The 496,062-nt window shown below is 40.8% G+C and overlaps 3 protein-coding genes and 1 long non-coding RNA gene across 13 annotated transcripts; all 4 read left to right on the top strand.

Moving 5' to 3' along the window:
• Nucleotides 1–39,543: 39,543 nt before the first annotated feature.
• On the top strand, nt 39,544–106,954 carry NR1H4 (nuclear receptor subfamily 1 group H member 4). Of its 5 annotated transcripts, none has more exons than XM_036457795.2 (11): nt 39,545–39,730; nt 51,849–51,983; nt 53,303–53,437; nt 69,206–69,571; nt 83,379–83,531; nt 85,566–85,699; nt 87,623–87,721; nt 88,052–88,151; nt 91,931–92,077; nt 103,865–103,978; nt 106,476–106,954. In XM_036457795.2, exons 3-11 carry the CDS (start codon nt 53,371–53,373, stop codon nt 106,712–106,714), a joined length of 1,419 nt encoding a protein of 472 aa, XP_036313688.1. In that variant the 5' UTR covers nt 39,545–39,730; nt 51,849–51,983; nt 53,303–53,370; the 3' UTR covers nt 106,715–106,954. The 5 variants fall into 5 exon arrangements, with proteins under 5 accessions (XP_045443572.1, XP_036313688.1, XP_045443571.1 ...); XM_045587615.1 differs by having other exon boundaries at nt 39,545–39,826; XM_045587616.1 differs by lacking the exon at nt 51,849–51,983 and having other exon boundaries at nt 39,544–39,730.
• Nucleotides 106,955–115,858: 8,904 nt separating this feature from the next.
• GAS2L3 (growth arrest specific 2 like 3) lies at nt 115,859–144,054 on the top strand. 5 transcript variants are annotated; one of them, XM_036458205.2, is made up of 9 exons: nt 115,860–116,014; nt 125,961–126,008; nt 128,950–129,118; nt 130,219–130,334; nt 132,602–132,743; nt 137,176–137,239; nt 139,413–139,551; nt 141,129–141,236; nt 142,756–144,054. In XM_036458205.2, exons 2-9 carry the CDS (start codon nt 125,991–125,993, stop codon nt 144,028–144,030), a joined length of 2,031 nt encoding a protein of 676 aa, XP_036314098.1. In that variant the 5' UTR covers nt 115,860–116,014; nt 125,961–125,990; the 3' UTR covers nt 144,031–144,054. The 5 variants fall into 5 exon arrangements, with proteins under 5 accessions (XP_036314101.1, XP_036314098.1, XP_036314100.1 ...); XM_036458207.2 differs by lacking the exon at nt 115,860–116,014 and adding an exon at nt 116,021–116,242; XM_036458206.2 differs by lacking the exon at nt 115,860–116,014 and adding an exon at nt 118,122–118,211.
• A 769-nt stretch (nt 144,055–144,823) lies between these two features.
• LOC118730456 lies at nt 144,824–164,376 on the top strand. Its single transcript, XR_004991474.1, has 3 exons — nt 144,824–144,994; nt 146,990–146,991; nt 164,365–164,376. It is a non-coding gene; the product is annotated as an uncharacterized LOC118730456 (long non-coding RNA).
• Nucleotides 164,377–195,150: 30,774 nt separating this feature from the next.
• Nucleotides 195,151–487,770, top strand: ANO4 (anoctamin 4). Of its 2 annotated transcripts, XM_036456048.2 has the most exons (30): nt 195,151–195,341; nt 208,462–208,545; nt 213,212–213,463; nt 326,842–327,033; nt 349,855–349,944; nt 360,883–361,019; nt 364,295–364,453; nt 388,295–388,395; nt 390,980–391,024; nt 400,465–400,596; nt 424,431–424,537; nt 428,672–428,727; nt 429,981–430,102; nt 433,548–433,682; nt 434,924–435,020; nt 439,265–439,325; nt 446,854–446,936; nt 450,233–450,373; nt 452,816–452,980; nt 455,548–455,584; nt 457,624–457,735; nt 458,694–458,751; nt 458,844–458,941; nt 461,167–461,309; nt 464,905–465,057; nt 466,048–466,195; nt 476,025–476,144; nt 481,598–481,703; nt 484,541–484,736; nt 487,008–487,770. In XM_036456048.2, exons 1-29 carry the CDS (start codon nt 195,221–195,223, stop codon nt 484,730–484,732), a joined length of 3,447 nt encoding a protein of 1,148 aa, XP_036311941.2. In that variant the 5' UTR covers nt 195,151–195,220; the 3' UTR covers nt 484,733–484,736; nt 487,008–487,770. The 2 variants fall into 2 exon arrangements, with proteins under 2 accessions (XP_036311941.2, XP_036311944.1); XM_036456051.2 differs by lacking the exons at nt 195,151–195,341; nt 208,462–208,545; nt 213,212–213,463 and adding an exon at nt 245,603–246,291.
• Nucleotides 487,771–496,062: the final 8,292 nt, after the last annotated feature.

Genomic DNA, 496,062 nt, shown 5'->3' with positions numbered 1-496,062 from the left:
ATCATCGCTGTTATCTTTTAACCTTTTGGGAACTTTCAGTTGAGAAGAAAGCATGCTATGTTATTTCCATCCATTAGCCACAGAATTTATTGTGAAAGTCGTGCTGTTTTCTAAGTAAAAAAAAGAAAAAGAGAGAACTTAATGGTAGCCAGTGTTTTCTTTTCCTTCTCTTAATAAAGTCAAATAACTATTTAAAAAAAAACACCTCATGATAATCCTTATGGTAATATTATAAATTGTGACCCCAAGTTGTATTTGCTCAATTATTTAAAGTCAGTGTCATATGAAGAAATTTCACATTTTGGTAAATCAAAGCATTTAGGGTACCTGTAACTTGCCTTTAGAATATTAAAATTGATGGAGCCCTGTATCATGGTACTATAACTAAAAGGCACGTTATTTTGTTGTGATGGGTATTGGGAAGGTTGCCTTGAACAGACAGTTATAACTGAACACCAGGCAGATGCAGCTTGCAAGTCATTGTACATTTTGGTGTAACTACCCATTTGTAGATCAAGCCTTGGAGGCAATCTGTGGATTCGAGGAGGGAAGGAGGCCTCTAAGCCTTAGAGTCTAAGGGTGCTGGATTCTTGAGGCAAAAAGGTTTAACTGGTTCTTTTTAAAGATGGAAAGATTTGGAGACTCCTGAACACAAGAAAAAGAACAATTACTCAAGAAATAAGGGCACGTTTGTTATCCCTGCCTAGACGTTAAATTCAACAGGTAAAACTTGAAACCTGCTATTACGATAGTATTTCACACTGACTCCTCCCAACCCCAACAAACCTGTTCTTCCTTTTCTGTTTTTTTAGCTAAGTAATTTGCAGCACCCTTTTGCTGGAGTTAGAATTGTTGGCTTATTTAAAAAAATTAGTCCTTTCTTTCCTGCCAACTCCATTTAATTCAATCTGCGGCTCAGTGTCTTACATCAGTTTCGGAAATGTTTCAGTCATGCTCTCTCCTGATACTGCTTTTGCTATATTCTTTACATTCTTTCCAGGAATCCAGTTAAATGCATGCTAGACTGTGTGTAAGATGCCGGCCATCTCTTTTGTATTTTCCAGTCTTTTGCCTCTTTCTGTGTCATTCTGAACATCTTCTTTTGACTTACTTTTGAGTTCTTTTTCTCTTCAACATCTATTCCAGTAAAAAAAAAAAATTCATCCACCGTGCACTTAATTTTAGTTATTATTTTTTTTAGCTTTAGAACTTTTTATTGGTTCTTTTTCAATTCTGCTATGTCTTTTACAAAACATTTCTAGTTCTATGTTGAAATTTTTAATCCCATTTTTTCTCCCTGAAACATAATAAACTACATATTTCAAAGTCTGATTAGTGCCACTCTTTGGAGACCAGGTGATTCTTGTTCATATTATCTCATTTCAGTCTGTGCCTGTGTTTTGTGTGTGTGTGTGTGTGTGTGTGTGTGTGTGTGTGTATGTGTGTTCTGAATTTGTATTTGAAACATTGTTTGTATAAGTGAATTTAAGCTTAAAATAATGTTGTTGTTTTTTCTCTCCAGAGAGATTCTTCTTTGCTTCTTCCAGGAGCCTGAAGGCACAAGCAACCTGGGATCTTTCATCCAATTGCACAGCCTGAGATCTCCTGGGCCGCCAGATGGTTTGAAGCTGGGCCACAGGCAATGTGAAGGCTCTTTTACTTTCAATTCCCCCTTCTTCCTAGAGTACGGCACTTCATGGTCCCTCCCCCACCACTGTGTTTCCACCGGCATCCAGCTTTTGTATCCATACCAGGCCATCAAACTGCTCAGCTATCCAACACTGGCTTTGTTATCAATAACATACTCCCAGGAGAAAAGGGGCCTCAAATGTCAAGCTCACTACTTTGAATTTTTATCTCCTCCCAGGTGGCCGGAAAAATTTTCACAGCCATGCTGGCTCTTCAGTGCGTTTGAGCAGTCATGTAAAATATAATTTTTCTAGTGTGATGGTTGGCCTGAATTACCTAGTCTGCCATTAGTGGATGCTGAAGTCCCTTTAATTTTATCTTCGCAAGTTCTCTCAAATGGATTTGTGTCCCTAGAGACAGTGTGGTGATAAATGAAAACCCAAATCTCAATGGCTCACTGCAGCCAACACTTAGTTCTCTCCTGGGTTACTATTTGAGTGCAGTTGGATTGGGTGGACTGGAGGCTTGTTCCAGGCAGTCACTCAGGGATCCAGGATTTATTTTTTTCTCCACTTACCATCTTGTAGTTACCCATTGGGAACATATGACCTTTGGCATAACCATGAAATGAGAAGGAAAAGGAGGCCCTCTGACTTTTCACGGCCTCAGTTGGGAACGACACTGTCATTTCTGCCCCTGGTCCCTTGATCTACACTAGCCGTATAGAGGTGGCTGGGGACTAATGGAGAGCATGTGGATTGCTGAGTCAGCACTAATTACATCTGCCACTCAACTCTAGCCTAGGTTCAGGGTCTTCTGAGCTCTTAGTTGACATGTTAACTGACCCCAAGTGCCATACATGACATGATTCTGCTATGTGGCATCCTGGGAAATCTGCACTAGGCTGTAGAGAGCAACTCTTGTATTGGAGGGAGCTTTGAGCCTCTTCCAAGGAAGATCACAAAGATACCAGTTCATTAGAATAGAACAGAATCTGGCCCAGGCCTTATGCTAAGCCCTTTCCATGCCTGAGCTCATTTCATTCTCATGGTAGCCCATGAGGAAAGGGGCGGGGCTGCCAAGGGACTGATTTTCCCCAGGTACCCCATGTATGGCAATGCAAATACTGTCTATATGCTCAGGACGTGTCCTGCACAGAATGGGTGCTCAATGAATACATTCTTCAAACTCCCTTGTGGTGTTTAAGGAAGATTATGCTGGAGATGACATTCAGGTGGGCTGGTTGAGCATAGCAGATGAAATGTAGGTAGCTGTAGCTGCTGTCTAAAATTATAATAGTGGAGTATAAGAACACATACACTTTCCAGGACAAAGAAAAAGGAGAATCACATTTACAAGTTAAATGCGGTACATCAATGCTAACTGACTTCCGTGGAACTGAGTGAGGAAAGAAGAAAGCTGTTTTGTGCTGCTGCATCCAGGGAAGCTCCAGAATTTGAGGCACCAGCACTGAGTACCCCCTGAGGAGAGAGTGAAGGCTGGAGTGAGGTTAGAGGAAGGGGGCTGAAAATGGAAGGATTGGCTGAAAGTTAGAGTTGCTCGATTTAGCCACTCTGCTGAAGTGCATATAAGGAGCAGTTATAACCCCAGGATCTCTCCCCCACCAGTTCAACTAAGAATCTGCCCTTCTCCAAAACAGAAGGTTTATTTTCTGGACAGGATCTCTGGATTCAAGGACACCTGGAATTTGACAGTCTGTTCAATGCTTCTTTGCCTCTATTTTTGTTCAACACTTTATAATATTCTTTATATTCCACAAATGAGTGAGATCATGTGGTATTTATCTTTCATTGACTGGCTAGAGCGGGAAAGCAGGGGAGGGTTGGGAGCCGGTGTGTGTGTGTGTGTGTGTGTGTGTTAAGAGATCAGCTGAAGAACTTGTATGCATGCATATAAGCACAAACAATAAACACAAAACACTGTGGGGGGCGAGGGTAAGGTCAAGTGCGGGGACAGAGAGGAGTACGGGAGGTCAGGAGGAGGTCAATGGTGGGGGGGGGGAAAGGAGACATATGTACTACTATTTGTAATACCTTAAACAACAACAGCAACAAACAAGATACAAATACCCACTAAGAGAAAAAAAAGAATACCTGGAAATGCTGACTATAACCTACAAAAGTAAGAGATTTTAAGCTATTTTGATCATTGACATATGTCAAGTATCTAGAACAGTTACTGGAATTTAATAATCACTTGGTAACTATTAAATGAATGAGTAAGTGAATGAATGAATGAACCTTACTAAACAAGGGAAATAAAAATTTGCATACTGAACACTGATGGGCTAATCTTCCAAAATACTGGCTGTCAGGCTTAGATTCCATAGGCAGGAGCTAGATGGATTCAGGGGGTAAAGGGTGGTAACTCATGAAGAGAAAGGCTTGCAGCCATTGACATTTGGGGGTTTCCCTATCAAAATAAGTAGACCCCTACCTGATCGCTTACTGTGAAGGCCTCCCACCAAGTCCTGCCCATGGGAATAGAAATTCTATCATTCATTCATTCATTCACTCATTCATTTTACAATTGTTTAGCACCTATAATGCAAGCTTCAATTACTGAACACCTATAATGTTCTAGAAACTAGGAATCCTATATAATAAAGAGCTAATATGTTAATTAGACTGAATGGCAGAACGACCTTCCAGATGAAACCAGGGCTTCAAACAGCTGAGCTCCTTGCACAAATTTTGTGCATTGGGCTCTAGTAGAACATAAGTGAACAAAATAAGTCTGTTCTTAAGGAACTCCAGAGGGCAGGCACAATAAATAAGCAGGTTGTTGAGTACATAGTATGTCAGAGGATGATAAGTACTAAGAATAAACATAAAACAGAGTGACAGGGGTAGGGCGTGGGGTGGGGAGAGACAGTGTGTTGTGCTAAAGTTTAGGGATAAAGTGAACTTTGAGCAGAAAAATGAAGGGAACAAGTTAGGAGCTTATTTGGGCAAAGGGTTCCAGGAATAGGACAACCTAACTACAAAAGCCCTGGAGTGGGAACACAGTAACATATTGAAAGAACACTGAGTCCCTCAGAGTGGTAAGGTCCTGAACTTGTTTTGAAGGAAGATGGACCATTTACTGAGAGGCAGAGACTGGAGAGGATCAAGGTGGGGGAAGGAATGAGGAATGTTAAACATGTTTGATTTGGGAATTTTTCTTGCCTATTGATATCTAAGTCAAAATATCAGCCTGGGATTCAGGGCAGCGCTGGAGCTGTACATTTGTGAGTTATCATCACATCACCCAGATGGTAGTTAAAGCCATGAGACCAGAGGAGATCGTCAGGATTTGAACAAGACTGAGCCATGGGGCACTCAGCATAGATCATCAAGATGAGAAGGAATCAGCAGAAGAGATGGAAAAGTGATGGAGGTGTTGGGGTGGGGGGTGGGAAAAGAGGGGAGAACCCAGAAGACATAATAGCCTTTGGCCAAGTGAAGAAAGAAGGCAGGTGGTTGGGAAGAGATTCAAAGAACTTGTATTGCATATATGCATAATCCACTGACCAGACAATAGTGTAGTGAATGCTGGGAGTGGGGTGGGGGGGGGTGCAGGATAGGCTAGAAGAGGTAAATAGGGGGGAAAGGGACATATGTATTACTTTTATCGATAAAGATTTTTAAAAAATGGCTTGGAGGAGGTTTAGGGTTAGGGTTAGGATTAGGGCCTGATCTGTTGGGTCAAAGCTGCCACTTAGGTCAAATAAGATGGGAATTGAGAATGGACCGTTGGATTTAGCAGAGAGGAAGAGAGAGGGATAGAGAGTTAGAAACATCGATCAGCTGCCTCCTGCACACCCGCTACTGGGGATGTGCCCGCAACCAATGTGCATGCCCTTGACCGGAATCGAACCTGGGACTTTTCAAGTTCACAGGCCGACGCTCTATCCACTGAGCCAAACTGGTTTCGGAGAGATGCACATCTTTAAAGTTACATGTGAAGTAGACTGATAGCTAAAATCCATTGCTTGAAAGTATAGTTGGCCTTTAACAATGCATAGATTTGGGTTGCTGACCACCTCCACACAGAAATATAACTTCTGCCTCCCCCCAAATTTAACTACATGCAGTCCTTCGCATCCTCAGATTCAATCAACCACAGACGAAAACACTATTTTTCACCTGAGCTGTGAATCTGTGGTTGGGAATGCGAAAATACTGTTTTCAATCCATGGCATGATGGGTTGAATCTGCAGTGGCGAAACTGGCTAGAAAGACTTTATTTATTGAACAGGAGCCGCGTATAACTGGACCTGCGCGGTTCAAACCTGTGTTGTTCCAAGGCAGTGGTCGGCAAACTGTGGCTTGTGAACCACATTCGGCTCTTTGGCCCCTTGAGTGTGGCTTTTCCACAAAATACCACTGCCTGGGTGAGTCTGTTTTTAAGAAGTGGTGTTAGAAGAAGTTTAAGTTTAAAAAATGTGGCTCTCAAAAGAAATTTCAATCATTGTACTGTTGATATTTGGCTCTGTTGACTAATGAGTTTGCCGACCACTGTTCTAACGTCAGCTCTACTTCAAACACAGGAAAAGCACAAGGTACCAGTATCTTTCTCTCTTATATCTCCCCTTCCCTCTAGCCATATTTCTCTCTTTTGCCAAATGATAAAACTGAAGCCATTGGGTCATGAGGTTGATGTCTTTAAGGGAAACCAATCTGTGGATTGGGGGAGGACAGTGCCTCACTTACAGGGAGCACTCTTCCTGAGAGATTTTGAGCAAGAGCCAGTAGATGGACCATCAGAGGGCCAGGGATTTCCTGGTAAGGCGAGCAGGTCCTGTTTTCCACTTGAAGCTGAGCTGTTGGTTTGTAGGTTGTTTCTGTGGCAGGTGTTTCTAGTGAAGTGCAGGCTGACTTCGCTTTAGGTTTGGGAGGAGAGACAAGCCATCGGGAAAGCCAGCATTTTGTGGGTCCTGATGTACGAGTTAACTCTATCACTCCCCATACACATGTCCACTCATCATGTCTGAATTCTGAAATCAAGGGTGAGGTTAAGTCAGGTAACAGACATATCACCAGCTTGGGAGATGTTGGGCCCTTTCAGCTGCTGGGATGGAAGGAAGCCTTTGTAGAATCGTGGCAACCTGGCTTGAGAGTTGCTGCCAGGTGTGTCCACTCTGCTTTCCTCCTCAGCTTTCTGCAGTGGGGGTGAGAGTGGAGGGGAACCCCCTTTCAGCCAGGGCTTGAGCAGCAGCAGAACTAACTTCCCTCACCTAGCTTGGGTGAGGAGGCCGAGTTTTTTTTTTTTTTGGGTGCAGTGCTAACTTGGTCGCAAGTTTCACGTGGAGAGAGTGTCCTCAGAAGCTGGATAAAGCCATTGCTGTTCTGGGTAGTGTTGGTATGGCAGCAGGTACCCAAGTGCCTTGAGGTGAGACCATGAGACGTCTCAATTTGGCGCCCATGGAGCACCCAGGAAAATAGGAACTGAATGGTAAGTGTATGTGTTGACTTTTACCTGGAGATGGGGGTCTACTCTGTTGTTTTTGCCATATGCTCAAAGTTGTCCATGATCCAGAGAGGCTGAGAGTTGCCAGAATGAGCTACAGATAGTGTGCAAAATGGGAGAAAATGAAATAATTAGGCGGTAGCTTTGTAGTCACTGCCCTGAGTCGCCCTTTGTGGGAGCCTATTCTCTGGCGTAGGCATCTGGCTTTCTCATCTTCCCTCTTCCTTGTTCATCTAATTTCCTTTGTGTTTCTCTTCCATATTTTCACTGTCTCTTTTCTTCATTTGGGTTCTTCTCTTTTCTTTCTTGCCCTTTCCGCACACCTTTCTTCTTTACTGTAATAGACTGACAGGGGACCTTGGCGTGGAGTGGTGGCCTGTTCAGGTAAGTGAGAACTCCAATTTACTCCTCAACTGTCTTTTCTCACTGTTCCTAGTAGTGACTACTAGATATTAGAATTAAGTAGATAAACTCATTTTGAAAGTACTTTCATAGTTTCCTCTTAAAGCATATAACATCTAACAGTCACATGTAATTAAACACGATGATAAATACACAGGGAAGATAATGTTAACATCCTTGAGAAGTTATTGGAAAATACTAGGAGTTAGAGTGAATAAATAGCCATAAAGACTGGTTAGATATTATCACTTAAAGAACCATTAAAAAAATAATGCTATTTATATAACCAAATGAATCCCATTTCTCTGCAGATCAAATAATTATGCACAGCAAGAGCAAACATCTTGGCTTTTGCTAATTACAGAATTCCTCCACCCCCCACAAAATAGCTTTTTATATGTAAGAGTGCTGGTTGTTTTCAAGATTATGCATTCAGAGATCATATTTTCCATTTTTAAGAGTGATGGAATGCCTCCTTGATTATTTCAGCATCACATAGACTCAAAACCCCACAGTTCAGAGTTCACAGTTACTTCCTTTACACTCTTTAGAAACACATTTCAAAATGAGTTCTGGTCTAAAATGCAATCTTGGTTTTTATTGGATTTTTTCTCATTATATTCTTAGCAGAAATGTGGTAAAGAGTCAAATGACTTTCAGCTCTCTTTCTGTCTTGTGTTTGTGGTTTCACACAGCTTTAAAATGCGTATGGATATGATTTCCTTTCGAAGAGAAAAATTTAAGACCTCAGTAGTCCAACCTAGCCCTGGGATCTCCTCTCTCTCCCTAATGAAGACCACCATATTTGTAATTATCTTTAGAAAGATTATAGACCATGGTTTTTATGATTGGATTCATCACTGTGTTTGGAATGAACTTGGTCTTTAAAATATAAAAAAATGTTATTCCACTTTTTAAAACTCCGAAGAGTCCTTGTTATTTGGCTATCACTGCATAACAAACCACCGCTAAATTTTAATGTTTTTTTTTTAAAAAAACACAAAACTATTGGCTCACAGCTCTGTGGGTCAGCAGTTTGGGTTGGGCTCACAGGTGGTTCTTCTGGGGTCTCCCCTGGAGTCACTCTTGTGACTGCAGTCGTCCTTTGCTTGCCTGTTTGGGATGGTCTACTGGTCGATGGCCTCCCTGGTGGTAGATGCTAGCTGCTGACAAAGATGACCTGGTTCTCTTCTCCTTGGCCTCTCACCAGGGCTTGTGTACCTGGTGACTCAGAGCAGCATTCTGAGGAAAGAGTGTGGGAGCTGTGGGGGCTCTTGAGGCTGAGTCTCAGGTGTCCCACGGTGTCACTTCTTCCACTTGCTCTTGGCTCTTCCACATCCCCAGTTCAAGGAGAGGGAAAATGGACTCACCTGCAGATGGGAGATGCTTTAAAGTCACATTGCAAAGGGATGTCATATTAGGGATGTGAGGATAGGAGTGGCCATCTTTGCAAACAGTTTCTCATCACAGACGGAATAAAAACCAAATGTTTACCATGGTCAGCAAGTCCCTAAGTCAATCTTTTGTTGTTCACACTTTCCTTTTTTCATTGCCCGCCTTTGTATCACTCAGACTTCCCCACCTTGTTGCACCCTCTGTCTGAAAGTGCTCTTTCCTTATATGTTGGCTTCTTCTTCTCATTCAGGTCTCAGTTAAATGTCACTGAGAATTTAAAAAACTCACACTACATTATTAAGGTGTGATTGACATGGAAAAGCTTTATATATTTAATATGTACAACTTGATGAACTTAGGGATAAGTATATACTGGTGAAGGTGAAACCATTATCACTATCAAGGCCATGGACATGTCTGTCACCTCCCAAAGGTCCCTCCTGATAGGGGCAGAAATAGAATATTAGTTCTAACCTGGCTGGGAGTTGCACATGGGACCTGGGAGCTCACCTGTAAAAATGGCCCATGGCCCATCCTCCCCATCAGGGAAAGATGTATAACCTTGTTGCAGAAACTAGCTTGGGGCTTCCAGCCCTTTAAACCCCCCAGCCCTTTGCAGACCCTAGCCCTTTGCATTTTGCCAGCCCCAGCCTTTGCATACCTGCAGGCCTTTGCAAATCTCCAGCCTGCATTGCCTGTTAACTGCCCATTTGGCATACCCCTTTGCCTACTTTCCATGTAATCTTTGTCCTTCTATCCAATATAAGCAGTTGGCTTATGGGGAGAGGCAGAGTAGATTTTTGTGGGTGACCTGATGCTCTCCCATACTGCCAGCAGCATTGGGATGATTGCTCATATGATTCAACCCTGCCTCTGCTTAATAGGCTCAAGAAGTGACAGGCATCACAGACCCATTGATTGTTTGGTTACATTCCCACCTCTATTATTAGCATTACTAGTGTGTGATAAGAGTGTTTAACATAAGAGCTACCTTCTTAGTGCATTTCAGTACAGAACACAGTATAGTTAACTATAGGCACTATATTGTATACATCTCCAGAACTTATGTACCTTGCATATCTGAGATTTTGCACCTTTGGCCATCCCCTGCTCCCCCACCAGCCCTTGGTAACTACCATTCTTCTCTTTGCTTCTATGGGTTTGATTATTTTAAAATATTTATTTTTATTGATTTTTTACAGAGAGGAAGAGAGAGGGATAGAGAGAAACATCGATGAGAGAGTCATCGATCAGCTGCCTCATGCACACCCCCTACTGGGGATGTGCCTGCAACCAAGGTACATGCACTTGACCGGAATCAAACCCAGGACCTTTCAGTCCTCAGGCTGATGCTCTATCCACTAAGCCTAACCGGTTTTGGCGGGTTTGATTATTTTAGATTCCACATATAAGTGAGAACCCTCAGAATGTCTAGTGTTTGACATTCCACTTCCTTAGCTGTTCTTCATCACTCTGTATGCTTTTATCTATTTTATCATTCTCTGAAATTACCTTAGTTTTTTTTTAAAATAAGCTTATTGCTTATTTTTCAATTAGAATATCAGTTCTATGAGAGCTGGCCTTGTCTTTGCTGATTCTTATGTGTACAGGGAGGAGAACATGCCTGCTACAATGGTTCTCAACCTCAGCTGTATTTACAACCACCTGGAGGATGTGGAGTGGAGCCCAGTCTATCTTTCCTGAATTTTCCTGACCAACTTTTCCTGAATTTTCCAATCTAGATTTAATTTGAAATATTTTGTTTTCCACATAAACCAACATCTTTTAACATTTGAGTATCCAAACTCCATTTGAAAGGCAGAAGCAACACAAGATCATAGTTCAAGGATGGATATTTTTTTCTCTCTAGAAAAATTTATTCTCTGATATGGGAATTGCCTTAGGGAGGCCTGTTTAGATTCTTTAGTGGGAACAGGAGTGATGACCGTGGTTTCTGCTGATTATTCTGTTAGAACAGGTTGGAGATTACAGATAGGAGAAGGAAAATGTAGGTATTCCATCCAGATTGATGCATTGATCCATGTGAAATAGATAAGGGTCATGGAAACAGGAACATGAAATCAAGATGCGAGAGGCATTGGGAAGAAAGAAGTCACACCCATGACGATGGATCAGTGTGTCACACACAGCAGAGAAGGGTGGCCTGACTCTCCCGATTACACTTTTCTGGGTGAGCATTTACACTGGTGCATGTCACAAAACTAACTTCTCTTTGTGCTATGTGCTACCTGAGGGCAGGAGAGTGACAAGGCAAATAGCAGTGAGAAAAAGCCATTTTCCTTGCACCAGTTTCTGAAGCCTAACTCCTTTATTTATTTATTTATTTTTGCATTGAGATACAATTCACATACCATAAAATATACTCTTTAAACTGGTTTTCAGTACAGGGTGGGATGAAAAGTTGGTTTACAGTTATAATACAAATAAATATAATAATTAATAAATAATAATACAAGAATAAACTCTGTGCTTTATCTACTCACAACTATAAACCTGAAAAAATCACTGTTCAATTGGAACATTTTTATCACCCCAAAAGAGCCCTGTACCCATTAGCAGTCACTCCTCACTCCTTCCTCCCCATCTTGTGGCAATGACTAACCAACTTTCTGTCTCTATGGATTTGCCTATTGTGAACATTTCATACAAATGGAATTGTAAAATATACTAGAGGCCAGTGCACAATATTTGTGCACATGGGAGAGTTGTCCCTCAGCCCAGCCTGCTCCCTCTCCAATCTGGGATCCCTCTTGCAATCTGGAACCACTGGCTCCTAACCACTTACCTGCCTGCCTGATCGCCCTAACTGCTCTCCCCTCCTGGCCTGATTGCCCTAACTGTCGTACTACTCTCCCCTTCTGACCTGATTCCCCCTAACTGTTCTCTCTTTCTGGCCTGATTGCCCTAATTGCCTACCTGTTCTTCCCTCTTGGCCTGACCCCCCTGACTACCGCCGCCTTCTTTCTGCATTGTCCCTCGGCCTCTGCAAAAAGGACCGCAATGCTGGACCGGCTCTCACAGCTGCCAGCCCTCGGCAATTGCAGCCACCTTGGCTTTTGTCTGGAAGGACGTACAGAAGGACATCTGGAAGACGTCCAGTCTAATTAGTATATTACCCTTTTATTAGTATAGATGGCCTTTTGCAACTGGCTTCTTTCACTTAGTATTGTTTTCAAGGTTCATCCATGTTGTAGCATCTATTAGTGTAACTGAACAAAAAATGGGTCCATGCTGCCTGTCACTACTTGAGCCAATGAAACAGAGACAGGGTTGAATTGTATGTGAGTGTTTATTTTAGTACTGCAGGCAGCATGGGAGAGCAGCAGGCTGGCCACAGGAATCTGCTCTGCAGCCCACCATAAGCCAGCTGTTTATATAGCAAAAGCACAAAGGAAAAGTAGGCAAAAGGGCAGTTTACAGATATGCAAAAGGACAAGGGGTCTTCAAAGGGCTTAGTGATTTGCAAGGGCTGAGGTTACATGAGGAAATAGCCAAAAGGAGTGCCAGATGGCCAGTTAACAGGTAAGCAGGCTGGAGGTCTGCAAAGGCCTGCAGGCATACACAAAGGGCTGGGGATCTTCAGAGGGCTGGCGGTTCTGGTTTTTACAGCATCATTGTTATTCTTTCTATGATAATAGGCAACTCCAGATGGGGAGGAAGGGCTGCATCTCCAGGTCAGCTCCAGCCAGGGTAGAATGTGCCTTCTTTAATCAGAATAAAACAGGGTAATATTTCTTAAAATATTATACTAGCTGGATCCTCAAATTCTGTTGCAGCCCCCTTTCATTAGTACGGTACTTCTTCTCTTTTTATGGCTGAATAGATGTCATTGAATGGAAAAGCCATATTTTGTTTATCTGTTCACCAGTTGATGGACATTTTGGCCATTATGAATAATGTTTAAGTCCTTAATTTTTGAGTCGCCCTTTACTCCTTTCATGAGCCCTTTCAATGTTTCTAGGATATCACTGGAATCATCAGATTCGTTCATAGAATTGTTAGAATGATGCCATTAAAATGGAAGATCATGCCATTCCTCTTTTTGTCCAGTGGCTTCCTTCTCACTCATAATAAAAGCCGATCCTGAGAATCAACTCCAAGACTTTCTTCAGTCTGTTCTCTAACTGTGTCTTGTGGTTCAGTTTTCTGTCTCAGCAGCCCAGGCCTGCTTGCTAATCCCTGACCACACAGCATGCTTCTTCCTTAGGGCTTCTTTCCTTTGTTTTCTCCCTCCTTTCTCAGAGATCTCAATGGGTCACTCAATCACCACCTCCAGATCTTTGTTAAAATGTCACATCAGTTCAACATTTTGTGCCCTCACTATCAAAAAGAACATCCCTGTACCTGCACTGTGTTTTGCACATACCATCTTACTTCTGCTTATGTTTCCCTTAGGAACTTATTCAATCTATATATTTTACTTATATATCTTGATTATTGTCTGTCTTCATTAGAATATGAACTCCACGAGGGTAGGATTTTCTGGTATATCTCTAGCACCTAGAATTGTGTCTGGAGGATAATAGGTGTTTGTTAAATATGTGTTGAATGAATAAAGTTCAAATTAGGTTGCTCAAGCCGTCATCTAAAACATCACATTTCTTTGTTTTTGGCTGGAAGGATCACATACAGTGTGAAAGTATGTCAGTTCCTGCTGATTGGAAGTCCTAAAGAGCATAAGTCTTTGACTCTACTCATTAGTTGGATTAATGTAAAAAATAGAGAATTATCACTTGGTGCAGGCAGTTTGTCTGATAGAAAAAAAGTTTGGGAATCTGGGTTTATATGAGAGAAATTAAGGGGGGAACGGGGGAGGGCATAGTGGTAAGAAGTTTGGGAATAACTACTCTAAACAGCTGTCTGAAAGGGCCTTGTTTAGTGCTGTTGGTTAATTACTGAGAAATTCCAGGAAAAGAAAGAGCGGCATTCTAAACAAACGTTTATCAGCACATACCATTTGACTGGTCTTCTGTTCAAAGGTTCCTGTTGCAATGCATTTTGGCAGCACTTGTGTAAAACTGAGGCAGCAGTAAGTGGCAAAGGTTTTATTTATCTCCTGTCATTATCTGTTGACTTTTAAAGGGCTCAGTAAGGGACAGCGCAGTGGCGGATTAGCTAACCCATCGGAGAGGGTGAAGCAATGTATTGTGAGGCACAGGGACACTTCAAGCCATGGAAGGGTCATGGGCTCCTACGAGAGGGACCGTCTCAACAAACACTTCACGGGATAGCTGTGTGTACCGAGCCTCCAAAAGGGAAAGTCATGCATTCAAAGCCATACAGCTAATTAAGAATTTGGCCAAAGTTAAACAAAACTAATTTGAGAGAGTTAATTCTAATTGTCCTAGATTCTACATATCGCATCACTTTATTAGTTCTGCAACTTTGTGAGCTAGGCCTTATTTTTCCCAGCTTTACATCCAAGAGACTTGAATGACAACTCACAGAGGCTGAGTAACTTGCCGCAGGTTTCATATGAATGGCAGAGCAAGGATTCAAAGTCTGGTATCTCTAAGTGAGAAAATATCTTCTTCTAAAGGTCTCATATAATAGTTTCTGCCCCTTGACGTTCACAAATAATGATGATAATGATGATGATAACAATGACAATACATATTTACTAGGTGCCTATAGAATAGGTATTGTTCTAGCTTTTGGGAAAAAAGAAAGAAATTTCCGCCCTTGTAGGGGAAGAAAGAAAACATAATATAGAAACAATTTATATAGTTTTTTTTTTTAAAAGTAAGTGTAATGAGAAAAATACAGTAAGATAAGGAGGATTGGAATTATCTGAGAGTATGCCAAGTTCAAATAGAGTGGGCAGGGCCTTCACTAAAGGGGAAATACTTGAGCAAAGACGTGTAGAAGTTGAAGATGATGGGAGTGTGTCTGTGTGTGGGGAGCAATGGTAAGATATGTACACATATAATAATTTAATAAAAAATATGCATAAAAAAGAAGTTGAAGATGAAGATACCTAGGATGAAATGTTTGAAGCAAAGACAAAACTAGTGCAAAGGCCCTGAGGTAGAAACATGCCCTATGGATTTGAGAGATGGGAGAAGGTCAATGGGACTAGAATGGTGAAAGTGCAGGAGGAGAATGGAGTTGAGGTCAGGTGAAGTGGGAGACAGATTCTGCAGATCCTTCTAGGCCATTGCAAGGACATTGGTTGACTTAGTGACATGGAGGAGACTTTGTAGGGTTTTGGACAGAGGAGTGACAAAATCTGATTTACATATTAAAAGGATCCCTCCAGCTGTTGTGATGAGGAAAGTGAAGGGAAGAACAATGGTGACACCAGATAGGAGTCTAGATCAAGAATCTAGATGAGAGATGATGATGGTTTAGACCACATTGGAGTAGTAGTGAGATAGAAGGAAGTTACTGGGTTCTGGATATGATTTGCTGAGGGATCTGAGAGAAAGAGAGAAATCAACACTTACAAATTTCCTATCAGGGATCTTGTCACCGAATCCTCTGAGCAACTGCCACAAAGTGGACCGAGGGTTCAAGAACCTTCACAATGTGTGTGTGTGACACATGGCACCATACTTTATAGTCTGAGGACAAACCAAAACAGGAAAAACTATTGCATCAAAACAATCAATCTTTATAAGTTATAGCATTTGAAATCCTAAATATCAAGAATCAGAGGCCATCAGTGCCATTATCTCTCTGTTTTGGCATTAATCAGAGCCATTCAACTTTTATGAACCCCGGCTTCTTTTTCTATTAAATGGGGATTGCAGTTCTGCTATCTCAGTTGTGAGGTAATGTGAACTCTCTGGAGCAGTGACTTTGGGTTACTGCTGTATCCAGGCACTTAGAATGGTGCCTGGCACATAGTAGGTGCTCAGTACTTGTCAAATGACTAAATGAAAGAGAATGCATTCAAGGACTTTTGGGAATCATATATAAATCTCTATATTTTTATTTTGAGTTTATTATTTTTATTTCATATTTAGTATTAGTGAACTAAGACAACTGCCGAGACAAGCAGCTTTTCAGGAAGCCTGAATTAACAGGGTAATTACTTTGCCTTCACTCAGCCTGTCATTCCTGGTTGTTTGTATAATTGAATATTGAGGACATCCCCTCAGAGTTGATAGCCTCGGGTGCTCACAGGCATTTTCATAAGCCAACAGCACCTGGACAACTTGTATAAGAATGCCTTTGATGATTATCCTCTTTTTAATTAAGGACATTTGCTTCTTTTATTAGTCTCATTAGAGACTTTCTTTGCACCATAAATCTGATCACTAGTGAAGCTGATAATGAAGATATACAAGATACATAAAGCTAGGGGGAATTAAATTCTAATCTTGTCAATGAATTAACACGTGAAAGTACAGAGAACAGTACCTGGTGGAGCAAATGCGCCAGGAGCACTAGACATTCTTATAGTTATCTGAAAATTCATTCATTCATTCATCACTCACTTATTCATTTTTCCTTTCTAATTGACTGATTCATTATTTTTCTGACTCTTCTGACACCTGCCTTATTCCTCTGCTGTGATATTCACATGAAGCCAATAAGAAAACAATGTGGAAATGACATCTGTCTAACCCATCTTCTTTCCTGACACTATATTGATGTAACAATGCCTGAGTGGATGGCCTTATGTTCCCTAGACTTTTTGAGGTCCCCTTTTTGCTCCACATGGGAATAAAATGGCTCACACCTTCCTCGCATGTACTATGGGAAAGTCAGTACCCTGCCCTAAGCTTCCTGAGGATCCCTGTAGATCACTTCTTACTCCAATTGCCCTTCCTGTTCTTCACTTGGTCATCTTGTCTCCTTTTCCTGTATGAGATCTGAATGTCTTTACCACAGTGTCTCAAAACACCGTGAACTTGAGATGACTACCTATGAAAGATGTTGGTTGTGTTTTGTGTGGATAATGGGAGGTGAGGCGTGTAATTGAAGCACAGAGTAGGAACACAACTTCATATGTAATGTCAGACTTTGGGATTCCTTCAAATGTATCAGCCATTTCCTTCAATTTCCCCACTAGAAATGCTTCTCTTTAGATATTGATTTGTTTCTCTGTAAATGGGACTCTGTTTTACTCCCCATAAGTTTCACCCCCTCCTTCTGGTCCTTCTAGAGACTAGGGTGGGCCTGGGAGGGCAAGTGCAGAAACAGGAAGACCAGAACGAAAGCTGTGGCAGAAATCCAGGCAACCAATGATGATTTGGACCTGTGGTCAGCAAACTCATTAGTCAACAGTCAAATGTCAACAGTACAATGATTGAAATTTCTTTTGAGAGCCACATTTTTTAAACTTAAACTTCTTCTAACACCACTTCTTCAAAACAGACTCACCCAGGCTGTGGTATTTTGTGGAAGAACCACACTCAAGGGGCCAAAGAGCCGCATGTGGCTCGTGAGCCGCAGTTTGCCAACCACAGATTTGGACCATAAAAAGGGGAGGTGGTGAGTGACTAGATTCTGAACTTTTGTGGCAGATTTACTAATGGGTTGAATACAGGGTTTTAGACAGAAAAAGGTCAAGATTATTGTCTTGAGCAACAAGAAAAATAGAATTAGTAAGTTATTCATTGTTTAACACAAAATATTTGGAAAATATTTAAAATATAAGTAAGAAACACATTTTGGAGTGTTTCCATCTAGTCACTTTTTAATCTTCCTTGTTAATTATTTAGTTTTTTCTCTCTGTGCATACATATATACACAAATATACAAATGTATGTATATAGCAATATATGTATATATATATACACATATATTTTGCTTTAGCTGTACAGAGTACAGTTATCTTGCTTTAAAAAAAAACACAAAATGAAAATATCTCTGAGCTATTGTTACCCAACATTTTTCTGTTAGTGGGCAGCCTAATACAGGCATGAATTCAGTCCCTATTACTCCACCAAGCTTTCCTGTAGCATTATTTTCTAATATTCTCAGTATTTCCTGATGTCCTGAACCCGTTTTGGAAAACATTTTTAATATATACCACAGTGTATTAAAAACACAATGCATTTAGCCATTTCTCTCTTATGGACATCTAGGTATTTTCCATTGTTGTGCAATGAAATATGCTGCTGCAATCTTTGTACATAGATATTTGTGTGAGTCTCTGATGATTTCCTCATGAGAAACTGCTAAATGTGAAATCAGCAGGTCAATATTATTAAGGGTAAAAAAAAATACTTCTTGGTGATCCATCATTTCTCAACCTTATACCTAACACATCATGCTAAGCTGAGAGTTAAGGACCCCAACAGCGAGCCAATTTAAGCACTCACTTAATCATTGTCTCACCAGGCTTTTAAAAACCAGTGCCTACTTCTCCAACTTTGATTAAACGGAAAAGGCTAATTAGTCTGTGTTAATAATCATGAAGAGCATTTGAAAGTCATGTAGAAACTGATGATTATGAAATTTTATCATCCAATATTTCATAGGAGAATTTCCTTTACTACCATGCTTGGAAAAGCATGAGAACAAAGTTAGGTGTCCAGCTGTAAGGCAGTTGTAGACTTGAACAGTGATTTCTTTGCTGTATTGGATCAGACTTTGCAGGATTGTGGCAAGTGTGGCTATATTATTTACTTGGAATACAGTTAGATTCATTTGTTACTGTTTGTATGCCATTTTGCTCTCCCCCCCCCTCACCATGCACACATTCATCTTAGTTGATATTGGTTGATTATTTTGTGGAATATGAGACATTACCATGATTCTAAGAGTCAAGGCTATCCAAAAATGTATTTAGAGAAGTGTCACTACCCACCTCATCCCAACTACCCCAATCCTCTTCCCCCATTTCTATCCATTCCCACCCAATACTTGCAAGAAATAATCTCATTAGTTTCTGGTTTATCTTTCTTGCATTTCTTTTGCACAAATGAGCAGAAATGTATATTTTTGTATATATACGGTACCTTTCTTTTGAGAAGGATAGCATATTATATACACACTTGAACTTTGCTTTTTTTTGGTTGGCAGTATGCCCTAGACTACTTCCTATTAGTTCATAAACATTTTCCTTATTTTTATTCTTTTTTTGCAGCAGCGTAATTGTCCATTGTGTGGGTGCATCATAGTTTATCCAACCAGTCTCCAAAGTTTGACTGTTCAAATAGTTTATTATTTTGCAGTTGTAAATAGTGATGCTGTGAATGGTTATATGAATGTATGCATGCATATTTTTATTGTTGAAGGCATGTCTTCAGAATAGATTTCTAGAAGTGGGATTGCTGTTTAAAAGTTAAGTACATACGTAGTTCTGTAATGTATCGCCAAATTTCCTTTCTGAAGAGTTTTACCAGTTTGCATTCCCACCAGTGTGCATGAGGGTACCTGTTTCCCCATAGTCTTAGCAAGGAAAAGTGTGGTTATAATTTTTAATTTTTATCATTCTGTTAGCTGAGCGATGGTAAATGGAAGCTAAACCCTGAAATCTATCTCTTCAACTCAGCATGGTTGCCAAGTTATTCATTTGGCCACACCCTCCCCCCCTGCACTGTGACCTGGAAATTGCCTCCTGGCAGATCAGCTGAGCCATCATAAGGCTCACCTCATTCATTTCATTTTTCTCATGGATGATAGTTCTAAATTCCATTATCCAATAATTAAACACCATTGTTTCATATATTTAGTCCAGTTTTCTAGTTTGTTTTTTTTTAAGGCTAGAGCATAAATTCAGTCCTTATTGCTCCACCATTATAAGTTGTAGAAGTTGATCCAATATTCATCTGATAAGATTTCCAGACACAGAGAGAAATTATCAAGGATCAGCAAAACAAGAGAAAAACAATTCTAGAACTAAATAGACACTTGCTGTTACATTGAAAGGGCCCAGAGCAGAGTGAGTGCAATCTAATCCACCCTTAAAATTTTTTAACTCTAAAAAAAAAAAAAAAATTAGGAAACTTCTACAGAGGAAGAAAAAGGAAAGATTTTCTCTACAAAAGCAAGAGACGTGGAGTAGTTAACTGACTCCCATTGGCAGAATGCTAAAAGACCAAATTTTCAGAGGTCTGAAAGGATTTGATTTTGAATCTAAAATGGTATAGGCAGGCAAATCAGAATATTAGTGATAATGGGATTTTAAGAGACTACAGTAAATAGTTTTAATTGGAGAAAGTTTGAAATTAAAGTGGGGATGGATGATTTTTTTGGAAAATATAGTAGATTATCAAAATTGACTCAAGAAGACATAGAAGAATTGAGTAGACCTATATAGAAAGAGGAAATTGAAAATTAATTTCAATAGATACATATTAAAAGGCATCAGGTCCAGAAGTATCTATGGGAGAGTTTTACAGAACTTCACGGAACAGATGAAAAAATATGGGAAGCTTTCTAACTCAGTCAAAGAGGCTACCAGACCCTCTACAAATCCAGACAAGGTTAATGAAGCAGTGAGGGGCCAGTCAGGAGGTAGAAACCTTGCCAGTTAAGGGAAAATGATACAATAATGGAAAGAATTGGTAACTAGGTGTAAAGTTGTTACCCAGTTATCCCAAAAGAGAGCTCTGAGATGTCACCTCATAGCAGCTGCAGAAGGAAGCTTGCATCCTAGGGCATGAAGAGATAAAGGGAAGAAGTTGAAGTCATTAAATATAGAAGTTTGGAGGAGGGTCCCCATGAACTGAAACAGATCTCTGAGGAGAGGCTGCTGACCCATAGCTGCTGGGGTCTGGGAGGGTCGGGGTGAGGGGGTTGGTATAGAGCTGAGGTTGGTTCAAGTGCTGGGGAACCACAAACTGGATGCAGCTGTTGCTATGGAAAGGTGCTGCTGCGCCTGGGTGAAGAAACGTTGCCAGGATACCGCATCCAGGAACAGGAAGCAGACAGGAAGATCATAGCAAACTGTCAGGAAGGAGCAAACACCTTCTTCCTCTAGCCTTGCAATCTCTTTTCTTTTTAAAAAAAATATTTGTATTGATTTCAGAGAGGAAGAGAGGGAGAAAGAGATAGATAGAAACATCAATGACGAAAGAGAATCATCCATCAGCTGTTTCCTGCACACCTCACACTGAGGGTTGAGCTCTTAACCTGGCCATGTGACCAAGAATCGAACTGAGATCTTCCTGGTTCATAGGTCAATGGTCAACCACTGAGCCATGCCAGCCTGGCTGCAGTCTCCTTTCTTAGAGGCTAAGAAGTCTGCTTGCAAAGCAGAGATGTGATTTGTGGGGTTCTAGGCCCAGCACCACAAACCCAAGCACAGAAGGGAGGGCTTGGAGCTGAGAGACAATAACCTAAGAACTGGCACAGAGAGCACACACACAGAGAAAAATGTATGCCCACCCCATTTCTAGATGGATGGAAGAGGTCTTAAAACATTAGCTTGTTAAATCCTGCCTGCAATGTAGAGAAATGATACGTCACAATATAGGGTTTACTCCAGGAATACAAGGATGTCTCAATATTCAGAGAGTTATTTATGAAAAGATGGAAGTAGATAGATACTGAAAAGGCATTTGGTGAAATTCAGTGGCTGTTCTTGATAAAATCTCTTAGTAAAACTAGAATTAGAAAAAAAATCTTTTTATTTAATGGTGAAACATCAGGAAAATTCCTACTAATGTCAGAACACAAGACAAGGAGGCCTGTGGTGGCTGTCGCTTTCAACATTATTATGGAAGGCAATTAAATGACAATTTAACAAGAAAAAAAGAAAGAAGGAAGTATTTGACAGGAAGAGATAGAATGGTCACTTTTGGTAAAAACCTGATGTTCCATTTTTTTATTTTATTTTATTCAAAAGAACAATAGAGAAACTAGTAAGATTTATATGAAAACTCAGAAGATTTTGTACATAATCACACAAAAAGCAAGAAACCATAGTTTTCCTATATGTCAGTGATAATCAATTAGAAAATACAAAGTAAAACTTGCATTTATTTTATCTCAGCAATAAAACTATTAAATGTAGCCAAAACCGGTTCGGCTCAGTGAATAGAGCGTCAGCCTGCAGACTGAAAGGTCCCAGGTTTGATTCTGGTCAAGGGCATGTACCTTGGTTGTGGTCACATCCCTACTAGGGGGTGTGCAGGAGGCAGCTGATCAATGTTTCTCTCTCATTGATGTCTCTAACTCTCTATCTCTCTCATTTCCTCTCTGTAAAAAAATCAATAAAATATATTAAAAAGTCCTATCCACTTTAAAACAAACAAAAAAACTATTAAATGTATATAAAAATTTAACAATTATATAGAGCAATAAAAACTAGTATAAAATATATGAATGAATAAAGCTATCAAGAAATGTACAGAAAGCTCTTAAAAGGACACAAAAGAAGCTTTTAATAAATAGATCTGGCTGGGAAGACCGAATTTCATAAAAATATAAATTCAGCCAGTGTGCTCAGTTGGTTGGAGCATCATCACCAAGGGATGGCTGGTTTGATTTCCTGTCAGGGCACGAGCCCAGGTTGTGGGTTTGATACCCAGTTGGGGCAAGTGTGGTAGGCAACTGATATTTCTCTCACGCATCGATGTTTCTTTCTCTCTCTTTCCCCCCACCCCTTTCTCTCTAAGATCAATAAAAAAAAGCAAACCTAATAAATTGATTCTAAAGTTCAGATGATTTAAAAAATTAGGCTAGAATAAATTAAAAAAAACTATTTTGAAAAAGAACAATGAGGATCTTGCCTGACTAGATATCAAAAATACTCTGTTGATATTAATACAATAATGTGACACCTATGAGGAAATAAATTGAACAGAGGACAAAGTTTATAAACAAAGGCATACACATATGGTAAAATTGTCATTCAAACAAAATATTGGAAAAGAGAATTTTGGATATTCATTTGTAAAAAATAAATTTTATGAAAAAATAAATTTTTATCATCATCTAACACTAAGTCTCAAATTAATTGCTTATACTTAACTAAGAAAGTATTAAGAAAAATGCAGGACAATATTGAAATCTTAAAAATGCCAAAGACACTCTAAGCAAGACATACATGCAAAATCCATAAAGAGAAAATTAGACGGACTTGATTGACTGCATAAATGAATTTTTTCCCCAAACAAAGACACTTTACACAAAGAAATGTATAAAGGAGAATGTCTTTTTGCAACATAGCAAACAGATATTTAACCTCAATAACCTTTTTAATATTAAAAACAATACCTAAATATACCAATTTAGAACTTTGCTAGCTCTAACTTTCCTAGCAGACACAATTTAGTCTTCAGAACAACCTTCTGAAGTTAGTATTATCTTTATCTAGCAGAGGAAAAACAGATTCAGAAATTACAAGCCACATGCTTAATTCTCACAGTTTCTAAGTGGTGGGGCCCAAATTCACTACCAACTCTGTCTGACCTCAGAGCTATTCCTAATGTCCTTTCTTTTCCCCAGTGCTAAGTAAGTTTACCTTGAACATTTCTAAAATGGCACTATTATCTCACACGAAGGATTCCCTGACCTTGTCTTTTATGCTACGGTCCAGAGGAGTATTATCCTCCTAAATCCCCAATAGCACAAGGAGAGAATAAGTGCATTATATGGATAGTGTACTGTCAGTGAGCCTGCAAATATTTATTCTAAGAGGAGGGGTAACCTTATCACATCCATTCGCAATTAAAAACTTGGCAAAAACAGTAGCTAGAGGAGAAATTTGAAGTTGGCCAGTTCACTAATTTGGTGTGTGATGTTGTCAAAACTATTCACCAGCCTAGCTTCATGCTGATAAGCAGTCATTTCTCAGGGGCAAGGGGATTTCGTGATGCAGGCCCACAGGAAACCCTTACGCACGGAATTGGATGATATTCTCTTTATCAGCAAATGACTCCAAATTAATTCTTGATTGGGATAATGGGGTGAACAAAAAAATGAGGCTCCTAGAATAAATTTAAACAAGCCTTTATTTAGATAAAAACCCGCCTCTTGTTGTCCACCGTATCTTTGGCCAAATGAATATTTGAACAGATCTGCAATGAAAGAGCTACATCAATGGTTTTCAGTTACATTTCTTTTAATCCATTTTCTTACGGTGCTGCTAGATTATGACTACAGCTACATTGGTTATGTGAGGTTATTAACATCTCTTGGGCTAATCCTCCTCATGTCTATTGACAGATTTTTCTCCTCTCTGTCCTTTTAGCATCGCTATTTTTTCAGACTTCCAGGCCTTTCTGCTGGTCTCATCCACTCCTCTGGCTCCAGTGGTCAGGGCTGTGCAGATGATATCTGTATTATTTAGAGAGATTTAAAAATATATATATATATTATTGATTTTTTACAGAGAGGAAGGGAGAGGGATAGAGAGTTAGAAACATAGATGAGAGAGAATCATCGATCAGCTGCCTCCTGCACACCCCCTACTGGGGATGTGCCCGCAACCAATGTACATACCCTTGACCAGAATCGAACCCAGGACCCTTCAGTATGTAGGGCCGACGCTCTATCCACTGAGCCAAACCGGTTTTGGCCTATTTAGGGAGATTTTGGCTGCAGACATCAGTGTTCCCACAAATGGTCTACTAGTGATGATACGTAAGTATCTGACAGAACAAGAAGTCTGGGGGGCTCAGGGGCTCAGAGGTGCCATTAGGTACTAGGACTCCTTCCACCTCTCATCTCTGTCGTTCGCAGAACCATCCCACCAGTTTCTAGATGGGAGTTGAGGCTCCAACCTCAGGTCCTCGCACAGCACATTCAAAGTGGGAAGGAAGTGTGTTTTGATGGCATAGGAGAGCTTTCTTCTTATGCTCTCTCTGTTTTATCAGGGAGTAAAATCATTCCTACAGTTTCCCCAGGAGACTGCACTTGCCTTAAAAAGGGGTCATATACGTTAACTTCAGCCAATCAGTGACAGAGAGGAATGGGGTTGCCATGGTTGAGTGAACTAATTTTTATTCATTTCCCTGAACTGGGTACATCACTGTCTGGATAGAATTGGAATTCTTTTAGCAAGGGAGGTCAGAGGGATGGTGTGGATGATGAATCAGTAGTGTCAATCATAGCACTCAAAAAATCAATGTCTTCAACCCAGATCTATTTCATATAGTATAGACCCACTTATGCAAATGCCTACAGAACATCTCATACTTTTCAGATTCCAGAATTACGTTCCCTGACAGTTCTCTGCCTAAACCCTGGGGTCCTGCCCTGTCCCACACAGAGACCTCTTTCTGCTTTAATGAAAGGAACGGCATTGCCATTCACTCAGCTGTCCCAAACAGAAACCAAGGTTTCTCAATACAGCCTGTCCCTTTACTCTCACGTTTAGTCAACAACAAATTCTGTCCAATGTATCTTCTAAATCTTCCTGAGCCGAAACCGGTTCGGCTCAGTGGATAGAGCGTCGGTCTACAGACTGATGGGTCCCAGGTTCGATTCCAGTCAAGGGCATGTACATTGGTTGCAGGCACATTTCCAGTAGGGGTTGTGCAGGAGGCAGCTGGTCGATGTTTCTCTCTCATCGATGTTTCTAGCTTTCTATTCTTTTCCCTTACTCTCTGTAAAAAAATCAATAAAATATATTAAAAAAAAAAATAAATGTGGCTGAGATCTTCGTACTTCACCTTGTCATCCCTTGAATAGGAGAAAGCCACATCACAAAGGATTGATCTGTCAATGAATCAATTCATTACACAGTATTTGCAAGTTACATATTATAGTTTTAACATTAATATGCCAGTTTTAATTAAAATTTTGATTTTTTAGTTACTGATGGATAATACCTGTTTTTAAATTTCAAGCAGACTCTCTTAGAGTCGGATTCCTTGGAAAAGAGGACATGAAGCATTGGAGAAGAGCATGCAGTCCTGAGGGTGCAAGAGGGAGGGTAAAAAAGGGAACAAAGCAGAGAAGGAGGGAAAATAAGACAAATTGGTGTGTTGACAAGCTTAGGCACACCTTCTCAAGAAAACATTGCTAGCTGACTTGGGCCACCATCTCCTGAGTGCTTCTCAGAACATCCACTGTGGAAGCAAAATAAGGGCATGGCATTTATCTGTAAGCTTATTTCCATCTCTGGCTCATTAGTGGAAGTGAGTCGCCCTCGCTTGCCTCTTGTATTTCCCAATCCTTTTGGGCAACCACTGGCTGGGAAAACCAGAGTTGCCATGGGGTTCTGTCAGGTTGGGCCGGCACACGGGACACAATGCAGCTCCCACATAGCTAGCACAGAGGAGTCCATGCCTGCGTCCAATCCTTGTCCCTAGGAAGGCTGAGAGAGTTGGAGACATCAGGATATGAGGCAATGGTGGCAGCAGCTGGGATGTGTGCCACATCTGGGATTGCTCTGGCCAGGGAAGAGCGGCAGGTGGCCAGTGCTGGAGAGTATGTGGGGATGAGCAGGTCCGGAGTGGTGCATAAACTGAGGATCATATGCTGCGTAGGAAATGGAGGAAAGGATGCTGAAAATACTTGAAAAGGGACAAAACAGGAAGTAGTGCATACGACAGAACTGTTTTAGCTACTGCTGATAGTTTTCTGAATACTCTACTTTCTCAAAATGTAATCACATTTATTTTTCTTTCACCAAATCCTCAAATGTCGTAAAAGCCACAATTTGGTGTTCCCAGAATTGAAACATTTAGGTTTATATTTACTTCTCCATGGGTTAAAGACCTATTTGTAAAAAACAAGGCTGTAAAATTTCCTAGAATAAAATACTGAAGACTATTTCTATGATTTCAGATAGAAAATATTTTTTTATCAGAAGACAAAGGCGCAACTCAAAGGGAAGAATAACTTACATTAAAATGTTTTAATTCTCTGTATGAAAGTAAAAAGACAGCCCATAGATGGGAGAAGATGTTTTCAATGCATATAAACAGAAAAGTTTAGGATCTATAAAGAACATAGACTATAAATATAAAGAATAGCTACAAATCAACAATAATAACAAAAATATAGATAATTAAATAGTAAAATGAATATAAAGAATATAAAGAGGCAAGTCACAGATTAAGAAAACTGAATACCAAATAAACCTAACTAGTAATTAAAGAGTGCAAATTAAAACAAGTTACCATTGCATAGCCTTCATATTGGCAAAAAGTTAAAAATCTGACAACACATATGCTAGTGAAGATATAGAGAAACTGAGAGTATACATTGGTAGAGCAAGTTTGAAGAGCAATTCAGCAAGTTCTATTTAAGTTGAAAGTGTGTACAAACTACTACAAGACACAACAATTTCATTTCTAGACACACATTCTAGGATGCTGTACCCCTGGAGTTAGAATGGATACATTGCAGAAAAATTGTAAAATAGAATGCAAACAAATGAAGTAGAGCCTAAAAAGCAAATTGCTGAATGATATGCATAAAATGTACCAAATATGACAGAATCTTAAGATTCCCTTAATAGGATTGGTTAGTGATTTTTTTGGCTTTTAAAAAAAGATACTCTTAACATATAAATGGAAAAAAAATCTGAAAGAAATAACAACTGTAGCTCGCTGATGTGGCTCAGTGGTTGAGCTTCAGCCTATGAACCAGGAGGTCATGGTTTGATTCCTGGTCAGGGCACATGCTGGGGCTGTGGGCTCCATCTCCAGTAGGGGGCATGCAGGAGGCAGCTGATCAATGATTCTCTCTCATCATTGATGTTTCTATCTCTCCCCCCCTCTCCCTTTCTTTCTGAAATCAATAAAAATATATTTTAAAAAACAGCAATTCTAAGCTTAGTAAAATTTAAGCTTAGAAATTTAAATTTAACTAAACTATAAACTAAAGTTAAATTCAGAAGCATGCAGTATTCATGGAAATGGTTGTGAAAAACCCCCATTGTATAATATATAAAACGCTAAAATTTTTATTTAAAATTCAAAACAATAGAGATCTGCCGACTCAATAAGAGTCTGCAGAATGATTCTGCATAAAAAGGAAAAACAAAAACGCAATAGGAAGGAAATGAGCAGGTCTTCCTCTGGATAATCTGATTAGAATGCCTGTCACAGTATTTATCAATGCTGCTGCTGATTGCCAGTATCTGCATAAAGAGGTATAGTAAGCAGGATACCATCTAAACTGCTGTCACAAAGAACCAACATAAAAGCCACTTAAACAAGGGAAAAGTCTATTTCTCTCTCGCATGATGATCTGATTGTAAGTAGATCAGGACTGAGACAGCAGCTCCACAATGGCTGGGACCCTGACTCCTTCCACTTTGTCGCTCTTTCTCAACACACAACCTCCTCTGATGGTCCAGTGGCTGCTCCAGCTTTCAGCATCTTGTCCCATTTCATCCAATAGGAAGGAGGTACCAAGAAAGTGGAGGGCATGCTCCTGCCTTGACTAGCAACATCGCTTCTGCTCATGCCCCATGGCTGTGCCTGGCAGCAAGGAGGCTTAGAAAGATTGTCTTTATTCAGGATGTCCATGCACACACAGCTACAGCTCAGGAATTCTAATGCTGAAAGGGAGGGTGGGAACTGGGAATATACTTAAAGTGGCGAAAATCATTCCTTCACAGTAGGTATGAGATTCTTCTTAGGGAGGGAAGTGCCTTGTTTAGGAAAATATCTTGATGAGTCATTTTGGTGTGAAAACATAAGCAGCAGAGTAAATACACAGAAAGAGAAGGTAGAATAAAAGGCGTTTGGATATTTCTCTGCATACGTAAATCAAGGTATTTGGATTTTTTTTTCCTACAAAGAGGAATGACCAGAGGGGTTCCAAGTCTGAACTTCTGAACTCCCCCAACTTCTATCAAGTTTGCCACTCAAAGACTCTGTGAGGCTGGGTTGTGTGTGTGTGTGTGTGTGTGTGTGTGTGTGTGTGTGTGTGTATAAACCCAGGAAGGGCTGTTTCTTGGGTGAGGCCTTATTGTGCGTGACAGGGAGACAGAGCACTTGAGAAAGTGCATGGTTAGTGAATGAAAGTACTCGGAATCTCCCCCTCCAGGCCCTTCCCCCCCCCCCCCCCCCCAACCTTCCCCCAGCATTCTACTGGCTTGTTGCCCTTGAGCCCAATTTTAGAAGGGTTATTTCCCAAGAATTTCCCAGGCCTCATCCACATCTTCCAGACGTGAAACACGCCTGGGTTCTAGGAAAACACAAGCCAGGCTCCAGCTGCAGGCCTTCCTAAACTCAGCCCCATCTCTGAGGAGGCCATTCACGCCTTTCTGCCCAGGCGTCCCCTGTTCCCGAGAGAAAGTGGAACTCCCAAGACTCCATGGCCAGAGCACTATGAGGGCTTAGTAAGAGTTGTTAGAATTTTGGTGAAGATAAAGAAATCCAAACTTTTAAATGCAGGGAATGGCTTTGAAAGTACTCTAAAAATTGACTCTGGCATTTCAAAAAGTTGTTCTTTTGTGGCTTAAGCTAAAATAATTATGTTTAAATTGTTATTATTGAAAATGTTCTTTTTTTTTTTTCTCTCAACTGGACTCAACAAAATGATATTCATTCATTCACTCTGATAGGTGCTATGGGAAGGTAACACAGTGCGTCAAATATGGTCCTTGCCCTCATTCACTGATTGGTTCATTCATTGATTCAGCCAATGTTTATTGAGCACCTACTATGTGCCTGCCACTGGATTAGGAACAAAGGATGAATGGGGAATGCAACCCTCAGGAAGTTTGCCATGGGAGAGGCAGACATGGAAAAAAACTACTACAAGATGGTGTGGTACATGCTATTAAAGAGAAAAGCATAAGGCGCTCTACCTGTTGTTAGCAAACACTCAACTTTGAAAGCCAGTGTCATTTGTGGGGTCTTTAAGATGAAAAATAAAGTAAAAAATTGCCAAAACCGGTTTGGCTCAGTGGTAGAGCGTCATTCTGAGGACTGAAAGGTCCCGGGTCCGATTCCGGTCAGGGGCATGTACCTTGGTTGCGGGCATATCCCCAGTAGGGGGTGTGCAAGAGGCAACTGGTCAATGTTTCTCTCTCATCGACGTTTCTAGCTCTCTGTCTCTCTCCCTTCCTCTCTGTAAAAATCAATAAAATATATTTGAAAAAAAAAGAAAAATAAAATAAAAAATAGACTGTGAGAGCCCTCCTAGTTTTCAAAGCATCTGTGGTTTCTCTGGTATTGTTTACAGAACAGAGCCTGAGAAAAATCTTTCCTGCTAACAAGCCAGAATTTAGTTTATATTTAAACAAGAGGGCTCAACAACCAGGGGTGATGGAACGTTGCCGAGAATCTTGGAGAGGATCAAGGGAAATGGTTTAAAATTAATTAAAATGTGAGATTTAAAAAATGTCCATCCCTCTCCCCCTATGGAAACCAAGCTCAACCTACCTTAGAGTCTGGGTATTTCTGGATGGGATTTTTACTGTATGTTTACCTGCTTTGATACAGATAGTAACTATTAAACACTTACAATGTGCCAGGCAATGTAAGATGCTTTATATAGTTTTCTTATTTAATCTTTATAGACATCTTGTGTGGCAATTCTTAGTCCTCTTTTATAGATGAGAAAACTGAGGCTCAGTAAGTGTAATTTGTCTCCGTTTACACTGTGATAGGGGCATAACTGGGATATGGATTCAGTCTGAGATTCTAAGCCCTGTGCTTTTAGCCCCTATTCTACAGTATGTCACAGATCCTACAGTATTTGCAGAAAACTATTTTATTTGTCTATTCATCATTTATATCTTATACTCTCCTGACTACTACTACTACCAAAATGCACATTTACTAAAATACATTATGATAAACATGAAGTAGAAAAGCAGTTACAACAAAGATAAAAAGGAAACTGAAAGGCCTTTGACAATGATTCTCTTTAATCATTAATGTTCCTATCTCTCTCTCCCTTTCCCTTCCTCTCTGAAATAAAAATATATATATATATTTTAAAAGATCTCTGAGGGAGGGATAAGATAATCACACCAAAATAATAATTCTCATAAATGATTATTGAATAAGTAAATGACCGAACTAAACTGAGATCAGAGATTTTAAATTTAGAAGTTCCTAGTAGTTAGAGCAAAAAGAGAAACAGGACAATTTTCATATTAAACATAAAACAGCATATGTAAACTTAGCAAAACAAGTAATTGTTTGGATTTTAATCCAGTGGTAACAAATGGTATCATCTACTGCAATATTTCAGAAGAAACAAAACTAGTCTCTACATAAAAGTTATTTTTCAAATGCCTTGAAGAAAGAGATAATAACTCTTCATGAACCAACCATTTCTTTGAGAAGCAAAGCTAATATGCTCCCGGTTGGTCTTTGTCTATGCTAACATGGTGATTCTGGTTCTTAGTTGGAGGGAAATCCATCTGCCCAGAGAAGAGTCCCTGTATGGGTAGGGGAAAGTATATGGTGTTGAAGGCTAAAGGGTCTTTGTTCAAACCCACTTTTTGGGCTTTCTAGCCCTTGGCTATAGGCAGCCCCTCAGTTTTCTCAGCTGAAAAGATGGGAACAGCATCTACTTTGGAAATTTTGGGTACGTATCAGAGTAACTACATGCAAATGTCAGCACATAACAATGTGATGGCGATTCTTTAATTTTCTTTGATTCCTCTATTTCTAGCCATGGATGTCTTAATTAAGATTTACTTCAATTCTCTTTAGTTGCATTTATAGCTTTTTTTCTTTCCATTTTTTAAAATGTAAAGTAGTTTTAGAGTTTTCTAGAAAATATGCTTCACAAAGATAGAAAATGCCTCAGTCTTGTGCACTGTTGTACACCCAGTAACTGGCCCAGAACAGGAGCTCCATAAATATGTATTGAATACATGATTAAGTGCATGAATGAATGAATGAATGAATGAGAAGTGGGAGGGCTTGTACTGATAACTACACTATTCCTCATCACACTTTGCATCAAGGTTTCTGACTTGGAAATAGTAAAATGATTGCCTTGTACTTGTGATGCCATATAATATTACATTGTAATATATTCTTCTGCTTTCCATTGTGCCTGAGAATGAGGTGATCTAGTTAAAAAGAGGTGAGTGATATGGACCGGCCCCACTCCCTCACTGATCTGATGGACATGCACAGGCTCTGTTCGTCTGCTATTGCTAAAGATCTGTCTGATTTTTCACAGTTCCCTTTCCATCTTACTTCCTTTTACCTCTCAGAAGGAAGAACGTGAACTCCAGGCCTGATTAGAACTCTAGACTTCATACATGGTCTTGATGGACACATTTTGCTTATTTTAGCAAGTAGCAAATAGCTTTGCTAGCTTTGGTTTCTCAATATAGTGCATTCAGCAATTAAGCTCAGGGAAGCCCACATTTACAGAGAGATGGCTTAATATTGAGCTATAAGAGCCATACTTTAATAAAACTACCCAATAATGAAAAAAACCCATGATTGGTTGTATTAATCATTGGCTAACAAAAATATAATACTACCAAAGTGATTCATAGAGTCTGGTGTCCTGAACTCAATTTTTAAAACCAAGTAAGAAAAACATGTTAATAAACTAGGTGTTTAATATTCATAGATAGGGAATAATAAAATCAGAAAGGGTGGGAGATTTTTCCAAGAATTTTCTTCAGAGGAAGAAAATGAAAAGAGGTGTCATGCATAAGATTAAAGCCAGTAATTAAAACCCAATGAGTAACGCTCTGGCTTTCTTTATAAAAGAATGCTGGGCCTGTTTTGATGATAATCTGATTCTCTTTCATAAGTACAGTCACAGGGAGGGACAGTGCTTTGAAAATGAACTTTGTTAAAATAACAAAGCATTCTTTCTGTGTAGCCTCCTCCATGGGCTCTGATCCCTGAATCTGATAGAGACACACTCCTTCCTTTGCCTGGAGCCAGGCTGACAACATCCTCTGTCTGAAATGATTCATCCTTATGCAGGGAGATGTGTCTCCCCAAAGTGTCACCTCGCCTTATCTCCTCCCAATATAAGGCACGATGATGAATTATTGAGGTAGAAGTATTAGCATATTTCTGAAATGTTTAAGCCCCTGAGATTGGCATAGATATCCATCTTTGGCCTATTGCTCCAGCCCTGCCTGTAAGTCACCAACCTGACAGCTTATGTCCAAGGGGCAGAGTCTCATTGGCTGGGTTGGGGAGCAAATTGCCACTCAAAGGCCATAGGCTGCATGGTCCAGAAAGGAAGATTTCAACCACAGCTGCAGAGGTAACACCAAGGTGATGGGTGCAGGAGTGAGCAGGTTTAAATATCAGGCCAGAAACTCAAGTGCATAAAATATAATCTGTCAATAAATTAAATCTTGGTTAATGTTGAGACTGCCCGTGTTGTATCTCTCTCTCTCTACTCATCTGAGGATATTTTCCCTTTGATTTTCAGACAAAGTGGAAGGGAAGGAGGATGGGGGAAACAGAGAGAGAGAAACATCCATGTGAGAGAGATACAGTGATGGATTGTTTCCTGCATGCACCCTGATTTGGGGCCAGGAGTTGAACTCTCAACCCAGGTATATGCCCTTGACTGGGAATCGAACCTGTGTCCCTTCATTCTGCGGGCCAATGCTCTAACTACTGAGCCAAACTGGCCAGGACCCAGTAGGGTAAGAGCCAATCATGGACACCAACAAGTTCACCAGTGGGCTGTCCACTGCCCCAGCTTGCAGGGATCTTCCCTACACATTCAGAGGTCCTGAATCTTTGCAAGGAACCCCTGGGTCTGAAGTCCAAACTTTCTTGAAACTCTTTGAAGCCATTCCCTCAGAAATTCTCCCCATAACCCAAGGTAGAGTGGGGCATGAGTTCTTACTAACTTTCTTCCACTTCCCAGACTTAGCAATCTCTTCCCTCTCAAGCACTACGGGCTAGATGACCCCAAAGGCAGAATAAACACTCAATTAGGACACGAGCAATGCAGGGGCACATGAGCGAGTGAGCATGCACACGCGCGCGTGCATACACACACAAAACCTTAAAGAGTGGATATTACAAAGATATATTTTCATTGATCAAAAGAAAAAAGTTTAAATTGGATTTCTTTTTATTCATGTTTTGATTACTATTGCTTCTAGTTTGAATTATGTTAGGAGGACAGCCATGTTGGCACAATATTCCCCCCAGTCCAGCTCTCTATGCTGCCCAGGAGGCATTTCTCTCCTCTTTCACTCCTAGGTTACCAGTAAAATCTCTTTGAAGAGGTCTATCTTCTGGTAGGTAGCTTTTGCTTTCTTCTTTATTGTGTGTGTGTGTGTGTGTGTGTGTGTGTGTGTGTGTGTGTGTTTGAGGGAGATGTGAAGAAAAATACATAAGGATTATCTACCTGCTTACAGTGCTGGTTTTTTGGGAAGGAGACTGGAGAGCAGAAGGAACGCGTGCGCGCGCACACACACACACACACACACACACACACTCCATTAATATCCTGCTGCATTAATCATGGTCAAAGTGATAGAAGCAAAATCTAAAAACTAAGTTTCATTCTTTCAGGACCAAGGCAGGAATGATAGCTACTAAGTTAAAGGGAGCTTATGGGATGCAAGTGTATGGATAGAATGCCCAACTATTTATTCTGTCAATTTATTTCAAACTGCGGTGATATCTCGCTTTCATCTTAGTTGGAGAAAGAGCTCTTACATAATGATTTTTTCAACATGCAAAATGTATTCCTTTAAGAAACAAAATGTCTAATTATTATTATTATTTTTTGTATTTTTGCCACCTGGAATGAAATATTTATTACAGTAAAATAAGATAGAAAATGTCAGCATAGGTGACAAGTAGAAAACCTCAGTATTTTCTTGTGAATTTTCATTTGTTACACATATTTGAATGGGTGTGTGTCCTATGTTGTGATATGAAATTTACTCCTTACCGTGGGTCACAGTCCAAAAGATTTGAAAGACTCGGCTCTGCACAGCTCTCCTCTAGAGGGGGAGGTTGTTAGACACGGGCTTTTGGGAACATGGCTGACACCAGAATTCTTCACAACCAAAGCAGGAGACAAATAGACTAATATGTATTCCAAAACACAGAATTTCATTAAGAAACTATGACCATAAAACTATTGATGAAGGAATTGGGTATTTGTTTGAATCAAAGAATCCTTTAGGAACCATCCCAAGTCACCATCATTTAAGACCATAATAGTTACTTGATAATGTTTTACACTAAAGCTCATTAACTGCTATTTATTCAGAATTTACTATAGGTTAGGCCCTGTCCTAAATGCTTCCCACGTGAGATTTCTTTAACCCTTATAACAACTTTATGAGGTTGGTATTATTACCCAGTCTAAGATGAAGACACTGAGACACAGAAGAGATGACTGATTCAAGTCCAGCTTCTTCATCGGCAGATCTAATTTAGCGGGAGGGATAGCAACACCCTGCCTTCCCTCAGAGTCTGCCCCTCAGTGATGAACAAGTTTATTGTTTTCTGATGGACGGATTTTCTCAGAATCTAATAGAAACTGCTCGTGCTGCAGTAGAAGCTCTTTCTTTCCCCCTTTGTCTCCTGTGTGGAGCAGAGAACAGCTGGTCAGCATCCTACTGTCAGTGCTGCATAGTCACGTTGTGGATAGTAACTGTGCTCCTTCAGAACCAACAACCTCAGCAACTTGAACCATTTTCCCTTGGCCCTATTTCCCACAATCCTTTAATTGCTTCTTTGCGTCACATTCCTTTGAGAATGACTCCACAGCTTAACTCCTTACCAGCCCCAGATGTGGGACAGGATGAGGTTGAGGCACTTCCGGTTTATGGTCCTCTGAGTTTCCCTAAAATAGGCACCACTGAGCTGACTTCCAATCTGCATACAGCCTCAAGGGCCCTTTACAGCCCCTCCCAGACACACTCACAACCAGGTCTTAGCTTCCTGTGCTTCTACTCACAACTGTAGGGAACACAGGGACCTCCAGTGACCTTTGCCTTATGAGGTGTTAACATTTGTCATGGACTTCTTACCCCCTTCGGTGGGTCTGCAGGCCGACACCCTAACCACTGAGCACATCAGTTAGGGCAAGACTGTTTTAAGTACTTAGTTAACTTCTCCGTATCAGACACACTTCTTAGGAGACCAGCGTCATGGTTTTTATCACTTCTGATTCTGCTCCATGGTCATAACCTACAATTAGCTCTTGAAACACAAAAGGAACTGTGTAGATACATCACCGCAACCACTGGAAAGCTCTAAAAATACACTTTCCTGTTGAGAAGTAGATTTATCTCCATTGAAGACAGATTACCATTGAGCCAGCAGCTAAATTTCCCAAACAGATGGGGACCTTTCCGAATATAAAATGGGCCATGTCCCCAAATGTGGTACTTTGTTTTACCTATTAATAATCTTTTTGGTAACCTCTGAGTTTGAAATCCAGGTTGGTCATAATATAGCACTTGGGCCCAGCACAGACCTTCATCTTTCTATTATATTTTTTGTAGAGATCCTGCTGTGAATGTCTCACATCCAATTAACCCGTGTCCTGGCCCATGGCATTAAATGGGTCATCCTATCTTAAGACTGTTTTGACAAGAGTTGAATGCTGTTTGGACAATCCACTCCAGCTGGGGTGGATTCCGGCTGGGGCCGGAACAATTGAACACAAGCCTTCTGCAGAACAAAAGTTCTAAAGAGCTTCGCTTACGTGTTCTGGTGCACAACAGGCTTTTGAAATGGAGTATATCATAAGCCCTCTAAGCATCTCCTACTTTATCCACCAAGGTTGAGAGTCACTGATTCAGCTCTCTGCAGTGCTGAAGAAAAAAACTCCACCTTCCTATCAGGAAGACTTCCTAAATTGTCTGAATTGACAGACTGCACCAGTAATTTGTGGGGATCGGTGGAAAATGGAAATATGAAGACCTTTGTTAAAAAATTAAGAGTTTCAGAAGAATGAGCGCAGAATGTGAAAACCAACACGAGGCCTTCTAAGTGAAGGACCCTTTGTGACTGAGCAGGTTACATGCTTATGGATTACTGGAAAGTACACAAGATCAGCAGCGCGTAGCTCATTCCTCCATCAGACCACTGAGATGGCAGATGTGGATGGAATCCTGGCTGTCATCTGGTTGAACGTCCTCAGCTTGCAGGTGGGGAAACCAAGGCTTAGAGAGATTAAATGAGTTGGTTAAGTTCCAAAATAGCTAGGGAGAGGCAAAGCCACAGACATAATGTGGAGAAGAAATACATGGAGAAGAAAGGTATGGTTTACTTGTGACACCCAGAAATTTATGATTTCCCATATTATGAAACTATGGCATGTTATACTTTTTTTAATAGCTAGTTTTGTACTTTTGAGAATTCTATTATATTTCTTATCAACATTTTCCCGCTAGAGAGACTTAATGGGATGTGTGTCCTTTTTCTTTCCCCTTGGTTTCCTTCTCCACCAAATCATATCCAGAATCCAAGCCTCGTGGGCCCCAAGTCAATGATCTTTAAAACACTTTCTAAACTGTAACCTTTCTAAACTGTATGATGCTGAAATCTAAGTCTCATCAGCACATGTGTAAGGGAAACAAAAGCTCTGTTAATTGATACTTGACTTTCTTCTTGCAATGCAGATATTTGCTATGCTATTTTTTAATATATGATTTCATTGACAACAAATAAATGATGGTCATGACCCACTAAATTGATTTTATGAACCACTAATGGGTCATATCAACAATTCAAAAAAACCCCACAAAACCCAAAAGACAAAACAACACTGCCTGAATGTCTATGTTGCTTCTCTATTAGAAGGAGTAGGTGAGGACTGGAGGCATTTCACAGGAAGACCCTCAGAGAGCGGTGATTAAACATTTCTCAGCACACCACCTCCCCTACCTAGTCTATTCCTATTTCTTTGTGGCTCCTCCACACTCTTAGTTGAAGATCACTGGCCTTCTCTTTACTTCATGGGATTCTCCAAGCTATTTCCTGCCTCAGAGCCTTTGCTGCTGCCTTTTCCTTGCCCTGAAACACTCCATTTCTTCCTCCTCATGACCTCTCATTCCCAACACGCCTGAGGTCCTTCATATCTAGTCCAATTGGGCAAATATGATAGTCATTGTGAAATGCCAGGTGATCAGTTCCAGAGTTTGTGCCTCAACCATCCCTCCCACTGCTGCTGGAGAGAGTAAAGTAACAACACAGGCTTTCATCATCTAAGAAGAATTGGGCTGGGGGTCAGGCATGAGTCCCCCAGGCAGCCTAGAGCTGCAGAAAGCATGGAGAGAGTCATCAGAAAGATGCTTCAAATGGGTGAGGGAGAGTTCTCCTCTTCCTTGTGATAAAGGGAGTGGGAGGGGGTGTGCCTCAGTGTATCAGAGCCCACAGGAATAGGGAGTGTGAACTGTAGGACCTATGCATGCTACATAATCAGAGAAGTAAAATATAGCATTACTACCAGTTATGGGTGTAGCCTTCCACTAACTTACTTTTCAGTGGAGGACATTGTGCAAATACACACAAACACACTTACACACGCACACGTACACATGCATGAATGTGCACACATGTTACTTTGGAAAATGTTATTTTCTCATCTCATTGATTCAGTTAGCAAATAATTATGCAATATTCTTTCTGTGAGAGGCACTATGTGAGGCCCAGGGATGGATGCAAAGGGAAGTCTGTGACCGTGTTTGCTCCAGATTTTCTGTTTTGTAATAGAGATGAGATAAGTAGGTACCTGTAATCTACAAGGTTGGGGGAATTAAGGGACAGTGAGAGAAATGAAGGATGAGGGGGCTTGGTGGGGAGAATAGTGCAGATGAGACATGGGGTTGGCTTCCGGGAGAACTTAGCCCGGAAGCTGTGTGGCTATGAAGGGAAGGAAATTCAGGTCAAAGGATGAGCTTGGCATCAGCGGGCAAGAGGTTTGGGCCTCTGAAGATGTGAGAAAATGCTAGAAAGATAAAGACTAGATTGTCAAGGTGTGGAGGGGGTCCTAAAGGTCAGGCCATACATGGCATTTTGCTTTTATTTTGTAGGCAGTGGGAACCCTTTGGGGGGTTTTGATTGGCAGAACACCTAACATGGTACCGGGTACATGGTGCACAGACAATCCATATATGTTCAGCAAAAGGAATCATAATGGCTAAACTTTATTGGGTGCTTGCTATATGCCAGGCAGTTTTCTAGACATTTGCACATGTTTGTGGTAGCTAGGCATGCAATTCTCCCAGAGCCCAGGAGATAGTTACTCCACCTCCATCTTCCAGACGAGAAAACTGGGACTTAGAGAAGCTAAGTGTGACAAACGAGTAGGCATCTAGCTTTTATGCTGCTATGCAATTTGAAAAATAAATAAATAAATAAATAAATAAATAAAAGAAAGGGAAGAAGAGAAAAGAGTTATGCTCCAATGTTTTCTTTATGAGAGGAAGCTGTGATGGGCCCAGATTAGCAGAGGAAAAGAGTGGGATGGAAGTAAGAAGCATTCCAAAGATAGCGTCCACAGGCATCTGTTGTTATTTGACATAAGACGCCCGAGAGAGGGAATGGTCGAGAAGGCTCAGTGTGTCTAACTTCAGTCCCTGGGAGGTGGTGAAGCTATTAAATTGGAGAGAGGGAAGGTGACAGCTCGCTTTTAGGTGAGGTACACGGAAATCTGAGTACTCAGAACCCCAAAAAGCAGCCGCAGGAGATGTGTTTTGAAAGACTGGCTTTGGGCTCCTGGGCAGTGTCACCTCCCCTGCTCTGGGGCTCTGGAGTTGGGCCTGGGAATCTCGAGGCTCTCCCTCCCTGTGTTTATATCATTTAGCAGGGAAAGGATTGTTAATGACTAATCTGTGTCCGGAGGCACGGAGCCAAGGAAGAGCTGCTGCTGGCCTGGGAGGCCCATGGTCACCCACAGCTTTTGCTAGAACTCCCTCCTCCTCTTCACTCCACTGTCTCCTGGACTCACACCAACGCAAACTCGGCTCCTGAGCATTGGTAGAAAAATTGCTGCGATTTGGAGAGGAAGACTGGACTCGGGATCCTCCCAGGGCCTTGAAAGTTCAGCTCCAACCTGAGACAATAGAGTGAGTACCTAATTCCATCTCAACGCAACCGAGGGGAGGTTGTCATGAAAAGTTTCTCTTTCACGTCAGGAGATTTGGTCAACAAAGAAATGCTAGGTTAGAATTTGATAGAAAATCCTGAAAATTACAAAGAAACATCAACTCTGAAAAGCAACCAAAAAGAAGCAAGAGTTAACCTGACCTAACTGAAACATAAGCTGTTGACCTTTTTTGAACAGTTATTTAGAAATATCTTCTAACATGTGGTCACCCAGCAGAATCCCTGGGGACAGTACATTTTTGGAAACGTCTCTGTTCTGATTCCATAGATAATGTGACTTGTATCGTGTGCTGCGTTTTGGTCATTTATCAAATCTTGGTGTGAATATCGCTAATGACTTAGAAAGCAGGCACAGGATAGTGTTGAAGGTACGCTCAATTGAAATACAAGTTTGTCCTAGAAGAGAGGGTTTAAAAGGGCTTTCTCTTTTGACCTTCCTTGTCCACATTTCTATTGCTTTTCATTTCTCCTATGAGTAGCAGATGGAAATATTTTAATTAGATGGAAAAGACGCCTGAGAGAGGGAACTTTATTTGTGTTAAAATTGTCCGGGTCTGAATCTACAGATAGGGCCTCTCCTTGTCTGCTGACTGCCATAGGGAATTGGCAATGGTGAGGTGAGCCTGGATCATTTCTCCCAGTGGAGTTTTTATTTAGCCGTGAGGGGGCTGGGGGCATGTACACAACTCACTCTGGGTTCGTTCTCTGAGAAACACACCTAGCTTTCAAGAAATCTGATTTTGCTCTAGGGCCACTTCAGGACTACCTTCAAGAGGGATAGAGGAAGATGTTGGGGAATGATTGCTGGGTTTCTAGCTGTCATAGACACCTTCATCTTCGAGTCGCCCCCCACCCTCCAAATTATGGACCTGTGCCATTGCACCGTGGACTTTTCTGTTTTGCTGAGAATGTTGCAATATGGCTGATGCAACTCCAAGTCAGCTGAGAGAGAGCGGGCTGGGGATGACCCTTTATTGTCCCGAGACCCTTCCTCAGGACTTGCCTCGGCATTTTTCACCAAACACCTCTTTACTTGGAGAGGGAAAGTAATGTTATCCTAGTTCTTCCTCCTATTTCCACATCTCCCAAGTCTGGCCAGTTGTGATGGCACAGCCACTAGCTGTGAGGCCTGGAGATCGTGGGAAGGAAAAGAAATGTGTGCACATGAGTGTGTGGTGCAGATCACCCTGATGCAATGTCTACTGACATGTCACAAGCCTTACCGAAATTGCCTGTTTCCTTCTCCCAATAGCACCACATGGAAGGTTTTCTTTTTTTTTCACTTTTTTTTTTAAATTAAATTATTATCTGTGTACATATTTTAACATTGCCCCCCCCCCCCCCCCCCATGGTTTCCTTACGCTCATTTTACAGATGAGGAAACAGAGGCCCCAAGAGGACAAATAACCTGTCCCTGGTCACACAGTTAGGACAAGCAGGATCTGAAGATGAGGGAAGGTCTTTCTGGCTCCAGTCTTTTCGTTGCTGCTCTAATATGGTTGGGGGCTGGGAAAACTTGGAATCTGGGATGATGGTAGAGCAAGTGGACCTTCCTGCAAACAGTTCAGTGTGAGAGGAGTAAGTAATTAAGCCCCAGTACAACTTTGAATATTAGCAGGGCATTTTCTAATGATTGTACCATGAGCAGGGGAAATGAAAAATTTTCAGCACTACTTGCTTTAACCCAGAGGTTGATCCAGGAGAGGTGATTGGAGACTTCAGTTATCAGCATTTTAATGAAAGACTGCAAGAACTTGCCATGGTATTGTGATTAGGGACGACTGAGATGAGCTCAGAATTGCTGTGGGTCACAGAGCCTGTGGGTTATGAATGCTATGAGAATATAAAAAGCTCATGTTATCATTACATGGGGAGATAAAGGAAAAAAATTAAGATGATGTTTATATCTATATACACTAAAGGCCCAGTGCATAAAATTCATGCACTGGGGGAAGGGTATCCCTCAGCCCAGCCTGCACCCTCTTCAGTCTGGGACCCCTCAGGGATTGGGCCTAAACTGGCAGTTGGACATCCCTCTCACAATCCAGGACTGCTGGCTCCTAACCACTCGCCTGCCTGCCTGCCTGATTGCCCCTAATTGCTTCTGCCTGCCAACCTGATCACCTCCTAACCGCTCTCCTGCTGACCTGATTGACATCTAACTGCTCCCCTGCTGGCCCGATCGCCCCCAACTGCCCTCCCCTGCTGGCCCAATGGCCCCAACTGCCCTCCCCTGCTGGCCATCTTTTGGTGATGTCAGGGTGGCCATCTTGTGATGACACAAGGGTGCGAGAGCCACCTAGTAAATATATATATATTGATTTCAGGAAGGAAGGGAGAGGGAGAAATAGAAACATCAATAATGAGAGAATTATTGATTGACCTCCTGCTGCTCCACACTGGGGATTGAGCCCATAATCCAGGAGTATGCCCTGACTGGGAATCCAACTATGACTTCCTGGTTCATAGGTCAGTGCTCACCCATTGAGCTGCATTGGCTAGGCAAATATGTTCTTTTCTTGGTAGAAAGTGTTTTCCCTTCATTTTGCCCAGTCTCATTTTCCTCTTAAATCCCAGCAGCATAGATCATGAAGGAACAAAAAGAAATAGAAACAATTTTTTTTCTTCTCAGGTATTTTTTATTGCCCTTATATTTTGTGTCAGTGGAGACGTATGAGAGTACGGCAACACTGTATGAGAGTCCTTAGTCACCAAGCTTCATGGAAAGACAAAGTCACCTTATATAAAAATATCCATTCTCCTCCTTCTCTCCCCCCTCCCTCTTATCTTTGTATCTCCTAACCTCTTTGCTCTCCACAGTGAGGTATTTCCTCCTCCATTTGCCCCTTCCCAATTTTGGCAACAAAGGAATGTCTGTTATTCTTTCTCCCCTCTTTGTAAATTTGTGTCAGTACAACGCTAATGTAATGCAATCTGATCATGAAGGAAAATATTTCCCAGGAAATAAACTATTGCCCAAGAAAAAACACATCCCTAGGACAAGAAAGCCTGGTCAGCACAGTCTTAGGTCTAAGAATTAGAATAGACTTCTGGTGACTAAAAATAATATGTGGGAATAAAAAAATAAATTTTTATTAATCTTTTTAAAGATAAAAATTCTAATTTGAGATTTGGGTTCCCATTTTTTAAAAATTTAATTTTATTGTTTAAAGTACTACAAATAGTATATATATATTTCCTTTTCCCCGCCATTGACCTTCCCTAAGCCCCCTTACCCCTTGTCACATGCCTTCATCTCCCCCCCCCCAATGTCTTGTGTCCATTGTTGTGCTTATATGCATGCATACAAGTCCTTTGGTTGATCTCTTTCCCCTGGGTTCCCATTTTTAAATAGACTTAGAAGGCCTTTTCCTGGTCCCGGTGATCCTGAGATAAGTTAGGTATTTATACCTTAATTAATGTCACTAATTCAAAGCAAAGGGGAAATAGCAGAGCTTTGCAGTTTCAGGTCCTGGAGGACTGTGTAACAGGGTTCTCTGGAAGACACTGGTCCATGGAGAAAACGGTCTTGCTGAGGGATATTGCAGAGCAGAGAAAAGCCCTCTGATCTGGGGCTCAGATCTTCCCTGACCAAGAAGGGAACTGTCTGTTTCCACGCCCTAGAGAGCTACGAAAGTTCTTAGTGTGGATGCCAAGTCTGCACCACCCTGTCACTTAAGGAGCAAGCACTGGTTGTGGCCCAGTGTTAAGAGGGAAGGACAGAGTAACGTCATGCCAAAAAGGGGTGGCGTGGAGATCCTTATTCTCATGCAGCCCAGATTCTGAATCTGAGGCCATGACTCGGTTTCAAGGCACCAGGAACCCTTTGATACTGTATTAAAAAATACATGCATTTTACAGAGGATTTTTGAGGGCAGTGAAACTATTCTTTGTGATACTATAATGGAAAACCCATAGAATATACATCACCAAGATTGAATGAACCTTGATTAAAGTATAAACTTTGGGTTTATATGATGTGTCAGCGCAGATTCACCAGGTGTAACAAATGCACAAATCCAATGGGTGTGGATGGTGAAAGAGGTTGTGCATTTTTGGGGACAAGGGTTATAAAAAACAACCTTCTCTCCCAGAGAATTTAAATGTGCCTGCTTCTGACATCCAATGGTATAAATGGCCAAATGGAGAATAGGGAATGATATTCTCAATGAATTATTTTCATAAAAAACACACAATCTTATAACTTAGTCTAAAATCTCTTTACTGTGGAAACCGGTTTGGCTCAGTGGATAGAGCATCTGCCTGCGGACTGAAAGGTCCCAGGTTTAATTCCGATCAAGAGCATGCACCTTGGTTGTGGGCACGTCCCCAGTAGGGGTGTGCAAAAGGCAGCTAATCAATGTTTCTTATCCATGTTTCTTATTCTCTATCCCTCTCTCTTCCTCTCTGTAAAAACTCAATAAAATATATTAAAAAAATAAATAAATAAAATCTCTTTACTTTCCCCAAAACTACTCTCCTCTTTCAATGTTAACACATATAAAATCATCTAAATTTTTTCAACTGCAGCCTAATATTTGGTACTATTGATTGAGCCACTAGCCACTGCACTTTTGATGGTCATTTAGGTGTTTCCCCCTTTTCACCAACAGAGACAATGCTGCAGTGAACATCCTTGTGCACATGTGCAAAGGTTCCCCAAGGAAGATACCTAAGAATTAGAATTGCTTTTCATTTTAATATACAGTGCTAAAAACCCTGCAAAAGATTAAAAACGATGCCCCTATTGGCAATATATGAGAATGTGTATTTCTATACGTTCACTCCAACTTTTAAAATTATCACAATTTGATCATCTGATAGGTGGAAATGGCAGGCAGTTACACAGATTTGCATTTTTCTAATTATTAATCATTTCCAGACGTTTGCATGGTTATTGGCCACTTGTATCTCCCTTTTGGTAGATTTCCTCTTTACAGTCTTTGCCAATTTCTGCCCTGGATTATTTATCCTTTATGTTTTTATTTATATGAGTTATTTATGTATTGTTTGTACTAATTTTTGCTGTTATTTATGTTGTGAACATTTCCTTCCAAGCTTGTTTCATATATTTAGTTTTGTTTATGGAGTCTTGATTTCTGTCCTCTTGATTTTAATGTAGTCAAATTATTCTTTTTAATTTATGTTTTGTTTAGTAATATCAATAGTTCAGAGAAAAGGAGAGACCCCTAAGTTCATAAAGACCATATATGTATTTCCCTATATTTCTTTCAATAATTTCATAATCTTAATGTCTTTTATTCTCTTATTTTCAAGAATAACACAAGATAGAAATCTCTATTCCATCGCACCCGCCAAAGGAATAGCCAATTTTCCGGGCACTATTTCTTGAATAGGCCATCTTTCCCTCCTCTGGCTTGAGCTGAATTCACTATTTCAGCATTGAGAATGATTTATGGTTGCTCAGGACACAGTATGCTATTTTCCCTTCCTATGTCTTCCCCACTACATGACTTTGCCTAGCCTAATGCCTGCTCCTTCAAGATGAAATTCAAGAATCAGCCAGCCTTCCACCCTCAGGAAGACTTTTTTTATTCTCCTAGTCACATCCCTGCTTAAAACCCACCAATCACTTTCATTTAGAATAAATCCAAATTCTTTACCCTGGTCGGCAGGCCATATGAGAGTCACCTACTCTTAGACGTGATCTCTTGCACTCCCCCTTCCTCACTAATTTCCAGCCTCACTGGGCTTTTGCTGTCTCTTCTGTTATCCAAGCCCTGGCCCTTAACACTCGCTGACACTCTGCCTGGAATTATTTTCTTTGATGTGGCTTACTCCTTCTTATCCTCCACATCTCAGTTCAAAAGTCTGCTTTTTACAGATCTCTTCCCAGGTCACCCTCTCCAACCTTTCACCATTCTATCCCTTATAATCTTTGTTTTCTTACTAGAGGCCTGGTGCATGAATTTGTGCACAGGTGGGGTTCTTCAGCCCGGTCAGAGATTGGGCTGATTGGGGCTGTCTTGCCCAGTCCCGATGGGGGCAATTGGAGGTTGGTCAGAGGCAGGAGGGGCCAAGTAAGGTTGGCTGTGAGAGTACATTGAACATCTTCCCTCTGGTGATCAGTGTGTGTCATAGCAACTGGTCCACTGTTTTTTCTGGTCATTCAGTCGTAATTGCTGCTTAGGTTTTTAGATATATATATAGACTAGGGGCCCAGTGCACAAAATTTGTGCACGGGGACCGGTGTTCCTCAGCCTAGCCTGCACTCTCCCCAATCTAGGACCCTGAACTAGGATCCAATCTCAGTAGGATCAGGCCTAAATGGGCAGACATCCTTCTCACAATCCAGGATTGCTGGCTCCCAACTGCTTGCCTGCCTGCCTTCCTGATTACCCCTAACTGCTTCTGCCTGTCAGTCTGATCACCTCCTAACCATTCCCTTGCCAGCCTGATTGATGTCTAACTGCTCCCCTGCCAGCCCAATTGCCCCTAACTGCCCTCCCCTGAAGGCCTGGTTACCCCTAACTGCCCTCCCGTCCAGGCTAGTTGCCCACAACTGCTCTTCCCTATAGGCCTGGGTTCCCCCCAACTTTCCTTCCCTGCAGGCCTGGTCACCCCCAACTTCCTCCTCTACTGACCTGGTCACCCCTAACTGCTCTCCCCTGAAAGCTTGATAACCCCCAACTGCCCTCCCTTGCAGGTCTGGTTCCTCCCAACTGTCCTCCCCTGGTAGCCATCTTGTGGTGGCCATTTTGTGTCCATATGGGGGCAGCCATCTTGTGTGTTGGAGTGATGGTCAATTTGCATATTACTCTTTTATTAAATAGGATAGAGGCCTGGTGTACAGGCAGGGGTCAGCTGGTTTGCCCTGAAGGGTGTCCTGGATCAGAGTGGGGTTCCCTTGGGGCATAGGGCAGCCTAGGCGAGGGGCTGTGGTGGTTTGCAGGCTGGCCATGCCCCCCTGGCAACCCAAGTGGAGGCCCTGGTATCTGGGATTTATTTATCTTCTATAATTGAAACTTTGTAGCCTTGAGTGGAGGCCAGGGCTGGCCAGGGTGTGTGGGAAGCTTGGCTTCCTCCATTGCTGGGGGAATCCAAGCCTCCTGCTTGTTTTGTGGCTGTAGCCATCTTGGTTGGGTCAATTTGCATACTCGCTCCTGATTGGCTGGTGGGCTGGCTTGTGGGTGTAGCAGAGGTACGGTTAACTTGCATATTACTCTTTTATTAGATAGGATTATTACCATTGGAAATCTTATGTGTTTACATGCAAATTGTGCATCTCTCCCACTAGAATGCAAGCCCTGTGAAGGCAGGGTTTTTTTTTCCCCCCCTGCCTCATTCACCACTCTATTTTCAAGACCTCCATCAAAGCTTGATACATAGGATAAAATGATTGAAGGTCCAATGAATGACTGTCCTTACTGGGCTCTTGAAGGGATTTGTGTTACCTCTTTCAAGCCCCACACTACTCTAATTGGGTTTTCATTGCCTGGCTTTTCCACTAAGCTGCTTGAAGAGATCATGAATCTTTCTTTCCCTTTAAGAACATTCTTCTGGCCTGTGGGCTGAATCCAGGGCTTTCCCTGGGCATGAAATGTTGATGGCTAGAAAAAGCTCACTTTGCCCTGCCCTTTAGGAATGGATGACATAGATGTTCAACAGCTGCCATCAACAGCTGGTTTCATCCAAGAAAAATGCCACCAAGGATGTTTTCATTAGGTGTGATGAGTTCGTAGGTAACGGCACATGTAACTAATTTTTATCTTTTTCTTTTGAGAGCTGAGATTCTTCTAAGTCAGAGTCAAAGCTACTTAACTGGAACAGGGTATTTCCGAGGTCTCTATTTGCAAATGGTTTCTGATAAATCAGAGGAGCTCCATACACCATGAACTTCCTGTGACACGCAGTGTCTAAACAAGTCAAAATTGATAACCAGAAAGTGGGAGTCTAAGCTACCAGTCACTCACTCTCTTATCACATTCAAAACAAACAGCACATACCATTTCTGAAATTACTGCTGAGTCCTTAAATGAAGGCTTAGGCTACAGATCATACAAATAAACATAAAGTAAAACAAATATTTTGTCCCTGTTTCCACCAATACTTAAGGCTTAACCTTGGTATCTCCACACTTTTTTCTTTCCTTTCTCTGTTCTGTGCACTGGACTCAAGTCCCTCCCTTCCCATCTCTGCAAATACTGCCATGGTATGCACCAGTCATCTCATGTTAGCAACAGATTTCCTGAAATTTCCTCCTTCCTTTACTGCTTACCTTCCCTGTTCCACGTTTTCATTAGCATGATCTTGTAGAAGATAGATTTCATTATGTCATTAAAAATTTCCAGTAGCTCCTCATTGAACATAGGTAGGGTCCCCAAATATCTTATGGGAAGAAATGACTTTCTCTTCAAAGTCTTAAAAATATGTATGTGTACCTGTAGGTTTAAATATGTATAAGTATGAATGCCTGTATTGACTTACATATCTTTACAGATGAGGAAGCTTTTCACATACAGCTTGGGGCAAAGTAGGTTTACAGTGGTAAGTCAATAAAAAAAGATAAACAATTCATAGAAAAAATGGCAAAGAGTATAAACAGAAAATTGAAAGTAATGGCCACATATAGGCAATAAAGATGAAAAAATTTTCCAATTTCACTAATAATCAAAGAAATGTAATTTACTACAGTGAGATAGGACTTTTCACCTAGAAAATTAGACAAGATTGATAAAAATGAGGGTATTTGTTACATTTATTCATAGTTTACCTATAATGTTACTAGATTTAAAAAATCTGTGATTTGTTTAAGGCAGAGATTAACAAAATTTACTTGTAAAAGGCTACTGAGTAAATTTTTTTGGCCCTGTGGGTCACAGAGTGTTAGTTGCAACTACTCAACCCTGCCATTGTAGGGAGAAAGAAATCTAGATAATCCATAAACAAATAGATGTCGCTGTATACCAATAAAACTTTATTTATGAATACTTAAAAATGAATTTCAAGTATCATGAAATATCATTCTTTTAATTTTTAAACTGTTTGAAAATGCAAAATCATTGTTAGCTCAAAAGTTGTACAAGAATAGCCCCAGCTTTGGCCCGTGGGCAATAGTTTGCCAAACCCCAGTTTAAGGCACAGTGTTTAAGGGCCCTTTATGCCATGAGTGGGCATAGTAACCAGGAGGATGCACAAGAAACTGACTATAGTAGTTGTATTTGGTAAGGAAAATGAGTGACAGAGCTGGAAAAAATACTTATTATTTTCTGTATACTATTTGAGTTGCTTACTATGCGCTTGTATTGCTATTTAAAAAATTCAAGTTTCCTTTTCTTTAAGCCCCTTCTGGAGTCATAAAACCAACAAACCCGATTTGGGCAGACTCTGCCAACTGTCTGGATTCAGGAGGGCACTGTTAGCTCTTCAGGGGCACCTACATAGTGGGTCTCCAGTTGGGAGAATAACTCAAATGATACAGAATTAGTAGAATTGGACTTTCATTTGGGTAAGAGTGATAAATCCTGTCCATTGTGCAATAAGAGAAAAAAATTCTTATCTTGTACCATTTAATCAGGATGAGCATACCAAATGTCAGGGAATTTGGCGGAACTAAGCAAGGAAAACAATTAATACAAGCCATTTAATTGAGCCTACATTTCTTGAGGGCACTTGAATTGAAGGTGCCAGGTTGATATGAATGCATGGAGGAAAATACAAGATTTTGGTGGAAAATGAAAATGATGGTACCTGAGAACTATCAGAGAGCTGTGATGTTCTACAGAAATATGGGGAGCTTGATGAACATGACTGAAGGCTCCAAAGGCAAATAAGAAAAAAAAAAGTTAGCATGGAGGGAAGCCTAATGTAAGATCAGAACTGAAATCTCCTGTGTTTTAAAGACCAGAGCAACTGGGTCTTAAATTACAGAATATAAGTTTGGATTGAATATTAGAAAAAATTCCTGACTCTGTGCTTTGTAGGTTCCTGCAAATTTTTATAGAAAACTGGAATTTCCTAAAAATAAGAGCAACTCAAACTAGAACAATGGTTGTGTGAATTTTGAGGAACTTTTCAATCCATTTATTATTTAATATACAGATATATATATATTCATAATTCATGTATATAATATATACACATTGAATGTGTACATAATAATTTATATACATATTAAAACTGAAATTTCCCAAGTCCTCAAATAGCTTGTGAATGTGAATGAGATACCGTTAATAGCAACAACTCAACCTTTACTGGCTTATTCCTCAGGACCTTTGGCTCCCTAACAGAGTCCTCCTCTCCCCAAGTATTTCAGGGAGGCTTTGGGGTCTCTTCTTGTTTGTTCATAATCAAGTCTGCTCTGACCACTTCTTCTACTTCTTTTTGTGTCCATTGGCGAGACCAGTACCCAACTGTGGTCATACCAACTCTGCTGGGCATTCTCCATGGGGTAAGGTGATACCTCGGCTGCTGCTGCTCTTTCACAATTGCCCCAGAATGACCCTGAGTCCTGTTGGGGTCAAAGTTCCACTGTGATTGTGGCAGAGTTGTTTGAGCGTGAGGGTGGAGTTGAAATGAGTAGTCTCCTACTTATTGTGTTCAGTTAGAAAAGTCTAACTTATAGTTCAAGGTTTCCAAGTTTCATTTTTATTTATGATTTTCTCCCTTTTCCCATTAGGGTGGCAGGATGGCCTCTTGAATCTAGTATAGGTTGGTCAAATACTGTGCTACATTGAGAATTACACATTCACCTAATGACTATGGCTTTGATTTGGGACAAGAGTCCTGGTTCCTGGCTCCCTCTGATTTTAAGAATGGGTTTTCTCTCAATAAATCCTTTGGCTTACTTGAAAGTAGACTTTGGTAGGACCATGCCATTGGTTCACCAGATGAACCCAGATATCTCTGCTTTCTCACAGTAGATACAGTTTGTATCCTTTCACAGGGTGTGTGTGTGTGTGTGTATGTGTGTGTGTGTGTGTATGTATTACTAAATTCTTCAGCCTCTATGGTGTCTTTTCATCAATTCAGATGTGCCCTAGTATTGCCTATTGTAATGGAATGTCTGCAGGTAGAGTAGATCTTACAATTGATTAATTAGGCGGTTTAATGTTGTCATTAAAAAATATGGGTTCTTTACCATGAAAGAACAAACAAAATAGAAACAAATTCATAGATACAGAGAATAGACTGATAATAGCCAGAGAGAAGGGGTGTTGGGGGACTTGGTAAGAAGGGTGAAGGAACTGAGAAGTACAGATTGGTAGTTTACAAAATAATTATGGGGATGTACTAGTAAAATACAGCATAGGGAATATAGATGATAATATTGTAATAACTATGCATGATGCCAGGTGGGTAATAGAAATATCAAGGGAAATAATTTGTAAAATATATGATTGTTTAAGTATATGTCACTTTGCTGTACAGCTGAAACTAATACAAGATAATACTGAATGTAAACTATAATTGAAAAAAATAAAAACTACCTTTGGAATCACATCCTCCTTCAGCTGCTTCCCCATCTTGACTCCCTTTCACACCTATCTCTTTATTAGAGCATCCTAATCTTTGCCTTCATCACCAGCTTTTGAATAAAATATGCAATTATCTGTATATTGGTGTGATTATTTTTTAATCTCTCAATTAAGTTTGATGTCATAGATCATGGATGCTTGTGTTCCCTTCATCATTTTATCTCCAAAGATTCAGCACAGAACTTAGTGCAGAATAAGTCCCCAACAATGTATTTTGAAAGCATGAATAAATGAATAAATGAATAAATACAACAAACGTTGTCTGGTGGACTATCTTACCAGCAGCCACATGCATCTGCTACCTACTTCTGCTTGAATGGGCCCATTCTGCTGAGTGAGAAAGAAAGAAACAGAGACACAAATAATAGGAAAATTCTAATGAAATAGCTATTAGTCTAAAAAATAACCCTAGGTTCTCTTCTGGAGTAGAAAATATAAATAGTTATTATTTGTAAACAAAGTGATTATTTTGTGGAGACAGGATAAAAAGATTTGGAAATCGCCCTCAGAAAACAGCCTTGGAAAAGAGATTCTGATAGCACACCTTCTCATTATTTGACCTTTCACATTACTTCTTCAGGGAGGTGGAAGACATATTGGAAGGAAGAAAGGAAGGAAAGAAGCCCTGGAGATAAAACTAAAAGTGAACACTGCTTCACTTGGGTTCTGGGATGAGTTCTGGACCTCTCCCCAGGATGAAACTTCAGATATTTTGGTGAGATTTACATAACTTTTCTTTTTTCTTTTCTTTTCTTTGGGGAGGGGAGTGAGGGGCGGGGAGGGGAGGGGAGGGTGGGGGGAGGGGAGGGAGGGAGGGGAGGTGGAGGGGAGGGGAGACGGGGATGGGAGGTGGGAGAGGAGGGGAGAGAGGAAGGAAGGGGAGGGGAAGGCAGGGGGAAGGGGAGAGAAGGGAATGGGAAGGGGGAGAGAGGGAAGGGAAGGGGAGAGAGGGGGACGGGAAGGTTGGAGAGACGGGAAGGGAAGGGGAGAGAGGGAACGGGATGGGGAGCAAATGCAGGGAAGGGGAGCGAAGTTAAGGAGGTTGGAGAGACTGGATGATGCGAAGGGGAAGTGGAGCAAGAAGTGAAGGGTGAGAGAAGGGAAGGGAAGGGTACTGTTAAGGCAAGGGCATGTACGGGAAGGTGAAGGGAATGGCAGGGAAGGGAAGCGCAGTACTGGATGGGACGTGACTGGACGCGACCGATCGAAGGAGACTCGATCTCCTCTCCTCTCCTCTCCTCTCTCTCCTCTCCTCTCCTCTCCTCTCCTCTCCTTCCTTCCTTCCTTCCTTCCTTCCTTCCTTCCTTCCTTCCTTCCTTCCTTCCTTCCTTTCTTTCTTTCTTTCTTTCTTTCTTCTTTCTTTCTTTCTTTCTTTCTTTCTTTCTTTCTTTCTTTCTTTCTTTCTTTCTTTCTTTCTTTCTTTCTTTTTATGGCCAAGGTAGATCTATGGCCAAGGTAGATCATGAGAGTGAAAATGCAAATTCCTTAAATTTATCTAAAAGGCAAAGATAAAGATCTTGGGGGGGGGGCATTTCTAAATTTTTGATTTGCTGACATAGTGCCTACTCAACCTAAGAAAATTCCAGTAGAAAGGGGTCTTAAAGTACTTTTGTGTTTGTGCAAAAGACCTGTTCAACTTTAGAGTAAAATTTAATATAATAAATCATAGATACATCCCATTTTAAATCAAGGCTTTTATATTTGAGTGTGTGTGTGTGTGTGTGTGTGTGTGTGTAAAAGAAAAAAAACACACAACCAAAATGTCATCATCTTTTTCCCAAATCTCCCAAGTGTTGAAATTTAAATAAAAATATATGTTATTTTCCCAGATAAATTGAAGAGTATATCTACACTTATAAGTCCAAATTAGGTGTGAAAATGATAAATATTGAGAACAAATAGATTCAGAAAGGCCTTGACAAAATGTCAAAAGGAAGCCAATTACTGTTTTGTATATTGGCATGAACTCTCCCTCTCTCTCTCTTAACCATCTTCTTCCCTCTTCCTCAAACTCTCTATTTATTTGCATTTCAGGGTGATTTTTTGAAGACCACAATAACAAAGGTGCATTCTCAAGTAGAAAAGTTTGGATTAGATAAAAAATGAATCTCATCCAACACTCACACTTACCTGCTGCGGATGAATTTTCTCTTTCTGACAATTTATTTGGTAAGTTGTCAAGTTCATTGAAATCTATATAGAACAAGCTACAATTTGGAAGTGCATGAGAACAAAGCTTCGATGCTGAGTGCCAGAGAGAGTCTAGAAAAGTATTTTTGTTCCTTCTGAGTACTCAGTCAACGTTAGCTACAAATCAAGGTTAGAGGTAGATAGAACCTTGGATTCATTGAAACAAGTGGTCTTCTCTTTTCTAGATGAGGACAGCAAGGCCCAGAGAGCTTTGTGACTTGTCCAAGGCCATGAGGCTAGATGATTAACAGAGCTGGGAGTAGAAACCAATTCCAGCACTAGGGCTGAGTCTGATCTTATTGCAGCATGTACTAAAGTATGAAGTCATGATTGTTGTGGTTTAATATTATACCTATTAAAGGCTGAGCTTACTTAGGTTATAGTTCTGTGATAGGCTTGCTACCCACCATCCTTCCGGCGTTGGGGGATATATGGCATAGTGCCAGGATTAGTCATTTAAACTGGCTTAAGAACAAATTGTACTAAGTTGTTTCCAGTAGATCTGTAACTAGATGGTACCATAAAATGATATATTGCTTTAGTTTATGCATTTAAGAAAAAAGTCTCATTATAAAGAATTTTAATTGGGACTATCAGCAGAGTCAGCAGGGGTAAATTTGGGGTGGGGCAGGGAAGCTTTGTGCCAGTCTTAAAATAATTCCTTTTTGTATAGAAGACCTGCTAAGAGAGCTTGGATGTTCCCATTTATTCACCCTATATTAATAAATGGACCATGGCAGATGGTAGTGAAAATGCAAATGCTTGAAATTCCATGAAAGTCAGTGTTTGAAGGCATGATCCCCTATTTGCAGACATCCCTGGGAGATGTTAATAGCTTATGCTATTACATACCAGTCATTACCAGCTTCTTGTATATAGCTTCTCAGGTCCTTTCCATGAAGAGGTCATTATCTGTCTTACTTATTTACATGCTTACCTGCCCCCATACAGTATAAGAATATTTAAGAGCAGTGACAATGTCTTATTAATCTTAGTATGCATTTGATAAATAAGAATTAAGTCATAAATAAAAGGAGAAACGAGGTTAAGGAAAATAAGAGATGTTTATCGGCAACCCAGAGAGACCAGTAATTATTTATGAAATACCAGTTCTTGGACATACTTGCTGCATCTTATTTCTTTTATTTGTCTTTTTAAAAAAATATATTTTATTGATTTTTTTACAGAGAGGAAGGGAGAGAGATAGAGAGCTAGAAACATCGATTAGAGAGAAACATCGACCAGCTGCCTCTTGCACACCCCCTACTGGGGATGTGCCCACAACCAACGTACATGCCCCTGGCCGGAATCGAACCTGGGACCTTTCAGTGTGCAGACCGACGCTCTACCACAAACTGGTTTCGGCTATTTGTCTTTTCTTCATCCTGTGGATGCATTCAAGGCAAACAGGCACTACCTCCATGTCCAGCTACTTGACCATTTGCTTCTGGCCTATCCTAAAAATCTGTAAAATAATCAGTGTATAGACATCTTTATAATTTTTGCTCTTCCAGTCAGAATGCACAGAATACTTAAGACTATAGCTACATGTCATAGACAAAGGAAAAGTCCACTTAAGGTGTTTTTTTTCCCCACATAAAAATTCCGCTTTTTGCTCTGAATTATAAGTAATTATAATTTGCTCTGAATTACAAGTAAGCACATCAGGTTGAAGGTTGACCTCAGCAGCCATGAGGTGGAAAGATGTGAGGAGACAGAAAAACAGAGGTGAAGGAGCGGTCAAGTAAGAAGCATCTGGAAGTGCTTGCAGAGGAAGCACTGAGACTCTTGCTGTCAGGGCTGTTCTTTCACCTTTGCTGGACCACATTCCCATCCACTTTCCTAACACTTCACTCAAGGTTCCTGAGACTAAATAACACAAGATGCATAAGCTGCAATGCAGAGCTGTTATTCCAGGCTAGATAGAGCAGCTTCTTCAAATCTTCATCTCATCCCTTCCCGAGGTAAACTAATCTGAACCATGTGTGACCAATGGGACTCCTTTTCCTTATTAAGATCTTGAGCCAGGTCTAAGCATTTTTTTTTTTTAACCACATCTCTTTCCCACAGGGCCTCAGTCTCACTCCATCTATATATCTGAGCTAAGGTATGCCAGAGTAAGGGGTGAAGATTTGCATTTTGATTCTTCTTTTCCTCCTGCTTACTTTTGTGTCCTGATGGCACTGACGCATTCTATGTTCCCACCATGAGTTTAGGATACAGAGCAGGGCAGATCGTGGCCCCTGGATGAGTAATCCACAGTGCCTCAGTTGCCATTCTTGGATCTTGAGATAGACCAGTGATTCAGAAGTATTAACTTCATGGGCTCAACTAGCCAGAGCTAAACTCTTTTCCAATGGACTGTGTACTCAAAAACATCAGTCATGTTGTTATAATCGGGCAAGTGGTACAACACATGGATTTCTTTCATCTGAATGTTGAGCACTGACTATATACTGGGCATTGTAATAAAGCAGGAAACAAGACAGGCAAGCTCCTAGTGGAGAGAAGATTCACGGGAAACATGCAAATAAACAAACAAGATTATATTAGGTAATGGTAAGAGCTATGAAAATAACAAACCAGGGTGATGTCATAGTAACTTGAATAATGGGGCTGCTCTCAATGGTGTGGACAGAGAAGGGTTCTGGGAGTTAACAAGCTGAGACCAAAAGACAAACCAAAGAGGACATTCTAGGTGGAGAAAACAGGAGACACAATGGCCCAACGTCTAGAATGGACTTGGAAGGGTGCTGTTTTCTTTTATTTAAAATTATTATATTTTATTGATTTTTACAGAGAGGAAGGAAGAGGAGGAGGAGGAGGAGGAAGAAGAGAGAGAGAGGGCGAGAGAGAGATATCAATGAGAGAGAGACATTGACCAGCTGCCTCCTGCACACCACACACCAGGGATGTGCCCACAACCAATGTACATGCCCTTGACCAGAATCGAACCTGGGACCCTTCAGTCTGCAGACCGACGCTCTATCCACTGAGCCAAATCGATTTTGGCTGGCGATGTCTTATCATTTTCATTTAGGACAGTCGAAAGAGTTTTAGAGAACTGACTCTAGACCCTGCATTTCCATTAACCAGCACTTGTAAGAGGAAATGATTAGACTTGGAATTCTAAGACCCTTGTCTATAAATCGTTAACCTTGAGAAGCACAACCAAAAGCTAGGATTCATGCGCAGGCAGTTGATGTGAGAAGTGTTTCCAGGGAGCAGAAGCAAAAGACTGGGGTTGTAAGACACGGAAGGAGGGGAAACCACCATGAGGTGAGTTATGAAGATCACTGCTGTGGGTAAGGGGAGCTTGATTCCATGGAGTAGCATAGAGAATTGTCCACTGAGGGACTGGGGACTGGGGCCTGGGGCACTTATTCACTGACCCCTGGCTCCAGTTGGTTGAGGGTGACCCCTGGAGGCATTAACTTGCCAGTGTGTCTGGGCTATGCTTTTGCCATGGGAACAAGGCCAGGTAGTCTCTGGAGGTAGTAAATACGTTTGGGATAGAATGCAACAGGATGTGTGGCATGTTCTTGAGATGCCAGGCTGTCAAAAGCAGGTGAATCTATCAACATGATCATCTGCGGCAGCTCCGGGTGAAATGCGAGGTAAGCCAAAGCATGTGACACCAGGTGTGTCTGTCACATAGTATAAGGGGATTCCACCCCTCAGCCCCCAGTCCATTGGAACATTCAAAGGAAGGCTAAGATTGGGGGTGGGGTACAGATTTGCTCTGCAGTTCTGCTTCCTTAGGCTGGTTCTTATGGAAAAGAAGGAAATACTCTTGGATAGAGTGGGATTATGAAACAGGCTGGAATCACCTCGTGAGGTCCTTGAACTTATTCTTCTGCCACACATCCCTGACAAACCTAGCTCATCGGTAACTCGGTCCACGGGAGCCTCAGAATGGAAGGACGTGAGGACCTAAGAGAGCTATGTCTCCTTTCCTTCGGGAGCAGTTGCAAACCAGGAAGTTTGGTCAAAGGTTAATTCAGTGGATTAAGAAAGACTTCTCCGCTGAATGAAGAAGGCAGGGTCTTTATGTAATTAGTGCATAATAAAAGATAATAATGACAAAGTCCGTGGCTTCCTACGGTTTAACATAGTAAGTAGGGCAAGAGGTAGCATGTTAATTAAAATCTATGTATTCTTTTAGAAAATTGTGGTTTAAGAACTTAAAAAGCACAGACCTTCAGACCAAGGAGAAAAGCATTCTAATAATAGCAAGGAATAAGCAAGACAAGGGGCAGTGTCTCCCTCAGTGCTCCCAGTGCAAAGAGTGCGGTTCGCTTAGCTCAGTGAAACTGGGAGACGTTCACAGAAGGTGGGTAGAAATAAGCAAAGAAATGGAAAGGAATAAAATCTCCGAGGCAACTGAGGCTTTCTGAAATTCAGTGTTCTCCCCTATAAAATGAGGATAGTTAATGACATTCACTCCATAGCTTTTGGGGAGAACTGAATGGCTGTGTGGGAAAGTGTTCTGTAAACTTCAGGGCATCATAAAAGAGTATAATTAGTCCAGGGCTTGATATGTAGTTGTTATTATTTAAATTGTTGAAATGATAAACACCACTCTACTCATTAAAGGGAGGAAGTTCTCTTTATCTGAACATTGTGGAGTGCATAGAGTTTCCAAAGAGCCAACAGAAACCAGCAGTATGGAAATAAATTTCTGGGTGCCCTAAGGAGGGAAACACGTGTCCTCATTCTGGCGTTACAGCGTTGCTATTATAGAACAGCTATGAAATGCATGCTTTTATATTACCTTACTAGAGGCCCGATGCATGAAATTTATTTAAAGGGCCCAGCCAACATTAATGAAATTAGCATCCTTTAACTTAGAGAAAGTGAGACCACTATGTCTTGATATCACCTGCTCATAAAAAGCTGACAGTTGACATACTATGGTGGGGTAGATGGACAAGTGTAAGAATGAAAAACCCATGTATTTTGTATTTGATTCTTTTTCCCCCTCAAATTTTAATTTTAAAAGAAAATAAGCATGTGAATTTATTAAAACTAATGTCTGGCTTTCTTGAAAAAAATAAAAATAAAAAATAAAGATGTAAACAGAAAAAAAAAAAAAAAAAAGGGCCCAGCCCCCGGAGCTGTAGGGACTGCCTCTGCCTCTGCTTCGAGCCCCCACTGGAAGGTTCTTGGTCTAATTAGAATATTATGCTTTTATTATTATAGATTATTGTATCTAACAGTCTTCGTAAAGCCCCATTCTATGAGGCTAATGAGACCTAGCAAGTGGCAGGATGCGTACTGCGCATAACCCTGTTCACTTAGAATCCATTTCCCTTAGCTATTTTTCATCACGTTATGTTTCTGTCAGCTCTATATGCCTGTTTTCTCTGGGTAGCTTTATGGTTATTGGAATATGGTGTTTATCTCCCTTTTGCTTAAATTAAAAAGCATCTTTCCGGTGTTACAGAAGCAGCCAGATGTTTTAAAATACAATTAAAGATCTTGAGATACAGTTTTGTGGAATGTTTCTGACATTTGAGCTCAGGCTTTTTTTTTTTTTCCTTTCATCTCAATTTAACTCAAATGATTGCAGTTCTGAGCTGATGAGTGAATCAAAGTTGATAGTGTTCAGAAGATGGAAAGATACCTTGCAAAATGAAGTTTTGTTTGAGCATCATTTAAATATTTTTTATCCACATCTGCCGAAATCGGTTTGGCTCAGTGGATAGAGCATCGGTTTGTGGACTGAGGGGTCCCAGGTTCGATTCCGGTCAGGGCACATCGTTGGGTTGCGGGCACATCCCCGGTAGGGGGTGTGCAAGAGGCAGCTGGTCGATGTTTCTCTCTCATCGACGTTTCTAGCTCTCTATCTCTCTCCCTTCCTCTCTGTAAAAATCAATAAAAATAAATATTTCTTATCCACATCTCTTCCACAGATTTAAGCAGTCTCTACGATTTTTACTAATTCACCACGGCTTTGATTTTTGTTCTCCCAGGAATCTCAGTTCTGGTATTCTTTGTTAGGGAGGTTAAGAAGTGGGTGAAAGAAAAGAAGTATCTAAAGAGCCTTTCCTCATTATAAAATATATTACTGTCTTTTTTAGATAGGGCAGGCATAGCTTGTAAAAGGCATGCAATGAGACAAAGAATGATAGATAGTTGGCCAGCTGGTCGGTGAATCCATTGTTGTCCAGGGCCTGACTCTCAACCTTGCAGACTAAGAAATGTATCTCAGGGGCACTCAGAATAAGCAAGCTGAGAAAGGTTGACTATAAAATCAGATAGAAAATGTATACATTCTACAATGACAAAAAGAATTGTGATAGTGATAATGATTTTAGATTTCTTAGCAGACCTCCAACAGTCAATCACATCTCTGCTGCTTACTAGTATGTGGTTTTAGGCAAATTCCTTAACTATGTGCAAGATATTTACCTACTTTATTAAATTTCTCAAAAGAATGCCTGGCCCATCTTAAGTACTCTATAGAACTATTTGCCATTAATATTAATTCTCACAACACTCATGTAGAGTGGATACCATTACTATTCCCTTTACTAGTGAGAAAATGGAGATTTAAAGGTGCTACACAATCTGTTTAAGGTTCCATAGATAGTAAGTGGACAACCAAAATATAATCAGGACGAGAAATCAGAATTGAGTGATTAAGGATCCAGGCTCAGAGAATACTCCTGATCACGTCAGTGGAGAAAGTCCTTCCAGTATGATTGTATCACTCTAAGCCTGTTGGACAAGTTTATTTTAAGGATAGTTCTTAGAAAAGCATTGCTGGCATTTATTCGGGGAGTCCCCACCCTTTTTTTATAGCTTCGCTAGGGGCCCAATACACCTTGAAAGTAACTGTGGGCTGCAAGGCTGTAGTAGGCACAGGGGTGGGTCTTGGCTCATCCTCTATGACCCTGCTCAGCCCCTCCTGCCTCGGCCCCCGATCCTCTGTCTGCGCTCCCACTGCTGCCACTCACGTGTGCTGACAGTGTGGAGCCATTGGGGCTGGTGCCAGCAGTGGGGTGTGAGTGGCAGTTGCTGCCCTGATTGACCCACAGGAGCAGGGGGAGGTGAAGAAGCCCTCAGGGCGATCAGGGCTGGCAGCTGCTGCTCACATCTGCTGATGACGCTGAGTGATCTGGACTGGCACTGGGCACCAGCAGCAGGTGCGAGTAGAGGCTCAGGCACTGGCTATGGTTGTGAGTGGGGCTGGCGCTGGCAGTGGGTACAAGTGGCAGCTCCAGCACTGGCAGCATGTGTGAACACTGGGAGGGAACACAGTGCATAGGAGCAAAGAATTTTCAGTAACCATCAGAGGCACACCCCAATGACAGTGACCAGTGCCTTGGTCTGGAGTGTCTCCCCCCCCCCCCTTCCTCACACACACCTGCTCCACCATCCTGCCGTGGCCAACACCCACTGTGTGCCACACATGCCACCTGGTGGTCAGTGCATGTCATAGCGACCAATTGTTTAGTTCTACCATTTGGTCTATTGCCTATTAGCCTTTTGTTATATAGGATTGCTGATGCCCTCACTTGCCATGATTGATGTAGCTTCACATTGCTGCCAGGTCCTATCTACCGCAGCGCTGTCTGATAGAAGTTTCTGTGATGATCAAAATGTTCTATTAATAGATTCACTTTTTTTCAATGCAGTGGCCACTATCTTCATGTGGCTATTGGACACTAAAAATATGACTAGTATAACTGAGGAATTGATTCTAATGTCTTTAATTTAAATTAGTTTAGGTAGCCATACACGGCTAGTAGGTACCCTTTCAGAGAGCATAGAACTGCAGAGGAAAATGTATTTTTATAAAAATAACATGAAGCAGTTGGTTATCATTGAGAGAAGGAAAGAGATCCAATCAGTCTTCTTATGAGAATATCTTGTGTGGATTTCATTCAGCAACGAGGGCTTCCTAGATCAGCTAAATTATCCTGCTCTCTCCAAGGCAATTATCAGCTAAATTATCCTGCTCTCTTCAAGGCAAGGATAGTTCTTGGGTTGTGAAGATACAATGAGGTCAGAAGTAAACCGAGGATGGAGCACAGTTTTGCAGATGGTAACCCTTGATTGCACAGTCCAAACTGAAACACACCCAGGACCATCATACCTTTCTTCTTTCTCTGCAGTGAGGGCAAGCGTGCTTTACTTGTTTAGCTATGGGGTCTTGAGTCAGAAGACCTTGATGAATGTTTTAGTTTTATCCTTCAATAACTGGGCGGCTGTAGACAGACCACTGAACTTCACTGAGTTGCTTTTCTGAGTCTGTAAAATAGGGTAGAAGAGAGTAGGTAATACATACAATACCTTCCTCAAAGTAAGGACCAGATAAGGTAATGCCTGTGAAACACCCTAAGCTTCTCCAGGCTGCAGAGACATCTTAGCAGTGATTATTAGGTTTACACAGATCACGTTTGCCTTTTAAAACTGCTTTCGTATTTATTATGTCACTTTTATCTTCACAACAGGTCGATGAGGGAGGTAGGGCAGGAATTATCTATGTTTTACCATCTGTTTATGTATGCAAATGTGGCCTGCAGAAGCTGAGAGATTGGCCTAAGGTTATGTAGGGCATCTACTTGCATTATGCCTGAGCTCCATCCTGGACCTACTGAGTCCTATTCTAAAGCCCTCTCTTTCAAAACAAACTCAGTCACAACCTTGAAACCCACCAGTTCTGCTGCAGAAATTATTCCTACTCAAAATGCAAGCCACCCTAAAACATGAGTCCAAAGCTGAATAATCATGATATCAATGTGATGATTAATAGACACCCATTGTGCTGAGCATTTTATAGATATTATTTTACTTAATTTTCATAATATTTCTATGAGGTATGATTCTCAGGAAATTGAGACAATAAACAATCAGGAATTTGTCTGTGGTCTACAGAGCTAGTGAATGCCAGGGACACCTGAAGGTATTTGTTAAAGCTGCCGCAATGAAGTACCACACACTCGTTGGCTAATACAACAGAAACGTATTGGCAAGAAATCTAAAATCAAGGTGTTGGCAGGATTGGTTCCTTCTGAAGGCTGTGATGAAAGAATATATGTTCCTGACCTTGGAAAGCCCTGGAGAGCATTGGCTTGTATATGATTGTGTTTATTCCAATATCTCTTCATGGTGTCTTCTCTTAATGTGTGTCTGTTCTGTGTCCAAATTTCTATTTAGTTTAAGGACACCGGTCCCATGGGATTAAAAGCCAATCTAGTGACCTCATAGTTGATTAATCTTCTATAAAGATCCTGTCTCTAAATAATGCCACCTGCTAGGATACTGGAGTTAGAACTTCAACATATCAATTTTTTTTGGGGGGGGAAGGGGGACATAACTTCACCATAACAGTGGATCTAAACCCAGATCAACTGGTTACACAGTGTTAAGCTACTATGCCATATCATTCTGTAGCCTTTTGAAAGGAACAACTTTGATGCCCTGGAGCGTGACACTTGACCTCCTGAATCCACTTTTACAGCAACTGAACAGAAATCTACCTCCTAAAATCTCTTAAAGTGGAAAGTGCTCCCCAAAATGTTTATCTAAGAGACTGGTTTCTAGCTTACTAGGCAATCTGGCATCGAGGACTTTTCTCATAAACATTTACAAATATTCTGCTCAGTAATGAAGTTAATCAGTAAGCCACCCAACCTCTGGCCTCTGTCACTTCTTACCTAGTCTCATTTTCAGTTGCTGGGAATAAAGTAAGAATGGTAATGCAGTTTCAGGGGTTAGAAAATCCGGTTCAAATTAGTCCTTGCCAGAGCTGCACATCATCAGGATCTGTCATGGAAATGATGAGCCTGAAGCCTGCAAAAGGTAGGATACTGTTCACAGGTATTCTTGGTGGAGCTTCAGGAACTGGGCTGAGGAAGTGTGGGCACCTTTGAGATGATAGTAGCAGGTGTCTATCAAAGATGGCTCAGTCAGAACCAGAAGTCTGAGGTGAAAAGTTGGAGGTGGGGCGATTTTTATAGGATTCTAAATAGGTGAGTATTTCTTTGGGAGGAAATATAAATATGTATTCCCTAAAATTCTTCATTGGATGGTGGAAAATTAGCACCATTGTTATAAGTGAAACAGTAGTCAGTTCTAACATTGATGCCTGTGGACACTTGAAATAAACACTGTAAAGTATATTACTTAATGCAGCTGGTCATGAAATCTATTTTGTGGCTTTCGATCAGCATTAAAAACTAGAGTAGAATGGAGTGGAGTGGAGTGGACTGGAGTGGAGTAGAATAGAGTGGAGTGGAGTGGAGTAAGGTGGAGTAGAGTAGAATCAGAGTAGCATGGAATAGAAATGTCAGCATGCACCTCAAGAAGTAAAGATAAGTGTTGCTTCATAGAAATGTTTCAGTTACTGATATAGATGTGTTAGTATGGACAGGGGTCAAGATATACGATATATTTCAAACTGTGTGTTGTGGCAAGAAGCACTTATTTTCCAAAGCATATTCCTCTTTGTAGTCTATGGACAGCCAGGTGAGGAAAGAGTTCAGCTTTAGGCCTAAGCTGTTTGTTTTATCTGAAGTGAAACATGGATCATAATTAAAACAGATTACAATGAAGACAGTATATTTTGCCTGTTTAAATATTCTTCTCAAAGCAGCATCTTGCCTTTTAAATTTTCAGCTAAAAGAGAAACTCTAATCTTTTTTTTTTTTTTTTTTTTTTTTTTTTTTTTTTACCACAGTTACAAGTTGTGAACATATTGTGCCCATAGACTTGGCAGCATTCCAGTTCGCTTCAATGCGATGGTTAGAAGTGACTGATACTGTATTTAGAAATGGAAATTACTTGAAAGTCTGGGGATGAAAGTTTTCTATTATTTCTATTTAACATTGATTAAACATTTGTACTGTGTCAGGCTTTATGTAAGGTGCCAGGGATAAAAATAAAAAAGGGGGGGGGGAGAAAATATAATAATATAATATAATTAATATAATATAAAATAATATAATTAATATAATATAATATAATATAATATAATATAATATAATATATTCTCCAAAGAGTTCACAGAGTAACCACAACAGTAACAAAAACACATTGAATGTTAATGCTGTGTCAAAAGTAGCAAATTGTGATTGAGTGGAATTGAGAGTTGGGCATGAAGTAGGACCCTGGCCACCAGTACGTCATTCCACCTCAAATTTAGCATGGAACATAAGCCTGTAAATGAACACAAATGATTGAAAGCTGCCGTAGTAGAAATGTGTATAGAGGGTAGGAGAAGTTAGCCCTACCTAGGGGAGCCTAGGCAGACCTCAAGAAGGAGGTGTTAGCTGACCAGCCAACGAGAGGCACCAACATCACATGCCCTGACATCAGGAAAAGCAAACAACTCTACCAATGAAGCTGGTCTATACAATTAAGTATCCATGAATTGGGAAATAAATGAGGGAGCAAAGGCAACTTTCCCATTCATGAAACTTTCTAATAAACATTCATGATATTTTTATTATGGTTGGCATTGTGCCAGAAATGAAAAACCAGATAAAACCTGGATCTTTATGAGGCTCAGAAGTTGTGCGATCACGGGAAGTGCCATTGTTATTACAGGACCTGATTCTCCCATGTGGGCACACAGTGCTGTGGCCATAGATTCCTTGAAGCTGCATTTATATATCGTTAAATAGCCATGTAGCTATTTCACTAACATTTTAATTATTTAAAATTAAAAGAAAAATTCATTCCTTCATGATCACTAGCCATGTCTCAAATGCTCAGTATTCCATATGGTGCGTAGTTAATGTGCTGATAGGTATAGCACACTTTCAGCATCTTAAAGTTCCCTTAGATGGTGCTCCTCCAGAAAAAATTATTAAATGCTAGAGTTTCTCTACTCAGGAGAATTTTGCTTTCCTGTGCAGGATGTCTCAGACAACCCTGAACCCATCCACATGTTCCCTCAACTCTCATATTTTCATTCACGTAGAATTCTTGTAATAAGGAATTCAATTTCAAACTCCTTGGTAAACTGACTCCAAGAAAATACTCACAAATTCTAAATTATATATACATCCCTTTAAATTAAAGTGTTTCCCTTTAAATTATATTAATGTAGAAATTAAATTTCCTTTTCAGGAAGCACGCTCTAAACTTGACTTACTGCCTCTGCCCCCTCATGTCTTATGCTCTATCAGTTGTTTGTTTACTTGGTTTTATCTCAGTCTTTGACCTTCCCTTCACAACACACACACACACACACACACACACACACACACACCACACATACACACACACACACACACACACCACACACACACACACACACACACACACACACACCACACACACCACACACACACGATTGGCTGTGGCCTTTTCTGTTGTCTGTCTTACTGATTATTCTCAGAGCCTAGCTGAGTGTTTAGCAAATAATAAGTGTTCAAGATATATACATTAGTGAAAAAGCATCCTATAACTTATATAATCAAAACAGACTGATAAGTATGAACAATTACTAATGAACTATCATGAGAGTTGGGATTTTGCTAGGTTCCTTAGGAAACAGACATATCTTTTTATGGCACTCATCTTGTCAAAACTTTTCCCGCTAACTGTGATTTTATACTCAGACTACCTTAGGAGATTGCAAGGCTGGGGGATTAATAGCTCCATTTTACAGAAGAAATTGAGACAAAAATGTTAGGCAATACCTCAAGGTCTCACAGCAGCTCCAGGTCTCTCAGAAGTTGTTTCAGTGCCCCATTTTGAAATAAATTGGCTATGGTGTTTTTTTTTTTAAACTGTAAATTCTCTCTATATTTATTGTCTACTCTGTAGAGATTTGGTGGAGACACTGTGAAACACTAGACGTAGGTGTGCTTTGGGAATAGAGGTATTATTTATTAATAATGTGCACTGACCTCATATTCTTGCCTGTTCTGTTGTTTTCATGTAATAGAATTGATGTCTTTGTGAAAGCTTTCCATTTTAATTGAGATGATTCCAGAGATTGATATGATATTGATATGTTGATGTGATTTGTGTTGGGACTTCATTGTGTCTCTTGATTATTAAAAGATTTGTTTTGCTGGAATAATGCTCAGAGATTTGGAATTGTCATGTGAGGAGAAAAACTTGCATATTTCCTTGGACTTTACAGAATCCAGATTCTGACCTTAATTGATTGTTTGATCTCAAGCAAGTTGCTTAACCTTCCTGGAAATGTAGGTGGAAAGAAACTGGGGTTTGTGGGTGGGGATGTAGAGTTGATTAGGGGTAAGATGGTTTGGAGGATAAAATCTAGATATGAGGAACCTTTTTCTACCAAGGTTTGATAAATATTTCTGAATATTTGTAACGAATTATCAACATAAAAATTAGCCTGCTATATTTGGTTGAACATTTAATTAACTCACCCCTTTTGCCTTGGCAGGGCCAGACTAAATGATTTGTGGGCCTTATCTGGCTTGCAGGCCGAACGTACCCCACCCTTCTCTAAAGCATCACCCATCTGAAATTTTCCTAGAGAGAATAGTTCAGCATATGGGCGTTGAGGTCTGACTCCCAAAGTTCAAAGCTCAGCTACTTAGGTGGGTAGGAGTAAAGCTGCCTAAATTCCCTATACCACAGGCTAATGATTTGCAAGTGGGGTAATAATGTTACGTTCCTCATAGGATTTTGTGAGAAGGAAGTGATAGACAAGTTGCCTGACACTAGGAAGAACTCTCTGATAAAGTTTTCTAACAGCAATAGTAATAAGCACAACAGTAGCAACCATCTTTTGAGCACTATAAAGAGCATTCTTCATGCATAGATGCAGAGTTCCACAATCCCTAATTGATAATTCCAGATTCCAAACACTCTAAAAAATAAGCCTCCGCTCCCCGACCCCCAAGTGTGGCACAAACTTCTTTTGTGGCAAAACCTGACCTGAATGAACTGAGAGTATTTATGACCTTTATTTATTCTCTTAGTGTGAGCATATATACATTGCATTGTGGGAAATATTGCTGTTTGATTCTGGGTTCTGCCCCAGACCATTCTGTGAGAAATAGCACTGCATTGTGTTATAAGATTCAAACAACTCTGAATTTGAAGATACAGGTGACTCCAAGGGTTTCAGATGAGGAATTGTGGATCTGTATTATCTCAATCTTCAGCAACGCTTGATATAGATATTTTCATCAAAAGCCTACTGCTGTAAAAATGGAGGTTATCAATAGTTTAATTTACTCAGAGTCTCATTGTTCACAGAGATGGAGTAGGAATTTTGGTCTAAGGTTGCCTGACTACTTTGAAGAATCAGACCTACTTGTATACTCGCCTATCTTATTTATGTCCATAACATTTAAAAAAAGGTTTTGTATAATTTAAGTACTGCTATATTCTAAAGAGCCATAGTTTATGTTTCTAGAAAATAGAAGCATTTTCACAGCCTGGTAGCTTTCTGTTTCCTAGAGGTTTTATAGAAAGGGGCTCATTTCATAAGGGCAGGAGGAATAATTACGATTACTATTGTGATGGCAGCTATAATTTATCTAGCGCTTTATGTATGCACACATTTGCAACCTGCTTGCCTTTTGCATGCATTACCTTGTTGAATCCTTATGTCAACCGATTGAGGTAGGTGTTTTACTCTGTTTTATAAAGACAAAACCAAGACTTAAAGATGGTAAGTAAACTGTCAGCATACACAGATAGTAATAAAACAAAGCTAGGATTTGAACCCTGGTAAACTAATTTCAAGTACTGCATTCTCTTTTTTAAGCTTCTCCTTTGTTTTATAATTAAAGCAACACACATATATGGAAAAATTACAAATAGTAAAAAGATTGTGCAATCTCCCACCACAGAAAACAACCCAACCATCTCACTTCCCACAGTCGCCATCATCAGTTCCTTATGCACTCTGCAAAAAATAGCCTTACATACACACAGTGTTTTTTAACACTCATATAAATATACACAGCATTCTATAGCTTATTTTTTTCCATGAAGCACCATATTATAGAAACTTTTCCACATCTGCCCAATACAGATCTAAATGATTGTTTCACATCTACAAAGTATTTCAGTGTAGGAACATAATATAATTTGTTTAACCAGACTCCTATTGATGGATATTTAAATCATTTTAAATTTATGATGCTTGCAAACATTGCTGCAAATGAACACTTCACACAAACATTTCATCATTCAGATTAAATCCTGTCTTTGAGATGAATTTTCTAGCAGTGGATTGTTGTGCTAAAAGATTATTTGAGTTTTAGATGCTGAAAGATATGGACAGATTGTCCTCCAAGAATTTTGCTTTCTCAAGAGTGTGTATTATCAAACTTTTTAAATCCTTGAATATTTAAGGATGAACACTGATTGCAGTTTCTATTTAAAAATTTTTTTGGCAAGGAGGAGCACATTTTTATGTCTTTATAACACACTTGTGTTTTTATTTCTAAAAACTAACCATTTATGTCTTCTATCATTTGTCCATGGAAGGTTAAATGTTTTGCATGTTGAATGCTTTTTTTAAAAATCTTTTTTTGTGCCACATTGAGTATTACTGGTTTGTATGCACTCTTTACACATTATTTGTATGCTGTACACATTTTTCTGAGCTGAATTTGTAATTTAGTCCTTTAATTCTCTATGGTTTTATTTTATGTTAAAAAGGTTCATTTTTATGTAAATATTCCAGTTTTTTTTTAGAGCCCACACTCCTAAACATGCTGTATGCTTAACTGCCTCTTTGATTTATAGAGTGATCATGTTAATTCCAGTTTTATTGTCCCTTTTGCTCAGGCGTACTAACAGAGCCAACAACAGGTCCTCTGGGGCAGAATCTAGAAGTGGAACCATACTCACAATACAACAACATCCAGTTTCCTCAAGTTCAACCACAGATTTCCTCATCATCCTATTATTCCAGCCTGAATTTCTACCCCCAGCAGCCTGAAGAGTGGTACTCTCCTGGGATATATGAACTCAAGCCACTGCCCACCGAGACCCTCTACCAGGGAGAGACTGAGGTAGCTGAGATTCCTGTGACAAAGAAGGCTCGAATGGGCATGTCCGCGGGGAGAATCAAAGGAGATGAGCTCTGTGTTGTTTGTGGAGACAGAGCATCCGGATACCATTATAACGCGCTGACCTGTGAGGGGTGCAAAGGTAAGCATCTTTTGGTTGGCCGTATTCTCCTTGTTAAGGTTTTACTAAATATATTGGTTGTATAATCCCCTCAAACCGGATGGCTCCCTTTTACCAGATAACTTTCCATTTTCTCCTACCTCTTCCTATCTCCTCACCTGGGTTGTCATGTCATATACCTCTAGGAGAAGCCTGTTAAAATATGTAGCTTCGATGTGTCACCTGTTATCTCTTCACAACCTCACACATAGTTAAGAAATGCATGACTGTGGATTTTGTTTGTTTTTATTTATTTTTTAAAAATATGTTTTATTGATTTCTTTACAGAAAGGAAGGGAGAGGGATAGAGAGTTAGAAACATCGATGAGAGAGGAACGTTGACCAGCTGCCTCCTGCACACCTCCTACTGGGGATGTGTCCACAACCAGGTACATGCCCTTGACTGGGACGCTTCAGTTCACAGGCCGAAGCTCTATCCACTGAGCCAAAATGGTTTCGGCTTGCTGTTTTCTTTTAAAGATAAATTTGTACGTACCTCTTTAAGAATTAAGAATGAAGGAAGTACTAATAGCTTATTTCAACTGATATTTCCTTTAGCAGGAAATTTCTGTGAGATGCTGTGAGAGGTGGGACCAATGAAATTGCAATCCATTTTCAATGAATAAAATATGACACATGAAACATAAAAAATGATTCAACGTGTCGTCCTATGAGATTACTCTCCCAACAAGGTCACAGGTAGTAAGTTTGTAAAATTTCAGAAGAAAGGATAGAGGTTAACCCATTTACCTTTGCATTTCTTCATTCAACAAATATGGAATGCCTACCATGTGTTAGGCACTCTGCTAGCTTCCACGACATTGGAAGCTGGATAATAACTGCCCTTGAGCAGAATCTATTGAATGGTGTGCCAAAGTCAGATGCCAGTGATTGCCATAAAAACAAACAGCCACATAAAAGTGGCTCAAGGACGTTTCAAACCTTTGAAAGTTCACATGATCAGATTGTGTAAAAAAAAACTACATTAGGCACTTTGCTGTCATTAGGTTTTTAAAACATAAAGTGGTGTTTATGCCCCACATTTAAAAATTAAAACAGATCTAGACAGAAAACTTAAAACATCTCATTTATGGCCTTCAATATATCCTTATTCTTTTTGTGGAGAGTCAAGCTTGTACAGATGAAAAGAGAACTTGTAAACCCTTTGAAGGCATAGATGATGTCTTCAGCTCTATTACTTCCCATAACACCCAACACAGAGCCTGCTACACAGTAAGTGTGGAATGAACATTATTTGAATGACCCATGAAAATCCATGATCACCATTGGTACTTAGCATATATAACTCTACTTTGTAAAAATATTTTCAGGCTCTTTTATACTACTTAATTCTTTCAAACCTCCAAATGATAAGAGTAAATATTGCCCTTCAACCCCCATATTTGGTGACAATTTAAAATATATATATATATTTTATTGATTTTTCACAGAGAGGAAGAGAGAGGGATAGAGAGTTAGAAATGTCAATGAGAGAGAATCATCGACCAGCTGCCTCTTGCACATCCCCTACTGGGGATGTGCCCGCAACCAAGGTACATGCCCTTGACCGGAATCGAACCGGGACCTTTCAGTCCGCAGGCCGACGCTCTATCCACTGAGCCAAACCGGTGCTGGCTGGTGACAATTTTTTTCTTGAGTAGGCAGAGTTTTGGAGATGGAAATCTGATTTTGTGAGAGTTAAAAGAGAGTTGAAAATTGCTAAGAGAGTAGATCTTAAATGTTCTCACCACAGAAAAGAAATGGCATTGATGTGCCTGGATGGAGGTGTTAGCTAAGGCTATGGTGGGCATCATTCTGCAATAAGTAAGTGCATCAGTCAACATGTACAACATACACCTTCATAATGTTATATGTTTATTATATCTCAAAAAACACTGAAATTATAAAGAAAGAGATTATGAGTAAAGTAGGAAGGAGTAGCTAGTTTGGTTAGGAAAAATAAAATAGTTTCAAAATGACCAGCATGAAAGCTGGATTAAAAAAAAAAAAAATTCTAGCCCCGCCAGCAAAGCTCAGTAGTTTAGCGACCACCCATAAACCAGGAGGTCACGGTTTGATTCCTGGTCAGGGCACATGCCTAGGTTGTGGGCTTGATCCTCAATAGGGTGCCTGCAGTGGACAGCTGATCAGTGATTCTCTCTCATCATTGATGTTTCTCTCTCTTGCTTCCTTTTCCTTCCTCTCTCCGAAATCAATAAAAATATATTTAAAAATAATTTTAAAAAGCGTACACATTGGTTTGAGAAATCAATTGACCTACAAAAAAGAAAAAGAGCTTTATAGTAGCTCTAGTAAAAAAGTGGCTAGGTCTGCTTCTATAGAGGGAAAATGAGGATCTAAGGATGAAGCATATAGGATGGCATATTTGGGCATAATTCAAGAAATACTTTTCTTTTTTTATAAAGGAGAGAAACATTCTTTTAAAAAATATCCTCACTTAAGGATATGCTTTTATTTATTTATTTATTTATTTATTTATTTATTTATTTAGAGAGGAACATTAATTGGTTGCCTCCTGTACACTCCCTGACTGGGGATCAAACCCATAAACAAAGTATGTGCCCTGACTGGGAATTGAACTCCCAACTTTTTTGGTGTACAGGACAGTGCTCCAAACCCAGCCACCTAGCTGCATTCTTGAAGTGAGCTGTTTCTCATGTTGATTCAAATTGCTTTTTATTAAATTTCTCATGCATTTTTTTAATACAAAAAGATTTTATGCAACAAAAGAACAAAAAGAAGTTAATAAATTAAATACAAACAAAACTATAAAATAATAGATGGTTTATACTATGTGGTTTTGTTGTTCAAAATGTTACTAAAACAAAAGTTCTGCCTAGCCAGTGTGGCTCAGTGGTTGAGCATTGACCTATGAACCAGGGGTCCCGGGTTCTATTCCCAGTCAGGGCATATGCCTGGGTTGCGGGCTGGATCCCTAGTGTGGGATGTGTAGGAGCAACTGATCAGTGATTCTCTCTCATCACTGATGTTTCTATCCCTCTCTCCCTTTCCCTTTCTATCAATTATATCTATATCTATATCTATATCTATATCTATATCTATATCTACATAATTGATATATAGATATATAATTATATATGTATTTTTTAAATAAAGCACAGGTTCTTTGAGTGTGGTATGCCTATGCCGCAGGTCATGTGAGGCTTCACTTCCCTGCTGCAAGTCTTTGTTCAAAAGACTGATTCTTCCAAATTGTGGTTCATCTAGGGCCCAATCTGGCTACCCCTTAGCTGAGGACATCCCATGCATATTTCCACTTTCTCCAAGATTTTGACAAATAAACCATGCCTCTTGCTGTTAATAAAATCATGGACACAAACAAAAATGAGGGCTTTTAGTTTGAATGGCAATATAAGATGATCATAGGGATGATCCAGAGAATGCTATTATTAATTTTTAAAGACATTCAGAAAATAAAACTATAAAATAAATTTATTATGTGCAAAGGACTTTAAAAAAAAAAGCCTGGTACATAGCCCCCAATCAAATAAATGCCTATTGTTATTATTGTTATGGTCTTAGACACTATTAACATTGATTATACTGGCAGTGTGACTATTTTTGTTTATCTTGATAAAGGTTGATGCCCAGTTGACTTATTTCCAAAAGCCTGTCCACCTTGTCTGTGCGAACCAGAGCTACTCAAAATGTGGTCCCTGGTCCAGAAGTACCAGTTCAGTATCACTTGGGAAGTTGTGGGAAATGCAAATCTGAGGACCTTGCCCCAGACCTACTGACTCAGAATTTCTGGGAATTCTGTGACTAGCAAGCCCTCCTTGCTAAAGTTTGAGAACTGCTGACGTAAATCACACCTAAAAGGCACCCGAATTAACTCATCTGGCCAAGCAGCTTGGTTGTGCATTGCCATTGTGAAATTCTCAAAGGTGGGGATGCTGCTCTCCAGGCATCCAAAGGAAAGTTCAACGGATAACTGAAAACACACAAAGTCTAACCAAGTCGTAGTTTCTGCTTGGAAAAAAATAGAAGAGAACATGCATTCTGAAAATCTGACTCCAAAGAAAAATTCCATTATAAATTGAACCGACAGATTTTAGTGCCAATGACATGCCAGTGCTATAGACACTTTCTCAGGTTCTTACTGCAACTGTGGAAAGTAGAAATAAGCATATCGTTTCAAAAAGAAATTGAGATTTAGAGGCTGGTGCTAATAGCTTATGTTATGTATTTACTGTACTTCAGTAGTAAAAGTGCTAATACCTTATCTCCATTTTATAAATGAAGAAAGTGAGGCACAACTTAAGGCTTCTCAATTAATACAGGGCGGAGCTTCAAATCTACAGCTTATAGCTCTAATTCCAGAGCCTCTATGAGTGACCACTGGGTGATAGTGCATTTTATGGCTTGCCCACTAAGTGATCATTCTACTCTTTACACTATTTATTCAAGGCTAATATTGACTAATTCAGTGGCCAAAGGAAGAAAATCAAGAGCTCACTTAGGTGTTAAGGTATTGGTATTACCCAGGCCAAAGATGAAAGTCTCTTTGTCAGTAACCTGGGTTGGCTCACCTCTTTCCAGGTGAGGGCTGTAGTGAAACCTGGTCCTCCTGAGGAGAACTCAGGGGTGTGGCAGGGTGAATAGTGTGAGACCAGTGTGCTGAGGATAAACCTAAGAAACACTGACTCTAAAGGCAGGCGAGGGAGGAGATGCCCATAAAGGATTTAGAATAGAAATCTACCTTCTATAGATAGAATAGGAAATGAATGGAATGAAATTGAATGGAATGGAATGGAATGGAACAGAACTGAACGGAATGGAATGCAGTGGAATGGAACGGAACGGAATGGAATGGAATGGAATGGGAGGCTACAAGAGAAGTTCAGGGTCATAGAGAGAAGGAAAGGGACTGAAAAGTGGTCAGAAGAGCCCAATGCTTGGGGGAATTCAGGAAGAAAAAGTTGGATCTGTAAATAGATACAGTTTTAAGAGCAGAGAAAGAAGGCAGAGCTTTTTCATTGATTTTGATTTGAGACTTTGCCCCCCTGTTGTCAGTCAAAGGACCAGAGTGCAAATAAGGACATGACGTGGAGCCAGCCAGAGCCCATGGTGTACTCCGGGGGGTGGCCATTTTTTTTCTGTAGGGACAGGTAGTAAATTTTGTAGGCTTTGCACCACAGTGGTCTCTTTTGCAATTATGCAACTCTGCAAACACGGCCATGCAAAAAATGGGGCATGGCTTTGGCTTTACTTAGCTGACAAAAAATAGGCAGAAACAATTTAAAAACACACAGACAAACACAGGGATTTGGCCCATGGACCTAGCAGTGACTTGCTGACCCCTTTTAGACCAATGATCTCGAGGGCCAGTGTCAGAATGAACAGGAGGCTGTGCAGTAAGAGTACAGCACTCAGGACCTGTGCACAAGAAATGTAACCTTCTTTGTATAATTGGCTTTAATGCAGTTTCAAGCCCTGGTGAAAACTTCATTTTGTTTAATTCAGGATTATTCTAAACCCCACCTCTATTCTCCCCCTCCACTCTCCCCCTTCCCCCCCAAAATCACTTTTCTGGGTTTTATCTAAGTTCCAGGATTATGTAGCTGTTTGGAGGGACTGGGCGTTGGGTGGGGAGAGTCTCCCTCTGTGCTGTTAACACATCTGGCCTCTGTTGGGGCTGTGCTAATTGGTCTTCAGTCATCCATGGGAAAGCTCTCTAAGGCTTCATCCAGGGGTCCTGGGCACACCCCTCCTTCCTGTCTGGCCCGCCTGCTTCCCTGGAGTGGGTTCCTGATGCTGCCCCAGGGGTGCAGGAATGCCTGAATGCCCAGAGATCCCATGCAGCCACTCCACCTGCCTCTATGCCATGCTGGGTGCAGGGACCCCTGGGGGTCTCCCGAGGCTCCACAGGAAAGAACACAGATTTCCTCTGCCCTAGGATTCCGGAATGACGTGGAGTTTATATAATCTTTCCCACACCCATCCCACGGCTCAGTCTGGGCACGGATGGCGAGAGGAACAGCGCTCAGGGCCTTCTCAGATGCTCAAACATGTTTCAGTTCTTTTCCTTTTTGGTTGTCTGCCTCTCCCAACTTGGGCACGTTTAGACTCTGGGATCTTGAAGCTTAGGTTTTGGCGACTGAAAGCCAAAGGTTAAGGCTTCTTTGTGCTTTGTATATGTTCTCTTGAGAAAACAAATTAAAAATGTCTTTGCTTAGTGAGAGGGCAGGAGATGCCCAGAACAGGGCAACACAGGAGTGAAAGAACCAATGCCCCCTGCCAGGCAGCTTAACGGCTGAGCCAACCTTGCCTTCCTACCCCACACCTTTGGGATATCTGCACTGTGAGATGCAAAACTAATTTCACTCCAGGATTTCCCACCAAAGGGAGCATGGACCGTGGGGTTTGGCAGGCACGTGTTGAATCTAGGCTCTGTATGTCTAGAGCCAGTAAGTAAGGTACTTCACATGTCAATCAGTGTTCAGTGAAATAAAACAGGAACCCAAGTGTTAAGGAGAAGTTGGAAGGGCAGAGAAGGTTCTGTGCTGGGCCTCAGGACACTCAGAGCCACACGGTGGAAAGGCAGTTGTTCAAGAAGACGGGGAATTAGGAAGCTGGCACAGAACTGATGCCCAGAGGATCAGGATGCTGCCTTCACCACAATTACTGGCTCCAGAGCCATGGCTTGCCTGCCAAATCTGTACATACAATTGGTATCTTGCCTCTCAACACCCTAGAAGCCAGCAACTGGAACCCGGGGTGCTGACACAGCACAGCTCCACCCTCCTGTGTGCCAGCAGAAACAAGAGAAGCAACAGCACAGCTCTTGCTTCACTTCCAATTTCCAAATGTCTTACAAGGGCACCTGTTTGGCAGAAGGTAAAGAATATCTGCGTGTTAGCTGCAAGGGAGTCTGGGAGTAATTGGGTTCCTTGGTGCACTCCAGATGGGTATCCAGCTAGCCAATCCTTAATTTGCAAAATATTTAACTTCTCTGAGTCTCCAACCTGCAAAACAGGGATCATATCTATTTCACAGGGTCATTTTGAGGATTAGGTTAAGCTTTTACATGTGAGATCCTGGCCACTCTCTGCCTTGGGACTTCACTGTAGATGTGTCAAACCTGTGTCACACACACACACACACACACACACACACGAAAAATTTTTAAAACTTGGAAAGGAAACCAAGTTCATGTTTAAACTTCCTGACTTCACTGGTCTCTATATCTGTTTCTATTAGAAATATTTTAATTTTTCCAAGTATTTTATTTCTTGTAGACATTTATGGCATCAATGAGAGAAAAAATTATGATTTTTAAAAAAAAGTAACTGCAGAACACAAGCATATTGCACAATGACAATGACTGCCATTTGCTCAGCAATAGATTAAATCTAGAGCTTTCTTTCGCCTTCAGTTATCAGTGAGATATGCTAATGTCTGAATGAATTGTGCTTCAAACTTCAAACCTCAACTACAAAACTGATCTGCGGCTGACTGGCAGTTTCAAATGGTCGCATTTTCAAATAGGTCGCTGTCAGTCACATTCTTCTCACAGAGAGAAGGGAGAATTCGTAAGAGGCATTGTGTGAATAAACGGGTGACCTGTTGTCCTTCTGAACACTTTTAATAGAAGATAGTGAACCAGCATTAGACTTCGTTCTAAAGGTTTAGAAAAGATTCCAGAATCGTTGAAACCATTGTAGTGGGTAGAAAAGAGTGTTTTCAGTAGCTCTTTTGTTTATGGATCAGGGCTGAGGTGCCTTGCCTCACATTTTATAGGATTCTATAAAATTTAATACTAGCAATGGTCCTCATGATCTCTGTAGATCAAATGATCTAAGAGTGTGATGCCAGGGGTGGTGTTTAAACTGTTTCACTGATATTGGAAGCCTTTTGTCACATGTTATAAAAATCACAAAAAAGTGGGATTCTGAAAGCAGTCAGCCTAGATAGATTCCAACCCAGCTCATTTCTCTCCCAGCTGTTCCAAGTTACTTAACATCACTGGACTTCATATATCTCACCTGCAAAATGAGGATGGTAATAAAGAGGACAAGAATGAGAGTGAGATGATGATGATGGCAGTGGCAGCAGTGGTGGTGATGGAGGAGGAGGAAGTAAAGGAGGAGGGGGAGGAGGAATTAGGGGAAAGAAAGGTAGATAACATGTCAAGTGAATATTATGGGCAGGCTTTATCTGGGGCCTTTAGATGTACTAACTCATTTACTCTTCAGGACAACCCTTTGAGGTTGGTATCTAGGGGTTGTCAGGAGTATCGTTGGTTTCTCAAAGTACAAGGTTAGATTACTGATTTTAGATTTTTCTGTTTGTTTTTTTTTTGTTGTTTTTTTTAAGATAAGTTAAAGTGTGTAAAGCAATTGACCTGGTACTTGCCAATAGTAAACCCTCAATAAATGTCTGCTGTTATTACTATTATTATTGGGTTCTTGTAAAAAAATAGATATGGTTTTTAAAACATCTGTCTTTATATCTGGAACAATTGAGTGCTCAGTGAGCATTGGCTATTGTTATCTTATTGATGAATTATTTCATCATTGTTATTTTTCTGTTTATCCAGCCTCCCTAATTAGGAGCATATACTATCTTCAAAACTATGTCTCTTTCTAGAAACTAAGCCCCCAACTCCCAAGAGTTTGCCTAGCTGGGAATCTAAATGGAATCTTAAAAATCATGCAAAGCCAAGCTCATGCAGAGTATCATTACCTCTCCCCTCATCCCCCCAAGTAGGGGTGAGGGTATCAGTGGATTTTCTTTGAGAAGAACAACTAGGAAGCATGAGGACATGTATGGGGAGGAAGTGTTTTACTTTATATCCTTTCGTATCTGTTGATTTTTGAACCACAGAAAAGAATGAACTCTTCAAAAAAATGGTAAGATAATTTTAATAGAGACAAGCGATGTAAAGAATGCAAAAAAGACAATGAGAAAGATGAGTGGACCTCCTGAAGGATACTGCTATAAAGTGGTCACACGTGAGCTGAAATGAAGGATATGAGAGTTCTGTCATTATTATTATTATTATCATTATTATTTACAATTATGACAATACCTTTTATTCTGAGCCTGAATGGAAGATTATATATTTCTTGGCCATCGAAAATCATTAGGCCAAATAATCAAACCAAGCTTTTAAAAAAATTGTAAAAATTTATTATGTTCATTAGGCCAAATAATCAAACCAAGCTTTTAAAAAAATTGTAAAAATTTATTATGTTCATAAAATGAGGTAGACTGTACTTCTTTCCAAGTTCTGTGGTTGAGCTGATGAATAAGTTGAGCTTTCAAAAAATTCTTATATGAAATATAAAAACAACAACAACATTATCCTGTAGCTAATGTCGGTCAACTTATCAATAGGGTACTTTCCAATGGCTTAGGCTTTGAGCCTGCCCTTTCTATTAATAGGTGAGGGCAAAAGGAGAAACAGACTCAGAGCTGCCTGCAGGGCAAACTCCCACAGAGCAATTCCTAAATGATTGGAGAAAGAAGAGTGATCTCATTCATTGAGAAGCCTCTGAGAGTCCCTGCTTACCTTTCTGAAGATGCTGTTTGGGTTTAGCAGCCTGCTTTTAGTGACCAGGATGGAGGACAGATGTGCTGTTGGGTGGCATGTTCTGGTCTTTGTCTTCTGGGCAAGGGGGACTTCTCATTCCTCCTGGCCGTTGCCCACCTCCTCTGGCTTAGAGTCATTGCTTGAGACTGCGTGCAAATACGACTGCTACCCAAGGTTTAGCACAGGAGTTGGTTGACTTTTACTGTAAGGGGCCTGCATTCTAAGCTTTGTAAATATTAGGTCTGTGTCTCAACTATTTGACTCTACCATTATAGTGCAAAAGCTGACATCAGGTAAATGAATGGGTGTGGCTGTGATCTAATATACTTTATTTGTAGATACTGAAATGTGAGTGTTATATAACTTTTAAATATCACAAAATAGCCTTATTTTTTTTTTTCGACCATGAAAAACAGGGATCATTCCTGTGTTGTGGGCTATACAAAAATAGGTGTGTGTGGGTTTTTTGGGAGGGTGGAGACTTGGAGAATTTGCCCTGCATAAATTAGCCAACCGTTGGCTTAGCACAGTTCTCCCTAAGAATGCCTTAAGGCTGTCCGAATCTCCTTGAATCTGAACTTGCACCTACCCCATTACTCCTACACCTGCATTTTTATGTACCTGTTGTGGGCCACGTTTCTTCAGAAATTTACTATTTTTGATCTTTCAGAGATTCACCAACATTTTTGCTACATTGATGGAGCTTCATTCACACTCTTTTCTAAACTATGCTGTTTTAATGAACTTTTCTCTCATTTTGTGGCAAATATTATGTTTTCGTGGTTCATTTTGGCAGAAGGGATTACAGGAGCTTGATAAATGTCCTTTGAGTATTAAGTTGTGTAAACAGTTATCTGGTTATGCCTGATATCAGGCAACTTATGAAAATAATTCAAAGTCAGTCCTTTTTAAGCCATTTAATTAAAAAATCAATAGAAACTGTAGTTGGCAAAACTAAGTGTTAGAGGGCGCCCTTGCTTTCTGGTAGTGGCGGGGAGCTGATGGCCAGGGCCTGATGGAATGGGGTGAACCACGCTCTCGGGAGGCAGGGGAGCAGAGCTGGAGCCGTGGCCAGTACAATGGTAGCGGTTGGACTGACTATTGCTGCTGCAGGATGCACAGGCCGTTATATTTTGCAAGCCATGAAGCATATGGAGCCTCAAGTAAAAGAAATTTTTCAAAGTCTACCAAAGTCTGCCTTCAGTGGTGGCTATTACAGAGGTGGGTTTGAACCCAAAATGACAGAATGAAAAGCAGCATTAATACTAGATGTAAGCCCTATTGCCAATAAAGGAAAAAGAAGAGGTGCTCATGAGAGGGCAGGGCGGGGCGAGGATGAGCTCCCGACTCCACCCCACAGGGCAGAGTTATCCCTAGCTCTTACCCAACCAATCAGGGTTAGCTGAGGCAGTGACATCACTACCGACCGGAGTAAAACCCCTGGACTGGGTGAAATTCGCTCTCTCTTCCGCCATGCTGCCGGCGTGAGTGGGAGGAGCCCATGCTAGCATGGAGAAGGCTCTTTTGTTTATTGCATCGGACTCGGCTCCCTGGTGGTCCTTGGGGATCATCAAGTCTGGGCATAACACTCACTGATGAATTATGCTTTTAAATCACCCAGACAAGGGAGAGCCTCCTTATATAGCAGTCAAAATCAATGATTTACTAGACCAGTGGTCAGCAAACTCATTAGTCAACGGAGACAAATATCAATAGTGCGATTGAAATTTCTTTTGAGAGCCAAATTTTTTAAACTTAAACTTCTTCTAACACCACTTCTTCAAAATAGAATCGCCCAGGTCATGGTATTTTGTGGAAGAACCACATTCAAGGGGCCAAAGAGCCGCATATGGCTTGAGAGCCGCAGTTTGCTGACCATGACACTAGTGTAATAGACTCTATATCTTAGGATTGTTATGAGTATTATATGCATCAGCATTTGCAAAGTGTTTAGAAAATTAATCCTATGTAAGGTAATGGGGGGATGGAGGGAACTTTTTACCCTCCATTGTGCTGAGACATATCTAATAGCTAACTGGGCCATAAAGCTCACTAGTTGCTCGGCTTTGTGTTTGTTGCTGTTTCCCAAAATGTGGAGACCTTTAAAGTTTTAAACAACCATAGTTTCCAAGTGATGGGTAGCCTACTGTCAGTTACTGAAGTCTGGCTTGTGCATGTGTGTTTGTGTGCCCACGTGTGTGCACATGCTCACGTATGAGTTGACAGTATGGTGTGGTATGTGGGTTCCATGCGTATAAAGGAGAAAAGCAGAATGTGCAATATTCTGCACATTTGAGGGACCCATTTTACCATCTTAAAGCTGGCTTCCTGCCAGCCCCATTGTGCAATACCAGCCCTGTCTACTCCTCTTTTGTTACCAAGGGCCTCTGTTCCTCAGTGAATTTCCTTTCCATTCATTTTCAAATGACTTCTCTGACATGGGCATTGTTGAATATGCACAAGATAGAATCAGAGATATGTGTATGGATAGATTTGCATAAGTATAAAAATAGTATATGCACTTTTATTTAAGTGATGTAGTGATAATATAATATTGCCACCTCAGAGTGAAAGCTAATCAATTCAGCTATTGAGATGATAATGATTTTCTGAGTAATATCGGAGCAAAAAACCTGCAGATTTTTCCTAGCCACTGTTCCCTTGACTCTTGGAGTAAGGAGTCTTATTTCTGTTAACTATTGAGCTATCAGTATCTGACTGTATGAAATGGAATTATTCTTGGCAGGAGCTGAAGATTAATATTGATAGAAAGACTGACTCAGATGGGCTAAGGTTGTCACTGAGCTCAATGATCTGGAATCAGGAAAATAATTTTTTTTTTTTTTTTTTGCCTGTAATCTCTTTTAAAATGCATACGTTGGTGTTTGTACTCCTAGTATCAACTTTGATCTGAAGCACAGACTCACAGACTTTTTATATTTTTATTTTTTATATACGCTCCGTGGTTGAATTTGACAGTTAGGAAAATGGTAACATCTTTTCTACTGCAAGTTTTGCCAACCAACAAATTCACAAGCAAGTCTAGTACTCCTTTAGCCTTGACATCTCTCACTCTTCCTTCAGCCCCTGGTTCACACTGAGTTAGTCACCAAGGTATGATTGTTCTGCTATTGCCTCCTCCCTGTTCTCACTGCCTCCCACGTTAAGTCCAGGCCTGATCACCTCTTGGCTGGTCACAGTCTCCTGTCTCTAGTCTCCCTGTTCACCTTTCTTTCCAACATGCACGTTAGGTCATACCCTCCCCTGCCAAACCCAAAACCCTGTAATGGTTTCTCTTTCTCCGCAATAATGACTCAACTCAAGACTTAGCTCAACACTCGCCTCTGAGTCTGACTTCTTCCCCCAGATCCAACCATTCCCTCTGCCTCCTCTGCCCCAGCACAGCCCAGGAAGGCTTAATTTTACTTATTTGATTATTTGCATGGCTTGGCCCTCAGCCAACCTGAGAACCACAGTTCTCAACCTTCCTAATGCTGTGACCCTTTAATACAGTCCTCGTGCTGTGGTGATCCCCAACCATAAAATTAATTTTGTTGCTACTTCATAACTGTCATTTTGCTACTGTTAATAAATCTTAATGTAAATAACGGTGTTTTCCGATGGTCTTAGGTGACCCACAGGTTGAGAACCACTGCTGTAAAGCCTAAGACCATCGGAAAATACAGATATTTACATTACAATTCATTAACAGTAGCAAAATGACAGTTATGAAGTAGCAACAAAAATAATTTTATGGTTGGGGGTCACCATAGCATGAGGAACTGTATTAAAGGGTCACGACATTAGAAAGATTGGGAACCACTGCTGTAGATGCTAAGAGGGCAGGGATGACTTACCTACCTTTGAACCACTAGCACTTAGAATAAGTACACTGGCCCATAATTGACCCCCCATGAAGATATAATGAACATAATTTATCTTAAAAAGGAACTGAGGGTTGTTTATTTTTCCTTAGAAAGGCTATCAGGGAAACATGTCTTTATTTTTTGAGAGATGAATTAAAAACAGCAGCTTTCTGGGTGAGGCAGTACAATTGAAAGCACTTTGTCAACAGTGCACACAAGGATTACCTGGTGGCTGCTGCTCTCCAGGGGTCCAGGAGAAAATTCTTGGGCATCTCAGTCCAAATGTGTTTTTTCTGAGCAGACGGTGTGAGGAGTCTTTTCACTCCTGTCTGTGTTTCTGCCACAGGTTTCTTCAGGAGAAGCATCACCAAAAATGCCGTGTACAAGTGTAAAAACGGAGGCAACTGTGTGATGGACATGTACATGCGAAGGAAGTGCCAGGAGTGTCGACTAAGGAAATGCAAAGAGATGGGAATGTTGGCTGAATGTATGTATAGAGGTATTCGCATCAAGCAATTAAATTCCACTAAATATCTCTTAAGAAGGCAGAAGCCAGGTAACGCGTCTAATTAGAATGGTTCTTCACACATCAAAGAAGGGACTTACTAAGCCATATAAGTTCTTGGAAAGGATCATTAACCACTAAATCACATGTGTCAAACACAAGGCCCTCGGGCCAAATCCGTCCCGCCAGGCCTTGCAATGTGGCCCGCACCGCGCTGTCATCACTGCACTCCGCTGCGTTTCCATCACAATGACAGTTTATGACTGTTCAGTAAACCATTCGGCCCGCGATTTAGGCTGGATGTTAGATTTTGGCCCCTTCTCTGATTGAGTTCGACACCCCTACACTAAATTGTCCAAACTGTCAGCTAAAGAGCATTTAATTCACCTGGAAAAAAAACAGCTGTGTTTTGTTGTTCATTGTTGCAATGAGACATGGAGCTGAGTGGCAATATTTTTAATAACTTATAAAGAATGACAGTCTAAAAGTTTCCTTCAAATTCAATTTGATATCTTTTTAAATTTTTGTTTCATTAGCATAAGAATTCACAGTTGTGGGGAAAATTAAGAAGAAGGTCTAACTGCCACTGAATTGCCACCGTCGAGTTTTAAATCAAGTTATTTTATTAAGAATCTTTTTTTTTTCTTTTTTTTTTTTGTTGCAGCTCTGAACCAATTTGTATAGATTTACACAGGAAATTAACTCCCCCAAGTTTTAATATCATTTGGCCCTTCCATCTGATAAGAAAAAAAAAAAGACAGTGTATTCACTCCTGGCTTTGTGAGGAACCGTAATCTCCATCAGCATTGGGAATGCATGCCGGGCTATAACATATTCATTTTTCATTCTGCAAATCCTGCAGACCGCGCAGACTCGGAGATAGGCCCTGTTCCCCTCCAAACACAAGGAGACAAACAGATGTCACCACGGGGATGATCACAGTCAGGGAGGGAATGCCACATGAAAGAAAAGCCTTTGGAAGGCGATTCCAGGGCTATTATTCCCAAACCATGCAGGCCACTGGGATGGACCCAGACAAAGAATGCACGCAGGAGGCGGAAAATAGGTCAGTGTAAATGATGCCAGGCCGGGAGGATGAAAGTTTCATGGCGGCCGATCACAATCGCCTCTCCGCGTGTATGAAACAGGAGACTGCAGGAGGGGCGGCCGCTGGAACCCGATCCTGCCATGGAAACATTTGCCTCGATACCAGGCGGTTCATGTGGCTCATCACTTAAACATGACCTTGTCCCCACTGGAGCTCCGGGGACATTTTTCATGACGCCACCTGGAATAGAAGAGGCTATACTATTATTTACGCACATAGACTTGACGAGGAACAGGTGCAAAGCTTTCACAGGATCCTATAAACCGAATTCCCCGGACAAGGAAATTCCTGGGATTTCATTTCCTTCACATTGAGAGAATGAGGAAGTTAAATAGGAATGTGGAAGAGAAGTCTATGTTATTTTTTATAGCCCTGCTTAGTATAAATTAATGATGATAGTATATGATTATTCAAATGAAAATGTCTAGGTCCCCTGGAGTTATTTTCATCTTTAACTATGTTCTCAACCATCTCTACAGTTCTGAAAATGAACAAGATTGGAATTTTTTTTCTAAAGGATCTTGGCATTTGTTTGATTCATGTTTACTTATATGCTTAATGTGAAATTGATTACATGCCTTATGGTGCAGTTATACTATTAATATTCTGTCTTGAAATAATAACTTTCAAAGTTCCCTAGGACAGGAACAGGGAGTGTCATTCTTCATTGTATGGATCAAAAACCTTGCATTTGTACAATGCTTTGCATTACATCCTGTATATAAAGCTCAATTTTTTTTTAACATGACATAACATTGAATATCCACAAAACCATGCGAGGTAGATATTATTCCTATTTTACAAATAAAGAAGCTGAGACTCACAGACGATACATTTCTTGTTCAAGGCCAAGTCTCGTGCCCACACACCCAACAGTACTTTCTTGTGGTTGGTTAAGTCTCTATGTTTATTTTTTTTAGGCTTGTTAACTGAAATTCAGTGTAAATCCAAACGACTGAGAAAAAACGTGAAGCAGCACGCAGATCAGAGTGTTAATGAAGACAGCGAAGGGCGTGACCTGCGACAAGTGACCTCGACCACGAAGTCATGCAGGGTAATAACACGCCACAGTGTCTGCCAAAGCCAGTGCCGCTGGGCTGCTAGGCATGTCGTGGTCTGGCTGGGAGGCTTTCACGTCAGAGCCACAGCCACGAGCAGAATGTCACTTCAGCTGGGCATTGAGTGGGTTTCTTTCTTTTTTCTTCTTTAAAAAAACATCTTTATTGTTGAAAGTATTTCAAAGGTTTTCTCCCCCGTCCCCCCCATTAACCTCATCCAGCCCACTCCCATTCTGACCCCCCTCCAAGGCCCGCACCACCCCCATTGTCTGTGTCCACGGGCGAATGAGTTTCTTTTTAATCATGAGAGTCATACATCCTCCTGTGTAAAAGTCAGATAGGAGGAGTGTGTAAAGTAAAAAAAGGGAAAGTTCTCCCTGGCTCCATTTCATTCCTACTACACAGAGGTTGCCAGTAGAAATGGTTTGGTGTATAAAAGGGATTTTTTTTCAAACTGAGTTTTAATGACCATTTTCCTGCCAGTGAGAAGGGAGGTTCAGACTGGGAAGGGTGTGGACTCGATAGACTTACGAGTTAGTCTTTTTAAATCCTCACCTGAGGATATTTTTTCCATTGAATTTTTTAGAGAGTGGAAGAGAGGAAGAGGAGGGGGAGAGAGAAAGAAACATCAAGGTGAGAGAGACACATCGATTGGTTGCCTCCCACTGGGGCCGAGGATTGAAACTGCAACCAAGGTATGTGCCTTTGGTCAGGAATCAAACCCAAGACCCTTGGGTTTATGGGCCAATGCTATAATCACTGAGCAAACCGGCCAGGACATGAGTCAGTCTTTATCAATGGGTAAAACAGGGTGAATGCACATCTGTGCACCAATAGAGAAAGCTCTTTTGCTGAGGTCACAGATCACTCCAAGAATCCTTCAAGACAACTTGGGACAAATAGAGGAATGGCATCTTGTATGATTAGCTAAACATACTGAGAATGAACAGGGCACTTAAAGGAATTTAAATTTAATTTTTAGCTGAAATACCAATCTATTTTTTTTGTTCAAATTATGCCCTTCTTAATATTTATTACACTACTGATAAAAAAAAACATCCACGTTTAGTTTTTCAGATATATCATTTTGTATTTATCACAGGAAAAGTATTTGATATGAAAGTATTATTTTGCCATAGTGCTTCATCTTTGGTATAAGGAAGCAAAAAGTGACACAATTATTCACCCTCTTCCAAAGATGCTAGTAAGGGAGAAAGAGATGTTTGGGGGCTGGATTGTCCAGATGGAGGACTCTCTACCTTAGGGGTCAGCAGTTTTCTTCTGTAAAGTGCCAAATATTTTAGGCTTTGGCCACATGGTCTCCATCTCAACTACCCAGCGTTGAGTAGCTTTGGTAATACATGAGCAAATGAATACGGTTATCTTCCAGTGGATCTATAAAACTAGGTGGATTTGGTCCGTGGGCCCCAGTGTGCCAGCCCCTGCTCTACATAAATATCCTCAAACGGAGTCTCCATGTTATATGGGGGAACTTTTCTTTAGTTATGGCCAAACCTTGAACTTGCACTGAACTTCTCTATGAATGGACTCAATGAGCTTCATATCCAGATTATTATTTATTCCTAAGAAATATAAGAAAGAAATAGTTTGTTTCCCCCTATTTTACAGAGAGGAAAATGAGTACCTTGGGACAAATTTAGTGAAATGGGGACATGGCTTGCCCAGGAGCTCAGAAAAAGCTATGACACAATACAGTTACTGCTATATTTAGGGCTTTCCCCAACAATTTCTGATATTTATTTTACTCCATATGTGTGTGTGTGTGTGTGTGTGTGTGTGTGTGTGTGTATACACTCTATCTATCTATCTATCTATCTATCTATCTATCTATCTATCAAGAGAAAGAGAATATCTTATAGTCACCTTCCCTAACATATTTTATTTTTTTGCCAGTGTAGGAGAAAACTGAACTCACCCTGGATCAACAGAATCTTCTACATTATATTATGGATTCATATAGCAAACAGAGGATGCCTCAGGAAATCACAAATAAAATTGTATGTACACTATCTGAAAATGCATGGGCTTAAACTTAATATTTTCTGGGTGTTTACTATGTTGGAGTGGAATTAGTATATAAACATGTTACTTTGAAATGATTAGAGCCAAGAATTTGTTATACATTTAAGCTTTTAGCAGCATTAAATAACTAATGAGAAAGAAGTCTCATATTTATCTTGGTAATAATAATTGCTCTCCAAGGACCTGAAAAATATGAACTAGGTTTTAAATGTTATTGTTTAAGTCTGGTTCTTTAGCCTAATGATTTTATACTGTTTTATCCTTTTATCTACTTATTAATCATTTGCTTTTTTCTTAAAATTCAGTTAAAAGAAGAATTCAGTGCAGAAGAAAATTTTCTCATTTTAACTGAAATGGCTACCAGTCATGTACAGATTCTTGTAGAATTCACAAAAAAGCTACCAGGTATCTTTACATGTAGTTACTTCTCTGCTACACTGTGCGATATTCTTGTGACATTAAGAGAGGCAAGTCTGTTTGGTTCAAAAAGAGAATTATCTCACATCTGATTTAACATGTCTACCACAGACATAAAATGTTAGAGCCAGATAGGATATTTAAAATCATTTATGCTAATTCTTCCAAATTGATAAATTAAGAAATAGTGACTTTGCTAAGTTGTGATCCATCCATTTATTCATTTAATAATGTTTGTCGATACCTATTCTATACTAAATACCTAGCTATTACCTACAAGGAAAGTGATTAAAGGGTATAACTAAAAAAAAAGTGTATGCAAAGTGCTGTTTGAACAAAAAGAAAGCAATTGCTGATTATATTTGAGAAAGATAAGAAGGCTTCTGAGAGAATCATATTTGCATTGGATCTAAAACAAAAAAGAGCTTTTCCGTTGACATTAAGGAGAGGGGTCATTTGAAATCAAGAAATCTTCTTGTGAAAATATTACGAGGCATGAGTAAGTAGCGAATTATTAGAGAAGGAAGGGAAAATTCACTGTGGCTGTAGCATAATGTCTGTGTCTTCTTGGTTAGACATAAGGTAAGCTGGTACCACACCAGTTAGGGCCTAACTAAGGGTATTAATTCTCATCCACTGGTTCTTGGTGGCTTTTTTAAAAGATGGAAATGATGAGATTTATGTTATAGTGATATAACTTTATTAGGTTCGTATTAGAAGGATATGAACAGGGAGGAACTATAGGCAAGGTGAATTAGTTACTATGCTACTACATTAGTACAAGCAACAGGGCTTGAAATAAAGCAATAGCAGTGGGAGAGAGAATAGGAAACAAAGAGAGATTTAAAAATTGGCCGAAATCGGTTTGGCTCAATGGAAAGAGCGTCAGCTTGGGGACTGAAAGGTCCCGGGTTCGATTCCGGTCAAGGGCATGTACCTTGGTTGTGGGCACATCCCCAGTGGGGGGTGTGCAAGAGGCAGCTGATCGATGACTCTCTCTCATTGATGTTTCTAACTCTCTATCTCTCTCCCTTCCTCTCCGTACAAAATCAATAAAATATATTTTTTAAAAAAATTGGTTGCACTTGCCGAAACCGGTTTGGCTCAGTGGATAGAGCATCGGCCTTCGGACTGAAAGGTCCCAGGTTCTGTCAAGGGCATGTACCTTGTACCTTGGTTGTGGGCACATTCCCAGTAGGGGTTGTGCAAGAGGCAGCTGATCGGTGATTCTCTCTCATCAATGTTTCTAACTCTCTATCCCTCTCTCTTCCTCTCTGTAAAAAAATCAATAAAATATATTTTTTAAAAATGATAGCACTTGATGAACAAGTGTCCATCATGAGTGAGGTGAGGGAGAGGGATTTATCCAGTCATTCTGATGGTGTCAGTGCAGGAAACTGGAATGCCAGCTACTTATCTCCCAGAGTCCAATTCTTTTAGATACAATTTCAATGCAATCTCAGCCAATAGCTTTAAATTGTTTTGTTGTTTTAAAAAATATATTAGTACATTAAAAATTTCATGGTCTAGATAGAAGAATATAATAAATACCTTGTATAGCTAACATAGTAATATTAAATTACAGAAGGTAACTTCTGACATAGGATTTTAATTAAACATGTTAATTTGCCTTCTTTTGCCAGCATTATGCTATTATTTCATTAAATGAGTCAGAGATAAACATAAGCCTACATAAAACTCATAAAATGTGGGAAGAAAATTCTCGTTATCATGGAAACATTAATATTCTCTCATTTCTTTATTAACAATGAAAAACAGAACTTAATTTGTTTTATGATAATTAAGCTGAAGGCAATCTTGATCAAAAACATGATTATTCAAGAGTCAGAAACTGTGGGAAGAAATATTGGAAAGGAAGAAATATGATGTTTTCTGTTGTTTATGGGGAAAGATTTTTCATTTCAAATGGTCAGTTGATCTTTAACCAAGAAATATTGGGGACAAATAAAAATCTTCCTATAATCAGGTAGCTTATCTGAAAGCAATGGCAGTATCTTACACACTTCTTCAATCCTATGCCTGGACTGGGTCAATAGGGAGAGAGTATAATTAATGTGTGTTTAATGAGCAAAGTAGAAGGGGGGGAAAAACACACACACACACACACACACACACACACACACACACACAGAAAAAAAGAAAAGACAACCCTTGAGAAGGAAAAAAATGTTTTAACAATAATTACAGAAATGACATTACTACAAATAGTAATAATAGTTATGCAATACTAATAATGAAAGAGTATTTTGTGAAGGTCCGAGTTGAGGGATTCCATTCCACAGTTCATTGAGGTCTGTCCAGAGTGTTAGAGACCTACCATGTCTCCTGCCCACAAAGGAGCACTTAGATTCTCTGACACAGTGACATTGCTTCTTTATTCTTAGCGTTACTCTCTCCTCTAAACTCCCATTGCTATTTAATACTCTCCTAGGCCACTTAGACCCTGAAGGCATTATCATTATTTTATCTCTAATTGTGGTATGTGTGTGTGTACACATGTGCACATGAGCTTGTGTTTGTTTCCCATTCATTACTTTAGTCAGTCATTTTCCTCGCCCTGCATGGTGGAGGGCTGAGCTTAGAGAAGATAGCACAACATGATTTTGATTGGGTTGTTTGTTTTCTATTGGAAATACTACACATTCTCCAGGTAGACTAAAGATCCATGAGTTGGCCAAATATTTCTTTAAATCTCTGGATACACATAAAAATGTTTCTGGCTTGTGGAAACTTCCATTCTGCAGAGTTGTCCTCTGATACCAAATGCAACTAAAATAATGGCTCAAAGAGAATCTGCTTGCCTCTGACTTAAATATATATATATATATATATATATATATATATATATATATATATATAGATTTTTTTTTTTTTTACAGAGAGGAATAGAGAGGGATAGAGAGTTAGAAACATTGATGAGAGAGAATCATCAATTAGCTGCCTCCTGCACCACCCCCACTGGGGATGTGCCCGCAGCCAAGGTACATGCCCTTGACCAGAATCGAACCCAGGACCCTTCAGTCTGCAGGCCCACACTCTATACACTGAGCCAAACCAGTCTTGGCTGCCTCTGAGTTTTAAGGGGGCTTCATCTGCATCAGCGTATCTCTGCCATAAATATATATATTTTCAATGTATATTCTCTGAGAGGGCCAGATTATTATGATCTCTGAACTCATAATAATCTCACCATTCAATATATATATATATATATAGAGAGAGAGGCCTAGTGCATGAATTTGTGTATGATATATTAGAGGCCCAGTGCATAAATTTGTGTATGGGTGGGGTCCAGCCATCCTGGCCAGGGGGAGAGGATATGGGTGTTTGGCTGGCCTGTCTCCTGCCTGCTGGTCAAACTCTTGGTTAAGGGAACAATTTGCATATTAGCTTTTTATTATATAGGATAGGATATACACTGAGTGGTCAGATTATTATGCGTTCAGAGATCATAATCCGGCCACTCAGTTTTATATATATATACATATGTATGTATTTGACGTGGATCCTCTTTTACCCAAGTTGTTTATCAAATCCTACACAATGAAGATAAAAGCCAGCTTCTATTTGGGAGAGAACAATAGATACTTATTGAGTCAGCTTGACTATCCAGTCTTAAAACAACTACAAAATAATTTTATGAAAATGTTTTATCAGTGGGAAGGATGGGGATGATGGTGAAGATGAATACTGTCTTATAGCATTTACGACTCCTTGATACCGATTTCATTATCACCTTCATGCAGGATTTCAGACGTTGGACCATGAAGATCAGATTGCTCTGCTGAAAGGGTCTGCAGTTGAAGCTATGTTCCTCCGGTCAGCTGAGATTTTCAATAAGAAACTTCCAGCTGGACATGCTGACCTATTGGAAGAGAGAATCCGGAAGAGTGGTATGTGACTTGCTTAAGGATAGAAAGAGTTTGTTTCTGCAGCTAAGAATTTGTACAACCCAGGAAGGCAGGGTTCCTGCTTGTCTTACGCAGTGTTATATGCCCATTATGAACAACATGGAGAATGACCCGATAAAGGTATGTGTTCATAGAGTCTATTTAGATGGGACTTTTAGAGTTTCGGTTTAAAATATCCTGTTGCAATAGCAAAATATGAACTCTGAGATGAAGGGTTACAAGGGTTTTTTTTTTTTTTAAATTTGGAAAATTAGTCTTATAAAAAAAAATATAGCACAAAGGAGCTGTGGTTATTCAGTCCAGAAAAAGATTCATTTGTTCAAAGCCTCCAGATCCAAATGGCTATGTATCAAACTATTAAACGTCTTCATTCAAAGCAAGGTAAGAAGAAATAAAAATAGCAACACATATATCATTTACTAGGTTTCAGTCACTGTTCTAAATACTTTACATATATGCTTCCACCAAATCTTTGAAAATATCCTATGAAATAAGCATGTTATTATTCCCATTTTATAGACGAGAGAGCCGTGTGTCTTAAACCCTGCACTGTACTGTCTTCAAAAGGCAAATGAAATAATAGTATGAGGAACTCGGTTTAACTTATTATGGAGTAGTATTGTAACCAAAATGTCTCAACAAAACAAAGCAGAAACAAACTCATAGATACAGAGAACAGATGATGGTTGTCAAAGCGAAGGGAGTGAAGGATGTGGGAAATGGAGATGTAATAATAACAACAACAACAACAATAACAATAACAACAATGATATCAGAATGGATTACTAGAAATTCTATGCAATTTATCTCAGAAGATAGTTAAAATAGAATAAGTTTTTATATATACACATGGGTTGGGGGTATGAATGAGATAAGATGAATTTTGAAGATCTTTTTTCCCCCTCAAGTATTATTATTCTATAATTGACTGGAACAAGTTTTTTTTTTTGTTTTTTTTTTTTTTAAATACTCACAAGGCCAGTATTTTAGAATAGATATTGGAAAGAAGGGTTCTGCACCTGTGATATAAGTAAAATAATTGAAAATTAAAAATATTTTTGAAGGGAGCCTTACCATAGTCATAGTTTTTCCTCTTAGTTTAAATTTAAAAGCATAATTAGCATCATTGGTAGATTAAAAAAAAACACTTTTAAAAGATGCATTATTCCTATATTACCCATTGATGTTTTAGTTTAACAACTCCTAGGAGCAAGGAACTGGCCCTGTCAAGGCAACCGCGGGTGGAACTCAAAATTCAATAAATCTAGGAGCTTTTTTCATGGAAACATAAATTTATATTAACTGAATTATATTAAGTGAATGATACTGTAAATATCCAAATGGCCCTTTGCAGAAAAAAGGTTCCCCACTCCTGGAAGACATGAACTAGAGAGAGATGTTAAGAGATAGTTAAAGTGTGGAAGAGAATAACAGAAAAACATGACCTTTAGTTGGAAGGGGTTGGGAAAGGTTTCATTGGCATTTTTGCTGGACCTTGAATGATGTTTGATGTGATACTGAGTAGAGGTGCAGGAGATAAGGACCGGCAGGACCAAAGGATTGAGGCAAAGAAGCTCAGGTTCTGCACGCAAAAAAGCACAAATAATCCATTTTGATCAGATTAAGAGTTATAGTAAAAAGAGATAAAAAGGGGAAAAAATAGAACAAAGTGGTTGAGGACCTTAAATGTTGGAGTCAAGATTTTATTCTTTGTTTCCTATATAATGGCCAGATAGAAATTTTATTTTATTTTTATTTTTTTATTGACAGAGATAATTTGAGTGGGAAGGAAAAACATCAAATTATGCTTTACAAATCTTCCAAAAATATTGGGATAAGCCAGGATGAGAGACACCTGGTAGGAAGCAGGAGGTATCAAGGGTGTGACTCTGCTGTTCGGAGAAATGGAGAGGAAGAGAAGGATCTAGGAAACACATTATTGCAGGCTTTCAGCCTTTGAAGGACATTGCGTTGTCAAGAAATACGAATTCTGGTCCTGGACTCTGTGTGTGTGTGTGTGTGTGTGTGTGTGTGTGTGTCCAGGAGACTGTGGGTAAGGGAGAAGGGTTGAATCAGGTAACCTCCAAGGCACCATCTAGTCCTACAAGTCTTATTGTTTTCCTTAATTCTTCTCAATTGGATCTTCTTTGCCATAATTTTTTTTCTGATTGATGGCTTAACCAGTCATTTGGCCGGCTACTTAAGTGTCCAGATGTTTTATTTTATTTTATGATGGTAAGCACATTTAACATGAAATATACCCTTTTAACAATTATGTAAGTGGTATTGTTAATAGCAGATCTCTGGGACTTACTCATCTTGCTTAACAGAAACTTTATTCCCATTGATTAGATGGAGGAAATAAGTAATTATTAATTAAAGGGCAAATATCTTTATTTTAAAGTTGCAATGAGTAGTTGACAGTTCACCTTGGGAAGGATGAAATGCAGGCTGCTGAATTTTCATAGTTCAGGCTATTGAATGTAAATTGGTGGTTCTCTCGCTGAGGAAAGTTGTTGTGGCTGCGGCCTGTGATGGAAGACGCCTCTCCAGCTTACTTGGCCAGCTATTTGGTCCTGGTTTCCATACACTGTGACAGTGCTCTGTTTAGAAAAACGTATGAGTCAAATCTAGCTTTTTAAAAACTAATAAAGTAAAAACAGATGATGACTCATACAATAAATATTTTTAATTTTATAGATATGTCTCCAATTATCAAAGAATCTTACTCCAGTTGATGTGTTCTTGGTTTATATACATCAAAAAACAGTAGTGATAAAGAATCTGGCTTGAATCTAGATTCAAAGTAATCTTTGTTACTTATTAGCTATATGTCCCTTTTTTGTTAAAAACTATTGAAATAGACCCCATAACTAGTCTGATCTCTTTGAAATCATGGTTAACTTTAATATTTGTTCTATAAACCACCCCGTTTTGATATTAAAAATTCTGTAGGCATGGGCTGCCTCTTTTTGATTTAGTATTTAAGCCAGGTACCTAGTGCATGCCTGGCTTAGAGTGGTTGCTCAACAAATATCTGTGAATAAATAAGTGGATGGATGGATGGATGGATGGATGGAGAGTTATTATCCGAAGCTGTGAGTCTGGTCCACTTATTTTCTTTTCAGGTGGTTCTTCCCCTGAATATAGAACCATTTCACTCACCCCAACAGGTCCAGTCCTACCCCAGACTCAGCAAACTTTGGGGAACCCAAATTGCATCTAATTTTAAGCGCTTGATTCAGCATTGTGACAATCCCGGCCTTCCTATGAGTTTATCTGGCAAGTCAGAAAGGCTTACAAAGTTGACAGTTGAATTTTGAAGGATGACTAAAAACTTGTCAAGCCACAAAAGTCTGAGAAAGGCATTCCAAGATATATAGCATTATAATATAACTAGAGGCCCGGTGCATGAAATTTGTGCACTGAGAGGGGGTGGTCCCTCAGCCCGGCCTATGCCCTCTTACAGTCTGGAGCCCACAGGGAGCGGGCCTAAGCCGGCAGTCAGACATCCTTAATGCCACTGCGAAGGCAGGAGAGGCTCTCACCACCACCGCTGTTTTTGCCAGCCGTGAGCCTGGCTTCTGGCTGAGCAGTGCTTCCCCTGTGGGAGCACACTGATCCCCAGGGGGAAGCTCCTGCGTTGAGTGGGATCAGGCTAAAACTGGCTCTCCAACATCCGCTGAAGGGTCCCGGATTGCAAAAGGGCACAGGCTAGGCCAAGGGACCCAATCAGTGCATGATCATGGCCAGGGAGGGACTGTGGGAGGGCTCCAGGGCATGTCTGGTCCATCTTGCTCAGTTCTGATAAGCTAGATCCCAGCAGCATGCTAATCTACCAGTGGGAACACCTGCCCCCTGGTGGTCAGTGCACATCATAGTGAGCGGTTGAGCAGCCTTAGCCTATTAACTTTGATTGGTTAACCGGACGACCAGACACTTAGCATATTAGGCTTTTATTATATAGGATAACATAGAAAGTGCAAATATGTGAAGGGATGAGAGATTAACCATGTATAGGACTCACAAGTTCTTTAATATTATTAAAAAATAGTATTTGTAAAGCTGAAATTGTAGTAAGTGCTAGATATTAAAAGACACTGAATGACAGGTAACTAGTTTAATTTAGTCATTACATAATGGGGTGCCTTTGTACTATTTTGACCAGATGTGACATGACCATAGAGTTACTGTAGAAAGATCTTTCTGGCAATATTATGAAAGAAGGGTTAGAGAGATTGAGACAATAAGCAGAGATACCTAAGTGAGACCAGTGCAGCAACTAGGTGAGAAATGGTGAGGATTTTACAGGCTAAAAAATATGTAATAAAAAATTCTTGCTTAATAACATAAATTTTAGAACTTGAATTTGCAAGTATTGAAAGGTTAAAAAATGAAGTTTTCCAGCTCTGGCCAGTGTAGCTAAGTGGTTGGAGCATTGGACCATGCACCGAAGGGTTGCAAGCTTAATTCCCAGTTAAGGGCATGTGCCTGGGTTGCAAGTTTGCTCCCCACCCCCTGGTCGGGCATATGTGGGAGGCAATCAATCAATGTGTCTCTCTCACATGGATGTTTCTATGTCTTTCTCTCTCTCCCACTTTCTCTCTCTTCTGCTGTCTCTGAAAAGCATGGAAAAAATATCCTTTGGTGAGGATCAACAGAAAATAAAAAGTTTTCCAGCATGTGGTCTCTATAAATAAAGATGCATTAAAGATACTCTATAAATAAAGTATCTAATTCATAAGATACTTTACCCAAAATTCGACCACATATTGGGAAAGTAAAAAGCATCCAAATTCACATGCTGATTAGTGTTTTGTTATCTATCATGACGGTTCTATTTATTCATATTTATGAATTTGCTTCTCCCAGTGGATTTTCAGAACACTGTCTCCTCCACACACCACATAAAAACCTAATCTTGCCAGGTGACCTTTCAAAATAGCTTTTCATTCTTATGCAAATATAACACATTCACATTTGTACTGTACTTGAAATTCCACAGTAGCAATGTCTGTTACCCTGTTTATGCCTACACAACTCTTTAAAGAATATAATGTGAAATTTCTTTTCTTATTCTCCAAGTTCATATGCCTTTCTTTGCTATTATTACATCCCAATTCTATGAACAAACATATAGTCTCCTCAGATACATTTATTTAATGAGGGTTATAATGTTTATTTATGCTAACTGAGGCTTCAGAACATATATCGGACACAACCTTTGGTTAAGTTGTTTCTACGTAATTCTAGCGCATCAATATTTTTACTCCCAGTGTAGTTGTATGAAAATTAAATTTTTAAAAGATGGAAGTTTTATTAAAAACAGGAACAATCCTATAATACCATTAAATATGGTATTAGGATTGAAATAGGCTTGCTAACACTGAGTTTATATTTTAACAGCAAAGAAATTAGCAATAACATCTCACAAACAAAAAAAATTGCTCTATTAATTACATATATAACTATGGTAACTTCTGAAATTCATAGTATTTTGTGGCCTTTTTGGATCTCCAGAATAGACAGAAATGAAATATTCTATTAAGTGTTTATCAGGGTGATAGTATATCTTGTGATTTTGCAATGGTTTGTTTTTACATATTACATCCTGTTCGTGTTCCTAGTGGCCCCTGAAGGTGGATGCTATGCCACTATTTTATAGATGGGGGAGGGGCTCAGAGAGGCTAGGTGATCTGCCCACGGTCATACAGTTAATCAGCAGAGGGCCATGAGCTGAGCACAGCTGTTCTATCAAAGCCCAGCTGTTCTATCAAAGCCCAGGAACAGGGAGAGACACACAGAGAGAAACATCAATGTGAGAGAGACACATCAATTGGTTGCTTCCTGCACATGCTCCAAGTAGGACCAGGGATCGAGTCTGCAACCCAGGTATGTGCCCTTGACCGGAATTGAACCTGGGACCCTTCAGTCCGTGAGCTGATTCTCTATCCACTGAGCCAAACCAGCTAGAGCTATTGGCAGGTTTTTACTAAGACCAACCATGAGCACAAATGACTCTGAGTACAAGTTAGCTATAGGCTATGGTCCATTCTCTTAGCATCATGAGCATGTTTCCATTGTCTTAATAGCATCCTTTCCCCTGTCACATCTCATATCTATGTCACCTTCATCATAAGAACTAGCAAAATGTAATATTGCATAATGTAATATGCATTTATTAATCTCCTGCCATGTCTCAGCAGCAGGCTGGTTACTAAGGATACAGAGATGAACAAGAAGCATCTGTGGAGTACGCTTTACTGGCCAGGCAATGGGCCAGGCACTGAGAATAGTTGGTTTCTACTCTCATAACATTTATATGGTATTTCACATTCTAATGGGATGGAAAGAAATGAGTTGTGACAAGTGCAATAGAATTGAACATCAAGAAGGGAGCAAGTAATTCTGATATACGGTGACAGAGGAAGCTCCTGAGAGAGAACAAAATTTGCATTTGACCTTGAAACATGGATGGGGAGTCCTAGCCTAGCAAGGATCCCTTGTATAAAATGCACATTTGTGCAACACACACACACACACACACACACACACACACACACACACACGCACACACACACACACTTACCTCTGCTCTATTTTTTTTATCTCCAATGAAAACTAGAAAGTTAATTAGGAAATAAAAGACAATTGCATTTAAAATAACTTACAACAGCATGGCATTGATTCTATCAAATAGTTATTCTTTCAAAGAACATTTCTGATCCTTGGCCAGTTAATATATCAATCACAGACCTATTTAAAAAAATAAAACAAGAAAACAGTTGATAAATAAAGGAAAAGAAGAAACAGGGGAATAAGAATATAAATGGCTTTTCATAACTTTGTACTTTTTCATAGTAGTCTTTGTGTTTAAGTTAGAAAATGGTGCCCCCTTGTGACCAAAAATCAGCAAATTGGGCATAAAGAGCCCAATTGAAGCAAACCTTAAGCATGTCTCCAGTAAGGAGGAAGCAGGAAAATGGGAAAAGACTGCCCCTTCAGGAAGATGCTATTATTACATTTTTTATGTCAAACTGCTGTTCATAGAGATTTAAAACACCTCTTTGTTAATGCTGTTGTGGTTAATTCTGATTTTATTTATTTATTTATTTATTTATTTATTTATTTATTTATTTGAGGGGGAAGAAAAACAATGATTTGTTGTTCCACGTATTAATGCATTCATTGGTTGATTGTTAAATGTGCCCTGACTGGGGAACAAACCCACACAACCTTGGCATATTGGGACGACACTAACCAGCTGAGCTACCCAGCCTGGGCTTAATTCTGATAATTGATTCTAATTCAAAAGCAGATTTATATTTGACCCATCCTGTAGGAAAAAATATATATATATTTAAAACCCTTCTATTATTTGTTTTCTACATCTTCTCTATGTTCACTTTGTCCTTTAAAACATGCACAAGGTGAAAAATCATAACAAACATTTTAACCTACTTTTCTAAAATTATCAACTGCAATTAGATTTGTTACACTGTGACAGAGGTAACATCTTTGGAAAGTAAGTGGGGATTAGGAAAGACAAATAAAATAAAAAATTAGGTAGTCAAAGACAATTTCTAAATATTAAATATTTTAAAATCAGCTGCCTTTGATATTACTCCCAAATCTTCATGGACTATGTAAAATAATGACACAGTTGTGAGTTATTATTTTAGATAACCACAGCTAATAGGTGTGGTCCCCAAGTGCCAAGGACTGACATTGTTTGAAGGTGTAAAAAGACAACCCTTTTACTAAAATTTACTACCTAGAAAAATTTACTACCGAAAATTTACTACCTAGAAAAATGCTGAAGCAAATCACTGATCAGCCAATTTGTATTCATTCCTAGGAAACAGCAGACTGTAAAAAGCAAAACAAAAACATAGTTTTGCCTTAAGGCAGGGGAGGGTGGGTGGATGGAAGGTAATCAACCAAGGATCTTGTATGCATATATGCATGGTACATGGACACAGACAATGATGGGGCAGTGAGGGTCTGGGGTGGGGGCGGGGACGGGCTGGAGGGGCTCAATAGAAGAAAAAAGAGGGACATACGAAATACTTCAACAATAAAGAATTATTAAAAACATGCCCTAGCCGAAACCAGTTTGGCTCAGTGGATAGAGCGTCGGCCTGAGGACTGAAAGGTCCCGGGTTCAATTCCTGTCAAGGGCATGTACCTTGGTTGCGGACACATCCCCAGTAGGGGGTATGCAAGAGGCAGCTGGTTGATGTTTCTCTCTCATCGATGTTTCTAACTCTCTATCCCTCTCAATTCCTCTCTGTGTAAAATCAATAAAATATACCGTATTTTTCGGACCATAAGACGCACCAGTTTTTAGAGAAGGGAAATGAAGAAAAAAAGATTCTGAAACAAATAGTGTCCTAAAATATTTTATGTGCATTAAAACCCAACATCACAGTCATAAACACATGTAATCAACCCTGTAAAGTAAACAGCAGCATTTAGAACCATTTTAGAGCCAGGCAAGCACACAGAGACCACACAGAGCCGGGCAAGTAAAAAAACTTTTTTTTTAAAGTATATGTGTAGGCTATATTTGGACCATAAGATGCAGGGACTTTTTCCCCCCACTTCTGGGGGGAAAAAAGTGCGTCTTATGGTGCAAAAAATACGGTACTTTAAAAAAAACCCAAAAAACAAACAAACAAACAAAATGCCCTAGCTGGTTTTGTTCAGTGGATAGAATGTTGGCCTGTGGACTAGAAGGATCCTGGGTTTGATTCTAGTCAAGGGCACATGCCCGGGTTGCAGGCTCGATCCCCAGTAGGAGGCGTGCAGGAGGCAGCTGATCAATGATTCCCTCTCATCATTGATGTTTTTTTTCTCTCTCCCTCTTCCTTCCTCTCTGAAATCAATAAAAATATATTTTAAAAAAGAATTATTAAAAACAAAAATCAACATAGCTTTGCATACACAAAGGTATCTGAGCTTAACCTAAGATTATGATGAATTGATACTACGATGGAACTAATGCATTCATCCAATTATCCTGAATAACAATAATAATAGCTCTTATAATAATTACTAGAGGCCCAGTGCACGAAAATTCATGCATTGGGGTGGTGGAGGGAGGCAGTCCCCTCAGCTCGGCCTGCGCCCTCTTGCAGTCTGGGATCCCTCTGGGGATGTCCACCTGCTGGTTTAGGCCTGCTCCCCAGGGGATTGGGCCTAAGCTGGCACTCAGACATCCCTCCGGTAGCCCCAGAGCCCTTCAGCCTGGCTTGTGGCTGAGTAGCTCTCCCCACTGTGGAGGTGCACTGACCACTAGGGGCAACCAGTCATTCCCTGTTGTTCTACCATTAGGGTTAATTTGCATATTACCCTTTTATTATATAGGATCGGCTGTAGTATTTATGCAGGTCTTACTCTTAGCCAGGCACTCTACATATATTATCTCATATGCTACTATTGTTATCACTCACATTTCACAGATGAGGAAACTGAGGCTTAAAGAGTTTAAATAATGTGGCCAAGACCAAGTCATAGAACTGGCTATTTATTACCTCTTTACCACTATTTATAGGAAGCCAGGACCGATACTCCCAGGCTTGCCCACACTCCAATCCAACCCTCTGTATTTCAAGTTACATTTAGTTTGGTCCTGCACATTCAGTGCAACCGGAAACAGCTGGCTAGAGGGCAGTCTCCCACAGGATGCAATCCCTAAGGTGCTCTACAGTGACGGTGTTGTTAGGAGAGCCCACTGGAGTCAAGATTCAAAAGTCAAAGGGAAGAAAAGTGTGGTCTTTTGACTAAAGAGAGAAAGGCCAAGGATTTGGTTTGATATGCTTCTTTAGATTCCTCTGGAGGTGAGGATTTAGACATTCTGATTCTGTGAAGTGTAATATCAGATGATACTTACATGTTCTAAAATCTGGAATCCAGTTTTTTCCTGGTTTGGCTCTCCAAACTCTATGGCTTTAGGTCTGGTGTGGATGGAATAGAGCAGTCTAAGTCTGGCCCAATCCTGGGAATTTATGTTCTTTTCAATTCATCCACAGATCACATCTGAGTCTTTTTTCCTGTCTCCACATTCCACAGTCAAAGCTCTTCTGGAGTGGATCCATGCACAGAACAGGCACGGAATTAATATTTGTTGAATCAGTGGAGGAAGTAACACAAAGGAGTCTTAACATATAACGTGGAGCAAGCGAGATAAAGATAGAAGGAGGATATACCAAGTAGAGAGAAGAACATATATAAATCCTGGGCAATGTGCCCTGGCCAGGTGGTCAGTTGGTTCAAGTGTCGTCCCATGAACCAAAAGATTGTAGATTTGATTTCAGGTCAGGGCACATACCTGGGTTGTGAGTTGATCCCCATTCAGGGCAAGTGTGGTAGGCAAACTATTAAGGTTTCTTCAACATTGAAGTTTCTCTCTCACTCTCGTTGCTCTCTTCCCTCCTCTCTAAAAATTCAACAAAATCATATCCTCAGGTGAGGATTAATTTTTTAAAAACTGGGAGATGGGAACTTTAGGAACTGCAATGGCCGGTATAAAGGCTGTGAGATATAATGGAAAGCTTAGTCACAGCTACAAGCCAGGACTCTGGAGCCTGCTAGCTTTGGTTTGAATCCTGGCTCCACCTCTCACCAGCTGTGTCTTTGGGCAAGTTCTAGAACCTCTCTATACCTGTCTCATGGAATGTTAGGAAGATTAAATGAGCTATAGCATAAGAAGTGTTTGGAACAGTGCACTCAATAAATGTGAATTCCTGTGATTCTCACGTGGGTGAGTAGTGGGTAGGTGGGGTAGGCAGGGGACAGGTCCTGGAGTTTCCTCTGTAAAAAGGGAGAACAATTATGCCAATAATTGTTCCGTGGAGAATGTTTGAAGGTTTGTAGGAAGTGGGGAGTCAGGGTGTGATTTGAAGTTTGGAAAGGTAATTCGGGGATGGGGAGGAGGAGATTAAACTGAAGACAGGAAGACCAGTGAGGAGGCCATTGCAGTGTTCCAGATGAAGAGGATAAAGACTTAAACCAAGTTAATTCCAGATGCAGTGGAGAGGACAGGGAGCCACTCAGTGAAGAGTTAGCAGGTCTAACCACAGGAGGCAGCCTCTGACCCCATGAGAGGGAGGCCAAATCTCACTGTCAGGTGGGGCTTAAAGTAGCAGTCACTGAGAGTGGGAACAGCAGGAACGAGGTGCGTTTCCAGGAGGAGGAAGAGTTTCGCTTTGTTCGTGTTGTCTTAATTTTGGACATGTTGAGTTCGAAGAGAACAGCCAAGCCCCAATGCGATGGATGAACAGGTTTAGTAATTCAGAGAGATATCAGAACTCTGATAAGAACTCCAAACATTACTAAGTGAAGCTGTTGACACTTCTGGGCTGAAGAACAATAATTGGGGGGCGGTTACTTAAGATGCTATCTATGCGCTGATTATAGATATTAATATGGAAAAGATGAGCAAACCCCATCTGGAAAATGGGTGACGTTAGAAGATTGTTTTGGCAAGCCAGGAATGTTATCATTTATTGTCAGACAGTAGTGACTAAAACAAAGGCACTACCAAGATTAAAGATTCACCAATCATTGATTTAGTCATATTTGGAGGATTTTGTTAGCTGGCCTTTGGCTGGAACATATAATATATATTGATGTTATTTAAACGTGTGGATATGGATACCAATATTCACGTGTGTGTATATATGCGATGTGTTTATAATTTTACAATTTCAGTTATTCAGCAACTTTACCAGGCTTCTGCAATTTTTCACATTCCCCCATCCACAGGTATTTCTGATGAATATATAACACCGATGTTTAGTTTTTACAAAAGTGTGGCAGAATTGAAAATGACTCAAGAAGAGTATGCACTGCTTACAGCCATTGTTATTCTCTCTCCAGGTAATTTTGATGTTGGATTTTCATTTTTATTCTATTTGTTTATTTGTTCCAGTATAATTATAATCATGTTTATTAAAGAAAATCTGGGAAACACAGAAACAGAAAAAAGTAAAATGGCCTATAATCCCACCGCTTCAAATTGAATCATGTTAACATTTCAATGTGTTTCTTCTCAGCCTTTCTTCTAAACCTCGCTTTCATTCAGTAAATACATTTTTAATACCTACTATGTGCTAAACATGGTTCTAGACATTGGGAAATATAGAAGTAAAGAAATAGGCAGGACATAGCTGCATGGGGCTTACTACACTCTAGTGGGGTAAGAAAAACAACTAATGAAGAAACAAAAATAATTTGTAGTAATTATTGAGGTGGATAGTGCTACAAAAATTTAAAGATGAGACTATGAGGAAAGAAAGTGGAAGTAGAATATATATATTTTTTAAACACAACCATTTTCTTTTTTTAAAATATATTTTATTGATTTTTTACAGAGAGGAAAGGAGAGGGATAGAGAGTTAGAAACATTGATGAGAGAGATTCATCGATCAGCTGCCTCCTCCACACCTCCTACTGGGGATGAACCTGAGATCCAGGTACATGCCCTTGACCAGAATCGAACTTGGGACCTTTCAGTCCGCAGGCTGACACTCTATCCACTGAGCTAAACTGATTTCGGCTAGAATATTATTGTAATTAGTGGTAAAGTAAGATTTTTTCCCCCCAGGGATTATTAAAGAGGAGCCTAAATGAAAGTATGTACATACTTTTTAACATAATAGAAAGAATACTGTCTTAAACTTTATTTTACTCATTTATTTTTGCCCATGTCACACCTTAGATGTTTTTTTTTAAATATATGTTTTAATTGATTTTTAGAGAGAGAGATAAAAACATTGATAAGAGAGAAACATAATTGATTGGCTGCCTCCTGCAAGCTCCCCCCCCACTGGGGATGGAACCTGCAACCTGAGCATGTGCTCTGCTGGGGAATTGAACCAGTTACTTCTTGGTTCATGGATTGGCACTCAGCTACTGAGCCATACTGGCTGGGCTATTTTATTTTTTTAATCCTCATTGGAATATATGTTTTACAGATTTTTAGAGATGGGGGATGTAGGGGAGGAGAGAGAGATAGAGAGAGAGAAAAGAAAGAGAGATAAGAAAAACATCAATATATGAAAGAAACATTGATCAGTTGCCTCCCACACAAACCCCCAATGGGGATTGAACCTGCAACTTCAGTACTAGTATTTGCCCTGAACAGGAATTGAACCCACAACCTTTAAGTGCATGGGATGACACTCCAACCAATTGAGCCACACCAAAATGTCTTGTTTTAAAATATACTGTTCTTCAAATGCCTTTGCCTATGTCATTAAAAAAAAATTATACTGGAAAAGTTTATAGTAATGCATGCATCATAGACCAATCATTTACCTAACTTTTACCATATGTTTGGATATTCAGAATACTTCCAATTATTTGTTGTTCTAAACAATGTTGAAATGAATACCTCTATATATGCATTTTTCTATTTTTTGCTTATTTATTTGGGAGTGATGCCACATTCATAAGCTGTGGCCTTAAGCCATTTTATACATGACATTAAGTCAGAAGCTACTTGTTACCTTGTTTTACCATAAAAAATTATCACTAAAAAAGAAGAAAAACACTTGTAATATATTTTTTATTGATTTCAGAGAGAAAGGGCGAAGGAGAGATAGAAATATCAACAGAGAGAATCATTGATCGGCTGCCTCCTGCACACTCCATACTGAGGAGTGAGCCCACAACTCGGGCCTGTGCCCTGATGGGGAATTGAACCATGACCTCCTGGTTCATAGGTCAATGTCCAACCACTGAGCTACATTGGCTGGGCAAGAAGAAAAAGATTTTGGCGGCTCCTACTAAAGTTATACATATATAAACCCTACATCCCAAGTTCCAGTCCTTAGGTTATACCCTCCAGAAATGATACTTATGTTCACCATACATGCTACTTTGGGGGCATTAATTGAAAGGGGAGTTTAGGGAGGCCTGTAAATGTTCTATATCTTGATCTAGTTACGATTATATGAGTACATGTACGTGAGTGTGAAAATTCATCAAATTGAACACTTCATTTGTACATTTCAACTGTACAACATGTTTGAGTTACACTTCAAGAAGGTTAGCCTTGCCTGGCCAGCGTGGCTCAGAGGTTGAGTGTCAACCTAGGAACCAAGAGGTCATGGTTCAATTCCTGGTCAGGGCACATGCCTGGATTACAGGCTTGATCCCCAGTGAGGGGCATGCAGGAGACAGCTGCTCAATGATTCTCATCATTGATGTTTCTACCTCTCTCTCTCCTTTCATCTTTGACATCAATACACACACACACACACACACACACACACACACACACACACACATATATTCTAAAGGTTAGGCTTACTGTAATATGCCAAACCCTCCACTCTTTAATTTTGTCGTTTTATGATAAACGTCAAAACAGACAGACAATACATAAAGGACAGAGAGGCCGTAGAGAAGCTTCAGGAACCTCTGCTGGACGTGCTGCAGAAGCTGTGCAAGATCCACCAGCCGGAGAACCCCCAGCATTTCGCCTGTCTCCTGGGCCGCCTGACAGAGCTGCGGACGTTCAACCACCACCACGCCGAGATGCTGATGTCCTGGCGGGTCAATGACCACAAGTTCACCCCGCTCCTCTGCGAGATCTGGGATGTGCAGTGAGGGGCACCGGGGGCGGGCCTGCCCTCCGTGTTCCTCTTGTCCTAAAGCCCATGGGAAACTTGGCCTTTATTTCTTGGTTTCACCCAAGAATTTTGACAAATATTTATGCAGTAATTATGTAACTTCCACGACTGTAAATACGGGGCTCGGTAGAATGGCTTTCTCTCCTTGTTATTTTACACGGCTTCAGGGAATCTTCTTTGAATTGGCATGCCCTGTTTGCCTAACTAAATTTGTTGAAATGGGGGGGGGGGGGGCGCGGGAATCTCAGTTTGCGCTTCATCTTCCCTTGTTGCATATATTTTATTAAACAGCGGTGTGCGCTTTGGGCAATAAAGTGAAGGTAATGCCAGCAGGCTTTTATGTGAGAACAGAATTTGAAAAAAATACACAAACTCTTACGTCTTTGAATGAAGAATGACATCGTATTGAGCCCAAGGGGTAACTACAAAAGGATAAACTCTCCCGATATGAATGCTACATTTTTTTTCCTCCACCCCTGGTGAATAGTCATTCATTTGTAGTAGTAGCCCTCTGATCATTTCATTCTCTTTGAACTTCAAAGAGAATAGCATACAGAAAAGTGAATGATTATCACATAAAATATTCCCCAAGCATATTAGTTATGCTTTTAGGGGGACTGCTTCCCGTAGTCGGAGTCTCGAGGCAGCATTTACAGATTCAGAGTATGCAGGTAGCCCCAGTGCTGGGACAGTCCCAGTTCTCATTGGAAGTGCTCACTGTGGGTTTCGGTGCATATAATTAATCATCTTGTTTTGTGTGCTTTTGGAAAACACTCCTTCAGCCTGGTGCACAGCTATTGTATACTCCCCTCTAAAGCAGGAATTAGTTCATTTCCTTCCTTCCTTGTTACACTGTGCCATTCTTCTCCCCATTATCCTTTGGTGAATACAATAAAACACCTTCTCTAAGGAACGGGCTTATAGCTCCCTTTCTCCTGAAGTCAGCCAAAATGGAGCTTGCGTAGCAAGAAAAGGCTTGCTTTCTGTATTAACAATACCAGGGTGACCCTGATGTGCTAAAAATAGCTGGCCAGTGGAACAGGGAGCGAGTTGGGGTTCCATCAGTTGGGTTCTATCTGCTACATTTGTTTCCCAAACTTTTAACATATGTGTACCCCTTCTATAATTTTTTAAAAAAATCAATCTTTATTGTTCATATTATTACAAAGGTTCCTCATTTCTTCCCCCCTCCACTAGGTTCTCACCCCACCCTCCGCCCCCTCCCCATCCCTCATTGTCCTCATCCATAGGTGCACAGTTTATGTTCAGTCTCATCCTCCCTCCCTTTCCCCGATAGTAAATCCCTTTTCAGATAGTAAATCAGTTACTTAGCATTTTCTCATATCAATAATACCACCACATGCCCAATGATACATTTCACACAAAAGACATTTCCAAATAGGTCAACCAGCCTCATCCAGGCCCCACCCAAGGCACTCACAGATCAACACAGATCAACACCCCAGCCCAATACTAACTCAACACATCCAGATCTAAGCCTTCATCACTTGATTCAGCAGACCCTCAAGTTCCCACAAAAGTTTCCAGCCATGTCTGAGAGGCAGCCGTGGGGCAGGGGCAGGCGAGGAGCGAGCTGTTACGGGCCTGGCTGCTCCGGGCCTGGCCTCTGTTGCTCTGGTTCATTCCACAACCAGCTGCTCTGGGTCTGGTCACTGCCGCTCCCGACCTAGTTGCTCTGGACTTGGCTGCTGCTGCTCCGGGTCTGGCCGCACCCGACCCGGCTGCACCCAACCCAGCTGCTTCGGGCCCGGCCGCTCCAGGCCTGGCAGCTGCTGCTTCAGGCCTGGCGGCACCAGACCCGGCTGCTTCAGGCCTGGTCGCTCCCAGCCTGGCAGCTGTTGCTCTGGGCCTGACCACACCAGACCCGGCTGCTCTGGGCCTGGCCGCTCCCAGCCTGGCAACTGCTGCTTTGGGCCTGGCCGCACCAGACCCAGCTGCTCCAGGCCTGGCCGCTCCCAGCCTGGCAGCTGCTGCTCCAGGCCTGGCCGCACCAGACCCGGCTGCTCTGGGCCCGGCCGCTCCTGGCCTGGCTGCTCCCAGCCTGGCAGCTGCTGCTTCGGGCCTGGCTGCACCAGACCCGATGCTCCGGGCCTGGCCGCTCCCAGCCTGGCAGCTGCTGCTCCGGGCCTGGCCGCACCCGATCTGGCTGCTCTGGGCCCAGCTGCCCCGGGCCCGGCTGCTCCGAGTCTGGCCGCTCCCAGCCTGGATGCTCAGGGCTTGGCTACTGCTGTTCTGGGCCTGGCTGCTCCCAACCCAGCTGCTCTGGGCCCGGCTTCTCTGGGCCCGGCCACTCTGGGTCTGGGTGTTCCTGGACTGGCCACCCTGGGCTTGGCCGCCTCCACCTCAGGCCTGGCTGCCACTGCCCCAGGTCTGGTTGCTCCAGTGCTGGCTGTTGATGCTCTGGTTCTGGCTGCTGCTGCTCTGGGGCCTGGCTGTTGCTGCTCCGGGCCCGGCTACCACTACCTTGTGCCTGGCCACTCTAGGCCTGGCTGCCGCTGTTCCAACATTCTGTCTTTTTTTTTTTTTTTTTTTTTTAAACGCATTTATGTTGCAATGTTGGCTGGTGAGTTGAGTTCTGACTTAGTCTTTGATTTTTCAAGATCTTCTTTGTATTCTTTCTTAAGTAATTTTACTATCTTTTGCTCTCACTTGATTTCTTCACATTGAGAACTTCTTTGGTTTCTTCCTCCTTGTCCTGGGAGCTCAGCAGGTTGGCCTGTGGCACCCCTCTGTTCTCTGCGGGCTCCTGCGCTGCTTCAGCCTGTTGCCGGGGTCGGCGCCGCCCAGGAAGCAGCCCCCGGCCTTGGCTCCGTTGCCCGTGCTCAGTGGTCGAAGGCTCAGGGGTACCCCCCCGGGGGGGCCCCGTCCCCTGGCTCCTTGCTGGCGCCTGGCTGGCCGGTGTCCGGCAGGGGCTCCCGCTCCTCGACACGCTCCTCCAGTCTGGAGCCTCCTTTCTCCCTCCCGCTAGGGGAGTCTAGGATCAGAGTCAACAGACTGTCCTCTGCGCGCAGTGCGCGCGACTCCGGGGGCTCCGCTTTTCGCAGCTCCCCCAGGATTCCACCTCACAGCCCCATCTCCCACTGCCTGAGCCTGAGTCCCCAGGGTCTGGCCTCGGACTGGGGTTCAGAGCAGTCAAAACTGGGGCCCAACACAGCCGGGGCTCCTATTTCCTTCCCTCCAGGGCAATCTCGCATCAGAGTCAACATTCCTTCCCTTGCAAGCAATGTGCGCGAGGGGGGGGGGGGGGGGCTCGGCCTTTTGCTGCTCTCCCAGGACTCCACCTCACAGCCCCGTCTCCCTCTGCTTGAGCTTGGGTCCCCAGGGATTGGCCCAGAACTGGGGTTCAGAGCAGTCCGGATTGAGACTCAGTGCCGCCGGAGGCTTTGTTTCTTCTGGCTAGGGTAATCCAGCATCAGAGTCAACATTCAGTCCTCTGCGCGCAATGTGCTCGCGACTCCGGGGGCCCCGCCTTTCGCTGCTCCCCTGGGATTCCGCCTCACAGCCCCGTCTCCCCCTGCCAGAGCCTGGGTCCCCAGGGTCTGGCCCATAACTGGGGCTCAGCGCTGCTGGTTCGGAGGTTCAGCCCAGGCTGGGGGTTTTATTTCCTTCCTTCTAGGGAACGCCAGGCAGCACCCAGCCCTCTCCTCCTCTCCGGCTGCGACCTCTCCACGCGTGTGTGCGGGCGGGCGCGCAGCATGTCTCTGTACCTTGGGCTTTTTTTCAGCTCCTCTGATTTTCCTTCTGGTTTTCTCTTTCCTTCTTGTTGTAGAATTTTCAGTCAGTCGACTACCTGTAGCTCTGGGCGATGTCCACTCTACATTTTAGTTGTATTCCATTGAAATTGTTGTGTGCTGCTGGGGTTAGGTGTCTACCTGAGCAGCTATCTTGGATCCTCACCCCCTTCTATAATTTTTGTAATGCTGAGTACCCCTCGTACTCATGAGAACATAGAATTAGGCGCAGCTAAGCACGGTGCAGTGCACATCCCCACCAAACTCTGTTGCAATGTGTACCCCCACCAAACTCTTCCCATACCCCTGGGGGTACGTGCACCACACTTTGGGAAACACTCTCATCAAAGCCTTGAATCCCCACTAAGTGCAAGATTCTTAGCTGAACTCCGTGGGGAAGTTCAAAGATCATTAAGACACAGTGATTGCTGGAGGGGCTTACAAAGCAGCACAGAGGAGTGTTGTATGGGCTCCACTGGGAAAGTCGCCTGGAAGAGGTGGCACTCTTGCATGGGTCAAAGTAAGAGGGAAGGTCAAAGTAAGAGAGAAGGGGATTTAAAGTGAAAAAGGGGTGGTGGGTGTGGGGGAGAGGGCAAAAGGAGGGAGGCAGGGAATTGTCCAGATGTTAAAAGACCACAAGTAATCTAGGGGAGGGAGAGAGAGGGTGCACAGTCCCTTTTAAGCCTCAGTCTTACTCAGCACTTGCCACCTGAGGAGGTTTAGCTGATGAATGAAGAGTTAGTGGGATGTTGCAAGCCCACCAGGGGAGAAGGACATTTAAAAGAGAGAATTAAACTTCCAGGATGCCCGAAGGAGTAGCTCCCATTTGGGGAACAGGGTGTGGTGTCCAGGTCACAGGGCATCTGTGGGGAAAGGGGTGGGAAGTGGGCTGGAACTGAGGGGCCACAGTGGACATACAGAGTGAGGAGTTAATCCTATTTGTCTGGGTTTTGTCAAGTGGTGAAGGCCTTGTAAGAGCAAATAATAATGCTTCTCCTGGGGAAAATTGTGATACAATAAGAAATATGTTTTTGTTCTTGGTCCCCAGTTTCTGACATGGAGCATCTAAAGCCTATTGGAGTTTCCTGTGGATAGGAGCATCTTTTGTTATTCATAACAAGCTCTTTCCATGTTTTATGCTTATAGGGTAACTGTTTGTGGAACTCTATATGCTTTTGGATGGGAGCTGACTACCAGAGGAACCAACTGTGTTATTAGAGGGCTAGTACTTTCAGCCCCATCCCAGACCTCTTGGGGAGGGACGAGGAGCCCACCAATGATGAATAAAAATATATTAGGGGAAAATATATATATATATATATATATATATATATATATATATATATGCACACACACACACACTGAGTGACCAGATTATTGTGATCTCTGAACACATAATCTGGTTACTCAGTATATATATATATATATATATATATATATATATATATATATATATATATATAGCTACTTCAGAGCTGTAATTTTGCTACTGTTAATGAATCATAATGTAAATATCTGTGTTTTCCAATGGTCTTAGGCTGTACAGCAATGGGCAAGCCAGCCAACCTCTTGCCATCTTCTCCTCCCAACAGGACCAGCCCTGATCAGCCCCGATTGGGGCCGGGCCAGCCAGACCCCCCCAGAGCACAAATTCATGCACTAGGCCTCCAGTATATATTATATTAGTCAATGGAAATTGGTAACATTCTTTGAATATAGAGCTTAGTATTGTTTTTAATGTAGCTGGTTCTCAACAGATTATCTGCTGAATGAGTAGTTTAATTGTGAATTAATCAAGATTTCTATTGCCTCCAAACTTCATCTAGTATATTACCCAACACACAATCCTTAGTTTGACATTCAGTACTGTAGAAGCATTAAAAACAGCAACAGCAACCACAAAAGGCAGAACAAAACAACCAATAAACCAAAATAAAAAATGAAAAATCTCCAGCTATGGTATATTTTAAGCAACGGAACATTCCTGTAGGGCCGTGAAAGAGCCAAATCATATTTCAATATCCAAGGGGTATATGAGGGAGTCTCTTCTGTATTCTGTAGAGAAGTTTAGTCACATGAATTATTATTCCTAATGTAACAACTAAAAATGTAGATTTCCAAACTCAATACTTATTAACATGGGCTACATCTTCACAATTCTGGGAAAGACAGAACTGACAGACTTTGTCATCTGATGGAAGCATACTGCAAAGCTTGTTCTGCATGTTACAACAGCCATGTCAATTTCAAGTAAAGTGAGAATCTCTAAAATATGGCTATTAACCTAACCACCAATTAGAAAATCTACACATGAAAGTCGATTGCAGCTTATTAAGTGGAACCCTCAATTACTAATTGCAGTGTTTAAATCAAGGTAGGTAAAATAGTGAGTGCATTTAGGGAGTGGATTACTAACTGGGAATTAATGTAAAAGTGAGGTTGGGAAAGCAACAAGGGAGAACAGCTTTTCTTTTTTATAAGATATGAAAAGCAACAACAATCAAAGAACTCACTCAATCCCCACATTAAGTCAAAAGAAGATGGGCTTAGAGAGAAGCGATCTACATATGCTTTCCAACATAATCTGTAATAATAAAAGTATAACATGCTCATTAGATCCGATGTCCTTCTGGATGTCCTTCAGACTAAGCCGGGCTGTAAGGGAAACCCAGGTCCCAGGTGCCAGAGGGAAGCTGGTGCCAGCAGCCACAAGAAGGAAGGCCTACTCTTACACAAATTTTGTGCATTGGGCTTCTATCTGTATAAGGAAGAGAAGTTATCAAGAAAAACCAAACAGCCCTAGCTGTTTTGGTTCAGTGGATAGAGCATTGGCCTGAAGATTGAAAAGTCCTGGGTTTGATTCCAGTCAAGGGCACATGCCTGGGTTGCAGGCTTGATCCCCAGCAGGGGCCCTGTAGGAGGCAACCATCAATGATTCTTTCTCATCATTGATGTTTCTATCTCTCTCTCCCTCTCCCTTCTTCTCTGAAATTAATAAAAGTATATATTTAAAAAAAGAAAGACAAACCAAACAATAAAAAGTAAGCAACCACAAAATATCCTGCTGCCAAAGTTTCAGTAAATGGTTTAGAAATATTAAGTGGTGTGTGTGTGTGTGTGTGTGTGTGTGTGTGTGTGTGTGTTACACAGAGAATAGACAGAGACACACAGAGAGAATATTTATGTATATACCTCACATAGCATAGTTTCAAATGTTTAGGCACATTATTTGCATGTAAGAAACAATAAAGGAACTGTGAACTAATGATTCATTCAACAAGATCTATATAACACAACTAGAGGCCCAGTGCATGAAATTCATTCATGGGTAGGGTTCCTAGGCCTAGCCGGTGATCAGGGCCAGTTGGGGCCTTCCTTCATTCTGTGCCATCCTCCCCCCTCCCTGGTGGTCAGCACACATCATAGAGAGCGATTGAACTCTCCGTCTCCTGGTACGTCTCCTCGAGGGGATGTTTTTTGCACATTAGCCTTTAATATATATAGACATACTTACTTACAGAAACACACACATATTTTTATTGATTTCAGAGAGGAAGGGTTTTAATAGAAACATTATAAAACAGGTTGATTTGAACAACAGGTCCTGTAAAAATTGATCTGTCATAGTCATGAACAGCAAAGTGCTCTGGGACAGTTGTTGGGCATCAGTTTCAATTACCCCTTATATGTCAACCTTTGATGACCATCTTCACCCACCCACCCCAAAAGATAAGCTCTGTGAGAGCAGGACTTCTGTGCTTTAGAGTCTGGTGAAGAACAAATGCTCAACAGTATTTGCTGGATTGATTTCTCAAATCTGTATCTCTTGCACAAATCAATTTAAGCAGCTGCAGACCTAAGTCTCCAACTATCTTCTGCATATCTCTACCTACATGTTCCTCTATACGTGAAACTGAACACACCCCAAAGCAAAAATGCATTATTCTTCCCCCAAAGTTGTTTTCTCTGTGTTCCTCAGATGGGTACCATTCTCACCTGGTAACAATTGCTGATATGTCAGCCTCTTGGGTTTCTCCAGATATTTCTTCCTCACCATCCCTTCTGAGATGGTTTAGGTAACTATCATCTTTTAATTTTTAGAATTGCTGTCCATCTTACTCCTTTCTTCAAACATCCTTGAAAATGATTCTTTTCTAAAACACAAACCTGTTCCTACCAGTTGCTCCTAATAATCAATCCCAATTGCCTATAGGAAAGAATCTAAACTCCTTAGCACTTACTGGGACTTTCATCTGGGCCTACTCCTCCAGCCTCATCTAGCTCCCTGACTCCCAAACTTCAGATATCCATAACTACTATTCCCAGAACACCCTGGGCCTCTCATCTCTCATCTCTGGAACCTTGTTGTTCCGCCAGCAAAGCACTCCTTACTCTCAATTATCCTTCCTCTTGGCAGATTCCTATCCACCCTTCAAAATTCAACTTCTTCCAAACCTCTGACGGTCTGTCCCCTCCAGGATGGTTAGGGGATCCTTCTTTCACTGACCTCCCGACTTCCATTGAGCACTTTGAAAGCAGAACTATCTTCTTCATGTTAGTCGCTTCAACAAGCAATAGTACTTCCTCATTGTTTTTGACAAGTAATGTGTGCAAGAGACCATCATTCCAGGTCAATCCCCACACTTTGCACACGGGGAAACGGAGTCCAGAGAGGTGACATGACATGGCTTGACAAAATTGAACTAACAAGCAGAGAAATGCCAGGACTCCAGGTTTTTGTCCATTGCTTTTTTTTTTTCTTTTCTTTTTTTTTCTCCATTTTTTTTTTGGCAATTAACAATCCACATTTTACAGTTATGACAGTCCTATCATTAAGTCCAATCTCTGTTTCAAGTCACCCCTCCGAGCTAGAAAGCATATCCATCCCATTGGGTTGAGTTTAACTTTTCTCCTCTTGTGTTTTCTGGAGGAAGTTGCCAACATCCCCTTTTTGATTTGGGCTGCGGCCTGGAGGGACAGGGTTCCTTCCCTTCATCTGTCTTCCCTTCCCCTGGGGCCTCTCTCTGCAAAGTTTCTACTGGGCCTCCCATTCCTGCTCGGTGACAGCTCCTCTCGGGAAGCCAAGGCGCAGCCAGGTCCGGAGCTGATTTGAGGTTGGGAGGGGCTCTTCACTGATCGGGAGGAAACTCTGGGCGACATTCCAGGATGGGAGGCTGATCCAATGCTCCAGCCTACGAGGGCGGTTAGGAGGGGCTGCAGCTGTCGCCGAGGGGCCAGAAGGGGGGCGCTTGTGCTGCCAACCAAACCGGTCTTCCGGGACGCCGAGGTCTCCAGCCTCCCAGCGGGCGCCCCCCGCGGGCTCAGAGGCGCGCGCCAGTCTCGTGCTCCCGGGGCTCCGGGGGCGGGGCCTCAAGCCACGCCCACGTCCCGCCCTCTGATTGGTCCCTTTGAAACAGGCGGTGGCGGCGGTGGCGGCGGCGGTTGGCGAGGGGCGTGCCGGCGCCGCACAGATTGAGCCGCGATGTCGCCCCGCAGCATGTAGTGACCGTCCTGCGGCCGCACTGGTGAGTGTTTATTTCCAGGTTCGCCTTCTCTTTTCCGCGGGATCTTGGACTCGCCCCCCTCGGGGCTGCCGGGCCTCGGACTACGGGTTCGAGGAATCACCCCCCCCACTGCGCTCAGCCTAGTCCCAGCGGCGGGTGGGATGAGACCCTGAACTGGGAACCCGAGGCGCCCTGCGATTGGCCGGCTGCGGGAGTCGCGTGCTCTGATTGGTTCCTGGCGCCGTCAAGGTGACGTGAGCCCCGCCTTTACCTGCCTTCTTTGGTGCGGCGCGAGGGTCCACAGGTGTGTGGGAGGGAGAGGTATCGAGCAGCTACCACTTATTTTTAAAAAAGTTGTTTTTCTTTTTTTAATTGATTTCAGAGAAGAAGGGAGAGGGAGAAGAGATAGAAACATTAATGATGAGAAAGAACCACCGGTCGGCTGCCTCCTGTGCGCTCCACTCTGGGGATGGAGCCGGCCACCTGGGCTTGTGCCCCCACCGGAATCCAACCTTGACCTTCTGGTTCGTAGGTCGAAGCTCAGCCACGGAGCCACGCCCGGCAGGGAGAGCCACTAACTACCACGTTTGCTTTAGAATCCAAACAGGGATCAGAGCTTGGAGCTACTAGCTTAGGGCTTCCAGGGGGCATCCTCATTCCCCAGCGCTTAGCACCCTTAGCGTCACCTGATTCCTCCACATGACGCCCTGGGAGAACGGATGAAGTCACAGGCTTTGCAAAGAGAACCGTACAGTCATTTCCTCTTCACTCTCTTCCCTATTTGCCCTCTGCAGTCCATACAAGGCCCTCGAGGATCTCTCAGATGGAAGGGAGATACCACTGGAAGCTGCGTGGGAAGCTTACCTACCCACATCCCTCTTTTTGCAAAGCTGCGTGGGTGGCTGGGTGGGTGGGTGGGGATGCCAGTAGATCGCCTTGGAAATGGGAGGAAAGTTTTGCAGGATAAATTTCCTGCTCTGTAAAAAACTGTTAATCTTTTCATACCAAGGGATTGAATGAAACGGATTTAGAGTGCTCCCCTGTTATGTGAGGTGGAGAAGGAGATGGAATCATTACTGAAGGAAGAGATGCTTTTTTGCAGGCCCAGTCTAAGTCAGCTTGGGTTTTGCTTGTTTGTGTGGAGAGTGCTAATAACTACTGTCCAGAGATAAGCAGTTTTTTGAACTGTTATCTGATCATTTCTCTTGGTACTTAGATGATTAGGAATTGGAATTCTTGCCAGCTCCTATTCTCTCTGGGAGGAGGTTGGAATTGATTTGAAAGAAAAAGTAGAAACTCGGGTGGATGATCTTCTGGAGTAGATGTTGATACATGTCTGTCTGACTCATTTGCTTAAAAAACTCATTAAAATCCAATGTGCAGTCCTGGCTGGGAGGCTCAGTTGGTTGGCGCATCAGTCAGGTACACTAAAGGGTTGTACCTGATTCCTGTCGGGGCACATACCTAGGTGTTGGGTCCTATTCCCCAAAACCCATTGGTGTTTCTCTCCCTCCCTCCTTCTCTCCTCCCCCCTCCCCTCCCCCCAGCATATCTTCCACTGGGGATGAATAAACCCCCACAGTGTGCAATGAGTAGTAGATATCTCTGCCCCTGGCTGGTTTTGCTCAGTGGTTAGAGCATGGGCCTCTGGACCATAAGGTCCTGGGTTCGATTCAGATCAAGGGCATGTACCTTGATTGTAGGCTCCTTTCCAGGGCCCCATGTGGGAGGCAACCAATCTGTGTTTCTCTCACATCGATATTTCTCTCTGTCTTCCCTTCTTTCTTATACTCTCCCTAAAAGTTAATGGGAAAATATCCTCGGTTGAGGATTAACATAATAATAATAATAATAATAATAATAATAATAATAATAGTGTCTCTGCTATTTTGAGATTGAAAGTAATACTATTTCTTTTTAGTTTAGCAGAGTTGTATGAGGATTCTGAAATCAGATTTTACTATGTGTCTGAATTTAGGCAAGTTATTTAATCTTTCTAAGCCTAAATTTCCTGCTCTGTAAAAAACTGTTAATAATAGATCCTACCTTATTGATGCAAGGGCTGTTCTGAGGATTACTACATGAAATAACCTATATAACTAGTTCAGTACAAGGCCTGACACACAGGTATCATTATTTCTGTGCTGTTTGATTTGTGTTACATGTTTCAAGTTATCCCCAAAGGGTGGAGAGGAGCAGAGGGGAAGGCAGTGCAGAGGTATGATAGTTATCATTCACTGATTAGCACATGCAAAGACACTTAAATTGTATCTGGAACATACTAAACATTCTTGATTATTAAACACATTATTACCTGGAATGTTCCAAGTACGATTATATTATTGTTAAACCTCATGGTAATCCTGCACTGTAGTTGGTGTTTTCATTTATTATCAGTTAGGAAACTGAAGCTCAGAGAAGGGACATAATATACTAAATAAGGTCCATCAGAATTCAGTCCAGAATGCCTCACTCCAAACATCTGGCTTCTTTTTTGTATCATACTAACTGCCCTTGCATTTATATTCCCAGCATTAGGCAAACTTCTCTGCACACAGTTGTTTGTGGATTCATTTCTGCTGTATGGATTTATTTTGATACTTCATTAATTAAAAAATAAGAAATAACTCGTGATGGTAAATCGAAGTGTGTGGTAAGAGAATAATGTCATTAATATATATGCTATTACTAAAAAACTAAATGAGTCCCTGGATGTTTGAAGAATTTGTCAGTTCAGAAATAATGTTTCTTAATTTATATTTTTGCAAAAAAAAATATATATTAGCTATGGTGAAGGGCTCACTTTACATAGTTTTAAACATAATGACTTTTGTTTCTATTGTTAAATGACTTGTTAATATTTCAGATTCACTCAAAATATTGGCTGGTGAAAAATTGTTTATGTTAAAAAGTTTTTCTTGCCAAAACCGGTTTGACTCAGTGGTAGAGCGTCGGTCTGCGGACTGAAGGGTCTCAGGTTCCATTCCGGTCAAGGGCATGTATGTTGGTTGCGGGCACTTCCCTGGTAGGGGGTGTGTAAGAGGCAGCTGGTCAATGTTTCTCTCTCATCGACATTTCTAGCTCTCTATTTCTCTCCCCTCCTCTCTGTAAAAAAATCAATAAAATATATTTAATAAAATAAAATAAAATAAAAAAATAAAAAGTTTTTCTTTTTACTAGTACAGTGGTCGGCAAACTGCGGCTCGCGAGCCACATGCGGCTCTTTGGCCCCTTGAGTGTGGCTCTTCCACAAAATACCATGGCCTGGGCGAGTCTATTTTGAAGAAGTGGCATTAGAAGAAGTTTAAGTTTAAAAAATTTGGCTCTCAAAAGAAATTTCAATTGTGCTGTTGATATTTGGCTCTGTTGACTAATGAGTTTGCCGACCACTGTACTAGTACACACACACACACACACACACACACACACACACAATTTAGAAAACATTGTGACCTCAATAATATAATTATATATACTTTTGGTTGCATAAGATATAATAAATATCTTTCCAGATTAGTAGATGAAGCTGTATCATATAGTCTTTCAAGTGGCTAATTACTGTATGAATGTCCCATAAAATATTTGAGCAGTTTCCTGCTAATGGACACTTAATATTGTTTTTCCATCTCTTAATATTAGTGTCTGTGTGTGTACATTTTTCATAAAGTCTTTTAGTCTGTCATATACTATATAAAGGCAAACTGATTTTAAGTTCTTTAAAAAATTTTTGCATCCCACAAAATTTTATGACAAATTAATAATTCTGTCTAATATAAAATTAAGTTATTCAGGTTGAATCTTTGCCAAACATTAAAAGGAAAATTTCAAATAAAAAAAACAAAGACTCCTAACAAATGAACAGTTTATATATTTTGCAAGTAATGTGTGATGTTTTATTAAACTGTAAGAATCTTATTCTTTCTGTTCAAAGTCTTTAATTGGCTTTGGAAGCTGTTTTTCTCTTAAATGAATACACCACACATTTATGTCATTGTTTTATATTCCTTTTAGTAATAAATACATTTATTATATTTAGGAATAATTTCAGCACTGATTTCTACATAAAAATAGAAGAAATGGAGACTGTTACTACCTGAAGGACCTTGTTTTAAAAAGTATAGGATACAGTAAAATGGGAGCATATATCACTATATAACCTAAATTGAGGAGCGGATTCAGGGACACTTTTAGAGGAATTGAACTGAAGGATAGGTAGCAGTGAGTCTGGAAGAAGAGGAAGAAGGGAGTGTACCATGTAGATGGATCAGCTTGTGCTGAAGGGTCTAAAAGAAGTTCATATGGTGGGAGTGTAAAGGTGAAGAGATGAATTTGGAAGGGAGTCCTGGAAGGCTTTATTTGCTTTGTTAATGAGTTTGGACTTGATCCTAAAGGCAGGGAAGAGCCATCAGGGGTTTTAAGCAGGAGAGTAAGTAACATGTCCTCAGCTGGGTGTTTGTGAAGGTCACGCTGGCTGTAGTGCATGGAAAACAGATGGAGGCTTGCAAGGCTGAAGAAAGGGTACCTGGTGGGAGTCTGTTTCAGTAAACGTGGGAAAAGATGATGGTGGCTTGAACTAGAAGAGTGGCTATAGGTATTGAAGAGAAAATTTAGAAATAGAAGTAACAAGATATGTCATTGATTGTTTTGGAGGAGGGACCCAGGAGGAGAAAGAAGAGGTGTGAGCTAGGAAGGAATCAAGGATGACCTGGTAACTCTGTGAATATTGATGTCATTTCCTGAGAAACTAAATACAGGAAGCCTTAGTAAATATTTAAGTGAGTGAATGAATGTAAAAATGATGTTAAATATACAAAGGCAGGGGCATTTGGTGGTGGTGATGTGGTGATAATAGCATACATGGCACTCATAATGTGTTTTACCTATAAATTTTGCATCTTCCTCCCCCCCCAAAGCATGCTGTATAAAACTGGTGCCTTTTTCTTACAATTTGAACATGCTGGGCTCACTGATAACTATTGCTTTCTCTAGATTGGGTCAAATTTCTTGACCCTCTGGGCAAATCTTTCTTTCTTCACTTAAGACATAAGTAGTTTGTTAGTTTCTCATTATTGCTAGAACAAATAACCACAAACTTAGCCATTTAAAGCAGTACATATTTATTATCTTACTAGAGGTCTGGTGCACGGATTCATGCACTGGTGGGGGCGTGGCCTGTAGGGATCTGCCTGCTGTGGGAGCACCGCTCATCCTGGTCAGCTGAGCGGCTGCAGCAGGAGCAGCTGCTCATCCAGGCCAGACAAGCGGTGCTCCCACTATGGCAGCTTACTGACCACCAGGGGGCAGCTCTTGCATTGAGTGTCTGCCTCATGATGGTCAGTCCATGTCATAGCGACTGGTTGACTGGTCATTCTGGTCATTCTGCCTTTTGGTCACTGGGCTTTTATAGATACAGACAGTTTGAGAAAACAAAAATCTGAAATGAGCTGAAAAGGAGGTGTCATTCAGGCTGTCTTGTTTCTGGAGGCTCCAGTGGGGAGTCGATTCTTGCCTCTTTTCAGGTACTAGAGAAAGGCAAGAATGCACCTGCATTCCTTGGCTCCTTCCCATGTTTCAAGCCACAGTTTAACCCTCAAATTCACATCTCATTATCCTCCCAATTAGGATGTGGGCATTTAAAACTTTTTTCTTTTATTTGTAACCACTAGAGACCCAGTGCATGAAAAATCCATGCACTGGAGGGGGTGTTCCTCATCCTGGTCTTTCCCTTCTCACAGTCTGGGAGCCCTCAGGGGAGGGAGGTAACCCGGTGATCAGGGGAAGGCAATGCTCCCATCACACCTCTGCTGCTGCCACTGCTGGCAGTGCAAGCCTGAGCTGGCCCTGGTTACCTGAGCTTTTCTGTGCCTCGGGTCGGCCCTGGGCGGCTGGAGGGCTGAGGGCCCTGGGGGACTCTGGAGGCACGTGTCTGGAGTGGCTGGACCCACCTGGGGGTGGGCCTGGACATGCTGCATGCCTGCCACCCTGGCGGGGCTGAGGCCACCATCTTGTGGCTGTGGGCACCGCCATATTTGAGGGTGTGACAGTCAATTAGTATATTCCCTCCTTATTGGCTGTGGGTGCCACCATCTTTGTGAGGGCGTGACGGTCAGTTAGCATATTCCCTCTTTATTAGCTAGGACCATGGTTGGCAAACTGTGCTCGTAAACCACATGTGGCTCTTTGGCTCTTTGTCGGTGGCTCTTCCACAAAATAACACGCTTGGGTGAGTCTATTTTGAAGAAGTGGTGTTAGAAGAAGTTTAAGTTTAAAAAATTTGGCTCTCAAAAGAAATTTCAATCGTTGTACTGTTGATATTTGGCTCTGTTGACTAATGAGATTGCTGACCACTGTGTTAGGATATTTATTTTGATGTTAGTAACAGAAGCTTTTCAAATTACATTTAATGATTTCTGAGCATTATTTGCCTTGTTTTCTTATCTCTTCAGTTTGATACATTATAAAAAATGAACTATAATCATGTCTCATCATAGTATTAATCATAACAGCTAACATTTGTTAAGTGCTAGCTATGTGCTAGGTCCCTTATTTGCATCATTTCATATAATCATTGTAACAGCCACATGAGGAAGGAGGCGGTATCCCATTTTACAAATGGGAACACTGAGGCTCAGAGGAGTTAGCCGTCCAGGGTCCTATAGCTAATATTTGCTAGAGCTGGAATTCGCACCAGATGTTTCTGCTAGTTCCTACTACCACAAGGGGCCTTTATGGTGAGTACGCATAGAAATATATGAAAAATGTTTGGTATGGATATAACATTTCTATTTTCTCTGTTAGGCAATTAGGAAATAATTAAGTGGAATATTTAAAGCCCAGAAAGTTGTTCTCTTTTGTTTCCTGAATTCACCAGGAAGGAGGATATCTTCAGCTATTTTCTCTAAATGAAGTGTTAAGAAATGACAAAACGTTTGTTTGACATTTAGAAAGACATATTATAACACCCATGTCCTCGCCACTTATCCTGACACAGAATGTCACCAGGACTGTTGAGAGGCCTCTGTGCTTTCTCCCCGAGCTCATCTTCCTCCTCTTCTCAGGAGCAGCCTCTACCCCTGGTTGGCACTCCTATCCTTGCAGCGTGTGTGTCTTGGCAGTGACCTGGTGGCTGAGTGCTGAATGTACCACTATGTGTTGCAGTGGTTGCCCATGTTCCTATTTTTCTGAAGAAACCTTACCACGTTTTTTGCCATTTTTTTTCTAAACTGACCTCCGATTTGTACCAGCACTGAGTCATGCCATCTTGTGCTCTCCCCACCGTATGTTAAAATGTGGGAGAGGAATGAAAAATGTACTCAATTTCAGAGCCTACAGCTGTGGGACAAAGGATCAGTTCAACGGGTTGGCATTTTCTTCCACCGTGATCTGGAATCAGATTGATATGAAGAGCCTACCATAAATAATCCTGAGGGCCTCAGACCGAAGCTTTTAAAGATGAGTGGGAGAGGCCCAAATCCTGTTAGGTTTCAGGTGGATGAACATATTCTGTGTCCCTAACATTTCCCTCAGGTTTCCAAATCACATGTAGTAGTCTTCGCTCATGTTGTCTACGGAAGCTCTTGTCTTGTGAGAGATTCCCAGCAGGTCAGAGTGTAGTTTGTACTTGGTCATGGTCATGTGAGAGGTCTTTTCCCCCAAAGAGACTTCCTCAAGCTGGCAAAGACTTGAATGAGGCTTCTGGAAAAGGACAGAGACAAAAACAGGAACAAAATAAAGCCAATAAGTTGCTAGTTAATATGTAGCTTCAAAAACAAAATGTTTCTATTTCAGAATGATTGGTTTATGGGGAAAAGTAGAGACCAAGACTTTCAGGGAAGAGAGGAAAACAGGTAATAAAATCAGAAGTAATGAAGAATTGATAGTGGTGCAGATTGAGGACTGGGACTAACAATGCAAAAGATGCTACTCTTGGGATTAAATGCCTGAGACACATGATAGTTTATAAAGAGAACAGTGAGTGATTAGAAAATACCAATAACTAGCTACTCTTAATATCTGGGACACGATGAATACTCATTAATTGATGATTCACTGATACAATCTCACCACTTTATAAAAGTTTTCATATAAAAGCATATATTTGTATACATGATACTTTCTCATATACGAAGGTGTATTATTACTTACCTGAGTACTTAGCTGAGTATTTTATTAAAGAATTTGTTTTTAAAGGTAACCCAGATGGTTCTCTTCCTGTCATCATTAAAAAGTAGTTTTTCCATTGCACAAGAAGTGTAATTCAAAAAACTATCTGCTGAAGTTCAAGTGACTGGAGGTTATGCACACATTCTTCATTTCTTCATTTCTTTCATAAAACCAATTTTGCTGAATTTTCTATAAAAATGCAGCGACCAAACATTCTTGTGATAGCTTCTTTGTGAAAGCATCGCTGTCCTGATTTGCACACGCCTGGCCATGTAGGCCTTCTTTTGTTTTGGGTTGGCAGTTCCAACTGTTGGAGTTCTTGTCTGATTGTGTGGGACTCCCTATTTTAATGGGGGCAGCCTCTCTGCTGCATGTTTAAAAAATGGTCTCGGAAGCGTCTCACTGTGGATCTTTGTTGGGGACAAAGGATTATTTATGCTAAAGGAAAATGTATCCCCCACCGACTTGGCTCCTGGGAAGCATAACAAGCTCATTAGTAATGCCCAGTTGTACTTTGCCCTTTTGCTGTGGCAGAGAGAGGAAAAATGACATCAAAAAGGACATTCTGCTATCCTTTGCCTTCCCGCAAAGAAAATATGATGTAATATTACACTTGTCAGTTAGGTTTAGCTCAAGTTCAACTTCAGCACCAGAAGAAATGTTCCTGAAAGGAGGAAGGCAGGATAGGAGGTATGTCTGGTGTACCTTGCAGGAGAAAATAACTTTTCCTTGAGAGTTGCTAGCATTATAGCCTTATAAACTAGATTTTTTTTTTCTTAGACTCTTTTAATGGTGGTTTACAATAAAAAAATAACTAGGATATTATGCTCTAAGCAGTGATTGCTAGGTTTTACATAGTCTTATTATTCTGAGTGTTTGTAAGCTTCATTTTCCCCCTCTCTCTGATAATGCAATAGAGAATTTTATTAACCTAACAGAATTAAAGTTGTGGTTTTCCTTCTTGTAGATTTCAAGAAGAGTACTTTGGAGCTAAATTGTGCTGTTCCTTTTGTTGTTGTTGTTATCTTTAGCACCTTGTAGAGGGAATAACTTATGAAAAATTATTCTAGAAAGCCATTGAGTATTGTCTCATAGTTAAAATTAATTAAAATGGATATTTGTGTCTATTACCTTTTCCTCTGGCAAAAGAAGCTCATGTTTAAGCTTGTGAATTTATACAAAGTCCAGATGAACTTTTATGACCTCCATGTAAAGGTCAGATGGGAGATACTTAACTTTTAGTGTCAGTTGCTGTGATATATGTATTTATATTATGTTCAAAGGGGAGAATTGTGGAAGACTTACTAAGTGTTACTGTTAATTTTATTTTGCTAGCCAGATGCTTCAAGAATTACTTTGAAGCCAGATGTTTCAAGAATGGCTTGCTGGCAATCAGATAGTTAGTTAGAGCTCCCATTACACAACCTTTTCTTTTTTGGTAGATTACTAAATTTAAAAAGGGAGGAGAAGAGGGCGTGCACTAGGACTCTGAGCCACATCACCCCTATTCCCTGTCTTGCATCCTTTCTCTATTTTAGGAAAAATAAAAGGAATCACTTTGGTGCTAGTATCAGAAACTAGATATTAAAACGTGCTCCAGGTTTTCCTATTTCAAATGAAGAGTACTTTTATGAAGTAAGAAGCTAGGAATGATTATTGATCTTATAGTCAAATGATTCCAATTAGAAGAAAAAAGTTTTAGATTTTCAATCAAATATAGTAAAACAGATTCCTTTAATTAGAAGTTTTGGGGGAGTAGGAAAGCTGCCATTGTCTGCATATTAATGTTTTGTTCTGTTTTCAGAAAAGCAATTTGATTTGAGTATTACTGACCATGCAGCCTGCAATTCAGGTAAGTGTTTTGGGGAAAATATTTTTATGAGATTAATATAATAAAATTATTATAATTAATAAAATACTAAAATTATCTAAATGTTTTTATATTGCTTGTTTTTTAAGCATCAACTTTTAATAACAAAAATACTATATTTTCACTATTTCTGAAATAATTCTAATTGTAGGCTTATATTAAATATTTATAATAATAAAAAATACCTTAGTGTTGGTAGGCCCATCTTATTTATACTGTCCGGGGAAAAGAAGTCCAATATGTTGTAGTGTTCCTTTCATTATAGTGTAGTATATATTTGTATTTAAAAAGCTTTCAGTAACTATAAATATAAAGTTTTTATTTTAGATAATTGTACATGTGCCTTATAATGCCTATAAATAACTAATTATTAAAATTTAAAGAGTGGGGTTTTTTTTGTTATTGTTTCTCTGTTTTTTGTGTTTTTTTTTTGTTTTTTTTTTTGGTGGGGAGTGCGGGGGGGACAGGGAGCAAGATGAGGATAATGAGATAAACCAGAATGATCTTACATTTGAAGGATTTCCAGGCTTGCTATATTATTCTGATATCCTCTTAAGTTTTTTTTCTTTTGCTATAAATAGAACATGATTGACTAGTCACTTAAAGACAAAAATCACATTGAACATCTATCTAGACAGATGCAAGCAGCTAATGATAAAATTGCTTGGAAAATGAAAGCTTTAGTCTGTCAGATTTCATTTCTGATCGTAGTTCTGCATCCCTGTGAGATTCGGACACGTTATTTTATTTTACTTCTCCCAATGCCTGCTTCCATGCCTCACGTGAGGGTCACTGCCCTTATTTTGTAGGTTAGCTGTGAGGAATCAGAGACATAACATGCACAAAGTGCCTACCAGAATGTGTATTGCATAATAAGCACTTAGAAGTTTGATTGTATCATTTGTCCAACAAAATTACCAAGATGTAAAACCGGAGATTATACCTATGTCATGCATGTCTTTCTTTTTACGTTTTCTTTTTTTATTTTATTAAGAAAGGAGGCTTATCTAGCTAACAGTGGGTGATAGCCAGAGAAGAGGATTTATCAAGTGGTTCAGAACAATTCTGAGTGTGACCTGCTGGTCCCCTCCTATGCTATGCAGCTTATCCTTCTACCCCCCTAATAAAGAGTTCCTTCATCCTGCTTTCCTCGTGGGACTCGGAAATCCAGGGCAGTCTCCTAGCAGGTCTTAGTCTTCCCCGCTGGTCTTCTCAAATCCGTACTGAGTATGCTCAGCACTTTATTACTCAAAACCTTTGATTATCTGACTGTTCTTTGGGTTCTCTTTTTATCCAAGTCTCAAAAATGTCATAAGGTTCATGTTGATTTTATTTTTTTTATTTCTTATAGTGTGCTTTTTTTTAATCATTGCCACATTGACCATGCTCTTCTCATTTCTACACTAATGGCCATTAATATTCTCTTAACTTTGTGAATATTTTCAGAGTTTTGTCTTACAGTTCCATAAAACCTACTCTAATCTAGATTCCACAGATCCATCTATATTGAATCTTCTCTGAGCAATTCTTAACATCTCTCATGGAAATTTTTGCTTCTCTGCTTTAATAAATGTGAGAACTTCCCAGGATATTAACCTCTATCTCTGCTAACTATATTAGTTATCTAGTTATTAATAAGTACTTTACAGAGAGGAGTTATCAGTAAATGACTATTATCAATTGGTTCTTATTAATTTAATACATTATGATCTTACTTGCCTTTTTTTTTTTTTTTTTTTGGTCTTTCATTTTGACTATTATATAAAAGTACAGTCTAACAACCAATGAACAATAGTTCCTGATCACTTTTGGTTCATAGTCCTCTGTGAGAATCTGAGAAAAGGTATGAACTTTCTGAGAAAAAGGGCTATTTGTACAAAGGCAGAAAATTTTGCTTAAATGTAAGCAAGTTTACGTACCTATTCAGGTTCATTATAGATTGCCTATGGATTAAGAATCTGCAATATGACAGCTTTCTGCAATTTGAGAACAACCTTTGTACATGAAGTTTTTACTATTAACATCTAACTTTTAAAAAATATGTTTTTATTGATTTTTAGAGGAAGTGATAAGGGGGAGAGAGAGAAACATCAATTGGCTGCCTCTTGCATGCCCTCTACCGGGGATTAAGCCCGAAACCTGGGCATGTGCCATTGCTGGGAATCAATCTGGCAACCACCTGGTGCACAGGACAAAACAAAAATTATTTTCTCTAAATAATATTGTATTAAGGTTTTGTAAAATTTCAAAAATTTGCAAGTGCTGGTTTGATAGTATGTTTGTGTCCATTTTTATCATAAACGAGGAATTGGCCAGGTAGTAAGTATTTTTGGCTTTGAGAGTCAACAGGCAACACTGAGGCAATCACGTAGGTATTTTTATGACAAGCCATCTTTAAATGTGAAAACCATTCTAGATATGGGCCATGCAAAATCAGATGACAGACCAGATTATTTAGAATATTTTTTAAAGATAGTACTCTTATTATGATCTAACATCTAAAATGCCATTTATGTATTCATTCAATTTACCCATTCAACAAATATTGCTAGGACCAATGCCAGATGTTACAAGGATGTATCTTATACGGCAGTGTTCATTAACCCATTTTACAGCCAAGATGCTGAGACTGGTCAAGTAACTTATAAAACTTACTTATCTAACAAGAGAAGTAAAAATATAATTTGCTGATTTTTATTCTCTTGTCTTGATAGTACAATAGAATCCGTTCATTAATTAGGGGGTTCGCTTACATTTACCACAATAGAGGATATTGACAATGTCTCAAGTATCTCGACTTATAGTTTGCTTCTAGTGTATATATTTTTGCATATATTGTATTATGTGTGATCTGTCATTCACGTATAAATATAGATGTGACTTTCCAAGGTCACATCCATTCATTTGGTTGGCTTTTCTCTAGGTGTGGTTTGGAGAAGACCTGCCCCTAAGCCCGCGGAGCCCTCTGACCCCCAGGCACGGGCCAGGCTTGGCTGATGTTTGTCAGTATGATGAGTGGATAGCCGTGAGGCACAAAGCCACCCTGTTGCCCATGCAAGAAGACCTGTCAATCTGGTTATCTGGCTTATTAGGTAAGGCTTGAAAAGACATTCAAACTTGTATCCTTGTATTTAGTAAACACTTATTGAGAACCTTATTCTTTGTTAAGGAGTGCTTGTTCGAGGCTGGGGATACTCCTGTGAATGAAATCTCACAAAGCTTATGTTCTCGTTGGGAGGATACTCTATTTCACCCTGACCCTTAGGGCTTGAATAGGAAGGAAGTTTGAGGCTTAACAGAAGAGGTCATTAACATTTTCACTGTTAATATTAAAATTTTTTTTTTAAAGTATACAGGTATAATTTTTGAGATCTATATTTTACTGATTCTTATCCCATCCCCCACCTCCTACCCCTTAGTCCTGTGTAAGGCATGGGATTCTGAATGGCATTCATACTGCAGTTAAAATGATTACTTATTGCACCTAGGAGGAAGTGTCAGGTTGGAGACTGTCTGGTATCATATTGCTTTACTCAGTTAAACAATATGATAAGTGCCCTGAATTTTCTCTGCAGAAAAATTCTCCTCTTAATATAGAATTTCATGTACCATTGCAAGGTCCTTCCCAAGATAATTAAAACACAGCAAACACTCCAGATATCTAGTATCAGTTTGATTTAGAAAAAAACTTCTTTAAAAAGTTTATTGTGTAATAAAGCTTCCAAAGAAGGTATTTTAGAGGTGAAAAGTTACTATTCCCTGAGTCTTTGCCAGGTCTTTAATTTTTAATTTGCAACAAATTCCATCTTATTTATAGAGAATTTTTCTTGGTAAGCAGTAGTAATGTCCAGGGAATCAAAACTTAACCTTAATAGTGAGTATTGAAACATACAGCACTTGGGTCTTTTAAAAATGAAAGAATAGAAAATAAAATAATTAAAAATAAAATGAAATAAAAGACATGACAAATAATAATCTTTTCCTGTACTATAATACATCACAGACATTTTTGTTTCAGTGCCATTTTTTATTTTGACATTCTCTGCTGTACCTTCGAACAGTGAATGATTATAGTCTGATCTAACATTTGTCTAGTATTTCAGCCATAATTTAGTTACATTTAATTAAATTTTAACTATATTCTTTGAATTTACTGTTTCTAAAAGAATCTTAACGTTGGCTATGTTCTTAGGTATTGAAGTTAAGGCAGAAAGATTACTGGAAGAGCTTGATAATGGAGTGCTGTTGTGCCAACTGATCGATGTTCTTCAGAACATGGTGAAAGCCTGCAGCTCTGAAGAACCAGGGGTAAGGAGATGTTGGACAGCAGTGGTCTTATGCCTTGGTACATACTCATTTGTTTATGTACATTTCTAATGATCTCTACAAGGTTGTACACTTCTATTCCAACTATCTGTAAGACCTTGGATAATTTAATCTTTTTCAGAATCTAGAAAAATACTCTTACTTGTAAAGTGGAGGTATTAACATTTACCTCTACTTGTAGAATTTATTTGCAGGGATATGGCACTTAGTTTAGTGCTTAGTGCATAGTAAATATCCAGTGGCTAGCTCTTCTTGAGAACAATAATATAGGATTGTTATGAGAATTAAATGAGAAAAGAGCTTGTGATGATTTCTGGTTCACAGGAGCTATCATCATCATTATCATCTTTATGTTCTTCATATATTGCTTTGTGAGCAATCATTTTTTAGCCAGTTTTTCTCTGTTGACCCTCAAGTTATGATTTGAAGAGATAAGGTTTTCTTTCTTTTCATCAAGCACGACATTTTCACGGGGGCAGTGTGGTGGGTCTGGACACTCACACAGTGTTGGTGAAGTATAAAGTGGTGTCATTTTGGGGGGGACAGTGGATGATGTATATCACATTGAAAATAGAGCCCATCCTAAAAAAAGGCGAAGAGATTAAGAAGTACAAATTGGTAGTTACAAAAGAGTCACGGGGAATAAAGTACAGCATAAGGGATATAGTTAATAATGTTGTAATAACTATGTATGGTGTCAGTACTGGAAATGTAGGGGGAATACTTTGTTAAGTATATGATTGTCTAACCACAACGCTCTACACCAGAAACTAATATAAAATAATATTGAATGTAAAATGTAAGTGAAAAAAAATAAAGTACGTCTGTGATACATAATTCTACTATCAGGAATTTATTCTATGGAAAAAAAATCACAAATTCACAAAACTGCAAAAAAATTAGGAACAACCTAAATGCTCATCAATAGAGAAGTTGTTAAAAATTAATTATGTTACATAAACACACTTGATTATTATCCATTCATTCATGAGAAATCTCTTAATCTGTTCTTTTTCCCCCCTAAAAGATGCCTACAACCTGTTGTTAAATATGCCTGAGCAATACACACAATCAGATTGCCGAGTAGTGTGTTTCTGTAGCATTCTATAGGGACAGATATCTATCAAGTGCATACTTGTGCCCGGGGATGTCTTGCTAAAATGTGGGTGAGAGGATTTCAGTTGAGACTAACCATCTTTGTATTTAGCTGTATCATTTGATTTTATTTCTTTATGTTTTTGGCGATGAGCATATATTCTGTATGCATTAGAGAAACTAACAAGACTTTTAATTCTGGAAAATAATAGCAACAGGAAGGGTATATAAGGAACTGGTAATAGTGGTTATCTTTAAAGAGAGAGGAACTGAGGGGTAGGGTTGGAGAGAGACTTACGTTGTGTCTGCTATGACTAATACATTTTTAAAAATCACATGCAAATCAAGTAAGAATTTAAACTGAAATAAAACTAAAAGTCTCTCAACCTCAGTAGGATTATCTAAATACTTTTGGTTCAGATATTCAAATAATTAGACTTCTGTAAAACTTAGATCATCAATTTCCAAAGAACTTGAATTAAGAATGAGCTACTACTTCCTTATTTGATAGTCTCCTCAGGAAACTCAGAATTATATTTATGAATCTGCAAATAGGGAAGGAAGCAAACATGAGGGTGTCTATTAATCTTTAACAGGGCAGTAATTTTGTGTTTGTATTGAACTATGTATGCAGATACTATGGAGATATACTTTGGAATTATTAGTGTTATTTTTAAAGGTTAATGTCATGTCAAAAAGAAAGAGGTTAGAAATGCTTCGATCCTACTGCTAATTTTAACCAGATTGTTTCTGAACTATACTAAAGGAGAATAAGATAAAATAATTTTGAAGATACCTAATGTTGTATACTTTTTACTTGCGTTCAATACACTTAATATTTTTTTCACTGATTAGAATGGATAGCTAATGAAAATATCCATGATGCGTTTGTTGTTGTTGTTTTTAATATATTTTTATTGATTATTTACAGAGAGGAAGGGAGAGAGCTAGAGAGCTAGAAACGTCGATGAGAGAGAAACACCGACCAGCTGCCTCTTGCACACCCCCTACCGGGGATGTGCCGCAACCAACATACATGCCCCTGACCGGAATCGAACCTGTGACCTTTCAGTCCGCAGACCAACGCTCTACCACTGAGCCAAACCGGTTTCGGCTATGATGCGTTTTTGAAGTTATTCTTTTGTCTTTTCCAGAATTTTCCAATGAGAAAAGTGCCCTGTAAGAAAGATGCTGCCTCTGGTTCGTTCTTTGCTAGAGACAATACTGCGAACTTCCTTCACTGGTGTAGACACATTGGTGTTGATGAGACATACCTCTTTGAATCTGAAGGTTTAGGTAAGTGTTGTTGTTTTGTTTAATGTTTATTAGCATTTTTTAATACTTCATTTCTAATTTTTCTTTCCAAATAAGGACTCTAATGCCACATCTCATTTTCCTAAAAAAAAATGTATTTTTTTAAGTATATATAAATAATTAGAGAATCTGATTCTAAATTAAATATATCAAACTTTTCTTGTATAGTTAAAGATCTTATATATATCTAGAATACCCTAAAAATATTTTACTTCCTGAATGAGTTGGCTATAGGAAATTTCTGGAGAAATGCTTTAGTAATTAATGTTTTACCAGGAATTACTCTATCAGGTCTAACTTACTAGTAATTCCTCTTTAACTAGATAATTATAGAAATAACAGAAGACTAAGGGATGCATATTCATGGTTTTAGATTTATCTTTTAAGCAGCAGCTGCCAAGTTAATTATCTAAGTGGATTAATGTTTTTGACAATTTGTAAAAGTCATGTTCTACTAAATAATTATTGACATACTCTGTGCAGTGACTAAAGTGAAAGCCAAGCTTTAGACTATATATTTCCTCAAAGCATTTATACATGTATATGCATATTTATCTATCTATATATGTGTATACACAGACACACAGAATTTATAATGTTTTGATAGGAGCAAAGCATTCCAAGGGCGGGGTAGTCTGCCCTGGTGGAGAGAAGTATTTTATCACTGACTCTGTTTAGAATTGCTGGTTCATGGTTATAATAAAAACCAAACTGACTTTTAGTTGGTTTTATTATTGTTTTAGAATTCTTGACTGATGTTGCACATCCTTGCTGCCTGCACGCAGGGTGGGCTGCTCCCGCTGCTTATGCATTTACTATGCCTCTGGATGCTCCTGTGCACTAGAGAATAAAAAACAATATGGATTTGGTTGATGTTTTACCCCCAATTTGCACCCTGCTTTAATTCGGGCGTGCTGATCATTATTGACAATGTGGTTGATTTAATGGCATATACAGCCTCTATTGATTAGAGGAAAGAGGAAGTGCTTTCAATTCTCCAGTTTATTACTTCTGAAAGGATATTAGATTGTATATTTCTCATTCCCAGTCGAAGACCTCTTCACACTGTCCTTACAGTCAGTATAAAACTAAATGAAGCACTGCCAATAACATTAATTCATTCCTAAGCATTGAGCTGAAGAACTAATATTTTCACTTTCTACAGGTCTCAGAGATGAGCAGCTTCATTTTTTACATTTTGCTAGGAACTCAAAGCAATTAAATAAATATACTGTTTAAAGGTACATCTGAGTGTTGCTTTCTGTTTGGGGTATATAATAGATGTTATTTATAAATCAGAGAACAATGTCATTTCCATTCAGGGAGTCAGTATAAGTATATGCAATTTATCACATAACTATTATTAGGGTTTAGGAGTTTGCTAGAGCTTTTAACTCTAAGAACAGGAAAAGAAAGTTAGGCGATCTGTAACTACCGTATTGGCGCATTTAGCACAAGTTCTAATAATCAGGGTTTTATCATTTTGCTTAATTGTTTTTTAAGAATTTCTTTTTAAACTCTTAGGCTTAGCATGTATGTTCCCTTTTAATTTAAAAAATTTCTAATTGTGGTAAAATATACAGAACAAAATGTACGATTACCACCATTTTAAATATCTGAAGCTTCTTTTTTATAGCATTAAAAATTAAGATATTCTTCATATAACAAAATTCATCACTTCAGAATGTACTGACCTTCAGTGGTTTTTAATATGTTAACTATATTATGCAACCATCACCACTAATTAATTCCAGGACATTTCCATCACTCAAAAGAAAAGCCATCCCTAGCAGTTAGGCCCAATTATTTACTTCCTGCCTTCATCTTGTGGCAATCACCAGTCTATTTTTCTCTCTCTCTGGATTTATATATTCTAGATATTTCAAATACATGGGATCAATCATACAATATGTGGCCTTCTGTGTCAGGCTTCTTTAATTAGCATAATGGTTTATTTATGTTGTAGCATGTCACAGTACTTCATATCTGTTTATGACAGAATGATAGTCTAATATATGGATATACCACATTTTAAAAATTCATTATCAACTTCTACTTTTTTGTTATTATGAATAATGTCGCTATGAACATATGTGTACAAGTTTTTGGGTAAACATTTGTTTTAAATTCTCTCAGGCACATTCCTAGGAGTGGAATTTTTGGGTTATATGGTAACTATGTTTATCTTTTTGAGGAATTACCAGAGTGGGCATACCATTTTATATTCCCACTAGCAATGCATAGTGGTCCCAATTTCTTAATCTTTTCACCAATACTTGTTATTATTCTTTCTTCCTCCTCCCCTCTTCTTTTTCATATCATTATATTACCATCCTATCCTGGGTGTGAAATGGTTTCTCACTGTGGTTTTGATTTACATTTCCTTAATGGCTAAAGATACGTTTCATCTTTTGATAAATTTATTGGCCATTTCTATATCTTCTTTGGAGAAATATTCACATATTTGGCTTGATTCTGAGGATCATTTTGTCTTGTTTTGTAGATTTTTATTTAGTGTGGATACCAGGCCCTTGTCAGATATATAATTTGGGTTATCTTTTCCTTTTTTGGTAGTGTCCTTTGATGCATAACTTTTCAATTTTGATATTCAATTTGTCTTTTCTTTGATTGCTTATGCTTTTGGTGCCATAATCTGAAGAACCAGTGCCTAATCATTCACGGTCCCACAGATTTTTACCTAGATTTCCTTCTAAGAGTTTTATAGTTTTAGATTTTACATTTAGGTCTTTGATCCATTTTTAGGTTTTTTTTTTGTTTGTTTGTTTTTTAAAATATATATATGGTGGGAAGTAGGGATCTAAATTCATTCTTTTGCATGTAGATATCCAGCTTTCCTAGATGGTTTATTGCAAAAACTGTTTTTATTTAGTTGTCTTGGCACCCTTGTTGAAAATTAATTGGACATAAACATATAGGTTTATTTCTGCATGCTCAGTTGCATTTCATTGGTCTATATGTCTATTTTTATACCAGTAACATAAGTCTTGATTTAGTATAACTTTGTAGTAAATTTTGAAATTAAGTATGAGTCTTCCAACTTTGTTCTTTTTCAAGATTCTTTTGGCTGCCGAAACCGGTTTAGCTCAGTGGATAGAGCGTCAGCCTGCGGACTGAAGGGTCCCGGGTTTGATTCTGGTCAAGGGCATGTACCTTGGTTGCGGGCACATCACCAGTGGTGGGTGTGCGGGAGGCAGCTGATTGATACTTCTCTCTCATCAATGTTTCTATCTATCTCTCTCCCTTCCTCTCTATAAAAAAAATCAATAAAAATATATATATATTTTTAAAAGATTGTTTTGGCTATTCCATGTTTCTTGCAATTCCATAGGAACTTTATATGTCTTCCAATCCAAGGACACAGGATGTCTTTCCATTTTATTTATATCTTCTTTAATTTCTTTCAACAATGTTTTCAATGTACAACTCTTACACTTCTTTGGTAAGTACTTTATTCTTAAAACTGTTGTAAATGGAATTGTTTTCTTAATTGTGCTTTCAAATTATTTTTTGTTATGTTTACACTGCAGTGATTTTTGTATATTGATTTTGTAACCTGTAACTTTGCTGAACTTTCTTGTTAGCTCAAATAGTTTATTTTTGTAGATTATTTAGGGTTTGCTATACTAAGGACCATGCAATCAATGTATAGACAATTGTCCTTTTTTAATCTGGATGCCTTTTATTTATTTTTCTTATCTAAATTCACTGGCTAGAAGCTCCAGTCAAATGTTGAGTACAATGTTGAATAGAAATGGTGAGAGTGGGCAGTCTTATCTTTTTCCTGTCTTAGGAGGAAGACTCAGTCTTCCACCATTCAGAATGATATTAGCTGTGGGTTTCTTATATGTGTCCATTTTCATATTCATAAAGTTCCCATCTATTCCTGGTTTGTTGAATCTTTTACTATGAAAGGGTCTTTAATTTTTTCAAATGCCTTTTCTGTATCTGCTGAGATAATTGTGTTTCTTTTCCTTTATTGTATTAATGTGGTTATTGTATTGATTGGTTTTCATATGTTGAACCAATCTTGCATTCTGGGCTAAATCCTATTTGCTTCTAGATTCAGTTTGCATTAAGAATTTTTATATCTATATTCATAAAGGATGTTGACCCTTTTTTTTTTTAAGTTAGTCAAAGGAAGGTAGGTTTGTTTGTTTTGCTTTGTTTTGTTTTATTATTTATTGTTTAAAGTATTACATAAGTCTCTTTTTACCTCCATTTAACCATTAAAAAAAAATGGAAGTTGATAATATGTGGAGATAACAAAAATTTCTTTTTAAAGTCTCCAAACAAGTAATATCTCCATTATTCTTTTATTTTATTCTTCCATGCCAGAAATACATTTCTTTACTTAATTTTGTTTCTTAAAATATGTTTGATTGTTTTTTCACAGTTTTGCACAAAGATCCAAGACAGGTGTATCTTTGTCTTCTTGAAATTGGTCGAATTGTGTCAAGGTATGTATTCCACAGGATTTCAGGATTTCAATGTCCTAAGTATTTTTAAGCTATTTTATTTTAGATAACGCATGATTTTCTATAAATAAAAGAATAATTTTTATTGGAACAAAGTAACATTTTTTCTATTTTTTCTTTCTGTTTTCTTTATTCTGTTTGTGTGAACTATATCATGTCAACATCTGCTTGCTCATATAACTTGCCTTCAATTAATATAAAACTGTAAAAGTGGTTCCTTAAAATGTTTATATTAAGAATAAAGGAAGAGCATGTGGTCTTTTAGCAGTTCAAGGGGAGGCAAGTCCTCTGGACACAAAGAGGAGCTGATAGAAGGCTGAGCCTTGCGTTCTCCCCACCTACCTCAGCCCCATCTTTACTCACAGGCTGATTTTTAAGGTGCCTTTCAAGACCCTTGGTTGAATATTGAGAGCATCCAATAATTCAAATATGATATATGCTCTGGTGTGAAGTTTATCATCTGAATTCTGGCAATCTGGGGGACATTAAAAAGCATTTGCAAATATGCCAGTAAAATAATCAGTGGGAGAGACTAATTCAGACTTCATTTAAAAATAAGCCCAGCCGAAACTGGTTTGGCTCAGTGGATAGAGCGTCGGCCTGCTGACTGAAAGGTTCCAGGTTTGACTCCAGTCAGGGGCATGTACCTTGGTTGCGGGCACATCCCCAGTAAGGGGTGTGCAAGAGGCAGCTGATCAATGATTCTCTCTTATCAATGTTTCTAACTCTCTATCCCTCTCTCTTCCTTTCTGTAAAAAAAACAATAAAATATATTTTAAAAAATATTGGGTCGGCAGCTAAGTAATTGCGGATTTTTTAAAGAAAATCAAAGACAATTTTTTCATGGAACTAAATAACTTTATTCTGTAATGTATTGCCCATTTTGATCAATGACCTCTTGCCATCTTTCAGGCAGCATCATAATCCCACGTTCAAAAAACTTCTGGTTTTTATTAGCAAAAAACTGAATCAGGTACGATTTGACATCATCATCATTATTGAAATTTTTACCATTCAAGGAGTTTTGTAAAGATCGAAACAAAAAGTAATCAGATGGTGCAAGGTCAGGACTATATGGTGGATGTGGCAAAACATCCCAACCAAGCTCCATTAATTTTTGCCGAGTGACCAAAGATGTGTGTGGCCTTGCATTGTCATGATGGAATACAACACATTTTCGATTTGTCAATTCGGCCGCTTTTCTTCAACTGCATTGTTTAATTTCATTAGTTGTTCAATGTAGACATCAGAATTGATCGTTCGGTTGGGTGGTAAGAGTTCAAAGTAGACAATTCCTTTGTAATCCCACCAAACTGATAACAAAACCTTCTTTTGATGAATATCAGCTTTTGATGTTGTTTGAGTTGGTTCACCTGGCCTGCTCCACGATCTTTTCCTCTTGATATTGTTGTAAACAACCCATTTTTCATCGCCAGTTATCAGTCGTTTTAAAAATGGATTATTTTCATTACGTTTCTTTAGCAAATCGCAGCTGCTAATGCGTTGCGTTAACTGTGATTCTTTCAGTTCGCGAGGAACCCATGTATCGAGTTTTTGAACATAGCCAAGTTGTTTTAAGTGATTTTCAATGCATGTATGTGATACATGAAGCTTCTCTGCAATCTCACGTGTTGTACTGTGACAGTCCGAATTGATTATTGCTTTGATTAGGGCATCATCAACTTCAACTGGACGACCAGAGCGTTTTTCATCTTTGAGTGAAAAATCACCAGAACGAAATTTGGCAAACCAATTTTGACACTGCCGTTATTTTAAGGCTTCGTCACCATAAACAGCACATAACTTTTTATGAGCTTTCGATGCGTTTTTCCCTTTGCGGAAATAAAAAAGCAAAATATGACGAAAATGTTCCTTTTGATTTTCCATTTTTCAACGAACGCCAAACGAAAACTACAAAACAGATCAAAAAACTTTTTTTACTGATTAACAGCTGAATAGCCAACTATCAAATAACAAAATGTGTTTTACATTTGTACTACATCTGCAAACCTAAAAATTCAACTGAAGCCATATATGTGTGAAACCAGCAATTACTTAGTTGCCGACCCAATAATAAAATAAGCCCAATTGTGATATGCAAGGAAGTACTTGGGAAAGACTGCTGGAATGAGGAAACCTCCTAATTGTTTTTCAGGTATGGGGTTGAGCCACCAGTGTTAGTAAAACTTGAGAAGGAAATTGAGTTAGAAGAGACCTTACTTAACGCTTCTGGGCATGATGATTCCGTCAGCATCCCCAAATCCTGCTGTCAGCACGAGGAGCTGCACGAAGCTGTAAGTAGTTGCCACACTTGCGACCCTGATGTGTTAGTCTTTGAGTTTGCCACAGGTGATGTATGTTTAAAAGAATGTTTCTTACTTAGAATATATACTAGTACTCATTTCCACTCCTGGTGAGTTCAAGGCACTATATGATAAAGGTGACTTTGTGTAGCTTGTGAAGGTGAGGAATGGTTTTGGGGCAAAAAAGCTAGAATCCATCATGAAGAGTACTATATGGTCCTTAAGAATTCATTGATTTTTTTTTTTTTAAAACATAGTAGTGTTAACATCTGATTTGTACATGATAAGGGTTACTCTCGTGGCCATGCAGAAGTTATGTTGGTTTATTGTAATAATCCAGTCATGGGATGATGAGAACCTAAACTCGAGCAGTAGTAGTGGAAATAAGGCAAAAGGAGCCTAGGTGTTTTTCTATTTAGAAGGTAGGACTGGCAGGAATCCTAATTCTGACAAGGAGTGAGAAATCTGGGCTGGCTCTAAGGTGTCTAAGTAAAGGGTACACTGGTACTTGGAGAGTACAGATGGCAGAAAGTTGTGGGAGCCGATTGCTAGGGATTTTCTGGACGCTCCCCGTGACAGAATATGTTAGATGGCGAGTCTCAACTGGAAAGTTTTCTTAACGTTAGCTGTTTATCATCATGTAGAAGTTAATAGAATTGCATTTGGTCAGGCTGTGCCTTCTGCAGTGACTACAGTTTGACAAGGAATGGAGGTGATCTGAGTATCAAACATTGTTTCTGCTTTGGCTGTTGCTTAGATTTTGTGGTCTTTTTTATGAAAGTGCTTAATTTACAAAATTAAAAAAAAATAAGTCATTACTAATAAAAATTTGGAAAGTGCGTAATGTAATGACAGTCTATAGTATTTTTATATTTATTCTAGTTTTTAACATTTTATAGATATTTGTTATAATTAAAAATTTTATAAGGTTCTTGAGGGGTAGAATTAGGGTTTTCTCCCCAACTCTCCTCTCCTTAGGAGATTATTAAAACAAAGTGAGCACTTTTAGAAAATGCCTCTTGCATTGCAGTTTTTAGAATTGTACCGAATCTTGGAGGAATAGATATAAATGTCTCTGCCTATTGTAAAAGTAACTTTGGAACAGATCTGGATATTACCTCATATTAAGTTAGCACAGTGTTAGGGACAAATGAAAGCTTTTACAGAAGCTTCCATCTGACTGGCCTGTCTTTGATTTGACAGAGATGCATTAGTCCAGGGCTTACAAGAATTCAGACTTAATGAACTCATGTGGCTTAGCGAAAGTGCTTTGAATGGACTCGACTCTGTCACGTTCACAAGCGTTCTCCCGTGGTCCGTGAAGCAGCACAAGCCCGCACTGGGGAGAAAAAGGGAGACTCAGGACTGCGGCGCTGCTAGTTTTAACGGGCCGGCTAATGTTTAATCTCAGTATTTGTCAACAAGTGAAGGAGAAGAGATAGTTAAAAGTGGAATTGTCTTTAAATTTTTATCCTTGAGTTTGATTTTCCCAGCTGTCAAATAACCTTGCATTTTAGTGTTGAATAAAATACTTTTTGTCACAAGCACTGATTGTTACTTTATCTCAGGTTACACACATTGCTGAAGATCCCCCTTGCAGTTGTTCTCATCGGTTTTCTATTGAATACTTATCTGAAGGACGGTACCGACTAGGAGATAAAATACTCTTTATAAGAGTAAGTCCACCATTTACATCCTATTTACACACAGATCTTTTTTTTTAAAATTGTTTATTGCTTTACCAATCTTTTGTTCCGCTTTTACTTTTTTAAAAATTGGTGTTATTAATGAAAGAATTTCACTGCACAAAAAAATACGGAACTCTTACTCTCATGAATATATAACGAATTTAGGTTAACACCTTTAACAGCAAACTGCTAACTGCAGGAGGCTATTTTGACATCGAATATAATTGGGGGAGGAAATGCTTGTATATCTCAGGTAACGTATTCCATTTTTCAGATTTTCTAAAAAAGAATCATTTTTCATCATCATAAAAAACCAACGCATCTAATCTGATTAAATGTCGGTAATAAGGAAAGAAAATAGAAACATTGCCATTTATAGTAATATACACATTGTGTGTTAAGTATAAAACCTTTTTACATCGACACAGCATCGGTATATATACCAATATGCTGATATACATGTTCATTTCCTTCCTCTGTCTCATCTGCAGTCTAAACTGATCATCTCCTTTGCTGAGGAGATTGAAGTTTCACTGTTCAGCATTCTGTCTACTTGGTATAAAAGAACTGTTTTATTCCGAATTTAGGAATAGAATATAAAAGTATTTAAAAATAATTTTGACATCCATACTTTCTTTTATTTTATATATTATCATTACTTCCCCATAACCCCAACATGCAGAAACGCCTCTGTGTACTTTCTTTTAGTTTGCTTTCTCTTTCAAAGCAGTATGACGTAGTGATAGCGCACAGCGCATGGGGGTTAGAGGTGAAATGTTAGGGCAATCTCATACAGTTGTGCAGATGTTCCTGTTTAATGGATGGGGGTCAGGGTGCTGAAATCCAGTTGGTTCTGACTTAGCAGACTCAGGATGTACCTTATCCACACAAAAGCACCATTTGGGTTGGGGAAGCCTGGTGTATTTGAGGCCAGGCCATCCTGTGTGATTTGGGACAATTTTCTTAATCTCTCAGAGCCGTAATGTTCTCATCTACGAGGAACTAGTAGTAAATTATATCAAAATTATATCAAATTTTTTTTTGAAAATTTAAATTGATATAATACATATGAAAGTAATTTATTAAATTGTAAAGTACAAATTTTAGTGTTGTTATCTTTCATAATAATTGCTTTTTTATGAGGCTTTTTCCCCCTGTAAATTCCCATTTCTCTTTTCTCTTATTTCTTCAACATTCGATTCTTTGTTGAACAAGATTGCCCTTGCAACTTTGTATATTAGTAATTGGATTGTTTAGGATGCAAGTTGTGTGTAAATAAATTCTTACAAATTGGAGGATACTGTTTGTCAGTTACATGATTCAATATAGATTAAATTCATTCCTTCAATAATATAAAGGAAGGACTGTCATTTTACAGTAAAGCTATTGGCAAATACTCTGAAATTCATAGATCACAGTCATCACAAATTGTGACTACTAACTGGTGAATTGTAACTGTGAACCTTACAGTTTTACAACTTTGTTTTTTACTTTCTTTTGGGGAAAGATGCTTCATGGAAAACATGTCATGGTCCGTGTTGGTGGAGGCTGGGATACCCTTCAAGGATTTTTGCTTAAATATGACCCCTGTCGAATACTACAGTTTGCTACACTCGAACAAAAAATTCTAGCGTTTCAAAAAGGCGTTTCTAATGAAAGTGTGCCTGACTCACCTGCCAGAACACCTCAGCCTCCTGAAATGAATCCGATGTCAGCAGTTAGCATGATTCAGAAAGAGAAATCAAAACCGGGCACGCCAGTTGGTTTTCCAAGGAGCAAAGAAAAGCTGCCAGCACCTTCCCTGAAAGGAGGTCACCCGGGCTCCATGTCAGTCCGTTCAAAAATGCCACAGCCCCCAGCAGCATCTTCTCGTCTCAAACTCACACCTTCAAAAGGCACAACGAGGAATCCACAGGCTCCTCCCCACCACGCAGCGTCTCCACTCGCTTCTGTAACTTTGGGAGGTAAAAACACGTCTTCCCCAGCCTCACCAAGAACCGCACCTTGTGGCTCTGAGCCATTGAGAAAATGTATCTCATCACCCAGCGCTCCGAAGGCCAAGTTGACTCCAGCCCAGAAATCGAGAGACGTGCCCAAGTCTACCCTTCTGCCAAATAAGTGTTCGGGGAAAACGGAACCAAAGCATTTGAAACACAATCACATACCCTCCAGGGATAATGCAGTAGATCACTCAGCTGCACATTGGAATTCGTCATCGAAGTGTCCGAAGCTGCCTAAACCTTCTCCTGCTGTCCAGTCCCCTGCAGGAATGACGAAACCCGGTTCCAAAACCGGAACCCCAGGTCTAGGAACACACTCTCAGCCTGCAGACGGAGCCCCGCAAGCAGGGGCCGGGCCAGCACAGAAACTCAAGTCAGCCTTGAACTTACACCAGCCACTTTCTGTGGCCTCAGGCGCTGCTGCAAAAGCACGGGAACCGAAAGAGAAGAAGATAGTGTCAGTTGCCAGAAAGCAGATAAGCACATCCCAGAAGACAGGCCCCGGCTCCTCCAAGTCCCCCGGGCGCACCCCGCTCTCCGTGGTGAGCCTGCCCCAGTCTTCGGCCAAAGCACCCCCTGTGTCAAAGGCCGCCCAGACCGACTCCAGGAGCCCACGAGCACCCCGAGGGCCTCCCAAAGCTGGCAGAGCCCCGGCTTCCACCAGGAAACCACCCTCGTCCGTTAAGGAGGCAGTGAACGGGGATAAAAAGCCCACCGCAAAGAAAAAGGACGATGATGATCACTATTTTGTTATGACTGGAAGTAAGAAACCTAGGAAATAAATACAAATGTGTCACTTAAAAAAACAAACACACAGAACAAGAAGGGAGTGAATGTGTTAGTTAAAAAGTTCTGTTTATGTTTGTCCAAATCGGTCAGACATTAAGTACAGTAGTGTGGGGTGCAGGCTGGGATGGAGCGAGGGGTGGTGAGGAGAGGGCTCATCAGAATTCCAGATCTGAGGTCTCCGTAGCTTGAGGCAGGCAGCTGTAAAATTATCACACGGTTCTTATGAATGATAAACATTTATCTGATTTTAAGTACATAGAATCTGTTAATGTCTGCCCTCTAAGGGGACTGTAAAGTCAAATAACACTACTAGAGCTATAACTACGGTTGCTATATTTTTAAATACTAAGTATAGGTTTATATTTTTATACAGAGGTTGCATACCTGCTAATAATAGCAACGACGCTGCTTTTAATATTAGCTGCTGCATTTTAGTAAAATAGCAACAGTTTGGCACTTGTCTTTCAAAAGGCACCTAACTTTATTTTCTGATCAGGATTGTCTGATCAAACAGCACTAAGTACCAAGGGCTGCCGCTCATTATGTTGGTGTTATTGTGGGTTTGGTAAATGCTTACTACTTTTTTTTTAAGCTTCCCAAATCAGAGGGAACGGATTTTATATATATATATATATATATATATATATATATATATATATATATATATGTATAAATATATATATATATATATATATATAAAATTGATTTATATATATATATTGATTTCAGAGAGGAAGGGAGAGGGGGAAAGAGATAGAAACATCAATGATGAGAGAGAATCATTGATCAAATGCCTCCTGCATGCCCCCCACCTGGGATTGAGCCTGTAACCCAGGCATGTGCCCTGATTGGCTATTAAACCCATGACCTCCTGGTGCATAGGTTGGCGTTCAACCACCGAGCCACTCTTGCCCCGTGGGAACTATTTTTTCGCTTATTAACATTGGTAATATTTTGGTTTAAAAAAAGTAACAAGTTAAGATATTGAAAGGTCAATAGAAATTTAGTAAAATCTACATTTTAATATTATTTATAATAATTTATGTATTTCATTTTAGATGGATGTGCAGTGGGAAAGGGGAAACTGATTTAGTAGCTTTTAGCATATTGAAAATATTTTCAATAATGTAATTTCCTACCAGTGCAGATATGAATTTTTACATTAATATAATTTAACATCAGAATTACATTTTAACAGGCTTAAAGTTAAGGCAGTAAAGAAGCTTAGAATGGTGCTGCATAAAAATTCTTTCATGTGGTTATTTTTCTTTAGAAGGCACAATGCTAGTTTTAATTAGATTCTTCCACTATGTTAATTTTTTTTTATAAATCATGCTGCCTTCAGTTTTGTAATGACAAGTAACAGTTTATATGCAACATTTTCTGCTCTGTAGTCAGATTCTCCAAGAAACATTATGTATTACCACATAGACTCCAATCAATCTAAGGTGATGTTGTAAATTGTTTTTTAAGAGATTGTGAATATTTAAAACATTAATGTACTTTCAAAAGTTTTAGGGGTGTTTTTAATAACTTTACAGTATTATCGGTTATCACAGATTATTATATTCAATATTGAGGTTTGTGTTTCTCTATTTTAAACTGTAATGTATTTTTCTAAGGAAAAATAATGGTTTACACAAATGTGCAATCAAGAGAATAAGCATCTCAAACTGACTACTAATGCTGTGTAGATTATAATGTAAGAAAACTTTGTATAAAACTAAGTGACCTTTTGTTTGAGGGGTATAGTTAAAGTAAAAAATATATGCAAGCTAGTTTGGGTATAATTAATGCTTTTCTTCATAAAAGAGAGTCACCAAATATTTGGCTTAGTTCTGCTGTTGATCTGGGCATTGAGAGAGATAACATGTACATCTTTGGAAAGTGAAGTCAGTGTTCAAGAAATGCTAGAAGCTTCCATTTTTAATGATCAGTAATATTTAATACATCTTTCAAAGAGGAAGAATTTTTACCTTTCAAAGAAGAAGAAGGAGTTTATTTCCTTGTAAGAGGAAACAATACTTCTCTATAAGTAATTTCTAGAATTAAAAAAAAAAAAGTAAATGATATTACAGCCAATCTCTGACTTTAAGTAAATTTTATAATATGTGAATTTATGTGTGGAGAGTCTTCAAACACCTCACACAAATTCCAAGAATTATGTGTTGCTTTTTTTAAAATTGGAAATTGATTTGTAAACTTATTTTTCATTAATAGAGAATTTCTCCATTTATAATCATGTTGAATGAATTTTATCCTAAAATAAAGGTTTTTTGAAATAAACAATGCCTGATAGATACTTTCTTCAAATTTATTTTCAAATGCTGTTAAAGAAGGGCATTTTCACAATTAAAAAAATATATTATTAAAGTTGGAAAGAAGTTTTTCTTTTTAATAATAGTGCAAGATTGTAAAAACAATTTTGTGTTTAATATTTAATAAGTTAATATTAAGCTTAAATTACTGAAGTAACTAGAAGAAGAAATAATGTGTACTTTCAAAAAAGAATGGAATAAAGTTTTTTGCCATGTTAAAATGACTAATATATCCAATTAATCTTCAGAGGATCATGAAATTCTGATTGTTTTTACATTATATGGTCTTATAATAGGTGTTATATCTACAAAATGTCTTGATAAATTAGATTTCCTCTAACTTTCCTCCCACAGTGAGTTTACAGTTCTTAATGGATGAAGGAGATTTTCTGGGAAAAGAAAATTACTGTTCCTTCTGCAGTTTATTTATCTCTGTGATCTTAAAGTCTGTTCTTCTTTAAAAGGCTTCCATAGCAGGCTGTTTTGGTGTTCTGATACATTCTTACATCTGGGTTCACATACTGACACTATTTGAATACAAATTTGTGTAATCCTTTCCTTGTGCCAGCAGTTTTTGTATCAGATTTATATTTTCTCAAGTATTAAAATGTAAGCGTATATACCAAGTTCTCAGTTGTTTTCTTTGTGTGTTCTGATCACTTGGTTCATGTGAGAAATTGCATATATGAAGCATTCATAAATTTGAGAATAGTTTTAATTTTATTGCTATTTAAAATGCCTTCCTTATACTCGTGGAACTATTTCACTGCATCAGGACATTAAAAGGTTTTGTCATTAGGTAACAGTAGTTAATCCCCAAGACACTGTATTTGTTAAAAGTTTGTCTCAGTATGGCTAGATTCATATTATTAATCTCGGAGATAACAACTAATTTATCAATTTTTAAAGCAGAATTCTATAGATCACACAAGTATTGTATTCACAGAAAGTTACTGATTGTAGGAATTTTCAATTTCTATAAGTCCGCTTTAATGAAAGTTTAATACAGTGAGAATAGTTTTAAAGTACTGTATTTTTCCTATATTCATGATCAGAGCAATTATAAAAAGCAGTTAATTCACTACATACTCCTTGTGATGTTTCAAAAAAAAGTAAAAAAAGAAAAACAGTACTTAGACAAAATATTTATTAAAATTTCCTAACCATTTGTGAATGTAAAAGTTTTAAACTTATTTTATGAAATTTTGGGTAATAGGAAAATATTTACAAAGAATTTTACAGTAAATCTAAAATATAGACATGTTTTATTAAATTTAAGCTTTTTTTTTCTATAGATATACTATTCTTGTAGAAAAGCACAATAAGACTTGATCTTGGAGAAATCTTAATCATAGCATGTCATTAATATTGATATGACCACAAGATAGAAGACCATGTAGCCATTAAAAATTATGTAGACATTGATTTACTTTGAAACAATCATGAATGGTGATGAAGAGGATTGTTTTGAGAGACTGTAGTGATAAAGTATCTACACTAATAAAAGAGAAACATGCAAATTAACCATCACTCTGCTAGGCCCACCAGCTAATCAGGAGGGAATATGCAAATTAGAAGGAGAAAGATGACAGCCGCCCAGCTGCTCCAGGCAAGGAGTGGCTGATTGGGGGCAGGACTCCTGCTGTGAGAGGAAGGATGGGGGTAGGGGGAGGGGGAGGGGACGAAGGGATCTATAGTAGCCGCACTCTGGTCACAGCAAAGAGACAAAGACTGCTGACTCTGGTGTCTGCAGCAAAGACGAAGAAGGCAGACTGGCTGGAGCGAAGGCCTGGGTCCCAGGTGCCAGAGGAAAACGGGTGCTGGAAGCCAGGGGAAGGAAGGCCTATTGCACGAATCTCTTCATGCAATGGGCCTCTAGTCCTATATAATAAAAGCCTAATATGTAAATTGTTCCCTCTGGGGGGAGTTCGACTGTGAGTTCAACTGCTTGCTAAGATGTGTGCTAACCACCAGGGGCTGCGTGGAACCTACTGGGCATCAGCGACATGGTGCTGGCAGCGGGAGGCAGTGGAAGTGCTGCTGGCCCCAAAGGGCCCCAATGAGAGCGGGACCGCTGCAGGATGGTGGAGCAGGTGAGTGGGTGGCACCAGGCCAAGGTGGGTGTGAGCCTGATTGCCCTGCTGATGACCCCACAGATGGTGACCAGCAGAGCGGGGGGAGCAGGGCTGGCGGGTGTGTTAGTGGGGGCTCCAAGTGCCCCACCAGTCACCCGCAGATGGTGATCAGTGGCGGTGGCAGGGGGTGGGGCAAGTGGGTGGCGCCAGGCCAAGGCAAGGTGCCAGACAGGGCTGCAAGGCTGGGGCTGTGAGCTAGGGCCCGATCTCCACAGGCCACCCTGAGGGACCCCACCCATGCACAAATTGTGTGCACTGGGCCTCTAGTTATAAAATATTTCTTAATTTTCTGTATTCAGCCAGGAACAGAACACTACTTATTGTGTGATTTGTGGGCACATAACATGTGTTATCTATTATAATTAACCCCTTTTCATTTAAAAGGACCAACTTCCTTAACTGCTTTTTTGCTAAACTACCTCAGAAGTTATATTGGAATGGATGAATATGATAGTTAGAATGGATTAGGGTTGGGTATGACTGGTGAGGACCTCTAGTGGTCAGATGTGGCAGTGTTGAAACACAAACTACCCCAATCACCATTTACTAAAACTTACTGAATTATAGGAGATAAGAGGAATAAGATCACATTCAAGAACCTTGGGTTTATACAGCACTTTGAAACTCAAAAAACACTTAATTACAAAAACATCCAGTGTTCTGAACAATTCTATGGGATAGTAAGAATGATCTTCCTTGGAGTATAAGCACATAAAGACAGGAACTGTACTTGTTTTATTTACCACTGTGTCTCCAGAGCCTACACCAAAGCCTGGCACATACTAAGCATTCAGAAAATATTTGTGAACAAATGAATGAACTCTCTTTTTGTAAATGAGGAAACTAATGCTCAAGAAAGTCAAGAATAAAATATAAAAATTCTAGGATTGACTAATTGAATTTGATTTAAAGGATACATTTATTTATACCTATTTATACTTTTCTACAAACTTGATTTGTTTTTCAGGTTGATGTGATTTAAAAAAAAAAAAAGATTTGCATTTAAAAAAATCCATTCTGCCTTTTCTTTATTTCTTCTGAGAAAGGTCTTTATTTAATTGTTTTTAACTACCCTTTATTTTAAATATCCTAAGCTTGAATATGTTTAGTATATTCTTATATTTTTTTAAATTCTCACCTGAGGCTATGTGTGTGTTTTTAATTGACATGAGAAAGAGAGAGAGAGATCAATAAATTGCTCCTGTATATACCCTGACTAGGGATTGCACCCACAACCTAGGCATGTGCCGTGAGTGGGAATCAAACCCACAACCTATTGGTGTTTGGGATGATGCTCCAACCAAACTGAGCCACCTGGCCAGGGTTCATGTTTTTAGTTTAACATTTATAAAGCACTTAACTACATTCAAAGCATTGTTCTTGGAATAATGAATTGCTGAATCTAACCCTCTGTAAATTTGCTGGATGATAAATGATGGGAGGAAAATAAATCTAGCATGATATAATTATATTAGGATTAAGATAATTTTCTGACAGGGCAATGACAATAGATACTGTAAAAGATATGACTCTGGGTGGACCTAGAGCTTCTGTTTTAAAAACCAGCCTACATAATGAAAGGCTATGTGCAGATTGTCTGAATGGCAGAACAGTCGGTGGCTGTGACAGGCACTGACCACCAGGAGGCAGATGGTCAAAGCAGGAGCTGCCTTCTGGTGGTTGGTGTGTTCTCCCACAGGGGGAACACTGCTCAGCCAGAAGCTGGGGTCACAGCTGGTGATCGCATTAACGGTGTTGGGTACTTCTCCTGCCTCTGGCAGCACTAAGGATGTCTGATTGTGGGCCTAAGCCATCAGTTGGACATCCCCCAAGGGCTCCTGGACTGCAAAAGGGTGCAGGCTGGACTGAGGGGACCCTCCCCCTGAATTCATGAATTTCGTGCACTGAACCTCTAGTTTAAAAATAACTGAGCATGTTTCTATGCTTCTCGGAAAAGGAATACAATTTGTCTCGCACAGCCCTGAAAATGTGGTAAAAATCATGTAATGCTGGTCCCTCCAATAATTCATTGCACGTGCTGGGTACACGGGAGCCCAATTAGCAGCCGGGAAAGAATAGGCCAAACTGGCACATATTGAGAGGGTGCAACATGGCATTTAACATTTTAATCCTAAGCACTGAGATAAAGTGAAAGTAAGTGCCTTAAAGTAGCAATTTGCAATAGTTTCCATTTATATTAAGCATCAGCAAAAACCATTTTTGAAGTTCATGAAGTCCCAGGTATCCTTACAGGTTAAAAAAAAATCAACACTGCTGAGAATGAGAACCTTTGAAATCAATGAAGCTCAAAGGGCACCTTAAGTAGCGATAGTATGGAGCCTTCAGAGGACATTCTAGCAGGAGAGTCATTCAAATCAGGAGTGAAGATTCATTCATTCATGCTTGCATTCATTCATTCATTCATTCCAGCTGTGCACTGTGCTGAGGTTTTGGAGCACGCCACTACAAATCACTTGTCGGGCCATTCTAATGTTTTCCCTTTCTTTTGAATTTGCAGGAGAGCATCCCATGTAATGACCTTTGGCCTGAAAAAATATTTGTGGTGTCCAGGAAGTACATAAAATGGTCCTTCACTTTGTCCTCACTCTGTGGTTTTCAGTCTCAAGGTCATATGCTCTGGCGGGGTTTGTTTGAAGTTAAATGTCTTGACCTCACTTGCAAATGTTGTTGATGGAATATGCACAAAAAAGTATTGGCCTCTGGGTGAGGGCAGTACACCTAAACAGGATGAATTTGTATCTTTCAGGGGGTGAGATTGAGATAGTTACTAAGTCCCTTGATACTCCCAGTTCTTTAATCACAAACAGGATACTGGTCCTGTAATAAATGATATCATCATCTTACAATGCAGATGTACCAACTAAAGGCCTGGCTGTGAGCCATATCATGTTAGGCATATCACAAAGGGATATGTATTACCTAACCTGGTTCCTGCAGATGACTAGCTTCACAATGTTCTAACCAACAATAAGTGGGTCAAAAAGTTTCAATCCCTAGGTAGTTGGAAATTTTAGTCTAACTCCTCTGCCACGACTTAACATTTGCATCTCCATCCATTCCTCCCTTCCTCCCACATTTATTAAGTATTTGCTATCTTTCACAAACTCAACAAAGATTTATTAATTACCTATATGTGCTTAGCTTTGCGTAAGAGTGAACAAATAGATATGGGTCAAGCTCTAATGAAAGTGCTATCTATGAGCATGGTTTGACCTAGATTGTACTGTCAAAAAGCCTACTCTTCAGCAGAGAGCACAAGCTTGTACGCATAACTACAAAGGCAGTGTGATGGGAGCATGAAGGAGTGCACTGGGGCTGAGTGGTGACTGCTCCAAGTGTCCAGGAAAGGCTTCTCCAAGAAAAGCGGATTCCATCGCTGGACCTCGAAAGAACGAGAGTGTCCAGCCATTCGGGGAAACCTGTTTGGAACAGTGAGAGTGGAAGACGCTGAGGTACAGGGATGTGAAACATCATTCCTAGTTTGGAATGCAGAGTTCCGAGGGTGTGGGAACAGGTGGACAAAACCAGAACCTGTGGAACTTGGATTTCACTATGAGGCATATGGAGGTGGTTGATGGTTGTAAACAGAGGACTGACATGATTGGACTTGCCTTGTAGAGAACTCATCGGCTAGCATTGTGACTCCAGGAGCTACGGAGAAGACAGGATTGATGTAACTTGGCCACCCCGTGGATGCAGGTAGGGGTGTGTGCGTGTGTGTGTGTGTAAAGGGAGTCTAGGAGGCTCCTAGGTCTCTGGCTTTTTGCAGCAGCCTCTGTTTTATCCCAGAACCCAGACTTTTTACATGAACACATTCTGCAGGCCACACCCAGGCCTAACTTCCTTGAACAGACCCTTCCTTTGCCATGTTGCTTGTTTGCTTCAAAACTTGAGAGTCACTGTTTCTTACTCCACAAATAGGAATTTTAGAACTTTCTTCTAAGACTCTTCATTGAGTCTACTCCTTGGCTCAAACTTTAAAATTCCCCTTTCCCCCTGATCACCCTCTCTTCACTGTTACACAAACACTGCTTTCTCTTCCATCTCAGTGCCCTTGTGCCTTCTCTCTAGAAATCTCCTCCCAGGCCGAACCAAGCCTTGCCTCCCGCATGCAGCCTTCTCTGACCACTTCATGCCCAAGTGATCCTGTATCTTCATCTACTATAGCTTGGAGCTAAGTACATAACAATAGATTATAAGACAAGGATTTTGTCTAATTTGTTCACTGCTATCCCCCTGGTAGAGCAGTGCTTGGAGTATGATAGGTACTTGGTAAACAGTTGTTGAATAAGTAATTGACTATTAGATCCTCCATAAATGTGTAAGAAAGAAAACATTAGCAAGAGATAGGACACTTAATGAATTGGATCATTCACCAAGAGAACAAGCATGCACTGACTGCTCTATGACAAGCATTGTGATGGCTTCTGGGTTCCCCAAAATAATTAGACCCCGGGGGTCTGTCCTCAAGGAGTTTATAGTGAAAACAAAATCATTCTCCCACGGAACCAAAATCCGGAGACTATTTACATTTTAATGCACATAAAAATCAGTAGGGAACAGTACGAATAGTAGATTCAGTAGATTTTTATTTAAAAGGAAAGAGTTTCACATTCCTTAAATTTCAACATCCCAAAGATTTTCAAAGTCTTATTAATATTAAACTCTGGTAAAATGTATAGACTTTTACCAGAACAAAGCCAGTGAGGAAGGAAATTAGTAGACTCACTTTGGAGAGCAGTTTACCAGTTACAGTACCTAGTGAAGGTAACCTTGTGTGCCTGAGAGAGCCTAGCAGCTCTCCTCTCACACAGAAAGGCGCTCGGACATGTGCATGGAGATAGACACAATTATGCTAATGGCAGGACTCGAAATGGGCAGCTAGCAACAACCCCATCAGCAGCAGAATGGATAAATAAAGTGTGATTGTGTCTCAACAGTGGAATCTTCTGGAGCTATGAAAATGAATGGACTTGAGGTGTAATTACCCAGGTGATTCAACCTCATAAAATTATATTGAGTTTAAAAATAAGCAAGTTATAGAATGATAATGCAGCTTGATCCCATTTATATAAAGTTTAACCATAGAACAGAATACAATATGTTATTTGTGAATGGAGATAGATTTTTAAAAAGTATAAAATATGCCTGATAGGGTGACCAACCTTCCTGGTTTGCCTCAAACTTTCATTCTTTTACCACTAAAGTTCCCTGTCTGGAGGAAACCCCAGTTCCAGGCGCATCCAGACAACTGGTCACCTTACCTGGAAAGAAAAACATCAAGCTGAGAATGGCAGTTACTTGAGTGAGGGGGAGAAAGTGGTTTGGGCAAAGGTATGCTAAATATAATTCATCGGAATTTGTAATGTTCTATTTAGGGTGTGTGTGTGTGTGTGTGTGTGTGTTATGTTATTCTCCTTTAGTATGTCTGAAGTGTTTCATAATTAAGAAACAAAACAAGCCTGACCAGTGTGGCTCAGTAGTTGAGTGTGGTCTTGTGAACTAGGAGGTCATAGTTTGAATCCCGGTCAAGGCACATGCCTGGGTTTTGGCTCTATCCCCAGTAGGGGGCGTGCAGGAAGTGGCTGATCAATGATTCTCTCTCACCATTGATGTATCTCTCTCTCTCTCTTTCCCTCTGAAATTAAAAAAAAAAAAAAAAACTTGAAACGAAACAAAAATTGGAGGGGTGATTGTGCTGTGCCTCCAGATTCACTCGGCTCCAAGGACTGAACACTCTCTTCTAAGCACCCAGAGTTTGGTGGGTGTGTCTCCTTACTCTCAGATGATCACTAAATGTCCCCAGGCCCCTTTGTTTGAGGAGATACACCTCATCTGTGGGGGCAGCCTGTAGTCAGTGATTCGATACAGATAGAAAGGCCCTCCCTCCCTGCCTCCACTAGAGACCATTCTGGAGGGTCATCCGGGCTGCAGCCCGCCCTGTGGAATCGGCTGAGAAGTCTGTTGTGATAGCATCACACCTACCTTCTTCTTCCCAATCCTGCTTTAAGGGTTCTTCTGTCCTTTCCCTACAGGGGATAGAGAGCCAGAAACATCACTGAGAGCACTCCCCAGTGAACATGATGCATGCAAATCTCCACTGTCTTACTGTCCTTCCAGGAAAAAAAAAAAAAAAAAAAATAGGGAGGAAGGGAAGGGGTGGGGAAGGGAGAGAGAGAAAGAAAGGGAAAGGGACAGATCAGAAATTAGAAAAGTACCTCAGTACCTCTATTTTTTCTTTAGCACCTGGCCCCCGTGTAGCCCACTTTATTTTAAAATCCCAAGTCTATATACTGGACAGAATTCTAGGCATGGCTAATGCTAATGGCTAAACAGGGCCTGGCTATAAAAAGGAGAAGAAAAAGAATTGCTGATTAATTCCAATGAACAGTTAGAAGATGATACAATTTTTGTTTTTGCGGAGGGACTTTGTGGGTTAGAAAACATCCTGGCACACAGTTTTGCTGTTCCTGCCAAGTAAGTCCTTGAAGGACAACGACTCTGTCTGAACAGAAGTGTGTCATTCCGAAAACAAACAAACAGAGTCTAGAACAACATACTGACTTGTCTGATGTGGATAATAGAGAGAAAACCATAACAACAAAATAGAGAGGACAGGAAGTCAGTGAGGCAATGCAATGGGGCCAGGGTCAGAACACTGACCCCGAAGAATAAAAATAAATCAGAATAAGAAGGAGCATCTAAAAGCAGCCATCTGCCCTTAGGCCTTAGAGAAAGCTCCATCACTTGATCTTGGACCATAATGTAAAAGAGCATGGAGGTGCTTCTTGTCTGTCAACACCATTCAACCCCTCCCAGTACACACACACACACACACACACACACACACACGGGCCACAATTCCTACAGTGGTTTAGCCAAGTTTCCTGAGGGCAGGCAACATTTGCTTTCCAAATTCCGCCTACAGGGAAGGATTCTGGAGGTGGGCTCGATTTAAATGATGGCTCCACCACTTAGTGGGTGCGTGACCTTGTCTGAGTAACCACACCTCTATTTCCTGAACTGAGAAATGAGAACTGTAAAATGAGAACAATGGTCTCATAGAGCAGATTTCAGCATTAAGCAAGAAAACGTTTGCAAATCCTTAAATGAGATCCTTGGAACACATACAGGGGTAGGCTTACAGTTGTGATGCAAATAAGTAATGCGATAATTAATACAGGAATAAACTCCATGTTTCTTGTTGTCAACATAAGGAGCATTCAAACCTTGGAAGAATATTTTTGGGAGTTGATTTGAGCCAAACTGTCGACAAATGCCAGGAAGCAGAATCTCAATGGCCTGAGATGATGCTCTGGAGCAGGCGTCCTCAAACTTTTTAAAGTGGGGGCCAGATCACGGTCCCTCAGAGAGCTGGAGGGCCGGACTATATGAACTACTAATTCCTACTGTAACGCCTCGGCTGCGCTCACTGCCCAAAAAACCTGGCGGGCCGGATCAGACTCCTCTGCGGGCCACATGTGGCCCGAGGGCCGTAGTTTGAAGATGCCTGCTCTGGAGAATGGCAGTTTTGCACCTTGTTTTATAAGTTACCATCCTAAGAGATGCAAGTGGGTTACATGAAAGCCACTGGTGATAGATTAGGGAGACGGGAGAAAGCAGAGTGAGGAAACCAATGGCATTGGATAAAAAGTAAAATGACAGGCACATACTTCTTTTACATTGTATAGTTAACAGTCAACAATTTACTCAATAACAATGAGGGGATCTGTGTCTCCGCAGAGTGGCTCCTGTGGTTTGAGGGGTCTGGAAAAAGAGAAAATAATTAGACTTCCCAACGATATGTTATTGTAGATGCAAAAAGACAATAGACAGGCCTGGAGAAGGTAAAGACTGACCTAGGACATGACTACCCACCATAAACTGCTTTTAGTTAAACTTTTAGCTTCAAACCATCCTTGTGGTTGCTTTAGGTCCATGAGTTTGCAAGGCCCTCATGCAGGCCTTCCCTGAGCTTGTCGGGTTAGCATGTGGCCACTTTCCTCCACAAGGTACTCACCACTGCAAACCTCCCTTTGCCCACCTCTCTATATAGAGCTTACTACATGGCTGCTTGGTTGAATTTTAAGAATTTTTAAAAAAATGATTCTAAGACGGTGTAGGAACATACACATTCCAATACTATGCAAATTTATCTTATTTAAAAAAATATATCTTTTATTGATTTTTTACAGAGAGGAAGAGAGAGGGATAGAGAGCCAGAAACATCGGTGAAAGAGAAACATCGATCAGCTGCCTCTTGCACACCCCCTATTGCCTGCAACCCTTGACCGGAATCAAACCTGGGACCCCTCGTCAGCAGGCTGACGCTCTATCCACTGAGCCAAACTGGTTTCGGCTATGCAAATTATTTTAAATTGACCGTGATGCAGTATTAAAATAAATCTAGTGAGGAAAGAAGGGAGGAATTAAACTTTGCATTTTTTCTACTAAACCATCTGTAGAAAGTTAAAATTAGAACACTCTTATGACAGAGAATTGTCATGTTTGTTGAACTGAATTGTGAGGGGGAGAAAATGGTCAGGTCTGTGTGATGTAGCAATTCCTGTGAGAGTAATTAAACTCTGCAGCTCTGTTGCCTTTTTTTAGAAGTCGTGTCTGTTTAAAACGAGCTCTCATTGTCCCTATTTACACCCCGACTGCATGCTGCTTGCCCTGCTGCAGACAACTGCAATTAGCTCCATTCAGGAACAAAGCGGTGACCACTTACTGGCTTCAGCGCTGAGGAGGCAAAGGACAGTTTTTGGCTCCTTTGCAAAATGGAATTTAAATCTGCCACAAGCAGTCAGTTGCAAGAATGATAATTGCACAGCTTGTTACAATTGATTTATACAGGCCCCTGAAAAGAATGAAGATCTTCGGGCTAAAATTACCAAGTGAACAATCAGTGATAGGTGAAAGTTTCCTTCTGTGGAATTTTAATGGCCACATTGAGAACAAAATGGTAATGTTAACCTATTTCCCATACAGTGAATAAACCTGCTGATATCTGAGGGTGACTCTCTTTTTTAAAAATATATATTTTATTGATTTTTTACAGAGAGGAAGGGAGAGAGATAGAGTTAGAAACATCAATCATCTGCCTCTTGCACAATCTCTACTGGGGATGGGCCCACAACCAAGGTACATGCCCTTGACTGGAATCGAATCCAGGACCCTTCAGTCCCCAGGTGGACGCTCTATCCACTAAGCCAAACTGGTCAGGGCTTGGGGTGTCTCTTTAACTCATTCTCATCAATATCACCTTTTTGAATATTCATGTGATCTGCTTCATATTCAGTATTCTGTACTTTTTAGCTGAGGGACTTTCAATGAAAAATATCTTAATTAAATTACACCTTGTAAAAAAATGTATACAAAAATTAAAATTGTGCTGCTGGTGCCACCAAACTTTTAAGTGCCACCAAAATCATCAAAAGCATGTACACTGAATTAGCACCCCTTCCAACACACACACACACACACACACACACACACACACACATACACACTACACTCACACATACACACACTCAGCTCAGAGGAACCAGAATGATCCCACTTAGGTGTTTCACATGCAAAGATCCTATTTTGCTTGTTTCATTCCATTTGGAAATCTCTTCATTATGTAAATTTAACCTGTCTACATTTATTGTGATCCTTGGTGTGTTGGGACTATCTCTGCTATTGGACTCTATAAAATGGATGATAGTGTGTGCCGTGCGAGGCAGTTGTAAAGAGTAGAGGTGAAGATTGTAAGTGCCCGGTAAAGTATCCGGTGATACGTGCCAGGCATTTAGTAAGTGGGAACTTGTACTAGTTCAAACCGTTATGACTCTGACCATTAGCAGTTGTCTCTCTCACAGGGATTGTGTCAATTTGGGAAGACAAACAGATAAACAAATACTTAAAAAAAACACAAATACTTATAAACCTTACAGAAGGGATGATCAACCACACTTGGGATGGTTGAAAGTCTTTGGAGAGAAGATACTTGAACTGGATCTTGAAGATCAAGTAGACTTTTGTGGATTGGGTTAGGCAAATTTAAGCATCAAATTTAAGCAAAAGCCAACATTTCTAAGTTTCCTATGTAGAAATAGTAGGAAAAGTGGAAACGCATATGCAAAGACATGGGAACTTGAAATGGCAAATTATATTCTGGGAACTGCAAAACTAGGGATGAATGGAGAATGTGAAGTGAGCAGAAGCAGAGAAGATGTATTTGGAGATGGTAGGAACAGTGCAGGGCATTTCAGTTATAAGCTGCAATTGGCTGGAAAAGAGACAAAAGGCCTCGACTAGATACTAGAACAGGGGTCGGGAACCTTTTTTCTGCCAAGGGCCACTTGGATATTTACAACATCATTCTGGGCCAACAAAATTATCAACTTAAAACTAGCCTGCTCTAGCCTTAACAGGTTTGGCTTAGTGGATAGAGTGTCAGCTGGTGGACTCAAGGGTCCCAGGTTTGATTCTGGTCAAGGGCATGTACCTTGGTTTGGGGCACATCCCCAGCGGGGGGGAGGGGGTGGTGGTGGTGCAGGAAGCAACTGATGGATGTTTCTCTCTCATCGATGTTTTTATCCCTCTCCCTTCCTCTCTGTAAAAAAAATCAATATAATATATTTTTAAAAATTGGCCTGCTCTATTTGGTCAGACATTTAATTAATTCACCTCTAATGCCTTGGCAGAATCAGACCAAATGATTTCATGGGCCTTATACACTCATGGGCTGGACGTTCCCCACCCCTGAACGAGACAGAGATGATAAGGGTGAAGAGATGGGGATAGATTTGAGAAACAGGAGGTCAAATATACAGGACTTGGCAGTTGGTAAAATGTGGAAGTTCAAGTGCCAGTGAGACCACTGACCAGGTGAGGAACTTAGGGAAGCTACTGAACTTCTCTGGGCCTTACCTTCCTCAACAGTGAAATCAAACTGGGAATAAAAACAGGGCCCGTCTCCCGAGACTGTATCAAGGATTAAATCAGACAAGACATGAAGGATATTTTAAAATGCAACAATGTCCCAGCAAATGATAACTGTCCCTTTCACCTGGGACAGAGAGGGTGTTGGAGGAAGCAGCAAGGAAGCTCAGGTTTCTGGTTTAGCAACTAAGGAGCTGCTGCTGCTATTCAGGGAGCCACGGCCTCGGAGGAGGAGCAGATTTCCTGCCCATCCATTAGGAAGGATCTATTGTGAGGGGTGGGATACACTAGGCCTCCTGGGAGCCCAGCATTTGCTTTGTTAGACACCATTTCAGGGCTTTTATCTGCTCCCTGGTTGCAAGAACGCACAGGGAAGGAAATGTGCAGACATGGCCAGGAGGTCCCTGGGGAATCTCTTGTCACCTCAGAGGCACAGTAAGACGTACACAGAAGGAAGGGGAAGGAACTTAGGAGGAGCATTTTTAGAACCAACTCTAAAAATAGCCACCCTGCTTCAAAGCCGAGGGAAAGAAACTAGCTATTAAGAAAACAAACTCTTCATCCTGTGATGATCAGGATTTGGAGGAAGTTTTTATCCGCTAATATCATACCCTCATACTCAGCAGTTTTATATGTTGCCTTACTTTACGTTATCTTGAAAAGCGTTAGTTAAGAAGAACAGCTATCATCTCCATTTTACAGATGAGAAAACAGAGGCTCGGGGAGGCACTGTTATTTGCTCAAGTCCTCGCGGCTAGAAAATATAGAAAAATCAGGGCAAATGGCAAAATTTTTTATTCCTATCACCTTGTTTTTTCCATTTCTTGTTATTGTTTCTCAATAGGCATCTCATGAGAGTGGAACCCTTCTTCTCATCTTCTGATGTTTCCTTCCCATAAAAAAGTCTCAGTCAGTGTAACACCTGACCTCTCTCCCTTTCCTCACTCCGTGTTGGGGAGATAGTAACCTATCTGATCGTGAAATTTCTGAATAATTCTCCCCTTGTTCCTTTTGGGAAGGAAGGAGCCTGCCTGCCTAGAAGCATGGGGTAGGCAGGTGGATGGATGGGTGAGTGAGTAAGGGAGCTTTTCAGGTTCATTTCTGCCTGAAATTTGATGCTTAAATTTGCCTAATCCAGTCAGCAGATCCATTCAGTTAATTCCCTAAACTTTTCCTTACCAACTATCTTTTATTATAAATAACATTACTATTTTGGTTCCTATCTTTACTCATTATTTTATTTCTCAACTTGCTCAGAGCGAGCCTGGGCAAAGAATAGGGTTACTAATTACTGGAAGGGGTGTGTGTGTGGGGAAGAGAGGTAGGTGTCCCCTGGAGACCTCCTACACATCTGGAACACTCGGGGGAGTGTGGTAATAAGAATGAAGTGCAAGATCCAGCAATCATGACCAAGCGCTACAATGACCACGAATATTGTGTGACTCAGAAAACATATTAGACGTCAACAGAAGTTAGCTTAGAGAATCCATTCACAGTATGAGTTGCAATTAGCCGATAGGATTGCTGAAAATGAAACCCATTCTTTTAGCAAAAACAAAATCAATGGGCCGGATAACCAATTAACCTCTCTTCACTGTTTAAGTATCGAGGAGCAAATATGAAATCAATATATATCAACTAAGCAGTGGCCCTACAATATATATAGCATCAGGAATGAAAACTAAGGTGAAGAATTGACATATGCTTTTAGACTTTCAATAAAGCACAGCTTTCCATTAATCAAGTATTTTAACTCTCCCAATAAAATTTTGTGTTTTCTTCATAAAATTTCTTCATAGAGGTAGTACACATTCCTTTAAAGTACCTTATCTTTTTCTTGCGACTGTAACTGGAATCTCTTTCTCATTATATTCCCAGTAGCTTCTCACATAGAATGCTATTGATTTTTACAAAATGCATTTAGAATGTTTTCATTCTTTGTTTTTTTAAACCATGGGTCTTATCTTCTGTAGAGGAGAATTAGAAGAAGCACCCATAAAAAGAATGTTTCTGTATCATTTACAAAATTCAGAGTCACCATGTGACTCAGTGCCTCTTATAGAAAAGATGAACACAGATTTCTTTTTTTGTGCAAAGAGGTATATCTATGTTCTCTACATCCCTGGTCCTCAAAATAGTACTCCCTTTCACCTCTTGGCTGGCCTGCATTCCAGCTGTGGCCAACAGCTGTTACTCAGGAATGCTCTTTCCTGGTCTCCTGCTTTAGGCCCCTTGCCTGGCCAGTCCATTCAGAGTGCTCCTGTGGCTTTCAGAGTGTGGCCTCTCACCCATGTCCTCATAATGCCCCTCTTCTTGTTTTGGTGTCATCAGGTGCTGCCACTTTGCCAGTCTTTGTCTCTTGTTCGTTCTACTCATTGAGGAATCCTTCCAACCAGACTAGACCCTGGTGAGGATCCAGAAGCAATAGCCTATGCTGTTTTCCTCATGCTCACCAAGAAATCTAAAGCTAAACTTGTGACTGTTTAGCTGACTCCTTGTTCATCTCTTCTCTTGATGGTTTTTCAAGCTTGTAAATGTTTTTTCATTGTTCATTAAAAGAAGAGCAATCAGTGGGGACAGGGCACATGAAAGTGTTACTATAGGACCGGTTTTCCTTTCAGGAAATAAGCTAGAATGCCATCTATGTTCTATAAATGTGTGAATGTGTGTGTCAATATATATATATCGATGTCCTATGTATGTGTATGTGTACAGGTTGGTATTCAAAACATACATGTGTGCACAGGTGATATTAAAAATACTTTTAAACTATACAGTCATCTAAATTCACACATAAATACAAAGTTAAAGATATATTCCCTCCTATTCTTTAATAGAACTAGTTTAAATGATACACTGTAGTGAAAAGAATGCATAAAATAATTACTATATTGTTTGTTGCGTATTCACGATTTCCGGTGTTACCTTACCATTCATGTGACTGGTTCAATGGTGCCATGTTCTGAGCCATGATTCGATATCCTAACGCTTCCAAATACTTCCCCATTGTATTGATGGACATTAGGGTCCCATAGCTTGTGATTTTGTTATTGGCACAGAGCAGCTAAGCCACAGCCAGGATGCCTTACATGGACTGGACCTTTGCCTTCACCTCTGCCCACCACATGCAACCTTCCTTGGGAAGTAGGAATAGAGAGGGTGTGGGTCTCTCTGTTTTCAGAATGCCACTGGCCAAACTCCTAGACTGGATTAAAGAAATGGTTACTACTATTGTACTTACAGCAATTCTAGATTCCTAGAATTACTACTGATGGGACCCAGAACAATCTCCATCCTCATTAAAGCTGAAGCACACCACTGCCACCAGGTGGCGCCAAACGCAGTGACTGGGACTTGAACAGATTTGGACCTCGCAGGTCTGGCTGTTGAAACTTGGTTGTCATCTGACTGGTTTATCTCCCTGAGCATAATATTCTCCTGGCCCATTCATCCTGGTTGTCGCAAAAGGTAAGATTTCCTTCTTCTTCTTCTTTTTTTTTTTTTTTTTTTTTTTTTTTTTTTTTTAACAGCTGAGTAGTGTTCCGCTGTGTTTTTATCCATTCATCTACCGATGGGCACTGTGGCTGCTTCCAAATCTTGTCTATTGTAAATAACACTGCAATGAACAAAGAGGTACATTGATGTTTTGGGTTTCTTTGGATATATTCCAAGAAGCGGAATCGCTAGGTCATCAGGCAGTTCCATTTTTAATTTTTTGAGGAAACTCCATATACTGCTTTCCACAGTGACTGCACCAGTCTGCATTCCCATCAACAGTGCAGTAGGGTTCTCTTTTCTCTACATCCTTGCCAGCACTTGTTGTTTGTTAATTTATTGGTGACAGCCCTTCTGACAGGTGTAAAGTGATATCTCATTGCGGTGCTATATGATTTCACTTATATGTGGACTCCATTTGTAAGTTAATTTATGTTAACATTTACAAACAAAGTAGAAACAGAGGCATAGGCACAGAGACCAAACTGACAGCTGTCAGAGGGGAGAGGGGTTGGAGGGCTTGATGAAAAAGGTGATGGGATTAATAAAGAAAAAAAAAATCTGGTAGACAGACAACAGTATGGTGATTACCAGAGGAAAGAGGGTGGAGGGAGGTAGAAGAGGTAAATAAATGGTGATGGAAGGAGAGGACTTGGGGTAGTGGACACACAGTACAGTATACAGATGGTGTATTATAGAATTGTACACCTGAAACCTATAAAACTTTTATTAACTAACAGCATCCCAATAAATTCAATAAAAATTAAAAACAAAACAAAACAAAACAAAAAAACTGGCAATAATAGGCCTCATATTTACATGGCTGAATTTTTTGGGCTTCATTTATTATGGGTGGGGTGTTTAATTTTTTAGATTGTTTTAAGGCTGTACCTTAATTTTTTCCTATCTCATCAATATTTTATTTGGAGAATTTTAAAATATTGATAAAAGTTGTAACTTTTCTCTAGATTAGTATAATATATAATGGACACCCATATACTTTTCACTAAGATTCACCAATTCTTAACATTTGACCACATTCTCCCTATCTCTCTCTCTCTCCCCATATGTGTATACATTTCCCCCTGAATATTGAAAATTAGTTATATCACCCTGATTCTTTATCCCTAAATGCTTCAGCATGTGTCTCCTAAGCAAGACCATTCATCTGCATAACCACAATGACACTCAGAAAATGCAATTTTGGTACAGTATCCTTTATCCTTATCTAATATATAGATCTTTGGATTGAATTTCTGAAATTTTTCTGGAAATGCCATTTATAATTTAAAAAATAAATCCAGAATCTAATAAAAAAATCATAGATTGTATTTATTTGTCCTGACTCTTGAGTCTCCATCTGGAGTGGTTCCTCAGCTTTTTAAAAATTAATCTCTTATGAGATTGACATTTTTAGAGAATGCAGACCAATATTTTTTTGCATTTATCTGATTCTTTTTTCATGATTAGATTAGGGTTGAATATTTTTGGCAAGAACACCAGAAGGTGATGTTGCGTTCTCTTAAAAAGTTTTATAGATTCTTGGAACTCTGTTTTAACAAGGCACTTTTGTTTAGAAAGAAAATTCCTGATCACTGGCCCTTAAGATAAAAACACACACAAACCATATCGGTACATCTTCATTTGTCACTCAGGTCCCATTTTCACAGGTTTATCACAGATCTTGGGGAGCATGTCAAACAAAAGGAAATTAGCACCATGAACATGGTTGACCCAAGTTCATGGTGGATTACATCTAATTCCCACCTCGCTCTCTTAAATTCTGTTTCTGATGGCCACCTGGGTCATTGCTCCAGCAACCTTCCTTTCAGAGAGCCACCACTTCCCTCTCCATGTGGCCTGGGACTCTGTCAATCCTGGGATGTAACTTCTCCTCACTTCTGGGATGGACCTCTCATCACATCTGAGATGCATCTCTCATCACATCTGGAATGGATGTGACCTGAATAGAAGCAGTCCTCCCTGGGAGATCACACATGGATCCTGCAAGAGAAGGCTCCCCCTTCCTCCGGGATCAGGGGATAAATGAAAACGCTGGCTGGGACCATTCGTGGCCATCTTCCTGCTTTGCTGGGGCAACCTCTTCAGAAGAGAATAAAGTTCCTACACACAGTGAAGCAGGTCAAGCCAAGATAAAAAGATCTGTGAAGCCCAGTCAATGTGGCTCAGCGGTTGAGCATCCACCCAGGAACCAAGAGGTCCCCAGTTCAGTTCCCGGTCAGGGCACATTCCCTGGTTGCAGGCTCAATTCCCAGTAGAGGGCATGCAGGAGACAGATGATCAATGATGTCCCTCTCTCATAGATGTTTCTCTTTATCCTTCTCCCTTTCTCTCTTCCTAAAAATCAATTTAAAAATATTAGAAAATAAGAAGATCAGTGAAGAGAGACAGGGTTAGTCCATGTAGCATTTATTAGTCTACTAGAGACCTAGTGCATGACATTCGTGCACTGGGTGTGTGTGTGTCTGTTGCGGGGGGGGGGGGGAGAGAAGAGTGGGGATCCCCTCAGCCCAGCATGTGCTGTCTTCTCACAGTCTGGGACCCCCAAGGGGTCCTTAGCACTGCTGTAGAGGTGGGAGAGGCTCCTGCCATTTCTGCTGTGAGCCTAAGCCTGGCTTCTGACTGAGCAGCACTCCTCCTGTGGGAGCACACTGACCACCAGGGGGCAGCTCCTGTGTTGAGCATCTGCTCTGATGGTCAGTGTGCATCATAGTGACCATTTGTTCCACCATTTGGTCGATTTGCCTACTAGGGTTTTATTATATAGGATGGGTCTAGCTATGCCTGAAGTTAGTTAGATCATCTGTTAAGTCCTCCGTAAGCTAGTTGGAATGACATTTGCTATCTCTTGCAACTGAGTTTTGGCTGACTCAGTCACGATTTAAGAACTTGGTCAGACCCTCTTTGGGATATTTTTCTTTGCCATGTGGGAGCCACGGCAAGTCACAGAGGAGCCCAGGCGACAGCAGGGATGTTAATGACCCACTTCCGTGGAGCCTTTTTGTCAGATTAAGGAGAAAACTAGGTAAGTACTTCACAGTGCCTGCCTCTTATGAGAGAACCAGTGAACGCTAGAGGCGTGTACAAAAGTCTAGGGCATCTGCCAGGCTCTGCCATTTGCTCTGTGCCCTTGAATTTCCCCTCACTCTGCCCGGACTGAATCAGACTTTGCTGAGAACAGTGCTTGGTCAGGAAGTAGTCATTGCTCACTGTCAACACTTCGGTTATAGTCTCTCCATTTGTCCCGAATGCACGGGAACATGAACAGAGCATTGAACACGTCTCGAGGGCATTCAGTCTGTCAGGTAATTATTACATTGCCAGGTGAGAGAGGAGCCGTGGGCGAGGCTAGGCAGAATGTAATTGCGTTGACATTTTTGGCAGCAGGCTTTCCTGGATGCCCTGGGGTCCCTATATGAGCTCAGGCTGAAGCTCTAGGGGGGTTGGGGTGGGGGGAAGGAGGGAGAAAGACACCTTGGGGTTGGTAGGTTTTCTGTTACCATTTGTATTTGTTTTGGCCTCCTTTGTCCCCTTTCTGCAGTGGTTTCCAGAAGGAAATTTGCTCTGTCAGAGCCCACAGTATCCTCAGATTTGTTGCCCGAAGGGGCCGGGGGCAAATAGACTTTGTTACAGAGGCCGGGGGCAAATAGACTTTGAAAAGTGAAATGCCCAGAAGAGGAAAGACAGCACATAAGCAACTTCACAGCTCAGGCATAGACCAGGGACTCTGGAGCGGCAAAGGCTCTCACAATTGCTGTATTTTTCTTTTTCTTTTTTTTAATTTTTATTGTGTGATGAAAAGCATATAACATACAATTTCCATCTTTTTTTCCAATTATAGTTCACATTCGGTATTACTATGTATTAGTTTCAGGTGTACAACATAGTGGTTAGACAACCATATACTTTACAGAGTAGTCCCTCAGATATTTCAAGTACCCCCCTGGCCCATACATAGCTGTTACAATATTATTATTGCTAGAGGCCTGGTGCACAACATTCGTGTACTGGGGGTAGGAGTCCCTCAGCCCGGCCTGAGCTCTCTCACAGTCCAGGACCCCTTGTCTAAGCCAGCAGTCGGACATCTCCCCAGGGGCCCATAGCCCTGCCGCAGAGGCTGGTGAGGCTCCCGCCACTGCCACTGCACTTGCCAGCCGTGAGCTTGTGGCTGAGCTGAGCTCCCCCTGTGGGAGTGCACTGACCACCAGGGGGCAGCTCCTGCATTGAGCATCTGCCCCCTGGTGGTCAGTGCACATCATAGTGACCGGTCGTTCTGCCGTTTGGCCAGTTGGCATATTAGGGTTTTATTATATAGGATAATTATTATTTTTGCAGTGTTAGTCTTGACTCCTGTGCTAAGTTCCTGAGAAACCATTAATAAGGGGCCACCTGAGGTGGGAGCTAATAGGTATCCTGACTTTAGGCCTGGAAGATGGTGGAGGTGACACAGAGCTTCGGGCTGCAGCAGGCTGCCCCAGGGCATGAGCCTGCGGCTGGTCTGGACTTCATGCTCAGTCCATGGGGTGTTTGCCGTGGGGGGCAAGGGTATAGGAGTGACCACTCATGCCTGAAAAAAAATCTACCTCAAGTGGGAGAATCTGCTGGGCTTGCCCTGTGGAAGTTGACCAACCCAGTTTCCCAAGAACTTCCTCTAAGTTTTTGGGGTTGGGTGATAGAAACAGGTGATTGGAGCAAACCTTGGTTCCAAGGGTCCTGATGGGAGAGGAGTCCCTTTCTCTACCAAATCTGTTCTCATGGGAAAGGCTGGTGGGGAGGGCTGGCAGAATGGCTCATCAGGAACGAAGTTTTGAGGACAGTTCTCCCCAGAAAGAACGACTTCAGAGGGGAGTGGTGTGCCTGAAGGAGAACAGTTAGAACACTGTCTCCCGCACGTGCTCGCTCTGAAACCTAATTTGATGTTTCTTGTGTTTCTTCATCTTTACAAGGGAGACGCTCTTCCGAACCCCCAAGGTTGCTGTGGGCATGAGACAGATGACCGAGAGCAGCTGACGGAGTCGCTGTGGTCAGCGGTGGTGCAGCCTGAACGCATCCCGTTCTCAGACACCCGGCTTTTCTCAGAGAGCAGAACACCACACGCCTCTGATAAACATGGCAGGGAAGCTGAGTTCTTCATTTATCATGTACTTGGGTTTACAAGGAAGGAAATCGGTTCCTTTCAAACAGGACCATCGATTGGCTTAAGTAGCAGAAACGGCACTCCCTCATCCTTCTTTACGGGCCTGGACCCCGGTCAGGTGCCCAATGGCACATTATAGGTGGACCTTCCGACCTGCGGACAAATATAAGAGTCAAAGATCAATGAGATCATCTCAACGCGCGAGTGGCAGGTAATTATTTTAGCTACATTGATTTTGGCCCTGAAATCCAAGTTCATGTACTCTCAGGCAGCCGTATCTCCTGGCCTGCCTCTCAGCCAGGGGTGTGTGGGACTGATGGGAGGCACACAGACCCCAGTATGAAAAAGGAGGAGAAACAAGTATTGATGAAGCATCTCTCTTCACCAGGCCCTCTTCTGGCTACTTCACACATTAGTCGCTCAACTAGTGTCTTGTCATCTCGGGGAAGTTAAGCTCCTTGCTCCTTGTCTCCTGGTCAGTGGCAGGGGTCACTAGAACCAGGATGTGACTCAAAGACTGGTGTTCTTTGTCGCCCCCAGCCTGTCCATTCAGTGACAGTCAACAAACATCCATTGTTCTTTTTCCATGCAAGGACATTTCAGGTGAGTTCTCTGTCCCCCAAGGAGCTCACAGCCTGGAGAGACAGACAGACAAGTGAACCTACAGAACCTGGGATGAACCTGGGATGGACAGGGTGGCATCCGAGGGTGATTTATTGTAAATCTTAGGCTTCAGGATTCCTCCTCATTTGTATGTGTCCTTTCTAGATAAATCTCTACTTTAAAAAATACATATATTTTATTGATTTTTTTTTTTTAACAGAGATGAAGGGAGAGGGAGTGTTAGAAACATCAATGAGGGAGAAACATCGATCAGCTGCCTCCTGCATATCCCCCACTGGGGATGTGCCCGCAACCAAGGTACATGCCCTTGATTGGAATAGAACCTGGGACCCTTCAGTCTGCAGGCCGCCACTCTATCCACTGAACTGATGAGGGCAAATCTCTACTTTTATACCTTAATCTGTATTTGTAATTTTGTATTATTTTTCTTAAAGAGTGCCCCTCAGATTGTCTGAACTTCAGGGCCCAGCAAGCCTGCATTCAGCCCTCTGCAGGACACACGCGCTGTGGATGTGCAGATACAACATCTGTGTCAGCTGCGAAGGCCTTGACTAAGTGGCCCCTGGCATGAGACTTAAGCAAGCGAAGGATGTTCGCCTCACAGAGAAGCGGGAGGTGGAGGTTGGAGTGGGCAAAGAGAACGGGATGTGTGAAGGTTGGGGTAGAGGGGCGTTAAAATACCTCAACTTACTCAAGAAGCTCAAGGATGCCATAGAGGTGGGTGGTTGGCCAAAATGGTGTGCTGGCTGTGGGGGTAGCCAGCAGCAGATGGGGTGCTGGTGAGGGAGGGGCAGGAGAGCTGTTAGAGCCAGGGTGGAAAGACGTTTGTGCTGAGTTCTACAGAATTGTAACTTTTATCCTTTGTGCTAGAAGGAATAATTGGAGGATTTTTAAGGTGCATTTTTTTATTGTGATATTTTAGAAGTAACCCCCTGGAAGCAGGATGGAGGATCAGCTGGAAGCAGGGTGACCCAATCTTTCTCTGGTTTATCCAGCACCGTCCTGTTTTTAGCACTGAAAGTTCGCATCCAGGAAAAGTCCTTAGTCCCATGGGACTCTGCAGGATCGTGGGTCCAGAGCCAAGAGAATCACCTGGGGCTTTGTCTCAGTAATCTCCCCTGAACCTCAGGCTCTGTGATCCAGCTTCCCCATGGACAGCCCTACTTTGATATTGAGTTGTCATCTCAAAATCAATGTATTTGAAATCTTAGGGCCTTTGCACCTGCTGTTCCCTCTGTTATGAATGCTGTTCTCCAGGAGAGCCTCAGGGTTCACAGTGTCACCTCCTTCAGATTTTTACTCCACTCTCGCTTTCACATCTAGCTTTTTCCTAAAAACCCTCTTGGTAATTGCAACTCCTGCTCCAGATGCTCCTTATCCGTATCCTTGCTTTGGTTTTGCTCTCAGTGCTGACCGCCCTTCAACATACTTCATATTTATATCTGTGTGTGTTCAGTTTGCCCACCTTCATGGGAGCAGGAATTCTTGTTTATTTCTTTCGCTGTGTCGAGGACAGTGTCTGGGAGGGAGCACACACTGTTTTCCTGAACGAATCCAGCCGTCCTTGATTTCTCTTTACTCTCTCACACCCCACCTCCAATTCATCGGCACTTTCTGTGGGTTCTCTGTTCGAAATACTAGATCCAGAATAGGACCAGTGCTTATCACTCCCACCATCACCACCCTGCTCCAAGCCACAGCATTGCTCACCTGGATTCTCACAGAGCATCTCCACCTGGGCTTCCTGTTTCCACTCTTGCCTCTGGACAGTGTCTTCTCAAAACAGCCCCAGGGGATCCTATTTAAATGGAAGTCAGATCATGTCACTCTTCTGCTCCCTGTCCTCCACTGACTTTCTGTCTCATTCATGCACCATAAAAGCCCAAGTTCTTACAGGTCCCATCCTGATGTTCCTCCTCCTCTCCTCTACTCGCCCCTACCACTCCTCTCTTACATGCTCACTTCAGCCTCAGACGGCATCTTCAGCTGCTTCCAGACTCACATTTGCTCAGCCCACTCCATCCGCACAGGCTTCCTTTGTATGCTAGATGCATGCGAGGCACTTCCCTGCCTGGGGCCCTTGGACTGGCCATTTCCCTCTGCCTGCAATACTCTCTTCTGAGGGCAGTTCCATGCCCTCTCACTTCCTTCAGCTCTCAACTCAAATGTCTCCTACCAGAGCCTTCTCGCCCACACATGAAGGAGAGAACAAACCCACCTGCACACACTGAAGGTCCTTTATTTCCTCCTTTAGACACCTCCTGAGTCACATATGGTGAATCTTCTAATATTGTAATAAAAGGTACAATTTAACCTTTTATTGGCTTCTTCCACTTCCCTCTCTTACTTTCCTTACTGATGTTTCCTGCAATCACTTCCTAAATAAATACTTGCACTGGAACCCTCATCTGAGGGTCTGCTTCTAATAGATCAACCGAAGATAAGTCCTTGGCTAAGATTGTGTAGCCTCCAGGGGGCAGAGCTGAGCTGCAGACTCAGGCTGAGTTGTTCCAAAACTTGAGAGCTTAATCACAATCCCTTCCTATCTTTATTGATTAATTTTTAATTCCACTCCATGTAATGGTGATATCTTTTTCTTCTAATGTGTCCAAGCATAGCAAATTAAGGGTTTACTTAAAAAAACAAACAAACAAAAACTAAACTGAAAAATCAATTGAATAATGTTAGAAATTTCTTCATGTTGAAAATTTAGTTTTTAATGACAAACTTATTTTAGCTATGAAAGGACACATTCCCACCAGGCCATCACCCAGCACGTATGGGGACACCGTATGATAGCAGTGATGACAGGAAGAAGAGCCAGGTGGACCGGTGACACGCTAGGGATTCTTTGTAAAGTTAAAAATGAATTTACTGGAAGGTCTTGGTTAGCTTATGGAACTGAGAAAAAAGCTGAACAGTCCAGTCCCAGAAAGGACAGAAACCAGGGCAGCTTTGGGGAAACGGGGACCAGAAACTACTCGACAATCTTTTTAGGTCAATTACACTTCCATCATCCTGCATCCCCATGAAGAATCTAGTTCCAGGCAAGGACAGCGTGACTGGCTGAGCTGGGAGAGCGGGAGGAGGAACATTGTGATTGACATCAGCAATGCTATTCTTCCCCCCCTTCCCCCCCAAATTACCTTGCTGATTCTAGAAAAGGAGGAGTAGGATTCTCAGTAGTCAAAATCACAAATGCTCTCATGAAAGAGGAAAGACACTGTCTGTGGAGTAAAGGCAAGAGCAGGAAATGCCAGCAGACAGAGGAGACAAATGACAAGGCAGGCACTCCAGCTGCCTCCAGGGGCCATGCAGTGTGAATGTTCCCTTCTGATGTAACCTCCTACTTTTCTCCCTTTTGTTCTTTTCGCTCCAGACACACTGGCATTCTGGTGTTCCTCGTCACCCCAGGTACATTCCTGCCTCAGCAGGGAACTCTTGTTGGAGTCCACTGTACATCCCCCGTAGTGTGGTCTGTGAGTTTAATGCCACAACTATAAATAGTTCTAACAGAGTGGGCTCAGTCACAATCAATAAATCATTTTGTGAGCTGACAGATAACTTCTCCTAAGAAGGCATACAAAAGGCCGACAGATATGAAAAGATGCTCCACTGCACTAGCTATTAGAGAAATGCAAACCAAAACTACAATGGGATGCCACCTCACATCTGTTAGGATGGCTATTTCAACAAGATAAGTAATAGCAAGTGTTGGAGAGGTTATATTCCCATCGCTGGTGGGAATATAAACTGGCACAGCCACTGGCGAAGACAGTATGGAGGCTCCTCAAAGGACTCTCAAATGCCCCTGCTGGCAAAACTCTGAGAATGCCATCCCTGGGGCTGAGAAGAGCAATTGACTTGGGGGGGGGAGGGGGGAGGTGGGGAAGGGGAGAGAGAGAGAGAGAGAGAGAGAGAGAGAGAGAGAGAGAGAGAGAGAGAGAGAGAGAGAGAAGAAGGAGGAGGAGGAGGAGGAGGAGGAGGAGGAGGAGGAGGAGGAGGAGGAGAAAGAGAGAGCGAGTCACAAATCCATAAACAGCATCTCGCAGGGTCTGTAGGAGGGATGCAGTGCTTCCTTCTGTAATCAATGGATGAGGACCGAGCTAAGGGAGGGCTGTCATTTGAGCGCCTGTGGGAGGAAAGATGAAGACTCTTTAACAAGGTGTCTGTGGGCGACAAGGGCAATGCAGGGCACATGGATGAGAGTTTGGCCAAAACCTCCCTCAGAAAGTTCTCTTACCACATACTTAGGAGGAAGGCTGGAAGCTCTTATTGGAACCCACAGTACATCCTCCGAAGTGTGGTCGGTGAGTGTGTGCCACAACTATAAATAGTTCTCCTAATAGAGTGGAAAACTCCCAATAAATCATTTTATGAGCTGCACAGTTCCTGAGCTCACACGCTCTTCCTTTCTGTGGACCCGGATTCTGACCTAGAGGAGCCCAAGTAAGGATGAGAGTCAAGGTTCTCCACATGAGCAAAATAAGGCCATCAGCCCCCTCCCAGGATTCTAGGTCAGCAGAGGCCAAAGCCTACCTACATTATGTAAGCAGGACACTTGGATCCAGCTGTTTTCCTTTGCATCTCTGCTCCCTAACAACATCTGTCCTAAGGGCTTAATGTTTCTGATCCGGCTCACATGTTTTGAATCTGTTTCTTTTTTTACTCCCTAGGTTGAATCACAAAGCCCACACTCCCCTGTGTAGACCCTCCTCTTCTAGCTGTAGTACAATGCTTCTCTGGTGATTGCATACATTTTCCATGGAGGCATCTGACAGTGAGGGCTTTAACCTGTGGTTCCACAGTGTTCCTATTGATGCGTCAGTAACACTCCCCTATTGATCCATGAACAAGCCTCACAGTGCCCATGAGCTCCCAATTCATGCCACTGTATCTGTGTTCCTGGGGAGTGAGCCTATCACAGATTCTAAAAGGATTCTGTGACCCCCTCCAAAATTAAGATCTGATGAAATTGACCCTGCCTTTTGGAAATTTTGAGCACTCTACTTCAAGGTAAGTTCTCTTTAGCTCCCTCCCCACTGGTACTTTCTTAAACTCGGAAATGCAAAGTCATCTTCTATCTTCTCTCTACGTGATCTCTTACCAGTTCTATTACTTTCTTAATTTAGGACTTTTCAGAGAAAACTCATAAAAAAAAAAATAGGTACACGGATAAATGGGTAGTATTGAGAACATCGAAGCCAGCATTTGAAACTGGGTCATAGGTCAGGAGGTATAAAAATACTTCATTAATATTTGCATTAATAAGAAGCCACTAAGATGAATTTTAATTATGTAAAAATATGTAAAACCAGAGAACTCAAAAATTAACATGTAAATAGGGGGGAATAATTTTCATCAAGTAGAGGGTTTTAGGAACAAAGCAGAAAAAAAACGACATGGAAGCAAGAAAGCGCCTCTAATTCCTCGCTACTTACAGTGTATCTGTCACTAGACCAGTGATATACATGTCCCCTGGGTGCTTGTCAGAAAGGTAGAGTCTCAGACCCCAGCTCAGACCTGGGGAACCAGAGTCTGCAGTTTAACAAGATGACCCCAGAAGATGTGAATGCAGTCAAAGTTTGAGAAGCATTGCTATAATCTATCTCTTCCAAGCAAATACCAGGCCACGCCTAAACCTCACCCTCTGAAAATCAGAGCTCACCCCTGTAAGTGGTGACCACGTGCTGGATGGATTTTGTGCCAACACTGGACATGAACTATCTCATTCATCCCACAATTTGAGGTAGGTCTTGTTATCAACCTCATTGTATGGTTGAAGGTGAAGCTTTGAGAGATTGAGAAACCTGCATAGGTTTCCAGCCTGGGTCAATCTCCAAAGCCCAAGCATGCAACCACCACCCTGATTAGAGATTTTTCCTGCATCTGAAGAGGCTCCCCTTTCTTTTTCTCACTTTAGGCTCTGAGGATGTGGCTCTCACACTTCGGTCTGCAACACAAAGAGAAACCTTGTCAGGTTTCTATCAGGTAGGATTTCTTTCCTTTTTCTTTCTTTTTTTCCTTTTTAAAAAAATATGTTTTATTGATTTTTTACAGTGAGGAAGGGAGAGGGACAGAGAGTTAGAAACATCGATGAGAGAGAAACATCGATCAGCTGCCTCCCTTACCGTCCACCCACACTGGGGATATATCTGCAACCAAGGTACATGCCCTTGACTAGAATCAAACCCAGGACCCTTCAGTCCACAGGCTGACACTCTATCCACTGAGCCAAACCTGTTTAGGCTCCTTTTTCTTTTGAAATATTTCAAACTATAGAAAAGTTGCAAGGTCACATAATGAACAGCCACATCTTTGTCTAAATCCGCCGGTTGTCAGCATTCTGCCACATGTGCGCTTTCTCCGTACAGCTAGATAGATCTTCCCTAAATTAAAAATATGGAAATAAGTTGCAGACATAGTGGCATCTCACTCCTAAGTTCTTCAGCATGCATTTCCTAAGAAAAAGGACTTTCTTCTGCATTAGCCAGACTATTATCATATGTAAGAAAATGAAGAATTCTCTAATGTATTCCAACAGACAGTCTAAACTTCCCCAGGTTTTCCCTAAGAATGTCTTTTAAACCTGTTTTCATTTTGTCTTGATCCAGAATTCAAATTTTATGCATCGCATTCCCCTATCATGTCTCTAACCTATTTAAATCATAACAGATCCTCTGCTTCTCCCCCCCCCCCCCCCCCCCCCCCCCCCCCCCCCCCCCCCCGCCCCCCACCCCCCTAGGACATTGGCATTTCAAGTGTCTGAGCCCACTGTTGTGTAGATTCTGGAGGTGTTGTTGCCTCATGCCCAGACACTGCTGAACCAGTTTTGGCTAGACTGTGCCATAGGTGATGTTCTATTACGCTGCCCCAGGTTGTCCCACTCCTGGGGGTTTGCAGTTTGATCCGTGGTCAATAGAATCACCACAGCTCTCTTCATTGCTCAGATTACTTTCCCCTCGTAATGAATTATCTATGATTTTTTTTTGAGATCTTGTGACTATCCCCCAAAATCTCTCCTCCAATGTTTTTAGTATCTATTGATGGTACTTGCATTAATTAATCAATATGTTGAAGGTGAGAAAATTGTGAGTTTTCAATCTATTATTTCTTCCATTTTCTTTTCTTTTTCTTTATTTGCTCACAGTCTTCCTAAAGAAGAGCTTCCCCCTCCTTCTTTCTTGAATATTAATGTGGATCATAATTTTAAAAAGTTCCAATGCTTTTTGTCCTTTTGACATAGCCTCATAACCTTTGAGCATGCCCTTGCTGTCTGGCACAAGATGTCTCGACATCACCTTTTACTTTCCCTGCCTGATGTGGAGCCAGCCATGTCCATTAAAAGCCCTTGTTTCTTTGAGTGGAAAGTGCTACTTAGGAATAAAGGACTGAGTGTGAGGTATGCTAATATCATTGGTTCTTTTCCTATACAGAGGTGGGGGAAAAGTTAAATGACATATTCATAATGATCCCTCAATTCAAATTCTAAGAAAATCCAAACCTTACTTTCCCCATTCTAAATGTATGGTTTCCTTATCCCACAGTGGATGTCCTGGTTTTCAACCTTAATACAGTATGTTTAAGTGTTTAGGGTGAAGTGTAATAGCCACAAAATAGCTTTAGAAACAAAACAACCAATAACACTGCCACCAATAAACCTTTGAGGTAAATTTCAAGAGGCTTTTGCAATCTTGTGATCTTAAGACATAACTTATTAATAATATGCAGTCTTTATTTTTCTGTGTGGCTATGTTATCTGTCTAGTGTACAGTAAGATTCATTTCTTTATGTGTTTGATATTAAGGTTTTCTTTTATCTCTTTGTTTTTAATATATAAAATATTTACATAGCTTAAAAGTTAAAACTAGTAAATGAAGTTCTAATCAGAGAAGTTTTGTCTGTATCCTACTCCCTATACTCTGCCCACCACACACCCCCTATAGGCAGCTATATTCATTAGTTTTTATTTGTCCTTCTTGATTTTCTTTATGTAAACACTAGAGGTCCAGTGCACAAAATTTGTGCACAGAGGGCGAGGGTGTGTGTCCCCCAGCCTTTCCTGCACCCTCTCCAATCCGGGAGCTTTCAGGGGATGTCCTATTGACAGCTTAGGCTTACTACCCATGGTTCTCTGCTAACTGTGAGGCCTGCCTGCTTCACACTGTGATGACTGCCACGCAGGCCATGCTGGGTGCTGCCTGTAGGCTGCACTTCACTGCTCCTGGGTCACTGAGGCTGTGTTGGGTGCTGCCTGTGGGCCAGGCTTGCCTGCTTCCAGGTCATTGTTGCTATGGCAAAGCAGGCTGTGCTGGGAGCTGCCTTCTTCCTGCTGTCAGTCTCCATGTAGGCGAGGAGATTAATTTACATACTCACTCCTGATTGGTTGGTGGGCATCGCAAAGTGATGGTCAAATTGCATATTTCTCTTTTATTTGTGTAGATAGGGAAATATATACATATACATTCTTATTTCCCCTTGTTTCTTATAGAAAAGAGCATACTTTTAACATTCTTTTGCATTTTGCTTTTTATCACTTGACAGTATAGCCTGTAAATTACTTCATAGCAGTTAATAGAGATAGAAGTTAATAGAGACCTTTTTTTATTCTTTTTTATGGTTGTTTAGTATTCCACTGTGTTTATGCAGCATAATTTATGAATAATGCCCTATCTGGGTTGTTCCTAATATTTTGTTGTTATAAATAATGTAATGACTAATTAGTACATTTTTTTTTGTATTGTGATGGTGTATTTTCAAGGTAAATTTCTAATAGTGGGCTTCATAAGGAAAAGAGTTAATGCAGATGTAATTTTGCTAGAAAATGCCAAATTCTCCTACATGTGGCCTGTATTATTTTTCTCTCCCACAAGCAACATACGAAACTGCTTTTCCTCCATACTCTTGCCATAGAGAGTGTTATGAAACTCTTGACTTTTTGCCAATCAGATAGTTGAGAAATGGTTGAATGTAAAAATTTTAATTTGCATTTGTCTTATTGTGAGTGAAATTGAGCATTATTAATATATGTATTTAGAGGCCACTTGTGTGTCTTTTTTTTTAATGAACTGCCTGGTATAGGAGGATGTCTTTTACTGTCAGGTAGATTTTTCGCTCATATCCTAAAAGTCATCACATTCTATTTATAACAGTGAAGTTTACCAAAGACTTTCACAAGTCATCTTATTTGATCCCCAAAGATTTGGAAAACCTCAGAAAGAATAAGAACAGCACTGTTGAAATAGATCAGTGTCAAAGACAGACTTATTAGCCTTGAAAGTGTGGAAGTACCTGCAATTATGTGCATGAACAATCTTGTCCAATGCTGTTAGAGGCCTTGAGTAGAATATTTCATGTAGAAGATTCTCATCACTGGCTGGGGGCAGCTTGGAACATCTTTATAATCGTTGAATAAACATTCTAAGAAGTCCAAAGTTGTCACATAATAGCTCGAATTGTTTTCTGCTTGTAGTGTGCCCCAAAGGAATGCTGGGGTGGAAATGGGGTTGGCAAAGCAGCAGCTACACCCACAAGACATTATAGTCCAATGGTTATGTTCACTTGACTACTTTTGTGGTTTTGATTTTTCCTTTGATTTCTTTTTTTATTCGGCAAGTACATTGAACTCTCCACAATATCTGTAATGGTTGCTAAGCTAAGCAATTTTCCTTAAGAGGTTCTCTGCTAAGAACCTTCCATTTAGCAAACCAAACCACTAAATGCAAGAGGGGTTGAATTATTAGAAATATTGTTTGGCAAGTGCAGAATGGTCAACCCTGCTCCAGTGTGACCCAGAGAAAGATTTTAGAAAAATTAAGATCATTTCCCACAGTTGGAATGAAACTGCTTTGCAAGGAATCAAACTGGCCCTTTGCCAGCATGATCTGAAATAAAGAGGAAGATGAGTGTGCATGGTCCACAAGTGAATTTGGGCAAGCAAACCAGCGGGGAAGAGAAAACCTGGCCAGCTGTCTTATTGATCTGAAAATCACCTTCTTAAAGAAGTAAGGTGAGAGTGAGCACGCAACTCTTGTCCACAAACCACTTTCACTCATGGGCAGGAAGAAAGAATATAGTATCTCCATTAAGCTTAGACAGTCCCCAGAAATCTGCCAAAACTGCACACAGGGCTGAAGGTGGAGGCGGATGGCTGACTCAGGACTTCTCATGAAGGATGCAAAACAGCTGCCCTCTGGGCCATTCCCTTAACTAAGGCAGAGGTCAGAAATGGCCAAACATAGTTAACATCTGAAAGTAATCGGTGACCATATGGAAAGAAGGACTTAAGGCCTCAGTGTTTCCGTAGAATAAGTTTGAAGGTTATAAGGGTGATTGCCAGGGTCTACAAGAAGTAGGAGAACCCGGCTAAGTGGTTGAATGTCGACCCATAAACTAGGAGGTCATCGTTCAACTCCTGTTCAGGACATGTGCCCAAGTTTGGGGCTCCATTCCCAGTAGGGGTGTGCTGGAGGCAGTTGGTCAATGGCTTTCTATTATCATTGACTATAGGCCCGGTGCATGAAATTCATGCATGGGGGGAGGGGTTTCCTTAGCTCAGCCTGCACCCTCTCCAATCTGGGACCCCTTGAGGGATGTCCAACTGCCCATTTAGTCCCAATCCTGGTGGGTCTAAACAGGCAGTTGGACATCCCTCTCATAATCCAGGACTGCTGCCTCCCAACTGCTCACCTGCCTGCCTTCCTGATTGTCCCTAACCACTTCTGCCTGCCAGCCTGATCACCCCCTAAGCACTCCCCTGCCATCCTGATTGATGCCTAATTTCTCTCCTGCCAGCCTGTTTGCCCCTAACTGCCCTCCCTTGCAAGCTTGATCACCCCCAACTGCCCTCCCTTGCAGACCTGGACACTCCCAACTTTCCTCCCCTGCCAGCCTGATTGCCCCCAACTGCCTTCCCTTGCAGGCCTAGTCCCTCCCAACTGCCCTCCCCTGCTGGCCTGATCTCCCACAACTGCCCTCCCTTTCAGGCCTGGTTCCTCCCAACATCCCTCCCCTGTGGGCCATCTTGTGATGGCCATCTTGTGTCCACATGGGGCAGGATATTTGACCACATGGGGGCAGCCATCTTGTGTGTTGGAGTGATGGTCAATCTGCATATTACTCTTTTATTAGATAGGATAGAAGCCTGGTGCACAGGTGGGGGCCAGCTGGTTTGCCCTGAAGGGTGTCCCTGATCAGGGTGGGGGTTCCCTTGGGGCATGAGATGGCCTGGGTGAAGGGTCTGTGGTGGTTTGCAGGCTAGCCATGCCTCCCGGCGACCCAAGCAGAGGCCCTGGTATCTGGGATTTATTTATTTTCTACAATTGAAACTTTGTATCCTGGAGTGGAGCCAAGCCTTCTGCTTGATCCATGGTGGCAGCCATTTCTGTTGTGATTTATTTGTCTTCTATAATTGAAACTTTGTAGGCTTCCTCCATCGCTGGGGAAACCCAAGCCTTTCTCCTGCTCTCTCTGTGGCCATAGCCATCTTGGTTGGGTTAATTTGCATACTCACTCCTGATTGGCTGGCAGGCATGGCTTGTGGGTATAGCAGAGTAATAGTTAATTTGCATACCACTCTTTTATTAGATAGGATGTTTCTCTCTTTCTCTCCTTCTCCCCTCCTTTCTCTGAAATTGAAAAAATAAAATAAAAAAGAGGATAGGGGAGATATAGAGTGTAGGTAGATTACAGGAGATTAAGAATTGGGTGCAGGAAAATTCATATATTTTAAAATCAACATATAAACAATAAAGTACACACATTTTAAGTGTACAGTTTGACAAGTTTTGATAAACATGTATACCCATGCTACTGGCACTGTCAAGATGTAGGACATTTCTATCATCCCCAAAGTTTCCTAGACCTTCTTTTCCTGCCCTTTATACAGAGTTCCCCAATTCTCCCCCCCCCCCCCCCGCCCCACATTTTAAGCATTTTTTAATGCACAGTTCAAAGGAGTCAACTATGTTCACATGGTTGGGCTAGTACGTGTTTTGTTTTGCTTTAAGGTAGGGTGGAGAGTAGTCTTCAAACCAAGGTGGAAAAATTTTGTTCCTTCCCTGGAAGCAAGAGCTCATGGCTTTTAATAAGACTCTCACTTGTTGTTATCATAGGGCACCTGGAGGCAGCTGCTGGCTGGGGTTTGCTCCCCTTTGCCTTTTAGAAAGCTCCTTGAGTAGCCTGAGATGCAGTCTTGAGAGCAGCTGTGACTCTCCAAGAATATTCACGTTCCTCCCTGACCTTGTAGCATTGATTTGTTCCCTCTATGTTAGTAAATATTTTAAGGCACGGAATTGCATTTTAAACATCAGAGGCTTATTTTTATTTTGAATAAAACTTAACTGAGTTTATATAGAAAGTACTAAATGATTCAATTTGAAATACTTGTTGTCTTTCTAGAATTATTGTTTGTTTGTGGTACATTTGTCTCTCCTGAGCACAGAGGCCACCTGACTTAAAAGATTCAGAATATTGGTAATATATATATATATATATATATATATATATATATATATATATATATATATTTTTTTTTTTTTTTTACAGAGAGGAAGGGAGAGAGATAGAGAGCTAGAAACGTCGATGAGAGAGAAACACCGACCAGCTGCCTCTTGCACACCCCCTACCAGGGATGTGCCCACAACCAACGTACATGCCCCTGACAGGAATCGAACCTGGGACCTTTCAGTCCGCAGACCGATGCTCTACCACTGAGCCAAACTGGTTTTGGCAGAATATTGGTAATATTTTTAAACTTTGGATATTTTTGCAAACATGGAGAGTAATTTAAGAATAATTCTCATGGGACTGGATTACTTTTCATGAATACAGAGGATAAATTAGAAAGCATGCAGATATAATAAAAGTGTTTGTATTTTTAGTTAATCTATCTCTAGTAGAAGAAACATTAGGTTAAAAATAATAATTGCTACCGTTTGTTGAGTTATTGCTATATCCTAGGTACTAGCTAAGCATTTTCATTTAAAAAAAAAAATATATATATATATATATATATATATATATATATATATATATATATAATTGATTTTTTACAGAGAGGAAGGGAGAGGGATTGAGAACTAGAAACATCGACCAGCTGCCTCCTGCACGCCCACTAATGGGGATGTGCTCACAACCAATATACATACATGCCCTTGACTGGAATCGAACCTGGAACCTTTCAGTCCACAGACCAACGCTCTATCAACGAGCCAAACTGGTTTCGGCTAAGCATTTTCATTTTTAAAATTCACAATAGTCTTCTGAAACTCCTCCTCATCTGGTTAAGACTTTCTCAGAACTACACTGAGGTTCTTCCCACCCAATCCTTCCTTCTCATTCTCATGCCAAGATGTTGGATCTGTATATTGTGATTTCAAAGGCTCTACTGGCCTGGTTCTGCCACCATCCCACTCATTCTCCACAGAAGTTTCCCTCCTTTAAACTTTTGAACATTGAATCCTGCCTTAGCTTCTGCTTGCTACTCAGAGAGCCAGCAATGACACAACTTCCATCCTGGGTGGGAGGATCAGGGAAATACTTCAAAGGGTCCAGAAATTCTATGTGCAGCCGAAACTGGTTTGGCTCAATGGATAGAGCGTCGGCTTGGGGACTAAAAGGTCCCGGGTTCGATTCCGGTCAAGGGAATGTAGCTTGGTTGCGGGCATATCCCCAGTAGGGGGTGTGCAAGAGGCAGCTGATCGATGACTCTCTCTCATTGATGTTTCTAACTCTCTATCTCTCTCCCTTCCTCTCTGTACAAAAATCAATAAAAAAAAAATTCTATGTGCAGCAAGCAATGCCTTCAGACTCTAGGAATCCCAGGTCATACATTTATATGAACTGCTACTGTCCAAAGGAATATGGAGGATACATATAATGTAGAGTCATTTAAGAGTGCTATTGACTTTATAGCTACTTTTGTCACTATATATGTTTTCAATCGGGAAACTTAAAAAGAATGATCAATAAAATGAATCTTCATGCTTGAAAATATTGGCAGCTATGGGGCTAGATGCTTTCTCCAGGTCTCCAGGTTTAACATTTTCCTATCTCCAGCAGAGGCAGTGCAGTTCAGTGGTTACAGAGCAGTGCAGAGAGCATGAGCTTTGGCATAGGATGGGTTTGGGGTTGAGTCCATACTCTGCTTCTCACTAGCTACCTAACCTCAAGCAAGTTGTATAACATTTCTAAGTCTTTGTTTCCTCCTCCACTATGAAATGGATATACTAATAGTGACTTCCTTATAGTATGGTGGAGAGGCTTAAATGAGAAAAATAAACATGAAGGACATTTCCTGGATCAGAGCAAGTGCTAATAAAAGTTCATTGGAATTATTGTAATTAGCTATTCTTAGTTTCATTTGGTATATTCATCTTCAATTTTAACCAAAAGATTTTTATAGTGTATTTCCAGTCTTAAAACTCTTATTTTATGAGAATACTTCTTATAGGTGGTACTTATTCTAAATTACATGGTTCATCCTTCCATAGAAATTGCACCTCATGTTTAATGCACTCCTGACTCCTCTGAGCTTAGATCTTTGCTACCAGCCAAGATTTCATTTAATCATCTAGAATAATCTTGCCCCCTTGTGTAATTTCCTTTCACAGCCTATTGTCTGTAATGCTCAGACTAGGGCCATAATAGCAACATGAAGAACTGAGGGAACCTGTCATTCACACAACCCCATTTCAAACAGATGACTATTTCAGAGATGTAGGGGTTTGAGGTTTGGGAGTAGGGAAGCTTGGGGAATAATATAAATACTGCTTATTTGAGTGTTGATTTTACAGATGACAGCAAAAAGTCTTTTTTGCATGGCTCATTATCGGGACAGGTGCAAGGGCAGCTGTTTAATTAATGTGCCAGGAATCCTCATTCTTGATGTCTATGAAGAATCAAAGGAAAGTTTTGTTCTCTACCTGATTACACAAAAAGACTGGGCTGAGGGGTGGTAACCAAAAGGAATGTTGTTAACTGAAAGTATTAAAATACATGACTCGTGGCTTAAGCAAACTGTTGTATTTACGCTGAGTGGCCAGATTATTATCACCTCTGAACGCATAATAACCTGGCCACTCAGTGTGTGTGTGTGTGTGTGTGTGTGTGTGTGTGTGTGTGTATTAGAGGCCTGGTGCATGAATTCGTGCATGGGTGGGTGTCTGGCCAGCCTGGCTAGGGGGAGGAGACATGGGCAGTTGGTTCGCCTGCCTGCTAGTTGAACTCCTGGTCAAGGGGACAATTTGCATATTAACCTTTTATTATATAGGATATACACCGAGTGGCCAGATTATTATGCATTCAGAGATCATAATAATCTGGCCACTCAGTGTATATAAAACTAAGAAACAGATAATTGCAGGTGTTGATTTATCAACTCAATGATGTCCACGCTTTTATCTCAGAGATTCTTTTTGCCTTTCCTTCATTGTCCCAAAATATTATAGGAATTTCTATCATTATGTTCATAGTTGAGGAAAGAAAAAGGAGGCAGGAATAGGGAATAAGCAGTTCCTGCAAATCCCCAGCAGACTATCAGTATGAGCAAACCTGTGCATATGTCTCATTGGCTAAGACTGTGCATGTGACCTAACCTAGCTGCAAAGGAAGCGGGGAAATTGTGTATTTAGCTGGGCACCTTGCTATCCAAAACACACTGAGCATTCTATTAGTAAGGGAAAGTTGAGAAAGTATATTGGGAAGGCAGCCAACACAGTCTGCACTCAGAGGCAAGCCTAGGAATGTTATCAATGTTTATGTCTTGGATCCACTATCATTTTCTTCTTGGGAAGAATGAGAGGAGTAATGTTGTGAATTTATTGGAGATTAAAACATATCACAAGAAACTTCAAAGAGGTGTCCACAATGTTCTCTCTAAACTTCCACTACACTGAGAAATGTTTGTGGTAAAACTTAGAAATCATATTTTCAGTCATCAGGACATTTTTGCTATAACAATGTCATGGTAATATGATTTATCCACAATTACAGAATATAATAGAGATTCTTGTGAAATTACTTTGATTTTTCTGAAACAACATGTTTTTAGGGAAAAGAACATGCTAAAACTTGTTTGAGAGATCAGTTTTAATTAACTGAAATTAGTTGTTCTCAAATTCACAAATTAACTTTAAGTTTTGAAAAAGATTCAAACTACATCAGGAGCTTAAGCAGAATATAAATAGATTGTAGAGTCCTGAGGTGTGCAATATAAAATAGGCCATGCCTCAGGAGTTTCTCATGAAGATGCCTGCAACGTGAACTTTTGGACCCTGATTCTGCAAAAATGATCCATCTTCAGGGCTGGGTAACACAGTGAGTGCTGGGCAAGAACCCGTCTAAGCTTTTTCTCATCTGTGTGGCATTTAACTATGTTTGGCAGAAATGACAATGGAAATATGTAGTCTTCGTTTCAGTTTTACTTTTAATCTTGCTTAAAAATTAATTATGTGTGTGTCATGGATAAGATAAATACAATTCCTTGATTTGTACCATCCTATATACTAAAAGAGTAATATGCAAATTGACCGTCACTCCAACACACAAGATGGCTGACCACATGTGGTCAAAGATCCTGCCCCCCATGTAGTGGTAGACTACAAAGATGGCCACCACAAGATGGCCAGCAGTGAAGGGCAGATAGGAGGGACCAGGCCTGCAAGGGAGTACAGTTGGGGGTGATCAAGCCTTCAGGGAGGGCAGTTAGGGTTGACCAGGCTGGCAGAGGAGGGCAGTTAGGGACAAACAGGCTGGCAGGAGACTGGTTAGGGGGTAATCAGGCTGGCAGGCAGAAGTGGTTAGGGTCAATCAGGAAGGCAGGCAGGCAAGCAGTTGGGAGGCAGCAGTCATGGATTGTGAGTGGGATGTCTGACTGCCCAGTAGGATCAGGCCTAAATGAGCAGTTGGACATCCTTCAAGGGGTCCCAGATTGGAGAGGGTACATGCTGGGCTGAGGGGCACCTCCCATCCTCCCAATGCATGAATTTCATGCACCAGGCCTCCTGTAATTTTAATAACCAATGTCACCTCAATAAGTTAAATTAAAAAAATAACCGATAATGGCTTAACTTGGGTTGATTTGGATAGTGTTACTTTCAGTGGTAGATTACAAAAATGGCTACCAATTATTTCTCTCCATGTGGTTATACCCACTTGCTCTATAACTTTAAGGACTGTTTCACATGGAATCTGACCCAAGACATGTGATTTGCTTTGGACAAATGATGCCCATAAACATGATACAAAAGAGGTTTGGAAACGATGTGCTCAGCAAAGCTTGTCCTTTCTTGATGCTCTTTTGACCCTTCATCACTGCTGACATCTGAACAAGTGCAGGCCACCTCCTTGCTGAATATGAGATTTGTCTCATAATTAGCTACTCAATAACTATTCCCTAAATAAATGCTTGAAATAAAAAAGGGAACTTAAGAGACAATGCCTTTCATGTACTCATTAACCATTTGCAATTTTATTTTGGGAAGTATCTGTTCAAATATTTTGCCCATTTTTTAAAATATAGGTTTCAGGGAAGAAAGGAGAGAGAGAGAGAGAGAGAGAGAGGAGAGAGAGAGAGAGAGAGAGAGAGAGAGAGGGAGAGGGAGAGGGAGAGGGAGAGGGAGAGGGAGAGAGGGAGAGAGGGAGAGAGGGAGAGAGGGAGAGAGGGAGAGAGGGAGAGAGGGAGAGAGGGAGAGAGGGAGAGAGGGAGAGAGGGAGAGAGAGAGAGAGAGAGAGAGAGAAACATCAATGATGAGAAAGAACCATTGAATTGGCTGCCTTCTGCTCACCCCCAACTGGGAACGGAGCCTGAAAACTGGGCATATGCTCTGTCCTGGAATTGAACTGTGACCTTCTGGTGCATGAGTTGATGCTCAACCACTGAGCCACACTGATTAGGCTGCCTTTTTTTTTTTTTTTTTTTTTTTTTTAACAGGCAATTGTTTGTCTTATTAATGAGTTGTATGATTTAAAAAATATATTCTAGGTACAAGTTCTCTGAAAGATATAAATAGTGTGAATAATTTCTTCCTGTCCAGGACTGTCTTTAATTCCTTAATGGTGTCTTTTGAACAGCAAAATTTATAATTTTGATGAAATCTAACAACATTTTAAATGGTTCATAATTTTTATGTTTCATTTTAGAACGAAAGATCACAATTATTTTCTCCTACACTTTTTACTGAAAATTTTATTGTTTCAGCTCTTACATTTTTAATAAAATATATATATTTTTTATTGATTTTTTTACAGAGAGGAAGGGAGAGGGATAGAGAGCCAGAAACACCAATGAGAGAGAAACATCGATCAGCTGCCTCCTGCTCACCTCCCACTGGGGATGCGCCCACAATCAACATACATGCCCTTGACTGGAATCGAACTTGGGACCCTTGAGTCTGCAGGCTGACGCTCTATACACTTAGCCAAACTGGTTAGGGGGTCAGCTCTTACTTTTAACACTGTGATCCATTTCAAATTAAATTTTGTATGTATTTCAGACTGCAAAGGAAAAAAATAACACTGTCTTTGTTCACAAATGATAAGATCATTTATGGGGAGGATCCAAAAGAATCAACAACCAAAAAACCTTCCTATTATAGAATTAATCAGATATGAAAGACAGAATTTATTGTGATCCATTGTTAACTCTTTTGGGCTTTGGGTTGTTTCACCAAATGGAGAAATCTCAGTTCAAGTCAATAAATAGAGAATTGGGGAATTCTTCCATTCAACGTGTTCTTTTATAATAACTTCAGGACTCTGCTCCACTGTTTCTTAAATCTTCTCTGAGTTTTGTTTATGTTTTATTTTTTAGCGTGCTTCTCAAAGCAGAGGCAAATATGTTCCTTCCTAATGGCCATATTCTTCTCACATGAAATTTATTCTTAGGAGGCAGCTTGCACAATTGTTCATCGTTTTTCTCATTTATTAGTTTATTTATTTTTGATGATTTGGTTGGTGTTATTTTAAAAATTCCTTGGAGTTTACTGCTTATTTTCCACACATGCTCTTTTCAATAGATATGTAAAATAGCTCTTATTAAAACATGCTCATAAATAGAGTGTTTAATGTTAAATATCAATTTGTTATGTGTGTTTTGATGATCCCATTATGTTTGCTTTCATCTCAGCAGGGATGTAGAAACTAAAATATGTTTTAGATGAGAAGGTCTAGTTGGCTTTGTGGAGTTATTAGGAAGTGCAGTGGCTTGATATCTAGGGTTGGAAGGTGGGAAGTAGAACTGATAGATTGGTGGTCAGTCTTAAACTATTGAAATACTGCTATACTGGTTGGTAATCAACAGGCATTGCCCCAGGACCCCTATTGTTTGGCACCTTGGTTCCTTTGGACTTCCTCGCATCCCAGCAGTTCAAAGGTTATCTCTGGCATGCTAGGAGGTCCCTGTTTAACTGCTGGTGCCTGGTTTGTTTTGGTTGTTCAGTATTACTATTACTAGAGGCTGGTGCATGAAATTTGTGCCCTACAGGGGTGTCCCTCAGTCCAGCCTGCACCCTCTCCAATCTGGGACCCTTTGGGGGATGTTTGACTGCCCATTTAGGCCTGATCTTGTGGGACATCCTTTTCCAATCCGGGACTATTGGCTCCTAACCACTCACCTGCCTGGCTGCCTGATTGCCCCTAACGACTCTGCCTGCTGGCCTGATTGACAACTAACTGCTCCCCTGCTGGCCCAATCACCCCCAACTGCCCTCCTCAACTGCCCTCCCCTGCCAGCCATCTTGTGACAATGTAGGAGTGGCTATCTTGTGACAATGGGGGGAGCGGCAGCCATCTTGTGACAACGTGGGATGGCCATCTTGTGATGACATGGGTGGCCACCTTGTGACATGAGGGCATGAGGGTCAATTTGCATATTACATCTTTATTGTATAGGATTACTCCTTGATGAAAGGAATGGAAAGGAGCTACTACTTGATCAGCATTCCTGAGAGAATCCTGGTAAAGTGGAAATAATAATAACAGAGGTTAACATCTGTTGAGAAGTTCTAAAGGCTTTCTACATATTTACCCACCCAATACTCTCAACTATCCTATGCTATAGCTATTATTATTTACCCTCATTTTGCAGGTACAAAACTGAGATCCAGGTGAGCTTATTTGCCCACATTCACAAAACAAACATGTGGTAGAGTTTGAATTTGAATTCAGGCTGACCCCAGAACCAGGGCTGTTTTCTAAGTCTCCTCATGGCTCTGACCTTTCATTCATCTCTAAGCAATAAGCATTTATTGGGCTCCTGCCATAAAGAGCACTTTGCTGAGCACATGGGCAAAAAAAAAAAAAAAAAAAGACTTAAATCCTGTCTTTGTGTAGTTCATTATGTAGTGCAGAGGTGGGAAATGTCCTGCCCTCGAGCTGTATGTGGCCCATGAAATCATTGGGTCTGGCCCTGCCAAAGCATTAGATGTATGTTAAATGTTTGACCAAAGATAGCTGTCTCATTTAAAAAAAAATATATATATATATTTTATTGATTTTGTACAGAGAGGAAGGGAGAGAGATAGAGAGTTAGAAACATCGATGAGAGAAAATCATCAATCAGCTGCCTCTTGCACACCCCCTATTGGGGATATGCCCGCAACCAAGGTACATGCCCTTGACCGGAATCGAACCCGGGACCCTTCAGTCCCCAAGCCGACGCTCTATCCTTTGAGCCAAACCGGTTTCGGCAGCTGTCTCATTTTTAAGTTGATAATTTTGTGTGGCCCGAGAATGATGTCATAAGAACCCAAATGGCCCTTGGCAGAAAAAAGGTTCCCTGTCCCTGATCTAGTTAATGCAGTCAAGCTTCTCCTCTCCTGCTCTGGGCAGCACAGACCCCACACAGTCCCTCTCCACGTCAGAGAGAGCATTTGATGAGCAAATTCCGGAGGAAATATTTGGTATATAGGTCAATCTCTCCCCCCACCCCCTCTCTCTCTCTTTAAAAAATATATTTTATTGACTTTTTTACAGAGAGGAAGAGAGAGAGATAGTTAGAAACATCGATGAGAGAGAATCATCAATCAGCTGCCTCTTGCACACCCCCCACTGGGGATGTGCCTGCAACCAAGGTACATGCCCTGACTGGAATCGAACCCCGGACCTTTCAGTCCGCAGGCTGACACTCTATCCATTGAGACAAACTGGTTTCGACTATAGGTCTCTTTTTGATGGTGTTCATTGCAGATCAGAAGGGCAGTATTTTCATAGGTTGCTTTTTAGAACAGGAGAAATTGTTTTTGAATATAGACATTTTTTCCTTCCACATTGAGATGGAAGTTTGTGGTAATATTATACACCAATATGAATTTGGAGTAAGGTAAACTTGAACTCCAGAGAAATGAATGTGAATATAAACATTTAAACCTGTACAGGCATTGCAACATGTGCCATGTTAGAAAAGAATCATATCACATATATTGTAAAAGCGTATTTAAGGTAAAGATGACTGGTTCCTAGAATAAAATTTCTCTGTATTAATGCATCATATTTGTTAATGAGGCAATGCACCCCCCAAAAAAAAGCAAATTCTATTTATCCTAAATTCAATTTAGTTGTTATGACAATAACTAGCGTGTAGTATGTTATAAAAGACATTCATACAGGGACAAAATGCATGAAGCAGTCTCCAAACATAGCTGATGCGGCAAAGCTTTTCTGTTATGAACTGAAGAGAGATTTTTGTGGAACTTGAGAAATGGAGACCACGAAGCTAGAATGAAAAGAATCCATTCTCTTCCTTGAGATAAGAACTCACTGTTCATGTTTACTTTGCAGTTTGCTTCCACTGGCTGGCCCTAATGTGCCAAGGAAAGCCTCACTTAGTCTCTTCTCTACGGTCACTGCTTGCTGCCTTTCTGTGCAATTTACCTATTTTTTTCTTAGAAAAGAAGTATAAATAAAATTGTATTGAAATATAAGATTTAGAGGGCAAAACAATCAGATGGTTTATGTATATTCAACAACATTTGGAAGCATATCATGAGCTCTGGAATCTGGTTTCAAATCTTGAACCCATCTCTTACTAATAATTAATTAGTACTAAAGTTAATAGGGAAACTCTGTGACTCAGTTTCCCTCATTGTCAAATGGTGATAAAAGTAGTATCTATTTCATTAGTCTAAATATTGACTGAGTGTATATATACAAAAGATATAAATAAATAGTATTTTATATGTAAGTACTTAAATATATGTTAAGAATGAAATATGAATGTTACATATATGAACAGTTCATGGTACACAATAAACTCAGCTACATTTATTATTACAAATCTGCCAAATTTTATAGAAATGTATTACAAACATTAAAGTCCTAAAATATGAACTTGATAATCCTGCTTATTTGATATATTTTTTTAGAAATATAGTTTGAGGATTATACAACACTTCCATTAAAAAACACACACACACAAATTTAATTGCAAGGAGCTAACAGCTTTATATAATTCAAATTTATTTAGTTTTGGAATTTTTAAAAGCAAAGCCTGTCATTTCATTTTAGCTATTATTTTTTTCAGGTTGTAGCAAATTATAGCTTGGTTCTAAGGGGCCGTTATTCGTTGTTACAGCAAAAGGATCTACTATGCTGCTATAATGCTCCATCACTGTAATTATTCTTCTTTAAAGGCTATTTTGGGATGTGAAAGACTTGCTATGCCATTAATTTTTTATCTTTGTTGGATCAGTCTCACCACTAAAAAACCGATGAAAATTATGGATGCCTTCCCTACCTCAGAAAAAATGTGTGTCCACACACAGTTCTGAATGTCATTATCAGGGAACTCATGAATCCCAAGAAGCCTGTCCACAAATCCTTTCCCAAACACTTCATTTCCAGGGAGAGTTTTAGGGATTCTGGAATAAGAAACTCATTTATTTTTTTCTGTGTGCCTCAACTAAACACACACTGCGGTTCTTTGTCCTGGCCAAAGCACAATGGTTTTCATGTAGCCGTCTTTCTTGAATGAGCAAGATGGTTGAGATCTACAGAATAAAGTCTGCCACAGCTCAGGTCTCTTAAGCACTGACCCCAACCCCTCCTCTCCATAATCACACTTATTCACTGAACTAAATTTTACTGAGTAACTAATATGGGCCAAGTAATGTGTAGGTGTTGGGATACAATGGAATATAAGACATGGTCTTATATGGTCCCTGCTTTCCACCAGAGATAGATGGGTAAATAGGACAATTATAATATGATGTGATCCATGATGTGATAAAGATATTCAACATTATGGGAATACAGAAGAGATAGGAACATAAAAGGTAAAAATAGCAATTTAATTTTTTTTTGTTGTTGATAGTATTACAGATGTCTTCCATTTCTTCCCTCCTTTACTCCTTTCTCCCAGTCTCTATGAACCTCTCAAGATCTTCACCACCCTATTACCTATGCCCATGGGCTGCGCATATCCTAATATATAAAAAGCCACTGTCTGTCGCTATCTAAACGACTGGACAGATGACCAAACATCAGGCTAAGGTCTCGACCGGCGCAGCGGAGTCAGTCCTGAGCCCCAGCCACCTGAGGCATGATAGTGTGAGGGAGCTGTGGGAATGGAGCCATGCTGCCATCAGACTGGCCACTTGGTCCCTTCCCTCCACCCCTGCCCCATAGGCCTGGGGAACCAGAGCCATGCTATGATGGACTGGACTCTACCCAAAGGGTCCCAGATTGTGAGAGTATACAGGCTGGGCTGAGAGACACCCCCCCGCAGTGCACGAATTTCCACGCACCAGGTCTTTAGTAAGTATGTAAGTTCTTTACTTTAAAAACAGCAATTTAAAAAAAAATATTCAATTTGTTAAATCTTTAATACTGTGTCAAATTCTAAGTCAAGTTGGTTGTGGGCAAATGAAAGCTACATTATTTTTCATATGCAAACAGTTTTACCGAATGAGTATTTGTAGAGTAGTTCATAAACGACAAAATTAAAGTGAGTTATTAAAAATGTCAATCACAAAAGACAATGTTCATCCGACACCAAGAGTCAGCCTCTTCCAGCGTCAGATGCAATCTAATTACGTTCAGGGCAGCTGATAGTAAGTCAAATAGTTCAAGTTCAGAGCGTGCTGAAAAGAGAGGTACTTTTTCCTTAATCATCGGAACAGAGCATTTTCCTGGGAATTTTTAGAACGCAGCTTTCATCCAGTTTGTGGCAGTTCATATTTTACTCCCGAAAACACAGATAATGAATAAAACATAAGAACATTTGAGTGACAAGCTTGTCTTTAGGAGATTTTACTGGCAACAACACAAATCCTGGACCTCATCTTTCCCCTGTGAATGCTGCAAAGGCAGAATCGCTTGTTCACTACGTGGCTTCTTCAGCACCCTCTCCATCATCATAGCATCATCATTCTTTGTTGGCCTATGTTCCCCTCAAGGATGGGGAGGGGGTAGGGAGACCACCCAGTCCCACCACAGATCAGGAGATGGGGGCCTGCTTGAAGGATTGCACCTGCTGCACAGGCCTGTGAAGAACAGGAGGGCTCCCGGCAAACCTGACAGTGAAGGAATGAGGAGTATCTATCCATCCATCAACGCCTCAGCCACCAGACCCGGTGTTCTCAATCTTAATTCTACGGAGGGATTGACTATCTCAAGGATTTGGGATGGAGTTGCATGGGCAGAAGTGCAGGTGCCCTTGAGCAAGGTTAATTAATTAGACACTACGTTTTAGTTCCTCCTAATTAAAAAGAGCTGCCAAGAAGAATTACAGTGCGATTTGTAACTCATGTGGGTTGTCTTTCTCCGTGACCCTCCCTGAGCTGAAACGTAGAGGTAAAGGAGAGGAGAAAGAGCTGGAGGCCCTAAGACAGTGGTCGGCAACCAGCGGCTTTCGAGCCACATGCGGCTCTTTGGCCCCTTGAGTGTGGCTCTTCCACAAAATGCCACGGCCTGGGCGAGTCTATTTTGAAGAAGAGGCATTAGAAGAAGTTTAAGTTAAAAAAATTTGGCTCTCAAAAAAAATTTCAATCGTTGTCCTGTTGATATCTGGCCCTGTGGACTGATGAGTTTGCCGACCACTGACCTAGACAACTTGCAAATGGCCTTGGACTCTAGGGAGGCACCGAGAGGCACCCCGGGTAGAAGGGGCTGAGGCAAGCGCCCAGAGCCCCATACTGAGGAGCTGGAGGTGAGTGAGTGTGTGTGTGTGTGTGTGTGTGTGTGTGTGTGTGTGTGTGGTGGGGGAGGGGGAGCAGAGAGGCTCTCCAAAGACGTAATGCCTGCTTATGGGTGCACAGCAGGAGCCATACCTGCTTTGAAGCCTGAACGCATTATATCAAAGATGGGGGGCTGAGGGCAGGTTTCCAAATCTCTAGACTTGGGAGCTTGAGGTCCGGAGGAGGGTGAATTTGAGGGGACCTGGGGGAGAGGCAGGTCGAGGCCCCTAGAGGGCAAATTTCAGGCAGAGAGCAGCTTTCAAGACAATGCCTCAGAGAGAATGACACTGTCCGCATCCCGCCTGATCCCTGCCACGGTCCTGTGAAGTGGACCAGACAGACCCACAGGAAGGGGAAGTGAAGGCGCAGCGGCAGCGGTTCCCGGGACCAGGTCAGCCGGCGCCAGGAAGCCGCGTGCGCTCCGGCTGTGGTGGGGACCTTACACTGCGAATCACAAAGCCTCTGGAGCACCTGACAGGGAGGGGACGCTGGGTGGCCTCCCCTTTTCTCTTGCTCTCCCCCCTCCCCCAACACCCTTTCGATGGGTGCCGCTGGCTTCTCTGTCTCCCTCTCCTACTCCCCATTTCCCTCCCACACTGCAAACGGGGAACCCCCCTCAATAGGATGCGTGGGCTCCCCGGGGGTGGGAGAGTGGGGGACGAGCTAGGAGGGGCTCGGAAGCAAGTCTCGGTTAAGGCAGCTCCCTGATCAGCCTCTCGCCCAGCCTCGTGGGGAGCCAGACGCACGAATAACGGGCTAGGATGACGCGCCGCACAGTCTGCACCGCTGGTGTCAGATCTTGGTGCTTCGCGGTTCACTGGTAAAAGTCCGCGGGACAGAGTTGCCGTCCTCCCCTGGCCATTGGCTCGGAGACAGACGCTCCTCCTGACCGCCCCCTCGGGTGGGTATCGCGCCGAGTCCCAGGCGACGGGACCCACCCTGGGCATCCCCAGGCGGCGCGCTCTCCCGGGGTCCAGGCGGGCGCCGAAAGCTCTAGGTCCGGGAGGCTGCTGCCCGCTCCGGACTCCCCATCGCCCGTCCCCCGTCGCCACGGAGACTCAGGGCCGGGGCACCCTGGAGGCGGAGACCTAGCCGGGGTCCCGCCCACCGCCCGCTTCGCCCCTCCTCCCTCCTGGCCCGCGCCCCGCATCCCGCACAGCAGGCTCACCTCCCGCGGGCACCGGAGCGCCGCGGCCCGTCTGCGCCCAGGCTCCCCGCGCCCTGGCAGTAGGAACCCGCAGGGGCATCTCTTCGGGGCACCTCTCCGGGCGGCCACGGGGCATGCCCAGCAGCGGGGCGGCCGGCCGGGCGCCGCGGGAGCCGAGCGCATGCAGTCCCCGCGCCGCGCGCCCGCCGTCCAGGGGCGCCGCGCCCCGGCGGCCGCTCTGGCCGACGCGCTGGCCAGCCTGGAGCGCACGCGGGGCAGGATGGACTCCCTCTCCGCTTACGGTAACCGGCTCCCGGGGCGGCTGGGGCGGGGCCCGGGAGCCTTCCTATTATCCCGGGAAACTTCGGGGTTCGGCCCCGGGAGGGTGGGGGAGAAAGGGAGTCAGTCCGCTGCAGCGTGCGCTGGCCCGGGGGAAGGATGCTCCTTGGGGCTAAAGGCGGCCGGGCCCCTGGGAAAGAGGGCGTTTGGAGAAAGAGTCCTTTGGAAGGGATCTGGGTGCTTTTGGGACCCCAGAAACAGCCAGTTCGCTGCAGACCTCCCCGGGGGGCGGGGGGAGAAGGGAAGGTTCCCGAGTTTAGTACTTAGAACCCCGTGGTTCTGAGAAGTGCGTTCCATCAGTGCTTCTTGTCCCGACTGACCTTGGCCAAGTTATTGAAACTTTCCTGTTCTTGAATTTCTGCATCTGTCCATCAGAGGTGAGGGTATCTCTCTGACAGATGCTATGATGGACTTCAATAATAGACTAGTACACAAAATAGGTTTTTCTTAATGCAAAAAAACAAACAAAAAAAACCCCCCAAACAAACCAAAACCCAAGAAACAAAAAACACAGCTTGGAAAGAAAAATTCCATGGAAATACAAGGCATTATTCCTCCTTTTAAAACATTTTTGAGTAAAGAACTGTATGCTTTTATTATTTTTAAAGAGGTATTGTACAATTCCGAAGGATAACAAAATCACAGGGCGAAGGTTTGGGACTTAGACATCCCAGCGTGCTGCAGAAGCCAGTGAGGCTTTTTCCAGAGGAGCAGAGGAAACGTGGTTCTTTGTAGTTCTTTAAGTAGAGACAGGGTTATAGGAGGCAGAGACTCAAACAGACCTCCCTCCCTCGCCTGCTTTGCACTCAGCTGCTGCAATAACATCAGGTTTTGGAGTTTTAGATGGGAAGGCTGTGAGCAGTGGTTGGGGAGTGTTCTGAAGGTTCATTGGAGGTGGTGGGAGGTTACAGAGGTCGCTCTGTCCTTCTTAGGATTTAAACTGTTTCAGGTGATCCCTCAGGTGGCCTTGAGGGTTTGCATTTGATGCTTGGGTGCTACTAACAAATGGTGAGCTGATTACAAATGGCACACTAGTGGCTTTTTTTTTCCTTCTTTTTTTTCCTCTCTCTCTCCTTATTCAGAGCATTTTCTGCTGGGTTGTGTCGTTCTTGCCCCTGCTGCACAGATAACACACACCATTGTCAGTCTTGGATTACCATCTGGGGATAACTCAACATCCTGGTGGTGTTTTAGGCATATTCATTGGCAGGAATCTATCTTTTACTCCTTTTCCTACCCAAGGGACCTAACTTCTGTTTTTTTTTTTTTTTTTTTTTTTTTTTATGTCACGTTAAATGTCACACGCTGCTCTGTGGACATTGTCAGTCACAGGTCTACATAATCATCAGTTCTGTAAATTTCCAGAAGTTTTGAAAGCTTCGTCGGGTGCCCAGGTGGAGTCAATGAAGCCGGAGTAGTGGAACTGTTTTTTGAAAAGCATGTATGTTTCAGTAATTAAAGGAAAAGGTGGCTGATCACTTGGAGGTGTGTGTGTGTGTCAATTAGGGATTACACGGTTTCGTCTTTAGAACCTAAGAGGGAAATATATATGCCATTTAGATTTGTGCTGTTCGAAAGACATTCCCGACACACTCTGCTTCCTCCCCCCTCCCTAACGTGATGAATATGCTTGGCCCCAAAGTGTGTATCGGTTCTTTGGTCCATAGCGATGTGACCTGCGACAGGACAAGATAAATGAGTCCATCAGGGTTCCCACCTAGTGAAAACGGTAAAGAAAAACCAAATGGAGCACATTGAACACATTCCTCACCCTCTGGGTGCTGTCGAGATCATTATCTGGTGAGCCGCTTGGCCCAGCTCTGGAACCTTCTACAAATCATCTCTCAGACAATCGAGCTTCTTTTAAAAATGTGCCCTTTCAGTTCTCTTGGATTTGGGTTAAGATATCATGAAGAGGGATGATCTGAGGGTTTTTTTTTTTTTTTTTTTTTTTTTTTGCCTAGAATTTATAGGATTCAATTTTTATATTCGTTTGCTGGATTTAATAAATGCCTTAGGTCCTAGCTTTAGCATAGGGGCTGCCGAGAGAACAAACAGTTTATACTGGAGACCATGTGAGTGAGGCTCCTAAGAAGAGAGAGAAATGTGGCTTGTGCATACATTTCATTAGCAGCAGCTCCCATTAAACCTACTAACTTCCCGTCTAAGTATGCACCTTTGATCGTATATTGGAACTGGCTCTTTCTGTATTTTAGCATGCATTTTAACATCCAGGCAGCCATCTAGACTCATATGTTCCAGAGCTGTGAATTGAGATCAGAGAAATCAATAACTATACTATGCCCGCTAAAAAATACATGTTCAGTGGAGGATGCCATTTTTAAAATTCTGGATCTTCATTGCTTCGACCTTTTGTACTCACCGATGATTTTTCTCTTTCCTTGTCCTTTAAATCGTTTTGGTTCCTAACTGCTTTTAGCTCATTATATAACCCCATGCATGAGACCAAGGATGGGTGACTGGTCCCTTTTAGAGAGAAATGACTGGGACTTGATTCATTCTCGGCCATGCCAGAGAAGGCGAAGGGCCGAGTGCCAGGCTGATCCTGGCAGGAACTTACCCCGAACCTGCCACCCTGGCCTTGAAATCTGAGGAGACCTACTGAGGGGCCGGAGGAGCTTATAGTGCCCAGTGGGGCTACTTCAGATAGGGAAAGCCTCTGCTCAGATATCTCTTCACGGCCCAGCATCGCGCACACTTCACAATGCAGAAAACATGGTGGCCCCAGGTTACAGACTTTAACAATGCAGAAAACATGGTGGCCCCAGGTTACAGACCTCCCCCTGAGAGATGGGCTCTACACTTGGGGCCATGGTCTCAAATATCCTTGAGGAGGTCATCTGAGCAGAGACTGAAACGAAGGAAAGGAATAAGCCTTTTTTTTTTTTTTTTTTTTTTTGGTGGGGAAAGAGCATTCCTGGCAAAGGGGATATATGTGCAAAGGCCCCACGGCAGGAACAAGCATGTCCTATTCAAGGAAGGTTCCTGTAGAGAGGGCAAGTAGAAAACCAGAAGGAAATGCAGTCAGAGTCAGTATTGTTGTCACTATTCATGCTCATGTTCCTCCTGCCTCTTAAATTGTGTCTTTTCTCGTGTACTCTTCCTTCTGCTTACTACCGTAGTATATTGGTGTTTGCCTGGGTTCTGTCCTTGACTTTATAATCTCTCAACAATGTCATGCTCGTGACATTGGTCAGTTAGCTACCAAAGGCGAGACAATGGCCCCAAGTGCACAGTCTCTTAGCGGGAAGCCTGTGAAGTGGGGTCACAAGGTTTTTTGCACGGTAAGGTGAAGTGTGGGCTATGGTGGGGCATGGGCAGTAATAACTGGCACCTTATGTGCATTAGCTCATTTTAATCTCACGGCAGCCTTTAAGAAGGTAGTCCACTGTTAGCCCTGTATTCATTGAGGCACAGACAGATTAAGCTCCACATAACAGCGTGGAGTCCAAATGCAGGTGTAGATAGTTTGGCTGTGGCACCTGGTGCTGGGGAGAGTTAAGAGGCAGAGAATAAACCAATGTGTGTGGGGGTGTGTGGGTAATTCCAGGCAGAAGGTGTGGTTTGAGCAAAGGCTTAAGGGCAGTGGATGACCAGAGTTCAGGACTTGTGATCAGAAGGGGGTAAAGGAGAAGGGTGTTGTGAGAGCTAAGCCTAATCATCTTTACCCCCTTTCGATCACAAGTCCTGAACTCTGGTCATCCACTGCCTAATCATGGGACATGGGGACTGAGAGAAGCAAAGAGAGGAGACCCTAGGACAGTGGTCGGCAAACTGCGGCTCGTGAGACACATGCGGCTCTTTGGCCCCTTGAGTGTGGCTCTTACACAAAATACCATGGCCTGGGCGAGTCTGTTTTGAAGAAGTGGAGTTAGAAGTTTAAGTTTAAAAACTTTGGCTCTCAAAAGAAATTTCTATCGTTGTACTGTTGATATTTGGCTCTGTTGACTAATAAAGCCCTCTGCCTTTACGAGGCTTCCTCTCTCTCCTTGTTCACCCTCCCCATCTGACTTGGTTCTTCTCTTGGGACTTCTCAGAGTAAGTCCCTAACACTCTCCATTTTGGATATAAGGAGCACTCCCCTCTATTGGTTGTAAAATCCCCAAAGGCACATAGTAGGTGATCAATACTTAGCTGTCCCGCCGACTGAAGGACAGAGTGAAGGCTAGCAGGAGTCAGTACACCATGCACAAGTATACTATGCATTTTCCTGTTGCAAAAGAACTTTTGTCATTGAACACCCAAAGGAGCAAATGTGTCCACACTATGTGGTCAAATCAGATGCATGCAACTGACCGCAGCTCATGGTTTAGCTACAAAATCAATCCAAAGGGCTCTTTGATGACTTCTCTTGTGTTTGCCTCCCACCACCTGGCATGCCTGTTATTATGCAATCCAGATGCTCATGCTGAACACCAGTTAGGATCCTTTCGATTAAGAAGCTGCAGAGAACTATGTACTTATACATGCAGCCCATAGACATGGACAATAGGGTGGTGACTACCTGGAATGGGGTGACTAGGGACTGGGCAGAGGAGGTAAAGGGAGGGGGATGGAAGACATGTGTAATACTGTCAACAATAAAAATATTTTTAAAAATAAAATAAAATTTAAAAAAAAGCTGTATCTGAACACACAAAAACCAATTTAAAAAAAGGGGAGAGGGGAAGAAGCTGTAGCAAAGCACGTACAGATTATCCTTTGACCTTCAGCCCTTCACATCATAGAAGTTTCTGGGGTAAAATTAAAATTAAATTTTCACTTTGATCCCGTGCAGAAGCGTTTTAATCTTTCCCTGTAAAACATGATGTTCTTTGTAAGAGGCATGTGCATTTTCTACTGGAATATAGTCCTAGGTCAGTGGTCAGCAAACGGCGGCTCTCAAGCCACATGCAGCTCTTTGGCCCTTTGAGTGTTCTAACGCTGCCCACACGTGGTATTTTGTGGAAGAGCCATACTCAAGGGGCCAAAGAGACACATGTGGCTCCTGAACCATGGTTTGCCCACCACTGTCCTAGACAAATGGGCTGCCAGGAAGTTCCTAGAACAAACAATTCAATGTATGTTTGGTGAGTGTAGCCACTGATGTAGGTTCTGGAAGTAAAACCAAAAACTGCCTGTTATCATGACTCTTACATTGTAATGATAAGGTTCCAGAAAAGTTGGAAATAGAATATACGATTTTTAACACTGAGAGGAGTAGGGACAAGTAGGAGGTTAAGGAAGGGCTGTGGGGCTTTTCTCTTATTAGGGTTCATGGAAGGACTTTGTCGCTGTGCCTGTGAGGATAGAATCCTAGGGAAGCTGGGAGGAGTCTCGGGCACAGTGTTTAAAATGCAGGGATGATGGTTAAAGTGTTTGAAGCTTACTAGAGGCTTTGGTAAACATTTATGGTGACTTCTGTGCATTAGGCCAGTGGTCAGCAAACTCATTAGTCAACAGAGCCAAATATCAACAGTATAACGATTGAAATTTCTTTTGAGAGACAAAGTTTTTAAACTTAAACTTCTTCTAATGCCACTTCTTTGAAATAGACTCGCCCAGGCCATGGTATTTTGTGGAAGAGCCACACTCAAAGGGCCAAAGAACTGCATGTGGCTCTCGAGCCGCAGTTTGCTGACCACAACCATGGCATTAGGCAGAGCCAGGAATTGTGTCAGAGAATGAGTAGGGGAAGGCCTTGACCTCCAGGAGTTTGGGTGTAGCTCAGGTCCAGGGGAAGGTACAGAGGACGCTATTGCTGCCCTGTTTGTCTCCTCGTGCTGTTGCAAAAATCATATGGAAGAGCAGATGCAGAAGTTTTGTGGAAACACCACGATGTGTTTATCATCCTTATTGTAGAATTAGATCTGTTTTTTATCTGGTGAGGGGAAACACAATTTCTAGACTTGGATTCATCAGCTCCCTAGAGCCATGGTCGGCAAACTGTGGCTCGAGAGCCTCAAGTGGCTCTTTGGCCCCTTGAGTGTGGCTCTTCCACAAAATACCATGACCTGGCGAGTCTATTTGGAAGAAGTGGCGTTAGAAGAAGTTTAAGTTTAAAAAATGTAGCTCTCAAAATAAATTTCAATTGTTGTGCTGTTGATAATTTGGCTCTGGTGACTAATGAGTTTGCTGACCACTGCCTTAGACCTCCCAAAGCTCCAATTCCTGCCTGGGGCCAGCCAGTGTCTACCCCGTGTGGCAGGCAGTAAGTGATTTTTGAACGAATGAATTTCAGTTACAATATAAAGAAAAAGAGTTGAGGTCCATTTTAAAAAATATCTTCCTGAAGAATGTAACCTGAACCCTTTATCATTAGTCATTGACCCTTTTTGTCTTTAGTAAAGCAATTCCACCTTTATTTTGGTTAGTGTTTGCTTGCTGTATGTTTTTATATCTTTTTGCCGCAAGCAAATAGTAACCAAAATAAAGGCGGAGTAGCTTTTTAAGTGTTCGATGAAAAGGCGCTGAGACAGAAAGCGCACACGAGATGATGTCTGTCTTGTTCCCTGGAGAACCGCAGAGCTTTGCACATCAGATGAGACTGTCAGCCAGGGAGCCCCGAGTACAGCAGGGAGCCACCTCCCCAGCCTGAGACGTTCATTTGGCCTCCTTCTGTCTGTGCCTCTCTTCTCACATAGTGGCCTGGTGCAGCCGGGCAGACCTGGGCTTTAATTCCAACTGCGACTTTTCAGAAGTGTTCCTCTCATCCGGCTTCTCAGCTTTGCAGGCCTAGGTCCTCACTGGTATGGGGGGATCATCAAAGCTACCTGACCTGAGTGGTTTTGGAGCTCAGGTGAAATAGTGGATGCAAATGAGATCATGTTTAGCACAAAGCCTCGCAAAGAGGAAGTGCTCCATAGCTAACGTCTTCTAATTCTATCGCCATCTCATTTCCCTGGTTATTATTTTCAGAGTTTACATTTCTGGTTTGCCCAGTCATGATTTCTGCCCCTCTTTATTTCTTAAAATAAATAAATAAATAAATAAATGGTGCGCTGTGATTTACGTACAGACAGGTGGGTAAGGCAAATTTATAATTTAACAAAGAATTATATAGTGAATGTGATCATGTGACCACCACCTAGATCAAGAAATAGAACACCCCAGCAGTGCAGAGCCCACCCTGCACTCTCCCTGCCCCTTCACGGCCTTTTTTCCACCAAAGGAACCACCCTGCTGATGTTGGTGCAACTTACTGTGTTACTGTTCTTTCCCTTTTTACCTTTCTTGTATGCATCTATAAAGATTATAGTTTTGCGCAGCTGGTGTGACTCAGTGGTTGAGTGTCAACCTATGAACCAGGAGGTCACGGTTTGATTTCTGGTCAGGGCACATGCCCAGATTGTGGGCTCGATCCCCTGTGGGGGTGTACAGAAGGCAGCCGATCAATGATTCTCTCTCATCGTTGATGTATATATCTGTATCTCCCTCTCCCTTCCTTTCTGAAATCAATAAAAATACATACGTGTTTTTTTTTTTTTTTAAAGAATATAGTTTTGTTTTCCTGGTTGGTGTTGCTTAGTGATTAGAGTGTCATCCCATGCACTGAAAAGTTATGAGTTCAATTCCTGGTCAAGGGCACGTATCTGATTGCAGGTTCAATCCCTGGACTGGTCAGGTCATATTTGAGAGGCAATGAATGATGTGTTTCTCACACATTGATGTTTCTGTCTCCTCTCTCTTCCTCTCCCTCCATCCCTCCTTTCCACTCTTCTAAAAAAAAAAAAAAGTAATAGAAAAAATATCCTGAACTCCCATTTGACCCAGTAATCCCACTTCTAGGAATATATCCCAAGAAACCAGAAACACCAGAAAGGATATATGCACCCCATGTTCATAGCAGCACAATTTACAATAGCTGAGATTTGGAAACAGCCTAAGTGCCCATCAGCAGATGAGTGGAGTAAAAAACTGTGGTACATTTACACAATGGAATACTATGCTGCCATAAAAAAGGAGTTCCTACCATTTGCAACAACATGGATGGAGATGGAGAACATTATGCTAAGTGAAATAAGCCAGGCAAAGAAAGATAAATATCACATGATCTCACTCATTTGTGGAATATAATGAACAGCATAGACTGATGAATAAGAACAAATCCAGAGGCTGAGAAATGTTGATTAGAACGTCAAACCCCAGGGAAGGTGGGGGTCGGTGGGAATAAGGGGGAAAGATCAACCAAGGGACTTGTGTGCATGCATATGAGTCTAATCAATGGACACAGACAACAGGGATGTGGGGCATGAGTGGGGGATAATAAGGACACATATGTAAAAAAACTTAATTAATAAAAGAAAGATATCCTGACGATTAACAAAAAAGACTATAGTTTTGTTGTGAAATGTCCATAAATAGATCAATGTATTGTTTTGTGTTGTCTCTTCCATTCGACCTGGTTGTGAGGCATGTCCATAATAGTTGGTGTAGCTTTGCTTCATTGTCTTTGCCGTAGAGTATTCTGCTGTATGGATATCCTTGCTCTTTCTAAGTATAAAACAAAAATAACAGCCAGTATTCAATAACACGTTCTGTGTGCTGCCTTATAAGGAGGAGCCTTTATTTATCCCTGTTGTGCATGTGGGAAATGGAGCTGGAGACATGCAATTCTGTGCCCGAGGGTGGAACCAGGTGTCTGATCTAAATACTGACTCGAATTGGCGAAGTGTATTAATTTCATTCAGAGTCTCAGGTGCTTCCACTAGTAACTTGATTTAAAAAAAAATTAACTTCAGTTGATTCCTAAAGGATTAAATGGATATTCAAGCTCTCCTATCAAATCTAGCATTTTTGTTTTAATTTCGAGAGGACATACCTTCCTTTATTGAGTCACCAAGAATGTAACTGCCACATGTCTTCGTATTCTTACTCTCTGAGTCTTTGTTGTTGTTAATCCTCACTCAGGGATATTTTTCCATGGATTTTTAGAGAGAGCGGGAGAGAGCAGGATAAACACACAGAGAGAAACATCGATGTGAGAGAGAACATCAACTGGTTGCCTCCCAAACTCACCCTAACCAGGCCTGAGATTGAGCCCACAACTGAGATCCTTGAATTATTGTACCTTGATTGGAATTGAACTGGGGGACCTCCAGTTCTTAGGCCAATGCTTTATCCATTGAGTCAAATCAGCCAGATTTTGGCTAGTTTGAATTATAACAAAATTACACCCTAGTTTTACCATTCAGATATGACTCATGTTTCAGTAGTTTTGTCATTCAAATTTATTCACAGCCTCTTCCCGGGCATTCGTTCCTAATTTGAGCATTCTGCTTCTTTGTTGATTACTAATTTCTCAGTACGATTCCTCCCTCATTTGTTTTCCTCTTCTCCCCATCCATAGGCATTTCTGTGCTTGTAAATCTCAACCAATCTCTCTTTCCTTTTTATCCCCCCTCCACCTTCTCTCTTCCACTTCCACCTTTGATGCTATTGACCTTGTCCTGGAAGGTTTCCTCACTTCCAAAATCCTTCAAGGACAGATCCTGAGTGATGCATTTAAAAAGAATAAGGAATGACGACTTCACAGTAGTTAGAGCAGTGTTTTAGGTCTGGAAATTGTTGATTCAGCTCACTCTACAAATATATACTGAATTATTTGCTAGCTATGCATTTTGTGTAGCTGAATTATTAACCATACCCTATCTTCTCTGCTGCTGGTCTCCCCCCCCCCCCCCCCCCAAGAAAAAAAGTGAGATAAGCATTATCACCATTTTCAGGAGGAAAAGACACCAGAATGGAGAAAAGTGAAGAAACAACGACCATTCATTTAACAACAAAAATCCTCTTGGGGTTTCTTTTGGTTAGAGAAAACGGGTACCAACGTAGGTGTGTCATAAAAGCAAAGTGGTGTTCGGCCAAGTTCCAAGAGTCTATGTGCAGCAGAACTGGGTTTGAAATCCAGGACTCCTGACTCCCAGCCCAGCATCCTTTATTGAAATGAAAACTAGTAGGAAGGGGGAATGGCCATTTGTTCATTCTTTAATTTCAGGCATTCCTTTTTTTTCTTGTTTTCAACCAATGGACATATGTTGAGGATGTGCCTTATGCCAGGGGCAGTGTTAAATGACTGTCTAACACCTGGGTTTGCCCTTGACAAGCACATGGTTTGAGATACATGCAACCCAGTACAGGCAGTCCCTGCTTTTCACAAGTTCACATTACACTACTTTGCAGATATTGCTGCTTTTTTTTTTTTTTTTTCCCCCCTCAAATTGAAGGTTTGTAGCAACTCTGCATTGAGCAAGTCTATCAGCATTATTTTCCAATAACCTCAGATGATGGATAGCATCTTTTAGTGATAAAATCCTTTTAAAGTAAGGGATGTGCATTTTTTAAGACATAATGGTATTGCACACGTCATAGACTATAGTATACTATAAACATAGCTTTTCTATGCACTGGGAAGCCAGGACGTTTGTGTGACTTGCTTTCTTGTGCTATTTGCTTTATTGCTGTGGTCTGGAACGTACCGTATTTTTTGGACCATAAGACGCACTTTTTCCCCCCCAGAAGTGGGGGGGGGGGGGGGGGGGAAGTCCCTGCGTCTTATGGTCCAAATATAGCCTACACATATACTTAAAAAAAAAAGTTTTTTTACTTGCCCGGCTCTGTGTGGTCTGTGTGTGCTTGCCCAGCTCTAAAATGGTTCTAAATGCTGCTGTTTACTTTACTGGGTTGATTACATGTGTTTATGACTGTGATGTTGGGTTTTAATGCACATAAAATATTTTAGGACACTATTTGTTTCAGAATCTTTTTTTCTTCATTTCCCTTCTCTAAAAACTGGTGCGTCTTATGGTCCGGAGTGTCTTATGGTCCGAAAAATACGGTAGCTCCCAGGCCTGCCTGTGCACCTCACCTGCTCAGTGTTCCTGGGGGGGGGGGGGGGGGGGGGAGAGAAGGGGGTGCCTCGTACTCAGAAGCACCCTTGGAAGTAGAGGTGGTGGTCTGGGGATAGTTCTTAGAGAGGAGTGGGCCACATGCATCCACTAGAATTATTTTCCCCAGGTTAAAATAGCCTAAAAGTATTCTTTCGCATTTTACCTCCTTGTGTGTGGGCCTGCAGTGGCCTCGATGTGACCAGGGAGGGCCGTTGCTGGTTTTCTGCCCTCTGCCTACCCATCTGCTTTCCCCCATACTTTCCAACTGCCCTCCAGCGTGAGCACATACAGGCACCCTTGCCAATGACTCCCATGGCCTCAATGCTTTCCTCCTAAGAATGTTCACCCGTGAAACCATCTTCTCTACCAACCCACGGCACTCTCCCTTCAAAATAGAATCTCTGCATTTCCAGAAACGCTTTCTCTTTGAGTGCATTTGGCCAATTTTTTTTTGTAATTATTATTTCCCCCTCTAATTTATAATTTTTCCCATTATAGATCAGTTTCACAGTTTTTCTAGTATCACAGAACATAAAGCATTTATTTCCGTTCAGGCCAGTTTTGCAAACATTACCGTAATGATTCTTTGTCTCTGACCTATGGTGTTTTATATTAGATGATCTTATGGATTTATCTTGATGTTTCAGAAGAAGTTATTTATGCCCTGCATGTTTCATAAACAATTGAAGCAGTTCTTGTCTCGATTTGACCTTGGTGCTGTAGTCTGACCTGGACGAGGCCCTCAGCGCCCGCATCTCAGGCTTTCCGTCAGGTGTGGGCGGGGTCTGCCCTGGTTTACCTGCTGCAGGAGCTAATGTGGGTGACGTGCTGAGATGTTAGGTAAATGTGACATGTGTGTTTCTTGGGCCCCTCTGTCCAGAACCGTTCCTGCTCTCAGTAGTGAGGAGTCCGTGTGGTGTGCTATCCTTTTAGCCTCCGAGGGAGTCACATCCACTTCTCTGTCTCCACTCCGCTTCTCTCATGGTTTGGCCACTGCTGCCTTCGTTGATTCTCAACTTACTGCCTCATAAGAGTCTTTCTGCCTCTTGTCTTGCCGCCTCCCTGTTCTCCATGCCACCACGAAGTGATCTTTCTGAAATAAAAATGCGATCCTGCTCTCTCGACGAGTGGTTGGCAAACTGTGGCTTGCGAGCCACATGTGGCTCTTTGGCCTTTTGAGTGTGGCTCTTCCACAAAATACCATGGCGTGGGCAAGTCTAGTTTGAAGAAGTGGCATTAAAAGAAGTTTAAGTTTAAAAAATTTGGCTCTCAAAAGAAATTTCAATCGTTGTACTGTTGATATTTGGTTCTGTTGATGAATGAGTTTGCCGACCACTGCTCTAGGCAAAATCCAAACTTGTTAACATGGTTTATTAGACACTTTGTGGTGTGGCCGCTGCTTACCCCTCCTTTTCTTAATGCATTCAGCGGCCAAGTCATAAGGTGCAGGTGCCTCTGAGCCTGGAGACACGACAATAGCTCTCTGCTTAAATTTTCTTCCTCCATTTAGCCCCCTTATGTTTAGTCAGACAATGTGCGCCTTTAGGTTTTTGTTTTGATGTCACTTCCTCCAGGAAGCCTTACCTGATACCTCTAGTATCTGACCCTAAGCTGCTGTTTCCCTGTGCGCTTCAACCTCTATTATAATTCTATATAATAAAAGGGTAATATGCAAATTGACCCTAACAGTGGAATGATCCAGAAAGACTAGTCGCTGTGATGCACACTGATCACCAGGGGGCAGACACTCAATGCAGAAGCTGCCCCCTGGTGGTCAGTGTGCTTCCACAGGGGAGCTCCACTCAGCCTCAAGCTGGGCTGATGGTTGCAACCGCTAAGGATGTGCGACTGTAGTTTAGGCCCACTCCTCAAGGGCCTAAGCCGGCAGGTGGACATCCCGAGAGGTCCCTGACTGTGAGAGGGCACAGGCCAAGCTGAGGGCCCCTCTTCCTCCAAGTGCACGAATTTTCATGCACCGGGCCTCTAGTAACATTGAATAACTGTTATTGTCTGTGTGGGTGGTCTGGGTTATTTGTTGAAGTGTCCCAGTGCCTGGTGCCTAGCAACCCCTACGCATGATGGCTGAATGAGTATGAGACACAGAGAACTGGTTTATTTACCAGCAGTCACATAGTTACATGATGTTCATGGTGTGTACCAGAATATGTGACCTTCTCTTTTATTTTCTTAACAGACAGAGATGTGAGCAGTGGGAGTTACAACCTTTCCACCACAACCACCGGCAGCTACTACAGTTGTGTCAGCCAGATCACCATAGGTGAGAAATTATGTATTTTGTTTTATGACAGTTATTATTGCCTGGAAAAGTGGGGAGTTTGGAGCCTAAGGAAGGAGTAAGTGGAAAATGCAATCTCGAGCATTTATTTTCAGAATTAGAGCAATTGCTTTTGGACACACCTTGCTGGGGCGCCCTCTTGTGGATCCTCATTGCATTTACATAGAAATGGATGGAGGAAGGGTGCTTCAGAGAGAGATTAAAAATTCTGGTTTGCCCAACTTTTTGCCCTTTGCTTTATTTTAAACTGGTTTATCTTTTATGATTTATATTCATCTAATTGAAAAATAAATTTTATATCACCATGGTAAATAGAAAATATACATTATTTCCCATATGTGTGCATGCAATATATGAGAAATGCCGATGTATGCATACGTAACAACAAATCAGTGCTATTGAATGCTAGCTACATTGTATGTACCAGCTGCCCTGTCCCCTTACTTCTCAGAAACATTGAAGTCTACAGTTGGGGTGTGTTGTTTTCTGTCCCTCCACCCCCTTTTAAAAATATATATTTTATTGATTTTTTACAGAGAGAAAGGGAGAGGGATAGAGAGTTAGAAACATCGATGAGAGAGTAACATCAATTAGCTGTTTTCTGCACACCCCGTACTGGGAACGTGCCCGCAACCAAGGTACATGCCATTGTCCATAATTGAACTTGGGATCCTTCAGTCTGCAGGCCAACGCTCTATCCATTGAGCCAAACCGGTTAGGTCTGTTTCCCCCCCCCCCCCCCCCCTTTTTTTTAAATATACATATAATTTTAGAGAGAAAGGGAGAGGGAGAGAAAAAGAAACATCAATGATGAGAGAGAATCATTGATTGGCTGCCTCCTGCATGCACCACACTGGGATCGAGCCCACAACCCAGGCATGTGCCCCTGACCAGAATCGAACCTGGGACCCTTCAGTCCACAGACCAATTCTCTTATCTACTGAGCCAAACCTATAGGGCTGTTCCTTCCCTGTGCTCACCATACACTCTCTCCCGGCTGCCGGCTGCCTTCCTACTCAACCTTAAACATATACTATTTTGGTCAAAAAGGGAAGAGTGACCCTGGTTACTTTCCTGTTTGTGGAACTCATCCTTGCCCTTCCATGTCCTTTCAAATTTTTCTAGATTCCAGAATCTTGCCCGCCACTTTAGGAGAAAAAAAAAAAATGCTGATGCTGGTTGCAGCTACATTCATTTGTTCTCCCTATTTGCCAGCTGCTCTTGGTGCTTGACATACACGATTCTAATCAGGACTCTGTGAGGAAGGTATTGCTACTTTCCCTGTTTACAGACGAGAAAACTAGCTCTTTGCTACCCAGCCAGAAATGAACACGCCCAAGATTTCAATCTAGGTCTGCCCTTGACAAGCACATGGCTTAGGATCCGTGTAAATCGGTACAGGCAGTCCCTGGTTTTCAAAAGTTCGTGCTACACCGCTTTGCAGCTATTGTGTTTTTCACAAATTTTTCACAAGGTTTGTAGCAGCTCTGCATCGAGCAAGCCTATCAGCACTGTTTACCCAGCAGCCTCACGTAACCATTCCTCCTTGAGCCAATCGTTGACAAGGGTTATCTTTAGACCCGTGTTGCAGGGGGGAAGGGTGAGTCCACTTGCCTTGAGTCACGTGGCTGAGTGGGGTTGGGATGAATCCCCAAACAAAATATAACCCTGTTGGAATCAGTAAGAGCGGGTGGATTCTGCACAGGCATAAGGCAGTGTCCAGTGGTCTGTTCAGCTCATAGCACTTCTGCAATATCTATAGTGAAAGTAGAAAGGAATACACAACCTCAGACTCCAAGTCCTGGAGGGAATTCCGATCGAAGCATCGTCCAAGGAGTCCTTTCATAAATGCTCTTATTTATTTAAAAAATATATATTTTACTGATTTTTTACAGAGAGGAAGGGAGAGGAATAGAGTTAGAAACATCGATAGAGAGAAACATCGATCAGCTGCCTCCTGCACACCCCCCACTGGGGATGTGCCCGCAACCAATGTACATGCCCTTGACCGGAATCCAACCTGGGACCTTTCAGTCCTCAGACTGATGCTCTATCCATTGAGCTAAACCAGTTTCGGCAATGCTCTTATTTTTATCCTAACTTCATCTCCTACACTTCGGTCCTTCTTATGGAAGAGTCATCTCACACAGAAGTGCCGTACTTGGGAGGGATTCCATTGAAGGAAACAGCATACTTGTGGATTTCCTGTTGTCCTGCACAACGTAGAATTGCCAAAAAGTTCAAGAAACAGAAAAATGACTCTTTCTGAAATCTCTCTGTTTGTTAATCCAGGAGACCCTTAGCTAGGTCCTTATTTTCTGGAAGTAAACTCCCATTTTATCCATGTAAGAGAGATTGAAGAACTTTATAGCTAATTAACACCATTCTTTCTCAAGCCAGCCTTCAATTCTGAGTGTTCCTTACATGTTTCTCTTTATGATTTTGGGTCTAGTCGGTGAGAGAACTCAAAGGAGAGCCAAGATTGCCCTCCCCAGTGGGGACTGAATGGTGTTTGGGAGAATGAGAAATTCCTGTACTTGCCCCTGGGACAGTTGGACACCAGCTGTTCCCCCCTGGGTGGGTTGGTTATCCTCTCAAAATACTTTGACCTTGTTGCAACTTTTCCATTTAGGCTGGTCTATTTATATTCCAACAAGTTTAAGGATCTTACTATAGCTCATTTGTATCAATAACATGGGTTAAAGGATTTGCTAATGAACATCATTTCTGGAGTAAATGATGTGGTAATTTTCTAAGCTACAAAAAGACTTGTTAGTAATGTGAACAATACCTTTTAAAAATTAAGCATATGCTAGAAATCAGCTCTGATTTTATTTAAAAGACGATAGAACCTAAGGCTTTCATGATGGGCTCTGTTCTGAGTAATGAATCCCCAGGAGCATGGGCTTGGGCAGAGAAAAGAGGGATCTGAGTTTCTGAATAAAGCAGCCAGGCAAGCGAAAACACGGTCCTGGGATTCTCCTTCTTCTAAGAGGATTCTCTGGTGTAAAAAGAAAGCAATATGTTCTCAGCTTTTGAATAAAAACTTCATGGGACATCGATTTAAAGGGAGCATTCTGGAATTTCATTTCTATGGCCCAGTTCACTCTTAGCAGGTATGGGGGATCCAAGAGCATGGATCACGCAAAACAAACTAATTCGCATCTGAGGTTTAGTCCAGCAAACATGCTCAGGCTGGCCCTGGGTCCGTGGTGTTCACTCTGGTCTTCCACTGCGGCACTGGCTCCTCCCAGATCCAAACAAGGAAAATCTGTGTTTTCGCTGAGTGTTTTCAGAGGCTCCAGTGCCCTTGCTCAGGCAAGACTCACGCACCGTTAGAAGGTGGCTGCTGTGGGTACTCCAGCTGACAGTTGTCATGTGGGGAGAGGGCCCAGGGTTGCTTGAACACAGAGATTTTTCAAAAGAAGCTAGAAAGCTGGATTTTTCTCTAAAGTTTTATTGTTGTGAATTTTTATTTGAATTTTATTTCAAATTAAGTAAGTGTGGACGAACTAAAGCACATCTGCAGAAGAGATCTGTCCATCTGGCCACTAGGTTGCAATCTTTGCCCACAAGGTCAAGTTCATGCTACCACTCCATGACCTAGTCCAGTGGTCGACAAACTGCAGCTCATGAGCCACATGCGGTTCTTTGGCCCCTTGAGTGTGGCTCTTCCACAAAATACCACGGCCTGAGTGAGTCTGTTTTGAAGAAGTGGCGTTAGAAGAAGTTTAAGTTTAAAAAATGTGGCTCTCAAAAGAAATTTCAGTCATTGTACTGTTGATAATTGGCTCTGTTGACTAATGAGTTTGCTGACTACTGACCTAGTCCTTCCACCTAAGAAGTCTCTCTCCTGATATCCTGGAAGGAGATTTATCTCCTACTTGTAAACTCTTTCATCTTGCTTTGATATAAAGTTACTTACAGTTTAGGGAGAAAACATGGATTTTGGGGTCAGGCAGATTTAGACTCATCCAATTCTGTTTCTGGCCCTTACTGGCTGCTTGACCTGGGGTAAGTTGAGATCCAGTTTCTTTTTAAAAAGAAATATATCTATCTCTTTATTGATTTCAGGGATGAAGGAAGAGGGAGAGAGAGAGAGAGAAACATCAATGATGAGAGAATCATTGATAGTTGCCTCCTGCACACCCCCTACTAGGGATCGAGCCTGCAACCTGGGCATGTGCCCTTGGCCAGAATCGAACCTGGGACCCTTCAGTCTGCAGGCCAACGCTCTATCCACTGAACCAAACTGGCTAGGGCAAGATTGAGTTTCTTCATCTGTAAAACTTAAATAGTGAGAAATAGTCCTCTTGAACAATTGCTGTAAGGATTAGAATCATTTATGTGAAGTGTCTGGCACATAGTAAATCTTCAGGTATTGTTAAGTCTTAATCTCCTTTGAGATCCTTGAGGGAACAGCCTGGGCAGCTAGCACATAGTAGGTGCTTAATAAATATATGTTGAATAAGTGAACAAGATCCATCAAGTGTGATGAACTTAAGCTATGTATTTGTAAAGTAACATGCATCCTTATCTCAAGTGCTATGTGATTTGACTCACAGATATGGCGGATGGGAAATATAAAAACCACCACAGTGTGAGGCTTCCATTGCTGCTCCTGACCTAATGTGGTTTGTCTCTCCAGGTTATGACGTTTCGGGGCCTGTTGCAATTGGGGTGACCCACTGGAAAAATCCATATGCCCAAGGCAGACCGACCGTCCCATCAGACCTGCCTCTCTTCGTCTCCAAAGATGCAGGCATCCCCGTGTATCACCAGTCCCTCACCCGCAAGACTGAGCTGGCCACGCCTCTGTCTTGCCCAGCGTCACTGTCCATCACTCCAGTGCCTTCTTACAGCAGCAGCAGCCAGGAAACCCTGAGTCAAGACACGACAGGTAAGAAGAGTTGGCTTCCTGTTGGAGATTCGGGACTCGGTGTCTTTCAGGTCCTCTCCTCTGCCTGCTGACCAGATTGCATCTGTGTTTCTGCTTGTGTGGTGTCACGGACTCCCACATTTCTCCCTGTACCCCCCAACTCCCATATGAATAGCTTGGCGGTGACAGGAGGAAGGTTGGATGTGAATATAAATATTTGACCTTAGTCTATATTTGACCTCGTTCTGTTTGGTAAAATGACACACCAACCCTGAATCAGAATTCCAAAATTTGTCATAGGACTTTGGGTTGACTTGATTAATTTCTCGAATCCTCTATTTAGTGATAAGGCATCTGTCCTGTACTAAACTCTTGTATTAGAAAAAGTCATTTTTGAATACCTCAGTTACTGCCAATTCATGCTGCGCTGTCAATCTGATCCATGACAGGGGTCTGCACATTAGTGCCAGTGGGCACATCCAGCCTGCTTAGTTTAGCCCAAGAACTAAGAATAGTTTTTTTTTTTTAATTTCTTTATTGATTATGGTGTCACATAATTGTCCTCATCCCCCCATTCCCATCCCAAACCCCTCCCCACGTATGCCCACCCCCTGTTGTCCATGATCTCTGTTAGGCTTATATGCATGCACACAAGTCCTTTGGTTGATCTCTCCCCTTTGCCTCCACCCTCCCCTACCTTCTCTCTGAGGCCTGGCAGTCTGATTGCTGCTTCTCTGTTTCCAGATCTGTTTCTGTTCATCAATTTATGTTGTTCATTATTTCCCCTAGATAGTTAGATCATGTGATACAAGGAATTCCCTTATAAGGACCAAAACCGAGACAAGCCATAATGGTTATGCTGAGAGGCAAATGAATTCCTTTCTGGGTCAACAGTTCTTTTGAGTCCCCATTTCAATGTCAAACAGTTCCTTATGTGTACATGTCAGCCATAGTATTTCAGATCTGTTTGGCAGACAAATGGTGTTGATGCAGTTCCTACCCTCTCTGGTTTGGTCCTGGGCACCCTTCAGTGACACACAGCTCCTGTCTGCTAGTATGGCAAGGCATTGTCAGCGTCTTCCATTTCTGAATAGTTTTTACTTTTTGGAAACGATTGGTGTCTCCGTCTGTACAGGTTGCTATAAGAAAATGCTGCAGATTGGGTAGTTAATTTCTCACAGTTCTGGAGGCTGCAGGTTGGAGGCCAAGGTGCCAACACGGCTGGATGAGGGCCTTGTTCTGGGTTTCAGACTTCCCACTGTGTCCTCCTGCTGCAGGAGTGGTGAGGGATCTCCGTAGAGGCTCTTTGATAGGGACACTAATCCCATTCATGAGGGCACCACCCTTATGACCTAAGCATCCCCCAGGGGCCCTGCTTCCTAATACCTCCACATTAAGCGTTAGGGTTCCAACATACAAATTTCGGGAAGGACACAAACACTCAGATCATACAGTGGAAAAAATTAAGAGAGGAATAATATTTTGAGACACCTGGAAAGTACAATATATGAAAGTCAAAGGTTAGTGTTCACACACAAAACTTTATTGGAACACAGCCATACTCATTCGTGTATTTATGTGTTAATCTATGGTTGCTTTCGAGTGACAACAGCAGCCGTGAGTACTGACACAGACCATCTGGGCTGGAAAAACTGAAATATGTACTATCTGTCCCTTTGCAGAAAATCTTTGCTGACTGCTGCTCTGTGTGATCCTTGGGAGTTATGGCTTAAACACCCAGGGCAAGAAAACTGCTTATAACAGCTTGCCTTAACTTTTATAATTGATGCCCTGGCCAGCGTTACTCAGTGGTTGAAACATTGACCCGTGCACCAAAGGGTCCCGGGTTCAATTCCAGGTTAAGGGCATGTACCCGAGTGTGGGTTCGATTCCCAGTACCAGTCAGGGAATGTGCGGGAGACTACTTATTGATGTGTCTCTCTAACATCCATGCTTCTCTCTCTCTTTTCTTCCTCTCTTTCTTTCTCCCTCTCTCTCCCTCCCTTCCACTCTCTCTAAAAATCAATGGGAAAAAATATCATTGGGTGAGGATTAACAACAAATTTATAATTTGCATTATAGTTTAAATGAGTTACAGAAAGTTTTACCTCTCTATGCAAGGATAGGCAATTAATCGTGTTTGCAATAAAAAGTCTGAGCTGGAGGTTTAAATTATGTCAAATCCATTCAGCCACTTTTTTTTTTTTCCTATAGCTATAGCACTTATAGATAATGGTTTAGTCAGCCAAATCCAATGTGTACTGGTAATTCCTGTTCTGGAGATCAGTCTGAATGTTGACCCTCAGTATTATAATACAATGCTCCGCAACAATTCACAGATGCTGCCATCTAGGGGTGAGACGGTGATGTTGAAGACGTTTTAGATTACCCAAAGCCATCTGGAAAGCAGTGGGTTTGCAGACTCCAATGGAACTTGTTAACAATGAAGATCCCCAGGGCTTGCCCCCAGGGGATGCTTTGTCCATGGCACAGAGTGAGTTTCAGCAGTCTGCATTCTTCATCCCATCCTGGGATTTTGATTCTTGAGGTTCTCATTCACCCCTTGGGGGACTCCTTCCTTCCAAAGTGTCTGGTTAGATGGCTCGATGGAAATCCAAGAGATCGATACCTTAGAGCAGTGTTTTTCAACCTTTTTTGGGCAAAGGCACACTTGTTTCATGAAAAAAATCACGAGGCACACCACCATTAGAAAATGTTAAAAAATTTAACTCTGTGCCTATATTGACTATATATAAAGTAATTCTCTTGAATAGGAATCAAATAAACACAAAGAAAGTATTTTATAATTACTTTATTATGAAATATTAAGTAAACAAAATAGTGAAAAATTATAAAATTCTTGTCTTGTCTGCACCTACGGCACACCAGGCAACATCTCGAGGCACACTAGTGTGCCGCGGAACAGCGGTTGAAAAACGCTGCCTTAGAGCACCATGGGACATTTGCTTGCCATCAGCCCTGCCCTGGCCAAACTACATCTTTCTGGTTGTCCTTGTGGAGGGTTAGTTTGAAAGCAGAAATATTGTGATGGAGGGTGTAAACATTTTTCCAAATGAAGGCTTGAATCTCCTGGGTTTTGATGTTATCACGAAGGAAACCTGACTTTGCTTTCTTGAAAAGTTTCTTAAAATCTGAAGTTGGAGAAATAAAGTGCTGCCTTTGGCCGAGGTTGCTGAGAGGTTATGACATTTCCTGACAAAGAAGCGTGTGAAATGGCAGCCGTCAGATGAACATTTCACCACCTTTCCCTGGCAGTTGGCTTTTTGCCCTTTGCATAGAACAGTGTACTGTGACTTTTGGAAGAGGCTTCTATTTTTAGCTTGTAGGTCTTCAAAAACAAATTAAAAGCCCCATAATTCCTTTCATTCCCTAGGACATTCTATTGGCAAAAAAATATTGGATTTTCCCAAGTAACTGGTGTTATTACAATAGTATTTGTATACTTACAAAGTAAGCCTGAATATTTAAGGATGGCATTACCCAAGCATGTGGTATTTTATTATAGAAAATTTTAGATTTTAAGAAAAGTTTGTTTTCAGTATAACAAAATAGCATACATATAAATTGCATATATATCAACATATGTATAGCTTCTGTATATTTCAATTATGATTATATGTATGTCAGTTATCAAATTTATTTGATTTCTTATAGGAATTATGGATTTGAATATGTATTTTTGTGTGAAAGTTTCCAGTTTCATTTCTGTTTGCTTTTCAAAAAATAAAAGTGAATTTTAGTATTACTTTACACATGAAAAAAATATATATGTTGCTTTTTTCGCTAGAAAACTGGGATGAGATAATTAACTGCAAGTGTATTAGAATGTCCTATGAATTCCACACTTTGCTAGACATATATCCCTTTATATTTCTAAGCTTTCTTCGGCATAAACTGCAGGTCTGATGTGGAGGAGCTGACAAATTGTAGGCACAAAATAGCTATACTATTATTTATTGATTGTTTGAGTTCTCTTATGTTTAAGAATTCACCCAGCACTAGCCAGTGTGGCTCAATTGGTTATGCTGTTCTGTACACTGAGTAGTTGTTGACTCACTTCCCAGTCAGGGCACATGCCTAAATTGTGGGCTTGATTCCCAGTAGGGGGCATGCAGGAGGCAGCTGGGTGATGTTTCTCTCTTCTCCCTTCCTCTTTCTAAAAATCAATAAACTATTGATTTTTAGAAAGAGGAAGAACTATTTTTTTTTTTAAAGAATTTATTCAGCCTGGCCAGTGTGGTGCAGTGGTTGAGCATTGACCCATGAATCAGGAGGTCACCATTCGATTCCTGGTCAGGGCTCATGCCTGGGGTTTCAGGCTCAATCCCCATGCAAGAGGCAGCTGATTTATGTTTCTCTCTCATAGATGTTTCTATCACTCTACCCCTCTCTTCTCTCTCTAAAATCAATAAAGACATATTTTTAAAAAGAAGCTTCAGTTTCCTAGTAACTGAAGCAAAAAGAAGAAATCTATCTATCTATCTATCTATCTATCTATCTATAAAAGGCTAATATGCTAAGTGTCTGACCAACCAATTTGTTGCTATGACGTGCACTGACCACCAGGGGACAGATGCTCAACTCTGGAGCTGCTAAGCTGCAGTGACTTGGCAATGATGATTCTTGGGTGATGCACCTTGAAACCAGAGAGGAGAGAGCTGATTCCTCGCAGGGCCACGTGATTCCACTTTGGCCATGGGTTATATTGTTGCTGGGGCACTCTTGGCTAACTGCACACGGATTTGAAATCCACGCCCTGTACTACAACAACTTTGCAGAGTGCCCTCTCACACTCTGGATCCCCTTGGGGGATGTTGGAGAGCCAATTTTGACCCGATCCTCGCAGTCCAGGCCAAGGGATCCCACCTGCTGGAGGGACCCCCCCTTACTTTGAAGACGCTGGGGAGGGACCTCAGGAAGTTGGCTACAGGGGGTATCTGGCCTATCTTGCAGGGATATTGGGGCCTCCATGCTGGCACCTACCTTGACTGGCCTGGGGCCTGTGGGCTAGGGACAGCTCCTGCATTGAGTGTCTGCCCCCTGGTGGTCAGTACGTGTCATAGTGACTGGTCGTTCCTCTGGTTATTCTGCCGTTTGGTTTATTTGTATATTAGGCTTTTCTTATATGGGATGAATACGAAGTTAATTATGTCCAAAGAACAAAGATTGCCTAGGAGTAATCTACAATACAGATGACCTTCTTTTCCAGCTTAATCCTTTATATTTGTATATTCCTTCATAGTTCATATCAAGATGTTTCATATTCATTTAAATACTATGATCACGCTCTGTGCAAATTTCTAACAGCCTCATGTCACAAATAGAGAAACCCTGAGGTACTGCCCATGGACAACAGCTGGTTAGGGCAGAGGTGAGAATGCACCACAAGATGGCCTCTTTGACTCCAGTGAGATGACCACACTATGAATCATAACATCAAAGTAACAATTGCATTTCTATCTGCATGAATATCCCATTCGTCTTTCTGCATTATTTATGAAGAGGTCAGGTCCACTGCAGGATCCTGCTAGTTCCCTAGCATCTTCTCTTTGTATTAAATTTGCAAATGCATACCTCTCAGGACATCCTTGCATCCTTGATGATGGAAGTGAGACAGATAAGAAGGGATAACTTTATATAATTTCATGAATGTTACCCCAAAAAATAGATGTCAGGAGTCTTTCTGTGAGAAAGCATGGATTTTTGTAGGCTTAAACATGACGGTGAGTAGGTTTTTTGTCTTTGTATTTTCATTGTTTTCTGGTTCCAGAGTAGCATTTGATGCATCATAAATAGTGACCTACACAGATGGCTTTCCGTACATTCGATGCTATCACAGGCACAGAGATTCACGACATGGCATTTTTAATATCTGTAAATTACTCAGAGTTAAGGAGGTCACACTCTGTTTCAGATTTTATGAAAACAATTGCACTGAGTATGTTGTGAGGTCACTATGGGGAAATCAGGAAATTGTAGCAGAAAAATAAAGTACTACAATAGGTGTACCAGTTAATAATGGTAGATTTTATAATCAAAGAAAACACAATAATTTCAAGAGAAACATCTAAAGTGCTTTAATCAAAGTAATGTCCCATCACTAGCTACACATTTCCCCCATCTTTCAGGTAATTTGTGGATGCCGTCCCAATAGAACTTTTCTTGTTTTGAGGCAAACCATTCAGAGACCCAATTTTCCACTTCTTCGTATGTTTTGAAGTGCTGCTCAGAAAGTGCATGTGCCATTGATCAGAACAAGTGGTAATCTGAAGGAGCAAGGTCTGGTGAATACAGCGGTTGGGTTAATACTTCCCAGGCAAGATCTTTTAACGTGTCTTTAACTGGTTTTGAAGTGTGTGATGGTGCGTCATCATGAAGCAAAATTACTTTGCCATGTCTTCTGGCACATTTTGGTTGTTTCACAATCAAAGCATAGTTAAAACTGATTATTTGTTGTCAGTAACAATCAGTATTAATGGTTTCACCTGGTTTTAGAAGCTCATAATACACCACACCTTCCTGATCCCACAAAACATAGAGCATTGTCTTCTTTCTGAAGTAATTTGGCCTTGCAGTTGATGTTGATGGTTGACCTGGATCAACACATGATTTTGTGCATTTGGGATTCTCAAAATAAATCCACTTTTCATTGCCAGTCACAATTCGATGCAAAAAAGACTTTCTTTCATGCTGTTGAAGCAACATTTTACTGATGACTTTTCAAATTTTCCATTTGTCTTTCAGTTGATGTGACACCTATTTTCCTTCCTTTAAAATCTTTCCCATTGCTTATAAGTGATTGGAAATTGTTTGCTGAGCGCAATATTTAATCTTTCTGCAAGTTGTTTTTGAGTTTGACAAGCATCTTCACCAATAATGCTTGTAATTGTTGGCCTTCAAGCTTTTTCTGGTGACCTGGATGTTTCTTGTCTTTCACATCAAAATCATCACTTTTAAAGCATTTGAACCAGCTTTCACAAGTATCATGAGGTGGAGCATGTTCACCATAAGCTTCCCAAAGTATACAATGACTTTTTCTTCAAAATAAAATAATGAATTAAAACTTCCCGTAAATGCTCTTTTCTTGGCATGAAATTTGACATTTTTAAGTATAAAAATATCTATGATGTTAACACCTTCAGCAAATTTGACATATCGATATGAAGTTTGTTTTCAGTATAACAAAATAGCATACATATAAATTGCATATATATCAACATATGTATAACTCCATCTATTGAAAAAATTCCGCATTATTAACTGGTACACCTAGTAATATATATATATATATATATATATATATATATATATATATATATATATATATATATATAAAAAATACTTTAACATGAAAGTATGGCATTTACAACTCAAAGATACAACAAACTAAATAAAGCAATTTGATTCAAAGACATTGAAGACCTAGAATGCACAGGCCTTGGGCTGAAAATACACTTAAAAAACAAACAAACAAACAAACAAAAACCCCACCAAAAAACAGAAATAAGACAAAGTTCCTGATCCAGGGGTACCCAGAGCCCTAACAGAGAGCTGGATGATATGTAAGCATGTAAATTACAGTGCAGTCAAATGAGGGCAGAAATACATGTAAACTGTACAAGATCGAGTCATAACTTTTTCCATAGGTTTCAAAGAATCTGTCATCTCCATCATCTTCATTCTACCCACTATGTTGAAGAAGTTCATGTGTGCCTGGCCGGTGTGGCTCAGTGGTTGAGTGTCAACCTAAAAACCAGGAGGTCACAGTTCAATTCCCAGTCAGGGTACATGCCTAGGTTGTGGGCTCAATCCCTCATTTGGGAGTGGAGGGTGCAGGAGGCAGCCAATCAATGATTCTCTCTCATCATTGATGTTTCTATCTTTCTGCCCCTCTCCATTCCTTTCCGAAATTAATATCTATCTATCTATCTATCTATCTATCTATCTATCTATCTATTGATATATTTAAAATGCAGCCTAAAGTATAATTCAGTGTGGATCATCAGACAGGAACTTAGGTTTGTCTGAGATTTGCTGGCAAACCAGTTGTAGAGCTGGGACTTGATGACTTAGAGTTTATCTCAAAATCCAGACTTTCCCAGAACCCTTATCCACAAGAGGTTTACTTTACGGTTCTCCTGGGATATCGATAAAGTGTTTCCCTCCCTCTGGTTTTAGCAAAACCAAGGTTTGCAACACTTTTATTCCTTTTCTATATATTTAAGTAAAGCCATTTGACTTTTTAAAAAAATATATTTTATTGATTTTTTACAGAGAGGAAGGGAGAGAGATAGAGAGCTAGAAACGTCGATGAGAGAGAAACATCAACCAGCTGCCTCCTGCACACTCCCCATCGGGGATGTGCCCGCAACCAAGGTTCATGCCCTTGACCGGAATCGAACCCCAGACCTTCCAGTCCGCAGACCGACGCTCTACCACTGAGCCAAACTGGTTTCGGCCCATTTGACTTTTTTACTCACTTGTCCTTCTCAGATAGAGCACTTCCTTGCAAACCCTCCCAGCTACAACAGCAGGATAACCAAGCAAGCAGCACCATGAGCTCACCTGGAACCAGTAATGCCTGAGTGACTCACTTCTTGTCTTCCTCCCTAACAGTGTGACCAATAGCATTAGCTTTCCCTTTATACATAATCAGTACTATTCCTTCTGGAACACAGGTGTGATGGAATGCTGCCCTGGGGAAGCAGAGCAACAAAAATGATCACCTGGCAATTACCCCAGCCATCCATGGGTGTCAGGAGGGTTCCACCGTTTAACAGTAGTCTGCAGCCGAACATATTGTGTCTCCCTAGAGGCCTCTCTGAACCAAACAAGGCCCCATCCTGGCTGCTTGTCCTTGAAATGCGGAACAGGAGGTCTTCCATTTAGGAACCAAGTGTGCTGGGCCTTTTGTGTAGAAACCAGGAAGCAAGTGACTAAGGAGTGTGTATTCCTGTTTTACTGTCAATATGTAGCATCAAGCCTGGCATGTGCTCAATGTAGGAGAGATGGATTAAGAAATGAATGGAAGAGCCGAAACTGGTTTGGGTCAGTGGATAGAGCATTAGCCTGCAGACTGAAGGGTCCCGGGTACAATTCTGGTCAAGGGCATGTAGTACCTGGATTGCAGGCACATCCCCAGTAGGGGGTGTACAAGAGGCAGCTGATCGATGATTCTCTCTCATTGATGTTTCTAACTCTCCATCCCTCTCCTTTCCTATCTGTAAAAAATCAATTATATATATATATATAAAAGAAATGAATGGAAGAAATGAGATTACAAGTCACAGTAAAAGTCAAGGCCAGTTCCCAAAGCCCCCAGGACTGTACTCAAGTTCCCGGACCAACGTGAACTGAGAATGGAGCACACCGGCCACCGTAGCTGCCCCTGCCAGTGATGTTGAGGCAGTAGGTCAGCCCAGAGCACAAAAAGCTCATGCACAGATAGACGTTTCAGCTTTAGGCTGATGGGGAACATGGTTGCACAGAGGGCCAGTCAATGTGCCGCTGTGAGCATTCCTAAATGGGAGCATGCCATCTTCCAGCTGGGTCCAATTACTCGCATCTCCTGGCCACATCAGTGGCTCAGGTTGCAGGGTCACTTTTTGTGGCACCCGACCTCTGAAATGCAAAACCTCCCCGCTTCCTTCCACATCCATTCTGAATGTATTGGATCTCAATTTGTTGAAAGAAACTAGTGCTATTCCATCCAGGTTGCTGTAAATGATGAGAATTCCTTCTTTTTTTATGGCAGCATAGTAACATCATGCTGCGTGAAATAAGCCAGTCAATGAAAGAAAAACACCACATGACCTCACTCATTTATGGATAATAAAGAACATTATAAACTGATGAACCAAAAGATAGATATAGAGACAGTAAAGCAACAAGCAGACTGTCAAATTATAGCGGGGAGGGGATTGAGATCTGGGGGAGATAAGAGATCAATCGAAGTACAATACTTGTATACTTGCATATAAGTACAACCAATGGACACAAAACTATGGGGAGGGGGGAGCGACAATGGTAAAATATGTACACAGATAATTTAATAAAAAAGAAAAGAAAAGAAACTAGGGCTATTAAGTGGATACATCTTCAAAGGCACTCCACACCTGGGTCAATGGATGGCATCACCACAGTGCATCGTAGCTCAAGTTTTCAGAGCTCGGGTGTAGAGAAGCACCACTAAGCATCACCCGGCAACCAAGTCAGGAGGAAAGGAAAATGAATATAGCCCACCCCGTGTCCAGACCCAGTGCTGTGCTTAGACTATCGCTAAGCAGGTGAAACCTGGATTTTTAGGTAATGACCACTGGTTTGGAACAGAGAATAGTCATTTCACATCTCCCTTCCCTTTCACAAATGAGGAACATATTAAAAATCGCTAAGGAATGTTTGCAACTCATTCAGGATCTCTTTCTAAAACTCCCCTCCACCAAGAGACCACTCGGGGGAAAGTGGTGAGAGGACAGAGAGGAGAGGGAAGGAGGGTGTAAGGCAAAAGAGATGAGTTCTCACTCATGGCTGTGTATGGAGAGACGGGGAGGTTACCACTGGTCTGGAGCACAAATGGAGGCACCGCTATTTATAACAGAATTTCAGAGGACTGTAGCCTGGATCATCAGGGAGAGAAAAAAAAATCTCTACTTGGAAAGAAATTCATTCCAGGATTTTGATTAGGGCACAGTTTGCAAGAGATCCTTGTTAAAGATAGGGTAAAACTCACTATAACCCACTAATTAAATAGCTTAATAACAAAAATGTGTGTGTGTGTTTGCACACCTAATGTGAGATCTTCTTTCTAAACACTTATCACATTGAATTAAAGTGCTTGACTTAGCTATCTTCTCCTGTAGACTTTGAGCTCCTTAGACTGAGGTGATGCTTTACTCAATTTTCTATCCCAGTGATTTATCACAGTACATGGCAGAGAGTGAGAACTTTGTATGTACTGCTGTATGCATGGACAGATGGATGGAGGGATAGATGGATGGATGAATGGATGGATGCATGGATGTATGAATGCAGGGGTGGATGCATGGATGAACTGAGCAAGCCTCAAGCTAGAGACTCCCCCCCCCCCCCCCCCAGCCCATTTAACCTGCTACAATTTATATACTAACTAAAACACTGGATCATTTTTTTTTTAACGTTTTCTTTTTATTGATTTCAGAGAGATGAAGGGAGAGGGAGAGAGAAACATCAATGATGAGAGAGAATCATCAATTGGCTGCCTCCTGCCCGCCTGCCACTTTTATTATAGTGATTATTTCAGCCAATGTCAGAGGTATTCAAGAGGACTGTCGTTCGTTTGCATCAGAATAATCTGGAATGCCATACATATGGACTCTGGACCTCACCCCAGATCTACACAGATCTACTGATGTAGATTTCGTGAACCCTGGGCCTGAAAATCTGCATTTTAGACAGAACATGGGTTATTCTTAGGCACACAATAGTTTGAAAACTGGATTAGGATTTCAGATTCTTGCTTCTTTTGCCCATTACATGAGTTTTGATTTTATTTTTCCATCTTGAAAGCCATATTATCTGTCAGTGTGACCTATCAAGCCATATTATCAACCATCTTGGAAGTAGGCAGGACAAAATGACTAAAAACATAAATGAGTCAGAATAAAGAAGTACTTTCTGCCATTGCCTTGTGTTCTCTTCCTTTGGGGGTAAGTGAGGACTTTGGCCAGCGCTTGCATGGGCAGGGGTGGGAAGAGAACTTGTGGCTGGAGCCTGCTGGCTACTATTTGACCCCTTCTCTTTGTCAGGAGTGATGGTGCAGGCCAGACAGAAAGGCACTAGAGACCCCCGGATCTCAAAGCTAACACAACGTAAGAGGCACTGTCTTGGTGTGGTGGTGTTTTTTTGCATTTACCTATCTGTCTCTTGTTTTATGCTAAGATCCTTGGGAACAGGACTTTATTATGTGCTATATCTCTTAGATATGGCTGAGTGTCTAGCATTTAGAACACAGTGAGATTGAGGGAGAGGGGGAGGGAAGATTAGTGGTGTTGATGGGTGTCCAGAATCCAAACTTAATCTATTGGTTTAAGTTGCTGAAAATTTTTATATCATTGTATATACCTATCTTTAAAAATTTACATTTCAGAGCCAAATCTAAGTGATTTAAAAATATTGTTTATTTTCGAATACTCCCCATCCCACTGACTATTGAAAAGAAACATGTTAAATCAGAACTAGCAAGTTTTGGCCAGACCTAAAATGCTCTTTGGTTTCCCTTGAATGCTTGTAGTACTATTCTCGCTCTCCCGTCTGGTATGCTGTATTCCCTCACCCCCTATCTCCACATCTTTCCTTCAACACCCAACACAGAGGACATTTGATTCACCTGGACACCATGTGGTATGACAATGGGTCAGGAAAACCTCAACCCCAGGCTGCCAAAACCTCGGGGAGTTAATGACACTGTTGAGATCGGTGACTAGGGCAGACACTGCTAATGGTAGATTTTCTCCCCGGTAGCCTGATGCAGCTGTAGAATCCCATGGCAGCATTTCAGTAAACTGCCACCGACCACTTAAATTGATACCAAAAATATACTATTTGCCACAGTGACCAATCTGTCCATGTTCTCCCAGACAGAAGTGACCTCTCTTTCTTCTTTAATTCTTTTTTTTAAAATGGGTTTTTATTAATTATTGAGTAGATATAAAATATTTATAAAGTGTACATAAGCTATAAAGGATCACGTGACCTCAAACACCTGTTTAGCTACCATTCAGTCTAAACAAAAGAACATAATTGTTGCCTTTGTGGGTTCCTGTGGCCTTTTCCTGGCCCTATCCCTTCTACCTCCATCTTAGAGGCAACTCCCCTCATAAATTTGGGGATTTTCATCTATTTGCTTTGCTTTATAGCTTTCCTATACACTGTTATCCTGAAGCAATAAATAGCTGAGTGGTTTTTTAAAAAAGAAAAATTCCCTATAGTATAATATTTTATTCACTTCAGGATAAATTTGATGAGATTTATTCATGTTGTGGACAGATGTAACCCATTCATTTCTGCTGCTATGTAGAATTCCAGTGTATTAATGTACTCTATATATTCATTCATTCTCCCATTTATGGGCCCTGACATGGTTTCAGTTTGGGGAATGTAAGAACAATTTTGCTTTGAATTGTCTTGCATATGTGTTTAGGTGCAAGAGCTTCTCTTGAGTTATACACAGGAGTGGAATTGCTGGGCCATAGGGTATGAATCTGCTCAGCTGTATTAAAGGCCAAATTGATTTCTAAATTACTTATATCAATTTATACTTCTACCATAAGCACATACTAATAATTCAATGAGCCTTGACTGGTTTGGCTCAGTGGATAGAGTGTCGGCCCGCAGACTGAAAGGTCCCAGGTTTGATTCTGGTCAAGGGCATGTACCTTGGTTGTGGGCACATCCCCAATGGAGTGTGTGCAGGAGGCAGCTGATCGATGTCTCTCTCTCATCAATGTTTCTAACTCTCTATCCATCTCCCTTCCTCTCTGTAAAAAAATCACTAAAATATATATTTAAAAAAATAACTCAATGATAGCCATGATGATGACATGATAGCTGACTCAGTGTTGTAAGTCCTCACTTAATATCACTGATGGGTTCTTGGAAACTGCAGCATTAAGTGTTGGATCATACAGTAGTTTTATGAAGAACCGCCATGCTGTTTTCCACAGTGGCTGTGCCAAGTTACCTTCCCACCAATAGGGAAGTAGGGTTTCCCTTTCTCATCCTCGACACACTTGCTCTATTTTGACTTTTTGATAATCATTCTAGGAGGTTGAGGTGATATCACGTTGTGGTTTTGACTTGCATTTCCCTGATGATTAGTGATGGTAAGTACCTACCTGTTTTTGGAAAAAATGTTCCTCTGCCCATTTTATAACAGGATGTTTTTTCTGTTGAATTATATAAGTTCTTTATATATTGTAGATATGAGCCCCGTATCAGTTATATGATTTACAGATATGTTCTCCTATCTGTTAGGTTGCCTTTTCATTTTATTGATGGTTTCTTTTGGCTATGATACATAATAAACCATATGATGAAATTAAAAATGATTTTAATATGTTTTATTGATTTCAGAGAGGAAGGGAGGAGAGAGAGATAGAAACATCAACAATGAGAGAGAATCTGTTGCCTCCTGCATGCCCCACATTGTGGATCGAGACCACAACACAGGCATGTGCCTTGACTGGGAATTGAACCAGTGACCTCTTAGTACATGAGTCAGTGCTCAACTACTGAGTCACACTGTTTGTTTTTTAAAACATTATTTTTGTTTTATTGTCTTTGATGCCCACATGAATATTAATTGGATAAAATAATTTAGAGAGGGCCAATTTTGCTTTATAAAATAATAATTTCCCCCCCACACTAGCCATAGACATATTCTTGCAGAGGTGAATGGAATACCTGCCAGTGATGTAAAAAGCATTCCTCCCCACCGGGAAGGAGGTTGGACTATATAAAATTAAGTTTCTTCCAACTCTAACATTTCTCAGTCTCTGTACAAATCTTTGACCTATCCAGGGAAGTTCCCATTGCATCCTACTCTAGGTCTTGACCAACCAAATTCCCTGGATCATGACATATCCAGACAAGTGTGGATACAACACAAATGTATACAATAATAAATATTATTTAACACTCAAGTCACTCAGTTTTTAAATAACTTTTATTGTGATGCCAGGTAGAAACTCAGCCACTCTTAGAAATTCAGTCTCTTGGGAAGACCTGGAGAAGGTTAGCAAATTATGGCCCTTGGGCCACATATGGCCCACTGCTTGGCTTTGCAAATAAAATTTTATTGGAACACGAATACTCATTTGTTTTCATTTTGTCTGAGGCTGCTTTCCTATTATAACTAGAGGCCAGGTGCACGACATTTGTGCACTGGGGTAGAGGGGTGGTGTCCGACAGCTCAGCCTGCACCCTCTCACAGTCTGAGACCCTGGGGGATGTCCAACTGCCAACTTAAGTGAGGTGGAAAGGTACCTACCTGTTTGCCAGTCAAACCTGGGAACAAATTAGTGGCCAGGATGGGCATGGCCACTGCAAGCATATGAAACCTGAATAGGCTCACTGGGAGCAGGACTAAGCCAGCAGTCAAACATCCTCTGAGGGGTCCTTAGCGCTGCTGAGGAGGTAGGAGAAGCTCCTGCCACCACCGCTGCACTCACCAGCTGTGAACCCAGCTCGCTGAGCAGTGCTTCCCCTGTGGGAGTGCACTGACCACCAGGGGGCAGCTCCTGCGTTGAGCATCTGCCTTTCTGGTGTTCGGTCAATTTGCCTATTAGCCTTTTATTATTATATATGGGATAGCAGAGTTGAGTATTTGCAGCAGAGACCATGAGGCCTGCAAAGTTGAAAATATTTATTTGTTATAATGGCCTTTTGTAGAAATAAGTTTGCCAATCTTTGTTCTAGAGTAGGGGTGTCGAACTCAATCAGAGAAGGGGCCAAAATCTAAAATCCAGCCTAAATCGCGGGCCGAATGGTTTACTGAACAGTCATAAACTGTCATTGTGATGGAAACGCAGCGGAATGCAGTGATGACAGCTCGGTGCGGGCCACATTGCAAGGCCTGGCGGGACAGATTTGGCCCGCGGGCCTTGTGTTTGACACATGTGTTCTAGAGTCTGCCTTGAAAAACTTAACCACCTCCATGACCTGTGTGATTTTGCTGCCAGAGGAATACATGAGCGGAATTCCTTCTTTGTTTGTGAGGGGGGGTTCTTGAGGCATTACTGAAATAAGAATTTTCAGAAGGCCCCATGGAAGCATGAGAGGAGGAGGTAGAAGATTAGATTCCTCAGTTTCCAATGTCCAATTTCCCCCAAGCCAGTCCTGAAAGAGGGGCAGCTGGGAGTTTGGTGGAACCAGAAACAAGGCTAGTGTCCAGAGCTCCTGTGAGCCACCTGGGTAACAGGGGAACACATCCCCCTGTTACAGGAGGGCCAGGAACTTGGTGGGAGAAGAGAGAGTTCACTTCTTTGATTGGAAGTTTCAATATTCAGGTTTCATGTGCCTGCAGGGGCCATGCCCATCCTGGCCACTAATTTGTTCCCAGATTTGACTGGCAGATGGGTAGGCACCTTCCCACCTCACTCAGACCTTACTGGGCATGTGTCTAAACTGCCTTTGTCTAGTCCCTTCCCCATCAATCAGCAGAAACAGACTTGGAAAATGTCAGATGCAGCTCTTTGGCAAAGTGCATAAATGGCACTTTCCTCCTTTGTTGTTAAATAATTACCAGGCTATTACAATGGCATCAGTTTCATCCTCCCAATAAAACCAGACTAGCAGATCTTCGTTTGAGAAAAGGAAGTTAAATAATTATACCACTCAAAAATATCAAACTGTATGATCAATTTTAATGAAATCTCAAGAATAGCCAGAAACTAAACCCAAAGCAAATTATGTGTGAATGGTGACCTCCTTAAGGGTGTGTTGAATTGAATCAACAACATTTTATAACTGGAAGACTGGAACAACCCAATAATTTTTTAGGTCACAGAATATAACTAATTGAATAGAAAAAGGGAGCAACATCTTGAGATTATATCCCTCGAGAAGGCAATACCTGAAACAGATTGAGTTTTTTGATTAACTTATTCCTTAGTGAGAAGTGAAACATCCAAACAGATGAAAAATCTTAATAGGAAACAGAGCCAGAGCATAAGTCATTCTATACTAATATTTGGGAAGTGCATGTGCCCAGTGCTGTGTGGCCCCTACTCTCATGTGCTTGAATGCTGCTTAGTCAAAGACAAAGCAGAACCGATGGCTGTTGCTCATCCATACTTTTTCTTCTTCAACACAAAGTTTCGGCTTTAATTGTTTCTCCAGCCATCAATTTCCCAATAGCAAAACCAATTTCGTTTTTCTTGGACATTCTCATAAATGAAAATAAAATTAGGGAATATCTTGACTGCCTAAAGGGGAAGTGCAGTTGAAGAGAAATGATTGTGTAAAGTTAATTAAAAAAAGAAATCGAGTGATATCTCCTTTCAATCATATTTCAAGCTAAAGGTCTCTCATGCTTATGCAAAGAGTGAGTTGTCATCTGAGAAGTAGACACACAATTCAACGCCTGATGATACCACCTTTCTCCCTACCCCTCAGGTTTAAACAATATCCCTCTATATAAAAGCCTAATATACAAATTGTCCCCTTGGGAGTTCGACCGGGAGACCAGGAGTTCAATCGCTCGCTGTGACATGCGATAACCACCAGGGGGCAATGCAGAACAAAGGGAGGCCTGGGCTGGCAGCCGGAAGGAAGGTCCTGGCTAGCAGCCAGAAGGCCCCAATCAGCCCTGATCACTCACCAGGCCTAGGGACCCTACCGGTGCACGAATTTCTTGCACTAGGCCTCTAGCGTGCGCGCACGCGCGCGCGCGCACACACACACACACACACACACACACACACACTGAGTGGCCAGATTATTATGATCTCTGAATGCATAATAATCTGGCCACTCAGTGTGTGTGTGTGTGTGTGTGTATGTATTAAGAGGCCTGGGTGGGGTCCAGCCAGCCTGGCCAGTGGGAGGGGACATGGTGGTTGTCCAGCCTGCGTTCTGGTTGAACTCCTGGTCCAGGGAAAAATATGCATATTAGCTTTTTATTATATAGGATATGCACTGAGTGGCCAGATTATTATGCATTCAGAGATATAATAATCTGGCCACTCAGTGTATAAAAGCCAAGCAAGCGGAATGACCAGTTGCTATGATGTGCACCATGGCTGGCCAATTTGGGATGGGGCCAATCAGCCAACCTTCCACAGCCCTTCTCCAGGCTAGCCCAGCCCAATCCCCTATTGGCCACCCCCACCCCAATCGAGGATGGGGCCAGCTGGCCAACCTCCCTCAGTCCCTCCTCCCAGCTGGCCCAGCCCTAATAGGCCTCAAGCTGGCAGCTGGCTGGACCCCACTGGTGCATGAATTCATGCAGTTAGCTTTTAGTTTATATATAAACATGCCTTGCTTTTCAGTTGCATTTAAAGAATGCTTGTTTGTTGCCGAAACCGGTTTGGCTCAATGGATAGAGCGTCGGCTTGGGGACTGAAAGGTCCCGGGTTCGATTCCGGTCAAGGGCATGTACCTTGGTTGCAGGCATATCCCCAGTAGGGGGTGTGCAAGAGGCAGCCGATCGATGACTCTCTCTCATCGATGTTTCTAACTCTCTCTCTCTCTCCCTTCCTCTCTGTACAAAATCAATAAAATATATTAAAAAAAAAAAAAAGAATGCTTGTTTGGGGCCCTGGTGAGCACATTAAAATAGTAGTCTTTCAAGTATACAGAGATTTATTTTTTCCTTCCCCAGTGGTGCAATTGCTGAAAGTGCAGCTCTTTGGAAATGTATTACTTAAAATGATGTGTGGCTCTAGCTGGTTTGACTCAGTGGATAGAGTGTCGGCCTGCAAACTGAAAGGTCCCAGGTTCGATTCCGGCCAAGGCCACATGCCTGGGTTGTGGGCTTGATCCCCAGTGGGGGACTTGCAGGAGGCAGTTGATCCATGATTATCTCTCATTATGGATGTTTCCATCTCTCTCTCCCTCTCCCTTCCTCTCTGAAATCAATAAAAATATATTTTAAAAAATGTGTGGAACGTGGGCGAGTTTGAGATCAACAAGAGGCCTTAGCTCCAAATGGAAGCCCTCTCATCTAAAAGAAGACTGGACCATGGGTTTGTGAATGCACATCTTTGACTATAAATTCCTTTATGTGGCTCATGAAAGCAGGCTATACGTGATGAGGATGCGTGAAGCACGGCATGGGATACAGAGTTTGTCATTAAATAGACCTCGGCTCAAGTCTTAGATCTGACACTTCATCATTGTATGACCTTGGGGGCGATGCTTGTTGTTTCAGCATGTTACCTACCATGCCTGAAAAGTAAAAGTGAGACTGATCTCATGCTACGGTGTTAAATGATTAAATGAAATAGTACGCTTAAGAGTCTTAACTGAGTGCCTGGAATGTAATAAAGGAGAAAAATGAGCATGATGTTCCCATGCTCGTTAGCGGCCACTCCAGGGGGGCGGGGAAGCTATGAACAACTAGTACAGACCTTTATTTTCTTCTAATTGCCATCCTGACATTTTGCAGAGAAGAGCTTTTTGCTTATTAAGGGGGGTGGGGTGGAGAAAGTGCGTGACTTTCTTCCAGCTGTGTGTCTTTAGACACCTAGGATTTTAAAAAAAAATTTGCAGTCGGTACTCTAATGGCAGGCTTTAATTGCCATTTGATGAACATAGTCCCGAGCAAAGGAGCCAGGAGGTTAACTGATGAAGTGACAGCATTATTATTCCCATTATACAAGAGAGAACGTGGAGGCACTGAGAGGTAATGTAACCTGTCCGGGTTACCCAGCCAGGGATGTGTAACTGTCTGGTTCCCAGGCCTGTTCTGCATTGTGAGTGAGGAGCTGGAGGAATGGAGACAATGGGAATCAACTCCTGAGAACCACCTGCAATGACCCAGGCACAAGCCAGAGCTTGGGAAGTTACTGGTTTGGTTTGAAGTCACTCCAGGGATTTGGCATCAGAAATGACCCAAGGCTCTGCCTGCCTGGGAAGATGGCTTTTTTCTTTTTTTTTTTCTTTCTAGACCTCTCATTGCTAAGGTCAAGGGGTTCAGGCTCTAGTATTAATGGCTGGAATCTGTTGATGAAATACTTGGAGTGGTCTCTTGTTTGGATAAGAGTAGCTTTTAATGTGAAGGGGCTACTTGAATTTGTTGTAAAACGAACGGTAGCCTTTAAGAGCTGGCTTTAAGGATTAATTTAATTAAATTAAGATTTTTGACAAAATCCCCTTCATTGTCAGGGCCCACCCGCTGGTCACTGGACTACTTGCCTTTATTTCTTTCACAAAGATTAAAAATGGAAAAGTGAGTGCCTTCCAGAGGATCCATTGCCTTTTCGTTTCCTTTGAAGGTAATTTTTTCTTGTAGACTGTATACATGTTTGGGGGACACCATGCATTTATTGCTTAATTGTATTCTATTTGTTTTCTGGTCGCACCATTTGTAGTTATTTAAAATAATATCTGCTTGTCTTCTGAGCATTTCTATCATTCTGCTGATGTAGTCTCTAAGTCTACTGACAGTTAATAACTGTTTGCTATGAAGGATCCTTTTAATGTCCCTTACCATGAATTTTGGAAGACTGAAAAAGGCAGCATTAAATCAATGAGAATCAGCGATGACTTTCTTTTGGCTAACTGAAGACCAGTGTAACTTTTTCCTCTTCTTTTTTTTTTTTTTTTTTAAATATATTTTATTGATTTTTTACAGAGAGGAAGGGAGAGAGATAGAAAGCTAGAAACGTCGATGAGAGAGAAACATCGACCAGCTGCCTCCGGCACATCCCCTACTAGGGATGTGCCCGCAATCAACGTACATGCCCCTGACCGGAATCGAATCCGGGACCCTTCAGTCCGCAGACCGACGCTCTACCACTGAGCCAAATCTGTTTCGGCCCTATTCATTCTTTTACTGCCCAAAAGTATAGCTTCTACTCCTCTCCCCTACTTTGCCCTATCCAAGGTCACCTGCTTGTGGATTCCTCTGGGCATTTTCTAGTCAGCCCTTATTTTATTGATCTGCTTCTGCATCATGGCATTTCTCTGCTGCTTTTCTGTTCTCTCTGGCCAGTCCTTAGTTGTGTTCTCTAACTCCCTGTTCTCATAGAACTTATGGGGGCACAATGAGGAGCACAGACTTTTGGAGTCAGAGAGACCTGGCTTTGAACCTCAACTCTGTCATCACCAGCAATGTGACGTTGGCCAGTGCTTAACTTTGAGCTTCAGTTTCTTCATCTGTAAAATGGGGTGATAATACCTCCCTGAGAAGTTGTCAAAAGGATGAGAAGGACATATAGGTATAGGGTCTAATATGGTGACTGGCACTTTATTAACTCTCTTCTCCTTGTAGTTAATAATATGGCTTTTATGCAAGTTGACTGAGGCATTCTCATTTCCTATGGAGCGGCCAGCTTTCATTCTGTGCAGTGACTCTGGAACTGTGTCAAGCTCCTGTTTCCCAGCCTCCAGACTCCTGTCTTTACCGATGAGCTACTTTTCTTTACCTGGATGCCTCTTGTAATCCAAGAGTCAACATTATTCGAGCAGTGCTCAGCCAGCGATTACTTCCTTGCTCAGGTTAAAGGAATCTCAATCCTCATAGCAGCTCTGAGGGGGCAGGTTCCCTCCCTCCCTTGTTTCCATCCAACCAGTGAGCTATCTATCATGAGCCATTTACTGCTCTTTGCACCGAGGTTGCAACCAAAGCAAGAAAGGCTGGTCTGAAGCCCGAGGAGAGGGTCCGTTTTAAGAAAGTGTGATGGGTGCTCTGATGGTGAAGAACACAGTGAGGTGGGAGTATTTCAAAGGGCCTCAACAGAGGTGGGATGAAGTCGTTGGCCAAGTTTAAATTCTACTTCACCCCACCCCATTTCCAGTAGGTCCTTTCAAGTCTACTTATGAGATCACATACTCCCTTCTCTTGTTCACTATTCCCATAGCACATGTTTCATTCAGTCCAAGTGTTCCAGGCAACTAGTTTGAGCTGAAATTCGTAAGGGTTTTCTGGATCTGTTTCTAGTTCACCTGCCTCCTCTCCAGTCAGTCTTCTAGCAGCTGTCAAGGTCACTCCCTATTGCACAGATCTGATCATATCTCTCCCTTGCTTAAACTTCTTTATTGGCTGCACAGGTCAGGATTTAGTATAGGAAACAGAGGCTACTCTGGGTATTTTACTTAAAAAATATATTTTATTGATTTTTCACAGAGAGGAAGGGAGAGGAATAAAGAATTAGAAACATCGATGAGAGAGAAACATTGACCAGCTGCCTCTTGTATCGATACACCCCCTACCGGGGATGTGCCCACAACCAAGGTACATGCCTTTGACCGGAATCGAACCTGGGACCCCTCAGTCTGGAGACCAATGCTCTATCCACTGAACTAAACCAGTTTCAGCAACTCTGGGTATTTTGATCAGGAAAGCATCTGACATGGGGGTAGGGATTAGAAAATCAGAGCTGGGATAGAGAAGCAGGCACAGAAAGAAGGGGCTACCTCTCAGGTCTCTATTAGAAGTCTGGAGTTCAAGAACTTCTGCCAAAGCTGTTATTCATGAACCAGGAAGCCAGTGACCCCACTCCTCCTCCACCGCCTGTCCCCACCCAGAGCGATGACGGATCTCGGAATGGTGCTGCAGAAAAACTTCACACCCCCATGATCTTACTCGTCAGAGAGGAAAACAGCCAGAAGAGGTCAGGAAGATGGTTTCTCTCTCCCCTTCACCTTCTAAACCTCATGCAAATGCACCGAGTTAGTGTAACCTGATTGCCCTTCAGAGTCCCAGCTTCAAGGAGCCTGGTAAGGGTAGGTGTGTGTTTGCCGGCCTCTGTGTGAGGAGACTAAAATAAATGAGGAGTCAGGTGTGAGCAAGGCATCCCTCTCAACAGGCTCTCTGCTGTGTGTGGTTTTGCTACTGCTCATCACATTTTGCTGAACTCCCTGTCTTCCTCCATCTACAACATCTGTCACTGGCAGGTGCTAACCCGGTATTTGTCGAAGGTATGAATGAACGAGCGGATTCACTCCTGACCCAGATCTCTCTTACCTTCTGGCCATAACTTGAGCAGGAATGACCTTCCTCTGCCTGCCGCCTTGTGAGTTACTTCAGGGAGGCAGTGACTGTTTCCACTGAGGTGCTCCTCTTTCCTCCCCACTGACTCCTGTTTTAGACCCAGCAACTCCAGCTCTCTTCTCCTGTAAAGACATCCCTTTGACTCTCTCTCCTTTCCTTGCAATTGCAGTTGAAATGTGGTAATTGATAGGTGCACGTAAATGTTCTGTAGCTGCTTTTGTCCTTACTCATGCATAAAGACATGCAGGCTATTTTTTTAAAAATGTAAAGAAACATATGTTTCTTTTTTAGTGCTAGGGGTTTATACAGCATAGATCTAGAAGGGGAGGATCCTTAGAAGGAAAGAAGGATTTTCTCTCTAAATTTTTTAGGGGAATTTGCAATATCTTCACAGTGCTTTGGTTTGCTAGACCCTGACCATGGAAATTGGATCAGCAAAATATTCCAGCCAATATAAAACGCATAGTTCGGGTTCCGAGGTGGAAAACCAGGGCCATATGTATTGTCTGTGTGTATGTCACAGTGATTTCCTTCAAAGAACGTAACTTTGTTTTGTGTTGGTATGGGGAGTCCTTTGTTTTAAGACGTATCTATTTTATATGATAACTGAAATTTGAAAAAAAAATGATTATCTGGACTGCAGGGAAATTCAGATTTTCTTTTTGGTATTATATTTCAGTAGAGTGTTTTATAGCAGTTTTAGGGTCCCAACAAAATTAAGCAAAGCACAGAGGACTTCCATATACCACTCCCCCATACCCACAGCCTCACCCCCTTATCTGTAGCCCCCACCAGAGTGGTACATGTATTATAACTGAAGAACCTGCACTAATACATTATCACTCAAAGTCCATAGTTTACGTTAGGGATTACTATTCTTTGTGTTATACAGTGTATGGGTTTTGACAAATGTATAATGTCCCATGTCCACCATTATAAAATCCTACAGCGTAGTTTCACTGCCCTGAAATTCCTGTGTCCGACCTGTCTTCCTTCACTCCTCTCCCAACCCCAGGCAACCACTGGCCTGTCTCCTTAGTTTTGCTTTTTCCAGAATGTCATATAGTTGGCATCATATGTATGCAGGCCTTTCAGACGGGTTTCTTTCAGGTGGTAATACACATTTAGGAATCCTCTATGCCTTTTCATGGACTTGATAACTCATTTCTGTTTAGCACTGAATGACATTTAGTTGTCCGGGTATACCACGGTTTATCCATTCACCTACTAAAGGACATCTTGGCTGCTGCCAAGTTTTGGCAACTATGAATAAAGCTGCTTTAATCAGCCATGTGCAGGTTTTTGTGTGTTTGTAAGTTTTCATCTCCTTTGGGTAAATGCCAAGGAGTGCTGGACTGCATGGTAGGAGCTTAAGAGTATATTTTCATTTTGTAAGGAAACACTAAACTGTCTTCTAAAATAGCTGTATGACTTTTACATTTCCACCAGTGATAGATTATATTTTTTTTGTTGGAGGTTCAAGGGACTTCTTAAAAATTCATAAAGGAAAAATCCATGCTCGCAAAGGTGTTGAGCGGTCAGTGTATGGCCTAGTTTCATTTCACCCAAATAAAAGCATGTCACAGTCCTTTAAAATGCTCTTTCTATTTTCTTTTCTGTGCTCAAATAATAGAGCTCAAATTTGGTTGCAGAAAAGTGAGACAAAATCATGCATTGTAGCTAATTTCCTATGAAGTGGAGGAGTGGGCAAGGAAGTTGGCAAATCCTCTGACCAGTGTGGAGGGTCCATTGTTAGCCCTGGGTCTTGCCAGCTCTCCTCAAGCCTCACCCCTTCTTTTACAACAGTGCCTATATGTTGGGCAGAGCACTGGGTTTCTAAGGAATACCCTCAGCCTATTGATAGCCCCTCTTAAAAAAAATATATATATATATAATATATATATATATATATATATATATATATATATTTATTTTTTTATTTTTTTATTTTTTTAATTTTTTAAAATTTTAAAAAAATTTTTTAAAGGGAGTGGGATAGAAACATTGATGAGAGAGAAACATTGATTGACTGCCTCCTGCTCGCCCCCTTCTGGGGATCAAGCCCACAACCTGGACCTGAGCTCCGACTGGGAATCAAACGGGTAGCCTCTTGCTTCATGGGTTCATGGGTTCATGGGTTCATGGGTTCATGGGCTGGGCCAGTAGCCCTGCTCTTGACAGTGGAATTTTGCACTTAGAAAGACAGGGCTCTCCCCACTCAGAATTGAAATGCTGGTGAAACATCTCCAGGAAGTCCCATCTGTCTGAGATAATCAATACCCTTTGCTCAGCCAGGCAATTCAAAGTAGAAAATATATTTGGAATCTTTCTTTTCCCTAAGGTGCCTCAATTAGTTGGGTTACCATTAAAAGCTGGGAGCTTCAGGGGATGAATCTTTGTGGAGTAAATTAATGCTTATGGTGCTTTATAATCTCAAGGAGGAGAATTTTTAGATTTAATTTTTTTAAATGAGCTAATTAAAAATCAGTTCAGAAGGATTTCTAAATTCCTTGAATTGAAGGATCTATTTTTTTGCCAATCCTATTAAAACCAACTCTGCAGATATACACTAAGCTAGGGGTGTTGAACTCAATCAGAGAAGGGGCCAAATTCTAAAATCCAGCCTAAATCGCGGGCCGAATGGTTTACTGAACAGTCATAAACTGTCATTGTGATGGAAACGCAGTGGAGTGCAGTGATGACAGCGCGGTGCAGGCCACATTGCAAGGCCTGGCGGGACGGATTTGGCCCGCGGGCCTTGTGTTTGACACATGTGCACTAAGCTATCCATATGTGCCAGGCATTGTAATAAGCCGAGAAATTACACAGATAGGTAAGAAACTCTACTATCCCTTGGGAAATAGTCTTGTAAGACCTAGACTTTCTATAACCATGTATTTGAGTGTCTCCAGGGGGAGTTTGTTTATGGGAATGCAAAAGTGAGGAAAACTCAGGACTAGAACTTCCCAGCTATAATCCCGTGTGATCAGTGCCTTGACTTGGTGATGGTTGACTCTATTGGAGTATAGAGAGTGAGTGTCAAGGAATGCTTCCAAGAGGAGGGAGATGTTGAGTCTGGTATTGGAGAATAAGGCAGGGATAAGACATTCTAAGTAATGGAAAAGCTTGTGCCAGGTCCCTGGAATTAAGCAGCTTGGCAGGTTCCAAGTATTAGGACATGGATGAATGGGAGGACTCCAGTGGGGTGTAATAGCGAGAGGAAATGTAAGAGAACAGTCACAGGGTATCCTTCCTTCTGCATGTGGTAAGAAACAGAGAATAGTTCTTAGTGGGAGAGGATATGATGATGTTTTCATTTAAAAATCCTTAGGTAACTGGGAGGGAGGGATTGGACAGAGAGACTCAAGGTAGGGAGAATGCTTCTGGGATATCACATTAGCCCAGGGAGAATTGATGGCTAGATTTGGGCAGTGGATGGAAGGAAGAAAGAAATGTTCAGGAGGTGATATGGATAAGATGAGTTAGAGAGGACACTGACCTCTCTAGATACCCTAAAATGTGGCCTAAACAGTCTTCTATGTAAGAGTCCAATAAATGTCATTTTCTTTGGGCAACAGAGTGGATCATGATGTTCTTAAACAGGAAAAAAGAAAGCCAGAGGAAGATCAGGCTTAGGAGAAAAATGTGTGTTCAATGTTTGGTCTGGCATGTTCATTCATTTTTTTTAAAGTTACCTATTTGCTATTTCCTGCCAATGACACATTCATGACTCTTTGGCATGCTGTTGCTAATTTGAAAATACTCTAATTGAAAACTATGTTCTTCCAGATGATGACGAGAAAGTAACCTTCATACATTATAAAGGATTGCCATGGTTATTTATTTATCAGGCCTCCTCTCAGGCTGGACTAATCAGAAAACAGGGATGGCATGGTCAGGCTTGGGAGGATTTCTGGATCTCACTTTCCAGACAGCTCCCTGGGAGGAAGGAGAAATTGTCTAGATTCCTGGGCTCCTGATCCTCTGAAACCATTTGTTCCAGTTGATGCTTCAGAGATCAAGGACCTTGTCAATTTCTTCTGAATTATCAGCTTGAAATAGAGCAATTTTAACACAAAATGTGAAATAAAGATCGAATAAACCTCTACCTACCATAAACATAACCTACCATATTTGCTCAGTATTTCAGTCCCAGTTATGTAGATGAGGGTCAGCTTGCCATTCTTGGTAATCCTTGTTTCTAATTAGGGCAGAAGTTGGCATGTTACTGATAGGTGATCCTTGTCCCTGATCACATTTTTAATGTCTGTTACTGAGTGTTACACATTATTAATTTATATAAATTTATAAACACACAAATTTATATAAATTTGAACATTGTGGTACTCCCTGTGTACCCTTTAAGTGACCTTCAACCTTTCATCCCCCTTCAGTAGTTAAGGATAATTGAAACTATGTGCAGACGTAAAGAACATGGGGACAACTATACAACTTTGATCATGCTGTAAATACTCAAGAATGTCTACCACGTATATATTATGTTCTGGACACGATTTTAGTCTCTGGGCACAATGAGAAGCACAAATAAAGAATTCTCGACTAACAGAAGCATATATTGTACTGCAGAGGGCAAATGTTAAATAGACAACCAAAGAAACAAAATGGCCACAAGATTGAGATAGGCATATGAGAAGGATGAAGAAAGTAATGTGCTGGAAAATGATTGATGGGGTCAAGGCATCCTTTTTGACAAGCTGTGCCAGGATCTAAGGAAAAGGGTGGGGCAGAGGAAACAGACACAGACCCTGGGGTGGGCATGAGCTCATTGAGTTCAAGATACAGAAGGAGGACAATGGTTGGAGGGTATGTAGATCTTCTAGACTAGAGTCAGAGAAAAATGGCTACCTTTTGCCAAGCAGTCTTCGAATGCTATTAGAGACTCAGAAATATAATTGATGTATATCACCAATGGATGTATACCTCATCTCATTCAGCAATGTAATGGGGTAGGCATTGTTACTTTTAGAAAATGGAAGTAACCAGATCTCAGAGACCAGTCCTATATAGCCAGAAAGTAGCAGAGCTAGAACCTAAGTCAGGGCCTCCTATTTTTCCCTCCCTCCCCCAACTGCAGAGAGCAGAATTGAAGCAAGGCAATTGGAATGACTAAATGCTGAGTCACTGGCCTCCTAGGCTGGCTTTAATGAATTGTGGGATGGCTCTGATGGGATGTTAACAACAATGACTGTCAAACAATGATGACAATAGTAGTAGTCATCTTGCTGATGCCACATACTTCTATAGTTTGCAAATTACTTTGCAGGGTCTTATTTGTAGCTCAGAAGAGCCCTCAAAGGTAAGCAGGAAAGGCTTTATTTTCCTCACTTAAGAGATTTTACCTGAGGTGACACCAGAAACAGGCTGGAATGGGTGGCTCTTCTGATTCTAATTGAGGGCTTCTCTCCTCAAACCACAGAAACTCCAGATTGAAGGAGGAGATATTTATGACTCATAAGCTTGTAGTCCTCCCGCCTGCCAGAAGACAGATTTGTACTTTCCTTAAAGTGCTTTTCCCTGAAGAAGAGGCATTCAAGATGGACTCATTCATCATGTATTTACTGAGCAACTGTTGTGTGCCAGACGCTGGGAATATCACAGGATCCCAATTAAGTAGGTTGGAAGGTACTAACATAGCATAGTGCTGTTCGCACTGTAATACAAGCCAAGAAAAAAAATACTATAGGATACAGAGGAAGACGTGATTAAGTACTTTAGGGAATTCAGGGAAGGCCTCACCAAGAAGATGACCGAAAAACTGGGCCTTGAAGGATAATAGTGAGATTTCTCCATGCAGGAAAAAGACCACAAAGGTTTAAGAAAAAGAGATTATTACAATAGAAGAATATGGTGTCATTGGGGAATAGTAAGTATGTGTTTGGATTGCATGGGGTACATAGGAAGGAATGGTGGGAAATGATGCTGGTAGACAGAAGTCTGATTGCGAAGAGCTTTGAACACCAGGATCAGGAGGAGCTGTATTTGGCCTGTCCATCCCAGGTTTGTTAGCAAGAAAATTGCATCATCATATTTGCTGTGTTTTTGAAAGCAAATGTTGTTGGCAAGGGGAGGTTGGATTGAATCGGGGGAAAGTCTACTAGAAGCTATTGTAATAGTTGAGGAGAAAGAACAAAGGCTCCGAATTGGTTGTAATCCCTAGTTATGTCTTGAAGAGAAATGTGGCAACGACACTGATGAGACTAAAGGACTAATTGGATGTAGAGACACACCAACTGGATTTTGGATGCACACACTAGTTTTCCGTTTGCATGTACACACACACACACACACACACACACACACACACACACTGTGTGTGTGCTCCGTATTTGGGTTTCTCCAGATTCAGCTCAATTTCTGCCTGACTCTTCAAGCTGACCATTGATTTATTTTTCTAGCCTCAAAAACAGGAGAAACAGTTATAGGTTATTTGTGTTTTTATTCTTTCTTTATGATTTGATCTTTGATGATCCCATAGGATTCTTCAGGTTGAGAAATGCTGAGAGCAAACGAATTTTTGAAGACGTGGACGCTATGGCTATATGTATGTGCTGCAGGTTTTATGCATTTGGCACTGTTGCATAGAAGAGAGCCCAACTACTAAGCATTTTGGGGAAATTATTCTTAGCTGGTGATCTCTGGTAAGGAAAGAGTAACAGTGCATCTGTGCTCTATTTTAGTCCTCCTGCTGAATGCTGATGGAGAATGTACATGTTCAGTAAGGAACCATAATGTTATGGCGATCTAGAAAAGAGGCGTGTCTTTATGTTTTTCCTTCAGGCTCTTTATGGAAAATAGAAACCAGTTTCATGGTTGAAAGACTAAGCTTTAGCACATTGCGGACCAGTAGTTTTATTGCTAGCTTTATCCAGCCAGTGGCCCGATAAGTTTCTATTGAACGAGTACAAAACACGTTTTACGTAAATGTTAAAGGCACGCTTTACAATTAAATACCCATTGCACTTTGAAGTTCTTACGAGCGGATATCTTTTGAAAGTATGATACTTTGTAAAACACTGCAACATGAAGCGAGAATTCTCGTGCTCCTTCTTAAGAATCGTTGGCTTTCAGACTGCATAGAGCTCAGTCAGCAAGAGGCTCTGGAGCACATTTCCTGAAAAGGCTATCTTTTATTTTTCCCCTAAACAAATGGCAGGTATAGCTCCATCATCCAGGGAACTTTGGAATATTAAAAGGCATTAAATCATGCTGCTGTAGGATTTTCGCCAGGCACTTGGCCATTCGCATGGCTATCTAACAATTAGCTATTGAGAACCCCTGAGGCAGTAGGTACCCCCCAGTATCCCACCAGTGAGCAAAAAACGGTCCTCCAAACTGTCCCACGTTTAATCGACCTGGGTAAATATTTTATACTTTACAGAGATTAATTGGTGTTTATTGCTGTCGGAAACATGAGGTGTTTTCTATCCTCTCTTGAAGAGGGAGGCGTGGAGGAGTCGCCAAACTTTAAAAATTAATTACATTTGAGGAAGTGACCGGAATGCCTGCTTTCATCGACGGGTTGTTATATAATTTAATGATTTAACCTATTAAGTAATTTATAATTCTGCAGTTTTATCACTTTCATGCTTCATTTTCGCCCGATATATTCAAGGTATCGAATCTGTTCCGCAAACAGCATTAATCTCAATTACTTTGGGAGCTTGAAATCATATTCCCTCATCAAATATAGTCTTTGTGATGCTGGCCATGTTTTTGCAGGGTCAGAAACTGATGATGCTGATAAAAGCAAACATCGAGTGGAAAACCCTTTTCATGTTTCAATTAGATTAAAAAAATATGATTTGTGCATTTATATTTCCCAAATGGTTTTGATGATGAGCAAACACCTTATTAGGCTAAATTGGAACTTTGAGTCCAAAGTCCAACCTCATGGTTTGGTTTTTATCTGCGGGACATCAAAAATAGCAGAACATTTTCTGTCTTGGCAAGCACCACAGTATTGAAATTTTTGGGGAAAAAAATGTAAATTTGTCCTTGAGACTGTCTTGAAGGAAGGGCTTGCCACTCATCTCTGTACCCCTGACACATAGTGGGTGCCCTTTCTATGTTTGCTCACTGGAGTTGCACCAAAGTGAATAATAACACAGAATTTGAAACTCAGGCTCCCAGGTTTTCCCAGTTAATGTACATAGGACTGCCCTAACACCGCATCCTTTCCTAGCTGCAGAAATTTAATTTTATTAATTCATCTTTGACTCAGAACATTTTAATGGCCTCCCGCTGGGACGCACTTGGGTGCTGAGGTATCTGTTCCCTGGGAGCCTCGCCCTGGTTGGAAGCTGTGGTATCTAGGCTCCCCAGAGTGAGCTTGCCTCTGCATGGACCTCACAACCAAATGTCCAGATGATACTTCATCTTGGAGGTAAAAGCAGAGAACTAAAATGAAAAACCATATTATGGAAGTCATCCAAAAAAACAAACTCAGGGCTATTTGTATTTTCCTATGAACTCTTGGCTAGCACAAGAGAATTAACCTTTCCTGCAAAGATAAGAAGGTGACCCAGGCCCTGGCTAACATTGCTAAGTGATCAGAGCACTGGCCTGCAAACCCATAGGGTCTCAGATTTGATTCCAATCAAGGGCAGGCTACCTGGGTTGCAGACTCAATCCCAGGGACCCATACAGGAGGCAACCAATTGCTGTATCTCTCTTATATCCCATCCCCCCTCTTATATCAATGCGGAAAATATCCTTGGGTGAGGATTAACAAAACAAAACAAAACAAAACACAACACAACACACACACAAAAAAAACAAAAAAATAACAGGTGATCCAGGACAATCTTTCCAAGTTAAAAAATGAAAAGTTCTGATGTTTTACGGTGGAGCCCAATTCGACTGGCATTTAGAACTTACTTTCCCAATGTAATCATCACCTGACTCTGAGTAATTAATATAGGTACTGAGTGCATAGGCTTCCTATGAAAACAGAATGGGGGGAAAGGCAAGTGGGAGGAGTGTAAAATCCATCATCTTGTAGTCACCAGTGTGGGATTTCTCCTTGGCTGCTTCCCTTAGTCTAGCTCAGACTTCCTCAGACTTCAGGGGCACTGTGAAGTTCACAGGGTTGTTTATCCAGAACCACATAGTCTGTGTCTTATGGGTGAGTTCAGAGACCTCCGAGGAAAAACTATCTTTATAAACTCATCCTGAACATATTGCCCAAGAAAATGAATGAGCAGAGGTGCAGATTTCTGGAGAGACCCTTCACCTTTTCTGTCTACATTTCTCACTCGTGAAATAAGGGAGGCCGGTCCCCAGTCATGCCATCCTGCGCTTTGGGGCAAAGTGCCATTGCTATTCTCGCGGTGACCTCTCTCTGGGCACATGAGCGGGGCTGTCTGGTCTGTGAGAGGCCATCACCATCACTTAGAGTGGGTTTCAGGTTGGCTTCTAATCCAGATGCCATGGGGTGTTTAGGGGAAAAACTTCCAGAGTGGCTGGTGTAACGACGGAGCATTGCTTCTTGTTTTTTTTAATAACAAGCAGATCTTATCAGCAGCTGAAGGGAAGGTAAACCGCCCATCTCTCTAAACTTTGGTGGAGGCAGGGGGCTGTGCTGCCTCTCAGAACCGGCTGTCAGCGGCGGCTGCTCTCTTGCAAGCTGACACGGCCCCCTGGCTGGGCTGATTGGTCGCTGGCAATAACTGATGTGGAATACTGATCTTCTCGCTGGCAGTTCCTTCCATGCCAAAGAGGCTCCTCTTCTCGCCTCCCTGACCCCGACCTGGTACGCTGCTCAGCCTCCCCGGACCTTGCTGCCCCTGCACCCGGGGGAGGACCAGTCCTGGGCGAGGACCAGTCCCAGGCGTGATGCTCTGAGGCTGCTGAGAGCCTCCAGGCTGCTTTCCCTCCGGCTCGCTCTCCCGGAGAGTCCTGCTCCAGACTTCTCAGGGTTTTGACAGCACAGACAACTGTATGCGGGCCCCCCGGGGAGGCTGAAGAGGACTCGTGTGTGGTGGTTTTCTCGCCTTTCATCACTTTGCTGGCTGCAGCCCCAGCCCTGCCTGGAGCCTGATGGTGGATTTCTTTTCCTGCCGGAGCTGCTGAGGAAGGATCCCTTCTCCTTCTGTTGACTCTTTCTATTTTTATGGTAAGTGCCTGCCTTGAATGAGCTGGTCTGCGGCAGTGAACCAAACGCTCTCGCTCGCTCTCTCCCTCTCTGCTCACTCTTCCCAGCTCAGCCTGGTGACCTTCTCTCTGCGGTCCCCCTGTTTACATGCATCCATGTCAGGGGAGCTCCCTCACATGCCAGGAGTCGTGTGTCCGGATCGCCCTGCCTCTTGATTTTTTTTTTTTTTTATTCTTTGCCATCAACCCGGGCTCCGGGGCTGTGATGGAAACAGAAGCACTTCTCTTTCTTTGTCCTTGAAGCGGCGGCAGCTGGGGAGATGTGTTCGGGATGGCGAATTGCAGCAGTGTGCAGGGGGATCTGTGCAGGGGGCACTGGCACATTTGGGCAAGATGAATTCTTGGCGTCTAGAGGGGCACCCTCTGGGAATCCGGAAGGCTTGGGGCTGATCCATTCCGTAAGGCAAACTCTTCCATCTTTCCAGGGAAGGCAAGCACATGCAGGAGTGAGGTCGGAGTCCGCTGCGGGCAGCGGTGCTTGGCACACCTGCCGGTGGGTCCAGGATAGCCCTGGATCTTGTGGCTTGAACAAGTTGGGCAGTAACGTTGGCAGCGGGGGGGGGAGGGGGGTGTGGAATCCTGCACGGGCTCATGGGGTTAGACTGCATGACCTCATCGCTGCGTTCCCTGCGGAGTCTCAGGGTGCCTGTTCTGCAAACCCTATTTTGCATCCTGCTCGGAGGGTAGTGTGTGTCCGTGACGACTGTGGGAACCTTTTTGAGTTGACAACATAGTTTCATCCTCCGGCGGGGAGGTAAAATGCGGTGAGGCTGTGAGAATGGCCAGACTTTTTCGAAGAGAAAATAAGCAGGTTTCCAGGGAAGAACATGTGTGCTGCGGTATCCGCGGGCAGATGGTTTACCCCCCCGGGCATTCCTCTTGGAATCCGGTTCCGATGGTTCAGCTGGTCCCCTGAGGCTCGCTGCAGAGAGTGCCCCAACTTCAAGTCCATCCCTGGCTGCCTCTTGAGGCCCAAGGGAAGCCGAGAACGTTTTGGTATAGTTCTCACCTTGTGGAGCCCGTGATTGAAGGGGGTCTCTCCTCACAGGGACATTTTCTTCTTCCTCTTTTAATTTATTTTATTTTATTTATTTATTTATTTATTTATTTATTTATTTATTTATTTACTTTTGGTAGCAGGTATGTTGAATTATTTTGGTCAATGCAGCATCCCAGAGAATAAACATTCTGCTTCATTCTTTTCTAGTCTTGGGCTGGGAGATGGGTCATCTTCTCTGATTTCTAATTCTGGTCCATTTCACTCTCGGGAAGCTTCTCATTCCGTGGGATTCAGATGGTGTTTTATAAGATACTGTACTCATACATGTGATTTGGGGGTTTGGGGGGTGATTTGGAGGTTTGGGGGGTGGGGGATGGGAAATAAAGGAGGGAAACACTGTGGAGTGAACTTGCTGGTCTCTTCCCCTGTTGCCTGGGAATTGGGAATGTCAAGTTCCTCAATGTCCTGCTCATTCTCACCACTTTTCTTTCCACCACCCCTGGGTGGATTTTTCTTATGCTTTTACCTGTTCCCTGGGTCCTGAGTAAAAAGGTTTAGTGTTTTAGTTTTGGTGGAGGGTTCTTTGCGCCTAGGGGAGTATGCATATAAATCTGCAAATTCTTGCTCTTGTTTTAAATGACAGTCCAGTGGCAGAGGACAGCCACAGTGGGTTAACAGCAACGACAATGGATTAAGATCCTTGTGCACTGCATTCTCTGAATCTTTAAACAATGATTCAGTTGCTTTCAGCATTATTTAGCTGAGCCCTCTTAAAATCCACTCTTTCCTTCCCTGATTAGGGCTCCCTGCAAGATAGTGCTTTGTCTAGCAGACTTCTCTGTTCCTTTGATGATTCTTCAATGCTTAGTTATTTACTTTCACCCTTAATAGTGTTTTCTTTCTTTGCTTAAAATTCTTTAGTCCAATAGCAAGGAATTTTATCAGGTGTTTGGCCACTCAGCTTGAAGCATTCATCAACTTGGATGTCATAAAAATAGACGCGTATTTCACACTGTGGGCAATTTCAGATGTGACTGGGAAAGACTTCATTTTGATTAGTAGCAACTTTAGCTATGAGATTAATTCCTAGACTTGCTTAATTTTGCTGAACAATGTTGATCTCTGCAATCACAACTGCATATATTAATATATATATATGTTACAAATATATGCACATATGTATATATATGTGCATATATATATATGCGTAGACACTAATGTACCATTTACTAGTGACTATTATGTGTTCATATTTTTAAAAGCTGCAGCATGCTCATTTAGAGAATAGAAGAAACATTTCTGAGATACTGAGAAATTGCTTAGCATTCTCTGTCCTCTAGCTAACTTTTTTTTTTTCCTTCCTGGTCCTCACACCCCTCCTCCCTATAACACCTTTGGAAATTGCTTTGAATCTGGAGAGCCCTTCTTCAGCCCTTCCTTGTCTCAGGGTGCAGTGTCATGTTAATTCCTTTGCAGGGTCTCCAGCCGCAACATAGAAAACTACTGCAGGAAAAATGGACAAAAGCAGTGCTGAGTAAAACCCTTTTAGCCTCTTGGTGTGATGAAATCACCCCAACATTTTATTTGCACTTGCTAATCTAGCTGCTGTGCCTTGCAACTGATTTTGCCTGCAACCCTGGCAAGTTGAAGTTACTTGAAATGCTTCTAGAATCACCTCGATTGGCGTTGATGCAGTAATTCACTTTGCACATTTCTTAATGACGGCTATCATCGAAACAGTGTTCTCACTCTGTTACTTTTTGGTATTGTTTTAAAATTTGAATCTGGCAGTTTATATTGTGAGTCACTGCTTTCCATTTTTATCCTCTTTCTTTCTGTGTTCTCTCTCTCCCACTTTGGCTTTATATACGTTTCTATATGTAAACCTGCATATGTGTACGCATATAAATTCAGTGAAAATTGGTTTGGTGATTAAGGAAAAGGTTGCTCCAGCTTCTCTTTTAGTAACCAAACTCCAGTGCTCAACCTGTAATCACGCAACTGAAAGAAGGATTTGCTTCCATTAATATAAATATAACCTCATGCTCCTGCAGACATTCCTGTCGTTGAAACCGTTTCCCATCGCTGATTGCCAGGACCAGAAATAGAATCAGTTTTGCATTTTAATTCATGACATCCTGCGCCTGTCTAGGGTGGACTGCCCTTAAATCCTGACATGTTTACTATTTAAAAGGTCTTTGTGTTAAGAGGGGGAGCTTGTGGGTCATACCAAGTAAAATCATTTGATTATGGGATATAACCTTTCTCTGGGAATTGGAATGAACAGTGTCATTAAGGATGTTGCCTGAATTTTTCTGTTGCTTTTCCCAATGCAATTAAGTCAATCCCCCCCCCTTTTTTTTAAACTGAGTAAAATGAGTAATGCAAAACTCCCACATAAAGTTGCTTAGAGGAAGGACCCTTCTTTAACAGAGATTCAGAACCACTTCTGACACCAGCTCTGGTGATCCACTTTGAAAGGAACTTGCTAGGCAATTGGGCAACACAGACGGGTTGTATAACATGGGAGAAGTGCTCACGAGCCATGTTGAAGGCTGCATTTTGACCCAGGTTTCCTCACCGAATTCGTTCAGGACTATAGTCATTAGATCAGCTTTGCAGAAACACATCATGTCCTCAGTAGTATAACCTCCTAACCAGACTGTCATAAATGTTTGTGTTGCAAGTTATATCTCATGGGTGGTAGAGGGAGATGGCAGAATTTTGGAGGAGAACCAAATCACAGCCCCGGAATAATGCAAGATGAAAGGGGGAAATTCTTCCCTATAGTTAGCATTTAATTCTCCAGAAATACCTTTGGGTCCTAAGTCTGAAGAGCTAAGAGGTTGGTAAAAAACACATAGTGACAGGTTTTGAGGGCCTTTTCTCTAATAGAAATCCTAGACCCTTAATTAGCCCTCTCCCTAGTGACCTTCCGGCTTATGGGAGCCAACAGCCAGTTCTTATGAAAGCAGACATATTGTAATACAGCAGGAATTCACTTACTTACATTTTCCCAGTTGGTCTCCCACTGGGGACCTCCTGTGAGTGTCAGAGAGGAAATGAGTGTCTGGAGATCATCAGAGACCCTGGCCAGTCACAACTGGATGTCTTCAGGCTCCCAGGTTCTAGTCCAGCTCAAGCCACTAACTGGCTGTAATTTTCAAACTCATGCCTTCTATGTTGGGCTTGGGCCAGATGATCTCAGAGGGCTCCCTGACCCATTACAAACTGTGAACTGTTATTTTACTTCTGATATTGACTAGGTAGATGGTAATTTCTAAAGTAGCAGACTCATCCTGGAGGGGACGGGCTAGACCTTCCCTTGACCCTACAAAGCCCAAAGAACTATGGCGGTGACATGAGTATGAGCATTCCTCAGAAAAGTGTGGTAATGGTGAACCTTCATGGGCAGAGCTCATGTGTATATGATGACCTGCTCCTTATCCTGGGACGTCTTGAAATGTCTCTCCTTACCACCCAAAGGGACCTTGAGGTCACCTACCCTCTTCCTTTCTAGATAGGGAAGCTGAGGCCCAGGGAAGTTAAGTGCCTTCCTCCAGGTAGGAGACCTGTTCACCTTGGCTGGACAGTTTAGTGCAATGTTCATGGATTTACTCAGACCCTGTTTCATTCCTGGTGTGGGGTCCTTCCACAAAGCATAGCTGACCCTCGCTGTGCCTTTCATTGCTCACAAAACTGCTTTGTGGTATCTAATTCACTGGGGTCCATTATTTCTGGGTTCATTTCAGGCAGATTACGAGGCTGCACCAGTCAGAGTGAGTCACATCAAGCAAATTGTTTATGGTAATTTGTTCATGCTTATGTGGAAGTGCATTTTTATATTGAAATTCTGCTTTTCTTATGAACATTTCAAGAATTTTACACAAACCCTATGCTTAAGACTTCCCTTATGCTTCAACTATTTAGTTGATTATTTTGGTCTTGCAGAGAGGGGGTGATAGTTATGGATTCATTTTTTCATCCATTCATTCATATACTATTTACTGAGCACCTATTGGGTTCACCCTAATGCCAGACAGTTGAAATCAGTGGTGAGACAGCTGGATGCAGCCACTGCTTTGAGGAAGTTCAGAATCTAGATATGCTTCATGGAGCTGATCATCTTTTTCTGCTCAGCCAGTGATTGCTTACTGTGTCACATGGTTTCTTTCTTTAAAAAAAAAAATTATTGATTTTTTTTACAGAGAGGAAGAGAGAGGGTTAGATAGTTAGAAACATCGATGAGAGAAAAACATCGATCAGCTGCTTCCTGCACATCCCCTACTGGGGATGTGCCCACAACCAAGGTATATGCCCTTGACTGGAATCGAACCTGGGACCCTTCAGTCTGCAAGGCAACGCTCTATTCACTGAGCCAAACTGCTTTCGGCGTCACATGGTTTTTTTTTTTTTTTAAATCCAGTAAAAAAACAGTTCTTGCCCATGATTATTTGACGGAAAGTTCCTTTGATAAAAAGACACCTTTGTTGTCATCATGACACATAATCGTACAGTTTTTCAACACAGTATTTTTAGCTTCTGATTTTGTTACCTGACTGAACAAAAGAGATTAATTAGCTAAGCTTGTTTGCTCTATTGTTCTGATTTAAGAAATGACAATCCCATTCTTTGGCCAAACTTAACCTGTTGCCTGGAATCCTCAATTGATAGTCTGAATTGCACATGGGACAAATTGCAGGTGAATAAGCATCAGGGGGCGAATAAGCATCACCCCCTCTGCAAAACAGAAATAAATAATCAACTAAATAGTTAAGCATGAGGGAAGACTTAAGCATAGGGTTTATGAAATTCTTGGAATGTTCATAAGAAAAGCAGAATCCTATATAATAAAAGGCTAATATGCAAATTGTCCCCTAAGGAGTTTGAGGAGACTGGGAGTTCGATCACTCGCTATGATGTGCGCTGACCGCCAGGGGATGGCACGGAACATGGTTGGTGACCAGCAGTGGTAGGGTGCTGAGGGAGCAAGGGAAGGAGGAGGTAGAGAGGCCAGGATGCGGGGAACCTGATGGGCTCTGATCGCCGGCCAGGCTTAGGGACCCTACCTGTGCATTGGGCCTCTAGTTTCAATATCGAAAATTGGTCATGCATACCAGGTCCATCATAACAGACAACCCTTGCCTTTTTCTGTTTCTTCTTCTGCAACCCCCTGGAGTGTTCCAGAAGAACCAAAACATTTGCAATGCTCAGAAATAGTAACTCTCACTTTCCTTAGTGCCTTGCACATTCTGTTTCTTCTGCCTGGAATGTCTCTCCTTTCTCTTCAGACTAATTTCCAGGGCAAGTTCAGATATCATCTCCCATGGGAGCTTTTGACACTTATAACCTTTGTGTGACTCTTATTGTACAAAGCTGAGCATGTACATGTCTGTCTCTTGCATTCCTTAGTACAAAGATTTAATAGCACTTAATAGACTATCCTGTCATTATTTGTCTACTTGGCTCTCTCTCCCAAATATACATTTTGTTTCTTGAAGACAGGGACTTTCTTTTTATCTCTATACTGCAAGGTCTAGTTCAGTACTCATTAATTGAACATGTAGATTAGGAATGACTATCCTAATCTACATTGGTGATGGTTTTATATTGGTGACTACTGCTCTATGTAGAAAAGGAATTTTTCAGCACAATGTGATTGTATGAATTATAGTGAGAAGGCTCAAGAGTTTGGCAGCCATTAGAAATTCTTTGCGAACTTCAGAAAAGGTCTCTGCCTCTAAATGAATTCCAAAAAAGTAAACAGCAAGAATTTATTAAGTGTCTTTTATAAGCAAAGCATTGTGTTAGGTCACCAATAATGAAAGATTAAAGAATAAAAAAAGTCTTATAGTCAAGATGGCAGCGTAGGTAAATGTGGTACTTATCTCCTCCCACAACCACATCAAAATTACAAGTAAACTGGAGAACAACCATCCTTAGGAACCACCTGAAATCTAGACCAATGGAAGTCCTACAGTAAGGAAATTAAAGAAGAAGCCACACTGAGACTGGTAGGAGGGTGTGGAGACACAAAATGGGCGGATCCTACATCTCAGGATTCTAGTGCCAGGAAGAAAAGTCCCAAAAACTTTTGGCTGTGAAAACCAGCAGGGATTGTGGTTGAGGGAAATGGAAGCTACTGGAGCCCCAGGCAGTTCCTCTTAAAGGGCCCATGCACAGACTTACCTGGACTTGCTCCATCTGAGTTCTAGCACTGTGGTAACAGTTTGAAGGGCACCAGGGACATAGGGGGAGGAAAGGAATTATATGGTATTAGGGCAAGAGCTGGACACTTTCTGCTAGACAGAAGTGCTGGCAGAAGCTTTGGTTCCCTTTTTGAGATTCCCCCCCACTCCCCCTCCCACACGGCTGGCTGGCAGGGACCATAGCTGAATCTCTATCAGTCTAGTCCATACTATTTTCCTGGTGAATCCTGGTGATTCCCTGAGACTCTACACCAAATTTTTGGGCTCACCCAAGCTGCTTCTAGTGGCATTCCCATATGAATTGTCTATCTTGGCTCATGCTTCAGACTTTCCTAAAATCTCTCAATCAAACAGCATCTGGTCTCAGAATGCCTGGTACTTATTGATAAGTGACCCCAGGTCTGACACTAGCAGCCACCACTTTGGTTCGCAGTTTGACTCATCAGGTATCTCCAAGCCGAGCACAAGTAATAGCCATCTGCATATTGCTTTATAGCTAACTAGGCAGAACACAGGTGGCGGCTGACCTTGGTCTGCACCTCCTGGGAGGCCCCAGAGCTAGTACACCTGGTGGACAGCTTTAGACCATGTCAAAGCACTCCTTAACCACATCCAAAGCAACACACTCAAGAGGTGAACTCAGTGGGCATCAGAGCCTGCTAAAGTAAGTCCTGCTTTGTGGGGTAAGTTCCTGCATAGCTGATCCTCCACTGTGGTCAATGATCATAGCTAATCCTTGCAGTAGACTGGCTTGAGGGTGAATTCCTCCCACTGATGTGCCAATAGCAATCAAGGCTCTCAAATACAACAGGATAATGTGCACAGTCTAAATTGGGGGCTTTCGGGAGGCATACCTGCAGTGCCTCAGCTCAGTGTTGGGGAGGCTGAGTCACTGGATCTTACAGAACACCTACTACATAATGTCAATCTACCAAGTCCAGGAGATGTAGCAACTATACCTAGTACATAAAACAAACACAGGGAGGCTGCCAAAGCAAGGAGACAAAGAAACATGTCTCAAATGAAAGAACAGAAAAAAAAAAAAAAAAAAAAAAAAAAAACCCACCAGAAAAAGAACCAAGCAAACTGGAAACGAGCAACCTACTAGATGTAGAGTTCAAAACACTGGTTATAAGGATGCTCAATGCACTTAATGAGAACTTTAGTGGCATAAAAAATTATGTGAAAACCATAAAAAACAACCAGTCAGAAATGGAGACTAATTTACAGGGAAATCAACAGTAGAGTAGATGAAGCTGAGAATCAAATCAATGATTTGAAATATAAGGAAGCAAAAAACATCCAATCAGAACAGCCAAATGAATTTTAAAAAATGGAGATAGTGTAAAGAACCTCTGGGACAACTTCAAGCATACCAATGTTTGCATCATGGGTATGGTTGAAGGAGAAAAGAGAGCAAGAAATGAAAACTTATTTGAAAAAATAATGACAGAAAACTTCTTTAACCTGGTGAAGGAAATAAACATACAAGTCCAAAAAATATAGAACCCCAAACAAGATGAACCCAAAGAGGCCCACACCAAGACACATCATAATTAAAATGCAAAAGGTTAAAGACAGAGAGAGACTTTTAAAAGCAGCAAGAGAAAAGCCATTAGTTACCCATAAGACTGTCAGCTGATTTCTCAACAGAAAATTTGCAGGCCAGAAAAGATTGGCAAGAAATATTCAAAGTGATGAAAAGTAAGGACCTGCAATCAAGATTACTCCACCCAGCAAAGCTATAATTTAGAATAAAAAATCATATAAAGAACTTCCCAGACAAGAAAATGCTAAAGTTAATTGCCACCAAACCAGTATTACATGAAATAGAGTCTTTAAGAAGAAAAAGAAGGTAAAAATATGTATAAATAATAAAATGGCAATAAATGCATATATATCAGTGATTGAATATAAAAAAATAAACAAGCAGAACAGAACATAGAGTTATAGATATAGAGAACACTTTGACAGTTGCCAGATGAGAGGAGGATTAGAAGATTGGCAAAAAGAGGTGGTGGGATTAAGAACTACAACTTGGTTGTTACAGAATAGCCAGGGGGATGTAAAGTACAGCCAGTAATATTCTAATAACTATGTATGGTGTTACCGTGTTTCCCCCAAAATAAGACATCCTCCGAAAATAAGACCTAGCGCATGGAAAGATAAGACATTCCCTGAAAATAAGACCTAGCGCAACTTTGGGAGAAAAAATTAATATAAGACACTGTCTTATTTTCGGGGAAACAGGGTAAATGGGTATAAGATTTATCAGGATGATCACTGTGTCTAATTACTGAGGTATACACCTGAAACTAATATTATATTGTATGTCAACTGTAATTGAAAAACAACAACAACAACAAAAAGATTTAAATTTTAAAAAAAGTAACAGCATAATTTCTGTCCCCCAAAAGACTACAAATCAGGATTTTTTCCATGTGTTGATGACCTGGTTACAATGAAGGCTATTATAAATAGAGACTCTAGTAGGCTGTAGATGTACAGTAAGGCAGAGGGAAGAAAGGGCATTCTAGAAAGAGGAGCTGGCTAGAGATTTGTTAATGTGTCAATAATGAGGTGGCTTTGGTGGGCAGTTGGCAGAGTAGGGGCCTGAGGGAAGGGGAATGGAAAATGCAGAGGAAGGTGAGGGGTCTTTGGATAGGGGAGATGGGAGTAGTATCTAAATGGCAGTCTGTTTCTGAAAGTTGGAAGATCATTAATATGGTCTAGAAAAAGCCAAATGGAAATTTGTTTGGAATCTCTTCTCAGGTTTAATTAAGTCAAAAGGCTGTGTTTAGCGGGGAAGAAGGGCAGTCACTCAGTACACTACTGCATAGGATTGCTTCTCAACCATCCCTTTTGCCCTTGAGGGTACGCTTTGACGTTCAAAGTCATCACAAGGAAGTGAAGCCAGGAAATCTAACCTAAATCAATCTGTTAGATTTACAGATTGAGGTCACTGAAGTATTGTTAATATACTGTCCAGAGTGTAAAATCTCCATGGCCCCTTGGTGGTTTATTACTTATAACATAGTTATGTTTCTTTTTCTTTGGCAATTAACTTCATGCTAGTTACAAGGAATACAATCATTTTATGAACCAGCTGGGATATGCCTGCATAAGCTAGTGGCTTAGGATTTTCTGTCTCTGATGATTAAGTTCATCCCTAAAGTATGATTTCTGGTGTGCCTCTTCCTTCCTTCCTTTGTTCCCCCCCCCCCCCCCCCCCCCCCCCCCCGCTGAAAGAATCAGGTAACAAATGTTTAGGGAGTGGCAAGTTAAGTTTGTGCATCTCAGCATTGGATCTGATCAGATGGCTTCTCAGCCTGAAAGTAACCTCAGAGGATTGAGGAGAGGCAAGAAGGATCTCAAGATATCTTGGGCAGAGCATGGAGCAAGAGATAATGAGATAGAAAAGAAGTTTCATTCATTCACTCATTCATTCCTCAAGTACTTACTTTGCTTCAGGCCCAGTTCTAGGCACTGGAGATATGACAAAATGAACAAAGCAGTCAACATCTTTCCGGGAGTACAAGACAAGAACCTTAGCCTTTACAGAACATGTCAGGTGGTGTAAGCATTATGGAGACAAAGAAAATGAATGTCCTTGCTACTGTTCTCTTCACATTTGGGCTTTCTTGCCATTTTTTAAAAACTTATACATTATGTTAAAATTATCTTCTCTCCATTCACTGCTTTTAGCTCACTGTTGTTATATTTACTTTCTATCTAAGTCTATCATAAACCACAATCTTGAGGGTTCACCCCCCCCCCCCCCCGACAAATTCAGCAGTTGAAACAATTGGGAGTACTTAGGAACAAGAATTATAAACAAGCTTTTAGTTCTTGAATTGATGGAAAGGAAAAGTACTGTGGACTTCAAGGCTCATGAGTATTTGATTCAAGGGTAAAGTTGTCAGAATTTAGATGAAGAGCGTGGGGAAGAAAAGGGCCTGTTTCTTGTTTGAGTTTGAAGGGAGCAAGTTGGGGTGTTCCTCTGCAGCCTGGTAAGTTGAGAGCAATGAGCTCTAACCCTGGGAAGGGATAGAGACATGATTTGACATCAGCAGCTAACATAGCTCTTTAAGAGACAGAGGTGGAAGTAGACTGGAAAGTGAACACACAAGAAGTTTAGGAAGGTTTTTAAATTTGTGAAGAAAGGAGGGAGAGATGAGGGAGAGGGGAAAGCCAGATAAACATATGTTTATCAATGACCAACATTTACCAAAACAGGTTCTGCCTAATGTGGAACATCTGGGTGAGTTGTATAATGGAAATGGTGCTTGGAGAAAGAGAGAGAGAGAGAAAAAAGCAATATTTATGAATTTCCTCAAATTCCCACTCTCTGTTCATTGTGATCTTTAACTCAGTCAGTGTTTCATTCTATTCCAAGCAATCTTTTCACCCATTCTTTCTACCTTGCTTCTAAAAGAATTAGGTCCTACAGGAAAGTATCTCCTGGTGGTGATGAGCCTGGGCCCTGGGGCAGACCAGTCTGTTCCCATCCTGCCTTTGCCACTAACTCACCTTTGGACCGTGGGCAGGTTAGTCACTGTGCATATAATTGTCCCTAGCTATAAAAATGGGATAACTAACAGCCTCTACCTCATTGGGTTGCTGTGGATGTTAAATGAGATAGTAAAGAGAAAATGCTTAGCACAGTGCCTTCAAGGTGGTTACATTGCCCAATAATTGTTTAACTTGTTATTATCTTTATTTGTCTCTCTGGTATTAGAAAACAGGTACACACAAATGTATGTGTGTGTTTGCTTATCTTAGCAGAACTTTTCCTTAATAATTATGATCATCCTTTCTTCATGTCTCTGATTAATGGTTTTCTGATGAAGCTTTTTGGAGGGAGTTCACAGTTTTTGTTATCAGTCACTTACATGCTTGTTGTGATTTGGAATTCACTTGGATTGTAAGTCTGACCCAGAGATATATGAACAGGGGAACTGAAGGACTACATGGCTACAGGGATCCATGGGAGGAGGGACCTACTAGACACAGTAAGTGACTTTCTGACAAGAAAAGAGAAAACTGAGCAAAATGTCAGCAAATAATATTAAATTCATTTAAAAAATACATACATACATCTATATAAATAAGACCCTAATATTCAAATAGACCGAACAGCAGAGCAACCGAACAACTAAACAACCAAACAACCGGTTGCTATGATGTGTGCTGACCACCAGGGGGCATGTGTAGAACATGGAAGACATCAGCCAGTGGCGGGATGATGGAGCAGGTGAGCAGTGGCTCCAGACCAAGACGGGATGCCGGTTGCTGACATCAGGGTGAGCCTCTGGTGGTTACTGAAAATTCTTTGCTTCTGTGTGCCACGGTTCCACCCGGCCTTTGCACCCACTGTCAATGCCAGAGCTACCACTTGTACCTGCTGTGGGCACCTGGCACCAGCCTTGATTGCTTTGTGCTGTCAGTGAGTATGAACGGCAGTTGCTGGCCCTGATTGCCCATTGGGGCTTCACCTCCCTCTGCTCCTGAGGGGTAATTGGGGTTGGCAGCTGCCTCTTATACCCTCTGTTGGCAGCCCTGCTTACACCCACAGCAGGCACCTGGCACCGGTCCCATCACTCTGTGCTGTCAGTGGGTGTGAGCAGTGACTGCTATCCCCAATAGCCCCTGAGGGCCTCGCCTCATCCTCCTGCTCCTAAGGGGCAATCAGGGCAGCAGCCCTCACTCACACCTGCTGCTGACAATGGCCCCAATTACTCTGCACCATCAGAGGGTACAAGTGGGACCAGTGCCATCAGTGGTGGGAGCGATGGCAGCAGGAGTGGGGCTGCTGGCAGATGGGACTCGGATGGGGGGAAACTGCAGTGGGAGGGGCCAGGCTGGGGTATGAAGGATGCCTACCACAGTCATGGCCCTCAGTTCCTTTCAAGGTGCACAAATTCGTGTACTGGGCCCTTAGAGAGAGAGAGAGAGAGAGAGAGAGAGAGAGAGAGAGAGAGAGAGAGAGAGAGAGAGAGAGAGTATGTGTGTAAATTTAAACAGGAAGGGAAAGGGAGAGAGAGATGGAAACATCAATGATGAGAGAGAATCATTGATTGATTGATTCCTACAATCCGGGCATGTACTCTGACTGGAATTGAACCATGACCTCCTGGTCCATGGGTCAGTACTCAACCACTGAGTCATGCTGGCTGGCTATTTTTATAATTTTTTGATATTTAAGAGGTATTAGGAGTGGTTGCTCCTCAGGTAGTGCATTGTAGCTTGCAGTTTCCTAGAGAGAATAGCTGACAGGATGGAATTGGTATAGATGGGGGGAGGGTGACTAAGGGAGAAGTGGTGATATACCAGTAAGTACAATATATAGGAAGGATTTCTAAAAGTAGAATGGATGCCTGGGTCACAGGGCATGTGAGTTTAAAATGTTGATAGCCCTTACCAAGTGGACAGAAGTGTGATAATTTACACTCCCACCAGCAACGGAGAATTCCGGTGTCCTTCCTCACTGCTAAACCCACTAATATCCTGATATTCGCTGGTCTGCTAGATGCAGAGTTTAGTTTGAGCATCTTCTCATGTGTTTCCCTCGTGTTTTCCTCTTCTGTAAACAGTCTGTTGGTGCCCTTTGTGAACTCACTTGTAAAAGTTGAATGTTGGCCTTTTTGAGTTTTGGGAGCTCTTATATGTTAAAGCAATGAACATTTCCTTATGATTCCCCCCTAATCTGTCATTTGTCTTTGATATTATATGTGATATTCTGAGCATAAGAATGTCTTTATTTTCATGTAGTTAAAGTTGTCTTTTGTAGTTTATGGATTTGGGGTAATAATCAGAAAAGCCTAACCCACTCTGGGAACATAACACTGGCTCTTTCACAATTTCTTTTTCTGATTTTATTTTTGCCTGTGCCATTAGTTCATACTTATTTTTGGTGTAGTAATGAAATAGAAATTCAATTTTATTTTCCACCAATAACTACCCAGTTTCCCTCCAAACATTTTTTGAACAATGTGTCTGTCCCTAGCCTGGAATGTGATAATTCTTGAGAAAGATGATGTTTACTTGGGTCAGGGTGAAGGTTACCTGAAAAGGTAGCATCATTTATTACATCCCCTTATGCAGTTAGAACTATTTTGGGAGAGTCTGCTCTATTTTGTTGACTGTCAACTTGTTGGCTAGCTGCACACTGTTAACTCCTTGGTTTTATGTGTTTTAGTATCTGGTATGGCTGATCTTCTCTTGTTATTTATTTATTTTTGGTTCCAGGATTTTTCTGGATCTTCTTACATGCTGATTTTTTTCTGTATGAACTTTAGAAATTGTCTAGTTTATTTAAAAAATCATGTTTTAGGGAAAGGTTAAATTAAATTTATAAATTATCTTAGGAATAATTTTTTTTAATGAAATTGTTCCAACCTGTCCCCAAATAGGATATATATGCTATTTATTCAGATCTTCTTTTATGAATCTCAGTAGTGTTTTAAAGTATTCTTCCTACTCTCCCCATCCCCCCCCCCTCTCTCTCTCTCACACACACACACACACACACACACACACACACATGAGTGTGGGTACGTGTAGATAGATAGATAGTATTTTTCTTTAAATAAATTATTCAAAATGGTTTTATGATAGTTCCTTGTCTAGTCTTCTTACATTTCCAAGAGTATTGAGGGATGAGAAGAGAAAGGGAGTGTTTCTTAGGCTCTATAGAATGAATGAAAAAATTACCTGGGGGAAATATTGAAAATTTATATATGTAGATGTGATTGACTCATTTGTTTCTTTTGTCGCTCCTTTAGAAGTCCATATTTTGAATTGCCCATCTAACTGTTTTAAACATTTGTTTTAAATTTGCAAATGAATTTAATGTCTTCACATCCCCAAATTCAGAGCGCCAGTTGCTCAGATCCTTCTGCAAATGTTCTGAATCATTGCCTTATTATTAATTAATTTGCCTATAATTAACTCAGGAGGCAATTAATGAACACTTACTATAGGCCAAGCATTAGGAATGTGAATATTAATAAGATAAGGCCCCTTTCCTGAAAGGGGTTTGCCATTCACTGGGAAGCTGACTTGAAAATAAATAATTATAATAAAATAAGGTAATGTTCTTTCTTGGAAATATCTGCAGGGTGGAGGTGGAGCATGGGAGGAGAAGGCTTAAGGCTGTCCTGGGGCAGAGGAGGCAGCATCTGCACTGAGACCATACAGATGAGTTGCAGAGCAGGGGAGGCTGCTGCAGACAGAGAAACAATCAAATGCAAAGATCCGGGGGGTATAAGGGAGCTGCTTGTAATTTATTCTTTGGGGTGATGTCGGAGATGAAGCTTAGCCAGAAGGCTCAGGCCAGATCGCCAAAGGCTTAATATGACAGGGAAAGGAGGTTTTGCTGTATTCTATAGGCACTGGACAAAATTTTGAGCAGGAAAAGACAAGGTCAGATTGTAGAAAACATCACTCTGGCAGTCCAAATTAGAAGGATTGGTGTATACAATGAGGAATACTGGTGTGGAAATGATAATAGTGGTCCCCAGGAGAGACGATTTCTCATTAGGCATTAGGAATAACAAAGGACCTTATGTAAGATTCACTCATTCAATAGTCACTTATTTCAATCACCTGAAAGGCCAGGCACTAGTCCAGGCTCCAGCAGTATCCTATATAATAAAGAGGTAATATGCAAATTGACCCTCACTCCATCACAAGATGGCTGCACCCACAGCAGAGGCAGGGTTCCTGTAACACAAGTTGGCTGTGCCCACAGTGGAGGCAGGGTTCTTGAAACGAGCTATAACTAGCAATCAGCAGGGACCTGAGGCTGCACCCCCTGCCCCGGTGCCAGGCTGGGGGAACTGAAGCTGTGCCCCTTGCCCTGGTGCTGGACCGGGGGACCTGAGGGTGCACCATGGGACCTGAGGTTGTGCGCCTCCCCTCCCCCCCACCTAACAGGGCTTGACAGGGGTGGGGCTGGTAGGGTCTGGATCTCGCCCAATGGGAGTGGGGCCAGCTGGGTCTACATCTTGTGGGATTTCAAGATGCACGTAGCTGGGCGGGGACTTGACCCTGAGTCCCACGGTGTGCCCCAGATTCTGAAAGGAGGAATATTTTCATATACATCTTACTAATTTTCTTTCATCTCTGAGACTTCTATTATAGAGAAAGGGTAAATAGCAATATTAAAGTATTTCCTCTACTTAATTCCCCTTTAATGTGCACAAATTTCATGCACCGGGCTACTAGTATAAATTAAATATGCTCCCTGCTCCCAAAGAGATTACATTTAAGTAGGAGGAGACTTACAAAGAAGCTGATAAATAAGCTGCTATCAGGCCATTGTAAGTGCAATGAAGCCGAATGAAGGGGAAAGTGAAGGTGGCATGGAGTATGCTGGCCAGGGCAGTCCTCTCGGCAATGTCCTATTTGAGCAGAGCCCTGAGTAGGGGAGTGAGGGTGTGAGCCAGGGGATATACGGGAAAAGGTGCCCAAGCCTAGGGAACAAAAGGGATAAAATGTTCCTGTGCAAAGGCCTGTCCTGAGGAGAGATTACACTTGGCATGATTAAACAATAGCAAGGAAGCCAGGCACACAAGAGCAGAGTGACAGAGGAGGAGGCTGGGAGCCAGGGGTCATGGTAGGAATTAGAGTTTGCTCAGAGTGAGGTGGGAAGCCAGTGCTTTGAGGACAGGAGATGCATGATTTGACTGGCAGCCTTGAAAGAATTTCATTTAATGTTGCATGGGGAACAGATTGTGTGTGTATGGGGAGAGTCTGGGTGTAAGCACATCAGCTAGGATGCTGGTGCAGAAATCAGGACAGAGGTGATGATGGACCAAGGTGGTGGCATTGGAGGTCATGAGAGGTGGTAGGATATGCACCTGACACCCACCTGGAGCTGAAAGGATGCAGGGAGATATACCTAGGAAGTAAAATGGTCACGTATAGATTAGATAACTGCTGCTAAGGAAACTGTGTCTTAAAGAGAGATGAAGAAACAATATTTGGGGAGGGCCCCACGTGGTTAGAAGGGTGAGTGGGCCATCAGGAACTCCTAAAGGGTTAGCTTTCATGCATCTGTGTGTACTGGGCCAACCACCCTGGAATGCATGAAACGGTTCCCTAGAGAATTCTGGGAATTTCCTTACTCTGGGAAACTGTGTAAAATAGGGTTAATTGGAAATATATCAATGTGTCTACTTTCTTGAGGAATAATATTGACACATTTGAATTTACGTTAAGCAAGTTCACATCCTGAGAATTTTCAGCGAATAGTAAGTAAGATCTTGATAGTATAAGAAGTTGGCAGCCCATTGGGATTGACCTGGGTGAGGAACAATGTGGGGATACAGGACCCTCAGATCATAGGGCTTGGGAGTGTGGGGAAAATGAATTAAATATGGCTGGAAATCATACATTGCCTAACATTTTACCAAGGGCTTTAAGCTGAAAGAGTTCTTTCGAAAGCCAAGGTGCATTTTTTTCCCTTTAGGGAAAGGTATAAAATGTTCCAGAGATGGAGTCAAGGCTAGTTCCCTTATCTCTGGAAGTTATCTTTGAGTGATGCAGTGGCCTGCATTCCAAAGAGTAAGTATGTTTCTGTGAATCATGTGGTGTCTCAGGCCACGAAACTGAAAATACACTCATGAGAGATTTTTTGGATCCCAGCCAGATACCCCTTTTGTCAGACCCTGACTTTTGAAGGATTTTAGGCTGCTTATAAGATTTTAGATTTCTCTTGCAAAATTGAGGAAGAAAATCATGCTACAAAATGCCCTAGTCACTGGGGACTAGGTAAGTTTCCACAGCATGGGGCAAGTAGAGATCAAAACTGGACAGGACTGGAGACTGTTCTCTTGGTCATACTGATGAAGTGATATAGTTTGACATATTTCCCCCACAGTTAACTGTACTTACACTAAATCAAGCACGATCTTGATTGAATTAAGGAGTCCCTTAAATCACAGAAGTCAATAAAAAAAAAATCCCTTTTCCTGTTATCTACTTAGGTCACATTAACTGGCCCCTGCTTTTATAAGGTTATGTAGACTTATGTCATAATGTTAATGATATACCATATGAGTGTGAATATTTCCATATATACAGACATATAGACATACGGACATATACTAGTACTAGTATGCATATGTAACTTCTCCTTCCTCCCAGTCTTTTTGAATCATGAACCATTCTTATTTTCCTTTTAATTTTTTACCTGTAGCTTGATGTTTGGCACAAAGTAGGACCTCAAAAAGTGGTTATTGATCAAAACTTAGAAATATATCGGGTCTAGTAATAATTAATGTCGTTTTTCAACATTCATTTAAAATCTTGCTTGGCGTTGACTTGTATTGACATAACCTTCAAACACGTGGTATCTACAGAACGTGTGAAGTGCAATTAACAAGTTTTGCTTGAAAAAGTTTGTGTTTGGTTTGGTTTTTGTTGCAAAACTAGGGCTAAGAAGATGGCAGATGAAGAGCATATTTGGCACTGCATGCTTTACGAGTTCCAATTAGGAAGAAAAGCAAGTGAGGCTGCAAAAAACATCTGTAGTGCTCTTGGTCAAGATGCAGTTAGCGACAGAAAATGCCAGCGTTGGTTTGAGAAATTTTGCGAGGGAAATTTTTCGTTATATGACAAGAGTGGTCGAGACCGTGTGTCCAATTTTGATCAAGAAGCTCTTCAAGCTCTTTTGGTGCAAAATCCTCAAATTACCCAACAAGAGCTTACGACAACTTTAAATTGTTCACAAAAAACAATTTCCAATCAATTGCGTGCACTTGGCAAAGTCCAAAAGTTTGGAAAATGGGTTCCTCATGAGTTGACCAACAACAACCGTAATCAAAGAGTCACAATTTGCAGTTCGCTCCTCTCTCGTCAAAACCGTTTGCCGTTTTTAGAACAAATTGTTACCGGAGATGAACAATGGGTGCTGTATGTTAATTTGAGAAGGTGGCCTCAATGGTTGGACAAAAATGAGGCTCCGCAGCCCACGCCAAAACCTGACCTGCATGTGAAAAAAGTGATGTTGTGTGTTTGGTGGAATTTTAAAGGAATTCTTCATTATGAACTTTTACCATCTAACCAAACCATTACAAGTGCAGTGTATAGTGCCCAATTGGAAAGGTTAGCCCAAGCTTTAAGAGAAAAAGAACCCGCGCTGATTAATCGGAAGGGCGTAATTCTTCACCACGATAACGCACGACCGCATACTGCAAGAATCACTGCTGAAAAACTGCGCCAGTTGGAATGGGAAGTTCTCCCTCAACCTGCATAGTCTCCTGATATTGCCCCTTCCGATTACCATTTGTTTCGTTCATTGCAAAACTTTCTTCTTGGAAAAAAATTTAATAATGAAGAATGCCTCAAAAATGCATTGACCGAATTTTTTGCATCAAAATCACAAGAATTTTAGAACAGAGGGATTAAAATGCTTCCTGAGCGTTTGGCACAAGTAGTAGAAAACAACAGCAACTATATTGTTGATTAAATTTTGTTGTATTGTTTAAATAAATTCGATTTAAAAGTATTAGAAAACGACATTAATTATTACTAGACCTAATATTTTGTTTTTTTTTGTTAATCCTCACCCAAGAATATTTTAAATTGCTTTTTTAAAGAGAGTAAGTCGGGGGGGGGGGGTCAGTGGGAAGAGGAAGAAACATCCATCAATTGTCTCATGTATTTTCCACGACTGGGGATGGAACCCGCAACCCAGTTATGTGTTCTGACTGGGAATGGAACCTATAACCCTTTGGTGTATAGGATGATGCTCCAATTTGCTGAACCAACCAGCCAGGGCTTCTTATTGTCTTCTTGTTGTTGTTCTGTTGATTCAGTACTCCTGTACTCTGTTTAGTTTTTAATTTCTTTTTAATGGTTGTCCTTGTGTTCTGACTTGGTTTTATGTGACAGTCTATGGCATGTTTATGACTCCAACAATTAAAAGAATAGGAAATATTTTCAAGAGAACTAGCTCTGAAGGTTGTTGTGGAATGAGCATGAAACTATAGCATGAAGGTACATACATGCATATAACCTCATACCAGAGGAATTTAGGGTGCTGATGCAAATACATAATATTTGACAAAGTAAAAAAGAGATTAAAAAAAAAAAAGCAAGGAAGAAAAGGCAGGAACAAAATGGAACCAGGAATGCAATTAAATTGCATGTCAGAATGACCTAAATGTAAAGTACAGGGGCCTTTGTCATGGCTACAAGCTTCCCATCAGCCTGTGGGAAGAGGAGACACTTGCAGGAACAAAGAGAAACCAGTTGTTCAGGATGATTATAACCACTCTTGGCACCAACATCAGAGAAGACCTTCTCCCAGGAAACTCCATTAAGAGTACATAGCGTTTTGTTATGAAAGTCATTAACTTTTGCATGGCCGATTGTCCATCAACACTTTTGTATTAATAGCAATGCTTCAAAGCAGAATTCTGTAAAAGGCCTTTTTATAACTGTACGGTTCTGTTGAGGTACCCCATTCCCTATTGATCCGATTTGGCCCAGCGGCGTGAAGAGTAGGTGTAGTACTTGTCCTTCCAGCACTCTTCCCTGTGTATTGTTTTTCTCAGCGGAGGCTTTGAGAATTATTCATTGACATTGAACCTGAGGTGGCATTTTTCCCAGATTCATAAAGCCTAGATTGCAGCTCTTCTTTGTGGCCAGGTGAGACGTGGTGCCATAGCCAAATGTCAAATTAAAGCTGGGGTTAGCATCCCTTAGAGCGAGCTGAGTTGCTAACAAACACATTTGCCTGAAGAGCAGGCTGCCCTCCTTATTCCCAAGGGCAGCATTGGGGGAACCAGGCAGCGGAGCCACAATTACACACCACACCGAAGATTCTGTAGGGCTCAGACAAAGGCCTGGTCATCCCAGGGCCTATATTCCTGGGATATATCCAAACACTTAGCAAAGTACAGGTTTTGAAGGCATCAGTTCCCAAATTCTGGACTATAAATGCTCAGTTTTTTGTCTCTCATCTCCCCCTTCACAATGACTCTTTGCCATTTTACAAAGAAGGGAATCTCTTGTATCCTCCCTAAATATTACTGTTGTGTATTGTGCAGTGGTATAAAATCCACCAGGCCCTGAACAGAACAACGATTTGAAATATTCTCCTGTCAAATAAGAATGGTAGTGTGTGAGCAATAGCAGACTTTCCAACATAAACATAGACTAGCTTGGGATCAAGTTCTGTGGGAAGTGGACTCAGTGTAAGAGTTAAAGGTGGGGAAGGGGAGAAACTTAACCTACAATTTTCCCAGCTGCTAAAGAAGAGCTTGAATGTGGTCATTTATTTTAAAAAATGGATAATGGTGTTTGTATTAGACAGGGTTCTCTAGAGAGAAACAGAATTAGTAACGTACACACATACACCCATGGGGCAGCGGGAGGGAGAGAGGTATTAAGAGATAAGGAATTGGCTCATTTGATTCAGGAGGCTTAGAAGTCCCACATTTTGCATTCGGCAAGTGGGAGACCCAGGAGAGCCACTAGTTTTCATTCCAGTCCAAAGGCTGGCAGCTGGAGACCCAAGAAGAGTCAATATTTCAAATGAGTCCAAGGGCAGGAAAAGATCCATGTCCTAGCTCAAGGCAGTCTGGTAGGAGGAGTTCCCTCTTCCTCAGCCTTCTGGTTCTACGCAGGTCTTCCATTGACTGAATGAGCCTACCCACATTAGGGAGAGCAGATCGCTTTACTCATACAGGTACCAATCTCATCTAGAAACGCCCTCACAGACACACCCAGGGCAATGTTTGATCAAACTCTGGGCACCTTGTGGCCTACATGGAAACATACAATTAACTACCCAAGTGGGACATGAAAGTTCTGTTTGAAAATTTCAGTATTTACATATGCCAGAAGTTATGTCCTTTGTAATCATGTGTCAGTTTATGATGATTTTAACTTAACTTCATGTGGGAATGCTTAGGTTTTTGCTTTGTTTTAATCTTTAAGACATACAGGAGTAAAAGGGTTTAAAGACCACAAATCTACTTCATGTAGGATGACCAAAATAATTTTAGCCTTATATTTGCTTTACCCAAAAGAAAAATCTCAAAAATGGAAGGTTAGTTCTTTCTTTAAGCAAAGAAGATGGGTTCAGAATATGTTGGAATACTTCTCACTACTTCCTCCACTGCCACCCAAGTCAAAGCCACTGTCATCTCCTGACTACAGTATCATCTGTAGCAGCCTTCCTGTTTTGAACTTTGCAGTTATGCTGTATTCTTAATATGGAAGCTCAGAGTTACCTGGTTAAGACAAGAGTCATGTCATGTAATTTTCCTGCTCAAAATCATATGTTGACTTCCTACCTAAATAATGTCCTTGTTCAACTTGTACTATTTCCCCCCTACACTCAGTTAGATCATGCTTCTCCAGTCCTTCAACATGTATTTTCCAATCCCAACTATTGGCACTATTATTCTTTATGCCAAAGAACACTCTACTCTGTTGTCTTCTTGGCTGACTCTTACCTCTCAACACTTAGCTCAAATTCTTCACAGTTTCCTTAACTACACTACTTGATATTCTCTGTCTCCTTTGCAGCTTAATTTTTCTCTGTAGTATTTATCATCTTCCAACATGCTGTATAATTTATTCACTTGTTTTGATATTATCTGGATTTCGGCAAGAGGTGTGTAGTGGTATTTGATTGCTTTAATTTGCATTTTCCTGGTAACATATGATGTGGAATGGACTTTCTTAATGCCACCAGAAACAAAGTTAGAAGCCCCTTTACTCTAAATGGTTAGGACAGATTTTTAGGGGGTAATGGAAAAAGAATTTTAAATGAGAAACTAATTAAAGTATTATGATATTTTCATTTCTTAAACATTTTATTTTAAACAAAAACTTAAGCTGATTCGCTAATCTTTTGGTGTGGGAATAAGACCAATTCTTCAAATAAGAATCCATTAACTTGTGTTTTACATTATCTTTCTTGTATAAATTATGCCTGTAATTCATCACTTAGGAGGACATAGACACATGTGAAAACAACCTAAGTGCAGAATTCATTTAGTGTTTTATGATTTGCTGCATTACTGTGGTTGCTTATTCTATAGCAATTATTTCTGTATATGTGACTCAGCTTTGTCAAGTGTTTCCAAAGCTTTCAACTTATTTTTCAGAGAAATGCCAACTCTCTTTTTATACATTTCATTGGTTTGTATGCTATTTAACTCAAATCACATAATTACAATAATAAGTACAAATGGCATAACATGGTTTCGGGACAAAGCACAAATAATTCTTGAAAGTCATACAAATTAAATAAAGGGATCAGAAGTGGATGAGTGTGCTAAAGATTAGTCAATTTTTGCAATGAGATTTGGTGAGCTGTGGCAACTTCAGTTTCTGATGGAGAGACTAAAGATTGTTGATTGACAATAAATTGGTCTAAACTGACAACATCTATAAATTATGGCCTTGTGGATTGTGATGAGATGATTCACTATTGGGAAACTGTGATAGAAAAATCTATTTGCCTAGAATACAATAGATTATTCACATTATTTTCTGGTCCATCCTCCCCTCTCCCCCCAGAATGCTGTCATAACTCAGGACTCAGAAGTTGTGATTATGGCTCCTATAAAAAATATAACTTTTACTTTGCAATCATGTGTAGGTTTGATAATAGTATATGTAATACAAATATTTATACAAAATTTATATGTACAAAAATTAACCCTTTTATGAAGAAACTAGAGGCCCGGTGCATGAAATTCATCCATGGGGTGGGGGCAGGGTGTTCCCCCAGCCCAGCCTGTGCCCTCTCCAATCTAGAACATCCCTCTCGCAATCCAGGACCACTGGCTCCTAACTGCTCACCTGCCTGCCTACCTGATTGCCCCTAACTGCCCTCTCCTGCTGGTCTGATCACCCCTAACCACCTCTACTTGCCTGTCAGATTGCCCCTAACTGCCCTCCCCTGCCAGCCTGATCACTCCTAACTGCCTCTGCCTTGGTCCCCGCCATCGTAGCTTTGTCAGGAAGGAGGACCAGATGACTAGAAGATGACTGGTCTACCCAGTGTAATTAGCATATTACCCTTTTATTAGTATAGATATATCCTATACTAATGAATAGTTGTTGTTTTTTTGAAAACCCTTACCTCCTGGCCTCCTCTTAGTTCTCCAACCCAATCTTTGATCACTCCTTTCACAGTTTGAAAGATTGAATAACAAGTTGGAGTTCTCACTATTTCATGGCTTTTTGCCTTTGCTTTTGCCATTATCTTTGTTGATATATTCTTGTCACTTTTGATTGATTGATTGGCACTAATACGTCATCCTTCAAAACTTTATAACACCAGTTTTGGCTCATTGTCCTTGACTTTTGCTATCTTGGCACCTTTTATATAATCATTTAAAAACTAACTGTGTATATTAAACACTGGATTATAAATCTATTAAAGGTAAGCATTGTGTCTCGTCTACCTTTAGATACAAGATTCAGCAAGTTGAGTGTGCTAGGTATTCAGTACTTGTTTTACAAAAGAGCAATGTGCTGGAGTTCATGGTTTGCAAAGTTCAAAACCATTCAGTTACAGAATTTTACCTTAATGACAGGCTTTTATGAAGTTTGGATGTAACGAGCAGAAATTTGGCAGAGAACTAAAAGAGGTTAATGTAAAAATTGCAATTTTAAATTACTTGACGGATAATAAATATGTATCTTGGTTACAACCTAGTATTATCATTCAGGCCATGAATAATTTGGGTCAACTTTAATAGTAGATATAAAAGTAGTGGAAGCCTAAATTATCTAAAGTTGGGCATATTCTTAAATGATCCCAGGCTAATTTTTTTTTAAAATTGTAGATTTCCCTCAAGTAGCTAAAGGAAATTGAGGATGGGGGGGTTTTTTATGTAGTGCAAATAGAGTTAACTAATTGTTAAAGTTTTAAAAAATGTTTATTATTAAGAATCATCATTATGAATCAGATAATTAAAACAACTTTTTTAAAAACCTAATATAGTAATATCTAATGGGAGAAACAAAGAGGTATTGTTGAAAGAACATTAGTCTAAGATTCAGATAACTTGAGTTTATTCCCAGTGATGCTATGCTCCAGATTTGTGGCTTTGAATATATTCCTGAACTTTTCTGCGATTCGACTTCCAAATCTGCATGTTGGTGTTTTTCAGCAGGAGGTGACTTGGCCCCCCAGGAGATATTTGGCAATGTCTGGAGGCAATGTTTGATTGTCACAATTTGGGGGATGTTATTGGCATTTAGTGGATAGAAGCAAGAGCTATTGCTAAGCATCCTACAGTACACTCACAGCAGTTGCCAACAACAAAGAATTCTCCATCCAAAATCTCAATAGTGCCACGACTGAGAAACTCTGGACTGGATAACCTATGAGGGGCTTTTCCCATCTAAGTATGACTCATTTTCAAATGTAGGCTGATCCTGTATTTTTTTTTCTTATTTTAAATGACCTGAAGAATATAAAAATAAGGACATTCAATAAATTTAGCTGCCAGGTAGGTCTGTAAATGGTATTCTAGTCATTTTCAATGAACTAAGTAACAGAGAGAAGAGTAAATGTAGTCAAAATTTACTACTCTGGTCTTTTTCTGATTCAATATCCTCAAATGTAAGTTAAATATAGTTGTAGAAAACCAGGATAGATTAAGTTGTTGATTTTTTTCAGCAGTGTGACAGTTTCCCGTTCTGTCAAAAAGAGACTAGTAGTATTTACGGGGAAAAGGTAAAAACTGTCCAATGGTGGAGAGCTTAAATACTGTAATTTAGTTTAAAACTATATTTCAGTACATAGCATCTTTCAAAAGTAGATATTCATCCCTATAATTTAAAGTAAGATTCATCAGTAGTAGTAAAATTGATAGTTTAGAAAACTGGATTTCATGGCTTAGGATCAGTTAAGAATGAGTATCAATGGTAATAAAGTTCTAAGGTATTTTGGAGCAAACGTGTATTTTAAAATTTTTGGTATTGATGAACGGTTATGGCCTATCTGCTTCATATTTTTATGAAATAAAGATTGACATAAAGAGCCTGAATCCGGCTAGTGTGCTCAGTGGTTGAGCAGTCGACCCATGAACCAAGAGGCTACTGGTTTAATTTCCTATCAGGGCACATGTCAGTGTTGTGGGCTCCATCCTCTGTAGGGAGTGTGCAGGAGGCAGCAGAACAATGATGTTTCTGTCTTATCGATGTTTCTCTCTCTCTTTTTGTCCCTCTCTCTTCCTCTCTCTCTAACAATTCAATCAATAAAAGCATTAAAAAAGCACCTGAAGATAGGTTTCAAAAGCAGCAGCACAGTTGCCAACTACATTTTTTTAAGCATAAGATACAATTTTCATTTGTTTAAAATGTTTTCTAAAGACTGGTTCTCAGCGAAACCGGTTTGGCTCAGTGGATAGAGCGTCAATCTGCAGACTGAAAGGTCCCAGGTTTGATTTCGGTCAAGGGCATGTACCTTGATTGTGGGCATATACCAAATAGAGGGTGTACAAGAGGCAACTGATGTATGATTCTCTCTCATCGATGTTTCTAACTCTCTATCCCTCTCTCTTCCTCTCTGTAAAAAAATCAATAAAATATATTAAAAAGACTGGTTCTCTTCTTAACTACTCTCCTCTCTTGTTCACCTTCTCTGCCTACTAACCCTGGTCCTGTGCACACTTGACTTACCATGCAGGGAGTGCAAGATGGATCCCATGCCAAGCGTCTTAGGTGGTGGGCATGTCTTATTTGCCATTTTATCCTTAACATCTGACATGCAGTGCCTCTAATTCACCTCCATGTCCCCAGCCTCCAGGCTCTTTCCCCGAAGGCAGTGGTGGCAGTTTCTGCTTGTTGCTTTTACATTTGAATCCCTCCCTCTTGACCTTCTCCATTTCCCTACCTCCTGCCTCTCTTCTCCTTTCCTTCCAGCCAACTTTGGCATTTGCAACTTTTGTGGTAGTGTAGTTACAGTTTATGTAGCAATTTTAGATGTTTTGAATAGAGGGGGTGCTCTCCCACTTGACCTCAGCCTGTACATTGCTGGAACCCATTCATGCTTCAATCTATTAAAATCTTGCTCCTTCATTTAATTACCAAAGAACTCTTTTGAACAGTTACTGGTAATTGATGGGTCTCCTGGCTTTCTTTCCACCCCAGCGAGAAAATTGATTTCTCCAAACAAATTTTCCCTTTTCCTCCTCTGATTATTATGTAGCATGAGAATTGACAGAGCACAGATGGGCTGATTACAGAACATTTTTTTTTACTCTGTGTTGAAATACATTTGTGGCATTTCTGTCTCGAGGAAAACCAAACAGTTGGCTCGAAATTGAGAAAAATGGAAGTCAGCAAGCTTATCTGTGGCTCTCCAAGATAAAAGAAATTGGGAGTTTTGCTGCTGCTGGTGGTCCTTGTGCAATTCTTTTTCTATTGCTGTGTCAGTTACTTTCCTCCCCTCCAAATAGAACTGGTATACAGGCAAAATTTAAGCCAGCAGGTAGTTGAGATTCTGGATTGCCTCCATCACTGGGTTTCCAAAGTGTTTCCCAGTGGCTTATTCATCCCTGGTTGTGCAATGCTGAGTTGTAGCCTTCATCATTTCTTCATGTGCTGATGAGGAAAAAGGATGAAGGAATGGATGCTTCTCTTTCTTCCTCTGCTTTGTCAGCCTGATCCTGATTGTGCAGGCTGGTATTTTCATTAATGATGCAAGGTCTTGTTCTCAACTGGGCATCATTGCTCATATTTTACTTTTTTATTGGTCAGTACTAATGAATAGTCTTGGAACTAATAGACTTAGCACTCTATGCCACAGCCAACACACTTTTGAACAAAAGGGCTTATGGTTGTTAGAACTGAAGGGATATTTCTGTTGAAGGGATATTTCTGTGTTTCTGATTGGCTCCCACGTCCATCTATTGATGCCCTGAAGGTAATTGCCAACCTTTTTATTTATAGAAATAGTTTCTGCAGTGTAGTCAAGTCGAGTAAGCTGCCATATGGTACCTTAATATGCCATCAAATGGGTAATGAAAGCTTAGGAGCAAATTTCCAAGAATAAAACAAATGTGATATGTACAATGAGTTTCATTTAGGACAGTACTCATCAGTGGTGGGATTACTAAGAAAGGCCTTGCCTTTCTCTCAGCTGTTTGAGAGAGAGGAATTTCAAAACAGATATGCCCAGCATATTACTTACATTTTTAAAAATTATAAAATCAGCCAAAACCGGTTTGGCTCAGTGGATAGAGCATCGGACTGCGGAGTGAAAGGTCCCGGGTTCGATTCCGGTCAAGAGCATGTACATTGGTTGTGGGTACATCCCCGGTAGGGGGTGTGCAGAAGGCAGCTGGTCGATGTTTCTCTCTCACCGACATTTCTAGCTCTCTATCCCTCTCTCCTCCTCTCTGTAAAAAATCAATAAAATATATTTAAAAATTATAAAATCAATACATGGTTATTTAAAAATCAGCATGGTATTGAAGAATAAAGAGGAAATTACTCAATGTATCTCCTTGCTAACCCAGTACCACTCTTTTAAAAAATTATTATTTATTGGTGACTTTAGAGAGAGAGAGAGAAAAAAAGAGAGAGAGAAACATCAATTTGTTGTTCCACTTATTTATGCATTCATTGGTTGATTCTTATATGTACCCTGATGGGTGATCAAACCCACAACCTTGGAAATGGGGACAATGCTTTTTTCCAACTGAGCTATCCAGCCAGGGCCCCAATACCACTCTTGGTGAATATGCATTTAGATCATCATGGAGACAAAAAAAGAAATAGAGGTGGAGCCAGAGTCACTTATATGAAATTTCAAAATTTATAAATGGATCATAATTTTGAAATCTATATATTTCCCCAACTAATTTGTCCTGGAGAGATATGCCAAGACACATAGGTCTATCTCCTTATTAACAGCAGTCTAGTACTCCAGATCATAAATGCAACATGCCATAAGTTAGGTAATTTGATAAACGAGCTTATTGCCAGCATTTTACTGTTATCAATAGTGACTTAGTGAACATTTCTACATGCATATCCTGAAGTGAATAGGATGACATTTCTCTAGAATTCATACTCAATATACATAGTTTGAATTCTGATGGCTATTCTCAAATTGCTTCTCCTTAATGGACATGTTCTCCAGCACTAAAAGTGCTTACTTTCCCCAACCCCCTCCACCTTAATCAGTACCCACTGTTTTTCTTGATGAGAAAAAGTTTTGGGTTATTGAGATTTTTTGAGTGTGAGTAGATAGGTAAGTAACTGAAAAACAACATCAACATAAAAATTAAACTGAGGATTCCTGAGCTTATTTTTTTCACAACTGGGAACTTTGGGAGACAGAGTTTCAAAACAGATATGCCCATATATCATGTATGCCCATCATATGCCCAGCATAATACACTGCGGAAAGAACATTAGATTAAGGACAAAAAGTTCTGGCTTTGTGTTTGGCTCCCCTGTAGAGTAGTCATGTCACTCACTCTCCAGATCTCAAATTCCTCAATTTGAAAAAGACTCTGTGCTGTAGAGTGAGAGCTTAATAAATGCTTGTTGGATGAATAAAAGAATGAAAAAAGCTTTAGGAATTCCTTTTCAATATTAGGAAATCCCACAAAGCATAAAAATAAAAGAATAAAAATAAAAAGACAGCATCACAGATTTAAAAAATTCTAGCTAAGCATTCTTTCTATTTAGTTTGAATTTGTTCTGTAGATTTACAGATTATTCTAAAAAACACATTTTCTCAGATGGGCACAGAAAATGGCTTCTGATCTCAGAGTGCAATGCTATGCTTAACTGGTTGGGATAGAGTTTATATTCTACAGAAATGTGACTGGATAATGCATTTGTCACAGATGGGGATGATTTATTGTCTGAAACATTAAAATATGTGCTGCATAAAGCAACATTGGCAGCCATTGGGGAAGATCTTAGCAATGAAGTAGACAAAGCTTTGAATGTTTACTTCACAGAGGAAATGGCTTCACAAAGCAGAAAACAAATTGTCATAGGAACCTCCATGCCAGATACTTTGCTTCAATTCTAGTATAAAGTTGTTAAGTGGATTCAGATACAAATGTGTATTATGACTATTAAACTCAAGTATTCTGGCTTTCTTTTAACTTGCTTAATTGATGTCCTTTTAATATATGAATGGAAGTAAAGTATTTTTGTGTGAATTATCCATACGTTTATGTTGGAAAATTACAAACCCAGTCCATGTGTTATAAAATGGTGAGCTTTCTCATGTTAATTTCTCATTATAAAGTATCCTTTTACCTGGAATAAAAATAATTTAATTGGTATCAATTAGTGTCAAAAGAAAATAGATGTCCCAAGAATCTTAAATCTTTTACTTAAGCAGTTAGGTAGTAGCTGCTATTGGCTTATGAAAGAAAATTATTAGTATCCCAATCTACTGAATAGTCAACAATTTAAAAAACAGACAAATATTGAATCTCTTGATTTTCTAGAGAGCATGTATTTGAGAGCCTGATATGGACTTGGCTAGGGTAGACTCTATATACATGATATTTAATCCCCCAACAACTCTGAAATATGGCTCTTTATTTTTTTTATGTATAAGCTGAGGCTAAGATATGTTATGATGTGCCCAAGGTTATACGCAGGTAAACAGGCTGGAATTAACACCCAGTGAACTTCTACATATAGTTACTGAGATACAAATATCAAAGATTCAGAATGGACCTTTTATGATAAGACATGGCTGAGATAGGGTAGAGACTCTGTAGTAAGAAGAATTAGGAGAATGGCTAGGCCTCACATGTGAAGGTCATGACAGGACCATGTTATACATTGAATTAGACTTCAGTAACCAGCCTCCCAGTCTGGTGTGAAGCAATTAATTATGGGCTTGAAGATATTTCCATGGCACTTTGATAAAAGATCCAAAATATGATTTAGCTTTTAAAAGGGAAGATGTGAAACTGGGTTGTTGATGATGCACAACTTGTAACTGGACATTTTTACATGTTCCCCTGGAACATTTCTGTGTTATTGTTTATAACATGTTTGCTATTACCTATTAAATAAAAAGTTTAAATTGTACAATATTACTTTATCATGGACCTTGTTACCAAAATCAACCATCTTGGGAATCTGCATCCCTGAGGAATTTGGACCAATCAAATAGCTATGCAGAGAAATGTAATAATTAATAACTCAGCCAACCTCTGTTGAGGGGCAAGTTTGGTGCACCATTCTCAGCTCCACTGTAGTTCGTGTGATGTTTTATAATTAGCACAGATGAGTTGAAAAGGAGTAATGTTTACAAGCAAAAGACAATGCAGAGTAAAATTTAAATTGGACTATGAAAATTACTGAAGAGGGCAACACTGGAAAACATATAAGCAGATTTCCTGAAGTATGTGTTTAAAAAAGAAAAACAAATATGTCTGAAGATGCAGTTGAGAAAGAAAAAATACTTGGAAAATAATAATTGGCTACAGAAAAAAAATCACAGAGCTCATACATTCAGCATAATGATTTGATGGATGCAACTAATTTAAAAAGCTATAGAAAAATCAGTGATATCTGTAAACATTGATGCACTGAATTTCACTAATCTTATTCATGGATGTACTATGATTTTTCTGTATTCAGCCTGTACAATTTGCTGATCACTGTCCATGGTGCTGAATCATTGTTGCCTGCAGGAAGTTGTAGAGATGTTTTCCTTCTCCCAACAGCAGTCCCCAGTTTCTTCACCTTAATTGTGCTTGGATTGCAAATACAATGTATAAATCTTTTAGTAATATTTCTGTCATTTTTACTTCCCACATGGGATCTCAATAGAGATCCCAAGCTTAAAACTGAGCTCCTGACATTTTTCCCAAGTGAATTCCTCCTTCCGTCTTCCCCATATCACTTTATGGCAGCTCTGTTCTTTATTGCTCAAACTGAAACCTTGATATTATCCTTTATTCTACTTTTTTTTTCTCATATCCTTCATCTGTCTTGTCTACCTTCAAAATATGTTCAGAATCTAACAATTTTTTACCACTCCACTGGGATCATTCTAGGCACAATCTTTCACTGTTATAGGCTTCTCACTGATCTTTCTACTTATGTCTTGCTCCTTCTTATCCCCAATTTTGAAGTTTGTTCTCACTATATCAGCAAGAATAATCTTGTAAAATGTTAAGTCAGATCATATCAGTTCTTTGATAAAAATCCCATGATGACTTCACTCAGAGTAAAGCCAAAGTTCTTATAATGACCCTTAAATGACAGTTTTCTTTGTTTTAAAATCATTGGATATATTTTTGCAAGTTTAATGACTATAATACAGTTTTGTTGTCTGTAATCACTGTGCAATAAGTCCTCAACCTTATTTCATTCAATGTTGTTTCATTTTAATGTTGATAAGAAAAAATCTATTCCCTGCAGGGGTCACTGTGTGGGGTTTGCATGTTCTCCCCATGTATGTGTGGGTTTTCTTCAGGTACTCTGGTTTTTCTCCTACATCCCAAAGATGTGTATATTAGCACTGGTGCCAGGTGCTGGCAGGGGGTGTGAGCTGGGCTGGTCCAGGCAGCAAGTGTGAGCGCCGGGCAGGATTGTGGTGCTCGGGAGCAAAGAATTTCAGTAACCACTAGAGACTCACCTAGATGATAGCAACTGGCACCCTGCCTTGGTCTGGCATTCCTGCTCACCTGCTCCACCATCCCACATTAGCTGACTCCTGCCATGTTCCACGTGCACCTCCTTGTGGTCAGCACACATCATAGCGACTGGTTGGTTGTTTTTCGGTTGTTCTGCTGTTTGGTTTAATTGCATATTAGGGTTTTATGTATATAGATAGATTTTTTTTGGGTTTAATTTTTGGTGTTTGGTGTTATTACAAAAATAAGTTTGTCTTTGTATTTTGTTTGTTTTTGTTTTTTAAATCCATTTTGGATATTAACCCCTTATCTGATACATGACTTGCAATCCCACCCCCCTTCTGTAGGTTCATTTTGTTGATTGTTTATTTTGCTGTAGAGAAGCTTTTTTTTTTTTTTTTTAGAACAGTTTATTGATGTTTAGAGAGAGAGAGAAGGAGAGAAAGAAACATCAATGTGAGAGCACAACATCAATTAGGTGCCTCCTCCTGAATGCCCCCTATTAAGAATTGAGCCCACAAACAAGGCATGTGCCCTTGACCAGTAATCAAACTGGTAACCTTCTGGTACACTGGACAATGCCCAGTCAACTATGCCACACCAGCCAGGGCGCTATGCAGAAGTTTTAAGTAAGTTTGATTAGCCCCATTTGTTGATTTTTTTTTATTTGTTGTTTGTGTTTTTGGTGTTATGTTGAAACATATGTCTTGACTGTTCTGCATTGAATTCATGTACTTGTTTTCCCTGCATGTACCCCATTTTAGCCATACAGTTCCTTATGATGATTCTTTTTAAATTAATTAATATTATTATATTAAAAAAAATCCTCACCCAAGGATATGCTTTCATTGATTTTATAGAAAGAGGAAGCGGGGTGGGAGTACACACAGAGAGACACATTGATGTGAAAGAGAAATCTTGATTGGTTGGCTCCACATATGCCCGACTGGGGATGGAACCTGCAACTTGGGTATGTGCTCTGACCTGGAATTGAACCCGCAATCCTTCAGTGCATCGAATGAGGCTCCAACAACTGAGCTACACTGGCCAGGGCCCCTGTGATGATTCTTGAGTTCATCCAATTATGTTCTAGCTCCAAGGCCTTTACCCTAGCTGTTCCCCAATCTGCCTGGATATTTCTTCTATTATCATATGCACGGTTCACTTCCTCATTTTCTTCAGTTTTTATTCACTCTTTTTTTGTTGACATTCTCCTTGGTCTTCCTATTTAAACTTGTAAAAAGTCAAAAGCAAAAAATAAAACCCTCACTCATAATAGTTTATATCTCCCCATATAATCCAACAAACTATCTTTTAAATTAAACATATTGTTGTTTGTTTCTTCCCCCAAGATGTAAGCCGAAGAAAAGTTGGGATTCTTTTTTCTGTTTTATCTGCCAATAAGCCCAGCATAATGCCTGGCACATAGTAGGAGTTCAATAAATATTTGTGAAGAATGGAATTATATTCACAAATGATTAATCAGGAGGGGGATGCAATGTCAGTATTTAATTATATAAATAGACACATTCTATCAGATTATTATTTTAGGTAACAAAGAAAAATGTTTTTAGCATTGCTTGCTTTATGTTTTGAATTCTGGTGTTTGGAGGTATCAAAATGTTTATGTAGTCCAGCTATTTAAAATGCATAGGACTTGCCCTAACCAGTTTGGCTCAGTGGATAAAGTATCAGCCTGCAGACGGAAGGGTTCCAGGTTCGATTCTGGTCAAGGACATGTACCTTGGTTATGGGCACATCCCTAGTAGGAGCTGTGCAGGAGGCAACTTATCAATGTTTCTCTCTCATCGATGTTTCTAGCTCTTTATCCCTCTCCCTTCCTCTCTGTAAAAAATAAATAAAATATACTCAAAATTAAATAAATATATAAATATAAATAAATAAATATAAAAATAAATATACTTAAAATATACTTAAAAATAAAATGCATAGGACTTCAGCAGACACTTCAGAGCAGATTAGGCCTGAGGAGAAAGCTAACATTCAGCAAGCTTCTCAATCCTGTAATTCTTGTTTTCATTCTTTACCCCCATTTCTATCACATATATGTCCTAGAAAAAAGTTTCTAGTGCTATGGGGCTAGAGGGTTGTTTCCTCAAACCATTTCACATGGAAAGGGGTAAGTTGCTTCTAGAGTCTTACTTTTACAAACCAGGTTTGATACATGCTTCTGATTTAAAAAAAATTATAAATGTGCACCAGTCACTAGGGGATGCTGGGTGCTCATATTCAGAGTAGGGTACCCAGTCTTACTGGGTTTGCAAGTTAGGATGTTTAATCTAACGTGCCTCCAAATCATTTTATTATTATTATTATTATTATTATTATTTTTTTTTTAGCATTTTGTATAAACTTATAATGAACTAGAGGCCTGGTGCATGAAATTCGTGCATGCGGGGCAGGGGTCCCTTAGCCCGGCCTGCACCCTCTCACAATCTGGGACCCCTCAAGGGATGTCTGACTGGATTGGGTCTAAACTGGCAGTTGGACATCCCCCTTGAAATCCAGGACCTCTGGCTCCTAACCTCTGGCCTGCCTGCCTGCCTGATTGCTCCTAATCACTCTGCTTGCCTGCCACATTGCTCCTAACCACTCACCTGCCTGCCTGATCTTCATGGGGCCATTTTGGGCTACATAGTTTTAAAGATACCATCTTAAATAAGGAGAAGGTAAAGAAACAATATTGTAATCATTTTCCTCCCCCCTCCCCCGCCCAGATCCATCTTATTACCTCTAATATATTGCATTCAGTTTTTTTGTTAATGTTTTAAACAATTCAGCTCAATAAATATTTAAACATTTGTGTAGGCAACTGGCTTTAGACTTTCTAGCAGACTGATTGCTTAGGACTGACACTTCTAACTAAATAAAATCTTTTTCAAAACATTTTATTTTCTCTCTTTATTCATGAATACTAAACCTAGGCCCACATGAAGAGTATGCATAGTTTCAAAAAAAGTATTGAGGAACTGGGCAGTGTAATAAAAATGGAATGTGTAATTTATGGTGCCCAGACTATATATATATATTTTAGTAATGGAGAAATGAAAAGCAAAGAATATTTATTCCTTCCATTTAACACCTTCATTTCCAACACTTGGGGTTTAAGGCAGCTCAAGAAAAACATCGTGTGAAAGAGTAATTAACAAATGGAAAGTACTGTCATTAATATGCATAAATACATTAGTTTACTATTTTAGAGAACTCACTATTTCATATTCAAATTTGTTCTTACCATATTTGCTTCTAGCCTTTTTTTCATTCCGGAATCATTCAGAGATGAATAATCATAGCCTGGAGATATAAATTTAGATGTTTCACCATTTACTACCTCTACTTAGTCTCAAATCTTTAGCAGATCCCCTCTAATTAAGTGGTTCTTCTGTCAATCACTTATGGTATTTTCCGGCGTATAAGACGACTTTTGAAACAGTAAAAAAGCCTGCTCAGATTGGCCAGAGTCAGAGAGGCAGTCTATTAAAAAAAGAACTGGTGTTGCCTCGGAAGTGGGAGGTAGTCTTATACAGCAAATAAAGGCCTAAACCTATGTTTTAACTGGAAACCAACACATGATCTTGCCTCCAATCTTGAGATTCACTGTTTTTCTTACTAGTTGTGGATTCTGGCACATACCTGAAAATATTGGTCTTGTTTCCCTTGCCTCAGAGCCTCATCCTTCTCAACCCATCTAGATCTTGTATGTTATACAAAGACTAGTCCTGGTCACATCTCTTACATGGGGGCTGTAGTACTTACATCCTACTCTGAGCCATATAAGGAAACTTATTTATCACTTAATAGCTACTGCCCTAAATTATTTTCTTTCATGTTGTATCAGTTGGAGTTCTTTGGGTAAAAGCATTGGAAATAAATTTAACTAATTTGAATGAAGAGAGGAAAATTTGAGGAAGGCTCTGTGTAGGTCCCTGGACTCATCAGAGCCTGGAGAAGCAGGCAGCATTGGGTGGGAACAAGGCCACACCAGGTGACGAGGAGTGAGGATCTGGTGACGGATCTCAGAGCAGGAGCAGGGTCCCCAGAGTAGGGTACCCAGTCTTACTGGGTTTGCAAGTTAGGATGTTTAATCTAATGTGCCTCCAAATCATTTTATTATTGTTATTTATTTATTTTTTTTTGCTCAGCAAACCACTGCTGAGATGAATGGACTCCAACCACTTTGTCCCCCATAGTGGCAGTTACTCAGGATGCAAATAGGAAGAGACTGTGTCTTGGGCTCTGTCTGGCCACATTAAGGCAATGAGTGGAAGGATCTGTCCTTTCCATGACCTTAGTGGGAGGCCAAGCACTTGGATGTACCATCTCCAAAGTCTACTCACTGCAAGAGACAGATAACCTCCTAAACAGAAACTGGAATGCTGTTAGGAAGTAGAAATAGATGGTCAGTGGCCAAACAAAATGTTCCTCACTAATTTTGCCCTTCAGTCGCCAAAAAAATTATTTTTCTTGAGAGCAGATTGTATCATGCTAATTTTTAGAGTTCCTATAATTTATTTGTGGCACATTAATCCCTTCTCATGTGGACAGCAGCACCTAAAACAGGTGCAGTGTATATAGCACATCTATCAATGTATACATAAACATTCCTAACTCTGGGAGCTTGCATTTTGGTGAAGGAGTGAGACAGACAACGAGCAAGATGAGTAAAATTTGGGTTGTGCTAGTAATGTGTGCTATGGAGAAAAAAAAAAAAAAAGAAAGCACGGCAGGGAGGTAGAAAATGCAGTGGTACAGGGCTCCAGTTTTAAAACGTGGCTTAGAAAGGTCTCACTGGGAAGGGGACATTTGAACAAAAACCAGTGGGCACGGGGAGAACACAATGCAGATATCTGGGGGAGAGGCAAAGGGAACAGCAAGTTTGTGTCAAGGCCCTGTGGCATGTGTTTCCTGGCATGTTGGGGAGCAGCATGGAGGCCAGTGTATTTGGAGTGGAATCAAGGAGAGAAAAAGTAGTTGGAGATGAGGTCAGAGGTGTAAGGGGAAACCCAACCACCGCGGTTGCAATACATGAACAAGATTCCGCCGCTGTTTCCCTGGGTCTTATGGTCCAGGAGGAGGCACTGAGGTGTGAGGACACACTTTAGTTAGTACGTTGTAGCAAGAACTTCAGTTAGGCTTGAGGGTGGGGCTAACTGCATAGCGGGGCAGGCCTAGCTTGATCTCCACTCTCTTGAGGATTTGTTTAACATCCTGGACAGATTGCAGAGAGCCTGGCAAATACCACTTGCATGTAATTTTATTTTTTATTTTTTAGATATGTTTTTATTTATTTTTATTTATTTATTTATTTATTTATTTATTTATTTATTTATTTATTTTTACAGATAAAGAGTTAGAAACATCAATGAGAGAGAAACATCGATCAGCTGCCTCCTGCACAACCCCTACCGGGAATGTGCCCGCAACCAAAGTATGTGCCCTTGACCAGAATCGAACCTGGGACCTTTCAGTCCACAGGCTGAAGCTCTATTTACTGAGCCAAACTGGTTAGGGCTATAATTTTAAATTCACTTTGAGTGACTGAAGAATGGATAATAGGACACAATATGTAAGGAGGAGGAGGTTTTTACTCAAGCACACATAGATGAGGCTTAGAGAGTTTAAAGGAAAGAAAGTTCCAGAGTTCGGAGGAGCTAAGATTTGAGCCTCTGCAATCTATTCTCTAAAAACAGTACTTTTCTGTCCTTGGCATCATGCCTCTGAGGCTGGAAAGTATTGAAAACAAAACTGCTATAAAGATTTTGGAGATGTAAACATGTCTGCATTACTTGCCTGATTTTTAATGTTAATGCAGCTGCTTATTTTACTGCCACATTGGCAATTGATGGATTGATTTGAATGTGCTGTTTTATCGTCATGTGGAAATTTTTGAGCTTGTAGGTTTTTTTCTGCAATATTCCCAAAGAACACACGAGTGTGAAATGGAGCCACATCCATGTGCGGCTGCCGGGAGCTCTCAGGGTGGCTGATCATTTGAATTTCTCGTTGCAACTGGTCCTGCCACCAGTGTAATCAGTTGTGCAGTGTTATCTAATACTGAGTGGCTCTTTCTACGATGGCTCTTGAATTGTGAAATGGAAATTTGGTGCCCTTATGTAACGGAGCACTTGTGTTATTTAATTAAGCAAGGTGCTACAGGAGTCAACAAAACAAGCCCAGCTGAAGGTCAGGAAAGCACATTGCAATTACTGACAGCAGGACCACTGCCTGAGGGCCCCATTCCTCAGCTGGAAAATATGACAATGTCAGAAAAATACAATTCTTATAACATTCTGTCTGCTAAACTAGTACTTACTGGAATTAGTAATGTGCATGTGCATCTTGCTTACTTTCCTTTACGTTAAGTCTGTCAATAAGGGTTTAGAGTCCCCACATATGAAAATGCGAATTTGTGTTAAGTATTTAAAACACCAAATAAAGGTTCACTTTGGCTCAAGGCCTATTCAATTTGATGAACATTTATGTCCTAGGCATTAGGGGTACAAAAATGAGCAAAATATGAAGTCTTAAACTATTCTTTAACAGGAAATACAGAAGCCAGTAACTATCACACAATGTGATAATGGCTGTGATAGTACAATGTTTGGAACAAGATACTTTGAAAGTCTAGAGCACATGTGTCAAACACAAGGCCCGCGGGCCAAATCCGTCCCGCCAGGCCTTGCAATGTGGCCCACACCGAGCTGTCATCACTGCATTCCGCTGCGTTTCCATCACAATGACAGTTTATGACTGTTCAGTAAACCATTCGGCCTGCGATTTAGGCTGGATTTTAGATTTTGGCCCCTTCTCTGATTGAGTTCGACACCCCTAGTCTAGAGGAAATAGAGGCTATTCCAGCAAGGCCCAGGAAATGCTTCCAAACAAGTTTATGTTAAAACTTGAGGCCCAGTGCACAAATTCATGCACCAGTGGGGTCCCTCTGCCTGGCCTGCAGGATTGGGCCAAAACCAGCTCTCTGACATCCCCTGGGAAATTCCAGATTGTGAGAGCGCATAGGCCAGACTGAGGGATCCCACTGCTGCAAAATCAGGGCTGGGAAGGGATGTGGGAGGTTGGCCAGTCAGAGGGATCATTGAAGGGCTCCAGGGTTTGTCTGGCCCATTTGCTCAGTCCCAATCAGCCAGACCTCAGCAGCAAGCTAACCTACCAGTTGGAGCATCTGCCCCCTGATGATCAGTGCACGTCATAGAGAGTGGTTGAGTGGCTTTAGCATATTATGCTTTGATTGGTTCAACAGACAACCAGATGACCAGACACTTATCATATTAGGCTTTTATTATATTGGATAGAGTAGAGGGTAAGGGACTTCAGGTGAAGGGAATAACATGAGCCAAAGCCTAGAGAATTGAAAGGGCCTCTCTTTAAGAGGACCACGTGAGATGTAAACGAGAAGTCTGGGCTGAGGGTTTTGGAGTTTTTCCACAGGTAAGAGGGAGCCTGGGGAGAGAGGTTGTATTTGATATTCTTGTGGAAGGCGCATGCAGGTGAAGGTGTCAGAAGACAGTTGAGTCCTAACTTAGACTGTAGGTTTGGAACTCATGAAGGAAGCTGGGGTGCTAATATCCCAGAGAAGAGAGTTTACATTGTAAGTGAAAAGGGCTCACGACAAGACATTAGAGAAAAGCACTATTTATGGGTGGGCTGAGGATGTGGCCACTTCCCTCTCCCCCCCAACTCCTAGAGATGGGCGGTGTAGATATTCAAGCCTCCTTTTTCTGCTTGCTTTTTGTAGAAGACAATTATTCAATAGAAGCTGGATGTGCATCTTCTATGACATTTTTGTTCCCTGTGTTTTAAGGAAGGAACATTGCCTCCTTGTGGGTGTCGGATCTTCCCAGTAGCTGAGTCAACCAGATTAGTGGACACAACACTGGCATATATCTCAGCTAGATATCCTTATAGCTTCTGACAAATGCTAATACTGCAATGTCCATACCCTACCAACACCAAGGACATAATATTCTTTATTCATTTTCTGGCTCTGAATGTCCTTTTTTTTTCTTTCAGCCTATTCTTTTGTCATCTTTGGCATTTTTCACAGCTCCAGCTCATTCTTTGTTTTAGTTAAACTTTTCTGACTTTCTTCCTGTAGATCAGTGCTACTTGTCTATTTCATTCTTTGTTATATGGTCCCCTTTCCAACTTTTAAATGAAACAGGTTCTCTAAAGAAGTGTCTGAATTGTTGATGTTCCTCAACACTATGATCTTGTAAATCCATAAAAATGCTTCTAATCTATAGTTAAAGAAATACCCTTCATATCATCTTTTCATGAGAACTTCAATTTCTTTTGATGGAGCAGTTTCACTCTCCTCAACTTCTGGCCTCAAACCTATATATCCAAACCTTCATCAATGTGTTCACTGCAATAAAGAGCCTTATAAGTATAAAAAAAAGTACCCTGTGATTTAGAAGGCTGATGGACAAAAGAAAATTCTATTATTGTTAGGAATGACTTCTAACCCTCAATACATACAGAGTCACTTTTAACTTGGTTAGAATTTTAAATAAGGAGAAAGAAAAGGCTTAATTGGTCATTTTAGAGTAATTATCCATGCTGATCAAGGGGCCTGCAATAACCCGAGTGTAGTTGTGGGTGTTTGGACTTCAATCTGAGCTACATAATTAGTTGTTCCTATTGAAAACCTAGCCAGAGGAAAGTATGGGGGAGGTATTGATACTTCTCTTCAGATTGAAGTTGAGGTTAAAAGAAACCCACTGCCCTAACTGGTTTGGCTCAGTGGATAGAGTGTCAGCCTGCAGATTGATGGGCCCCGGGTTCAATACTGATCAAGGGCGCACGCCTGGGTTGTGGGTTCAATCCCCAGTAGGGGGTGTGCAGCAGGCAGCTGATTCATGGTTCCCTTTCATCATTGATGTTTCTATCTCTTCCTCCCTTCCTCTCTGAAATCAATAAAAATATATTTAAAAAATAATCAGATTTATTTTTTTTTCTACTTCTATTCCCTTCACTTAAAGTCAAAGATGAAGCAAAGCACATTAAAGCTGTCTATGCTGCCTTCCTTCCTTCCTTCCTTCCTTCCTTCCTTCCTTCCTTCCTTCCTTCCTTCCTTCCTTCCTTCCTTCCTTCCTTCTTTCATTTACTCAGCACTTACTCATTGCATGTCCAGTGTCTGTCAAATACTGTTTTGGACATTAGGATTACAGGCATGAATGGGACAAGCAAGGTGCTTGCCTTCGTGGGCTTTACATTCTAGAGGAGGGAATGAGATGTTGAACAAGGACATAAATCAGAAAGATAATTTCAGTTAGTGGTAAGGATTAGGGAGGAAACAAAACAGGATTGTGGAATGGGGAATAGGGTGGTGCCACGATGGAAGAAGTGAGATACTTAGGAAAGAGACAAAATGATGAGAAGTTGCAAAGCTGAGGGAAATTGAATTTACACTTTCTCCTATATGGATTAGGAAGCTATTTATGGGTTTCAAGCAGGAGAGTAACATGCTCTGAATGTCATTTCGTACCAATTCCTCTGTAGTTTTCCATCATGTCACATTCTCCTGGGAGATTTAGAAGCTGAGAAAAGAAAATGACCATCGTGTTGGCAAGATGGAAGTCATGCCCTAATTAAAGTGGTTTTGGTGAGATTTGGAGGTAGGAGAGCGTCAGCGGGATTAAAGAGTGAATAAAAGGTGACAAGGCAGATGGGGACGGTGAGTGAACATAGTGCTTTTAAGAAGCTGTGAAGGGGGCAGAGGGAGGAGCAGGGCCTGGAGAGGGATGTGAGTTAGGAAATTAGAAATTTCTGAGATGGCATCTGAAAGAAAGTTGATCTGAGCAGATGACTGGTTGGCATATAGTAGTTATTCTGGGGCTTAAAGGGTAGACATGGCTTGGGGTCAAGGTCTCTCTCTGACCTCTTTTCAGCTTAAGGCAGTTTCTTTCTCCCTCATTTATTTCCCATAAGGGGATGTTGTTTGAGCATCCATCCATGATTGAAAAGAGCCTGTCCCTACACATTTTGATAGAATGAGCCAATTAGTCTGCTTTATTTTTAAAAGTGGCTTAAGATACTTGATAGAATTTTTTATTATTTATATGATATATATTTATATAATGATGCATACCTCTATGATTTTATAGTTATATTATCTATAGGATAAAGTTTCAAAGAATTTTTTAAAAAGCATATCCTGTAGCTCATTCTGATAGCCATCCAATACTAAAGAAAAGGGGTGAGGGCCTGGCTGGTTTTGCTCATTAGTTAGTGCATTGGCTTTGGACTGAAAGGTCATGTGTTCGATTTCCAGTCAAGGGCACATACCTCAGTTGCAGGTTCAACCCCCTGCCCATCTGGGGTTAGTGCATGAGGCAACTAATCTATGTGTCTCTCTCACATAGATGTTTCTCTCTCTCCCTCCCTTCCCTGCTTCCTCCTCCCTCCTTTCTACTCTGGGTAAAGATTATTTTTTTTTAAAGGGAGGAGGATGAGTAAAATAGAAAAAAGTATTATTTTTTATTACAGAGTTGTTTTTAGATAGCATACATATATTAATTTTACTATTTCAATGTGAATTAACAGATACTTAAACCTGGAAATGAAGTCAGAGATCATCTGGTTGAAATTCTTCATTCAGTAGAGGGAATGGATGCTTAAGGGAGTGAGTGACCTGTGGAGGGAAAGAACCTAGGATCTGGCTTTTAACTTAGAGGCTTTGAGTTCACATAGACATGAGTTTGAATCCTGGCACTGCTTCCCAGAAGCCAGCCTTGAGACTATAACAATTATTCAACTGTTCTATGTTTGTTTTCTAATATTTAAACTGAAATAATAATATATTGATCTTATAGTTATTGTGAAGCATAAATAGGATTGAAAATTAATTAACAAGACATCTGGCACATAGAAATTCCTTGATAAGTGTTAGTTCTATAGAGTCCCAAGACCTTGAATGAATTAATAATCTAAATACTGAGAAAATGAAGATCTTCATCATATACAAAAGTCATACTTTTATCTCTTTTTATCTTAATTTTACAATAAACTAAAAATTTGATTTTTTAATTGAAATTATTATTTAAATCATTTTAGGTTCACATGAAGTTAGAAAACAGATTTAAATGTGTGTAGACTACAAAATAATTTTAAAAATAAAAATGACATACAAAAAATAGTACACAGAGAACATTTTTTTAAAACTATAATATCACTCAATAATTTAGTGTTACAAGCAGAAAAAATTTGTATTAATGCTAATATCTATTAAAACATCACAAGTTATTTTCTAGGCCACATTCCAACAATTGAAAACAAAAATTATGAAGCTTTTGATAGCATCATAACTCAAACAGAAATATAGATAGCATGCATTTTGATTCTCATTTTAAAAATTATTCATGTTTTTACATAATTTGAAAGTAAAACAATATTCTGATATAAATATTTGTTGGAACCATTAAACTAATGGATCTAGTGCAGCAGACTTGTGACTTTGCTCTGATTTGGTGACTTTGGAGAAGGTATTTAACTTTTATGTTATAGGGCTAATTGTAAATGGAGGGAAAGTACCCATGTCTGCCTAATTCATGGGAATGTTCCAGATGAATTAAATATAATGTCTACTTCTCGCTTATCTCTCTGACCTCCTTTCTTGATACTCTCTGTTTACTTTGTATGTTTGGTCTTAAGAATTTTCTCAGTTTCTCAAGCAGCAGGCTCTATCCCTGGTTGGGGGTGCATGTAGGAGGCAGCCAGTCAATGATTCTCTCTCATCATTGGTGTTTCTATCTCTCTTTCCCTCTCTAAAATTAATTTAAAAAAATATATTTTTTTAAAGATTCTTATTTCTTCACATTTTCTTAAGTACCCTCATTCCACTCCTGCTCTGCCTCCTAATCTATGCACAAACACTCATTTCCTTCCCTCCTTCTCTAACTCCTTATTTTTCAGACCACACCTTTAGCAAAGTCCATAGGGAAACTCCCCATGGCCCCCGAGGCTGGATTGGGTCCCAGGGTTGTATGTTCCCTTAGCATCCACTTTACAGAACTTACCCATGCTCTTGTGCTTTGGTCTGGTGTCTGTTTTCACCAGTATGTGAAGTGAAGGCAGAGGAGTATTATCTTGATCACCACTTTGTGGCACTTACCACAGTGCCTCCCACAGAGTGGGTGCTCAGTGAATACCCAGGGAATGGGGGAATGAATAAATTCACTGAACATAGTTTTGTCTTTTTGGGAGATAACATGATGCAGGTCAGAATTGTGGGTGGTATTCCTATTTAGTATGTGAATCATCCAGATGTAAGATAGTTAAGTGTCTAAAACTAGATCTTTGTGGGGTGGTTTGGTCTTTCTTTCTTGTTTTGGTTCCTTTCTTTTTGTTTTCATGTCAAATGCTGGGTAATTGTAAAATACCTCAAACTGTGACCAAGCCAAATTTTGAAAAGGAAGACATCTCAAAATAGAGCTGAATGTTTGCTTTGGTGCAGTAAAGGCTTGTGAGTGTGAAGCTCTTGCTCTCCTGGTACAGTAGTGAGTTGTTGCTTCTTCTTCTACCTCAGACAGTGCAAGTCTCCCAGTGTTCAGGTCATCAAAGCTTGAATGTGCTGCTTTTATCTAAATGCCCAATAGGAGTCTGTAATTCCAAATTTGTGGCTGAGACAAAATAGTATTAAATCATACTTTCCGCTTTGGCATCTTGTGCTGACTTTAAAAAACAACTAAAGAATAAATTTTGGGATCCGTTCCTACAGTGCGACATAATGCAATTTTTGCTGTAAGTCGGAACCCACCTACATAAGCACCTATGTCACTCACACAGCAGTAATGAAGTGAAACAGTAAAAAAAAATAAAGGTAACAATTCCTGACCTTGTGCTAAATAAATAATAAAAAACATAAAGCACATATGTACATACATCTAAATGATGCAACAATTAGGGGGTGATCAGGCTGGCAGACAAAAGTGGTTAGGAGCAATTAGGAAGTCAGGCAGGCGAGCGGTTGGGAGTCACCAGTCCTGGATTGTGAGAAGAATGTCTGACTGCCCATTTAGGCCCAATCCTACTGGGATCCCAGATTGGAGAGGGTGCAGGCTGGGCTGAGGTACACACACCTCATACACGAATTTTGTGCACCGGGCCTCTAGTTATATGAATAATAGTGTTACTGAGTGTAGAATTCTGAAGTGAGTTATTTCCCCCTCATTTTTAGAATATTTCTTAGTAATTATAAATATTTTAATTGCTTTTTGCATCATTTGTAGTTGATGAGAAATCTGTTCTCTAATTAATACTTTCCTTGTTAGTAATTTCCTTTAGCTCTTTCCTCTTTTCTTTAAAGGACTGCAGTTTGGAGTTGTGATAGTTGCAGTTAGGTTTAAAGTATTAGAGACCTATGTCTTCCTTCAATTGTGAACTTTTTTAAATGATTATTTTGCATTTTCTCTCTCCATTCTTGATTTTTCTTTCAGTTTAGAACTTGTGTATATCAGGGTTGAACATTGTATCCTTCATGTTCCTTTTTTAAAAATGTATTTTTATTGATTTCAGAGAGGAAGAGAGAGGGTGAGAGAGATAGAAACATCAATGATGAGAGAGAATCATTGATTGGCTACCTCCTGTACGCCCCCTACTGTGGACTGAGCCCACAAGCCAGGCATGTGCTCTTGACTGGAGTCGAACCCAGGACCCTTCAATCTGCAGACTATGTTATATCCACTGAGCCAAACCAGCTAGGGCCATATATCTTTTTTTAAAATGTTTTTTAAGAGAGAGAGGGGGGGGAGGGGGAGGCAGGGAGAGAGAGAGAGAATGAATGAATGGGAGAGGGAGTGAGAAACATCCCTGTGAGAAGGAAATATCCGTTTGAGAAACATGGATCATCTGCCTCCTCCACACCCCTACAGGGGATCCAGCCAGCAATTCAGGCATGTACTCTGAGCAGAACAAACTGGCAACCTCCCCGTGCACCGGATGACAACCAACCAACCAAGCCATACCAGCCAGGGCCCTTTACATTCCTTAATGGATTATTCACACTTTTCATTTCTTCATTTTTCTGTGTTGCATTCTGCCTGGTTCTCTCTGGTCTAATTAATTAATCTAATTTACTAATACTTAGATTGTTTTGGTTCTTTTACAAAATGATACTTTGTTTTCATAGACCTATGTCCTAGTTATTTTAACCGGTTCAATTTTGTAAACATATTTCTTTTATGGTCTCGTTACAGTTTTTCTATTTTTTCAGTTCTTGGGTGCAAATTATTTTTATCTGCTAAATCCCTTTCATTATGCTCCGTTTCCTCATGTGGTTTTGAGCTTTCCTTTGTATCTTGTCTTCAGTGGAAGCTTTGATTGTAGTGGTAGTTCGTGGGTGCATTGGGAGGGAGGTGCTCCTGTCTCCTGCGTGGATCTTTTTAGAACCAACCTAGTTGTTTCACACTAACCTACATCTTGAACTGGTTTCTATTGTAATTTCTCAAGTCAGGGTTTTCACTGCATGTAAATACGAATTTGAATTTTATACCCTCCCATGATCAAGCCTGGGACTTGAATTTTTCACAAGTGACTCTCCTTTCTTCCTCCTTCACTGGATGTACAATGTACAGGAGCCCTTGCTTTCTTGGGGGAGTGGGTAGAGTTTATCTAGTGCTCTTTGCATGGACCGATGACCTTTGGATTCTGGGACTTTATGTAGGGAGACTTAATACAGCTTTCATCTCACTTGTAGCAAAGTCCTTTTTTTTTTTTTTTAAATCTCATCTGCTTGATTCCAAAACTCCTAGGTTCTTAGTCATAATCTGAAACCCATTTGGTCCATAAGTGTATCAATTCCTCCTTAAAAATGGATTCCTTTCTTTGTTTCTGTGTAGTTGTAAGCGTGGTCCTGTAGCACTTTATTACATCTGCATATGTCATTTCTTCGTGTAATGTCAGCTTGATTCCCCCACATTCTTCTTTTCTCTTCTTTTTTTCTCTTCTCTTCATTAGTTTATACTTTCTGTCCTTGAGATTTTATTATCATTACAATTTACTAAAAACAATTTTATGTGAATTTTGGAGGAGGTTTACAAAACAGAAAAATTTTCCCATTATCCCATCATTGGGACAGAATGGTCCATTTTCTAGTTTCTGAATGGTATTCAAATCTTTATTCACAATGCTCCGTAGTTACAGTCATGCCATATATTTAATTTTCTGTTGCCACTCTCTTCTGGTTTACATGTTTTCATATTTCTAAGTAATCTTCATATTTCCATTTTTATGGTTCCATGATAGTCTCTAGAATTGGTCCACTCTATCATGCTTAGAGATATGCAACTTTTCTCAGAATATTTTTCCACATATCGCTTTTACATTATTTTTATTTATGGCTAATCAGAAAGAAGAATGTTATTAAAAATTCTTTTCCAGGCATTGCCAATTTATCTTTTGAATAGGATTTCACATTTTATAGTGACATTAGGAACACATTCACATGGAACAAAAAAGCATTTATTTAACACCTACTGTGTGGAAGCCATGTGCATTCTGAATGCCATAGTGATGAATAGCGCCTAATTCCAGTCTCATGGAACTCACAGTGCAGTGAGTCAAAGATGTAGGTGTGTTAACAACTTGTATAGTATTAGGGCAAAAGGGAGAAGGGCTGTAGTCAAAAATCTAATCAAGATAGAAACGTTACAGAAGAACTTGCTGTGCAGCTAAAGGTAGAGGACGAAGTGGAATTTCCCTGGACAAGGAGAGCTGGGCAATGTTCCATGCTGAGAAAACCTAATGGACAAAGAGCCGCAGGCATGAACGCTTACAGTACATTTGCAGAACTTTGCCATTAATGTATGGCTGGAATAATGGGTCAGTGGAAATGAAGTTGAAGGAAGGTTGTTATATTGCAGATCTTGAGTTCTTTACTAACTGATTTTGAAACTGCATTAACCAGAGTGTTCATCTCTGCCTCTAATTGCAAATGCAGGTGTTGTTTTTGTTTTTTTTAAAGCATTGTAGAATCCTACCACCTTATGGTTGGCAGAAGACTTAGCCAGCCATGTCTCTGTGTTACAAATGAGGGGAATGATTGCTACAGAAGTTAAGGCACTTTTCCAAGTTTACATGGATGCCTAGGAGTGTCTCTGGGGGTAAACGTGTTCCCTCTTTTAGGACATATTTGTTGAGCATCCGTTCATGCCTTTACTACACTGGGAGAATAGACGGTGTAAAAGTATAGGGCTGGCTCTCTAGCTAGTTGAAGGAAATAGAAAAATCAATGATTGTAACACAGCAGGGTGAGAATGATGAATGAGATGGGTTGAGGGTACTCTTGAGAACATAGAAGAGGGTCAGCTATTGCAGCCTGGCAAGGTAGAGATAGTGGGAAGATCATGTGAAAGATGTCTGTATTGTACCATCAAGGATGGGTAGGGAGAAGCTTGCCAGGTCTACCAAGACCATGATGAGGGCACGGTGTTCCAGCAAAGGCATGAGATGTAAAACAGCAAGGCACATAGGCATGGGAGCCAAAGCACTTTTGCATCATGTGAGAATCATGTCAGAGAGGCAGAGAGGGGCAGGGTGTGAAGCATGGGCTCCCTGGTTAGAACATGTCTGCCATGGTAAGGAGTATGGACTTTACCTTTTAGGACAGCAGAGGATCTTAAAATGTTTAAGAAGGAAACTTGACAGGTCTTTCTGCTTTATTGGATGTGGGGGTAAGGCTGAGGGAGAGAGGAGCGAAATGTGATTCTCAGATACACTTACCTTTTCTTCTCTAGTCGGTGTTATCAAGGTTTCAGGGGATGGAGCTTTTGTCAGTAGAAGCAGTACAGTGTTGTCACATGTCAGCAGAGAAGCCTTCCCTGGGCATATGGTGGCTCAGGCGTTCTTGAAGTGTCTGAGACCACCTCTAGGTGCAGTTGGAGGTCACTGTCAGGGGCTGTGCACATGGTCACATTTTTATTCACCCCTCTTTATTGCTATGCAGTTTGCAGGTATAAAAATGCATTTAAAATTAGGTTCAGAAAAACCTTGTTAAATGGATAGTCTCAAATATCCAGCAGGCCAAAGCAGGACCGGAAGTTCTTATGGGGAGTGGAGTTCATCATTACAGAACGACAATACTAGGTGGTAATCACAGTGACTAACATTCATGGGGCACTCCTTGTTTTCTACATGAGGTTTGCTAAGTGCTTTACATTCATGACGTTATGTAGTCTTCACTACAATCCTTACACAGGGAATCTGGCACAGAGACTGTAACAGCTCACCCGGGTCGCTGACTTTAATGTGGAACCCCAGAGCTTGCCAACATCTAAGCCCTAGAGCAGACTCTCCAGGCCTCCGGACCCCCCTGCACAGCAGACACACAGACAGGTGTGGTGCCACATGGAGATGTTCTGGTTCAGCGGTGAAAGCGGTGGCACCATTGAACCGCTCATGTGAAATAAGAGGTTGAATGCCCAACATCAGCTGTGTTTGAGGAGTGGCCGGGTGTGGGATGAAAGAAAGAAATGGTCTCTGAAGCTCTCTGAGTTTGTTAATGATAAAATAACCTATGTCACTCCTTTTCTTATGAAATAACTTTCTTACTAAATAAGTTAATGTGAGAAGACAAAATGAAATAGATTAAAGATCACATTAAAGGCACACACTTGAAATCAAACCATTGGAACCGGGGGAAGGGGGGACCAAAAGCTGAAACTACCCCTTAATTTGATACACACACACACACACACACACACACACACACACACACACACACATGAGGCCCGGTGCAGGGGTGTGGTCCCTCTGCATGGCCTGCAGGGATCAGGCCAAAACCCTCAGTCCAATGCTGCTTGAAGCTTGTACCCGCCACTCCCACTCATCCTGGCCCCAGAGTGCCTGCTGTGGGCTCATGCCCAGTCAGTCCTGATCGGAAGAGGCTCACTGTTGCAGCAGCACTCACCACCCATGAGCCCTACGTGTGGCACCCTCCCAAGGCGGGGTGGCCTGAGGGATCAGGCTGAAACCAGCTCTCCAACATCCCCTGAAGGGTCCCGGATTGCAAGAGGGCACAGGCCAGGCTGAGGGACCCCACTGGTGCACAATTGGGCGGAGGAGGGACCATAGGAGGACTCCGGGGCATGTCTGGCTCATCTTGCTCAGTCCCAATCAGCGGACACCAGCAGCAAGCTAACCTACAGGTTGGAGCATCTGCCTCCTGGTGGTCAGTGCATGTCATAGCGAATGGTTGAGCAGCCTTAGCGTATTATTAGCATACTATGCTTTAATTGGTTGGTCAGTTTTGCTGTTCAGTCTATTTGCATATTACCATTTTATTATATAGGATACATATATATATATATTTACACACACATATATATTCTATCATTGGTGGTAGGAGAATCTGAGGTTGAAGACTTCATAGGTTGGAAAGAGCAATTTTTTAAATAAGCCGATGAAAATCCATGTAAATGAGATTTTATATTATCGATACTAAAGTAAAACTTACAGACCTCATGCTTAATAGAGAAAATTGGCATTTTCTATATTTATATGGGCATGGGTTATATAAGTAACTGCTCCTTACCATCCTTTATTTCTTAAAACTTGATGCTCTCTTATAGTTTAAAAAAGATCCCTCTTAATTTCTTCTCTTTGGTAACAGATAATTTGCACATGAAAAGGCTTTTGTCCTTATATGTTCCTGATTCTCCAGTCAAGTATTCAATGCCTGTGCTTGAATATTCTAAAACTTAGAATCCTTCTAAAATTTAGATTTCTTTCTTCTGACAGATTCAAGTGGCTTTTCAGGATTCAGGGTCCATTTCCCCCCAGCTTCCTGTTTCTTGCCCTTAGCTTCTTTGTGAAAACTCCTCCTCTGCCATCTGCCCCGCTTCCTTTTTCTGTTTCCACCCCCAGTTCCCTCATTTTCTAATTAACCCCAACAGCAGCAGTGACTCAAACATGGAAGCAAGAATCCCTCCACTGTCAAATAGGAATAGGAAGGTGTCACATACTTGATTTCCACAAAAGGAGTCGTCCTGTGTCTGAATTTTCATCTCCCAAAGGGACTCTCATGGGAAGTCAGGCCCTAGGTAAAAAGTAACCTCAGGCACATGTTCAGAAAGAGCACTTTCCATCTTTCCCTTCTCTTCCCCTTTAAGGTAGCCCTCAGGGCTGCTCACAAGTGATTGATCCCTCCTTCTTTTCGGATACAGTACAGTTGCTCTTTTTTACTCAACTCAGATATGGCCCTGTGACTTGTTAATAGCCAATTAAATGTGCATGGCAGTGACATGTGTCACTTCTAAGCAGAGCTTTAAGAGCCAATGGAGGCATGCTTTAATGTATTCTAATTTTTGACAGTAGTTGCTTGCTCTATCAGCTTGAGTCTGAGTGAACAGAGACTCCAGCTCACTTATATGTGTTGGAACATGGAACATGAGCAAGATACAAACCTTTGTTGTTTTAAGTCACTGAGATTTTGGGGTTATTTGTTACTGTGGCATAACTAAGTCTGGCCTGACTAATACTGTGTTTCCCCGAAAATAAGACATCCTCCAAAAATAAGACCTACTTACAGGTTTTCTTCTGAGTGAAATATAAGGCATCCCCCTGAAAATAAGGCCCCCCCTAGGCTAAACATGAGAGATTTGGTCCACTGATTCTGAAAGAAATGGAGTCACAAGAAATCCACCAGGAAATTCAGGAATTGAATTGTTATGATGATGTTTTAGAAGATGATGACATGATTGTCATTGAATAAATGAGTAAATTCTTGTTACTGTAGGATTCAGTTTGTCTGGTTTGTGTTGACAACTACCTTACTACTGTACCATATACAGGTAATAAATTTCCTTTATTTTCATTTTAACAATAAATGTGTACCGTATTCTTCTTCATGGAAAAAATAAGACATCCCCTGAAAATAAGACCTAGCACATCTTTGGGAGCAAAAATTAATATAAGACACTGTCTTATTTTCGGGGAAATAGGGTACATAACACACATCTGATATCTGACGCCCATAAAAAATGTATCACAGATGTAAATTTCATAGGACCTTCTATACCTGGATTAAAGATGATTGACAGATTTAAAAATTTAAAGTATTTTTAAGCATTCAGTCTATAAGAACACACTTTTCTGTATCCCCATAATAACGTGTAAAACTTTTGTTCAATAGTTTGTGTTTATAGATCTGCCATGTTTCCCAACGCTCCCTGAGGGCAGGACTGATGGCTTGCATGTTTTTTTTACTCCTGGTTACCTGGGATTATGTGTGACATCAGTGAGCAGTAGGTGGTGTTAGTCAGATTAATGGAAAGGACCAAAAAATTGCGTGGCACATAACTCATGCTCAGTAACTATTTGGTGCTTAATATCTTATTATTTGTGGTGGCACAATGTGCATTGCTGACATTTCACCTCCTTGATAGCTCATTGGCTAATCATCTATGGACAAAGAAACCATTTAATGTAGATTCTCAGGTTGTCTTTTCCCTCCCACCAGGGCCTTTAAAAGGCTTTATTTAAAGAAGTAGCATTAGTGCAACTTTGGCTGGAGGGATGGTGTATTTGCATATAAACTGGTTGGAAGCAGGATGCTGAGCTTGCACCGTGACCATCTTTCCACTGGGCATTATAATTAAGAGGAAATTCTGTTGTTAAAGCTTGGCTAGTGCATAGTGATTGATTCAGAGTTTATTACTTCACCAGGGATTGCAGAGAATTCTATTTGGTTGAAAAAGTGTTTAATGCATATTATTCTGAGGTGTTAAGGGATTACCAATTTGGCTCCTCAGTGTGCTCAGCTGTAAAAGCTCTGCCTCAATTCCTAGCCCTCCACCAGCCCATGGTTTTTGTTTGTTTCTTTCTAGAAAGGACTTCAGGCATCTGGAAGGACATATGTACACATAAGGTCCCTGCTTGCCGACCTTGCCATTATCTCCCTCCTAAATTTAAATTCCCTATGTAGAGCACATTTCCCCATGGCTCTGGTCTTTGTCTAAGCAGTTTCTCTAGTGCCCAAAATCCTTCCTGAATTTATCCATTCATTTTCAAATATGGATGAAGAATCTCCTCTAGGCCTGATCTAAGCCTTGTGAGTATAGCTTTCCTGGAATCTACATTCTATTGGGAGAGACAATGATTAATAAGTAAACATATAGTATAGCATGTCATAGGGTTGTAAGTGCAATTGTGATTACTAAAGAAAAGGTATGTGGGAGCATGATTGTGGGAGAGCGATGGGGCAGTGTAGTTAGTTAATGTTGGGAAATGAAACTAACTACCTACAAGGTGGTTAAGGAAGTGAGGAAGAAAGTCATGAGCATCCAGCTGGTATGGCTCAGTGGTTGAGAACTGATCTATGAACAAAGAGGTTGCTGGTTTGATTTCCAGTCAGGGCACATGCCAGGCTTGTCCCAAACCTTGTAGATCAAGGTTCTGATTACCACTCATCCCTGGGGCTTGTTGTGTCTGGTGCCACCATTTGGCTCTATTGCCCTTGGATCCTTTTTTCTCCATTATGACAGGAGGACCTGATTCTGTTTCAGCATTCCCTCCCCCATCTCCAGCCTGCAGAGGCAAGCAACACAGCTTTTCAAGAGTGCCTCTCCTGCTTCTCCCCCAATCTTGGTGAAGTGTGGGATTTGTGGTTAGGAAGCGTCAGTTGCACACTTCAGCTCTCACATCTCAAGCATGTCAAACTTGCAGCCCATAGGCCACATGTGGCCCACAATGAATATTTTGGTGGCTCAGCCAATATAACAGTATGTTAAGAAACATTTTAATAAAAATTTCTTAACTTCATTTTTACAGTATCCTGTTATACAAAATCTACACTAATAAAAGAGAAAGATGCAGATTGACTTCAGGACACCCACCAGCCTATCAGGAATGTATATGCAAATCAACCCAACAAATATGGTGGGTTAATTTGCATACACAGGTGCTGAGCGGCTGGGGTGGGATCCTTGGGTTATTGCCATGGCAAGGATGCAAGCATTCCACACTGCTCCAGCCACTCCAGGCCTCTGGGAAGTGTGGGAAGATGGCTCATGTGGCTCAGTTGGTTGAGTATTGTTCTGTGTGCCAAGGAATTGGGGATTTGATTCCTGGTCGGAGCACATGCCTCTGTTACTGGGGGCATGCAGGAGGGGGCTGATAGATGTTTTGCTCTCACATTGATGCTTCTCTCTCTTCCTTTCCATTCCTCTCTCTCTAAAAATCAGTAAAAAAAAAAAAAAAAAAATAGAGGCAATGAAAAGAGGTTGGAGTGGATCCACCAATAGATTATTATGCAGGGAGAGGCTGGTTTTCATAGGAAAGATCTGTCTCAGGTGCCAGAGGATTTTGTGGGTCCAGAATTTTCAGCTTTGTTTATGTCTGTTCAGATGCTCCCATCTCATTCATCAGAGTCACACTCCCTTCCCACCAGCGCCTCACCTTAATATCTGATGCCTGGTGGAGCTGCTCATGTGATTGGCACTGCACCCAGCAATTTTGACAGTCAGGCTCTGGGCTTGGTCCTCAGCCACATGTGCTCTGCAACTGTAGAAAAATGATGAATTGCTGAGACTGTAGGACTTTGAAGACTTTCTGGCTTATGCATGCCTGTTCTCAATTGTATACTCACAGATTTCGATTTCTCATTTCCTTTTGTACATCTTCCAGGAATTTGAAAAGAAGCTGATAGTCTTTATAATCACTGATGTCCTCATAGCATTTAAGTGCCTCAGCCACTTGACCTCCCAGTACCTTCCTTTTCACCTGCGCCGCATCCTGTGCCATCACGGATGACAGCTTGAGTAACTGATGCTACCACTTGCCCTGGGCCATTAGCCTCCCATTTCCTTCGAGTAAGGAGGTGCTGCCTGCATTTCCCAAGTACGTGAGCAATCTAATACCAGAATCCCACTTCAGGGTATTAGTAGAAAACAGCATGCTCAAATTAGGGTAATTTTTGAGGAGAATTTAATAAAGGGATAGAAGCTTGCAACAATGATGGGAAGGAGCAGTTGCTAGAACCCAAGACAGATAGATGTAACTATGTGGAGAGGGTTGCCAGAAGGAGCTGAGAGGATCCTAGCTTGAGGAACATGGTCAGCACTTTTGACCTTTCCTTACAATATTTTATGCAGCAAATCTCATTTAAAAAAATATATTTTATTGATTTTTTTTTTCAGAGAGGAAAGGAGAGGTATAGAAAGTTAGAAACATTGATGAGAAAGAAACATTGATCAGCTGCCTCTTGCACACCGCCCACTGGGGATGTGCCCGCAACCAAGGTACATGTCCTTGACCGAAATCGAACCTGGGACCCTTTAATCCGCAGGCCGATGCTTTATCCACTGAGCCAAACCGGTTTCGGCTGCAAATCTCATTTTAAATGTGCCTTATTTAAAGCCCCAGAACATCATATGACTCCTATTGTAAAAGTCTACAACATAATTATTTCACTTTCTTTAGGCATCCTTATCATATGCTACAGCTGATGGAATTCAGTTAAGCAGCCTTGGCTGTCTATTGAAAAAGGAAATTAATAGAGTGAGGACTTATTTTCCGTTTTCATTAATTTGTTTTACAGCATTGTCCTTGAAACATGACAGTTTGTCATTCCTTATATTTGCAGAATTTTTTAAAAGCAAACAAGCTGTATCTTCTATTTTCTTTCAGATACCATCACAACATAATTTATTTTAATCCCTTAGCTTGTGGGTCCCTTCTATCTGATGATCACTTTCATTTAAATTTTAATTAGGGTTTGTAAACCTGGCTTTTAGACACTGCAGGACAATAAATAAACACTTGTAGGGTGGCAGGGTGATCCATAATCCAGGAAATCAATATCTTCTGTATGCCTTAGTTCAAGGCAGGAACTATTTTCTCATTTGTTCCTGAAATTGCTTTAGATTTCCAAACATATAGAAGAGTCCGTAAGTTAAGGGTGTAGGTTTCCTGGTCTTAAAGAAGTCTTCTCCACATGATGTTTTAGAGGTATCATTGTGATGTGTCCTAATTCTCTGGATAATTGACACATCTACTCTCTACCTTCATGGTGTCATTTCTACCCAGTACTAGGAGATGACGTGAAACTCAATAGCTGGCACATGTAACTGTGGACATTACTGTCCTCATATGTGGTGCTCCCTCTCTATGGTGCTGTTAATGGTCTCCTAGAAATTCTTTTACTGTTGTTGCTCCCAATGGTCTAGCTAGCTCCATCCATCACTTTGTGATAACTGGGTTTTCATATCACCTTAAATCTTTGATGAGCTGTTCTTACAAAGAGAAGGTCATTCATCATGTGTATTTTATTGAAAGGAGAACTAGACAAGACAAAGAACTGTTACATAATCCACTGCACTCATGACACTTTCTAAGCCATGTCTAAAAAGGGTAGCCATTTTTTTTTAATTGTTGACAGTATTACAGATGGCTTCCATTTTCTCCCTTTTTGCTCCCCTTCACCCCACCCCCACCCCATCCTAGGCCTTTCCCATACCATTGTCTGTGTCAGTGGGTTATGCATATATGCATGTAAGTTCTTTGGTTAAATTCTTTTAAGCCATGCTCTAAAATGGATAGCAATTTTTAAGTACCAAACTCTGTACAAAATAAACTGTGTGCTGTTTGTGAGAAACCTCTGCCTCTCCAGGCAAAACTTCTTCATACCCTTTATTTACAGCTTGAAAGTCAGCTTTCCTATGAAGTGGGTATTAAGACTGCTGCAGGCAATTAGCTGGTCCCAGCGCTGCGCCCCAATGCACTCTGTATGCACTTCTGTTCCAGTCCCGAACACCTCGTGGCTGTGTCTTTTTACAAGTCTTCCTCCTCCCCTCCTCCTGTAGTCTGAGTGCCCTGAGAACACAGACTGCTAATTACTCACCATTCTGTGGGTAGGGCTGCTTAGTGCATGTGTGATGGCCCCCTGCGTAAATACTGAGAGACAAGCTTAGCTGACATATCTTTGCGTTGATGTATAATTGCCTCTAATAACTCTAATTACTGAGAATGCGATGCAGAGATGATACTGCTTTCTTAGTCTTGGCTGCCAAATGTTTACTGGACTTTTTCAATTGCTCGTTTGACATTTATTGAGCACCTACTAAATGCCAAGCTTTGAGAATCAAAGAAAAATAAGACCTTGTCCTGCCTTACCCTTCCTTCAGTTAGGACAACAAAGCAACCACACCATAACAAGGTAGATGGCTATCCCAGGGCATGGAGGGAGCAGCGGGAGACAGAGCGGGCCAGGGCAGTTGAAATATGTTCAGTAGCCGCCAGGGGGAATGAATGGGTGATCCTGAGATCAGTTCCACTTTCCCAGCAATGCTGGCAAACCAGTCTAGTCAAGATCATTGGTTTATGGGTCCAAGTAACCATTTGCATTTCACTTTAAGATGCGAAATAATTATGAGGATTAGCTGCAGAATTAGCATTCATTTCATTTTCAGCTAAGCAAGTCATTACAAAAAGAAATGTAAGTCCAGTGTAGCTACTTATTCAGCTTTAATGAATTAATGCTATCATAGAAGCCTTGTTAATGTGTGTGTTGATAGGAGGAAGCCACAAAAATGACCTCATTTTCACTTTGATTTATATTCAAGCAGCTATAATTTTATAAAAATGGGACACATCGGCTATCTAAAAAGAATTTAGCTATGTAATTTCTACATGTCATTGAAAGTAATTGTCATTATCATAATCTAAATGCTTCCTTGCGGTTCCCATAGGAAGGAAAGAATATTCTGTTTTAAGGCCTCGGGGCCTTTCCTCCCCATCATTGTTTTAACAAATACTCACTGAGTACTTACTATGTGCCAGTGAACAAAAGGACAAAAATCCCAAGGTCACTCTTAGCTTGGCTCCTAAGTGAGGTCACACATGATAATTTATCACTGGGAAGATACCCCAATGGACTCCTTCTGGCATGCTGTGATTCCTAAGCCAATCCTTTGAGCCTCCTTCTGCTTCTGAAACTGAACATACACCCAGGGACCTGCCGCCAGAGAAGTAATGAGTTTGTATTAAAGTAACTAATTTCAGATCAATATCAAGATCTCTGTGGTTGAGCACAATAAATGTTTCTCACTCAGGTCAGGTCCAACTGTCCTTCAGGGAGGAGTGAAGCTCTGCTCGACCTCCAGTGGCCAGGGCTAGACTCTGCCATTGTCAGTACATGGTTGCCAAGGTCAAACTTGGGTATACCAACCAGCCAGCAGACTCTGAAGAGGAAGAGTAGGTGATTTCATGCAGGAAGGTTCTGTGAGCCACGGTGGCTCACATCACTTCTGCCCTTTTCCATGGGCCAGTAAGGAGCCTGTGTACTTGAGGGTAGGGGAGAGGGGGAGTGGGGGGAGAAAAGGAAGAACTGGGCTTGGTGAGTAAGTTGCCAGTTTCTGCAACAAAAAATTGAAATTCTTTGTATTGTTAATCACAATATCTGCCATTACCATTTATTGAGCACCAACTTGTAATAATAAGGACTTTATACTGATTGCCTCAATTCTCCCAGCAACCCCATTCATGCATTCATTCATGGACAAGTATTTATTGTATTCCTGTTATGTGTCAAGTATTGAACTAGAGTGGAAGTAGTAGGCATGGTCAAAAGTTGGTCAGATTAAGGATATATTTTGAAGGGAAAGCTGATAGGAAGTTTTGATGTATTAGATCTGGGATATAGAGCCAACAGAGGGGTCAAGAATGACTTTCAAGTTTGGGCCTGAGCAGCTGGGAGAATAAAGTGTCATTTACTGAAATGGAACCACCGAGCCAGGGCAGTTTGTAGGGTGGATGGGAAGGAGGGCTCTCAAAGTTTTCTTTGGCCATATCAGGTTTGAGATACCTATTAGACATGCTGGTGGAGATGCTAAGGAGGCAGTTGGATAAAGAAGTCTGGGGCTCTGGGGAGAAGTTAGGAGTAGAGATTTAGTTTGCATGCTATTATCATAGTTATCGTTATTAAGATTTGAGAGCATATATAGTGCTTAGAGGGAGAACATAAGAAAGAGAAAAGGACTTTAGGTGGTGTTTGGGGACCCTCTGACCTTTAGACAAAGAGGGACCAGAGTCAGCCTCCTGGGCATGTGACTTGTCCATTTGCACAGCATTCCCACATTTTGAGGGGTCTGCACTTGGCTTAATGGCTTGCTATTGCAGTTTTGAAATTAATAATTTTTAAGGACCACACATTTTTATTCATCGGTGGACCCCACAAATTAGATGGCCAGTTCTGGGAGGAATTCCTGGTGAGGCAGAGGAAATCATGAGAGTGTAGGGTACTGAAGGCAAAGAAAAGAAGACTTTCAAGTAGGCGATGTGAGTGACGTCAAGGAAAGCAAAGGCAGAGAAATACCCATGGAATTGATCAAGGTGGAATTTTTGGTGACTTTGACAAGCGCCTTGAGAACAGAGTGGTCAGAAAGCCTATTGGCTTTGTTGAAAAGAGCCCCATAGTTTTGCAGTGGGCAGGGAGCGGGGAAGTGGATGGTAACTAGAAGTGGATGTGGGTCAAGAATGTTTTGAATATAAAGTATGTTTTTCAATGAGTATGGTTAAACAACAAGGGAAAAACTGATGATGAGTGAGAAAGGAAAAGAATTTCAGGAAAAAGTACTTGTGTAGGTGAGAGGACAGAGATGGCAGGACAAGTGGAGGGTTTGATTGTAAGAACAAACATTCTTTCATTTCAGAATTATAGAAGGCAGTCTATGGGTTCAGATAGATTGGTGATTTGGTGTTAGTTCTAGTTACATGCCTCTTTAAATGTTTTTTTTTTTAATTGATTTCAGAGAGAGAGGGAGAGAGAGGAACATCAATGATGAGAGAGAATCATTGATTGGCTGCCTTCTGCATGGCCCCTACTGGGGAATGAGCTCACAACCCAGGCATGTGCCCTTGACCAGAATAAAACTTGGGACCCTTCGGTCTGCAGGCCGACAGTTTACCCACTGAGCCAAACAGGCTATGTCCATGCCTCTTTCCTAACAGAATATGAGATGAGGACAGTAGCTGATGTGGTGGGAAAAGATATCATGAGTTTGATGAGTTGTCAGAAGTCTGAAATGTTAAAATATATTAGGTAAAGGTCAGATTGTTGGGCAACCATATTCTGAGTTCCCATTTATGATTTTGGGAATATCCATTTACAGTCAACATTGATGAATAATGCCTTTTTAGCATCCTTAAAACCTCTCAAGTACAAGTATAGGGTAGCAGGAGGATTGAGTTTACACAGGATTGGTTCTGTTGTTTTCATTTTTACAGATGAAGAAACAGCAGGGGGAGGGGATTCAGAGGAGTAGATAATTAGCTAGTAATTGGAAGAGTTTGGACATAAATCTCTGAACCCAGACCCCAAGCACTTGAGCACTGTGTCATATTTCAGAGCTGTTCTAATCAGTGTAGATTCTGCATTATTCTATTCCTTCCCCCAGTGGTGAGCAAGTGAGTGAGTAACATTAGACTATGTATCTCAGTTTTTTTCTGGCATTATCCAGAGATGTTGCTTCTCAGCTAGTCACTGAATCCTGGCCTTTGGAATTACAAAGCAATATTGTCCATTAAAGATTATGCTGGTGTGGTGGGAAGCATATTACAATTGAACAGCAGCTCTCCCGCCTACTGGCCATGTGACTAACAGAATGGTGTTCAACATTTATTGAGCACCTATTGTGTGCCAACCAGTGTGGAAGGTGCTGAGGAGATATTGATAAATCTGACCCTGTCTTCTCCCCAAGAAATTACAGTCCAATGAATTTAATGAGGTAATATATATGCACAATGTTGTGTCCCACTCAAGGTGAGCACTGGATAGGTGCTAATTTATCTTTGCTTTCTCAATGCATTTTGTCCTCCATATCTGATGACATTTCTTGGTGAAAATATCAACATTCAGTGGGAAGTTTGTTTCATTTTCTGATCAGATAAGTGGTGGTCGGGGCCGGGGGCATGGGAGATAGTCCCACTTATGTGTAAATATACAAAGGTGTTATCATTTAAAAATGGGTTCCTACCCAGCCAAATAAGAGTCTACCACTTTGAATCAAGGTAGAATTGAGTTGACTGTCTCATATAAAAAAAATAAACTTTCCCCTAAAGCAACAGGATAACACAAGCTATAATGTTATCAACGTTGGAAGAGTTTTCCTGATGAGTTCTGCTCTCTAGCTGGCAGTTATTTTACTGTATGAATTAAAAAAAAAAAAAAAAAAAAGGTAGGCCGAAACCGATTTGGCTCAATGGATAGAGTGTTGGCCTGCAGACTGAAAGGTCTCAGGTTCGATTCCAGTCAAGGGCATGTACCTTGGTGGTGGGCACATCCCCAGCAGGAGGTGTGCAAGAGGCAGCTGATTGATGATTCTCTCTCATTGATGTTTCTAACTCTCTATCCCTCTCTCTTCCTCTCTGTAAAAAATAAAATATATTAATTAAAAAAAATAAAGAAAATTTTATTTTTAGAAATTTTCCAGTTAAAGAAGCAACAAGAAGATTGAAGAAGAAGAAGAAAAAAAAGACAGCTTAAGGAACATATGTGATACCATCAAGGGTATAAATATATTATTGGAGTTCCAGAAGGAAAATAGAGAGAGAAAAGAACAAAAAATTTATTCAAAGAAATTTAAAAATCCCAAAGTTAGCAGAAGGAAGGAATTGACATAAATCAGAGTAGATATAACTAAGAGCTGTTTTTTGTTTTTGTTTTTGTTTTTTCCCCTCCTTTATCTAATTGCTGTGAAACCCCACTACTGAATTTTTCAGTTTAGGTATTGTATTCTTTTGCTCTATAATTTCTGTTTGGTACTTTTTAATGTTTTCTGTATCTTTGCTGAAATTATCATTTTGTTTCTGTATTGCTCTCTTGATCTCCATGAACATCTTTATGACAATTATTTTTTTAATATATTATATTTTAATGATTTTTTACAGAGAGGAAGGGAGAGAGAGAGAGCTAGAAACATCAATGAGAGAGAGTCATCCATCAGCTGCTTCTTGCACAACCCCTGCTGGGGATGTGCCTGTAACCAAGGTACATGCCCTTGACCGGAATCGAACCCGGGACTCTTCAGTCCGCAGGCTGATACTCTATCCACTGAGCCAAACCGGTTTCGGCTATGACAATTATTTTGAACTTTCTATTGGATAAATGTTTTATCTCTGTTTTAATTTTAGAGATTTATCTTATTCTTTTGTTTGGCACATATTCTGTTTCTTCATTTTCCTTTGCTCTCTGTGTTGGTCTTTTCATTAGAGAAAATAGCCTTCTCTCTCAGTCTTAACTGATTGGCCTGTGTAGGAGATGAACTTTGTGAATCAGTCTGGCCAAGTGTCTATGAAATCTTTGTGATTGTTCAAATCACCAGCTTTGTTCTTAGTGATTCTCAGTAGCTTATGGTGCGCCAAGACCTTTCAGTGTCTCAAAAGGGAGGATTGCAGTCAACCTAGATGAAGGCTGAACAGAAATCAGACTGTCAGGCAGCAGCAGGGATGCTTCAGTGTGAGCTGTTATGGCCACTATGCCCAGTTCACTTTGATCTCCATGAACAACATAAGGAAGTTATTTTATTTTATAGTATGATATTATTACTATGCCTACCCACTAGACCATGTGAGCCTTTCTGTGGTCTATTGGAGCTTTGTTTATATGCTTCCCTGTTGTTACCTACAGCCCCCCAAAAATGTGTCCCTAACTACCACATTAGTTTGTGAAAAGTTGCATAGGTATTTTGTCATACCTTACCAAATAAAGTGAAAGGAGGTTAAGTGCAAAAGTGAAATAAGCCAGTCAGTGAAAGAAAAATATCACATGATCTCAGTCATTTATGGATAATAAAGAACACTATAAACTGATGAACAAAAATAGATACAGAGGAAAAGAAGCATCAAACAGACTGTCAAATGACAGCAGGAAGGCTGGGGAGGATTAGGGGGCAGAGGTGAGGTAAGAGATTAATCCAAGGACTTGTATGCCTGTACATAAGCATAACCAATGGACATAAGGTACTGGGAGGGAGGTGAGGGCATGTGCTGGGGGGGGGGGGCGGTAAGAGGCTGGGGGAAGGTCAATTGAGGTGGGGGAAAGGAGACATGTATACTACTATTTGTAATAATTTAAACAATAAAAAATGGAAAAAATAAACAAACAAAAAGTCTATGAAATTTGAAGCCATTAAGGTTAGAGATTTCAAACAACAAACATAAACTGTAAAACAATTGAGAGAGAGCTTCATTTGGTCACAACACCCGACCAATGTTTTCCAAGTACCTTAGCAATATTGACCTAAGGCAAACTTCTTCTGTAAAGGGCCAGTAAATATTTTTAGCTTTGAGACTTGCAGGGATTTTGTCACAACAACATAACTCTGTCATTACAGTGCAGGAACAGCCATAGACCGTATGTTTATTGTACATACACATGTGTGTGGCCATGTTCCAGTAAAACATGGTCACACACACATGTGTATGTACAATAAAACTATTTACAGAGCAGGTGGTAGGCCAGATGTGGCCCATGAGGCATGACTTGCTGATTCCTAATATCAGAAAAAGGTCAGCCATTGTAGCAGATATTTGATGGCAGTGAATTTTGGAATCAATACCCTTCAGAGGCATAGATTTTTAAACAACATTAAGGCCATGCTTGTTTTCACTCGCCTCCTATTGACATCATCCCACATCTACTGAGCAAGGTACTTACAAATTGTGGTTAGCTAAGGCTTGCAATATTTACATTGCTATGAAGTGGTACATACCTGATCCAGCCATTTGACTCAATACATTGAAATATGATTTTAGGGACAGTGCAGACTAAACAAGTTTTCAAAGGTATATAGCATGAAAATGTGTGAATATATGCCTTGCTTTAAGTTATCTCAGATCCTAAATCATTTTGCAAAGTAGGTCAATTCTACTAATAAATAAACACATATTTTTTAAAAAGGAACATAATTTTATAAAAAAGAATTTAAGGCATTTCAAAGGGGTCTTAACGGAGGGATTTTCATTAATTATTAATTTTAGAGAAATTTAACTGTTAGCTCTGAAATTAGTCAAGATCAACTTGGTAACTCAAACTTTATTGTTCCTTTGAAATAATCATTGTGGGCTTGATTAAGAAGTGACATTTCAGAGTCCATGTAATTTAATGACATTTTTGCCCCTATTTTTCAAACACTTGTTAAACTGAGTGTCTATAGAAGTACATTGTATGGCTAACTATCTAATTGTACCATTTTAGCATAAAGCTATAGTCAGTAAGTAATTAGTAGGTTGCATTTTGGGATTTGTTTTGATACATTTTTAGACTTCTTTGAGTTAACATTTGTATTGTGGTCAGTTAAATTAAACATTGATTAAGGAAATTCAGAGAGAGCCAGCTTTGCCATCTGTCTTATTCACTGGACTCTCAGAATGTTGACTTGAGCATTCAAGAGGCTGTGCTGGCCCACTGCAGTGTGCATGTGTGTGGAACAGGCCAGTGAACCAGTGCTGAGAATCACTATCAAGAATATTGATCAGCCTGACCAGAGTGCCTCAGTTGGTTGAGCATCATCCTGTGCACTGACAGGTTGCCACTTCAATTCCTGGGCAGGGCACATACCAGGCTTGCGGGTTCAATCCCCTGTTGGGGCACATATAGAAGGCAATTAACTGATCAATTGTTCTCTCTCACATGGATGGCTCTTTCTCTCTGCCTCCCTCCTTTTCCTTTCCTCCCTTTCTCTCTCTAAGCATGTCCTTGGGTAAAGATGAAAAAAAATATATTGATCATAGTAAGGAGATTAGGGACCTGAATTAGTGTTAAATTGCCGTGGTAACAAATTACCACACACTTGGTGTCTTGTAATGATACATATTTATTAACTTAGAGTTAGGAAGTTAGAGGTTCAGTCTTACTGGGCTAAAATAAAATTGTTTGCAGGGCTGTTGTTGTTTTCTTTCTGGAGGTTCTAGGGGACAATCTGTTTCCTTGCATTTTTCAACTTCTAGAACTCCACAATCCTTTCTTCATGGTCCCTTCCCTGAGCCTGCAGTAGCTTCCCTCTGACTCCAGCCACAAAAGGTTGTCTGTCTGTTTTAAGTTTTTATTTTAAATTTCTTTTTAAATTTAAGTATAGTTGGTATACTATATTTTATTAGTTATATTACTTTAAGTGTACAATATAATGACTCAACATTTTTATAGCTGACAATGTGATCACTTATTTTTAAAAAATATATATATTTTATTGATTTTTTACAGAGAGGAGGAGAGAGGGATAGAGAGCTAGAAACGTCAATGAGAGAGAAACATCGACCAGCTGCCTCTTGCATACCCCCTACCGGGGATGTGCCCGCAGCCAAGGTACATGCCCTTGACCGGAATCGAACCTGGGACCTTTTCAGTCCACAGACCGACGCTCTACCATTGAGCCAAACCGGTTTCGGCGTGACCACTAATTTTAATGATGATCTGTCATGATGCAAATTTATCACAGTATTGCTCACTATATGCCCTTTCACTTTTTTTTTTCCCCAAAGAATTTTTTGTGAGTTTATTTGAGCCAAATCAACAGACTATGGCCACCAATTGTTAATATTTAACCAAATTTGGCTTATTTTTTTTCTTTAAAAACAACAACAGTGTTTCTTCAGAACTATTTAAGAACAAGTTCCAGCCATTATGGCTCTTTACCCCTAAATAGTTCAGTGTGTGTCTCCTAAAAACAAAACATATTTCCTTTTTTTTTTTTTTTAATCTTTATTGTTCAGATTATTACAGATGTTCCTCTTTCCCCCCCATAGTTCCCCCCACCCGGTTCCTACCCCCACCCCACTGTCTTCGTCCATAGGTGTAAACTCTTTGTCCAATCTCTTCCCGTGCCCCCCACACTCCTTTTCCCCTTGAGAATTGTCAGTCTCTTCTCTTTCCATGCCCCTGATTCTATTACATTCACCAGTTTATTCTGTTCATCAGATATTTTTAAAAATATATTTTATTGATTTTTTATAGAGAGGAAGAGAGAGGGATAGACAGTTAGAAACATTGATGAGAGAGAATCATTGATCAGGTGCCTCTTGCACACCCCCCTCTTGCACATGCCCTTGATCACAATCAAACCTGGGACCTTTCAGTCCGCAGACTGATGCTCTATCCACTGAGCCAAACCGGTTTCAGCCCTGTGTTTATTTCTATGTATTGGGTAGCTGCTAAGTCTTCTTGAGTTCATAGAGTGGTCTTGTGTGGTAGGTGTACTATAGGACCCAGTGGCTCAGCCTCCTCAATCACCTGAGGTAGACACTCTTAGTGTACCCCTTTATGGGCTGTGTGCACAGTCTTGTAGTTAAGCCTTGATTGCTGTTGGTGTCACTGGGAGGAATTGACCTCCTGGCCAATTGGCTGTGAGGACCAGCTGTGTCTACAATGGAAGAGCTGCTGTGCAGGAGTCACCCTTATGGGGCAGGACTTGCTTCAGTGGGGGCTTTGGTACTCACTGAGTCTGCCTTTTGAGTATGTTATTTATGGATGTAAAGAGTTGCAATCTGGTATGGTCTCACATTGACCACTGGGTACACTGGCTCTTGGATCTCCAAGGAGGTGCAAAGTCAGCCACTGCCTGGGGAGGAGTGGGGATTAGGCACCTAGCAGGAGCTATAGAGAGATTTGCAGATTCCTCCTCTTTGTATCAGGTTTGGAAGTGCCCAGACAAAGCCCACCTGTGAAGCAAGACAGGCTGCTGCTGCTGGCCTTGGATTTCTTTTGATAGCTTTGGGACTCTCTGATCTAGCTGCTGCCTGTTTGACAGGATTTAGGCTGAGTAAGGATACCAGTGGTTGGCAAACTCATTAGTCAACAGAGCCAAATATCAACAGTACAACGATTGAAATTTCTTTTGAGAGCCAAATTTTTTAAAACTTCTTCTAATGCCACTTCTTCAAAATAGACTCATCCATGCCATGGTATTTTGTGGAAGAGCCACACTCAAGGGGCCAAAGAGCTGCATGTGGCTCCAGAGCTGCAGTTTGCCGACCACTGGATAGGCCATTCATATGCAAAAGCCTCTGTGCACAGATTGGGTGGTCTGGGGTCTCAGGGAATCATCAGGGTGGAATAAATAGCAATGGCTGCCAGTCAGCCCTGCACCAGAGAGGTACCAGCGCAGGACAATTACTGCTGCAAGCACCTCCCTTTAAAAGAAAGCCGCCCTTGCATTTCTGCCACGATGTCAGACAGTCCAATTTCTCCCCCAGAAACTCCCCCAGAACTGGAGTTCAGAGCAAGCAGGAGCTTGAATCTCCCTCCCAATTAAAAAAGCAGCACACCCAGGTGCCAGCCCATTCCGTGCCTCTGCGCCTTCATGCCTCTGCACCTACTACCAGTCTCAATGCATTTTCTTCTTTACCTCTCTGTTTGTAGCACTTCCACTCAGCCAGCTTTTCCATGGTTCTGAATGATAGCTCTGTCTTTTATAATAGTTGTAATTTTGATGTGGTTGCTAGAGGCAGCAAGTACAGGTGTTTACTAGTACCTGTGCCACTATCTTGGTTCTCCTCCTTTGCCCTTTTCACTCCTCTCCCCTCCCTCTCTTCCCTAGCAACCATCCTTTAGTCTCTTTTCTGATGAATCTGTTTTTGCTTCATTTGCTTTGTTGTATTAGATTTCACCTAAAAGTGAAAGCATATGGTGTTTGTCTTTCTGTCTGACTTATTTCACTTTGCATGGTACCTTCGTCATCCATGTTGTTGCAAATGGCAAGATTTCATCCTTTTTTATTGCTGCATAGTATTCCAATGAGAGAGTGTGTGAATGTGTTATAAAAGTTAACTCCTTTTAAGGACTTGTGTGATTAGATTAATCCAGATTAATCCAGGATAATGTCTCCCTCTCAAAGTCTTTAAGCAAATATGCAAAATCCCCTTTGCCATGTGAAGTGACATTCACAGGTTACAGAGTTTAGGGCTTGGGCATCTTTGGGGACCCCTTATTCTATCTGTCACAGGCACACAATTGTGTGTTGGACTCACTCTCTGTGCTTCTTGTGCTCATTGCCTCATCTTCTCACTCTCCAGCTTCTTGTGTTTAGCCATCCATTTCTGTCTCAGTTCACTTAAAACCTTTATCTTTTCAGTTTTTAACTTTTCAGCATGCAGTCCTGTTCACTGCCTTCTGCTCAGAGCAGTGCTGCTGAGTAGGCTAGCCAGGCTTTGTAGGTTGGCTGTGTAGGCTGCCTTGGCTCAGATATTGGCTGTGACTTTTGCCAGTTACTCACTATCTCAGAGACATAATTTTCTCATCTGTAACATGATGATAAAGAATGTGCATGTACCATGTACTATATTGACTCATTTAATGTGATGATTAAATGAGTCAATATAGTTACCACTTTGAGAAACAATGCCTGTCACAGAGGGCACTCTCAAGGGATGCTAACTGCCTTGTTGCTGCTATTTTGGTTTCTCTCTTTGTAGATGTTCCCTCAAGGTTTTATCTGTGACCTAATTTCTTCGGAAATTACAAGCCTTTCTTAGAATTTGAGCATGAATCTCTAGTTAAAGAACTCCAGCCAGAAACATTTCCAAACTCCACATCTCTGTCTCTGGCCAGTGCTTGGTGAACATTTTATTTAGATGTCTCAGAAAAGCCAGAGACCAAGCATATGGGAAGCCAAATCAAAATATTCTATTCACCTTCTTACTCCTTTTTAATCTTCAGATCCAGAATCAATGTTGATTCTTTCCTATTACCTTTAAACATAAAAAGACTATCAAATTCTACAGACACTACTTTTATTCTTGCCTCGATCTATTGCTCCAGTTAAAGTAGAACAGTTTTCTTAAGTTCCTGCTCTTTGCTGTCCAACCCCCTCCACCTTGTTCACATAATGTCAGTGACTCCCCATTGCCTTAAAATGAAGATGCTTTAATGTAGTGTTCAGAAATTTTCTACAAATTTTAAATTCCGTACTAAAGTAAGTTGTCATTATCATTACTTACAGTCTGAATAGCCAATGTTACTGCTCAGACACCTTAAGCATGTTTGACATGGACACCTCTTCCTCTTCTCACTTCGCTCTGCTTTTCATCCTTTCATAGCCTGTGCCTCTGCTGCCAGGAATGCTCTTTCCCTCCATCTCTGTCTGTTAGAGTCATACTCAGCAGCCCAGGCCTAGAGGCAACACCATCTTCTTTGTGCCCTTTACTCTCTGAATCCTCAGTGCTTAGCACAGAGAAAGTGCTTAACAAATGTTTGTTGAATGGATTAATCAATAAACAATTGAAGATCTCAAAAAGAACTCTTTTCCAACGCATTACGTTTAAACCATATACTTGCAATTGCCTACTTTCATCTTGTTCACACCCTTCAGCATCACCTATGACAATCCAGGTTTCCAGTTGTTTGTATGGAAAATAATACTATAATTAATAAATTAATAATACAAGAATAAACCATGTTTTGTGTACTCACAACTGTAAACCTATGTTTTCCCCACCTTGTATACTATTGTCATTTGTCCTCAGAAGGCAGGAGCAGGGAGGAAGTAACACACTCCTACTCTCCAGCCTCTGCTGGTGCATCCCAGTGGCTGAGGCACCTGGAAGCTTGTGAGGGAGCCTGGGGATGCAGTGTGCCGGAGACCGCTTTCCAGGGCACAGAGGGTGGGAACACAGTCTCTGCCCAGGCCCTAATTCAGGGGACAGATATGCAGACAGTTACAATGCAGGTGGCTAGCTTTGTACTAACAGAGTTCAGGGAAGGGTCTTGTCAGCATAGGGCAGTGTGGGTGAGGGGCTGGGTAGTAAGTTGGGAAGGTTGGGAATGGTGGGATTTCTTCAGAAGGGCAATGAATGAGTTGATCCTAGAAGAATGTGTTGAAGTTGGGGTCTGAAGGAGAGCATTACAGGCGAGAAGGAGGGTGGTTTTATTTGTGAACTTACCACTTGTGACCAAGCTGTTACCACTAGTGTACCATTCATTCCACTTTATGAAGGCTGTTCCCGGGGCTGTGTTTGTCAGTCCTCTGCTGTGGACCAACAACCCCAAATCTCAGGAGGTCATATCCTGAGACATTTACCTCTTCTGTTCAGGAGTCTTGGAGCACTTGGTATTTGAGTGAGTAGGGCAGGGCTCAGGGATGTAGGTCAGATTTGAGGCTGTTCTGTGTGTCTCATTTTGGGCCTATGGCTGCTTGGAGCATGTGTTTATCATGGTGATGGCAGAAGCCCCAGAGACCCAGCCGAAACCATGCAAGCACATTTCACTTTAAGTCATGATGACCAAGCCCAAATCAGTGGAGGGAATATATCTTCTCTCTTTACTGGGAAGTATTGATGGGTCACATGGCAGAGAAACGATAGGAAATCTGGGGACAGTAATCTAGTGATTTTGTCACTGTGGTTTTCTGAAATGCAGTCCTTCTGGTAGAATTCTGTAACAGGAGCAAAAAGAGACTCTAAACCAGTCCCAGCTGTGGGAGAGAAAGAAGTTACAAAACATCTATAAAGAATCTAGAGAAAGCCCAATACTGATCTCCAATACTTTATTTGAAATCAAATCATGCTAGTTAAACATTCTTTTTTAAAATATATTTTATTGATTTTTTTACAGAGAGGAAGGGAGAGAGATAGTTAGAAACATCAATGAGAGAGTCATCGATCAGCTGCACACCCCTTACTGGGGATGAGCCCGCAACCAAGGTACATGCCCTTGACCGGAATCGAATCCGGATCCTTCAGTCCAAAGGCTGATGCTCTATCCACTGAGCCAAACTGATTTCAGCTGGTTAAACATTCTTACAGACTCTTGTTCTTTCCGATTCTGTAAACTCTTTATATAGACATTGAGCCAAAAGTGAAATCTGGGTAATCTGATACCTAGTCCTATCTAGCAGTTTTGGTCTCTCTTCAAAGTGATTGGCTGCCAATGTGGCTTTAGACAAACAACTGTCACAAAATTACAAATAACAGGAACTTGGCAGGAAGCTCTTCCTGGTTTTGATGTGTTGGTGTTGCCAGATATGTGGAACGGCACAATGCAGGAAGACTGAACAGAGGGAGGCATGGTTAGTTTGTAGCGGATGCTGTCATCGGGCCTGCTGAGACTAAGCAGTTCCAGCCTCAGGCTTCCAGAGGGGAGCTCTCCCGTTTCATCTCTGCATCTGTGACTGCATCCTGCAACTCAGCCTGGCTGGCAGTGGGGGAGCAGTTGGGGGTGAACAGGCCAGGGGGGGTGGGGGAGAAAGCAGTTAGGGGTGACCAGGCTTGCAGGGGGGTTAGTTAAGGGTGATCAGGCCTGCAGGCAGAGGTAATAAGGGGTGATCAGGCTGGCAGGGGGCCAAGTTAGAGGCGATCAGGCAAGCTCCTCAGAATCTCTTTGCTCTGGGTCCACCTGTGCTCACCTGATTGAGATGGCACAAATCCTGCCCCCTCTACTAGGAACATACCTCAGCTAATGACAAGTGGGTTACACACTTAATTATGTGCATTCCTATGTGTGTGTTTGACTCTTCTCTCTCTAGATATGGGAGGCTATCAGCTTACTTTACAAATAGGTTATAAAATGTTTTTGAACCAGCTCAGCCAGTGTGGCCCAGTGGTTGAGCATGGACCTATGAACCTGTCAGGGCATGTGCCTGGGTTGCGGGGCTTGATCCCCAGTGGGAAGCAGAGGGCTATGTAGGAGGCATCCAACCTATGATTCTCTCTCACCATTGATGCTTCTATTTCTCTTTCCCTCTACCTTCTTCTCTGAAATCAATAAAAATGTATTCTTTTAAAAAAAAATTTTTTTGAGTCAAATAAGAGGATATTAGAAAAGCTCCAGAGGGATTGGGAAAGTAAATCCAGATTTGAGAGTAGCCAGGAGAATTTTCACCTCCTTTCTCTTACTGTTTTAGGAAGAAAAAGTGCTGGATTTGTCCTTCACTTTGTAGCTAGAGCTGACAACAAGAGGAAACTAGAAATAAATACCCCATTCCACAGATGACTATTTTCTTAATTGGAAATGGGTGAGTCTTACGTTTGGCTCATGGTAGTGACATTCAAAACAAAGTGTTTCAGTGATTTGAAAAGTAATTTAACCAAGAAACTACAAGGAGAGTGATGTAACCCATAGACATTATTGTTGCAAGTTGTAAAACAGTGACAGGATGACAAATGTTCCTGTGGCTCAGAGCTCTTTTGAATCACAGGAATGACATTCAGATGAAAGCAGATCACTTTTCCAGGCACACTTCTATCATGCAGTGCAGCCAGAACTGGTGCCCCTTGGAGGGGCCAAAAAGAAGGAGCACCGAAGAATTTTATTCCATTGAGAAATATATTAACACTAGAGGCCCAGTGCATGAAATTCGTGCATGGGGGGGGGGGTCCCCATCAGCCCAGCCTGAATCCTCTCCAATCCGGGAACCATTGGGGAAAGTCTGACTGCCAGTTTAGGCTCAATCCCTGGGACTGATGGCTCCTAACTGCTCATCTGCCCGCCTGCCTGATCGCCCCTAACTCCCCCCCCCCCCCCCCGCCAGCCTGATCACCCCTATTTGCCTCTCTCTGCAGGCCTGATTGCCCCTAACTGCCCCCCTGCCAGCCTGGTAACCCTAACTGTTCCCCCCCCCCCCCCCCCGGCCTGGTCATCCCCAACTGCTCCCCCCTGCCAGCCTGGTTGCTCCCAACTGCCCCCCTCTACCAGCCTGGTCACCTCTTACTGCACCCCCCCGCCCCCCGCCAGACTGGTCATCCCCAACTGTCCCATGCTGGCCAGGTCACCCCACACAGCCTGCTGTTCAGTCATTTGGTCATCCCTCACTAACCCCCCTGCTGGCCTTGTTGCCCCATGCAGCCTGCTCTTTGATTGTTACTGTGACGGCATCCTGGACAACTTGCATATGCCTCTATGATTTGTATAGATTTTACATAGAATCTTGGAGACATAAAGAAAAGATATGAGAAGCTTCAGAAAAATATGAACTTTTTGTGTTCTGTTATCAGAATATTAAATATGTATTGTGTTTCTAAATAAATATGTATTGTGTATCTGTGGACTCATTGAATTATTCAGGAGGAAACTCAGACCAAGTAGGAAAGATGGGCTTGAAATTTAGAAGACAGAGCAAAGCAGGATGCCTCTGGTGTTGACCACACGAAGATGACCGCGGGAGACATGGGGTGCAGAAGGCACATGTGGAGAGGATGTAGAGAAAGGGAAGGCCAAAGCCAAGACTTTGGGATATGCCCACAGAGTGAGGCTAACAATGGCCCCCAAGTATACATCCATGTCCTAGTCCTCAGAACCCATGAATGTGACTTTTTTGGGACGAGTTTGCAGATGGGATTAAGTTAAGGATTTTGAGAAATATCATCCAGGTGGGCCTTAAATGCCATCACAAGAGTCTTTATAAAAGAGAGAGAGAGAGGGAGCTTAGACACAGACACAGAGCAGGAGGTGACATGACAATGGAGACAGATTGAAGTGATGTAGTCACAAGGCAAAGAGAAGCATGGAATGCTGGCATCAATAAGAAGATGGAAGAGACAAGGAACCAACCTAGCCCCAGAGCACCTGGAGGAGGAAATACAGCCCTTTCAACACCTTAATTTCAGACTTCTAGCCCCCAAGCTGTGATGATAAATCTCTGTTTTTTGAAAGCCACCAGAGTTGTGGTAACCTGTTACAGCAGCCCTAGGGCACTAATACCCCATCATTGGGGACAAGAGAGAAAAAGACTTTTAAGACAGATAGCAGGGGTAATAATGCTAAATGCTAGGATCTAAGGGGTGTGAGAATGGAGAGTTAGGGGAAGTTGTCATTGATGTGATAGAAGCTAAAGGTAACAGCTAACTTAACACCCAAATAACTGCTGTATTGCAGGCACTGCCATAAGAACTTGAGAGGTATTAATTCCTTCTTACAAGTCTCTGGGATACAAGCTGTGGTTATCTCATTGTATAGGTGAGGAAACGGAGGCACAAAAAGATTCAGTCACTTACTGAGGAAAAACAGGTAATAAATGGTGTGACCAAGATGTAAACCCAGAAACTCTGGCTCCAGCACCCACATTTTAACCACAAACTGTACTTCCCTCTTCTCTCTAAAGGGGTGACTTCAGATCTTTTAACATGTAAGATACTACCCTGTTTCCCCGAAAATAAGACAGTGTCTTATATTAATTTTTGCTCCCAAAGATGTTCTAGGTCTTATTTTCAGGGGCTATCTTATTTTTCCTTGAAGAAGAATACGGTACACATTTATTGTTAAATGAAAATAAAGGAAATTTATTACCTGTATACAGTACGGTAGTACGGTAGTTGCCAACACAAACCAGACAAACTGTGAATCCTACAGTATCAAGAATTTACTCATTTATTCAATGACAATCATGTCGTCATCTTCTGGAACATTATCATAACAATCCAATTCTTGAATTTCCTGTTGAATTTCTTGTGACTCCATTTCTTTCAGAATCAATGGACCAAATTTCTTATGTTTAGCCTGGGGGGGGGCTTATTTTCGGGGGGATGCCTTATATTTCACTCAGAAGGAAACCTGTAAATAGGTCTTATTTTTGGAGGATGTCTTATTTTCGGGGAAACACGGTAGTAGATGATAGTTCTCAAGGAACAAAAAAAAGGTATTTTTTAAAGATGTTTTGAGGTAGAATGGAGGGAAGATTAAAATCTTTATGTTACCTGGGCTCCATCTTCCCAGCTGAGTAGGAGTGGAAGTTACCTGCTGACACCCATCCAGCGAGGCAGCCAAGTCTGGCCTCAAGGAACCTAGGAAAGATGACGAGGGCGTAGTGAAACAGGAAGCACTGCATTCAATTTTTGTTGCCGAAATAACATGCTTCGTGTCTTTCCTTGACTGGCTCTTGATCTTGTGCTCTGCCTGGTGACCAAGGAGTCTCCTCCATGTAGAATGTCACATGCAGGGGAGTAGGGGCAGAAGGGGGACTGTCACCTCAAAACTCTGTAATGAATATACTTCATTTGGAGCCAAGGAAGAAATCAGAGATATGTACAAGATGATCCTTGCCCCGAGGCTAGACTCCGGAGCTAATTGGAGAAATGGGACATCCTAGTGCTGGCAGGCGAAAGACAACAATTACAAGGATATTACGTGATAAGGGTTAATTGTAATAAAGTGGGTGTTGACTATGGGCCAGAGGAACTGGAAGGACTTCCAGGTGAAGGTTTCAGCTGGTTCTTACTGATTAAGGACTTTAATAGCTGGTGAAGAACCCAGAGGACACTTCAGCATGATGCAAAGGGTGAGTGGTGGTGGGAACCACAGCTCTGTAAGAGTTTGGGTCCAAGGAGTGCCAGAATACACTACCTTCCAAACCTTCCTTGATACATGATATATCATCCAACCCTACTTTGTTAAATTATTCAGAACCACTACAAACTTAAAACAATCAGTCTGTGTTTTGCTATTTAATTCATTAGGCTACATGGTATAATGGAAAAGAGCGGGGCTAAGATTTCGGTTAATCACTTGTATGACCTGGAACCAGTAACTTTACCTCTGGAGCCTCTGGTTTTCCATCTGTAAAATGTAGATACCAGTTCTCTGTCTTTTAGGGTTGTGCTGCAGCATAAATGGGATAATAATTGATATCTAAGCACAGTGCTCAAAATAAAGAACAAATTGGATGATGCAGGTTATTGGCCTATAATTCATTTCTGAAGATGTGACTGCTGAACCTTCTATAAATATTAATGCTTTCATATGTATGAAGTATATTTTCTGTCTTGTATACTGCTTGTTTATACATCTCTCTTGTCTGTGGTCTTGGCCACTGTATATACTCTGATGGGCCAGGACATTATATGTACCTCTGAGAAGTCCTTATTCTTGGAGTACCTGAATGGATTTGCTCAGGTATCAGGGGTTATTCCCAAATCCCCCTGTAATATACCCATTTTCCTCATATCCATCCTGTCTTGGTGATAATCATGATTTTTATTTAACATATCCCCATGATCTCCATTATTATATACTTATTAAACATGGAATTCAACAGTTTCAAGTGCCTATGCCATTTATTTCCACTGTGCAATTTTTATTCTCATTTGTCATTTTGTGTTTCCTTGAGGGGAGTTATATAAGAGCTAGAAGTGCCACAGTGACTCACAGTCCTTGTCCCTTCAACCCAGTAATCCTCTGCAGAAGGGACAAGAAGAAATGTTTTGGGGAGAGCCGTCTATTTCATTTTCTCAGACTGAGGCTGCATGTACTGTCTGATGTTGACTTAAAACATCTCTCCCAGCCCTTTCATCTGTCACCTGTCTGCCTTCTTCTGGCATCTTGATGGGTCTGCAGACATTCATTTTGCACCCCTGTGGAAATGTGGAACTCCCAATGGTGGTCAGGAGCATGGAGAAATGGAACAACACCAGGTTGATGCTGTGGTGTTAGTCCTGCCCACAGAGACAGCAGGAGCTTAAGGACACACTTGCTTAGGCATCTACGCATCAGAGCAGGGCATGCATTGTGAAGGGAAAGCTGCTCTGTTGTCTCCCAATGGGTCATCCAGCATGGAGGCCTTACCTGGGTGAATTTCCCAAGACAAGACCAGGTCACAGGCTCACAGCATGTTGGCTTAGAAACAAGATTGTGGGGGAGACTCATACTAAGCAGTTCATGGGAGGTAGATGTGTAGAAGCCCAGGATGCCAGACTGCTGGCCCCTCTGAAAACCCTGTCTACTGGGTTAGTCGGGAACACTAGTGTCATACTCCCTGTACTGGAAGCCATGTCCTACTCTGAAGGCTGTCTGGTGAGCACTATCAGAGCGAGGGCATGAAGGTGGATAAAGGAGAGTGAAACTGTGTGTCAGGACTGCCTGGCTGGGTATTATACGTATTTGGAATTCTCGAGCTCTGAGGCTATTGCCTGGATGGGCGCTGCCCAGTTTGTCTCTATTGCATTGTTTTTGTTTGTTAGCTGTTTATTTCTTTTTTCATTTTTAATATGTTTTTATTGATTTTAGAAAGAGAGAGGAAGAGAGAAATAGAAACATCAATGATGAGAGAGGATTATTGATCGACTGCCTCCTGCATGCCCTCTACTGGGGATAGAGCTTGAACTAGGGTATGTGACCTGACCAGGAATTGAACTGTGACCTCCTGGTTTAGAGGTAGACACTCAATCACTGAGCCACGCGACCGGGCTGTTGGTTGGTTTAATGCTTTCTTTATGCTGACCATTCTGATTTGAGTCATCTTTTCTTTCTTTTTTTTTTTTTTTTTTTTTAAATTTCTTTGTTGATTAAGGTGTTGCATATGTGTCCATATTCCCCCATTACCTATCCCCACCCCACCACTCATGCCCTCACCCCCTGTTGTCTATGTTCTTTGGTTAGGCTTATATGCATGCATACAAGTCTTTTAGTTGATCTCTCACTCTTAACCACACTCTCCCCTACCTTCCCTCTGAGGTTTGATGATCTGATAGAGGTTTCTTTGTCTCTGGATCTGTTTTTGTTCATCAGTTTATGTTGTTCATTATATTCTATCATATGATATTTATCTTTCTCTGACTGGCTTATTTCACTTGGCACAATGTTCTCCAGTTCTATCCATGCTGTTGCAAATGGTAAGAACTTTTTTTTAGCATAGCGAAGTATTCCATTGTGTAGATATACCATGGTTTTTTAATTCACTCATCTGCTGATGGGCACTTAGACTATTTCCAAATCTTAGCTATTGTAAATTGTGCTGCTATGAATATAGGAGTGTATATATCCTTTCTGATTGGTGTTTCTAGTTTCTTGGATATATTCCTAAGAGTGGGATTACTGGGTCAAATGGGAGTTCCATTTTTATTTTTTTGAGGAAACTCCATACTGTTCTCCACAGTGGCTGCACCAGTCTGCATTCCCACCAGCAGTGCACGAGGGTTCCTTTTTCTCTGCATCCTGGCCAGCACTTGTCCTTTGTTGATTTGTTGATGATAGCCATTCTGACAGGAATGAGATAATATTTCATTGTTGTTTTGGTTTGCATCTCTTGGATAATTAGTGACTCTGAGCAGGTTTTCATGTGTCTCTTGGCCTTCCTTCTGTCTTCTTTCAAAAAGTATCTATTTAGGTCTGTTGCCCATTTTTGAGTCATCTTTTCTTAAGATTTGTTAGAACTTACAAATTGGCTTGGGTCATATTTTTCCCCTCACCTTGGAGAAATATAAGGAAACTCTTTATACCTCTCTCATGACCCATTATTACTGATTTACAGTTTACCTCTGAGCAGGCTTTTTATTTCCCTCAAGTCTGGATTTTTATTAGACTTCATACTGTAGTCTTCTTCTACTGGTAGTATGTAAATTGACTATTTTTACCCTGCCAGGTCTAGTTTACTCATCTGTATAAGGCACCAGAATAATTAGCTAACCATTAAAATAATTCCTAACTTTAAATTTCTACCTTCAAGTTTCAAAAGATTTTCCTCTTAATAAAAACAACAATCTGTTATTTTATGATGCTTAGCTTCCCCCTATCAAATAGCATGATTCCTGACCAGGTCCCCCTACTAGTTGATATTTATAAGGCTGACACCTTTCCTTGGCCTTTTTTTTTAAAAGAAGAATAGATCTGGATTCAGTCAGTCATGCATTTGCATTCCATTCCAGTTCCAACCTCATAGTACTTCTTTGGACAAATCAGTCATCTTTCATATTTCATTGAGGCTTCTAAAATGATTTTCTAATTCTCTTTCCATCAGTAATTTATTAACTGGAATTCTCCTAGAGTAAAGAATTTTCTCTTGTTAACTATTTGGTTACCTTGAAATGTTGTTAATGAAATAAAGGCAGGACAAACAAATAATTCTTTCTCTTTATCCATTTTTCTGAGTAATGTATTGAGATTTTAGCACTTCCAATGTGGATCAATGTGTTTTTTTAAATAATATCTTTTGAATTCAGAGTTTGATATATTTTATATGTATCAGTACCTGTGATCCATATTGATAGAATCTGTGTAAATTGGTGCAATTCATATTGCTTTTGATGAGATTAACACAATGTAGGTGGAACTTGCCTCATACTATTTTGGCACCTAAAAGCAAACCATCAACAAAGGGAGTGATATAGATGAAAAAAGATTGGAAAAAAATCCTTTTCTTTTTCAACTTTATGGAAAGTTTTTCATATTTATTAAAGCTGGGTAGTGGGTTCTTAGGGTTCATTATACTATTATTTTTGCTTTGGATGTGTTTGATTTTTCCCCCAAAATCAAATAGTTCTAGAAATATACATAATTATAAGGTTATCAGAGGTGTAAATCTGAATTTAGTCTTAAACTCTGGCCTCTACATGAATCCCCTGGAGAAGGTTCTTTGATTTTTATTGAAATTCTAGATATCCCAACATCACTTCTTACTACTGATAGCCCCTGACAGCAGCATGCCAAATATGTGCATATTTTCCAGGATTTGGTAAAGCATTTTAATATTTGACTTCATTGGACTATTGGTAATATGTCAATTGACTATCCCTATACATAAAACTCTTGTCATGATATCTGAGGTTGTCCACTTTTGAAAGAAATGGTGTTCAGTAAATATTGTTAATGTGAAAATCAGTTGGTATCACAATTCTAGCATCACTTAAGAATTTGAAGCTTAGTTGTTTTCACTCTCTGGATTTCATGCCAGAAAATGATGTGGCATTTTAGCCTTTTTGAACTGACTTAGTCATCATAACGATGCTATTTCTCATTCCAGGTTTAAGTTTATCTATTCATGGGGCTGAAAAGCGTTTGCAAATCCATCAACGGCGAAGTGTGGCAAGCCACCCAAGGTCACGTCGCCTGCCCGTGGTCAGGCATTCTTCACTCCCACCAAGTAGGAGGTCAGTAAAAATGGAGGCAAGCTCTTCTGGAATCACTAATGGGAAAACCAAAGCCTTCCACCCAGGTAAGGCATGGGGAAAGTGCAGCAGGGACCCATATTAGTAGCAATCAAAAAGCCTGTGTTATATTTTCATTATTGAACTGTGCCAAAATTCCAGTTAAGTTTGCTTTGTAAAAGAATCTTGTGTCTGTTCCTTTCTTCACTTCAATGGCTGGTAAGTGTCACAAGACAAGAAAAAGGAGAGAGAGAGAGCTTGATGTGTCAGAAAGGTGAAGGCTCCACTATGCCGACAATGGTAGAATCTAAATGAAGATCTAAGGGAATACGTTTGCTTAGTTCAAAAAAAGCTTATTGTATGCTAAAACAAAAGAGGATTTGGCCATTTTCTTCATGATTTATTCTAGAAATAAATCATGGGAAAAGATCAACCTGAAAATGATTGTGTTGGAGCTCAAGATATCTGGTTTGACTTGCCTACAACCTCCTAAAAATAGGGCAGATGATTGGGATTATATTATGTTTCAAGGCTCTTGAAAGCATTTTAACAAGTAAAAAATGTTAAAATGAGTCATTATCAAAACAAATAATTTTTTAAATATATTTTATTGACTTTTTTACAGAGAGGAAGGGAGAGGGATAGAGAGTTAGAAACATCAATGAGAGAGAAACATCCATCAGCTGCCTCCTGCACGCCCTCCACTGGGGTTGTGCCCGCAACCAAAGTACATGCCCTTGACTGGAATGGAACCTGGGACCCTTCAGTCTGCAGGCCCAAGCTCTATCCCACTGAGCCAAACCAGTTTTGGAAAAGCAAATAATTTTTTAAAAAAGGGTTTATTTGTTTGTTTGAATGAGAAGCTCATTTATGTATTCATTTATTCATTCATTCAACCAATTTATTGAATGCCTGCTCTATGCCAGGCATTGTTTTGGATGCTGAGGAAACATCAATGTACAAGGAAACTTTACTGTCCATCTGATTCTTCTGTATAATGTCCAGGCATGTGGCCACTCTCTCTCTCTCTGGAGAAACCTTACTCTCCATCTCCAAATGTATCCCTCTTTACTCCCATCCTTCCCATCTTTTCTAAATTTTTAGCAAAAAAAAAAGTACTGCCACTGATCTTGAATAATTCTTCACCTGTGCCCTTGGCCACCCCTCCTCTCTTGAGCCTTGCTCAGGAGAATGTGTCCTCTCATTCTCTCTTTTTCTTCTTTTTCTTACTGCTGGTTCTTCAGGTTACTAAATAGGCTCAAGTTCTCCCATTCCTATCATATTTATTTGCCACTTACTCTTTCATTGACCATCTCTCTTGAAGTTTCCCTTCTCCTTTCTAAGCCAAACATCTCAAAGAATAATCTACACCACTTCCTCTTTTCTCTCCCTCCCCAGCTTCAACCTACCACTACCTGCTTTCTAGCTCCTTCACATCTTTTCTTGAGGCCCTTAGTAACCTCTTATTGGCCCAGCATGCTAAGTGACAGACTCTTTAGATACACCAGACCAGAATGGACCACCACTCCTTCCCAAAACCATGTTCTCTGGATCCCACAACAGTCTTCTTTCTGGATTCTTTCTTAGTTCTTTGGCATACAACTTTCATGGTTTTTCCATCTTCATCATCTCTCTCTTCTTGCATCTCATCCCGGTACAGCCTTTACACCAAATCCAGAATAGTTCATCTCAACCCTGATCATGTCATTCACCTTGCTTGTCCTGCTGTCTACAGGGTAAAGTTTAAACCACTTAGCATGTTGAAAACAATTGCCCTTCATGATTTAGCCCCTACTGCTTCTCATCATTCAGTTTTGCCTACTTCTGCCTTAAACTTTATACGCCAGAGTATCTATCAGGATTTAACCAGAAAATCAGAACCAATGAAAGATACATACTAGAGATTTGTTATAAGGAATTGGCTTTCATGATTGTGAGTTCTGTCAAGTCTGAAATCCATCAGGAAGGGCAGACTGGAACTCTTGGGTGCAGATGAAGCTGCTGTCCACAGGTGGAATTTCTTCTTTTTCAGGGAGGCCTCAGCTCTGCTTTCAAGGCCTTTTAGATGATTGGATCAGTTCTGTTCAGATTCTCTTGGATAATATTTCTAACTTAATTTCAACTGATTACGGATTTTTACACACCACAGCAATACCTAGTGTTTATTGAGTAACTGGGGACGTAGTCTAGACAAGTTGGCACAGCAACTAGACCATTAATCAGATTGAGACATCTAATCAGACTGCTTTGTGTTCAGCTCTTCAAATACCTGGTATAATTTCATGTCTCCCAACCTTTGCTCATGCTGCTCTCTCTAGGATGCCTTGGTTTTGCCAATTAAATTTTAACATTTTTAAAATTACCTATCGCCGAAACCAGTTTGGCTCAGCAGTAGAGCGTCGGTCTGTGGACTGAAAGGTCCCAGGTTTGATTCCGGTCAAGGGCATGTACGTTGGTTGCAGGCACATCCCCGGTAGGGGGTGTGCAAGAGGCAGCTGGTAGATGTTTCTCTTTCATCGACATTTCTGGCTCTCTATCTCTGTCCCTTCCTCTTTGTAAAAAAATCAATAAAATATATTTTAAAAATAATAATAAAATTACCTATCTCTCCACCATAGGTTTTTAAGGGTGGGAAGCTGGATTATATATATTGCATCTCCAATAAATATGAGTAGGATAGGACTGAACTGAACCATCATCAGCTGTTTTTCAGATTATTACAATAGTCTTTTTTATAAACAAATTTTTCCAGCTTTATTGGGTTATAGGAGTTTTCTAAATTGTTTTACCTGCCTTTCTTTCAACAAATACTTGTTGAAGGCCTATTCTTCAAATACTTGTGAAACAGCAATGAAATAAACAAAGGTCCATGACCTCAGAGAATCTAATAAATAAATTATATAGTGTTTAGGAAGAGAATAAGTGTTATGGATAAAAGAAAAAGTAGGGGAATTAAGTAGTAGTGTTGCATATTAAAATTTGAAATGAGGTAGACAGGGCAGGCCACTTCGTGGAGATGTGCAATCAAAGACTAGAAGGAGCACCCTGGCTAGGTGGTTCAGTTTTTGGAGTGTCCTCCCATACACCAAAAGGTTATGGCTTTGATTCCTGACCAGGGAACTGATCTAGGTTGTGGGTTCAATCCCCAATTGGGGCATATGTAGAAGGGAACTAATTGATGTTTCTTTCTTACATCAACATTTCTCTCTCTCCCTTCCTTTCTAAAAACCAATTAAAAAAAACACACATTTTCAGGTGAGGATTAAAAAAAAAAAAAAGACTAGAAAAAGCCAAGAGAGCCATGTAAATAAATGAACAAGTTCATTACAGCAGTGGACTAGTCAGTGGATAGGGCCTAGGATAGTGATAAGTCTCAAAATTTGAGGATCAACACAGAGGCCCTGAGCCTGAAGTGAGGGGCAAACATCAGGCAAACAAAGTAAGAGGCCAGTGGAATCACATTGGGCAGGGTCTTCTAGTCCATGGTAGGGACTTTGAATCCTGTATGAAATCAGAGCACATACAGAGTTTGGAGAAAAAGAATATATGATTGACTTATATTTTACTAGGATCACTTTGGCTACTTTTTGAGACTAGACTAGATAGATAGATAGAAAGGGTAAAAGGAAAAGGTCACAGAGGAGGCCACCATAACAATCTAGTCAACAGATGATGGTAGCTCTCATCTTTGGGGGTGGGAGCAGGGTGGTGGTGCAGAAGTGGCAGTGAAGATTTGGATTTTGGAAGTATTTTAAACATGGGCTAACAGGATTTCCAAAAGGATTGAATGTGGGATAAGAGAGAAAGGAGTCCTAAGGATGATTCTAAGTTTTTTATATGAATATACTGTATTGATATCCAATGGAGAAGGCTGTAGGAGAAACAGATTTGGTGGGTTTTAAGTCAGAAGTAGGGCCAAGATTAGAAGTCTGATTGTGAACCCGATAATATTAAAAACTGGCAAGATCATGTATGTAAGTGGTGGGATAAACATGTCTAGATTTTGAATTATTGGTCTTGGAGGGAGATATAAAATCCACTGTTGTTGACATATAAATGGTCTTTGAAACACTGAGATGGAAAGAGATGACAAAAGAAAGAAGTAAAGACGGAAAAAGCAGGGGAAGATTAAGAGGTGACATCTGGAGCACTCCAATAGTAAAGGTAAAAGAGAACATGAATTAGCAGCAAAGAAGACCAAGACAGAATGCCCAGAAAGGATGAAAAGAAGCCAGAAATTATGTGTCTCTAAAGATAAGTAAATATTGCTGCAAGTCAAATAAGTCCAACGCTCTAAGAATTGGCCACTGATTTTAGTAAAGTGAAGATCAATGGCGATTTTAATAAGAGCAGTTTTGATGAAGTGGTGGTTATTAAATCCTGGGAGGGGTGGGGGGAAGTGGATTTAAAGGAGCATGGAAGGGTATGAATTGAATACTCTAAATACAGACAACTTTTTTGAGCAGTTTGCTATGAAAGATAGTGAAGAAATAGGGAAGCAGCTGGAGGAGAAATAAGGTCAAGGGAGAGTTTCTTTTCAAAATAGCAACTGTTTAGTAGATAATTCATGGTGGTGGAAAGAGGGGAGAATTCATAATGTGGGTGTCGGTGAGAGAGATGAGAGCAGAGCACAATACAATCATGAATAGTTTATTTGTGATAACAGATGGAAGAAACAGTATGTGTGTATTGGCAGTGTGAGGAGGATCTAAGAAGTTCTTTTTCCACTGTCAGTTTTATTTGTAATGTGGGAAGCAAGGTCATGGCTGAGAATGAGAATGTAGCCAAGGAGAGAGAGAGGAAGCTGTATGGTATGATGATACTATGGTATGATAAACAAGAAATATGATTGCTGGTCACATTCAAGGACTATTGTAGATTTATGGTTATGATTAAAATAGGAGGAGTCACCATAATTGTGTTTAGCTTTAATATTGTTTAGCCAAATGAGTGATGACATAGAATAGATTGGGGGGTTAGATTTAGTCAGGGCTATATTTTGCCAAAAAATTAGGAAAAGAGTGGTTGGGATTCACAGGTACATGAGAGGGAATGATTATAATAATTGATTATGTGATTTAAGCTTTGTAAAGAGGGAACCCAAGACATCTGGGGGGTGAGGAATAGTGAAAAGTGGATAGAATCAATTGGTTGGAGGTTGGAGAGGGTTGAAAGAGTGTTGAGGTAGGGTAATGGGAGGAAGAGCTGGAAAGGTAAGAGGAAGTGATAAGAGAGGGCATGTATGACCCTAATGTAATGGAGGAGGGTGCTACTATTAGCAATAAGTGAGTCTAGACTAGGATATGAAATGAGTGACTATAATAAGGCAAGATCATTGGAGGAAAGAATTCTCAGGACTGAGATGCCAGGGTTTAGAAAGGATTGTCTGTATAGATATCGAAATTGTCAAGAATTGAATAGTTTTGGGGAGAGTGATAATAAGCCAGGAGTTAACCTCATCAAGAAATGAGGGAGTGTGACCCAAGAGGCAGCAGGTAAATGCAGTCATTCAAGAATAGAAGGTGATAAAATATACCAACCTGAGATTTAAAGCTGGGGGTGTTTAGGGAGGAAGAAAGAACAATGGTCTGGAGTGGCATTAAGACTCAAGGAAATCTTTTAAGTTCTCATCATAAGAAAAAGAAATTGTAACCGTACAGTGACGGATGCTAACTAGATTTATTGTGGTGACTGTTTCTCAATATATACAAATATCAAATTATTATTATGTACAGCTGGAGCTAATAACTTGTCTATTATACCTCAACACTAAAAGAGACTCAAGGAACATTCCTTCTCCAGATCCACTGGTGTCAGGGCTCTGGCAGAAAATCCCACAGGGAAGCAGTGACCTCCAAGAACAACATGCTTTTATTAGAGAAGATGAAGGAAAAAACCTGAGAGAAGACAGATGATGAGAAGATAATTCTGGGGGGCCCAATGGAAGGCTTTTGGATGTTGGAGAGTCGCCTTCAATGGCTCTCTTTAGTTATTTTTCCAGACCACCCAAAGTTCTCCTCCAAAGATGATCATCAACATTATCCCTCCTCTGCTTAAAAAAGCTTTATGGCTGTCCAGAAGAAAGTGCAACCTTGTGGTCCCTCTCCACTGGAATCCCTCTGTTTTTTTTCCTGGTTATGTCATTTTATACTCCATAACCTGCCGGTTCTACTCGAACCATTATCAGCTCTCCGCTATTGCTCTTGTAGCTTTTTACTTCCCATTTTTCTGTCATTGCTCAAGCTCCTCCCTGTCTTTCTGAAAGGGCCTTCCCCCAATTATTCTCTACTTCTCAAAATATAACCCAAATTCCACTTTCTCCCAAAAGCCTTTCTAGATATCACCGATCAGAATTGATCTTCTATAGAACTTGGAAGTCTTATCAAGGTCCACCTGGTTTTAGATTTTATAGTTCTCCTGGAAGGCAGGAACTGTATTTATCTTTGTATTCCCCATCCTCCCTAACCCCATGAGTTATTCTGAGTAGGTTCCACTACTAAATGATTATTTGCTGTTTGTCAAATCTATTCCACCCACTGGATACAGGTTTGCATTCTGAAGTTATATTGAGTAAATCTAACTCTTCTTTCAAATATGATCCTTGAGTTGTTAAGAAACTCATCTTGAGGTGCTTGTCAACTGAAACATTTCCTAGTTTCTTCAATGCTTCCTTCAGTGACATTTTTTTCAGATTCTTTACCATCCTGCCCACTCTGCTCTTAGAAACAGACTTATTTCACAGCTACCTCTTTGAAAACACAGTGCCCAGGATAGCATAGACTATTCTGTTGGTGTCTGACCCAGGCAGAGTACAGTCAGCCTTTAATTGACATCCTATACTGATATTGATGTATTAATAATACAATTTAAATAAATATTATTAAAGTATTTTCTAAGAGTGTTCCACCAGCCTGGCATCATTTAGGCTTTCTCTAGTCACTGCTATCACCTTAAAAACACATAACTACATTTATCTATCCATAATTTTATAACAAATTGTTGGACTATTGGCTATTGGTTGAAAATATAAAGCCAATTGTTTAGCACAGAATTATAATTAAGTAAAGTTATATCACACAAATTACAGTTAGAAACCTGTTTTTAAAAATACACATTTAGGAACAACAAATCATCACGGAACAACAGTTAACAACATACAACACTCCTGAGTAGTGGATATGGATAGCTGCTTTTTTTTCCCCTTCCCTACCCTGGGAAACATCCCAAAACTTTAGAATGTAGATGTATACCTTTTATTTGTACTTACCATTCACTCTAGTTTTAATATGTGTACTTTATTTTTTACTCATTTTTAAAAAAATATATATTTTTGTATTGATTTCAGAGAGGAAGGGAAAGGGAGCGAGAGATGGAAATACCAATGATGAGAATCGTTGATCAGCTGCCTCTTGCACGCCTCCTGCTGGGGATCGGGCCTGCAACCTGGGCTTGTGCCCTTGAACAGAATTGATGCCGGATCCTTCAGTCCATAGGCTGGTGCTCTGTCCACTGAGCCAAACTGGCCAGGGTTTTTTCCTCATTTTTCATATACCCTGACTTAATGTTTTATATCCATCTTGTTAGACTGGGCATGCTCCCTTTTAGTGCATTTGTTCTTTTATTCTAATGCAATTCTAGGGGCAGAATGTTTTGGCTGAAATAAAAAGGAAGCTGGAAATTTTTCTGACATACACAAAGCTCTGGACATGACACTTGTAGTGTTTGCTTTTAGAAGAAAGTGAACTGGAAGTGTCCCATTACATTTCTGCCCCTTCCTCCTCTGGCTTGTCTGCCTTCCCCACCCAAACAATTGGGCAATTTCACATCTAGAGCGTGACAGGCAGAACTGGAGAGGGAAGAAAACATTTACAGGAGCAAGACTCAGAGAGCAGCAATGAAAGCTTCCAGAATCACAGGTATAAGATAAGGATAGCACTGAGATTTGCTGGGAGTTATAGTGATAGTTTCATCTTAGCAATTCCTTTTTCCCCCTCAGTCACTCACGGCTGGGTTTTCTTTGTTATAGTTGCCAGAAAGAGCCTTGTTTTTTCTTACTTTAAAATCAGACTTTCAGTGGTAAGTTGGATGTAATGTGATGAGACAAAATTTCTTAAATCTTTACAGTGGTAATATATTTAAGAATAAAATCCTGTGTTTATATATCTACATATGATAGCATAATTTTTAATCCCTAAATCTTAGATCTTAGAGCATTTGATATTGTCAAACATGATCTATTTGGCTTAGATTATTGCATCATTTCGGGGGGGAGGGAGTCTTTATAAACATATAATGAGGATAGAAATAGCCCTTCAATAACTTTATTTATATACTAGAAAATTCCTGCACTTAAGGCGGGGTCCCTCAGCCCAGCCTTCACCCTTTCACAATCCAGGACCCCTCAGGTGGGGTCCCTAGGCCTGGCCAGTGATCAGGGCCTATCGGGTTTTTCCTTCCCCTGGCTGCAGGCAGCTGGCCCCACCCCCATTGCTGCCCACTGCTTGCCATCTGTGTAGCACTGCCCCCAACTCCCCCGCCACCAGTGGCCTCTCTTTGCAGGCAACAGGCATGGGGTGTGATGGCTTGGCTGGCTTGGGCCTCCCTCTGCGGGGTGATCGCTGACCACAGTGTTGCTGCTGGTGGTCTGGGTTTCCCTCTTTCTTTTCTGGAGGGCGGGGCCAGCCCTGCGAGGGGCCGTCTGCCTATCTGATCGCCCCTAACTGCTAGCCTGCCTAACTGATCGCCTCTAACCACTTCTTTGCTTACCTGATCACCCCTAACCACTGGTCTGCCTGCCTGATCACCCCTGTCCACTACTTGCCTGCCTGCCAGATCACCCCTAACCACTGGCTTGGGAGCCAGCCTGGCAGGGGCCATGGTGGTTTTGGTTTCTGATCATTCCAGTCATTATCCTTTTGGTGGCTTGGCCTTTTATTATGTAGGATATTTGTAAAAAGGCATAACACTTAAGGTGCTTTTGGTTCCTTGAAGCCTCTCTCTTTCTGTAATCCATGGAAAAGTTCTCCATCAACCAAAAAGAAAAGGAATAAAGAAAACCACACACCCCAACATACACTTATACACTTTCTTCTCCAACACACACACACACACAGCACAAAAATCAATCTGTATTGCATTTAACAAATAATGTATTGAACTTAAAGGAGCATTTAGGTATACTTTTGCAATATTTTGGTGGCATTTTAGCCGGTCACCTGAATATTTATTGATGGTGCTTCCTCTTGTGAAGTTAACTACCTACTTTTTGTTTCTCATGGTCAGGTTGTATGTGTAACAGGAAATCTAACTATTTAATGTCAGGGTTTCATTGTGCGCGGACTTAAAGTCTTAGTTTTTATAGAGACAGACTCATAGAAAGAGAGCAGGCAGACAGCTCTGGTTAGGGTAAGGGGATGTTGGGGAGGTGGGGGCATTGAGCAAAAAAAAAAAAAAGAGAACTCATGGGCATGGATAACAGGGTGTCAATTGTGGGAGTAGGGGGAGGTTGAGATGGAAGAAGGAATAGAGGGGACAAATGGTGATGGAAAAAAATAAAATAAAAATAAAGTCTTAGTTTTTTTAAACTGGTACCTAAAATACTTTTTGCTATTATTTCTATTTATGTCGACATTGTAGAATACCTTTGTGCCGCATTCTAGTGGAGTATGAGCTTGCATGTCATAATATAAGCACTGAAAATTCACTCAATTAAGTAACTACCCTCACCTCCCAAATAAACAGTTAGATAGCATCTTAATTCCTTTTGTTTTATTTTTTTCCTCTTAATTGAATGCACTGGTTAACAAAATTACACATGTTTCAGGTGCACAATTCCATTAACACATCATCTATACCAGCGTTTTTCAACCGCTGTTCCGCGGCACACTAGTGTGCCGCGAGATGTTGCCTGGTGTGCCGTAGGTGCAGACAAGACAAGAATTTTATAATTTTTCACTATTTTGTTTACTTAATATTTCATAATAAAGTAATTATAAAATACTTTCTTTGTGTTTATTTGATTCCTATTCAAGAGAATTACTTTATATATAGTCAATATAGGCACAGAGTTAAATTTTTTAACATTTTCTAATGGTGGTGTGCCTCGTGATTTTTTTCATGAAACAAGTGTGCCTTTGCCCAAAAAAGGTTGAAAAACACTGATCTATACACTGTATTGTGTGTTGACCACCCCAAATCAAGTCTCCTTCTATCACCATTTACCCCCAAATTCCCCTCCCCACAGCTGCCAGCCTGTTCTCTATGAGTCATTCTCTATTTACTTTTGTCTTTTATTTTTCCTTTTTGTTTTTAAAGGATGTTTTAGTCTTGTCCCTTCTAAAGGAAAACCTGAAAAAGAGCAAGGGACGCTCCCAAGTACCTTTGTGAAGTTTTTCTTTCAAAGTGAGATTTTTTTACACTAGCTTCTATTTTATTTTATTTTTAATCATGGAAACATGTGACTTGGTAATTTAGTGGGTTTTTTTGTTTTGTTTTTTTATCAAGGCAATCAATACATTTCACTGTTTATAATTCATTGACACTTAACAGAGAGAAGAGCTGTCCTTGAAAACATTACAGATGATATTCCACATTATTGTACATTTATGTTCCCTCTCTCTCTCTCTCTCTCTCTCTCTCTCTCTCTCTCTCTCTCTCTCTTTCTAGTTAGAGCAAGATAAGTATGACTAGTATCCTCACTGAATATATGGGGAACTGGGATCACAGTGGGGATTGGGCTTAAAACCTGATTTGTGGGAACCCCTTTCACGTCTTGCGTAGTTCAGGATTCCAGTTCAGGGTTTAGGCTCTGGAGAAGGGTTGCACACAAATGAAAGAGATTAGAAGAAATTTAATTTGGTGATATGGGGGACCAGGTGGGAACCCACCTCTAGTGGGAGGACTGCCACTAGGCTCTTGCCTTGCTATCCCTTTTATTGAGATTATGGGATACACCCATAACCCTTAGGCAAGTAATAATTGGATTATCATATCAATAAGGATTTACATGATTATTTGATGGGGAAGTTGCCTCAGTTACCATTGTCTCAATTAGATAGGGTGTGGTTGGCTCTGACCTTTCAGAGCTTCAAGGTTAACCAGCCTTTTACATCTTTCTATTAGTGAGACTAATATCAGTTTCCAGCACTGACTGCCTTGGAGAGCTGTGTTTGTATATAACACGGCCTTGTCTGTGCATGCTTTGCTATGAGTTCCTTTAAGGACTAAGAAAAACTTACTTTTTTTCTTTTGAGCATGTTCGCTTTTGCTTAAAAACAGCTAATTCTGCCACATACACTCCTTCCCCAATCCCTGAGACTAGTCTTGCAAATGAGTGGTTCTGTCTTTGATGTGAATAACCCCCTCCCCCATTTTTGTGTATGTTCTTAATTAGTGCTCTCCAGCTTCTTTATCTGTTTCAGAAAAGGAGAAAAGAACTAGGGGTTAAGCCTCTTTCAAAACCTACTCCGAGTGCCAGAGAATTTTTTTCCTTTTCATATAAAATGATTCTGTTGGGCTGGGGGTGGGGTGTGCAGAGATGGTCTTTTATCAAGTGATTTCTTTCAAGAACCTTTAAGGGGATTCAGATGAAGGAACCCCCTTCAGTGTGAGGAGTTGGCTGTTCCTTAAAGTAGCCCAGACCACAGTCATACAGTGGTGATCATGCTGGATTATTTACGCCACGTTACCTGCCCATAACCATCATGCTGTTTGCGATGTTCTTCTTTCAATCAATACATACTGAGTGTAACTTTAGGGTTTCTACTCTTAAGGGATTGCCCCCCTATTCTGCTTTAGTTTCTAGCTTTGCTTTGTCTTTTTCAAAGTATGTAGCTTACTCTTTTGTACAATGAAAACTTCATTCTGACTTGAATGTAATGATATTGTAATCAGTGATGCTATAACTTGCAATATTTTGCATATGTCAACCCTTTTTAGGGAGTGAAAAGCCCTACTATGTCTTTAAAGAAGATCAAGTATAAGACTAGTACTGAAGTAGAGATACATACTGAATGTTTTCATATGTGACACTTTTATGTATTTTGTTGGGTTGTTCTAAATTGGACTGCTAAATACTATGTTTGAAGCTGGGTTGTCATTTTTATAGTGATCTTAGTGTTTTAGTACCATTATTTATTACTTTTGAGATACAGAATGAACTGTGTGCATTTATAGAGCAATAAGAGGATATATTTAATGTGCTTTGTTTTTAAATGAATCTGAACTGAAAGCATAAATCAACAAAAGTGATTAAAATGAAAAGTACATATTTAAAACTCATATTATTCTGCAAGGTAGATGGGATTTCTTTAGTTTCATTCTTTTACTTGCAGTGTACTTATACTAATGCATCATAGCTCTGTTGAGAGATTATACAAGACCTCTCAAACTGAGTTTCCAATTTGTAGTGAGTCATAGATCTTAGAGGCAGCATGGACATTTTAGCCATTTTGAGGCCTATTAAGTCATCCATCTATTTTTTTTTTTTTTTACAAAGTTAATAATCCCAATTCCCAAAGTGCTTTCTGAAAACCTATTGTTAAATATGAAAAGAAAGAGCAAGACAGTCTTGTAAATCTCTGTGCCATCAGCCCTAGGTTATTGAAGTTCATTTCCCTTAGAGTCTACAAACTCTCCTGAATGCCTACTATGTACTGACTATGTATTTGGAAAAGACTTCCTAAGGGCTGTTCCAGTGTAGAACTCTATTATGTTGACCTTAGGGAGCTCACAGTCGTGTCCAAATTGGTGGGTGATCAGTCAGTGTTCTTAGGTTATAAATAACTGAAGCCAATTATTTAAACCAAGCAAATAAGGAATTTAAAGCTGAATGATATGGAAAGAAAGCTTAGAGAACCAGCTTTGCAAAAGGAACAGGAACTAAGAAAAGAATTATTTAACTATCTGGAAATAAATGAACTACAATTAAAAAAATTATTCATTTCAGAAAAGAAGGGAAAGGGATAGAAAGATAGAAACATCAATGATGACAATCATCAATCTGCTGCCTCCTATATGCTCCCTACTGGGGTAGGAGCCTGCAACCCAGGCACATGCCTTGACTGGGAATTGAACCATGAGCCTCCTGGTTCTTAGGTCAACACTCAATCACTGAGCCACACTGGCTGGGGTGAACTACCATTTTTTAAGTTTTGCACTGTTTGGCTCAAGTTTTGAAGACCTGAGAGAGAGGTTCTACTGGCCATGCACCTTTTCCTTGGTTGGGTAGAGGGTGATGAGAGAAAGGATGGGGCAAGAGACCTCTCCTTCAGCTTTTATAATAGGAGATAGGACCCTTGGGTTTCTCCTTCCACCCAGGCTGCAGTAAGGGAAAGACACTTCCCCAAAAGGAAAGACATGTGATGTTAGAAAAAGGAGATAGACATGAAGAATGCCCACTGCAGGGATCTGTACTTAACCTGCTAGAATAGAAGCCAAACTGTACTAACGGCTGGAAGAGATATAAATAAAGATCTGGGAACATTCTTATTGTTGAAAATTTAAGAAAGATTCAAAAGGCATACAGGTAAAAAATTGGACTTTGGTTAACCGGGATTTCGACAGGAGGATGGGAAGATGGCCATCTTGATAGAGGAAAGAACATAATAACAGAGACAGTGAATTGTGTTGGTTATGAATGCAAGCTTTGTGGTTAGATATTATAAACACAGACTTGAATCTGTTCCCTCTTCAGCAAAATGAGGGTAGTAATTCCTGCTTATGGTGTTAGAGTTTCCAGATAAAATACAGAACTCAAGATTAAATGTCAATAAATTACAATTGCTTTTTGGTGACTGTACCAAATACTGCATGGGGCACACTTATAAGAAAAAAAATTTTTTTAGTTGTTTATTTGAAATTTAAATTTAAAATGGGAACCCTATATTTTTATGTTTGATATATGGCAACCTTATGCAGCATTGTTATAACAAATTTATTCATGTAAAGTGCCTAATATGATCCTTATCATATAGGTGCTCAGTAATAAATGATAGTGATCGTTTTTTGTTGTCACCATCATCACAGGCAAAATTCTGAAGCTTTGTATGCCTGAGCATACAAATCTTTCTAATCATTTCTTTTTCAGTCATTGCACCATAGACCATTTCCCAGAGAACTTGTGCTGATACCAGTAAGAGGAGTTCCCATTTTGTACAGGGACACAGGTCCATTCACCTTCTTGTGTGGCTTCTCTTTTCTTCTGATTGTGTCAGATGTTTCTCTTGTGTATCAATTTCATTTGCATTTATCTTTTAGCCACTCATAATTAATGAATATTATTTTCTATACCCATCTATAGGCCAATACTGAGAATATTAAGAGCATCAGACTTGGGACTATATTTTAAGGGCCAAGAACAGAGTAAACTGAAGCACTGATTGCAGTTTTGTGAATTGGAAACTGTAACACTTAACGGGTATGGATCAAATTATCCCACTTTAATGCTTATGCCATATAAAATAGAATTAGAAACCTGAAATCTAAAGTAGTTCTTCTCTTGCTTTTCCTTCTTCTGTGAGGCTCATCATATAATCCTAGAGAAATGTGATTAGTCATAGAATATGTCCTTTATTCTCTTGTAGAATTTGTAAAAAGATTTTTAAAAGTTTTATTATTGAAAGTATTACATATGTCCCCTTCACACGGCCCCTTCCCCCAATTAAACCTCTTCTAGCCACCCCTACCCTCGCCCCAGGCCTTCACCACCCTAATGTCTGTGTCCATGGGTTATAATTGATCTCTATCCACCCACTCTCCCACCCAATGTAAAATGATGTTTTGTTGATATGTTTGATTATTTTCCCAAGTAATTTTAACCTTTTTTTAGCCCCTTCCCCATTCATGCTTGGTTATTTTTCTCTTATGTAGTTGTGGCATTTACATGCTGGGACAAGATGATATCATAGGACAGAACCTTTAAGATATTGTTGTTTCTAGTGAGCTAGCATATCTGTAGTACTGTCTGTATACAGAAATAAACATTTGATAATAATAAAATTACCGCTGTAATTTGTTAAGCACTTTCCCATAGTTCCAATCTCAAACTCTGTTAAGCTATTTGCATTCATTATCTCATTTAATTCTCATACTATTCTCATGCTGTTTTCCTTTTTTTATGGTTGGAGAATCTAAGGCACAGAAAAGTTAGGTATCTTGCCCAAGGACATATGGTCAATAATTGGTGGAGGCAAGATTTCTCTATGCTCCCTTTTTCTAGTTCCAAATAAAACTCATTCCTGCTTCCCTGAGTTCCAAAGATTACTTTCTGACCCTCATGTAAAGGCCTGGGCTCAAATTAGAGAACGGACTGAACTCAGCCAGTGCCTTTTGTATGCTTTTTCACCCCTACACAGCAGTGCCATATTTTAGCCCAACTGCAGAAAATAAATCCTTTGCATGGGGTGAAAAACAAAACAAAACAAAAACCCAATGGCTAGGAAAAAGATAATAAATTCTCTTTAAAGATAGCATAAAAAATGGCAGTTTCATTTTGTTTGTAAATAAGCAATTATAGTAGAAATTAATCCTCAGTCCAGTGCTTTTACATCTGTACCACAATTTGACCTTGAAGATGCTTTCACAGCCCTAGCCAGTTTGGCTCTGGATAGAGCATCGGCTTGAGGACCAAAGGATCCTGGGTTTGATTCCAGTCAAAGGCATGTACCTTGGTTGCAGACTCCTCTCCAGCCAGAGCCCTGGTTGGGACACATGTAGGAGGCAACCATTCAATGTATTTCTCTCACAATCAGTATTTCTCTCTGACTTTCCTTCTCTCTCTCATTCTCTCTAAAAACCAATGGAAAAATACCTTAGGTAGGGTTTAAACATTTTTTAAATAAAATCAATTATATATACATATACATTTTAAAATATGCTATCACAATGTAAAATTTCTACTATTAAAGATAATTCCACGTGCTAAAAAAGAACAAATAAACCAAAAATACCAGAATCTGTGTGGATGTATCAGAGTGAGAGATGAGGGGCAATTAAGGAAAGATTTAAACAATGAAAGACAGCCAACAGACAAGTCATTCTTGGCCAACTTGTCCCTGATTCTGCCAAGATGTGAGTCAAAATTCAGCTCATTCTTTAGGGAAAAATGATTAAGGAAAAAGTAAATGTATAATCAGTCTTGACAACAACAATAATCTTGGTGCCACCACCTTACATTAGATGCTTCTCTATGGTTTCTAAAAGGCTTTCACAAATATTTTCCTATATCTCATTTAGTCCTCACAGCAGTAGGTAAGATGGGATTACCTGTATTTTTCTGTGGCTCAGGAAATGAAATTGCTTGCTCTAAAGTACAAAATTAGTTATTGATAGGACTAAACTAAGATTTATGTCTTTAATTTCTTATGGGTGATTGATTTTTTTTTGGTGTTTTTTTTGTTATTTGTTGTTGTTTTCCTCTCACTGTGACAGTTTTCTTTTTCTTGAAGATGGGAATTAGTTGATTTTGGTGTGTTCTCATCACGTTATCTGGCAACAGACATTGTTTTGAGAACCGTAGCTGATGCTTCTTGATGGAGCCAAAGGAATCTGGCTGCCCTTCTTGAACGGATCCTACGCATAGATGAGATGACATATTTTTTCCTATTTGTAGGGTGGATTTTTGGTGTGGTTGGAAGATAAGATCTTCCACATGGCTTTGAAATTATGTTGAATAAAATCGATAAGAGCTCCTTAAATGGACCTCTGTTTTATTTCTCATTGCATTGAAGGTCAGTGTGATGTATTTTAGAACAGTTAATGCTGTGGTGTAGAAATACCAATCATCCCTCATTTGAATCACATCCTCTTTATGTATTTTTTAGAGATGTGTGATGTGAGGTTAATAAGTAAAGGGTTACTTAGGAAAACAAGCTATTTAGGACCTTGGTGAATGTGGGCATCGGTGTCTGTGCTCCTTGCTGTCATATGCTGAATAACAAATTTGTGTCTAAAAATACATACCAGATTCTTCCTTTCAGTATTTGCATTTTCTTTTTCCTTCCTGAGGAACATATGCAAATATTTGTATCTATATGATACATTTAGATAGAATTTTCCCAGGATTCTTCTCACAACCTTTTGAACACACAAAGTGAATGAAGGGAAGCTATAGTAAAGGCAACATGAAGAGAACCAAATGATTAGTTTCTGTAAAGAGTATTGTGCTTTGGGAAATTTAAAAATGCACCTTCTGCCTGTGCTATACCAAATTATTTAAGAAGCTTGGAGCCCAGTCAGTGTGACTCAGTTGTTGAACCTCAACCTATGTGTGAATCAGGAGGTTGCAGTTTGGTTCCCAGTCAGGGAACATGCCTGGGTTATGGGCTCCATCCCCAGTGTTGGGTGTACAGGAGGCAGCCAATCAATGATTTTCTCTCATCACTGATGTCTCTATCTCTCTCTTCTTTTCTCTTCCTCTCTGAAATCAATAAAAATCTCCTACATAATAAAGAGGGAATATGCAAATTGACCATTACACCCTCACAAAATATGGCAGTATCCACAACCAATAAGGAGGGAATATGCTAATTGACTATCACACTCTCAAAGATGGCAGTGCTCACAGCCACAAGATGGTGATGCCCAGTCACTTCAGCCCCCCCCCCCCACTCATATAAAGCTGAGCTTTATGCTGTAAAAAAAAAAAAATAAATCTGTCATATCACTTAGTTTATAGTTACACAACACTAATATAAAAAGAGTGTGTTTTTTACAGTAGCACTTAGGCAGTATGCTCTGTTGCGAGGCCTTTTAGCTCATGGCTCACTAAGTAGATTTTGGAAAGTTGAGAAGCAGAGATGGAACATTTTTTCAGAACCAGTGGAATGTCCCACAAGTAAATCTAGGGTTTTCAATTTCAGATCCTCTGGAAGAACTGAATTCATTTTCTTTCTTCCCTCTTAAAAGATTTATCTTGGACACTGGCTAATGCGGGGACTGTCTGTATTTCCCTCCCTTCTTAAAACCATTCTCTGTCTTAGGCCTGTCATCGAGCTCGCTTGTGGGGAATTGAAAACAGACTCGCGTTTCAAATATGGTGTCTTTGCAGCTTGTTAAATCAAAAAAATATTACGTTTGAGGATTTATTTTAGATATTTAAGTTTTGAAATATACTGCTTCCTAGTCTGTGAAATATGCTGCATTTGAGGATTGATATTAAATATACCTGTTAGGAAAGGAACTACCAATTTTTATTTCAGAAGATAAATAGCATGTAGATACAGAAGCTCAGATCTAGCGTCATTTATTATACGGAAATCACAGAAAGTACCATTTGTCCCCTTAAGCCTATACTGAGTCCCCGTCTCTTGTGTTTCATGGGGAAGGTAAGATTTGTCATGATTTCCTTTATCTGCTTAAATATGAAATAACTATTCCAAGTCCAAATTACAGGGGTTTTTGTTTTTGTTTTGTTTTTACTGATTTGTTGTTGTTGTTGTTGTTTAATCTAAGCCCTAAACCTGGAATTGATGTCAGTGTGCCAAGAAAGAATATGTTAAATAAATTTTTGTTGTTGTTAACCTTCACCCAAGGATTCTTTCCCTCCATTGATTTTTTAGAGAAAGTGGAAGGGATGAAGAGAGAGAGAGAGACAGAGAGAGAGAGACAGAGAGAGAGAGAGAGAGAGAGAGGAGGAGGGAGAGAGGGAGGGAGAGAGAGAGAGAGAGAGAGAGAGAGAGAGAGAGAGAGAGAAAGAGAAGAAGAAGAAGAAAGAAAGAAAGAAAGGAAGAAGGAAGGAAGGAAGGAAGGAAGGAAGGAAGGAAGGAAGGAAGGAAGGAAGGAAGAAAGAAAGAAAGAAAGAAAGAAAGAAAGAAAGAAAGAAAAAGAGAGAAACATCATCGATGTGAGACACATCAATTGGTTGTCTTCCACATGTACCCTGGCAAGGGCTGGGGAAGACAACCAAGGTATGTGCCCTTGACCTGGAATTGAACATGCAACTCTTCAGTTCATGGGCCAATGCTCTAAGCACTCAGCCAAAACAGCTAAAGCTCACATAAAATTTTAGTGGACCATGATGATTTAACACTATGAGCCAAATTATTTTTAATAATTTTTTATAGAGTCCCTCCAAATTTTGACCTCTTCATTTTATAAATGAGAACAATGAGATTCTTTTTTTAATGGCTCAGGGTTACATAAAAACGGAATTCAAATCCAGGTCAGTGTAGTGTCAACATCTGATTTTTATAATACTTTGTGTTAATTTGAAAATATAGAGCTGTCTATATTTGATTGAACAAGAACTTTAAATTTACTAAACTGTGGCATTATAATATGGTAACTAAGAATAGTGATTTGATGGGTGGGTGGAGAGCAAAGGAGAGTGGTAGTAACACAAGTTATATTGTCTTCTATCATAGCAGAAAACAAAAGTAATTTGTAAAATTGATCAAGAAACAGTGGGATATTCACATGGATCTGTCCAAAGAAGTAATAATGCAAACTCTTAAAAGAGGTTGTACTGGAGGGAATAAAACAAAAATGTACCCATAATCCCACAATTGAGAGATAACTTCTATACCCACTTGGAGTTTTTTGTTTGTTTGTTTGTTTTTTGTCTTTTTTTTCCCTAGTAACATAAAAGGCCTTTTAAAAAATGTATATATTCGAGACATATGTTTAACTTATTTCCTTTTATCCATTTTCCTCACTTTTTCATTATATATTAAGTATTTCCATATTATTAAATATTCTTTAAAGACAGACTTTAATGACCTGAATGCCTTCTTTAATTACTTCTTTTATGACTTTCTTTACTCTTAAAATGTCTTCCAGCAAAATAAAAAAATATTAACCCTTTGTAGAATTTTAGTTATTAAAAATTGTAGTTATTTAGTAGGCATAACTACTACTTGAACTTATGAATTGCTAACTGTGACAAACAACCAGTAAATAAATTAGGCTTCTATTTATTAGTCTAAGAAGTCATTTGCTTTTTAGGTTACATAAAGTACTAGAATGTGGGGCTATTGGTAAATGCAATTCTCTTATTTCTAACAGCTTATATTGTGACTGCTTGGATAGAGATGGTATTAATGACTAGTTAAGAGCATGGATTGTTATATCTTTACAGCTCAGTAGCGGTGTGACTTTGGGAAAATTACAACTTCTTATTATACCTCCTTTTCAAGGTTATAAAGACTAAATGAAATAATAAAGTACATAGCACAGAGCCTGACCAACAGGCAGTACTGAATGTTCTTGTTTGTTTGTGTGTGTGTGTCTGTGTGTGTGTGTGTATGTATGTGTCCCCTCATTGTGAAGCCTTTGGTTATTGGACAGAACAACAGTGATTGGCCTTAGTAGAGGTTGAAAAGCATCAGAACTTTCAAAGTAGCTGGCCATGGGGAGGGAAAGCAAATAACCCATTTTTAAATCTGGGCCAGCAGGAAGGCATCTTTGTTCTGTCTCACTGAGCTATGTCTTACAGGTAACTTCAGACTCTGCAGTGAGCCAGCTGCATGCATTCATTTACCAAGTTCACGGCTGTGTCTGCAGTGCTTGACAACCACTGAAAGGCACATTGGTGCCCCAGAGAACTGGCTGATGCTTTTTTCTCATTATTCAGTGGTTACGTAGTTTCTATATAAAGGCCCGTGCTGCTCTAATAAATGATTATGGGTGGTAAAGTAATGGCTTCCATTTACTGAGTGCTGGCTGTGTTATAGCCAAGGGCTTTTCATGCATTATCTCATTTAGTCCTCCTGGCTACTCCATGAGACTGTTGCTATCATCCCTGTTTTATAGATGAGGAAACTAAGATTGATTGAGACTTGGTGTTACCTAATAAGAATTTGAGTGCTGCTCTACCTGACTCCAGAATCTGAGCCTTTAGCTTTACTTGTAGCTCTACTGCCTTTGTTTCATAATTACTGCAGAGCCTCATTCATTGGCTCACTCAACACTTGTTGAGGTCCTACTCTGTCCCCCTACACAGAGTTCTCAGTACTGGGTTATAACATGCAGACAAAAGTTCCTGCCATCCTGAAGCTTACATTTTTATACTGTTAAGTTACTTGTGTCCATTTCTTTTCTAGAAAGAGTGTTCCCCATAAGGCAGTGACTGTGTCTTATTGATTTGAGGGGGTGAGAAGTGGTAACTAAAATTTAATTCAAGACTAAATTATTCCTGGGCATATGAAAGAATTATTTCTACAAAAATATTGGAAGCTAAGCCATACCCACTTTCTGTTTATCTGTTTATTTTAGCACTGGCTTTTAGCTCTTCCAGACTCCTCAAACTGGAGAAGTTCTTACTGGTACTTTATAAAGCATTCGGGGGTTTATTTTTGATATCTTGGTTTCTTTGACTTCCTTAAATGTTTTGTAAGAATATGGGCCAGCACAAAAATCATCTTTCTCTAAAATACACTAAAAATACATTAGATAAAACTAATACCAGAGGGTACATGATACAATAAATAAAAATATTCTAATAGGCTTTTCTGCTATATCATGAATTTAAAAAATTATAACTGTGAGGGGGAAAATCATGATACATTTTATTCTATGATATCAAGAATCCTATCTAATAAAAGAGTAATATGCAAATTAGCCATCACTCCACTACACCCACAGGCCACGCCCACCAGCCAATCAGGAACAAGTAAGCAAATTTACCCAACCAAGATGGCTGCAGCCACTGAGCGAGCAGGAGGCTTGGGTTTCCCCAGCAATGGAGGAAGCCAAGCTTTCTGCACACCCTGGCAGGTCCAGGCTCCACTCAAGGCTACAAAGTTTCAATTATAGAAGATAAATAAATCCCAGATGCCAGGGCCTCTGCATGGGTCACTGCGGGGGATGGCCAGCCTGCAAACCACCACAGGCCCCTCACCCAGGCCACCTCATGCCCCAAGGGAACACCTACCCTGATCCAGGACACCCTTCAGGGCAAACCAACTGGCCCCCATCCATGCACCAGGCCTCTATCCTATCTAATAAAAGAGTAATATGCAAATTGACCATCACTCCAACACATAAGATGGCTGCCTCCATGTAGTCAAAGATGGCTGCCCTCATGTGGACACAAGATGGCTGCCACAAGATGACCAGCAGGGGAGGGCAGTTGGGAGGGACCAGGCCTGTAAGAGAGGGTAGTTGGCGGCGATCAAACCTGCAGGGGAGGGCATTTAGGGGTGACCAGGCTGGCAGAGGAGGGAAGTTGGGGGTGACAAGGCCTGCAGGAAAGGGCAGTTGAGGGGGCACCCAGGCCTGTAGAGGAGGGCAGTTAGGGGCAAACAGGCTTGCAGGGAGCAGTTAGGCATTAATCAGGCTGGCAGGGGAGTGGTTAGGGGGGTCATTAGGCTGGCAGGCAGAAGCAGTTAGGAGCAATCAGGATGGCAGGCAGGCGAGCAGTTGGGAGCCAGCAGTCCTGGATTGTGAGAGGGATCCCAGATTGGAGAGGGTGCAGACTAGTCTGAGGGACACACACAACCCCCATGCACGAATTTTGTGCACCAGGCCTCTAGTATTAAACATTTCCCTACAAATGAATAGTTATAATTTTGAAGAAAATGGTATCATACAATGTTTGTGTTGAATGTCATTTATTAGCCAGGTAAAGGTTGAAAATAATTTTAAATATCCTTGGGGCAAACTACCATGTAATAATCTTTACCCAGGAAGTCATCAGTAAATACTAGCAAGTATGTGGTATTTCAATAAAGTAGTTGCCTTATTTCTACCTTGGAAATGCAATTAAACCTTTTTGGTCCCACAAGGAGCAAATGGCTGGTAATGTTTTTCATTTTTAAAGAATCATTTGTCCAAGACTCCTGGCAAAGCAGCTGGCTGTTCGTTTCAGAGTTTGACATTGCTTCTCCTTGGGACCTGATGCTGGGTTTTCTGATAACCAGTGCAAACTCCATGAATATCTTTCGTTTCTCTAGAAGGAGGCTACCAGCTGGATATGCAAATACTCCCCGACGGCCCAAAGAGTGATGTGGACTTTTCAGAGATTCTTAATGCAATTCAAGAAAGTAAGTCTCACTCACATTTTAAATTTATCGTGAAAGAAGAAACTCTTATAATGCTTGGGAAGGGTCTCTAAAACTAGAAACCTTGGATGCCAAACTTTTAAAAAAATGCAATGATGTCTCAAAGGAGAAATGGCTTAAATAGTTTGAGACCAGAAGAGATGGTTAGTGAAATGCAGGTTTAATTTGTAAAACAGTGAACCATATAATATTGGGGTCTTTGAAGAAGCCTGGTGGAAAACTGTAGTGGAATTTTAAATTCTGTATATGGAATACGCTATACTATTTAATAAATCACTGGGTGTTGTGATTTTTTTAGATTCCTGGAGTGATAATACCGAAAGAAAAATCTGTAACAAGCCAGAATACTATTCCTTTGCTGAGATATAAGTACTAGAAATTACGTGTTGATGCAGTAAGCCAAATTCAAGAATTCATTCTCCAAAACAGGCATCAGGAGCCATTGATGATGGGCTGTGACCCGGAACTGAGCCCCTCTCTTCTAAGCATTTTGATTAATCAAGGTTTATTCTTCTTAGGCTACTTTATTTGTGTTTTATGATTTTCACTAGGAATTTTTCCATAATTAATACATTTGCACTCCAGTTCTAGATTTAGCCTTGGAGATGGGTGATACAGTATCACATACTAAGTCATTAAGATTTCTGTGTTGTTACTGGAGCTCTAATTCTAGTTAATGACGCTCCTCATTACATAGCAATGTTGCATTTGAAGGATTTGGATGTGAAGATCATTGCATTACATAAAGAAAAACAGCAATTTTTTTTTTTTTGCTATGATGAGTTTTGTGACATTGCATTTGTATGTGAGTTTTAAATAAACAATTTCAAGCATTTTAATGACCCCCTTTTGTCATTATACTACCCTCCCGACCTTATGAGATACTATCTCCACTTTATAGTTCGGACAACTTAGGGTGAGAGAAGTAAAGTATCGAGGTGATCTGATAAATAATGGAGGCCAAACTAGAATGGAGGGTTAATTCCTTCACGAATGTGCTCACTATAGGTGTTTGAACACACATAGATGAAGGATCCTAAAGTTGAAGAAGATGAGGCTGAAATATTTTTTGATGAAGAGTGTAAGAGGACCAGCTATTTTTTCTAGCTGGACAGTCCTTTCAGATTAGGTTTATGAAGAAAAGAGAAAAATTTCCCGAGGAGCATAAAAATCAAATTAATAATAAATATTGATTTAATTTGACTGGAAATTGTCTTTTTAAGGACCAAGTATATACAGATTGATTATAACTTAAATAAGTTCTTAACATTAAATGTATCTTTTTAAAAAGTAAAAAACCAAATCAATAGACATTAGACAGAAAATAACTTTTCATGGAAAGTTATAAAATTATGTAATTACATTGTTTGATGTGAAAGATGATAAAGCATTCAGTGCCGAAAGAACTTAAAAATATTTTAGCCCAGCTGGAGTGGGTCAGCAGTTGAGTGTTGATTCATGAACCTAGAGGTCACTGGTTCAATTCCTGGTCAGGGCACGTGCCCAGGTTGCAGGCTGGATCCCCAGCAGGGGCTGTGCAGGAGGCAGCAGATGGATGATGTTTCTCTCTCTCTATCCCTCTCTCTTTCTCTGTAAAAATCAATAAGAAAATATTTTAATAAATGATACAGTGGCTTCCCTGCAAGTCAGGAGATGAATTTTTTTTAAGGCTGAATGAACTTATATCAAAATTACTAACTAAATGTTTATGAGACTATTTTTATAGTAATTTTTAAAAAATATATTTTATTGATTTTGTACAGAGAGGAAGGGAGAGAGATAAAGAGCTACAAACATTGATGAGAGAGAGCCATCGATCAGCTGCCTCTTGCACACCCCCTACCGGGGATATGCCCACAACCAAGGTACATGCCCTTGACCTGAATCGAACCCAGGACCTCTCAGTCCCCAAGCCGACGCTCTATCCACTGAGCCAAACCGGTTTCGGCTATTTTTATAGTAATTTTTGTTAGCACATATTAGTAAAGACGTTTGTATTATATATGATGTTTTGTAGTTTAGAACAGTGAGTTCGTTATGAACAGATAGAAGAGTTTAAGTTTATGAGTACTTAATATTTAAATTTAGTAAGAAAAAGAAAGTGTTACTTCATTTTAAAATGCAAATCAAATTTTTTATTGGCTTAAGAATTTTCTAATCTATTTATTTTCATGTTAAGAACTAAGTTTTATTCTAAGTAGGTTTGGGAAGCTGCTCACATAGCCTGGTTTATTTCTGGTAGGAAAAATTTGGGCTATTTATTCACCTTCAGTCTCTATCTGGATTTCTTATGTGCTTCAGATGTTTAACCAGTTCATTGAAACTTCTAAGTGTAAAAATGTATAGTTTGGTTCTTCAAGGGACTGTACCTTAGATTATTGTTTATGAAAAGCTTTGAGAGATCAACATGTAAAAATGTAAAAAATTACACTATAGGATTTAAACATCAGTAAAACTTCTCTCCTACATTTTTAGCATGATGATAGAGAGCGTTCATTTTTTAGAATATTGTGGAATATATGTATGGCCTGCAAGATAGGTCTCTGTGTGTGTGTGTGTGTGTGTGTGTGTGTGTGTAACATTTCTTGAGTCTGAGATAGGCCAGACTCAAGAATTTTGTTTTCAAAACAGCCCTAAGTAATAGCAGATACAAATTTCTCCATTTTATTTATTTATTTGTTTGTTTTAATCCTCCCCCAGGGTATTTTTTTCTACTGCTTTTCAGAGAGAGTGGAAGGGAGGAAGGGAGGGGGAGAGAGAGACATCCAAGTGAGACACACTGGTTGGTTGTCTCCCACATGAGCCCCGATCAGGCCAGGGATTGAGCCTGCTACCCAGCTATGTGCCTTTGACAAGGAATGAACCCTCGACCCTTGGGTGTGTAGGCTGAGCCTCTAACCACTGAGCTCACTGGCCAGGGCTAATTTCTCCATTTTAAAAGTGAAGAAACTGAGTCTATCTCCCCAGGAGATATATATGGGTAATATGTGACAGAGACAATATTTAGTCCTACATCAGCCCCTGTTCTGCTAAATAAAAGAAAAAAATAAAATAAATAAGAAAAATGAACTACTTTGGATTTTTAAAGTGTTATTACTATGTTGTTACATCTTAATGTAAGAATTCCTCCCTATGCTTCTACATTGTAAAGTATATTTGTATTTTTTCTTATAGTTATTATGCCCTTACAATACCTTCATCTATTAAAAAAAAAAAAAAGATTCATTGGAGAAGCTGGCCATCCATAAGTTGTTTCTCAACTTCCTGCATCTCAGATATACAGCTTATAAGGAAAAAAAGAGTTACTCTATTCATTCATCCACCTATCCATCTCACCTGTTATGTGCCAGGCACTGTGCTAGGCATAATACCTTAAAGTAGTATTGAACGTTTAGTGTATAGTTTAATTCATGAAAAATTAAAATGGTCAAGGATCACATTTTGTTTCATTGTTCAAATTGAAAATAATTTGGTTTCTTTCTAGGAACAAAAGCATTTATATGTGGCAGTACAATGTAAGTGTGTGTGTGTGTGTGTTCTCATGTGTTCCTTGATGTAATTTCCCCCATTTCTTTATTCTCTTTCTTTGTTCCTCATCCTGGGATGGCAACAAGATTTCTTGAACTCCTTTGTTTCAGCAGAGTTTCGTGTTGTCTAAAGTTCCTGGCTTCTGTTTTCTACAAACCTGAGCTTTTGGGTGGGCGATGCTTAGATAGGAGGAGGAGGAAGGGTGAAGAAGAGGGGTGAGAGGAGAGAAAGAGAGAGAAACATCAATTTATTGTTCCACTTATTTATGCATTTATTGGTTGATTCTTATATGAGCTCTTACCTAGGATCCAACCTTCAACCTTCACATATGGGGCAACACTCTAATCAACTGAGCTTCCCGACCGGGGCCATGTGGGTACTCTTGAGTGGCATTCATACCCTAGCAGATATTATTGTGTTCTAGTCCATTAGGTTCTAACGAGGGAAAGAGAGCAAAGAGCAGAGTGTTTGACATGAGAGCTGGGAGTTGGAAGGATTGTTCGATGCTTGCTATCCTATAGCCTGACCCTCTGTGCTCACACACATGCCCACATAATCATATAATTGCTCCTCCATTGATGGCTCTTTGTATTTCTATGGCTGAGGAGACTGGGTCATTTCTCAGGGTCATCCAGTGAGTCATTTGGTGTCCAATTTCTTGAGCTCTGATTTCCAATTTTATTTTGAGTCCATACAGTCACGCTGTTTCAAAGGAGAAGATGGGGAAGAGGGAAGGGCTGGCATGTATTGAACTAGTTAACTTGTCTGGCAGCTCTGGTTGTGGTTGACCTTTTTATCTACATTATTTTATTTGGTGTTAGGTTCTCTTTGCTTAATTTCCACATTTGTAAGAGGGAGACAGTTATAGTAAATCCAGGCAAAGCCCTTAGTGTAGTGCCTGGCAAGCACTGGGCAAGTGTGGGCTGACCCCTTGTCTTCATTCCTCTCAAAAATGGTGCATGGTGAATGGTATGATCTCCACTTAAAAGATAAAGAAGTTTAAGTTAAATAACAGATTCTGATAGCTACTCAGAGGGAGGACTAGCATTGGAACCCAGACTTGTCTGAGTCCACAGCTCATGCTCCTTTCAGAGAAGGGAAAATTATGTTCAGTAGACTTTGAGGATCTTTAATGCAGAACATCACTGACCTCTTTTCACGTTGCGAAGAGGTAACCAAGGTTACTGAGCAAAGCTCGAGTCAGGCACACAGTCCTCTAAATATCACTCCTGGGATTGAAATAGGTGCTTCATTGTCTGCCCTGTGACAGAACTAATGAAGGCGTCTGTCTCTTCTTTAAAACCAAGTACCAGTTGGATGAGCTTTCCAGTAAGAAACATGCTGTCCCAGGAACGAGTGGACAGGCTTGGCCGCATTGCAGAGTGGTGGGAACCCCGGGCCGTGATCGGCACTGTTTTATACACAGCATCGTTAGGGAGCCAGGAAATGCCCGTATAATTACTTTCTTAATGACCACACATTTTTTTTTTAATTTCAAAATATTTTAAGTAACCTTTCTGTGGCAGAAAAAGAGTGCCTGCTCTCAGATTTGTATCTCTGAGGATCCCAGCTTTCTTACCCCAGTTTTTCTGTGGGAATGTGTTAATGTAACCACTTAAATGTTGCCATAACACAAGAATGGAAGTTTGCAAACTTTTTATAGCAGGAGAATCAGTTGTCTCCCCCCCCCCCCCCAGTATATTATCATGTATCATCTCAATATATAAAACAGATAACTGGGCTGTTTGGGGTGAGGTGGGGTGGGGTGGGGTGGGGTGGGGTTAGGTGGAGTTGGTGAGTAGAGGATGTAGGGCTTTGCCCACTCAGTTTCCTCTTTACACCCTCCATGATTTCTTGAAGCTTCCAGAAAGGATCCTGGGGTTCCAGGGAACACACTTTGAAAACCACTGGCCTATTGGAAAGGAATAAAACCAGCTAAGAAAGGATTTATGTCCTTTCTAATTACTTCATTAATTCTGAGTTTTCTGAATTAAAAAATTAGTAGTAGTATAAACCAGGCAGTCTTTGCTTTAGGGAGATTCTCAGATTCATTAGAAGAGTAGTGAACAAGTCCTAGGCTTGCAAGGGTCATATAAAAGTTAAGTGGTGTTTAGTCTTTAACATCCCAGCGAAGGCGCTCAAAGCTGTGCTGAGTCTGTGTGTTTCCCTGAATTTTTAAAAACATTTCATTTGATCTATTTGTTCCAGTTTAAAACGTGTCAGATCTGTTGGGCTCTAGATGTAAAGTCTAGCTTTATTTAGAACTGTGACAACATGATTGTTTGGCGGTTAAATGACTTCCTGTTCTTGAAAGCCTATGATTTAAGAATAATAGAGCGCTTTCCAATGAAAAGAAAGAAGCCGGTTAGACAGAACTGACGATTCTCAACACGCAGTCGGCTTTCAATAAATTGTGGTCTATTCTCACTTCCTTTAAATGTAATCTCTGAGCCCAAGAGAGAAACAGATTTTTAAAAATGATCTCACAAAGCTCATTAGGAAGGAAAAGAAAACAGTTTATACAATGTTCTAACTAGCTTTTATTTATTTTAAAATGGATACTGTGTGCCTCGTGTTTGCTAGCAATTTTGTAGCTACGTTGAGCTTTCACCTAAAAGGGACCCTAGATCAAAGATGAACCTGCTATAAAACAGCCAGGCAGGCATTCTAATGGAGATGTAAACACGTTATTTTGCATTCTACATTATTCCTGAAGGTGTCCCCCCTTTTTGGCACTTTCTAACGAGGCTTTGAGGTCACTAGGCAATGCCTTCAGAATCCTGAGTATCAGATGGAATAATGTGGAACTCAGGACAAAAATAGTATAACGAGCTGGCACTTGAACAAACAGAGACATAGGTTATGCTGCTCAGCCCTCTCATGTCTTCGGTGACCTATAATTTCACTTTATTTTCTCTGCATCAGAAAACACTGGGCTCAAAGCACCCCTGTCCTGTGATACAAGGTAGGGTTATTCTGCTGCACGTGGAAAATAGAGAATTAAAATCTGAATGCAGTGCAGGTCCAGTATTTGGGCTGCATTGAATGTTTGCATTTGCATTCACACTCTCTCTCCTTCTGGTCAGTATTTTTATTTATTTTTTAAATCCTGGCTAGAGGATATATTTCTATTGATTTTTGGGGAAGTGAGGGAGAGAGAGGGGGGGTGGGGATAAGAATGAATGAGAAAGAAACATCGATATAACAAAAACATTGATCAGTTGCCTCTCATAAAGGCCTGGACCAGGGATTGAACTCGCAACATTGCCCTGACTGGGAATCCAACCCATAACCTGCTTGGTGTGTGGGACAGTGCTCCAACCAACTGGGCTCCTTCTGGTCATTCTTACTCAACTCCTCAGAACATTTGGCTCCCTTTTTTATTTATGGACCTAATAGTAGAGCTGTTCTAGGAAAGTACTTATCCAACATATTTTTATTTGAATATAAGAAAGATGATGGCACCATTAGCAAGTAACCTTATTTGGAGGAGGAGTATGTCTGTGACGTTGGTGCCTGTGGGTAGGGAGACCGTGTTCCAGGCTGGACAGTGAACTCTGGGATGACACAGGGGCCATGCCTGTTGTGGCCAGCACATGAGTCCAGTTCCTAGCCCAGCACGGTGTCTGGCCATAAATACTTTTTGAATAAATAGATTTTACAAAATTGATTAACTTAGAAACATGGGGGTTGTTTTCTCTTTAAAGAAAATGTAAGTTTGCATCAAAGGATATTGTAGCTTGTTTCTAAAATTTGTCATGTAGTTAAAGCTGATAGATCAGCAACAACAGTGAAACGCTGATGACGGGCACGTGTCTCTTCAGTCAGTGGAATGCCTCTGAATTCTACAGTCTTCTTTCTGAGCATGTGGTCAGCCGAGCATTGTCTGACTTCAGCATTTCTCATCTCTGCTGAAGCTCTTGAGAGCCTGGCAGGTAATAATGGTGCCTTAATACCACTTATTCTCTAACAACCATATTGCCCTGACATACTGGCTGCTCTTGAGCGCTCAGGTGGCATCAGCTCCAGGATGACTTTCACAGGTTTTTCTGGTAGCACAATAAGGTTCCTTTTCCTTTTCTAGGTTATCTGGTCTCTCTACATTCTAATAGTTGGGGCTTTAATACCGGGAAGAATTTCTCAACCTTAGCACTGTTGACATTCTGGGCTGGATAACTGTTTGTTGTGGGGGCTGCTGTGTGCCATGAAAGATGTTCAGCAGCATCCCAGGCCTCTAGCCACTAGATACTACTAGCACTGCCCCTGATGATAAAAAGCATGTCTAGACACCCTAGCCAGCTTGGCTCAGTGGATAGAGTGTCAGCCTGTGGACTGAAGGGTCCCAGGTTCCAATCAGGCCAAGGGCACATGCCTGGGTTGCGTGCTCAATCCCCAGTAGAGGGTGTGCAGGAGGTGGCCAATCAATGATTCTCTCTCATCATTGATGTTTCGATCTCTCTCTCCTTCTCCTTTCCTCTCTGAAATATATACATACATATGTCTGTGTGTGTGTGTGTGTGTGTGTGTGTGTGTGTGTGTGTGTGTGTGTCTAGACAATGCTAGATATCTCCATGGGGACATTTTGGTCCATTTGAGAACCCAGATGGGAGGGCTTTATTGGGCTGATTGTGCCTGCACTGGAAGGTGATACTGGCAGAAGATGACCTGGTAATTGTCTATCCTTGACCAAACATAGGGCAGTTCTCATGGATAGATGGATGGGTATTCTAGAATTCTCCCCAGTCTGAGCCAATCACCTAGAAGTGGATCTCAGTCTCCTCTTTAGCTCCCACCTTTATCCTACATCTCACTCCAGTCGATCCCTCTTAACAACCATTCCATATTTTTTAAACTTAAAAAAATTCATATATATAGTATAGTAACTCATCATTTATATACCTTACAATGTAATCACCTCACTAAGTCTAGTAACAACCTGTCACTGTTCATACTTATCATAATACTATTGACTATATCTCTCTTCTGCCTTCTTGTATTGATAAGGCCAAAAGGCTAATATAAGGTCCAAGGTCTACAACTGACAAATCAACATTTTTTGTGTGTGCATCTTCCACTTGCTAATGTTACATTATCTCATGTAACCCTCTCGACCAGATTGAGAGAGACATTTTCTATGAAAACAGGAGTACAAATTCACTCGGTTAAGTGGTAGAGTTTGGAATAGTAATCAGATCTTCTGACTTTGTTAAAATACTGTTTTATCCTGTTGTTCAAATCTAACCAATATCTGCTTGAAATTTCAACACTATGTACTTGAAAATTTAATCAGTATTGACTTGAAACTGAGAAGCTCCTGGCTTGTGAATAAGAGTCATGTTAGGAAAAACGTATATGCAAACGTGTATGAGCCATAGATGTCAGAGAAAAGGCAGATTTCAGATATCATTAGACAATGACCACTCTGAGGTCATCATTCAGTCTTTCAACAAAGAGTGTTGAGGGCTTACTCCATTCCAGGACCTCTGAACACCAGCCAATGCTGACAGGGTCCCTGCCCTTATGGAACATACGTCATAATTGGGTAAATATCTGGTATGCAAGTAAAGAAATGAACACACAGTGTAATTATAGATTGTGATGAGTGCCATGAAGGAAATGAGCAATGAGAGGAGATGGAGAATAATTGGGGGAAGGGGAATTAGGGTGACCAGAGAAGTTGTCTTTGATCTTGATACCTCCCACAACACTGCACATACGGTGTTTCCTCAAAAACTGTGAGTACCTGTCCTTGAGTACCTGGCACAGAATAGGTGTCCTTAGACCTTGGTTGTATGAAAAAGCCATGATATTAACTTACAGTTCTGGAGGCCAGAAGTCATCAAGCTGTCTGCAGGACCATGTTCCTTTTGGAGGTTCTAGGGGAGAATTTACTTTTTTTGCATTTTCTACCCTTAGAGGCCTGTCCTCTTTTGTCAAAGCCAGCAGTGTAGCCTCTCTTTCTCTCTCTCTCTCTCTCTCTCTCTCTCTCTCTCTCTCTCTCTCTCTCTCTCTCTCTCTCTCTCTCTCTCTGACCCTTTCACCTCCATTATATTTACTTTGGCCCACCCCTATAATCCTAGATAATCTTCCCATTTTACAACCCTTAACTTAATCATCCCCACAAAGTCCCTTCTGTTGTAAAAGTAATATATTCTCACATTCCAGGAAGTAGGTCACCTTTGGGGCCATGATTCAGCCTATCACAGTAAGCAATAAACCTTAATTTTATTTTCATACTCACTTTATTTTACAAATTAAAAACTTCACACACAACTGGATACAGCTTTCTGGCCACCCTATCTAAATGCATCTCTATTCTCTCTCTCTAAACTCTGTTCTTTTCTTTACCCTGCTCTACATTTCTTTGATTACTTGTTTTGTTTTTCTTATTACCAAAAGGGCAAGATAACCAATCCCTTCTCTTCACTAAGGAACAATTATTACACCACTCTGTGCCTGACACAGTGTGCCCATCTCTAAAGATTTTTTGAATGAAAGAATGGAGAGTCCTTTGTATACTTGGGTATATAGAACCCAATATCCTATAGATTAATAAGGCTACAAGATTAGTCTGTGTAGTGGCTTCTGACTGGTTAAAACTCCTTCACCATTTTCAAAGCATCAAAGGAAAACATCAACTTTAATATTGCTTCATAATCCGACCAATTGGTGAAGAAGGGACTAGTGCTGGACTCCCAGCTCTGGTGTGCTGCCTGGCTCTGTGCGTTAGCAGACAGTGTTCTATATTCGAAACTCTGATGCTCAGTGCTTCATGTTATCCACGTGTTAGCATCACCGGTCTTTTGGGAGAACTTCTGAATGGCTCCCTTCATGATTTTAACCCATGATTAGAGAAGAAAGGCAGAAAATCTAATTGCATGTTTTATTACTGCATTGGGTTTTCTCTATTAGGCCTTAAGTAACAAAGGAGGAAGAAAAATCAGTTCTTACTGGACTACGCAAGTAGCACATTTATGGGTTCACAGAGCAAGTTGTATGGAATTTAAATGGGGGGGAAATTAACAAGTATAGGTCATCTCCAGGATAGAGAATGAGTTTTTAGAAAGTCTTAAATAACAGTGCCTTATGCTAAACAACTAAGTGAAGGACAGCTCAACACACCACCTCCTGTGCTTGGGAAGGCAAGTTATATTTATATTATGGCAGGTAGTTTACTTTGCTTCACATTGCCCTTGATCTCTCCTAATGAAGACATTGTTTAGACAAACTTGTTTTACATCTGACATCCTTTTCTCCTAGAAAATAAATACCCGTTGTTCAAGGTGTTATTGAAACAATGAAAAAATATGAAGCCAAAGAGAGATGTCTTCTCTTTGCGTATTGCTTTTAAGAGCCTTAACCCCACTTGTAATATATTTACTTTGGTTTTAGTGGCCAAGGACGTCAATATTCTTTTTGATGAGTTAGAAGCTGTCAACAGTCCTTGCAAAGATGACGATTCTCTCCTTCACCCTGGAAACCTGACCAGTACTTCAGACGATGCTAGCAGACTGGAAGCAGGGGGAGAGGTAAGAGTGTGTGATTTCTTCCAAAGGCGATTATTTATCCAGGCGAGCACCTGTAAAGCATATTCCAAGGGACTGTTTAACATAATCATCTCATTGAGTTGTATGTTCCTGATAAACAAGGGGCAGGTCTTATATCCTTTGCTACCTCCCATGACTCTGGTATATTTCAGCACTTCTAAATCTACCTAGGCTCAAAACAAAACAAAACAAAACAAAACAAAAAACTGTCCATGAGTCAGGCAGTTCCCATCTTATACCTAAAGATGTTTTGTTTATACAAAGGAAGATTTTTAAAATATATTTTTATTGATTTCAGGGAGGAAGGAAGAGGGAGAGGGAAAGAAACATCAGTGAGAGAAAACCATTGATCGGCTGCCTCCTGCATGTCCCCTACTGGGGATCAAGCCCCCAATCTGGGCACGTGCCCTTGACCAGAATCAAACTCGGGACCCTTAGGTCCTCAGGCTGACAATCCTCTGAGCCAAACTGGCGAGGGCCAAAGGAAGATTCTTAAAACCAACTGTTATTTTAAGAAAATGTACATGCCGGGTGTCGCTAACAAGTAAAATGTTAGCTCTGTGAGGATGGATTTCCTTGAGTAACCCCCCAGCACCTAGAACAGTGACACAATGCAGCAGTCCTCAATAGGTGGTCTTGCCTCAAGCCTTTCTGAGTTTCTATTTGCCCCAGTAATCTAAAACTCATTGTGATTGCAAATAGCCCTATCTGTTCAAATGTCATTTTGGAAAAAGAAGTATTTTGTTAGATCCATTCACTGTCATACAGGTTGGGTCTCCATGGATTTAATATCTCCTTTATATATGTACTGGTACAGGTAATAGGAATTCAGAATGGGTCGATGATTTACGGCATTTTCCTAATATTGTTGTTATTCCAGAGCCAGTTAGCTATGGAAAGGGTGACAGAGAAAAATGTTCCCTTCCACCAGGTTTCCCAGGCTTTTCCCTACAAGCACCACATGCTATTACTATCCATGTATTTTTATTTATTTTTGCGGTTTTATTTATTTATTTATTTTAGGAAATACTTTTATCTTTAAAAAATATATTTTTATTGATTACAGAGAAGAAGTGAGAAGGAAAGAGAGATAGAAACATCAGTGATGAGAGAGAATCGTTGATCGGCTGCCTCCTGCATGTCTCCTACTGGGGATTGAGCCCGCAACCCAGGCATATGCCCTTGACTGGAATAAACCTGGGATCCTCAGTCCACAGGCCAGCACTCTATCCACTGAGCCAAACCAGCTAGGGCCATGTATTTTACTTTTAAAGAAAAATCTCATTTTGTCATGTTCTTCGCACAGACATGTTGAATGTCATGGTGTGCACTAATAGAAGGATCTTAAAAGGAACCTCAAAAAGCAGCTCATCTCATCCCTTAATTTAGATGAGGAGACAACCTCAGGAAGGTTAGGGCTTTGCTAACCCTTCCCCTGATCCCTGTCTGAAGCCCTGTTTTTGTTGACAGGTGCTGTAGTGCTAATTCTATAGGATGACACCCTTGCTTGGAAAATAATTAAGAAATTGTTTACTTGTCTACACTTCTGAGTATCTTTTAAGGCAAAAATAAAAAATACTCAGAATTGGTCATCAAGTGTAAATGTCATGGTAACGGACACTTTACTTCCTTCCTGGCTGACATGCTCCTTTTAGAGGAGGTTGCGTGCGTGGCATTTGTGTGTAAGAATATGGATTAGCAATGGCCTTGACAATCAGGCATGTTTGCCTTCCTCATCCTGTTATTTGGAAACTGATGTATACTGTGGCCCAGAGAATAGGTAGCTCCCCCATTTCCACTTGCTAGTTGACAAACATGTTTCTGAACATCAGTCTGAGCATCCTGGCCCCAGCCTGGGCCACCATCCCTGATGGTCTCTTTCAATATTGGTTATGATTGCAACACGCCCATGGCATCAGGACAAAAATGACACCTACTATTTCTGATCTCTAAGTTATGAAACATAATAAAATGAACACCATGAAACACCACCAAACTTATAAATTGGAATGGCATTTTTCAAATTATGGGGCAACCTAATTGTAAGTGACTAACTCCAGTTTTCTAATGGAATGGAAAATTAATTTTAGTGTGCATGCAAGTAGAAAAAAATAGGTATTATTTTATAAAACTTCTGTCCCACATGTTTTGTGTGTGATTACAAATATCAGAAAGTAAAATATTTTTCTGAATTTGGGCAAAAAAAAATTCAAGAAACATTGAACTAGAATATTATTCAAAACTATCTAAGCTACTACAATTCCATCCATTGATCTTATAAGAGGTATTATCTTCCTGAATGTTTTTTTAAAAATATATCTTATTGAATTTTTACAGAGAGGAAGAGAGAGGGATAGAAGGTTAGAAACATCGATGAGAGAGAAACGTTGATCAGCTGCCTCCTGCACACCTCCTATTGGGGATGTGCCCGCAGTCAAGGTACATGCCCTTGACCTGAATTGAACCTGAGACCTTTCAGTCCGAAGGCTGACGCTCTATCCACTGAACCAAACCGGTTACCGGTTAGGACCTGAATGCCTTTTTTTTTTTTTTTTAATTCTCATTCTCTAAAACTAGTTTTACCACATATACCTATAGCCTTACCAACTTCTTTTTAAAGGTTTACTTTATTTAGTGCTTTATAAAAAGTGGCATCATGCAGTATGAGGTCTTCAGTGACTTGGTTTTTTTCTGTCAATGCTGTTTTTTAAGATTTATGCTTATTACTGATGCAACTACAGTTCATTCATGTTCAGGGTTGTATAAATACTCCACTGTATGAATATTCTACAATATATCTATTTACTTTTTCATGGACATTAGCATCAATTCTAGTTTTCTATTTTCTACTCTCATAAACAATGCTATGAATATTTATATACATGTCTCCTCCTTGCTTTATCAAAAATGTCTCCAGGATTGCATGTTATGCAAATGTTTAATTTTACAAGAGAATGCCAGTGTTTTCCAGAGTAAGTATATCATATTTCACTCTCACTTACAGAATATGAGAATTCTCAGTTGCTATATATCCTTGCCAACATGCGGTATTGTTAGGTGTCCAAAGTTTTTCCCAATGACTCAGTGCTTTTATTCAATTTTTATTTTGTTTCTTTTGTTTACATGTTTCAGTAATAAAAATGTAATTTTTATAAAACATAAGAATAATGCATTTCATTTTAATTGTTCTTTAACATTACTCACCCAAGGCTCCATTTTATGCTTGTCTTAAGATGGTCCTTTCTCTTTGTATGCAGACAGTGCGGGGAAAAACCAAATCAAATGGACTTTACTTCAGAGATGGAAAGTGTCGAATTGACTACATTCTTGTGTACAGAAAATCCAACCCCCAGACGGAAAAGAGAGAAGTGTTTGAAAGAAATATTAGAGCAGAAGGCTTACAAATGGAGAAAGAGGTAAATAGTTGGCTTGGATGAGAAAAATATAAATACCCAACTATTCATATCAAGAGGCAATTTTAAAAAATTAGTCATTATGTTAACTGAATGTTTTATTTGGTCGGAGTTTGCCAATCCAGTGTTTGGGGAATGTTCCAGCAATTAGACTTTCACAGCACAGTTTGCCCTGAGAGCATTTTAATGCCAAATGATTTCGGGAGAATAAAAATACTCTATTCCCATGGAATCAATTGTTTCAAAGTGTTATAATTTACCTGACTTCCTTTCCCTGTTTCCTCTTTGTGGATGGAGTGTTCTGGTCTCAAGGATTAAGGATAAGTTCTCGTAAAATGCAGTCACCTCTCACGGGAGGCTGTTTTTACATTTCAGGAAATATAAGGAGCTTGGGCATCCTCACTCACCAGATGAGACTGGCCAATTTGGCCCCAAACAGCTGGAACTTACAAAACGATTCCAGTTTTAAGAAACATTCTAGCTGTTTTTATCATGTTCCCGGACTCAAGAGTTACCTCCCCGTATTCTCTCTCCCCCTTCTCTTCTTACGCTCTGCATGGGGAGTTTTAAGGAGTAATTTCGTGAGAAAGGTACAAGAGGTCCAGCCACCATGAGACTGTTCTGTACCCAGAAATGCTGTGTGCATGTGTAGAACTTGGTCCTGGGAGGTGGATTTTATAACTCTTCCCTAAATATGGTGCAAAGATGATGGAGCTTTTCCTGGTCAATAAGAAGCACGTATTGGCAATTAAAATGTTGTGTGTCTGATTATGCTCCTCAAAACTGAGGAGAGAGATCTTTGAAATCAATGTGCAGGTTTTTTTCTTGTTTGGTACAGGTTGCATGCTTACCTTGGGACCCTTCAGATAAAAGGGGCTTTTTCAGATCTGTTAGACTGGTCTCAACGCTTGAGGATTTAAAAAAAACAAAAACAAAACAGTGTTTTTCTAGAAGGTCTCCAGAAAGAGAGTTAGAAAAAATGGCAAGATGAGTGTGGTTTTAGGGACTCATTGTTAGGAAAGGAACCAGATTGCTCAGAAGACTCAGCTGGAAGTTGCTCAGACAGAATGAAATGTGCAGTTTCTATTTTCTGTGGTTCTATCCCCATTGAATATGTCTTTGATGAATCTTGTTCTTTAGGTTCTTATTGAAGCAACTGTCTAGTCTCTTTTCTTAACATTAATGGTGCATTAATTTATTTTACCCTAAAATTCATTCCTTCACTCTTTTATTCTTACTGCTGAATTTCAGGATTTTCATATAAATAAATAAGAGCTCTGAATTGCCACATGATCCTACATAATGTCAGTCCTTTTTTCCCCGATCCATTCTGACCCTTTCAAAAACTTTGATTACCATCAGTTAGTTTCATTCAATTAATGAAAGACCTATATTTTCAGTTTTATGACTATTTTCTCCATTTCTTGGCTTTCTTCTATTAGGTCTTTACAATGTCATTTCATGACTTATTAAAACTCAAAAAGCCTACTATGTTTGAAAATAATGCATATTACTAAAGAGATGACAAATCTCTTGCATGTCTCCTGAAGTATCTAGACTAAAGTACCCATCATTTTAATGCCAAGCAGGCAGCTGGCTAGGATTATTCACCCTGTTTTATATACTATAGTTGTGCTGACCATGGTGTGATGCTGGATGGCTTTCATGATTATGGCTGTATATAGGATAATTGTGTTTGGTTACAAATCTTAAAATTTTTAATAGCTTGGTATTTATTTTAATGTATACTAGGAAAAAACACAGTAATTGGGAAAAGGGGTGAGGTAACCATATGGCAAAACTTCATAAAAACATTCTAAGCATCTCTTCCTCCCCTTTGCTCCAAAGGTGGTGTTTTTTTTTTGTGTGTGTGTGTATGTTGTTTTTTTTTCAGTCAAAAATGCAATTTATTTTAGTAGTTTTTCTTAACACAAAGCCTAAAGATTCTAAAATGGATTTTTAAAAGTTTCTACCTATATTTTCTTTTTTTTTAAACTTTTATTTTATTGTTTAAAGTATTACAAATAGTAGTACACATGTCTCCTTTTTTCCCCCCATTGACCTTCCCCTGGTCTCCCTTAGTACCCCCCTCCTCCCGCACATACTGCCCCTCCCTCCGCCAGTGTCTTGTGTCCATTGGTTATGTTTATATGCATGCATACAAGTCCTTCAGTTGATCTCTTACCTCCCACCACAACCCTCCCACCCTTCCCACAGCAGTTTGACAGTCTGTTTGATGCTTCTCTACCTCTGTATCTATTTTTGTTCATCAATTTATAATGTTTTTTAATATCCATAAATGAGTGAGATCATGTGGTATTTTTCTTTTCACTGACTGGCTTATTCCAAAGGTTCTTTACTGAGTGGCAGCTTCCCTATTCTCCTTTAACCCACAGTCTTCTATCCACTATTGACAGCTACGAACCTTCTTCCTAAGTAGCCTTTTCCACTGCCCAGTTCCTGTCTTTTCCTGCCACCCACACCCTTTGCCTAAGTGGCACAACTGGCTATAGCCCCGCCTCTGGGCTCTGCTGTGCATCCTCAATGCCTTAGCCAGCTCAGCAAGAAGAGGAGCTTTGCTTTGGCCAGTTTGGCTCAGTTGTTAGAGCGTGGGCCCATGGACCAAAAAGTCCCAGGTTTGATTCCAGTCAAGGGCACAGACCTCAGTTGCTGGCTAGATCTCTGTTTCTGGTTGGGGTGTGTGGGGGAGGTAACCAATTGATGTGTTTCTCTCACATCAATGTTTCTCTCTGTGTGTCTCCCCCTCCCTTCCACTCTCTCTAAAAATCAGTGAAAAAATACCATCAGGTGAAGATTAACAAATAAACAAACAAAAAGATGAAGAGCCTTTGCAGGTTAAGAAGCAGCAGGAAATTATAGAAAAAATAATTTCCCCCTACCACAAATAATTACAACAGTACCTTTTGGTCGAACAATAAATCAGTACCCACATGGCATCATTAGACTTAGAAACCATCAGAAGCACTCTTATTTAAGTCAAGTGTTGTATAAACAACTGAGTAGGAGAGACCATCTTAATGACTATTTCAGCTTCCAAAAGTTACCTCAACCTTTCATACCTAAAACAAAGATCTTGATTCAAGTGGAAAAGAAAAAAGAAAACCCAGGAAATAATTGCCACTAAATACATTTTGTGAATTATAAATGTCTTCTTCATGAGCTATGTATCATGATGTCCAAAAATGATGGAAAACATGTTATACAGGTGGGCAAAATCAGGCTCTGTAGTTGAACCGTGTGACAGTAAGATAATCCTTATCTTTTTAACATTGAGTGTCAAGAAGTACAGCCAGGAGAATCTTTATTTCATGCTAAAAGGGAGCACATAGTCACCTTTCATCTTTCTTAAAACCTTTCCCCAGCCTGGGTGGTCAGCAGGTATGTGCTTGCTTTGGCACCTCGGGTCTTTTATAGTCTGCAACTCGTATTATCCAGAAGAAAGCAAGAGAACAATAACATACTCAAAGTATTATTTCCAAGTGATTTGCTTTTTCATGACACCTTATTTAAAGAGATTTCCCTTCATAAAGGTACACACATATATGTTAATTCACATTTTCTGTTTTAGATATGTCCCGTTTTTAATTTTGAAATCATTATCATTACTACAAATGTATCTTTTCCTTTGAATAAGTAGCCAAATCATGGATGACTTTTGAGTTATTTAGAATGTGTGCACAGCAGTGTTATTAATAGAGCAGATTTTTCCTCTTTAGAATCACGCAGAACATGGGAGAAAACCCATATTATTACAGCCATTACAAAATAACTATAATTAGATAAATCATACCATCTTGATGGTAGTTAATTCATTCAACAAATATTTATTGCACGCTCATTCTATGCCAGGCACTGTTTTAAGGACCAAAGAACCCAGCAGTGAATAAAACTGATAAAAAACCCTGCCCTGTTGGGATTTAATGTACAAAATAAATAAGTAAATATATTTAAAATGTCAATAATTATTAGAGGGGTGTTTAATTTTTATAAAAGTCCCAAAGTTGAGCCTCTCTTCCAGGGAAAGAGAACAGCAAGTGCAAAGGCCCTGAGCATGAGCATGGCTGGCATGTTCATAGAACAGTGAGGAGCTAGTATGACAGGAGTTGACTGAGCAAGGTGGAAATAGACTGAGCAAGGTGGAAATAGTAAGAAATTATGCCATACAGATAACAATGAAACCTTACTGGTCACTGGGGAAAGTTTAGTTTTTCTGAATGATAGGGAAAATTCTTGAACAGTTTCAAGCAGAGGCATGACATGATTTGGTGTCTTAGTTTTTTAGGGTTACTCTAGTTACCTGTTGATATTAGATGGGGGAAAAGAAGAGGGGGCAAGGGCAGAAGTAGAAATATCAATTAGGATATTTTTTGGTAAGAATCCAGGAAAGAATTTATGATAACTTGGTTAAGTGTGCAGCAGAGGACATGTTAAGAAGAGTAGAAGGTACAGCTTGATTATCCTGTGCCATCCAGGCCAGATCAGTGCTTGCTATGCATCTGTCACACAACTCATATTGCTTGCAAATTTGCTGAGCTGAAGGAGAAGATGGATCATCATTCTGGGAAAAAGCTGGAAGATAGCCCTGGGTTTTTGAAATCTGGTAATCCTGCCAGATTTGTCAGTATGGTTCCTGGCAAGCCCATGTGTGTTGGGAGCCTCCTGACTATCCGCCTCTGGGCCATTTTTTTTTTTTTTCTGTTCATAACATGAGACAGACAGGGGCTATTGTGGGTGTCATCCAAGCAGTGGACAAGAAGGCAGCTGGAGCTGACAGTTACCCAGTCTGCTCAGAAAGCTCAGAAGGCTAAATGAATATTATCCCCTATCCCTGCCACCTGTCTTAATCAGTAATGGAAGAACAGCCTCAGGATTATTTGTCTCAATTGGCGATTTAAATTTAATAGTAAAAGGCTGGTTAATGATTACAAAGCAGTAAAACTTTCAGAAGGAAAGGAGAATGTTTTGTGGACCATTTGGGTTTTCGTGTGTGTGTGTGGGGGGGCAGTTTTTAAATTATTGGTTTTTAAAATCAGTACTTTATAATGGAAACAAATTTGGCTAAAAATCTGTCATAGAATTTTGAGATGCATTAAAACAAAGTTTAATGAGAAAAAGAAAGTAGAACTTCTGGGAATTGCAGAGAGATCGAACGAGTTATACCAGAGTGAAGAGGCATAGGCTATTCATGTGTCATATGCTATTCATTTAAAGAGTTAAATGAAAGAAGTTGCCATTCACAGGGATGCAGAAAGGAGTGGGTCCTCTTGAGATCATGTTAAGTTTGAGGTGTCCTAGTGGTGGAGATGCTGAGTAGGATAGAAGAGTCTGGAAGACAGGGAGAGATCTGGCCTGGAAATACAGGTTTGGATGAGATCACCCAAGGAGCAGCTACAAATGGGGCAAGAGATCCAAATAGTGAGCTGTGGGACACAGCAGTGTTCTGAATTTGGAGGACCGAGGAGCCAGCGGAAGGGAGCTGGAAAGAAACCTAAGGTTATGGTGCCTGGAGAAAGTGTTTCAGGAGAGAGGGCAAGATTGGTTGTGTTAGACCTGCTGATGGCATAAGATCAAGACTAGAAAGTTAGCCACTGAATTTAGCAATGTGGAGGGTTTTGGAGAGCTGGGCAAGAGAAATTCGGGAGCAAAGGTGGGAAGTAAAAAAATGTTTAAAGTATATTCAAGAAAGAATGGAAAGAGAAAATTTGGAGACAGAAGATATAGATATTTCTTCCAAGGAAGTTCACTATAAAGGAAAAGAGAAATGGGTAAAAACTGGAGTATGAAGTTGGGTCAAGAAAAGAGTTCTTTCTATTTAAGATGAGAGAAATGACTGTAGGCTTTCATGCTAGTAGAAATCATTTATTTGAGAAGGAAAAAATGCCGTACTAGTAGAAGAGCAAAAAAATAATTTTGGAGCAATATCCCTGACTCAATAAGAAGAGAAGGTCAAGTTCCTCCCATGGCATGGACCCACTGGCCTACATCTGTGCCCACAAATGCAGCGTCCTCTCCACTGCTGAGGAGGTATGGTCATGCTTCTGGCTCAGGCCAGCCCTTTCTTTGGGCAGAAGACCCCATCCTATTAGTCTTACACAAGGACATTGGTCCAAAAAGAGATATAGTAAGCTTTAAAAATAGAAAATGCAGAAAATAATGTAACCTGTCAAAAACAGTTTGTTTTCACTCGTCTCTCAGAAGGATTGAAAAAGTCTAGCTGTGGCAAATACCTACACAGCATTAAAGGTTGGGTATCTTGGACATTTTTCTTTGAGATGATAACAAAATAGTATTATTAAAATATTCACTGACATTTATTAATCACTTACTATTATTGTCCACACTTTATAGATGAGACCATTGCCCCAGGCAACAAGACCAGAAATAAAGCCAGGATTAAAACCTGAGCATACTTACTCCTTACCCTTCTGTCTCATTGATTTCTGGTTTCTAAAGATGAATTTCAGGGTTGAAAAAGTTAGCAGGCAGGCTGAGAAGACAGGGGGAGTTCGGAAAAGGAACCAGGAAAATTGGGGTACATAATGAAGTCATATGCTTTCTAGACTGTAGTTCTTTGCACTTTGGTTGCTGGTAGCTATGGATTTGATTCTTGGTACAATCCCATATAAGCAGTTTATTAAGCATTTTTTTTATCTCTGTTTCCACATTTTTAATAATGAGGATAATGTTATTTACCATGAACTATGTGAGGATTAAATGAACCCATATAGGTAAATACCTTGTAGAGTGTAAATCTTTGCTTCTTATTTTATTTTATTGTTTCATTTTACCTCTGTGTTACCTTCTCTTTATGGCAAGTAACATTAATTTTTCAGTTGTGACTGTGCTATAAAAGTTCTTTGTAAAATAATTATTTTAAAGAGTGAGTCAGTTTAAGGAAATTTAAATATTTTAGATGATGTACAAATTTGGCAAAAATCAAGGGGCACAGCATGATTACAGTCTTACTTGGCTCATGGTTGTGGTGAACAGACTCTAAAGTCTGCCACTTGGTTTTCACACCTTTGTTTAAACCCCTCCCCTGTAGTGCAGCCGAGATTTGTGACTTGCTTTGAACCAATAGAATATGGAAAATGTAGTGGGAGGTCACTTCTGGGATTTTGTAATGTATAACGATCCTGTTTCAGCCTCCTTGCATTGGATAGACTCTCCTTTGCTTGGCTTTCAAGCAATAAGCTACTATGTTGTGAAACAGTCTATGAAGGGAGTCATATGCAAAGATATAGGGGGGGTGGGGGGAGTGGCCTCCAGTATCTGAGCATTGCCCCCAGCTGACAGCCAGCAAGAAAACAGGCACCTTACTCCTCCAACCACAGGGAAATGAGTTCTGCCAACAACCGAGGGATCTTGGAAGCTGGTCTTTCCACGGTCGAGCCCTCTGATGATATTGCAGGTCTGATCAAGACCATTTGGCAGCGTGGTGACACCCTGGGCAGAGGACCCAGCTGAGCTGTGCCTGGATCCCTGACTGTTAGAACCTGTGAGATGATTCATGTGTTGTCTGAAGCCTTTGATTTTGGGGTAACCTGTTATGCAGCAATAAGTAACTGAGATGGTGTTTAAGAATCTGGAATTAGACATTCTGTGTGCTCATTTGTTTTTGCCATTAAAAGCAGTGTGCTCTTGGGAAAGTTAGCTCATCTGCAAAATGATGCTAATAATGAGATCTGTTTCATGGGTTATTATGATCATTAAATGAGATCATTCATTTATGTGCTTATCTCTGTACTTGTCATATTACAAGCATTTATTACATCTTTATTATTATCATTATTGCAGTCATCCTAACAGCTGCGTACAGTACATTAGCACTTATTTCTTTTAAAATGGGTTTACCAGGAAAACTTTTTTAGAAAAATGTTTTTACATTTTAAAAATCTCTTAAAATGTAACTGGTAGAAATAGCAACATCAACTGACCATCTGTTTGCTAATGACTTCTCGTGAATGAAATTAATGCTTATCTTAAATGCTCTTGGAAAAACTCAGAATACATTAGGTCACAAGTTTAGCATGGTCAAGGTTCAGACACATACCTTCTTCAGAGGATTTGGTTTGGATTCATCAGGAATGAAATTATGGATCAACCTAAAGCTAAAAAGACTATTAAATTGTGCATCCTGGTCTTGCTTTGCCCTTTTCAGGAGAAAACTTCACAAAGTTATTCCCATTGAAAGTGCTTTTCTAACCCAGATTAGTCTCTGCCATTACCTCCTGCCAAACTATTAATACCTTTTCTGTAGTCATCCCTGTTTATGTTCTGCAGCCACATCCAGCTTATTGCTGAAGATGCTCTCTCAGGACCCGGAGCCTTTGTCCACTAGATCCCAGTAGTGCTTCCTCAAGTTATGACAGAAGTGTTGACAAGCATTGTTGTTTGTTCCCAGGATGGAGTGGGGGGTGAAATCCATCCATGGTAGAAAACCACTGAGTTAGACCCTTTGACCAAGCCTTGTGTAGTTAGTTGCACTGTCCAGGAGGCAGCTAGAGGAATGGTAAGCAACTATTCCATGCTTTCATTTGTGTGGACCAGCTAATGGAAGCAGTCTTAACACCAGACTCTCTACATCAGAAGAGAGACTTATGTATTTGAGGAGAAGGATAGGGTAAGTTAAGATTACCTTTCAACCAGAATACTGGGATTCAGATCCACTTACTATCTCATCACTTTCTAAGTAAATAACTAGGTAAGGCTTCAACTTCTCTGTACCTCAGTTTCTTCATTTAGTAAATAGCAGATAATCCTAACTAATGGGGGGCTGTTATGAGGATATAATGACTTAATACATTACCATGAGAATCTGATACATAATAAGTGCTCAATAAATGCTTATTGATGGTATTGATAAAGAAGGGAGTGGTTTCAACCACTGGTCATCCTCTTTCCCGATTTCAGGTATTCAGCCTCATCGCCTCTTGGACTCAGGGTCCCTGACCTATGTCTAGAGAAAGTTGAAGTGGTCTGGTGGCTAGGACTGAGTCTTTTTTGGTCTCACCTACCACTGCCCTAAATCTGTCCATCAGAATCACAGCTTTATTTGCATTGGCCCATCGTCTTAAGGCAGCTTCATCTACAATAATTGGGGAAAGACAGTGGCACTTTCTTCTTCTCTCTGTCTTATTCTTTCTGTCTCTCATCATTAAAAAATTTATTGCTTGATTTGAGAGAGTGAAACATCAATTTCTTGTTCCACTTATTTATGCATTCATTGGTTGATTCTTATATGTGTACTGACCAGGGAACCCGAAACCTTTGTGTATCACGCTGACACTCTAACCAACTGAGCTACCCAGCCAGGGCCTCCATCTCTTTTCTGTCTTTCTGTCTTCCTCTTGCAGCCCTCTTACTTTCGCTTTAATTTTTGAGACCATTTAAAGATCTGAGAGCCTTATTGTGGCTGCCTCAACTGCTTTTTCTTATTTAGGAAGACAAAGTCTAATCAAAACATTTCTGTTGCTAGGTCAAGATGACCCATACCAAGCTACCTTGATCTGATTTACTCAAAGGATTGTTCTAAACAAATTCATATTTCATGTGACTCAAGACAGCACAATATTAAAGGGAGAATATAACCATTAGACAAGGCTCAGAAGAACTGAGTGAATTTGTGAAGTATTGTTGCCATCTCACAAGCTGAAACATAATTCATCGTAAAGGTCTTCCTGGTGATCTAGAGTGAACTTGTCTGATATAAAACACATTCTGCACTGTCATCATGTATTATTTCCAAGTGCTGGCATTGCATTGTTGCAGCTGTTCAAGGAACTGAAGTTCTTTTTTTATGGTGTTTTGTTCCTGTTGTTTTTTACTACATGTTATGCTAAATTGTTAAAAGTTGCTCAAAGTACATACTCGGGGCAAGAGGGAATTAATAAAAAAGAGAGCAATTTCAACATCCTCTTTCCTGATCTTAGGCATTCAACCTCATCACCTCTTAGACTAAGGGTCCCTGACTTGTGTCTAGAGAAAGTTGAAATGGTCTGGTGAGTATGACACTAATTATCCTCCTATGTAATAAAAGCCTAATATGTAAATTGTCCCCTTGATCGAGAGTTTGACTAGGGAGCAGGGCCAGCCAGCCAGCTGTCAGCAGCTCCTCCCCTCATCCGACCTCCCCCTTGCAGGAGAGGCAGCAGGCAGCCAGGGGAAGGGAGCCAACAGGCACCAGGGACCCTACCCATACACGAATTTCATGCACTAAGCCTCTAGTGTATTAATAAGATGGAGAGATTTCAAAGCTTTGAAGAAGTTCCGACATGTGTAAGCCCATGGTCTCTTGCTAGTGATCCCTACACATGGAAAATTTGACAAAAGATGAAAGAGGTAAGCTGAATTTCATTAACCAAGCCTGGTATACTTCAGCTACAAAAGTGATGATGCAGCACTGTCTTCCGAGGCAGAGACCAAGGCTTAACTCAGTTCTGATTGTGCTTTAGGCATATTTTAAGAGCAGTCAATGGTACCTGATGATTCCATTTCTCCATGGTGTCATTTTTCATCTATTTGTCAAATATCTGAGTGTCTACTGTTATTGAAGGAAGAGAGGCATTAAATAAGCAAATAAATATGTCAGGTGTGATACGCCGGGTATTAAATAAGTAAATATGCCAGGTGTGTTGAGTGCTGTGGAGAAAAGATGCTGGGATATTGGGAGGGAGCCACTATTTTATTATAGAAGTTCAGGAAAGTCCCTAAAACAGGAATGGGGAATATCCAGCCCACAATCCATATAAGATCCATGAAATCATTTGGTCTCGCCCTGCCAAGGCATCGGGTGAGTTAATTAAATGTTTGACCGAATATAGCAGGCTAATTTTGTAGCTAATAATTCGGTATGGTGCTCACATGATGTTGCTTCCCCACCCCTGCCCTAAAATAAGGAGTGAACTGAGTGAGTATAGAGAGACTTTGGAATTTACATTCCTAATTATATTTGTTTTCACAATCCTGGGTGGGCTGGGACTGGGACTGGGACAGGGTGGGAAGAATAAATGGAACAGTCACTAAAATGGAGGGGGGTGCACTGTAGAAGGAGGGAAAGTGGCTAGGTTTGGGTAGGGGAGAAGATGGGGAAAACTGTGGTGTTTACATCTAAACAACCTCTTCCAGTGCACAGAGCAGGGACAAATCAAGTGCGTGAACAGTGTTGGGACCTTTTGGGAAACCTAATCTGGTTGTAACTCCCTTCCCTGACTTGTCCCTTGCTTTTTACCAGTTTAGTTTCTACTGTTTGGGAGGGCTGCCTCTCTAGGTCTTCCCACTTTTGTCTACTCCTAGACCAAAGTTTCTTCTAAAAGCCTTCCCCAGGTCTATGTCATTTAGGGTTCTGCAGGAAAGCAAGCTACTCTGTGTTTTCCAAAAATAGTGTTTAATATAGAGGTTTGCACCACCGCTGACAAGACTGGGAGTGATGGGTCCCAGAAGTTGGCCTGGAAGCCACTAGGGACCTCAAGAATATCTGAGAGTGGCATAGACACATGATTCTCCAAAAACTGACCTGAAGCTATCTGCAGCTTACACAAATAACTATCTCTACAAGCCTGCTTTGGGGGAGAATAGCCTCTTCTTTTCCACCTTCCAAATTTCACTTGAGTACCCCTTATCTTCCTAGAGGAAAGGGGATTCTGGGAAATGGAGTCCCACCTCTTTTTGGCAAAAAGAGTGGAAATTTTAGAAGGAGAGAGCAGAGATGACAAGCTGACACCAAACAGTACAGGACAATCACCAGCACTCCTCCTAACTGATTTGTCTGGCCACCTTCTCTTCACTTAAGCGATGCCAGCTCTCCATCCTACCCAAATGGTTTTACAGGTTCAGTCATGAATCTTACATGGCACCTCAAGGTAAGGGTAGAGTATCTTTTTCTGGCGTTTCACATGGGCATGGCTGGGCAAATTAGCCACAGTCACAGTAGCTCCCCCACACCCACAGCTTTGTTCTGATGATAATACTAGACAATTCTTTCTGTTCAAGGAAGACCTGAATTCATTGAGACCAAATCTTGCATTTGAGTATCAGACAGTAGCAGTCACAAGTTCACATAATGAGACATCCATGTGTTTGTGATGAGGAGAAAAAGGATAGAATAAAGGGAAGACAAGCTGAAAACTCTTTCCCTACGAGGAAAATGAAAGAGGAAGGCTCCTTCCCTCACTTCAGGCTCCTCTGAAGTTAAAGCATCAGTGTATAGAGTGTTTATCATATTCCAGGCATCAAAAAGAAAAGAGCATTTCCGTTATCTATTGCTGCATGACAACTCCAAAACGTGAGACTTTAAACAGCTATCATTTATTTTACTCTCAGATCTGCAATTGGGCAGGATTGGCAGTAACAGCTGGGCTGTATTCCATGAGGGATCAGCTAGAGCAGCATTTCTAGGGGCCTGGCGGACCCCCTTTTGAGAAGGCTGCTTCATATAGCTGGGAAGTTGGTGCTGGCTGTCGGCATGGGCCCTGGTTTTCTCTCCACGTGGACTTCTCCAGGGGCTTCTCCAAGACCTCAGGCTTCCTTCCACATGACACGGCGGCTGGGTTCCAACAGAACAAGACAGTCCTTCATTTTTATGACCCAAGACTCAGAAGCGTTTCTCGCGCTGTACCCCATTGGCAGAGGCAGGATCAAAAGGAACGGACATGGAAGTAACCTCTGGCTGGAGAGTGGCAAGGTTCCAGAAGACATGGGATGAAAGCTCTAGGCAGGGCCATTTTTGAACAGTGCAACAATACAACTGTGTCTTTGAAGAGCTTGTTGATTAGCAGTGAAGACAGACTGAGACTGGTGATTGGAATACATCCTGAAGAGTTTTTGTAAAAGCACTAGGTCAATTTCAGATTCTGGAAGGTTAAAGGGAGTGGTCTGAGTCTTGAAAGATGAATAAGTGTTTACCAACCAGGAACGTAGAAAGGCCTGGCTTCCAGGAGGAAAATGATGAGCAAAGGTGCAGTAACTTCTGATGGAGGTATCGTGGCTCCTCCGTGCCTCTCTGCTTCTCCATTTGGAGTGGGAATCCCATGAGGACCACACAGGTTTCCCTACAGAGGCTAGCGTAGTGCCTGGCTTGTCATTTCATCTTGACTTTCACGGTGCTGATGCTCATTCAGCAATTCCCATGAATATAATTTACATCATATATGATTGTTCCAGGCCTTAATGATTGTACTGATGCTAGTCAGATATTCATCTTTCAGTCATTTTTGTCAGTGTGGTCTAACCTAATGTCTTTTCACTTCTTTGCAACCAAACCTATCCCATAGTACATCTGTTTAAATAAAGTCATCACATGGCTGAATTTTTTTTCATGCCAAGGGTTTTCCTAAACCAGCTATACTAGCTATTACCTGCAAATCTAACCAAGATCATGATGGTCTCCCAAGAAGGTGGTGGTTATTGCTCACTAGAGTTTTTGTTTTTCACCTCCATTCTCCATTATGACTTTTTCTATGTATGATGATATAAAAAAGAGCTTTATAGAAGGCTGGGAGGAAAGCTGGTGGAAGAATGAAACTGTACTGCACACAATTTCCTTTACTTTAGCTGTCCAGTGGATGGGAAAATGGCATGTGGTGGGACCATATGTCCATTAGTGTTTCAGAAATGCATTAGGTCTCCTCTTGGGGCCTCTCCTCCTCCACCTCAGACTGTAGGTTCTTTGGTTCAGTCAGGGCATTATTTTGGATTGCACAGCAGTAAATCACTTTGGCATTTATTTGAGGCTGCCTTCATTTAGTTTTTTACTCTAATAAGTCCCCATGGGTCTCTTGAAATCTAGTCCTTCATTTGGTGACTCATGGATAGATGATGCTAGAGAAGTCCAATGTTGCTTCTGATTGCTGGAAGGGATCACCCACCCAGCTCTTCTTTACACAAACTCCAGTGGATGGAAAACTACTAGTCTTGACAGTCTTTGTCACACGGTGTTTGATTTGGTTGGCAAAACGAAGATAAGCAATCAGCAAGTAAGTACTTCATTGTAGTTGAGGTTTTCCTTTTTTATTTTTCTTATTCTGTGTATACTTAGCAAAGCTATACCTTAATCTTCCTTTAAAATGAAATCACTTGCAAGTGATTCTAAATAAACCCTTAAACTCTTGGAGCTAATAGTTGGAATAAAGCTTGCTTTGAATCAGCGTACATATTCCAAAATGTCACAGGAAAGGATATTGAATATGATAATGAGCCTGCTAATTTAATTATCCTGGCCACTTTTTAGCCATCATTTTCTTTCTCTCAGTACTTGGCTTCAATTTCATAGTCCATACTTATGACCGTTCATTTGCACACACCTGAATTCTATCATTCCTTTATTTCTTTGGGTTTTTGTGTGGCAAAGCCTTGACCTTGATTAAACCCCACCTTCTATTTGCCTGCACCTGAATGGCTGAAGGTGGCTAGAAAAGCATGCAGTGTGATTCCCTTTAAATCAAGACCACTGTCTCAGATGAGTACCAAAGAATGCCCAGCAAGCCTACTAGGTTCATTGTCCACTCTCACCATATCAGTGAACTGCTTTCTTTCCTTCCTCCCACCTTCCCTCCTTTCCTTTCTTTGCCTCCCTCTTTAATTCATTCATTTGTTTAAAAAATTTCAGTAATTTGATGACTATATAGTGCCTGGCATAATTATAGATAATTGGAATATATTGGTGAACCAAATACAGCTGACCTTTGTAAAAGCAGTTTCTATGGATGGATGAGGGAACAAGCCTGGACTGAATCATTTAAAAAGCCCTTATCTGGTGGTACTCACATTCTAATGGGGTGGAGCAATGAACAATAAACATAATAAATAAGTAAATAGCATAATATGTAAGAAGCCGATAAGTAATATGACAAAGGAGAAAGCATAACAGTGTATAAGAGCACTAGGGGTAAAGTGGTAGTAGTTTTAAATAGGGTGTTGGGTAAGGAGTTCAGTGAAGGTGACATCTGACCAAAAAGTGAATAGGCCATAGAGTTGGCCAACTGTTATGTCATACTTTCTTCGCACCCCTCAACTCTCTCCCCTCCATCTGCACCACCATGTCTCCATGCACGCACAAGCTTTACTGATAAACTTGTTTATACTCTGGTTAAAAATGGAAACAATCAGACAGGATCTTCTGTGATGGTCCCCATACTCTCTGCCTTCCCTCTGAGACTATGAGTGCAGTGTCTGCTGCCATCGCAGGAACAATTCTATTATATGCTGAATCCCATCCCATTTCACCTTCTCAAGGACGTTGTTCCCCTCTCTTCTGCATCATCAAATTTTCCTCTCTAGTCAGCCATGGCAAACATGCTTCTGTAACTCATATCTTAAAAAGAAAGATCCCTTGACCCCCATATTCTCCTCCAACCACTGCCTCATGTCTTTTCTCCACTACATAGAAACACCTTGAAAGATTTGTCTAGCATTACTGTCTTCACTTCCTTGCCTGCCACATACTTTTCAAATGATTCAGTCCAGGCTTGTTCCCTCACCCATCCATAGAAACTGCTTTTACAAAGGTCAGCTGTGAACAAATCCAGCGGTCATGCCATCCCCATTATCTTATTGGCCTTGTCAGCAGCATTCATCCATGGAGTGGCTTGTTCCTTCCTTGAAAAACATTCTGTTCTTGGTTCAGAAGGCAGGGCTGCCCTTCTGGATTTCCCCCTTCTTCACTTTTCTCAATCTCCTTTGCTTGCTCTCCTCTTCTACTTGATTTCTGAATGTGAGGGCATCTAAAGACTTGGCAAAGAGAACTTTATAAGCTACATTGCTACATGCACCATCCTGCATTCTCTAATTTTGATCAGCATTCCACCAAGAGATGAACAGAATAGGCTTGGGAGGGATGTCATAACCTTCATATCATTCAAGAGCATTAGAAAGTATTCCCCAAATTCAATTACTCCTCCACTGGCAGGAGACAGCCTGCTCATCTGTCCTTCCCCAGTCATGCTTATTTCATGGCTATTAATCCCGGCAGCTCACGAAGGGCATAAGGCTCTGTGGGTTATTTATTAGGTCATAACTGTGTGTAGTTATGAGAGGGAGGATAATAGAAAGCATATTTGTGATGATAATATAAAGCACACCTGTGATGATATACTTGTCCCTAAGTTCAACCTGTCTAATATGCCACCTTGAAGGAATAAGGACATGTTAATATGATCTGTAACAGTGAGAGAACTTTGGATTTAAGTGGGTCAGAAGTGACATTACTTACTTCTAAGCTAAGGTGACCAGAGGTCCTGCTTTTGGCGGGACAGTCCTGATTTTTAACAATTTGTCCCGCGTCCCCCGGCATTTTTAAAAAGTCCCGATCAACAGGACAAATTGTTAACAGGGCAAATTGTCACCTAATTCTAAGGAGAGACTTGTCATTCTATGGAGGGGGCATCCAGAAATGGAGCTTTTTCTCTCTTATGCTCCCAAAGGAAATTTGACCAACTTCGGTTCATATTCATCATGTTATCTGTAGTTAGTATAACAGTTGCTCTGTTGAAATGTAAGCTCCCTGAGATTGAGGACCATGTTCTTAGCCTTCTCTATATTTCCAGGAGTCAACACTGTGCCTAGGATGTCGTTGAAATATTCTTTAGGTACTTGTTGAATGACTTTTTGAGAGGTTATGTTGAAATGAGATTTTCTTTAGGTATTTGTTAATGACTTTGTGAGTACTTCTGTTGTGAGAAGATAAGATATTTGCTTTACACACAAAAAAAATCTGTGATCCTGAGTAGGTGATGGAGGAAGGGTACTCCAGTGTGCATTAGTTAGCACTACTTATCAGATACAATTTCTCTTCCCGCTGTCCTTGTAGATATGGGTCCATATGACTATTCTGTCCTGTGGGCTAGGTGCAGAAGTGGCATGTGTCCTGCTGAGACCCTCTAAGCACTGCCTTCCCTCTGGCACAGTGACCTACCAGTGTGAATCACTGAGGCACTGCAGTGAGCTGACCTGCAGTGGACATGTAGCAAAATGAGAAATAACCTTTATCCTGCCACCATCCAATAGAAATATGTAATTTTGTATTTTTCTGGTGATTCCCTATAAAAAGTAAAACAAACATGCACTTCATTTTATTTAATTCAATATTTAATTATTATCTGTTAAATATGTAATCAATATAGAAATTAAGGAGGTATTTTACATTTTTTCAGACATTTTAAGTTTTCAAAATCTAGTGTATATTTTCCACAGACAGTACATTTTAATTTGGACTCACTATATTTCAATCACTTTATAGCCATATGTGGTTATTAGTCACCCTATTGACAGTACAACTCTAGTTAAATCACTGATATTTGGAGTTATCAGTCAGGACAATAACTTAGTCCATCCTGACTGATCCAACAAGCACTGATTTTCTTCAACTATCCTGTTGCAGTAATTTTCCTAGGCTTGATGTAGGGATTACCAAGGTTGATGTAGAGTAACCAAGAGCATGGCACATCATTGTCCACTCAACAAAATGTTTGAAACTTTGTGCTTAGCAACTCAGCACCAGTCCTCTCCTAATTGTGGCCTAGAGGATTGTTTACTTGAGCGTCTCATAAATTTAAACTATTTTGGAATCTTTGTAGTGGCAAGAAGATGGAATTTTTCTGCCTGATAGTGTTTTAACAAGCTAATTATTGTGAGAAAGCTATTCATAGTTTAGATCTCAAAATGTTCATAAATTAATCTAGGAAACATTCATTCTCAATGACTAAGTGCTTAGTAACATCCTGGGTGCTGGGAATACAGCTGTGGAGAAGCTCCTAGAGACATTAATGAAATACAGGGTAGGCAAAGTAGGTTACAGTTGTGAGTAAACTGAACAGTTTATGCCTGTATTATTATTTATTAATTATTGTATTATAACAGAATTAATTTAAATATATCCTAAATTAGTTTTATTTTTGCTGCATAATAAATTACTTCGAACTTAAGAGATTTAACAGATCATGTCTATGACCTCATAGTTTCCGTTGGTCAAGAGTCTGGGTTCAACTCAACTAGTCTTCCACTCAGGACCCCTGAAGACTGCCATCAGGTGCCATCAGAAAGGCTGCATTCCTTTCTGGAGTTCAAGGTCTTTTCGTGGTTATTGACAAATTTTAGTTCCTTGTGGATGTTGAACTAAGGTCCCTGTTTTCTTGCTGGCTGCCAACCAGGGACTTCCCTCAGTTCCCTGAGGTCACTCATGAGTCCTTGCTTTCTTAGTCCTTCTCCCAACACATTAGCTCACTTCTTCAAAGCCAATAGGAGAGTCACTCTGACCTCAAGACTCTATTTTAAGAACTCAACTGATTATTTCAGGCCAATTCAGGTTAATCTCCCTTTGATGAGCTCAAAGTCAGTGGACTAGCATCCCAGTCACAGGAGTGATCTCCCCTCATGTTCACAGGTGCTGTCCACACTCAAGAAGAGGTGGTTATTCAGGATGTGCACACTGAGCAGGGGGAGTCCTGGGGGTCATCTTAGAATTCTGCTGCCATATAACTTGAGACCTGTGGGAGAGAGAATACAGCCTCTGAAACTGTGAGGAATCTGACAATTTGGAAAGAAAAAAGAAGGCCCTTGTCATTGGAACGTGGCAGAAGGAAAGTGGTGTAAGATAAGCGAGTGGCCACATTGTGCATTGGCCACTTTAGTGGTTTTTCAATAGAGGCCATGGGAAGCCATTAGATCACATGCATTTTTCAAGATGCCTCCAATGTCAATGAGAATGTTCAAGGAAAGAATAGAATCAGAGGGACCCAGATACAGGGCTGTTGCAGTCATGGAGATAGAGGAGCATGGCTTAAAGGAGGATGGTGTCAGTGGAGGTGAAGAGAAGTGGATGGATTTGAGATCAACATGAGCGGTAGAATCAAGAAGACATGGTGATTAATTGAATGTGGGGTAAGGAAGAAAGGAGACTCCTGGACTTGAGCTACTGGATGGATAGTTGTGCCATTTCCCAAACCTGGGTCACTGGGGAGCAGTTTTACGAGAAAAGTAGATTCCTTTTAGACACACTGAGTCTGACATGCCAGTGAGACAGCTGCAGCAAGATATCATATTGGCCATTGGCTGTGCCCATCCGGAACTTGGAAGAAAGGTCTGGGCCAGAGAAGTGAATCTGGGAGACATCAAATAATAGCTGATGTCTGAAGTCATTGGGAAGGGATGAGATCACCAAGGGAGAGCTGTGTACAGTCCTCGAGTAATCCCCATTTAAAGATCTGCTACACGGTAGTTGAGTAGTAAGTGGCTATTTCACACACCTATTTCCTGTTGCTAATACTAATGTCACCTTTACAGAATGAACATTGTGGCCATTTAGGAATACATAGTACCCCCCAGGCTTCTCTCCACAGGGGCACAATCAGTATATAGGACCGCGTGTGTGTGTTTTGTGGAGAGAGAATTGCATCAAAATCAGCTGAAGAATTGTTTTTGAACTATATTCACCAATTCTGGTGAGTCCCTAAGGAAATCAAGAATTTAAAAATGCAGAAGTTATTTTAGAGACATATGCCCTCATTTTTTCAGAGAAAACTGAAGTGCCAAAAAGTACAAGTCATTTACCCAGGGACACCCAGCTGGTTAGGTGGCAGCCCTTCGGAGAGGAGTTGAAATTCTTAGCGATTACAGCAGGTCCTATCACCCTCCAGAAGTGTACATTTCTCCATCAGTTTCAGAGGCTTGGTTCCAGATCCATCAGGAAATTCTAGCATCATCTGTGGGTTAGCAGAATATCCAGTGAGTGTTCAGTAACTATGGGAGAAAGAAGGAAGTTCTTGTTGAACTACCTACTGTACGGCTATGTCAGCTTTAGAACAACCCTGCAAGGTAGGCATTGTTATCTTCACTTTATAGATGGAGGAACTATGCCCAGAGACACACAGGTAGTTGTTGTGGGGTCGAACCCTGGCTTCAAAATAAGACCATTGGAGGCTGATGATTAATTAATAAGCAGGCAAAGATGCATTGAAATAACTGGCCAGGACAGACGCGAGAGCCCCACACGCAGGTGGTCTCCACACGAATGCACCGTTTCAGGGGTAGGAAGTCCCTTTTAAAGATTCAAACCACAGGAATTTTTCTTTGTTCTAAATTCTAAATTCTAAAGACTACATTCTAAAGACTGGGGTCAGCCCACAGGGTTGTTGCTAGTCACATCCTGCTGGACATTGGAATGTGGCCCTATCTTGCAATAGCCTATAACATAGAAGCAGAGCTCAGAGGTTATCTACAGTTTCTATCTCTGAAGGTTACTGAGTTAGTGGGAATTACTCTCCTGTGCTCCTGGTCCCAGGCAAGGGAAAATTGCCTTAACCTCCAAGTCTCCACCTGAAAGCTAAGGTAAATAGTTTTGATCCTGCCCCCCCCTCCCCCCCGTGTTTAATCAGGTGCAAGAGCCAAACTAGAAGGGTTAAAATTCAAACAGCAGTTTTTACCAAAGTATGGTTGCCACTATATTTCATAGTGAGTGACAGAGCCAGGCTTCAAGTTGATGTTTATCATTGGACATGCCTTCATATTAGGATGCAGAGGGCACTGCATGCACTGTGTGTACCTGGGACTCAAAGTGTAACTAAGCATTAAAAAACAACAACGACACAAAATGACAGTGGAATTGAGTTCACATTTGCCTCAGCTTCCCTGTTGTGGAGCAGCCGTTCTCAAGCCCACCTGCCTTGGTGAGAATCCGGCTCCCTCCTTACTCATGGTGTGACCTTAGCCACAGTCCCCGACCTCTGTGCTTCAGTTTCTCTTCTGCAATACATCAGAGCAATAATGATGCCTCATAGGCTGGCCTGAAGATTAGCGTATATAATGTGTACAAAAGCCCAACACTACCAGCATGTAGTAAGTGTCCACCTCTATTATTTTTTTCTCTAAGAGGCTTACCTGAGTTATTTTGGGGCAAAAAGGAGAAATTGATATCTCATTTTTGCCCCAGCATTTTAGGGGTTTGCTGTGTTTTACAAACAGCATGGGTAGGGGAACATGCTACCCAGGTAGCTGCCTAAAGGGATGCAGAACAATTGCAAGTGGCCAACCTGATTTGACCCTTGGAGCTGTTAAGTGGAACCAGCAAGGCAAGCACATAGAGGCCTCCAGCGCGGTGCCTTTGACTCTCCTGGCCTGGTATGCCCTCTTTTCAGACAATGGAGCAGCCTTTGCACTGTTTTCAGGTTTCAGCTCAAATGTTGCCTGATCAAAAGGCCTGTCCACACTACTCTATCTAAAATAGCATCTCCTTCTCACCGTTACTTTCTATTTTGTTGCCCTTCTTTATTCTCCTTCTAAGCACAGAGAGTTGTGTTGATTGAGGTTCAGAATGGAGTCTGTTGAATGTTGACGAGTAAATGAATATCTTTAGAGGAACCTGCAGTGGATGCCGGGTGCTGTGGAGGGACAAGGGGCAGGATTTGGGGAGTTGGCTCTCAGCTTTTCTTTTGATTTAGCCTTGTAGTCAAAGACTGGAAAATCCTTCCCAGATATTGGTTCCTAATGTGTTGCCTTCCCAGGTTGTAACTTGGATAAGTGCTGTGTTCTTTCCACCACCACCAATATGGTGTGGCCCTTCTTGGAAATAATAACTAACATGTCTTTAGATGTACTGTGTGCATTTTACCTGCATTGTGTCTTTGAATACAATTCAGTAAATAGATATTACTATCATTTCCCATTTTACAGTTGAACAAACTGAGGCATAGAGAGGTTCAATAGCTTATCCAAGTCACAGAGCCGGTAAGAGGAAGGAAAGAATATGAATAGAATATGAATATGTGCAACCCATCCTCATAATCTGCATTTCCAACTAACCTTTGTGATTCAGCTCCCTATGTGGTTCTGGCCCTACACTCTCTCCCAGGGACCTCCTTCAATCCTGTGGACTTTAGTGTTGTCTATATCCTGACCACACTTACCGTATTTTTCGGACCATAAGACACTCCGGACCATAAGACGCACCAGTTTTTAGAGAAGAGAAATGAAGAAAAAAAGATTCTGAAACAAATAGTGTCCTAAAATATTTTATGTGCATTAAAACCCAACATCACAGTCATAAACACATGTAATCAACCCTGTAAAGTAAACAGCAGCATTTAGAACCATTTTAGAGCCGGGCAAGCACACAGAGAACACACAGAGCCGGGCAAGTAAAAAATTTAGACAGGGAAATATATTAGGACATCCTTTTTTTTTAAAGTATATGTGTAGGCTATATTTGGACCATAAGACGCAGGGACTTTTCCCCCCCACTTCTGGGGGGAAAAAAGTGCGTCTTATGGTCCGAAAAATACGGTACTTTGTATCTCTGGCCCAGCCTGCACTCCTGAGCTCCAGACTGATTTATCTAACTATCCACAAGACATCTTCTCATGGGTGTCTTGAATTAACACTTCCAACACTGAATTTATGATCTACCTCTGAGACTTCACGCCCAAATTGTTTTTTTCCTCAGTGTCCCTTTCTCAGCAGGGTTCTGGGGTGTAGAGATGGGGGGTGGATTGCTTGGATTAGATAGTAGCATGCTATTTTTTTCTAACAATTGCTTTATTTAACCTTCCCTTTCACAAACCAAGGCAAGTACCATGATTTATTTCCTTTGCATTCCTAATATCTAATACATGGAAGGTATTCAATGTGTTCTTGCTGCATGAAGGGGAGGGAGAAGGGATCCTTTCTGTGGATCGTATTTATTTCTACTCCAGGTAGTTTCCATGATACTGAATTTCTCTAGTTATTCATCTAAGGATATTTTCCAAACTTCTCTCAGTGTTCATTTTTCTTCTCCCTGGGGTTCTAACCTGAGGGTTTTATTATTACAGTATGTTAATGAAATGACTCGAGGTTTCAGAAAGTCATTCTCACTTCTCTTCACTTTGGCACTTTCATACTTGGATTTATGTGGAAAGGAATCCTTACTAATGAGACAGTAGCATAATTATTCAGCAGTAGAGAAAAGAATGATATATAAGCCAAATACTAATTGGCAATTATCTGTGTCACATTTATTTTTTCTGGGCTGAAGTTCAGTTACTCCTTGAAAAGCTGAGTACAAATAAGAAGTCCCATATACACACACAGACACACATGCATGTCCGGTGGTAATCAGAGTGGGATGTCCTAATATATTTCCCTGTCTAAATTTGGGATCCTTCAAAAATTCTTTGCTTGACCCTGACCCACATGTAAGTCTCACATCTTTTAGGTCCCTCCACCTCCACCATCTTTCTTTGGCCTGGCCCATCAAGAGCATCTCTCTTCCTCTCTCTGCTTCCCTGGAACTTTCCCTTTGAATCAATTCTCCATGAAGCAGCCAGAGTGATCTTTGAAAACCTAAATCCAAATGACTTCCTGGTGTTCCTAGATTCTATTTCACCGCATGCTCTGGCCCCTGCTCACTTTTCAACCTCTTCTTATGCCAGTTTCACACACTCCAGCCTCTCTATCCTCCTTTTGTGCCTCAACCATGGGCCATACCAAGCCATTTCCTAGATGAGGGCCTTTGCACCTGGAACACTCACTCATCTCATACTCTTCTTTAAAAAACATTTTAAATTAATTTCAGAGTAAGGGATAGAGACATAGAAAGAGAGAAATATCAGTGATGAGAGAGAATAATTGATTGGCTGCCTGCCACATGCCCCATACTAGGGATCAAGTCCATAACCAGGGCATGTGCCCTGATCAGGAACCAACCATGACCTCCTGGTTCATAGGTCAATGTTTAACCACCAAGCCATGCCATCCAGCCCAGCCCATGTTCTTTTTCTTTTTTTTTCTTTTTTAAAGATTTAAACCACTGGAGACTTGGGTAATCTTTTCAATTGAGCTTCTTTTTTTCTGTTCCAGTCCTCTCTAATAAATAGTGACATTATCTTTGTGAAGTTGCATGCCCCGTGGGAAGTGCTTGGAAGATACGCAGAACAAATGAATGTAAGAATGCCTTTCAGGTAGGTGTCAATGTATTTTCCACACTCTCTCTGCTGCTTCACTATAAATCTAGTGTACTCCTCTCTTGGAACAAGTAAAGCTGATGTGCAGGCTGGAATGCTGCAAGAGAAGAAAAGCCCTCAAATGTTTAGGAAGTGCAGTGGGTTTTATTCATGGCTGATTCATTCCTTAGCAGTTAGATACTTCAAGGGGCATTTTTATTTCCATAGTGCCATTTTCAGAAGCCCTTTGTACTGCTGCTTTGCTGAGCAAAATTCAGGCATCCAAAGCACCAGGTGATCTTCATGGTCCTTATTGATGAGTCCCTTCCAGAAAAACATGAAATGAGTTCTGTAGAAACAAATTCAAGAAATGTCATGAAAATGTGCTCTATTTTAAAAAGTCAGTTCATAAATATTGTACCAATATTAGCATTGCTCTTTATTCTTATATATATATTTATTTCAGAGAGGAAGGAAGAGGGAGAGAGAATAGAAACTTCAATGATGAGAGAATCATTGATCTGCCTCCTATACAACCCCCATTGCCAACCAGGCTGGCCCATTAATATGTTTCTGTTATAACAGTAAGAGAACATGATCCAAGCAATAAAATGCAAAACATAAATAATGAATAATAATTTTCTTTTTAAATGTAGGAATTCCTCTAGGACAACAATTTTAGGAGAAAATACTGTTCATGTGTGAACACTAATCGGCTGCATTCATATTTATGCGGTTTTACCTGAGCATAACTTCACTTGAGGGGTTTAGAGTTTTTGCTGTCATCTTGTGTGACATTTTGTACTAACAACTCTAGCCTAAGGATGTATATGCTTTTCCAAAAGAGAAACTATCCTGCCATATCATTTCAACAAAATGTACAAACATCAGTTTATCTGAATGTAAAATGCCCTCACTAATCTTATCTGTATTATTTTCTGCAGACTGCAATTCTGAATCCCAGGTTTAGTCTCCTTGAATTTTTATTGCTACAGTGTTTTAAAGGAAGTTGAGGAATAGATTTCTGGTGGGAAATTGCTATTAAAACCTGCTTCTTAAATACCTCTGTGCCCATGAATATGGTGTTTCTTAATACGCTCTTTGAGAGCATTTTTAGGTTATAGAAAATTGTGTAGATAGTACTGAATATTCCCATATGCCCACCCCTTCTCACCCCACTCAGTCTCCTTACTAATTTCTTACATTAGTGTGGTATATTTCTTATAATTGGTGGACCAGTATTAATGCATCATTATTAACTAAAGTCCATAGAATTAATTTAGGGCTTACTCTTTCTGTTGCACAGTTCTGTGGGTTTTGACAAATGCATACATCCTGCATCTACCAATAGATTAGCTCATATGATAATTTCACTGACTTAGGCTCTTCCACCTGTCATCCCTCCCCTCCACTCCAACCCAAAACCCAGGCGACCACATACCTTTTTATTGTTTCTGTAGGTTTGCCTGCTGACAACATGGATATGCTTTTTAAGTGTTCACAGATATGAAAAAAATGATTTTAGAGATACAAGCTTTCCATTTTTCAAAAGTGAGATAGCTCAGTAACAGTTCAGAATACATATAAATCACCTCGGGCTCATAACTAGTCCATTGGTTGAAGCCACCTTAAGCAAAAAGAGATTGCATTTTAATAAAGTAGCCAACACATGTGCTCTTCATTCCAACTATGCCCAGAATTTTCATTTTAAAATGTAAACAGTGCAGAAACACAGAAGTATGACATGCCCTTATTAAGTTCCATTTTGAAAAATATTTTCCCAGATTCCTTAGCTTACATCTTTAATTCACCTATTTCCAGGACCACTGGTTAGGCTAGGGGTGTCGAACTCAATCAGAGAAGGGGCCAAAATCTAAAATCCAGCCTAAATCGCAGGCCAAATGGTTTACTGAACAGTCATAAACTGTCATTATGATGGAAACGCAGCGGAGTGCAGTGATGACAGCGTGGTGCGGGCCACATTGCAAGACCTGGCGGGACGGATTTGGCCCGCGGGCCTTGTGTTTGACACATGTGGGTTAGGCAGTAAGTCCTAGTGTGGCTATTTCCAGCTGGACATTGATGTTGGCTAGTTAGTATTCTTCCTGTAATGGTTGTAAGATGCCTATGTTTTTATTTTACCCCTACTTCTATCAAGTGACAGAAGGTTTTTGTAAACTCAAAGTGCTATGTAAATATTAGTACTATAATAGTGCCCCATTAAGTTATGGACATTGCCAACAGGCTGGCTTTCCATCTCTGCATCCCTGAGACAAAGGTGATAGCAGCTGAATTCATGGAAATACCAGTTGCTCCAAATCACCACCCTGTACAGGTTTGGTAGACCAGTGGCAACCATAAAAAACCATGGTCATGAGGAGAGAAAGAAATATCAATGGAAAATGTTCCCTAAGATTTCATGACTCAAAAAACGTATGCCCTATGTTCCCACTACATTCCTCACTGTTAATCTCTTTTTAGTTTTTTCTTCTTCACCTCTTACAGGCTTCTGTCTTCAATCTCCTTTCCTTCCTTGCTAGTTCAAACTGTAACTGACGATGGGTTTTCTTCTCGACTGGCTTCATTTTTGCTGTTCTTCCAGGAGAAAAATCTATTACCTGCCCCGCCGGTACAAGTTCATGAGCAGGTCAGTAGCATGCCGTCATGGAAGTGTTTGTCTGATCTGTTGCCTTGTGTGCTCCGACAGTGACAAGGAAGACGAGAGGGGCCTGGGTCACATGGGAAAACTGATTGCTGTGAACATTCCAAAAATAGCTACTTGGGAGTCAAAGGCATGGATGGAATTTCCCAGGGCAGGATGTAGAGAAAGAAAAGAAGAGGGGTATTGGTCATGCCTTGGAAAATCTGCAGGAAGGAGACAGGAATAAATGGGAAGAAGATGAAAAAGAACAATTTGAGACGTCAGAGGAGAACTAAGGGAAGGCAGTGCCAAAGGCACCAGGAATGAGTTCCTGTAAAAACTGTTCTTCAGCTACTGATGCAGGATAAGAGCTGAGAATTGTTTTTTTGGTTATTATGGTGACTGCCATGCTAGTGGTCTCCGTGGAGTGGTGGTTCTCAAATTTTAGCATGTGTCAGGATTATCTGCAGGGTGGTGTTTTTTTTTGGTTCGTTTGTTTTTTGTATTCAGATGGCTGGGCCCATTCCCAGGGTTTCTGAGGTGAGACTCTATAGTGATGCTGACGTTGCTGATCTAGGATGACATATTTAGACTGATGACCACCCAGTGGAGGGTCATGGAAACCCAGTTACAGCTGGTGGAGAATGGGCCAGGTTCTGGGGGATTAGAAATATTAGGGAGTTCACCACTACCTTGATGAGTTTTATGGCCAAGGAAAGGGGAAAGAGGGGATGGATTTGGAGCCGAGAGGAGAGAAGCAGAAAAGATATGTCTGATCATATATTCTCCAGGTGTATAGAGGGGAGGTTTGAGTGAATAAGAGCTTGGTAAAGCTCCATTTCTAGAGTTGCAAGAACAGCTTCCTAGCCACTAATCTCTGGCCTGGAAAAGCTGGTGCTACTTCAAGTGCATAAGTCACAGCCATAGGCAAATATAGGCATGAGAAGGCACTAGAATATTCTTGAAAAAAGACCATCTGACTATGATGGTATAATGTTGTGATTCGGGATGGCCTCTTAGGACAAATTTTGTGGCTTCCCACATATAATTGCATTTTGGGTATCTCTGTGGTGGTATTTGTGAAGCGCAGTATCTGGTGTAAATTTCTAAATGCAGTTTGTCAAAAAATGTTGTGTGTACTTGAACTCTTCCTCTTACCCAAGAACAGGCTGATTTAGATGGTGACCAGTGCCTGTCTCTTTGCAGCCGGATCAAAGGTTGCAAACTGAAAGGCCCATGAACAATGTGTGGTTCTGGTCTTGAGTTCTTATGGCAACCCAAATGCAGACATTTAATTTAGCTTTTAGTTTATCCATATAAATAATATTTCATCTCATTATTTCATGAAATTATCCCTGCAATAAACCTATCTCCTTTAAGGGTAAGAGAACATTATATTATTATGAAGTTTCTGAGCAGACAGAGAAATAAAGTACCTTTTCACAAATATCTTTATTTTAAAAGGTCATCTGACTCTCATAAAGTATACTCATGTAGTTCAGACACATATTTTTGGAGTAAATACTCTTTTCATCCATGTACTTGATCTATTAAATGCTGCTTTGACTTATCTTTGGGAAGACTTAACAGGCACTATAAGTTACCTACCCAATAAAGAAAGGGAATTAATCATTCTTTTGACCTTTTTCTTTGTCTTTTTTTTTCTTTTTTTCCCCCCCCTTCACTAAATAGTACAAATGTAGTCTGTAAAAGATATGATTACAAAGATACACATCTGACTCTTATGGGTGACTTGTAGATAAGTCTCATTACTACTCCTTCCTTTTCCCTCTACTCTCCCACACACATCCCGCCTGAGGTTGTCCTGTGCAACTGTGGGCAGAATGAATGCGGGGTTCTATTGCATTAGACATTCAGCACAGTTATAATCTTATCAGATGAGCATGCAGGCAAATCAACAAGATGGCTTGTATATTTCCATCCCCGCTTTAAAAAATTAATGTGGGTAAATGTTCCAAAGCCTTTGGACTCTCTTATAAGGTATTTAGGTTGCATCCCAATTAGTAGCCTTGTGACCTAAAAAAGAATCATATCAACTTCCAAAGCTCCCTAACTTCTATCCAAGGAGAAGCTGTAAATACAGGAGATTTGGCTCTAAGAAGAGGAAAAAGAAATCCAATCTGGCTGGTATTTAACTGGTAGCAGTCCAGGGAGGCCTCAGTAGTGTAGGGCTGTGGAATCTTCATTTAAAAAAAAAAAAGAGAGAGAGAAAGGAGGAAGGAAAATAAGAGGAAGGAAGGGAGGGAGAGAGGAAGGAAAAAAGGGAGGATGGGAGGGAAGGAGGGAAGAAGGAGGGAAGAAAAGAAGGAGGGAAGGAAGGAAGGAAGGAAGGAAAGAAAGAAGGAAGGAAGGAAAGAATGAATGGGGGCAGGAAGAAAGATAAAGGAGAGAGAGAGAGATCCATATGTTCCCTCTAGGCATATCAACTTGAAAATGTAATCTAATTGTTTGAAACATGATGTTATTATTATAATATTCTGGTGTAGGGAAAGCAGGTGTCCCTGAAGTAGTCTGTTTTGTTTAATTCAGCCTAATTATGTTGTCATTAGTACAAAGTCCCTCCTGCGTGGTTAGTGGCTCAAGAAAAAGGACCTCCTCTTCTGCTTCTTCAGGGTAAACCCACAGCATCCAGGTTGGGGCTGTGCACACAGTAGGTAATTTATAAAGGCCTCCTGACAAGTTAGCATGGGGACAGTGAAGTCCTTTGCATGTGGCTTTTTCTTTAACCCTTTGCACTCCGAACCATTCTGGACATTGGCTACCAGCTACTCGACGCTAACGGCGGAAACGTGCATTGAGTTAACTCAGTTCCCTGTAATCACTAATAAACTTCAATGTCCCCTGAGAGGGGACATCCGAGTGATATGCTAGAATTCCGATGTCCCCTGAGAGGGGACAGCGGAGTGCAAAGGGTTAATCATCTTCGCTCCTAAGGTTAGAAGGATATTCCCCCCTTTAGAGCTGAGGGAACCCAGTTTAAAGAGGTTTCAGCAGAACCTTCCCAAGGCAGTTTCCAAGGCTCACCCTGGGAGGTACAATATGACAGGGGTCAGGTCCGTGCCCAAGTGCTTGTCCTGTGTCCAGGTAGCTGGAACTTGGTCTGCCATGAACCAGCATTTGAGGATAACTCTGAATTTGCCACAACTTTCTATCAAAATTCTTGCCTTCTAGTTCAAATATTAACTTGACAAGTTAAGGCCAGAAATACCCACCAAGATGATCCATCTTCTCTTTATTGCCTGTGTGGTCTGTAAGAGGGCTTTTGCTTAGTAAGTGGCATGTATCCAATCACATCAATGCTCAGTTATTAAGCCAACATCTTTCTTTTCCCTTGAGCCCCATATTGAAGAGGCAAATTGGGATGCTTCCTGATTGGTTGGGTTCTTGATTTTTACCTTAAGTCAGTGGTGAGCAAAATGTGACTCGTGAGCCACATGCGGCTCTTTGGCTCCTTGAGTGTGGCTCTTCCAGAAAATACCATAGCCTAGGTGAGTCTATTTTGAAGAAGTGGCGTTAGAAGAAGTTTAAGTTTAAAAAATTTGTCTCTCAAAAGAAATTTCAATCATTGTACTGTTGATATTTTGCTCAGTTGACTAATGAGTTTGCCAACCACTGACCTAAGTGAATTTCAGGATTGCCTGTGTAGGGAAGTGTATTAAGTGAAAGATGGAGGCACAGACCTCAATATCCTAGCTCCAGAATTTCCATTGAGAATGCTCTTCATCCTAAATATGACCACTTAACTGAGCATTTTGTACATCCCAGGCATTATGCAAACGCCTGATATCCATTATCTTGTGTTGCCCTCACCACTGCCTCATGCAGTAGGTGCATTAGCCGGTAATTAAGTTTAGTTACCTGCCCAGCGTGGCACACTCACCACTGGCCAGCTCTATAACCAGGATATGAACCTGCTTCTGGCTAATGCCAAGGTCTTTCATCCTAGATGAAAGGTTGTCCATTATGCATTGTGAAAAGGAAAGCTCTTTATTAACTGAAGTTTGTTTAGAATGATACAGCCAAGATATTATTGTCCAAGTCACAACCAGTATGTAACTCAAGAGCATCTGAAGGATCATCATTTAGAGATGAGGATATTGAGGCTGTGTGAGAATAAGAGGCTTGCCTGGGCCCACTGATGTACAATGGCAGAGTCAAAGACCTAACTGAGTCTCACACTTTCCAGCCCAGCAGCTTTTGTCCTTTGTGTTTCTTCTTTGCATGGCAGAAGGGGCCCTCAATGATGTTTTGGTGGTGCAGTTCAGGGGCAGGAGTGTGCTTACAGAAGAACAGCCAGTGGTCTTCCAAGTCCCAGAGAGACAGACCCTTGTTCCTAGAACCACCAGACAGGCAGGTGGGGGCAGCACGTGGGACATCAGCCCTGGTACTGGGAGCCTAGCAAACGTTGGCTGGACCTCAAGGGGAATGTCACACCAAGACTATTGTAGGAGGTGTGTTCGTTTCCTATTGCTGTTGTAACAAATACCTGCAAACTTTGCTGCGTAGAACAATACAACTTTATTATCTCATAGTGCTACAAGTCAGAATCCCAGGAGATGAGCGCTTATCTGGCTTCTCTGCTTGGGGTCTCCCACAGCTGAAACCAAGGTGTTGGAAGGGAAGGGCCATGGGGAGAATTCCTTTCCAGACTCATTTCGTTGCTGGAACTGAACTCATTCAGTTGCTGGCACAGTTCAGTTTTGTGCAGTTGCAGGATCTGTCTCTTTATGGCTTGTGGATAAAGATCATTCTCAGCTTCTAGCTGCCTGCCCTCCTGGTCTTCTTCATCCCCAAAGCCAGCAATGGCTGGTTATTTTCACTATTTGGATCACTCTGACCTCCCCTCCTGCCTCATCTCCCCTGTCTCCAGCTGGAGAAAGTTCTTTGCCTTTAAAGGCTGCATGGGGTTAAATTGGGTCCGCCGGAATAATCCAGATGCTCGCCCTCTTTGGGGGTCTGTAACCTTACTCCCATCTGCAAAGTCCCCTTTGCCACATCACATAACATATTCATGCAGGCATCTTCAAACTACGGCCCGCGGGCCACATGCGGCCCGCAGAGGAGTCTGATCCGGCCCGCCAGGTTTTTTGGGCAGTGAGCGCAGCCAAGGTGTTACAGTAGGAATTAGTAGTTCATATAGTCCATCCCTCCAGCTCTCTGAGGGACCGTGATATGGCCCCCACTTTAAAAAGTTTGAGGACCCCTGGTAGGGTATTGGGGTGCATACATTTATGGGGGTCCAGTCTGCCAACCAGAAAAGAACACAGACTGCTCACCATGTTGTTTGTGTTGTGAGGAGCACACAGCGTGGACCCCAGTACATGTGATGTAGCCTGGATAGTCCACACTTGGCCCTCCTGCTTCTGCTCAGGCTGCCCAGAGGAGGCCAGTCCATACCCCAACCCCCAGTTAGTGTCTCAGGGGCTTTCACCTTAAGATATCTGTCCACCATCTTTCTTCAAAGATAAGTGTTTTAAAGGCCCATTTCCTCTGCTTCCTGTCACTTTTTCTCAAGTAGTTTTTAAGAACACGGCCATCTCCCTGGCGGCTTTTCCCAAAGCATTCCTTGCACGCCATCCTTTAGAAACCTAACAGCCCTGAAGGTCATGATGATGGTACTGATGATAATGATGATCCCGCTCAAAAACCCTTGACATATAAGGCTCAGAAAGGTGAGTGATTTGTGAAAGGTCACACAGCAGATTAGCAACAGAGCCAGGAATTAGACATGCCCATTACGGACTCTCCACCATGCCAAGCACCTTCCCTCCCTTTTTACTTCCTTATGCTCTTCTTCCTTTTTCAGCTAATTTTTCTTTCCCTATTTTACTTTCTCCTCGCCATCCTCACATTTCATCTAAATTGTGGTGCTGCAAGTTGGTTGGTGAAAGCTGCCATTTTATTCCCATAGAGCATTTATACCAAATTTTTCACAGCTTTATTTGTTTCTATCCACACTGAGTACTGTACCCAGATGGATTAAATTCATAGTCATCGCATGCAGAGCCCAGATTCTGTGAGCATGTGAATTTTTGTACAATGTAATCCGATCAGTGCTGCAGACTGGAGATGTGTAGGAGGTAAAAACGCTATTATAAAAAACTTCTGAGCCAGTGTCCTCTATTTTAAAATTGAGGGAAAGTTTGTATAGAACACTGGAGTTTCAGTGCACAAAATTTGTGTGCTCAGTGGGGGTGTCCCTGAGCCTGGCCTGCGCCCTCTTGCAGTCCAGGAGCCCTCAGGGGATGTCCAACTGATGGCTTAGGCTTGCTCCCTCTGGGGAGAGAGCCTAAGCCAGCAGTCAAACATCCTTAGCACTGCTGCAGAGATGGGAGAGGCTCTGGCCACCGCCAGTGTGCTCCCCAGCTGTGAGCTTGACTCAAGGCTTCTGGCTGAGCGGTGCTCCCCCCTGGGGCAACGCACTAACCACCAGGGGGAAGCTCCTGTCTAATATGCAAATCAGCCAAACAGTGGAATGACCTGTAGCTATAATGCACAGGTCATTATCTTTGAAGAAAGATGGTGGACAGATATCTTAAGGTGAAAGCCCCTGAGACACTAACTGGGGGTTGGGGTATGGACTGGCCTCCTCTGGGCAGCCTGAGCAGAAGCAGGAGGGCCAAGTGTGGACTGTCCAGGCTACATCACATGTACTGGGGTCCACGCTGTGTGCTCCTCACAACACAAGCTCCTATAATGCACAAGTGGGTCATTGTGCATTATAGCTACAGGTCATTCCACTGTTTGGCTGATTTGCATATTAGACTTTTATTATATAGGATATTAGTTTCAGGTTCACCACATTATTTGACATTTGTATACATTACAAAGGGATCAGCACTGTAAATCTAGTTACCAGCCATCACCATACAATGTCCTCTTTCTTGAAAGAGTTTTAAGGCAATTAGACAAAATGAACCCCAGGGCTATGGGGAAAGTCACCAGCTTAGCCTGGGAAGTCTAATTTATAATTCCACTTAATGACTAAATCATTGAACTTGGACAAGTAATAGATGCTAGTGAAGCACAATTAACTTTGAATTGAAAAGAAAAAGGACAGCAATGTAAAGAGGCATGCTGGCTGCTCCAATTCTTATTTTTGAAAATAAAAAGAACATAGTAATCATAGCCAATGCTTATTGTGCACCAGATACTGATCAAGAGATTTTATCATCACAGTCCTGTGAATTGAGACTCATTATCATGCCTCATGCCCATTTTACAGATAAGGAAATTGAGGCACAGCAAACTTAAATAACTTTCCCAAGTTCACACTGCTAATATTTACAGAACCAGGACTTAAAACTAGGCATGCCAGCCCTATGGTCTCAGTCACTGTCACACTGCTTTTCTGGATCTCATCATATCCCTATATTTTAAATATCTGTTAAGAGATAGTGAGAGGTTGGGGTTTAGGAAGATGAAGGATGGATTAGATTGGAACTTCTTCCCTTTGGGGGGGTTAGGCCTTTATAATCTGTTCTTTTCTGACTACATGGCTCTGAGTAGAATCTTTCATGTGCATATGTGGTGGGGACAGGTTCTCTGGGTAGAGGAGGGACCTAGAGAAGCTGAAAGGGTCTTTCCAGTATGAACCTTCAGGGGTTCTGCAAAAGGACAGCCACCACCAAGCAGAAATATGTCAGGTGAGGCTGGAACGAGGCTGAGAATAAGAGAGATGGTTAAAAAAGACATTTGCTATTATTTTTCATTTTGGAGTGGATTGGTAATACTATAAAAAAATAATTTATTCAGCAGGAAGTTTCATGCAAAGGGTAAATTGCCATGTAATTTTTTTTTAATTGGGAAAAAGTAAAAAATGCCAGATTCCATGTGTTTTCGGTGAATAGATTTAGAAGGCATTCACATATTTTCCTCTCCAGGGGGAATCTGTCCCTTCTTGTAGCCCTTAAAGTGAAGATTTCTATATCAGTTACTTTGATGAAGTGATCCCTAGAATCAGGAATCTACTATATGGATTCTGGTCCTGCTTTGTTCATTGGTTGAGTATTTTGGATTGAATAATCATCTTTCTCCACCCTGGATCTCTCTGATAACATATAAAATGAGTATCATACCTGTTGGGTCTACCTCCCAGAGATGCTATTTGACATGTGCTCTTGGGAGAAAAGTTACCCCATGGTATGGATGCCTTAAGGTAGCACTGCCAGGGTTGACCAGCAGACCCTGAGCAATGGATGAATGATTACTCTGACACAGAGTTCGCTGTGAAAGAGAGGGCTAAGGGACTGCCTGGCTAAAGGAACCAGACAGCCTTGATTTCCTGCCTGGTTAGGCTTTTATTATAACAGCAGTTTGAGATAAAGTTTGTCTTTTAAATACAATACAATCAGTAGGATAAGTAATCTTGGGAGGGCACATGTATGCAGTGTCCTTTAAGCAAGGACACTTAAAGATTCAGCATAAGGATTTCAATAAACACCTGGGGGTCTGCATGCGCACAGGCTTATTTGAAAAGGTCAAAGAATAATTAGGGGCACCGCCTTCAGCACTCCCCTAAGTTATAATTTCAATAAACAGGGTGGGCTACCTTCAGCACACTTCCCTTTTCTCGAAATGTCCTCCTTATAAAATTTCCAAACAAGTCTCCTGTGCTCCCCAACACAGCGCCGGCATTTTAAAGTTTGCTGTGATTTCTGCTCCTGCCAGTGAGTGCAGTGAATGAACATCTGGTTGCTTGGAAGCCAGATGTTCTCATCAGCAGGTCAGAGAGGATGAGAGGCAGCCAGGGGGAAAACCAGTGCTTGAAAACCACCTTTAGAATACTTTTATTCTCCTTGCCCTGACATCATGTGTGCCATGACCAAAACGATACATGTGTGTTGCGATGTCCTAGCAGTGTGAGAACCATGGGGTCAATTTACAAAGAAAAAAAGTGAAAACTAAAGAGCCTACTGTCTGTTGAGAGGGTTTGGGGAAGGTGTGAGAGGCAGGAGGCAACTCATGACATCTGGCTCTCTGCACAGTTTACCCACTGGGATGTGTTGTCAGCACTCCCACCCAAAGTCACCTACAGCTGGAGCTCTTCCCTAACCAAGAGGAGAGGAAGAAACTGACCAAGCACAGAATGAGTTTATAGAACCTGCAGAATATAAGAAGTTAAGGTCCCTGCTGATTTGTATAAGGGACTGTCACCTTCCTTTCCAAAGCCTTCTAGCCTGGTTAGGACTCCGTGGTTGTTGATTGGCGTCATGCATGGCTGCGGACTTGTAGACAGTAGCATGGAGGCCCCTTGGTGACACAGAAAAAGCACAGGCATTGTGGCTCCCTTCTTCCCATCTGCGAAATGGGGGAGTGGGTTCCCTGAGTGCAGTGAGAGTGCCTGGAGTGTGCGGTGTCACAGTTGTGTCTCGGTGTAACGCTGACATTCTGTACCCTTTGGTCTTGCCTTTCATGTACCACAGGATCGATAAGCAAATAAGCAGGTTTCGGAGATGGTTACCTAGGAAGCCAATGAGGCTGGACAAGGAGACACTGCCAGACCTGGAGGAGAATGACTGCTACACTGCCCCTTTCAGCCAGCAAAGGATCCATCAGTGAGTGTTTCCTGGGAAAGCCCTTGACTTTCAAAGGACGGGCCATTGTGGGAGAGCCTCCTCCTGCATGCCTTGCATTCCTTGGCACGTGCAAGGAACAGCATGATGCCTTTCTCCCCTGAGAGTCCTGTGAGTGTTCCTATCCCTTTTATTTTAGTCAGGGTCAGCAAATGCTCTAATAAGCAATCCCCGTATCTCAGCGGCTTAACACGATTGAACACACGTTCATATGTGTATTAGGTGAACGACCTTCTGCATGGTGATGCAGAGATCCAGGCTCCTTCCACCTTGTGGCTCTGCCAATCCCCAGTGCAGCGCCCCCTGCAGGCTCATCTGCAGCCAGCTGTCAGACAAGGAAGCTGGTCTACATCTTTCCCTGTTGAAAAGAGGTTGTTGATTTGATTGCTTTCAATTTTAGTTTACTACTCAGTTCCCCTTTCTTCAGCAACTGAGTTGCCCCAGGAAAAGCCACATTGCCTCGCAGCCAGCTGGTTTCCTGAGCCATCGTATAAGACAATCTCTGAACAATAAATTGTCACTTTTGACATACAGATGGTGGGAGGAGAAAGTTGGCTAAATAATTGAACCTTTGAGGACTTGCAAAAGTCATAGAGAATTGATTGGAGCTTCTGTGGTGACAAGAAATCATGGCCAGATGGCAGGGTTGGCAATAGGAGAGAAGAGCATGCCAAAGACGGTAAACAACTAGGTGAAAACAGCTTTTTAAAGGGGGGAATAAAGCAGGTCAGCCCAGCCTTTCTCTCAGCCAGACTTTAGGAATTCCTGGCCCCCCTGCCCCAGACATAGAGACAGCCTCTGTAAAAATGACTTAACTGCGAGGAGGGAAGGGATGATGGATTTAAATAAATAGGTTGCTGACTTTGAGGAAAAAAACAAACCAAATGGCAGTTGTCAAGTTTCAGGGAGTGCGAGATGGGGGCATGCTGTAGCAACAGAAAATCAGTGAAAATCTGTAAACTAGAGAGCAAAGGAGAGAAGAACAATCAAAAATAGATGTTCTGCATCCAAATATATAATGCATAATGCAAAGAAAGCAACTCAGTAATAAATAACCGAACTCTAGATCCAGACAGGTTAGACTGATGCCAATCCAACCACATTAAGTGAACATTGAAGAAGACATGAAACTCACAGCCCAGCCTCAAAGTTATAGTTCAATCTTCCCATGGGAAATAAGAACTGAGAGGACTTTCTCTTAACTCAGAGTTTAGGACCTATGGGTTTTTTCTTAGAGAAAAAGACAGATGAAAGCTGGCATGTTCCTGCTCTTGCTTTAAACCCTTGTTATGCCTATGTTGTTCATCTTGAAGCTTCTTACATAAGTTATTTGGTTTTAAAATCTTCTGGAATAGAGTCTGATTCACATTCAGATTTTTCCTTTGCTTCTTCCCTGTCTGAGAGAGTGCCTAGCACAGTGCAGGGTAGATTTATAGATAAATGGATGGGTAGGTGGGAATGGAGGGCTCAGTGAATTATATGGTGTGTACTAGGGGATTTGTTTTATTTCAAAGACTTATAGGTAAAAGGAAGAAGAATGGGATGGATGGATAGTTTAATAGATGTATGAAGAAATTAATGAAGTATATGGATGAAGAAATTAATGAAGTGTATAGAAAAGGAATAAAGATAAATGAAAGAGGAACTGGATGGATGGATAGGTGGATAGATAGATAAATGAAATATTATAATACATGGTGTGCACCTAGGGTTTTATTATTACTTCAAAGACATATAGGTAAATTTTATTTTCAGTTTTGCTCTCCCTAACTCTCTGAAATAATATATATTTCTTAAAAATCACAGTTCATTAAAAAAAAAAACGTGATAAATGAAGATGATAGCCTGTGGAATAGTGGTATTCAGCCATCCCTCTCACATATATGAGAAGCATTTTTCTGACATGTTTAAGTATTCATTCACTGAAAAATGGATTCATTCAACACTTACTAGTCTTCTGATTACTTCTTGTCAGGCACTGTTTAGATACAGAGGATATAAATAGTTCAGTCTTGACCCCAGCATAGTAAAAACAGAAGACCATCCTATATAAGAGAGAATATGCAAATTGGCCACCACACTGTCATAATGATGGTGATGCCCATAGCCAGAAGATGGCAGAGTCCAGTCCTCTCAGCCCCACAGGAGTCCCCTAGTCCTTTCAGCATGCCGAGGGGAGGGTAGATGGCAGGTGTGTGATGCAACTGGACCTGCCCTCAGCCCCTCAGCAACCCAAGCTCGGCTCAAGGCACAGGCAAGCCTTCGATGGTGGCTGCCCAGCTGCTTAGGGCTGGCCCAAGGCACAGGCAAGCCTCAGATGGCAGCTGCCCAGCCACCCAGGACCACCTGATGCTCAAATAACCAGGGCCAGCTGAGGCTTGTGCTGCCAGCAGTGGCAGCAGCAGAGGAGTGATGGGGACATTGCCTTCCCCTGATCGCTGGGTCAACTCCCACCCCTAAGGGCTCTCTGAAGGGAGCAAATAGTTCGCGGGCTTTCAGGCCAGCAGGAAAGGGCAGTTGGGGGCAATCAGGCTGTCAGGGGAGTGGTTAAGGCAGTGATCAGGCTGGCAGTGGAGCAATTAGGGGGCAATCAGAGGCAGTTAGGCAGGCAGGCATAAGTGGTTAGGGGTGATCATGCAGACAGGCAGCTGAGCAGTTAGGAGCCATCGGCCCTGGATTGTGAAAGGGATGTCCTGGGATTGGACCTAAACCTGTAGTTGGACATCCCCTGAGGGGTCCCGGATTGGAGAGGGTGCAGGCCAAGCTGAGAGACACACACCCCCCCATGCATAAATTTTGTACACCAGGCCTCTAGTTTTAAATAATTATAAACAGTATAAGGAGTGACAGGGTGTTCCAGTCTTCAGATTTGTTGGGAGGTTAGTAAGAGATGAAGGTTGGTCACCAAAAGAAAATGCTTGAGATGAATCTTGAAAGGTAACACTTGTCAAGATAGGTAAGGGGGGGGGGGGCAGGGAACATCTCGAGAAGAAAGAATCAGGTATGTATCACAGAATAAAGGTGTGCAGCAGAATGGAGTGTTTGGAGAACTACAATAGTCTTCTGTGAATGGGAATAGGGTGTGAGAATACTTGGTGTTACTATTTGAAAAAAGAGAGTGATCCATGGAAGATGAGCTTTTCAGGCAGGAGAACTAAGGAAAAAGCAGAGGGACAGCTGGACAAAGCAAACCTAAGAACCAGACCTTAGTGGACCAAGAGGATAATGTAGGCAGTTGGAAGATGAAAAATTCAATAAGGTCTTGAAGGTTATGGGCAATGATTTCTTTCTCTTTGAAAGTTGTCATGCCACAGGACAACATCCCTTTTCTTTTATCATCACTTAAGGATATATTTCTATTGATTTTAGAGAGAGAGGAAATGAGAGTGGGAGAGGAAAGAAAAGAGGGAGGGAGGGAGGGAGGAAAAGAGAGAGAGAGGGAGGGAGGAAGGAAGGGAGAGAGATGTGAGTGAAAAACATTGAGCGGTTGTCTCCCATGCACTGTACATGCCCTGGCGGTGCACAGAATGATGCTCCAACGACTGAGCCACACAGGCTTAATGAGTGTGTGTATGTAAGGCTCCAAGAACACTGGCTGTCAAATTGGAAACAATTGTTTGGTGCAGTCAGAATAACATTCGCCTAAGGATGCGTTGAGAGTGATTTTAACAGCTTTAAAGCAATCAGAAGTAGGCGGTTAATGAGCTTTGAGGGTTATAAAATGATCTGCTGGTTTTCCAAATGCAATTCAAGATCCCGTGTGACTGCTTGGTTTTGCAGAATGTTTGATATTGTACTTGTCTAGAAATAAAAGAGAATAATCGGTGTGAGTGTCTATCCATGAATGAAGTAGAAAAAGAGACAAAAGAGAATTGAAAGTTTAATAAAGAGTGATCAAAGTGGGAAAGAGCCTTGAAAATACTTTGCTCTCGGAATAAAACCCAGACTCCTAAGTTAGCTCACTAACTCCTGCTTTCATCCCCTAGTTGTGTGCTTTGGGTGCACTGAGCTGCTTTGATCTCTTAGCTTATGAGTCTGAGTCCTTCTGTCTCTAGTCTGCACATGCCCTTCGTCTGCCTGGACTAGCCTTTCTCCCAGATTCCCTTCTCTCGGAGTTCATTTGAGACATTTCCTTCAGAGATCCATCCAAGGTTTCCATTCCCAGCTCTGGCTGCAGCACACTCTTTTGTGTCTTGGTAATATCTCCCCCCTGTCATAGCTCTTTAATGGTGCCATCAAGTTTAATTGCTTTCTCCTAGACTGTAAGTTCCTTGAAAGACTGTGTCTGTGTTGTCATCTTTGAATCCCAGTACTGGCACTTAACGGTGATTGTTAAATGAGAAAATAAATGAATAAACAATGAAGGTGGGAGAATCACATGAGTAAAGATTAAAGGTGCTGTGAAGTTAGCTCACTGCACACTCGCCCAAACCAAGTTCAAGGCATTTTTCTTCTCAAATGCAGTCCACATTCTTTGTCCCCTATCCAGTGACTAGCACTAATATTTGTCCAGGTGCTGAAACCGAGTCTGGGAGCTAGTCTAAAACATCCCTCACCTCTGCTTCCCACATCTATTTATCTAGTCTACCTGTGTGCCCAGGAGGAAAAGAGAATCAGTGTTGCTGAATGACTAGGCAATCTGTCTGGGTGATGGAGCAGGAATTCAAATTCAGACAGGGAGGAAGCCTTATAATCTTATACTCTTAAATATATATATATATATATATATATATATATATATATATATATATATATATATGTATATATATATCACATATACTGTATTTTCCAGTGTATAAGACAACACCCTAATTTTACAGTTAAAACATAGGTTTAGGCCTATATTCGCTGTATAAGACTACCCCCTACTTCCGAGGCAACACCAGTTCTTTTTTTAATAGACCGCCTCTCTGACTCTGGCCAATCTGAGCAGGCTTTTTACTAGAACACAGTGTCATCTTATACACCGGAAAATACGGTATATGTTTTTATTGATTTTTTACAGAAAGAGGAAGGGAGAGGGATAGAGTGATAGGAACAGTGATGAGGAAAGAGCACCATCGATTGGCTGCCTCCTGCATGCACCCTGACTGGGAATCAAACCAGTGACATCTTGGTTCCTGGGTGTTGACTCAACCACTTAGCCACGCCAGTTAGGCACAGTCCTATACTCTTAAGCATTATGCTCTCATTGAGGATTTGTCAGCCTTGGGGCTATTAACATTTTGGGTTGAATAACTCTGTGTGGGAGCCATCACATCATTGTAGGATGGTTAGTAGCATCCCTGGCCTCTGACTATTAGATGTTACTAGCAGTTCCCTCCCCACTTGGTTGTAAAAATAAAAAATCTCCAGACATTGCCCAGTGTCCCTTGGGTGGGGGGAGGGTGGGCAAAAAATTGCAACACTGTCCCCCTTGATAAACACTGCTCTGCTGACTTTCATCATGTGACAACCTTTTGGCAGGACCACTCACTGTCTGAGACAAATTAATTTTTAGTCAAATATGATGACGATGACAGACAAGTCCATTTAAAATTAATTTATTCCTCTTCACCTCCTTGCCTGTGAATGTCAGCCTGTCTCACCCACTGCCATTGATTCTTAAAATGGCAATAGCAGTAATTCCCTTGCAACAATTACTTTCTACAGTCAATACTCATAATAAAGGTTTTCTGCTGGCAGAGAAAAGGAAGTGTGGGAAAGAGGCGTGCCGCTTTTTATAAAAGCTATGCAGAATATTCATGTAAGAAATAGACTAATTCTGAATTGCCTTTCAGAGAATGTTTGTGTTAGATACAGACACAAAAATACTCCTTTCTTATTTTTTTGTTTCTGTTATTACCATTATTTTATTGGGATGAAAATCCGTAAAAGTGAGATAAAATTAAATATGGACCACTTCCTAATAGAGAAATCTGACATTTGTGTTTGCTGTGAATTCATATGTTTAAATAGGTATTATTAATTAATTAATTAATTCATTCATTCATTCATTCATATATTTATATGTTCCATGCCCATGCTGTTCTGGGTGCCTGGGAATCCACAGTAAACAAAAAGGCAACGATCCCTGCCCTCCCGGAGCTTACATTTTAGCTGGGGTAACTGGCAATGAATTATGAATCAATGGTTCTGAATCAGGGGATGATTGGGCAATACCTGGAAATGTTTTTGTTTGTCACAGCATGTGCTGAAGCATGCTACTGTATTGGTGTCCAGAGGGTGGAGGACAAGGATGCTACTAACCAGCCCTCCTCCAACAAATAGATGTCTAGCTCTGAATGTCAGTAGTGTGAGGTAAACATTTTTTAAAAAGCAAATTGGAAAGCATGTTAGAAGGTGATGAATGATATGGAAAAAGAGACAAGAGGAGTAGGGGAGAGGGATGGAGAATATTGGTGCCGATTACATTCTATTTTTAAAAAAATATATTTTATTGAGTTTTTACAGAGGAAGAGAGAGGGATAGAAAGCTGGAAACATCAATCAGCTGCCTCTTGCACACCCCCTAATGGGGATGTGCCCACAACCAAGGAACATGCCCTTGACTGGAATCGAACCTGGGACCTTTCAGTCTGCAGGCCAACGCTCTATCCACTGAGCCAAACCAGTTTCGGCCCAACTGCATTCTTAAAAACTTTATATTCTTCAAGTTAGGCCTCAAACAGGAGGTGTGAGGGGAGAAAGGCTAGAAAGCAGTAAGAGAGGGAGGGAGAGAGTCCCAGGTAGTGGAACAGCCAGAGCAAGGCGCTAATCCTCAAGCACCATGGGGTATGTTTGGAGGGAAAGTAAGACTCTTTGGCTGGAGCAGAAAAGACAAGGAGGCAACATGGGAAATAGGGTGCAGGCCAATTATGTCGAGTCTTGTGGACCATTGTAAAGACTTTGGCTTTTAGAGGAGCATGATATGGGTCTAACTCAAGTTTTTTTGTTTTGTTTTTTCAACTTTTGTCTTATTAAATGTACTGGGGTGACACTGATTAATAAGATTATATAGTTTTCAAGTGTTCAGTCCTATGATACATCATCTGTAGATTACATTACATGTCCACCACACAAAGTCAAATCTTCTGTCATCCTATATTTGACCCCCTTCACCTTTGAATAGCCCTCTAACCCCCCTTCTGTCTGATAAACACCATACTGTCCTTTTGTTTGTTGTTTTTCTTCCTTGTTCATTTTTTGCTTTCATGGATGGTTCTTCAGAATATCATGCTAAGCGAAATACATCAGACCGAAAAAGCTAAGAACTCATCTGTGGGATATATATAAAACTTACTGAACTTTAAAAAAGTACTATTCTGACTGCTGTGTTAAGAATGGATTGTACAGAGCAAGGGTAGAATCAGGGACCAGTTAGGCGGCAACTGCTGTATTTCAGGTAAGAAATGATATGTTTATACATGCAGTTTGGTTTCTAGCTTTCCAAAGTCTATTGTAAAGATATAGACCACACATAACTCAGCGTAACACCCATACAACACCTTGCAAAGCTTGGTTGTCACAAAATACTGTCATGTGGGTCCTGTGCATACAGGAAATGGACATTATAGAAGAGTCTTTCGAATGAAATTTGCTCACATGACTTGCTTCCCCTTCTAGACTGAGCCACTGAGGACAGGAACTGTATGTTGACATCAAGTGGCACCTGGAGAATGACTAAGATCTAAGTATGTGGCAGAGTTGGCATTGTGGCCACTGCTGGGGGATAGAGCCTGTTCTGCATCCTAAGCACAGAACATTCTGATGAAAATTCTAAACGTGGAGTCAACTAGTCAGTCAATTGTGGCCTCCATGTTCAAGTTGTCTTTATCCCTGACTGACTTGGTGATTTATTTTTGGTCTCAGCTCTGCTGGTAGACCATCTTCCCTAGCCAAAGTTTTATAGCCATTAAATTCCATTATCATGCCAAAACCAGTTTGGCTCAGTGGATAGAGCGCTGGTCTGCAGATTGAAAGGCCCCAGGTTTGATTCCGGTCAAGGGCATGTACATTGGTTGCGGGCACATCCCCGGTGGGGGTTGTGTAGGAGGCAGCTGGTCGATGTTTCTCTCTCTTCATTGTTTCTAGCTCTCTATCCCTCTCCCTTCCTCTCTGTAAAAAATCAATAAAATGTATTTAAAACAAATAGCTTTCTTTAAAAAGAATTATATTATTAGGAATGATGCTTAACTCCTTGATTTTTAACTTATTCATCGTATTTTAATCCATGTGTCATGTGCATAGATGGGCAACATAAAAAGACCACTTGACCTGAAATTGCCTACATTCCCTTTTTCTCCCTTCTGGAAAGTAGGCTAAGGATTTTTTTATTTTTTTTATTTTTTTTTAAGTTTAGGGAATAAGAAAACAGGACAGTTCAAAGTGCTCAAGAAAGCACTAACATGGAAATCTTGGTGCTGGGCCAGTGAGGGCTGGTAGGGGTGGGAGAAAGTTCCTGAAGGGCTAGCGGATACAAGATTTTCTGTAACCTCCCTTTGATTGCCTTTTTATCAGTTAACCTTCCTGTCAACCGAACAAGCCAGCAGACCATGGCAGCAAGGTGTGAAAACAGAGATGGGTCAAATGGTGGTTTTCAAGCAGTGGTAACAACAGATGCAGCGATAAAAGCAATAGTGGCCATTATTTATAAATAACTCTGTATTCCAGAGTTAAACCAATAGACCCACTATAACTCTGAAGGTCTGGATAATAAGAGAAAGGTTAGAGAGACTGAATGGCTTGCTCAAGGTCACTCCAGTCAATGTCCGATGAGTGAACAGGAGAGAAGTGTGCTTTCTTCACAAAGCTGCCAACTCATGTATGTGCCACATGAACAGAGCCAAAATACAGTTCTTCAGCCACATTACAATGGTGCCGTGGTCAGCAAACTGCGGCTCTCGAGCCACATGCGGCTCTTTGGCCCCTTGAGTGTGGCTATTCCACAAAATACCATGGCCTGGGCGAGTCTATTTTGAAGAAGTGGCATTAAAAGAAGTTTAAGTTTTAAAAATTTGGCCTGCCAAAGAAATTTCAATCGTTATACTGTTGATATTTGGCTCTGTTGACTAATGAGTTTGCCAACCACTGCACTAGTGTGAGACTGTGGAAAGAAAGATATATGGTTGCCTTTGGAGTTTATTGATAAAGCATTTCAGGTGGGTTAGAGACAAAAGAGAATAACATGCTAAAATAGAAAAGAAAATATTCTCAACCAAGGTAAATATCATTTAGAGTAGGCATTCAAGTTCAAGAGAAAATGGACCCAGATTGGCAGGCCTCATTGGTCTCTATAATCGTAATTAGGTTGATAACTGAGCCAACAAATTGGGCAGTAAGCCTAGCGGGCAGGACAGAGGGAGAAACACAGTAAGTCACATGGTCTGTCAGACATCACCTCCTAGACAAGTAGAGCTTCCTAGCCTTTAGACCAAATGAAACTCTTGCATGGATAAGGGACCTCAAAATGAAATGGTGACAGTGCATCCAGCAACCTTGTTAGAGCAAATGCCTAGCAGGGCTTTTCCCAGTGGGTCCCTCAGCATGCTTCTGGGGAATTAATTGATTGCTCATGGTCACGGAGTTCTTCAGGCGATTAGGCATGTCTTCAGCAAAATACTGCAGTAATCCTAAACTAATCAAAGTATAAATCTTGCTTGTTTGGGCTACATTCCACAAAAATTAAAGTTGAGAACTGATTAAAAAGCAAATAGCCTCACATTCCATGTACATATATTTTATGCTCGAGAAGCAATAAAGCAATAAAGCATACCTGTGGGTATGCATTTTTATTAAGTCAGCATACGATGTGGTTTGGTCATTCTATTTGGTATCCACAGACCTGGGCCTGCAGGCTGCTTACCAGCCACGCCTGTATGGGCACCTAAAGATCTGACCCTGCAGAAAGCTCTCCTGCACGAGCCAGCTACCCGAGGTTGTCAGTGTCGGGGTCATTGTATTGAAGCGTTGTAGAGGATTAGTGCCCTGAAAGAAGAGACCGAAGAGCTAGCTTGCACCCTCTCCTTCCACCATGTGAGGATATAGTCATAAGTCTAACCGGGAAGAGGGCCTGAACCAGAACTTGACCTTGTTAGTACCCTGATCTCAGAATTCACCCTCCTGGGAATAAATTTCTGTTCATAAGCCACCCGATCTAGGGTCATTTGATACAGCAGCTCAAACTAAACCAGGCTTGCCATTTCACATTTATTTACCAGTACACATGTGTCTTTGTTTTCGAACCCTGTCAGCATAGATAGTTGAAGATACTGATTCTTCTAGCAATCTGCCTTTTGCTGTATTTTATTTTCAATTTGGACTTCTTGGGGGGAGGGGAGTTGTTTTCATTTATCTGAAATCTTTAGAGAGTTTTTTAGGCAGAGAGAGACTGAGATTGATTTCGGTAGGATTAATGTTCTGTCAGTGCCCGTGACGTGCTGCAGCCTCAGAATACTCGTTTTATTGCAGTCACTTATCTGGCATTAGGATGCTCGATATGCAGGTTGTTTGTATCGATCCATAGAGTCGGGGGAAACACAGCTCTCTCCTGGAAAGATTTCATCTGAGATGAAAATGAAACAAGCTACGCAGCCTGCGATTTGTGCTTCTGCAAATGATGTTTAAGTAGGAATTTAATGTGTTGATCGACTGTGTTATTGGCAAGGCTTCTAGTCAACAGTAGGGTTTTATTAGCTAAATTTTGCAGGAATCAAAAGTTACACAGATTTTAATATGGGTGGTGTGGGAGGGGTGGTTGGTGCCCCAACCTCCACATGGTTCAAAGGTCAGCTTTACTTGGTAGAACTAAGTCTCTAACCCAGGTTTGTTTTATTTTAAACCAGTGGTTCTCAGCCTTTTTAATGCGGTGACCTTTTAATACAATTCCTCATATTGTGGTGACCCCCAACCATAAAATTATTTTCGTTGCTACTTCATAACTGTAATTTTGCTACTGTTGTGAACCTGCTAGTGGTTCTCAACCTGTGGGTTCTGACTCACAGGTTGAGAACGGCTGCTGTAGAGCCTAAGACCATCAGAAAACACAGATATTTACATTATGATTCATAACAGTAGCAACGAAATTAATTTTAATAATTAATTTATAAAATTACAGCTATGAAGTAGCAATGAAAATAATTTTATGTTGGGGGTCACCACAACATGAGGAACTGTATTAAAGCGTCTCAGCATTAGAAAGGTTGAGAACCACAGTCTTAAACCAGTGAAGTAGATGTTAGTATATCAGCCCTTGAGCTCCTAGGCTCATAAAATAGTCTGTCTATTCATGAAGCAGCTTCTTCCTCTAAAAATGTGAGAAGCCGAAACGGACTGAAAGGTCCCAGGTTCGATTCTGGTCAGGGGCATGTACGTTGGTTGCGGGCACATCCCCAGTAGGGGGTGTGCAAGAGGCAGCTGGTCAGTGTTTCTCTCTCACCGACATTTCTAGCTCTCTAGCTCTCTCCCTTCCTCTCTGTAAACACTCAATAAAATATATTTTTTTAAAAAATAATTTACAAAATAAATAAAAATGTGAGAAAATACATTTCTGTTGCTTAAGCCCCCCAAGCAATGATACTTTGTTAAGGCAGCTGTTCTGTATATTACGTGTCATATACAATTCTCTCATATGTATATGACACATAATAAATCACTCATAATAATAGTCTCACTACCGTGTTTCCCCGAAAATAAGACATCCTCCGAAAATAAGACCTAGCGCATGGAAAGATAAGACATCCCCCTGAAAATAAGACTTAGCGCAACTTTGGGAGAAAAAATTAATATAAGACACTGTCTTATTTTCGGGGAAACAGGGTAGGTATAGACATCTATATCTGGCCAAAATCCTTTGCCTTCTGAATTTTTAAAGTCTTGCTCCTTTGATTCTAAAATTCAATATTGCTGCAGAGAACTTCCAAAACATTCGAATTCCTAATTTTCTCTGCATGGCCTGTTTCTTCTCTAAGGAAGCTTGTCCCTACTGTTCTGAAATGTATGTAGCTTGGTATGGCTCTGAGTTCATCTATTGTACTTGGTACTGTGTGGATCCTTTCAACTTGAATACTTATGTCTATCAGTTTGGGGTCATTTTCTTGAATAAGTGTTGATTTGTTCTTTTTCTCTTTCTGGAATTCCTAATTTTCAGATATTGGGCTTCCTGACCTGATTTTTTCATGTCCTTATCTTTTCTCTCCAATTTGTTATCTATAACTCAAAGATTTCCTCAACTTATTTTGAATTCTTCTGTTGAGTGTTAATTTCTGCTTTCATTTTCTTTTAGTTTTTAAGAGCTATTATATTTCTATAATGTTTTGCCTTTTTAAAATCGTATTTTGAGCTTTTTTCCACAATTCCATTATCTTAATTCTCTGAGCATAATGATTTTTTAATTGAGATATAATTGTCACAAAACATATTAGTTTCAGGTGTTCACCATAATGATTATATTTGTGTTAAATTGAAAAATGATCACCACAGTAAGTAGTTAACATTTGTCACTTCCCATAGTTACCGTGTTTCCCCAAAAATAAGACATCCACCAAAAATAAGACCTACTTACAGGTTTCCTTCTGAGTGAAATATAAGGCATCCCTTCCCTCCCCCCAAAAATAAGGCTCCCCCTAGACCACATGTGTCAAACACAAGGCCCGCGGGCCAAATCTGTCCCGCCAGGCCTTGCAATGTGGCCCGCACAGCGCTGTCATCACTGCACTCTGCTGCGTTTCCATCACAATGACAGTTTATGACTGTTCAGTAAACCATTCGGCCTGCGATTTAGGCTGGATTTTAGATTTTGGCCCCTTCTCTGATTGAGTTCGACACCCCTACCCTAGGCTAAACATGAGAGATTTGGTCCACTGATTCTGAAAGAAATGGAGTGACAAGAAATTCACCAGGAAATTCAGGAATTGTATTGTTATGATGATGTTCCAGAAGATGATGACAAGATTGTCATTGGATAAATGAGTAAATTCTTGATACTGTAGGATTCACAGTTTGTCTGGTTTGTGTTGACAACTACCATAGTACCGTACCGTATACAGGTAATAAATTTCCTTTACTTTCATTTAACAATAAATGTGTACCGTATTCTTCTTCTTGGAAAAATAAGACATCCCCTGAAAATAAGACCTAGCGCATCTTTGGGAGCAAAAATTAATATAAGACACTGTCTTATTTTTGGGGAAACAGGGAACGTATTTTTTCTTATGATGAGAAATTTTAAAATTTACTCTCAGCAGCTTTTGGATATACAGTACAGTATTATCAACTAAAGAAATCATGCTGTACATTACATCCCCCATCACTTATTTTGTAACTGGAAGTTTTAACCCCTTTTCCATTTTGCCCATCTTCCTATTCTCTACCTCTGGCAACCACTAATCTGTCATTTTATTTTATTGATGGTTTTGATTTTTTGCTGAGCATAGCTTTTTAGTTTGATATTGTTCAACTTGTTTATTTTTTGCTTTTGTTGCCATTGCTTTTGGTGTAAAATCCAAAAATTCATTACCAAAACTAATATCAAGGATCTTACAACCTATCTTTTCTTAGGTCTTATGTTCAAGCATTTAATTCATTTTGAATTAATTTTTGTATATGGTATAAAATCCACTTTTATACTTTTGCATAAAATCCATTTTTCTTAACATTATTTATTGAAGAGACTGTCCTATCCTAAGTGTATATGTTTGGCTTCCTTGTCATAAATTAATTGACTATATATATATATATATATATATATATATATATATATATATATTTCTTGGTTCTCTATTCTGTCCCATTGTTTTGTGTGTCTGTTTTTATGCCAATACCATATTGTTTTGATTACTATCCTATAAAAAAAAGAAGCAAGAAAGAGAGAGTAGTATGCAAATTGACCGTCACTCCAACACACAATATGGCTACAACAAGATGGCAAGCAAGGGAGGGCAGTTGTGGGCGATCAGGCCAGCAGAGGAGGGCAGTTGGGGGTGACCAGGCTGACAGAGGAGGGCAGTTGGGGGAGACCAGGCCAGCAGGGGAGAGCAGTTGAGGGGATGAAACCTGCAGGGGAGGGCAGTTGGGGGAGGGGGGGAACCAGGCTTACAGGGGAGGATAGTTGGGGGGGACTAGACCAGCAAAGAAGGGCAGTTGGAGGTGACCAGGCCAGCAGGGTAGGGGAGTTGGGGGGGACCAGGCCTGATGGGGGGCAGTTGGTGGCAACCAGGCCTAGAGGGGAGGACAGTTGGGGGGATGAAGCCTGCAGAGGAGGGCAGTTGTGGGTGACCAGGCCAGCAGGGGAGAGCAATTAGGTGTGACCAGGCCTACAGGGGAGGACAGTTAGGAGCGACCAGGCTGGCAAGGGAGGGCAGCTAGGGGTTACCAGGCCAGCAAGTGAGTTCAGTTTGGGGCAATCAGGCCAGCAGGGGAGGGAAGTTAGGGGTGACCAGGCCTGCAGGGGAGGATAGTTGGGGGTGACCAGGCTTGTAGGGGAGGACAGTTAGGGGTGACCAGGCTGGCAAGGGCAGGCAGTTAGGGGTGACCAGGCCAGCAGGGGAGTGCAGTTTGGGGCAATCAGGCCAGCAGGGGAGCAGTTAGGTATCTATCAGGGGGGCAGGGGAGTGGTTAGGAGGTGATCAGGCTGGCAGACAGAAGTGGTTAGGGGCAATCAGGAAGGCAGCCAAGCAGGCGAGTGGTTGGGAGCCAGCAGTCCTGGATTGTGAGAGGGATGTCTGACTGCCTGTTTAGGCTTGATCCCATTGGACATTCCTCAAGGGGTCTCAGATTGGAGAAGGTGCAGGCTAGGCTGAAGGACTCTCCCCTAACCCCTCGTGCATGAATTTCACGCACCAGGCCTCTAATATTTTATAGTATAGTTTGAAATCAGGGTTCATGATGCCTCTAGCTTTGTTCTTTCTCAATATTGCTTTGGCTTTTTAGGGTCTTTTGTAGTTCCATACAAAGTGAAGATTGTTTGTTGTATGTCTGCGAGAAATGCTAATGGAATTTTGATAAAGATTACATTGCATCTGCAGATTGTTTGTACTGGCATGGTCATTTTAACAATATTATTTCAATCTGTGGGCATACAATATCTTTCCATTTATTTATATCTTCTTAACTTTGTTTCATCACTGTTATAGTTTTCATTATATGGTTAAATTTATTCTTAAATATTTTTTGATACACTTATAAATGGGATATCTTTCTTAATTTTCTTTCTGATATTTCATTATTAGTATACTAGAGGCCCGGTGCATGAAATTCGTGCATGGGGGAGAGGGGGTTGTCCCTCAGCCTGGCCTGAAACCTCTCTAATATGGGACCCCTTGGGGGATGTCCGACTGCCGGTTTAGATCTGATCTGGGATCGGGCCTAAACTGGCAGTTGGACATCCCTTTCACAATCTGGGACCACTGGCTCTTAACCACTTGCCTGCCTGCCTGCCTGCCTGATCACTTCTAACTGCCTCTGCCTGCTAGCCTAAACACCCCTAACTGCCTCTGCCTGACAGCCTGACTGCCTCTAACCACCTCTGCCTTCTGGCCTGATTGCCACCTAACTGTGGCTTTGTCCAGAAGGAAGTCAGACATCTGGAAGATGTTCAGTCGACCCAGTCTAATTAGCATATTACCCTTTTATTAGTATAGATGCAAATGCAAAAGATTTTTATATATTGATTTTGTGTTCTGCAACTTCAATGAATTTTTTTATTAGTTATAACAATCACTTGGTGGAGTTTTTATGATTTTTTACATATAATATATCATGTGCAACTAGTAACAGTTTTATTTCTTCCTTTCTAATTTAGATGCCTTTTATTTATTTATTTTCTTGCTTAATTTCTCTGGCTAAAACATCCAATACTATATTGAATATAAGTGGTGAGAGTGGGCATCCTTGACTTATTCCTGATTATTAAAGGAAAAGTTTTCAGCTTTGCAGCATTGAATATGATGTTAGCTGGGGGCTTGTCTTATATGGCTTTGTGCATCATGACTATTTAATGAAGTTTAATGGATTTCTTCAGATACCTAGTACTCTTTGGTGACTGTCCATACTTGAGAATAGGAAATGCAAAACTTGAGTATAAGTTCAGAGTAATAGGAGGGACCTCCCATTGTGGACTTCATGGTAGACAAATAGCTGGTGGTTCCTTTCATCGTAGGCAGCTCAGATTCCCCAGAGAAGAATTTGCCAATCTTCTTCCTGGAAAGTCAAGGCCTGGCTGCCAGTGTTCTGGAGCCTAAGGGAATGAACAAGCTGGGAGTCTCAGCTTCCAGGAGGCATTGAGCCTTCAGTTTTCACTATGGTACCTCTACCCTTTACCATGCCCAATATCTCACAGTTCAGGGAATTACCCTATAAACACCCAACTAAAACCAAACTCTAGTTGTCTGGTAGAGTATAGGTGAGGATATGGGCATCTACAATAGCATCTTTAAACAGCTTTTAACTAGTACCCATTCTACAACCCCATTTATCTTATTTCTAGAGGACACTGGTTCTAAAATTTTATGAGATTTTGCAGCATAGATATAATTGTTCTTGGTTTCCCCCAGAGCTGGCTAGGATTTAACTTCCCTTTTTTTTTTTTTTTTTTTTTTTTTTTTTGTCTCCTAAGTCTGTTACCACTTATCTGTCTGCATTTCACATTACAACATATGGTTGCTGTTGTTCTTTACTATCTTTGCTCCTTGAATATTTATACCTTTATTTAAACACATCACACACACACACTTTACTGTTATTTTTATGGGGTTTGAGGGAGAGGAAAAGTGAATAGAAGTGTTTAATTTTCCACCTATCCCTGGAAGTCTCAAGAGGAAGTATTTCTTAGTTTGTATTTAATATTCAAATAGCAAAGATGATATTATGGAGTGCAATTATAAATGACTATTGGAATAAGAAAAATGTCTGAAATTGCTTTATATTGCAGGAGCTTATCACCTTAATCCTAAAATGAGGCTTGAAAATCTTTACTGAGCAGTCAGAACTCTGAATATTATATATTTAGCCTGATAATCACCTCATTCTTTTACTCATAACAAGTATACTTGAGATAAGAAGCTAATGATTGCACTGTGGTTGCCCAAAGCCCAAAAAATCTCTCAAAATAGGTCTTGTCACATAAAAGAATTAATTGGTTGCTTTGTTCCTACTTAGATTGTCATTAATTTGAGAACATAATTTATGTGACAGTTAACTGTATCACCTTTGCTTCTCCTTGTTAAAAAAAAGAAATCTCTATTTAAAATCTAATTAAGAAAGTTTCCTGAAATATTTAATTTCAGGCTTCTTCACATTATTAGTCTTGGGGCAGCATTTCAAACAGGCAAAAATGGAAGCTACCGAGCTGGGCCTAGGCTCAGAACTCCCACAAAAATCACTTCAGCCATGTCCTGTTGATTAATCCAGTCACAAATCCCACTCCAATTGGAGAGGTGGAGAGGAAGAATCTAGCTGTTGATGGAGGAACCAAGAAATAGACAAAGGGGTGTGTGTACAGGGCCGGCAAGAATTGTGGCCTTTTTTTTTTTTTTTTCCCAGTATAGCACCATCTTCCCTCTGGCCATACTTTATTTAATCACATTTCTCCCACTTAGGAAATGTAGTCACTCCCATTCCAGGATCCCCAAAGGTCTCATCCCAATAGGGCATCAGGCTCAGCATCCAGGACCTCATGTTCCAACATCAGGTTCAGTTGGGAATGAGGATGCTTAGAAGCAGCTCTTCAGGTATGGTCCTTCTTGAACCAGAGGCCTGTTAGTGAAAAAGACCAGTTAACTTCCTTACATTTCCAACTGCCAGGATCATTACAATCGATGATTCCATTCCCGATGGAGAGCAGGGGCACAGAGCAGTTAGGGCTCATGCTTCAAGCCCCTGCACTCGGGGCCAAGAACATGCCTTGTTGAAACCAGTTTGGCTCAGTGGATAAAGCGTTAGTCTGTGGACTGAAGGGTCCCAGGTTCGATTCTGGTCAAGGGCGTGTACATTGGTTGCGGGCACATCCCGGTAGGGGGTGTGCAGGAGGCAGCTGGTTGTTGTTTCTCTCTTATTGATGTTTCTAGCTCTCTATCCCTTTCCCTTCGTCTCTGTGAAAAATCAATAAAATAAAATAAAAAAAAATAAGAACATGCCTTGATCAGTTACCTGCTTCTGTTCCTATTTGCCCTATGCCTTCGGAGTTTAAATTTATACAGGTCAATAAATGGCTATAATTCTAAATTAACCGGACAGCACCATCTGTAGGTAGTTATATGCTTCTTGAGAAATATATTACTTGAAGTTGTAAAGCAGGGGTGAGGAACCTTTTTTTTTTTCTGCCAAAGGCCATTTGGATATTTATAACATCAATTGTGAGCCATATAAAATTACCAGCTTAAAAATTAGCCTGCTATATTTGGTCAGACATTTAATTAATTCACCCCTGATGCCTGGCACGCCAGGCCAGATGATTTCCCCGGCCTTATATGGCCTGTGGGCCAGATGCTACCACTTCTGTTTTAAACATGGATATTTCTCATACCTTTGAGGATATTCGTTTGTTTTAGCAGTCTCAGTAATTCCATAAAATAGGCATTAAACCAGTTTTAAAAGCTTCTTCATTGCCTTTTATTTTCCCCAAGTAGTGTTACATAGAAAGCAGAATGATAAAATAAACTGATTTTTAGAATATTCAAGTTAGGGCAGGCAGTGAACATGTAGATATATCTTTCCCCACACCTACCCAATAAAAAATTTTAGAGAGTAAAATATAAGAAGAAAATAAAACAAGATAATGAGATACAGAGAGAGCAACTTGTGAGGCAGGTGAGGGACTGTGTTTGCCGGATAGTAAGGAGGTGACTTTAAAAAAATATCTATGTTTTTATTGAATTCAGAGAGAGAGGAAGGGAGTGGGACAGAGAAGGAGAAACATTGATCAGCTGTCTCCTGAATGCCCCCTACTGGGGTCAAGCCCACAACCCAGGCATAAGCCCTGACTGGGAATTGAACCTGTGACCTTTTGGTGGGCAGGAGGACACTGGCCAGGGGCACACCTGCTGGTTGTGTGACTTGGTGCATACCAACCCCTCCAAAGGGGCAGGAGAAGAAAATGTATATTTAGGACCTCGATCATGTAATTGATCCTTCTCTACCAATTCAGCAGCTTTTTCCTTCCTCACCTCTCTGGGTTGGGAGTGGAGGAGAGGGGAGAGAACAGACCTAGAACAGAAATTGAATTTTTCCCTTTAAATTTTCTTTCTTGCCCTGACCAGTGTGGCTCAGTGGATAGAGCATCAGCCTGCAGATTCAAGGGCCCTAGGTTTGATTCTGGTCAAGGGCACATCCCCAGTGGGGACTGTGCAGGAGGCAGCGGGGATCGATATTTCTCTCTCATTGATGTTTCTAACTCTATCCCTCTCCCATCCTTTCTGTAAAAAAGAAAATCAATAAAATATATTAAAAAGAATAAAAAATACAAATTTTCTTTCTTTTTTAAAAATGTTTCCAATTTTATATAGGTGGTGCAGGTGATTAAAAAAATTTTTTTTTTCTAAGTGTGTACAGAGACCTTTTTTTTCCTAGCTTTTCAGCCACCGAGTTGTCCCCAAAGGCAGCCAGTGTTTCCGGATATGTCTGTGTCCTCCCCTAGCCATTCTATGTATGCACCAGCAAATACATGTTAGCATGTTTATAGCTAGATTTGCACATGATTTCCTCTTGGACATACATAATTGTGTGATTGTTTTGAACCTTGTTTTTTCTCTTGCAATATCTCAGAGATTTTTTTAAAATATCTACAGTGGGCATCCTTTTTACAGCTGTGGAGTATTACATTGAAATTTGTACCATCATTTGTACCCATCCTCTGATGACTTATTTAGGTCATTTCCAGATTTTGCTGTTATAACCCATTCCATAATGAACATTCTTGTACATCTGTCACCTTGCATGTGGGTAAGTGTTTTTGTAGAATAAATGTCCACAGAGGAATGGCTGTAATGAGGATATATGCATTATTTTGATAGACCTTGTCAAGTAGCCCTCACAGAATTTGTACTAATTTGTTGTCCCAGCAGCACTCTGTGCAAATAGCTGAGTTTCTAAGCCTCGGTGAAGCCCAGATACCTCAGAGACTGAGCACCAAGGCTGATGTTTGACAGAGCAGCTCGGCTTCTGTCTCGTGTGTGTGTGTGTGTGTGATTGTGAGTGATTTCCTTTGAAGCAAGTTGTTTTGGCTAAATGGCTAAGAAAATCTTGAGAACCATGATGTAGGCAATCATTGCTGTTCTTCTCCTAGTCTCCACTTTGAATGAGTGATAGACAAAATGAGATGGCTCCCCACCCTACAGGAAGATCCTTACACAGGCTATTTGTGGAGAGAGGAGTGGCTGAGATAGTAGCTGGAAAGATGGAGTGAAAAAATTTCTAGGAAGCAGGAGTAGTGGCCAAGGTAGAAGGAGATGAGATTCTCCTAACCTCCAGTATTCTCCAAAAGGTCAGCCCAGTTGAGCCATCTTTAAGGACATTTGAGTCATTTGCCAAGCCCTGTATTAATGCTGGGATACAGAGATGAGTATGGCTGGTCCATGCCTCAAGAAGCTCACACTGAGAAGTCAGGTGTGTGGGTGGACAAGGTCTATACAATGTCATAGCAGCGAGAGCAATAATGACAACTCAGAGAGCTTACTGAATGCAAGACAGTGGGCTCAGCAGTGCTCATCATTTTGCCTGATTCTACAGAGACCCTGTGAGGGATTACAGCAAGCATGTCAAACTCAACAGCTTACATGGGCCAAATAAACAAGGTTTATGTTTATATGGGCCACACACAAAAAACAAACAAACAAACAAACAAAAACCTTCAATTTTCATAGAGACATAGGTTTATTTTGAAAAGTATAGAATAAAAAAAAAGAACAAGAGTAATGATAACATTAACGTTTTCTTCCTGACATTTGGAGCTTTTCTCCACTACTATCTTTCCTACTTCTGGGAGAAATCTTGTTTGCAGTGATTCCTTTCAAAACTGACCCAAGGTGAATGCCAGTAATTCTGGGTCTGACATGAGACTTACGTTCTTTCATAATTGTAAATAACTGCTCACACCATTATATTGGCTGAACTGCAAAAATATTCACTGGGAGTTTGACATGCTTGGATTACAGGGTTATCCGCATTTTCACAGATGAGGAAACCGAAACCCAGAGAAGTTGAGGGATGGCCCTAACACCACATAGAAAGCGACAAAGCCAGGGTGTAGACTGAGGCTGTCTCCCTTCGAAGTCTTAAGGGAAAGCAGGAGTGATGTTGGAGCTAAAAGCCCGTCTCCCTCCTCCATGGAAGGTTCTCTCCTTCCTCCATTTTATAGCCTGCATCACTTTTTTAGGGGTGAGGGTGGAGGAGTCAGGCACACCCATGGAGGGGGATATGCCCTAAATTGAGGCTCAAAAGATGATGAGAAGCAAGGAAAGCATTCCAAGCAGAGCAACTCTTGGGTTGATCCCAAGGAGAGCCAATCTTCAGGGAGGCAGGTGAGACTGCCCGAGTTCAATCCTGCCTCTGCCTCTAATTGATTGACTGACTTCGGGCATATCACTTTAACCTCTCTCATTCTTCACCTGTGAGATGAGGCTATAAAGTACTTAACTCCAGGCTTATTGTAAGGATTGAATGAGTTAACATCCAGAATGCTTAGAACAGTGGCTATCCCAGGCTCTATAAGTTTGTTCCTACTATAGAATCTCTAGGCTCCAGGCACAACATGTGTGTAAAGAAGAGGAAAACACAATTTTGGAGCTTGTCCGTAGTGCCTGTGTTAGAGAACTATTACCTGAGCTCACGAAATGTAGTGTGTTAAAAGAGAGAAGGAAGCAGGAATCCATGCAATCGAGGAGGGACATGGGCTTTTAGCCCAGAATCTTATCAGGCCTGGCCGTGCTTATCAGCTCTCAGTCATCACCTGAAACTGAGTTTAAGTGGGCTTTTTTATTTGTCATCTATTTCTTTATGACATCTTTATTTGGTGTTAAAATGTAATGGTCTGTCTCAAATAAGGTGGATAAACAGAGGAGGATAAAATAAAGCTAACCACACTCAAGGTAACTCTTGGTTTTCCCCTCTTCTTCTTTAATGCCTCAAAATGTTTTTGCAAAACCCTAAAGACGATATCAGATAAATGCTGTGACTTTCACCCACGCAGCACTTATCTCTCATCCATCAAGTCACGTTACCTTTTTCTGGGAGCAATATTCTGTAACAGAATCCAAGAGCAGTAAAAGTGAGATGAAAATACTTCTCAGAGGAATCAGTTCATGGGCCTTCATATTTTGTTTTTATATATTTTGTCCTCATAGTCTCTGGCCTTTCTCTCCTTTATATGTTTTCCCAAACTCACATTCCCAATTCCATTCCCAAATCAGATCCCATGCCTGACCACCCAGGCCAGTTTTTTATCTCTTCCTCCCATCATTTGAACAGCTCTTGAGAATCCCATCTTCTTGAAGAAAAACATTTAATAGCCTTTTTCCCCCCAACATAAATCCCCATGACCCTTATTTACTGCTACTCAAAAATCTCCACCCGTACTGTGCACCAGGCACTCACTAGATTCTGGAGCCACAGAAATTATGATGATTCGGCATTTTGTCCTGAATGAGCTCATAGTCTTGTAGGGGAGAAAGGCACACAACAGGAGGGAGAATCTGTCCATCTTTGTCCTACGATCATGTTCATTTCTGTTATGGTTTGTCTTCCCCCGTGGCTTGTAAGCATCTGCTTTATGTAGCATTCTATAAGCAGTTCCTTCCAGACTGCCCTCAGAAAATATTTGCTAGTAAATGAATGAAAACAAATAAATGACAGTATAGCACCATCAGTAAATTCATGTGTTTCAAGATAAGAAAAAGCTCAGAGGAGAGACCAATAAATTCTTTTGGGGGGCAGGAGTGCAGTTGGAGGAGTGGGTAGACTTGCTGGGGAGGTGACTTCTGAGCTGGATTTTGAGGGTGATGGCCACCAACATTGCTATGACTTGTGTGATGTCCAACTCATACAAAGTACCAATAAAAATGTATTGAGTTCTTTACAATGTATGAAACAATTATAGTAGGTCTAGTTTTCTATCAATTAACCCTTTCCTGAGAGGAAAATACTTCTCTAAGGAATCAGTTCATGGGTCTAGACATACCCTCTCTATGAGTGACTGAAGACATAGCTATTTCACGCTGTATTACATAGTTCTGGAAGCTCATTTATCAGTCGAGTGTAGGAACTTCTCAGAAGCATAGAAACACCTACTGAAAAAAAACAACCAGGGTTGTGGGGTGTGCATAGCCCGGTGGGAAAGTTTGGGGGCTGGATGGTCCTGCAGAGATGATTTCTAGATACTCACCAGACTCCTGAGTCAGAGCTCATTACTGAACTCCTTTATCCACCTCCCAAGCCAGTTTCAGGTAACAACATCCCTGAAAAAATCAGTATGGGGGAGAAAAGCAAGGGGGATAAGAATAATATACATTTTTAGTTTAATTTATCTAATGACCATACTGAGAAAAAAAACAACAACACAAGTCATGAGGCTTAGACTTGCTATTAGTTTATTATGTTTCTTAATGTTGTTTAGCTCTAGCTCCTTCCTGGAATCATGTTGTTAATGCTTAGGAGTCTGAGAACCAAAACTACTGATATTTGTGAGCCTCCTATCCCTGCTGTGACGTCTGGGCTCTCTGACGCTATTGTAGACATACCTTCTCGATGAGTGATTAAGGTACCATGTCTGAGCAACACCAAATGGTATCAAAGATTAGACCCCTCACCTCTAATGAATCCTTACCTTGTGTTTTCAATATGTGTGTCCAGCTTCATCATACACAACAAAGACACTTTCTTCAACAACGCCACGAGAAGTAGAATTGTACACCATATTTTACAAAGAATAAAGTATGAAGAAGGAAAAAACAAAATCGGTAAGTTAGTGTATTAGTACTAAAAAAGCTATATTTGATTTTGGGGGGGACTCCTCACTTTTTCCTTTGGCTTTATGAAGTTCATATCCATTCCAGAAATGCTCATCATTTGTGAAACCTTTGACTTTGCCCTTGATGGGTAACTCACAAGTGTAACATCTTAATAGCATCCTTAGATCTCTTCATTAAATAGCTTATTATCTCATTTACCGAAGATCATGAAGAAATTCTCTGAATTGAACAAATATTTATGGAATGTCCATTATGTGTACCGGGCACTGGACCCAATGTTGGGGAGATGAGCTCAATTCTCTCCTGAAGCTTATGTTAAAAGCAGACAATAACTAAGTAGATATAATAAGTAACGTGAAAAAAATGAAGTGGATGGTGATTCAGAAATAGAATGGGAAGGGGTAGGGGGGTGAGTTCAAGCTGAGATGGAATGGTCAGGAAAAGCTTCACCAAGAAGCTGAACTTTGAACTAAGATATGACAGGTGTGGGCAGATGGAGTGGGGGAGGGGAGGCATTGCAGACAGAGGGAAATGCAAGTGCAGAGATGAGCTGTCCCACATCAGTAGATTCTCCAGATAATCACCTCCCCCATTAAACAGCTCCCACAATTTATACTTTGTACAAAATTACAAGAACTTTTCCAGATTATATTACCAAATTTCCTGCCTTATTAAACAGATTATCACGTTATCAGGAAGATTTGGGTGGCTTTGTCCTTATCTCTGTCCCAACAGATTTTTATCAATAGTTTAAATAATAATGAGCTATGTCAGTCAGGGTCTAATCAGTAGACAAAAATCCCACATAATTTGAGGAGGGAAAGTTTAATATATTATAAAAAAATCAAATGTGACAGAGGATTGGAGGGATGGAGGATTGGCCAGTAAAAAGTAAGAAGAACTGTAAAGAGGAATAGCAGGTGTTAGTAGCAGCCACCACCCCTAACAAACTCCCCCCAACAGAGCTGAGATCCATACCCTGCAGGATGGGGTGCAGCTATGGTTCTGTGGGCAGCAGAGCAGAACTCTGGGAATCAGGCCAACAGAACTCTGGGAATCTGCCCCTCCTGTACCGGAAGAAGCTGCCTGGGGGATTTTGAGGAAGCCATTCGTTGGGAGTGTTGCATCAGCAGCACTACTCTGTGAGGCTGTTGAGGGGACTCCTGCCCTTGAGGAGGTGCCCTGTGCTGCTGGCCCCCGTGCACTGCAGCAGCTGGGTGCCATGGAAACCTGCTGAGAAGAGCATATGGGTACCAGGGAGACAAACTCCTCCCTCCTCTAGTGTCCCTCCAGGGCCTTCTGCTAACAACCTCCATATCATGTCATTGGGCAAAGGAGGAATATTTACAAGGCCCAGCTCCATTGTTGCAAAGCGGGCAATTAAGAACGTTAGAAGGGAAAAGGGGCGATGAATTGATAACTGGCAGCCTAACCAGCCTGCCCATCAAGCTTTCAAAGGGAGTGGAGAATGGAAGGTCTTTAGTATGTTAGTCATTGGAGTCAAGAGCCTAACTGATCTCTGGGATCTGGGCATCTTGGCCAAATTCAACACAATGACATTTGAGAGTTTGTAAATGTAAAGTCTTACACTCACGTTCAGCCAAGCAGCTACCCGGGTGCGTTGGGAGAAATGTTGCCCAATATCGGGAAGGCAACAGACTGGGGAGGCTTGGCTGGATGCAACTCGGTGTGAGTCACTAGTACGCTGAAGCTGCCAAAAGTGACTTTGATCCCCAGCTGCGTACATTGAAATGTAATAGGGAGAGAGAGACAGTTACTTAGTCCAGATCTGAGTATCACTGGAATGGTGTTTTCAGTGAGAGTCAGTGTGGGTGGTCATGGTGACACTGAGCCTGACTTAGGTGTGTCTGGACCTCACCTAAGTGTAGTGGGTTAGCATGTCCTTATATACTCTGCAACGTCATCCATCCTTGAGAAGCTTCTTTTGCTTAAAGTACTCCAGGACCATTCTAGCTTAAAAGAATTGTCCTCTGAATTTATATGACAGTTTTTTGTGTGTTTACATGATAATTAATCACTTACAACTCTTATTACCTTGAATTGTTTCTTTTCAGTTGACATTATGAAAATTTGACCACCTAGAACCACTGTTCACTTTTTGGTGTGCTAAATAATGTCAATATTACATTAATTGCTTCTTTATATTTACCCCTATTTGTCCGTGTGATTTTAAAACAAACTTAGGATATGCTATACTTAACTTTTATCTTACACCCCCACCCCCCAGTGAATATTGTTTCTTGGACATACTAGAAAAGAAGTGAAATGGTTTTGGCAGTAGCTATTCTGAATTCCTTTATAAAGGGCAAGTAATTTTTTAAATAATGACTTTACTAATATTGGTAGCATAATGTGAGGCACATCTCATCACTCATTATGACACACTAGTGTGCTGAGAATCTTCATCTGAAAACTGCTAGTCTAGATAATAGGCTCCTTAATTGTAAGCAAGTTGCCTTGTTTATCTTTGTATACTTGCCTAGCACAAGATCAGGCATCTTGTAGAAGTGCTGTTGAACTGAATTGAACAATCTTTTAACATGATTCATGTCTAACCATAGCATCTTTATACAGTCAAAAACTGAGTGTTAGGGGGCCATACAGTAATTATTGTGCTTAATTTTTCATCTCAAAACGTGAGCTGTTTTTACAACTAGTCAAGAGGAAGACAAATGAAGGGCAGAGAAAGTGTTGTTTTGTGTGTTTCTTGCTCGTTTTCTCATTTCATGAAAAATAGAGAGTTCTACTCAAGAACATCCAGACCTTTGAAAATAAGTAATGATGAGCTGGAAATTAGAAATAATCAATTACAGAGTGAATTTAACTCTGGATCAGGCATTATGCTAAAAAAAAAAAACTAAAAAAAAACACGAAGTAAAACTGCAAATGCTTTGTGAACCTGATGTTTCATTGCCACCTTTGCTTTCATAAATAAACAAATCAATAACTTCATAAAAATATATTTTTTAAAAATAATGTAGTGGGTGAAAGAAGGACTATATGATTCTATTTATATAAAACTCTAGAAAATGCAAACTGATTGATAGTGACAGACAGCAGATGAGTGTTTGCCTTGGAGATGGCACAGGGAAGTGGGAGGTTGCAAAGTGGCATAATAAAACTGGGGGTGATGGCCATGTTTATTATCTCGATTGTGCTCATGGTTTCCTGGGTGTATACAAGTCTGAACTTCTCCAACTGCATTTTTTAAACATAGGCCATTTATTATGCATTAGTTATTTCAATAAAGCTGTTTTTAAAAATACATCCAGCCTGGCCAACATGGTCAGTGGTTGAGTGTCAACCTATGAACAAGGAGGAGGTCACGGTTCAATTCCCGGTCAGAGCACATGCCCTGATTGCAGGCTTCATTCCCAGTGTGGGGCATGCAGGAGGCGACCGATCAATGATTCTCTCTCATCATTGGTGTTTTTATCTCTTTCTTCCTCCCTCTCTGAGATCAATAAAAAATATATTTGACACCTCGCCTCGAATTTATGGATGAAAAAATGGAGGCCTGAGGACAAGAGGACTTTTACAAAGTCACAACACCAGTCCAACGTAGGAGACTTAGATTTGTCCATATATGAAGCTTCTGGATAAAAATAGAGGAGCTCCTGATAGAGCATCATGTTTCAATATGCTAAATCTGTCCCAGTGGTTGGCAAACTCATTCGTCAACAGAGCTAAATATCAACAGTACGATTGAAATTTCTTTTGAGAGCCAAATTTTTTAAACAAACTTCTAATGCCACTTCTTCAAAATAGACTCGCGCAGGCCGTGGTATTTTGTGGAAGAGCCACACTCAAGGGGCCAAAGAGCCGCATGTGGCTCCTGAGCCGCGGTTTGCCCAGCACTGTCTTAGAGCATTTGTCTCTATGCCAGGCACTGTACTAGCTTCATTTTTTTTCTGTTTGAAAATTTCCAGCTCCTGTTTCCAGTTTCCTAGCAACTCTGTCTTTAAACAGTTGGTTTTTCCCAGGAGGTTCCCATCCCTTTTGAAAACAAATGGCTTTCATCAAAAAGTACCGCCTTTACATTAGTCTTATTGTGAGAATTGGAACTCTATGTTAATTGGGATTGGACTTTGTGTTCTTTAGGTCTGAATCGCTTGCTTACCAATGGCTCCTATGAAGCTGCGTTCCCTCTGCACGAGGTATGTCCTGCCCGGTCTCCTTCTGTCAGTTTCTTGTTCTGCGATCAGTGACTGGGAATAGTCATTAATTGAGTTGGTTGATGTGACATTTGTTCAGCGTGAATGTAATTTGTTCGGTAGATAATTAGGCCTTCTTGCCTTGTGACCCAGCACAGTTTGGTTTATTTCTGTGCGTCTTTTAATGCAATTGTAAGAATACTTGAAACAGCAGTCACTCAGCGTGAATTCAGAGGAATAGCTCAGGAACTCCAAGTCATAAAATTAAAGAGGCATTGAAAATTTCACCAGACCCAGGGGGGAAATGTTCCTGAAATACGTAGTCTTTGCAACAAAGAAATGTTTAGTGGAAGGAAGCCATCTTGCAAAGGCTCTGGTGACCAAAGGGTGAGAAATGGAAATTAATGGTATTGTACTTATCATTGCTCTTTTAAGATATATGCCTTCTGATTTTTAAAAACACACATTTTTTAAACTTTTTTTCTTCTTCTCATTTACTATTCACTCTTTGTCATATATTAGGACCTTTGTAAATGTAACCGTGGTTACCCTTAACTCGATTTCCCCATTAGCTCTTGAGTTATTTCACCCAGAATTCTCTTCACACATAGAGTTTTTCATTATGGATGAGAGGTTATTGTCTAGCTCATAGTTTTGTGCCCCTGCACTATACGGGTCACTGTATGACATAGAAAATACAAACATTAATACCACGGTGCATGCCCTCTAAACATCACAAACACGAGGGGGAAACTATTGTTACAGTGATTTCTAGGAACAATGTTAACAGTTTGCCAGGAGACGTTAGAGGACAGTTCCAACTGTCTCCAAATGGCAAGTCTTTTCATTTGGCTATCAGTGTCTCTTCCCTCGATTTCAAACACCGAGAGGACATAAAAGGTGACTTCGAATTTTTAAAAACCTGGTTCATTAACAAAACTAGCAGCTCTGACCTGAGGCCCTGGTTGCAGTCCGCCATGAAACATTTTTGGAATGACCCTTTTAGAACCACAGAAGCAAACGTGTTGACACGAAGGTTTTCTGGAACCACACACATGTGCTTCTTACTACACAAGATCATCAGCAAGATAATGTAATTCATCACACTTCTTTCCCTTTCAATAGTATGGATCCTTTTTTTTTTTTGCTCATATCATCTCTGTTGCTATTCCTGTCGTAAGAGACTAGTATTCCTGTTAACTTCCTTTGTGGCTCTTGTGGGCATCTGCTCACGGGCAGTGGTGTTTTCATCCCAGGGAGGTTACAGAAGTAAAAACTCCATTCGAACCCACGGAGCGGAAAACCACCGACACCTGCTCTATGAGTGCTGGGCCTCCTGGGGCGTGTGGTACAAATACCAGCCTTTGGATCTAGTAAGGTGAGTCTTTAACCAGCTAGCTATACCTATAAAACTTACACAAAATGACTAGGACAGACTTTCTGCTGGGGCGAGAAAAAAATAACAGTCTGGAGTGCACAGCCCTTGCTCTAATCTGGCTTCTTCCTAGGAGGGCAACTTTCAGAGGCCATGGGTCATTGTTGGGAAACCAGACCTCCCTCTGGTGAGGATGCTGTTTCCTCCAAAAAGGCCTCAGAAAGGAGCCTGTGAGATAAGCCAGGTCTCCCACGTGACTCCCTAGGGAGCAGGTCACCCATGTGACTCATGGACAAATTATCAGTGACCATTGTAGAGGAGTGACACTATTTATATATACTGAGTGACAAATGGAATATTAGTAATGGCACCGCCATGTATTCCTTACTTAATAGTAAGGAATACATGGCGGTGCCATTACTAATAAAATTCAGGTTTATTTTAATTTTCTTTTGAAACTAAAAACCTCTAAAGATTGTTTTAATACTGCAGGTCAAAATAGTATGTCAGCTTTTAACCGATGATAATTGTGCAGTGAGAATGTACTTTTTTAAGTGTCTCTATTTGCCCAACTTTCTGCCATGGGAGTGTTTAGCTCTGACATCTCATTATTTATTTAGAAACTGGTTATTAAGCCTGGGTAGCTACAATCCCCACCTCATGGATTTCTTATTAAAGAAAAAGTCATGTTTCATTTCCTAGACTAGCTGGATTTGTTTTACTTTTACGGGGGCCCTCGAAAAATGAGCCCAGAGGAAAATAAAATAATAAGACAATTCACTTTCTGTTTCAACTCCCTGGGTAGTCATTCTTCCTGCCACAGTCCTTGCTACCAAAGTGTTTGCTCCTGCTGACTCAAGGACATTGATAAATTGTGTGCCACTCTTTGTGTTGGTAGAAATAAATGATCCAGATGATTTGTGTGAGTGGAAAATATTTTCTGATATGAGATCATTTTCCATTGACCAGTTTCAATACATGGTAAAACAGTGGGGGTAAAACATAAAAGCAAATTCTCTTCCTAGCCACAGTTTCATATTACAGGATTTTATTGATTAAAAATTACAGAAAGTTGCTGTAGGCAAAACATATCTCATCCAGGACAGTGGTTTGATTAAGACTTTGCAGTTTGTCAATGAGTATTAATTAACTGCCCATTGTGTTTCTAGTACCATGCTAAGTACTGTTGGCAAAGACACACACAAGCCAGTCGCTGGCTGAGACATTCTCGGTTTCCTTCAGGGAAGCAGGGCCGGCATATTTGAGATAACTATAGAACAATACAAGACTATGCCCAATTAGGTAAAGTGTCTGATGAAGGTGGTAAGTTTTACTATAACTCAGAAAAATGGAAAGGCTCTGAAGAGCTGAGCCCTGGCCAAGCAGAGGGACCAGTGTTGGCTGGTATGAAGGGAGATGAAAAGTACAAGCAAGACTTGAGTAGAATGAGGTTGTGGAGCATCTAGGGACTCTTATCTCTAAAATAGCTCTTGTCCCATAGATTTTGCTTCCTCTATATATTTCTAATCTGACCACACCCAGCCTCTCCTCTGCCATGCTGCTTCCTTTCCCTGTAACCTAGACTATGGCTGTTGTCCTCCACCTGGTCTCCCTTTTTCCACACTGACCCCTTCCAATCCATTTTTTTCCCTGCAGACTGAGTGATCTTTTTGGAATGTGAATCTAATCATGTCCTTGATTTTGAACACTCATGTGTTTCCATTTCTCTGGGGACGAAGATCAATGTAATAAGCATGGTCTACAATACCCATTGAGGCCCAGCTCCCACTTATCCCATGCCCAACTCTTATTCTCAGTATCTCAGTGTCCCTTATTTTACTTTGTCCCTTCTACCAAGGGCCTTAGTACATACTGTTTCCTCTGCTGAAAAATAGCTAATCACTCACATCACCTAGCTGATTTTCACTAATCAGCACAATAGTCACCCTCTCAAAGATGTCTTCGTTGACTAGGGTGGTCATATGGCCTTGTTATGTATGCTGATAGAATTGTATTCCTCTCCCTGTTAGCTATTTTCCCAGTTTTATAATTATAAACTTAATTCTGTAACTGGTCTATGTGAATCTTCTTTATTGCCTGAAAGCTACATAAGAGCAGGAACCAAGCTTATTTTTCTCACCAATATCTTCTCAGCACCTGTCACAGTATTTGATACGTAGTAGGTATTTTTTATTGTTGAATGAATAAATAAATATATGTGCATATAAAGGCACATTGTAAAGCCTTCTGGGACACTGTGGAAGATGGGATAGGAGCCACTGAACATTCTAAAAGAAAAGCAGCAGTCAGTATTTAAAAACAGATGGTCAACAACACTTGTTTAGAATTAAAATAAAAAACTAAGTAGAATATTCTTATGTTGGGCTAAGAAATAATTACCTTCAAAGTCATGAAATGTAGCAGTTGAAAGGCACAGAAAGCATCATTTGGCTTGTATTCTAATATAAGTTGATCATATTATTGATATCTATACTAATAAAAGGGTAATAATTAGACTGGACAACTTTCTGGACGTCCTTCCAGACAAAGCCACAGTGGCAGGGGCTGAGGCAGCGGTGGTTAGGGGTGATTAGGTCGACAGGGAAGAGCAGTTTGGGGCAATCAAACCATCAGGGGAGAGCAGTTAGGGCTGATCAGGCAGGCAGGCAGGTGAGGAACCAGTGGTCCCAGATTAGAGAGGGTGCAGGCCAGGCTGAGGGACCCTCACCATGCACGAATTTCATGTACCAGGCCTCTAGTTTAAGAAATAAAAACCAATAAATATCCTGGACACTTTCAAACTTCATAGATCACAGGGCTCTAGGGCAGGATGGTTAGCCTAAAAAATATTTATATAGGTAGATATTGAAGCCTGTGAAAGTCACTACTCAGAAGGGAAGGTTGCTCTAAGTGTCTATTCATGTTGAATCACAGTAATGAGAGTTTTGATTTTTTTCTGTCCAATATCTTATGATTCTAGCATTGTCAACATCTGATAAAACTACAAAATATTGAAAGGGATGTTTAAAGTTTTTCACAATAAGTTGATTTCCTATTTTTTAAAGAAATATATAATGACAATACATACATTACACATAAGCACACATCCAGAAATGGTAAAAAAAAAAAATGAGGTGTTGGCAACAACTCCTCAAATTCTGGCTTTACATTAATAAGTGCTATAGCTTCCTGAACGGGTGTGGGTTTATTCTGGTTTCTCAGAGCGAGTTGTGTATGTTCTTTTATAAAAGGGTGCATTCTCTTTCTGATATTTAGTAGGAGGGGAATAATTTAAGCTCAGAACCTAGACGGGATCAAATGCTTCATTCCCTTGGCTTACCTGGTCTACATGTTTATCAGCAAGACAACCACAGAGTGAAAGACTGAGCAACGTGTTCTAATGCCTAACCCTAAGCTATAACCTGTCAGGCTGTTGTGTCTTACACAGGCGGTACTTTGGAGAGAAGATTGGGCTGTATTTTGCCTGGCTGGGCTGGTACACCGGCATGCTCTTCCCAGCTGCCTTCATTGGACTGTTTGTCTTTTTGTATGGCGTCATTACCCTGGATCACTGCCAAGTCAGGTACGGGAGTATGGGTAAGCCTGCCTTTGCTTCTATTGAAAGATGCTGTTTGTGCTTTGGGCCCAGATCATGGATCCTCCTAGGTTTTTCTTCTGACTTCCTTCTCACTATCTTCTGGGAAAATGCAAAAGGCTCCATTTACGAAGTCTCACCATCCATTGCCCTTGCTGCTGTGGTCTTAAGCTAGCAAGGAAGCAGAGTTTGCACTTCTGGACATATAAGCCTTGATTTGTCCACAGAGCGAGTCACTTTCATTCACTGGCTGAAATGGACTTTTTCTGGATTTTTTTCTTTCTGCTAACCCTGCAAAATGGTGGGTTAACGGAAATTTTGTATGGATTCTGTGTTTTTTACAAGGACCTTTTAAACCTAAACTAGAAAGACATCACACCCACATGCTGGGGCCTTCCAAATGATTCAGTGATGATGATTATCTTGGCTCTCTCACCAAAATAGAGTTTAAAGTATTCATGGAGATCTTATTGAAAGGCTGGGAAATACTCTTAAATAATACATGTGCCTTTTGGAAATGATTGCAAGAATAAAAGTGATTGGCCCTGACCTGTGTGGCTCAGTCCTGTAGACCAAGGAGGATAGATTTGATCCCTGGTCCGGGTGCATGATGCAGGCAACCAATCAATGTTTCTCTCTCACATCAATGTTTTTATCTTTCTCTATCCCTTCCTCTCCAACACCACCACCCCCCAAAATTTAAGTGATTGAGTGGCCATCTTGCCTACAAACATATTTTACTTTTTGCTAAAATTGTTAACTAGATGTAGCTTTCTACCAGAACTAATCCCTGATATTGTTTTTATTTATTTCTCCATTATTAGTAGTAACTTATGCATGTAGAAATCTCGACGGGTGCTTTTAGGTATCTCATTGTTCCCATAATTCAGTGTGAAATGGCTTCAAACCTGTGCAATGTTAGGGATGACTTCTGCATAATCTGGAGTATGACAACCAATGTTTTGCTTTAGGTATTTTTCTGAGTTTAACTTATTAATATGTAAAGCCAAGAAATAGTCTCATAAGTAGATAGGTGTATCAAATTATCAAATTATGCAGGAACTTGTTTATATTAATAACAGATAAGGCTAAGAAGCTTTAGCCTTATCTGTTATTAATATTGTAAAAATACAATCTAGTGGATCTTATTTACTGGTTGAATGTTCTCATGAAATTGGAGGGGGAAAGTGCTCTGATGTCATCAAAAAGCTTTCTGTTCTCTTTTCCAGTAAAGAAGTCTGCCAAGCTACCGATATCATCATGTGTCCTGTGTGCGATAAATACTGTCCATTCATGAGGCTGTCAGACAGCTGTGTTTATGCCAAGGTAATTTCAACGAGGCCGCATTTCAGGTGGATTGAAATTTACATACACTTTCCTGAGGAACAGAGGCTAACTCTGTTCTCTCTGTCATTTCTGGTGTTTGGTTCTCCAGTTTATGTTGCAGCATGGACCTACCTCCATCATTCAGTGTTCTAATTCAAATGCCTTTGCATAATGTGTGTATATATTTAATGCATTGGTTCTGTTCATCATCTTAAGAAACAGCACCGTGCCGAGTGCAAAAGAGCACAGTTGTGAGATTCAAAGACTCAAATCTTGACTCCTCTTTACTACTTGTCAGTCAGAGAACAAGTTATTTGACCTCCCTGAGCCTCAGCTTTCTCCTTTGTAAAATCCAGAGCATGATACTTGTCTCACACAACTGTTATAAGAAATGAGATAAGATGTATATGGAGTAAAGTGCTTGGCAAATGACAATACATCAGTATATGAGAGAAGCCATCATTTTCCTCTTCTCCATCATTATTATTGTCAAAAAAGACTTAGGTCTGAGGCTAGTTCAGCTATTTTTACCTCCTTGACCCTGCACAGGCACAGCCTTTTTGAGGCTGAGCTTCTCATGTCTGAAATGCACACCTGCCCTCTCTGCCCCATGTCATATCATGAGGACCAAGGAAGATGGCACATGTGAAAGTGTTTTGAAACAAAGAAACATATAGCGCCGTTATGTTTGTATGTTTCTTTGTTTCTTTTATAGATTATTGCATCTCCCTTTCTCATGTTATATCTGATTACTGTATTAAAAGTTTAGACAATAGTAGTCAAATTCCTGTGGTGTTTTACTGAGGGAGGGGCGTTGTCACTAATGCATAGCAATAGTTCAAGTAATGGCTGATCGTGACTTTTCCAAGACCCCCTGCCTGTTACCTTGCCCAGAATCCAGATATGAAAGGGTTTGGCAGCTTTTATTGAACCTCTGCGACCACTGCAGTTTGGGTCTATTTGATTATGCTGTTGACATTGCAGAGTTTTGTTCCTTATAAAAGAGAGAGTGTTTGATAGGCAGCCAGGAGCCCGCCCATCCATGATGGCATTAGCACTGCAGGTGGCCAGTCTGTGCGGAGCCTGAACCTCAGCAGCCAGCTGTGATTTTAAAAAAGATTTGGACTCTTGATATGTGCATCAAATAGCCAACACACACACACACACACACACACACACACACACACACACACACACAATACTCCCTGCCTTTGAAGAGCATACAAATAGACCTGAGTTGATGAGGACAAGTTTAACAGAATGAGCGAGGGAAATGTAGATTTCAATGAGGATCAAAAGAGGTTTATCAGTAATTTAATTTCTGTTTATTGATTGTCAGTTAAGCCTGAATGATTTGAATACAAAAATCCTGCTTTGGGGGAATCTCAGAAGCTCAGTCTGTTGTTGTTGTTTTGGGGTATTTGTTTATTTGGAGTTTTGTGTTTTTTTACATGGAAAAGCATGCCTTGCATGAAATTCTCTCTTTGGGAGATCCAAGATAATTCCTTTAATAGGATCATCTTGTTTAGAGTGCTCAGATTTTATAGGTGTTTCTTTGGGCAGTTATCCTACTGAATATAACATCTAGAACAATAATTGTATAATAATAGCTAGGCTATAGCTATAAAAATAGCTAGGCAACCTACATTTATTCTTTCTAATTCTCACAGCAATTTCAAGATTGATGTTATTATTCCCATTTAACTCAGGATGCAGAGAGGCAAAAATTACTCATCCACGATCACACAGCAGTAAGTGGCTGTGCCTCGTTTATCCGACCACAAAGCACGCCATTGTTCCATACTGAGTCACAAGATTTTTAGATTACGGATTTTAAGTTTGCTCTTGCCTAGAACCTTAGTAAAATGAAGGCCTAAAAGCCTCAGAATGACAGAATTGAAATTGTCCAAACTTTCATTTAGAAAAACTTATCAGAAATGCTAGACTGATTTCCTGGGACTGAGCACAAAGGAACCAAATCAGAGCCCATATCCAGTTTAATCAATGGCTGCTCTGTTGATCTGGAATGCTCTCTTCCCAACCCTTACATTTGTAAGGTTCAGCCACCACTAGCTTTAAAGCAGAAAGGGACATGTTGGCTCGTGTCTCTGGAAAAAGACACTGGAGTGGTTCCCACTATCTGAGCTCAAGGGCTCGGCCTAGAACTGGCCCTCCAGGCCCCGGGTGTTGCTCTCTTGCCTCTTGTCTACGTGATCATTCTGCAGACAAGTTATCTTTACATGATGGGGAAGGTGGCTGCTGACTTGTGGGAACCCTTTTCACGTCCCATGAGGTTCAAGGTTTTGGTTCAGGGTTCGGGTTCTGGAGAAGGCCACACATAAATGAAGAGACTTGAAAAGTATTAATTTGGGAATATTGGGGGACAGGTGGGTGCCCACCTCTAGTTGGAGGACTACTCTGCTCTGGCCTTGCTATCTCTTTTATTGAGACTATGGGATACACCCATAGCCTTTAGGCAGGAGTCTCCAATAACAGAAATTTACTTAAGACAATGGAGGTGGAGACTGCTTTAGCTAACAATGTTTCAACTAAGCAGTGAGCGAACTTGCTCTGACCTTTCAGAGCAATGAAGGTTGTTGACAATGATCAGTTTCTGGCACAAAAATATTTCTCAAAGTTTGTTTTCTCTTCATAAAACAAACTTTGAGAAATATTTGAATAGCTCCAGGCTTACATTTTTCTCCCTTTATCATTTTGCGTGTATTTTTATACTTATTTTAAGTTCTTCATATGCTGTTACAGAATATCTGTTTCTGAAGGTATATGTTATCTAGTGTCTCAGGGTCTTTGTTTGGTTTTGTGTTTTGCTAGTTCCCAGAATCTACTATCTTGCTTCTCTAGGGTTGACTGTAGCAGAGGAGCCATCAGCTTATGCTATTTTACCATCTTAGTAGGAACCACATGTCCCTGTTAACTCACCAACCTACCTCATTCACATATTCACTGCAGCAGAAAAATGTCTCTCCCCAAATATTTGCACTGCAGTCCCAAGGAAGGACTCAGGGTAGTTCTGTTTGAGCTGTGTGCCCCCTAGTGACCTGCATGAGAGAGTTCTGTTACCTAGGGAAGGAGGGAAAGGTGACCTTAGCAACCGGCAGTAACGACAATCCCAATCCCATTCCAGAATCTACACTGATGGTGCCAGCTACAATGTCTACCAACTGCCAGGAAATGCCCTAGTGCTGAGCACACACCACCCACAAGCCACTGGGACTCTTGGGCTTGATTTGATGCCAGGTTCCCAATATGCAGCTTACCACTACCCTGGCATATGAAATAAACTGGCCTTAGACTTTGATCTCACTTTAGATGTTTGAATTTTGCCTTCTCTCCTAATGAGAGAGAGAGAGAGAGAGAGAGAGAGAGAGAGAGAGAGAGAGAGAGAGAGAACGAACGAACTATGAGAAATATTTGAATACCTCATACTCTGATGTAGGAGGAAAAGATCTGTTTATGCTTGGCACATTCTCTGAAGGGACAGTAAAGTATATTTTATAGCCAGCTATAAAGCACCCCAAAAGAGTTATGCTTTATGAACGTATCCGTCATCATTTAAATTTGGCACGATATTGGTGTGATTTATCCTGGAGGCAGAAATGAGCCTGGCAGTTTTGCAGCGAGAATATTTTTGCTTTCTGCTGTGGGTGTGCGATAGAATATATTATTCTAACAATAAAGTATTTGCTAGCTGTTTGTTATGTGTGCTAGGCAAATATAGTGATTACCCAAGGCTTTCATACAGGTGGAATTGGATCTTGTTAAAGCTCTACTTTCTCCTCTTCATAATGCTGAAACCCAGAGGGCAGCCCAGAAAATGTTTGCTCAAAACTACACAAAATGGCGATGCTTTCAAAGTGAATAAATGAGGCACTAAAAACAGTGCTTGGGAAATCAGAAACCTTTAAGGGAGCAATAGTAATGCCTCTTAAATATATCCAAATACATATGGGCACATATATTAGTTTTTATAGTACACAAAAGGAAATCCTTAGTAGCACTATTGGGGCTGCTAATAAATGTTCAGCTAGCTGAGACCCACGTAAAGGGGTCCATTTACAGTCAGTGGAATTCCCTCCTTGATTATGATCCAAAAAGAGTATCTTCCAAAGAAAGCCGGCAAAAGTCATTGCATCATCATAGCTATTTTTACAGAAGTTGAAAAAATGTGAATTAGAATATAGCATATGTGAAGTTAGCTTAACTGTGATTCATAAATTTCCCAGGTCACCCACCTTTTTGACAATGGAGCCACTGTCTTCTTTGCTGTGTTCATGGCAGTCTGGGGTAAGTGTTCTACATCCATGGAACTTGAGTTTCCCTCATATGCTCTCTGATATGTTCCTTTAGAAATATGACTTTGGCCCGGCTGTCATGGCTTAGTGGTTGAGCATCGACCTATGAACCAGGAGGTCATGGTTCAGTTCCCAGTCAGGGCACATGTTTGGGTTGTGGGCTCAATCCCCAATGTGGAGCATGCAGAAGGCAGCCGATTAATGATTCTCTCTCATCATTGATGTTTTTTATCTCTCTCTCCCTCTCGCTTCCTCTCTGAAATCAACAAAAATATATATTTTTAAAAATAGAAAATGTGACTTTGGATTTTAAAAGGAAGAAGCTGGAGTAAATTCAGTTGCTTGTTCTATTAGACACAAGCTGATAAATAATTCATTTGGCTTATTTAAAAAGTGATATTGTAAAGGAGAAACATGTCTACTTTCTTTTAAACCTTCAACAGTTACATCAGCATTCCATTTTTTAAAAGTAAAATTTTCCTGCTGTTGGAGATAAAACAGAAAAACATGATGAGATCGAAATACCCATCTCAGGATGTATATAATGTTTTTTATTGTGTGTGGGATCTTTTAATTAGGCTAATGCATGAGTAACCATATCTTGTTTTCTTCCAATTCTGGTCAAAATGACCCCCTATAAACAAGAGCTACTTAGAAGGCTGAATTGAGTCCCTTTTTATATAAGTTCAAGCCAACAGCCCCATAATAACGAGGTGTGATGGAACATTCACTTAAAGAACTAACCCAAAGTTATTTAACCCACTTCTTTGTAAAATAAGTCTCATTTTAATGGGTTTATCTTCTTAGTCAAATAATTATAAGGTGTTAATAATATAGAAAAGATCCTGGACAAATTCATAGTGAACAATGAATGGTGGTTACCTTTGGAGAGGAGAATTCATGGAAAGGTAAGTGTGAACAGTGACAAGAGATAACCTATTTACACTATATATTTTCTGTTTAATTTGAATTTATTTCAATGATTATGTATTTTTTCTAGAATTTAAAATACCAAATCTGAATTTTGATGTTACTAAACTCCACTAACTTGAGGCTTAGGTTCATGCTGTTGTTTCTATCTGGAATGAATATCAGCATCGTCCCCATCTTTCTGGGCCCAGCTGAAATGTTATCTGCTCTATCCAGAAGATGTCTGTCTTCTTTGAACTTTCCTAGCATTGGTTCATATCATTTTGGTGGGACAGAAATAATTTATCTTCTTCAAGGACCATTATTATCACGGGAGAACTCTTGCATTTATTTAAAGACAGAGGGATTCATATTGGATGGATGGATGGATGGATGGAAGGATAGAAGGATGGATGGATGGAAGGAAAAACAGAAAAGAGAGAAGGGAAAGAGAAGGAAGTTGCCAAAAGAATTTATGAGATGAAAGCATTCAAATAATCTTTGATGAGTGGAAATATACTAGTAAAGCCCTGTTCTCTTGAGGAGGCTGGCTTACCTAGAGATCTTCAAAGGAAATTTATCCCACCCATCACAGCTCTGTTAAAGGGACATATTTTGATTTCTGTGACTTTAGTCCCTTTCAGCTAGTGGGTATTTTTTTAAATATATATTTTATTGATTTTACACAGAGAGGAAGTGAGAGGGATAGAGAGTTAGAAACGTCAATGAGAGAGATACATCGACCAGCTGCCTCTTGCACACCCCCTACTAGGGATGTGCCCGCAACCAAGGTACATGCCCTTTGACCAGAATCGAACCCTGGTCCTTTCAGTCTGCAGGCCGACACTTTATCCACTGAGCCAAACTGGTTTCAGCCAGCCAGTGTGTATTTGACACAAGATCAGTCAAACCCTAAGTTGGTGAGTGGCCTGGGAGAAGACCTGACATTCCACATTCTCATGAATGTGGGGTGGGAAATGCAGCTAGAGACAGGAAGTTAGCAGTAGGAACCGACAGGGAAGGATGCAGAATGGGTAGGGAGGAAGAAGAGAGAGATTGAGATTGACCATCAAGTAAAAGTAGGGACTAGGAGAAATTATGAGAAGGCTGAAGTTATGAGAAATCAGAACCTACAAATAAGCAACAAAGAGCTAGTGGAAAAGATATAGAATACAGGTGCAGAAGCCAAATGGTGGCCATCTGGAAGAAAATGTGGAACAATCCCCCTTAGAGAAGCAAAGAGGGTAGCCAAGCCATCTTATTGGTGGGGGATCAGCATGAAGACCAGAGTCTCTGGTGACTATGGTATCTCAAGCTACTTGCTTCTGTATGCTGTCTCTGAAGAGGCCCCGTCTTTGATTCCATACAATTCCTGCCTCCCTTGGTGGGGCTCCTGGAAAGCCTTCACTATTTGTGTGTCTCTATCCTTTGCAAACAAAGGAAGCCAATCATTAACAGAGTTTTGGTTACTGGTCTGAGCTCTCAGATCAAGAATGTGTATTTGATTTTTCTAGACCCGTGGTCTGCAAACTACGGCTTGTGAGCCACATGCAGCTCTTTGGCCCCTTGAGTGTGGCTCTTCCACAAAATACCACATATCCTAATTAAGTTAATAACAATGTACCTACCTATATAGTTTAAGTTTAAAAAATTTGTCTCTCAAAAGAAATTTCAATCATTGTACTGTTGATATTTGGCTCTGTTGACTAATGAGTTTGCCGACCACTGTTCTAGACCATATTAGTATCAATAACCATGATCAGGAAGTATAATAAGCCAGCTATCCACTGCTTAAACTTTGCCATGATTACAAGTGAGGAGACTTTACAAATATATACTTATTTCTTAAATCAGTGGTTCCCAAACTTTTTCAAGTCATAGCACACATAGAAAATGATAATATTTTCACAGTATACTGATGCATGTGAATGAGCTTGCTCAGGGCCTGGGATAATATTCCTGAAGGACCCTAGCCCCAGCCACCCTGAGGGCTGAAGGGATTATTACCTCTTTCAGGCCTATAGTTCATTCCTGTCATACCCATTGGGATATTCTTCTTTGGGCTACTATTCTACTGCATGGTTAATGTTTCTGTAGAGAGAAATGTATTCTGGAAGAATTTACATACAAAACTTCTTATCCACTGTAATGTTTCACCCATTTTAGATATGCTTTGACTGAAAAAAAATGTTTTCCTCTACAGTTTTCTCTCTGAGACTACATTAGGAGTGAAATTCTGGTATAATGACTTTTGTCTATAAGACAGTGGTTATCATCTCCACCCCTCACTGAATACCACCGTTACAAAGGGGATTGTATCTCTTTCTTGCAAGTTGGAATGTCTTATGCTGGGCATAATAAATAGGTTTGATTTTATCCTGCCAATCTCAACTGATTGATTGGTGGTGACTACCTGTAGGATGGAGTTGGGAAGCTTTTAGGATGGAAGTAGGTGGATTGGAGGTTTGACAGTCCTTGTACCTTCGAGGGTACTCAGTAAGACTCTGATAGATGTTTTGTAATAACCCTTGGGCACAAGGGAACATTTTAGGTTCATTCTAGGCAATGTAAGCCTGGAATAATTCATCCTCTTGTCCTCTGAATTGCTTTGTTTTAGTTAACAAGTTATTGCTTAAATCTTATATTGTTCCCAGAAAAAGAATGAGAAAAAGTATGATTTACACCAGGTGTTTCTTTATAGATAGGGCTATGCCTTCTGTAGAAATCTGGAATGGCCAGCAATAATAACAATAATAACAATAATAATAATAATAATAATAATAATATACACTAATTGAGGGCTTATTTGAACACTGTGTTAAGCTTGACCCTGTGTTAAGCTTTGTATAGTATCATTTCAGTTCATCTTTATAACAACCTTTGAAGAAAATACTAATACTATTATTGTACTCATGTGATAGCTGAGGAAACTAAGGCAGTAGCTAGAAAACGGCAAAGGCAAGACTTCAACAGGCAAGTCTCAGTTCCTATAGTCTACTCCCAGGATCAGATATTCTGTGTAACCTGTTTATGCTTCAGAAATCTGAACTGTCATATAAAAGACTATTATGCTCACCCTGAGCCCCATTTATACTTCTTTGCAATGGTATGTTCTATAAAAGTGTGTCAGTCCTAATGGAACCTAGTTTAATGATCTCAGGATCATTCTTTTTTTTTAATATTTTTTATTGATTTTAGAGAGGAGAAAAGAAACAAAGAGATAGAAACATCGATGAGAGAGAAACATCAATCAGCTGCCTCCTACATGCCCCTACTGGATATCGAACCTGCAACCTAGGCATGTGCCCTGACCAGGAATCAAACCTATGACCTCTTGGTTCACAGGTTGACACTCAACCACTGAGCAACCCTGGCTGGGCAGGATCATTCTTTATGATTAACAAGTTGCAACATTTAAGAAAAGAAACTTTATTTTTGAGAAATTGTTCCATACAAAGACATTGAGAACATGTGTAAGTGATTTACAAGACCTGGGAAGACATGGGTTGATGTGCTTGTTTTGCTGCCGTTTGCTTTGTGTATTCATTAGAGAAACAGTAAGGCTCCGTTTGGAAACAGTCTGTAGCAGCTGGGCACAGCCTTTGTGTGGAGTTAGAACTCCATTACCGTTGTTCCTGTTCACAGGTCTGTGGTAGCAGGACCTCCTGGGGACCCTGCAGGTATATTAGGAGCCAGGGTTGTGGGCTTGAGCCAAGTGGCTCTTTTCTCTGAACTCATTTTTGTTCAGAAAGATTCAAGGGACAGACCAATTATGGCCTGCATTGGCTTTTCTCCCTAGGAAAAAAAAATGAGTCATTAGGGAGCTAGATGGTGGAGACTTATCAGCAAGCAGATTATTCCCCTCTGTTCTTCATTTACTAGTATGTTTTCCCTCTCCTTCTTCCATTTTGTCCTACTTTAAGTGTTGGCCAAAATTAAATTATTCCCAGTAAACAAACAAATCAAGGTTAATTAGAGCTGTCTGATCAATAACAAGATTGTGGTTCTTTTTATGCAAATTCAAAGATTCTGATGCTGTTAGTAATTTGTGAATGAAGTATGTCTCAAATTTTGAAAATGATTTTTGTTAATCCTCACCCAAGGATATGTTTCCATTGATTTTTAGAGAGAATAGAAGGGAGAGAGACAAAGAGAGAAAAACATAGAAGTAAGAGAGACATGTCCATTGGTTGCCTCATGCATACGCCCTGACCAGGGCTGCAGATAGAGCCTGCAACTGAGGTACGTGCCTTTGACTGGAATTGAATCCGGGACCCCTCAGTACGTGGGCTGATGCTCTATCCACTGAGCCAAACCAGCCAGAGCTGAAAATAAATTTTGTAATAACGGGTCTTTTATTTCTAGATATTTGCACTATTTTATCTTTTGTAATCTTATTTATATGCTGAGTGCCATGAGTCCTCCGCATGAGTCCTTCAAACCTGGAGGTGGCCTTGGGGACCCCCGACACAACGAGACTCTCAGAAAGAATGCCAGTGAAAAATGGCCACTCAGCGTTGGCACTTGTATTAACCTCCACAGACATCATATATTTTCCCTCTCCAAGAATTAAGCACTTGATTAGTTTAGGTGTGGCTTTCTTAACTATAATTACTCTGAGTTTTTCACATTTTGGAAAGGTGCTATGTATTATGTAACACTCAGCAGATATGGGAAGGACCCCATATTCAAATACATTCATATGGCTGCTTTTAATGTGTGGATTTCCTCACTTAGAGGGGAAAACCAGGTCAGAACTTGCCACAAGATGAGTTTATGCTAAACTTTGGGGGTGGGGGGGAAGGGGCAGAACTTAGAATTTTTAGATCATTTTGAATTTTAGCATTTCATATAGAGAACATAGACCTATATTGCCATTTTTCTTTTGCTTAGCAGGACATGGACAGTTAGAAAAGTTCACTGATTTGCCAAGAGTAGTACAGGTTCTATCTGAACTAGATTTCAAATCTAGAATTGAAAGTCTAGGTCAGTGGTCAGCAAACTTATTAGTCAACAAAGCCAAATATCAACAGTACAACAATTGAAATTTATTTTGAGAGCCAATTTTTTAAAACTTAAACTACATAGGTAGGTATATTGTTATTAACTTAATTAGGATACGTGGTATTTTGTGGAAGAGCCACACTTAAGGTGTCAAAGAACCCCATGTGGCTTTTGAACTGACCACTAGTCTAGGTCATATGCTGGCGAGCTCTTAACTATTATCCTATGCAGTCTTTTCAGTTGCTCATTTTATTTTATTTTTTTAATATATTTTATTGATTTTCCACAGAGAGGAAGGGAGAGGGATAGAGAGCTAGAAACGTCAATGAGAGAGAAACATCGACCAGCTGCCTCCTGCACACCCTCTACCTGCAACCAATGTACATGCCCTTGACCAGAATCGAACCTGGGACCTTTCAGTCCGCAGACCAATGCTCTATTCACTGAGCCAACCAGTTTTGGCAGTTGTTAATTTTAAAAATATGTGTTCTATGTCCGAATGCCACTAATGGGGAGGTAGTGTGAGGGCAAGCCAGAATAAGAAAGATGAAAGTAATTATCTTTCTTTAGAATGGGAATTTGGATATTTACATTTCCTCATGAAATGAATTTCAAATACATGACATTCTTGCCTCTGTAAGTCTTAACTTCACAGCAAGCCCAACAGAGTTAGGCTCATCAGCTCTGCCTCCCACGGCATCCCTGTGGTATCCTTAGTTACAGTTGCCCTCAAAGTGTGTGTGTGTGTGTGTGTGTGTGTGTGTGTGTGTGTGTGTGTGTGTCTGTGTGTCTGTGTGTCTGTGTGTCACTCATTTGGCTTATCACTTCTGAGGCAGCAGGATTGTGTCTTGATTTTTCCCCCCACCTCTTTCTGTCATTGTAGCGTGCTCAATAATTCCTTTGAATAGATCTTTAAAAATAGAAATGAGTAGAAACTTATTTTGTCTAGGTAAGGATTACCCCCCAGATTTCTCTGAGTGGGGATGCCAACACTTGTGGGAAAGGTTCTTAACAAGTTTTACACACATTTGGCTTCAGTGCAACAATAAAGTCTTTTTGTTAAAAGAGAGGAAGGGAGGGAAGGAGGGAGGGAGGGAGGGAGGGAGGGAGAGAGAAGCTGTAGGATTTCTTCCTCCAATAAAATAGCTTCCTTCAATGAAATAGGAAAAAAAATTTACATAAGTATTTCCTGCAAGGAAGATTTGGGGGACAAATCATCACTGCCAATCAAATACTGCTAATTTTTATTTTTGCCTTTGCCTCTGACTTTTAAAAATCAATGTGTCATCAATTAGAAAGAGGTTAGTAACCTAGTTTTCTTACATCCTGGGAGCCCTGCCATTCTAATAAGTCTGTTCTGCCTCAACTTGCAAATCAGCTTAACTTATTCAAAATGAAATCTCTAATGTTTTATTATGCATGTTACAAACTTGATAATTCTCTGAAAACATTCCTACTTATGTTAGATTAGCGGGAAGTTCTGATGCTCAAGGATGCTTACACAAACAGCTCTCATTCTTTGCAACAACTTCATTGTTTAGTGGCACAGTTAACAGCATTGCTTTATTTTATTTTCAAATGTTCGTGTCTTTCTGTGCTTGTTCCAGCAACAGTTTTCCTGGAGTTTTGGAAAAGACGGCGAGCAGTGATTGCTTATGACTGGGATTTGATAGACTGGGAAGAAGAAGAGGTTTGTATCATTTACAGCGGAATTTTTAAAAATCGGATCACCAAGACATACACAGTCCCCTTCAGTGATCACTTCCTGCACTGTGAGAGAAGTCAGGTTTACTCAAAAAGCATTTCAGTATTTGTTTTTGCAGAAAACTCTTAAGTAGTCTAGAAACCACTAACAGAATTAAAATATTTTTTTTAATTTCTTCAGCTAAGTAAATCACTTTACTTTTAGGTAGAGGCATCCAAATGGTTGGTAATAAGATTTGTTTAGCTTTCTCCAATATTATCCCTTACTTCACTTCAGCAGAAGTTGGGCAATAATTTTACAACCTTAGACACATGGAATCAAATGTCTTCTAAGAGAACTGTTCCTGGGGAATGTTTCCCTGAGCTCTCCAGGACCCTGGACAGAGCCCAGGCATGAGCAAAGTCAGCATTACCTGAAGTGGGAGGTGCTGAGTGGGAAAATGCTTCTCAGGGTGCCTCCTTGATGGGTGTAGCTAAATGCAGGGCCAGCTTTAGACAAGTCTGTCAAGGAGAGGTACTCCAGACTGAACTTGCCCCCACACCTTCTAGCTCCACCACTCTCCCCTTTTAGGCCAAAACACTGTGTCCTCTCCTAACCTAGGTCTGGTCTTCATGCTCTTCTCGCCCCATTCCTGCACAAGTCTCTCACGCATCCTTGCTGGTCTTGGTCACCACGTCGGACCCTACTTCCCTTGTCAGCTGATAGAGGCCTGAACTCTTCTTTCCTTTCTCTCATTCATTATCTCTTACCTTTCTGAATCCCATTTCTTGGGAGACTTGTTGTGGCAGAAAATCAGATAAACTGATCACATGGGATGTGATGATGGGTATTAATGGGTGGTTTCCTGCTGTGCATTTATATTTTTATATATTAAAAGGAATATTCTAGGAACACAAATGAGAATTTTAGCCCTCACCTCCTCCTCCTCCTCCTTCTCTTCCTCCTCTTCCTTCTTATTCCTCTCTCTCTCCTCCCTCTCCTCTCCTTCCCCTTTACTCTCTTTAAAATCAATAATATGTAGTCCTTAGGTGAGGATTAAAAAAGAGAAAAAGAGATTGAACCATTCTTTCACTCAGCATACATTTTGCAGGATCTGCCTCAGTGCCATGTGAAGTTCCAGTTCCCAGTTTGAGATTCACTGTAGAAATGTCTCTTCTAGCCTGTGCTGCACAGAAATGTCCAGATTTGCTGCATGCCTCCTTGAGGGGTCAACCAAGGTATTAGTGTGCCAGGGCTGCTATTAAGAAGTACCACATGGGTGGCTTAAATAGCAGAAATGTATTGTCTCAGAGCTCTGCAGGCTGGAAGTCTGAGATCAAGGTATCAGCAGGGTTGGTTTCTTCTGTGGCTCTGTGGGAAGAATCTGTACCATGCCCTTCCCTTTGGCTTGTAGATGCCCATCTACTCCCTGAGCCTTCTCACTGTCTTCTCTTTGTGTCTCCATCTAAATTTTCCCTTATGAGAACACTAGTCATATTGGATTAGGAGCAACCCTAATGGCCTCATTTTATCTTAATTACCTCTGCAAAGAACTTGTTTCCAAATGCAATCACATTCAGAGGTCCTGTGGGTTCGCCCTTCAATATATAAAGTCATGTGGGGGACAAATTCAGCTGATAAGACCCAGGAAGACAGACCTGGCTCCATGACTGGCCTCAGTTGCTTGATGGTTAACTCAATTGCTCTTAATGACACAGCCTGATAAATTAAAAGTTTCCTAAAGAAGCAGATTATTCTAGGTCTGCTCTATTCAATCCTTAAGTATAACTGCCTAAAATAAAGGAAAGGAAGCACGAGCTGTTTCTGTGTCCCCCTTCCCTTCCCTATTACCTGCCCTTGAGTGAAATCTAGCCTTGGTCACAGCAGGCTGCCATTCCTGCTACAAGCTGTACACATTCTTCACAATGTTCCACCAGCTGTTGCTTCGCTTTCTGCAGGTACCTTCATCCCAGTCATGAGCATTTCTTCTTAGATTGGCTCAATCTCCATTTTACCAGGGTTACCGCTCACTTTCTCTTCTCTTGTTTGACACTCAAATACAGCATGTATTTAATTAAATGGAATGACTTCAACATATTCTCTTGCTGGTTACCTTTTCTAATCCCATAATTGCTTTTCACATTAGATGGGGCCCCAACTAATTGAAATAAAATGTCAAGCTTGATTTAGAAGTAGAGGAGCATTGATGTTAGCTGGATTTGAAAGGTATTTAATTTGTTTACGATAGCAATTAAGAAGACATTTAAAATCTGTAGTTAACATGAATGACTTCTTTAGGGGCTTATTTTAAAAAATAGAGAAACCATGGTTTTCAATGTCTACATTTAAAAAAAAAAACAAAAAAAACAAAAAAAAAACAAAAAAAAACAAGATTGGAGAATACTAAGAGTTGGATTGCCATTATAACTTGTACAATGAGCCCTGGCTGGTTTGGTTCAGTGAACAGAGCTTCGACCAGTGGACTGAAGGGTCCCAGGTTTGATTCCTGTCAAGGGCATGTATGTTGATTGCAGGCTTGATCCTGGGACCCATGAGGGAGGCAACCAATCGATGTGTTTCTTTCACATCAAGGTTATCTCTGTGTCTTCCCCTATAGTTCACTCTCTCTCTCAAAAAAAAAAAAAAAAAGTAAAAAATCAATGGAAAAATATAATCAGGTGCAGATTAACAAAAAAAGAAAAAGCACACCCATTTAGAGCTCAAAAGAGATGAACAAGCAAAGGAAACTGAGAAGCAGCAGCTATTAAGATGAAATTTGAGAAAAATGTATCATAGAACCATAAGAAGAAATTGATCAAAAATGGTTGGTTCTATTAAAGGCTAGGAGGTCAAGAAACAGAAAAAAATAAAAATTAAAAAAAATAACAATGAATTCTGAACAGTTTGCTGTTCAGAAGCTTTCTCTGTCCTTGTGTCAGTTTCATTTGCTGGTCATGAAAGGAAAAGCTACTATGTTGTTTCAAACCACTGGAGACAGGACAGGTGGTCTCTTTCCTCATCTCAGTGTTCTTCTTCAAGCCCAGTTTAATAAGATAATAGCCATTTCACAGTCAGACTAAATCACATTTCCTTGATGATAATAAATAAAAATCATCATTCCTTATATTTTCTTCAAGTGGCCAATTTCCAAACAGTAATACCTGGGTCTCAAATCCAACTTATTGATTAACCTCTTAATGAATCAGCCATTGACTCAGTTTCCCTGGGAGGTAACATGATTTTTTTTTTTTAATCATGTGTGCACCTCTTCAGAGCATAAAATGTGCCTGTTTGTTTTCTAGGAAGAAATACGACCCCAGTTTGAAGCCAAATATTCCAAGAAAGAGCGGATGAATCCCATTTCAGGAAAGCCAGAACCATACCAAGCGTTTACAGACAAATGCAGCCGGCTGATCGTGTCTGCATCAGGAATATTTTTTATGGTTTGGAACATTTTTACAGAACTCCTTTATTTGTCTCATACCGTACAAACTTGTAGCATGGTAGCAACACTAATTATGTCATGCATTTGCATAGTTTGACAAAACATGTTTTCATGTCCTGTGGTTTAATCCTCACAACAACGCTGTGAGGTGATATAAGGATATTGTCCCCCTATTCCAAGTAGAGCAGCTGAGACTCGGGAAGGTTAAGGGGCTTGCCCAGTTAGCCTGTAAATAGCCAGTAAACTGCCAAGAGCTCAGATCCTCTACTTGAATCCAATATTCTTTTGACTTGCCTCTCTATGCCATGCTGAAAGGAACTAAGAATAGGAGCCAGGACCCACAGCAGTGTTTTCCAAACTTTTTTTTTTTTTTTTTTTACACTATGCTCATGTAAGAAATACATTCTCTGTCATGACTAAGTATTTCTTTTGCAAATAGGTATATAAGACTAGAGTAACTGAAAAATGTTCACCTTTATAACATGTAATAGACTAATTTTCTGTTTTATTTTAGTTTTTTTAAATGTTTAATAGAGTCTGATTTTTTCCTGTTTATTTATAATCTTTTTTAATAACTCCCTAAAATTAATTTCCATATTCACTGATGATTATATAGTTTGAAAAATACTAACTTGAAGCTGGGTTGTTTGCTTTTCCTAAAAAGAGGTCTTTTGGTGATGAACTTTGACCCTGTTAATTACTGAACAAAATACATGCAGATTTTTCAGAAATGTCATTTTAGAACCATAAGGGGTAATTAGGGTTCTCCTCCCCTCTTTTCAAATGCAAGTATGAACATATATCCTAGGTCAGTAGAGTGGGAAGGACAAAACTACAGCAGATCCAGACCCCCGCTAGTTATTAGGAAAGTGCGGAAATGAAAGGGTCGTCAAGGCGCCCAAAGTCCCTCAGCTCAGATGGAGATTCAGACCCATGCCCTTGGCAGAGACTGCTTTGTAAGCAGCTGTGTTGCGCCATGCCTTCTGTAACTACCAAGTTATTGTCTTGGTTTTTGTTTTTAGCAATAACACAGACATAGATTAAGCTTTCCTTGTTCTCCAAATGAGGAAGCTGGGACATATGAGACTGAAGCCATGGAGAGGACAAGCTACCTGTCCAGGGTCATTCTGCTTAGGTAGTAGCTGAGCCAGGACTCAGACCTGATCTCTAAGTCCTGCATGCTGTCCCTTCCATTGTTTTGCCACCCTGGTCTGAAATTCAACGTACATTTCACCCAGCTCCCTATCAACAGCTCTGAGATTAAGACATGGACCGTTTTTTATTTTGCTGTAGAAATAATAATAATTTGGCCAGTTCCAGCAAGGGTTCAGGCTCAAACTTTTCAAGCATGTCATTCATAGTAAGCCAGAAATAGTTTGTGGAGAAAAGAGGAATGCATCTATGAAGAATGAAATTTACAAATCAGCAAAGGCCTTCTGAAGGCCCAACTTTAAGATCCAGTTTTTGGCAACTAAGTAGGCTAAGGTCTCTACTCTGACATATTGAGTCACCTAATGAAAGTCACAAAACGTTTTGGAGATTCCCATTGTTTTATAGAGATATCATTTCATCTTCAGAGAAAGATGCCTCAGATCAGTCTGTGTTCATATCCGATTAATAAGAGGTTATGCACCTATCACATAGTTGACTTATTCAGCAACAAACAGCGGAACACCTGTAATTAGGCTAAGGGGCTGCAGAAATCATGGGATCCTACAGATACCGTCCCTGCCCTGATGGAGAGACTGACAGTGAACACACTGACAAAAGGTCAGAAATGTTAAGTAGGACACCAAAAGAAGGGCTTCGGTGCTGGATAACAAACAAAATATTCTGGGGAGTCATGAAAAAGCTGTGATTATGAAGTGGTTTGGAGCTGAGCTGGGAAGGATGAGTGGCGGGAACTAAGCTGTGAGTGTGTGTTTGGCAAGGGAATGGGCGTGTCAGCATTTTAGGCAAAGGAAACGGTCTTGAAGATTAAGGGTGTTAAGCCCATTGGGAACAATGACAGAAGGTCTGGAGTCCCCGAGTTGGGGGAAGGCACTCAGTCAGGCGGAGAGAGACTTGCAGGTCATCATCTGGGCTTAGCTTTTACGCAAAAGGAAACCAGTAAATAGTTCTGAACAGATGAGTGACATGGTAATATCCCCGTAATAAATATTTGTTCATCTGCTCAGTCTAATATGCTGCTTAATAAAACGTTACCCCGTAGCTTACAGAGCTTATCAACTTTCAGACACTGGGGTTTTTCCACTTGAATAAGAAAATGCAAACAGACGAGAAGAAGGATCAGCCACAGTGAAAAGGATGCGTTTTGTTGTGCTCTGTTGAGTCAGGGCCGCAGTTGCTCTCTTTTCTTTGGTCATCAGAGTCTTGGCCAAGTCTCAGGAACGCTCCCCTGGGCAATGTGTTCACTGGGCCTCTCCTGTCTTCCTGCCAGATATGTGTGGTGATCGCCGCCGTGTTTGGGATCGTCATTTACAGGGTGGTGACCGTCAGCACTTTTGCTGCCTTCAAGTGGGCGCTAATCAGGAATAACTCTCAGGTTGCGACCACAGGGACCGCCGTGTGCATCAACTTCTGTATCATCATGCTGCTGAATGTGGTGAGTGAGCTGCAAGGTGGCCAGCCCAGGGCAGCAAACACGTGGGCTGCAGGATCCTGGCCTCAGAGAGTCATGTAGCCAAGAGCCCAGCATGAGATACACACAGGTTTTGGGATGGAGTCAGAGATTTTCTAGTGTCAGATTTTTATGGGCAAGGCACTCAACTTCTCTGAACCTTAGTTTTTTGTTTGTTTTTTTATTTATCCAATAAGACAACACTAAATATTTCTTGGGGAGATTTAGAAAAAGAATTTCTTCTAAAGACCCAGCTCAGAATCTGTAACATAGCTTGATGGTATTGGTCCCTCTTTTCTTCTGATTCTGAGTGACATGAAGGTTTCCAGTATTCACAGCACACTTTGAGATGTTGCTTGTGTTGATTTCAGGCTTTTTCAAATGTATGTTTCAACCTGGATGCCTCCCTTGAACCCCCCACACACACACGTCGTTGAATTACCTACCTACTTCACCATCCTCAACTAACATTTAAACTCAGACTCCATATTCCCTCGAGCATCAACCAGCTCATCCCACAGCCTCCACCATTGTAGTTGCTCCGGCTGAAAACCTCGGCATTATCCTTGACTCTGCTATTACTTTCACTGGCAAAGCTTTTCCAGAATTGGATAACTTTTTACACAGCCCCACCTCCCACCTGGGTTATGGCAGTGCCCTCCTAATTATCTCCTGGCTTCCATGTTTGTCCTCAATCTACTCATCACAATAGAAAGAGCCAGCTTTTTTTTTAAGTATATTTTTATTGATTTCAGAGAGGAAGGGAGAGAGAAAAACATCAATAATGAGAGAGAATTATATGTTGGCTGCCTCCTGCATGCTCCCCACTGGGAATCGAGCCTGCAACCTGGGCAGGTGCCCTGACCAGGAATTGAACCATGACTTCCAGTTCATGGATCAATGCTCAACCACTGAGCCATGCCAGCTGGGCCAGAGCCAGCTTCTTATACAGACGTCAGCTCATGTTACTCCTCTGTTCACAATGCTCAGTGGCTTTCCCCTCACTCGGAACAAACGTTTACATGGCCTCTGGGCTCTCCTCCATCTGGCCCCAGTGACAGCTCTGACCTCGTCCCCTCCATGCTCACCAGATTCTCCTGCTCCTAGCGGGCCTTCCCTTGGATGGGACAGACATGTTCTCTACCTGGGACTTTCTACTCCCTCTTCTTTCTGTCTAGAATAGTCTCCCCTTCCTGCCTGCATAGTAACTGGCCTCTCATCTCCTTCGGGTCTTTGTTCAAATGTTACTCTCTAATGGCTTCCCCTTGTCACTCAATTTAAAATTGCAACTCACTCCTGCCATCTGACACCTTCCTATCTCCTTGCCTGCTTTATTTTTCTCTCTGGCATTTATACCCATCCCATAGGCTATTTTTTTAAACATATATTTTGTTCATTGTCTTTCTTCCCCATTGGAATACAGGTCCATGAGAGCAGAAACTTTTGTTTGCTTTTATTACTGTTATTTCCCAGTGTCTGGAGCAGGGCCTGGCACATAGTAGGCTCATTACATTGTTATTTCTTGCAGAACAAAAGAGATGGAATGACTGACATTATTAGACTTGAGGTCAACCTGTACATAAAAATGCTGACATTAGAGATACGTAGCAGGGAATAAGATAATGCATGTGGCCCTGACTGGTTTGGCTCAGTGGATAGAGCATCAGTCTGTGGCTTGAAGGGTCCTGGGTTTGATTCCAGTCAAGGGTATGTACCTTGGTTGCAGGCACATCCCCAGTAGGGGCTGTGCAGGAGGCAGCTGATCAATGTTTCTCTCTCATTGATGTTTCTAACTCTCTATTCCTCTCCCTTCCTCTCTTTAAAAAAAAAATCAATAAAATATATATTTTTAAAAAAAGATAATGCATGTGAAGTGCCAAGCACAGTGTTAAGCCTAGAGATGTCCAATTAATTATAGCTCCTCATCCCCATTTATATTGCATCTTAAATCTGGGCTGGGATACTGAAATGCTCTCATTATTTGAAAGGGGCTTTCTAAAGGCCAAGTAATTTTATATTATTATCAACACAGTTTTATCTATTCAAACTGTCATTTCTAGCTCTTTACATAATCCTAAATTCCATAACCAGTAAACTCTGAGTCACTCCTCAGAGCATTTAACCTACCCAGTAACAAAGTTTATTTATGATTCTTAGGTGAACTAGTAATCACTGAGCTAATGAAATATAGGAAGTTTATTATGCTTTCTATTAAAATGCACAGGAATGTATTATTTGAGGGAAAAGGTTTCAAAATCCCCAAGTTACAAAGAAGAAAAATGAGCAAGCTGGTAATTAGTGGCAGCTAGCTAGCTCTGTTATCACAGAATTATTCACTCCAGAGGGAGATGATTACTAAAATAGTAAAATGGGACCTTGTGCCTTCTTTCTTTTCCTAGAGGACACAATTGTTCACATTATTTTCATTGTTTGAGCAGTGGATGGATAATGAATTTATTTTCACTCATCACTTGATTATGTGTCTCCTTGATAATTACAGATTTTAGAACATCTACAGTTCATTTGTTAAATGTATGCATTTTATTTTACAGCTCTATGAAAAAGTTGCACTTTTTCTGACCAATTTAGGTAAGTGAAACCGTTTTTTCTTTTCTGGTACAGTATTGTGGTTTGAAAAGTACCTTTTCAAAGATTCATTTTTGAAATGTAGCTGAAAAAGAAATACAGCATCCCCTTTCCTTTGAGTGGCATACAGCAATTTTATCGCCCTTCACAGGATATTTTAAATATGCCTAATCATCCGGGGTTCTTTTCTACCTAAAGATTTAAAACCTGTCACAAACTTGATCTGTCATGAGCTGATGTAAAGTAGGTTTTCTTTTAACACACAAAATCCATGCTGTCCCAAAAGTACATGTGTGTAAAGTGCCCAGAATCAGAAAAGTGCTCACTTTCTACTGCCTATAATTTTTACTTATTGAACAATGGGCCATGTTTCCATGGGACAGAAAACCACAGCAGACTAGGAGGACTAGAGCGGGCGGGCTAACCATTACTGACACGGAAACATGACCCTCACCTGGACGAATCATCCCTGAGGAAATTCTTCTGACTCCGTAAAGCCCTAGAACCATCTGGTAGCCAGCTGTGCCCTGTACACTTTCCACAGAAAGAGAAAGCATCCCAATTTTATTACTGAGCTATTCGTTTGTTTTGTTTGTTTTTTACTCTATGTAATTTGAGGAAATTACACTCCCCTATGTAATCTATGTTAGTGCTTTTCTATATGTTGCTTGTCCAAGGCAGGGCGGGGAAGAATCACAAAGGTGTTTTTATTTCTAAGAATCATGATAATACAAGATGTCATATTTTTTTTGAGCCCTGCTGTGTACCAGATACAGAGGTAGGCACTTGGCTTGTTTCCCTTTGTGTCATTGAAATTTCCCAGCACCCCTTACCAAAAAAGAGAGAAAGAGGTAGGCTGTACCCCATGGCACCTCGATCCAGGCTGGCAAAGATGCCTGTGTAGATGCAGCCCAGTCCAGCTGTGGTGGGGACACCTGGGAACCTACCCAGCTGGCTGACAAGCTAGGAGACCTTCCTTGTAACAGAGAGTTTGGTAGCAGAAGTGAAATAAAACTAAAACCCTCTACGCATCCTTTGTTCTTTTCTTCCCTCCACAGCGGTGCAGCTCGTTCCCGAAGCTGACATTTCAACCACTTTCAATCAGAACCTCTCTCCCTCCCCCTCCTTTCTCTGATATGCTTCTAGGAAGCAGTTGGAGCCATAATTTCATGGAAAGGGAATGCATGGGTTGGAATGGTAAATGAGCCATTAGAAGCTCAGGGAATGTGGAAAGAGAAAGCGCGGTTGCGTAACACGCGTTTTCTTTGGTCTTGCTGGGGGTGAGGCCGCAGCGCGTGGGGAAGGATCCGTGCATTTAACATGAGCAGCCACGTTGGAGGTTTGGTCCCCACTTACAATGTTCAGAGAGTGTTTGCTTTGTGGACGTCAGGATCTAAGGAGGTAAGGATTGGCACCTGAGTGAGGTCGGGGAATGATAAGACACAGACGGTGATAGACGGTAAAAGCTGTCAAGATGAGGTCCTCCTTGATATTTGTCCCTGAGCGTGAAACACGGGGACTGAGGATGGCAGGTGAAGTCAGATGCTCTCAGCACTCTGGGATGGGGATCTGACGCCCTCTCCCCATGAGCATCTGGCATTTCTTCAGCAAGAAAAGTCGAGACCAAGGAATTATTAGGGACTGGGAGGATGCCTGGCGCCACTCAGGCCTTACCCACAGACAGAGGCTAAGAGCAAAAGGAAAGTCTCCTGCAGGGAGCCACAACTGGGAACAAGGCTCCTTCAGCCCAACTGTGTCTACTCCAGGCTCTCGGGTCCGTGTGTCAGTGAAACAAACTGGATAGTCTACTCCTCCGCCAATTCAGTAGCCACTTCCCTCCAAACCCTTGGTGGGGCTGGCTGGTCTGCAAGCTTGAGAATCCCATGGATGAGCCACTTTGTCTGGCTCCATCTATAGGCAAACTGGGTCTCCTTAGCCCGCCTCTGCCCCCCGCCCCCCCCACGTGTGTGTGGGGAGGAGGACGGGGAGTGGAGCAGGCATCTGAGTCAGCCTCTCAAACTGGGCTTCCTTTTTGTTCACAGAACAGCCTCGCACGGAGTCGGAGTGGGAGAACAGCTTCACCCTGAAAATGTTTCTTTTTCAGTTTGTCAATCTGAACAGCTCCACGTTTTACATCGCGTTCTTCCTCGGGAGGTAGGAACCAGCTCTCCCCACACTCCTGGGCGGGCGGGGGGGACAGAAAGCTCAGGAGTCATTGACAGCTCAGAGAACAGAGGAGTTCCCGCCTTTTGCGTGATTCATACAAAGTGCAAACAGAGCTTAGCCTCCTCCTCTCCATTCCCATCTTGGAGATGGTTTTCCTGTTAGGGCACATGCAAATCACCAGTGAGTACCTGGGCACCTTTTCTAGCCGAGAGTAGGGAGGAAAGTGATTTGCATGGGGGAAGGATGGATGCCAAACTTGTGGCCTCCATCTGCACCTGAGTCAGGGCCGGGACCCCACACCTATAGGAGCAGGGGCATGAGAGGGGTGGATGGCCTGCAGCATGTCCTAGATTCCTCTGATGCCACAGAAGAGGGATGGACATCCAGACAGGAGGGGGCTAACACAGGATGAGGATTTGGAAAGGATCCGCATTCATTCATGTCCCATGAATTCATCACACCAGGAAGTGTTTCTGGCAGAAGAGAACCAGGGACTGGACAGGGATTAGGTTTTGGTCAGATGAATGAAATGCAGCAGCCACACCGCAGTATTAGGTGCTTTAGAATGGAATCCTAATCAAATCATTTGATTGGAAAAAAGCAACAACAACAATATCATTACTATTATTCAAAAAGATCAGAATGTGTTTCAGTCCGCCTTGCTGCTTACACAGGCCTTGACCACAGGCAGAGACCAGAGCACTTAATATTCAACAGAAAATGTTCAAAGTCATGGCAAACAATGAGAACTGTGCCTGGCAGCAGACAGAAAGGCCAGGAGAGGCAGATGCCCCAGAGAATTCCAGAAGCTCTGTAGCATTTCCTAATTCCCTCAGACCTGTCACTGGCCCAGTAATTTTCATTGCAAGATGTGCTAATGGGAATAGACTATTCACTGAAGTCTTAGACCTATAGGATGCTAATGGTCTGTTTCTCTGTGTTGAAGATTTGCAGGACACCCAGGTGCCTATTTGAGGCTGATAAACCGGTGGAGACTAGAAGAGGTCTGTATTCTCCCATCATTCCTTGTTTCCTAAAGGACCCCTTTTCTTCCTCTCCATTGATTCTTGAATTTCTGTGTTTACTTATCTCCCAGTGCCACCCCAGTGGATGCCTTATTGATCTCTGTATGCAAATGGGTATTATAATGGTGCTAAAGCAGACCTGGAATAATTTCATGGAGCTTGGCTACCCGTAAGTACCTTCCTGTCTGTGCTTGAGAGGCAGTGTTGCTCATTATTGGCTTTTCTAGGCATGGCAAGTAAGTTTAACAGTGCAGACTCAGCAACTAAGCCAGGACCTGTCCTTGGAGCTAAGTGTTTACGCTCCAAGACATTCACCGAAAATAACTAACATTGGCAATGGCCGGTGTGGCTCAGTTGGTTGGGCATCACCCAGTGCACCAAGGGGTCGCTGGTTCAATTCCCTGTTAGGGCACATGCTCAGGTTGCAGGCTCGGTCTCCAGCAGGTGGCAGGCAGAAAGCAGCCAATCAAGATTGTTCAGCTCTCGCATCAATGTTTTTCTCTCTCTCTCCAGTAATCAATTTTTAAAAAGTCATTGCCATAACAAAAATAATAATGATACACACTGGCTCATTTGGAATACTTAGCACAAGTCACATGAACAAAAGTGAATGCTTTTTAAGAAGATTGGGCCCCTCGATATGGGACACTTGCATGCAAGCTGCTTCCAGTGATGTCTCTGATGCTCTAGCTTCAGCATTACAAGTCTCTGGAGCACATTAACTAGATCTCTACTCCCCCATTTCTGAGATAAGTCAGGCACAGCAATTTTATATATATATATATATATATATATATATATATATATATATATATATATATATATCTTTGATTTTTTTTTTTTTTTTTTTTTTTTTTTTTTTTTTTTTACAGAAAGGAAGGGAGAGGGATAGAGAGTTAGAAACATCCATCAGCTGCCTCCTGCACACTCCCTATTGGGAATGTGTCTGCAGCCAAGGTATATTCCCTTGACCAGAATTGAACCTGGTACTCCTTAGTCCGCAGGCTGACATTCTACCCATTGAGCCAAACTGGTTAAGGCAGGCACAGCAATTTTTAAAACTACACCCAGGCTGCACAGAAAAGAAACTTGTGGAAAGGAGGAAAGTTTAGGGATTCAGAAAAGAAATCTGAGTATGTCAAAATCAGCATATCTTAATCAGGAAAAATATTATTACCTAGGGCATATAATTTATGTTGATGACCATGGGCAGAAACTCGCATCCCCTCTGTAAGGATAACCTTGAATTCTGCTGTGTTTGCTCAGCTCTGGTCAGTTAAGTTTTAAAGGGACATAAATCAGCAACACTCCTATTTCTGCTTTAATTACACATCTACTGTTTTCCGTGTCAGCTAGGTGTCTCCATAGACACCTTCCAGGTCCCAGGGAGGAACACTCAATCAGAAAAATTAGCTGGAACTTGGTTCATTTTGAAAAGTGATCTCTCAGACTCCTACCAGGATCACTACTGGTCATTTTCTCTTTTAACTTTATCTTTAGAAAACCTATTCCGAGTGTTTCATGTTTTCTATAAAATTAAAAAAAATAAAGCATAAAATCAAATCTTTAGAAGCAATATTTAAAGTATAAAGCATAATTTATCAAAATGTCATGGACATCAAGAGAACTATTTTTATTGTTGAATAATGGAGACATTAGAGCAAAACTGTGAAGTAGGCAGAATTTGTCTTTGAGACCCAACCTCTTACTTCCTTTATTTCACATTTAGTGTTTGTTATGTCTGCTCCCCGCAACCTTCAACCTTTTTCTTATCCCCAACAGCACAGACCTAACCCCCCACTCCCACCCCCATTTCCTCATCCCTGTTCCGTATAAGATGCGCTCCCAAGCATTGCTAAGGGTGAATGTGCTGACTGTCCAGGGTGATGTGCATTTTATTGGGAGTCAGAGCCCCTGTCAATCTCAAGTCCAAAACGGGCCAGTCTGGCTGTGGAACTGCAAGCTTCCATGTGCCAGAGAGGAAGCATTTTGTGGGTTTGCTAGATTTCTCAGGCTCCCCAGATTAGCACCCATGTGGTGAGACTCCCCATGGCTTTCAAGCCAGCGAGGCCACATCTTCCTCTTCTTGCATACCTGGGTGTTGCTTTATAGATGGGGGTTGGTTTATAGATGTTCTCTGTCCTTTTTCTAACCCTCATGGACAGCACTGATCTCATGACAGTTTCAGGAAGGATTCAACTAAGTTCATCGATCATTCTGTTTGCTCACATGAAGCATAGCCTCCCTTGTTATTTTCCAAGGCTTGCTTTCCTTGGCAGCCTGTCCTCAATTATTTTTTTTTAAACTACGAGTCTACATTCAGACGCTTCTATTTCTAACTTAAGTCCTATGAGCGGTTACCTGATTTTTAAAGACACTGATCTTGTTGTGCAGGTTAATTCAGAACTGGTGGACTAGAAGAAAAGTGCGACTAGAGCATGGGCCCGAGAGGAGAATAAGATTCCCACAATGGGAAAAGGACTACAACCTTCAGCCGATGAATGCCTACGGACTCTTCGATGAGTACTTAGAAATGAGTATGAAAATACCCTACTTCATCCTTTATCCTAGTTCACAGAAATGCGAATTCCAATAAGTTAATGATGTTATAAATATCGAAATGGCCCATGGCAGAAAAAAGGTTCCTCACCCCTGATCTAGGCCATCAGTGTTTGGGGGATTCTTGAGCTGAACGTAGAGGAAGGAGTGTGTTGCTTTAAGAAGCTCAGTCCACAGGGATGATGCCGAAAGCCTAGAGTCACATTCACATCAGTGTCATGACATTGTGTCCTGTCTGTTGTAATAAATCACCAGAGGACAAAAATGAGTTGGAAAACCTGATGAACCAAAGAAAAAGGTTGTTATCAGTTATGGCCTAAATGATTCATTCAGCAGACATCGGTGAAGCCATGTTATGTTCAGGCAGACACTATGCTTGGCATTTAGAGACATAAGAAGGGATAAGGCAGAGACCCAGGGTACACAGGCTAGTTGTGGGGAGCCAGAGAGGGGAAGAGTACATGTAATAGCCGTGTTGTAAAATGATGCAATATGAATTAGTACGGGTATAGGGGGCACAGTCATTATCTTGGAAGGGGTTGGCTTAGGAAGCAAGGACTGCTAAGCTATGCTATACTTTTATTTAAGAAACCAGATTTCTTTATAATCAAAGCTAAGCTATTTATTGTAGTACTAGAAGCCCAATGAACAAAATTATTTCTTGAGGCATGGTGATCCCTCAGCCTGGCCTGCACCCTCTCACAATCCTGGATCCCTCACTCATAACTGCCCATCTGCTCACTCCTTACCACTTGGCTCCTCACTCCTTAGCGCTGCTGTGGAGGCAGGAGAGGCTCCCACCCCTGCAGCTGTGTTTGCCAGGGATGAGCCGGGTTTCTGGTTGAACAGCACTCACACTGTGGGGGTGCACTAACCACCAGGAGGCAGCTCCTGCATTGCATTGAGCATCTGCCCCCTGGTAGTCAGTGCAGGTAATAATGACCAGTCTTTCTGGTCATTCCACCCTAAGGGTAGCTGGGCTTTTATATAAATACCCTGTTTCCCTGAAAATAAGACAGTGTCTTATATTAATTTTTGCTCCCAAAGATGCACTAGGTCTTATTTTCAGGGGATGTCTTATTTTTTCCATGAAGAAGAATATGGTACACATTTATTGTTAAATGAAAATAAAGGAAATTTATTACCTGTATACAGTATGATAGTACGGTAGTTGTCAACATAAACCAGACAAACTGAATCCTACAGTATCAAGAATTTATTCATTTATTCAATGACAATCATGTCATCATCTTCTGGAACATCATCATGACAATCCAATTCCTGAATTTCCTGGTGAATTTCTTGTGACTCCATTTCTTTCAGAATCAGTGGACAAAATCTTTCATGTTTAGCCTGGGGCGGGGGGGAATTCTTATTTTCGGGAGATGCCTTATATTTCACTCAGAAGGAAACTTGTAAGTAGGTCTTATGTTTGGAGGATGTCTTATTTTTGGGGAAACACGGTAGATGTAACTAAGAGCATTGAATCTGTAAACAGCTTACCTGGGTTCAGATCTCAACCCTTTCCCATATTACCTGTGAAACCTTAGGTGGTTAATATCTCGTTGTCTTAATTTCCTCATTTCTAAAGTGTGAATGATAATAAGAATCACTAATTCATAGGGTCTTTGTGTGAATTAGTTAATGCATAGAAAAGGCTTAGGAAAATTCCTTGTTCATAGTATGCTCTTGGTACAAATTATCTTATTATTTTCCTAATCTTATCTCCTAGGGGATAAAATCTATCAAAATCCCTTAGCATAATAATTGTGTATAGTTTTTCTTTCTTTTTTAAACTTGGGTTAAAGCTTTGCAACATTGGGGTGGAAATTGGGGGTAAAGGTGGGCAAGATGCATTACTTCTGAAAGTAGCAGTTCTTTCTGTGGAATCTTAAAATTAAAGGGACAGTAGAATTCATGCTTAATGTGTCTTAGATTGCTTATGTGCTAAGTATCTACTGGTATTTTCAGAGTTTCAATTACAAAATGACTGAGCGATATAACTTGGAGAAGAAATCAATTTGAGCATTCATAATAAAACTTAATAAAGTGAATTCATTAGGAAAAATGCTTTGAGGTCTCTTAATGGACTCTTCTCCCATAAAGAAGGAAATGACAAAAAATATTGGTGTATTGAGTGCTTGCAAAGAAGCTTTTGTGTGGCTAGAACTGGAGTGCTCCCAAATACTGTGGTGTCTTGGCAGCAAGAAATCTCAGTGAACTCTCACTTCTTACTCTCATTCTTATTGCTTTGTAATTTCTTAATGGCTTTCTGCTTTGTTGTATTTTTTAATGAATTCATTGATATATAATATATAGTAAGAGGTGTATACAAACCAATGAATTTTCACACCAATGTAACCAGTCTATGTAGGATAAAGATTGGCAAATTACTATTCATAGGCCATATCCAGTCCATTGTCTGTTTTTGTAAATAGCATTTTATTCGTACACAGAAACTCTGTTTGTTTGTTTACATGTTTTCTGTAGTTTCCTCTGCATTACAGCAGCAGAGTTGAGTAGTTTTGATGGAGACTCTATAGCCTCAAAAGCTGAAAATATTTACTGTCTTTTTACAAAGAATATTTTCCGTCTTGTGAGCTAGGTCAAGAAGTAGAATATTGTCACCGTCACAGAGGCCCTTTTGTCTCCTCTCACAGTCATAACACCCTCCCTAACCACTTTTCTGACTTCTACCACCATATATTAATTTTGTCTCTTTTTATCTCCACATACATAGAATTGTGCAATACATACTCTTGTAAATGCCTTTTTCATTATATATGATGTTGACTAGATTCTTCCATGTCGTTACAGGTGGTAGTACTTCATTTTCATTGCTGTATAGTATTCCTAGAGTATGTACCTGAAGCAAAATTATGAAAGAGGCACAGTTTTTGATAACCACTCCCATTTTTCCTTTAGTTGTATTTTTTTTTTCATTTCCACTATGAGATATTCCCCAACTTTCCCCTCTGTTTCCCACAGAACTCCCTAAGTCCCCACCAACTAGTCTCTCAACGCTCCCATATCATAAAATGTACTGGTGAGTGCTACTAAAGCACTTCCTAACTTTCTGGCATCATAAGATGTTCCAGGCTCATCTTGTATTTTTTCTACCATAGCTCTGGAATCAAACATTTCTCCAAGGATGTCTTGTTCTTTTATTAGACAACTAGAGGCCTAAAGCATAAAATTCATGCAAAAGTAGGCCTTCGCAGCCCCGGATGTCTTGGCCCTCGCAGCCCAGGCTTTGTCTGGAAGGTCATCTGGAAAGTCATCCAGGCGGTCGTTCCGCTGTTTGGGCCATTTGCATATTACACTTTTATTCTTATAGATGGTGTTTAGAAAACCAGATCTTGTATCTTAGGTATGATCATTACTCCTGGGCCCAGGATTGCCTCTTTATTTATTTATTTATTTTTTAAATATCTGCCTATCTTTCTGTTCCCCATGCTTTGGTAGAGGGGGGAGAGGGGGGAAGATATGAGTTAAAACAATGAGAAATTCATATTATTATTCTTTTGAAAATAGTCATGGGCAACCAATACACTTGTTTCTTTTTTCCTCTAGTTCTTCAGTTTGGATTCACAACTATCTTCGTGGCAGCTTTTCCCCTAGCACCACTTCTGGCCTTACTGAATAACGTAATTGAAATTCGACTTGATGCTTACAAATTTGTCACACAATGGAGGCGACCTTTGGCTTCAAGGGCCAAAGACATAGGTAAGTTTGATTTGGGTATGTGTTTTAAAAGATATTAACCGTCTGTTAGATAAAGTAAAAACAATGATCAACGTTAGATTTTTTTACTTATGGTTTCCATGTAAGGTGATTCAACTAACGCTTACAAAAGAATAATTGTGTTAGGCAGCTTTACTTCTCATATTATTTAAAACTATTTGGAGAGTTATCATTTCCAGTGCTAGAAAAGTTATACTTAAAAATAGATTCTCAATTTAGTTATTTCTATCTTAAGACTGGAATCTGCACTTCTGATTATCCCTTATTTTCTTTTCAAAGTAGATCTCCCATCAGCTTAACTTAGATTTGCTCTTTCTTAAAAGTGTGAGTCACAAGAGCATGATCCAGTTTTCCTAAAGACAGAAGTGACCTGTGGTCTTTAATTGGAGATGCTGAGTTGAGTCAGGTGCAGCCATTTGGGAGCTGCCTGTGATCAGAGTCTGACTTCTATTCATTTCTGCATCCGGGGCTGAGTACAGGGCAGGCAGGTGTTCGGCCAATGTGTAGGGAAGAGGATTGAGCGTGGGTGTGTTTGGTTCACATTGGTCTTTTAACATCCATAGGAAATACACACACATTCGGTGAGCACCTATGCTAGCTCAGTGTGTCAGGAACTGGACCTGCTGATGAACCAGAGGAACCCTGTCTGTACCCCTAAGGAGCTGGTGTCAGGGTGACATTGCCTGTGTCAGCCTTATCAGAGGGGGCTTGGGTGCCTTATCATTGACCAGAATTCTCTACTATGTCCGATCCTGATTAAACTTTTAAGTCATGAGTATTGGCGTTTTCACAGAAACTCCTTCACTGCCAAGGTGTTTGCAAGTACAAATTCTTACTCTTGTTTTGCAAGTGTATTAGGGAAGATGAAAGGACCCTTGGAAAGAAAGATGGAATACTAGTTACCCCAGTTAATTTCATACTTAGTGCCTCTGCTGTGTGTCTGTAATTAATATAATGCTTCTCTTTGAATAGGAATTTGGTACGGAATTCTTGAAGGCATTGGAATTCTCTCTGTTATTACAAATGCGTTTGTCATAGCGATAACATCTGACTTTATTCCTCGCTTGGTGTACGCTTATAAGTATGGACCTTGTGCAGGCCAAGGAGAAGCTGGGCAAAAGTAAGTTTGCTATAACACTATCATGAGATCTCCATTGCCTAGCCATTGTGTGGTGTTAGACACTCAGACAGAAACCTCTGCATTGGAGTAATTGGGTCACAAACTTGGGACAAGAAAGCTTGTAGTGGGAAATGTGGAATTAAAACACTTTCAGTCAAAATGAATGCATCCTGATCTATTGAAGGAATGGGGGTCATACAAGTCAGACAAATTTTAAATGGAATCCAGTGTGAGAGCAACAATTAACTATTTTCCTCATGGCCTAACCACTATAAATTCAGAAATGTATGGTGTGGTATTTTAATGTGTTCAGCAGATGTAGTGTAGAGAAATGGTACTTCTCTGAGTTTGTAAAAGACTAGTTATGATCTGGTTCCCCTTTTAATATTAATATGTAGACTTTGCAAATTCTACATGGGAAATATGTAACCCTGTGCTGGGTTCCTACGAGGTACTCAGCAAATATTTGTGAAATAAGTAACTGAATGATCATTTTCCTGGCTGTTGTCCTGACCAGTGTATACATAATAGCAAGCAAACAGAGTGAACTCAATTCCCTGGGAGCCGAGTTCTGTGGCATCATCTCAATGGTTCCAAAGCCAGGGCTCCAATTTCTAGTTTAAAAAGCCTTGGCAAAATTATAACATGTCCCCTGGCTTTCATTGGTAAACCCTTGAAAAAAAGACAAGAAGTCTTAACATATTTTCATGGAAAGTTTGTCCCCGTTTGGCTAATGTCAAAATGATCTAATTCAAATTGTGGGATTTACATGTCTGTTGGTCAGAGTGGGGAATGTGCTGGGATCATAGAGTGTTTTTCAATGTCCCAAGATCATCCCCATGGGATGATTTTTTGATGCCTACTTATACAAGTATCTCTGCCTTCTGGTTTACTAGTCTGAGCCAAATTACCTCATTTTCTAGAGCCATTGTAGTTCAGGTAGTCCCAAGGAGTCAAGTGCCACTGACTCAAGACAACTGAATTAATATACACCTGGCCTAGGTCCAATTTCATTAAGCCTACATAAATACTCAGTCTAAGGCACAGATGATCAAATACTGGAAAGCTCACATGTCAGCTATTTGAAGAGGTTTTTATAAAGTTCTTTACTACATTAGCCTATGGCCATTAAGTACTAATTATCTAGCAACCTTAAATGAGCATACCATCCCATTTTAAGAGAGATTTAAAGACTTATGTTGTAGTACCCACACATTTCTTTCTAAGTGTAACTGTTAACATTCTCCTGACTTAGCCTAAAAAACGTTTACCTTTATTTCAAACCACTTTCAGTGTGTTTTGCATTTGACTCTCAAAACAAACCTGATAGTGTCTCCTTTTCAAAGTAAAGGTAATAATGTGTAACTCACTAAGAGAAGTGAGTCCACTTAGCATAATATTCTCAAATTCCACCTATGTTGTCACACATGGCAATATTTCATCTGTTCTTATGGCTGAGTAGTATTCCATAGTATATACATACCACATTGTCCTTATCCAGTCCTCCATCAAAGGACATTCTGTCTCTATGTGTTGGCCACCGTGAATGAATGCAGGGGTTTATATATGTACGAAACCAGTTTGGTTGCGGGCACATCCCCAGTAGGGGGTGTGCAAGAGGCAGCTGGTCGATGATTCTCTCTCATCGATGTTTCTATCTCTCTATCCCTCTCTCTTCCTCTCTGTAAAAAAATCAATAAAATATATATCTTTGCAAGTAAAATATTTTTTTTTTTTTAGTTTTTCAGGGAGATACCCAGAAGAGGGATTATAGGGTAACTCTAATCTTAACATTTTAAGGAACTACCATACTGCTTTCCATAGTGTCTGTACCAATTTAGTAGCAAAGGAAAATGGGACAAATATATGGTAATGGAAGATGATTTTACTTTGGTGGAAACACAATGCAATATACAGATCATATAGAAATGTACACTTGAAACCTATTAACCAATGTCATCCCAATGAACTTAATTTTTTAAAAAGCTGTAAAATCATTTTGTCTAAAAAGAGAAAAATGAATCCAGAATCATAAGGCAGTGTAACTGCTGGAGCCCACATGAAGATACTAAGCCTAGACTCATGTAGTACTCTCTATCCTGAACCACACAGTCAGCTGGTTTTTCAACAGAAACTTTGCAGGTCAGAAGGCAGTGGCATAAATATTCAAAGAGATGGAATGCAAAGATTACTCTACCCAGGATGGCTATCATTTAGAATTGAAAGAGAGAGAGTCTCTCAGACAAAAGAAAATAATAAAGTATCACAAACACACACACAAAAAAAGCTAAAGGAGTTCATCACCACTCAAGAAATGTTAAAGGACAGAAACTGGTTTGGCTCAGTGGTAGAGCGTTGGTCTGCGGACTGAAAGGTCCCAGGTTCAATTCCGGTCAAGGGCATGTACATTGGTTGCGGGCACAGCCCCAGTAGGGGGTGTGCAAGAGGCAGCTGGTGGATGTTTCTCTCTCATCGACGTTTCTAGCTCTCTATCTCTCTCTCCCTTTCTCTCTGTAAAAAATCAATAAAAAATATATTTAAAAAAAGAAATGTTAAAGGGACTTATTTAAGAATAAAATACTTAAAATATGAATGATAAAATATAGGAAAGAAAAAATCTCACTGACACAGGACAGTAAAATCAGATGATCAACCAACTATAAAGCTAATATAAAGGTTAAAAGGCAAAATTAGAAAGGTAATGTATAATTACAACAATACATTATGGCAAACACACACACAAAAAAAAGAAGTAAAAATAATGACAGAAACATAAGTGTGAAGGGGATATGTCTGAATGTAAGTGTCCATCAACCTAAACTGCTGTAAACATAGCTTGGAGCCTGACCAGTTTGACTCAGTGGATAGAGCATCTGCCTGCGGACTGAAGGGTCCCAAGTTCAATTCTGGATAAAGGCATATACATACGATTGATGTTTCTCATCTATGTTTCTAACTCTCTATCCCTGTCCCTTCCTCTCTGTAAAAAATCAATAAAATATATATATTTTTAAAACATAGCTTGGCATACATGAGACACAGGGTAACCACAAACAAAAAATCTACAAGAAGTATACAAGAAATAGAGAAAGGAATCCAAACACAACACTATAGAAAGTCATTAACATATAGGAAAAGAAAGCAAGAGAGCAAAGGAACAGAAAAATAATCAGAAAAAAGTAAAACTGCAATAACTGCATACCTATCAATAATTACTTTAAATCTAAATGGACTAAACTGCTCCAATCAAAAGACAGAGGATGGCTGAATGAATTAAAAAAAAAAAAAAAAAAAAGACCTGTACATACGCTGCCTACAAGAGACCCACTTCAGATTGAAAAACACAGACTGAAGGTATAAAGGGATAGAAACGATATTTCCTGAAAACAGAAGTGAAAAAGAAAAGCTGGGATAGCAATACTTAGACTTCCAAACTTATGCAGACATCATAAATAACCGTAGGATTCCCTACCACCACCCACTGAATGTAATAAACTAATTATTTTGTTATTAGGTTGACAGGGTTTAGCGTTTTGGAACATTCCCTATCCCGGTGAACAGAAACATGCAGTTCTAAGAATTATTGTGAGGTCTATACCTGATTTAGTGATATAAATTAAAGCTTTTCCTATAAAAATAGTGTTATTATAAGGAGTTCAAAGATTGATCAAGAACAAAATGCTCATGCCGAAACCGGTTTGGCTCAGCGGTAGAGCATCGGTCTGCGGACTGAAAGGTCCCAAGTTTGATTCCGGTCAAGGGCATGTACCTTGGTTGCGGGCACATCCCCAGTAGGGGGTGTGCAAGAGGCAGCTGATCGATGATTTTTTCTAATTGATGTTTCTAACTCTGTCCCTCTCTCTTCCTCTCTGAAAAAATCAATAAAATATATATATTTTTAAAAAGTCCCGATTTAAAAAAAAGAACAAAATGCTCAAATTTTCACAGAATGAACCACAAATATCTCACTTAATGAACACTATATATTTATATAAACTGCAAATCAATTGAAGAGAGAAACACCATAACCACGTACAAAATTGTTTTTTGAAAGATAAAGCTTATTGTTCAAAACTATTTTCTTCCCTTTTCATGTCTGACATTTTTATTGCAACAAGTCAAATTAATTTTCTTTTCTCACCTCATCAGCCTCATTTATTATATAAATTACTAATGTCTCTATAAATAATCTACAAAGCATGTTTTACTTTAAATCTATAAACCCAACCTTATTTAACCTCACTTTTTCACCTTTTGACCCTATACCCATGCTATTTTGAGTCACAGTGGCTAAAATCTAAATGGCAAATTTAGTAGCAAAATTCAAAGACACTCTACAGTGAGTTTTATCGGGAATCTACAAATTCAGAAGTCAACTTCTGGGTCAGTTCTTTCCCTTGAAACTAATTATAATAATGCCTAGTTCATCCTTTTCCTCCAGAGTCAAAGACTGAAAACAGTAGTTCATGGTGTTCAAACCAGAATTCCCACATTTAAATGAACATGGTCTTCTCAGAAATGACTTGGAAGAGGTGTGCATCCTAATTAAGGCAATGCTATCCTTACATAGGCATTTTATGAATCTCCTTCCTTAGAAATACCTTCAGAGACCATCTGCCCCTCCCGTAAGAAATTTTATTTCATTATTTTATATTCACTGGAAATCCTTCCTTTGTCTGATACATTTTTCTCCACACTTCTCACTTCTCCCTGATTATCAGTGTGCCATCATCTTTCCTCTGTCTCCCTTGGAGGTGGTGGTGTGTCACAGTGAGGGTACGTAGATCTGCTGGCAAACTGAGTGATAGTCATGAAATCTACTGCTGCAATAGCAGGCCAGAGTTGACAGACATGCCATCTGGCTGAACTTTATACAGCAAATTATGGAAATCTCATTTTATAGAATTGATGGTTGTCTCAACTATTTGATGTTGGCAAGTTAAGTTTCTATCCTAGTGAGAGAAATTCCTAGACAGTATTAGCAGTCCCTCTACTTCCATGATTGTGGAAATGATGTGGGAAGAAGACTCACCTAGCTGATAGCCTATATTAGGTCCATATATAATGCTTTGCATCTATTGTAGAAGGAGTACACACTCACTAAAGGCATATTTTCAACTTGGATTTATGACCTGAATATGCTTGATACATAGTTTAAAGATGGAGCCTCTTTATTTTGAGAGTAGGGTATTTAGTCCATGAGACAGATATTTCATTTGAATTTAGATTTCCTCAATTGAGTTTTTGAACAGAGTATCCATTAAACAGCAGCTTTAATCTCAATAAAGCTCATAGCTGCCTTGTGAGGAAGGAGAGGTTGTAAATATTCCATTTTCATTTTGGGCCTTTTGTTGTTGTTATTTTCCCTTTTCCCACTGCTCAGCTCCTGAGAAGACTCTACTTTTTCTGTATTTCACAAAACGGGTTCCCTCTCTGTGACAGCTAATGATCATTAAGGCACTCATTTGTTTTCATGTCATGTTCTAGGCAATTCATAGATGAGGGAGACATAAATCCAAATCACCCCTCCAAGGAGTAGCAGGGGAGGCCTGCTGCCATTGGATTAAGGCATGTTACACACACACTGACTATTTCACCCATGAGTGACTTGACAAATGGGTCCTGCTTGGTTCATTTTTTTTTTAAGGCCACAATAAACTAGTGATTTTTCTTGATTGAGACAACACAGAACCCATGTGCTCTCAGAACCATGTTCATGTCAGCATTTTGGTTTGGTGGTCAGCAACTTGGAATAATCACACAGGTAATGTTAATAAAGAGAATTAGAAGACCATGATTTATCCATTTAATCAGTAATTCCTAATGATGTCTTGCTAGGTACAAAAAAATAAAATTGATTAATAAAAGCCACTCACATTGATTTAGATCTTGCTATAACCTAAACACTATATCACTTATTTTGTATATATCATTTCATTTAATCCTTCCAATGACTCTATGAGGTGGGGACTTTTGGCACTTAAAGAAGTTACATAATTTTCTGAGATTATAGGTCTAAAAATCAGCAAGACTATGGTTTGACTGCAAAGCCCAAGTATTTAGTGTTGTAATATTCTGACCCCCGGTACAGAACAAAAACCATGTTCTCAAGAACCTTATACTAGTTCTATTCCTGGTCCATTTTCAAGTCCTTGATAGAATCTCTGGTGCTTTCGTGTGCCTCCAATCAAATCAATTAAATCAATATCACTGGATCCCTACACTTCACAAGATTATCCTGGCTCCAAGAATACAAAGATATCCAGAACGTCTGTTCTGCTTAAAAATAAAACCAATCCTATAGTTCAAAGGAGAAGACATACATACATGGAACCAACTCTAGTGCAAACTGTATGGCAATTGTGGAGTGTAGCAGCATCCTAAGAAAAAGAGAATAAGTCTCTGACAGAGGTGATTAGGGCATTTTCCCAAAAGATGTGTCATTTCAGTTAACTCAAGGATGAGCACAATTTTCACTTTTAAAGAAATGAGTAGGGAATCCCAAAAGAAAAGGGAAGCTGAGCAGAGGCATGAAAGCATATGATGCATGCAGGAAATATAGTCTAACATGACTATAGCATGAGATGTGAGTTGAAGAGGAGGGACCATATTTACATCAATTATGTTCAGGGCATTATGAGAGAACATACATATTTGTTACTAAAGTAATGTGTTTATATGTGTGCATCGTCTCTCTGTGTGTGTATGTCATCAATGAAAGAAGCAGTGGCTTACCTATAATTTATACTGATTATGCAATGTTGTCTTTCACCTATTTCTCTGATGCATTGATTGGGGTGGTGATGTTCTGTTTGATGATTCTGCACAAAAAAAGAACTAGAACAAAAGTCAGGACTGTCCTTGATTCAACATACCCAGGGTGCTTTTGGAGGAGGTAAGATGGCGGAAGAATAGATGGGCGGATTCTGAGCCCTCTCCCGAAGCAGAAAGAGAGAGCAACTGAGGGTCTTGTGCTGTGAGTGTTTATCAGCAAGCTGGGAGACAGTGAACACCAGAAGAAACTGCTGGGGGGCTGCTGACAGAGGTGCCCCTCACAGGGAAGCACCCATGAGGGCTGTGTCCCTGCCCGGAGCTACCTACCGGCTTGGACGGGAAACCTCGCCATCTTGAGAGGAAGATTGGATCGTGTCAGAGGCCTGAATATCCACAGCCGCATCGACCACCAAGCATCTGTGACCCCCAGAACGCGGATCCCAGGCAGTGCGAACACCTGCCCTCACAGGATTGCCCCACTGCTCAGCGAAAAGGTCAGATTTCGCGGGGAGAGGGTGGAGAGCGCTCGCAGCGAAAACAAAAAGCCAGCGCGCACAGAGCGTGCTTGCGGAAGCTGGAGGACAAGGGCAGTGATTACAAGTAGAAGCCCCTGCTGTTGGGCTGTTGTCACCCTTGAAAGTGGACGGGGCTCCCAACAGGGGAGATATCTAAAGAGCAACACATTTGGATCCGGCTCGGAGGGATATCAGAGTTGCGGGAGATTCCAGTTGCTCGGACCTGCCTGCCCCCTTCCCCCCTCCATAATTCCAGCTTCAGAGAGGACGAAAAAAAAAAAAAAAAAAAAAAAAAAAGCTGGAGAGGCTCTAGAGCACATGTGTCAAACACAAGGCCCGCAGGCCAAATCCGTCCCACCAGGCCTTGCAATGTGGCCCGCACCACGCTGTCATCACTGCACTCCACTGCGTTTCCATCACAATGACAGTTTATGACTGTTCAGTAAACCATTCGGCCCGCGATTTAGGCTGGATTTTAGATTTTGGCCCCTTCTCTGATTGAGTTCGACACCCCTACTCTAGAGACTAGAGTCTGGAAGTCAACCTAGAAACACTGCCCCCAGAGGCTAATCCACAAATGGACTCTAGTGTAATAAAAACAAAGCAAAACCTGCCTAAAAATCAGGACTGGATCATAACAATAGAGGAAGCGAATGACCTTCATTACTGCAAATTTTAAATTTTTTAAATTTTATTATTTTTTTAATTTTTAAATTTTTGTTTTTTATTTTTGTTTTCATTATTTGCAACGTTTACTCAAGAAACTATTTTTTTTCTTTTTCCTCACTCAATTTTATCTTAATAATTATTACATTGTATATGTAATCAACATTATTACTACTACTAATTTACCTTTTTCATCTTATTTTCTTTTGCTTATTTTTATTTTATTTCATTTGATTATATATATATATATATATTTTTTTTTAATTTCAGGATTACTGTTCTACAGTCTTTATCTATCCTTCTTTCTCCAACGCTTTATTCTATCTCAACCCTACCTTTATGCCTTCACTCTCTTTCCAATCTTTTCCTTTGATACCCTGTTTATCGTAACCCTTTCCTGCTCTAGATTTCCCCCATTCCTTCTGTCTACCCCCTCCTAAAATTTCACCCTACTTGTATATATCTAATTTCCAACTACCTGCTCCAAACCCATTCACACCTCCCTCGCAGTTGTCCTAAAAACAAAACAAAACAAAAAAAACAAAACAGTCTTTCTCTCTAACTCTTTGAAGTTGTATGTTGAATGTTAACTTTACTGAAGTTGTATGCTTTTCTTTTATAAGATTGATTTGCCTATGCTTTTTGTTTGATTGTATGTTTTTGTTAGCTGGGTTCTAGTCACCCTTATTGGTGGTTATTACCGTATTTTTCGGACCATAAGACGCTCCGGACCATAAGACGCACCAGTTTTTAGAGAAGGGAAATTAAGAAAAAAAGATTCTGAAACAAATAGTGTCCTAAAATATTTTATGTGCATTAAAACCCAACATCACAGTCATAAACACATGTAATCAACCCTGTAAAGTAAACAGCAGCATTTAGAACCATTTTAGAGCCGGGCAAGCACACAGAGACCACACAGAGCCGGGCAAGTAAAAAAACTTTTTTTTAAAAGTATATGTGTAGGCTATATTTGGACCATAAGACGCAGGGACTTTTAAAGTGCGTCTTATGGTCTGAAAAATACGGTAATATCGCAAACACATTTCTATTCAGTGACTTGTGTGTTGTACCTGGTTGTGTTGTATTTTGTGCCTTTAAATCAAAGCAGGAGAGAGAGAACTACACAACCAGACATCCTAGATCATGGGGAGACCAAAAAACAGCCCGCATATGAAAGAAAAGCAGGCTTCACCAGAAAAGGAAGTAAACGATATAGAGGCAAGCACCCTAGCAGAGCAAGAATTCAGTGTAACGATCTTAAGATGGCTAAAAAGAATGGAAGACAAATTTGACAATATGAGTAAGACCCAGGAGGAAATGAAAAAAACCCAAGAGGAAATGAAGGTGACTCAAGATGAAATGAAAAATGACATCGCTACTATGAAGAACTCAATAGAAAGCATCAAGAGCAGACTAGAAGAAGCAGAGGATCGCATCAGTGAGCTAGAAGACAAGATGGAAAAAAATACCCAATTAGAGCAGCTTCTAGAAAAAAAAATTAAAAAGCAGGAGGAGAGCCTACGGGAGCTTTGGGACAATGCAAAACAAAACAATATTCGAATAATAGGGGTTCCGGAAGGAAAGAAAACCGAGGTAGATATGGAAAACGTATTCCAAGAAATAATGACAGAAGATTTCCCTGAGATAGAGAAGAAAAAACCCACACAAATCCAAGATGCTCACAGAGTCCCAAGCAAAATGGATCCCAACATACCCAGGGTTTTTTCAGTGTATCCTAACTTGAGTGGTTATGACAGTGCAGGACCAGCTAAAGGCACTCGCATCTGCAGGAAACTCTAGGAAGCAGAGCCTTTAATGAATTGGATCAGAGGTGACAGGAGTTCTAACATAGAATTTGCTTTCTGTTTTAGGTGCATGGTTGGCTACGTGAATGCCAGCTTGTCTGTGTTTCGAATTGCTGACTTTGAGAACCGATCTGAGCCTGAGTCTGATGGCAGTGAGTTCTCGGGGACTCCTCTCAAGTACTGCAGGTGAGCGTGGCACTCAGCCTAAGATAAGGTCGCTCTGCCAACAAAAAGATTTTGCACGAACAACCCTTTCTGACTGAGTTGGTTTGAAACAGTGGTTCACTGTTTTAATCTTAATATTCACTAAAATCCCCTGGAGAACTTTAAAATCTGACATCCATCTTCCTTTTGTTAAAGTTGTATGAGTTCCCTGTAAATGTTACCAATTAAATCCTTATCGGTGATAACATTGGCAAATATGTTCTCCAATGCAGTGGGCTTTCTTATTGTTTTGTTGATGGTGTCTCTTGCTGTACAGAAGCTTTTTATTTTTATGTAGTCCCATTTGTTTATTTTCTCTTTAGTTTCCATTGCTCTAGGAGCTGTATCTGTGAAGATATTGCTTCAGCATATTTCTGAGATTTTGCTGCCTGTGGATTCCTCTAATATTTTTTATGGTTTACCATCTTATGTTTAAGTCCTTTATCAATTTTGAGTTTGTTTTTGTGTATGATGTAAGTTGGTGGTCTAGTTTTATTTTTTTACTTGTATCTGTCCAATTTTCCAAACACCATTTATTGAAGAGACTGTCTTGACTCCATTGTATGTTCTTGCCTCCTGTGTTAAATATTAATTGAGCTTAGTGGTTTGGGTCAATTTCTGGGTTCTCTATTCTATTCCATTGGTCTAGATTAGGGGTGTCGAACTCAATCAGAGAAGGGGCCAAAATCTAAAATCCAGCCTAAATCGCGGGCCGAATGGTTTACTGAACAGTCATAAACTGTCATTGTGATGGAAACGCAGCGGAGTGCAGTGATGACAGCGCGGTGCGGGCCACATTGCAAGGCCTGGCGGGACGGATTTGGCCCGCGGGCCTTGTGTTTGACACATGTGGTCTAGATGATAAACAACCCAATAAAAAAAATGAGAAATGGACCTAAATAGATACTTTTTGAAAGAGGACATAAGGAAGGCCAAGAGACATATGAAAACATGCTCAAAGTCACTAGTCATCTGAGAGATGCAAATCAAAATGACAATATGGTACCACCTCATACCTGTTAGAATGGCTATCATCAACAAATCTACAAAAGACAAGTGCTGGCGAGGATGCAGAGAAAAAGGAACCCTCATGTACTGCTGGTGGGAATGCAGACTGGTGCAGCCACTGTGGAGAACAGTATGGAGTTTCCTAAAAAACTAAAAATGGAACTCCCATTTGACCCAGTAATCCCACTTCTAGGAATATATCCGAAGAAATCAGAAACACCAATCAGAAATAATATATGCACCCCTATGTTCATAGAAGCATAATTTACAATAGCTAAGATTTGGAAACAGCACAAATGCCCATCAACAGATGAATGGATTAAAAATGGTGGTACATCTACACAATGGAATACTATGCTGTGGTAAAAAAAAAAAAATAACTTGAACCATTTGCAACAGCATGGATGGAACTGGAGAGCATTATGCTAAGCAAAATAAGCTAGTCAGATAAAGATAAATATCAAATGATCTTACTCATTGGTGGAAGATAATGAACAACAAAAACTGATGAACAAAAACAGAGATAGAGAAGCATCGATCAAACTGTCAAATCTCAGAGGGAAGGCAGGGGAGGGTGGGGTAAGGGGAAGAGATCAACCAAAGGACATGTATGCATGCATATAAGCCTAACCAATGGACACAAACTCCAGGGAGGGGGGTTATGAAGGGGATAAAGATACATATGTAATACCTAAATTGATAAAAAGAGAAACCGCCCCCCCCAAAAAAAAAAAAAATCTGTCATCCAGATCCAGAAAGCCCATAGAGTTCCAAATAAGAGGAACCCAAAGTGGCCCATACCAAGATATTATAATTAAAATGTCAAAAGTTAAAGACAGGGTAGAATATTAAAAATTGAAAGAGAAAAACAATTTGTTACATACAAGGGAACTCATTGTCAACCAGGAGTGACATAATATATTAAAAGTGCTCAAATAAAAAACCCACAATCATTAATACCCAGCAATCTCTGGCCAGTGTTGCTCAGAACATCGGCCCTAGGACCAAGGTTCACGGGTTTGAGTCCCAGTCAAGGCCATATACCTGGGTTGCAGGTTCACCCCAGGCCCCAGTCAGGGCAAGTGCAGGAGTTGGGATAGGGAAACGAATCAATGTGTCTCTCTCACATTGATGTTTCTTTCTCTCCTTCCCTACCTTCTACTTTCTCTAAAAAATCAATGGGGAAAAAATGTCAATTTATTTATGACAAAGGAGCCAAGAATATACAATGGTAAAAAACAGTCTCTTCAATAAATGATTCTGGGAAATGGGACAGCCACATAAAGAAGAAGAAAAAAGAAAGGAAGGAAGGAAGGAAGGAAGGAAGGAAGGAAGGAAGGAAGGAAGGAAGGAAGGAAGGAAGGAAGGAAGGAAGGAAGGAAGGAAGGAAAAAACACCCAACCAGAAAGGAAGAAAGAAGAATCCAAAAGTATCCAAAAGTGTAAGGATAGTGTAAAGAGCCTTTAGGACAGCTTTAAGCATACCAACATCCGGATTTTTGGGGTGTCAGAAGAAGAAAGCAAGCAGGATATTGAAGGCCTATTGGAAGAAATAATGACAGAAAACTTTCCCTACCTGGTGAAAGAAATAGACTTACAAGTTCAGGAAGCGCACAGAACCCCAAACAAGAGGAATCCAAAGAGGACCACACCAAGACACATCATAATTAAAATGCCAAGGACAAAAGACAAAGAGACAATCTTGAAAGCAGCAAGAGAAAAACAGCTCGTTACCTACAAAGGAGTACCCATATGACTGTCAGCTGACTTCTCAACAGAAACTATGCAGGCCAAAAGGGAGTGGCAAGAAATATTCAAAGTGATGAACAGCAAGAACCTACAATCAAGATTACTCTACCCAGCAAAGCTATCATTCAGAATTGGAGGTCAGATAAAGAGCTTCACAGACAAGAAAAAGTTAAAGGAGTTCATCAACACCAAACCAGAACTGTATGAAATGCTGAAAGGTATTCTTTAAGAAGAGGAAGAAGAAGAAAAAGGTAAAGGTAAAGGTAAAAACTATGAACAAAAAGACATCAAATATATACCTATCAACAAGTGAATCTAAAAATCAAGTGAATAAAATATCTGAAGAACAAAATGGACTAGTGAATATAATGGAATCAGGGACATAGAAAGGAAGTGGACTAATAATTCTCAGGGGGAAGGGGAACTGAGGGGTGCAGGAAGAGATTGGACAAAAATCTTACACCTATGGATGAAGACAGTGATGGGGGTAAGGACATGGGGTGGGGTGGGGAATCAGGTGTAGGGGAGCTATGGGGTGGGGGGAGAGGAACACCTGTGATAATCTGAACAATGAAGATTTATTATTAAAAAATGAAATTCAGGATAAAGGGATTAAGGGAAAGAGATGGAGGAGCACAGAGGTTGATGTAAGCCCCTGGTCATGTTTTAATTCTTCAGTTGAATAATAATATAATGAACTCTCATAAATCCACTAAAGTATTAAGTAAATGTAAAGCTCACAGAAAAAAAGAACATGAATAGACAAATTAGGTTATAAATATTTAAGAATTATGTTTAATCTAATTCTGTGCACCTGAGGGCTCAAATAATATTCTACAGAAATGCAAAGGATGAAGACTAGTAAAGACACTTTTGAAGAATATTAACAAGATAAAGATTTACCTTATGTTAGATTTAGTATAAAATTATAGTAATGAATTAGTCTGGTGGTGTCAGAGGGAACAGATAAACAGAAAATGGAATAGAATTGAGAACTCAAAAATAAATTTCATAATAAAGATGTAATTATACATAGCACAATATGATTCTGTCTATATAGAGTTAAAAGCAGACAAACGCAAGCACTGTTTTCTTTAGGGACACTTACATGAGTACTATCACTATAAAGTTAAAAAATTACCACAGTTACCTCTTTGGGGTTTCTGGGATTGCCAGTAAGGCATTTCTAAGCCACTGGCCACGTTCTAGGTTTTAATTTGGATGGGGACTACATGAGGTTCACTTATCATTCTTTCAAACGTACATACACTTTTATTTTCATAGTTTAAAATTAGTAATAAGTGAACTATACCCTGTGCTAGAAAAAAATGTTTGCAAGCTGATCATCCATTTCTTGATAAATACAAGCAGCTTTAGAGAATGCACTAACTTAAGTCAAAAGGGTTCATTCCATCTTTCCTGTGTGTAAATTGAAGCCAAGAAATTGAAAGTGTTTTTTTTTTTTTCTTAAAATAACTGACTTACTTGGAAAAAAAAAAAATTCCTTCAAACATTAATGCCACTGGGACACTTAATGTCTTTGAAGGTACTATAACTGAAAGATTAGAGTAACGCTGACTTAATTAGCTTTGAAGCTTGGCTTCTGGCTGTTTCTACAGCAGGACAGGGAAGTGTTTTCTTTGTACAAGTGCCAGGCACCTTGTAGCCTGTCATTATGCAAATAAATAGCTCTACATCAAAAACAGAGACATGGGGCACAAGTGAGCATGGCACTCCCTCAGACCTCTGCCTCATGGTCAAGGCCAGCGGGGCCCGTGGGGCCAGTGGGACCAGGGATGGGCTGGAGCACGAACTGAGAGCTCCACTTGCAACAACCAAAAAACTCATGGAAGAGTGGGAGTCCAAAATGTCAGAGCAAGTGAGATGGAGATCCTAATTTTGTTAATAGGGAAAGCATCTCTAGAGAAGTTTCATGAATTACTTAAGATTATATTAGACAGACAAATCCCAAATTGGTTCCAAGATATCTTCCTATGCACAATTCTGGAGACAGCTGCAGGTAGCGAATCAAATGACAGCAAACTCATTGGCACCACTGAGTTAAAAATTTTTTGTTAATTTATGAGAGGGGAGAGGGGGAAAGGGAAAGGGAAGAGAGGAAAGGGGAAAGGGGAAAGGGGAAAGGGAAGGGGAGAGTGGGGGAGGGAGGGAGGGAGAGAGATAGGGAAAGAGAGAGAGAGGAGAGAGGTGAGAGAGATACATCAATCAGCATCAATCAATTGCCCCCTAAACATGCTCCAACTGGGGATCAAACCCACAACCTACCTCCCTATGGGCCCTCACCAGGAATTGAACCAGCCACCATTCCATGTATGGAACAACACTCCAACCAATAGAGCCACACTGGCCAGGACGGCACCACTGAGTTTTAATACCCTTAAAAAGAATTGTGTTCCTCGGGGCACAGGGTAGCAGAGCCCCACGATGGATCCAACAATGGACATATACTACACGGAGGCTGTGGATCCTTGCCTAGAAATTATCCAAAATGTTGCCAAATCAAACATAGCCATGAGTATGTGTTTTCTAATTTTAAAAAGAAAATGTAAAGAATAATTAATTTTTGAGATTTTTCTCCTATGAATAAAGGAATGAAAGAGATCTGGGAGTCAGGAATATCCTAGTTTGGAATGTGACATTCTCCTGTTATGTTTACAGATACCGAGACTACCGGGACCCTCCTCATTCACTGGTGCCCTATGGCTACACACTGCAGTTCTGGCATGTCCTCGCAGCTCGACTGGCTTTCATCATTGTGTTTGAGGTAAGTTTTCTCAGCTGTTCCTTTGTGTCCTTTGACATAATGATGTAACTAGAAGATGTAACTATAGTTATTAATAACTATAAGGTATGAGAACTTCCAAGTGACTATGCATGTCCAGGAGCGGTAGAATAATATTATATGACCTCTTTATCTTCTTTTTCTTCTCCTAAATCCAAGTCCTGGAATTTTCCAAGAAATATTTCAAAGTCTATTGTAGATTGTTAATGGATAAGTCAGGAATTATTGGTTCTAAATTTAATATTCTATGGCAGTGGTCGGCAAACTCATTAGTCAAATATCAACAGGAGAATGATTGAAATTTCTTTTGAGAGCCAAAATTTTTAAACTTAAACTTCTTCTAATGCCACTTCTTCAAAAGAGACTCGCCCAGGCTGTGGTATTTTGTGGAAGAGCCATACTCAAGGAGCCAAAGAGCCGCATGTGGCTCATGAGCCACAGTTTGCTGACCATGGTTCCAGGGCCATGTTTTTAAACTTTAGGGAAATTGCTCTTTTTCCATCCCCGTTCATAGAAATACTGATACATCATGTCTGCAATTTGCTTTTCACAAGCCCTTCGAGGTGACCCTGATGCAGATGTTCAAGAGCCATCGTTTGGAAAACATTGAATGGTTATTACAAGTGGTCGCCTCTGGTTGTATAGCATCATAGCATTACTGATGCCTAAACACACAAATTAGTATTCATTACCTGAGACTCAAAATAGACTTTAAAAGTATAATTATACTCAGAAAACATAATCTACCTAGTAATTGCATGTATCATGTGTTATAAAAATTACCCGTTACCTATTTTCTTTTAGTCTTCAAGAAAATTGCTGCTAAAAATAGTTTATAGTTCTATTACTATACTTATAAATAGAAATTTCATCTCCTATCACATATATTAAAGCCAAATTAACACAAGCAAAGGCTGCCTTTTGGTCTGGACTAGAAGCTTCTTATACCTATTTGAAACTATTCTACCACTGTTGTTTTCCCCTTCCTTTAGTTTAAGGGAACCAAGAAACAAATATTAAGCTGTTCTTCCCTGGGAATTAGTTTATCAGTGACTCAGTCTCTCTTTGAAGAAATTTCTAATCTATCAGTGTTTTAGAACTTTTCAGACAAAATAAAAATGGAGTTGTAATAAGAAATTATTTGGTTTATCAACTAGAACTTTCCATTTATCTTCAATATATTGCAATTAAGCTATTTTAATATATTAGAAATAAAAAATATCCTCTTAATTGGAAGAATCAAATTCACCGAGTTTTAAATAAAATTAAGAATACTTAGTGGTATCAAAACAGCAAAAAAATAAATAAATAAAAATGAGGATAGTGTAAGAAGCCTCTGGGACAACTTCAAGGATACCAACATTTACATCATGGGGTGCCAGAAGGAGAAGAGAGCAAGACATTGAAAACCTATTTGAAAAAATGAAAGAAAACTATAAAGATAATATACATACAAGACCAGGAAGGGCAAAGTCCCAAACAAGATGAACCCAAAGAGGCCCACTCTAAGACACATCACAATTAAAATACAAAAGACAGAGAATCTTAAAATCAATAAGTGAAAAGCAGTTAGTTACCTACTAGGGTGCTCTCATAAGACTTTCAGCTGATTTCTCAAAAGGTAAAAAATAATCATTCACAGTGATGAAAGGCAAGGATCTACAGCAAAGATTACTCTTTCCAGCAAAGCTATCATTTAGAATCGAGGGACATATAAAGAGTTTCCTAGACAAAAAACAGCTAAAGGAATTCATTACCACCAAGCCAGTATTACATAAAATGTTAAAGGGTCTTTTAGAAAAAGGAGGAGGAGGAGAAGGAGGAAGATTAAAAATATGAACAATAAAATGGCAATAAGTACACATCTATCAACAATTGAATCTTAAAACACACACACACACACAAATGAACAAGCAGAACAGAAACAGACTCATAGATAGAGAGGACATTTTGACAGTTGCCAGATGTGAGGGGTGTTGGTGAAAAAGGTGAAGGGATTAAGAAGTACAAATTGGTTATTACAGAATAATCATGAGAATATAAAGAACAACACAGGGAATATAGTCAATAATATTCTAATCACTATGTATTTTGTCAGATGGGTGCGAGATTTAACAGAATGATTACTTTTTAAGTTATGTAATGTCTAATTACTGGCTCATACACCTAAAACTAATATAATAATATATTTCAACTGTAATTGAAAAATAAAAATGATTTTAAAATGAAAAAAATAAACCATCTTTACATGTAATTTTCACAACAATACCCATTTTATAGATGAGAAAATTGAGGCTCAGAATGACTTTCCTCAGGTAGATGGACAGCTCTTACATACCGTGTTTCCCCAAAAATAAGACATCCTCTGAAAATAAGACCTAGCACATGGAAAGATAAGACATCCCCTGAAAATAAGACCTAGCACAACTTTGGGAGAAAAAATTAATATAAGACACTGTCTTATTTTCGGGGAAACAGGGTAGTAAAAGTTACAGAGCTAAAATTCAAACCTGGCTTTTCACATTCCCCATTATACATTCTCCTGGCTTTCTTTTGCATTCTCCAACTATTCCTTCTGCACCTCCTTTCCTGGCTCCTCTCCTCATTCCTTATGTGGTACCATCACACCAAGCTCAGTCCTCACCTATCCTGAGATCCTCTTTCTTCACAAACACCTCCCCTGGCCTCATCCCACGTTGCAGACACTCCAGAGGCTCCATGTCCCTGGAGTGACAGTTCTTGAACCAATTCCCAGAGCTCTTCCCAGCGAAGGATGGACAGTAGACCTGACTCTCTGGCATTCTCCTCTGTGTTTTTAGCACCTCGTGTTTTGTATAAAGCACCTCATTTCATATCTGATCCCAGACCTCCCAAAAGATCTAAGGGATCGAATGAGAAGAGAGAAGTACTTGATTCAGGAGATGATGTATGAAGCAGAACTGGAGCGCCTCCAGAAGGAGCGAAAGGAGAGGAAGAAAAATGGCAAAGCGCACCACAACGAGTGGCCGTGACGAGGTGGGTGAGAGATGGGCTCATGGTCTGAAAGGTCTCCTTTGTTGGGAGGAGGAGCTTCAAGCTCCCTGAATCGAAGCTTGCTAGTCTTCTACTGAGAGGGATCAAAATAGCTCCTTAGCTTCCAAAACCAGCTTGTTTCCTACTTTCATTGCAATTACAACTTGATATGCCTTTTATATACAATGCCTGCAACTCCTCTGCCTTCATGCCATACTCGGCCTGGCAGTCAAAGTGTTCATGAGTTGTCCCAGGAGTTTCCTGAAAGCAGCCTTCTTCTCCCTCCTGTTCTAGCCTGGTTGTTCTCTTTAAGATCCCAGGGCAACATGCCCCTTCTTTCTGGTTAAAGTCAAATTTACATCTCATCCAAAAGGACCTCTCCATCACCCACTTATTGCTTCCTCCCAAGGTGATCCATGTCACACCATACCCTTTGAAAAATTTTCCCCAGACTCATCTGAAACTCTCTTCTTATGAACATCTCTGATTATGGCATCAATATCACATGTACTGGCATGTATTGATATGTATTGCTAATTTATTATTCTTCCAAATAGTTATCAAGCTTCCCCAGCACAGTGGTAAGCACCTTTAGAAAGACTCAATGGGTGGTAATTTTTCTTCCAACTAGCTAGCACATGGCACCATTTAAATGCACATTGAATTAGTAAAGGTTGGATGAAGTCTAAAAACACTGTAAGAAAGATCCATAATGTTCCCATATATCTTTAAAAGAGTTCTGAAACCTTGACAAGTCAATTACTAGCTCTGTGTCTTTGGACAAGTCACTTCTCTGAGCCTCAGATTCCTTATGATGGATTGACTAGATGAGTTCTCAGTTTTGATGCTCTGTGAATATAATGTACCATTTTTTTAAAGTTTTTCTTTAAATATATTTTTATTGATTTCATAGAGAAATGGAGAGAGAGAGAGAGAGAGAGAGAGAGAGAGAGAGAGAGAGAGAAACATCATTGATGAGAGATTATCTGCTTCCTGCATGCTCCCCTAGGATCAAACCCTCAACCTAGGTATGAGCCCTTGACCAGAATCTAACCCAGGACCCTTCAGTCTGCAGGCCAATGCTCTGTCCACTAGCTAAACCAGTTAGAGTTATAGTATTTATTTCCCCCTTTCTTTTTTTTTCTCTATTTGTTTAAAGACTAACTTCGAAAATATTTCCCAAAATGAGATATCCATGGGGAAAGTATGTTTTTCACTTTTCATACAGGTTGAGATGTTTGTTGTTAAACTAGTGAAATTGTATCCAGCCGGATGTGGGATAAGAGTCCAGGAGGGTATTATAAGTTGGACATGGGGGTGGACTTGGAGAATATCACCTAGGCCCTGGGCCCCAGGGATAACAATGGTGTTTAGATGTTGAACACTGGACCTGCCTTCAAGTCCAAAGTAGACCTTGGCTTCCCTAAAGGCAAGAAATATTTTGCTGAGTAATTTGGCCATTGCCCAGATCTGCCATTGGTCATGTGATTTGGGAAAAAAGAGTTAATTTTTCTGAGCCTGCTTATTTGGCAGAACTTAGTATATATCTCAAATAGTCTCTGTGGTGAGACATTTACAGAACAATAAAAGACTTAAGAATACTATACGGGATTTGTATTGTTGCTAAACATTGGGTTGTATTCCACCAGATTCTAGACCTGGCTTTTCCTTTCTCTGTCTGTTGGGCCTGGACTTTGAAGTGGATTCTGATCCCCATGTTTGCAAAGTAAAGAAGTTGGACTGAACTTTAAGAGCCTCCTCTGCTTTACCCTTTGGGGATTCTATAATTTCCCCCCTGACCCCCTGACACACCTCTTCTCTGGCTCTGGTTGGCCTCAGACAGCATTAGTGGAGGTGGGAGGCAGACATTAGTGAAGAGAATTCCTCCCGGGAGTTCCAGGGGCTAGAGACAAGGCTCAGCAGTGGCGTTTTCTATCCTCAGGGCCTACTGGGCTGCTGGGCCAGTAACCAATTTAGCCTCATCGTTATGGGCTGCTTTCTCCCTAACCAGGCCATTTCTAAGTGTTGCTTAAAAGGATCCTATTTGTCTGTTTCTACACTCTCAGCAGTTGGCAGGATGTTACCTTGCTTCAGACTGACTCTGACGGTCCTTCTGGAAAGCAGGCTCAATAACGTTCAGACCATGCCTGACTCAGTTCGGGGCTACACATGCCGTGAAGACCTTTGAATCACAGTGTGTACAAACCATTGCACATTGTGTCCTCAGGCCAGCGTGCGTACATAGGGTTTTAATGCCTTCTCTTCTCTTTCCAGGTCATAGTTCATTCCCAGGCTAAAGACCTGATTTTTGTTTACTTCTGGCTGTGCAAAAGCACACTCAAGTGAATGACTAACATGCAAGCGCAGTGCATGTCGCCGACGTTGGCAGCAGCAGGGGGAGTCGGCACCCTTCAAGGACTGCCTGCGAGAGCACTGTGCAGTCCGGAACACAATTGCTATCTACTCGTAGACCATTCTCGACCAAACAAGCATGCACATCATGGGCAGTCACATTCTCAAGTTTTTAAAACCAAGGGGAACTTGTATACTGGGCCTGTTTTTCAGCCTGTTTGCTACCTTTTTTGCATTCTATCCCATTGGAATTTTACAGACACTGGGGCTAACAATGGTATACGGACACCTGGACACACATTTCTAGAATGTCATCGTATGGTCCTAATTCCATGTCACCCAAGCAACACAAACAAGACCCTGTTTACAACTTTTACTTTTTCTTTTTCTTTTTAATTTCAGATCTTTCTGAAGAGATGATTATATATGACATATCTATAGCTATGTGTATGGCCATAGATGTATTTCTGTGTGTACATATGTATAGTCATGTATTCTTACATATGTACATACAAGTACAGAGCTATATAAAGTACATAAAAAGCCCTTCCTTGTAAATAGCCAAAAGGTACTGACATGAATGATAAATTTTCACATTTAAATAGTCATCAATCAACATGAAGCCATGTTTAATGCTTGTATAATGTGATGCAATACAATTGAAAATAAATTTATGCACCTGGAATATTTTCAGCTGGGTTTTCTGAAATTCTGTTGTATTCCCTTCTCACACAGTAAGAGGAATCATAGCAGAGTGAAATCTTTAAAGAAAGGTCTATCATTCCCAAACACCCCTGAGAAATCCTTTGACCCTGCAGAGACATGACATTTTTCTACCTAACTCACTCTTTCCGTCTTGTTTCCATACATTCTTAGAGTACTGAGCCAATTAATTAGAAGGAGCTTAGAAAATACCATTGACACTCTGAGGAAATATGAAATATGACCAGTGGTACTTATAATTCTTTTGACTATCTTGCCAATTAGTATGTTCTGCTAATCCTAGGACAGGGGCTGTCTCTGGAGGAACAGGTGTGTTTCTAAGCAATGCCTGTTGTTGCAATTACTCTTTTTCCAGAGCTTGTAGTGTAGAACCTGCCCATGAGCCATGTTATCACCTTCTGTAGGCCATCAAACACTACCTTCTTTTGGCCATGGGTTCACCTGAGCTGATTGTTCCCACCTAAGGGATGAAAATCAATCAGTCAGAGTGGCCTTGGGCAAGCTGAACTTCAGCTGTTTCTTAGCTTCATCTCTCTAGTCCTCCTGATCAGACATCCCTAAGAGTGAAGTACTTACTCCAACAGGGCCTACACTAAGGAGATGGGCTTTATTGGAATGGAGGCAACAGGCTATGGATAGAGTTTTCTTTTTAATCAATGGTCAAGGAGTCCGCAAAATATTTCACACCAGTCCCAGGGAGAGGAATTTCCAAGGTAAGTCTCAAGAGATGAAGTAAAAGAGAAGTTACACAAGGACAACATGCTCTGCTGACTCAGTAATATAACATTAGCTTGCTGTGCCTCAAGCTCCAAGCACGTAGGCCCAATAAGTCTTGGACTCGTTGCAACTATAGCTGCTCGCCTACTCCTTTGGGGCAAAAAGAGTGGTGGTGGCATGGGAAGGAATTGTTGGTCTCTCCTTGGGTGGGCCGTGAGCTTTCAAAACTAGGACCACCCAAAGCACCCGTCAGAATAAAGAAGTTAACCCTTATTAAGGGCCACTCTCTACCTGGTCTGAGCATAAACTGAACCTAAGACAACTCCATGACCAGAATATTTTCTGCCTGTGGAATTCTGCCTTTGCTATTCTAAGTGCCCCTGGCAAACTCAATTCCTGATATGTTTCTAGCATTCAAGTCTTTCCTTCCTCCTTGTCCTTATACCTCGCTTTCTTCTTCTTTCCTCCCTCCCACCAGCTCTTTCTTTTTTTTTTTTTTTAGTAGCACAGTGATTGCATTTACACACCTTCCCTGTTTTGGGCAGAGGGAACATGTGGTGGATATCTCAAGATGTGGGTTTTTTTTATGTTTTTTGGGGGGAGAAAGGCAAAGATGATGACATAGGTTACCCCTGACTTCCCCTCACAAGCAGAAAACTATTCATGGACAACACACCCCTGAGAAAATAGGACATGGGGGTGAAGCTGAAGCACCCCACTGCACCATGGAGATCAAAATAGGCCTCAGCAGAGGAATGAGAGGAACAGTTTCACACCAACCAGATTGCCTCTTCCCCAGCTGGTGCAGCACCACACCAAGAGGTCTCCTCCGATTACAGTTCCTCCAGAGGAAGAGAGAGCCCAATGTGGACATCCAGCTCCCCCAGAATTGTGGGTCACTCCTTAGGAACCCCCACTAAGGTCTCACTGCATGGAAATTGCAGGATAATTTGTACATGACTGTGATGGAGGACAGGGAAGGGCTTGTAACAATGAGCACCCAGATCTTTGGAGACTGAGTTGTCAATGCCAAAGAAGTAGTCCCAACCAACAGCTTTGCTCATCTTCAGAGCCATGACTAGGGAACTTGGCAGGGTGAAAGTCTGCTTCAGTTGGGTCCTCAAATGATGAGCCTTGCCAGCCCTGGAGCCTGGTCTGCTCCCATCTAGGCAGGGAAGCTCTAAGTTGGAGCCCCACCACTGCTGAGTGTGGTTCCCAGTCCCTTCCCACCAGAAAGCTTGCCTAAGAACACCTGGGAGGCTGCTTGGAGCTAGCCTTCCCCTGCCTCCCAGTAGGGGTGCTAATTCATAGCCTGGTCCCATGCTGATTATAGCACCAGCCCCTCCCAACCAGAAAGCCTAACTAGAACAACTGGGAGCTGTGCGGCGATATTCAAGCTGGGAGACCAGCAGGCAGAGCTGACCGCAGTGGCTCTGTTTGGCCAAGGAATATGGGGTTGACTTGAGTCAAGACCACAACGATCCTTGCCAGGCTGGGGTCAGTTTTCCCGCTCTGCCTAGACAGGAAAACTAATTTGTAGGCCCATTCACTGATGGAAACTTCCTTAACCTGTCTGACCTGGGAATCTAAGCAGAGAACACTGGAAGCTGTAGAGCCCATTCCAGTGTTCTCAGCAGTCCTGCTTACAGTGACATTTGGATAGAAAGCACATCCCATGGCTTTCCCCATCTGCAGAGCAAAACCAGTGGCCCTGTCTGGCCATGAATCAGCACACAGTCTTGACTAAATTGGGTCCTCAAACTATGAGTTACACAGGCCCTAGCATTCAAGTCTTTCCTTCCTCCTATCCTACTGGCCCACCAGGGCAGAAAAGCTAATTCATAGCCCTGCCTACTTCTGAGTAAGTACCCAGTCCTGACCATCTAGTAACCCTGACCAGAGAACATGGGTAACTAAGGAGACTCATCCTATACTCTTTCTTGGGCAGGGAACCAAGCCAGCTGAACGACCCAACTCTTCTCAGTCAGCAGCACCTTCTCACAGCCCCAGAGTTTGGGCAGTGGCCTCACCCCCAGAATAAACCCTAATAGCAAGCCCCACCTGCCAAAGGACATCACCAGCAGACACATCCAAACACGCAAACTAAGCTGACTGGTGAAGAACTATCTCTGCCCAAGCAAACCTGTCAAGTCTGGTAGAGGACACCACTTATTCAAATGTGCGGGTACCAACATAAGAAATCAAGAATCAGGTAAACACAACACACCAAAGGAAATTAATAGAATTTCAATAATTGACCCTAAAAAAATGGGAATGTGTGACGTGTCAGAAAAGAATATTTCTCTTAAGAAAATCAGTGAATTAAGGAACACACAGTAGAAACCATTAAAACAAATAAACAAAAAACAAATAGAAACCTACAGCTGATAAGTACAACTAAACTGAGGAACTATAATAAGTAAGAGAGTTTCAAAAATAGACTCCAAATTGAGCCTTTTTCATATATCCACTGGCCATTTGTATGTTCTTGGGAACCTCTTATTTGTTTTGTTGTTGTGATCTTCACAGATTTTGGATATTAACCCCTTATTAGAGATATTGTCTGCAAATGTCTTTTCCCATTCAATTAGTTGCAGTTTTGTTTTGCTGGTATTGTGCAGTCAGAGGTGCAAAAAGAAAAAAGAATGAAAAAGAGAGAAGAAAGACTATAGGACTTATAGGACACAATAAAAGAATATATATTTGCATCATAGTTGTTCCAGAAGGAGAGAAGAAAGAGAAAGAGACAGAAAGCATATTTAAAGCAATAATGATTTTAAAATTTTCAAAACCTAGGAAATGAACATAAAATCCATGAGGCACCTAAGTTCCAAAATAGGTTGAATTCCAATAGCGCTACACTGAGACACATTATAATGAAATTGCTAAAGTCTAAGACAATGAAAAAAATTTTAAAGCAGCCAGGGAAAAGAGAGAAGTTACATACAAGGGAACCTCCTAGATTTCTCAACAGAAGCTTTTCAGGCCCAGAGAGAATGGGGTGTTACATTCAAAATATTGAAAGAAAATAAACTGTCAGCCAAAAGTTCTATGACAAGAAAATGAAGGAGAGATAAAGTTTTCCTGAATAAATAAAAGCCAAGGGAGATTTATCACCACTAAATCTGCCTTACAAAAAATGCTAAAGGGAAATTTCTGAATGGAAGCATAAGGGCACTAATCAACATCATAAAAACAAGAACAAGAAGGTAGCAGAAAACTCACTGATATATACAAAGTTAGATTCTGTATTGTGGTAATGGTGGTTCATAACTCTAGTTTAAAAGTTAAAAAACACAGTAAAAATGACAATAATATGTTACTGGATATGCAATATAAAAAATGTGAATAGATTAGCCAAAGAACTTATATGCATACATGCATAACCCATAGACACAGAAGAAACAGAAGGGAGGGGGTCAATGAAGGAAGAAGAGGGACATCTATAATACTTTCAATAATAAAAATAATTTTAAAAATAATATAGACAAATCATTTTAAAAATGTGAACTATAACATTAAGAGCCTAAAATGGGAGGGAAAAGAGAAGTGAAAGTATAAAGTTTCCACTTGCCCAAGCACATTATCAGCAGACACATCAATCAAAGTTGTTACTTGTTTAAAGTAAAATGTTAATGTGTTTTTGTTGTTGTTTTAATCCTCTCTTGAGGATATTTTTTTTTTATTGCTTTTGAGAGAGAGAGGAAGGGAGAAAGAAATATTGATTGATTGCCTCCCATGTGTCCCAACCAGGGATCAAATCTGCAACTTTTTGGTGTATGGGACAACACTCCAACCAACTGAACCATTCAGTCAGAGAGAGGTATTAATGTTTTAAGATATTATATGTAAGCCTCATTGTAACCACAAGGGGAAAACCTGCAATAATTACACACACACACACACACACACACACACACACACACAAAGAAAAAAGAAAAAAAGAAAAAACATGATAAAGAAGTCAAAACACACTGATATCAAAAGACATCAAAACACAGAAAAGACAACAGAATAAGAAGCAAGGAACAATGAACCTATAAACCAGACAGGAAACAATGAATAAAATGCCAATGCTAAGTTTCACCTATCAAAAATTAAATTGAACATAAATTGTCCAAAAAGACACAAGGTGGCTGAATGAATAAAAAACAAGATCCAATGTATCATGCTTCTTACAAGAGACTCACTTTAGCTTTAAAGACATACAGTGAGAGTGAAAATGAGAAGATTTATGGAAAAAGATATTTCAAGCAAATAGTCACAAGAAGAAAAAAAAATGCAGGGGTAGCCATACTGACATCAGACAACATAGACATTAAACCAAAAATGGTAAAATGAGACAAAGAAGGTCATTATAATAAAGGGTTCAATCCATCTAGAAGATATAACAATTATAAATATTTTTACCCAATGTCAGAACACCTAAACACATAAAGCAAAAACTAGCAATACAATAATAGTTGGCGACTTTAATACCCACTCTCAACAATGAAGATATCCAAACAGAAAACCCATAAGAAACAGAGGATTTGAACAACACTATAAACCAAATGATCCAAACGAACATATAGAGAATATTCCTTTTGACAACAGCAGAATACACATTCTTTTCTTTCTTTCTTTCTTTTAAAATATATTTTATTGATTTTTTACAGAGAAGAGGAGAGAGGGATAGAGAGCTAGAAATGTCGATGAGAGAGAAACATCGACCAGCTGCCTCTTGCACACCCCCTACTGGGGATGTGCCCGCAACCAATGTACATGCCCTTGACCGGAATCGAACCTGGGACCTTTCAGTCCGCAGACGGATGCTCTACCACTGAGCCAAACCGGTTTCGGCAGAATACACATTCTTTTCAAGTGCAAAGGGAACATTTTCTAGGAGAGACCATATGCTATGTCATAAAACAATTCGTAGCAAATTTTAAAAGATTGAAATTATACCAAGTATGTGCTCTGACCACAATGGTATGAAACTAGAAATCAATAACAGGACGTCAAATTAGAAAAAGTCATACCTAGTCTTACTGTGCTTCCTTATTGCACTTCATAGATATTACATTCTTTACAAATTGAAGATCCTCCATCAACAAAAAGATTATGAATCACTGAAGTCTCAAATGATAGTTAGCATGTTTGAGCAAAAAGTATTTTCAATTAAGTTATAAACATTTCTTAGAACATTTCATGCTATTGCACAAATAATAGTATATTTTTATATGCACTAAGAAACAAAAAAGATCATGTAACTTTATTGCAATGTTGGCTTTATTGCAATGGTCTAGAACCAAACCTGAAATATCTCCGAAGTATGCCTATCTATACATGAAAATTACAAGACTCTTCTGAACAAGCAATGGATCAAAAATGAAATTAAAGGGAAAATTAAAAACTATCTTGAAACAAACAAAAATGAAAATACAGCATACCAGGACTTAAGGGACGCAGCAAAAGCACTTCAGAGAATTTTATAGCATTAAATGCCTACAGACACATGAAAAAATACTCAACATCACAATCATCAGGGAAGTGCACATTAAAACCACAATGAACTATCATCTCACACCTATTAGGATGACTATGATCAAAAAGAAGAACAATTAAGTATTGGAGAGGATGTGGAGGAAAGAAAACCCTGTGCACTGTTGGTGGGAATGTAAACAGGTGCAGCCACCATGGAAAATAATCAGAGGTTTTTCAAAAAATTAAAATTCCAACACAGTTTGAACCAGCAATTGCACTTCTGAGTATTCAAAGAAAACAAAAATACTAATGAGAAAAGATGTCTGCACCCTCATGTTCATTGCAGCACTGTTTACAATAGCCAAGATATAAAGCAACCTAAGTGTCCATCAATGGATGAAAGGATAAAGACTATATGGTGTATAAATACAAATGACACATTATTGAGCCATAAAATAGAAGAAAATATTGCATTTTGTGACAACATGGATGGGCCTTGAGGGCATTATGCTAAACTAGAGGCCTAGCACACAAATTCATGCATGGGTAGGGGCCAGGCATACTGGGAGGAGGAGACAGCAGGAGGTTGGTGGTGAGCCCTGCCCCCAGTTGGGGTGTGGGGAGCGATCAGGGGTGGAGCTGGTTGGAGGGAGGGGCCTCGAGCCAATAGGGTGGTGGGGGCTGACCAGCAGTGGGACTGGCCATGGGAGGGGCTGTGGGTGGTAAACCAGCTGGCCTGGCCCCCAATTAGAGGGGGGCAGTGGCTTGGGGGAGGGACCCTAGGTGGTTGGCTGGCCAGCCCTGCCCCTTATCAGAGTTGGGGAGCCGACTGGGGACAGAGCTGGCTGGGGAGAGGGGCTATGGCAGCAGGGCTGTGGGGACCCATCAGAGGTGAGGTTGGCGGGGGGGGAGGGGCTGCAGGTGATTGGCCAGCCCTGCCCCAGATCAGATCAGGATGGATAATCAGGGGTGGGCCAGACCAGGGGAGGGGCTGCAGGCCAATCGGGGTAGTGGGAGGCCCATTGGAGGTGGGGCTGGCTGAAGGGAGGAGCTGCAAGAGGTTGGCTGGTCGGCCCCACCCCCTATTGGGGTGGGGTGCTATCAGGGGTGAGGCTGGCCAGGGGGAGGAGCTGTAGGAGATTGGCAGGCCCTGTCCTCTATTGGGGTGGGAGGACGATCAGGGGAGGGGCTGGCCATGGGGAGGGCCCCCGGGGGTTGGCTGGCCTGCCCTACCACCAGATCCAGCCGGTTCATTGGCTGCAGTGGGTGTCATAGTGACTGGTTGTTCTGGTCGTTATGGTGTTCCAGTTGCTATTTTTTATATATATAGATGGGTTGTGGAATCTAAACAATATTATAGAAACAAAACAAAAAATATTCACAGATACAGGAAACAAACTGGTTGCAGCCTAGGGAAGGGACTAGGGGGTGGGAGATGTAGGTGAAAGAGGTCAAAAGGTACAAAACTTTCAGGTATAAAATAACTAAGTCCTGCCGAAACCGGTTTGGCTCAGTGGATAAAGCGTCAGCCTGCGGACTGAAAGGTCCCAGGTTCGATTCCAGTCAAGGGCATGTACCTTGGTTTCGGACACATCCCCAGTAGGGAGTGTGCAAGAGGCAGCTGATGGATGATTCTCTCTCACCGATGTTTCTAACTATCACTCTCTCTTCCTCTCTGTAAAAAATATCAATAAAATATATTTTAAAAATAAAAATAAAAATAAAAATAACTAAGTCCTGGGAATGTAATGTACAGCAAGATAATTATAGTTAATATTGTACTGTATACTTGAAAGTTGTTAACAGAATAGATCTTAAAAGTTCTCATCATAAGAAAGAATATTTATAACAGTGTGGAGATGAATGCTGTATACTGTATGTACTGTTTTTGCAATATGTACAAATATCAAATATTTATGTAGAACACCTGAGACGAATATAATGTTATATGTCAATTATAGCTCACTTTTAAAAGATAAATAAGTACTAGAGATATAATGTACAATATGATGACTATAATTAACACTGTTGTAAGGTATTTTTAAAAGTTGTTAAGAGAGGTGATCCTAAG

Source organism: Pipistrellus kuhlii, unplaced genomic scaffold (genome assembly GCF_014108245.1).
Source record: "Pipistrellus kuhlii isolate mPipKuh1 unplaced genomic scaffold, mPipKuh1.p scaffold_m20_p_3, whole genome shotgun sequence".
Taxonomy (NCBI): domain Eukaryota; kingdom Metazoa; phylum Chordata; class Mammalia; order Chiroptera; family Vespertilionidae; genus Pipistrellus; species Pipistrellus kuhlii.
Note: the sequence above shows the minus strand (reverse complement) of the source record. Positions and strands in the feature narration are given on the sequence as shown.

Coding starts and splice junctions, on each gene's coding strand:
- GAS2L3 (XM_036458205.2), top strand. Junction 129,119..130,218: donor CTGGTTATCTGGCTTATTAG/GTAAGGCTTGAA, acceptor CTATGTTCTTAG/GTATTGAAGTTAAGGCAGAA. Junction 141,237..142,755: donor ATAAAATACTCTTTATAAGA/GTAAGTCCACCA, acceptor TTTTGGGGAAAG/ATGCTTCATGGAAAACATGT.
- NR1H4 (XM_036457793.2), top strand. CDS start 63,163: ATGGTAATGCAGTTTCAGGGGTTAGAAAATCCGGTTCAAATTAGTCCT. Junction 63,272..69,205: donor GAGCCTGAAGCCTGCAAAAG/GTAGGATACTGT, acceptor CCTTTTGCTCAG/GCGTACTAACAGAGCCAACA. Junction 83,532..85,565: donor GGCTGAATGTATGTATAGAG/GTATTCGCATCA, acceptor TATTTTTTTTAG/GCTTGTTAACTGAAATTCAG.
- ANO4 (XM_036456048.2), top strand. CDS start 195,221: ATGCAGTCCCCGCGCCGCGCGCCCGCCGTCCAGGGGCGCCGCGCCCCG. Junction 361,020..364,294: donor GACTGGAAGCAGGGGGAGAG/GTAAGAGTGTGT, acceptor CTTTGTATGCAG/ACAGTGCGGGGAAAAACCAA. Junction 430,103..433,547: donor CAGCCTTTGGATCTAGTAAG/GTGAGTCTTTAA, acceptor TGTCTTACACAG/GCGGTACTTTGGAGAGAAGA.